Source organism: Oncorhynchus tshawytscha, linkage group LG03 (assembly GCF_018296145.1).
Source record: "Oncorhynchus tshawytscha isolate Ot180627B linkage group LG03, Otsh_v2.0, whole genome shotgun sequence".
In the NCBI taxonomy this organism is placed as follows: Eukaryota; Metazoa; Chordata; class Actinopteri; order Salmoniformes; family Salmonidae; genus Oncorhynchus; species Oncorhynchus tshawytscha.
This window is the reverse complement of record NC_056431.1, coordinates 32346844-32897769: the sequence shown is the minus strand read 5'-3', so window position 1 is coordinate 32897769 and position 550926 is coordinate 32346844. Positions and strand designations below refer to the sequence as shown.

Here is a 550926-nt window from a genome sequence, read left to right as displayed (position 1 = left end):
GCTCATTGAGTGCGGTCTTAGTGCCAGCATCGGTTTGTGGCGGTAAATAGACAGCTATGAAAAATATAGATGAAATCTCTCTTGGTAAATATTGTGGTCTACAGCTTTTCATGAGATACTCTACCTCAGGAGAGCAAAACCTCAAATCAAATCAAATGTATTTATATAGCCCTTCGTACATCAGCTGATATCTCAAAGTGCTGTACAGAAACCCAGCCTAAAACCCCAAACAGCAAGCAATGCAGGTGTAGAAGCACGGTGGCTAGGAAAACTCCCTAGAAAGGCCAAAACCTAGGATGAAACCTAGAGAGGAACCAGGCTATGTGGGGTGGCCAGTCCTCTTCTGGCTGTGCCGGGTGGAGATTATAACAGAACATGGCCAAGATGTTCAAATGTTCATAAATGACCAGCATGGTCCAATAATAATAAGGCAGAACAGTTGAAACTGGAGCAGCAGTACGGCCAGGTGGACTGGGGACAGCAAGGAGTCATCATGTGAGGTTGTCCTGAGGCATGGTCCTAGGGCTCAGGTCCTCCGAGAGAAAGAAAGAAAGAGAGAAAGGGAGAATTAGAGAGAGCACACTTAAATTCACACAGGACACCGAATAGGACAGGAGAAGTACTCCAGATATAACAAACTGACCTTAGCCCCCCGACACAAACTACTGCAGCATAAATACTGGAGGCTGAGAAAGGAGGGGTCAGGAGACACTGTGGCCCCATCCGAGGACACCCCCGGACAGGGCCAATCAGGAAGGATATAACCCCACCCACTTTGCCAAAGCACAGCCCCCACACCACTAGAGGGATATCTTCAACTACCAATTTACCATCCTGAGACAAGGCTGAGTATAGCCCACAAAGATCTCCGCCATGGCACAACCCAAGGGGGGGCGCCAACCCAGACAGGATGACCACAAAATCAAATGTTATTTGTCACATGCGCCGAATTCAAAAGGTGCAGACATTACAGTGGAATGCTTACTTATAAGCCCTTAACCAACAATGCAGTTTTAAGAAAAATAAGTGTTAGGTAAAAAATAGATAAGTAAAAAAAATATAAAAAATAAAAAATAAAAAAGAGATAATAAATAGATTCAGTTACCACACACTTGACTTGTGGCAGTTGAGTAGCAGTTGAGTAATTAGTAAGCATTAGTGTAACCTGTTGAAACAGGAAACACAGGTATGACCATGTGATGGCACAACATACCAAACTTGAGGTTGAGGGTACAGTTAATTGCCCAAAACACCCAAACACACACACAGAGACAAAAACGTGCATGCATTCACACACACGCACGCACGAGCAAACACCCCCCCCACACAAACACATTTTCACTTATTTTATTTATTTTTATTTCACCTTTATTTAACCAGGTAGGCTAGTTGAGAACAAGTTCTCATTTGCAACTGCGACCTGGCCAAGATAAAGGGTAGCAATTCGACACATACAACAACACAGAGTTACACATGGAATAAACAAAACATACAGTCAAAAATACAGTAGAACAAATGAAAACAAAAAGTCTATATACAGTGAGTGCAAATGAGGTAAGTTAAGGAAATAAATAGGCCATGGTGGCGAAGTAATTACAATATAGCAAGTAAATACTGGAATGGTAGATTGGCAGAAGATGAATGTGCAGGTAGAGATACTGGGGTACAAAGGAGCAAAATAAATAAATACCAGTATGGGGATGAGGTAGGTAGATAGATGTGCTGTTTACAGATGGGCTTATGTACAGGTGCAGTGATCTGTAAGCTCCTCTGACAGCTGGTGCTTAAAGATAGTGAGGGAGATGTGAGTCTCTAGCTTCAGAGATTTTTGAAATTCGTTCCAGTCTTGGGCAGCAGAGAACTGGAAGGAAAGACAACCAAAGGATGAATTGGCTTTGGGGGTGACCAGTGAGATATATCTGCTGGAGCGCGTGCTACGAGTGGGTGCTGCTATGGTGATCAGTGAGCTGAGGTAAGGCGAGGCTTTACCTAGCAGAGACTTGTAGATAACCTGTAGCCAGTGGATTTGGCGACGAGTATGAAGCGAGGGCCAACCAACAAGAGCGTACAGGTCGCAATGGTGGGTAGTGTATGGGGCTTTGGTGACAAAACGGATGGCACTGTGATAGACTGCATCCAATTTGTTGAGTAGAGTGTTGGAGGCTATTTTATAGATGACATCACCAAAGTCGAGGATCGGTAGGATGGTCAGTTTTACGAGGGGATGTTTGGCAGCATGAGTGAAGGATGGTTTGTTGCGATATAGGAAGCAGATTCTAGATTTAATTTTGTATTGGAGATGCTTAATGTGAGTCTGGAAGGAGAGTTTACAGTCTAACCAGACACCCAGGTATTTGTAGTTGTCTACGTATTCTAAGTCAGAGCCGTCCAGAGTAGTGATGCTGGACGGGCGGGCGGCCAGGTGCGGGCAGTGATCGATTGAATAGCATGCATTTAGTTTTACTTGCATTTAAGAGCAGTTGGAGGCCACGGAAGGAGAGTTGTATGGCATTGAAGCTCGCCTGGAGGTTAGTTAACACAGTGTCCAAGGAGGGGCCAGAAGTATACAGAATGGTGTTGTCTGCGTAGAGATGGATTAAAGAATCACCAGCAGCAAGAGCAACATTATTGATGTATACAGAAAAGAGAGTCGGCCCGAGAATTGAACCCTGTGGTACACCCATAGAGACTGTCACAGGACCGGACAACAGTCCCTCCGATTTGACACACTGAACTCTATCAGAGAAGTAGTTGGTATACCAGGTGAGGCAATCAATTGAGAAACCAAGGCTGTCGAGTCTGCCATTAAGAATGTTATGATATACAGAGTCGAAAGCCTTGGCCAGGTTGATGAATACGGCTGCACAGTAATGTCTTTTATCGATGGCGGTTATGAACCTTGAGCGTGGCTGAGGTGCACCCATGACCAGCTCTGAAACTAGATTGCATAGCGGAGAAGGTATGGTGGGATTCGAAATGGTGAGTAATCTGTTTGTTAACTTGGCAATCGAAGACCTTAGAAAGACAGGGTAGGATAGATATCAAATCAAATCAAATTTTATTTGTCACATACACATGGTTAGCAGATGTTAATGCGAGTGTAGCGAAATGCTTGTGCTTCTAGTTCCGACAATGCAGTAATAACCAACAAGTAATCTAACTAACAATTCCAAAACTACTGACTTATACACACAAGTGTAGGGGGATAAAGTATATGTACATAAAGATATATGAATGAGTGATGGTACAGAGCGGCATAGGCAAGATACAGTAGATGGTATCGAGTACAGTATATACATATGAAATGAGTATGTAAACAAAGTGGCATAGTTAAAGTGGCTAATGATACGTGTATTACATAAAGATGCAGTAGATGATATAGAGTACAGTATATACGTATACATATGAGATGAATAATGTAGGGTACGTAAACATTATATTAGGTAGCATTGTTTAAAGTGGCTAGTGATATATTTTAAATCATTTCCTATCAATTCCCATTATTAAAGTGGCTGGAGTTGAGTCAGTGTGTTGGCAGCAGCCACTCAATGTTAGTGGTGGCTGTTTAACAGTCTGATGGCCTTTAGATAGAAGCTGTTTTTCAGTCCCAGCTTTGATGCACCTGTACTGACCTCGCCTTCTGGATGATAGCGGGGTGAATAGGCAGTGGCTCGGGTGGTTGTTGTCCTTGATGATCTTTATGGCCTTCCTGTAACATCGGGTGGTGTAGGTGTCCTGGAGAGCAGGTAGTTTACCCCCGGTAATGCGTTGTGCAGACCTCACTACCCTCTGGAGAGCCTTACGGTTGTGGGCGGAGCAGTTGCCGTACCAGGCGGTGATACAGCCCGCCAGGATGCTCTCGATTGTGCATCTGTAGAAGTTTGTGAGTGCTTTTGGTGACAAGCCTGAGTTTGAAGAGGCGCTGCTGCGCCTTCTTCACGATGCTGTCTGTGTGGGTGAACCAATTCAGTTTGTCTGTGATGTGTATGCCGAGGAACTTAAAACTTGCTACCCTCTCCACTACTGTTCCATCGATGTGGATAGGGGGGTGTTCCCTCTGCTGTTTCCTGAAGTCCACAATCATCTCCTTAGTTTTGTTGACGTTGAGTGTGAGGTTATTTTCCTGACACCACACTCCGAGGGTCCTCACCTCCTCCCTGTAGGCCGTCTCGTCGTTGTTGGTAATCAAGCCTACCACTGTTGTGTCGTACGCAAACTTGATGATTGAGTTGGAGGCGTGCGTGGCCACGCAGTCGTGGGTGAACAGGGAGTACAGGAGAGGGCTCAGAACGCACCCTTGTGGGGCCCCAGTGTTGAGGATCAGCGGGGTGGAGATGTTGTTGCCTACCCTCACCACCTGGGGGCGGCCCGTCAGGAAGTCCAGTACCCAGTTGCACAGGGCAGGGTCGAGACCCAGGGTCTCGAGCTTGATGACGAGCTTGGAGGGTACTATGGTTTTAAATGCCGAGCTGTAGTCGATGAACAGCATTCTCACATAGGTATTCCTCTTGTCCAGATGGGTTAGGGCAGTGTGCAGTGTGGTTGAGATTGCATCATCTGTGGACCTATTTGGGCAGTAAGCAAATTGGAGTGGGTCTAGGGTGTGAGGTAGGGTGGAGGTGATATGGTCCTTGACTAGTCTCTCAAAGCACTTCATGATGACGGAAGTGAGTGCTACGGGGCGGTAGTCGTTTAGCTCAGTTACCTTAGCTTTCTTGGGAACAGGAACAATGGTGGCCCTCTTGAAGCATGTGGGAACAGCAGACTGGGATAGGGATTGATTGAATATGTCCGTAAACACACCAGCCAGCTGGTCTGCGCATGCTCTGAGGGCACGGCTGGGGATGCCGTCTGGGACTGTTTTACTCACCTCGGCTACAGTGAAGGAGAGGCCGCATGTTTTGGTTGCAGGCCGTGTCAGTGGCATTGTATTGTCCTCAAAGCGGGCAAAAAAGTCATTTAGTCTGCCTGGGAGCAAGACATCCTTGTCCGTGATGGGGCTGGTTTTCTTTTTGTAATCCGTGATTGACTGTAGACCCTGCCACATACCTCTTCTGTCTGAGCCGTTGAATTGAGATTCTACTTTGTCTCTATACTGACGCTTAGCTTGTTTGATTGCCTTGCGGAGGGAATAGCTACACTGTTTGTATTCGGTCATGTTTCCGGTCACCTTGCCCTGATTAAAAGCAGTGGTTCGCGCTTTCAGTTTCACGCGAATGCTGCCATCAATCCACGGTTTCTGGTTTGAGAATGTTTTAATCGTTGCTATGGGAACGACATCTTCAACGCACGTTCTAATGAACTCGCACACCGAATCAGCGTCGTCAATGTTGTTGTCTGACGCAATACGAAACATATCCCAGTCCACGTGATGGAAGCAGTCTTGGAGTGTGGAATCAGATTGGTCGGACCAGCGTTGGACAGACCTCAGCGTGGGAGCTTCTTGTTTTAGTTTCTGTCTGTAGGCAGGGATCAACAAAATGGAGTCGTGGTCAGCTTTTCCGAAAGGAGGGCGGGGCAGGGCCTTATATGCGTCGCGGAAGTTAGAGTAGCAATGAACCAAGGTTTTGCCAGCCCTGGTTGCGCAATCGATATGCTGATACAATTTAGGGAGTCTTGTTTTCAGATTAGCCTTGTTAAAATCCCCAGCTACAATGAATGCAGCCTCAGGATGTGTGGATTCCAGTTTGCAAAGAGTCAAATAAAGTTTGTTCAGGGCCATCGATGTGTCTGCTTGGGGGGGAATATATACGGCTGTCATTATAATCAAAGAGAATTCCCTTGGTAGATAATGCGGTCGACATTTGATTGTGAGGAATTCTAAATCAGGTGAACAGAAGGAATTGAGTTCCTGTATATTGTTGTGGCCACACCACGTCTCGTTAGCCATAAGCCATACTGAACAGGCACTTAACCCACTGTTCCTAGGACGTCATTGAAAATAAGAATTTGTTCTTAACTGTCTTGCCTAGTTAAATAAAGGTTAAAAAAAATATAAAAATATATATATATGTAGGTCTGTAGCAGTTTGGGTCTAGAGTGTCACGGCAGCTTTCCAATCTTTGGGAATCTCAGACGATACGAAAGAGAGGTTGAACAGGCTAGTAATAGGGGTTGCAACAATTTCGCTAGATATTTTTAGAAAGAGAGGGTCCAGATTGTCTAGCCCGGCTGATTTGTAGGGGTCCAAATTTTGCAGCTCTTTTAAAATATCAGCTATCTGGATTTGGGTAAGGAGAAATGGTGGGGGCTTTGGCGGGTTGCTGTGGAGGGTGCCGGGCAGTTGACCGGGGTAGGGGTAGCCAAGTGGAAAGCATGGCCAGCCGTAGAGAAATGCTTCTTGAAATTCTCAATTATAGTGGATTTATCTGTGGTGACAGTGTTTCCTAGCCTCAGAACAGTGGGCAGTTGGGATGAGGTGTTCTTATTCTCCATGGACTTTACAGTGTCCTATAACTTTTTTGAGTTAGTACTACAGGATGCAAATTTCTGTTTGAAAATTCTTGCCTTAGCTTTTAAAGCTGCCTGTGTATATTTGTTCCTAACTTCCCTGAAAAGTTGCATATCACGGGGGCTATTCGATGCTAATACAGATGGCCTCAGGATGTTTTTGTGCTGGTCAAGGGCAGACAGGTCTGGAGTGAATCAAGGACTATATCTATTCCTAGTTCAACATTTTTTGAGAGGGGCATGCTTATTGAAGATGGTGAGGAAGGAACTTTTAAAGAATAGCCAGGCATCATCTACTGACGGGATGAGGTCAATGTCATTCCAGGATACCCCGGGCAGGTCGATTAGAAAGGCTTGGGAATTGGGTACAGACTTAGATTAGAGTTCTGTATTACTATCTCTGCAGTAGATTGCAACACCGCCCCCTTTGGCAGCTCTATCTTGGCGGAAACGTGATATTTAGGAATGGAAATTTCAAGGTTTTTGGTGGTTTTCCTAAGTCAAGATTCAGACACGGCTAAGACATCTGGGTTGGCAGAGTGTGCTAAAGCAGTGAGTGAAACAAACTTAGGGCTTCTATTGTTAACATGCATGAAACCAAGGCTTTTACGTTTACAGAAGTCAACAAATGAGAGCACCTGTGGGGTGGGAGTGGAGCTAGGCACTGCAGGACCTGGATTAACCTCCACATCACCAGAGGAACAGAGGAGAAGTAGGATAAGGGTACGGCTAAAGACTATACCAACTGGCCGACTAGCACGTTCAGAACCGAGATTAAAAGAAGCAGGTTTCTGGGCATGATAGCATAGATTCAAGGCATAGTGTACAGACAAAGGTAAGGTAGGATGTCAGTACATTGGCGGTAAACCTAGGCATTGAGTAATGAAGAGAGAGATATCGTCTCTAGAGATGTTTAAACCAGGTGATGTCATCGCATATGTAGGAGGTGGAACAACATGGTTGGTTAAGGCATATTGAGCAGGGCTAGAGGCTCTACAGTGAAATAAGACTGTAATCACTAACCAGGACATTAATGGACAAGGCATATTGATATTAGAGAGAGGCATGCGTAGCCAAGTGAACATATGGGTCCAGTGAGTGGTTGGGCTGGCTGGGGACACAGCGATTCAGACAGTTAGCAGGCCGGGGCTAAACAAGCTAGTAGCTAGTAGACCGGGGCAAGATAGCAGTTAGCAGGCCGGGTTAGCAAGCAAGCAGTTAGCATGGGATGGCAGTTACAGACCGGGCAGGTAAGCTAGCAGTTAGCAGGCCAGGGCCGGAAACTAGCAGTTAGTAGACCGGGGTAAGCTAGCAGAGTTAGCAGGGCGGGTTATCAAGCAGTTAGCAGGGGCTAGCAGTTAGCAGACCGGGTTAGCAAGCAAGCAGTTAGCAAGGGCTAGCAGTTAGCCGACCGGGTTAGCAAGCAAGCAGATAGCATGAGCTAGAAAGTTAGCCTTTGGGGGACGTCGCGATGGGGCTAAGTCTGTTTTTGCCTCTTCGTGTGGTGACGTCGATAGACCAGTCATGGAATTAGTAGGGTTCCAAGAAGCTCTAGGTAGCTAGCAGGTCTAGCTGGTGAGCATAATGGGCCTTCAGCGAGCATCATACCTGAGGGGCCTATTGGGAGTCCTCGGGCAGATTATGTCGGTATTCCAGTCGTAGGGGATCTGCAGGGTTCCATGCTCCGTACCGGCTGTAGAAGGGGTCCGGATATTGTAGCCCAGGAGAATGCTTCGGTGGTAGCCCAGGAGTATACTTCGGTGGTAGTACAGGAGCCCTGGCCGGGCTAGCTTCAAGCTAATTTGTGCTTGCTCTGGGATGGAAATGCTAACCAGGAGTAGTCATCCGGGATTGCGGTTAGCTAGTTGTGAAGATCCAGATGAAAATGTTCAGTTTGCGGTAGTAATCCGGGGATAAAAATAACAGGTCCGTTATGCTCTGGTTAGAGTCACGTTGTTCAAACTGACGAGAGCTTTCCGAGCTGAAGGTTAGCTGATGACCACTGGCAATGGTTTGCTGACTGATAGCTGGTAGTTAGCTGGCTAGCTTCAGTTGAGGGATTCCAGATCCGAAGTAAATATAAATACTTTAGGGAAAAAAAGACAAATCAATGCCACATTGGGTGAGGCAGGTTGCACTCTCTCCTGTTAAAATAATGCTGTACATTACTGTAATTACAAGCCAATTTAAAAATGTCTACAGTGTACTGTATGTCATAAAGCAACTTTGTAAAGGTATCATGTCCTGCATGTCCCTGAATTAACAGTATGTAACTACAGTTGCTTGTGAAAGTATTCACCCTCTTGGCATTGTTCCTATTTTGTTGCCTTACAACCTGGAATTAAAATTGATTTCTGGGGGGGGTTGTATCATTTGATTTACACAACATGCCTACCACCTTGTGGCCTACCAATATGTTTTATTGTGAAACAAACAAGAAATAAGACAAAAAGACAGAAAACTTGAGCGTGCAAACTATTCACCCCCCCAAAGTAAATACTTTGTAGAGACACCTTTTGCAGCAATAACAGCTGCAAGTCTCTTGGGGTATGTCTCCATAAGCTTGGCACATCCAGCCACTGGGATATTTGCCCATTCTTCAAGGAAAAATGGCTCCAGCTCCTTCAAGTTGGATGGGTTCCGCCATTTAAATGTTTCCCCTTAAACCTTTACTGCTTTAGCAGTATGCTTAGTGTTATTGTCCTGCTGGAAGATGAACCTCCATCCTAGACTCAAATCTCTGGAAGAATGAAACAGGTTTCCCACAAGAATTTCCCTGTATTTAGCGACATCTATCATTCCTTCTATTCTGACCAGTTTCCCAGTCCCTGCCGATGAAAAACATCCCCACAGCATGATGCTGCCACCACCATGATGGTGTTCTCGAGGTGATGAGAGGTGTTGGGTTTGCGCCAGACATAGCGTTTTCCTTGATGGCCAAAAAGTACATTTTAGTTTCATCTGACCAGGGTACCTTCTTCCATATGTTTGGGGAGTCTCCCACATGCCTTTGGCGAACATCAAACGTGTTTGATAATTTTTTTCTTTAAGCAATGTCTTTTTTTCTGGTCACTCTTCTGTAAAGCACAGCTCTGTGCGGCTTCAAATGGTCCTATGGACAGATATGCCAATCTCCACTGTGGAGCTTTGCAACTCCTTCAGTGTTATCTTTGGTCTCTTTGTTGCCTCTCTGATTATTGCCCTCCTTGCCTGGTCCATGAGTTTTGGTCCTCTCTTGGCAGGTTTGTTGTGGTGCCATATTCTTTCCATTTTTTAATAATGGATTTAATGGTGCTCCGTGGGATGTTCAAAGTTTCAGATTTTTTTTTATAACCCAACCCTGATCTGTACTTCTCCACAACTTTGTCCCTGACCTGTTTGGAGAACTCCTTGGTCTTCACAATGCCGCTTGCTTGGTAGTGTCCCTTGCTTAGTGTTGTTGCAGACTCTGCCTTTAAGAACAGGTGTATATATACCGAGATCATGTGACAGATCATGTGACACTTAGATTGCACACAGGTTGACTTTGTTTAACTAATTATGTGACTTCTGAAGGTAATTGTATGCACCAGATCTTATTTAGGGACTTCATAGCAAAGGGGGTGAATACCTATGCACCCACCACTTTTCAGTTTAATTTTAAAAAATTGTTGAGACAAGTTATTTTTCAATTTCATTTCACCAATTTGGACTATTTTTTGTATGTCCATTACATGAAATACAAATACAAAATCATGACAGGTTGTAATGCAGCAAAATAGGAAAAACGCCAAGGTGGGTGAATATTATATTTAGTATTTAGTGAATATTTCACTAAAGGTGGTACAGGTATGTGATGACATTGTGGGGGTGGGCCACCTATTTTATTTTATTTTGTTCCTCAATCAAATGGGGGACGTCGATGACATCACAAATTCCCATCAGAACAACTACTTGAATATCCTATTCCTTGAATTTTCCTTGAAAACATGACTTTGTTAAACAATTATTTGACCCGTTATTGTATGTACGTTAATGTATTTATACTTGGGATATCACTTTTCAATAGAAAAGTTTAAAAAATCAATGGAGTATATATTTAAATAGTAGATTTTTGATCACAGATTAAGCATAAGTGGAGTTATGCCCATTGAAACAACTATTATGCTGAAAATATGGAAGATATTGTTTCATTTATACGGAAATACTTCAAAGATAAATAATGTTTTGCCATAAGTGCCCCCTCAAAAAAGTAAATGCATTATGTCTCTGAATAGGATTTCAAGTTGGTTATTGTCATACAGTACAGTATATACATAATGAAATAGTAATGTATGTACCGTATATATACACTAAATGGTACATTCACAACAAACCTTTTATATTTGCCAATAAAAAAACAACTCTTAACAGACATCATGCCATTTCAAAGACATACTGTATCATCTTGACATATCATATAGCACTGTCTCCAGTATCCCATTTAAATATGCATGTGCTGTCCACGCTTGTGGTTGGTCATATTAGTCCATGACCACAAGAGAGAGATTGCATTTTGGATGGTTGTGATGTGGTGAACACATGCTGGCATTCTGGCATTTCCTCTGAGCTATGGTCCAGTTGTTAGGCATATTCTAAAGTTGTAATATTGGGGATCTGTGGGAGGACTCAGCTGACATTCACCATAGAGGAAGACCCAGGACCAAGTATGCCAGTTGGGTCGCTTGGATGCTCAGATGCTCCAGGATATAAATGGCACTGGGTAAAAGGTAACCCTCCGTGACAGTCAAGCAGTCAGTCCTTAATGAGGGGATCACCATTTATATACATTTGAGATGTCGGTAGCACTTTATAAAAATCATTTTCACGATTAAGTCAGTTCTATAAATGCTTAGACATGCTTATAAGTGCTTTATAAATTAATATAAATACAATATATGCCCATGAGTTGTAATGACTATAAATGTTTACAAATAAATGAACTATTTGTTGATTGTATGTAGACTATTTAGAAATAGTTAGGATAAAGTGTTACTGTGATTTTGAACTTAACCATGTTTTTGACCAGTAAAGAAATGTATGGAAATTCATAAATCATGAAGCGTAGATCAATATAAGTCGATATTAGACATCAATGTGGCAGGTGCATAGCATACCCACCAGATGGCAATGGTAAACTGTAGAGTAGAGGCATCTGTGCATTTTGTACGTTTGGATTAGAGGACGACAATGTTGTAAATCGTCAGTAATAAAAGTATGGACACAGATCTGCTCTTATATATAATACCACAATTGGAATTACCTACCAGAATAACTACCAGTGGAATTACCTATGGAGTATTATTGTAAGACTAATAATGATGTACAGTGAGTTGTATAATGTGGTAGTGGTTGTCCTAGCGGTTAAGAGCGTTGGACCAGGTTCAAATCCTCAAGCACACTAAGTGAAAAATCTGTTGATGTGCCCTTGAGCAGGGCACTTAATATAAACCAAATTAATACAAGCTTCTGCTAAATGACTCAAACGTAATAATACATTTTTTTTATACATATTTTTTTATATTCTATTATTGAATTTTGTTGGGAAAGAAATTGTATTGCTCTATTAATATCAGTATTTACATAGCTGGAACCCAATCATACATAATGTTTTCCCCGTTTGTTACTCCTACATTGGGAAAGGAATAGGCCTGTAAGTAAATCAAATATTGTTAGATAAAATATGACTTTTGATTGAGTCTGTTATTTTATATTGTATACAAATGCATACTAAACAGTGAATATAATATTTTATAAACTGTGCTGCCAGTTCCTAAAGCCCTTTTTGTACCTTGCTCTAACATGTGTGCTATGCAGATCACACACACACACATCAAGTGCTCTGTGGGAAATCACCTATCTGCAATAGATTGATCAGCCTTTAGTCTATTCTATTCTTCTTATTTTCACTGAGAATTGGCTGAGAAGTGTTTTAGTATGTATGTAGTCTAACACCATTTCATTTGACTTTAGTAATTACTTCCACACCACTAACACACAGCTTTACTCTAGCTAATGTTTGTAAAACAGCAGATGAGTATAATGCTGTTCTCCAGAGAGAAGTAAAAAAAAAAAGTTATTTAAATGTAATTATTTAATTACAATAACTCCAAAAGCATTCATCAATATACATGTTTCTGGAGACAACCGATCTAATTGAAAATAACTCTGTTTCTAATGTTGCTAATGTGCCGACTGACACAGTCTTCTTGCCCTATATTCATTCCTCGCTCTGATCATTTTAGCATACCTTTCTCTCTATGGTGCATTATGTTTGATATCCAGCCATACAATTCTTAAATGTCAATCTGGTATGTTCTTGCATAAAGATACACATCAAGGAACATGACACTTCTGTCATGAGATTAGCCTCACACAATTGATGCCTAGAGATAGGCATCACGGACATGAGACTAAGTAAATACATTGCATTCAATGGGGGAAAGATTAGAGCCACAATAATGATGCAGAGATAGGTATCACAGACATGATGTCAAAGTGAATACATTGCTTGCAATGAGGTTGACTTATCGATATGCGTCAAGTACTTGACACATAAGTCAATTGCATTCATGTCTGTCTGTTTTCACTTTCTTGCTCTCTATTCCCTTTATCCCCCTCCTCTCTTCTGTCTCCCTCACCTTTCTTTCACCTGCTCCACCCTCTCCCCCTCCATTGCTCTCCTCTCTCTCTCCCCCTCTATCTCTCTCTCTCCCCATCCATCTCTCTCTCTCTCTCTCTCTCTCTCTCTCTCTCTCTCTCTCTCTCTCTCTCTCTATATATATATATATATATATATATATATATATATCTCCATCTCTCTCTCTCCATCTCTCTCCTCTCTATCTCTCTCCCCCTTAAACTCTCTCCCCTCCATCTCTCTCCCCCTCCATCTCTCTCCCCTCCATCTCTCTCCCCCTCCATCTCTCTCCCTCCCTCCTCTCTCCCACTCATCTCTCTCTCTCTTTGCCTCCTTCTGTCTCTTTCAATTCAAGGGGCTTTATTGCCATGAGAAACATGTGTTAACATTGCCAAAGCAAGTTAAGTAGATAATATTCAAAAGTTAAATAAACAACAAAATGAACAGTAAGTACTACACTCGCAGAAGTTCCAAAAGAATAAAGACATTAAAAATGTCATTATGTATATATACAGTGTTGTAACGATGTGCAAAACAGGGAAAATAAATAAACATAACGATGGGTTGTATTTACAATGGTGATTGTTCTTCACTTGTTGCCCTTTTCTTGTGGCAACAGGTCACAAATCTTGCTGCTGTGATGGCACACTGTGGTATTTCACCCAGTAGATATGGGTGTTTATCACAATTGGGTTTGTTTTCGAATTCTTTGTGGATCTGTGTAATCCGAGGGAAATATGTGTCTAAAATATGGTCATACATTGGGTAGGAGGTTAGGAAGTGCAGCTCAGTTTCCACCTCATTTTATGGGCATTGTGCACATAGCCTGTCTTTTCTTGAGAGCTAGGTCTGCCTACGGCGGCCTTTCTCAATAGCAAGGCTATGCTCACTGAGTCTGTACACAGTCAAAGCTTTCCTTATGTTTGGATCAGTCACAGTGTTCAGGTATTCTGCCACTGTGAACTTCTGTTTAGGGCCAAATAGCATTATAGTTTGCTCAGTTTTATTGTTCATTCTTTCCAATGTGTTATGTAATTATCTTTTTGTTTTCTTATGATTTGGTTGGGTCTAATTTTGTTGCTGCCCTGAGGCTCTGTGGGGTGTGTTTGTGTTTGTGAACAGAGCCCCAGGACCAGCTTGCTTAGGGGACTCTTCTCCAGGTTCATGTCTCTGTAGGTGATGGCTTTGTTATGGAAGGTTTGGGAATCGCTTCCTTTTAGGTGGTGGTAGAATTGAACGTCTCTTTTCTGGATTTTGATCATTAGCTTGTATCGACCTAATTCTGCTCTGCATGCATTATTTAGTGTTTTACGTTGTACACAGAGGATATTTTTGCAGAATTCTGCATGCAGAGTCTCAATTTGGTGTTTGTCCCATTTTGTGAATTCTTGATTGGTGAGCGGACCCCAGACTTCACAACCATGAAGGGCAATGGTTCTATAACTGATTCAAGTATTTGTAGCCAGATCGTAATTGGTATGTCTAATTTTATGTTCCTTTTGATGCCATATAAGGCCCTTCTTGACTTGTCTCTCAGCTCATTCACAGCTTTGTGGAAGTCACCTGTGGCGCTGATGTTTAGGCTGAGGTATGTATACATTTTTCTGTGCTCTAGGGAAACGGTGTCTAGATGGATTTTGTATTTGTGGTCCTGGCGACTGGACCATTTTTGGAACACCATTATTTTGTCTTACTGAGATTTACTGTCAGGGCCCAAATCTGGCTGAATCTGTGCAGGAGATCTAGGTGCTGCTGTAGGCCCTCCTTGGTTGGGGACAGAAGCACCAGATCAACAGCAAACAGTAGACATTTGACTTCAGATTCTGGTAGGGTGACGCTGGGTGCTGCAGACTGTTCTAATGCCCTTGCCAATTTGTTGATATAAATATTTTATTTATGTCACGACTTCCACCGAAGTTGGCTCCCCTGCCTGTTCGGGCGGTGCTCGGCGGTCGTCATCACCGGCCTACTAGCCGCCACCGATCCCTTTTTTGTTGTCTGTTTGTTTTGTCTTATTAGTTGCACCTGTCTATTTGTGTGCTTGATTGGCTTCCATATTTATAGTACATTTACCCGCCCTTGTTTCATGCGGGATTACTCATATGTTACGTGTGTATGTTTTTTTGGTGTTCATGCTCTGGACCTGGTACCCTGTTGTGTTGGCTTGGTCCACATTTTCCGCTCCCTGTTTTGTTGGGCAATATTTTCTGTGCGATATTAAAAGTGCACGTCTTCCTGTGGAACTATATGCTCTCTGCGCCTGATTCTTCCCTCACGCACCAAGTTACCCGTTACCGAATCCCGCTTCCTTGGATGGAATCAGCAGGAGCAGCCGCACCTCCTCTCCCGTCGATGGAGGAGAGGGTCCTCCACCACACCAGCATTCTCCACCGTATCGGATCGGCCATGGATCTGATGATGGAGAGGATGGACCGATGGGAGAGGAGTGGCCTTCCCACCTCATTTCCAGCACCCCCTCCACCAGCACCTCCTACCCCTGCTACAGCATCCGGCTCCGGGGCTCTGCGTCTGGCGCTCCCTAGGGAGTATGATGGGACGGCGGCTGGGTGTCAGGGGTTCCTCCTCCAACTAGAACTGTGCCTGGCGACCGTCCGTCCTACTCCCTCCGGGGAGGAGAGCGTGAGCGTTCTCGTCTCCTGTCTGACGGGACAAGCCCTGGAGTGGGCGAACGCAGTGTGGAATGGCCCAGACTCGGTGAGGGATCATTACCCTGAGTTCACCCGCCGATTCCGAGCACTGTTCGATCACCCACCAGAGGGTCGTGCGGCGGGTGAACGGCTGTTCCACCTGCGACAGGAGACGAGGAGCGCGCAGGACTTTGCCCTGGAGTTCAGGACCTTGGCCGCAGGAGTGGGGAGGAACGACAGGGCGTTGATAGACCACTACCGCTGTAGCCTCAGGGAGGACGTCCGCAGGGAGCTAGCGTGTCGGGACACCACCCTCAGTTTGGATGAACTTATAGACATGTCCATTCGTCTTGACAACCTGCTGGCTGCCCGCGGGCGTCCGGAACAGGCCCTGTAGTTTCCACCCCCCAGCCCCCCAGCTCCTATCCCCATGGAGTTAGGGGAGGCTGCGTCAAGGGGAACCGGAGGAGGAGTCTCATCCTGCACCAGTTGTGGTCGGCGAGGACACACGGCCGACCGGTGCTGGACGGAGCTCATCTGGGAGTCGGGAAGGCAGGCGGATCACTACTTGGTCACCCCAGGTGAGTCAGCACCAGACTCACCCAGAGCTTCCTGGTGGTCATATGTTTGTGTTAACCTCTTTTCCAGGGTTTTCTTGCTCTCTACAGCATAAGGCGCTAGTTGATTCAGGCGCAGCTGGGAACTTCATGGATCGTGGGCTCGCGTTAAGGATTCCCCTGGTGTCGTTAGACCTATCTTTCCCCGTGCACTCCTTAGATAGCCGACCATTAGGGTCAGGAGTGTGTCCGTGCATTGATTATCGAGGTCTAAATTCTATCACAGTGGGGTTTAGTAACCACTACCTCTCATCGCTACGGCGGTGGAATCATTTCACGGGGCGCGCTTCTTCACAAAACTGGACCTGAGGAGTGCGTATAATCTGGTGTGTATCCGGGAAGGAGTTGAGTGAAAAACGCATTTAGTACTACATCTGGCCATTATGAGTACTGCGTCATGCCATATGGGTTGAAGAATGCTCCAGCCATCTTCCAATCCTTCGTAGATGAGATTCTCCGAGACCTGCTCGTGCAGAGAGTGGTAGTGTACATCGATGACATCTTGATCTATTCTGCCACACGCGCGGCGCACGTGTCTCTGGTGAGTAAGGTACTGGGGCGACTGCTGGAGCATGACCTGTATTGCAAGGCTGAGAAATGTGTGTTCTTCAAACAGGCTGTTTCCTTCCTTGGTTATAGTATTTCCACCTCCGGGGTGGTGATGGAGTGTGACTGCGCTACAGCCGTGCGTAATTGGCCGACTCCGACCACGGTGAAAGAGGTGCTGCGGTTTTAGGGTATGCCAATTACTACCGGAGGTTTATCCGGAGTTTTGGTCAGGTGGCTGCTCCCATTACCTCACTGCTGAAGGGAGGACCGGTGCGCTTGCGTTGGTCAGCAGAGGCGGACAGAGCTTTCAGTCGTCTAAAGGAGCTGTTCACCAATGTGCCCGTGTTGGCGCATCCGGACCCCTCTTTAGCATTCATAGTGGAGGTGGAAGCGTCCGGGGTCGGGGCCGTGTTGTCCCAGCGCTCGGGTGTGCCTCCAAAGCTTCGACCTTGTGCCTTCTTTTCGAGGAAGCTCGGTCCGGCGGAGCGAAACTATGACGGGGGGGACCGGGAGTTGTTGGCTGTAGTCAAGGCTCTGAAGGTATGGAGACATTGGCTTGAGGGGGCTAAACACCCTTTTCTCATCTGGACTGACCATCGTAATCTCGAGTATATCCGGGCAGCGAGGAGGCTAGATGGGCCATGTTTTTTACCCAGTTTTGTTTCACCATCTCATACCGGCCAGGCTCCCAAAACACCTAAGCCGACGCGCTGTCCCGCCTCTATGATACCGAGGAGCGGTCCGTTGAGCCGACCCCCATCATTCCACCTTCGTGTCTCGTGGCACCGGTAGTATGGGAGGTGGACGCGGAGATAGAGAGGGCATCACGGTTAGAACCGGCCCCCCCTCAGTGTCCAGCAGCGGCTCAGTACGTGCCGAGGGGGGTCCGTGATAAACGAATCTGTTGGGCTCATACTCTACCCTCCTCGGGTCATCCTGGCATCGAGAGGACAGTGCGGAGTCTTAGGGGGATACGGACATGAGATTTTATGTCTACTCCTGCTCAGTGTGCGCTCAGAGCAAGGCTCCTCGACACTTGCCTAGAGGGAAGTTACAGCCCCTCCCCGTTGCACAACGGCCGTGGACACACTTATCTGTGGACTTTCTTACCGACCTTCCCCTGTCCCAGGGAAGTACTACGATCCTGGTCATTGTGGATCGGCTCATCCCGTTTCCCGGTCTCCCTACGGCCCTGCAGACTGCGGAGGCCCTGTTTACCCATGTCTTCCGGCACTATGGGGTGCCTAAGGACATCGTTTCTGATCGGGGCCCCCAATTCACGTCCAGAGTTTGGAGGGCGTTTATGGACAGACTGGGGGTCTCAGTCAGCTTGACCCCGGGTTTTCACCCCGAGAGTAATGGGCAGGTGGAGCACGTAAACCAGGATGTGGGCAGGTTTCTGCGGTCATATTGCCGGGACTGGCCAGGTGAGTGGGCGAGGTATGTTCCTTGGGCTGAGCTCGCTCAGAACTCCCTCCACCACTCCTTAACGAACATGTCCCCGTCTCAGTGTGTGTTGGGTTACCAGCCAGTCCTGGCCCCATGGCACCAGATCCAGACCGAGGCTCCTGCGGTGAGGAATGGGTACAGCGCTCAAAGGACACCTGGAAAGCCATCCAGGAGTCACTGAGACTGGCGGGGGGATGGCAGAAGGGGAGAGCTGACCAGCACCGCAGTGAGGCCTATGACTCCTATGTTTTTCCCTCAACACCACTTTCCAGCAATTTGTATAGCAGAACCTCATGCCAAATTGAGTCAAAGGCTTTTTTGAAATCAACAAAGAATGAGAAGACTTTGTCTTTGTTTTGATTTGTTTGTCAATTAGGGTGTGCGGGGCGAATACGTGGTCTGTCGTATGGTAATTTGGTAAAAAGACAATTTGACGTTTTTTCAATACATTGTCTGCTGTTAATGGCAATGCAGAGGATTTTCCAAAGGTTGCTGTTGACGCATATCCCTCTGTAGTTATTGGGGTCAAATTTGTTCTACTTCTGTGTTTTGTGGAAGATGTCAGAGCTCAGGATGATGTTAACCATTTGCGACGAGCAAACCCGTATCCGGGAGCGTAATCATAGCCTCAAATGCATTAGCATAATGCAACGGACATAAATACCCCTATAAACTTTTCCTATTCATGAAAATCGCTAATGAAATGAAATATATTCAAACACAAGCTTAGCCTTTTGTTAAAACACTGTCATCTCAGATTTTCAAAATATGCGTTACAGCCAACGCTAGACAAGCATTTGCGTAAGTTTATCATGGCATAATGCTATGCTAGGCTCTGCTGGCAGCTGGCAACATTTTCATGAAAATAAGAAAAGCAACCAAATTAAATAATTTACCTTTGAAGAACTTCAGATGCTTTCACTCAGGAGACTCCCAGTTAGATAGCAAATGTTCCTTTTTTCCAAAAAGATTATTTTTGTAGGCGAAATAGCTCCCGTTTCTTCATCATGCTTGGCTGAGAAATCGACCCTAAAATGCTACAACTATAACGCCAAACTTTTTTCAAAATTTGCTCCATAATATCGACAGAAACACGGCAAACGTTGTTTAGGATCCATCCTCAAGGTGTTTTTAACAAATATATTCGATAATATATCCGTCGAGGCAGTTGGTTTCTCATAAGAAGAGATTGGAAAAATGGCTATCTCAGTATTTTACGCAAGGTTTTCTGCGGGAGACACCATGTCACCACATGCCATATATGGTCCCTTACAGCCATTCTTCAAGGGAAATGCCTAAAAAGACGTCACAATGCTGTAGACACCTTGGGGAAAACGTGGAAAACGTAAGCTCATTCGTAGCTCATTCACAGCCATATAAGGAGTCATTGACATGAGGCGGTTTCAAAAAATGCGGCACTTCCTGGTTGGATTTTTATCTGGGTTTCGCCTGTAACATCAGTTCTGTGGCACTCACAGACAATATCTTTGCCGTTTTGGAAACGTCAGAGTGTCTTCTTTCCAAAGTTGTCAATTATATGCATAGTCAAGCATCTTTTCCTGACAAAATATCTTGTTTAAAACGGGAACGTTTTTCATCCAAAATTTAAAATAGCGCCCCCTAAATCCAATTGGTTAAAGAGTTTAACTTCTTGGATATAGGGGGCGCTCTTTTAATTTATGGATAATATCGCATGAACGATATATCATCGAAGAGATATGTGAAAAACACCTTGAGGATTGATTCTAAACAACGTTTGCCATGATTCAAATCAAATCAAATTTTATTTCTCACATACACATGGTTAGCAGATGTTAATGCGAGTGTAGCGAAATGTTTGTGCTTCTAGTTCCGACAATGCAGTAATAACCAACAAGTAATCTAACTAACAATTCCAAAACTACTGTCTTGTACACAGTGTAAGGGGATAAAGAATATGTACATAAGGATATATGAATGAGTGATGGTACAGAGCAGCATAGGCAAGATACAGTAGATGGTATCGAGTACAGTATATACATATGAGATGAGTATGTAAACAAAGTGGCATAGTTAAAGTGGCTAGTGATACATGTATTACATAAGGATGCAGTCGATGATATAGAGTACAGTATATACGTATGCATATGAGATGAATAATGTAGGGTAAGTAACATTATATAAGGTAGCATTGTTTAAAGTGGCTAGTGATATATTTACATCATTTCCCATCAATTCCCATTATTAAAGTGGCTGGAGTTGAGTCAGTGTCAGTGTCAGTGTGTTGACAGCAGCCACTCAATGTTAGTGGTGGCTGTTTAACAGTCTGATGGCCTTGAGATAGACGCTGTTTTTCAGTCTCTCGGTCCCAGCTTTGATGCACCTGTACTGACCTCGCCTTCTGGATGATAGCGGGGTGAACAGGCAGTGGCTCGGGTGGTTGATGTCCTTGATGATCTTTATGGCCTTCCTGTAACATCGGGTGGTGTAGGTGTCCTGGAGGGCAGGTAGTTTGCCCCCGGTGATGCGTTGTGCAGACCTCACTACCCTCTGGAGAGCCTTACGGTTGAGGGCGGAGCAGTTGCCGTACCAGGCGGTGATACAGCCCGCCAGGATGCTCTCGATTGTGCATCTGTAGAAGTTTGTGAGTGCTTTTGGTGACAAGCCGAATTTCTTCAGCCTCCTGAGGTTGAAGAAGCGCTGCTGTGCCTTCTTCACGATGCTGTCTGTGTGAGTGGACCAATTCAGTTTGTCTGTGATGTGTATGCCGAGGAACTTAAAACTTGCTACCCTCTCCACTTCTGTTCCATCGATGTGGATAGGGGGGTGTTCCCTCTGCTGTTTCCTGAAGTCCACAATCATCTCCTTAGTTTTGTTGACGTTGAGTGTGAGGTTATTTTCCTGACACCACACTCCGAGGGCCCTCATCTCCTCCCTGTAGGCCGTTTCAGTCGATATTATGGAGTTAATTTGGAAAAAAGTTTGGCGTTGAATGAACTACAGGAATCCAGTGGGTTCTGGTTGTCTTTAATAGTTGATTCTAAGATTTGTATTTGATCATGTATATGTTTTTGCTGTTTGTTCTTTGTTATAGGGCCAAAAAGATTGGAGAAGTGGTTTACCCATACATCTCCATTTTGGATAGATAACTCTTCGTGTTTTTGGTTGTTTAGTGTTTTCCAATTTTCCAAGAAGCGGCTAGTCTACGGATTCTTCAATTATATTGAGCTGATTTCTGACGTGATGTTCCTTCTTTTTCCGTAATATTTCTGTATTGTTTTAATGATTCCCCATAGTGAAGGTGTAAACTCAGGATTTCTGGTCTCTATGTTTTTGGTTGGAAAGGTTTCACAATTTCTTTCTTACGTTTTTGCATTCTTCATCAAACTATTTGTGATTATTGTTTTCTGTTTGACATTTTTTGATTTGATAAGGAAGCTGAGAGGTCAAGTAAACTGTTTAGATTTTATACTGCCAAGTTTACACCTTCACTACCACAGTGGAACATTTTTGTCACATGTGCTCCCTCTCTGCCCTCTAGGTCACCAGGCTGCTCGTTTATGGCGCACATCTGTCACCAGCGTTATGTGCATTTGCGCATAATGATACTCACCTGGACTCCTTCATCTCCTTGATTACCTGCCCTTTATATGTCACTCCTTTGGGTTCTACCCCAGTTGTCATTGTTTCTGTTTCTTGTCGGTGCCCTGTTAGTGTTTGTTGTTTTGTTCGTTTATTTATTAGATGTATTCACTCCATGAACTTCCATCCTGACTCTCAGGTTACATCGTTACAGTTTTGTCCAGGAAGTTGTCTAAAAGGGATTGAATTTGATGTTGCCTAATAAAAATGTTTTTGTCTTCCACACTACATTCCTTCCATCTATAGCATGTATTAATATTATTCAGTTCCTTTGGCTTTGATGCCTCATGATTGAGTATTGCTCTGTTCAAGTAGACTGTAATTTTGTTGTCATCTGATAGGGGTGTCAGTGAGCTGACTTTGAACGCTCTGAGAGACTCTGGGTTGAGGTCAGTGATAAAGTAGTCTACAGTACAACTGCCAAGAGATGAGCTATAGGTGTACCTACCATAGGAGTCCTCTCGAAGCTTACCACTGACTGTGTACATACCCAGCATGCAACAGAGTTGTGACCCATTTTTGTTGGTTATGTTTGAGCCGTTGTGCCTAGGGGGGCATATGGGAGAGGGAATGCTGTCACCTCCAGGAAGGTGTTTGTCCCATTGTGTGCTGAGGCTGTCAGGTTCTTGTCCGGTTCTGGCATTTAGGTCGCCACAGACCGGGCCTGGAAATAATTGATTTCGCCTCCAGGATTGAGAAGAGATCTTCATTAAAGTATGGGGATTCTGGTGGGGGGGTATAGGTAGCACACAGGAGGACATCTCTAAAAGCCTTAATGTTCATCAGTCCACGCTAATAAAAATTGTCTAGAAATGGAGAAAGTTCAGCACTGTTGCTACTCTCCCTAGGAGTGGCTGTCCTGCATAGATGACTGCAAGAGCACAGCACACAATGCTCAATGTGTCACACCCTGATCTGTTTCACCTGTCCTTGTGCTTGTCTCCACCCCCTGCCAGGTGTACCCCATCTTCCCCATGATCCCCTGTTGTCTGTTGCCTGTTCATCTTGTTTGTTCAAGGCAAACAGCATTTAGTCTCTACTCCTGCTTTTTCCCAGTCTCTCTTTTTCTTGCGCTCCTGATTTTGAACCTTGCTTATCCTGACCCTGAGCCCACCGGCCTGACCACTCTGCCTGCCCCTTACCTTGAGTCTGCCTGCCATCCTGTACCTTTGCCTCTACTCTGGATTATAAACCCCTGCCTTCCTTGACCTGTTGTTTGCCTGCCCCTGTTGCTGTAATAAACATTGTTACTTCAACACAGTCTGCATTTGGGTCTTACCTGAAACGTGATACAATGAGGTTAATTAAGAAGAATCCTAGAGTGTCAGGTAAAGGCTGACAAAAAATCTCTGGATCATGCTAACATCTCTGTTGACGAGTCTACGATACGTAAAACACTAAACAAGAATGGTGTTCATGAGAGGGCACCATGGAAGAAGCCACTGCTGTCCCAAAAAAGCATTGCTGCACCTCTGAAGTTTGCAAAAGTGCACCTGGATGTTCCACAGCACTACTAGCAAAATATTTTGTGGACAGATGAAACTACAGTTGAGTTGTTTGGAAGGAACACACAAAACTATGTGTGGAGAAAAAAAGTCACAGCATACCAACATAAAAACCTCATCCCAACTGTAAAGTATGGTGGAGGGATCATCATGGTTTGGGGCTACTTTGCTGCCTCAGGGCCTGGACAGCTTGCTATCAGCAACGGAAAAATGAATTTCCAAGTTTATCAAGACATTTTGAAGGAGAATGTTAGGCTATCTGTCCGCCAATTGAAGCTCAATAGAAGTCAGGTGATGCAACAAGACAACGACCCAAAACACCAAAGTAAATCAACAGAATGGCTTCAACAGAAGAAAATATGCCTTCTGGAGTGGCCCCGTCAGAGTCCTGACCCTCAAACCAATTGAGATTCTGTGGCATGACCTCAAGAGAGAAGTTCACTCTTGTCACACCAGACATCCACATCAGACATCCCAAGAATAGTGCTGAACTGAAACAGTTTTGTGAAGAGGAATGGTACATAATTCCTCCTGACTGTTGTGCAGATCTGATCTGCAAATACAGAAAATATTTGGTTGAGGTTATTGCTGCCAAAGGAGGGTCAACCAGTTGGGGGATGGGGTCCCGCAGGTCTGGGAGAGTGTCTTGCTGGTCCGGGTGAAGGTGAGCACTGCTGCCTTGTATAGGTGGACCTGATCGTAAAGGCTGTTCAAGTCCAGGGTGGAGTGGTGGTCAGGGTAAACATTTGGTTTTGGAGCACAGGGCGCCCTGGGTGTTTGGACACCAGAGTTTAGACACTATGTGTTTGTGAAAAAGTGTATTTTCTTGTATATATATTTCCTGTTTGAGTCCCTAAGGAGTACAATCTGTGGCTTGTGTATGTCCTCAGTGAGTGTGTTGTCAGGAGGGCTATCAGGGTGGCTGACAGGGGGGTGCTCAGACAGGGTGGGATCCCCTGGGCTCAGGGTTCTTCATTTGTCTGTCATGCTGTGATGTTGACGCTATGGTCAGGGTCTGGGGAGGACTGTACTGCTATAGTGTCAAGACTTTTTTGGGGAGCTGAGGTGTGCTGTTCTGCTGGCTTCTCTGCGGGGGTGGTCAACTCTGTAAAGTCACGATGGGTTTTGTGCAAGGGCTGTTAGCTAGCTCAATCGCAGTCCATGGGAACTTCACGGTTATGTAAGGGCTATAGGTAATGCTTTTTCAATGGAAGAAAGTCCTTGTTCTGTGTGGGATCATGTTTTCACTGTGAAAAGTTAATTTCACATGGTCAGATGTAGGCTTGCGTTCATCGGGAGCGTCGGCTGAACAATCCCATACGTGAATTGTGTTTTTAGCCTTAACCGTTCTACCAATGTCACTCAAAAGCACCTTCACTCTAGGTCAGGCTTAAAGTGAGGCCTACCTTTTTGCCATGTAGTGGGGGAAGGGACACATTGTTACATAACACTTTAATTGATACCTAGCGTCATAACACGTTATGACACAGTCACAACCATGTCATAATATGTCATAACAGCTGACATAACTTGTCATATAACCTGTCATAATATTGTCATAAAACTGTCATGACACATATTTAGACCTGTTGTGACATATATTGCTTTATTTTATGGCTGGTTATGACACCTACATAAGTGTCAAAACCAACAAAACCTACTACACAAGGCAAAGCATTCCATTACACTATAGCCTACTTGTCAGCAGTATGTTTATGTTAAATAACATTTCTGAAATTGACTATATTCAATTATCATTGTAATTATGCACACATTGATGCAACAGACATGCAACAGTATATTTATATTAAATAACATTTCTGAAATTGACTATATTCAATTATCATTGTAATTATGCACACATTGACGTCAGACATGCACCTAACCCAATGCTCTTTTGCTGATAAATGCAGGAGCAGATTTCAGGAGCAGGACAAGACCCCATATTTTTGACTGATGACTGACATAAGGGCATGTACATGATATGCCTATCTGGCTTATATGATTATAATAGTCATAATGCCTGTTGACAGTGTCATAAAGTATATCTTCTTAGAGTGCGTTTGTGAATACACTCTGGCTATCTACTCAAAGCACTCTTGTCTGAGTGTGCAAGAGCGCAGAATAACTACTGTTGAATATGACCAGTGTCAGTAAAGATTGGCTAAAAAACGTTATTGAATTTTTGCCAGCAGCACAGTTACAGTCACCAACACTCTGGATAACAAAAGCCTAACAACAGCCTAACCAGCTCTGCTAGGGCGATTAAAATAGTCAGAGTGGGCTGTTCTCTCATTGTCTGGAAGTAGCTAGCAAGCTAGCCAACTTGAGCCAGTTAGCGTGGGTGCTTGATTGCTGTTGTGAGGTCAGGCCAGAGCGTCCAGTGCGCGCTTTGAATGTTCTAAGTGCGAAACGCCCTGAATTTATGAACAGACAATCTGAAAACGCTCTGTAGTTACAAACGACCAGAGTGCACTCTGAGCGCACTCTGGCACTCCAGAGTGAATTCACGAACACACCCTTAGTCCAAGTAAAGTGACACAGCATGGTCATAATGCTTCATGACAGTGTCATAAAATTTTATTTTCTTTACATAACTGTAAAGATTTCATTACAACAACGGCAAAGGACTTAACTTTTAAACGAAAGGAAACATCTTTGCAGAAAAAAAACATGGGTTTTGACAATATTATGTAGATGTTGTAACCATAAATATAGCAATATATGTCACAACGGTTGTATATATGGGACATGACCGTGTTATGAGGTTATGACAAGTTATGCCAGCTGTTATGACATGGTTAGGACAGTGTCATAATGTGTAATGACACTGGGTGTCAAGTAAAGTCTTTCCAATTGGGTATAGCTAATTGGATTAGCATTAGGGTTATGTCTAGGGTTGAGGCCCTAACCATAACCCTAGCTTCATGTCCACGCCCAGCTCAACCCTAACTCTAGCTTCATGTCCACATCCTGGCTCAAACAATATTCTAACTAACCTCAACCCTAAACTTCACCCTAACTTTAGCTTCATGTCCACATCCCGGACTTGAAGCTAGGACTAAAAAAGTTTAATTGTCCCAAATTTGACATGTTTGGGACCGGTGGACCATCATGAAATTTGAAATCAACCGGCCCAAAATGATTTTTGACCTGCATTGGACACAATGGTCTTGCAGTACTAGAGGGGCTCTGTCTGTCTGTCTGTCACAAATTTACCCATTGCAGCTTTTCACTAACTTTTTTGCCTTGAATGCCAATTTACCCATTGCAGCTTTTGACACATCTTTTCTCATTGAATGCAATGTATTGACTTCTATGTGTCAACATCCAGTCTGTGGAGGTGGGAGAAAGGAGGAGTTGGGGGAGAGGAGGAGAGAGAGCAGAGGGAGAGAGAGACATATGAGAGGTGGGAATGGAGTGAGAGAGAGAGGGAAAGGAGTGAGAGAGAGAGAGGGAAAAAAGGAGTGAGAGAGAATGGAGGGGGAGAGAGGATGAGGGTGAAGTAGGAAGGGGAAAGAGAGAGGCGGGAGAAAGGAGGGAGAGTGGGAGGGAGAGAGGAGAGAGGAGGAGGGAGAAACAGAGATATATTTTCATTTATTTTTTACCTTTATTTTACTAGGCAAGTCAGTTAAGAACAAATTCTTATTTTCAATGACGGCCTAGGAACAGTGGGTTAACTGCCTGTTCAGAGAGAGAGAGAGAACAAGAGAGAGGAGGGAGAGCGAGGGGAGAGGGTGGAGGCGTCAAATAAAGGAGGAAGGAGAGAGAAGAGGAGGTGGGGATAAAGTGGAGGAAGAGAAAGACAGAGAGAAAGGTAAGCAAAGGAAAGGGGATACCTAGTCAGTTGCACAAATGAATGCATTAAACCGAAATGTGTCTTTCATACGTAACCCAATCTTTCTGAATCAGAGATGTGCAGGGGGCTGCCTTAATCGACACCTACGCCATTGGCGCCTGGGGAGCAGTTGTTGTCGGAGGTTAAATGACTTTCTCAAGGGCAGAACAGCAGATTTTTCCACCTTGTCTGCTTTGGGATTCGAACCAGCAACATTTCAGTTACTGGCCCAATGCTCTTAAATGCTAGGCTACCTGGCACATGAGAGGCAGGGAGAGAGACAGAGAGAGAGAGAGAGAGAGAGAGAGAGAAAGAGAGACAGACAGACAGAGGGAGGCAAAGAGAAAGAGGGAGTGAGAGAGAGAGAAGAGGGAGGGAGAGGGGGATTAGAGAATAGAGAGAGAGAACTGACAGACATTTTTTTTAAACTTTTTTTTTTACCAGGAAGGCCAGTTGAGAAAAAGTTCTCATTTACAACAGCAACCTGGCCAAGATAAAGCATAGCAGTGTGACAAAAACAACCATAAAGAGTTAGAAATAAACAAACATACAGCCAATAACACAAAAGAAAAGGAAAATAGAAAGATCTACAGTTGAAGTCTGAAGTTTACATACACCTTAGCAAAATACATTTAAACTCAGTTTTTCACAATTCCTGACATTTAATCCTAGTAAAATGTTTCTGTTTTAGGTCAGTTAGCATCACCACTTTATTTTAAGAATGTGAAATGTCAGAATAATAGTAGAGAGAGTGATTCATTTAAACATTGCCTTAAATTGTTTAACTTGGGTCCAACGTTTCGAGTAGCCTTCCACAAGATTCCCACAATAAGTTGGGTGAATTTTGGCCCATCCTCCTGACAGAGCTGGTGTAACTGAGTCAGGTTTGTAGGCCACCTTGCTCACACACGCTTTTTCAGTTCTGCCCACCAATGTTCTATGGGATTGAGGTCAGAGCTTTATGACGGCCACTCCAATACTTTGACTTTGTTGTCCTTAAGCCATTTTGCCACAAATTTGGAAGTATACAATGGGTCATTGTTCATTTGGAAGACCTATTTGCGACCGAGCTTTAATTTTAACTGATGTCTTGAGATGTTGCTTCAATATTTCCACTTAATTTTCCTCCTCATGATGCCATTGATTTTGTGAAGTGCACCAGTCCCTCCTGCAGCAAAGCACCCCCACATCATGATAATGCCACTCCCGTGCTTCACGGTTGGGATGGCATTCTTCGGCTTGCAAGCCTCCCCTTTTTCCTCCAAATTGTCATTATGGCTAAACAGTTCTATTTTTGTTTCATCAGACCAGAGGACATTTCTCCAAAATCTTTGTCCCCATGTGCAGTGGCTTCTTCCTTTCTGAGCGGCCTTTCAGGTTGTCGATTTAGGACTATTTTTTACTGTGGATGTAGATCCTTTTGTACCTGCTTCCTCCAGCATCTCCACATGGTCCTGTGCTGTTGTTCTTGGATTGATTTGCACTTTTCTCACCAATGAACATTCATCTCTATGAGACAGAACATGTCTCCTTCCTGAGCGGTATGACGGCTGCATGGTCCCATGGTGTTTATACTTGCATACTATTGTTTGTACAGATGAACGGGATACCTTCAGGCATTTGGAAATTGCTCCCAAGGATGAACCAGACTTGTGGAGGTCTGCAATGTTTTTTCTGAGGTCTTGGCTGATTTTGTTAGATTTTCCCATGATGTCAAGCAAAGAGGCACTGAGTTTGAAGGTAGGCCTTGAAATACATCCACAGGTAGACTTCCAATTGACTCAAATTATGTCAATTAACCTATCGGAAGCTTCTAAAGCCATGACATTTTCTGGATTTTTCCAACCTGTTTAAAGGCACAGTCAAATTAGTTTTACTTCTGACTCACTGGATTTGTGACACAGTGAATTATAAGTGAAATAATCATCCTTTAAATGACTTGTGTCATGCACAAAGTAAATGTCCTTACTGACTTGCCAAATGTAAGGGATTTCTTCTTCCGAAGAGGAGAGATGAAAAGGATCAGAGGACCAATATGCGGCGTGGTAAGAGTCCATGGTTCTTTTAATATGTAAATGTACACATGAACAACTGAATACAAAAACAAGAACCGTGAAAACCCAAAACAGTCCTATCTGGTGCAAACACAGAGACAGGAACAATCACCCACCAAAACACAGTGAAACCCAGGCTACCTAAGTATGATTCTCAATCAGAGACAACTAATGACACCTGCCTCTGATTGAGAACCATACTAGGCCGAAACATAGAAACACCCCAACTCACACCCTGACCATACTAAATAATGACAAAACAAAGAAATAAAGGTCAGAACGTGACACCAAATCTATAGTTTGTTAATAATACATTTGTGGAGTGGTTGAAAAACAAGTTTTAATGATTCCAACAGTATGTACAGTGTGTTCAAATGTAGAAGATTTGGGAGTTAGGCAATAAATAGGCCATAGAGGCGAAAATAATTACAAATTAGCATTAATACTGGATTGATATATGGTGGGGAGAACAAGTATTTGATACACTGCCAATTTTGTAGGTTTTCCTACTTACAAAGCATGTAGAGGTCTGTAATTTTTATCATAGGTACACTTCAACTGTGAGAGATGGAATCTAAAACAAAAACCCAGAAAATCACATTGTATGATTTCTAAGTAATCAATTTGCATTTTATTAGAGGGTGCAGGCAGCAATCGGTTGAAGAGCATGCACTTAGTTTTACTTGCATTTAAAAGCAGTTGGATGCCACGGAAGGAGTGTTGTATGGCGTTGAAGCTTGTTTGGAGGTTTGTTAGCACAGTGTCCAAAGAAGGGCCAGATGTGTGCAGAATGGTGTGGTCTGCGTAGGGGTGGATCAGAGAATCACCAGCATCGAGAACGACATCATTGATGTATACAGGGAAAAGAGTCGGCCCGAGAATTGAGCCCTTTGGCACCCCCATAGAGATTGCCAGAGGTCCGGACATCAGGGCCTGCGATTTGACACACTGAACTCTCTGAGAAGTAGTTGGTGAACCAGGTCAGGCAGTCATTGGAGAAGCTAAGCCTATTGAGTCTGATTAAAATGGAATGCAATGTATTCACTTATAAGTTATATCTCTAATGCCTATCTCTAGGCATCAATATTGTGATACTAATCTTTCCCTATTGAATGCAATATATTCCCTTTGACATCATGTTTGTTGATGCCTAACACCCCCCCCACCCCCACCCCACCCCAATGAATGCACCCTATCAAATTCCCATAAACTTCATGTCCCTTGAATCACAACTTTTTGCAAAATCGTACCAGATTGAAGCTTATCTGCTGATACCAGTCTCAGACATAGCATTTCATTTAACCTCTACAGGTGGAGACATAGGGGACAGACTTTTTGAGCCAAGAAGTTTTACGGGTTAGGGTTTGGCCGGGGTAGGCGGTCATTGTAAATATGAATTTGTTCTTAACTAACTTTAAAAAATCCATGCAGTAAGGTGTCATTGGGGACAGGCCCAATAGCACTTGTCCTAAAAGGCCCTTGCTGTTCACCTTCTAATCTGATCTTCTCTTTTGGCCTTTCATAAAGAGTGGCCCAGATACCCCTATATCCTGAACTCCAAAAATACCTCCACAGCCATTTAAACTGTCTTGGATTTCACCAGAAAGATGAGTCCAATTCATCCTCCGGGGGCCAAAATAATAAAATATACTTTTGACTCTGCCTACTCTTTTTAATCTGCCTGAAGAATGTGTGCTGTTTGAAGTTGACAGTGCTTTCTGGGAGGGAATAATTGCCTATTGACTGAAACAGGAGGGCCCACTGAGGTAAATGTCTCTGGGGTCTGCACCTTGCGGGTGTGCCCTTGGACACACAGATGGCTCCTTGTGCGAGAAAGGGAGAAATGAAGAAAAAAGCCTTAACTGAAAGATTACATCTGACAGTTGAGACTTTGTTAGGCAATGGAATGAACAACAAAAGACAACATTCGAGGCATGATCTAAGCAAAATTGAGCCAAACAAAGAGATGTTCGTTCTCCGTAATTCTTGCTGTCTAATTCAGCTGCAAAAGTCTTGTTAATAAAGTTTTATCAGTTTGCTTATGAAGGTCTTCAAATTGTTCTGTGTGTAATCTGTTTGATTTGAGCAAATTTACATTTTCCTCCCACAAAACACTGGATAAGAAACAATGGTTTCCGCTAACTACTTAGAAATGATTTAAAATTAACAGTGGCTAATGACATAATATTTGCATAGTAAGTAAAAGCAAGGATAAATTGTTGCCACATAGTTTCGCACTTAATAGTGTATTAACACCAGGTAAGTATTAGATAATACAGTAAAAAGTGTTATCAAAATTATATGTTCTATTGAAATTATAGTCTTCAAACTCACCTAGTATGCTTACTCTAATTCTGAAATTGCACATATTAATATCCATCACTACAAACATTACCAATTGCTTATATCTTAATTGTTTCAACATTGCAAGAACAGTGACATTTTCCACCACCATGTTTAAGACAAGCTTCGCGAGTACTGTATCTGTACAATTCGCCAACCACCCCTGACTATCATGGGGCCTATTAATTGAGATCAGAAATCTGTTCCTCTTGCTGAAAGCTGGAGAACAGCTGTCTCAGCCCCGGAGAGTCATATGGAATCATATTATATTATTGGCCTTGGATGAATATTCCCTCCGATTTGAAATAATCAGGCAGCTATTCAGGCAGCGATGGCCAAACACAGACGCCAAAGCACAGCTGCGGGGAATAACTAACGCAGGTGTGCTCTATCAAAACAGTGTTGACTTATCAGTAAGATGATAGACTCCTTGCATCCTACTCGCCTATATGATGGTACCTAGAACCATAAAAGGTTCTTCGGCTATCCCTATAGAAAAAATATTTTTGGTTCCGGGTAGAACCGCAGCCCTTTCCTGCAGTCAAATGACCTAGTGGCCTCATGGGTGGAATTTCACTATTAATAAACATTATTTAAAAACGCTGAAAATCCAGTGTTTCTATTTTAAACGGTTTTGTTATATTTCAGTCTTCCTTGATGTATAGTACCAGTCAAAAGTTTGGACACACCTACTCATTCAAGGGTTTTTCTTTATTTTAATAATTTTCTACATTGTAGAATAATAGTGAAGACATCAAAACTATGAAATGACATATATGGAATCAGGTAGTAACCAAAAAAGTGTTAAACAAATCTAAATATATTTTAGATTTTAGATTCTTCAAAGTAGCCACCCTTTGCCTTGACAGCTTTGCATTCTCTCAACCAGCTTAAATTGGAATGCTTTTCCAACAGTCTTGAAAGAGCAATTGTTGGCTGCTTTTCCTTCACTCTGTGGTCCAAGTCATCCCAAACCATCTCAACTGGGTTGAGGTCGGGTAATTGTGGAGGCCAGGTCATCTGATGCAGCACTCCATCACTCTCCTTCTTGGTCAAATAGCCCTTACACAGCCTGGAGGTGTGTTGGGTCATTGTCCTGTTGAAAAATAAATGATAGTCCCACTAAGCACAAACCAGATGGAATGGTGTATCGCTGCAGAATGCTGTTGTGGCCATGCTAGTTAAGTGTGCCTTGAATTTTAAATAAATCACAGGCAGTGTCACCAGCAAAGCTCCCCCACACCATCATCCATTCACCTACTCTCCGTCTCACAAAGACACAGCGGTTGGAACCAAAAATCTCCAACTTGGACTCATCAGACAAATCTCCACCGGTTTAATGTCCATTGCTCATGTTTCTTGGCCCAAGCAAGTATCTTCTTATTATTGGTGTCCTTTAGTAGTGGTTTCTTTGCAGCAATTCGACCACGAAGGCCTGATTCACGCAGTCATCTTTGAACAGTTGATGTTGAGATGTGTCTGTTCCTTCAACTCTATGTAGCATTTATTTGGGCTGAAATTTCTGAGGCTGGTAACTCTAATGATCTTACCCTATGCAGCAGACGTAACTCTGGGTCTTCCTTTATTGTGCCAGTACTCATGAGAGCCAGTTTCACCATATCGCTTCATGGTCTTTGCAACTGCACTTGAAGAAACTTTCAAAGTTCTTTACATTTACTGGATTGACTGACCTTCATGTCTTAAAGTAACGATGGACTGTTGTTTCTCTTTGCTTATGTTTAAAAATATATATATATATTTCCCCTTTATTTAACCAGGTAGGCTATTTGAAAACAAGTTCTCATTTGCAACTGCAATCTGGCCAAGATAAAGCATAGCAGTTCGACACATAGAACAACACAGTTACACATGGAATAAGCAAACATACAATCAATAGAAAAGTCTATATACAGCATGTGCAAATGAGGTAGTAGGCCATGCGTAGGCCATGGTGGCGAAGTAATTACAGTATAGCAATTAAACACTGGAATGGTAGAATGTGCAGAAGATGAATGTGCAAGTAGAGATACTGGGGTGCAAAGGAGCAAGATAAATAAATACAGTATGGGGATGAGGTAGATTGGATGGGCTATTTAGAGATGGGTTATGAACAGGTGCAGTGATCTGTGAGCTGCTCTGACAGCTGGTGCTTAAAGCTGGTGTGAGGGAGGTAAGAGTCTCCAGCTTTAGTGATTTTTGCAGTTCGTTCCAGTCATTAGAAGCAGAGAACTGGAAGGAGAGGTGGCCAAAGGAAGAATTGGCTTTGGGGGTGACCAGTGAGATATACCTGCTGGAGCGCGTGCTATGGGTGGGTGCTGCTATGGTGACCAGTGAGCTGAGATAAGGTGGGACAAGGCACGCCTGTTAATTGAAATGCATTCCAAGCGACTACCTCATGAAGCTGGTTGAGAGAATGCCAAGAGTGTGAACTTTCATCAAGGCAAAGGGTGGCTACTTTGAAGAATCTATTTGGATTTATTTAACACTTTTTTTGGTTACTACATGATTCTACAATGTAGAAAATAGTAAAAATAAAGAAAAACCCTTGAATCAAATCAAATCAAATGTATTTATATAGCCCTTCGTACATCAGCTGATATCTCAAAGTGCTGTACAGAAAACCAGCCTAAAACCCCAAACAGCAAGCAATGCAGGTGTAGAAGCACGGTGGCTAGGAAAAACTCCATAGAAAGGCCAAAACCTAGGAAGAAACCTAGAGAGGAACCAGGCTATGTGGGGTTGCCAGTCCTCTTCTGGCTGTGCCGGGTGGAGATTATAACAGAACATGGCCAAGATGTTCAAATGTTCATAAATGACCAGCATTGTCGAATAATAATAAGGCAGAACAGTTGAAACTGGAGCAGCAGCACGGTCAGGTGGACTGGGGACAGCAAGGAGTCACCATGTCAGGTAGTCCTGGGGCATGGTCCTAGGGCTCAGGTCCTCCGAGAGAGAGAAAGAAAGAGAGAATTAGAGAGAGCATATGTGGGGTGGCCAGTCCTCTTCTGGCTGTGCCGGGTGGAGATTATAACAGAACATGGCCAAGATGTTCAAATGTTCATAAATGACCAGTATGGTCGAATAATAATAAGGCAGAACAGTTGAATGAGTAGGTGTGTCCAAACTTTTGACTGGTACTGTATGTAAAGTGTAATATTGTTATGCAAACTCAAATCTAATTACATTTCAACTCTATATCTGACATTGTGCAGATGCATTGATTTTTTTAAAGCCCATAACCATGTGTTTGAGGTGTATACGGTTTCAAAGTATATATGTTTAAAACTACCAAGAAATACTTTTTGTGACTCTGATTTAGCCCACTTCAGTAAACCGTTAACACCAGAGGGTTATTTGAGGATTCTCCGTTGGGTGAAACGGTTCTACCTGTAACCAAAAAAAAAGGGTTATACTTCAGGGAGAGCCAAAGAATACTTTGAGTTTGCTTTCCTATTTGCTTCCGTACTTACTTGCTGACTACTCTCTTAATTTTTACTGTATTTCCTTCATGCCTTCCTAACTTAAGTGATTTGTAGCCTGTATACTTTTGATTTCTTATATGGCACATAACACTGATCACACCAAATGATTAGATATGTATCCGTCAGAAAGTTCACAGGAGTGGCTGTTTTTAATTGGATTATATGCCATTTTTGCAAATGGATGCATACTTGTATGCGGAGCATGCTATCAGAGCTTTAATGCGGACTGATGTAATTTATTATGGTATGGCAGGCAGGGTGGACTGAAGGCATTCCTGCTAATGTCATTATCCTAAACGTTGAATACAAAACAAATCATATCCGCTGACCACCTCAACCCGTGTCTAACGATTGATTGACAATGAAAATGAAGTGTATTCCTAACGTACTGGGTTGCAATAACAGGTAACACTTTATCTTACATTTCCCTGTTATTATGTTAATATAATGTTATTGCTACAGTTATTACTGTGTAGTTAAATAGGTATAAGGTAAAAGTCTTACCCAATAATGACCAGTGCTGGTGCCGCTTTACATGAACTACACAGATACATTTTTATAATGCAAATGTTGTGCCACATTAACTACAGTAATAACGTATTTAAAATAAAGTGACAAAACAAAGCGAACTCTGCCATGTAATGTGCCACAGTTCCCCAAGAGAACCAGTGGTGGGATTGGGCCAGTCCTTCTTCGATCCCAAATTAACTATAGTGATAACTTATTTGGAATAAAGTGACAAAACAAAGTGAATGCTGCCATCTAATGTGCCATAGTCCCCCAAGAGAACCAGTGTTTAGGTAAAGAATCATACAACAGTTTGGGAACCACTGATTTGATATAAATACAGAATTTCCAGTCAAACATCTTACCACCAGTGTATTTTTCACGCCTGCTCCTACTCTCCCTCTCTGGTGCTCGAGGGCGCCAGGCTGCCCTTCATTACACACAACTGTCACCATCATTACGCACAGCTGAGTAATATTGGACTCACCTGGACTCCATAAATTTGTTGATTATCCACTCTATATCTGTCTGCTCCTCAGTCTGTTCCCTGTGTTATTTTTCCCTGTCCAGACGCTGTTCCTGTTCTGTTTTGTGTCCGTGTTTCAATAACTTCTTATGGCTGGGGGCAGTATTGAGTAGCTTGGATGAATAAGGTGCCCAGAGTAAACTGCCTTCTACTCAGTTCCAGTTGCTAATATATGCATATTATTAGTATATTTGGATGGAAAACACTCTGAAGTCTCTACAACTGTTTGAATGATGTCTGTGAGTATAACAGAACTCATATGGCAGGCAAAAACCTGAGACAAAATCCAAACAGGAAGTGGGAAATCTGAGGTTTGTAGTTTTTCAACTCATTCCCTATTGAAGATACAGTGGGATATTGGTCATGTTGCACTTCCCAAGGCTTCCACTAGATGTCAACAGTCTTTAGAACCTTGTTTGATGCTTCTACTGTGAAGTGGGGGCGAATGAGAGGGGAATGAGTCAGAGGTCTGCCAGAATGCCTTGAGCTCGTGACGCTCGTTCAAATGAGAGCGGGCCCTGTTCCATTGCTTTTCTACAGATAAAGTAATTCTACGGTTGGAACATTATTGAAGATTTATGTTAAAAACATCCTAAAGATTGATTCTATACATGGTTTGACATGTTGCTACGGACTGTAACGGAACTTTTTGACATTTCATCTGCTCCTAGTGAACGCGCTTCGTGAGTTTGGAATTGTTTAACAAACTCACTAACAAAAGGAGCTATTTGGACATACATGATGGACTTATCGAACAAAACAAACATTTATCGTGGAACTGGGATTCCTGGGGGTGCATTCTGATGAAGATCAAAGGTAAATGAATATTTATAATATTATTTCTGACTTCTGTTGACTGCACAATATGGTGGATATCTTTTTGGCTTGTTTGGGCTTTGAGCGCCGTACTCAGATTATTGCATGGTTTGCTTTTTCCGTAAAGCTTTTTTGAAATCTGAAACAGCGGTTGCATTAAGGAGAAGTGTATCTAAATTCCCATGTATAACACTTGTATTTTCATCAACATTTATGAGTATTTCTGTAAATTGATGTGGCTCTCTGCAAAATCACTGGATGTTTTTGGAACTACTGAACATAACGCACCAACATATACTGAGATGTTTTTATATAAATATGAAGTTTATCGAACAAAACATATATGTTATGTGTAACATGAAGTCCTATGAGTGTCATCTGATGAAGATCAAAGGTTAGTGATTCATTCTCTCTCTATGGCTGTTTTTTTCTGTGACTTGGCTCTGACCTAACTTAATTGTTTGTGGAGCTTTCACCATAAAGCCTATTTGAAATCGGACACTGTGGTGGGATTAACAAGAAGTGTATCTTTAAAATGGTGTGAAATTCTTGTATGTCTGAGGAATTTGTTTTGAATTTGGCACCCTGCACTTTCACTGGCTGGTGTCATATCGATCCCATTAGCGGGATCTCAGCCCTAATAATTGTACCTGCTTCTCGCCTACAGTGTCATTCCTTACAGTATCGGTAACACCTTGGTTTGACATCTAAGCAACTCTCTATTTCATGTAATTTCTCTGCAGATTCAAATTTATCTTCAAAGGAAAAAACTATTTGTTTCACTAGTCCATTGTGGACATAGTGCCAAAATGTTTTGCTTGTCAGCCATCAAGTTGTCAAGATATATCACTTTCAAAATACAGAAATCAGCCCTGGTGCCTCTCCTTGTTCGGGCGGCGTTCGGCGGTCGACGTCACCAGCTTTCTAGCCTCCACCGATCTACATTTGTTTCCATTTGTTTTGTCTGTATTGTACACACCTGGTTCCCATTACGTTTTAATTATTTCCCTATTTAACCCTCTGGTGCCATCATGGTTTTGTGTGTGTTTATTGTTGTCAGTTGTCTCGTTTATGTGATTCTGCATTTTCGTTCTCCTTGTTGGAAGATAATTTTTGAGTAAAGTTACTATTATTACTTATCTCTGTGTCCTGCGCCTGACACCCCTTACCCACATCACCTAGACTCTGACACCTGTACTGTAACGGTTTCTTCCGCTGAAGAAGAGGAGGACCAAAGCGCAGCATGGTTAGTGTTAATAAGCGGGCATTGTGTCAATAAGCAGTGCGGCTTGGTTGGGTTGTGTTTCGGGAGGACGCATGGCTCTCGACCTCCGCCTCTCCCGAGTCAGTACAGGAGTTTCAGCGATGAGACAAGACTGTAACTACCAATTGGATACCACGAAATTGAGAATGTAAAAGTAAAAAAAAAATGTGCGGTTACTTTACACTACATAGTAAGTGTTTGATTTTGGTTTGCAACATTCTTCACTCTGTTTGGGATTTTTACACTTTTAATTTATTCATAGCAGCACAACTAGGGTTGTTTTTAAATCACTGCATTATCTTTGGCATTCCAATGTATTTTCTCAGGAACTGTATTTGATATTACCACGACATCATTAATTGTCTCCAACATCCAACACACTAGTTAGCTGTGGCAATCACCCCACCCCCCCATCCCCTCATGCAATCACACACGGTCCTAAGAAAACAACAAGACCCCCTCCTCACACCATCAAGTATTTTCAACTTTTTTCCCTCATTTGCTCATTTTAGTTGTCTGACTATAGCCTATCTTCGATATCTCTTGCTAGCTTTTGTTATCTATAGTATGACCTTCAGCTTGTTGATTTGTCACTGCGCCCTTCACAGGGGTGCCATTAGTCCCTGCCACCATTTGACGATCCCCTCATGTGGAATGTGCATATGCCCGAATCACAGTGAAGGAGTATCGAGATCAAAGAAACTAAAAGCAGATTTACCTAACTCGGTAGAGATTGAAGGTATCTGGTAATTTATACGTCTGAAGGTTAACAATGAGTTAAGGTATGGCAGAAGTGTGTGCAAGAGGGCTGTATAGACAAAACAGTGCAATGCATCAATCTACAGGACTTCAAAATGGGCCAGCCTAATTTATGATACTATATTTTATTTATTTAACTAGGCGAGTCAGTTAAGAACAAATTCTTAATTACAATGACGGCCTACCAAAAAGCAAAAGGCCTCCTGTGGGGATGGGGGACTGGGATTAAAAATAAAAAATAAATACAATATAGGAAAAATCAAACATCACAACAAGAGAAACAACACAACACTACATGAAGAGAGACCTAAGACAACAACATAGCAAGGCAGCAATACATGAAAACACAGCATGGTAGCAACACAACATAACAGCATGTTAGAAACACAACATGGTAGCATCACAAAACATGGTACAAACATTATTGGGCAGGAAGGTAGAGACAACAATACATTACACAAAACAGCCACAACTGTCACTAAGAGTGTCCATGATTGAGACTTTGAATGAAGAGATTGAGATAAAACTGTCCAGTTTGAGTGTTTGTTGCAGCTCGTTCCTGTCACGTCTAATCAAGGTGGGTGGAATCAGGCGCAGAGAGCAGATAGCGATATAAAGTTATTCTCCGGTGAACAAAACAAACACGGTCAACCCAAACACACACAGGGTGAAATTATCCAAACACAGGATAACAGACTAACCGGAGAATAAGAAACACAATAACACCGACAGACGAAAATGAATGACAAAATAAACAGATACACGAAAAGGGATCGGTAGTGGCTAGTGGGACGGTGACGACGACCGCCGAGCACCGCCTGAACGGTCAGGAGAGCCAACCTCGGCGGAAGTCGTGACAGTTCCAGACGCTAGCTGCAGCGAACTGAAAAGAGGAGTGACTCAGGGATGTGTGTGCTATGGGGACCTTTAACAGAATGTGACTGGCAGAACGGGTGTTGTATGCGGAGGATGAGGTCTGCAGTAGATAGGTGGGAGTGAGGAAACAGTCCTTTAGAAACATGTCAAACGATGTATGGAATCAATCGTTAGGATGTTTTTAACATAAAACATCATAAAGTTCCAACCGAAGAATTCCTTTGTCTTCAGTAAAAGCACTGGAACGCGAAGTTACTCTGTCGGTAGCGCGTCATGAGACCAAGGTACTATGCCAGACCACTGTCTCAAACCGGTCTCATGAGCCCCTCCTTTATAGTAGAATCCTCATTCAAGTTTCAGAAGACAGTTGACATCTAGTGGAAGCCCTAGGAAGTGCAACGTCATCCATATCTTAATGTGCACTCGGTAGGCAAAGCTTTGAAAAACTACAAACCTCAGATGTCCAACTTCCTGGTTGAATTTTCTCAAGATTTCGCCTGCCATATGTCCTGTTATACTCACAGACATCATTCAAACAGTTTTAGAAACTTCAGAGTGTTTTCTATCCAATACTAATAATAATATTCATATATTAGCATCTGGGACAGAGTAGGAGGCAGTTCACTCTGGGCACGCTATTTATCCAAAAGTGAAAATGCTGCCCCCTCACCCAAAAGGTTAACCAGGAAGCCAGCCATACCAATGTGTTGGAGGAAACACCGTACAATTGGCGACCGTGTCAGCGTGCTTGCGCCCGGCCCGCCACAGGAGTCGTTAGAGCGAGATGGGACAAGGACATCCCTGCTGGCCAAAACCTCCCCTAATCCGGGCGACGATGGGTCAATTGTGCACCTGCTGCGACAGAGCCTGGACTGGAACCAGGATATCTAGTGGCACAGCTAGCAACTGCAATGCAGTGCCTTAGACCTCTGTGCCACTCGGGAGGTCCAAACATTTTTTTAATGGGGCCATCTGGGATTGGTACTTATATTGAAACTGTAGTGAACATCGCTATATGAGCCACGCTACAATTCCCACCAAATGGGTTAACCCTACTGCTGCGATGCATCCCTGCGCCGCAGTTAGCTACAACACACCCATTTATTCTTAAAGAATATAACTTAAAAATACCAGTCGTACCCGATCAGAACCCAACATATTATATTTTCTAAGCCCTTAAATCACAATAGATACTAAGCTAAAATATGGAATTGTTTTAAGATGGTCATAAAATGTAGAATTTAGCCATTTGATTTGGAATTTTAGGACCCCGGTATGTATAAAACCTAAAAAAATATATACTGAACAAAAAATATAAACGCAACATGCAACAACATGCAACAAGACTTTTACAGTTATTATAATGAATTTAGTCAATTTAAAAACATTCTTTAGGCCCTATTCTATTGATATCACATAACTGGGCAGGGCCACCCAATGTGAAGCCAGGCCCAGTCAATCAGAATGAGTTTTTCCCCACAAAAAGGGCTTTATTACAGACAGAAATACTCCTCAGCACCCGACTCCCCCTCCCCTCAGACGATCCCGCAGGTGTAGAAGCTGTATGTGGAGGTCCTGGGGTGTTGTGGTTAGAAGTGGTCTGCTGTTGTGAGGACAGTTGGACATACTACCAAATAATCTAAAACAACATTGGAGGTGGCTTATGGTAGAGAAATTAACAATAAATTATCTGGCAACAGCTCTGGTGGACACTGCTGCAGTTATCATGACAATTGCACGCTCCCCTAACTTGAGACATCTGTGGCATTGTGTTGTATGACAAAACTGCACATTTTAGTTTAGGTTTTTAATATACCCAGCACAAGGTGCACCTGTGTAATGATCATGCTGTTTAATCAGCTTCTTGATATGCCACACCTGTCAAGTGGATGGATTGCGTGGTTTTCGGGTCTGTGGGACCCATTTTCAATGGTCACTAAAAAATCAAATTTCAACCTGAGACTCATTGGCCCTGGCTCATTTTCATGTAAAATGACACACTTTCATTGAATGCACAACTGTGCACCCAAAGTATGTGTGTAGGTGAAAATGACAAAAAATGTTTCCAGCTTCTTCAGCCATTGCGAGGAGGATTCCGGAGGAGGATGCTGGTACCCCGTCCGCCCAACCCACAGAACCAACTCCAATACTGGATGTAAGTGTGAGTGATGTTGTCGCATGTGTATGTGTTTGACTCTCCTACCTTGGCCTGCTGTAACTATCTATATATAGTTACATTTGAGTGAGTGAGTGAGTGAGTGAGTGAGTGAGTGAGTGAGTGAGTGAGTGAGTGAGAAAGATGTTAGTAAAATTCCTGAACTAAGTGTTTTCATTATTCTAGATTGCAGCTGGTAACAACAAGAAGAAGCACTGCAATGTGTGTTGACCCACGAAGGACAGGAAGACACAGTACACATGCATGAAGTGCAAGAAATTCATTTGCAACACACACACAGTAAAACTCTGTCCCCCATGTGGTGTGTTGACTGGAATTATTGTGTGTTCAATGGGGCTCATTTATCATTTCCATAAAATACTGTATGTAAAATTCGTCCTTCCAATTTGTTCAGTTCGAAGCAAGAAACATCAATAGTGATGAAAACCTTGTTTCATTTATAATTGTTTAGATAAACATGATTTATCTTGATTATAATAGATTTTTGATCAAGCAGAGGTAAAATGGCAAATATTAACCATGTATGCTGCCTATGTTGCTTGTAATTGATATAAGTATTTTTATGTAAATTGTTACGGCTGTATTGTTTTAAAGAAACAATAATGTTGTGGGTCCATCAGACCCGTGAATAACAAAACATGAACCCCACACAAGGGTTAAGACAAGAAGGTCAGCTATTCCGCAACATGTTAAGAACTTTGAAAGTTTCTTCAAGTGCAGTTGCAAAACCATCAACCGCTATGATGAGACTGGCTCTCATGAGGACCGCCACAGGAAAGGAAGACCCAGAGTTACCTCTGCTGCAGGGGATAAATTCATTAGAGTTACCAGCCTCAGATTTTAGCCCAAATAAATCCTTAATAACAGACACATCTCAATATCAACTGTTTTCTGTTTTCTGTGAAATCTCTCTTTCTCCTGCGAGTGACAGGGATGAGGGCCTGTTCGGGAGAGATTTGAAAATATCTGAAGAGTCGATTTGGGAAATAGAGACTCTATAAACATTTCCCGTGGTGCCCCAACTTCCTAGTTAATTAAAGCTTACATGATTAGTTTAATCACATAATAATTAGACATAGAGAATTGATTTGCTAAAATAACAGTCTTCACATTTAATGATAGTCACAGACATGACAACAGTATTGATTATGTAATTTAATTGTGAACATGTGTGTCTCTTTTACTTTCATAAAAATGAAGATGGAAGTCAGGAAGGTAATTTACCACACAAGAATACAATAGCAGGAGTGCTTTAGGTCTGTAATCTCAAGCCCAATGTAGAATGCACTCTCCACCACTACCTGACCTCCTTGTAGCCCTTCCTCCTTGTTCATAGCTCAGATTCTTCCAGATAGAGTAGCAATCATCTAACAATGCTTTGAATAGCTCCTCGTGTGTTTATGCTAGAGACGTACTGTGTCTTGTAATGGCTGCAGCTCAGTCCCCTCTTTCCACCGATATAAAGTTTGCTGCTATTCCATACCATGGGATTTGTGGAAGCTGTCTTTTTCTGCACATGAGAGGAATCGGACAAGAACATCATCATAAAATTGTCTGTTAACCATTTCAACATGTAGCGTTAGCTCCATGCTTTCTAGTCTAATGGTCTGTAGAATTGTAGCCATTCCAACGTGGGGACTCCGTCCTGGCGTTCTCTGACTTAATGTAAGTTTTGTAGGAAGTGGGTTTTATACTCTGTGGAAGAATGGGCGGTTCTATAATGCCTAATGTGATGTCTGGGCTCACGGGGGTGTGGCCACTGACTAGTTAAACTTTGTATTAAAATCCATACTCTCATGAGGTCACCAAATGAAACAACTTTGACATGATTGTTCTAAATACCCACGGACCATTCCCACATTCTCAAAAATAGAAATATTGTTTAAAACCTCTTGATGCTACCCATCCCGGATCCGGGATCGTGACTACGGCTCAAGCTCATTAGCATAACGCAAAATGCGAAAAAATATTCTTAGAAATATTTAACCTCCACACCTACACAAGTCCAATAGCTCAAATGAAAGATAAACACCTTGTTCATCTACCCAGCAAGTCAGATTTCTAAAATGTTTTACGGCGAAAACATAGCACACATTTATATTAGACCACCACCGAAACAAAAGGCAAGCGGCGGCCATTTTGTCCCAGAAAATATAAAATTTAAAAGTAGGATTAAAAAATAAATAATTCATCAGATGACAGTAATATTACATGTTACACAGTACATTTTTTTTTTCAATAATATGCCATTAATATCCATAAATCTCTGTTTACAATGACGACATTTCAAAAAATGCTACTCAAAATGTCCGGAGAAATTATGATAGCTCCGACAGATAACGTCAGATAACAAGCAATAAACATGACTAAATATACATGTTCTACATATAGTTACAAAGATACACTTCTTCTTAATACAACCGCTGTGTTACATTTATTTTTAACGTTACAGAATTCGTTCACTAGTCTATGCTATGAGTCGGCGCTCAGATATTAGCAGTGTCTCCTCTATGTTTGGAGTCCACAGAAACCCAAAATAACCACATAAATATTCCCTTACCTTTGATGTTCTTCGATCAGAAGACGTAGAAGGAGTCATACTTACCCAATACATCGTTTGGTTTCAAGTTGTGCGTCTTTGTATTAGCATATGCTAACAGCTTCAGCTGAAATGCACCCAAAATAACTTCTGCTCCTTCTGGTCCCGCACTCTTGCGCATCAAAACTTCAAAATTACATATTATATGTCGACTAAACTGGTCAAACTAAGTGCAGAATCGAGCAAAATGATGTTTTTATCATGTAAAACAATGATAATCGCGAACAAACGAACCGGCTTCAACTGGTGTCTATTGGAAAAGAACGTTCCCCAAATCGGCCGCGCGCAATAGAGTGCATGTATAGAGTGACCCGGGCATTTTCGCCCGCCAAAGGATGAGGGAGCGCGAAATTCAAACAATGAACGTGCCAATTGAAAGCAGACATCGCGCTGAACAAATACATACTGTTCCCAGATCGGTAGCTGCCTGGGAAGGGTGGGGGCGATGACGTCAAAGTTGACCCAACTTTTCTCTTGACAAGAGAGAGTTTGGGAGAAAGGCTGCCCTGAGAGTTCTGCTTTACATACAGACATAATTTAAACGGTTTTAGAAACTTTAGAGTGTTTTCTATTCAATAATTATTATTATATGCATATATTTGCAATTTTGGAAAAAAATACTTTCAGTTTACTATGGGCACGCACTTCCTCCAAAGGGGGCAGTATTCAGCCATAAGCTCAAGAGGTTAACCTCTCTGGGATATGTGGGACGGTAGCGTCCCACTTTGCCAAAAGCCAGAGAAAATGCAGAGCGCCAAATTCAAATAAATTCCTATAAATAACAAACTTTCATGAAATCACACATGTAAGATACCAAATTAAAGCTACACATGTTGTGAATCCAGCCAACATGTCAGATTTCAAAAAGGCTTTTCGGCGAAAGCAAACAAATCTATTATCTGAGGATAGCAGCCTCCGTAAACAGAAGAGAGAAACATATTTCAACCCTGCAGGTGTGACACAAAACGCAGAAATAAAAATATCATTCATGCCTTACCTTTGACGAGCTTCTTCTGTTGGCACCCCAATATGTCCCTTAAACATCACAAATGGTCCTTTTGTTCGATTAATTCCGTCCATATATATCCAAAATGTCAATTTATTTGGCGCGTTTGATCCAGAAAAACACTGGTTCTAAATTGTGCAACATGACTACAAAATATCTCAAGAGTTACCTTTAAACTTTGCCAAAACATTTCAAACTACTTTTAAAATACAACTTTAGGTATTTTTTAACGTAAATAATCGATACAATTGAAGACGAGAAGATCTGTGTTCAATACAGGAAGAAAACAAACTGACGCTAGCTTTCTGGTCATGAGCCTCTATCAAACAGTACACATGAAGTGACCCACGTTTTGAACAGGGCTACTTCTTCATTACACAAAGGAAAAACCTCAACCAATTTCTAAAGACTGGTGACATCCAGTGGAAGCGGTAGGAACTGCAAGCACATCCTTTAGAAATCTGGATTCCCAATGAAAATTTAATTGAAAAGAGAGTGACCTCAAAAAAAATTATCTGAATGGTTTGTCCTCTGGGTTTCGCCTGCTAAATAAGTTCCGTTATACTCACAGACATGGTTCAAACAGTTTTAGAGACTTCAGAGTGTTTTCTATCAAACTCCACTAATACTATGCATATCCTATCTCCTGGGGATGAGTAGCAGGCAGTTGAATTTGGGCATGAATTTCATCCGGACATGAAAATACTGCCCCCTGTCACCAAGAAGTTGATGCCCAGACCTCATTCCAATTGAGAATCTGTGGTATGATTTAAAGATTGCTGTACACCAGCAGAACCCATCCAACTTGTAGGAGCTGGAGCTGTTTTGCCTTGAAGATTGGGCAAAAATCCCAGTGGCTAGATGTGCAATGCTTATAGAAACATACCCCCAAGAGACTTGCAGCTGTAATTCCTGCAAAAGGTGGCTCTACAAAGTATTGACTTTGGGATGGGTGAATAGTTATACACGCCTTTTTTGTCTTACTTCTTGTTTGTTTGCCAATAACAAATATTTGTGAAACAAACAAGAAGACAAAAAAAAAGCGTGTATTACTACCCCCCCAAAGTCAAAGTGGTAGGCATGTTGTGTAAATCAAATTATACAAACCCCCAAAAAAACTATATTAATTCCAGGTTGTAAGGCAACAAAATTGGAAAAATGCCAAGGGGGGTGATTAATTTTGCAAGCCACTGTATGGATACATTTCACGCAGTTATGGATGGATTTTTCCCCAGACAAAAGCTTAAAGATAGCAGCTCAAATAGATGGGCAAGGGAAATGGATTTCAGTGCCTTCACAGGGACAGATAAATTATTTTTAATAAGAATGACATTTCACCCTTTCTATCCGATCTGTCAGCGCTGAACACATGATAATCCAAAATCTGCTGCTCACCGATACAACGCACTTACACCTTCAGACACCACCAAAAACATCAGTTGTGCTGGTGTCAGCTATCACCGGTTAATGCTTGATCTTATTGAATCTAGGCCTACATTTCCTGCAAAACTGCTAATCAGCTACAGAGTCACTTTTTTATTGCCTTGGCCAAGGCCTGACTTCTCATCATAACAATATCTGAAAGTTCTATAGAGAACCAAGTATTTGTTCTATGTTTTACTCTAAGGTGTTTAAAGGGAGCGTGTTTATCTCCCTGGCAGACAAATATAGATGAGAACAACTCTAGAACTTATTCAGGGTCAAGTATGCATAATGTGTAATGTTTCTCTTCATAATTATACATAATCATCTGTTTTGTATCTCTAATGCATTCAATAGGACAGGGATCACTGAGATCATTAGCAAAGACACCACTGGACAAGTAATTGTGGGGCTATTTCTCAGAATTAGGTCTGTCAGTGAGGAATTTGCTTGACTATTTTATATTAATCCATGCGGGTTTTGCAATCAGTTGAGTCAGGTTATAGTCAAGACAAATATATACATATATCTTTTTTGTATTTTTACCCCCCTTTTTCTCCAAATGTTTTTGTGATCCAATTACGATCTTGTCTTATCACTGCAACTCCCCAATGGGCTCGAGAGAGGCAAAGGTCAAGTCATGCGTCCTTCGAAACATGACCTGTCAAACCGCGCTTCTTAACACCCGCCCCCACTTAACCTGGAAGCCAGCTGCAACAATTGTGCATTCAATTGACGATTGAGGTCAGCCTGCAGGTGTCAGGCCCACCACAAGATGTCGCTAGACCCACCACAAGATGTCGCTAGAGCACAATGAGCCAAACCCTCCCCTAACCTGGGCGATGCTGGGCCAATTGTGCACTGCCCTATTGGGCTTCCGGTCACGGGCTTTTATGACACAGCCCAGGATCGAACCCGGGTCTGTAGTGATGCCTCAAGCACTGGAATGCAGTGCCTTAGACCGCTGCGCCACTCGGGAGACCCCAAGACAATTATTCTTTAAAAACCCTGCAACAGATAAATGTGTATTTTGGCTCATCACCAAAAGCTAACTTTTTGGGTGTATTTTTACTGATAATACCCCTGAGAATATGGTTATCTGTAGCAGTACTACGAGAATGCTGGAATGGGAATGGGAAGAATTACCTGTCAGGAGTTGGGCTGTGCTTGTGTCTTTTTTAAATAAAAGCCTCTTCGATGTTGGCGAATATAACTTTTGCCCCTTTCCTATTTGGATGCAAGCCATCCCTCTTCTTGAACTGGGGCCTCTCCCAAAAGCAGTGAAAATGTTCAATCTACTCCAAATCCATCAGGAATAGGTTGATGCCCATAAATGTGAACCTGTTTGTCTGTTTCCTTTAATTTATCTATGAGCACTCTGAAATTAGCTTTTAATTGCTCCAATTTATGAAGATGTAAGTTGTTTGTAAAAACATTCGGGTGCTTCTCCATCACAGCAGACCTGGTGAGCTACGTCCCAAACAAGGGCAATGGGGAAGTAATAGGTCCTTATTTCTGCAACCACCACATGCCTAACTATGGAACTCCATAACAACCACAAGTGACCCATGGCGAGAGAGTTGCTGAGAGCCTGTGTGATGTGCTATTGTGGTTGATCCAGGGGATGGCTGGCTCAGAAATCCAGGACCAGATCCAGAGGAGCTTGAGCTGGGTGCACAGCTGGAGTGGGAAGGATGGGGGCAGCGTTGAAGCGCCTTGTCGGAGGGCCACAGTGAAGTCAGGGGGGGGCTCAAAGCTGTAAAACATTTAAAGAGCCACAGGTCTGGACGAGAGAGAGGAATGTTCTTCCTCTCCTACCTCTATTTCAGTAATACATTTACTCCAATGTAGAACAAGATGCAGTAGTCCTCCGGTTATTGTCGGTGGGATGTGTTAATACAGGAAAGTGGTCCAATGCAGTATCCTCAGTGGCTACTGCAGAGGAGCCCAATCTCATAGAGCACCTTGGATTATCCCCTTAGTCATTTAGAATTGTCACGTCAAAACAGCATGCAATCCTGAAGTCTCCATGGCCAGAGCACGACATTCTTTTAGGACCCGGTTCTCCTTTAATAGTTCAATAATCTGGTATTTTCAAGCAACAAGTTGTCTACACTTTTCACAAGTGTATGTCAGTAAATTGTTCCTCTTACACTATGGTGAACATATTATAGGTCTCACATTTCATAGCTGTTAACGTCCATCTCTGGATCGACTCCAAATCAGAGGAATCCGATATGCTTATACTTGGGTCAGAAACAGCGGCTACAAGAGCCAACCATGACTTGAGATCAGGTTTGTCAGTGACAGCCAGGTAAACTAACAAGTCGGAGCTAGCCGGGGCTAGCCTGCTAAAGCTTGCTCCAGGAGACGTCAAAATCCAGCCAATATGGTTTGTTAAGAACAGCAGTAACCCTATTGTCCTAAACTAAAACACTTAAAACAAATGTTTTAAAGGTATAAAATGTGTGTGTCTTAAAATGATAAAATATATGTATTTTAAAAAGTATAAAAAACAGAAGCACTATATCGCCACTTACATTTTCTGCGTCCTACTTCCTGGATTGAATTTGGTCATTGGGTGAGGTGAAGTACTTACAGAAATATGACTCGACACACGTTACCAACTGTGGGAAGATGAAACATCTGTCGGTGCTGTCGTAAGCAATCTGGCCGTGAATGAACAAAAGTGTCAGGAAAAGGGCCGCTTGATAGTCTTTCGTTCGCCCCCATTCAGCTTGATGTTAGTCTGAGTCGTCAGAGGGATACACAGCTGGGTGATTTATCAATATTTGGAGTGACCTTGCAGCAACGCTGCACTGGCGTGTGTGTGTGTACTGTATGTGTGTGTGTGCACATGCAGGCAGCCACAGAGTGCCCCCGGATTAATACAATCTAAAAGGGTGCATACGTTTGATTGTTTGTTTCCCTATCCTTGTTTCCCTAACCCCACCCCCCACCCCACACACACACACACAGAAAAGACACAGACACGCCATTGGGTTGACAAGGTCAATTTTCTTCTAAGATAAAATAAGTGGATAATTCTGACAACACAATAACAGAAAAACAACACAGCAAGACCAAATGTTAACTTTGACAAAAGTATCTATTGAAACAACCTTTCCACCTCTGCAGAATCTTCCAGGAGCAGTAGACATAGGACATGTACTTTCTTTGAGATGGCATGTCAACCTGTTTCTGCTGCGGCTAGTGAAGACGAGCTCTGTTGTGATTAGGCAGATGTTATATAGCAGTCTGGCACGGTTGTTACTCCCGTAAACCCATCTGTGGAATTACTTTTATGCAAATGTACAAGGAATCTGCATAAATAAAGTTATAATTAATACCTTTCCACAAACCTCCAGTCTCTTTAATTCTAAAGAGTTTGTAATTGTTTGCATGCAGGTAAAAAAGTACAATTCTGAACATGAGGTTGTTATGTTTACGAGCGATAGTGATTATGGAGAAGAAGTATGTTCATGTTTGTTCAGAAAATGCCTTCTTAGTTATAATTCTTCAGAGCATAATGTAAAAGGCTTTATGCAAAGACAACATTTTCATATATTATGTGCATATGCTAAATCAACTATGTTCGCATCAAGTTAAATGATGATAAATTATGATTTATTTTATTTAATTTCAAAACTATTTACATACACTGCATTATTAGCATTTATTAAACGAAAAAAAATCTTTATATCAAGCTAAACATGTATACTTGAAGTGAATTTGATTTTACAACCCATTGTTGGTTGGGTTACAAGGGGAATGAAATAAAAGAAAAAAACCTCTTTATCATGGTAACATTTATACAATATAAACTTGAAGTGAGTGTAATTTTACAACCCATTGTTGGTTGGGTTACAAGGGAAATGAAATAAAAGCTGCTGTTATCTGCTGGTTGATTATGAACTAGTGAAGAGTAAAGTTTCTTTGAGAACATTATGCAACTTTATAGATCCCTTTGTTGTGTGGGTGCCAATGGAGGCTCGTTAATTTCCCCAGGTTACTTTATGAGGAGTGTAGAACATGTGGCCACAGATGCCTTTGGAGGACTCCGGTGATTGGCAGGCTCTGCTTTTCAAAGGGATGCTGAGCTCTTTAATCGTGAAGGTGCCCCCTTTGTTTAGCCTGATTCCACTTCACAGCCTCAGACAAGATTGTAGTGTGTTGTATTAGCTAATATTATCTGGAAATCTGAAGCATATCTTTGTTTGTTTACAAATTGTGACCGTCCTCATAAAACCACCAACTGTTTATTTTCTGGGAACTAGCCCCATATTTTTTTTTTACAAAATAATTTGATAACAGAGATTAACACAGACACAGGGACACAGACACATCCTAAAATGCAATTTTATTTGGTATTACTTTCTTTCCGGGTAAATTCAGCATGACAGTCAATTTTAAGAAATGGAACCAGATTAGTTGAAAAACATGGTATTACCTAAGAAACTCTATTTAATTAACAATGGATACATTATGGTACTTACCTGAAATTATTCAACACAATTGGTAACTACTGGGTACTAAATGTTACAGCGATGCTTGTGTCAATGGATTTTCAAGAAATTGAAGTGCAATTGCTAGGCAATTATGTAATTACTCATTTTACTACTTGGTAAGTAGCAGGCTGTACATAAAGTGTTACCAACTCATCATTTGGAAAAGAGACTTAAGACTCTATGTCTTCCCTGTCAAAATAAAGGTTCAATAAAATAATACTGTCATTAACGGGGATCTTCAATAATTATGCATATTAATTAGATGTCTAGCTATTTAGTTACGTGGGGAAATGATGACGCAACATCAGCTGATTCAGGAAAATATTTTCTGAATGACAGTCAAGTGATAAAAGAGCTGGTGTGATGATGCATGAGATTGAACAGCCAAAGTGCAGAAATTAATGTTGATCTGGAGAATTTACAGAAATGTCTTTGTCTATGTTGTTACGGTGGTCAAGATAATTAGCCTATGTTGTGGACAACATTATTACAAGACTCCTTAGGTAAGATTTTGGTCCATATACGCTTTGATCGTTTGTTTTCCGAGTTAAAATGAAGCCATCGGAATAGTGAAAACGACTTGTTTATTTGTTTTTCTGACTCCATTCTATAAATCTATGAATATATTATCTATTAATGAATCAATAAACAGCTGCCCATACTGTGCCACAGAGCAAAGATAAGGTAAGATTTCAACATTTCTGCATCATTTAGTGTGTATTGATTTATTGATGAACTGATGTTACTGTAAATTGTTAGCTGCCTGATACAGTATTTCCTAGCTACCTAACTAACAATTGGTAATCTTATTCAATGATGCTATACACCTGAAACAATAGTATTTATTGCTAGACTAGAGATATGCCTCTAGCAATAGTTAGTAGGTGGTTGCACATCAAACTAGCTGGAATGAAGCAAGGTTGTGAATAGTAGACATGTAAATATATCCTTTCACGGTTTACAGCAGGTCTTCAGCTACCCAGAACTGTTTTATCAGCCTGAAAGAGTGCCAAGGGTGTGTCCAGTGTACTCCTTTGCAAAACCATGTGTGTATAGCAATGGAATAAAACATCCAACCAATACCTCAAGTCGTGCTGTAGGTCCACCACACACCCTGAGGGTTGTAGAGTCCTGTCCAGATGCAACCCCTAGCGCCTACCTCTAGACACTTGTGGAGAGCTGAGAGAATTGGACAGGTGTAAGCAATACCACCAAAATACCACCAAGCCTTTCAGAGGGTAAGGTGGAGCTCTCACTATGTCACCACTCATCAATCCCTATCAGATTTCCACAAGTGCCTAGACTCTTAGCCATATGTGCAAGGGGTTGCTTCTTGTCAGGCCATGAGGATTATGGTAGTGCAGTCAGTCAGGAACTTTTGGCCCACATCATGATGTCACAATGTGATCTGATTATAATAGACCAATAACTGTTCATCTGGGTAAGGGGTGTGCTATAGACCATCCTATCAGCCAATAAGGGCTGTGTATGTAAATATCTTCATATTTGTTTCCTAACAATCACACGGTCAGACTGAGCATTTCAAGGGCCAAAGAAGGCTCGGGGAAATAAATTATCAAAAATATATTTTGTAGTTATTTTCATTAAATAAACACACACAGCAATATATTAGACATACAGTGATGACTTTAAAATACAATGACAAAGAGTGCATGAAGGCTTTCATAGCTGTCAAATTCCTCTGCAATTCCTCTGCATTTCCTTGACTCATCGCATCCTCTTTTCTCGTCTCCTTCTCAAAACCCATTGAATGAGAAGGTCTGCCACGACGTCGGCTCCTCTCCTTGCTCGGGCGGCGTTCAGCGATCGACGTCACCGGCGTTCTAGCCATCGCCGCTCCATTTTTCATATATCCATTTGTCTTGTCTTGTTCCATTCACACCTGGTTTCATTTCCCCAATCAATCTACTTTTATTTAACCCTCTGTTTCCCATCATGTTTTGTGTGTAATTGTTTCATGTTATTCTGGTGTTATATTACGCGCTTTACTTTTGTTATTTTCCGTGTTGTGAGCGTGTTTGATTTATGTAGTGCTCTCGTTTTTGGAACTAAAATAAAAGTGAGCCTGTTTACATCACTCTACTCTCCTGCACCTGACTTCGCCTCTAATACACCCATTGACAAGATCAGAGGTTCAATTCCATTATTGGTTATCATTATTTTTGTGAACGATTTTGTTTGACTGAAACCATTGTATTCTATGAACTATTAAAACCTATAGAAATGCTATTGTTTATCTTTTTCATTCTTCATGAATGTTAAGGATTGCAATAAATGATATAGAAGTTTACTAAAGCACATAGAATAGAGAATAGAATAGAATAGCTAATAGAACCATGCAGAGGAAGGGGCAGCCATTATTAAACATAGGCTAACAGTGAGTCACATTGGCTATGTATCAAACATCATTGGATCATATTTCCCATCATAGTTCTCTAATTGGTTGTTACGAGATTGTAGTTGTTTGAAATAGGCTGTATCTCATTTACAGTAATATGGTAATTCTTTTAGCTTTAATGAAAGTGACAGCACTGTCAACATTGACAGTGATATATTCAGTATTTTCCCTTGCGAGAATTAAACCCACAACCCTGGTATTTGCTCAAATAAAATAAAATAAAATTGTATTTGTCACATGCGCCGAATACAACACGTGTAGACCTTACAGTGAAATGCTTACTTACAAGCCCAACAATGCAGTTTTAGGCTATGCATAGATAACAGAGAATAGTAGGAGCAGCGTAATGGTGTGTGGGGGGGGGGGGCAATGCAAATGTTCTGGTAGCCATTTGATTAGCTGTTCAGGAGTCTTATTTCTTGGGGGTAGAAGCTGTTTAGCCTCTTGGACCTGGACTTGGCGCTCCGGTACCGCTTGCCGTGCGGTAGCAGAGAGAACAGACTATGACTAGGGTGGCAGGAGGATGGCAGGAAGCTTTGCCCTGGTGATGTACTGGGCCATACGCACTACCCTCTGTAGTGCTTTGACGTCGGATGCCAAGCAGTTACAATCATGTAGTGATGCAACCCATCAGGATGCTCTCTATGGTGCAACTGTAAAACCTTTTAAAGATCTGAGGACCCATACCAAATATGTTTTGTTTGCTGAGGGGGAATAGGTTTCGTCGAGCCCTCTTGACGACTGTCTTGATGTACTTGAACCATGTTAGTTTGTTGGTGATGTGGAAGCCAAGGAACTTGAAGCTCTCAACCTGCTCCACTACAGCCCCGCTGATGAGAAAGGGGGCGTGCTCTGTCCTCCTTTTCCTATAGTCCACAATAATCTCCTTTGTCTTGATCACGTTGAGGGAGAGGTAGTGGTCCTTGCACCACATGGTCAGGTCTCTGACCTCCTCCCTATAGGCTGTCTCATCGTTGTCGGTGATCAGGCCTACCAATGTTTTGTCATCAGCAAACGTAATGATGGTGTTGGAGTCATGCCTGGCCGTGCATTCATGAGTGAACAAGGAGTACAGGTGGGGACTGAGCATGCACCCGAGGGGCCCCTGTGTTGAGGATCAGCATGGCGGATGTGTTGTTACCTACCCTATCCACCTGGGGGCGGCTCGTCAGGAAGTCCAGGATCCAGTTGCAGTGGGAGGTGTTTAGTCCCAGGGTCCTTAGACTTAGTGATGAGCTTTGAGGGCACTCATATGTTGAACGCTGAGCTGTAGTCAATAAATAGCATTCTCACATAGGTGTTCCTTTTGTCCAGGTGGGAAAGGGCAGTGTGGAGTGCAATAGAGATTGCATCATCTGTGGATCTGTTGGTGCGGTATGCAAAATTGAATGTGTCTAGGCTTTCTGGGATAACGATGTTGATGTGAGCCATGACCAGCCTTTCAAAGCATTTCATGGCTACAGACGTGAGTGCTACGGGTCGGTAGTCATTTAGGCAGGTTGCCTTTGTTTTCTTGGGCACAGGGACTATGGGCGTCTGTCTGTTTGAAACATGTTGGTATTACAGACTCAGACAGGGAGAGGTTGAACATGTCAGTGAAGACACTTGCCAGTTGGTCAGCTCATGCTCAGAGTACACGTCCCAGTAATCCGTTTGGCCCAGCGGCCTTGTGAATGTTGACCTGTTTAAAGGTCTTACTCACATCAGCTGCAGAGAGCGTGATCACACAGTCATCCGGAACAGCTGATGCTCTCATGCATGTTTCAGTGTTACTTGCCTTGAAGCGAGAATAGAAGTTATTTAGCTCGTCTTGTAGGCTCATGTCACTGAGCAGCTCTCGGCTGTGCTTCCCTTTGTAGTCTTTGATAGTTTGCAAGCCCTGCCACATCCAACCAGTGTCGGAGCCGGTGTAGGACAATTTGATCTTAGTCCTGTATTGATGCTTTGCCTGTTTGATGGTTCGTCGAAGGGCATAGTGGGATTTCTTATAAGCTTCCGGGTTAGTGTCCCGCTCCTTGAAAGCAGCAGCTCTACCCTTTAGCTCAGTGCGAATGTTGCCTGTAATCCATGGCTTCTTGTTGGGGTATGTACGTACAGTGGCTTCCGAAAGTATTCACACCCCTTGGCATTTTTCCAATTTTGTTGCCTTACAACCTGGAATTAAACAATATTTTTGGGGGGTTTGTATCATTTGATTTACACAACATGCCTACCACTTTGAAGATGCTAAAAACATTTTTTATTGTGAAACAAACAAGAAATAATACTTGGGCATGCATAACTATTCACCCCCCATTCTTCAAGACAAAACTGCTCCAGCTCCTTCAAGTTGGATGGGTTCCGCTGGTTTAAATCATACAACAGATTCTCAATTGGATTGAGGTCTGGGCTTTGACTAGGTTATTTCAAGACATTTAAATGTTTCCCCTTAAACTGCTCGAGTGTTGCTTTAGCAGTATGCTTAGGGTCATTGTCCTGCTGGATCTTGTTGAACCTCCGTCCCAGTTTCAAATCTCTGGAAGACAAACAAGTTTCCCTCAAGAATTTCCCTGTATTTAGCACCATCCATCATTCCTTCAATTCTGACCAGTTTCCCAGTCCCTGCCAAAGAAAAACATCCCCACAGCATGATGCTGCTACCACCATGCTTCACTGTTTTCTTTGATGGCCAAAAATCTAAATTTTAGTCTCGTCTGACCAGAGTACCTTCTTCCATATGTTTGAGGAGGATTCCACGTGCCTTTTGGTGAACACCAACATGGCTGGCGAACACCAAACATGTTTGCTTATTTTTCTTCTTCTGGCCACTCTTCTGTAAAGCCCAGCTCTGTGGAGTGTACGGCTTAAAGTTGTCTTATAGACAGATACTCCAATCTCCTCTGTGGGGCTTTGCAGCTTCTTCAGGGTTATCTTTGGTCTCTTTGTTGCCAATTTGATTAACTTCTCCACAACTTTGTCCCTGACCTGTTTGGAGAGCTCCTTGGTCTTCATAGTGCCGCTTGCTTGGTGGTGCCCCTTGCTTGTGGTGTTGCAGACTCTGAGGCCTTTCAGAAAATCTGTGTATATACTGAGATCATGTGACACTTAGATTGCACACAGGTGGACTTTATTTAACTATTTATGTGACTTCTGAAGGTAATTGGTTGCACCAGATCTTATGTAGGGGCTTCATAACAAAGGTGGTGAATACATATGCATGCACCACTTTTCCATTTTCAATTTTTGTACATTATTTTAAACAAGTCATTTTTAAAATTTCGCTTCACCAATTTGGACTATTTTGTGTATATCTATTACATTAAATCCAAATTAAAATCCATTTAAATTACAGGTTGTAATGCAACAAAATACGAAAAATGCCAAGGGTGAATACTTTTACAAGGCACTGTGGGGACTATGTCCTCGATGCACTTATTGGTAAAGAAAGTAACTGATGTGTTGTGCTCCTCAATGCCATCGGTCGAATCCCGGAACATATTCCAGTCTCTGCTAGCAAAACAGTGCTGCAGTTTAGCATCTGCTTCATCTCACCACTTTTTTATAGACCGGGTCACTGGTGCTTCCTGCTTTAATTTTTGTTTTTAAGCAGGAATCATGAGGATAGAGTTATGGCCAGATTTGCCAAATGGAGGGCGAAGGAGAGCTTTGTACACGCGTCATTGTGTGTGGAATGAAGGTGGTCAAAAAAATGTTCCCTTCTGGTTTCACATTTAACATGCTGATAGAAATTAGGTGAAACTGATTTAAGTTTCCCTGCATTAACGTCTAGCGACGAGCAATCCCGTATCCGGGAGCGTAATCATAGCCTCAAGCGCATTACCATAACGCAACGTTTCCTATTCATGAAAATCGCAAATGAAATGAAATAAATATATTCAAACACAATCTTAGCCTTTTGTTAACAACACTGTCATCTCAGATTTTCAAAATATGCGTTACAGCCAACGCTAGACAAGTATTTGTGTAAGTTTAGCATGGTATAATGCTATGCTAGGCTGTGCTGGCAGCAGTCAACATTTTCACAAAAATAAGAAAAGCAACCAAATTAAATCATTTACCTTTGAAGAATTTCAGATGCTTTCACTCAGGAGACTCCCAGTTAGATAGCAAATGTTCCTTTTTTCCAAAAATAATATTTTTGTAGGCGAAAAACGTCACGTTTCATCATCCTACTTGGCTGAGAAATCAACAGAAAAATACTTCAACTATAATGCATTAGCATAACGCAACTTTTTCTATTCATGAAAATCGGAAATGGAATGAAATAAATATATTGAAACACAAGCTTAGCCTTTTGTTAACAACACTGTCATCTCAGATTTTCAAAATATGCTTTTCAACCAAAGCTACACAAGCATTTGTGTAAGAGTATTGATAGCCTAGCATAGCATTAAACCTAGCATTCAGCAGGCAACATTTTCACAAAAACAAGAAAAGCATTCAAATAAAATAATTTACCTTTGAAGAACTTCGGATGATTTCAATGACGAGACTCTCAGTTAGATAGCAAATGTTCAATTTTTCCAAAAAGATGATTTGTGTTGGCGAAATAGCTCCGTTTTGTTCATCACGTTTGGCTAAGAAAAAGACTGGAAAATGCAGTCACTACAACGCCAAACTTTTTTCCAAATTAGCTCCATAATATCGACAGAAACATGGCAAACGTTGTTTAGAATCAATCCTCAAGGTGTTTTTCACATATCTATTCGATAATATATCAGTCGTGACAGTTGGTTTCTCATCAGAAGCAAACGAAAAAATACTGCAGCTGGAGATTACGCAATAATTGCAACGGAGGACACCAAGCGACCACCTGGTAGATGTAGTCTCTTATGGTCAATCTTCCAATGATATGCCTACAAATTACGTCACAATGCTGTCGACACCCTGGGGAAGCGACAGAAAGCATAAGCTCATTCGTGGCCCTTTCACAGCCATATAAGGAGTCATTGGCATGAGGCGGTTTCAAAAAATGCGTCACTTCCTGATTGGATTTTTATCTGGGTTTCGCCTGTAACATCAGTTCTGTTGCACTCACAAACAATATCTTTGCAGTTTTGGAAACGCAAGAATGTTTGTTTTATCTTGTTCATTTTAAAGATGATGATACAAAAATAAAAATAAAAAACATATGGTTTTTTCATTGTTTTATCTAAACCAGATCTATTGTGTGTTATTCTCCTACATTCAATTCACATTTACACAAACTTCAGATTGTTTTCTTTCAAATGGTACCAAGAATATGCATATCCTTGGTTCTGTGCCTGAGCTACAGGCTGTTAGATTTGGGTATGTCTTCAAGCGGAAATTGCACAAAGTAGGGGGGGGCTGCAAGGGCTAATGTCATCGTTCAGCCACGACTCGGTGAAACATAAGATATTACAGTTTTTAATGTCCCGTTGGTAGGATATACGTGCTTCCTTATATTTTCCAGCGATTGAACGTTAGCTAGCAGAACAGAAGGCAAGGGCAGATTAGCCAGTAGACGCCTGAACCTCACAAGGCATCCTGATCTCTTTCCGTAAACCTTTGTTTCCTTTTCCAGTCACCGGGATCTGGGCCTGGTCGGATGTCTGTAGTATATCCCTTGCGTCCTATTCATTGAAGAATAACTCCTCGTCCAATTTGAGGTGAGTAATCCCAGTTTTGATGTCCAGAAGCTCTTTTGCGTCATAAGAGACGGTAGCGTCAACATTATGTAAAAAACAAGTTACAAACACTACGAAAAAACAAACAAAATACCATGGTTAGTTAAGAGCTGATAAGACGGCAGCCCTCCCCTCCTGCGCCATCTTGACATTACCCTGTTCTATGCTTGCCCATAGGGGTAACATATCGATTTGTTGTAAGTATGTAATATTTATGAAACCCACTTGGATTTGATATCATGCTGCATTGTACAAACACTGACCCAAGAACATAGGTTGTGCCCTAATGACCGCCACAAGTGAAGCCTAAGTTTGGTTTAATGTGGCTAGTTAAACAAGGTACTATCTTCCCTTTAGCATCACACATGATCATACAAAGCCCCCCCGACCTGCCTTCGGCAAATCTGACCATTACCCCAATTTGTTGCTTCCAGCCTATAGACAGAAACTTAAACAGGAAATGCCCGTGCTCTGGTCTGTCCAATGCTGGTCTGTCCAATTGGATTCCACGCTTCAGTTTTGCTTCGATCTCGTAGTCTGGGATATGTTCCCGACAGCCTCAGACAACAACATTGATGTATACGCTGATTCGGTGAGCGAGTTTATTACAAGTGCATTGGAGATATCGTACCTACTGTGACTAATAAAACATTTCCTATCCAGAAACCGTGGATTGATGGCAGCATTCGCACAAAACTGAAAGCACGAACCAATGCTTTTAATCATGGCAAGGTGCCTGGAAACATTACCGAATACAAACAGTGCAGCTTTTCCCTCCTCAAGGCAATCAAACAAGCAAAGCGTCTGTATAGAGACAAAGTAGAGTCGCAATTCAACGGCTCCAACACGAGACATATGTGGCAGGGTCTACAGTTAATCACGGATTACAAAAAGAATACCAGCCATGTCGTGGACATTGAAGTCTTGCTCCCAGACAAATTAACAACCTCTTTCCTCGCTTTGAGGACAATACAGTGCCACTGACACAGCCCGCTACCAAAGCCTGTGGGCTCTCCTTCACTGCAGCCAACGTGTGTAAAATATTTCAACGTGTTTATCTTCGCAAGGCTGCCGGCCCAGACCGCATCCCAAGCTGCATCCTCAGAGCATGCGCAGACCAGCTGGCTGGTGTGTTTACAGACATATTCAATCAATCCCTATCCCAGTTTGCTGTCCCCACATGCTTCAAGATGTTCCCAAGAAAGCTACGGTAACTGAACTAAATGACAATCGCCAGTTGCACTTATTTCTGTCATCATGAAGTGCTTAGAGAGACTAGTCAAGGAGCATATCGCCTCCACCCTACCTGATACCCTAAACCCACTCCAATTTGCTTACCGCCCCACTAAGTCCACGGACGATGCAATCGCCATCACACTGCACACTGCCCTATCCCATCTGGACAAGTGAAATACCTATGTCAGAACGCTGTTCACGGATTACAGCTCGGCATTTAATACCATAGTACCTTCCAAACGCATCATTAAGCTCGAGATCCTGGGTGTCAACAACACCCTGTGCAACTGGGTCCTGGACTTTCTGACTGGCCGCCCCCAGGTGGTGAAGGTTGGAAACAACATCTCCATCCCGCTGATCCTCAACAATGGGGCCCCACAAGGGTGCGTTCTCAGCCCTCTTCTGTACTCCCTGTTCAGCCATGACTGCGTGGCCATGCACACTTCCAACTCAATCATCAAGTTTGCAGACGACACTACAGTGGTAGGCTTGATTACCAACAACAACGAGACAGCCTACAGGGAGGAAGAGAGGGCCCTCGGATTGTGGTGTCAGGAAAAAGACCTCTCACTCAACATCAACAAAACAAAGGAGATGGTCATGGAGGGAGGGAGCATCCCCCCATCCACATCGACAGGACTGTAGCTGAGAAGGTGGAAAGGTTTAAGTTCTTCTGCGTACACATCACGGACAGACTGTAATGGTCCACCCACACAGACAGCGTGATGAAAAAGGCTCAACAGCCCCTCTTCAACCTCAGGAAACTGAAGAAATTTGGCTTGTCACCTAAAACAATCAACATTTTACATATGCACAATCAAGAGCATCCTGTTGGGCTGTATCACCGCCTGGTACGGCAACTGCTGTGCCCACAACTGCAAGGCTCTCCAGAGGGTAGTGTAGTATGCATAACGCATCACTGGGGGCAAACTACCTGCTCTCCAGGACACTTACAGCACCCGATGTCACAGGAAGGCCAAAAAGATCATCAAGGACAACAACCACTGAAGCCACTGCCTGTTCACCCCACTGTCACACAGAAGGCGAGGTCAGTACAGGTGCATCAATGCTGGGACCGAGAGACTGAAAAACAGCTATCTCAAGGCCATCAGACTGATAATCAGCCATCACTAACATAGAGTGGCTCTTGCCAACATACAGATTCAAATCTCTGGCCACTTTAATGTAACATGTAACATGTAACATCTCTGGCCACTTTACATGTAAAAAATTGATTTAATTAAAGGTATCACTAGTGACTTTATATAACACCACTTTAATACTGTCTACATATCCTACATTACTCATCTAATATTTATATACTATATTCTATTCCATCTACTGCATCTTGCCTATGCCACACGGCCATCGCTTATCGATTTATTTATATGTACATTTTATATTTGTGTGTTTAAGGTAGTCGTTGTGAATTTGTTAGATTTCATGTTAATATTACTGCATTGTCGGAACTAGAAGAACAAGCATTTCACTACACTTGCATTAACATCTGCTAACCATGTGTATGTGACCAATAAAATTTGATTTGATATTCGCACCTCAAGGCAGTACAAACCTACCGAATTGTGTGAGACGAAGACCAGTAAATCTGCTGAATAATGGAAGATGCTTACAGTACATCAAGACCAGGACAGCTCACTCCAACTCGGTGTTGGCCGAGCTCCCAGGAATGCAGTTAGCAAGCACACAATCACTGCCTAGTCACAGGGCCACAGCTGTTGTGGGCATATGCTCTCCACCAAAGGAGGAGGACTTCAGTGGGCCTACCTTGCACAGGTTAACAGAGGAATGGCATCTGCTCCTTTGACAGTCCGTCCGTCTCTCTCTCGTGTTCTCTCTCACTATCTATCTCTCTTTGTCCCTGTCTCCTTTTATGCTTGCTCGACAATTAAGTTTTCCTCAAAATGAGGTGCAAATACTAAACTTGTTCACGAGTCCATAGCAGATTGAAGAAAGATGAGAGGTTATTTTTGTGATTTCACATAAATGGAAGTAGGTATTATTTGGATATTAAAATGTATAATATACTGAAGCATTGCATCTCTTCTTTCAAATGTGCTAATAGATGTAAAAGTATGCTTTCTAAAATAAAATGAATGTAAATTCTTTCCCATTAGATGAGATGTATGAGTTGTCATGGTGTCTCAGTAGGTTTTACGTGCTTGTTGTTTAAACATTTAATGTTCTTTGTTATATTATCGACAAAAGCTGAGCACATACACAACATTTGTATTACAGCAAGAGCATAATGTGTTCCTAATTATTCACATCATACTATCATAATGTAAAACTGCAGAAAGTGAATGCCCATGTTAGAGTTCTCCAGCTAGGCCATATGACTTGGTTGTCATTTGATACATTGTAGATTTTTCACGGTCCATTACTGACTAACTAACTTGATCATCCTTGGACTGAAAGACATTTTTAAAAAGTGCTGAAATCATCTAAACGATGAGCCCAATGATCTGTGTGGGTTCGTTTCTGCCTATCTCACGTCTTCTCAAGGCTTTTTGAAAGGAGGTGAGTGGGGTTACCTCTATATGCATATCATTTGGGGTTACAGACAGTTAAAGTTTGGGTTTTAGGCTCCTTGATAAAAGACGGTTGTGATTAAACATAATCTCTCTCATTTCTGGTCATTTGGAGCCCCAGGCTAGGAAAATACTATTTGTTGGCTCTGTTAAACGCTTCCTAAAATATGATGATTGCTATACTTCTGAGAAAATTGGAATATGATATGACAGATAGGACTTGCATTGATATTATGCATATAATTTTGCAGTTATGCATATTATATGCAGTTATGCATATTATTTGAGATTAATCAATTGCAATTTTAAACATAAACAAAATATATCGTCACAATGCAATAAAGTCCCTTCGACCTTGACTGAGTTAGGAAAGTCTGCTTTTAGTTATTTTGCACCATACTTATGGAATGATCTCCACAAAATGCTGATATTGGATGAGTTGGTGCCTCTGAGGCAATTCAGAAGGCTGTGTGAGGACCTTTTTAAGGAAGAATGTGTTTTTATGATTCACAATTTATTATTGTGTTTGTGTTTTGCTTGTATATTGTGTATGTATTTTAAGTATGTATTTTAGCTATGCATACAATTGTGTCAATTACAAGGCTCATTTAAAAAAGAGACCTTGGTCTCAGCACAACTCCATTAAAATAAAAGTTAAATTAATAAAATAAAATAAAATACAAAGTATACATAGTTTGCATTTGACTTGTAACATCTCCACGCACAACTGGACCAGTTAAGCAATCCGTATGGAAACTTTCCCCCTTTTAACCCTTCACACTCCATCCTGTATACAGGTTCAACATGGTGTATTGGGAACAACAGTAATTGTGTGATGGTGGGGATGTTCCATAAAAGTGAGCCATAAAAGTACATTGGAATTACTTACAGGAAATGTGCAAACTTTGGAGAGGTGTGTGGCAATTTGGAGACAGTTAGACCTCTCAATCAAATCCTTTTATGTTGTATGTTTTTGTCTTATTGTGACGACTTCTACCGAAGTCGTTGCCTCTCCTTGTTCGGGCGGTGCTCGGCGTTCGACGTCACCGGTCTTCTAGCCATCATCGATCCATTTTTCATTTTCCATTGGTTTTGTCTTGTCTTCCCACACACCTGTTTTCAATCCCATTCATTACCTGTTGTGTATTTAACCCTCTGTTTCCCCTCATGTCTTTGTCAGAGATTGTTTTATTGTCAGTGTTGTTTATTTGTTGTGTTGGTGCGTGACGGGTCCTCGTACCCATGTTTTTTCATGTCTGTACTTTTTAGTGTTATGGAGCATGTTCTGTGGACATTCATTAAAAGACTCCATTACACTCCATTTTGACTCTCCTGCGCCTGACTTCCCTGCCACCTATACACACGGCGCTGACACTTATGTTGCACTTACCCCAAATTTACCAGAATTATTATTGCTATGTTGCTGAATGGATCCAGAGTATTAGCAGATTTTGTTATGGACAAATGCTGTGAGAAGTACAGTTCATGTAAAATGCACATGACATTGAACAGTGTAATGTTTGGATTTCAGTCTTCTGCCATGTGAAATGTGTCCTCACCTTTGATCTGATCTTTTCCCCATTATCTCCAAATGCTACAATGTTTATGCATGTGCATCTTTTATTATTTCCAACTTTATCTGTGAAACCCCAAACATGTAACAGTGATAGGAGATTATCTCTCTCTCTCTCTCTCTCTCTCTCTCTCTCTCTCTCTCTCATATTCAATTCAAGGGCTTTATTGGCATGGGAAACATGTGTTAACATTGCCAAAGCAAGTGAGGTAGATAATATATAAAGTGAAATAAACAATAGAAATTAACAGTAAACATTACACATATAGAAGTTTCAAAACAATAAAGACATTACAAATGTCATATTATATATATATATATATATACAGTGTTTTAACAATGTACAAATGGTAAAGGACACAAGATAAAATAAATAAGCATAAATATGGGTTGTATTTACAATGGTGTGTGTTCTTCACTGGTTGCCCTTTTCTCGTGGCAACAGGTCACAAATCTTGCTGCTGTGATGGCTCACTGTGGAATTCTAAATTGGATTTGTTTTCGAATTCTTTGTGGATCTGTGTAATCTGAGGGAAATATGTCTCTCTAATATGGTCATACATTGGGCAGGAGGTTAGGAAGTGCAGCTCAGTTTCCACCTCATTTTGTGGGCAGTGTGCACATAGCCTGTCTTCACTTGAGAGCCATGTCTGCCTACGGCGGCCTTTCTCAATAGCAAAGCTATGCTCACTGAGTCTGTACATAGTCAAAGCTTTCCTTAATTTTGGGTCAGTCACAGTGGTCAGGTATTCTGCCGCTGTGTACTCTCTGTGTAGGGCCAAATGTACATATTGCCAAAGCTTATTTTGGATATTTACAATATAAAAATGAGAATCAAAATTGTCAACAAGACAACAGTAACAACAATAACCAAGTGTCAAAATAACCATACATTCAACAATAAGCATGCAGTAGAGTACATGTGCAGGTTGATTGGTCTGTCAGACACTGTCCTTCAACTTATGGCAGACAGCAATGTTGTGCGCTGCCAACAGACAGCTCTCTGCGTCCTCCCCCAACAGGACGGGTAGCCTACTCTCATCAGAGAGGTCTTTGAAACCTTGAATAAGGGTTTCAAATTTGGGGAAATGACACTCGAATGGTTTTATATTATTGACATTTTGTCAGGAAATGCAGCTCTGTCTCAGGTTCTGCTGTTGTGCAGTGGTTGCACAGCCTTTCCTCTACAGGGAGCCAGGTTTTCCTGTGTCTACCCTTCTCAATGGCAAGGCTGTGCTCACTGAGCCTGTACTTTGTCAAGGTTTTTCTAAGGTTTTGATCAGTAACCATGGTTAAATATTTAGCCACAATGTACTGTCCATTTAGGGCCAGATAGCACTGCATTTTGCTTTGTGTTTGTGCTTGTGCTTCCCAATAAGCAATATAGTTTTGTTGTAATTTCGTTCATCCTGATTGAATGGATGTTCTGGTCCTGATGCTTCAGTGTGTTAGTTGAACAGGTTTGTGAACTCAGCCCCAGGACCAGCTGGATGAGGGGACTCTTTTCTTTGCTCAGCTCTTGGCATTGCAGGGCTTGTTAGTGATATGAGAGGGGGTCATTGTATTTTAGATGTTTCCAAATCTTAATTGCTCTTTTTTTAAAGTTGTTATTATTAGTGGATATTGGCCTAATTCTGCTCTGATGCATTGTTTGTAGTTTTCCTCTGGTCATGAAGGATCATCTTACAGAACTCTGCATGCAGGGTTTCAATGGGGTGTTTGTCCCATTTGATGAAATCTTGTTTTGCAAGTGGACCCCACACCTCCCTGCCATAAAGTGCAATTGGTTCAATGACATATTCAATTAGTTTTAGCCAAATTTTTATATTTCAATTTGAATTAGCTTTTTAATGGCGTAGAATGCCCTGCGTGCTTTCTCTTGCAGTTCATTCATTGCCTCATTAAGGTGTCCAGTTGAGCTTATTTTTAAACCTAAGTAATTGTAGTGTGTGCAGTACTCTATATATTTTGTACCAATTGAGAACTTTGGTCTAATTCCCTGAGATCTGGATCTTCTCTGGAAAATAATTATTTTAGTCTTTTTGGGGTTTTACTGCCAGGTCCAGGCTCTGCTGTAGTCCATGTGCTGTGGGTGACAGCAGGCATAGGTCATCTGTGAAGAGTAGGGATTTAACTTCTGAATTGTGGAGACTAACACCAGGGGATGAGGATTTTTCTAGAATAGTGGCCAATTCGTTGATGTAAATATTGAAGAGTGCAGGGCTCAGATTGCAAACCCGACAAAGGCCCCGCCTCTGGTTAAAGAATTCTGTTATTTTCTTGCCAATTTTAATGCTGCACGTATTGCCAGTATACATTGATTTAATTATGTCATATGTTTTGCCCCCTACACCACTTTCAATAACTTTGTAGAACAGTCCTGTATGCCAAATAGAATCAAATGCTTTTTGGAAGTCGATAAAGCAAGCGTATATTTTGGAATTATTTTGGTGGACATGTTTATCTATCAGGGTGTGTAGGGTGTAAATATGATCAGTTGTGCAATGTTTTGGTATAATTCCAATTTGGCTTTTACTCAAGACATTGTGCTTATTAAGGAAGTTTAGAACTCTTACATTTATAATACTACAGAAAACCTTCCCCAGGTTACTGTTCACACAAATGCCTCTGTAATTGTTAGGGTCAAATTTGTGTCCGTTTTTAAAAATTGGGGTTTTGAGTCCTTGATTCCAGATGTCAGGGAAATAACCTACATTCAGGATAGTATGAGCATCTCATTTAGGATGCCATCAGGTCCGCATGCTTTTTTAAATTTCAGAGCCTGAAATTTCTTATAGAGCTCCTGGTCAGTAATTGGGGGGTCCAATGGGTTTTGATTGTCCTTTATAGCGTTTTCTAATCCATTCAACTTCTCATGAATTTGACGTTGTTCTGCGTTTGTGTCAATTTGAACGGTGTTGTAGTGTTTTAAAATAGGTTGTCGTTATGTTACCTATTTGTATTGCTAATTCCTCTTGTTTAGATTTGCTTTAGTTTTTTCCAATTTTGCCAGAAGGTGCTTGTGTTTTTGGACTCCTCAATTAGTGTCAGCTGCTTGCTGTTGTACTGTGCTTTTTTGGTTCTGAGTGGAAAGTTTTAAACTCTCACAGTAACAAAGGCGCAATTCACCATTATTTGGGTCTCCTTGCTTTTGGTTGGATAGTGTTCTAAGTTTTTTCCTTATAATTTTACAATTTGCATCAAACCAGTTGTCATCTGTGATATTTTTTGTTTTTTATCAATTTCAATTGTGCTTCTCTCTCTCTCTCTCTCTCTCTCTCTCTCTCTCTCTCTCTCTCTCTCTCTCCTCCCTCTCTCTCTCTCCATCCATCCATGATACTCCAATTAGTGTCAGAATTATTTATGGCTAATTCATCTCTTCAATGTGCAGAACATATCAAATGTGATAGGGGGAAAAATCTGCCCAATATAATTATAGATCTATAATATTATACCACAACAAAGACAAGCTGAGCTATTCACTTCATTTTCTACTGTCAATGACAATACTGGAGGATTGTCAATGTGTTCCATTGATCATCTTTGAGATGATTCTACAACTTATTTGGAGTCCAATTTATAGGACAAATTCAATTTATAGGACATGGTTTGGAAAGGCACAAACCTGTCTCTATAAGATCCCACAGTTGACAATGCATGTCACAGCAAAAACCAAGCCATGAGGTCAAAGGAATTGCCCGTAGAGCTCCGAGACAGGATTGTGTCGAGTCACAGATCTGGGGATGGGTACCAAAAAATGTCTGCAGCATTGAAGGTCCCCAAGAACACAGTGGCCTCCATCATTCTTAAATGGAAGAATGGAAGAAGTTTGGAACCACCAAGACTCTTCCTAGAGCTGGCCGCCCGTCCAACTGAACAATCGGAAGAGAAGGGCCTTGGTCATGGAGGTGACCAAGAACCCGATGGTCACTCTGGCAGACCTCTGGAGTTCTGCTGTGGAGAATGCCTTCTGGAACATGTGATCTTTCATGTGCCTCAATAACAAATGTGTATGCATTTGTAAATACGAATAAAATTGTTAAATTACAAGCTTTGTTGGTTAAGCCACAGAAAATGTCGGCAACCTTCCCATTAGCCATGATTGGCTGAGATAATGAGTGGGCTGGACATGCCGAGAGAGGAGAGAGGATTGGTCTGCCATATAGAGCGCTTCTGTCTATTTGAGCTGGTCAGTCTGTGTTGGTAATGCTGTCGAATGCAGCTTTAAAAAAATGTATCATGTTGTGGAGCTGCATAAGTGATGCTCCTCACTTTCTGGAGGATCGAGTTTTGAAATCAGTGGAATTCGAGAATGATAGCTTAAGAGATGGAGAAAACACCTGTCTCCAGATTACATCTTCAAACTAAGGGCAACTGTGGTATGGCATCCGTGACAGGGAGACGTGTCCATCATGCATGATGATGTATACAGAAGGGTAAGATAGTCTATTGTTAGCTAGCTACAGATATGACGTGTTTCTAATTTTGACAGAAAGTGGTATAATTTCAAGCTAAAGTGTACTGTTAGCTAGCTAGCTAACGTCAGCTGGCTGGCTCCGTAGCTAACATTACGTGTATGATGTTATTACTCATATGCCATAACCGGTTGCTTTGCTCGTTAGAGCCTAATGTTAGCTAGCTAACACTGAACCTGGTTGGTTAGTTCCCAGCAAATTCATGCAGGGTAGTAAGGACGTGATTCGGCACTATGGTAATTGTTGTTTAACTAGCTAATGTTAGCTGGCTGGCTTATTAGCTAACGTTACGTGACGTGTGTGATCTTGCACGTTGTTTACCTAGCTAGGTTCATCGTTTACCTAGCTAACTAGCTACATGCCTTAAACTAAAGTGTACTGTTAGCTAGCTAATGTTAGCTGGCTGGCTCCCTAACTGACGTTATTATTTGTAACCCAGAGCCGTTTGCTTTGCTAGTTAGAGCCTAATGTTAGCTAGCTAACTTGGAACCTGGTTGGTTATCTCCCAGCAGATTTATGCAGGGTAGTAACAACATGATTTGGCACTATGTTCATTGTTGTTTAACTAGCTAACGTTAGCTGGCTGGCTTGTTAGCTAACGTTCCGTGATGTGTGTGATCTTACACATTGTTTACCTAGCTAAGTTCATTGTTTACCTAGCTACACGTGTTAAGCTAAAGTGTACAACACTGATAGAATATGGCCGATGTCAGTAAACTTTGGCAAAAAAGGGTAATGAAATTATTGCCAGCGGAGCTGGTTAGGCTGTTTTGATGTTAACCAAAGGTAAACTGAATGCTCCGAGAGTGAAACGGGATGGATCGGGCTAAAGCTTAAGAGGGTGTAAACTATGCTGAATGGGTTTAGACGAGGAAGATATCTTTCACTAGATACCAAAACATTCAAAGGCCATTTTCTCAAAAGTGAGTTTACAAATTTATCAACTTTCAAAGCAGAATTACTTTCCCATTGTTCCTCAAAAATACAGTGTATGATATACCATTTTTATCTCTGAGTCTCTACTTTTATACATTGTAAAAAACAATTTCAAATTTTGCTACATAAGACCGAATGCAGGTGGTGCATTACAAATGTGATATCATTTTTATCTTTTTTTCTAAAAACCTGTTTTGGATTTGTCATTATGGGGTATTTTGTGTAGATTGATGAGGAACAAAATCTAATTTAATCCATTTTAGAATAAAGCTGTAACGTAACAAAATGTGGAAAAAGTCAAAGGGTCTGAATTCTTTCCAAATGCAATGTAAATATCTAATTTACTTAAGTATTCATAACCCTGAGTCAATACCATGTAGAAGCATCTTTGGCAGTGATTACAACGTTCTGGGTCTTTCTGGGTAAGTCTCTAAGAGCTTTCCACAACTGGATTGCGTAACATTTGCCTATTATTCTTTTATTTTCTTCAAGCTCTGTCAAATTGGTTGTTGATCATTGTTAGACAACTATTGTCAGGTCTTGCCACAGATCTTCAAATAAATTTAAGTCAAAACTGTAACTCGGCCACTCAGGAACATTCACTATCTTTTTGGTTAGCAACTCCAGTGTGATTTGGCTGAACCATGTTTTCATTTGCCTGTCCTTAGCTCCATTCCATAATTTTCTCCCTTGAAAAACTCCCCAGTCCTTACAAGCATACATTTATTACAATGTTGTTAATCCATCCTCAGTTTTCTCCTGTCACAGCCATTAATAAAAACTATTTAACTGTTTTAAAATCACCATTGGCCTCATGGTGAAATCAATGAATGGTTTCCTTCCTCTCTGGAAAAAGAGTTAGGGAAGGACACGTGTGTCTTTGTAGTGACTGGATGTATTGATACACCATCCAAAGTGTAATTAATAACTTCACCATGCTCAAAGTCGGCTTTTTTAACCCATCTCCCAATGGGTGACCTTCTTTGCAAGACATTGGAAAACCTCCCTAATCTTTGTAGTTTAATTAATCAATGTTTGAAATTCACTTTATTTGTCACATACACATGGTTAGCAGATGTTAATGCGAGTGTAGCAAAATGCTTGTTACAAAAAATATCTCAATTTAATCCATTTCAGCCTGTAACAGAACAGAATCTGGAAAAAATAAATGGGTGTAAATACTTTCTAAAAGCACTTTGAAAGTGAGTATGAGTGATGATGATGACATGATGGAGATTTAAAGAGCAATTTACAGTTGCTACATACATTTTTGGACTTATCAATGGCTACATATAATGAATTTATATTAGAAGAAAATAACTTCATGCCTCATGAGCTTAGTTCAACTGTCGTACCCCATCAGAACCCAAAATATAAACTTGTTTTATTCCAATGTTTGTAAATAAAGTCAATGTATACAAATTATATAGCTTCAAAACACAGTTAAAACTATAATTTTGATATCATGGATGGTCAGTCCTTGCATGGACTGAGTTGTTAGATTTCTCAGCTTTTTACCGAAACATGGGCGGGGAAATGCTTTGTTATTGTTTCAACTGCAGATTGCTGCTTTAAGGGTAAAATAACAATATTTTGGCAATCATTTTCCATCGATAAAGTTGCCCTCTTGGCAAATCTCAAAAAGCCAACCATACCAACCAGCCAACCATCTTCCCAATTAAGGAACCGGCAAACCTACTGATAAAGAGAAACCCTGTGCTCTCATCGACTCCTCCGTCCTCTCCTTAGCCTCTGACGAGTCCCCAACAACCAGCAGTAAAGGTTTTCAAGGGAAATGTTACACGACACCCGCTTCTGGACATTAACCAGGCGACCCACTTCATTTAGTATAACAGGCTTTTAAAATGCAATATCGGCGCACAATTTCTACTGAAAATATCAAAGGGACGTGTGATGGACTAGCTGTTTCCTGTCCAGCCAGACCAGAGCTCTCCATTGGACAAATGAATATCTCCAGCAATGACTTAAATCAACTTTTAAAAACAACACCAAAGAAGAAAAACCCATAAAATGATTACGGAACAGCAGACTGGAATATAAAGATTATCAACAAAAATTAATCAGGTGCATCCTTTCATGAACTCAATTAATAACGTGCAACAAAAGGGCTCTTTTACATTTTTTTGTAGAGGGAAGGTCAGCCATAAAATGCTGACATCACTCATCAGACCGCTGTGGCAGTTTAATTATTTTTCTTCCAGGCCTGACTGATCAGAAATTAATGCCTTACCTGAGCAACATTTAGAAGGGGGAAAACACTATTTTGTTCAAAGTGCTTTTAATTATACCTGCTATTTGATTAATGCGTTGTAAGCCATTGAGATTGGCCTCCTTATAAGATTATTTTGACAAGTTTGCAGGGTATTGTTGTGTGAAAGATGCTTCTTTGTCTCCAGCCAACTGTTTAGTATCCAATTTGTGCACTTTGCTCGCAATCAAAAAGCTATTTACTGACAAGTGTACTTGTTGATATTAATAAAGATGTTGTGAACTTTGTCAGAGCAACCTGTATCAGTACTTTTTGAGCGAGCTGCCAGTAGGCTAAAGAAGGGTGGTAATGGTAATAAACACGAAGGGAGACAGACAGCTGGTTTCAAGCGCAGGGCGCAACAGTTGTAGGACCACAGAAGGACCACAGGAGGAGGCATGTAGCTGCGTCCAGGGGCAGACAGAAGGTCATACACAGGGGATCAAAAAAGTCAACAGTACAGGCAGGGAAAGGCTAGCAACATCATCCGGGAGATCAGGCAATAGGTTGATAACAGGAAACCCAGAGCTTTGAATAGAAGTGTGTCACAAAACAAACAATACCTCACAATGATGGGGTGCAAAGAACTGAACTAAATAGTGTGTGATAATGACATACAGGTGTGTAAACGGGAGATCAGAATTCAGTTGATTGGGATCTGGAAAGTGAGCAGCGTTCAGGGGATCTGTGTTTGAGTGTGTGAGCTGGAAAGTGGGCTGGAGAGTGAGCTGCGTTCAGGGAATCTATGTGTTTGAGAGTGTGAGCTGGAAGCAGACGTTACAGGTAATGAGACCAAAATAAGCCCCTGCAGTGTATTACTATTTTTTTATGTGATATTGTTGTATATATGTGACTTGTTCCTTTAATAGAATAAAAACGGAGCCATGACATGTTACACCACCCACACTTGAAAACCACAACCCACTGACATTCAATGACAGAAAACCACTTGTGGATACTATAATTCACAAAATAACATTCCACATAACTTTCAAAAGATTGATTTGAAACCTAAACTAGGCTAATTCACATACTTTAGCCTCACACATTGGTTGCTTATACACGGAGTGAGCGAGTGTTGCTTTGAGTTCGTCTGGCCCTCTGCAGTTTGTTGCCTTATCGCAAGCCATAATTAACACCATTGAACAGAGTTCACTTTAATCCAACACAATTACCTATCCTCTGTTTGGAATATCACAGAAAGGCCACCATAAAGTAACTATTATGGCTCTTTGTAACATGAAAGCTATGATAAAATCCATATGATGTATGAAGTGTGTTGGCCCATAGCTTATGCATACAGGTCTGTAATACCCTGGGTTAAAATAGTATTTGTTTTCTTTCAAAATATGTTGAGTGTTTCATTGAGCCTGCCTGGAGTGCCAGATTGCACTTTTTGTTCTATTGCATTTTTTCTACGACACAACCTCAATCATGTTCAGCTAAAGCATTTGAAAGTACTAACATACTACTTGAGCCCAGGTCTGTAATGTAAGCCTTCAGTCATACATACACTGTCTCCACATACTTCTCTCTGCACTGATATGGGTGCAGTGTCACCTGAAGTGTCTCCAACAACCCTAACTTCATCAATTCCCATTACCTGCAAATTAGAGAAGTTCTACTTCTCCAGCATCCGCAGTCAGTTTGATCCAAATAGACTCTAAATGCCATTTCTGTTCCTATTAACCTGCGTATCGGTGTGGCACATATTTCCCGCAAGGTGGCCCGGGGAGAAAACACAAGGCTAATGGCTTGCTTGTGACTGGGCTGATCATGATGATTTATGATTCTGTGTTTAAGTTGATTACTCCACTGCTGACTCTGAATACTATTTCAATTAGAGCGCTGAAGGTCACTCGGTGAAATCCCTCCATAATCTATTCCTATTAACATTAATGCGCCGAGTATCCATATCTGTTCACCCTTGTTGATTCGAATCATTCCTAGTCCTAACGGCCGGCTTGTTACCTAGTTTACTGGTTTAGACGTATCCTGGGCTAAGATGGTAATTTTCTCTAAATCCTTACTGGATCATTAATGTGTGCAGTTTTGAAACATTGCTAGGAGGGACATCTCAATATGGTGTGTGTGTGTGTGTGTGTGTGTGTGTGTGTGTGTGTGTGTGTGTGTGTGTGTGTGTGTGTGTGTGTGTGTGTGTGTGTGTGTGTGTGTGTGTGTGTGTGTGTGTGTGTGTGTGCGTGCGTGCGTGCGTGCGTGCACATGTGTTTTTAAATGGTTTCTATTATTTCTAATTTGTTTTACAGGTCAAGGTATATTTATGCTGAATTAAATTGATCCTGAAACCCATAGGCGAGAGTGGTAATGGGTCAAGGTATACAAACAACCTTGTCATCGTGTGAACCAAAATAGCCTTGGCGTTATCACATGGTCTAAATAAATGTGCCCTCAGTCGTATTCCTATTTATAGCCACTCATGCAGAAAAGGAAATATGGTGCTTCAATTTAGCTACTGTAACAAGTTCTTCCTGTAGGTAGGCTATCAGTGAATGAGATATGTACTTTGACAAGGTGCATGTTGGATTCATTTGGGATACAATCTGTAATTTGGCTTTTGATCAGATAAGATCTTCTCTTGTAAAGAAAGAGTTGACACAATATTGACATACACATTTTTTTTTACCTGCATAGGAGGGTGCTTGATAAGTATTCAAAAGCCATGACAAAACAAAAATCTGCCATTTTAATCTTATAGGGCCTGAAGAGGAGAAATAGCCTTTTTGAAGAGAATGATAAAAGTGCTGACATTGTCACAGGTTGATGTGACTCCAAGCGATAGGTGAAAATACTTTGGCATGGCGACATACATTTTCAACATGATTTAAACCCATGCTCGCACATTAAGAGAGAAAAACTCAAGACTCCTGATTTACCTCCCATGACCGCCCACATAGCCCAATCTAAACAATGTTTCCAAGGCTACTAGCGAATGACGAGTGGTCACGTCTATATAGTCTTCCCCATTTGGATGGATGGATGGCCCAGCGATCCAATAAAAATTGCAATCAAATCAACCCAGCCACTTTATAGGTAGAGGTGCTGCCTGATTGAGTTGTTGAAGGCATGGCTGAGGTTCAGAATGATTATGCTGTGGGGAAACTGAGAGGGGTCCATCTTTCCCACGAACCAACAAGGACACCATACATCTGTCCCTCTGGCTCTATGCTGCTTCTCACATTCTCCACTGTGAAATGTATCCAAAATAACTGCTTACCTGCCCCTGAACTGCCAGCCTCCCATATACTGAAGTTTATTTATCATGTGAAGGACTCCACCTGTCAGTGCACAATGAATACCGTGTACACAGACAAGGGGGAGCATCCCATAGGGCTAGAGCAGGATTAGCCCGGGAAATCAACTGATCTGCGAATATCTTAAAAAAGAGAAGCACCAAACTATTAGTGCTGGCGCTTTGAGGATTGATTAATCAAACTGAACTACCTAGTCACTCAACATAATCATCTCACTTGATTTGTTCACCTAGGCAGGAAGTGGCAAGTCACACGCTCATTCCGGGAGATATAATTATTAGGCATAGTTATTAAATCAGAGCTATCAATCTTTTGTCTGTCCTTGAGTGAATGAATGAGACACACCAATGATGTTAAAGGTTAAAATATAAACCTTACGGGTTTGACCAGGTGAATCCAGGTTAAAGCTATGATCACTTGTTAAATCCACTTATATCAATGTTGGTGTACAGCGGACTAGCCACGAGGGGGAGACCGGTCGAGGCCTGGTGACAGACGGAGTCTACATCACATGCCGATGGCTCTCTCTGCTGGACGTGCTAGGTGTCGACGGGCCCTCTGGCCAGAACTAATTTGGGCTGATTGAGGCTGGTGAGTAATCAAGGGGCTGATTGAGGCTGGTGAGTAATCAAGGGGCTGATTGTTCACCAACCGTACGAGTCCCATAAAGCTGCCAGAAAGGCCGCACACGGGGGTTCTTTGGGGAAAGAGGTTGCTCCCGTAGAGTCATCCTCATGGTCTGCTAGAACCAAGGAGGCTCTGGTTTTTCCCCAAAGGAGACAGCAATACCCCAGAGCCAAGAAGACGGTAACCTGGAGGAGGTCTCCTGGATTAGACCTATTCTTTTCTTTTTCTTTATTGTTTTAATAAACACCCTTTAATAAACACCCAAGAGTTATCACACTTGAGTCTGTGTCTGATCAGTGTAAATGTTTTGATGAAATGCCCTAGTCTGCCACAAGTGGTAGAGAACGCGAGCATTTGACAACGTGGTCAGATGAGGGTTAACGTTTACACAGCATCGGCATGGACGAGTGTATAGCTCAGTTCATCCGGGCCCAACAAGAGCAACAGGCAGTTCAGGAACGAACACTGGAGGAACAGTGCCTACAACATTTCCGGGCTGGTTGAGGAAATCAGGATTCTACGAGGAGGAGCGCCTACCGAATCGCATCCAAACCAGTTTTTAATAAAGCTAACGGAGGACGACGACATCAAAACCTACCTCTACACTTTTGAATGGACAATGTTCTGGTAAGGGTGACCAAAGGCGAATTGGGCGAGTCTGCTGGCCCCATTCCTCTCCAGAAATGCCCAAAATGCATATTATGACCTCAATGCTGAACAGACGGATAACTACAAAGGTCTCAAAACTGGAGATACTCAGCCGCTACGGGTAAAGTTTGGCCTGTTGGGCCCAACTGGTCCACGACTGGATGTTCGTGGCCGACTCCTCCCCCCGAGCCCAGATGAGCGACCTACTGCGCAGCGCCAGGGCATAGCTCCTAACCAACGTATCCACCCTCTCCAGCATAGACAAAGTGGTCATGGATTGCTTCTTACGGGTGCATACCCCATGACATGAAGATGGCGGTGAGTCTATGTGCGCCCCAGTTCACAGCGAAACTAAGCAGTATCTGACAGTGAAGTCCAACATCGTGACACCACAAGGGAGCTACTGGGAAATGGTGGGTGCCATACCCAAGTTTCCGGTACCCCTCCTCGTTAGGCGAGATTGTCTGCTGTTTGAGGCATTATGGAGGCACGAGCTGGGCAGAAGGTTATGAGCCGGCGGGAGACGAGAACGAGGATGGCCCATCGCCTGCACAGCCTGGAAGCAAGCGGTTGCGCAGGAACCAACCTCCCCTTGTGAACAACCGGAGGAGGAGCTCATTCTCTCCCTCATCGATTTCGAGGGACCAGCCGAGACACCTGCCATGGGCCAACTGAGGGGACAGTTCGGAACCGCCAAGTGGAGGATCCAAACTTGAAAGCCGCCGCGGCCCAAGTGATAGCGCTGGATGGTCAGCTGCTGGCGATACCCCCATTTCCAGATCAAGAATAACCTTTTGTATAAGGTGTCACACCAACAGGGGGAACTTCGAAAGGTGCCGTTGCTGCCCTGATGATACGTGGGAACCGTTCTCCAGCTGGCCCACACCCATCTGTTGGGGGCACACCTGGGAATGGAGAAGACCCGAGAATGCAAGACTATTGCCGCAGCTGCCTGGAGTGTCATCTCACTGCCTCAAAAGTACACTTCCGAAACCCGCTCATCCCCCTACCGATCATTGGGGAGCTATTTGAACGCATTGCCATGGACATAGTGGGGCCCCTGTTAAAAAATGGCACGAGGACACCGGTACAACCTGGTAATAGTTGATTATGCCACCCGAAATCCCGAGGCCATGAAGCAGGAGGTGGAGGCTATACTAAGGATGGGGAGTCCCACAGCGCATGGTGCAACCCCATCATGTTGGTGCCCAACCCGGACGGTAGCCTGCGCTTCTGTAATGACTTTCGGGCAGTGAATGCCATCAGCTTGTTCAAGGCCAACCCCATGCCGAGGGTGGACGATCTCATCGATCGTTTGGGAAAGACCCGGTACATAAGTACCCTCGCCCTGACCAAGGGATATTGGCAGGTACCATTGGCACCCTCCTCCTGGGAGAAGATGGCGTTTTTGACATCGGATGGCTTGTATCAGTACTGGGTCCTCCCATTCGTACTCCACGGATCCCCGCACACGTTCCAGCGCCTGATGGACCGAGTCCTCCGACCCCACCAACAGTACGAAGCGGCCTATTAGGATGATATCATCATCCATAGCCAAGGTTGGGAAGGCAGTGCTGGGCATGCTCAGGCAAACCCCAAGAAATGCAAGCTGGGGTTCGAGGAGGTGGAGTACCTGGGGTATATGAACATCAAGCCCCAGGAGAGGAAGATCTATGTGGTACGTGACTGGCTGGTTCCACTCAACAAGACTATGGTCAAGTCCTTCCTGTGGCTGGCGGGATATTATTCCCAATTTAGAAGCTATAACCTATAATAATCCAATTCTCGTAACGCCCGAATTCCAGATAACGCTGTTGGTGGAGACAGACACACTCTTAATTAAATATTATCTGTTGAGCACCCACTTCACCCTGGTCACAGACCATGCTCCCACTGGTCTGGATGGCCATGGGAAGGGACACAAACGATCGGGTCACTAGGTGGTTCTTGTCAATTCAACGCTTCTCATTTTCTATTGTGCACAGGTCAGAGGCGAAGCATGTGAGTGCAGCTGCCCTATCGAGAAGGGAGACATACATCACACTGATGACAGCCCCCTCCCCAACAGGGCTAAGGGGGGGAACGTGTGGCGAACCGCGGACTAGCCACCAGGGGGATACTTGTCGAGGCCTGGTGACAGACGGAGTCTACATCACGCGGCAATGGCTCCCTCTGCTGGATGTGCCAGGTCTTGAAGGGCCTTCCGACCAGGACCCTGATCACTGTAAACATTTTGATCAAACCCCCTGGTCTGCCACACACAGGACAGGAAACAAGTTAAATAATGATTTTTAAGCCTTGAGACAATGGAAACATGGATTGTGTATATATTCCATTCTTAGGGTGAATGGACAAGACAAATTATTTAAGTGCACTTCTTATGGCTGGGGGGCGGCATTGAGTAGCTTGGGTGAATAAGGTGCCCAGAGTAAACTGCCTGCTACACAGGCCCAGAAGCTAAGATATGCATATTATTAGTATATTTGGATAGAAAACACTCTGAAGTTTCCACAACCGTTTGAATGATGTCTGTGAATATAACAGAACTCATATGGCAGGCAAAAACCTGAGAAGAAATCCAACCAGGAAGTAGGAAATCTGAGGATTGTAGTTTTTCAACTCTTTGCCTATCCAAGATACAGTGTAAATCTGGTCTGATTGCACTTCCTAAGGCTTCCACTAGATGTCAACAGTCTTTAGAACCTTGTTTGATGTTTCTACTGTGAAGGGGGAGAGAATAAGAGCTGTTTGACTAAGAGGTCTGGCAGAAGGCCATGAGCACAGTCTCGCGGGCGCCCGTGAGAGCAACCTGCGTTCCATTGCATTTCTAAAGACAAAGGAATTGTCCGGTTTGAACATTATTGAATATTTATGTTAAATACATCCTAAAGATTGATTATATTCATCGTTTGACATGTTTCTATGAACTGTAATGGAACTTTTTGACTTTTCATCTGGACCTAGTCCTTGCATCTCATTAACTTGGATTTGTTAGCTAAACGCGCAAACAAAAAGGAGGTATTTGAACATAAATTATGGACTTTATCGAACAAAACAAACATTTATTGTGGAGATGGGATTCCTGGGAGTGCAATCTGATGAAGATCATCAAAGGTAAGTGAATATTTATAATGCTATTTCTGACTTCTATTGACTCCACAACATGGCGCGTTTGTTTTTGTGTCTGAGCACTGTACTCAGATTATTGCATGGTGTGCTTTTTCCGTAAAGCTTTTTTTAAATCTGACACAGCGGTTGCATTAAGCAGAAGTATATCTATAATTCCATGCATAACACTTGTATCTTTTATCATTCTTTATTATGATTATTTCTGTAAATTGATGTGGCTCTCTGCAAAATCACCAGATGTTTTGGAAGCAAATTATTACTGAAGCGCGCCAATGTAAACAGAGATTTTTGAATATAAATATGAGCTTTATCGAACAAAACATACATGTATTGTGTAACATGTGTGTAACATGATTGTCATCTGATTAAGATCATCAAAGGTTAGTGATTAATTTTAATTTTCTCTCTATTTCTGCTTTTTGTGACTCCTCTCTTTGGCTGGAAAAATGGCTGTGTTTTTCTTTGACTAGGTGCTGACCTAACATAATCACATGGTATGCTTTCATTCTAAAGTATTTTTGAAATCAGACACTGTGGTGGGATTAACAACAAGTTTATCTTTAAAATGGTGTGTATACTTGTATGTTTGAGGAATTTTAATTATGAGATTTCTGTTGTTTGAATTTGGCGCCCTGCACTTTCACTGGCTGTTGTCATATCGATCCCATTAACGGGATTTTAGCTGTAAGAAGTTTTAACCTCTCTGAGGACAGAACCCGGTAGCGGGCTGAAATTCCACAACATACGGTGATCGCTACATAAATAGTCATATTAAACATTCATGAAAATACAAGTGTCTCACATATATCGAAAGCCTAGAATCTTGCTAATCCAACTGCATTGTCAGATTTAAAAAAGGATTTACTGCGAAAGATTACGATGCGATTATCTGAGGATAGAGCCCCATAAAAAAACAATTTCAAACAGCACAGGCGTAACAAAATCGCATACTGCATTAAAATAAATTGTTTACCTTTGACGATCTTTGACTGTTTGCAGTCCCAATGCTCATTGTTACACAATGAATGATCGTTTGTTTGATAAAATCAGTTTTTATAGCCTAACACGAAACATTTTGTGAACCGCTTGTGTCTTGAATTCCATCTCATTCCATTTTCGACGACACATTCCAGGTAAATAACCCACACAGAACGTGACTTTTCCAGTCATGTTTGGTTTCATTGCAATCAACTGGTTTGTTTGAAACACAAAAAAACCTGATGGGCCATTTTGCGGGACGTATTGACTGAAAGAAACAGATTTGAAGACAACAAGTATAGACATCACTGTGCACCAATGATATGACCACTGTTTCGTTGATTGACTGTATTTTAACCCAATGACCACTGATCGTCTTGAAATCTAGCTGGGTAGATAGCCAATGAGCTGAGGTAAGTGGCAATATGCAATGGTTGTGTGTTGGAAGACCAACACATGTCGTAAACTCCAGCGTAAAGAGAGTCATTTGCTATTGAAGCTTTATTCCGGAAGGAGCTACGCATTTTACGCATAGTGTTGTTTTGGTAAATGCGCAGATTCAACTGTTTATATATCAATCAGTATGGCGACAAAGTCAGGGAAAGCTAAATCTAAGTCTAGATATACAGATGTATACTCAATTTTAGAAGAAATTGTTCGGAAAAGTGAGACAGATTGTTGAAGGATGATTAATTTAGCGATTCCCAAGTGGAGGAATATTTTTTGAACGGAGAGGACACCGTTGTAGCCACTGTATATAATCTGTAATGTGCCTGCAGAAGAGGAACAATGTCACCGTTTTGGACTGGTAAGTTCTTCTCATGCTAATGCCGTTGTTTGAAATTAATAATATAAAATATTATGTGTGAAATTAAATAGCCTATTTGAGGCTGTTGAGGGGACGGCAGGCCCACAACAATGGCCAAAGTGAAACGGAGACAGTAGATACAGCTGGTCTGTTGTAATATAATAAAGACAGTAGATCTAGCTGGTCTGTCATAATATAAAAGAGATAGTAGATGTAGAAGGTCTATAATAATATATTCAACCTCATGTTCCCTGTATTCTCTATATATATCTCTTTATTATACCTCAGCAGCACAATATTGTGTAGAGCTTTGGCAAGGTGGGTGATGTTATATCCTTCCTGTTTGGCCCTGTCCGGGGGTGTCATCTGATGGGGCCACAGTGTCTCCTGACCCCTCCTGTCTCAGCCTCCAGTATTTATGCTGCAGTAGTTTATGTGTCGGGGGGCTAGGGTCAGTTTGTTATATCTGGAGTACTTCTTCTGTCTTATCCGGTGTCCTGTGTGAATTTAAGTATGCTCTCTCTAATTCTCTCTTTCTCTCTCTCGGAGGACCTGAGCCCTAGGACAATGCTTCAGGACTACCTGGCATGATGACTCCTTGCTGTCGCCAGTCCACCTGGCCTTGCTGCTGTTCCAGTTTCAACTGTTCTGCCTGCGGCTATGGAACCCTAAACTGTTCATATTTACTCTTGAGGTGCTGTCCTATTGCATCCTCTACAACTACTGTGATTATATTTATTTGACCCTGCTGGTCATCTATGAACGTTTGAAAATCTCGGCCTTGTTCTGTTATAATCTCCACCCGGCACAGTCAGAAGAGGACTGGCCACCCCTCATAGCCTGGTTCCTCTCTAGGTTTCTTCCTAGGTTTTGACCTTTCTAGGGAATTTTTCCTAGCCACCGTGCATCTACACCTGCATTGCTTGCTGTTTGGGGTTTTAGGCTGGGTTTCTGTACAGCACTTTGAGATATTAGCTGATGTTACGAAGGGCTATATAAATTGATTTGATTTGATAGAGGAAATATGAGGGTCTTCCAAATATTGAAAGTGTGTAAATAGTTACCCATGTTATTTTGTAAATGTATTTTTTTTTTCCATTTTTTTTTTCTCCATTTTTTTTTTTGGGGGGGGGGTTGTGTTACAATACTATTTTGGCATTTTTTATATAGTTATTTGTTTCGAAATATATACCTTCACCAATTTGGCCACTTGGGTACATTTGGGCTACTTGTGTGGGACACCTGGGTGACTTCATGATAAATGTCATGTAGCACACTCATTTTGGAAGTTATCATTCTGAAACTTTGCACAAGTACTGTTGCCCTCTTATATTTTTCACTGAAATTGTCCCCATCATCCTATCTGAATGTTTGTTTTATCTTGTTCATTTTAAAGATGATGATACAAAAATAAAAAATAAAAAACGTATGTTTTTTTTCAGTGTATTATCTAAACCAGATCTATTGTGTTATATTCTCCTACATTCAATTCACATTTACACAAAGTTCAGAATATTTTCTTCCAAATGGTACCAAGAATATGCATATCCTTGCTTCTGGGCCAGAGCTACAGGTAGTTAGATTTGGGTATGTCTGAAACTGAAAAAAAGTAGGGGGGTAGCTCTGAGAGGTTTAAGTGCCTTTGAACAGGGTATGGTGGTATTTGTATTGTTGTATTTATTAAGGACCCCCATTAGCTGCTGGGCTCCAGCAACATTAAGGCAGTTATATACGGTTACAAATATTACATGACATTACATAGAATAGCAGGGGCGCAACTTTGGTTTTAGAAGTGATGGGACAGAATATATACAGTACCAGTCAAAAGTTTGGACACTCCTACTCATTCAAGGTGTTTCTTTATTTTTACTATGTTCGACATTGTAGATTGATAGTGAAGACATCAAAACACATATGGAATCATGTAGTAACCAAAAACGTTTTCTTCAAAGTTTTTATTTAATTTTTTATATAAACCACTTAACCAGGTAGGCCAGTTGAGAACAAGTCCTCATTTATAACTGCAACCTGGCCAAGATAAAGCAAAGCAGTGCGACAAACACAACACAGAGTTACACATGGGATAAAAAAACGTACAGTCAATAACACAATTTAACAAATCTGTATACAATGTGTGCAAATGAAGTAAGGAGGTAAGGCAATAAATAGGCCAATAGTGGCAAAGTAATACAAATTTAGCAATTTACACTGGAGTGATATATGTGCAGATGAGCATGTGCAAGTAGAAATACTGGTGTGCAAAAGAGCAGAAAAACAAAAACAAATATGGGGATGAGGTAGGTAGTTGGATGGGCTATTTACAGATGGGCTGTGTACAGCTGCAGCGATCTGTGAGTTGCTCAGACAGCTGATGCTTAAAGTTAGTGATGGAGACATAAGGTGTTTGCTTTGGGGGTGACCAGTGAAATATACTTAGTGGAGCGCGTGCTACGGGTGGGTGTTGCTATGGTGATCAGTGAGCTAACGTGGAGCTTTACCTAGCAAAGACTTGTAGATGGTCTGGAGCCAGTGGGTTTGGTGACGAATATGTAGCGAGGACCAGCCAACGAGAGCATACAGGTCGCAGTGGTGGGTAGTATATGGGGCTTTGGTGACAAAATGGATGGCACTGTGATAGACTTTTGTGGTATGTTCTTTGGTGGTTGTTACAGATGTTGTGCACAACATTTTAGTAAACATTGGACTATTGCAGGTATATTTCATTTAAAAAATTGTTTTAAATAAAAATATTTTGTTGTGAAAAACTTTTAATTAATATTTTTGGTATGTTATCATCCTAATTTTAGATTCAACCCTAACTAGACCTTAATGGGAAATGTAGCTAATGTTCTGTGAATGTTCCCAGTTTTATGAGAGGACATACTTTGAAATTATTTCCATAAATGCATATGCAGGCCTAAGTGTGTGCAACAGCATGTAGCCAACATTCTTTTGTTTAATTGTCACTCCCTGGTGACTTGTTAAATCACACACCCATAAAATTGAGCTAAACTTAAGACTTGAGACTGGGGAGTAAACTGGATTACTCTACATAAACTACTGTAATACACAATAGTTAAACTAGGTAGGACAAATTATTTTGCATGTGACCTAATTTCTTAACACTAACTGTTATTTAATAACATTGTTCATGTACTGCTTACAAAGATGACATAAATGTATTATCCATGGCATAGAAAGTCACATTTCTTCTCAGCCCTAGACTATGGTGACAAGAAAAGCATAACGACGAGTTAGTTAAGAAAGTGAGAATAAAATGATATCTTCTATAGAAATAGGTCATGCATCTCACTTCATAGTAGAAGCAGGTAATTCAGTTAACGTTCCTATCGATTGTAGACAAAGGCGACATCATCTATTTGAATGCAGCTGCCACTTCACTAAAGCCATTAGATACAGTTATCATACTGCTCTGTTTTATTACGGCTGACAGGTTTAGTACACACCACTTCATTCTCTACTAGAAAGTAGGCTGGTCCTCTTTGATGTCACGTATTGTAGGTCCATACATTGCTCTCTTTCCATTTATAAAGCTCTTTTACCCCTAGTGTACCTAACATCATTGTTAACCTTTAGACATACTGTACGAAATACCATACCCAGTGTCAGGGATGGCTAACTATGGAAATTCCTTTGGACTCTAGTTAGGTCAATCAGCTTGTAGTTTTCTTGCACCTTACTTGTGGAATAATCTCCCAAACTCTCTAAAATGTGATGATTTGGTGCCTCTAGGGCAATACAGACGTCTGATTGACTGAAGCTGGAGGCCCTGGTTCTCAACCCCGCCCTGTGCAATTAGGTCCTGGACTTTCTGATGGGCAGCCCCCAGGTGGTAAGGGTAGGTAACAACACATCCCCTCTCGCTGATACTCAACATGGGGGCCCCTCAGTGGTGCATGCTCAGTCCCCTCCTGTACTCCCTGTTTACTCATGACTGCACGTCCAGGCACGATTCCAAAACCATCATTAAATTTGCCGATGAAACAACAGCCTGATCACCGACAACAATGAGACAGCCTATAGGGAGGAGGTCAGAGACCTGGCTGTGTGGTGCCAGGACAACAATCTCTCCCTCAACTAGATCAAGACAAAGGAGATGATTGTGGATTACAGGAAAAAGAGGACCGAGCACGCCCCCATTCTCATCTACGGTGCTGCAGTGGAGCAGGTTGAGAGCTTCAAGTTCCTTGCTATCCACATCACCAACAAACTAACATGGCCCAAGCTAGAGGTCGACCGATTAATCGGAATGGCCGATTAATTAGGGCCGATTTCAAGTTTTCATAACAATCGGAAATCTGTATTTTTGGACGCTGATTATTATTATTTATTTTATGCTTTATTTAACTAAGCAAGTCAGTTAAGAACACAATCTTATTTTCAATGACGGCCTAGGAAAGGTGGGTTAACTGCCTTGTTCAGGGGCAGAACGACAGATTTTCACCTTGTCAGCTCGGGGGACCCAACCTTGCAACCTTACAGTTAACTAGTCCACAAGGAGACTGCCTGTTACGCGAATGAAGTAGAAGCCAAGGTAAGTTGCTAGCTAGCATTAAACTTATCTTATAACTACACATGGTTGATGATATTACTAGTTTATCTAGCGTGTCTTGCGTTGCATATAATCGATGCAATGCTGGGGGATGATTTAACATTGATTTAATGCCGGGGGATGATTTAATTAACGATGATTTGCGAAAAAAGCATAATAGTTGGACGACTGTACCTAACCATGAACACCAATGCCTTTCTTAAAATCAATACACAGAAGTATATATTTTGAAACCTGCATATTTAGCTAAAAGAAATCCAGGTTAGCAGGCAATATTAACCAGGTGAAATTGTGTCACTTCTCTTGCGTTCATTGCACGCAGAGTCATGGTATATGCAACAGTTTGGGCAGCCTGGCTCATTGTGAACTAATTTGAACTAATTTGCCAGAAATGTACGTAATTATGACATAACATTGAAGGTTGTGCAATGTAACAAGAATATTCTGACTTAGGGATGCCACCCGTTAGATAAAATACCGAACGGTTCCGTATTTCACTGAAATAATAAACTTTTTGTTTTCAAAATTATAGTTTCCGGATTCGACCATATTAATGACCAAAGGCTCGTATTTCTGTGTGTTATGTTATAATTAAGTCTATGATTTGATAGAGCAGTCTGGCTGAGCGATGGTAGGCAGCAGCAGGCTCGTAAGCATTAATTCAAACAGCACTTTCGTGAGTTTTGCCAGTAGCTCTTCGCAAGCACAGCGCTGTTTATGACTTCAAGCCTATCAGCCTAATGGCTGGTGTAACCGAGGTGAAATGGCTAGCTAGTTAGAGGGGTGCACGCTAATAGCGTTTCAAACGTCACTCGCTCTGAGACTTGGAGGGGTTATTCCCCTTGCTCTGCAAGGGCCGCAGCTTTTGTGGAGCGATGGGTAACGCTGCTTCGAGTGTGGCTGTTGTTGATGTGTTCCTGGTTCGAGCCCAGGTAGGGGCGAGGAGAGGGACGGAAGCTATACTGTTACACTGGCAATACCATAGTGCCTATAAGAACATCCAATAGTCAAAGGTATATGAAATACAAATGGTATAGAGAGAAATAGTCCTATAAATACTATATTAACTACAACCCAAAACCTCTTACCTTGGAATATTGAAGTCTCATGTTAAAAGGAACCACCAACTTTCATATGTTCTCATGTTCTGTGCAAGGAACTCAAACATTAGCTTTATTACATGGCACATATTGCACCTTTACTTCTCCAACACTTTGTTTTTGCATTATTTAAACCAAATTGAACATGTTTCATTATTTTTTTGAGGCTAAATGAATTTTTATTGATGTATTATATTAAGTAAAAATAAGTGTTCATTCAGTGTTGTTGTAATTGTCATTATTACAAATTAATAAATTAAAATTGTCCGATTAATCGGTATCGGCCTTTTTTGGTCCTCCAATAATCGGTATTGAAAAATCATAATCAGTCGACCTCTAGTCCAAGCACACCATGACAGTCGTGAAGCGAGACTGAAAAGATTTGGTATGGGTCCTCAGCTCCTCTAAAGGTTCTACAGCTGCACCGTCGAGAGCATGGTTGCCTCCCTGACTGGTATGGCATTGATCGGCCTCCAACCGCAAGGTACTACAGAGGGTAGTGCGAATGGCCCAGTACATGACTGGGGCCAAGCTTCCTGCCATCCAGGACCTCTATACCAGGCGGCGTCAGAGTCAGGCCTTAAAAATTGTCAAAGACTCCAGCCACTACCCCCAAGCCATAAGACTCCTGAACATCTAGTCAAATGGCTACTCATACTATTTACATTGCCACCCCCCTCCCCTCTCCACACTACTGCCACTCTCTGTTGTCATCTATGCATAGTCACTTTAATTAACTCTACCTACATGTACATACTACTTCAACTAACCGGTGCCCCCGCACATTGACTCTGGACCTGCACCCTCCTGTTGATATTGTAATTTTTTTACTGCTGCTCTTAAATTACTTGATACTTTTATCTCTTATTCTTATCCATATTTTTTTAAACTGCACTCTTGGTTAGGGGATCGCAAGTAAGCATTTCACTGTAAGGCCTGTAAACCTGTTGTATTTGGCGCATGTGACAAATAAAATTTGATTTGATTTGAAACCGAAAGGGGCACTAATTGTAGAGCTGGACGATATGGACAAAAATCCATATAGTGATAAATTGATACGATAACTATAAATAAAACGATACATTTATAACATTAATGTACAACACAGTTTTGCTAAATTACCCTTTGAACTACTACTACTAGTTTGATTGTCCTATTAACAAACACTCATATTAGTAAACATATTACATTTCTATAGTATATATGGATATACGCTACTATTATCGTAATAAACGATATCAGCAAAGTGGTCGGTATGGTCAGTGTCGATAATTTTCGGTTTATAGTCCCAGCTCTACGTAATTGTATAAATGGTTTGTATGAGCAATATTTTTCATCAACATTTTGGCAATTAACAAAGGTAAACGAATCCCAATATTCTAGAGTGGCATTCATTCTCATGTTGTGCAGGAAGATATAGATTGAGATAGAGGGGTGGACACATAATAGCCAAATGGTGATCGTCAGCTTATTTCAACCCCTCTCAGATCAGGTGTGTAGAAGAAACAACCACACACTGTTTGCTTCAACATTACACTCTTGTCATTGTGTATATGGAAGTGTTTGTAGCTTTATTTGCAGAGCATTTTATTATGCTGTTGGTATCAGACACTAATATCACAGTGTCATTATGCAGAGCAATACAACATAAATGTTTGTGTCTCTTTTGAGGACTGACACATTCTGCGATTGGTACATCAATTTGTACATCAATTTGACTTTCAAATTAACGATACCGTAGCTCTGTTTATGAATTTGAGTTGTTACGTTTTTCCAACCCCATACCTCAGCTGTTTACTGTTTAGAAAACAGTGGCGAGCTGCCACGTTTTTTTTTAACTGTATAATGCCCCTTTAATTGTGTTACACTGGTGGTATCTGGTCCTGGAGTTTCAGGTCTGGTCCCTACTCATACAAGTGAAGTCTTAAAGCAGATTCTCAACACTCTACCTGTTTAATATTCAAAGGGAAAGAGCATCCACCCAAATCAATATCTACTTGAGATTTAAGTTGCATTTATGCGTCCCCTTCACAGGCATGATTTAAAACATCAGCACCAAGTATTCTTAATTTTATTGCCTGCCGTAAATTAAAATTAATGATGCTGACATCCACAATTAACAATGAAAAATGCAGATTCCTATAATTACTTTAGTAGTAATATTGTTTTCATCCCAGGCTCAAGGTGCGCCGCTTAGGCTCTTCAACATCCAGTAAAACACAAAAAGACAGCTTCATTACATTATATTTGCTATAGGAAACAAAGAAAAGTGACTAACAAAAATATGCAGCTCATTTGGGAATTTCTAGCCATGCATAATTAAGCAAATGTGATTGGAATTAAGCATGACTTCTTTTGGTTGGGTTTTAATGAATGCAAATCAGGCATCTACATCCCTAAGATTAATTTCAGCCAATTAAAAAACAAAGCTTGTTGTAAAGTGTTCAAAGCACGGGTAGCAGTCCTCTCTCTCTCTCTCTCTCTCTCTCATTAGCATGAAGTTACAGGCAAGCACTATGAATTACAATGTACTAGAAAAGCACAGCCTCTCTTTTGCTGCTCCTCTCTCTTGATCTCAAAGTTGCCCCCGTCACACACAGACATAAATTAATACAGTTGTAATGTATTACATAGTAATATACTCCAGTGATGCATAAACAGTGATGGCTGAAGACACAGGTGAGTGCTAAATATATTGCCAAATAAATTAATGATACCTTCTTGGAATGTCACCTTTTGAGCAAGGTAATAATTTCAGCATAACTTGATATTAAAGGGAAAATCTGCAGTTGCTACATCCATTTTTGGAATTGTGAATGAATTATATGTACCCATTGAAAATACATGTAACTGATGAATGCCTCATGAGCTTGTGATACCCCATCAGAACACAAAATATAAGCCTGATTTACTCCAATGTTTGTAAACAGAGTAAATGTAATTAGCAATGATTAATTTTGTTACCATGGATGGTCAGTCTTTGCATCTATAGCGCTCTGTCGATGAATTTGAGAGTGGTTATATTTCTTCAGCCCCATCACTCAGATTTTTACAGAAACGGGCTGGGAGAGCACGTTGGTATTGTTTCAACTGCTGATTGCCCCTTTAAGGCATTAGGTCACATGCAAAATAATTTGTCCTACCTAGTTTAACCGCATTCACTGTAAACGCGATATATTGGCCCTATGACAACGTCATAGCACCATAAGACACAAGGCCACACGCAAGAGATTAACAGCTCATGAACAATAAATGTAAACTTAATGTGTCTTTGTCAGGCTTACTGTATCATTACATACCATTAAGACAACCTTATCCATTCCCTTTCACTTAAAACATAAAAGTGTTAGCAAAGCATTTCCATCTACTCCTCAGTCAACACTCTCTAGTAATGACTAAATCTGGATGATTTTAAGATAGTCAGATATAGAGGCTAATTATTGGTGGGGTGATGCAGCAAGGCCCCTTTAGGTTAATGCTAAACGTCCTGTGGATCTCTCTCAGAGAGTCGTGTACATCGATTTAATCTTGTACATCAAAAGACTAACAACCATGCTAGTCAGCACTTCCTCTGTCAATGTCACTCCTTGAAGTGATTCCTACCTATCTTTGTGGAGGAACCCCGGAGCAGGGACAAAAGGAGAGAGGGAAGCATGGGTGGATTGGCCACCTGGATATTCTGGCAAATGCCAGATGGGCTGGAAACATGTTTTGTTAGTTAGGCTGGTCAAAATAGACACACTGATATTTTTTATATATGTATTGGCCTGTTAAGATTTTTTTTTTGCACAATTTCTCTGTTAAACTAATCTATAATGAGGTTTCCTGATAGGCTGAGCTGAGGTCACATAAACTCACATTCACAGTCAAATGCTACATTAGCAAAGAGACCTGCTCCGACTCTGTGCTCTGCAAATCTCTGTAATTTATATTTTCTGACAATTTTCACTTTTGAAATTATTTGTCTCTTCTTTTCTGGTCTTGAGATATTTGCTTTTGATGTCTGCAATGAGTGCTTCATGGTACAACAAGGTTTTCCTGATTCTGGAGTTTACAGGGCATTTCGCTGTCAGCTCATTCACTTTCGACCAGGGAGTATTTCTTTAATCATTGGAGTCTCTTTTTTGTATTTGTCTTTTAGCCTCATTTGCTTGTTCAAGGATTTCTGTAGCTGTTTAATTTCATTATGAAGCCTGTCTCTTTGTTTACAGGATTGTCTTTTCCATTCCTCACGCTGCCTACAATCAATCAACAAATTAGTGATTTAGTAAAGCAATCACACAACCTTTGACTAAAACTCTGTTGGATCTTCATCCATTTTGACGTATAAAATATCACGTTTCAGGAGATGACCCAGATGCAGACAGTGTTGAAGTAACAAAAGTGTATTACTAGAACACAGGGCAGGCAAAACAACAGGTCAAGGGCAGGCAGAGGTCAGTAATCCAGATCAGAGTCCATTAGGTACAGAACGGCAGGCAGTCTAGGGGCAGTCTCGGGGCAGGCAGAGGTCAATAATCCAGGGTGGTGTGACAAGGTACAGAATGGCAGGCAGGCTCAGGGCAGGCAGAATGGTCAAAACCGGGATAACTAGAAAACATGAACTAGAAAAAGACAGGCGCAAGGGGAAAAACACAGGTCAGGCTTGACGAACAAAACGAACTGGCAACAGACAAACAGAGAACACAGGTAGAAATACACTGGTGGGTGGAGACAAGAACAAAGACAGGTGAAACATTAACGTGAACCAAGCTCATTGTGCATTATTAAAATATAGTCTATAAGATTTGATGGGAAAATATCATTATAAGTCCAAAAATTAATACAAATATTGTGTAGTATCACTTTTGAAAAACCATTGCACTTGAACTGTAAAATACACGTTTTCTACACTCAACCTATCAATTTTGTAAACCTTAAATGCACATTTTCCTGACCTTGAAGATCCGGTCTGTGGGGACTGCTCTGGAACATGATCTGAACTCTGGAGGGGTGGTCATGTTCCTCAGTGCTCCTTTCCTCTACTTGCTTCTTTGTATGCTGTTCTCCACTGTTTACTCTTCTGACACTGGTCTCTCTCACTTAAATCACTGATGTTTCCTTTTTCCTGCCTCAACATTTCTTTTCCATCTATTACGCTCTCTCTCAAGGTATTGTTCCCTTTTTTCTGGGTCAGCATTTTGATGTGCTCAACACTGCCTTTGTCTTTCTGCTGCTAATGTGGGATCATCATTCCCTAGATGTTTCAATGGATAACGTTAAATCAAAGATTCCTAGAATATATACATGTATACACTATAATCCTTGAGTAATTTAGGATCTAGACTGACTAAAAAGGAACAACTGAAGTTAAGAGCCTTGCCGAACTCTCCTACCACTAGGCTACCTACAAGGGCACAAGGCGAAACCCAGATGCAGACACAGGAAGCAGATGGTTTGAGTCTTTGATATTTATTGTAATCCAAAAGGGTATGCATGTCACACCCTAACCTTAGTATTCTTTGTTTTCCTTGTTATTTTGGTTAGGTCAGGGTGTGACATGGGTGATGTATGTGTTTTTGGCCTGTCTAGGGGTTTTGTATGTTTATGGGGCTGTCTCCTTTCTAGGTATTTTGTATGTCTATGGTTGCCTAGATTGGTTCTCAATTAGAGGCAGCTGTCTATTGTTGTCTCTGATTGGGAACCATATTTAGGCAGCCATATTCTGTGGGTACTTTGTGGGTGATTGTTTCCTGTCTTTGTGTTCTCTGCACCAGATAGGTCTGTTTTGGGTTTTGCCACGTTTTTTTTGGTAATTGCGTTCATGTTGGGTTTCTCATATTAAAAACCATGAACTCTAACGACGCTGCATTTTGGTCCTCCTCTCCTTCGATGGAAGAAATCTGTGACAATGCAAAAGAATGGTTGTGGACAGGCAAAAGGTCAAAACCAGTTCAGGGTCCAGGTGGTACAGAGTGGCAGGCAGGCTCGAGGTCAAGCCAGGCAGAATGGTCAAGCAGGTGGGTACAGAGTCCAGAAACATGCAAGGGTCAAAACCGGGAGGACTAGCAAAAAGATAATTTAAAAAGCAGGAGCACAGGAAAAACATGCTGGTTGACTTGAACATACAAGTGCTAGTTTTCCATCTATATTTCATGTAACAAGGTTGAGTTGGTCAGCTCGACAATCCCCACCTGTCTTTAAAAAATAACAAAAATACAGATATAAAAGAATGTGATTTCTTGCCTGTTTCTGTACCATGCAGTTGAAAATTGTTGAATTGTGTCACTTCCTGTTACTAACCATTTTTATTGGTGGAGTTTAATCATGCATTTATTTGATTAAAAACACGTTCTGGCAAAAGTTATTAATTATGTGCACATTTTAATATTAATTTCCCAAGTAAAACTTAAGTGACACGCTTGGGGGACATGACACAATTCTTAGTGTCAGTTAAAAAATAAAATGTTTTAATACTAAAGTTTAAATTAATGCTATATTGATTTCAATTCATTATACTGGACATTTCAATTTATATACAAAATCTTTTAACATTTAATTTTGTTGACCCAAAAATAAAATTAAAAAGTCAGAGGTATTGAAATATTTCCCGAGCCCAAGAATAACCTATATATATAAAATACATGTAATAAATTAATATTCAGCTCAATAGCAACTATTTTACAACAAAGATATTTGATATGGCTTTGAGATATGAATTGGCGCACGTGCGGAAGGCGCACCGGCCATAGTGAGGGATTAGGCCTATTAGCTCTTATTGGGAGTAGCCTGTAACATTAAATGTACTGTTGGATGAATACATGGCTACTAGCAGTGGGTACTATATCTAGTTCATGTGTTTTGAATTTCCACTTCCTCAGGTGTTGAACCACAAATTAAGTAGCGTATGATAAGTTAGTGTACATAAAGATGTGTCATTCATCACTATTGAAAAGAAAGATATAGCATTTCTGGAGTCCTATTGTAACAGTAAAATATAGCAACTGTAGTCTATTTGTCAAGCAAAAATTCATGACAATGACTGGATTCGGTTGCACAACAAAATATATTGTATCATGCATTCCTGCTTGGACATGTTAGACAACTTATTTACTCAATAGTAGTATTCAATAAACAGACAAGTAGAAGTACAGAGTGACAACAGAGAAGATGCAGAGACAGACACAGAAGGGAGGCAAACAAAGAGGTTAGAGTGGTGTAATGTACTTAAGAAATGAAGCTAAATAGCTAGCCAGGTAAACAATGAATCTCAACGCATGATGTAGCGTTAGTTAGCGAGCCAGCCAGCAAACATTAGCTAGCTAACTAACAGTACACATTAACTTGAAATGAAAATACTAGGTCAAAATTAGTTAATGCGTAATATCTGAATATGTAGCTAGCTAGACTATCTTACCCGTGGTCTAAAATCGGAGTAGATAGCCAGAGCAAATTTACCAGCTCATACGTCTCCTGTCTGATGCCATATGCATGATTGCCCTTAGTTTGAAGATGTAATCCAGACTGGTGTTTTCTCCATCTCATTAGCTATCATACTCAAATTCCACTGATTTCAAAACTCGGTCCTCCAGAAAGTGGATAGCATACACATAACGTTAACCTTTCTAGCGCTAGCGGAACCCGCTGAAAAGGCGGCGCGCAAAATTTTAAATGTTTTTGAGAAATATGTAACTTTCACACAAGTCCAATAGAGCAAATGAAAGATAAACATCTTGTTAATCTACCCATCATGTCCGATTTCAAAAATGCTTTACAGCAAAAGCAAAACATGTTAGGTCATAGCCAAGTCAAAAAAACACACAGCCATTTTTCCAGCCAAAGATAGGAGTCACAAAAAGCAGAAATATAGAAAACACTAACCTTGGATGATCTTCATCAGATGACACTCATAGGACATCATGTTACACAATACATGTATGTTTGGTTCGATAATGTGCATATTTATGTCCAAAAATCTCAGTTTACATTGGCGCGTTACGTGCAGTAATGTTTTGATTCCAAAACATCCAGTGATTTTACAGAAATACTCATAATAAACATTGATAAAAGATACAACTGTTATTCACAGAATTAAAGATAGACTTCTCCTTAAAACCGCTATGTCAGATTTTTTTATTTATTACGGAAAAAGCATAATCTGAGAACGGCGCTCAGAGCCCAATCCAGACAGAGAAATATCCCCCATTTTGGAGGCAACAGAAGTTAGAAATGACACCATAAATATTCACTTACCTTTGATGATCTTCATCAGAAGGCACTCCCAGGAATCCCAGTTCGACAATAAGTGACTGATTTGTCCCATAAAGGTCCACAAAGTCCATAATTTCTGTCCAAATAGCCACTTGTTGTTAGCTTGTGAATCCAAGATGGCGTAGCAGTCAGACGTCTTGTCGTGTCCCTTGTATATATCGTTTTATTACGTATTTTTCTTCGCATATCTTTTAAAACATTTTGCTAAACCTCAACTTCTAAATACTCTCCTGCAACCCGCCTCACCCAATGTAGCGCGGATATGCTTTTTTTTCTAAAGTATTTATATTTACTTCGGATCCGGAACCCCTCAACTGAAGCTAGCCAGCTAACTACCAGCTATCAGTCAGCAAACCATTGCTAGCGGTCTTCAGCTAACCGGTCATCAGCTAACCTTTAGCTCGGAAAGCTCTCGCCAGTTCGAACAACGCGACTCTAACCAGAGCATAACGGACCTATTATTTTTTTATCCCCGGATTCCCACCACAAATGGAACATTTTCAGCTGGATCTTCACAACTAGCTAACTAGCTAACCGCAACCCCGGATGATTACTCCTGGCTAGCGTTTCCACCCACTTAGCTTGAAGCTAGCCCGGCCAGAGCTCCTGTGCTACCACTGAAGCATAATCCTGGGCTACAATATCCGGACCCACGACCGGTCTATCGATGTCACCGCATGAAGAGGCATAAACAGACTCAACCCATCGCGACGTCCCCCAAAGGCTAACTTTCTAGCCCTTGCTATCTCCTTGCTTGCTAATTTAGCCTGCTAACTGCTAGCTTGTTTAGCCCCGGTCCGCTAACTGCTACCTTGTTTAGCCCCGGCCTACTAACTGTTAGCTTGTTAGCACAGGCCTGCTAACCGTCTGAATCGCCGCGTCCCAACCGCTCACTGGACCCATATTTACTTTCAATCTCTTTTTGATTTTTAATTTGTTTATACCTTCCGGTAACCTGCCTCACCCAATGTGATACGGAATCGCTATTATTTTAAATTTTTAGAACACACTCAAGAACCTCCAGAAGCTAACCAGCTAACTAGCTACAAGCTATTTAGTCATTGTTATCCACTGCTAGCGGCTTTTACCTTTTACCTTCTGCACAGCCAGCCAGTTTTTTTAAACCTGGATAATACTTGCCAGTCTAGCTTCCCTGCCCCATCCACCGCTGCCCCCTGGACACTGATCACTTGGCTACATAGCTGATGCATGCTGGACTGTCCATTAATCACGGTACTCCATTCTGCTTGTTTATGTTTTATCTGTCGGCCCCAGCCGCACTCAGGCTCTGTGTATAGTTAATCCGACCCTCCCTGCCTAGTCAACGCCATTTTACCTGCTGTTGTTGTGCTTGCTGATTAGCTGTTGTTGACTCACCTACTGTTTTAGCTACAGTTTTAGCTAGCTCTCCCAATTCAACACCTGTGATTACTGTATGCCTCGCCGTATGTCTCTCTCAAATGTCAATATACCTTGTATACTGTTGTTCAGGTTAGTTATCATTGTTTTAGTTTACAATGGAGCCCCTAGTTCCACCCTTCATACCCCTGATACCTCCTTTGTCCCACCTCCCACACATGCGGTGACCTCACCCATTACAACCAGCATGTCCAGTGATACAACCTCTCTCATCATCACCCAGTGCCTAGGCTTACCTCCGCTGTACCCGCACCCCACCATACCCCTGTCTGCGCATTATGCCCTGAATATATTCTACCATGCCCAGAAATCTGCTCCTTTTATTCTCTGTCCCCAACGCTCTAGGCGACCAGTTTTGATAGCCTTTAGCCTCATTCTACTCCTCCTCTGTTCCGCGGGTGATGTGGAGGTAAACCCAGGCCCTGCGTGACCCCAGGCACCCTCATTTGTTGACTTCTGTGATCGAAAAAGCCTTGGTTTCATGCATGTCAACATCAGAAGCCTCCTCCCTAAGTTTGTTTTACTCACGGCTTTGGCACACTCTGCTAACCCTGATGTCCTTGCCGTGTCTGAATCCTGGCTCAGGAAGGCCACCAAAAATTCTGAGATTTCCATACCCAACCATAACATTTTCCGTCAAGATAGAACTGCCAAAGGGGGAGGAGTTGCAGTCTACTGCAGAGATAGCCTGCAAAGTAATGTCATACTTTCCAAGTCCATACCCAAACAGTTCGTACTACTAATTTTGAAAATTACTCTCTCCAGAAATAAGTCTCTCACTGTTGCCGCCTGCTACCGACCCCCCTCAGCTCCCAGCTAGGCCCTGGACACCATTTGTGAATTAATCGCCCCCCATCTAGCTTCAGAGTTTGTTCTGTTAGGTGACCTAAACTGGGATATGCTTAACACCCCGGCAGTCCTACAATCTAAGCTAGATGCCCTCAATCTCACACAAATCATCAAGGAACCCACCAGGTACAACCCTAAATCTGTAAACAAGGGCACCCTCATAGACGTCATCCTGACCAACTGGCCCTCCAAATACACCTCCGCTGTCTTCAACCAGGATCTCAGTGATCACTGCCTCATTGCCTGTATCCACTATGGAGCCGCAGTCAAACGACCACCCCTCATCACTGTCAAACGCTCCCTAAAACACTTCTGTGAGCAGGCCTTTCTAATCGACCTGGCCCGGGTATCCTGGAAGGACATTGACCTCATCCCATCAGTTGGCCAGCTTCTTCGGGCAGAAATTTGCATCCTGTAGCTCCAACTCCAAAAAGTTCTGGGACACTGTGAAGTCCATGGAGAACAAGAGCACCTCCTCCCAGCTGAGGCTAGGTAACACGGTCACCACCGATAAATCCATGATTATCGAAAACTTCAACAAGCATTTCTCAACGGCTGGCCATGCCTTCCGCCTGGTTACTCCAACCCCGGCCAACAGCTCCGCCCCCCGCAGCTACTCGCCCATGCCTCTCCAGGTTCTCCTTTGCCCAAATCCAGATAGCAGATGTTCTGAAAGAGCTGCAAAACCTGGACCCGTACAAATCAGCTGGGCTTGACAATCTGGACCCTCTATTTCTGAAACTATCCACCGCCATTGTCGCAACCCCTATTACCAGCCTGTTCAACCTCTCTTTCATATCGTCTGAGATCCCCAAGGATTGGAAAGGGGGAGACACCCTGGACCCAAACTGTTACAGACCTATATCCATCCTGCCCTGCCTATCTAAGGTCTTCGAAAGCCAAGTCAACAAACAGGTCACTGACCATCTCGAATCCCACCGTACCTTCTCCGCTGTGCAATCTGGTTTCCGAGCCGGTCACGGGTGCACCACAGCCACGCTCAAGGTACTAAACGATATCATAACCGGCATTGATAAAAGACAGTACTGTGCAGCCATCTTCATCAACCTTGCCAAGGCTTTCGACTCTGTCAATCACCATATTCTTATCGGCAGACTCAGTAGCCTCGGTTTTTCTGATGACTGCCTTGCCTGGTTCACCAACTACTTTGCAGACAGAGTTCAGTGTGTCAAATCGGAGGGCATGCTGTCCGGTCCTCTGGCAGTCTCTATGGGGGTGCCACAGGGTTCAATTCTTGGGCCGACTCTTTTCTCTGTGTATATCAATGATGTTGCTCTTGCTGCGGGCGATTCCCTGATCCACCTCTACGCAGACGACACCATTCTATATACTTCCGGCCCGTCCTTGGACACTGCTATCTCCTTCCGTGGCCTCCAACTGCTCTTAAACGCTAGTAAAACCAAATGCATGCTTTTCAACCGTTCGCTGCCGGCACCTGCACGCCTGACCAGCATCACCACCCTGGATGGTTCCGACCTTGAATATGTGGACATCTATAAGTACCTAGGTGTCTGGCTAGACTGTAAACTCTCCTTCCAGACTCATATCAAACATCTCCAATCGAAAATCAAATCAAGAGTCGGCTTCCAACACTCTACTCAGCAAACTGGATGCAGTTTATCACAGTGCCATCCGTTTTGTCACTAAAGCACCTTATACCACCCACCACTGCGACTTGTATGCTCTAGTCGGCTGGCCCTCGCTACATATTCGTCGCCAGACCCACTGGCTCCAGGTCATCTACAAGTCCATGCTGTGTAAGCTCCGCCTTATCTCAGTTCAATGGTCACGATGGCAACACCCATCCGTAACACGCGCTCCAGCAGGTGTATCTCACTGATCATCCCTAAAGCCAACACCTCATTTGGCCGCCTTTCGTTCCAGTTCTCTGCTGCCTGTGACTGGAACGAATTGCAAAAATCGCTTAAGTTGGAGACTTTTATCTCCCTCACCAACTTCAAACATCTGCTGTCTGAGCAGTTAACCGATCGCTGCAGCTGTATATAGTCTATCGGTAAATAGCCCACCCATTTTTACCTACCTCATCCCCATACTGTTTTTATTTGTTTACTTTACTGCTCTTTTGCACACCAATATCTCTACCTGTACATGACCATCTGATCATTTATCACTCCAGTGTTAATCTGCAAAATAGTAATTATTTGCCTACCTCCTCATGCCTTTTGCACACAATGTATATAGACTCCCCTTGTTTTTCTTTTTTTTTCTACTGTGTTATTGACTTGTTAATTGTTTACTCCATGTGTAACTCTGTGTTGTCTGTTCACACTGCTATGCTTTATCTTGGCCAGGTCACAGTTGCAAATGAGAACTTGTTCTCAACTAGCCTACCTGGTTAAATAAAGGTGAAATAAAAATAAAAAAATTGTTCAGCCCAGTAATCCATCTTCATGAGGCGCAGGCACTTTGTCCAGACAAAAACTTGAAAAGTTCTGTTACAGTACTTTAGAAACATGTAATGTCAAACATCTTTAGGATGTTTTTAACATAAAACATCAATGATGTTCCAACCGGAGAATTCCTATGTCTGGAACGAGAGGTAACTGTCGGGAGCGAGCGTCACGAGCCTGAGACACTGCCAGACCACGGACTCAGGGGTCTCATGAGCCCCTCCTTTATAGTAGAATCCTCAAAACAGTTTCTAAAGACGGTTGAAGTAGGAAGTGCAACGTTATCCATATCCCACTGTGTATTTGGTAGGCCAAGCTTTGAAAAACTACAACCCTCAGATTTCCCACTTCCTGGTTGGATTTGTCTCAGGTTTTTGCCTGCCATATGAGTTCTGTTATACTCACAGACATCATTCAAAGAGTTTTAGAAACTTCAGAGTGTTTTATATCCAATAATACTAATGATATGCATATATTAGCATCTGGGACAGAGTAGCAGGCAGTTTACTCTGGGCACCTTATTCATCCTAGCTACTCAATACTGCCCTCCTGTCACCAAGAAGTTAAACCAAGTCAAAATAAGTTTCTTTTTTAAGTTTCTTTTTTAATCCTCAGGTACCCTAAAATGTAATTCAACTGTAACATTTCCTACGGAAAGAAGTATGTTCAATTGGAAAACGATATTAGCAGGTGTGCGTCCTCTTCGTCGCTTGTGCACAGGCTGATTTCCAAGTCTATCTCAGTACCAATGCTTACAATTCGTCCTTGTTTGGAAGAAGCAAGCCTGACCCCTTGAACAAAGACTACTGACATCCAGTGGAAGCCATAGGGATTGCATAATGGGAGCTGGATTTAATTATTTCCCTTTACGTTCTAATAGAAGAGCATGGGCTCTCCAAAAAAAAATTCTGGTTGGTTTTTCTTTGGATATTCTCCTACCATATATGTTGTCTTATAGTCTCATACATTATTTTAACTTTTCTGCAAACTTCAGAGTGTTTCCTTTCCAATGGTACCAATTATATGCATATCTTGGCTTCAGGACCTGAGCAACAGGCAGTTTACTTTGGGCACATCAGTCAGACATTAAGTGGAGAAAATAGGGGCCTAGCCTTATGAAGCACTTTAACTTCTTGCGACTAGGTGGTGCTATTAAACATTTTGGATGAAAAACGTTCCCGTTTTAAACAAGATATTTTGTCACGAAAAGATGCTGACTATGCATATAATTGACAGCTTTGGAAAGAAAACACTCTGACGTTTCCAAAACTGCAAAGATATTGTCTGTGAGTGCCACAGAACGGATGTTACAGGCGAAACCCAGATAAAAATCCAACCAGGAAGTGCTGCATTTTTGAAACCACCTCGTGCCAATGACTTCTTATATGGCTGTGAATGAGCTACGAATGAGCTTACGTTTTCCACGTATTCCCCAAGGTGTTTACAGCATTGTGACGTCTTTTTAGGCATTTCCATTGAAGAATGGCTGTAAGGTACCATATATAGTGTGGTTACATGGTGTCTCCCGCAGAAAATCTTGTGTAAAATACTGAGGTAGCCTTTTTTCCAATCGCTTCTTATGAGAAACCAATTGCCTCGACGGATATATTATCGAATATATATGTTAAAAACACCTTGAGGATGGATCCTAAACAACGTTTGCCGTGTTTCTGTCGATATTATAGAGCAAATTTTGAAAAAAGTTTGGCGTTATAGTTGTAGCATTTTCCGGTCGATTTCTCAGCCATGCACGATGAAGAAACGGGAGCTATTTCGCCTACAAAAATAATATTTTTGGAAAAAAGGAACATTTGCTCTCTAACTGGGAGTCTCCTGAGTGAAAGCATCTGAAGTTTTTCAAAGGTAAATGATTTAATTTGGTTGCTTTTCTTATTTTCGTGAAAATGTTGCCTGCTGCCAGCAGAGCCTAGCATAGCATTATGCCATGATAAACTAACACAAGTGCTTGTCTAGCGTTGGCTGGAACGCATATTTTGAAAATCTGAGATGACAGTGTTGTAAAAAAAATGCTAAGCTTGTGTTTGAATATATTTATTTCATTTGCGATTTTCATAAATAGGAAAAGTTTCTAGGGGTATTTATGTCCGCTGCGTTATGCTAATGCGTTTGAGGCTATGATTATGCTCCCGGATACGGGATTGCTCGTCGCAAGAGGTTAACTTGACATTAGGTTTATGCAGTTTAACTACGCAATACTTTTTTTAAAGCCGCGTTCAACACGATTACCTAGACATACTGTCCAGCAGACCAATCCAAACTCATCTCTCGACATGTCCAGCTCACTCATTATCTCAGCCAATCATGGCTAGCGGGAAGGTTGCTCACTTTTTCTGTGGCTAAACCAAATATCTTGTAATTTAACCTGTTGCGACGAGCAATCCCGTATCCGGGAGCGTAATTATAGCCTCAGGCTCATTAGCATAACGCAACGTTAACTATTCATGAAAATCGCAAATGAAATGAAATAAATATATTGGCTCACAAGCTTAGCCTTTTGTTAACAACACTGTCATCTCAGATTTTCAAAAAATGCTTTTCAACCATAGCTACACAAGCATTTGTGTAAGAGTATTGATAGCTAGCATAGCATTAAGCCTAGCATTCAGCAGGCAACATTTTCACAAAAACAAGAAAAGCATTCAAATAAAATAATTTACCTTTGAAGAACTTCGGATGTTTTCAAAGAGGAGACTCTCAGGTAGATAGCAAATGTTCAGTTTTTCCAAAAAGATTACTTGTGTAGGAGAAATCACTCCGTTTTGTTCATCACGTTTGGCTGAGAAAAAATAAATAAAATTCAGTCATTACAACGCAAACTTTTTTCCAAATTAACTCCATAATATCGACAGAAACATGGCAAACGTTGTTTAGAATCAATCCTCAAGGTGTTTTTCACATATCTATTCGATGATAAGTCACTCGTGGCAGTTTGGTTTCTCCTCTGTTCAAAATGGAAAAATGAACGCACTTGGAGATTATGCAATAGTTTCGACGGAGGACACCGAGCGGACACCTGGTAAATGTAGTCTCTTATGGTCAATTTTCCAATGATATGCCTACAAATACGTCACAATGCTGCAAACACCTTGGGGAAACGACAGAAAGTGTAGGCTCTCTCCTTGCGCATTCACAGCCATATAAGGAGACATTGGAACACAGCGCCTCAAAAATCTGGCTCACTTCCTGTATGGAATTTGGTTTCGCCTGTAGCATTAGTTCTGTGGCACTCACAGACAATATCTTTGCAGTTTTGGAAACGTCAGAGTGTTTTCTTTCCAAAGCTGTCAATTATATGCATAGTCGAGCATCTTTTCGTGACAAAATATCTTGTTTAAGATGGGAACGTTTTCCATCCAAAAATGAAATACTGCCCCCAGAGGTTCAAGAGGTTAACAATTTTATAGCTTGATATTAAGGCACATGAAAGTTACTTGTTCGAGAAGGCATTTCTGCCCAAAAATCTATTTTGATAAAAACATATTTTTTATGTTCAAACGGCTCTCCTGTGAAGTCGTGACTTGCGACCTACGCCTAGTTTTCTGAATCGGGTCACATTTTAACAATTACATGTACTTTTTATACTTAAGTATATTTAAAATCCAATACTTTTAAACTTTTACTCACAGAATATTTTTCTAAGTGCCTATTACTTTTACTTGAGACCTTTTCTGTTAAGGTATCTTTACTTTTACTCAAGTATGACAACTGGGTACGTTTTCATCTGCTGATGAGTTGTATCTCCAGTGGTGTTTTTACATATTGTATTTATTTTGAACATGAGCTAGTTAAAAAAAAAGCAGGATCATGTCTCGCCATTTACTGGTACAGGAATGGTTGAGAAATGCTGTACTGTATTGCCAATGTTGTGTCAGCACTACTGCCTGTGTTAAAGTAGGGTGTGTAGGGTCAGGTAATATGTGTGGTGATGGAGTGTGTGTGTATGGCTGGTGTCCTGTCGGGGGGTGGGGTGTGGGGGTGAGTTGGCAGCAAACACAGTGATGTTGGCTGGTGTGGATAAAATGCCAAGGCCGAATTCTTGTTCCTGTCCGCCACTGGAGGGAGGGATGGAGGGAGGGGATTGGAGAATTAGGAAATCAGATCTATTGGCATTTCTTTATTAATTTTTAAAGGAAATTCATGGTGGGAGGAGAGTGTAAGTGATGAAAAGCGTTTATCCTCTGTTCGTGCACCTGACCAAGCTGCTGGAAAGCATCAAAACCCTTGCTGTGTTTGAAGATATAATCCCACTCTCTTTACCTGTTATGGGCCTTTCATTACTTTTGACTTTTCAAATCAAGTCTTCTGCAGAGCGAGGGAATAAGTTGAGTGTGATCAGAACTCCGCATGAAAGTTCAAACGCCACGAGAAACCCTTTGTGTTCCTTCCCTTAATCATTCAAAAGCACATCATGCTAGTATGCCACTTGCGTGAATCTTCCGCCCGCCGTACCACGGCAAGAATTAATATTTGGCCTCTGATGCATTCTTTTTGAAAGAATAAAGGAAAGTGAAGGAAAAGCACTATCTATTCAAGGAGCATGGGAACACTTCTCTTCTTTTCTCTCTCGGTGCCCGCCTCACATTTTTGTTGTAGCTGCTGTGTCTCATTTTGTCTAGTGAAGATCACATGGCTGCAGAGTCGTGTGATTCAGAAGGGAGAGAGAGGAGAGTGGGAAATTGTTCTCTTTTATTAGAACCCAGTGGGAGACTGTAGCCGCAAGCATGCTATTGAGCCTATTTGCATCATGGAGTGGTGAATAGATATTATTACTATTATATTATGATACTATTGAATTAGCTACTGTACTGTAGTTACTTGCACTACTAGGCCTAGTTTGTGTAATATTTTTGTAAATCTATCAGAACAGTTTAAGTAGGGCAGTATGTACAGTCATAATGTGACAGTCCACATTTAACTTTTTTAATAATAACACTTCATGGTACATTTGGCATCAGAGATACGCTTTTATTTGTGTGTTTTGTGAAAACTCTAATGTAAATGCCTAAACTGTAGCCTTGCTGATTTAATTCTCCCATATGTCACATTCTATAAGCATTTTAAATCAGGTTTAATGTATGACCCAGATGCACAGTGTCGAAGTACAGGGGCATGCAAACGACAGGTCAAAGGCAGGCAGAGGTCAGTAATCCAGAGAGGGTGAAAAAGATCCAGAACGGCAGGCAGGCTCAGGGTCAGGGCAGGCAGAACGGTCAAAACCAGGAACGACTAGAAAACAGGAGACAAAGGGCTGTGAGACATGGGTGTAAATCTGGACACATGGGAGGTGGGATGTATACAGAAGGTACGGGGCAAAAGAAGACAAACAGCAGCTTCCCGGTATTGTCTCAGGCAGAAGGTATGGCTGTCCACCTGGGACCTGCCCCTCCAGGTGGAATCCTGCAAACTCTCCTCCCGGTTTATCGTCCCTTTTTCCCATCTCTAAGGTCATTGGATATAGGATGGGGCCAATCCACTGCTCTCACCTTCCTGGGATCCATCTGTACACTCCCTGCAGAGGTGATGTAACCCAGAAAGGGGATGGATGGTGGAGCAATGGAATTCACACTTCTCTGTTTTTACAAAAAGCTGGTTCTCCAGGAGGTGTTGGAGAACCTGTCGGACGTGGAGCACATGTTCTTGGGAGCAGGAGAGGATGAGGATGTCATCGAGGTAGACAAAGATGAACCGGTTCAACATGTTGCGGAGAACATCATTAACAAGAGCCTGGAAGACCAAATGGCATGACCAGATACTGCGGCAGTCTTCCAGTCCCCTTCCCGTATCTGCACCAGATGGTAGGCATTCAATAGGTCCAGATTGGAGAACACGGTGGCCCCCTGGAGCGGCTCAAAGGCTGAGTAGATGAGAGGTAGCGGGTAGCGGTTCTTCACCGTGATGTCATTGAGACCCCGGTAGTTGATGCACAGGCTTTTGTCCTTCTCCACAAAGAAGAACCCTGGGCCGGCAGGGGATGCAGAAGGAAGGATTAACCCAGCAGTTAGGGAGTCCTCAATGTAGGTCTCCATAGCCTTTGTCTCTGGACCTGACAGAGTACAGTCATCCAAGGGGCAGAGTGGTGCCTGGGAGAAGGTCAATCCAGCAGTCATATGGTTGGTGCGGTGGCAGTGAAGTGGTCCGGGCCTTACTGAACACCTCCCGGAGAACCTGGTACCCCACCGGAATTGCGGAGAGGTCCGGGGCAACTTCTGAGCCCCCAAGGAAGACGTGCCGGGGGAAGCTGTGCTGACCTCAGGCATTTGGCGTTACATAACGGGCTCCAGCCCATGATGGCACCGGCAGACCAGTCAATGAGGGTATTGTGTCTCTGGAGTCAGGAGAATCCCAATGCCACGGGAACCTGAGGAGACTTAATGATCAGGAACTGGATCATCTCGCTGTGGTTCCCTGACACCCGTAGGTTGATCGGGGTGGTATTGAGGGTGACCCGGCCTGTAGAGCGCCCGTCCAGTGCTCTAACATCCATTGGAATGGATAGGGGCTGATTGGGGATATCCAGCTCGGAAGCGTCCTTAAAGCTCTCATCGGCCCCAGAGCTGATGAGTACCCAAAGATTTTGACTGGTTCTCCCAAAGCAACATGGCATGAAAAGGGATGCGAGTAAGGGGAGCGGAAATGTATTCCGTATGGCCCACCAGAGTACTCGCTCCTACAGGTGAGCCTGGTCTTTTAGTGAACAGGTGGAGACAAAATGACCAGTAGTCCCACAATTCAAGCAGCTCTTAGTGTTGAAGTCTGTATAGTCGTCCAGCTGGAGACAGTCTAGCTCTGACTAGTTGCATGGGCTCGGGAAGAGGTGAATCGTCAGTCTTCAGAGGCTCTCAGGGAAACTTGTGTAGCTTCGGGTTCTCTCGGCAACGGAGCCGTCGGGGGCTCCAGGATACCTCGGAGGCGAGGTGGAATCCTTGGACGGGTGAGTGAAATCGAATCTCCTCTCCTTCCTTTGTTCCCGTAGTCACCCATCGATCAGAATGGTCCAGGCAATGAGCGAGTCGAGATCCGTCGGTAGTTCCCAGGCTGCAAGCTCGTCCTTTACTTCCTCTGATACTCTGTGTAGGAACGTGTCAAACAGTGCTTCCGGGTTCCAAGCTCTCTCATGCGGAAATCCACTGCGTAGTCTGCCACACTACGAGAGTCTTGACGTAGCTGGAGCAGCTTGCGTGCAGCCTCTCTCCCGGACAACTGAGAATCAAACCCCTTCCGAAATTCTTCTTCCACGAACTCCTCCACACTGAGGCAGATTGCATATTGTTGCTCCCACACCGCCGTGGCCCAGGTGAGTGCCCTCCCGAACATCAGCATTATGATGTACGCTATCATCGAGCGGTCCAAGGAGAACGAAGAAGGCTGCAGCTCGAAAATGAGGGAGCACTGGGAGAGAAAAGCCCAGCAGGTTCCAGAATCTACAGCATAGCGCTCCGGAGGAGGTAAGCAGGGTTCTCAAGACACTGGGGAGGCTGGGAGATCACCATTGTGGTAGGCTGCCTAACAGACAACCCCCGAATTGCTCCAGCAATGTGTTGAACCCTCGGTCAAGGCGTTCGGCCAAGGTCTGGAACCCTTCCATGAGACTACAAAGCAACTCCTCGTGCCTTCCAATGGTGGCTCCTTGGGAGGAGATGGCATTGCTGAGCTGGTCCGAGTCCGCTTGGTCAGTCAGGGCCAGTTCATACTATCAGGTTTCAGGTATGGCCCAGATGCAGACAGTATCAAAGAAACCAAAGTTTATTTATAGTACAGGGTCAGCGCAGGCAGGGGTCAATAATCCAGTGAGGTTGGGCAAGGTATAGAACAGCAGGCAGGCTTAGGGTTTGGGCAGGCAGAACGGTCAAAACCGGGAAGGAATAGAAAACCGGACCAAGAACAGACAGGAGCAGGGGAACAAACGTTGGTAGGTTTCACAAAACAAAACAAACTGCCAACAGGCAAACAGAGAACACTGGTATAAATACACAGGGGATAATGGGGAAGATGGGCGGCACCTGGAGGGGGTGGAGACAAACACAAAGACAGGTGAAACAGATCAGGGTGTGACATTTTAGTCATTCACTCTGATAATGTATTAGCTTTGATGCCCTACACTCTTAGCAAAAAATTGTGCTATCTAGAACCTAAAAGGGTTCTTCAGCAGTCCATATAGGAGAACCCTTTGAAGAAACCTTTATGGTTCCAGGTAGAACCTTTTTGAGTTTCATGTAGAACCTTTTCCTCTGAGGGTTCTACAATGGAATCAAAAAGGGTTATCCTATGGGGATAGCCGAAGAACCCTATTGGAAACCTTTTCTTCTAAGAGTGTAGGTTCTCTCCATTTTGTTCAGGAAAAGCTCATTGCTAGACAGTAGGCCTTATGCTTACATTATGCACCACACATTTAAGTTCACCTTAGCAGACCAATGCAGCCTTTTGAAGTATTTCGACCAACTCATTATTAAATTAACCTTATGAAATGAACATACTCATACATTTGTAACACCGCAAATGCAAACCAACCATCAGTGCAAAATGCGCCTTTCCGAGTTCCCTGAATACAACGACACAGAGTGCCGATCAAACACATGGATCCTTTACTTTCTACACGTAATGATACAACAGATGTTTATTATTCCGAGGGTGAAGTCAGTGAAAGGCTATTCAGGCTGTTTGTTTCAGGCCCACGCTCGGTTTAATGACATGAGAAGTGAAATAATTTGGTCAGTCTTTGAGAATCCTCATAATCAGCAGCATTGGCTTTAAAATCATTTGAATTATTCTTCAAATTGCATTTGATTATTTAAAAATGGGTGTGAGCTGAGGGAGAGAGAAAGAGAGAGAGAGACAGAGAGAGACAGAGATGTGTTGAGTGTGCCAAGAGTGTGCAAAGCGGTCATCATGGTAAATGTTGGCTACTTTGAAGAATCTCAAATACAAAATATATTTTGATTTGTTTAACACTTTTTGGGCTACTACATGATTCCATATGCGTTATTTCATAGTTTTGATGTCTTCACATTTATTCTACAATATAGAAAATAGTAGCAATTCAGACCCTTGAATGAGTGTCCAAACTTTTAACTGGTACTGTACATGCCTGGATTTGTATTCAATGGGTAAAACTAATGCATAGCAACCCAAGGTGTAAAATAGTAAATAGCGGCTTTTCATAGAGTTTTGAACTCTCAAGAGGAGCTAAACATGGGTGTCCGCTGTCACCATATCTATTCGTTATGGCCATTGAAATGCTAGCTATTAAAATCAGATCAAATAACAACATTAGAGGATTAGAAATCCAAGGCTTAAAAACAACTGTGCCCATATATGCCGATGACTCAAGTTTTATATTAAGTATGCAAGCTAGATCCCTGCAATGTCCTAGTGGTAAGAGCATTGGACAGGTAACCAAAAGGTTGTAAGATCGAATCCCCGAGCTCACAAGGTATAATTCTGTCATTCTGCCCCTGAACAAGGCAGTTACCCCACTGTTCCTAGGCTGTCATTGAAAATAAGAATTAGTTCTTAACTGACTTGCCTAGTTAAATAAAGAAAAAATAAAACAACATACTTGGTATTAATCACAAAATATATAAATAAGCTCTCCACAATGAATTTCAATAGAAAACTAGTAAAAATAGACAGGAATATCCTGCAACTGTCTATTTATGAAAAATTACACTGCTTAACTCCTTAGTCATATTTCAGTTTATTCACTTCCTTATGGCACTGCCTACTCCTGATGATTCATTTTTCAAATCATATGAGCAAAAAATACTTCACTTTATCCGGGATGCTTAACCAGACAAGATAAAGTGTACCTATCTATGTAATGAATATGAACTGTGTGGGTAGAGATGATTAAATATAAAAGCATAAAACCTCTCTTTAAAAGCTTCACCTATACAAAGGTTTTACTTAAACCCAAAATGGTTGTCAAGTAGGGGGTTGTGGGTGGAGGTCTCAGATGGATGAGGGGCAACTCTTGGGGTACTGTGGGGGGATCTTGGATGGTTGAGGGTCTGGCGGTTGGGAGCTTGGGAGCTTGGGAGCTTGGGCCGGTGGCCGATAGGTCGCTGGTTCAGTTCCCCGTTTTGACTGTCGACGTGTCCTTGGGCTGGGCGCTTGACCCAAGTTACTCTTGTGGGTCGCTCTGGATGAGAGTCTGTTAGATGACTGAATGTAGTGTATTTGTTGAGCGGCTTCACAGCAGGTAGATTGCATGTTTTAATATATTTTTTTGTTATATAATAATAATAATACAAAACATTCCCATCAAAAACCGTCAGTTTAAGTAATCCACTGCATCCGTCTATGTTGGCCTTCCTCATCTGTGGTGGAAGGTGGCCGAGCAACTGCGGTGTTAGTCATGCCGAGTTCAAAACACCTGGGAACATGAGGTCAAATTAATACAAGGTCAAACAATGACATCAGTGATCTTCAGGTCAGAAAGTCAGAGTTCTAGAAAGAGGCCCGAATTCCCGAGTTAGAATTCCGAATAGGATTTCCTTTCAAATAGTTTTTTTTTCGAGCAATTTTTTTCAGAATTCCCAGTTGTTTTGAATGCGGCATCTGACCTGAAAATCGGTCCGTTTTGCTCTAGGATCTTCACAAGTGTCACAAGACTAGTCTGAAGTCAGTAATGCTGATGTGCCAACTTCTGTCTGAACGATTAAGGCTAGAAACTGATCCCACTGTGGAAAGAGGAGACTTCCATGAACACTATGGTGTTCTCCATTTTCCTCTACAAGCCCCACAAGGGTGAAGGGACTCGTCTGAAGGTAACCCATACAAACAAATGGAAGTATGGAGTCAGTTTTGTACCAACAAAAATAAGGGTTTAATAATTTATCAAGGGTTTCCTACGTATAGGAAATACTTATTCCTTATGATTTATTTTTTGACTGTCTTTTTGGAATTTATGAATGTGTTATTCAATGACCTTCTATGGGATATTGTACTAAAGACCAAATAAAACATATATTTTTTAATACCTAAAGGGGTCCTAAAATTCAAAATCAAATAGTTTAGACTTTTAGAGGTAACTAACCACACAGAACAATTACATAACCAGTATTCAAACGTACGATAAACCACACCACAACACACCATACCAGAGCACAAAACCATGTCTCTCCAAAACACAACAAAAAACAACCCAATAGGACACAACCACAGGCATATCTACCACGGTCTCAGGGTTTGGGACAGCGACGCCCAACATTTGCTTTCTCCTTAGTCTTCCTGTTTGGTCTGCCCACTTTAGTTAAGCCCTTATCGCTCACTCCATCTTTTCATTCCTCTTCCATGATCCTGCATTTGGCTGTGACCTCTGTGGCTTGGCAACCTCCCATGTTCCTAATTTCCACTCCATGAAATACACTTTGTATTTCTACTACCAACTGAGTGGAAAGAGAGAGGGGAAGAGAGAGAGAGAGAAGAACTGGCATTGTAGTGCTGATATGTTGCCACCTCACCTGTTTCAAATCAAATCAAATGTTATTTGTCACATGTTTAGCAAATGTTATTGAGGGTATAGCGAAATGCTTGTGTTTCTTGCTCCAACAGTGCAGTAATATCTAACAAGTAATATCTAACATAGACACACAAAGTAAAGGAATGGAATTAAGAATACATAAATATTTGGACGAGCAGTATCAGAGTGGCATAGACTAAGATGCAGTAGAATAGGAAAAAATACAGTACAAAAGTTTGGCGTCACTTAGAAATGAAAAAAAAGCAAGTTGTTTGTCCAATAAAATAACATTAAATTGATCAGAAATACAGTGTAGACATTGTTAATGTTGTAAATTACTATTGTAGCTGGAAACGGCTGATTTTCTACATGGGCGTAAAGAGGCCCATTATCAGCAACCATCACCCCTGTGTTGCAATGGCACATTGTGTTAGCTAATCCAAATGTATCATTTTAAAAGGCAAATGGATCATCATAAAACCATTTTGGAATTATGTTAGCACAGCTGAAAACTGTTGTCAGAATTAAAGAAGCAATTAAACTGGCCTTCTTTAGACTAGTTGAGTATCTGGAGCGTCAGCATTTGTGGGTTCGATTACAGGCTCAAAATGACTAGAAACAAATAACTTTCTTCTGAAACTCGTCAGTCTATTCTTGTTCTGAGAAATGAAGGCTATTCCATGCGAGAAATTGCCAAGAAACTGAAGATCTCGTACAACGCTGTGTACTACTCCCTTCACAGAACAATGCAAACTGGCCCTAACCAGAATAGAAAGAGGAGTGGGAGGCACCGGTGCATAACTGAGCAAGAGGACAAGTACATTACAGTGTCTAGTTTGAGAAACAGACGCCTCACAAGTCCTCAACTGGCAGTTTCATTAAATAGTACCCACAAAACACCCTTCTCAAAGTCAACAGGGAAGAGGTGAATCCGGGATGTTGGCCTTCTAGGCAGAATTCCTCTGTCCAGTGTCTGTGTTCTTTGGCCCATCTTAATCTTTTATTTTTTTTGGCCAGTCTGAGATATGACTTTTTCTTGGCAACTCTGCCTGGAAGGCCAGCATCCCGGAGTCGCCTCTTCACTGTTGACGTTGAGACGGGTGTTTTGCGGGTACTATTTAATTAAGCTGCCAGTTGAGTACTTGGAACACAGGAGTGATTGTTGCTGATAATGGGCCTCTGTACGCCTGTATAGATATTCCATTAAAAATCTGCCGTAGTGAAGAAATATGTAAACATTATTATTAACACCCCAGCCATCCTACAATCTAAGTTTGATGCCCTCAATCTCACACAAATTATCAATGAACCTACCAAGTATAACCCCGAATCCGTAAACACGGGCACCCTCATAGATATCATCCTAACCAACTTGTCCTCCAAATACAACTCTTGGAGCCATTTTCTCATTGTGCTTTTTGGGATCTTGTCTACAGATAGTTGCCTGTATGCACACCAGTAGCTTCACGTTTCGTTTGTGCTTGTTTGGTGAGTTTCTATTAATAAAGAAAATGTGGAACTCTACGCACGCAGCGCCTTGGTCCAATCATTTCGACGAATGTGACACTCTCATAGATATCGTAACAAAAGTTACAATATTATTCTTGCTACAATATTGTGAGCTTTATAGGTGTTTGGTATGTCTTGAGTGGTGCAGTTAGGCATATACTGTACATTGTTTTACATGATAACTCAATGTTAATCTCCAATCTTTGTAGAGGTCAGTGTGTTTTGATGCTACTGTGAGTCGTGCTACAGTAGGCCTTCTTATACACTCAGTGGCTAGTTTATTAGGTAACGCATCTAGTACCGGGTCGGACCCCCCTTTGCCTCCATAGGACCTGAATTTTTCGGGGCATGAAAACAATGCTCAATTGGTATCAAGGGACCTAATGTTTGCCAGGAAAACATTCCCCACACCAACACACTACTGCCACCACCCAGTACCGTTGTCAACAGGAAACTCATGCTGCCTACGCCAGAACCTGACATTGCCATCAGCATGATGCAACAGGAAACGTGATTCATCGGACCAGGCAAAGTTTTTCCACTCCTCAAATGTCCAGTGTTGGTGATTGCGTGCCCACTGGAGCCACTTCTTCTTGCTTTTGGCTGATAGTAGTGGAGCACGGTGTGGTCGTCTGCTGCAGTAGTCCATCCGTAACAAGGACTGAGGAGTTGTGCGTTCCAAGATGCCCATCTACACCACTATTGTGCTGCGCTATTATTTGCCTGTTTGTGGCCCGTCTGTTAGTTGCCCGATTCTTGCATTTCTCCTTCGACTTCTCATCAAATGAGCTGTTTTTGCCCACAGGACTGTAAGGACTGGATGTTTTTTGTTTGTCGCACCATTCTCGGAAAACACTAGACACTGTCGTGCGTGAAAAGCCCAGGAGGCTGGCCATTTCTGAGATACTGGAACCGGCGCACCTGGCAGCGATGATCATACCATGCTCAAAGTTGCTTATGTCACTCGTTTTGGCCATTCTAACGTTCAATCGAACAGTGATCGAATGCTTCGAAGCCTGTCTGCCTGCTTTATTTGGCAAGCCACGGCCACGTGACTCACTGTCTATAGGAGCGAACCATTTTTGTCAACAGGTTGGTGTACTCTTGAGTGTAGATACAGTAGATATGATGACCACCTTCAACCTGACAGAATGTGGAGTACAACAAACAATGCAGAGAGGGGGGTGAGAGCATAGAAATACAATTTAAGATAAACACGTTCAATTGAAAGTTTAGTATCAAGGGCATAGCAGTACAATTAATATTCAATAGAACATTTTTCAAGGGAGGACAATTCCTTTGTTTCTTAATCTGTACAGGCGAAATTGTTTGTTTTTCTCATTTGGAGATGCAAAACTTGTTCTACCAATAGTAAGTATAAACTCACACCAAATAAATCATCTTATTAACATATGTCTGGAAACATCTTACAGTTGTAAGATTTGTTTCTCTTCGCCACATTACGTTAATCATAAAATCCCCATATTTGTGTATGTGCCTGATGATTACAATAAGCAATTACGACTGGGCTTTATTACCAAATACACAAATGAGATCTCCTAAATTAGTTAATCTCTAGTATTTGTATTTGCCATTTTACTCAGAAAATCCTTGTTTATTGAACTTCAAACAACACACATGATTCAACTCTGCATCACATTAATCGTGGAGTACAAGGGCCCAGATGGCACAATCTTAACCAAGCTTGAATTAATTCTGCTGTGTGAGTAACTGGTGCATCAAAATCCCTCTCAAGGACCTTTGAAGAATGACATGAATAATCGCTCGTTGGATGTGCTGTTGAGTGTGTGTTTGTGGGCTGAGAACACACAGACCTACTGTAAATGATGGCCTGACTTCAAGAAAATAACTGCTGCTTGTCTTTAGAGTAAGTCAGAGTCATTTACAGTGTGTACTTTGTATGTCACAAAACAAGTTATAATATCCCACGGCAAACACAACCACAGAGGCAGGTGAAAGTACAATCAAAGGTTATTTATTATAAATTCAGCTATTTTGACAATGACAATACACAGTGTCATTACAACCCGATTAGAAAGTAATGCAGCAGTTGATTCACTCATGGAGCGGTGGCCAATATTTGTTTGTAGAAGCAGCTCCTCCTAGGCATAAATCAATCCTCCTCCTCAAACCTCTCTCACTCTCGTCAAATCAAGGGTTGGAACTGGTTCAGGGAATAGAACCGAAAACCGTAAAATAACATTTTTTAAGGAACAGAAATGGAACCTGGAATGAAAGTGATCCATACTGTTGTGGAACAGAACCGTTATTCTACAAGCATGGGAACTGATTAATAAAGTTATTTACTTTCTAGGCATTTTGTCCTAGTCCCACAACAAAACACAACAAGTGCCTATGCAAAGCCCTTACTCTGTCACTCAGAAGCTGAAAATCTTTGCCTGTGTGTGTGTGTGTGTTTAGGCCACCTGCCCCTCCCCCTCCAAAGCATAGGTGACTTTACTGGCATTACAAGCTTGATTCAGAAGATAGGAGAGAGATTTTTTATTAGCTAGAGAAGAATGGATAAACTTTTTCAATGCTAGTTAAGGATACTATAGGCATCATGTTTCATGTTATATTTAACTACAAAATGGTAAGCCGGGATTTTATTTCTGGTTCCGCTCTGTACAAGCTTGTTTTTGTAGTTAATATTCTGGCCTGTTCTATCCTCACTGATTAGTGACGTAATTTATTGAGCTAAATGTAAAACATTTAATAAAAGTGCTTTTACAGGTTAAAAAAGCAACAGAAAGAAACGATATAAACCAGTATTTTTGGGAGGATCGAACCGGTTCAGAACATTGTCTAGTGATGAGCAAAACCGCAAATTGCTTTTCTGTGATGTTTACAAGTAGGATCCCTGAGATGACTAATACAATATATTATGTACATTTTCAGCTATCTATATAACCCATCTGTAGTTTTCTGATCATATTGGAATTCTCTGCAATATTTCTCTGGTTGTCTTTGTCTAATACCATCTGTAAATATTTTAAATAGACTCTCAAAAACCTATAGAATGATATTGATAGTCAGCTTACTCCAACTTTTTTTCTGTTGTTTAAGGCTCAAACTCCCATGATTCCATTTGCCAAAACCACTCCCTCCATCACCAACCAAAGTTACTGCTCCGGCGGCCATTGTGCCCTTTCCAAATAGCCTATACTTCCGTATTTAATTACTTGTAAATGTCAGTTCCAATAGGCCTCCAGTGTTGTTGGGTGGTTGATTTGGTTGCTAGCTTGGACAGTTGCTAAGTCTGTACTTCTCTGTTAACGTTGAAAATACTTTATTTCAGATGCAGCAGGTTTAGCTACTTAGCTAGCTAACAATGCTAACGTTAGCACCAAAGATACAGGCTGAGACAAATAAATGTTGTGGTCTTTTAACAGGCCTACATGTTGTTTGGACTAGTATTTAAGACAGTCGCTAAGTTTAAACTTGGCTGCTATTTTTGCAAACATGATTACTTTCGAAGTAGCAGTCAGGTTAGCTAGCATACAAACTAAACTGAACAAAAATATAAATGCAACATGTGAAGTGTTGGTCCATGAGCTGAAATAAAAGATCCCCAAAATATTCCATACGCACAAAAAGCTTATTTCTCTCAAATGTTGTGCACAAATTTGTTTACATCGGTGCTAGTGAGCATTTCTCCTCTGCCAAGATAATCCATGCACCTGACAGGTGTAGCATATCAAGAAACGTATTAAACAGCATGATCATTACACAGCACCTTGTGCTGGGGACAATAAAAGGCCACTCTAAAATGTTCCGTTTGTTACACAACACAATGCCACAGATGTCTCAAGTTTTCAGGGAGCATTCAATTGGCATACTGACAACAGGAATGTCCACCAGAGCTGTTGCAAGATAATTGAATGTTCATTTCTCTACCAATGTTGATTTTTGAGAATTTGGTAATATGTTCAAATGACTTCACAGCTGCAGACCACATGTATGGCGTTGTGTGGGCAAGTGGTTTGTTGATGTCAACATTGTGAACAGAGTGCCCCATGGTGGTGGTGGGATTATGGTGTGGGCAGGCATACGCTATGGACAATGAACACAATTGCAATTTGAAAGCACAGAGATACCGTGACGAGATCCTGAGGCCCATTGTCTTACAGCCAGCAGCACACCACCCTGTATCCCACAGCTGCCTTGCCTCTGAAGCTAAGCAGCATTGTCCCCGGATGAGAGACCAGATGCTGCTGGAAGTGATGTTGAAAGTGATGTTGGAGGGCCAGTAGGAGACACATAAAATATCACAATGCCCCATGGCAGTGATTGGGGACATTGCCCTGTGTAGGGTGTTAAACAGGTGTCCACTAAAAGGGATGCTAACCCTGGTGTCCTGGCTAAATTATCCATCTGTCCCTCATACCATCATGGCCACCTAATCACCACCAGCTTCCAATTGGCTCATTCATAACTCCATGGTATATGGTCAAGACAGAGCATATCCTATTTAATAAATATTTATGAGGACAAATGCTGGGACATGAGAAACAAGTACAGGGAGTGAACATTTAATAAAACAACCAACAAGAAACAAACAGGGACAGCGTCTGGACAGGGAAAACATAACAACAATATTGCTGACATGGGGAACAAACTGAGGAACAGACAGAAATAGACGGGGCAATCAACAAAGTTAAGGAGTCCAGGTGAATCCAATGAAGCACTGATGCGCGTAATGATGGTAACAGGTGTGTGTAATGATGGACATTCTGACGCTAGAGAGGGGGAGCGGGAGCAGGCTTGACAATATTAACAGAAAAACATAATTGTAAAAATGAATGGTAAGATAATGAATGGTAAGCCAAGGCTAAAGCTACTCAGTTGATTAGCTATAACTAGCTACGTTAGCTAGCTAACATTAGCTTCAAGGTAGCGACTAGCGAACCTAGAAGACTGTTTTGCGTTTTGAATTCATACATTTTATTCCTGAAAGATATGGTAGCTCTTACCCACTCATCATGAATGTTTTAACTTCTTGGATATAGGGGGAGCTATTTTAATTTTTGGATGAAAAATGTTCCCGTTTTAAACAAGATATTTTGTCACGAAAAGATGCTCGACTATGCATATAATTGACAGCTTTTGAAAGAAAACACTCTGACGTTTCCAAAACTGCAAAGATATTGTCTGTGAGTGCCACAGAACTGATGTTACAGGCGAAACCCAGATAGTGCCGCATTTTTTAAAACCGCCTCATGCCAATGACTCCTTATATGGCTGTGAAGGAGTTAGGAGTCAGCTTACGTTTTCCACGTTTTCCCCAAGGTGTCTGCAGCATTGTGACGTATTTGTAGGCAAATCGTTGAAAGATTGACCATAAGAGACTACATCTACCAGGTGGTCGCTTGGTGTCCTCCGTCGCAATTATTGCGTAATCTCCAGCTGCAGTATTTTTCCGTTTGCTTCTGATGAGAAGCCAACTGCCACCACTGATAGATTATCGAATAGATATGTGAAAAACACCTTGAGGATTGATTCTAAACAACGTTTGCCATGTTTCTGTCGATATTATGGAGCTAATTTGGAAAAAAGTTTGGCGTTGTAAGTGACTGCATTTTCCGGTCTTTTTCTTAGTCAAACGTGATGAACAAAACGGAGCTATTTTGTCTACACAAATAATCTTTTTGGAAAAAATGAACATTTGCTATCTAACTAAGAGTCTCGTCATTGAAAACATCCGAAGTTCTTCAAAGGTAAATGATTTTATTTGAATGCTTTTCTTGTTTTTGTGAAAATGTTGCCTGCTGAATGGTAGGCTTAATGCTATGCTAGGCTATCAATACTCTTACACAAATGCTTGTGTAGCTTTGGTTGAAAAGCATATTTCGAAAATCTGAGATGACAGTATTGTTAACAAAATGCTAAGCTTGTGTTTGAATATATTTATTTCATTTCATTTGCGATTTTCAAGAATAGGAAATGTTGCGTTATGGTAATGAGCTTGAGGCTATGATTACGCTCCCGGATACGGGATTGCTCGACGCTAGAGGTTAATTATATACAGTGTGTGTAGATATAGTTAGATAGATATACGGTTGAAGTCAGAAGTTTACATACACTTAGGTTGGAGTCATTAAAACTCATTTTTCAACCACTCCAAAAATGTCTTGTTAACAAACTATAGTTTTGGCAAGTCGATTAGGACATCTATTTCGTGCATGACACAAGTAATTTTTCCAACAATTGTTTACAGACAGATTATATCACTTATAATTCACTGTATCACAATTCCAGTGGGTCAGAAGTTTACATACAGGTATACTAAGTTGACTGCGCCTTTAAACAGCTTGGAAAATTCCAGAAATTATGTCATGGCTTTAGAAGCTTCTGATAGACAAATTGGCATCATTTGAGTCAGTTGGAGGTGTACCTGTGGATGTATTTCAAGGCCTACCTTCAAACTCAGTGCCTCTTTGCTTGACATCATGGGAAAATCTAAATAAATCAGCCAAGACCTCAGAAAAAATATTGTAGACCTCCACAAGTCTGGTTCATCCTTGGGAGCAATTTCCAAATGCCTGAAGGTACCACGTTCATCTGTACAGACAATAGTACGCAAGTATAAACGTCTTGGGATTGCGCAGCCGTCATAACTATCAGGAAGGAGACATGTTCTGTCTCCTAGAGATGAACGTACTTTGCTGCAAAAAGTGCAAATCAATCCCAGAATAATGGACCTTGTGACCTTGTGAAAATGCTGGTGAAACAGGTACAAAAGTATCTATATCCACAGGAAAGAGAGTCCTATATCGGCATAACCTGAAAGGCTGATCAGCAAGGAAGAAGCCACTGCTCCAAAACCACCATCAAAAAGCCAGACTACGGTTTGCTACTGCACATGGGGACAAAGATCATACTTTTTGTATAAATGTCGTCTGGTCTGATGAAACAAAAATAGATCTGTTTGGCCATAATGACCATCGATATGTTTGGAGGAAAAAGGAGGAGGATTGCAAGCTGAAGGACACCATCCCAACCGTGAATCACGGGGGTGGCAGCATCATGTTGTGGGTGTGTTTTGCTGCAAGAGGGGCTAGTGCATTTCACAAAAAAGATGGCATCATGATGGAGGAAAAGACATCAGTCAGTAAGTTAAAGCTTGGTCACAAATGGGCCTTCCAAATGGACAATGACCCCAAGCATACTTCCAAAGTTGTGGCAAAATGGCTTAAGGACAACAAAGTCAAGGTATTGGAGTGGCCATCACAAAGCCCTGACCTCAATCCTATAGAAAATGTGTGGGCAGAACTGAAAAAGCGTGTGCGAGCAAGGAGGCCTACAAATCTGACTAAGTTGCACCAGCTCTGTCTGGAGGAATGGACCAAAATTCACACAACTTATTGTGGGAAGCTTGTGGAAGGCTACCCAAAATGTTTGACTCAAGTTAAGCAATTTAAAGGCAATGCTACCAAATACTAATTGAGTGTATGTAAACTTCTGACCCACTGGGAATGTGATGAAAGAAATAAAAGCTGAAATAAATAATTCTCTCTGCTATTATTCTGACATTTCACATTCTTAAAATAAAGTGGTGATCTAACTGGCCTAAGACAGGGAATGTTTACTAGGATTAAATGTCAGGAATTGTGAAAAACTGAGTTTAAGGTGTATGTAAATTTCCAACTTCAACTGTTTACATACATCTTAGCCAAATACATTTAGTAGATGTCCAAAATGCACAAAGTAGATGTCCTAGCCGACTTGCCAAAACTATAGATTTTTAACAAGAAATTTGTGGAGTGGTTGAAAAACGAGTTTTAATGACTCCAACCTAAGTGTATCTAAACTTCCAACTTCAACTGTATATATAATTATATTTACACATGCCAGGACTGTCACTGTCACTGAGAGTGGTACGGGGGAGTGTTGGAGACTGAGTTCGTAAGGTGTGTGTGTGTGCATTTTAATTATTTCTAATCACTGCCACTAACATGCCTGACAAGCATAGCATCAACCTATTATCAAGCCCTTGATTTCAATGTGTTACTGCTGGTCTGGAACAACGTGTTCAAACATCAACAAGACCAGGAATAATAAGAAACCAAGATTTGTTGGTGTTTAATTGCAGAGAACATAAGCCCTGAGGAGCAGGAGATGATTCAGCTGGCAGAGGATGCACAGGAGTGCAGCTATGTAGATGGCCCTACCCAATAAATGATTGAGATAAAAAGGCAGCCTCATCACTTGTTTCTGTAACGTGAGGCAGCTTGATGTTCAAGTACAGCCCCTGGGCAGGATGTTAGCCTGTTGCAGGGCCTTGAATACCTCAAACGTATGTTTTCCATTATTTCCAGATAATGTTGATGGTCTGTGTTAATCCCTTACAAATAGTAAACATCAATACTGTAGGCTACATGTTGTCAGAAAAGCAGCCCAGTTTGCGTGGATTTTGAAGGCATTCAAGGTATAGGGGTCCTGGGGATTACGGGTAAAAAAGTACATACAGCATCAGTTCTGAAGAGATTAAGAGGTGTGCTGTTGGGCCAGAGAAGATGTCAGCCACAGCCCTCTGCAACTACCTGAGGGTATGGGTTATTAGTAGTGGGTTATTATGGGTTATTAGTAGGGGTATGGGTTATTAGTAGTACTTTTGTCACCACATGGTGCGCTCATATCAACAGACATTTTCACTGACAGTTTTGCCTATTTTTTTATTGATATTATTATAATAGTTTTGTATTATTTCACCTTTTTTATCAACTGGTGTTTCAAATTATCTTTGTTATAGAAAAATGTTGAGGGGCAGGACAGGAGAAAGAGGCGAAGGGAAAGTCTGCATCAGTAGACGCAGTAATTGATGACATCGCCCCAGAGAAGAAAGTGGCAATCAAGTATATTTGTATACAGTATTTCAGAAGTTTAAAAAAGTGTTTGTCTCTCTGTGTGTATAGCATATCAGCTGCATCAGAGTTCTTATGAATGTAACATGATTCTTGGTCTGTTCTGCCTTTCTGCCATAGTTTTTTCTCAGTTTTATCTCGCTGCCTACCCACTGGGCACAGATGTCAATTCAACGTGTAGTTTTGATTTACATTTGGTTGAGTTGTCAATGTGAATTCAACGTGAAGCCAACAATACATTTCACAATGGCATTGGATTTAGGTTAAAAGTTGGGTGAAAAAAATACTATTTTCCGACGATCCATCAAACAAATTTGGTATGTCATCATAGTGGTCTCTGACTTATGGTCAGACTCTTGGGCCTTGTTTTCAGTGGTGATTTGAATGTCATCGAGAAAACAGAGTGTCACATTTTTTTTCCGCAAAGACCCTTTCTGAATTTAAAAGTAATCCGCGAAGTAATCATCTAGTTTTCAAAAGTATCTGTAATCTGATTAAAATATTTTTTGCTGGTAATGTAACGGATTACAGTTACCTTTTTTTTGCAATCCATTACTCCCCAACCCTGATCCTATTTGCAACAAGGCACTGAAGTAATACTGATCAAAATGTGGCAAAGCAATTCACTTTTTGTCCTGAATAAAAAGTGTTATGTTTGGGGCATATCCAATACAACACATTACTGAGTACCACTCTCCATATTTCAAGCATAGTAGTGGCTGCATCCTGTTATGGGTGTGCTTGTAATCATTAAAGTTTTTCAGGTTAAAAAATAAATGGAATGAGCTTAGCACAGGCAAAATCCTAGAGGAAAACCTGATTTAGTCTGCTTTCACCAGACACTGGGAGATGAATAGCTGTTTCAGCAGGACAATAACATAAAACACAAGGCCAAATCCACACTGGAGTTGCTTACCAAGAAGTCGGTGAATGTTCCTGAGTGGCCAAGTTACAGTTTTGACTAAATCCGCTTGAAAATTCTATTGCAAGACTTGAACATGATTTTCTAGCAATGATCAATTGGGCAGAGTTTAAAGAATTTGAAGATTTTTAAGCAATTTGGGCAAATATTTTATACTCTAGGTGTGAAAAGGGGTTTAACTAGGGGTTTGTGTAAATGAGATATTTCTGTATTTTATTTTCAACTAATTGGCCACTCAAGGACATTCAGAGACTTACATTCTGATAGATTGTGTTTTTTAATGTAAAGATATGATTTAATCGTATTATTATATGTAGTAGAAAGCGATGGGTTAGAAGAAGCTTACTTAACTAACCCATAAAGTAATTTTTAACATCTATATATGGCCAGCTATGTAAACTTTAACATTGATTTATCCTGCAATAGATGTCGTTCAATTGGTAACATACATTTTTGTCTTCTAATTCCTCTTAAGGGGAAAGTAATCTAAAAGTAACTGAATGTAATCAGATTACATTACTGAGTTTGGGTTAACCAAAAGTTCCGTTACTGATTGCAATTTTGTACAGGTAACTAGTAACTGTAACAGATTAAATTTAGAAAATAACCTTACCAACCCTGAACAGGACGCATGTAAAATAAAAAATGTACTCTGTCAATTGGGATAGTATTATGGAGTAACTACAATGTTGTTGATCTATCCTCAGTTTTCTATCACAGGCATTAAACTTTGTAACTGATTTAAAGTCACCATTGGCCTCATGGTGAAATTCCTGAGTGGTTTCCTTCCTCCCCAGCAACCGAGTTAGGAAGGATGCCTGTATCTTTGTAGTGACTGGGTGTATTGATACACCATCCAATGTGTAATGTATAACTTCACCATGCTGAAAGGGATATTAAATGTCTGTTTGTTTTTTATTGATTTATTATCTACCAATAGGTGCTCTTTTTTGGGAGGCATTGGAAAACCTCCCTGGTCTGTATGGTTGAATCTGTGGTTGAAATTAACAGCTCGACTGAGAGACCTTACAAAGAATTGTATGTTTGGGGTACAGAGATGAGGTAGTCATTCAAAATCAGGTTAAACACTATTATTGCGCACAGAGGTAGTCCATGCAATGTATTATGTGACTTGTTAAGCACATGTTTACATTCAGCATGACATTCATTCAAGAGTTATAATATATTTACAACCCAAAAGTAATGTGAAATGCCGGTGGAAGCAGAGAGATGATTGCCAAATGCGGTGAGAGTCCATAAAGAGAACATGGAAAGGAGGCTCTTGTATAAAACATCCTTCTCCGGATTAAATCTTCAAACTAAGGGAAACCATGGCATCCATGAAAGAGAGAGAAGCATTCATCCATGTATACAGGTAAGAGTCTAGCTACATTTTCAGATATTATACGTTTCTAATTTTATCAAAAATGCATTTTCATTGCAAGATAAAGCTGTAATAATGCTCTTACTACTAGCTAGCTGGCTTGGTAGCTAATGTTACGTTTATGATCTGTGATCTGTTAGGATCTGCGCTCGAGAAAAAGGCCCGGGTTCGAAAAATTCCGAGTTGGATGACCGTTCAAATATTATTTTTTTCTTTGAGTTTACAGTTGTTTTGAATGCGGCATTAGAGTTGGGATTATGGTTAATTGTTTCGCTAGCTAGCAAGCAAGCTATATGACTAAACAAAAGATTAAACAATTTCACTGTACCATTTACACCTTCTGTATCCTCTGCATGTGACAAATAAACATTTATTTTAATTAATATATTGTGTGTTTACCAGAGACGGTAATGTGAAGAACAACATGGCCTGCACCAAAGTCAGATTAGGATATAGGCCAAGGACTAAATCAAATTTTATTTTACTACTACTTTTTGTTAATACTTTCACCACTTTTAGTTTTGCAATCTTTGGTGGTTTACTACACTGTGAATCCTTAAAGAGATGGGTGGGGCTAAGGCTTAAGAGGCTGTGAATGATGCTGAATGGGTGTAGACAAAGAAGAGCTCTCCAGTAGGTGTACCAAAAAAATGTAAGTGTAGGGCTCAAAAATTCAAGGCCGTTGGGTGCTGCCATAGAGTTACATTAGAAGTGCCCATCCAAGAAGGCGTAAGGTCATTGGCCACAGATAAAATGACGTCAAATCACGTTACAGTGCCTTATGAAAGTATTCACCCCCCTTGGCATTTTTCCTATGGTTCATTGAATCAGTCTAAAACGTTGCACATCCACTGCTGCCATCTAGAGGCCAAAATATTGCACATGGGCTGAAATAATACATTATGGCCTTTCTCTTGCATTTTGTCCCACTCCTCCATACAGACCTTCTCCAGATCCTTCAGGTTTCGGGGCTGTCGCTGGGCAATACAGACTTTCAGCTCCTTCCAAAGATGTTCTATTGGGTTCAGGTCTGGAGACTGGCTAGGCCACTCCAGGACATTGAGATGCTTCTTACGGAGTCACTCCTTAGTTGCCCTGGCTGTGTGTTTTGGGCCATTGTCATGCTGGAAGATCCAGCCACAACCCTTCTTCAATGCTCTTACTGAGGGAAGGAGGTTGTTGGCCAAGATCTAGCGATACATGGCCCCATCCATCCTCCCCTCAATACGGTGCAGTCATCCTGTCACCTTTGCAGAAAAGCATCCCCAAAGAATTATGTTTCCACCTCCATGCTTCATGGTTGGGATGGTGTTCTTGGGGTTGTACTCATCCTTCTTCTTCCTCCAAACACGGCGAGTGGAGTTTAGACCAAAAAGCTCTATTTCTGTCGCATCAGACCACATGACCTTCTCCCAATCCTCCTCTGGATCATCCAGATGGTCATTGGCAAACTTCAGACGGGCCTGGACATGCACTGGCTTGAGCAGGGGGACCTTGCGTGCGCTGCAGGATTTTAATCCATGACGGCGTAGTGTGTTACTAATGGTTTTCTTTCAGACTGTGGTCCCAGCTCTCTTCAGGTCATTGACCAGGTCCTGCCATGTAGTTCTGGGCTGATCCCTCACCTTCTTCATGATCATTGATGCCCCACGAGGTGAGATCTTGCATATGGAGCCCCAGACCGAGGGTGATTGACCGTCATCTTGAACTTCTTCCATTTTCTAATAACTGCACCAACAGTTGTTGCCTTCTCACCAAGCTGCTTGCCTTTTGTCCTGTAGCCCATCCCAGCCTTGTGCAGGTCTACAATTTTATTCCTGATGTCCTTACACAGCTCTCTGGTCTTGGCCATTGTGGAGAGGTTGGAGTCTGTTTGATTGAGTGTGTGTGGACAGGTGTCTTTTATAACGAGTTCAAATACGTGCAGTTAATACAGGTAATGAGTGGAGAACAGGAGGGCTTCTTAAAGAAAAACGAACAGGTCTGTGAGAGCCGGGAATTCTTACTGGTTGGTAGGTGATCAAATACTTATGTCATGCAATAAAATGCTAATTAATTACTTAAAAAATCATATAATGTGATTTTCTGGATTTTTGTTTTAGATTCCATCACACAGTGGAAGTGTACCTATGTTAAAAATTACAGACCTCTACAAGCTTAGTTAGTAGGAAAACCTGCAAAATCGGCAGTGTATCAAATACATTTTCTCCCCACTGTAGATTTGGGTATGTCATTTTCAAAATTGAAAAAAAGGGGTGCATCCTTTTTCGGGTTTTATCAGTCATGGACAGACACTTCTGAGACACAGTATTAATGATGAGCACCCAGAGGTTCACTGGTAAGCCACATTTGCCTCGGGATCCATCCCAGTTGGTATTCTGTGTCCACTCGGGGTCTCTCTCTTCGGTTACACATCCTTGGAATAGCAGAACGGCATAACGGTCTGGACGGCCCGTGCTGAGCAGTTGGTCAAGTTCTGTTTTCAGAAGAGGAATGGAACTGTCAGGGTGAACCGAAAACCTGACGAACCTCCCAGGTACTGTATGTTGACTCTGCCTGTCGGCGGTAGAGTTCCAGAGCTCACAGGTGTGCCTGGCATGGATTGCGACTCCATCTCATTCCTCGCCCTCTCCAATGCGTCATTCTCTGCCTGACTCTCCGCCAATGCCGCCTGACTCTCTGCAAATGACGAGTGACTCTCCGCCAGTACCGCCTGGCTCTGGATCAATGCATTTGCTGTCGCCCGTATCTCTGCCCTCAGATAATGTTTCTCTTTCTGCTGGTCTGCCTTCAATAACTCAATCTCGGTTTGAAGTTTGAATCTCATCCATGAGCACCTTCATCAGATGAGCAGAATGGTACCGCCCTGAGCCCCCATTGATTACAGTGGCCTATAATAGTAGATCAATTAATAATTAAAAGTGACTCCAATACACAAATGCTGCAGACACATTAAAAATAAAGAAGACTTACACCACTTTTAACAGTACATTACTCAACACTAGTGAGACTCATGTCACCTACGGTAGGCCTACAGTATATCTAAAAATATTTTTTTCAATGACATGCCTCTCCGCCAGTAATTACATTTAGCGGATTGGAGGATTCTACATTAATATGTAAGGGGAATTTTATCAATTAGTACATGAGTTTAACCACAATATTTGTTGTATTATTTGTTCTGTCTTTTCTGGTGGATTTAACTGAAATTGCAACCAATTTTCTATGGCTTGTTTAAATAATAACAATATTTTGGAGATTATTTCGTGTTCAAATAACCTAAAGTGAGCGGGAAAAAGGCCATTCTTGAACATGGGGTGAGGCATTGTTACTAATTAGTAAATAAAACCAGTTTATTATTTAGAATGATTTATTTTGTTTTTAGAGGGAGAGAAACCAAAAGCATACCGTTGCCTCATGGGTCTCCCAGTCACGGCTGGCACAGATATTGAACCAGCATCTGTGGCAACGCAGTTTGCACAGTGCACAGCTTAGACTGCTGCGCCACTCGGGTGCGGTACAACATGACAGGTCGGGAGTAGCCTACATTACCACAGTACGAGCAAAATAATCCTAACATTTCCACACTCTAATTGTAGTCTAAGTTTCTCTTCGAATGCACATGATACATAAGGTGTAAACGGTTCAGTAAAATGGTTACTTGCAAAGTGGAGTCTTTCGTTTTGACATGTAATGTTAATAACCTCTTTGGGATAGGGGGCAGCATTTTCACTTTTGGATAAATAGCGTGCCCAATTTCAACTTCCTGCCACTCATGCCAAGAATATAAGATATGCATATTATTAGACAACACTCTGAAGTTTCTAAAACTGTTTGAATCATGTCTGTGAGTATAACAGAACTTATGTATTAGGCAAAACCCGAGGACTAACCATTCAGATTTGTTTTTTTAGGTCACTGTCAATTTAATGATATTTCAGTGGGGAACTAGATTTCTAAGGCACTTGTTTGCAGTTCCTACTGCTTCCACTGGATGTCACCAGTCTTTGGAAATAGTTTGAGGTTATTCCTTTGTGAAATGAAGAAGTATGGCCATCTTGGATCAGGGTAACGTTATGTGTACTGTTTGAGAGTTGCGCAAGACTAAAAAAGTAGCGTTAGTTTCCTCTTGTCCTCTATTGAAAACAGATAGACCCGTCTTCAATTTGATCGATTATTAACGTTTAAAAATACCTACAGTTGTATTACAAAAGTAGTTTGAAATGTTTTGGCAAAGTTTACAGGTAACTTTTGAGATATTTTGTAGTGACTTTGTGCAAATTGGAAGCTGTTTTTTTCTGGATCAAATGCGCCAAATGAATGGATATTTTGGATATATATTGACGGAATGAATCGAACAAAAGGACCATTTGTGATGTTTATGGGACATATTGGAGTGCCAAAAAAAGAAGCTCGTCAAAGGTAAGGCATGATTTATATTTTATTTCTGCGTTTTGTGTGGTGCCTGCAGGGTTGAAATATGCTATTCTTTCTTTGTTTACTGTTGTGCTATCATCAGATAATAGCTTCTTATGCTTTCGCCGAAAAGCCTTTTTGAAATCTGACATGTTAGCTGGATTCACAACGAGTGTAGCTTTAATTTGGTATCTTACATGTGTGATTTAATGAGAGTTTGAATTTTATAGAATTTTATTTGAATTTGGCGCTCTGCATTTTCCCTGGCAATTGGCCAGGTGGGACATTTGCGTCCCGCCTATCACAGAGAGGTTTTAACTAACGCACTTTTGTACTTTGTGCTGGTCCATACAATTGACCTTATTGTAGCACCCGAAAAATGCATTACTTCCAGATCAACTGTAATATCAATACCATTTTAAATCACAATTTCTCCCCTTTCCAGCAAAATCAACAACAAGACCTTCATGATACCCTTCTCTGCATGATTGAAGAAGAAAAGGAGCTCTGTCTGTTCTTTTTAAAAATGTTGTGTGGGGAAACTGCTTTTTTCACCCGATCTGTCCAACTTATCACCTCTAAAATCTAAATAAAACACTATAACGAGTTTGTATAATGTGTCATTCAATACCTATTTGAAGGTTTGTGTCGAATATGAATCAGGTTTTTAGGGCAGCGCTAAAGTTATCTTCAGAAGTAAACATGAGAGTCATGATGGCTTGCAGTGAAGACACAAAAAATGAATGCATTCAGTTGTACAATTGAATAGGTATCCCCTTACCCTTTATCCTGTCCCTTTCTTGTTTTTAATATGCGAGAGAAGCGCTACCCCTGGTGGAAAGAGGCTGTACGGCATAAATTTAGTTGCAAATATGTGCCTTACATTACGTAGTGACAGGTCATGATGTAACGTACCACATCGGAGGGGTCAGTTTTTTCATATTTTCTCAAATACTTTTAGTCCATTACCATGTTAATCAACACTGAATCAAAACTTAGTTCACACCCTGAATGTTGATGCAACACAGTCGCTACAGTCCCATTAGTTATCATTGCAGCCTTATTTGAATGCTGCAGTTGTGCAAATTTGTACGGAATGGGGTTAGTCACCATTAGCTAGCTAGCTAAACAATGAACCAGTCCCAACTCATAATGTTACTAACCTTTATGAATCTACAGGTAGATAAAGCTAACCAACTAATAGGTTCAATCTTAGCTAGCTAGCTAACATTAGGCTATAACAAGCAATGCATATGGCTCTGAAATATTAATAATTTTACTACACAGATCATACATGTACCGTTAGCTAGCGAGCAAGCCAGCCAGCCAGCCAGCTAACGTTAGCTAGCTAGCTAACAGTACGCTTTAACTTGCAATGAAAACTACTTTATGACTAAATTAGAAATGTAAAATATCAGAAAATGTAGCTAGCTAGACTCTATTAACCTTATACATGGATGAACGATTCTCCCTCTCTGTCACGGATGCCATGGTTGCCCTTAGTTTGAAGATGTAATCCGGAGACAGGTGTATTATACAACACACCAATTTTCTGTGTCGTCTTTTCGACTCCCTACGCATTTGCAATCGAATGGCTGAATTTTCTCCATCTCCTTAGATATCATACACTGCTTCCACCGGGCATACCACGGATTTCAAAACTCAGTCCCCCAGAAAGTGCAGAGCCTTAGCAACAAGTTTGAAGTACTTAGTGATACATTTTTCTAAACTGATCCAATCAGTTAGATTTATTGCACCAATTACTGAAATGGTTGTTCCAGTTTAAATGGCTCAGATAGTTTTCTTATCAATTTTCCTCTACCTGACAGTAATTCTGAATCCCCCGTAATGATAAAATGCATATTTCTACTGTCCTATCTGTTAATGATGCTGTTTGTGTTAGAAAAAGAAGAGATACACACATCTAGCTGATTAGAGCAAGTGAAAGGCTACGCAATAGCTTGGTTGTTTTCCTTGGTTGTTTCCTCTTAATAAAAGTAAATGCTGTAGGCCTAGCTTTACATTGTTCCCTGGAACTCCCAGTCACAAAACAAGTTGTGACTGGGAGCTCCACTATGCTTCGTGGGATAGGCCTGTATCTCAATTGCGGATCGGTTTACCAAATGTGGTTCAATTTCCTCATCAAGGAGTTTTCTGTTAAACCGCTGACAACAACGTCAAAGCTGGGGATGATTAAAGCAATTAACATTTCCTTTTGTTTTTCCAGCACAGTGAGATAGCGGGCTACCATGTTTGTACAGGATGTATTCAACATTAACTGAATGGAATTGAATCTGTCATCTGCAAAGTTTTCCCGAGACAATTACCTTTTAGCTTGGCCTACGCTGGTTTCACTCACCCTGACGTCTCTCACAGCTTATGGCTGGTTCTGATGTTATCAAACTGAAATCTAAAATCCTCCAGCAAAGACAGAGAGAAGGAGAGAAAGAAAGGAGAGAGAGAGAGAGAAGGGGGAAAGAGAGAGAGTGGAAGTAGCCTAGTTTAAGCATCCATCAGAATTTCTCAATTAGCATAGCACATTTTCCCCATTAGATAAACTGCCTTCAGAGAGCTGACTGGTCTAATCGTTTTAATATCCGTGTAAACTATAATCTCCCGATTCTAAAAATAAATCCCTTAAGGACATCGTTCGCATACACACTTTATCATAAAAAAAGTTTTTGAAAGACATGATCAAGAGAAGCTTTTAAAGAGGGAATGAGATGTTATGTATGTGTGGTATATTACAGTTTTATGGCTTTAGTCATGCATTACTTGGAGTATGCAGTGCAAGTGGTGGTTTTCACTCAGGAAAGTTTGGTCTATCAGATATACAGAGTGCCATCAGAAAGTATGTTACAAAGTGGAATTCAATTTGATTTATTTGTAATTTTCTCTCAACAATCTACACTAAATACTCTGTAGTGTCAAAATGGAAGAAAAATTCAAACATTTGTAAAAAATAAATACAAATATTATTAATATATCTTGATTTGATAAGAACTTAACCCCCTAAGTCAATACATGTTAGAATCACCTTTGGCACCGATTACAGCTGTCTTTCTGGATAAAAGCTTTGCACAGCAGGATTGTACAACAATCTTCGTAATACTTCTGACTATTAATAATGGTTCTAGCAAAGCAAACGTCCCATTTTAAATTTCCGTCATACTTCTTCTTGTTATTATTTGGAATGTTATTCCTCCTACCACATCATTCATACTTTCAAATGTACAGATTGCTCTGGAATATTGTGTTTGTACACAACTTTTGATATATTTTATGCTTTTTAAACTACTAAACCTTTTGTATTTTTTGTTTATCTTCATTCACTTTCATGGCATTTCCTAAAGATTCTAAAAGGCCCCATTGTGACATCATAATTTCCAACATTCCATTCACTGTAAATGCAACAATGCAACTTAGCTACTTTGAGACAAATGAGCTACTTTGACCCCTTTGCTACAGCTGTTTTAGTAACCGCATCAACAACAATTTCTGTAACTTTTTATAAACAACTGAAATGTAAATTAATAACTTCAGCTAACAGCTCTCCGTCTCATCACTGAACCGCCCAAATGGAGCTATTGATTGCTATTGCTATTGATACTCACAGACACAGAGGACATGAGGCAGGGCACATGTGACAGCACACATGTGGCAGCGTAGGCAAAAAATTATGACAAGTGACCACATTTACTGACCACAACCACACAACTACTGTCCACAACCACACCATACGTTCACCAGATCTAATGTATTACATTCTCCAACATTAATTTCACATTTCCACAAACTTCAAAGTGTTTCCTTTCAAATGGTATCAAGAATATTCATACCCTTGCTTCAAGTCCTGAGCAACAGGCAGTTAGATTTGGGTATTTTAGGCAAAAATTTATTTTTATTTTTTTTTTAATTAAAAGGGGCCCGATGCTTAAGAGGTTTTAAAACCTCTCTGGGATAGGCGGGACGCAAATGTCCCACCTGGCCAATTGCCAGGGAAAAGGCAGGGCGCCAAATTCAAATAAAATACTCTAAAATTCAAACTGTCATTAAATCACACATGTAAGATACCGAATTAAAGCTACACTCGTTTGAAATCTGACAGGCTGGATTCACAAAAGGCTTTTCGGCGAAAGCATAAGAAGCTATTATCTGATGATAGCACAACAGTAAACAAAGACAGAGTAGCATATTTCAACCCTGGTCTAAGGCACTGCATCGCGGTTGCTAGCTGTACCACTAGAGATCCTGGTTCGAGTCCAGGCTCTGTCATAGCCGGCCGTGACCGGGAGACCTATGGGGCGGCGTACAATTGGCCCAGTGTCGTCCAGTTTAGGGGAGGGTTTGGCCGGCAGGGATGTCCTTGTCCCATTGCGCTCTAGCAACTCCTGTGGTGGGCTGGATGCATGCACGATGGACATGGTTGCCAGGTGTACAGTGTTTTCTCCAACACATTTGTGTGGCTGACTTCCGGGTTAAGCGGGCATTGTGTTAAGAAGCAGTGCGGCTTGGTTGGGTTGTGTTTTGCAGGAAGCATAATTCTCAACCTTTGCCTCTCCCGAGTCCGTATGGGAGTTGTAGCGTTGAGACAAGACTGTAAATACCAATTGGATACCACGAAATTGGGGAGAAAAAGGGGTAAAAGTAAATAGTCCAGGTAGCCATTTAATTAGCTGTTCAGCAGTCTTTTGACTTGAGATTAGAAGCCTTTTGGACCTAGACATGGCACTACGGTATTTGTATGCTTATTTCCCCTCACTGGATCTAAGGGGCCTAGCCCGAACCATGAAAAACAGCCCAAGACCGTTATTCCTCCTTCACAAAACTTTACAGTTTGCACTGTGCATTGGGGCAGGTAGTGTTCTCCTGGCATCCGCCGAATCCAGATTCATCCATCGGACTGCCAGATGGTGAAGCGTGATTCATCACTCCCGAGAACTTGTTTCCACTGATCCAGAGTTCAATGTCGGTGAGATTTACACCATTCCAGCCCACGCTTGGTATTGCACATGGTGATCTTAGGGTTGTGTGGAACTGTTCTGCCATGGTCACCCATTTCATGAAGCTCCCGACAAACAGTTATTGTGGTGACGTTACTTCCAGAAGCAGTTTGGAACTTGGTAGTGAATCTTGCAACCGGGGGACAGACTAATTTTAATTGATTTAGAATTTTTCAGCACTCGGCGGTCCCGTTCTGTGAGCTTGTGTGGCCTACCACTTTGCAGCTGAGCCGTTGTGGCTCCTTGATGTTTCCACTTCAAGAAAACAGCACTTACAGTTGTCCAGGGAAGCTCTAGCAGGGCAGAAATTTGATTAATTGACTTGTTGGAAAGGTGGCATCCTATGACGGTGCCACGTTGAAAGTCACTGAGCTTTTCAGTAAGGCCATTCTACTGCCAATGTTTGTGAATGGAGATTGCATGGCAGTGTGCTCAATTTTATACACCTGTCAGAAACGGGTGTGGCTGAAATAGCTGAATCCACTCATTTGAAGGGGTGCCCACATACTTTTGTATATACGTATAGTGTATTACTCAAATGTAAACTTGTGTACCTGCTACGTCTCCACCACTACTTCTGGAGGTAGTGCATGACACCCACCAGACAGTTTCCTCCCTTGAAGCAGGGAAGTGTAAACATAATTCTCTAGTTGAGCCAACACTCGTAAAGTATAAATAATAATAGCTGAAATGTATAGACATTTTCCTAATATTCTAGACTTGTTTATAGATGTTTTTCTTGAAATTGCAGTAACAGCCTGTTACATTCTTAATTTGTTACAGCAACTAATGCCTGCACTGAGCCACATACAACTATGGAAGCCTATCCCAACCACCAGAAACATGTCAAATGTAGATTATACAAATAGGATATGTTTATTTCATTTGTAATATTGTGTGGTGATTTCAGAGGTGGCACCACAATTCCCATCGTGGTGGGGGTACAGGATAACCTAACCAGGCCCTAGTTTTAGCGTATGACAGTAATAAATCAGCTGTAAAAAAAAAACTATTATGTATATTACCTATGATGGGACCAGATTATTTTTCTAATCAGGTAATAGGGAGGATGAAAACATTAAAACCCTTTACACAGATAACGAGACAACAACTGCGATTGGACAATAAAACTATCAGGGCATCGTGTAGGCCTTTGCGTCTGTAATTAAAAAGACACTATATGTTATCACTATTGTGTTGATTGATTAATTCCAGTCAATAATTCTGGATTAAAATGGCAGAGGAAGCCTTGCCACCTGAAGTTTTAATATATACAGAATTTGATCATATTTTCTCAGAAAACAAATAAATTTGCCTATTTTAGGTGATAAACACATAGCTTAGTCTACAAAACATGACGTTTTGTTTCCCCTGGCCAGGCCCAGATGGGATCAGAGTGCATAGACTACAGTTGATCAGACTGAAGCACAGACAAATTGTGCACGTTGACAAATGAGGCATTTCATTTTTGGGGTGGCGGGTATGAGCTTCCATATAAAACATCTTGTCACACTTATACCCACATTTTCAGATGCAATTTGCTTTTACCTCATTACATGATTTTGATCAAAATGAAGTCAGGTTTGTTGTAATGTTGTAAGGTATGCCTACTGTACTTTTATATTCGTATGAGAGGGTTAATCCTACATTTTTCTTAGGCTAAAGATACTTGAAAAGTACATGCTGTGTTAGCAAGTCTGTGCTTTTGTCTTGAAGCTAAAATATGTAGCCTATATACGAGAAAATAAACCCTATAATTTTTGCACATGCCTTTTAATTTAAGTGTAATATGTTTTAGAAGAAAAGTTTCTGTCATTGTTGAATAGTTGTGCTTACTGGCTAGTAGTGGCTACTGTGATATATACACGGTCATTTTGAGCTGCGGACCAAGAACGTCACGTTGCCAGCCACAACGAAAGGTAAGGCAAGGATGCAATGTGAAATGAAAAGTAGAAATCTCTTTCGCCATTCCGCTCCTCAGACTCTCCTTGCTATATCGTAGTGGGAATACTCCAAAGAGTCACTCCATTGATTACCCTTCACAAGGCCCGGGAAATGGATCATGCATTCTAACAAATGTTCTCTTTGCATTACAATTGAATTGTGATTGTTATGTTCAATCAATGGAGAAAGGTCACGGGATCACTCCTGCCAGTGCAGTCATGGAGAAATCGATGGGGATTCATTTTAATCACTGCGGCTGTGGCAGAATGAGCACAACACCGCGAGACTGACAATGGCCGGTAATTACTGCTGTTTAAACAGATTTCCCTTCTCGCCACTACAATTTAAATATCCACAAATGACTGTCTCTACTTGAGCCTAGCTATATTTAAGGTGCATGACATCCAATGAAGAAGTTAGAGGTGGGTTATGGAGATATTATTAATGTTCTGATTCTTGGTTTTACCTCCTTGCCCACTACAATATAGATATCCACAAACCTCTCTCTCTTTGTAAGCCTGGCTACATTAAACCTGGGTTCAAATACTATTTTAAGTATTTCAAATACTCTTTAGCGTTTGCTATAGCCTGCCCCCTGGAGTGCAAGACGGGTGGGGTTTGCAGTTTTGCTACTATTATTTTGGTTCCATTGCGTAAGGCAAGCTCAATAAATGATTGGTATTTTAAATGATTTCAAGTAGTATTTGAACCCAGGTCTGAGATATGTTACCGTTTTTGTCAATCGCTGTGGCACATTTTCACAACACTTAGTACTAAACTCAAAACGGATCATAAAAAAGGCAGTGTTTCAAAACTCTAAGCACATTTTCACTTGACTAAGTACAACACACAGTTTTTTTGTCACCAAACAGTATTTAATCTAGAAATACATGTTCATCTGACGTATTTGCTTTTCACAATGCAAAGCTAACATCACTTTTGATATGACTGATTTCTAATTTGTTAAAATATATTTAACTTTTACGACTGTTCTCTACTTGATAATTACTTATGCGTTTGGTAAACTTATAGATTTTAAACTGGTTTGCCTGCAATAGATTTTGAGAACTTACGAAATAAAAAAAACAGCATTTGAACACAATGTCACAATGTCACAACCCAAAAAGGTGTATTACTGCCACCAACTGGATGGGATTGAAAAAACCAAGAGAGAAATAAAACCCATACATGATAGGGAAAACACACTTAATCCTCCCAAAATAGAACAATAAAAAAACACATTGATAAACCAAAACTCTCAAACCTCCACTTCTTCCTTCGGTCAAATCTCCCTTCTCAGGCTCTATGACCTGAGAGGGTGATACGGCTTGTGACAATACTCCATGCAACTCCTCCGCTGAGAAGTCTTCCAGTCCCAGGAACCATTCCGACGCATGCACAATGATATTTATTTTCCTGGACTTCCTCTCCACATTGGCAGCACCATTAATCACCATAGCTATAAAGGCCACAAATTCCACCTTCAAGATATCTGGGTCCTGCTGTTGAATGGCAACACCTGCAGCCATCAGTGAAGGCCTATCCACCACCATGCACTCTTCAAGCACCATTCCAAACCTCAAACAGCCACTGCATATGAAATGCTCTGGAAAGCCCTGACTTTGGCCACCTCATTCTCTTTCACCCTTGTTTGGCATTCCTAAGATGTGGCTTCATGGTTCCCAACACAATTGCAACATGTCACATTTTCATCACGTGATAGGATCTTTTCCACAACTTGAACATCTCAGCTACTCCCTTCTGCAAACACTTGAAACATGTCTAAAAGCTTTACAGTGATCACACTGCATTGGTCTTGGAATAAAAGCTCTGACTCTGTAGTTTATATATATATATTTATATATACTGCACTTGAGTAGGGAGAGACTCCATTTCAAAAAACAAAAGAGCAGATAGACTCTTCACTTTTTCTTAAGTCCCCACAATTTATCTGTCAAGAATCAATCACTCCAGGAATATTTTTCCTCTCTGCAACATCGACAACAAATATTGTTGGGTGCCCTGTTCCGAGAGAGACACACAGGACAAATCAAACTTCTCAAATCGGGTGGGACACAACACAAAAAAAATCAAAACAAGCCCGCCTCTTGTGATCCTCACAGCCTTCCAATCAGCTGCTCCTCATTAACAAAATGTACTCTACAAAATAAGAAGGGACATTCTCATCACCGTATGCTACTTTGCTCTGTTTTCTTTTCTTTTCTATTGGACAATATTACAATTCTACTTGATTCCCCCGCCATTATATTCACATCAGCGTCCGCTTCCGCCATCTTTCAACGCTCCTTCCTCTCAAACAAGAAAATGACAGTGTTTAAATAACACTACCCATAATGCATCAGCCAATAGAAGGAAGACGTGATACAATGATCAATTATCATTTCACAGACATTAATTATAATCTAAACATCTTCAGATTATAAATATACATGTATTTATCTAGCTCAGATTTCAATAAATGTACTTACCATGCTTAAAGCTGCAATATGTAACTTATTTGGCTACCTGACCAAATTCACATAGAAATGAGAGTCATAGATCTGTCATTCCAATCAAAATCAGATCATATTTTATTTGTCATATAGACGTGTTTAGCAGATTAGCGGTTATTGCAGGTGTAGCGAAATGCTTGTTTCTAACTCTAACAGTGCATTATATCAAACAGTAATATAGACTAAGATACAGTTGAATAGGATAGAATACAGTACATACATATGAGATGAGTAATGCAAAATATGTAAACATTATTAAAGTGACTAATGTTACATTATTAAAGTGGCCAGTGATTCCAAGTCATATATATATATATATATATATATATATATATATATATATATATATATATATATATATATATATATATATATAGGGCAGCTGCCTCTGTGCTAGTGATGGCTACTTAACAGAATTTAACAGTCTGATGGCCTTGAGATAGAAGCTGTTTTTCAGTCTCTCGGTCCCAGCTTTGATGCACCTGTACTGACCGAACAGGTGGTGGCTCGGGTAGTTGTTGTCCTTGATTATCTTTTTGGCCTTCTGGTGACATCGGATGCTGCAGTGTCCTGGAGGGCAGGTAGTTTTCCCCCAGTGATACATTGGGCAGACCGCACCACCCTCTGGAAAGCCCTGCGGTTGCGGCATTGCAGTTGCCGTACCAGGCAGTGATATACAGTGGGGCAAAAAAGTATTTAGTCAGCCACCAATTGTGCAAGTTCTCCCACTCAAAAAGATGAGAGAGGCCTGTAATTGTCATCATTAGGTACACTTCAACTATGACAGACAAAATGAGAAAAAATTTATTTGCAAATTATGGTGGAAAATAAGTATTTAGTCAATAACAAAAGTTTATCTCAATACTTTGTTATATACCCTTTGTTGGCAATGACAGAGGTCAAACGTTTTCTGTAAGTCTTCACAAGGTTTTCACACACTGTTGCTGATATTTTGGCCCATTCCTCCATGCAGATCTCCTCCTCCATGCAGATCAGTGATGTTTTGGGGCTGTTGCTGGGCAACACAGACTTTCAACTCCCTCCAAAGATTTTCTATGGGGTTGAGATCTGGAGACTGGCTAGGCCACTCCAGGACCTTGAAATGCTTCTTACGAAGCCACTCCTTCGTTGCCGGGGGATGTGTTTGGGATCATTCTCATGCTGAAAGACCCAGCCACGTTTCATCTTCAAAGCCCTTGCTGATGGAAGGAGGTTTTCACTCAAAATCTTATGATACATGGCCCCATTCATTCTTTCCTTTATACGGATCAGTCGTCCTGGTCCCTTTGCAGAAAAACAGCCCCAAAGCATGATGTTTCCACCCCCACGCTTCACAGTAGGTATGGTGTTCTTGGATGCAACTCAGCATTCTTTGTCCTCCAAACACAACGAGTTGAGTTTTTACCAAAAAGTTATATTTTGGTTTCATCTGACCATATGACATTCTCCCAGTCTTCTTCTGGATCATCCAAATGCTCTCTAGCAAACTTCAGACGGGCCTGGACATGTACTGGCTTAAGCAGGGGGACATGTCTGGCACTGCAGGATTTGAGTCACTGGCGGCGTAGTGTGTTACTGATGGTAGGCTTTGTTACTTTTTTCCCAGCTCTCTGCAGGTCATTCACTAGGTCCCCCCATGTGGTTCTGGGATTTTTGCTCACCGTTCTTGTGATCATTTTGACCCCACAGGGTGAGATCTTGCGTGGAGCCCCAGATCGAGGGAGATTATCAGTGGTCTTGTATGTCTTCCATTTCCTAATAATTGCTCCCACAGTTGATTTCTTCAAACCAAGCTGCTTACCTATTGCAGATTTAGTCTTCCCAACCTGGGGCAGGTCTAAAATTTTGTTTCTGGTGTCCTTTGACAGCTCTTTGGTCTTGGCCATAGTGGAGTTTGGAGTGTGACTGTTTGAGGTTGTGGACAGGTGTCTTTTATACTGATAACAAGTTCAAACAGATGCCATTTATACAGGTAACGAGTGGAGGACAGAGGAGCCTCTTAAAGAAGATGTTACAGGTCTATGAGAGCCAGAAATCTTGCTTGTTTGTAGGTGACCAAATACTTATTTTCCACCATAATTTGCAAATAAATTCATTAAAAATCCTACAATGTGATTTTCTGGGGAAAAAAAACAAATTTTCTCCGTCATAGTTGAAGTGTACCTATGATGAAAATTACAGGCCTCTCTCATCTTTTTAAGCGGGAGAATTTGCACATTTGGTGGCTGACTAAATACTTTTTTGCCCCACTGTAGCCCGACAGGATGCTCTCAGTTGTGCACCTGTAAAAGTTTGTGTTTTAGGTGCCAAGTCAAATTTCTTCAGCCTCCTGAGGTTGAAGAGGTGCTGTTGTGCCTTCTTCACCACACTGTCTGTGTGGGTGGACCATTTCAGTTTGTTAGTGATATGTACGCAGAGGAACTTGAAGCTTTCCACCTTCTCCACCGCAGTCCCGTCGATGTGGATAGGGGGTGCTCCCTCTGCTGTTTCCTGAAGTCTACGATCAGCTCCTTTGTTTTGCTGATGTTGGGTGAGAGATTTCTTGGCACCACACTCTCAGGGCCCTCACCTGCTCCCTGTAGGCTGTCTCGTCATTGTTGGTATTCAGGCTACTACTACTGTTGTGCTGTCTGCAAACTTGATGATTGAGCTGGAGGTGTGCGGGGCCACGCAGTCATTTGTGAACAGGGAGTACAGGATGGAGTAGAGCACGTATCCTTGTTGGGCCCATTGCTGCGTATCAGCAAAGTGAAGGTGTTTTTTCCTACCATCACTACCTGGGGGCGGCCCGTCAGAAAGTCCAGGACCCAGTTGCACAGGGCAGGGTTGAGACCCAAGGCCTCCAGCTTGATGATGAGCTTGGAGGGTACTATGGTGTTGAATGCTGAGCAATAGTCAATGAACAGCATTCTTGCATAGGTATAGGTCTTCTTGTCCAGATGGAATAGGGCAGTGTGCAGTGCGATGGTGATTGCATCATCTGTGGATCTAATGGGGCGGTAAGCAAATTGAAGTGAGTCTCGGGTGTCAGGTAAATTAGAGGTGATATGATCCGTGACTAGTCTCTCAAAGTACTTCATGATGACAGAAGTGAGTGCTACGGGGCGATAGTAATTTAATTCAGTTGGGTACAGGAACAATGGTGGACATCTTGAAGCATGTGGAGACAGTAAACTGGGATAGGGAGCAATTGAATATGTCCGTAAACACTCCTGCCATATTCCCAGTCACCTTGCCATGGTTAAATGTGATGGTTCGCACTTTCAGTTTTGTGCGAATGCTGGCACCCACGGTTTCTGGTTAGGGTTGGACTTAATAGTCACAGTGGGTACAACATCTCCTATACACTTCTTGATAAACTCAGTTACCGTATCAGCGTATACGGTATTATTCTCAGAGGCTACCCGGAACATATCCCAGCAGTCTGCGTGATCAAAACAGTCTTGCAGCGTTGATTCCGATTGGTCAGACCAGCGTTGAATAGTCCTTAGCATGGGTACTTCCTGTTTGAGTTTCTGCTCAAACAGGAAGTAGAAGAGCAAAATGGAGTTGAGATCAGATTTGCCGAAAGGAGGGTGGGGGAAGGCCTTGTATGCATCCCGGAAGTTGGAGTAGCGGTGGTCGAATGTTTTAGCAGCGCAAGTACTACAGTCAATGTGTTGATTGAACTTCTCAGCCTTTTCCTCAAATTTGCTTTGTTAGAATCCCCAGATACAATAAATGTTGCCTCAGGATATGTGGTTTCCACATGAAGTTCTCTCCAGTGAAGTTCTTTAAGGGCTGTCGTGGTATCGGCTTGAGAGGGGATATACACAGCTGTGACTATAACCGAACAGAATTCTCTTGGGAGATAATACAGTCGGCATTTGATTGTGAGGAATTCAAGTTTGGGTGAACAAAAGGACTTGAGTTCCTGTATTTTATCACTATTACACCATGAGTCGTTAATCATGAAACATACACCCCCGTCCTTCTTCTTCATTGAAATGAAGAGAAAGAAGAGGTAGATCTGTTCTATGTGTGGTATTTCTATGCTTCCCATTCTTAAGTTTTGTTTTAGCATCTCTTACTTTCGGTGTTGTACACCATCTTCAATAATACAATATTTTTGGTTATGGAAAAGATGGTACAATGATTCTCTACACAATGACTGCTTGTTTTGTTTCATAAACTGAAATTAGGTGAACTATTCGAATTTTATCAACCAGGAAATGGTGGAGAATTTCTGCATATTGCAACCTATAATGCATAAACAGAACATTGGAGTATAATCATATACATCCCCAGGGATAAGCTTTACCAGTACCATTCATTAAGTTCTTATGGCTGCAATCCCGTTAACGGGAGTGATTTGACAACAGCCAGTCAAATTGTAGGGCGCCATTTTCAAAACATCAAAAATCTCATAATTAACATTCCCCAAACATACATGTGTCTCATACCATTTTAAAGCTATTCTCGTTGTTAATTCAAACAAAGTGTCTGATTTCAAATATGCTTTTCAGCAAAAGCACTACAAACGATTATGTTAGGTCTCCACCAAACCACAATAAGCACAGCCATTTTCCAGTGAAATATAGCATTCACAGAAAGCAGAAATAGAGATAAAATGAATCACTAACCTTGAATTATCTTCATCGGATGACACTCATAGGACTTTATGTTTACACAATACATGCATGTTTTGTTTGATAAAGTTAATATTTATATTTAAAAAAATCTGAGTTAACATTGGCTTATTAAATTCACTAGTTCCAAAAACATCAAGTGATTTTGCATAGCCACATCGTTTCAAGAGAAATACCCATCATAAATGTAGATGATAATACAAGTTCAACACATGGAATTATAGATATACCTCTCCTTAATGAAAAAGTTTACGGAAAAAGTAACCCATGCAATTATTTGAGACGGCGCTCAGAACAGAAGCCAAATTAGTCGCCTTGTTGGAGTCAAAATACATGATAAATATTTCCTTACCTTTGATGACCTTCATCAGAATGCAGTCCTAGGAATCCCAGGTCCACAATAAATGCTTGATTTGTTCGAAAATGTCCGTTATTTATGTCCAATTAGCTACTTTGGTTAGCGCGTTTGGTAAACAATTCCAAAGTCACAAAGCGCGTGTACTATAACGTGACGAAATGTCCAAAAGTTCTGTAACAGTCAGTAGAAACATGTCAAACGATGTACTGAATCAATCTTTAGAATGTTGTTTGCACACAGTGGGGAGAACAAGTATTTTATACACTACCGATTTTGCAGGTTTTCCTACTTACAAAGCATGTAGAGGTCTGTAATAGTTATCATAGGTACACTTCAACTGTGAGAGACGGAATCTAAAACAAAAATGCAGAAAATCACATTGTATGATTTTTTAAGTAATTAATTAGCATTTTATTGCATGACATAAGTATTTGATCACCTACCAACCAGTAAGAATTTCGGCTCTCACAGACCTGTTAGTTTTTCTTTAAGAAGCCCTCCTGTTCTCCACTCATTACCTGTATTAACTGCACCTGTTTTAACTCGTTACCTGTACAAAAGACACCTGTCCACACACTCAATCAAACAGACTCCAACCTTTCCACAATGGCCAAGACCAGGGAGCTGTGTAAGCACATCAGGGATAAAATTGTAGACCTGCACAAGGCTGGGATGGGCTACAGGATAATAGGCAAGCAGCTTTGTGAGAAGGCAACAACTGTTGGCACAATTATTAGAAAATGGATGAAGTTCAAGATGATGGTCAATTACCCTCAGTCTGGGGCTCCATGGAAGATCTCACCTCGTGGGGCATCAATGATCATGAGGAAGGGGAGGGATCAGTCCAGAACTACACGGCAGGACCTGGTCAATGACCTGAAGAGAGCTGGGACCACAGTCTCAAAGAAAACCATTAGTAACACACTACGCCGTCATGGATTAAAATCCTGCAGCGCACGCAAGGTCCCCCTGCTCAAGCCAGCGCATGTCCAGGCCCGTCTGAAGTTTGCCAATGACCAACTGGATGATCCAGAGGAGGAATGGTCATGTGGTCTGATGAGACAAAAATAGAGCCTTTTGGTGTAAACTCCACTTGCCGTGTTTGGAGGAAGAAGAAGGATGAGTACAACCCCAAGAACACCATCCCAACCGTGAAACATGGAGGTGGAAACATCATTCTTTGGGGATGCTTTTCTGCAAAGGGGACAGGACGACTGCACCGTATTGAGGAGAGGATGGATGAGGCCATGTATCGCGAGATCTTGGCCAACAACCTCCTTTCCTCAGTAAGAGCAATGAAGATGAGTCGTGGCTGGGTCTTTCAGCATGACAACGACCCGAAACACACAGCCAGGGCAACTAAGGAGTGGATCCCCAAGAAGCATCTCAAGGTCCTGGAGTGGCCTAGCCAGTCTCCAGACTTGACCCCAATAGAAAATCTTTGGAGTGAGCTGAAAGTCTGTATTGCTCAGCGACAGCCCCGAAACCTGAAGGATCTGGAGAAGGTCTGTATGGAGGAGTGGGCCAAAATCCCTGCTGCAGTGTGTGTAAACCTGGTCAAGAACTATAGGAAACGTATGATCTCTGTAATTGCAAACAAAGGTTTCTGTACCAAATATTAAGTTCTGCTTTTCTGATGTATCAAATACTTATGTCATGCAATAAAATGCAAATTAATTACTTTAAAAAATCATACAATGTGATTTTCTGGATTTTTGTTTTAGATTCCGTCTCTCACAGTTGAAGTGTACCTATGATAAAAATTGACAGACCTCTACATGCTTTGTAAGTAGGAAAACCTGCAAAATCGGCAGTGTATCAAATACTTGTGCTCCCCACTGTATATCTTGAATAACGTTCCAACCGGAGAATTAGAATGACTTCAGATGACCGGTGGAACGCAGGTCCTTCTCCTGTGAAAGCACATAGTGAAAGCACGGTCAACTCGTGGCAGTGTAGACTATTTCCTGTCTCATTCCACCCCCCTTCACATTAGAGTCATCAGACAAAGTTCTATTGACTGTTGCCATCTAGTGGAAGGCGTAGGAATTGAAAACCCATCCATATCTCGCTGTAATTTCAATGAGAGCTTGGTTGAAAATCTGCCACCCCCAGAAAAAATACAAACAGGAAGTGGAATTTCTCAGGTTTTTGCCTGCAATATGAGTTATGTTATACTCACAGACATAATTCAAACAGTTTTTAGAAACTTCAGAGTGTTTTCTATCCATTATACTAATAATAATAAGCATATATTAGCAACTGAGACTGAGGAGCTGGCCGTTTACAATGGGCACCTTTTCATCCAAGCTACTCAATACTGCCCCTGCAGCCATAAAAAGTTAAACACACAAAGATACACTTCTCCTTAATGCAACCGCTGTGTCAGATTTCAAAAAGGCTTTACTGCGAAAGCACACCTTGCGATTATGTTTGGTCATCGCCAAGTCACAGAAAACATACAGCCATTTTCCAACCGAGGAGAGGTGTCACAAAACTAATAGCGTTATAAATATTCACTTACCTTCGATGATCTTCATCGGAATGCACTCCCAGGAATCCCAGTTCCACAAAAAAATGTTTGTTTTGTTCGATAAAGTCCATAATTTATGTCCAAATACCTCCTTTTTGTTTGCGCGTTTAGCCCAGTAATCCAAATGCTTAATGCGCGATCACTTAGTTCAGACGGAAAGTCAAAAAAGTTATATTACAGTTTGTAGAAACATGTCAAACGATGTATAGAATCAATCTTTAGGATATTTTATCATAAATCTTCAATAATGTTTCAACTGGACAATTCCTTTGTCTTTAGAAATGAAAAGGAACCTAGCTAACGCTCACGCCCGCTCGCCTGACTTAGCTCATGGCATTCTCCCAGACCCCTGACTCAAACAGCTATTAACCTCTTTGGGAACGGCACTATTGAGTAGCTTGGATGAATAAGGTGCCCAGAGTAAACTGCCTGCTACTCAGGCCCAAAAGCTAGAATATGCATATTATTATTATGCATATTATTGGATAGAAAACACTCTGAAGTTTCTAAAAAACTGTTTGAATGATGTCTGTGAGTATAACAGAACTCATATGGCAGGCAAAAACCTGAGAAAAAAAAATCCAACCAGGAATTGGGAAATCTGAGGTTTGTAGTTTTTCAAGTCATTGCCTATCCAATATACAGTGTCTATGGGGTCATATTGCACTTCCTAAGGCTTCCACTAGATGTCAACAGTCTTTAGAACCTTGTTTCAGGCTTCTACTGTGAAGGGAGAGCTATTAACTGTGCTCTTGACCTCACCCACTGTTTGCCAACTAGGAAATGGCCAGATTACCCTTTTCATCAATGAGGAATAAAATATAATAATTGACATTTATTTTGATCTACTTTAGCGTTCTACTTGTTTAACTTGATCACATTGTAGTTGTATTTCCTGATAGTTATATACAAGAACATAAAGAGTTATATAGGCTACTGGACAGTGCACAACAACAGGTTTTGTGCACACATACCAAACACGTGTAACCACAACTCTAATAGGCTGCATGTTTCTCTTTCCAGGTGATCAACGTGGATTTGAATAAAGTCATCAACATGAGAGAATTTTGTATTTCTTCATCCAACTAAATCCAATGACATGGTGAAATGTTTTGTTTTTTTCACATTAAATTCATGTTAGTTTAAATACAATTTTAATCACAACTAGACAAACTGTGCCCAAATGCTCAAGACGTTTGATGCAAACTAGTACCTGTTAAACGCTGGTTATTTCATTCATTTAATTTATTTTATATGATTACAGTACACCTACGGTATGTTGTGATTATGTCTGAACAATCCTGTAACAGCTGTTTGAAGAAGTGGACCAAAGCACTGCGTGGTAAGGGTTCATGATTTAATAATAGAACTAAACAACAAAGAGAACAAACAAAAACCAAAACAGTTCTGTCTGGTGCAGACACAAAAACAGAAAACAACTACCCACACCACACAGGTGGGAAAAGGCTACCTAAGTATGGTTTTCAATCAGAGACAACAATAGACAGCTGCCTCTGATTGAGAACCACACCCGGCCAAACACACAGAAATAGAAAACATAGAACCCACAACATAGAATGCCCACCCCAACTCACATCCTGACCAAACCAAAATAGAGACATAAAAGAATCTCTAAGGTCAGGGCGTGACAAATACATTTAGTGTTTTCATCAATGATTGCAAAATATGTCTTCAATGATCATATAATACCTTTGATCCCACTTGAGATAGATATGATGGAAATTCAATGTTCAGGAATTTTTTTATGAATACTGCAAGTGTATTGCCTAATGTGAAAAAAGTGTATTGTACTGTAATTTTCAGTGCCGTATCATATTTCATTCAAAGGGCAATTTTGAAACATTTATCTTCAATGTTTTGCTATTGTATTAACTGGTTGTTAAAACAACTAAATTAAGAAGAAATATTATGTGTTTTGGTGATTTCATTAATGTTCTCATAGTATTTCACATGAATAACCTTTTACTGCAGTGGGCTAAATCATGGTCACACAGAGTATTTATTATTATTTATCTACTTTATCTACTTTGAGAAAAAAGTATGCACCTCACACATGGTTATGGGCTTAAAAAAAAGAAGACACATGTACCATGTCAGATATAGAGTTGAAATGTTTTGCATTTTGTGTTTGCATCCCAATAGTACACTTTATATGTGTCACACCCTGACCATAGTTTGCTTTGTATGTTCTATGTTTTGTTTGGTCAGGGTGTGATCTGAGTGGGCATTCTATGTTGGATGTCTTGTTTGTCTGTTTCTGTGTTTGGGCCTGATATGGTTCTCAATCAGAGGCAGGTGTTAGTCATTGTCTCTGATTGGAAGCCATATTTAGGTAGCCTGTTTTGTGTTGGGTTTTGTGGGTGATTGTTCCTGTCTTTGTGTTTGTTGCACCTGATAGGGCTGTTTTTGGTTTTTCACATTTCTTGTTTTGTATATTGTTCATTTATCATCTTCATTAAAGATGTATCACAATAACCATGCTGCGTTTTGGTCCGCCTCTCCTTCAACAGAAGAATCCCGTGACAATATACATTACAGAAGACTGAAATATAACAAAACAGTAAGACATTGAAACAGAGGCTTGAGCTATTATGACTCGTCTAATTGTAGGTCTTTTCTTAATCTGTGGGGTCGACTTCTCTGAAAAGTAAACTAGTTCTCTCTTGGCTTGTTCTATTCTCTTTTGAGGAGTGATCTGACCAGAGGGGTGGTGTGTGTGTGTGTGTAAGCATTTGCATGTGTGTGTAGGAGCATTCTGCTGGCTAAACTCAAAAGGCTGTATGGATGTAGATTTGTAGTTGTGTTTAAGAGATCTGTTTACAATCTTTCACAAACTCTCTGTTTTTCATTATGCACAACCACCACCTCTCCTGTAATTTTATATTTTGAATGCAATTGATTGTATGGTGTCATGGATGATGAGGGATCGGCATTAACACTCCTCTTACTGCAGGTGAGCAATGACACCACAGGAGCAGATGGACTTCAATTCCCACAATTCTGTATTAGAGGCATCCGCTTCCCTGAAGGCCCCCAGGTTCTTTACCTATTATTTTCAATGGTCTCACTTATCTCCTTTCCTTTTGCACTGCTCATCAGTGTGGACTATATGAAGAAGGTATTGCAAAAACTGTCACTTGAACTGAGATACAGTGAAGCCAAAGATATTGCAGAGAAATTTTGAAACGATGCTGAACTCGTTAGCATACTAATAAGCACCTGTGCATGTACATAGGACTTCCCTCCCCTTCATACAACGTGATAGCTGTGTGACAAATGCTGGCGAGATCAGCCTCGTGCTTCATACTCTCTTTGTTTGTGTCAGAAGTTGCACCGCTTCGTGTGGTAATGCCGTATCATTGAATCTACCTTTATCTTCAAGTGCTATCTGCTGGAAATCTATCATAAAACTTTATCGTAGCAAATCTGTTGAGTTTGAAGAAGAAAAAGTAAGGGAAAAAAGCCACTGAAACCCAACCCCAGCCATTGGCAAGTTCCTCTTTTCACTCTGACATCTTTCTTTCGGCTCAACTGGAATGATTGCATTGGATGGTGGTGGTGGCATAGCAGGAAAGATAGGGTCAAGCCAGCATAACCTTGGAGAAACAAATAATAAAGATCCTTCTTCCTCATTAGCCTTGTGTAGAAGAGTGGTTGGGTGATTAATGAATGCTGGGTGAAGGGACATTTTAAAAGACTTACACAATATCACAGTGTCTGTCTCAAATGGCACCCTATTCTCTATATAGTGCACTAGTTTTGACCAGGGTCTATAGGGCTCTGGTGAAAAGTAGTGCACTATATATGGAATAGGGTGCCATTTGGGATGTATGTAGCCCATCACTGCTGCTTTCAAGTGTCATGTCATCATAGGGGAAAGTGGTTGACCACCAAGTGCTAAGTGATGATGCGGATAATAAATTGCGGCTGAAATGTAATATATGGTGGGCATGATTCTTTGTTCGGCGCAGCGTACACCAACTCGGCACAATTAAACTTATTCATCTCCCTGGTGTTTTTAGTTCATCAATTATATTGTGATACACTTAATGTCCATAAGGGGATGATATATGATTGGTCTAATTATTTCTTATTCACCATGCTTTCTAAAGCATATCAATTTTGTTAATACAATGTAATTAAAACACGTCAGAGCACTACAAGTTGCTGGCTATATTAATGACTATGAAAATTATTTTAATTAAATAGCCAATTATAGAAAAATCCTAACCATGAGAATTGACATTTAAATTAATTTATTTGAAATTGCTTTTCAACATTGTTTTATCAAAGCTTTATGGGGTGAATACATTACTACATCAAACATTATATGGTGTCATTGATCATGCAGAAGTCTTTTGAGGTGATTACAGTTGGACAGTACTCATTTGTTTGCAACACTAATTTTCTTGGCAAGACTGGCAACCAAGTACATGCCATGACGGTTGTCAGGGTTGATCATTGCAACACTTCTACCTGCTAGTTGTAGTAGGGAGAAATGACAACATTAACACATGTTTTCCACAGTCAGTTCCTGTAATTCTACTTTAATTCCAACAAAAAAACATATCAATCTTCATTGGTTGACTTGACAAGACGAAATAGCAACAGACAAACAGGGAACATCAGAGTAAATACCAGGGACTAATGGGGAAAACAGGTGACACCTGGAGGTGGGTGGAGACAATCACAAAGACAGGTGAAACAGATCGTGGCGTGACACGTGCACTGATACATTTCAAGCTCTTGTACTACTTTTCAAGGCTTGACATAAAGGAAATATACAGAGAAACCATGTTGTCTACAATTGGTAAAATCTCATGTGAAGGCTTATGAGGTATGATAGAGCTACAGGCACTAACACCACAGTACATACTGGACAGCTGCATTGGATTGAGAATAACAGTGGGTATCACACAAAACATGGTGTTTTTCTTCTTCTTCTAAGGGCACTGTGTTTTGATAAAGGGTCTGATTTATAAGGAAATGCCCATACAGCTTGCCAAGGCGGTTACATAATTTCTTCATCTCTATTTTATTCTCCTCTTCAAGAAAGCTAATTAGAGTGATTTTTTAAAAAGATATTACAAACGCAATGATTTGCAGTTAACCCATGCACAAAAATGTAATAGTGGGCATACGCCCGAGTGGTGCAGCGGTCGAAGGCACTGCATCTCAGTGCTAGAGGCGCCACTACAGACACTCTGGTTTGAATCCAGGCTGTTTCACAACCGGCTGTGATTGGGAGTCCCATAGGGCGGTACACAATTGGCCCAGCATTGTCCGGGTTTGGCCGGTGTAGGCCATCATTGTAAATAAGAATTTGTTCTTAACTGACTTGCCTAGTTACAATAGATTCAATTTAACATCAACAAAAGCAACAAAAAACAGTATTGTGACATTTATTGTATATACTGAAATCTTAATATGGTGCATATTTAAGCAAAAGGTTAGCGACATAAAGGGCAAATAGGTTGCCTGGCTATGAATTTTAAGCAGCTATTGATTTTACACTACAAGCCCCCTCTTTCCCTAAATTATAATTTTTAAAAGGCACACTGCTTATCTTAAAGCTGATCTGACACACAACTAGAATGCATTTGGTGTTAACTCAGAGTATGTGCTGCCCCTTCCTAGGCCATCATTGTAAATAAGAATTTGTTCTTAACTGACTTGCCTAGTTAAATAAAGGTTAAATAAATAAAACATTTAATAAACCATTTACACATGCACAATACATTTTAACGGTCTACTAATGGGTTATAAATTAAAGTTATTAAATTTTACCGTAGTGTGTTACTTATTGATGATTGTGCATTGCATGTATAGATGACAATCAATGCAGTTTGCTTATGAACTTATTTTATTGTTACAAAATGTAATTACATCAAAACAAATACAAATACAGTACAAGAATGGTTTTTGGTTTCCTGTTGGTGGGATACATTCATTAGACAATATGTTGCTTGGCTATTTTGTAAAGTAATGGAAAGAAAGCTTGGAAATCAAGTTGGCTGTACATTAATACCAACATACTTCTGATGATTAAATTATAAATACATACAGTGTGTGTAAATAATTAACACTAGAGATGTGTTATTATATATTGTCTAACTTTTAAAGATACAGCTCTGCATCTCCATCCTACAGTTAAGTGTGTCACACAACTTTTATCTTAGTCTTATCCCATTCGTAACAATAGACTTATGTTGACATATGTGACACCTGATTCCCATCATGCATTACTAACTTCCAAAAGCTCCTCTTTAAGAGGTGTTAAGTTTAGGGAAGTGAATGTATGGGAAGCAATCAGTTTTATCAGTCAATTTCACACTTCACCTGTCACAGAGTACTCATTTATGACAACCGTCTTCAGATCCAATAAGTACCTACCCAGTACACAAACAATGTCCTCCTGCTTGCTATTTTCCACTTTCCCTACACCCAAAGCTATAAATTCCTACCACCAGCAGGTGAAAAGACTTTGCCATTCAAGACATGATCTCTGCCGAGTAGCCCCCACTCATAGGACCGCTATACGCCCTTGTCAGGCTGCTTTTGCATCTCTGGCATTTAGCCTCCAATCAGAAAACACCTACAAGCCCAAGGAAGGCCATCTAGCCATGAGTTAATATTAATTATACGGCGGGTGGGTCTAATCCTGAATGCTGATTGGTTAAAACCACATTCCAGCCGGTGTCTATTCTACAAGTTACCACCAGCTAAATCTATGACGTTAAAATGCCTATTTACTCACTTCCATCTGACTCACTTCCATCTGACTCTAATCAACATAGCCCGGCACTTTATATACTTGATCTCCACTATAAAAAGCATCTAGACATTATCCCACATTTCTTTTAGACTAACATTTAGCTGAGATTTGTATAAACCTTGCTGCCTGTCTCTCCGACATTTGCAACATTGTTTCAATATTCAAATTCGTTCTCCTGCCGTCCCATAGTAATGAACGTGTCGGGAGTCTGACAGACAGGCAGGGAGCGTTTCTCAGGCAGTCTAAATCATGAATCAGCTGGCATCATTTTTATGTATATATACAAAGAAATGTCAATTGAAAAAAGGTCAAACAAAACTAAGTCTTTCCAGCTTCCGTTTGAAAAGATTGTGTTAGATGTGTGGTTGGCTAGCTCCTCTGAACAACTGCCTTGACGAGAGAGCACATGTTCTATACCAGGCGAAAGCTCGCCTCATTAGCTCATTGTTATGGATGCATCCAACTAAATGTCACTAGAAAACAGCTTAAACAAATGCAAATGCTGCTATTGCTGTTATTCTGGCTGCTCTGTTTGACGTGACTGTAAGTTAGCCGTAGTTGGCTAGCTACCAAGCAAGGGTAGCCAGTATGGCAATGGAACATTTAGAATGAACGACTGGGTCGCTCGCGTCCATGGATACAGAACAATAAGACTGAATGACTGGGTCGCGTCCATGGATACAGAACAATAAGACTGAATGACTGGGTCGCGTCCATGGATACAGAACAATAAGACTGAATGACTGGGTCACATCTCTGGCAACCAAACCGATAAAATGAAGGGCTTGGGTAGCAACCCTAGATTTGTGTCGGGACTATATCTTGTGGAAGGATGAAATAGTATGAATAAATTCAACAAAATAACATTTTTAATGGAAATATGTCAATCATTATTTTAATATGTTGGTAACCCACTATATAAAAGTGATAATACCAGAGAAGCCGGTGTTTGGAGGACATATTGGCACGGTTTGCCAACACCCGTGCCAATATATCCTCCAAACACCAGCTTCTCTGGCATTATCACTTAAAGACAACAGCAAGGAATTTGTCTAATTTTACAAGCTTTTTTTTGTTGTTTCTATAAATACCTTACATTTGTTGTGGTTTTGTCATGTGTAAATGTGGGCTATTCTTTTGGTGCTGAAATCCGCCCACACTAGTCGCCTCTCAACTCATGGAGGTATGTAACGTCACATTCACTTAGACCAGAGGGGACTTTGCCTATCTGTTCTTTCTTGCACAGTATTTACTTCATTTCAATGTAACATTATTGTTTCAAACAGGGCCAGAAGTGAGACACTACAACGGTGCCAAGTTTGGGCCACATTCAATGACAGAACACTGTATATAAAATAATGGGTGCCAAGACCTGAGTTCGACAGTGGGGCGATTGCTACCTTCCATTCTGTCGAGACGTTTTTACATCGCCACAACCTGCACTGGGGCAGGGAATAAGGGCTGTTTCAGGGACTTATTTCTGAACACCATTCGTCACAGTAAGTTTTGATATTATTAAATGAGTTACACTTGTTTTCTCTACTTTTGAGTAGATTCAAATGTAACTCAATGTTCTTTATTTGTGTATAGTAGCCATTCAGAAGAACCCTGCAACCTGGGATGCCACAGATGAGGGGGTCCAGATTCATGTCACCCGTTACCCGAAAGGGACCTCCGATTGCGAAGGCGGGAGGCGACGGCGCACAAGGAAGAGGGATCCGATGCAGTGTGGGTCAACTTCAAGTCTCAGACAGCCTGTCTCAAAGCCACCACCTTCTTATGTCACCTCACTGCACTACTAATGTATATACTTTCATATAACTATGCTGTATGGTGTGTACCTTATTCCACTCACAATGTACATGGGCAAACAATGTCCATACTATTATCCCAAAAGTTTTTATTTGTATTTTTTATCTGCATGCCTCATACTTGATTTAGTCGTTTTCTTAGTGTTATGTAAATGCAATGTCAGTTATTTGACTGCTTTTCTATGTTACTTATTTGATATACTATGTCACTTTTGTCACCATTGCACTGTGTGAGAAGCTTGCAAATACATGACAATAAAATTCGATTTGACTGGATTTGGATTGGTCATCACCAGTGGATCCAGGTGACCAGGACTGGCCCTCGTTATCTGATATATACCACACACACATAATCATTTACAGTACTTTTCCATAAACCTTTTTCAAATGGCATCCAATGTATCTTAAATAATACAAATCTATAAATAAATAAAAAATACGTGGTGACAGGGAGTAGCATTGCCCTGGCTTGATAGTGAAAAAAATCGTATTTCTTCTGACTGGCAGCTGTAGTGTCACTGGTCGGGAGAGGGCGGGTGGGCTTTGTTAGGAAATCCACACGTGAACCGTAAAGCACGGCTGATGCTTGACAAAGCCGCCTATCGCGGGCGCCGGGTGAATGAGGACGATGGGCAAAAAAGCTGTTGCATGGTGTTTGACCATTCTGGAGAGATGCCGGTCTCCCAGATGCTCATAGCTGATGCAGAATTTAATTGACATAATTGCACTGAACTGTGATTTGTAAATATAAACCAATCTAAAGAGGTATAATATGTTTGATTGATTTCAGTTTTCAAAAGTGCATTTAAAGAAGACAAGCGATAATTGCGTGAAAGTAGGGCTACTTTTATCAGTTAATATGTTTACTTAACAGTCACTTAAAAAGTGTTACAATCCTTCCCGGTCTCCCTTCCTTCACTGTATTTGCACTCAATGTCCCTTGACGCATGCGATTACGTATGAGATGCAACATCTCAAAAACATGTTTTAGATTAAAGAAAGCCATATAAAATAATGACGTGTTATATAATATGATACAATGACTTGTAATAATTTCCTAACTAAATAAAGGTTCAATAAAATGATAATTCAATTTAAATTCTGTCTGTCTTTTCTTCAAGGGTTTACACTGTCCCCTAGCTCCTCCCTCTCTGTACCTTGTGACAACCACAACTCATCAACAGAGCATATGCGGAGCCGCACTTATCTGCTCATTCTCCTCCTGTCATTCCGCCTTCTATCTTTGATCATTGTCCCACCGCGCTCAGCCCAAACCCTCACTCACCACCTATTTTCAGCATCTCTTCTACTCCCCAACTCATCAGAGGAGCTAAACTCCCGTGGAATCTTTCATTTGGAGTTCCTCGACTGCCGCACTTTTTTTCCGCAGGAGTGGTTTTTATACTTTGAACTTACTCTTCTTCCCCTAGGTGACCATGGCCGTACCGGCTGCTTTGATCCAGCCAATCCCTCTGGTCCAGACGCCTTCGATCTCCACTCCTTCCGCGACCACGTCCCCGCCGTCAACAACTTCTTCCCCGTCTCCCTCCGTGGGCCCATCCGGCCAGAACCTGTTCCGCTCGGAGCTCCTCGCCAACAGTAGCCCCGGCATCTCGACCCCGACCGGGACTCTGCCCAGCAAGCCAGTCTACTCGACCCCGTCGCCTGTTGAAAACACCCCGCAGAACAACGAGTGTAAAATGGTAGAACTGCGGGGGGCGAAGGTGGCGTCTTTCACCGTGGACGGCTGCGAACTCATCTGCCTTCCCCAGGCGTTCGATCTGTTTCTGAAGCACCTGGTCGGAGGACTGCACACCGTGTACACCAAGCTGAAGAGACTGGAGATCACACCGGTGGTGTGCAATGTGGAGCAGGTCCGCATCCTGCGAGGTCTAGGGGCCATCCAGCCAGGAGTCAATCGCTGCAAACTCATCTCCAGAAAAGACTTCGAGACTTTGTACAATGACTGCACCAATGCCAGGTGAGTGGAGACATGAGAGATGCTAATTTGATGTATAGGTTTTACGCAAGCAGAAGCTTAGGCGTCAAGGTAGAAAAGCTGTAACACAGGAAGGGGGAGACATTTTCCATTTTGTGGAAGTCATATGTTTCAGATGTCATTTAGCTGTAATGACTGAACTTTAGGTCATTTTTGTAATGCTCTATTGTGCCAAATCTGACTATAGGCATATGCTGTTATGGAGTTTTTAGTAGGCTAAACAGGGAAACACAGATGGACATGGCGAGGGCGCACCGCTTGAAAAAGTTGTGGCAGGTTGATGGCAATTGAATTTATTCTTATTGCAAAGAGTTGTGTCAGTGACTTGCTCAACCCAAACGAATGTTAAAACGGAACAGTCACATTTTAGTCATTTGAAAGTGTTACTAAATTAGGCTACTTGGAGGACGTTTTTATGGCCTGAAATTAAAGTGTCCAAAACCCACAACAAGTTGAAAACCATTGCCTGGATGGAAAGCTCACACATGAAAATATATGAGTTTACTATAGAATACTACATTATAAACTGGGTGGTTCGAGCCCTGAATGCTGATTGGCTGACATACGTCATGGTATATCAGACCGTATACCACGGGTGTGACAAATGTATTTTTACTGCTCTAATTACATTGGTAACCAGTTTCTAATAGCAATAAGGCACCTCTGGTTTGTGGTATATTGCCAATATACCAGGGCTAAGGGCTGTGTCAAGGCACTTCCCGTTGCCTCGTGCTAATGAACAGTCCTAAGCCATTGTATATTTGCCATATACCACACCCACTCGGGCCTTATTGCTCAAGTATACAACAGACTGCAAAAACTCTACAGTCAATACTACAGTAATATCTTCAAAAACACTACAGTCAATACTACAGTAATGTCTTCAAAAACACTACAGTAATTACATAGTATACTACAATATTTTAATTTGCATAGACCCTGCCCATTACCCTCCCCATATCCAAATTTGTGCCACCCATAACTGAGACACCTACATGCCAAGTATAGACTATATTATGTTCCCTACAGGTTATAGAAAAGAGCAGGTGGTCTGAAGTATGTGTTAAGACCTCAACCCTACTTATCTACATGACCTACAGGTTATGGAAAATTTTCTCTTTGAGTACTTTGTCCAGTAGTTTTCTTTTTAAGGACAAAGCCCCCACTGTTTTGTAAAATATAACATATCCAAAACACTACATTATTACAGTAATGTCTTCAAAAACAGTATATTAAATACTACAGTAAATACTACAGTATACTACATTCCACAAAAACAGTAATTACTATAGTATATAGTCAAGTATACTACAGTCAGGTCCGCAACTCTGTGTGTGAGCATTACCACATTTCCACTCTAAATTAAGCTCACCATTAACCCTACTTTATTTTTAAATGACATTGAAATAAAAGTAGGTTATCCTATATCAGCTGTCCTAGCCATAGGGGCAATCATTTAAAATTCTTTGAACTTTAAATTAAGTAAACAACATTTTAAAACATTAGACCATAGAGAATTAAAATAATTGGATTTAAATTGATTAATATACTGTTCATCTTCAGATTAATAAATACTTTTCATAGGATCATTACAAAATACACTTTCTTTTGCCAGCCATGCCAATGTGTAGGAGGATTTTATGGGTGACAGATTTAGGTAGAGATCCATTTTTGATTTAAAGCCATTTTTAGTGTGCTGTTGCTCATATGCTGTGATGTATTGCTCAATCTGATAGGATGGGTTTTATCAGGCCAAATATGCCATCTAATCTGTTGATTGATTTAATATTGATCTGCCATTGCAAAATGAGCTGGAAATGCAAATATGATGGAAAGTCTAACATGAGCAGAGATACATATTTTATGGCGGTTATGAGAGAGTCCTTGAGGCCTTAACATGAATGCGCTAAGCTGTAGTTCACTCTGGATAAGAGCATCTGCTAGATGACTAAAATGTAAAATATAAATGTAAAATGTAAAAACAACACTATCTGGGCGCAATGTTATGTAGGCGCCATTGTTAGGCTCAATGTTACTGGTGTATTTGAGGATGATGTTGAGTGTGTAAGATAATTATTTTATTACACTTTGCTGTAAGACACACTTGCTTGCATAAACACAAATATGCGAATGGACTCACACATTTTATTGTCACAGACAAATAGGAATTTATGGGTGGGTTCACATAAGGTTACATTTCTGAATTTAAATATTCAGTAATTTGCAGTATAATCAAGAAAAAGTATTTTTTTGTTTGCTGCTACTGAATCAATATTCTGAAAATAATGCACTGAAGGGTTATTTACTTTTTGAAAGTACATATGAATTTGCTCACAATGAATTCTGAGGAAGACACATCAATGTTTGCAATGTATATAGCAGAATATGCAAACATAGCATTTTGACATTTGACCATGTGTATGGGCCCTGTATACTGAAGATCGTTAGGTATTTATTAGGATTGAAAATGCATTGCTTTTATCAAATGATGTTATCAGCTTTCATCAGTGTTTTGAACTTCTTTTCAATGCTCTTCGGATATGCTGTGTCTACATGTTGATACCAATGGATTCATAAACTACTGTATTTCCACATTTTATCTCTACATCTGGCCTTAACACTAGTTTTATTCTACACCCTATTCACATTCACACACAATCAATTAACCTTACCCTTTCTTATCATGCAGCATTTACACAAACCTAACAGAAACTGTGACCTCCCCTTCAGATAGAGTTCTGGAACAGTTCTAGACCACTCTGTTTCCTATCCCCAATGAGAGTTTCACCTCTCCGCCCTTTATTCTCTGAGTGTGTGGTTGAACTCATTGGGTTGTGAATGGGGAGGTGGGGAACGGCCGGCCGGCCAGACACACACACACACACACTCACACACACACACACACACACACACACACACACACACTGTCCCATTTCGGGAATTACATCATAGGTTTGAAACAGAGGCATCTGTCCACTGGATATAGGCATAGTCAGGTGCTAACTTCTAAAGAAGAAGAGTAACTTGTATTAACATAACTTGGTTGACCTATTTCTGTTGTTTGGAGCTCAGTCAGGTTTGTAATTTAGAGCAATGTAGTCCATTGTAGCTTTTTAGTCCACCAAAAAGGTAGGCCCATGTAGGACAATGATACAGTTTATTCAACATTAGTGCAGTGGCCTGACGTAGTTTTGTTTTTTATCCAAAGTCCTTTTCACAATGACGTTATACTCTTTCATACAGTGGTGATTTTCGGTGACAATGGTGTTCAAAATAGTCCTTTACCAGTGGTGGTCCGTGACGTTTAAGATGAGGGAGGATGATTCTTTTTTTATGAGCATGGCCTTATTTTTATTACAGCATATTGGATGACTGTCATTCATATTCCATTTATCCAGCTCAATGTAACATCAATAGGTTTAGGCTACTACATGATACTGTAATTTTCCCTGTACCGATCATGAAGTTAATACAACCTAGCCTATGAATGAAAGTTTACAATGTAGGTGCACAGGTCGAGAGAATTTTGAGTAATCACGGTGACAGACATTGACACATTTAATATCTCCTTCACACTCTTGCCTGCATTTAGCTGGTCTAGGGTGTAATCATTAGTCCAACAGTTGCAAATGTTTATCCCTGTTCCGTTCCGTTTGCTTCTGTTTAAGAAACGTTTTTCAACAGAATCAGCAGAAGGAATACACACCCGATCACAAGCAAACACAGTTCACTCTCATACCAGATACATGTAAACAGCTTGTTGTATTTATAATTCCTTCTCGCAACTATCTACGTGCTCTCCTCCTATCACCTTATCCCTTTGCTTGTGGACTTCAGTGCACAACACATCAGCTGTCAGTTACCAGGTGAAAAAACCTTTCCAAACCAAACCTTCATATCATGACTGCTAACCTCTACACACATTCTATAACGTTGTCACGTCATAGTCAGCTACTAGAACTAACGCATTAGTAAACCCGCTACAATCATGCAGTACAGTGTAGTCAGTAGCAATCAGTTTAGTAGTTACACTGGCAGGCCCCGGTGGCAATAAAATAACAAAACCAAAAGATTACCTTGACTTGGAAGAGTTCAAGTGTTGGATAGCCATAGCCAGCTAGCTAATATAGCATCTCTCTATGTTTGAGCTGGGTGTTTGAGTAGGCTAGACAAGCTATTTGCATTTGACACTAGCTAAGTAAGTGAAAGTGAAAAAATATATACTGCAAAATATATTGTAGCTACCTCTCTCTCTCTCTCTCTTTTGCCTCTCCTTATTTTGGAAGAGATTAATTTGTTCAGAATTGTTCAACTATTGTCTTTTTTTCTCTGAGTCAAGTACTCACCACATTTAATGCAGTGCTAGCTAGCTATAGCTTATAGGTGTGGCAGGTAGCCTAGTGGTTAGAGTGTTGGGACAGTAACCAAAAGGTTGCCAGATCGAATCCCCGAGCTGACAAGGTAAAAATCTGTTGTTCAAGGGCAGAACAAGGCAATTAACCCACTGTTCCTAAGCCATCGTTGTAAATAAGAATTTGTTCTTAACTGATTTGCCTAGTTAAATAAATGTAGAATAAAAAAGTATGCTTTCAGTACTAGATTCATTCTCTGATCCTTTGATTGGGTTCACAACATGTCAGACTGCTGCTGAGGCTACTGTAGACCTTCATTGTAATGGTTGTAAATACCGCAAACCACACATGTCCAAATGTGCACTTCACATTACCATATATTAAAACTTATGCCATTAACGGTATCAACATTTCTGTTCGATGCACAGTTACAAGGATGCGTTATACCCTGGGTTGTCCTGAACAGAATGAGGCTATGTTTGTAATATTATGAAGAAAATTAACTGCGGAACATGCATTTGAATTCACTCATGACTACATTCTATGCGTCCCAAAATGACAATCTGTTTGTCTGAAGTGCCTTTTGAAAGCCAAACACTGTAAAATCATATTTTATGACTTAGCTAGTCATGTTGGCAATAGAGTACATTTTCAAATGATGCCCACCTGACCCAGATTGTGATTTATAATGGAACGTTTTTGGATTGCGTAAACAACAACTGTAATTATGTGGGCACGCAGGGCTGTGTTCAAAACAAAAAAACTGCAAGTGTGCTTGCCTCAGTTCCTTAATGGCAAAGCTAGGAGAGCAAATTACTTAGGAACTGTGCGCAGTTTGGAGAGGTGTGTGGCCACTCGGCGACACAAGTTCGATCTCTCACTCACTGTAAACATTGTTTTTTCTTATCTTGCACCTACACCTATTTATTATGTTACTGAATGTATCTAGAATATTTTCAGATGTAGTTATTGACAAATGCTGTGAAAAGTGCAGCAAATGTAAAATGCACATAATCAACAGCGTAATGTTTGGATTCATTCGCGTTAGGTGAACTGTTGTGTCCTCATTTTTAGTCTGATAATTTCCCCATAATCTACAGTGTTCTCTTTCAGTTACAACCATTGTCATGCATATGCTTTTTATAGTTCTTCCGTTAGAATAATTTACATTTGTCCCTATCCCATATAATCCAATTTCCACAAGTGTTAAGGGGTTAAAACAATAGACTCAATTCAGCCACTGTGTAAATAACGACAGGTCATCCCTTCTGGGCCCATGCAATGTTACGTCTGATGTCTGACCAAGATGTGGCCTTGGGTGTAACCTTGCCACTATATGTATTATGCTCACTTTAGTTTACAACTTTTTTTGAGTACGTTAGAATATGTTTTGGGTATGTAACTTTGTGTGTTGTTGGTGGCACTTTATTTGACAGTTCACTTTTTCTATGTTTACTAAAGTAATATGGTCATGTTGATACATTATTGGTGTGCTTGCTTTCATTGCTGTGTGATATCCTATAGGTCGGATGCCTTCCGTCCCCAATGCCAACGTCTCGACGAGCTGCATATAGGCTACTGTATCTATTTCTGTGCAGAGTGCAATGATTTATTTGCCTTTCCTTCATGTACTTTCAAGGGACTCTTGCCAGATTCAAATCCTGAGTCAGTTCTATCCCTACTCTCACTCCAGATTACCATTGCCCCTTCTCTTTCACAGATCCTGGATCAGTAATGATACGTTCCTACTGTCACCACTGTTCCTTCACACATAAACAAATCCTAGGTCAGTTATACTCCTACTGTCATCCCAGATTACCACTGCTCCTCATTCCCCTTCACACAGACACAGATCCTAGGTCAGTAGTAATATCCCTTCTCTCACCCCTGTCCAGCACTACCACTCCTGATCACAAACACAGATTCAGTTGTAATATCCCCACCATCACCCCAGATTACCACGGCACCTTTTTATCCTTCACACAGACACAGATCATAGGTCAGTTATAATATTCTCACTCAGTGTTTTCCATAAGCGCCAGCCATCGGCTAAATAGCCGATAACAGACTCATTTTCACACTTCATTAATTAACTAAGCTAATTTTAATCTGTTGTCTGTCCCGCCTCTCGGTACCGGTGTTATTTTTGTGCGCTCCGGTTGGCAACAGTCAAAATAAATCCCGGTGGAGGGAGAAAATATGTGCATCCTTAAATCCATTTTCCATTCAATTCTGTATTGTTTCTAAACACTTGATAGAACACAAACTTATTTTCTTAGGTTTTTGCCACAATAATCTAAATTGAAAGACTAGATTTTGTTTTTGCCACAATAAATTATATAGACTAGTTTTTCAACTAGATTAGTAATCTAACGCCTTCCCTCAAAGTCCCACCCACAGTGATTGATTGACAGGTCTGAAACCCTACCAGCTCTGTGACAACAATCCCACTCAGAGGCCAAACTGTTAAAGGGTAGTTCACCCAAATTACAAAATGACACATTATTTTCCTTTAAGTGTCCACAGCAGCAGAGCCAATAAAATACATTATTTGAAGAACAAAATCATTGTGGCAATTCATATATTGCAGTAAAACTGTAAATATGACTTTAATCTCAAGAGAAGACCGGTTTAATGTTAAAAAAGGTCATCTTACTTAGAAAAAAGTCCTGATAATATAGGCCTAGGCCTAGACAATATCCAAAACGACTAACAACGTACTGAATTCATACATTTCATACATTCATACAAATTACGTTCAGCAATTTTTATTGTAATGTCTTTCTACTCGATACCACTACTAATTGTATCTGAGGCCTCTAAAATAGAGCTGATTTTTTTTCAGGTGACCAGCCCAGAACTGGCTACTTTTACTATTTAGCTGGCTACTCCATATTTTTAAGTAAACCACTGCCCACTGTGACCCCAGATTACCACTGACCCTTCCGCTCATTCACACAGACACACGTCCTAGGTCAGTAGTAATATGCCTTCTATCACCCCCGTCTAACACTACCACTCCGATCCTTCACACAGACACAGATCCTAGATCAGTTATAATATCCCCACCGTGACCCCAGATTGATTACCACTGCCCCTTTTGCTCCTCCTTCACACAGACACAGATCCTAGGTCAGCTAATATTCCAGATCTTCCCTTACTGTACAGTATTAAGACACCAGGCCCACGAGAAAAGGCTTTTTTTTAGAGTCAAATGTTTCCTGTTCTGTTATGTCTGTGATGTTAGATGAATGGTGGTGAGGTTAAGGTTCAATGAAATGGTAGCGTGGTATTGACAGGATAGTGTATTTTATTTTCTCCACAGATGTCACCTCTCTCTCTATTTTTTGCTATTCCTCGCACCCTCTTATTTTGGCATGTTTACACCTAAACAAACATATTTGCAAATGAATGTAATTGTTTTGTTTAGTACTCAGTATGAGCTTGGCACTAAGGGTGCCAGCTTGTCTAATGCCTCTAACCTCTTCCGTCGCTCGCTCGCTCTCTCTCGCTCTCTCTCGCTCTCTCTCTCACTCACACATTCTACTTTCTCCCTCTCTTGGCTGAGCTCTCTCTTATAATATATTTGTTTTCGACGAGGCACAGTTGTGTTTACAGGTACTCAGTGGAGATTTCTGGATCCGATTAAAATCACTCCCCAGTCTGAGTGGGTGCTAAGAAACCCGTCACCCCGGCAACCACATCCACGAGGGAGTCGAGGCGATAATAACTTTCAAAACAGCAGAGTGACAGATGCCTGACTAGAGAAAGAGGAAGAGAGAGATAGAGAGTGAAAGATGTTAAAAGGTTTGTTAAAAACACAAATTCACTCAAGCACTTTCTTGAAAGTGAAAGTCCCATTGAAATCCCACTCTCGCATCGTGTTGTTGTAAGGATAGAAAATAAATAGTTATAATTTCCTTTTCTATGTATTGTCAGCACTGTTGTATTTAATTAGCTGCATGCTCAAATCAACGGCTCATCTGGCAGATGGCGGCTTGGTGTTTTTTTATGCAAACAAATTGGAGTCTGCTTGAAAACCAGTTTTATGAACTTGTCTTTCACAAGTGTAGATATCTAGCACTGATATTTATATCCTTAGTGATATTTAAATAATTATCCTGATCAATTGTTCACAAATACAGAAAAGTTATATCCGTTTGCTCTTCATCTCTTAAAAAATACAAATTCATATGTGAACATTTGGAATGCTTATTCATACAAATTTGACATTCTATCTTTTTAAAGGGAAGGTTTTGTTTGTTTGATATTTGGCTAATATCATTGCTGGATTTAGGCTTATTTTCATGGCAAAGAGGCTTGCATTGTTCATTTTCCTGTTGGATGAAGAAGCTGTCCAGACTCAGCCTATTTGCATGCTTTCACTGGATAGTAGCACAAGTACCGTTGTGTCCAGGATGCCAGATCCTTTTAACAAATTATTAAGTACTACAAAAACATTATACAACATACTGCAACATACCTGTTTTAATATAAGGATTTTCCATTGTGAATTTTCCTTAAATACATTGAAGTAATTTAAGTTTTTCTATTTTAAGTTGAAATCACTTGAAAGATCTTTTTATTATTCCATCCATCAAATATAATTATCAAACTGGATTCAACTAGTTTCATCAACAGTGATATTGCCCTGTCTGATCCATACCTGTCCGACACATTTTGGCTCGATTCTTTTTTTCCCGAGCTCTGCCCCAAGCTCAGTTATCTCTGGCTTGTCTTTAGTCACCAGTATCCATCACATTACTGGTACATTTAGGGAACCATGGCAGAAGTCACTGGCGATTGTTCCAGATGCTAAACGCTAGTGACAGAAGTTAGAGGAGAGCAGATGAGATTTCCTGATTGGAGAACGAATGCCGGGGCCCTAACCGGTGCTCCGTCTAATATGGTCATGTAGAGGAATTGATATTCCTGCTAAATTAATTAATTTTTCATATAGCCCAAAGCTGGGGAGTTTAAAAAGAGTGCACACTTGCTGGTTTTCCCCTATTTCCTCCCTCTTAAAAAAAATGTATTGCCTAATCATATTAATACTTTTGCCCCAAGGATGAAAAGATAATTTTACAAATGCATTTGGAACTATGTATCACTGAGTATTTATGATTAAATTATGCAAATAAGTCCAGATTGTCTAATTAGGATTGATTTGAGCAATAGATGTAGTGGAATCTGAATACAAGCATGTCCAAAGAGCAGAACATGGAAAATGACAAGGCTGGAATCCTTAAAAAGTGTGTATCGTTGGTTGTCTTTCTTTTTTTTCTTCCCCTCCTTCCAACTCTCTCTCTCTCTCCAATTCAATTCACCCTCTCGCGCTGTCTAATTCGCCATGGCCGTATCAGGAGTTAATTTTCTCTGGCTTAATTTCTCGTCTGACTTGACAGGAAGAGGAAGCCATCAGGGATGGAATCTCAGATGGGATTCCTGCAAATTTCCTCTTGTTTTTTATTTATCTTCCCCTCTCTCTCTTCTCCTCCCACTCTTCTTTTCATTTTCGAGGAGGGGCTATCAGGGATGAATCTTCTTCTGAATAAACACTCCAATGTTATTCCTGCAGTATCGATGTTTCTCTTTTAGCCCAGCGCTGGATAGTAAGGATGCATCCCAAAGGGCACCCTATTCCCTATACTCTGTACTACTTTTGACTAGAGCCCTTTGGGACTCACATGGCTCCCTGTATAGACTAGTGCACAACTTTTGACTAAAGTAGTTCACTATAAAGGGATTGGGTGCCATTTGGGATGCATCCTAAGGGTCTCCTCCTCCTTATTAATGGGGAATGTAATAAGGCAAGAGAATATCATCGGATGAAAATACCTTTTGCACTGGTTGGAATTCTGTGAAGTAATGACATTTTATAGTAACCTCAGCTTGTGCATGTTGGGAAGGTGGTATTTTCATTGTGTGCAAGTTAAATGTGAAATATTGTCATGTATTATAGATCTGTATCTTACTGGACACTGATTGTCAGCAATATAATTATTATAATGAATTATAGTTAGTCATTTACAGCATTTACAGGTTTGGGTACCCGTCGCAAGACCCACTGGTTGATGCTTATTTATAAAACCCTCTTAGGCCTCACTACCCCATATCTGATATATCTACTGCAGCCATCACTCTTCACATACAACACCCGTTCTGCCAGTCACATTCTGTTAAAGGTCCCCAAAGCACACACATCCCTGGGTCGCTCGTCTTTTTAAGTTTGCTGCAGCTAGCGACTGGAACGAGCTGCAACAAACACTCAAACTGGACAGTTTTATCTCAATCTCTTCATTCAAAGACTCAATCATGGACACTCTTACTGACAGTTGTGGCTGTTTTGCGTGATGTATTGTTGTCTCTATCTTCTTGCCCTTTGTGCTGTTGTCTGTGCCCACTAATGTTTAGTGTTGCTACCATAATGTTGTCCTGTTGTGTCATGCTGCCATACTGTGTTGTCATGTGTTGCTGCCATGTTATGTTGTTGTCTTAGGTCTCTCTTTATATAGTATTTTATTTATTATTATTTAATATCAATGACGGTCTTTTGGTATGCCGTCATTGTAAATAAGAATTTGTTCGTAACTGACTTGCATAGTTAAATAAGGGGGAAAATATAAATAAATATTTGTGAAATGTGCTCATTGCACATTTTTTTTAATGAGCATGGCCTCATATCTATTAGAGTATATTGAATGACTGTCATTCATATTCCATTCACCCAACTCAATGTAACATTGATAGGTTTAGGCTACCTCATGATACTCAAATATTCCCTGTACCCATTATGAGGTTGCTACAACCTAGCTTACGAATGTAAGTGTATAACTTACGTGCATATGTCGAGACACAAATTGGAGTAATCAAGGTGAAAGACAGTGACAGATTCAATACCATCTTGCGCACTCTTGCCTGCATCTAGCTGACCTGGGGTATAATCATTAGATAAAACAGTTTCGTTCCATTTTGCAACCAAAACTAGAGTTTCGATTGGACAAATTCAGGTAGGTCTATTCCCTTTCACTCCATTTGTTTCCGTTTAAGAAACATTTTTCAACAGAATCGTCAGAATGAATACCCCTGATCACCCGCAGTAACCGCTAACCGCTACACACAGCCTACATCGTTGTCACCATATTAGCTGACGTCATAGTCAACATAGCTTACTATAACTAATGCTTAGTAAACCCACTACAATCACACAGTACAGTGTACAGCAAGCAGTATATCAGTTGCACTGGTGGGCCCCGAAGTCAATAAATGAATAAAACCAAAAGCTTGCCTTGACTTGGAAGAGTTCCAGTGTTGGATAGCCTTAGCCAGCTAGCTAACATAGATAGCATTCCTCTCTATTTGAGCTGGGTGTTTGAGTAAGCTAAATTAGCTAGCTGCATTAGCTAGCTAAGTAAGTGAACAAAATTAAATTAAAGAAATTGATTTCTTCAAAACTGTTCAATTATTGTCTTTCTCTCGCTTTGAGTCAACTACTCACCACATTTTATGCACTGCAGCGTTAGCTAGCTCTAGCTTATGTTTTCAGTATTAGATTCATTTTATGATCCTTTGATTGGGTGGACAACATGTCAGTTCATGCTGCATGAGCTCTGATAGGTTAGAAGACGTCCTCCGCAAGTCATCATAATTACTGTGTAACTCTATGGAAAGGGGTGAGGACCATGAACCTCTTAGGATGGAAAATAGCTGTCCTCCTGCTAAACCATGGTGCTACCCCAGAGAATGCTGTTGAGGCTATTGTAGACATTCATTGCAAAACAGTGTGTTTTAATCAGTTATTTGGTGATGTAAATATATTTAGTATAGTCTTATCTAAAAACCTTTTTAAATATATTTCACTATTTTTATTTTTATGAAATTCACTGAGTAGGATGGTCCTCCCCTTCCTCCTCTGAGGAGCCTCCACTGAGTTTCACTCACCACAGGGTTCAATGTCTACCATTCATCTAATTTCCAATCTGTATTTAGCATCTCTGATCTAATTGATGTGTATCTCTACGGAACCTTGGTGAGTCTTTCTACCAAATACTACAGCTGAGTGTCCCGCCAGCTGCTTCCATAGAGAATCATCATCTCCACAAACCAAAACAATATTTATGCACGTCATTAGTTATAATTCAATACACACAAATTGACTTGAAAAAAAAACTGTCTTAAATCTGCTGTCTGGGCGGATTTGAGTCTTTGCTTTAAATAGCTTTAGAGGCTCTTTTCTTGTTTTCGTCAGGAGGTATTGAGTGAGCAGATGCTTTGAAAAACCATAGAAAGTGGTGCTGGTCTCAAGTGTCATTAGCTTCAGGCCTTTTCCAAGTGAGCGCCAGGTAAAGATTAGATAACAATCAGGGGCTTTAATAGATACTGTTGGAGGCATTGGAGCCTGTCTGAAGCTAACAACAGAAGAAGAGGAGAGGAGAGGGGGTAAACAATGTAATTTCCTATCTAGTTTCTCCCTCGCAATGGTGTTATCACTAAGCCTTAAAAATGTGTTTGTTCACAGTCGTGGAATAGAAAATGTAGGGCAATATTTTGCTCATACATCAATTTCAAATTAATTTGGATGAAAGGTGTAATTTTTAAAAATTAAAGTTGAATACACACATGTCCAGTAATTCACACATAAACACAGCACTTGATTGCAACATAGAGGAACAAGTAAAACTCGTCCAATGGGTTACAATGCTCCAAATTCACAGTATGCATCAATCGATGTGTTTTAATATCTGCAGGGTTATGCCTCGATCACATCAACAGCGTTATTGCGATTTGGTACACTAGTAGTACGTTCATTTCCAATGGAACGCTGCATTTGCCTTGCAGCATTGCTTTGCAGAGGCAGTTGCAGTGCGTTTTTTTTGTGGTGCATATGTGGGATTTATGAAATTGTGTGCTTAGACAGCTTGACAGAATTGGAAGCAGAAGGGGAATGTTTAACTTTTGTTGCACACATATGTGATCGAGGCGTTTAACGTCTGCAGCCAATCAGTGATGTTTTCCAGACAGCTAGCTACCACCCAAAGCCTCCTCCCGACCCCACAAGAGACACGTGTAGCTGTAATGAACATGGTCAGAACCCAAATATAAGCTTTATAGAATTGTAAACAAACACTGTATCGCCTCAATACACGGTTAAAACCATCATTTTCAGCTCATGGATCAGACCTTGCATCTATAGCTACGTCTATGAAGTTTGAGTTTATATTTCTCCAGCCCCATCTCTCAACTTTTTATTAAAAAAATGATAGGGTGACCTTTGCTGTTGTTTTAACTGCAGAATGCTCTTTTAAAAACTCCTGTGCTGCCACTACAGTACAGTAACCATGGCGCCCTAGCTATTGTTACCCTCCTCCTAAAAAGTGACAGTCAGGTCCTTGGAGAGGTGACACTCAACTCTGCCGTGGGAAATCTATAGCACTGCATCAACCAACCATACACTTACTTGGCCAATCAGAAAGAAGGATTCTTGCTACTGTACACCTGGTTGAATAGAAGCTAGAAGCTAGAAGGTAAATGGTGCACAGAACAGACAATGGGCTTTAAAGACAATGTAGTCTCAATCTCAATGGATACGATTGTGTTTTTGATTTTACTGCCAGTTGGTTATTGCAAAATATAAAATGTGTTCTTTAATTTAAATTGGTCAAATGACTATACATTTAATTTGACATACTGGTATTAGTAGAGGAAAAAGGGGATGGTGAGTGTGTGTGTGTGACTGTATGTACTGTACTGAGTGTTGTATTTACACGCAGACTTTTTCCTGCTGACCTCTTGCCAGGTCCCCCTCCAAAAGAGGTTTCTAACCTCAAGGGTCTTTTCCTGGTTAAATACAGGTTAAATTAAAAAAAAAAAATAGGCTGTTGAAGTTGGTACATACCTGTGCCTTCTGTGTGTTTTCAACAAAAACGGTCAGTAGCTCCTTTTCTGGTAATTCCACAGTAGAGCAGAAAACACACAGCGAGGCATGTTGCCTCTGGAAATGAACTGGGTTATGATAATACACCACCTCTTGGCTGAAATGGTCTGTCCACATACATTAACCCTAGTTAGCCATTTCTCAAGCGCTCACTTCAACAATCACCAAATTATCAACCACCAATGCACTACCGTCATATTGTACATGTCAGTTATTTAAGCCAAATCACCTATACACTCCATTTTCTATCGTTGTGATAGTTGTTGTCTGTATGTTGCCTATGTGATCTGCAACCCATGTGTAGCTTGTCTCTCTTTCACCCTCTCCATCTCTCTCCCTCATTCTTCTCCCTCTCTCTTCCCCACCACCCTCCATCTCTCTCTCAATTCAATTCAAAGGGCTTTATTGGCATGGGAAACATATGTTTACATTGCCAAAGCAAGTGCAATGGATAATAAACAATATAAAATGAACAGTAAACATTATACTCACAAAAGTTCCAAAGCAATAGAGACATTTCAAATGTCATATTATGGCTATATACAGTGTTGTAACGATGTGCAAATATTTAAAGTACAAAAGAGAAAATAAATAAGCATAAATATGGGTTGTTTTTAAAATGGTGTTTGTTCTTCACTGGTTGCCCTTTTCTTGTGGCAACAGGTCACAAATCTTGATCTTGCTGCTGTGATGGCACACTGTGGTATTTCACCCAACAGATATGGGAGTTTATCAAAATTGGATTTGTTTTCAAATTATTTGGGGGTCTGTGTAATCTGTGGGAAATATATGTCTCTAATATGGTCATACATTTGGCAGGAGATTAGGAAGTGCATCTCAGTTTCTAACTCATTGTGTTGGCAGTGTGCATATACCCTGTCTTCTCTTGAGAGCCATGTCTGCCGATGACAGCCTCTCTCAATAGCAAGGCTATGCTCACTGAGTCTGTACATAGTCAAAGCTTTTCTTAAACTTGGGTCAGTCACGGTGGTCAGGTATTCTGCCACTGTGTATTCTCTGTTTAAGGCCAAATAGCTTTCTATACTGAACAAAAATATAAACGCAACATGTAAAGTGTTGGTCCCATGTTTGAAAAGTGTTGGTCCCATGCTGAAATAAAAGATCCCAGAAATGTTCCATATGCCCAAAAAGCTTATTTCTCTCAAATGTTGTGTACAAATTTGTTTACACCCCTGTAAGTGAGCATTTCTCCTTTGCCATGATACTCCATCCATGTAGCATATCAAGAAGCTTATTAAACAGCATGCTCATTATACAGGTGCACCTTGTGCTGGGGACAATAAAAGGGCACTCTAAAATTGGCACTTTTTTTCACACAACACAATGCCACAGATGTCTCAAATTGAGGGAGCGTACAATTGGCATGCTGACTGCAGGAATGTCCACCAGAGCTGTTGCCAGATAATTTTATGTTAATTTCTCTACCATAAGCCACCTCCAATAACATTTTAGAGACGACGTGTAACCATGCTGCGCCCCTGCCCAGTCATGTTAAATCCATAGGGCCTAATTTATTTATTTTAGTTGACTGATTTCCTTATATGAACTGTAACTCAGTAAAATCATTGAAATGGTTGCATGTTGCATTCATATTTTTGTTAAGTATAGTTTGCTCTGTTTTTTGTTAATTCTTTCCAATGGGTCAAGTAATTATCTTTTTGTTTTCTCATGATTCGGTCGGGTCAAATTGTGTTGCTGTCCTGGGGCGCTCTCTCTCTCTCTATCTCCCCCTCACTCCCCCCTTCTCTCTTTCTCTCACTCGACCCATTGAAGCCTGTATTACTACTACTGTGAGTGGGAACAATCCCTTCAAGGCTCTCCTGCGACTCCTGCTTGACTGGCCTCACAAATTATACAAGCCAGAGTTTTAGTTGGAAGTTAATATCCTGCAAAATTGTCCTGCGCTGGCCCCGGTAGAATGGGGATAATTAAATGACACAAGCATATCAAAAACATTTTTCTCAGACTAGTGGGTGTTAAGTGTCGCGCCGGTGCAGTCCTCTCCCAAGTTTGCTATTAAACAGCAAAAAGGGATTGATAAGATGGGGGGGAGTGGGTGTCATTGAGCTACAGTGTTATGTGTTTGTGTGTGTTCACTGCTGTGTTCAGTGATCTGTTTCATAGGTTTTCTTTTAAAGGATAAAAATCATGTTTCTCCATATCCTGGACAGGAGATGGAAAGTTCTGCAATAAAGCCAAAATTGCTTTTTGTGTCTATCGATGACCTCTCACGCTTGACCTTTGAAATGTCACAGTAGGGCTGTGAGATGATCCCAGACACACTGATCTGATTACTAGGATCAGACATCCATTGTTACTGTCTGTTCCAGAGGGACTGTTTTGTTTAAATCTGGTAATGTACAAAATCCAAATGGTCATACTCATAAACAGGTTGGTAATTGAAATGTAAATATTGTTAAATAAAAGTAGCATTGGAACAATGTACTTTAGTTGAAGAGATTTCTGTCTGTTTTTCTAGTGTTTGTGTTTGTGTGTGTGTGCGCGCGTGCGCTATTCTCGCTGTTACATGCCAGAAAGGCTAATATTGTTACAATTGACGCTTTGCTCTAGAGGGGCTCTGAAAACGCATTACTATACAAACCACACCAAACCAAGCTACACGCAGAAGAAAAAAATTGTCCCTCAGATACAGTAATTCTCCTTTGGCCTTTTATTTCTTTAATTAATGTTGACAATTAAATGTTTGGCTTTGTAGTTTCAGAGCCAATTCACTTTCCAGTTATGGTTACATTCCAGGTATTCTAATTTTCAGTCACACTGCACAGATGATCCGATCTCACGATGCCAGGATAGGTGTTTCATGTTTTAGGAACCACATTCATTTGATACAGTAATCTTCAGAGATGCCTAAGGCATCTGTGATAAGACGACCTGGAACGCCACCAATAAGAAGATAAGACAAAGATCTTCAGGAAATAAAAGACCGTCTACAGTACCCAGAAACCGTCTTTTCTCCATCAGACTGAGGAGAAGGTCAGGCAGGGAGAACACATAGCAGAGCATAGATAATCTGTCTGGAAAGTGTTTGGCAAACTTTGAGATTTTTTTTTTTAACATCAATGGCTGACATTGACACCAAGCATGGCACCTCTTTACCCCTTGACACTGTTATCTCAGCAGGACACACACACACACACACACACACACACCCACACAACCCCTCAGTATTGCTAGAAGGAAAGGTCAGGGTCAAACACAATGACTAAACCATGGTGTAGACTTCTTCCTGGAAATATCCTAACTATGGAGTACCAGACCTGGGTTCAAATACTTTTTGACATAATATAAAATACTTTAGCAGGGTGGGATTTAACTTGGCACTCAAGGATAGCTAAGGTGAATGCTAATATTATTTCCAAGATTTCAGATAGTATTTGAACCCAGGTCTGCTGAGGAGGGGAGCAAAATAATCCATATTGGACAGCTACAGTGGTACTTCGTTGTGTGGTGCCGCAGAATTTTATGGCATGTCGGAGTTGCCACAATGACGCAATTTACCACAATCTGCCACCATCTACCACAAATGGTTGCGGCATAAACTCAACATTTTTAATGGAAGAACCACTGTAGGATGGACCATGTCTTGTCGCTGCAATATGAACCCTGCTGTTCGGACAGTAAAAAAATAATAAAAGAAAAGCTTCCTCTCAGAGAAGAGCTCTATATTGTTAAACAATGGTCAGAATTACATACTACATATACCTTTTAACGGTAACACTTTACAATAAGGAAAGGGTTTATAAAGGTGTTATGTTATTAACGATTATTTTATCATTTTTAAATGCATTATAAACAGTTATATCATATTGTTCAAAATAGTGCAACAACTGGTAGTGTTTGCTAAATAGTGAGCAAATATTTATATTTACCTTACCACTTCTCTGTGATAGTCCAAGTATGGTGAACGCTCTGGTGTGAAATGGTAACCGTAATACCTTCGGTTGGTGAAACAATAGAGGCATCCTCTCACAGCATTGAATGTTTTGGTCTTCATACCCACCATTCATTGACTGAACATGTTTAACAGTGTTGAATCTTCTCTTATGTATGTAGTGATGAGTACCCAATACTGTCTAAGTATCTCTAAGGTTTAAGTGAACTCTCAAATGATCTAAAAATGATTTACCTACATGTATAACTGCTAAAAGCATACCGCATTTAAAGTGACAGAACTATGAAAATGTATAACTAATTTATCAAAAATGAAATCTTATTATAAAGTGGCAATCCACGGACCATTTTTAACAAATGAGTTACCAACATGAATAACTGCTGAAATGATCATTTTTAAGAAAGTGGAAACCTACTAACCATTTATTAATTAGTTAGGCTTACCAATATGTATAACTAAAATATATACCTTATAAGAAAGTGGAAAACTTCTGGCCATTTATTAATGAGATGAAGACATTTATAATAGCATATAATCTCCTCAAACGTAGTAAAAACATGTAATTTAATACAAGGATACATTGGGAAAACAATTTGAATTACAGTTACTCAAATCTGTAGCACTCATTCAGTGAGTAGCCAGATAAACAGGGGTTGTCTTTTTCTCCCCTTTTTTAACATTACAAGTCAGAATAGAAATTGACAACAGATTAACTATTTAAAATACAACAGCGTCTCATGGCCCCCTTCTGTGTCTTCATCTGTTTCTTTCTTGTTAATCATTTCCCATCCTGGAGTCTGAGACCTTACGGGAATCTGTGGGAGAGAAGAGGAATTTATGACAATTTATACAACGGGTGGCTCTAATCCTCAATGCTGAATGGTTAAAACCACATTTTAGCCGGTGATACCACCTGTTAAATTGACTATTTATTCTCTTCCATCTGACTGCGCAATCCACTGTCTCATCAGCCCAGCCAGGCAACTTATAAACTTGATCTCCACTAGAAAAAGCATCTAAACATTATCTCATATTTCTTTTCTTTTCATTTAGTTGTCAACAGCAGAGATTTGTATTAAAATTTGTCAACAGAGACTTGTCTGTCTCTCCGACATTTCCAACATTGTTTCAATATTCAAATTCAATCTCCTGCTGTCCCATTAATGAATGTGTTGAGAGTCTGGACAAGACAGACAGGCAGGGAGCGTTTCTCAGCCAGTCTAAATCATGAATCAGCTGGCATCATTTTTATGCATATATGCATTTTTTTATTAAAATAAGGTTAAACGAAACAAAGTGCAGCTAATTTGCAGTCTTTCCAGCTTCAGTTTGAAGTGATTGTGTTACTGTAGCTGTGTTGTTGGCTAGCTCATCTGAACAACATTGTCCTGATGAGTGAGCACATGTTCTAGGCCAGGTGAAATCGCACCTAATTAGCTCATTGTTATGGATGCATCCAAATAAATGTCACTAGAAAACAGCTTATGCAAATGCAGCTACTTTGCTGTTATTCTGGCCGCACTTTAAAAACTTTACCCCCTTTTCTTCCCCAATTTCGTGGTATCCAATTGTTAGTAGCTAATATCTTGTCTCATAGCTACAACTCCCGTACGGGCTCGGGAGAGACGAAGGTCGAAAGTCATGCGTCCTACGATACACCACCCAACCAAGCCGCTCTGCTTCTTAACACAGCGCGCATCCAACCCGGAAGCCAGCCACACCAATGTTTTGGAGGAAACACCGTGCACCTTGCAACCTTGGTTAGCATGCACTGCACCCGGCCCGCCACAGGAGTCGCTGGTGCGCGATGAGACAAGGATATCCCTGCCGGCCAAACCCTCTCTAACCCGGACGACGCTAGGCCAATTGTGCGTCGCCCCACGGACCTCCCGGTCGCGGTGGCCGCACTTTTTGACGTGACTGTAAGTTAGCCGTAGTTGGCTAGCTACCAAGCAAGGGATAAGAACGTTGCCAGCCAGTATGGCAATGGAACATTTAGAATGAACGACTGGGTCGCGTCCACAAATACAGAACAAAAAGACTGAACGACTGGGTTGAATCTCTGGCAACCGAACCGATAGAATGAACGACGGCTTGGGTAGCTACCCTAGATTTGTGTCGGGACTATATCTTGTGGACGGATGAAATAGCTAGTTACCGAGCTAGTAAGTTCATCTTAAAATTGAAACCACTAGTGTGCTGACAAAGGATGCAAGCCAGCTAATTTACCAGCCACCTAGCTAGAGACAGTAACTTTACCTGAGTTCAAAGGTTAAATGACTAATTATCTAGCGTGCTTATCCAAAAAAGCTAGCTAAAAAATTACATGGAAATTATGTCATGTTGATGTTAGCTAGCTAACGTTGCGACGCTAACTAGCCAGTAAACATGATCTACTTAGCAAGCTAACTATATCATATCAATGATTATATTGTGCTAAATCATCTAGCAGAATTTCTATATTCAAAAATATGTTTTAGGTTTTACCTTAATGTTAGATAGCTAATGTTTCCTAGCTAGCTAAGTAGGACATCGAAGGTGCTAGCAAATGTTAGCAAATGTTAGCTAGCTAGCTACTTAGCTAACGTTAGCTGAGCAGTGTGCTAAATCATTCCGCAGAATTTCTGTATCCAAAAAGTGAAACAAATTGCATAGAGAACTTACCTGCTCTCCTTTATCTTGTGATCAACATTTCTGTTGTGAAGTCTCTTCTTGTCTTCTTCTTCAATGAGGTTTAATAGCGGTTGGCATCCAATAAATGTTGTGTTACCACCACCATCACCTACTAGACTGGATTGTAACTCCCTTATATGTTGCTTCCAAAAAAACACAAAAAAAACAAATACCCTGCCATCTAACAGTACACTCACAAAAAAATACTCCACTATTTAAATATATTTAGTACTACTTCAGGCCAACAGCCTCAAAGGATGGGACACCACCACTTAACACAACCTGTAACTCTTCTGACGTCAAGTCTCGCACACCCAAATACCTCTCTGCAGCTGACACCACAACCTCTATTTTCTGCGATTTACCCTGCAGTACAGTTGATAACAATTGCTTGACCCATCTTCACCTTCTTTCTTCACTGCCTCAGCATATGACAACTACTCTAAACCTGGAAACCTCAACATGCCTCTCTCGCACAGGACATTTCTGATCCCCAGCCCCATGGGCACCCCTACAATTAAAACATCCCACAACTTTTCCCCAATGCTACACATTCCTTTGTCTCATGCCCTTCTCACACCTAGGAACCTCCCTCCTTGTAACGGTTGTCGTATGAAGAAGATGTGGACCAAAGCGCAGCGTGGTACGTGTTCATGATGTTTTATTCACTGAACACTGAAATACAAAATAACAACGTGACTAAACAAAAAAAAAACAGTCCTGTAAGGTGCAGAAAACACTAAACAGAAAATAATCACCCACAACTAAAATGAGGAAAACAGGCTACCTAAGTATGATTCTCAATCAGAGACAACGATTGACAGCTGCCTCTGATTGAGAACCATACCAGGCCAAACACAGAAATACAACATAGAAAAAAGAACAGACTACCTACCCACCCCAACTCATGCCCTGACCAAACTAACACAAATGTCAGAACGTGACACTCCTACACACTGTTGCCACATGCCCATAGTATTCTCTCTGGTAAGCAATCTGGTTTCCACTCTGGTTATGAATGTGTCACTGCAACCTTAAAGGTCCTCAATGATGTCACCATTTCCCTTGATTCTAAACAATGTTGTGCTGCTATTTTATTGACTTGGCCAAAGCTTTTGATACGGTAGACCATTACATTACTGTGGGCAGGAGTATTGGTGTCTCTGAGGGGTCTTTGGCCTGGTTTTCTAACTACCTCTCTCAAAGAGTGCAGTGTATAAAGTGAGAACATTTGCTCTCTCAGCCACTGCCTGTCACCAAGGGCATGCCCAAAGGCTCGATCCTAGTACCCACTCACTCTTCTCAATTTCCATCAACAACATAGTTCAGGCAGTAGGAAGCTCTCTCATCCATGTATATGCAGATGATACAGTCTTATACTCAGCTGGCCCCTCCCTGGATTTTGTGTTAAATGCTTTACAGCAAAGCTTTCTTAGTCTCCAGCAGGCTTTCTCTACACTTAACTTTGTTCTGAACATCTCCAAAAACAAAGGTCATGTGGTTTGGTAAGAAGAATGCCCCTCTCCCCGCAGGTTTGATTACTACCTCTAAGGGTTTAGAGCTTGAGGTAGTCACCTCACACAAGTAGTTGGGAGTATGACTAGACAGTACACTGTCCTTCTCAGCACATATCAAAGCAGCAGGCTAAAGTTACATATAGACTTGGTTTCCTCTATTGTAATCACTCCTCTTTCACCCCAGCTGCCAAACTAACCTTGATTCAGATGACCATCCTACCCATGCTAGATTACGGAGACATATTTTATAGATCGGCAGGTAAGGGTGCTCTCAAAAGGCTAGATGTTCTTTACCATTTGGCCATCATATTTGCCACCAATGCTCCTTACAGGACACATCACTGCACTCTACTCTCCTCTGTAAACTGGTAATCTCTGTATGCCCGTTGCAAGACCCACTTGTTGATGCCTGTTTATAAAACCCTCTTAGGCCTCACTACCCCATATCTGAGATATCTACTGCAGACCTCATCCTCCACATACAACACACGTTCTGCCACTCACATTCTGTTAAAGGTCCCGAAAGCACACACATCCCTGGGTCACTCGTCTTTTCAGTTTGCTGCAGCTAAGGACTGGAAACAACTATATTAATTTGGGGACAGGTCGAAAAGCATTAAACATTTAGCTAGCTAGCTTGCACATGCTAGCTAATCTGTCCTTTTTAGCTAGCTTGCTGTTGCTAGCTAATTTGTCCTGGGATATAAACATTGAGTTGTTATTTTACCTGAAATGCACAAGGTCCTCTACTCCGACAATTAATCCACACATAAAACGGTCAACTGAATCGTTTCCAGTCATCTCTCCTCCTTCCAGGATTTTTCATCTTTGAACTTGTATGGTGATTGGCATCTAAACTTTCATAGTATTACCACGACGACCGGCAAAACAGTTCATCTTTCAATCACCCATGTGGGTATAACCAATGAGGAGATGGCACGTGGGTACCTGCTTCTATAAACCAATGAGGAGATGGGAGAGGCAGGACTTGCAGCACGATCTGCGTCAGATATAGAAAGGAGTTATATTTTAACCCTTGGCAACGCAGACGCTCGTTGGTGCGCTCGAGCAGTGTGGGTGCAATAATTGAATAACATGGATTTCTACATTTATTTTGCAACGCTCGCACACGTGACGAGTCCGGTCTGTTCAGCATGTTACTGACAGTTGTGGCTGCTTTGCGTGATGTATTGTTGTCTCTTCTTGCCTTTTGTTCTGTTGTCTGTGCCCAATAATGTTTGTACCACGTTTTGTGCTGCTTCCATGCTGTGTTGTCATGTGTTGCTGCCTTGCTAAGTTGTTTTCTTAGGTCTCTCTTTATGTAGTGTTGTCTCTTCGTAATGTGTGTTTTGTCCTATATTTACTATATATTCTTTTCTTTTTAATCCCATCCCCCGCCTTTTGCCTTTTGTAGGCCGTCATTGTAAATAAGAATTTGTTCTTAACTGACTTGCCTAGTTAAATAAAGATTAAATAAAAAATAAAACCCTCTTCCTCCTTCTCTCTCTTAGACCTCCTCAGCCTCTCTTTTTTCCTCCTCCTTATTCCAAATATAAGTCTCCTTATGATAATACTACACTTCTCCTGACATACATCTTGTTCTTGCTTTGTCAAGGGACGGCATTTAACCAGCTATCACAATCTCCGTACAATCAGCACAAACCCCTTGGGATGTAGTGCTCAATAGTGCATCCCACTTGTAAAGCAGCTGCTTCATCTTGATGTTCTTCTTTATCAATAGCTACCACAACACTTTTCCATTTCAAACAAGCACTCTTTCTCCCAGATTCCACAAGGCCTGTCTCCTCTGTCTGGCCTTTGCACACTTCTCATAGCTAAGTCCATCCTGATTCTTCACGTTGCACTGTCACATGATGTCAGTGTCAACACAAAATTCTGGGCACGTTTCAGGTCGTCACTATTTCAATCGTGTTTCACAGATGGGAAGATCTCACGAAGTCGGGGGAATTTCTCCCAAACCAGCGAACCACCCGAATAATATGGCTTGAGATCTTCAAATGAGGCCTTCATTCCTGGAATAAATAAGTGTACCAATTCATTATCAAGTTTTCAAAAATGGGGCAAGACACATCAGGGGAGTTGACCATTGGTCATAAAACCCTACCATTTACTGTTCCTGGGACAGAGCAGCAGTGCATAACACCCAAAATTGAGAACATAACTATTGTATAACTGTGCAACCATTGATAATAAGGTTGCATGATACATAAGGGTTCAATGTTATACGCATTTGTAAGTGCATTTATAAATGGTGGAAAAAGTACCCAATGGTTATACTTGAGTAAAAGTAAAGTAACCTTAAAAGAAAATGAAAAAGTAAAAGTGAAAGTCACCAGTAAAATACTACTTGAGTAAAAGTCAAAGTATTTAAAAAATATATACTAATATATCAAAAGTAAATGTAATCACTAAAATATCATTAAGTATGAAAAGTTAAAGTATAAATTATTTAAAATTCCTTATATTAAGCAACCCAGATAGCACAATTTTTTTGTTTATGAAATGTACGGATAGCCAGGGGCACACTCCAACGGTCAGACATAATTTACAAAGCATTTGTGTTTAGTGAGTACGCCAGATCAGAGGCAATAAGGATGACCAGGGTTGTTCTATTGATAAATGTGTGAATTAGACAATTTTCCGGTCCTGTTAAGCATCCAAAATGTAACGAGTACTTTTGGGTGTCAGGGAAAATGTAAGAAGTAAAATGTACATAATTTATTGTAGTAGAGTAAAAGTTGTCAAAAATATAAATAGTGAAGTACAGATACCCCCAAAACCTACTTAAGTAGCACTTTTAAAGTATTTTTACTGAAGTACTTTACACCACTGATTTTGACCAGTTTGTCAAAATGCATTTACAAATGAATGCATTTACAAATGAATAAATAACTGTTAGTAATGTAATTACAAACCCTTTATAAACCCTTTACAAATGGAACCTTATTGTAAAGGTTTACCCATTTAACTATCAAGCAAATATGTTATTGGACTTGAGAGTCCTACTAATGGAATTAAATAGAACACTTTAATGTCCTACTGTACTTTGACACTATTTAACGAAGGTTCTGATAATCCCATCATGATATTTCAAAGCGCTCAGTTTGGTGTCTAGTTCAATCTTTGTATTTGTGCTAGGATACTTCTGCCTTGCACTGATAGTCACTGCCAGTCATATGGGTCTATGGATGTCAAATTAATCCTCGCAAGCATATCAACTCACTGCATAATGCTTATGTACCTTATTCATAAGGTCAACTGATTCCCGAGTCCCAATACACTGGCAACCATAAGTCTCACTCACCTCAAGTGATGACTGGTGTGAGATGTGTGTTTGTAAAGGAAACGCACGCGGAAGATACAGATAGCGTTTGATCTGTGACAGAGATGATGAGTCTACACAGGACCAGCATCTATCTATCGCTAGCTAGTGATTAATAATAGTGCAGTCTGGGTAAGAAGGGATGTCATGTCAACCCCTTGTTGTCTAATGAAAGCTCTTGAATGTTTCTGTAATGAAAGGCGATTTTTGCGTCCCAAATGGCACCCTATTCCCTTTATAGTGCACTACCTTTGACCAGGACCCAAAAGGTGTGTGTGTGTGTGTGTGTGCGTGTGTGTGCGCGTGTGCCTGTGTGTGCCTCCATCTAAACCTGTATGTGTGTGTGAATGTGTCTAAACCTACATACGTACTTGTGTGTATGTCTAAACCTGTGTTTGTGTGTGGGTGTTTCTGTGTGTGCCTGTTAACTGTTACCATGGTCAGCCAGTCACGTTTACAGCCCGTACCAAGCTGCAGTGTGACACTCCATTCCTTTTGTCTCAAAGTGCTAACTGTATGTAATTTCACATCTTATCGGGACCAGGCTTTGTCTGTCTGTGAGTCTGCCGCGCTGCGGGATGGTTGCGACCCCAGGCGATAAACTCTGTCAGGCTTCAGGGGTGATTTATTCAATTCCGATTTCTGTGAAAGACTTTAATGTCGAGGGGTGATTATGTATGTATGTATGTGTGTGTAGGGGGAGGTGTGGGGGGGATATGAGTGTGTGTGTGTGGGGGGGGTAGAGCTGGGGGCAGTACGGGAAAAAATCTATATTGTAAAAAAAATGCTATAAAAACACATCAACAAAAAATGTGGATAAATATAATTTGGGGGAGGTGCTAGAGATGGGTGATAGACAAAAAGTCACATCACGATAAATGTAAGTATTTTGCTAGATAACAGCAAATACATTGATTAAAAAAAAGTTTAATGGACAGTTACTTTGCGTTAGCGGATGGCTCTAGACTTGTTTTCCCCAATGCCAAGTAAGACAATTGAGAAGGTAGCCTATGATTCAGAAAGTAAGCTATTTCATCAAACATATCCAGGAAATGCATGATTGATATTTTTGATGTGCAACCTGTCACAATACGATCCAGAATGATCAGATTTATTTTTGGTTCTTCAGAGGATTTGCCGACATCTTTGTGCATATATCCTATAGGCCAATAGGAAGAGGGAACTCAAAACCCTTGTCCTATCTAGATTGCTAACTCTAAATATGATATTGTTGCTAGATAGCTTTGTAGGGTAATTTATTAATCAGTCATTTTATTTTATTTTAACTTTGTTTGATACAAGGATTCATCATTGAGACCAGGGTCTCTTTCACAAGGGAGTCCTGCACACACAATTCATAGACAAATCAAACTAAAATACAGCACAACAAACAATAAAAAAAAAACAGCCACATTCCTGAGAAAACAGCAGCATCAGAGCGTCCAATTGCAGTGTATTTTGTATTTGGTTCCATCAATGAGGTGCATTAAAACTAAAAGCACATTTACCTAATTCGGTGGAGACCCAAGGAAGCTCAAGTTACCAAACCCGCTCACAGGGTTGGTTATCTCGTGTTTTTTTAATATACTTTAACAACAGAGTTAGTTAAGTTGTATGTGTGTGTGGTAGGGATTTTAAACAAAAAGGGAGTAATGAATTGATCTTCAGGAATTTAATGAGGACAAGCCAACCTTTTGATACAGAATGTGGTGGTGAGTATTAAATCTGTCACCGGTGATAAAACAAATGCTGCTATAGTAGATGACATCCAAAGGTTTAAGAGTAGTGGCTGCTGCAATCTGGTAAATGGTGTCACCATAATCAAGAACTGCCAGGAAAGGTAACTGTACAATCTGCTTCATGCTATTTAGGGAGAGACAAGATCTATTTCTAATTTAAATCTTAGCTTTTTAACAAGCTCATTTGTATGTTTTTAAAAATGAAATCTTTGTCAATCCAAGTGCCCAGATATTTGTAGGCGGGAACCCTATCAATGGGAGAACCATCCAATGAATAAATATGTAATCCATCTGAAACATTCTTGCGAGAACAAGAGAACAGCATGTATTTAGTCGTGCCAACATTGATTTAAACCAAACCAAACAGGGCTTTCTGTAAGGTAACAAGGTCAAATTGCTGCTCTATCATAGCCCGGTCAACAGTTGGGGCAATGACATACATAACAGTGTTGTCTGCATACAGATTAATATTACAAGTTAACAGATACACCACTATTATTTGTATAAATAGTAAAGAGAACCGGTCCCAGTACAGACCCCTGCGGTACACCTTTTGTAATATCCAGGAAACTAAACTTAACACCATCAGAAATCTCACATTGACTCCTGTCTGACATATATTTTTAAAAACACTTGCAAGAAGCCTGATCCATTCCTAGCTTGGTCAGCCTTTGAGTAAAAATGTGATGGTCAACAGTATTGAAGGCCTTGGAAATTAGGCTATAAATGAGGCAGCTCAAAGATTTTTCATTTTCCAAGTAATTTCCCATCTAAAATAAGCGTAGCAGCTGAAACTGTGCTAATGTAGGCTAATGTCCTATAAAAACGCGCTAGACCTAGGCTACTTGATGCGGGCCTATTCACTGCAAATGGCCCGCTCTGCTTCGCTCCACATCATGGGCACATCAAAACCATGTTACACAGCCTACTCCGGTAGTAATGTGGTGCCATGAACTCGATATTAAGAGGTGAGAAATACATTATATTCCCACAGAAAGCTTTTACTCACCTTTCTTGAACTACAACAACAGTAGTTACTTTTAAAACTGTATTTTTCCTGCAATAGGATTTTGAGCAACGGGTAGATACTTTCATAGCAGGAATAAACATAATGCATAGGCTATTATGTTGGCGAAATTACAATATACAGGAAGCAAAATCACTGAAAATGATCAACGTAAGCAAAATGCTTTGGTAAGAGGAAGGCAATGTCGGTGTTTGTACTTTTTGGTTCATCATCCCAGCTCTGTTTTCTCTACATAATCAGTGAGCTATGCGAAGTAGAGAGAGAGCAAGGCAGAAAAGAAAAGAAAGAAGTAGGAATCTATCCTGGCTTTCCTGTCTTTGTTGCAGCAGAGAGCTTGTTTTTTCCTGCCTATTCTAAGGACAGAAGAGCGGTATCAAATCTCTCTCCCTTGTTTAGATTAGAGTTATTCAGGGGAAGGTTGGCCTTTTTTAAAGACACACCAAGCCGGCTGATTCTGAACAGTTGTATTTTTATGCAAATGTTTTTCTGGAGACCTGAACGGTGCTCTGACCCTATATCCAAATATATTAGGATAATACAACGACCTTATCACACAAATTATCCTCACACCATTTGAATAAACTGATGCCCAGACTTGTGTATAATGTTTACCAACTGGGAAGTTAATCACTTTAGCCGAGAAGATTTACATTTTCAAACTATACAGCAAGTAGGTTTGCAGTAGGCCTACACCCATACATGTGCACTAATATGCACAAAGGTAGGCATTCCGCACTCATCCACACCGACGTCTAGAATCTAGAATATGCATATTAGGATTAGGATAGAAAACACAAGTGCAGTCGCAAAAAACACCAAGAGCTTTGGTGACAGCCACAGAAAAGGAAGACCCGGAGTTACCTCCTCTGCAGAGGATAAGTTCATTTGAGTTACCAGCCTCAGAAATTGCGGCCCAAACAATGCTTCACAGAGGTCAAGTAACAGACAAATCTCAACATCAACTGGCCTTCATGGTCGAATTGCTGCAAAGAAACCACTATTAAAGGACACCAATAATAAGAAGAGACTTGCTTTGGTCAAGAAACACGAGCAATGGACATCAGACCAGTGGAAATCTGTCGTTAGGTCTGATGATTACAAATTTGAGATTTTTGGTTCCAACCGCCATGTCCTTGTGAGCCGCAGAGTAGGTGAATGGATGATCTCCACATGTGTGGAACCCACCGTTAACTTAACCTCTTGAAGCTAGGGGGCACGATTTTTATGTTTGGAAAAATAACGTTCCCAAAGTAAACAGCCTATTTCTCAGGACCAGATGCTAGAATATGCATATAATTGACTAGATTAGGATAGGAAACACTCTAAAGTTTCCAAAACTGTCCAAATATTGTCTGTGAGTATAACAGAACTGATATTGCAGGCGAAACCCTGAGAAAAATCAAACCAGGAAGTGCTCCATTTAAAGGGATATCAACCAGATTCCTTTTCCTATCGCTTCCTCAAGGTGCCAACAGTCTTCTGACATAGTTTCAGGCTTTTATTTTGAAAAATGAGCCAGAACGATAACATCGCGTCAAGTGGTCACATGAGTTTTGCTCGCGCAACAGAATTTGGACAGCTATTGTTTTTCCCTCTCCTACTCTGAAAGACATTTGCGGTTGATATATTATCGATTATATATTTTAAAAACGACCTGAGGATTGATTATAAAAAACGTTTGACATGTTTATATGGATATTATTTGGAATTTTCGTCTGCGTTGTCGTGACCTCTCTTTCCTGTGGATTTCTGAACATAGCGCGACAAACAAACGGAGGTATTTGGATATAAAAATCATCTTTATGGAACAAAGGGAACATTTGTTGTGTAACTGGGAGTCTCGTGAGTGAAACATCCGAAGATCATCAAAGGTAAACAATTAATTTGATTGATTTTCTGATTTTCGTGACCTAGCTACTTAATGCTTAGTGTACATAATGTTTTGTTATGCTATCGATAAACTTACATAAACGCTTGGATTGCTTTCGCTGTAAAGCATCATTTCAAAATTTGAGACGACAGGTGGATTTAACAAAAGGCTAAGCTGTGTTTTGCAATATTGCACTTGTGATTTCATGAATATTAATATTATTTGACTGTGGCGCTATGCTATTCAGCGGTTGTTGATGACAATTATCTCGCTTAAGGGATGGGTAGCGTTAAGACGTTAAGCATGGAGGAGGAGGTTTGGGGGTGCTTTGCTGACACTGTCGATGATTAATTTAGAGTTCAAGGCACACTTAACCAGCATGGCTACCACAGAATTTTGTAGCGATACGCCATCCCATCTGGTTTGCGCTTAGTGGTACTATCATTTGTTTTTCAACAGGACAATGACCCAATGCACTTCCAGGTTATGTAATCGCTAGTTGACCAAGAAGGAGAGTGATGGAGTGCTGCATCAGATGACCTGGCCTCCACAATCACCCGACCTTAACCCAATTGAGATGGTTTGGGATAAATTGGACAGCAGAGTGAAGGAAAAGCAGCCAACAATTGATCAGCATATGTGGGAACTCCTTCAAGACTGTTGGAAAATCATTCCAGGGGAAGCTGGTTTACAGAAATCCAAGAGTGTGCAAAAATGTCAAGGCAAAGGGTATATATTTGAAGAATCTCAAATATAAAATATAGTTTGTTTTGTTTAACACATGTTTGGTTACTACATGATTCCATATGTGTTATTTCATAGTTTTGATGTCTTCACTGTTATTCTACAATGTAGAAAATAGTCCAAATAAAGAAAAACCCTTGAATGAGTAGTTGAGTGTCCAAACTTATATTACCGTAAATTAGCTGTCTCAGACCTTTGCTATGAGACTCGAAATTGTGCTCTGGTGCATCCTGTTTCCATTGATTATCCTTGAGATATTTTCGCAACGTGATTGGAGTCCACCTGTGGTAAATTCAATTGATTTGACATGATTTGGAAAGGCATACACCTGTCTTTATAAGGTCCCACAGTTGACAGTGCATGTCAGGGCAAAAACCAAACCATGAGGTCAAAGGAGTTATCCGTAGAGCGTCGAGACAGGATTGTGTTGAGGCACAGATCTGGGGGAGACCACAAAATCTCTGCAGCATTGAAGGTCCCCAAGAACACAGTGCCCTCCATCATTCTTAAATGGAAGACGTTTTGAACAACAAAGACTCTACCTAGAGCTTGCTGCTCCGCCAAACTGAGCAATCAGGGGAGAAGGGCCTTGGTCAGGGAGGTGACCGACAACCCGATGTTAACTCTGACAGAGCTCTAGAGTACCTCTGTGGAGATGGGAGAAACTTCCAGGAGGACAACCATCTATGCAGCACCAATCAGCTTTGGGCTTTTCCTGGTTTAATAAAGGTTAAATAAAATAAAACAAGTAAAAGGCACATGACAACCTGCTTGAAGTTTGCCAAAAGGCATCTAAATACACTCAGACCATGAGAAACAAGATTATCTGGTCTGATGAAACCAAGATTGAACTTTTTGACCTGAATGCCAAGTGTCACGTCTTGAAGAAACCTGGCACCACCCCTACAGTGAATCATTGTGGTGGCAGCATCATGCTGTGTGGATGATTGTCAGCAGCAGGGACTGCGAGACTAGTCAGGATCAAGGAAAAGATGAACAGAGCAAAGTACAGTGAGATCCTTAATGAAAACTTCTTCCAGAGCGCTCAGGACCTCAGGACTGGGGTTCGGTTTCACCTTCCAACAGGATAACAACCCTAAACACAGCCAAGGCAACTCAGGAGTGGCTTTGGAAAAAGTCTCTGAATGTCCTTGAGTGGCCCAGCTGTAGCCCGATCGAAAATCTCTGGAGAGACCTGAAAATAGCTTGCAGCAACGCTCCCCATCCAACCTGCAGTGCTTGAGAGGATCTGCAGAGAAGAATGGGAGAAACTCTCCAAATACAGGTGTGCCAAGCTTGTAGCGTCACACCCAAGAAGACGCAAGGCTGTATTCGCTGCCAAAAGGGGTTTCAACAAAGTACTGAGTAAAGTGTCTAAATACTTATGTAATTGTGATATTTCAGTTTTTTGTTTTTAATAAATGAGTTAACATGTCTAAAAACCTGTTTTTGCTTTGTCATTGTGGGGTATTGTGTGTAGATAGATGAGGGAAAAACGATTTAATCAATTTTAGAATAAGGCTGTAAACTAACAAAAGGTAGAGAACATCAAGGGGTCTGAACTCTTTCCGAAGGTATGGTATGCTGCTTTGCTGGAGTGGTCCTTAAGTTGCCTCTCCTCCCACCGTCACGTTTCCGTAAAATCGTTGCTTCACTCCTCCCGTAATGCCGATATGCTGTAGTCTAACTTGCCCACTGTAACCTACTGTTAGCCTACAGCTTATGGGTACTCAATCTAGTGGGTCACTGTAGGTTTAGTCTGGGTTTATAATGAGCTGCAATATAGCCGTGTTTTAGTGAATTTGGAGGGCAGCTCGTAGCCTAGTGGTTAGAGCTTTGTACTAGTAACCGAAAGATTGCAAAATCAAATCCCTGAGCTGACAAGGTAAACATCTGTCGTTCTGCCCCCGAACAAGGCAGTTAACCCACTGTTCCTAGGCCGTCATTGAAAATACGAATTTGTTCTTAACTGACTTGTCTAGTTAAATAAAGGTAAAATAAAAAAACGGGACACACCCATAGCTCCAGGTCTCCAGGATCCCAAGACAATTTGCCTACAGTCATTAGAAGGATAGTTACCATTAGGTGCAAGTACTGTTAGTAAAGCAGTATGGATAAGGTCATTGCCATTACACACAGACACCCCCCACCCCTATTCTGAAAGTCCCTTTTGCCATATAGTCCACTTGAACCACAGATTTAGAAATCACCCAGCTTTTCTAACTGCACCATTTTTTCAAACGCCACAATGTAAATTATAAAATTAGAACAAACAAACATCAAAATCTACATTTTTCAGGGTAGAAGGATTTGACTTTGTTTCAGGTTTTTTCTTTTAGGAGTGGATCAAAAAAATTCACAATGAAACATTGGAACTAATATTGTTTTTCAGCTTGAAGAATAGTATTAGATCATTGGTTTGATAAGCGTTACACTCACCATTCAGAAGCCTAATCTAAATTGATCTGTTATCTGGATTTGATCTTTGAGAAAAAATGATCAAATATTACAGTTCAGCAGTGCAATGTTAAACTTCATTAAATTGTATTTTGAACATAATTCAACTCTCAATACATAATGGAAATGTGCTAGAAAGTTAAGTCACAAGGTGCTGTTCCTTTTAGCCCAATTATTTTGTCGGGAATTCATTCTTAAGTGAAGAAAATTGCCCATAAAAATGATATGATACTTGCTCTGCTGTCATCTATGACACACTTTGATGCTAATCTGCTAAACTACTAAGCTAATGTTCAGAATTGGCACTGCTGCTAGCTCTTACACACACAATCCCAAAGCACTCCTTCTCTCCTCTATGTCTCAATTCTCTGAAGTCGTGAGGAGATGATAAAGAGTTGTGGAACCCAATATTTATTTATTGTCTGTATTGAAGCACTTAATAGAAGTCTGGGGCTCTGATGCGTGAAGAGCTGCATGGGGGAGCTGTATGGGAGAGGAGACTACAGAGGGGATGTAGAAAGAAAGAAACACATGCACACGCACACACACACACACACAGAGGCACACACACACACACACACGCACACACACACACACAGAGACACACACACACACACACACACACAGAGATGCACACAGACACAAACGCGCATGCAAGGGCACACACATGCACACATATACACACATGCACAGATGGTGAGCACATACACACCAGTCTCCCAGTTTGCAGACTGGCTCCCCCCAACCATACAGGTTTCAGGTCGAACCACTCCAACAGTCACAAAATGAACACTATCAGAACTCTCCCATTCCATACTTCACCAAAATGATCAATGCACACACCTTATAGCCCGGGACCGAAGAAATCAAAATCCATATCTAACACTCATTAGAGCCAATGTCTGTTTGAAATCTGCTACCCCAAATACTGTTTATTGTAGTATTATTGTTTTTTGAAGAGGCATACATATCATACCCCCCCAAACAATGCTAACCTCCCCTATTATTGTAATGCTGAGAGGTTAGTATGTCTTGGGGTATGATATTTGTGCATCTTTAACTTTCTCACTCATTATTATTCATGATTCATTCAGGACTATCCATAATCATGGTAGCATCCACATTAATGTAGAAGTGTTTAGAAACATATTCTTATTTTTTTTTACCCAATTTTTCTCCCCAATTTCGATCTAGTCTCATCGCTGCAACTCCCCATTGGGCTCAGGAGGTGAAAGTCGAGTCATGGGTCCTCCAAAACATGACCCACTAAACCGCGCTACTTAACACCCGCCCGCTTAGCCCGGAAGCCAGCAGCACCAATGTGTCGGTGGAAACACCATTCAACTGATGATCGAAGTCAGCCTGCAGACGCCCCGCCCGCCACACGGAGTTGCTAGAGCACGATGAGCCAAGTAAAGCACCCCCGGCCAAACCCTCCCCTAACCCGGACGACTCTGGGCTAATTGTGTGCCCCCCTATGGGACTCCCGATCACGTCCGGTTTTGATACAGTCCGTATCGAACCTGGGTCTGTAGTGACACCTCTGGATTTAGACCGCTGCACCACTCGTGAGGCCAGAAACGTATTCTATTCTTATTTACAATATAAGTGGCTTCGAAATGACACAATACATTATTTACCATACATTTCTATTGGGCACAAAATAATCTGAAGCGCAACCAAAACAAACAGCAAATGCATAAAACAAGTTAGTACAGTCACAAGCTTGATTGTAATTATTGCTTGCTAGGAATATGGGCCGAAATAATAAACGTTTGACTACTTTAATGCACATATATGTGAAATACTTTTTGACCCTAAAAATGGGGAGACTATGTGAGACTATGTACAAAAAGTACTATAATTTCTAAATGGTTAACTCGATTTAGATGAATATACCCCCAAATGAAAGGTGACAGTCTTAGTAATTGTATCGTTGTAAATCCAAAGTGCAGGAGTACAGAGCCAAAACAACATGTCACACTCCACTACATCACATGTACCTATGTAGTTGTGGCATTCAGATTACACAATGTTTTTTATGTAGCCTACAAAGTATTTAAGTATGTAATATTGAGTTGCACTCCCTTTTGCACTTAGAACAGCCTCAATTAGTTGGGCATGGACTCTACAAGGTGTCTAAAACGCTCCACAGGGATGCTGGCCCATGTTGACTCCAATGCTTCCCACAGTTGTTAAGTTGGCTGGATATCCTTTGGATGGTGGATCATTCTTGATATATACATGAATAAGGAATCAATAAGGGATCAATAAGAGATCAATAAGGGATGATAGCTTTCACATGGATTTACCTGGTTAGTCCATGCCATGGAAAGAGCAGGTGTTCCTAATGTTTTGTGCACTCCGTGTAGATGCAGTATATGTATTCTGTATAACAACCAGACCTGGACAGAACATAGTTGTATTTCGTTTTATTTTTTTTTATTCCAACTTTTCAAATACTCAAGGTAGTCAAATATTCAGTACCAGGCAAATGTTTGGACACACCTATTCATTCAAAGGTTTTTCTTTATTTTTACTATCTTCTATTGTAGAATAATAGTGAAGACATCAAAACTATGAAATAACAGATATGAAATCATGTAGTGTGAATCAATTCCAAATATATTTTCTACTTTAGATTCTTCAAAGTTGCCACCCTTTGCCTTGATGACCGATTTGCACACTCTTGGCATTCTCTCAACTGCTTCACCTGGAATGCTTTTCCAAGAGTCTTGAAGGAGTTCCCACATATTCTGAGCTCTTGTTGGCTACTTTTGCTTCCCTCTGCGATTCAATTCATTCCAAACCATCTCATTTGGGTTGAGGTTGGGTGATTGTGGAGGCCAGGTCATCTGTTGCAGCACTCCATCACTCTCCTTCTTGGTCAAATAGCCCTTACACTGTCTGGAGGTGTGTTGGGTCATTGTCCAGTTGAAAAACAAATGATAGTCTCACTAAGCACAAACCAGATGGGATGGTGTATCGCCGCAGAATGCTGTGGTAGCCATGCTTGTTAAGTGTGCATTGAATTCTAAATAAATCACGAACAGTGTCAGCAGCAAAGCACCCCCACACCATCACAACTCCTCCTCCATGCTTCACGGTGGGAACCACACATGCGGAGATCAACCGTTCACCTACTGTGCGTCTCACAAAGACACGTCGGTTGAAACCAAAATCTCAAATTTGGAGTCAACAGACCAAAGGACAGATTTCCACCGGTCTAATATCCATTGCTCGTGTTTCTTGGCCCAAGCAAGTTTCTTCTTATTATTGGTGTCCTTTAATAGTGGTTTCTTTGCAGCAATTCAACCTTATTCACGCAGTCTCCTCTGAACAGTTTAATGTTGAGATGCGTCTGTTACTTCAACTCTGTGAAGGATTTATTTTGGCTGCAATTTCTGAGGCTGGTAACTCAATTGAACTTATCCTCTGCAGCAGAGGTAACTCTGGGTCTTCCTTTCCTTTCCTGAGAGGCAGTTTCATCATAGCGCTTGATGGTTTTTGCGACTGATATTTTTACGACTGAATTTTTTCAGTAATGATTGACTGTCCTTTCTCTTTGCTCATTTGAGCTGTTCTTGCTATAAAATGGACTTTGTCTTTTACCAAATAGGGCTATCTTCACCACCCCTACCTTGTCACAACACAACTGATTGGCTCAAACACATTAAGAAGGAAAGAAATTCCACAAATTAACAAGGCACATCTGTTAATTGAAATGTATTCCAGGTGACTACCTCATGAAGCTGGTTGAGAGAATGCCAAGAGTGTGAAAAGTTGTCATCAAGGCAAAGGGTGGCTATTTGAAGAATCTCAAATATAAAATATATTTTGATTTGTTTAACACTTTTTTTGGTTAATAAATGATTCCATAGGTGTTATTTCATCATTTTGATGTCTTTCTACAATGTAGAAAATAGTAAAAAATAAAGAAACTCTTGAATGAGTAGGTGTGTCCAAACTTTTGACTATTACTGTAGTTTATATAGAGGTTGTGCAAACCCACAGTTTCATCATCTGTCAGGGTGGCTGGTCCCAGACGATCCCGCAGGTGAAGATGCCAGATGTGGAGGTCCTGTGCTGGCGTGGTTACACATGGGCTGCGGTTGTGAGGCCGGTTGGACTTACTGCCAAATTCTCTAAAACTACGTTGGAGGCAGTTTATGGTAGAGGAATGAGCATTCAATTCTCCAGCAATAGTTCTAGTGGACATTCCTGCTGATTGCACACTCCCTCAAAACTTGAGACATCTGTGACATTGTGTTGTGTGACAAAAGCGCACATTTTACAGTGTTTATTGTCCCCAGCACAATGTGCAACTGTGAAATGATCATGCTGTTTAATCAGCTTCTTGATATGCCACACCTGTCAGATGGATGGATTAACTTGGCAAAGGAGACATGCTCACTAACAGGGATTTAAACACATTTTTGAGAAATACATTTTTTGTGCGTATGAAACATTTCCAGTATATTTTATTACAGCTCATGAAACATGGGACAAAACTTTACATGTTGCGTTTATATTTCTGTCCAGTATATTTTCTTTGAAATTCAAATACAGGTTTCAGAAAACAAAATCATGTTTGAAGTTATTTGAAAACAACATATATATTTGATGGCTGCTGAATATTTGTTGTAGAACCAAAAACTACTACAGTTGAATTAGTCTAAATATATTATTATTAGCACATGGTTTGGAGGGCTCTCAGATATGGATCTTCAAGGTTCAATGCAGTCATTTTTATTTCAATATCAAATAATTTTTAGGTAACAGTTAAGTACCTTACTGGGATTATTTTCAATTAAAATGGTAAAAAGTTTAGAAAAAGTTTCTTAGCAAAGAGCAATTTCTCAAGCAAGAATTTTGCTAGGATTGTCTGGGAATGGTCTGAGTGGGGAGGAGAACTAGCTGTTCCCTTTGTCGGTCACTTGGTATAACATACTAAAGGAAGTCAACGACCAATCCTATTCACCTGAAGCAAACTGAAATCAGCCAGTAGATGCCAAGCCAACCCTCGGAAGCCCCGCCTTCCTGGCTATAATAGCGGGCTCACATACATTTCCTAAATTCTTCGCTCTTTAGCTCGCCTGAAGGAAGAACGTGTCAACGCAATTTACAACCTTTTCAAGCACACGAAGGCTACGAGATTCGGCCCCGACTGAGGTGTTTGTTAGTCGGGAGAGAGTACTCATTTTGGGGCTTGGTATCGGTTTTTGTGTTTGCTAAAAGCAAACTTCTTTCTTCTCTGCTTGTGTAGTTCATTCTTCCTTGCTTGAGTAGGATTTGTGTTGGCTAAAAGCCCACTACTTTCTGCTCTGCTTGTGTAGCCAGTGCTTCCTTGCTTGAGTAAGATGGTCAGTGGTAAGAGTAAGTTCAAAAAGGCTAACCAGCCAACTTTGAACCTCTGACCGTGCCCTATGGCATGTGGTTTTACAATTAAAATGAAAGACACTCACCAGTGCTGTCCTTTTGCCTGGGGTGGAAACACGCTCAGGAAGCCCTGGCTCGGACCAGTTCGTGTGACCATTGTCTCCAGCTGGGTTCAACTTCCATTGGGAGTCGGTCTGACTTTGTGAGGAAAATTGGTTGCCGGAGTTGATAGATGTGTCACCCCAACCGAGTGAGGCTCATTCCGGTTTCTCTGGCAGTGTTCAGAGTCCGGATTCCGGGGACAATATATCGCATACTGGATCTGGAGGGTTTTCAGAGTGTGAATCAGCAGGGGAGAGTGATCCATTAATGGTGAATGCACCTTTGATGGCATTTTCTCCCCCATAGTGGAGGTCCTCCAGGTTTGGAGGAAGGTATTCACCTTCTGTCCCTGCAGCGATGAAGCAATTGCTTACCCCTGTTTAAAGATTTCAACTATGAGTGGCGAGTTACTTGGCTGCAGACGCTAACAAGGGGTCTAATCCTAGCACAGTGGTTCCGAATAAACAGAGCCAGTTCTCTTGATTCCTGAGAGTGACAGGCGGATGTATTAGGATGATCCAGTTTCACCAACAAGGTTGTTTGGCTCGGGGTCCTGCTTCCCAAGCATTTACTGTGGCAACAGTGCTCCCAAGCGTCTTGGTCAATGGGGGCAAGTTACTGGTTGCTGAGGATTTTCTGCCTCCCTGTCTGTCTCGTCCCTACTCCCGACATGTTCATTACTATGGACTGCTGGAGATCGAATTTCAATATTGAAACAATGCTTTATACAAATCTCCGCTGTTAAAAATTAAATGCTAGTCTAAAAGAAATGGGAGATAATGTCTAGACGCTTTTTATATTGGAGATCAAGTTTATAAATTGCCTGATTGTGCAGTGAGATGGAACGGAGTAAATAGGTATTTGAACATCATAGCTTTAGCCGGTGGTAATTTATACAGAATATACGCCGGCTGGAATGCGGTTTTAACCAGTCAGCATCCAGGATTAGACCCACCCCATTGTAAAACACACGATAATGCCCGGGTTTGAGGGCCTTATTGCTTTTATGAAACGGTTGTGAAATATTATAAAATAATTAGCGACATGTTTTCATTAAAAACTTTATTTATCTTCTTGGATATAGGGGGCGCTATTTTAATTTTTGGATGAAAAACGTTCCCGTATTAAACAAGATATTTTGTCACGAAAAGATGCTCGACTATGCATATAATTGACAGCTTTGGAAAGAAAACACTCTGACGTTTCCAAAACTGCAAAGATATTGTCTGTGAGTGCAACAGAACTGATGTTACAGGCGAAACCCGAATAAAAATCCAATCAGGAAGTGCCGCATTTTTTGAAACCGCCTCATGCCAATGACTCCTTATATGGCTGTGAATGGGCCACAAATGAGCTTAGGCTTTCTGTCACTTCCCCAAGGTGTCGACAGCATTGTGACGTATTTGTAGGCATATCATTGGAAGATTGACCATAAGAGACTACATCTACCAGGTGGTCGCTTGGTGTCCTCCGTTGCAATTATTGCGTAATCTCCAACTGCAGTATATTACCGTTTGCTTCTGATGAGAAACCAACTGTCACGACTGATATATTATCGAATAGATATGTGAAAAACACCTTGAGGATTGATTCTAAACAACGATTGCCATGTTTCTGTCGATATTATGGAGCTAATTTGTAAAAAAGTTTGCCGTTGTAGTGACTGCATTTTTCGGTCTTTTTCTTAGCCAAATGTGATGAACAAAACGGAGCTATTTTGCCAACACAAATAATATTTTTGGAAAAAATGAACATTTGCTATCTAACTGAGAGTCTCGTCATTGAAATCATCCGAAGTTCTTCAAAGGTAAATTATTTTTATTTGAATGCTTTTCTTGTTTTTGTGAAAATGTTGCCTGCTGAATGCTAGGCTTAATGCTATGCTAGGCTATCAATACTCTTACACAAATGCTTGTGTAGCTTTGGTTGAAAAGCATATTTTGAAAATCTGAGATGACAGTGTTGTTAACAAAAGGCTAATCTTGTGTTTCAATATATTTATTTCATTTCATTTGCGATTTTCATTAATAGGAAACATTGCGTTATGGTAATGCACTTGAGGCTATGATTACGCTCCCGGATACGGGATTGCTCGTCGCTAGATGTTAACTGACTTGCCTAGTTAAATAAGGTTAAATAAATAAAATAGAATTCAGCACGCTTATAGGGAAGGGCACCAAAAATGTGTGCCACTTACACAAATGACTGATGGTCGGCTGAAATAAATTGATAATAAGAAGATTGTGGGAGCTGTTTTAGACTTCAGTGCGGCTTTTCACATTATCGATCATAATCTGCTACTGGAAAAATGTGTGTTATGGCTTTACATCCCCTGCTATATCATGGATCGAGAGTTACTTGTCTAACTTAACACAGAGGGTGTTTTTTAATGGAAGCTTCTGCAACATGATCCAGGTAAAGTTAGGTATTCCCCAGGGCAGCTGTCTAGGCCCCTTACTTTTTTTTCAGTCTTTACTAATGACCTGCCAATGGCACTGAGTAAAGCCTGTGTGTTTATGTATACTGATGACTACATATTGATGTATTATAGATTTTTCATTGTAGATATATTGTGGTAGAGTAGTACGTATTAACTTCTTATGGCTGCAGGGGCAGTATTGAGTAGCTTGGATGAAAAGGTGCCCAGAGTAAACGGCCAGCTCCTCAGTCTCAGTTGCTAATATATGCATAGTATTATTAGGATTGGATACTGTCAAAATATTGTCTGTGAGTACAACAAAACTAATATTGCAGGCGAGGAAAATCAAACCAGGACGTCGCTTCTATTTTGAAAACTCCATGTTCCATAGCCTCCCATTGCTCCATTTAAAGGGATATCTTTTCCTATCGCTTCCTCAATGTGTCAACAGTCTTCAGACATAGTTTCAGGCTTTTATTTTGAAAAATGAGCCAGAAAGATAACATCGCGTCAGGCATGAGTTTGGCTCGCGCAACAGAGTTTCCCTCTCCTACTGAAAAATACAGTTGCTGTTGATATATTATCGATTATATATTTTAAAAACAACCTGAGGATTGATTATAAAAAACGTTTGACATGTTTCTGTGGACATTACGGAAACTATTTGGAATTTGTCTACGTTGTCATGACTGCTCTTTCCTGTGGATTCCAGAACATAACGCGCCAAACAAACGGAGGTATTTTGGATATAAAAATAATCTTTATGGAACAAGAGGAACATTTGTTGTGTAACTGGAGTCTCGTGAGTGAAAACATCCGAAGATCATCCAAGGTTGCTTTTCTGATTTTCGTGACCAAGCTACCTGATGCTTAACCTCTCTGTGATATGTGGGACGCCTGGCCAAAAGCCAGGGAAAATGCAGAGCGCCAAATTCAAATAAATTACTATAAAAATCTAACTTTTATTAAATCACACATGCAAGATAACAAATTAAAGCTACAATTGTTGTGAATCCAGCCAACATGTCCGATTTCAAAAATAATAGATAAAATTGAAGACGGGATTATCTGTGTTCAATACAGAAGGAAAACAAACTGTAGCATGCTTTTTGGTCACGAGCCTCTATCTAACAGTACACTTCAAGTGACCCTCGTTCAAGATGGCCGTACTTCTTCATTACACAAAGGAAAAACCTCAACCAATTTCTAAAGATTGGTGACATCCAGTGGAAGCGGTAAGAACTGCAAGAAGGTCCCTTAGAAATCTGGATTCCCAATGAAATCCCATTGAAAAGAGAGTGACCTCAAAAAAAAGATCTGAATGGTTTGTCCTCTGGGTTTCGCCTGCTAAATAAGTTCTGTTATACTCACAGACATGAGTCAAACAGTTTTAGAAAGTTCAGAGTGATTTCCATCCAAATCTATCCCAAAAATATGCCCTTCTTAATGTCTGGGGATGAGTAGCAGGCAGTTGAATTTGGGCATGCATTTCATCTGGATGTGAAAATACTGCCAAGAAGTTATTGGGGGTGGGGTGGGGTGGGGGGGCTGTAATAAATACAAATACAAAACCATTGTTGACCAACTCCATGACTAAGATGGCTGGCCTTTATTCCATCATAAGAAGGTTCATGTCAATTATAGTATTCTAATTCCTAATTCTATTTTGGAACTCTCTTATTAGTCTATTAACTAATTTACCCCCTGGTGATGTCACCATATACATATACACTGAGAGTACAAATCATTAGGAACACCTGCTCTTTCAATGAGTTTGACTGATCAGGTGAATCCAGGTGAAAGCTATGATTCCTTATTGATGTCACCTGTTAAATCTGCTTCAATCAGCGTAGATGTACGGGAGGATACAGGTCAAAGAGGATTTTTAAGCCTTGAGACAATTGAGACATGGATTATGTAAGTGTGCCATTCAGAGGGTGAACGGGCAAGACAAAAGATTGAGGTATGGTAGTAGGTTCCAGGCGCAAGGTGCACCGGTTTGAGTGTGTTAAGAACTGCAATGCTGCTGGGGTTTTCATGCTCAACAGTTTCCCGTGTGTATCAAGAATGGTCCACCAGCGAAAAGACATCCAGCCAACTTGACACAATTGTGGAAAGCATTGAAGTCAACATGGGCCAGCATGCCTGTGAAACGCTTTTCCTTCCACAGGGATCCACAACACATATTACACAGACAAACATAATTATACACAAACCACAGTCAACTAAAAACCAAATTCTTCATTGTAAAAATCCTCTTTCCGCTGCCTGAACTGCCCTAGGGACACTAACACATCTATTCGAAAAGTATTTTTGACATCATTCAAACATGTGGAGTGAGAACTAACGGCTGACTTACCTAACTCTGTAAACACTAAAGGAGTCTCCAGAGTTAACCAACCCTGTGAACGGGTTTGATAACTTGTAATTTTTAATCTTAACAGTGAAGTTAGGTAAGTCGGAAGCTTGTGGTACAGGGCTTTGTAAACAAAACGAACGTAATGATGTGACTTCAATGAGATCCAGCCAACCTTTTGGTAAAGACTGCAGTGATGAGTAATACAACTGTCTACTGTGACAAAAGGGCTCTGTAAAAATGGCATTCAAGGGTTTAATAGTAGAGGCAGCTGCACTTTGATAAATATTATCACCATAAAACACAGAACACAGGAAAATCCCATTTTGGAACTTTAATTTGGCCTATAACCTAGAATTAAGTACACAAGGGACATGGAATCACCTCAACATTAGAGTAGACCACTTTTGCAGCTTCAAAATGACTTACGAATATATGCTCATGAGTGAGACATAAGGTAAGTAACACTTGACATCTAGTTCTTATACATGTGCAGTAACTTTGATTACTGCAATAGCAGTATTGTTATGATTAAAGTCACTATTCCTCTTGTGTACTGTACTTACAAAAACTCTCAGCTCATTGCTATGCAAGTAAAATGCAATTACCAAAGTATTAAAATGTAGTAATAAAATGTTGCTCCAAAAGTAATTAAATTTTTATTACACGGGCATAATAACAGTTTAATGTTAAGTGTAACTGAACATACTAACAGTAACAAAACATGGCTATAAGTGTTGAAAGGAAAAAAACTGCCTTCTTGAAACAGCTATAGCCAAGGTAGGTGCAAAGTTATGTTAGTTTGTATTCTGAATAAACTATCCCTTTAACAATGGTTTAATGTGTGTTTAAAACCAGAACAATTGCCTAGGATGCTCAAAGTGGTTAAAAGCTGCTTTTGCTAAGCATCCAACTTGCTGTTTCCAATGTTTGCAAATGGCTTTGAATTTCCAAATGTTTTTTTTCACCTTTATTTAACCAGGTAAGCTAGTTGAGAACAAGTTCTCATTTGCAACTGCGACCTGGCCAAGATAAAGCATAGCAGTTCGACACATACAAAAACACAGAGTTACACATGGAATGAACAAAACATACAGTCGATAATACAGTAGAAAAAAAAGAAAACAAGTATATATAGGCAATAAATAGGCCATGGTGGCGAAGTAATTACAATATGGCAATTAAACACTGGAATGGTAGATGTGCAAAATATGGATGTGCAAGTAGAGATACTGTGGGGCAAAAGGAGCAAAATAAATAAATACAGTATGGGAATGAGGTAGATAGATGGGCTGTATACAGATGGGCTATGAACAGGTGCAGTGATCTGTGAGATGCTCTGAGAGCTGGTTCTTAATTACTATATAGTGTTGCATTTCTAACTCAAAATAGCAGTACAGTATTTCTTCATCAACATTTTTATGCTTTCGTTAATAATATAAAATAACGAGAAAAAAGACGTTCAAATGCAGGTGTTTATATGAACTACATTTTAGTCGCACTTCCATCCAGCTCCACGACCACAGGTAAAACCTTGCTGAGATGATCAATGTATTTGTTGCATTGTTGAATTGTCCATTTCTCTAGCCAAAACAGCTTGATGGCCTTGACCAGTTCATCTTTGCTTGTCGGCTTCTCAGAGTTATGGATGAATGTTTTCAGTTGATGCCAAACAAGTTTGAATGGGTTTAAATCAGGAGACCTACGTGTAGAGATGATTTTTTTTTTTTTAGATATACTGTAGGCCTATCGAAGGTGTTGTAAGTCTTTTATTTATTTAACCTTTATTTTACTACATACAGTGCCTTGCGAAAGTATTCGGCCCCCTTGAACTTTGCGACCTTTTGCCACATTTCAGGCTTCAAACATAAAGATATAAAACTGTATTTTTTTGTGAAGAATCAACAACAAGTGGGACACAATCATGAAGTGGAACGACATTTATTGGATATTTCAAACTTTTTTAACAAATCAAAAACTGAAAAATTGGGCGTTCAAACAATTAGTGTTTTTTTTGGGGGGGGTCTGTATAGTTGTAGTCAACTCCACAGTAACTATCTGTTCCCCCTCAAAAATGTTTACTTTCCAGCATAGTTAGCATAGTTACCCCAAGGTCTCATAACAGCACCCAAAATCTAATAAGAATTCAAATCAAACACAACCTTCTTTATACTTAATTACTTTGTACTTTGTACTTAACTTCTTGACGCTACCCATCCCTGTCGCTGAATAGCATAACAGTCAAATAATATTACTAAAAAATATTCATATTCATGAAATCACAAGTGCAATATTGCAAAACACAGTTTAGCCTTATGTTAATCCACCTGTCCTCTCAGATTTTGTAATTATGCTTTACAGCGAAAGCAATCCAAGCGTTTATGTAAGTTTATCGATAGCCTAGCATAGCATTATGTACACGTAGCATCAGGAAGCTTGGTCACGAAAATCAATCAAATGAACCGTTTACCTTTGATGATCGGATGTTTTCAGTCACGAGACTCCCAGTTACACAACAAATGTTCCTTTTCTTCCATAAAGATTATTTTTATACCCAAAATACCAACGTTTGTTTGTCGCGTTATGTTCAGAAATCCACAGGAATAGTCTTCATAATGTCCACTGAAACATGTCCAAAAAAAATTATAATCATTCCTCAGGTAGTTTTTAAAATATATATTCGATAATATATCAACCGAGTGTGTAGGTTTTTCAATAACAGCGGGAGGAACAATGGCGGCTTTACTCTGTAGCGCAAAATCTCACTCTGAGAGCCCCCACCTACCCACTTACACAATGTGATCTTTCACGCTCATTTTTCAAAATAAAAGCCTGAAACTATGTCTAAAGACTGACACCTTAGGGAAGCCAGAGAAAAAGGAATCTGGTTGATATCCCTTTAAATGGAGGATAGGCATGCAAAGGAACAGAAGGGTTTCAAAATAAGATGCACTTCCTGATTGGATTTTCCTCAGGGTTCCGCCTGCAAAATCACTTCTGTTATACTCACAGACACTATTTTGACAGTTTTGGAAACTTTAGAGTGTTTTCTATCCTAGGCTGTCAATTATATGCATATTCTAGCATCTGGCCCTGAGAAATAGGCCGAATACTTTGGCAACGTTATTTTTCCAAACATAAAAATAGTGCCCTCTAGCTTCAAGAGGTTAAAAACAATTATCTACCGTGTTAAACAATAATAATCTCAGCTGCATATTAATTAAAACAATACCTGCTTTCTCTCTACATGGAAAAAGCATGTGTTGTTTTTGACTAATTCCACCAACCGTGGCAACCCTTGTTTGATTGAGAGGGATCTTTCTTTCTTTGGATCTTTCGTCTCTGCTCTTGTGATACCCACACATATCCCCTACTGTCACCATTGTTTTCCATTAGTCAGCATCTTTTGTTTTCCTCCTGATTTGTCTTTTGGTCTTTGAGGCTTATGGATCTGCATGGACTAGTTTTTCTCCTCCATTCCCCCCTCGGGACATTTGGAATGAGCCGTGCTTAACCTTGCCAGGACCAAACAAAAGCCTGCGAGCTGATGTTTTTTGATGCAATTTTCCTGATGACACACATAGTGAAAACGAGGGGGAAAGTGGTGTTGTCCATAAAATATATCTTAACACAATTTCCATTATGAAAACATCCTTCTCCTCGAACTACATTAATGATGGTTAGAGCCAGAAAAAATACCAGAAAAAAAATCCCGTCTCTAATGATGGTACTGTATTATTTTTCCTTTTGCCTGCCTAATATATTTGTTTCTATTGCTGACAAAATGAATTTGGAACGGACAGAAAACCTCTCATCATATTATCATATACATATATATCCTGTCTAGTAAAGACACCGTATTAGTGGCCCTTATTCACATGCAGAAGACTGGTGTTGTGCTTGGCCAAGGACTTTAATATATTTGGATTGCAACAGTTTTCCCTCTGTTTGCCTGTTTTAAAATGGGGGGGTTGAGGTTGACAACCCTAAGGGGCTAGGGGAGCGGAAGAGAGGAAGAAAACACAGGCACTCAGCACCTGCTATCCAGTGGGAAGAAAAGGTGCACAGGAGGAAAAGAGGGGAAGAAATGGAGAGAGGGAAATGAGAGGGGTATGTAGGTAGACTCAATGCTGCACATTGGTCTGAGAGGGAGAAAGAAAGATAGAAAAAAGGTAGGTTGGATATAGGTCGGTACAGTCACATCCAGAATAATTACAAAAAAGACCGTATAAAATAAGTAATACAATAATGAGCTGTAGTGTATGCTCAGTAAATTATGATTTTCTACTCCTACAATTGCTCAGTGAAAAACATTTTGTTTAACAAGTAATACAAAATAAATACAATCTCAAAAAGATAGGTGTAAAAATTATTTCAGTACATTATGCACCCTCCCCTTGAGAGGATAATGGCACTTAGCCTTTTTCTAAAATGTTTTATGAGATTGGAGAACACATTGGGAGGGATCTTAGACCATTCCTCCATACAGAATATTTTTCCTCAGTCTGCGCCTATAGACTGCCCTCTTCAGTTCAAATCACAGGTTTTAAATGAGGTTTAAGTCCAGAGACTGATTTAAAGATTAAAAAATGTTGATTTTGTGGTCAATGAACCATTTCTTTGTGGATTTTGGAAGATCCACATGCGGCCAAGTTTCAGCCTCCAGGGGCAACCAGGTTTGGGCTTAAATGTTCTGGTACTTGGTAGAGATCATGATGCTGTTGACCTTAACAAGGGCCTCGAGCAGTGGAAGCAAAACAGACCCATAATATCAAAGATGACTGGCGTAGGTCAGTTTCTCCAAACCCCCCTTCAAAGTCGGAGTTTGGGCCCTCTCCCCTCCCTGAAAAAAATAATAGAATACATCAGCCACTCATCAAGTGTAGACTACCGATTGTTGTCCACGGTTTTGAAATTGCGACATCTATGCCACTGCCTATCGATAGGCTATCAGATTATGTGGAGCTAGTGCTTGCGGTAGCCTATAGCATTGCTATAATGGGTAAATGTTTATTTTTATTTGGTTGTCATTTTCTCATGTTAAGCCTAACGTTTATGTTAGACAAAGCTATAGGCCTACGGTGTCGCAATGCTGCGATTTAGAATACTGTCTTACGGCAATAATGTATTTACTTGTTCAGTAATTATATTGGGAAATTCAAACATTTGCAGATTGTAAATTAATTTTACAATGTAACAGCATACTGGGGCGGCAGGTAGCCTAGTGGTTAGAGTGTTGGGACAGTAACCTAAAGGTTGCTATATTGAATCCCCGAGCTGACAAGGTAAAAATCTGTTGTTCTGCCCCTGAACAAGGCAGTTAACCCACTGTTCCTGAGCCGTCATTGTAAATAACATTTTGTTCTTAACTGACTTGACCTAGTTAAATAAATGTTAAATAAAAAATACTAATCAGTAACCAATATATTTTTGAGGGGGATATACAACTGTCCTGTAGGCCTATAGTCTATCTTAGCTGTCCTCGACCTCTCTTGCAGCTTGGATAGAAAGTTTGTGCTGCATAAAACCAGTCTATTAATGCCAAATAATGCAATCATCATGCAGACAATGAAGTCTAGCCTACTAGCCTATCTATAGCTATATACAGTATTTAGCTGGTAGCCTATTCATATTACACATTGGAACTCGGACCACGCTGTCGGGGCTATCCAGCTCATCACTCGTAGGATTACCAGTGTTCACAGAAGTGGAGTCGCTCTCACGAGCGCTGCTGGGTCTTTGGCAGTCATCAGCTTGGTTTTCTGGGAGAGGAAGAGGAGGGCCTTCACACTCACTAGAAGAACTGTCACTGTTCTCGATTGGAGGAAGAAGAGGAGGAGCAAGGCCACTGTCATTGCCGGGCCCGGGCAGTGAGGTCTCTGTCGGGACATGAAGGCTGCAGGTGCCAGCTGCTACATAAGTAGTCTTACTAGCTTCCACCTGCGATGGTGATTCGTCAGTCCAGGACGAGGTGGTAGCTTAGCTGATGTGGTTATCTTCGAAAATTTGGCACGAGCTTGATCAGATAAAGCTTCTCCATCTGAGTTCGACCTGATTCACCTCACTTTTTTAACTTGATAGCTAATTAGGTGAGGAGGCCGAGGTGGGCTGCCACAGGCACCGCTGAGAAATAGGCTAATTATATGCATGACAACTATATTATCTGTCTAACTCACCTGCTACCCATGTAAATTGTGTTATTCAAACACTTCACTTGCTACATGTGGAAATGAAAATTGGAGGGTTACTGTAAAAAATTGTGTATCGTTTTCTGGGGGGATATACAGTGCCTTCAGAAAGTGTTCACACCCATTTACAGTGGGGCAAAAAAGTATTTAGTCAGCCACCAACTGTGCAAGTTCTCCCCCTTACAAATATGAGAGAGGCCTGTAATTTTCATCATATGTACACTTCAACTATGACAGACAAAATGAGAAAAAATCCAGAAAATCACATTGTAGGATTTTTAATGAATTTATTTGCAAATTATGGTGGAAAATAAGTATTTGGTCAATAACAAAAGTTTATCTCAATACTTTGTTATATACCCTTTGTTGGCAATGACAGAGGTCAAACGTTTTCTGTTAGTCTTCACACACTGTTGCTGGTATTTTGTCCCATTCCTCCATGCAGATCTCCTCTAGAGCAGTCATGTTTTGGGGCTGTTGCTGGGCAACACGGACTTTCAACTCCCTCCAAAGATTTTCTATGGGGTTGAGATCTGGAGACTGGCTAGGCCACTCCAGGACCTTGAAATGCTTCTTACGAAGCCACTCCTTCGTTGCCCAGGTGGTATGTTTGGGATCATTGTCATGCTGAAAGACCCAGCCACGTTTCATCTTCAATGCCCTTGCTGATGGAAGGAGGTTTTCACTCAAAATCTCACGATACATTGCCCCATTCATTCTTTCCTTTACACTGATCAGTCGTCCTGGTCCCTTTGCAGAAAAACAGCCCCAAAGCATGATGTTTCCACCCCCATGCTTCACAGTAGGTATCGTGTTCTTTGGATGCAACTCAGCATTCTTTGTCCTCCAAACACGACGAGTTGAGTTTTTACCAAAAGTTATATTTTGGTTTCATCTGACCATATGACATTCTCCCAATCTTCTTCTGGATCATCCAAATGCTCTCTAGCAAACTTCAGACGGGCCTGGACATGTACTGGCTTAAGCAGGGGGACACGTCTGGCACTGCAGGATTTGAGTCCCTGGCGGCATAGTGTGTTACTGATGCTAGGCTTTGTTACTTTGGTCCCAGCTCTGCAGGTCACTCACTAGGTCCCCCCGTGTGGTTCTGGGATTTTTGCTCACCGTTCTTGTGATCATTTTGACCCCACGGGGTGAGATCTTGCTTGGAGCCCCAGATCGAGGGAGATTATCAGTGGTCTTGAATGTCTTCCATTTCCTAATAATTGCTCCCACAAGTTGATTTGTTCAAACCAAGCTGCTTACCCATTGCAAATGCAGTCTTCCCAGCCTATTGCAGGTCTACAATTTTGTTTCTGGTGTCCTTTGACAGCTCTTTGGTCTTGGCCATAGTGGAGTTTAGAGTGTGACTGTTTGAGGTTGTGGACAGGTGTCTTTTATACTGATAACAAGTTCAAACAGGTGCCATTAATACAGGTAACGAGTGGAGGACAGAGGAGCCTCTTAAAGAAGTTGTTACAGGTCTGTGAGAGCCAGAAATCTTGCTTGTTTGTAGTTGACCAATACTTATTTTCCACCATAATTTGCAAATAAATTCATTACAAATCCTACAATGTGATTTTCTGGATTTATTTTCTCATTTTGTCTGTCATAGTTGAAGTGTACATATGATGAAAATTACAGGCCTCTCTGATCTTTTTAAGTGAGAGAACTTGCACAATTGGTTGCTGACTAAATACTTTTTTGCCCCACTGTACATGTTCCACATTTTGTTGTGTTACAAAGTGGGATTGAAATGAATGTAATTCAAAAACAATTGTCAATGAGCTACACAAAATACTCTGTCAAATTGGATGAAGAATTACAACACTCGTACAAAATAAATGTCAAATAAAACACTAATATACACTACATGGCCAAAAGTATGTGGACACCCCTTCAGATTAGTGGATTAGGCTATTTAATCGACACCCGTTGCTGACAGGTGTATGAAATCGAGCATACAGACATGCAATCTCTAAAGACAAACATTGGCAGTAGAATGGCCCATACTGAAGAGCATGGTGACTTTCAACATCATAGGATGCCACCTTTCCAACAAGTCAGTTCATCAGATTTCTGCCCTGCTAGAGCTGCCCCAGTCAACTGTACGTGCTATTATTGTGAAGTGGAAATGTCTATGAACAACAACGGCTCAGCCGTGAAGTGGTAGGCCACACATTGCTCACAGAACGAGACCGCCGAGTGCTGAAGCGCTTAAAAATCGTCTGTCCTCGGTTGCAACACTCACTACTGAGTTCCAAACTGCCTCTGGTAGCAACATCAGCACAATAACTGTTAGTCGGGAGCTTCAGGAAATGGGTTTCCATGGCCGAACAGCCTCACACAAGCCTAAGATTACCATGCGCAAGGCCAAGCGTCAACTGGAGTTGTGTAAAGTTCACCTTCATTGTACTCTGGAGCAGTGGAAACATGTTCTCTGGAGTGATGAATCACGCTTCACCATCTGGTAGTTTGACAGATTAATCGGGGTTTGGCGGATGCCAAGAGAATGCTGACAATGCCCCGTGCACAAAGCGAGGTCCATACATAAATGTTTTGTTGAGTTCAGTGTGGAAGAACTTGGCTTGCACAGAGCCCTGACCTCAACCCCATCAAACACCTTTGGGATGAAAATGAACAGTGACTGTTTGCAAACCAGGCTTAATCGCCCAACTTCAGTGCCCGACCTCACTAATGCTTGTAGCAAGTCCCCGCAGCAATATTTCAACATCCAGTGAAAGCCTTTCCATATTAATGACCGTGATATTGGAATGAGATGTTCCACACACTTTTGGTCATGTGGTGTATCTTGATTAGATAAGTATTCAACCCTTTGAGTCAATACACCTTTGGCAGCGATTACAAATGTGAGTCTTTCTCTAACAGCTTTGCACACCTGGATTGTACAATATCTGCCAATTATTATTTAAAAAATTCTTCAAGCTCTGTCAAGTTGGTTGTTGGTCATTGATACACAGCTATTTTCAAGTCTTGCCATAACTTTTCAAGCCAATTTTAAGTCAAATCTCTAAATAGGCCACTCATGAACATTCAATGTCGTCTTGGTAAGCAACTCCAGTTCGTGTTTTTAGGTTAATGTCCTTCTGAAAGGTGAATTTGTCTCCCAGTGTATGTTGGAAAGCAGACTGAACCAGGTTTTCCTCTAGGATTTTGCCTGTGCTTAGCTCTATTCCGTTTATTTTTATAATTGAAAAAGCTCTCTAGTCCTTGCCAATGACAAGCATACCCATAACATGATGTAGCCACCACCATGCTTGACAATATCAAGAGTGGCATTCACTGATATGTTTGGGGTAAATCTAACACAACACAACTCTTTGTATTCAGGACATAAAGTTAATTTCTTTTAAATTTTCTTTGCAGTTTTACTTTTGAGCCTAATTGCAAATATTTTTATTCTGTGCAGGCTTCTTTCTTTTCACTCTGTCGATTAGATTAGTATTGTGGAGGAGCTACAATGTTTTTCCATCCTTAGTTTTCACCTATCACAGCCATTAATACACTCTGTAACTGTTTTAAAGTCACCATTGGCCTAATGGTGAAATCCCTGAGCAGTTTCCTTCCAGTCCGGCAACTGACACCAGTATCTCTGTAGTGACTAGGTGTATTGATACACCATCCAAAGTGTAATGAATAACTTCAACATGCTCAAAGGGATATTCAATGTCAGTTTCTTTTACCAATTGGTGCCTTTCTTTGTGAGGCATCGGAAAACCTCCCTGGTCTTTGTGGTTAAATCTGTGTTTGAAATTCATTGCTCGACTGAGGGACTTACAGATAATTGTATGTTTGGGGCACATATATTAGTTAGTTCTTCAATAATCATGTTAAACACTAATATTAGACATGACATGTTAAGCACGTTTTTACTCCGGAACTTATTTAGGCTTGCCACAACAAAGGGGTTGAGTACTTATTTACTCAAGACATTTAAGCTTTTCATTTTGAATTCATTTGGGGGGGAAAATAAATAAATAATCCACTTTGACATTATGTGATCTTGTTTGTAGGCCAGTGACAAAAAATCTCAATTTTTAATTCAGGGTGTAACACAACTAAGTGTGTAAAAAGTCAAGGGGTGTGAATACTTTCTGAAGGCACTGTAGGTGTGAGATGACAGTTGCATGGGCGCCCAGAGCTCATGGGCTCCCCTCTAGCGAGGGCTGCCGGGTCAAAGATCCGCCACCATATTTTATATTTGGAATTAGGTCATTATTTTCACCTGCATCCTTCTTTTGTGACCAAATACCCCACTGGTGTTCGTGGCCAAAAAACTCTATTTTCATTTCATCTTGACCATAGCACCCAGTTCCAATCCATTGTAGATATGGAGACCCCAAGATGTGACCAAGTTCTGTACAGTAAGTCTCCAACTGTGGCCATTGGATTTTTTCTTTGCTTCCCTAACCATCTTTCTCACTGTGTGTGGGGATAAGATACACTTGGGTTCTCTGCCATGCAAGTTTCCTTTACTTAAAACTTCTTAATTGTTGCCCTAATAGTGGTAAGTGGTACAGTATATTTGTTTTTTCTGTTGTTTTTTTGTATCCATTGGCTAATTTATGAAAGTCAACCATTTGTGATTTCTTTGCCTTTCACCATGTAAATAGATTTTACATGCGTGACACCAAATGTTTATACCCCACTGAAACAGGAAGCCATGAAAAGCTACAATACAGTTCCTTAAGATTATCTTAAAAAGTTTAATGTTAATGTAGATTACATTTTGTTTGCTTTTATTTATAGGAATCATTAGGGGTTGCAATAATTTTTACATTTTTCTTTTTTTTCTTTTTACTAAACAAAATCTATTTCCCTGAGCAATTGTATTTGTATAAAATATTAATGTTTTATTTTTTTTAGCATACAATATAGCTGGACTATACTTTACTTTAATTGTTCCTTCTTGTTAGCCGTATGGTTTATTTTACTGTAATATCAGATGCAATTTCCTTTCTCAAAAGATAAATAGTTTTGTACAGAAGTTCTAGGGATTCAATTAATATTACTTTGCTTTTCATCAAAATGGTTCAATGAAATTCATTAGGCCTAAATTTAACCTGAATAAATAATTTTATTTAATAGCTAAGTATTTTTAAAACTCTTTATACAGTTGAAGTCGGAAGTTTACATACACTTAGGTTTTTCAACCACTCCATACATTTCTTGTTAACAAACTATAGTTTTGGGAAGTCGGTTAGGACATCTACTTTGTGCATGACAATTAATTTTTCCAACAATTGTTTACAGACCGATCATTTCACTTATAATTCACTGTATCACAATTCCAGTGGGTCGGAAGTTTACATACACTAAGTTGACTGTGCCTTTAAACACCTTGGAAAATTCCAGAAAATGATGTCATGGGTTTAATCAAATGAAATCAAAGTTTATTTGATTTGATTTGATTAAAGCCATGACATCATTTTCTGGAATTTTCCAAGGAGCTTCTGATAGGCTAATTGACATCATTTGAGTCAATTGGAGGTGTACCTGTGGATGCATTTCAAGGCCTACCTTCAAACTCTGTGCCTCTTTGCTTGACATCATGGGAAAAATCTAAAGAAATCAGCCAAGACATCAGAAAAACATTGGAGACCTCCACAAGTCTGGTTCATCCTTGGGAGCAATTTCCAAACACCTGATGGTATCACGTTCATCTGTACAAAAAATAGTACGCAAGTATATACACCATGGGACCACGCAGCTGTCATACCGCTCTGGAAGGAGATGCGTTCTGTCTCCTAGAGATTAATGTACTTTGGTGCAAATCAATCCCAGAACAACAGCACAGGACCTTGTGAAGATGCTGGAAGAAACAGGTACAAAAGTATCAATATCCACAGTAAAACGAGTCCTATATCGACATAGCAAGGAAGAAGCCACTGCTCCAAAACTGCCATTAAAAAGCCAGACTACGGTTTGCAACTGCACATGGGGACAAAGATTGTACTTTTTGGAGAAATGTCCTCTGGTCTGATGAAACAAAAATGTAACTGTTTGGCCATAATGACCATCGTTATGTTTGGAGGAAAAAGAGGGATGCTTGCAAGCTGAAGAACACCATCCCAACCGTGAAAAACGGGGGTTGCAGCATCATGTTGTGGGGGTGCTTTGCTGCAGGAGGGACTGGTGCACTCATGAGGTAGGCAACATCTCAAGACATCGGTCAGGAAGTTAAAGCTTGGTCGCAAATGGGTCTTCCAAATGGACAATGACCTCAAGCATACTTCCAAAGTTGTGGCAAAATTACTTAAGTACAACAAAGTCAAGGTATTGGAGTGGCCATCACAAAGCCCTGACCTCAATCCCATAGAAAATGTGTGGGCAGAACTGAAAAAGCGTGTACGAGCAAGGAAGTCTACAAACCTGACTTGGTTACACCAGCTCAGTCAGGAGGAATGGACCAAATTTCACCCAAGTTATTGTGGGAAGCTTGTGGGAGGCTACACAAAACGTTTCACCCAAGTTAAACAATTTAAAGGCAATGCTACCAAATACTAATTGAGTGTATGTAAACTTCTGACTCACTGGGAATGTGATGAAAGAATAAAAAGCTGAAATTAAATCACTCTCCACTATTATTATGACATTTCACATTCTTAAGTTTCGTTTTGGGACTAAATTGCCAATTTGCTAAAGAACAAATATTCCCAATAATTAAAGAAATGTCCCTGTATGATCTTGATAACACAAAGTTTTTTTTTCTCCTCCAGATTGCTCGACTGTTCTCTACTCTGTATCTGTCCCAAATGGCACCCTATGTACGTAGCGCACCACTTTCTCCCAGAGCCCTATGGGCCTTGGTCAAAAGTAGTGCACTGTAAAGGGAATAGGGAGCAATTTGGGAGTCAGATGGTCTCTTAGGAGTGCTTGTCACAGGCTCGGTTCGACAGAGAAAGTTTGGAGACTATTACATGCGTATAATTTACACCAGGAAGCTTCAGTCTGTTCTTTTGGCTCTGTTGACCCAGGTCCTATAAAATTGTGTTATTAAAATGACACTGTTTGACTCGGTATCTGCTCTGCTGCTGCTCCTTTTAATGTAGATTAAAGAAGGTCACATGGCCCATCAAGCACTGGTCAAATGTAGTGCACTGTATAGGGAACAGGATGCCATATGGGACGAAGCCAGTGATAGCGTATGGCAGATAATAGCTAGTCAGGTTAAGTGTTTAAACCCTAAATATATTGTATAAATGAGGTCTATATTTCTATACACATCTCTAGATCCTCTGTGTGAGTCCAGATGGTAATGTATTGTTGTGTTCAGTAATGTGGGGTTCTAGCTCTGTGGAGTATTGAATGCTCTTGCTTTAAGAATGTATCAAACACGTGTGCATGCACAGATGTGTGTGTGTGTCACACGACTTTGTACGAGTTTAACATGTTGATCTGAAGTAAAGACGTTCAGTAGAATTGCACGACAAGCCTCTGTGTATTTGTAACATTTATAACGTTATTTACATGTCTAACTAGGCCAAACAGTTGCACCAAACACCATTGAACAGCCTGTGCTGTACTTCATACTGTACATGTAAGCCACAAATGGACACACACACACACACACACACACACACACACACACACACACACACACACACACACACACCAGAGGTCAACCCAAAGCTGAGGCATTTGCTCTTTGAAATTCATGCAAGTGTTTCTGTTCGTTGCTCAAGTAGTGCTCAATCTTACAGGCCACAGAGTGACACAATGGTCTACAATAGGTTTCCCAACAGAGCTTGAGCACAGCTTAGCTTAAGCACAGATAGCAGTCCTGAAATCACATTGAACTTACCACCAAGTGGACAGTATGTGTGTGTGAGTGAGTGTGCATGCGTTTGCAACACAACAAAAAGGTGTTATTTCTCCATCCCTCCAGTCAGAACCACATTTGCCTCCTCTTCTCTTGTTGTTTAGCAAATAGTCCTCCCTAACCCCCAGGCAACGTAAGGCAGCAAGGACACCTGGGTGCGACTTTATTAAAATCTGAAATGAGAGGTCAGACACACGGTCGTTCCCCACACATGGCAAAAGGCTGCTGGAGTCTCCCCTCCCCCTTCTCGACTCTGATGACTTTCTCCATGAAAGTGTGTTTTCATTAAACCCCTAGAGGGGGACAACTGAGAAACCCCCTCAACTGGTCCTTTCGGCATCTGATGGAAATGTAATTCCTGATAGGTTCCTTTCTAGATGGAAGTCGCCGTGCTGCCATCGCATCTATCAAGGCTTTTAATTCATGTGGTTGCCATGGCACTGTATTTTCAGTATATGGCTCCGTGTTTATTAGAAAATATTTAATGATGGATGAGAGTTGAGTGGGGTTGTGGATTTGTTCAAAGATGACTTGTTTAGTTTATTTTATATTTTGAGATGTGATTTTATTGTGTGTATTTCTGTTCAAATACAACTCTTTACTTTAGTTTTAAGGCAAATAATCTTGTGAAAAGGTACATGAAAGTGCTGTTATCAATGACATCTTTGAATTCTGGACTCTAAAAATAGGCCTGCCCAGTCTGCTGTTTGCATTGGCAGGCTATTTCCAGTCTTATAACTGTACAATGTCATTTTCAGCCTCTTATGGCGGGCACAGCCTTTTCTGACATACTTGCACCTTACTGTGTGTGCGCGTATACCCATGTGTGACCCCCACCCCCGCTTTTAGAACTAAATTTATCAGAGAGAGAAATAGAAGATGATAAAAGCTCAATCTACTGATTGTCTCGTACCTAGAGTCTCCAAGACGAATCTGACCGAACATTACAATTTATGTCGAGGCACACTTTTAGCTCCACCCCTCTCTCTCTCCATCTGCACTCGCACCAGTGTTGAGACTAATTTGTATGCCGTCCTCAACAGTGGTGTTTGGGCTAGGCTAGCTCAGAGCCCTCACAAAGCCTTTAATTGTGAGCTTTAACACTTTGCAATTAAAATCTCCCCTCGTCGCTCTAAGGACTGAATGAGCCCGGCTTTGATGTGCTTTAATCAGCCCGAGATGTATTGTATTTTAAGGAGCATAAAGATGCCAGATACATTTTGGATTTTAAATTGACACACTCTCTCCACCTTTGAAGATGATAGCGTTTCTGAAGTTTAAAGCTAGTTGAGTGCTCACTCAGTCCCTTGAAACCTTTCTTCTCCTCTTTTCTCTTCTCCTCTCATACATCCTCAAATCTTTATCTATCACTATCTATCTCCCATTCTAAAGTGGACAAATAGGATTATAAAAGAAAGGATAACTTTTTTTTTTTTTTAGTAGAACCAAGAACGATGCAGATTCGGCAGAGATTGACTAAATATCTTAGAGAAAGACCGTGACTGCATCAGATCAAATCAAGTTATTGGTCACATACACGTGTTTAGCAGATGTTATTGCGGGTGTAGCGAAATGCTTGTGTTTCTAGCTCCAACAGTGCAGTAATATCTAACAAGTAATATCTAACAATTTCACAACAATACACACAAATCTAAGTAAAGGAATTTATAAATTAAGAATTAAGAATTTAGAAATATATTGACAAGCAATATCAGCGCGGCATAGACTAAGATACAGTAGAATATAATAGAATACAGTATGTACAAATGAGATGAGTAATGCAAAATATGTAAACATTATTAAAGAGACTAGTGTTCCATTTATTAAAGTGGCCAGTGATTTCAAGTCTATGTATATAGGCAGCAGTCTCTAATGTGCTAGTGATGGCTATTTAACAGTCTGATGGCCTTGAGATATAAGCTGTTTTTCAATCTCTCGGTCCCAGCTTTGATGCACCTGTACTGACCTCGCCTTCTGGATGATAGCGGGGTGAACAGGCAGTGGCTTGGGTGGTTGTTATCCTTGATGATCTTTTTGGCCTTCCTGTGACATCGGGTGCTGTAGGTGTCCTGGAGGGCAGGTAGTTTGCCTCTGGTGATGTGTTGGGCAGACACACCACCCTCTGGAGAGCCCTGTGGTTGAGGGCGGTCCAGTTGCCATACTAGGCAGTGATACAGCCCGACGGGATGCTCTCAATTGTGCCTCAGTAAAAGTTTGTGAGGGCTTTAGGTGCGCCTTCACCACACTGTCTGTGTGGGTGGACCATTTCATTTTGTCAGTGATGTGTACACCGAGGAACTTGAAGCTTTCCCCCTTCTTCACTGTGGTCCTGTCGATGTGGATAGGGATAGGCTGCTCCTTCTGCTGTTTCCTGAAGTCCACTTCATGATGAGAGAAGTGAGTGCTACGGGGCGATAGTAATTTAGTTCAGTTACCTTTGCTTTCATAGGTAAGGGAACAATGGTGGCCATCTTGAAGCATGTGGAGACAGCACACCGGGATAGGAAGAGAATGAATATGTCCGTAAACCCAACAGCCAGCTGGTCTGCACATGCTCCAGCTGGTGTGGCTTAGTAAAATGGCACCTAAAGGGAGGGCATCCGTGCTTCTAGACCTATCTGCCCTATCCCAAAATGTACAACATAATGATGTGGTGCCTTTTCAAAATGTCTTCCAATTTAGATACTGGTTGACATAGTTGATGTTATCAATAGTGCTTTTCAAGTAAACTTACACATATGCTGGCTGCCATGTTTCTTCTGCACATATAGAACATAATTTTGTAGTACGAATTGGTACTATTTTTTCCTATTATTAGTATGTTGACTGTTTTCAATGATGATCATATTGACAATTTCTCCTCTTTCTAACCTCTCTCCACTTATCTCATCTTCACTTTCTTTTCCTTCATTCTCCTGTGAGATATTTTATTTTTGATATGCATAAAACCTTTAGTCATTGGGGGGAAACAAATACTTCATTGTCTTATTGGAGAAGTGAATGCATTTGTCTGTTTTGATTAGAGCTGATTTTCTCCACCTGGAGCCAGTTTCTAGAGGACTTAACCCTGACTTCACAGCCAAGCAGCAATTAACCGTGTGTGTGTGTGCGTCTTTGTGTGCATCTGTGTATGTGCTTGCGTGTGTGTGTGTGTGTGTGCAGTTCCTGGAAACTGAACATTTCCGAGCAAGAACATTTGTGGGAGTAAGGATTTTTGTAATAATGGAGCATCTCGGCTTTTGTTTTGTCCGTGTCAGATGGACAGTGTTTGCTCAAATAGAATTTGCCTTTAATGGAGAAGGTGCATTAAGATGGAAGAATTCAGATATGACGTCATTAGTTTTAGCACTACCCACAAAGTTCTTAACATGTGATGAGTACAGTACCAGTCAAAAGTTTGGACACACCTACTCATTCAAGGGTTTTTCTTAAGTTTTTTACTATTTTCTACATTGTAGAATAATAGTGAAGATATCAAAACTATGAAATAACACATATGGAATCATGTAGTAATCCCTCTGTAGTCCAACTCATCACAAATCTTCTCAATTGGGTTGAGGTTGGGTGATTGTGGAGGCCAGGTCATCTGACGCAGCACTCCATCACTCTCTTTCTTAGTCAAATAGCCCTTACACAGCCTGGAAGTGTGTTGGGTCATTGCCCTGTTGAAAAACGAATGATAGTCCCACTAAGTGCAAACCAGATGGGATGTCGTATCACTGCAGAATGCTGTGGTAGCCATGCTGGTTAAGTGTGCCTTGAATTCTAAATAAATCACAGACAGTGTCACCAGCAAAGCACCATCACACCTCCATGCTTCACAGTGGGAACCACACATGCTGAGATCATCCATTCACCTAGTCTGTGTCTCAGAAAGACATGGCGGTTGCAACCAAATCCTCAAATTTGGACCCCAAGCAAGTCTCTTCTTCTTATTGGTGTCCTTTAGTAGTGGTTTCTTTGCAGCAATTTGAACATAAAGGCCTGATTCATACACTCTCCTCTGAACAATTGATATTGAGATGTGTCTGTTACTTGAACTCTGTGAAGCATTTATTTGGGCTGCAATCTGAGGTGCAGTTAACTCTAATGAACTTAACCTATACAGTAGAGGTAACTCTGGGTCTTCCTTTCCTGTGGCGGTCCTCATGAAAGATAGTTTCATCATAGTGCTTGATGGTTTTTGCAAATACACTTGAAGAAACCTTCAAAGTTTTTGAAATTTTCTGGATTGACTGACTTCATGTGTTAATGTAATGCTGAACTGTTGCTGATTTTAGCTGTTCTTGCCCTGGTCTTTTACCAAATAGGGATATCTTCTGTATACCACCCCTACCTTGTCACAACACAACATAACTGATTGTGAGCATGCCAAGAGTGCCATGTGTGTGTGTTTATGCATACCTACAAACTTGTGACTTTGTGTGTGTGTTTGTGAAGCAGGTCCAAACACACCAAGACAGTTGTGAAGAGGGCATTACAACACCTTTTCCCCCTTAGGAGACTGAAAAGATTTGGCATAGGCCCCCAGATCATCAAAAAGTCCTAGAGCTGCACCACCGTGAGCATCCTGACCGGTTGCATCACTGCCTAGTATGGCAACTGCTCGTCCTCTGACCGTAAGGAGTTATAGAGGATAGCGTTGACGGCCCAGTACATAACTGGGGCTACGCTTCCTGACATCCAAGACCTATATACTAGGCAGTGTTAAGGACCAAAAAAATAATCAAAGACTCCAGTCACCCAAGTCATAGACTGTTCTCTCTGCTACCACATGGCCAGCGGTACCGGAACGCCAAGTCTAGGTCCAAAAGGCTCCTCAACAGCTTGTACCCGCAAGCAATATGACTGCTGAACAATTAATCAAATGCCCACCTGGACAATTTACATTAACCCTCCCCCCACTTTGTTTTTACACTGCTGCTACATACTGTTTATTACCTATGCAGTGTCACTTTACAAATTCTCTCGACTAACCTGTAACCCCGCACATTGACTCGGTACCGGTACCCCCTCTATATAGCCTCATTATTGTTATGTAATTTTCTTGTGTTATTTATTTTTTTAGTAAATATTTTCTTAACTCTATTTCTTGAACTGCATTGTTTGTTTAGGGCTTGTAAGTAAGCATTTCAAGGTAAGGCTTACCTGTTGTATTTGGCGCATGTGACAAATAACATTTTATATTATTTTTCATCCACCTATACAGCATGATAAAGGACACTGTATTTCTGTTCATTACCGTAGGAGTTTGGCCTCAAGGGTGAATGTGTTCAATAGGCCACATTGTCCTTTATCCAATATACACTTAAACTGCATAAGATTGCAAATGTAAGCTCCGGAGAGCCGGTCTGCTCCAGTGCTCAATGTTTAAATCATTTGGATCACTTGGATAGGTGAACACAATGTAATCAAATATCTCTCCTTTTGAATAACTCCCTCCCACGCACACACATGGATGAAGCACATGCTCGCATACCACACACGTGCACTTGAAAACAAAAAGTCCTTGAGAATATATTAATTTCATTTTGCAGATAAGATTGTGGGTTCTATCACTTTAATTGTTTACATCATTTATAATCCCCTTATTTTATTTATTTGTACTTCTACTTTTGCTCACATTTATGGTACATGTCGTTAATACATACATTATTAATTTCCTCTTTCTGCAAGTGCTGGATTTTTCACACACAGCGGCCAATCCGCCATTCATTGTGATCATAACTCCAACCCTCCGATGTCCACAGATTAACCCATATTTCCCAGTATAATGCCATTTTGTAATTTCCTTTTGCAATACATCCCTCCATTTTATTATGATGTCTTACGAGGGTCCTGAATCTTCTTATTTGTAAAGTTTAAACCAATATTGCCCTAAAAGTAAACACTTTACCCAAGAGTATAATGCTATTTCCCATTGACTGATCATGGTTTTTCCAGATATCCTAACAATACAGTTTGCAGATCCATCTGAACCCTGATATTATGACTATTCCTGGACCGGACTTCAAAAGCGAGCCACCGATGGACAGTAGCAGAAAATATGCTCTTTTGATTCTGTTTCCTCGTGGCAGAGTCTGCACAAGGTTGACTGTTCATTCCTCCATATATTGGGCATTATTTTTGTAGCAAGTATTTTATATAATAGCTTAAATTGAAATGAACGGATTGATGTGTCCATTGTTGTTATTTATTTTATATATATATATATATATATAGACCCGGTGCCAAGGTGTTGGGACATCAAATACCTGCTTCCAACTATCTTGAATTTTATGTGGCATTGCTGTCACCCCTTTTGAATTTAAGTGAAACTGATACATTTTTCAATTTATGCTAATCACTTTAAGCCATTTATCTTTTTTTATTGGTGCCAGGCATACTATTTCTTTCATTTCTTCTTTAAGTAATTGTCGCTTCTAATTTTGTGGCATGAATTTTAAGGCAGTATGAGTTGGTTCTAATTTTGTATTGAGCATACACCTCCAGACACTATTGTTAGTTGCTTGTGACAATTTTACCATCCCTGTTTACAATGTCCTTCATAAATATTATACCTTTTCAAATATTTTGGTTCTCTCCATCAGTACTTTGGAGTCGAGCCATATTATTTGCTGTAATATTAGATATGCCTTTTCTTGAGGATGAACTTGGCCAACTCTGTATGACTTAATTTAAAAAGGAGGATACGTTAAACAGAGATATATTGTCAATCTACCGAAAATGTACGATTTTAATCTACAAAAGGCATAGAGTAGTTTACTAGATTAGAATTTTGGACAATGGAAACTAAGAGAGTTTAATACATGTTTAATACATTAATAGTTTTAACCCTCAAGTCCTTTGCATTATATAAATGTGGTCGTTTAACTTCTGGTTTGCCATTCCAAGTTAAATATTTTTCACGCATAATTTGAAATAGGTTTCTTCTGGAGTTGGTAGAGCCATTAATACAGTGCCTTGCGAAAGTATTCGGCCCCTTGAACTTTGCGACCTTTTGCCACATTTCAGGCTTCAAACATAAAGATATAAAACTGTATTTTTTTGTGAAGAATCAACAAGTGGGACACAATCATGAAGTGGAACGACATTTATTGGATATTTCAAACTTTTTTAACAAATCAAAAACTGAAAAATTGGCCGTGCAAAATTATTCAGCCCCCTTAAGTTAATACTTTGTAGCGCCACCTTTTGCTGCGATTACAGCTGTAAGTCGCTTGGGCTATGTCTCTATCAGTTTTGCACATAGAGAGACTGAAAGTTTTTCCCATTCCTCCTTGCAAAACAGCTCGAGCTCAGTGAGGTTGGATGGAGAGCATTTGTGAACAGCAGTTTTCAGTTCTTTCCACAGATTCTCGATTGGATTCAGGTCTGGACTTTGACTTGGCCATTCTAACACCTGGATATGTTTATTTTTTAACCATTCCATTGTAGATTTTGCTTTATGTTTTGGATCATTGTCTTGTTGGAAGACAAATCTCCGTCCCAGTCTCAGGTCTTTTGCAGACTCCATCAGGTTTTCTTCCAGAATGGTCCTGTATTTGGCTCCATCCATCTTCCCATCAATTTTAACCATCTTCCCTGTCCCTGCTGAAGAAAAGCAGGCCCAAACCATGATGCTGCCACCACCATGTTTGACAGTGGGGATGGTGTGTTCAGGTGATGAGCTGTGTTGCTTTTACACCAAACATAACGTTTTGCATTGTTGCCAAAAAGTTCAATTTTGGTTTCATCTGACCAGAGCACGTTCTTCCACATGTTTGGTGTGTCTCCCAGGTGGCTTGTGGCAAACTTTAAACAACACTTTTTATGGATATCTTTAAGAAATGGCTTTCTTCTTGCCACTCTTCCATAAAGGCTAGATTTGTGCAATATACGACTGATTGTTGTCCTATGGACAGAGTCTCCCACCTCAGCTGTAGATCTCTGCAGTTCATCCAGAGTGATCATGGGCCTCTTGGCTGCATCTCTGATCAGTCTTCTCCTTGTATGAGCTGAAAGTTTAGAGGTACGGCCAGGTCTTGGACGATTTGCAGTGGTCTGATACTCCTTCCATTTCAATATTATCGCTTGCACAGTGCTCCTTGGGATGTTTAAAGCTTGGGAAATCTTTTTGTATCCAAATCCGGCTTTAAACTTCTTCACAACAGTATCTCGGACCTGCCTGGTGTGTTCCTTGTTCTTCATGATGCTCTCTGCGCTTTTAACAGACCTCTGAGACTATCACAGTTCAGGTGCATTTATACGGAGACTTGATTACACACAGGTGGATTGTATTTATCATCATTAGTCATTTAGGTCAACATTGGATCATTCAGAGATCCTCACTGAACTTCTGGAGAGAGTTTGCTGCACTGAAAGTAAAGGGGCTGAATAATTTTGCACGCCCAATTTTTCAGTTTTTGATTTGTTAAAAAAGTTTGAAATATCCAATAAATGTCGTTCCACTTCATGATTGTGTCCCACTTGTTGTTGATTCTTCACAAGAAAATACAGTTTTATATCTTTATGTTTGAAGCCTGAAATGTGGCAAAAGGTCGCAAAGTTCAAGGGGGCCGAATACTTTCGCAAGGCACTGTATATATGTAAACTGCGATATCACTAGAGAATTAATCAGGGTAATCTTCCCATCAATAGATAAGTGTTTCTCTCTCATTGGTTTAAATATTATATCTACACTGAACAAAAATATGAATGCAATGTGTTGGTCCCATCTTTAATGAGCTGAATTAAAAGATTCCAGAAATGTTTCATTCTCACATAAAGCTTATTTTTATCAAATTGTGAGCACACATTTTGTGAGCATTATTCATTTGCCAAGATAATCCATCCACCTGAGAGGTGTGGCATGTCAAGAAGCTAATTTAACAGCATTACACAGGTGCACCTTGTCCTGGGGACAATATAAGGCCACTAAATTGTGCAGTTTTGTCACACAACACAATCCCACAGTCTCAAGTTGAGGGAGTGTGCAAATGGCATGCTCACGGCAGGAATGTCAACCAGACCCGTTGACGGATAATTTAATGTTCATTTCTCTACCATAATCCGCCTCCAATGTCATTTTAGAGAATTTGTCAGTATGTCCAACCGGCCTCACGATTGAAGATCATGTGTAACCATGCCAGCCCAGGACCTCCACATCCGGCTTCTTCACCTGCGGGATTGTCTGAGACCAGCTACCCAGACAGCAGATGAAACTGACTTTGCACAAGCAAAATAATTTCTGCACAAACTGTCAGAAAATGTCTCAGGGATACTCATCTGTGTGCTCATTGTCCTCACCAGGGTCTTGACCTGAGGTTCACCATCGTAAACCGACTTCAGTGGGCAAATGTTCACCTTCGATGGCAACTGGAGAAGTGTGCCCTTTACGGATGAATCCCAGTTTCAACTGTACCGGGCAGATGGCAGACGGCGTGTATGACTGATGAGCAGTTTGCTGATGTGTCCCCCATGGTGGCAGTGGGGTTATGGTATGGGCAGGCATAAGCTATGGACAACAATTGCATTTATTGATGGCAATTTGAATGCACAGAAATACCGTGACGAGATCCTGAGGCCATTCATCCGCCGCCATCACCTCATGTTTCAGCATGATAATGCACGGCCTCATGTCGCAAGGATCTGTACACAATTCCAGGAAGCTGAAAATATCCCAGTTCTTCCATGGCCTGCATACTCACCATACCCATTGAGCATGTTTGGGATGCTCTGAATCGACATATGCGACAATGTGTTCCAAATACCACCAATATCCAGCAACTCCGCACATCTATTGAAGAGGAGAGGAACAACATTCCACAGCCCACAATCAACTAAGTGAAGATGTGTCATTGTGCAAAATAATGATCATACCAGATACTGACTGGTTCTGATCCACAGCCCTCTTTCTTTTTTTTAAAGGTATTTATTTCAATTGACTGATTTCCTTATATGAACTGTTACTCAGTAAAATCTTTCAAATTGTGGCATGTTGTTTATATTTCTGTCCAGTGCATTTAAGTAACACCCTCACAAACACCTCTATTCTTCGGGGCATGGACTACCAGGTATCGAAAGCATTCCACAGGGATGCTGACCCATGTTGACTAATGCTTCCCACAGTTGTGTCTAGTTAGATGGATATCCTTTCGGTGGTCGACCATTATTGATACAAACGGGAAACTTCAGCGTGAAAAACACAGCAGCCTTGCAGTTCTTGACACTCAAAACCAGTGCACCTGGCACCTACCACCATACCCCGTTCAAATGCATTTCAATATTTTGTCTTGCCCATTCACACTGAATGGCACATATACAAAATCCATTTCTCAAAAAAGTGTCAATGCAGGTTGTTTGGGTAGCCATTTGATTAGCTATTTAGCAGTTGTGTTTAGTAGTCTTATGTCTTCATGGGTAGAAGCTGTTCAGGGTCCTGGTGGTTCCAAACGTGGTGCACTGGTACAGCTAGCTGTGCAGCAGCAGAGAAAACAGTCTATGGCTTGGGTATCTGAAGTTGGACCATTTCTGGGGCCTTCCTCTGACACCGCCTGGTATAGAGGTCCTGGATGGCAGGGAGCTCAGCCCCAGTGATGTACTGTGCCATCCTCTGCCAGGTTGGGGAGGTTATTAAAAATGCATCGGGGTCTTCTTGGTCTGTCTCCACATCAGACATCATGTCTTCAGTTGGCCCTGCAAACCTCTGCTTGTCTTCAGCAGAGTTCTTTTGACTGACGGGCAAAAGCCTGTGAAATTACAGGAGACAGTAAGCTCTTCTGCTCAATAAACAAACGATATTGAACACTGGAACCTCAAACAAAAAAAGCTAAAGAATCACACACATTAATTAGATGCCTTGGAACAAATCTCAACTTTTTTTAAAGTGCAGCATTTAAAATTATGTTACAGGCAGTCCATAGCGGTGTTCGAATACTAATTTGTGATGTAAATTGAGTATGAAGTATGCTTATTGGTCATAGTTAGTATGCCAAGTTCCCAGATATCGTACTAAATTCGCCAAAATACAAAGTTTACAAGCAGTGGACACTATTTCTGTGCTTTTAGGGCCCATAATGCAATTCTTCAGGAAAGGGGCGTGGCTTTACACAAAAAGGGCATGGCTTCACATATTTTAGAGAGCATCCTGACGGGTTGCATCACATGGCAACTGCTCAGCCTCCAACCGCAAGGCACTACAGAGCGTAGTGTGTACGGCCCAGTGCATTCCTGGGGGAAAGCTTCCTGCCATCCAGGACCTCTATACTAGGCGGAGTCAGAGGAAGGCCCTAAAAATTGTCAAAGACTTCAATCACCCTAGTCATAGACTGTGCTCTATGCTACCGCACGGCAAGTGGTACCAGAGCGCCAACTCTAGGTTCTAAACAGCTTCTACCCTCAAGCCATAAGACTCCTGAAAATCTAATCGAATGGCTACCCAGACTCTTTGCATTTGCGACCCCCCTCCCATTTTACACTGCTACTGCTCTGTTATTATCTATGCATAGTCACTTTAATAACTCTACCTACATGTACAAATTACCTCAACTATCCGGTGTCCCCACACATTGACTCTGCACTGGTACCCCCTTTATATAGCCTCGCTATTGTTATTTTACTGCTGCTCTTTAATTATTTGTTACTTTTATTTCTAATTGTTTTTGTATTTTTCTTAAAACTGCATTGTTGGAACCACTTGGGGCTAGGGGGCAGAATTTTCACTTTCGGATAAATAGCGTGCCCAATTTCAACTTCCTGCTACTCATGCCAAGAATTTAAGATATGCATATCATTCATAGATTTGGATAGAAAACACTCTGTAGTTTCTAAAACTGTTTGAATCATGTCTGTGATTATAACAGAACTTATGTAGCAGGCAAAACCCAGAGGACTAACCATTCAGAATTTTTTAAATTTTAGGTCTCTGTCTGTTCAGTGAGTTCTCGTTGGAAAACTATATTTCTGAGGAACTGGTTTTCAGTTCCTACCGCTTCCACTGGATGTCACCAGTCTTTTGAATTTGATTGAGATTATTCCTTTGTGCAAGGAAGAAGTAGGCCAACTAGGAACTGGGTACACTGTTGAGAGTTGCGCAAGATGTGAAAAGTATCGCTGGTTTGTTTTCATTCCTGTATTGAACACAGAAAGACCCGTCTACAATTTGATCGATTGTTAACGTTTAAAAGTACCTAAAGTTGTATTACAAAAGTAGTTTGAAATATTTTGGCAAAGTTCATAGGCAACTTTTGAAATATTTTGTAGTGATGTTTTTTTGCAAGCTGTTTTTTTCTGGATCAAACGCGTCAAATAAATGGACATTTGGATATATATGGATGGAATTAATCGAACGGAAAGGACCAATTGTCATGTTTATGGGACATATTGGAGTGCCATCAAAATAAGCTCGTCAAGGTAATGCATGTTTTATTTTATTTCTGCGTTTGTGTAGCGCCTGCAGGGTTGTAGCTTTAATTGAGTATCTTACATGTGTGATTTAATGAACGTTTGATTTTATATCTTTTTTTTTACATTTGCCGCGCTGCATTTTCCCTGTTTTTTGCCCAAGTGAGACGCAACTGTCCCGCCTATCCGTAAGAAGTTTAATTAATCCAGCCACTGTGTCAGATTTCAAAAAGGCTTTACGGCGTAAGCGAACCATGCTATTATCTGAGGCCAGCACCCCATCAAACAAACACCGACAATCATATTTCAACTCGCCAGACGCGACACAAAACTCAGAAATAACGATATAATTCATGCCTTACCTTTGAAGTTCTTCTTCTGTTGGCACTCCAATATGTCCCATAAACATCACACATGGTGATGTCGTTATATCCCCAAAATGTCCATTTATTTGGCGCATTTGATTCAGAAAATCACCGGTTACAACTCGCCCAACATGACTACCATTTATCTAATAAATTACCTGTAATCTTGGTCCAAACATTCCAAACAACTTTCCTAATCCAAATTTAGGTATTTTAAAACGTAAATAATCAATCAGATTTAAGATGGGATAAACTGTGTTCAATACTGGATAAATTGAAAGTGGAGCGAGCGCTAGGTCGTGCTCCCCAAACACAACAGTACACTAGACTCGACACTCAGTCTGAACAGCCATACTTCTTCATTACTCAAAAGAAAAACATCAACCAATTTCTAAAGACTGTTGACATCTAGTGGTAGCCCTAGGAACTGCAACCAGATGCCTCAGAAATCTAGATTCCCATAGAAAGCTAATTGAAAACACAGTCAATTCAAGAAAATAAATTCCTGGTTGGTTTGTCCTCGGGGTTTCACCTGCTAAATAAGTTCTGTTATAGTCACAGACATAATTTTAACAGTTTTAGAAACGTTAGAGTGTTTTCTATCCAAATCTACTAAGAATATTATATATTATATATTATATATATATATATATATATATTATATATATAATATTCTTAGTAGATATTCTTAGTAGATATATATATATATATATATATATATATATATATATATTATTTATATATATATATATATATAAATAATATATATATATATATATATATATTATTTATATATATATATATATATATATATATATATATATATATATATATATATATATATATATATATATATCTACTAAGAATATCTACTAATATCTACTAAGAATATATATATATATTATATATATATATTATATGCATATCCTAGCTTCTGGGCCTGAGTAGCAGGCAGTTTACTTTGGGCACGCTTTTCATCCGGACGTGAAAATACCGCCCCCTATCCCATACAGGTTTTAAGTACAGTAGACCAGAACTGTGACCATTTTTTCAATGGTAAAAGGCCTCAGTAAGACATCTTCATTTATCCACCATCTTTATCAACTAGCCTTTTTAGCTTGGCCTTTAATCAATGAGGCTTTTGTTTTATGTTCTTTGATAACATTTGATCTCTTTTATTGCCATGCTTGTTTTTTCATTTTATTGTTTTAAGTGTGTTTCTATTTTAAATGTGCTTCAAATAAAGTTTGAATTGAAGTTTGATTTGATATTGTATCTTTAATTGATAATTGCATGAATATAGACTCCATTAACTTCATAGTTTATCATTCTCATTAAGATGTTTTAAAAATGTATGAACTAGGTCATAAGCCTACTGAATAAATGTTTTAGGGATGGGCATTTGACCTTTTTTCACTGTTCGAGTACAAGCATGATTTCTTTTGAGTACGTGAATGGAAGAAAACATTTTTTTTTTAGAACAATGTCTGCACTGGAAAAATTACATGTGGGCATTTATCAATATGTCAGCAATGCCTACTTTATCATAACCATAACAGAAAACAAATCCTAATTGCTAAATTGCTTCAAACATATTCAGTCAATAAAAAACAAGTGCCATTTAAGATGAATTTATTGAAACTGTAATATCAACTGGTTATACTGCAGTGCATTTGGAAAGTATTCAGACCCATTGATTTTTTCACATTTTGTTACATTACAGCCTTATTCTAAAATTGTTCCTCGTCAATCTACACACAATACCCCATAATGAGAAAGCAAAAACAGTTTTTTAGAATTTTTAGCTAAATAACTTATTCACATAAGTATTCAGACCTTTTGTTATGAGACTTGAAATTGAGCTCACGTGCATCCTGTTTCCATTGATCATCCATGAGATGTTTCTGCAACTTGATTGGATTCCACCTGTGGTAAATTCCATTGATTGGACATGATTTGGAAAGGCACACACATGTCTATATGTGACCCGATTCAGGAATCTAGGCATATGTCGCAAGTCACGGCTTCACAGGTGAGCCGTTTGAACACATATATATATATATATATTTTTTTAACCCAAATGCATTTGTTGGGGTAGAAATGCCTTCTCGGACATATGAGCTTTCATGTGCCTTAATAACACATGTTTATGCCATCTGTAAATACGAATAAAGTCGTTAAATTAAGAGCCTAGTTGGTTTAGCCAAAGAAAAAGTCAGGAACATTCCCGCTAGAGATGATTGTCTGCGATAATGACTGGGCTGGACATACCAAGAGATGAGTTTCAGATTGGTTCTGCGGTGTAGCATCTTGTGTTTATAAAATGAGATGCTCGTTATGCGTAGATAATCCTTTCTACTGCAGTTTTTTCTAAAAATATGTTAGCCATGGAGCAAATATGTTGCTACTGCTCTCAATAACGATGCTGCCCTGAATTTATCAGGCGCTATCGACAAAGGTCAGTGGGAAAAAGTCGTGATGGACGATCGTGCCATGCTGACTCTGAAAAATGAATCAGACGATGAGGAAATCCCTGATTTAGGTAAAAACATTTTCATTGAAGAAGACATTCTGGAGTCTTCTGACGCAGTAATGGGGAAGAAACGACGATCAACAGTGTTGTTGTCATGGAAGAAGTTGACAGAGTTTTGAAATCAGTGGAACACAACGGGCCAAACAAGCTGTGCAAACTAAATGGAAATGACACAGGACGTCTTATTTAATGAAAGGGGTTGCAGTCTACCGTGAAGCTTTCATCCACGTATATGGGTAAGAGTCTAGCTACAGTTTCAGATATTATACGATTCTAATTTTGTCAGAAAGCTGTTTTCATTGCAAGTTAAGGCTTGCTGTTTTGCTAGCCATCTGGAGTTCAATGGCTGGGCTGCTAGCTAACGTTAACATTGAACCTAACTTATTTGGTTAACTTTAGCTATGACAATTGGTTTGTATTACTAGTAATGTTACACAATGGATTGGGATTATAGTAAATGTTTTAGCTAGCTAACGTTAACGTGACATGTCTAACAAAAAAAGACCCCCAAGTTAAAGCTTGCTGTTAGCTAGCTAATGTTAGATGGCTGGCTTGCTAGCTAACATTAATTTACATGTATGAATTTTGAGTAACGTTAGTGATGTTTTCTCAGAATGCCATTTCGCATTGCTAGTTAACATTGAACCTATTTTGTTAACTTTAGCTAGCTATGATGATCCATTTGTATTGCTAGTTAAAGTTTGCTGTTAGCTAGCCAGCTGATGTTAGATAGCTGGCTAGCTAGCTAACATTACGTGTATGTAGTGATATGTCAGAATGCCATTTTGCATCTATTGTATAATAATGCTAACATATTTGTATCTGGAATTTGTCTTTAAGAATCAGTAAAACACGCCTGACTCTCCTCCACCAGTCATACAAGGAGAATGGCCTAATGCTCCCATCAAAAATAGAGCTGGCCCAAGCAAGCAAAGGCAGTAGCGCAGTCACCAACTACATGCACCATTTTTTTCTTTGACTACGGAGTTGGGGAAACACGTGTGGATCTGAATTGTGATAACTGCAGTGTCCAGAACAAGTTTATGCTCTAGTATTGTGCCTGGCTGACCATGCACAAGCTCCACCACAGTCCTGACAGTTTGCCTCTTACTGATGCTTCGGCCTCATCAAGCAGTGCTTCTGAAAGACCATAGTGAACGCTTTGTCTGAGATTGCTGGTGTTGTGAAGTACAGCACTGTGACCGGGGTCAACATCCCACAGCTGGTTGGACTGGAGGATGGTACGGTGCTGGTGGAAAGCTATGGCTGGCTACAACACCTGACTCAGTACTTCAGGCCGCTGCCACAGATCAAGCAGTACCAGCACTTCCGGTGAAAATAATTTTCATTTCATTGCATGAGGTTATTCTTCTTATCTAAACTTGGGAGGTGAATTGATGTTGTGCAGGGTTGTAAATGTATTCTGATTTTTTGTTGTTATTCCCTGTTTTACAGCTTTGATGCTCTGGAGCCTGGTGTTGTCACCAATGAGCGTTCGGACTGTCGGGACCAGGCTTCAGCTGCTGCTCAATGCTGACATCCTTCCTTCCATAGATGGTCTGCCTGTACAAGCACCGCCTGGACTGGACACAGCTAGACAAAATTATCTTTTTGGGAAGATCAGGGAGTTTTTGAGACGAAGAGGCTATGGCTGTCACATGCCATGCACCAAAGTCAAGAGCAGGACAGAAACGGGCTCTCCGAATATAGATTCCCTTGTTCATGTGTGGTTCAGACGGACTAGTCATCAGCACTATCTGCAGTGCTTCTATTCAAATGACACTCTCCTAACACACATTGTTGCTACAATTTTTTTTTTTTTGTCCTGCTGCTCTGCCACTTTACCCCTGATTGTATGCATATAACTACCTTGTCTATCACTGATATTGTTCTTGTACATACTGTATATTATTTTATTTGGACACTATCTATTTCTGATATTGCTATTATGCAAGTAATCATTTGGATGTACTGTTTACACCTTCTGTAGACACCCATCTACTTAGCAAGACTTAGCAAAACATTGATATATCAAATTAATATTGATATGTGTGGTTGTAACAGGATTTTGTGACATACTACAACAATATCATGTGACCGTATCAAGTGTCCACCACATAAAGATATGGCACATCCACATTAATATATGGCACATGCATCTGTTTATGTACTGTACATGTGCATCTCACTCAGGTTTCAACTCAGGTTGCATGGCCTTAATTTATGTATGGAATACTGTGATAAGTGCATGTGTAACAGTATATAAAGTATGCTCATGTACTGATGTGAAGGCATTTGGGCAGTGATCAAAGTATTTAAGTAAAAATACTTTAAAGTACCTCTTAAGTATTTTTTGGGGGGGTACATTACTTTACTATTTTACTTTACTATTTATATTTTTGGCTACTTTTACTTCACATTCCGAAATAAAATAATGTACTTTTTACTCTACATTTTCCCTGACACCCAAAAGTACTCGTTATATTTTTTACAGGAAAATTGTCTAATTCATACACACATACCTACTTCATCTGATCTGGCAGACTCACTAAACACAAATGCTTCGTTTGTAAATTATGTCTGAGTGTTGGAGTGTGCCCACCACTTTTAGTCTTAATCTTTTCTACACTACTTACCATTTAGCACATGACCTCAAATGTGAATCCTTAATGAGATGGGTGGGGCAAGCTTAAAAGGATGTGAACAATGCTGAATTGGTGTAGACAAAGGAAAGCTCTCCAGTAGGTACCAAAACATTCAAAGGCTCTTTTCTCAAAAGTGAGTTTACAAGTTTCAACTTTAAAAGCAGAATTACTTTCCTATTGTTCCTCAAAATGCTGTGTATGTTATACCATGTTGTAGCTCTGATTCTCTACTTTTAAATGTTGCAACATAAGACCAAATTCAGGTGGTGAGTCACATATAAGGTCCCACGGTTGACAGTGCATGTCAGAACAGAAAACCAAGCCATGAGGTCAAAGGAATTGTCCGTACAGTTCTGAGACAGGATTGTGTTGAGGCACAGATGTGGGGTAGGGTACCAAAAATAATTCTGATGATTGAAGGTTCCCAAGAACACAGTGGCCTCCATTTTTCTTAAATGGAATAAGTTTTGGAACCACCAAGATTTTTCCTAGAGCTGGCCACCCGGCCAAACTGAGCAATCGGGGGATAAGGGCCTTAGTCAGGGAGGTAACAAAGAACCCGATGGTCACTCTGACAGAACTCCAAAGTTCCTCTGTGGAGATGGGAGAACCTTCCAGAAGTACAATCATCTCTGCAGCACTCCACCAAGCAGGCCTTTATGGTAGGGGGTCCAGACAGAAGCCATTCCTCAGTAAAAGGCACATGAATGCATGCTTGGAGTTTGTCAAAAGACACCTAAAGACCTCAGACCATGAGAAACCAGATTTTCTGGTCTGATGAAACCAAGATTGAACTCTTTGGCCTGAATGCCAAGCGTCACGTCTGGAGGAAACCTGGCACCATCCCTACGGTGAAGTGTAGTAGTGGCAGCATCATGCTGTGGAGATGTTTTTCAATGTCAGGGACTGGGAGACTCAATTTGGTAATTTCTTTAGGGTTCAAACCAAAAATGTTCTTGATATACAGACGTTCGGTTTAGTTTATTATGCGTGTTCCTTGGAATAGTCTAACTGGATTAAGGGATAGTTGGAAATTGTTGGTCAATTTTCTACTTACCCAGAGTCAGATGAACCCATGAATACCATTTCTATTTCTCAGTCAGCAGTTTGGAGATTATTGAAGTATCCTGTCATTAGTCATATTATTTTTTAAATATCTTGACAATACTGTCAAATGCTCATTTGCAATCGATGAACATAAACCTACTCACCAGTTATCGTGGCCACTTTTTCAGGATCCAGTCCATATTTTTCCACCTTTGCCACCTAGAATTGTTCAAATGAATTAAGTTCAATGTGTCATAAATGATCTCCAATGTCATAATGACAGACATATATCAAAATTTGAGTTACGTCTGAAGATAACAATACTGGCTTACCACATTAATGTTACAAATAACACATACTGTACCACAGCCATTGTTGCTTAGAATTAGAATGTGTAGAATGGAATTCTCATCTGAAACAGTGTTGGTTTGGGTGAACAGCAAGTAGCCTCTTTTCACAGGCGATGTATCTCCGACACAAGGCCTGTTATCCTTATATGTTCATTCTGAGATGGAGACCCCCCCAAAAAAAATGTCCAATGGGATTGGATCTTATTTGAACTATTGAGCCTGAAAAAGTTCCCCCTCACCCCCAAGGTAGAGCCACTCCTAGCCATGATCTAAGGGCCTATTCCCCTTCTAGTAATTCTAGTTCTTTGATCTATACACTCTCTGTACGTAACGCTCAGGTTTCCCAATCTTGGTCCTGGGGCCCCCCTCGGTACACATTTTGGTTTTTGCCCTAGCACTTCACAGCAAAACACCAGTCTCAACTTTAACCGTGAAGAGGCGACTCCGGGATGCTGGCCTTCTAGGCAGAGAAGGCAGAGCCTTCTAGGCAGATACTGTCCAGTATCTGTGTTATTTTACCCATGTTAATCTTTTATTTTTATTGGCCAGCCTGAGATATGGCTTTTTCTTTGCAACTCTGCCTAGAAGGCCAGCATCCCGGAGTTGCCTCTTCACTGTTGACGTTGAGGCTGGTGTTTTGCGGGTACTATTTAACGAAGCTGCCAGTTGAGGACTTGTTAGGCGTCTGTTTCTCAAACTAGACACTCTAATGTACTTGTCGTCTCACTCAGTTGTGCACCGGGGCCTCCCACTCCTCTTTCTATTCTGGTTAGAGACAGTTTGCATTGTTCTGTGAAGGGAGTAGTACACAGCGTTGTATGAGATCTTCCATTTCTTGGCAATTTCTTGCATGGAATAGCCCTCATTTCTCAGAACAAGAATAGACTGACGAGTTGCAGAAGAAAGTTATTTGTTTCTGGCCATTTTGAGCCTGTAAACAAACCCACAAATGCTAATGCTCCAGATACTCAAAAGTCTAAAGAAGGCCTGTTTTATTGACCTTTAATCATAACAACCGTTTCCAGCTGTGCTAACAATTGCAAAAGGGTTTTCTAATGATCAATTAGCCTTTAAAATGATAAACTTGGATTAGCTAACACAATGTGCAATTGGAACACAGGAGTGATGGTTGCTGATAATGGGACTCTGTACACCTATGTAGATATTCCATTAAAAATGAGCCGTTTCCAGCTACAATAGTCATTTACAACATTAACAATGTCAATGCTGTATTTTTGATCAATTTTATGTTATTTTAACGGACATAAAAATGTGCTTTCTTTAAAAAACAAGGACATTTCTAAGTGACGCCAAACTTTTGAACGGAGATGTACCTGTTGAACAGAACAAAGGAAAAGAGAGTAGGAGAAACGGTAGAGTTGTCATAGGTGTGGATACGCATACCGCTGTGGTCCCTCATCCCCTGCTGGTGGCAACAGGCATAAACAATTCCCAATGGAAATCCTTGGAGGACTCAGCCCAAAATAAATAGTGGATTACAACAATATACAGTTGTTGATTACTACAATATCTAAACCATGTTTTATTATTACAGTGTAATTCCATAACCTTATGGGCAGCCACCGCTATACTGTATCAAAATAAACATTCATACTTAGATAAGTCTCTGTGTGTTTTCAAAACATGTACATCAAAATGATGAACCTACAACAGTCTACACCATCTCAATCTAATCTCAAAATGAGATGGCAACATCTAAGGTAGATACAAAGATATGACAAAGTAGTCATAAGGTTGCCTAACACTAAATGCAGCTAGAAAATAATTGACCCCTACATCTTAGATGTATTTATTGTTTTTCAATATATGCCATGTAAAAAAAAAAAACTTTTCTGGAACACATTTCAAAGCAATAAACGCATTGAACAAAAGAAAAACAAATGTTCTGAGTACATTTTTCATTATGAAAATACATATCCATATTATTATATTTGTATTGGGGTGTGGGATTTATATATGTTATATTATATATGATCATGGCCTCCCGAGTGGCACAGCGGTCATAGGCACTGAATCACAGTGCTAGAGGCGTCACTACAGACCCAGGTTCGATCCCGGGCTGTATCACAACTGGCCATGACCGGGAGTCCCATAGGGCGGTTCACAATTGGCCCAGCGTCGTCCGGGTTAGAGGAGGGTTTGGCCAGGGGGCTTTACTTGGCTCATCGCACTCTAGTGACTCCTTGTGGCGGGATGGGCACCTGCAGGCTGACATCGGCCGTCAGGTGGACGGTGTTTCCTCCGACACATTGGTGCGGCTGGAGTCTGCATTAAGCAGGCGGGTTTTAAGAAGCGTGGTTTGGTAGGTCATGTTTCGAATGGCGCAAAACTCGAACTTCACCTCAAGCCCGTTGAGGGGTTGCAGCGATGAGACAAGATCGAAAAAGGGAGTAAAACACAAAAAAATACAAATAATGAATAAATACAAATGCAAATAAATATATGATCATATATTTTATAATAAATGTTCTTTGATATATAAGGCTATATATTACTTACGTATGGGCTGGATGTTAATCTTGACACTCAAACCTGTATTTAATGTCAGTGTTTTGTATTGTTAGCATTTGTCATGACCTCATGATTCTGATGATTACATTAGATTACACTATTCTCCTCTTTATTTCCCTCCTCTAATTCTCTCTTCCTGCCCTGCCTCCTCTACACTGTAATGAAAAACTGTAATTTATACGGTAATTTTAGGCATTATAAACAGTAAAAATACTCAGAAACATTTTAATGCAGCGTACTGTAAATGTTGGTGCATTGTATGAAAATGTTGTGGGTGGGGGAAATATCTGTGAATTTTTAAAACATTTTTATTTTACCTTTATTTAACTAGGCAAGTCAGTTAAGAACAAATTCTTATTTTCAATGACAGCCTAGGAACAGTGGGTTAACTGCCTGTTCAGGGGCAGAATGACAGATTTGTACCTTGTCAGCACGGGGGTTTGAACTTGCAACCTTCCGATTACTAGTCCAACGCTAGTCCAACGCTCTAACCACTAGGCTACCCTGCCGCCCCAATGGTACTGTAATTCCACCCCACAGAATACAGTATCATACAGTATCATACCGTATCTTTGGACTGCCAAAAACGTTTTGACCACTAGTGGGTAATTGGTATTGTTGTTTCTGACTCATTAACATATTTTGAAGCATATCTTGTAAGAGGCTATTGTTGTACCGTGAGTGAGAATGCTGTACCAATTTAACTCCTATGTGGTTATAGTGCCCCCTCAATTTAACATGTATAGGGGACAAATTGGAGTGGCAGCAAGTCTTAAATGGTTGAGCATTTTGCCATGTCCTTTTGGTCAGTTTTGCCCTGTAGTTGCTGCCAGTTAAGCTTCTAGAAGTGCAAGTGATATAAATCACCAAACACCTGCTTGCATCAATCCCTTCTAGTTACAGTAAAATAATGTGAAATATAAACCCCTACCCTCAATGAATTTTATTAATTCATTCTGAAGAATTTTTCAGTATAATACAGTACATTTCACGGTATTGTACTGTGTTTCACTCTCACCTAACCCATCTCCTCTCTCTCCATCCACCGACTGCTCTGCTCTCCAATCCTCTCATCTCCCCTCCTCTCATGTCCTCTCCTTTCCACCTCTTCTCTCTGCACCTCCTCTCTCTCTCTCCCTCCATCCACTCATGCTCTTCATCCACCTGGTCTTATCCTACCCTCTGCCACTGTCTAATTGATGCATCCCTGCCAATTGACAGGCCAGCCCAGCCTGCCTCTGATCCCTGACCCCTATTAACTACCTGCCCCTGCTCTCTCAGGGAGAGCATTACACTGCAGCATGGAAAGAATCCTCAGGCCCCAATCAAATCCTCTCAAGGCTAATGTTTTACAGTTGTATATCATATCCAGCCAGAGAGATTACTATACTTTAACTTTACTCTCTCTCCCTTAATGCTGTATCAAACTTCTTTGTTTACTGGGTGGTTGTAAGAAGTATTGGTTGTGAGATGGAAAGATACTGTGTGCCAGCAGCTTTGAAGTGTGTGTGTGTGTGTGTGTGTGTGTGTGTGTGTGTGTGTGTGTGTGTGTGTGTGTGTGTGTGTGTGTGTGTGTGTGTGTGTGTGTGGCTCAGCTCGCTGTTATTTGTGGTTGGCATAGCCAGGCATTCCTACTAACTCTGGCTTTCACTTGAAACTGGCTTGTATCTAAAATGACACCCTATTCCCTATATAGTACACTTAATAGAGAATAGGGTACCATTTGGGACACAGGCCCCCAATGTTATGTCATCCTGCAAAATCCCAGGGGTTCAGACACTGAGATGATTAAAGGACAGCAATGTGTGTGTGAGTGTGTGTGGATGGACATGGGATAGTTCCAACCTCCCTGTTTATACTTTGGAATACCTGGGTTTACAAAGGAACACAGCAGAATAATACGTGACGTAGTTTCATAGTTGTGGCAGAGATGGTATCATCACTACAGAGTAATGAAGTAATAGCAATCACACTGTGCTCTTGATTAACAGCCATCTAAAACTAACTCAAGCTTGAACAATGATTGTGTTGCTGATATTGTTCCTGGTGAACTCCGAGCAGGCTTGTAGTGTTTTAATCCATTTTATTTTTTATCTGCTAACTATATAATTCATTTTAAGATGTATTATGTTAACATGTGTATTGTTTGCACACACGCACACACACACACATACAAACTCCCAGACATCACAGAAATCAGGAATCTCTTTCAGTATCATCATGCACACAGCACTCTAACTTCCCTTTCAAATCTCTCTTTCCCTTCTCTAACACTCTCAAAGATGATCTCCAGAATATCTCCAAAGCAGTAATAGTCCATAATACTCCATAACACTCCTCACTCTGTTCAATGTGGATAAGGAGCATTACATTAAAAAGATGACATCCATTACAGTAACATGGATATTATTCAGGTATGTGTCCCAGTAAACTGACTGAATGGATCAGGCAGAGTAAAAAACTACTGAATGGATCAGGCAGAGTACAAAACTACTGAATGGATCAGGCAGAGTAAAAAACTGCTGAATGGATCAGGCAGAGTAAAAAACTACTGAATGGGTCAGGCAGAGTACAAAGGGATAAAAAAAACTCCTTGGCTCAATTAACAGGCTAGGCTAGCTAGCTGGTTAATAAGTCTAAAAACGAGTTTGTTGGTTACCTAGGAAGCTAAACAGCTAGTTAACTAGCTTGTAGGGTATCCACCTGCTCTGTCCAGAGTGGGTGAAAATGCACATTGGTTGTGAAATTTCACTTATGTTATAAAATACATTTTACAAAGACCAATATGATTAGTCATGTTCTGAATCATTCAGTGGATGTTTTCTCTAACATTTCTCCATCATCAACATTATATCCAAAACCTAATACATAAAATAAGGTTTTGGAGGTTTCTCATAACAACTTTGGAGGATTTTACATTTTGCTGTTGTTGTCTTGAAGGTGGGTTCTGTGGGTCGCATATGCTGAATTAAATGTAAAAGGCTATGAAAATAAACAAGTTTGGTATATGCTCAGTGCTCCATTGACATTTCACAGAGATAATGTACCACTGGAGGCTGCTGAGGGGAGAATGTGTCATAATAATAGCCGGAACGGCGGAAATGGAATTGATTCAAACACCTGGAAACAATGTGTTATATTTTATATATTTGATGCCATCCCATTAATTCCTATCCAGGATTACCACAATCCCATCATCCCCAATTAAGGTGTCACCAACCTATTGTGTACTGTACACTTGTTTTTATGAGAAAAATAACAGGTATTTCTTATGTACCCTAATTCTGGCCATCCTACAATAACTTTTGAATGGATTATAAAAGAGACATGAGGTTTGGACTATTGGTTGTTTTAGAGAATTATCTACACAATTAACATATTGTACTTTACCCATTAGTCGAAAGATGTGCTCTTGATTGGACACCCAATAGATTGTCAGTTGACTGTTAGCTAGCCAAGGACACATTTTATCGCTTACACTTTGATTTCGACATTCAAAAAAATCAGGTTGGTTAGAAAATATGCTGTTCTAGTGCAGTGGTCACCAATCAATCTACAAGGCATTCTTAGTTGATTCTTTAGAAAAGCCCATTTTTTTATTGTCTTCCACTGTTAGCGGTAGGTGACTCAGAAACTCTGCGTCCCGGATAGGCAAAGTGTTCCCATTTTGAACCATTTAATTTGTCTGAAGGGACAAACTCCTCCTACCCGGCAGACCAGGAGATCTGTGGATAAATTAAGAGTGCCTACTGCGCTGGTTCATCATATAGCGCAAATCAATGTGCCTACAGCTTCCACAAAATCATAGTAAAGTTTGATACTAGCCTATGTGAGATTTCACCACTGACCAGAGAGAGACTGTCAAATAATACAGAAAAGAGCTGCTGTACAACACTGTAAACACTGTTTATATGTTACTTTTTTATGCTAATTAGCTAGCACAACCTACTCATTTTGATAGAGCACATCACATATACTCTTCAAACACGTAAAATTTCCAGAGTGGGCTCTCTTTTACTTTTGGAGATATCACCCAGTTTATAAATAGAATGGTGCTAACAAATCACAGCCCACCTTTAGGATTGTTTATTCAGCAAATTACCAGCAGAGGGAATTCCATTTGAATAGGGCTGTGGCGGTCATAACATTTTGTCTGCCGGTTATTGTCATACAAATGACTGCCGGTCTCACGGTAATTGACTGGTAATTAAACATAAACATGTTTATCATCTCCAGGCCTCCACACATACAAGCAGCTGTTGCGTACCTTTGGAACATCTACATTTTAAAAAGTCTAAGAAATCCATTTAATATACGCCAACACAATAAATACATTTTTTATTTTAGGTAGGTCTACAGAAAATGTAATTCAGTTGAACAGAATATGAGTTGGCCTACGTATGTTATGCCATAGGCTGTAGGCTAGTTCATTTAGCAGACAAGATATGCTTATAAGTCCCGTGCCATTAATTTATATAATATGATTTTATAGTGAGAGGAATATAATTGAACTTTAATAAAATAGAAAGGATATTTGTCAAAAAACAGAGAGGATACATTTCCCGTTCCAGAGCGAGTGCTCTTATGAAGTGGCTATGTTGAGCATGAATGTGATCATATACACTAGTATTAGAGTTATTTGACAACTATAGTTGTGAATGAATCAAACGTTAGAATGTCTTAGTAATCAGAACATATATGGGCTGCATGATGCGACTATGCTATGATCAGGCTATGCTATCATGATTTGAAGAAGTCACCAAGAAATATTGTGCTTTGTTCCTTGCCTAAGGCTACACACGCTGTTCTCTCATCAAGTTGTCATATTTTCACCCATCAGACTATTTTCAATTTAATCTTGTCTTTACTAATATGTAAAATGAGTTTAGATTTAGAATGGCCAATTATCAAATGGCAGGAACAGGGGCAGGGGGATAAAGACATCATCCTGTAGGCACTCGAAAAACGAGTGGAGGCCACTTTCCTGCCGTTCGTTTTTCAATCATGAAAAACAACTGGTTTTGTAGTGCAGCTGAGAAATAAATACAATAGCAGCTGACATCCTCCTCTTTTAGTGGTAACCATCAAAACTATCCTTTTACATAGGATTACATATCTGGGTTTATAAGAATAGTTATTTATATGTATTCCTTCATTAAATTTTTTTTCAGGACTATGTGTGTATTTTTTGTATTTTTTATTACTGGTATGTATTACTGCACTGTTTGGTCTAGAAACACAAGTATTTCACTGCACCTGCAAATCTGTGTACACGACCAATAAACTTTGATTTAATTTGATAATATCACTCCACGCATCAACCATTGTTTGAGGAGCATGCAGCCTCTCTCTGTGCGACAGGTGATATTCCGCCCAAACTCTGTATGCCATGGGCTCGCCAACCCTGTTCCTGCAGCTACCCAGTGCTTTGTTTGGGAAACCAAGTGAAATCTGTTCTTTAAACATCGATAGTAACATGTTGTCACAATGAAACATATTTCATTAAACTGTTAATAGCCCCTCTGTCAGCCTATTAATTCTAAAGATTTTAAAATTGCCATATTACTAGACTATTCAAAATAAAATACAAATTCACTTTAATTGTAGGCTAACACTAACTCGCCCTGTACAATTAATGAACCAACAGCATCGCTTAAGGCTATACGTGCCCTCCCAGACTCATGGATAAAACGTTTGTAGTGTAGCATGAGGTAACCAGTCCACCAGTATGCATAATAATGCAATTCACACTCAAAGGTGATTACTAGAATGTGTTTAATTTTGGAGTGTAGGCTAGAGCAATTATGTACCAAAGACATCTTAAACCTACATTTTTGAAAATGTTTTTCTGACGAATGTTATGCGGTAGGCTTTAAGGCTATGTATTGTATAACGGCACAATCGTTATTTTAATTCAGTTTATTTTTTGTTCTTGGTCTCATATAAAGTATAGGTCTATGCGTATGGGTGTTTCGAATGAATCATCACCTTAGAAAGCACTGTCCATTTTGTTGTGTCCAGCTTTGAAACAACATCCACAACGACCATGTTTTCCACTCAGTTTCAACCGGTTGTTGAACGTCTTTCTTCAAGTTGATCGATCACAGTGACGTGAGTTTTAAAAGCATAATACTTTTTTGATGATAAGTGTTTAATGTGATTTTCGATTGCATTTGCATTGTCAGAGTGGTTAGAGGGACAATAGAGCACTGAGTACCAGACCATTAGCTACCTGACGGTCATTAGCGAGTTGTGTACTAACAACGCATGTCCAGAGTGCATAGAAGGAGATTACTGTGACATGTGGAATTTGAATGTGATAATGACTCGTCACTGCTGGTGTGACGATCACCGCAACAGTCCGGTCACCGCAACAGCCGTACGCTTGAATCCATTTTCCCATTCACTGTGTTGGTGGTGCTCATAAAATGTGTCATTACTTAAAAAGTTGTTGAGAGCCCACAATGGAAATGTGATGTACCTGTAGAGTATATTGTTCCAAACAAAATATATGTATAAAAATTTAAAAGGGTCATTTTGAGATATTAATAAATATATTTTTATCTTGAATAAATGAATAGAAAAAAATGTATTTCAGAATCTTGACATTCTCCATATTTTAGAGCACACTATAAGGATAATTTTATTTAACCTTTATTTAACCAGGGAGGATAGCTGAGATATTCTGAGACCACGCCCTGGCTCTTAGCTTACATTATGGTAATGATGATATGACCCAAAAAAGCACATAGGGGTCAGATAAAAAAAGTGCATGAGTGGGTTTTAATGCCAGGACTTGGCTGAATATGCAAAGAGCAGGGTCTTAGCTGGTCCAATTCAAATTAGGGGTGGATTTGCTTAACTAGCTCATATAGATGTACATTAATGTAGATTCATTTTACAAAAGGGAGGGATTTTTTTTCTCATCTTTGGCCGTGATGGTGGTGATTTTTTTCATCCGCCCTGTAAAAAATTATGATGAGGGTCAATTTAGTAATTTTTTGGTCTCAGCAGCGGGGAGGTTTTGCATATTGACTTTTGCACATTTCGAGTGATTATTGTCACGCCCTGACCTTAGACAGCCTTTTTATTTCTCTATTTGGTTTGGTCAGGGTGTGATTTGGGTGGGCATTCTATGTTCTGTTTTCTATGTTTTTTGTTTCTATGTTTTGGCAGGGTATGGTTCTCAATCAGGGACAGCTGTCTATCGTTGTCTCTGATTGGGAATCATACTTAGGCAGCCTTTTCCACTTTTGTCATTGTGGGAAGTTGTCTTTGTTAGGGGTACTAAAGCCCTTGTAAGCTTCACGGTCATTTTTGTTATTTCTTGTTTTGTTGGCGACATTTTAACAAAAAGAAGGAAAATGTACACTCACCACGCTGCACCTTGGTCTCATTCTGACGACGGCCGTGACAATTATGCTAGCCAAGCAATCAATGGGTTATAGTTGTACAGAACAGTCATTCTAATGGCATGAGGATTGTTTTGTGGTTATGGTGCAGTTTTTTCACTGACTAAGTCATTGGGAATTGTATTTATTAGTTTGATTGATATACTGTAGTTATCGTACCTATGCCTTTGTTCAGCCCCATTGCTTTACTGTACATTGTGACTCTAATACTCTTTTTAACACTACTGAGCTGAGCCAAGACAAACTGTGCTAGCCAGGTTACGCATTCACAATAGTTCCTAGAACCGTGCTGGAAAGGAAAATGTAATAGTAAAATATTAGAGCCAGTACAGTACAGTTCAGGTCAGCAGGATAGTATGAAAAGGGTAAGTCGCTTGAAATATGACCCTTCATTCACTACTGTAGGATTAGATGGTTCCTTGAAGCACAGGTATGAGACCAGCTTACTTCAACCCTAATTCTAACCACCTACTCAAGAATACACATCCAACTGACGTTAGGTCAGGGCTTAGGGGCTCACCTCATAGTGTGGCTATGCGACAGTAGGTACCTATTTCCCGTAGTTTTGTCTGAAATTATTGGATGGGTGTAAGTAAGGGTATGAGAGGAGATGAGAAGAGAAGAGCGGAGTGGAAAGGAAAGGAAAGGAAAGGAGATGGAGGAAGAATAGATAGAGGAGAGACCGCACGTCAATGAGTGTGTCCGATGTCACAGCAGTGAAAACAGCCTGGAAAATCAGACTTCTACCATCTGGCTGGCTCAGCCACTCAGCACCCTTACAGAATAAGAATGCACTACATAATGATATTTTAACTTTTAATAAAGGTGGTTGGAAACACTCTGAATATTACGTTTCTGAGAATAGCGGTAACACCTGGCAGGTAGCCTAGTGGTTAGAGCGTTGGGCCAGTAACCGAAAGGTTGCTGGATTGAATCTCCGACCTGACGAGGTAAAAATCTGTCATTCTACCTCTGAGCAAGGCAGTTAACCCACTGTTCCCTGGGCGCTGAAGACGTGGATGTTGATTGTGGCAGCCCCCTCCCCTCTCTGATCCAGAGGGGCTGAGTTAAATGCGGAAGACACATTTCAGTTGAAAGCATTCAGTTGTACAACTGACTAGGTATCCCCCTTTCCCTTAATATGAAGTATTGACTGCTAATTCAATTGTACAGTAATAACTTGTGAAATACTGGTTTGTCTCTATGGGATTGAAACAAGAACCACACGACACAATTTGGTAGCAGATAGTTAGCAATTGTATTGAATTCTTTGAAGTACGTGCCAGAAGGCACCCATTGCCTCCACACAAGTTCCTTTCGAATACCAGGTAAATACCAGTGGAAACAGTACTGTTATCAAATAAACTAGAATGGTCTTCAATATCAATTCTCAGCAAAGAATATGATGGACCAATATGCAGTTAGGTCTAAAATAATTATGTCAAAAGAAATAGATTAAGAATAAAGGTTATTGGGACATTTGTGAGAAGCACAATCATTTGATCATTTTGGTTTCCAAGTGACCTTTATTTAACGGGTGGGGATGTTTGTTTGAGAAGCTCAAACTGGGCTTTGTGTGAATGAGTAGTCAAGATTTGTTACATATCAAAATTACTGTGACCATCTTCAAGCTAAAGAGTTCTTTGATGTAAGACTGCCTTAACTGAGAGAGCTGATGTTGGCTCTGCTTGAATTATGTATGTAATGTAAGTACATTTTTGGCAGGGGGGAGAGAGTGAAGGAAGGATGAACAGTAAAAACTATTCAGCCATATTCAAAGATGCCATTTCTATTGGTTACACAAATGAAAAGGTGTCCTGATCATGGTAGCTCGCTCTCTCTCTTTCACTTTCTTTCTATTACTTTGTCTCTCTCTCACTCTATCATTCTATCCCCCCCCCCTCTCTCTCTCTCTCTCTCTCTCTCTCTCTCTCTCTCTCTCTCTCTCTCTCTCTTTCACTTTCTCTCTATTTCTTTGTCTCCCTCTCACTCTATCATTCTATCCTCCCTCTCTCTCTCACTTTCTCTATTACTTTCTGTCTCTCTCTTTCACTTTCTCTCTATTACTTTGTCTCTCTCTGTTTATCCTCCTCTCTCTCTCTCTCTCTTTCACTTTCTCTCTCTCTCTCTCTTTCACTTTCTCTCTTACTTTGTCTCCCTCTCACTCTATCATTCTATCCTCCCTCTCTCTCTCTCTCTCTCTCTCACTTTCTCTATATTACTTTCTCTTTCTCTCTCTCTCTCTTCACTTTGTCTCTATTACTTTGTCTCTCTCTCACTCTATCATTCTATCCTCCCTCTCTCTCTCACTTTCTCTATTACTTTCTCTCTCTCTCTTTCACTTTCTCTCTATTACTTTGTCTCTCTCTGTTTATCCTCCTCTCTCTCTCTCTCTCTCTCTTTCACTTTCTCTCTCTCTCTCTTTCACTTTCTCTCTATTACTTTGTCTCCCTCTCACTCTATCATTCTATCCTCCCTCTCTCTCTCCTCTCTCTCACTTTCTCTATATTACTTTCTCTTTCTCTCTCTCTCTCTTCACTTTGTCTCTATTACTTTGTCTCTCTCTCTCTCTTTCACTTTGTCTCTATTACTCTGTCTCTCTGATAGATCATTCCATCCTCCCCCACTCTATCATTCTATCCTCTCTCTCTCTCTCTCTCTCTCTCTCTCTCTCTTTCACTTTTTCTCTCTCTCTCTCACTTTCTCTCTTACTTTCTCTCTCTCTCTTTCACTTTGTCTCTATTACTTTGTCTCTCTATCATTCCATCCTCCCCCACTCTATCATTCTATCCTCCTCCTCTCTCTCTCTCTCTCTTTCACTTCTTATCTCTCTCTCACACTTTCTCTCTATTACTTTGTCTCTCTCACTCTATCATTCTATCCTCCCCCCTCTCTCTCTCTCTCTTTCACTTTCTCTCTCTCTCTCTTTCACTTTCTATCTATTACTTTGTCTCTCTCTCACTCTATCATTCTATCCTCCCCTCTATCTCTCTATCTCTCTCTCTCTCTCTCTCTCTCTCTCTCAATCACTATCTCTCTCTCTCTTTCAATCACTATTTCTCTCTTTCTCTCTCTCTCTGTCACTCTCTCTCTCTTGGTGTGTCTCTTACACCCTCAGTCTATTTCTATCTTGTCTTTCCCTTCTTAGTTGGAGCGAAATCTCCTGACAGTGTAAAATGGCCCATGATGACATATGTGGACGCAGACCTGTTCATATTGTTGTGTGGGCCTTTAGGGAAATAAATATCTGAGAACATTCAGTGAAATGAAGCTCACTCAATAAATCACTGTGAACCAATAAACGCTTCTGGCACATGAGCACTCCTATCACACACACACACACACACACACACACCCAGACGCTACCACCACCTACCTCTTGCTGACTCTTGTGCTAACAAATGGTGCCTCCCCACAGGCTTTTAAATGAAATCACAACACAAATACAGTGGGAATTTATTTGGAATTGACTTTTGTTGTCCTTAACATCTGGAGTGGCTGTGTTGGGCGGTAGTTCAACGCTCTACGCTGTTGTTGTCTGCATCTGAAGATAAATCATACTGTAAACTAGCTAGCTACACGTGATCCCGCCAACGACTCTGGATAGCCACTGCTACTACACTGACAGGAGAGTGAAAGAGAGGGAATGAAGAGGATATACAATGAATGTACAATTGAGTTGCACCCCCTTTTGCCCTCAGAACATCCTTAATACATTGTGCATGGACTCTACAAGATGTTGAAAGTGTTCTACAGGGATGCTGGCACATGTTGACTCCAATAATTCCCATCCAACTTGACAGTTGTGTCAAGTTGGATGGATGTCCTTTGGGTGGTGGAACATTCTTAATACACACGGGAAACTGTTGAGCATGAAAAACCCAGCAGTCTGGTCAGTATATGGAAAGAGTGTTTTGTACACAGTGTATGACCTTGTCTTTGTCTTAGAATACCTCCATCCCTCTCTCCATCTCAATCCTTCCAGCCATCTCTCCAACTTCTTATACCTCCATAATTCTCCCCAAATGTGACTCGTTTCAGGAAACTAGGTGTATGTCGCGCGTCACTAGGAGCGCCATTTGAAAGTAAACTTTTTTTAAAATCAAAATGTGTTTTTTTTTGGCAGAAATGTCTTCTGGAACATGTGAACTATCATGTTCCTTAATGAATAACTTGTATGCCATCTGTACATACAAATAAAATAGTTAAATTAGGAGCCTAGTTGATTTAGCCACGGAGAAAGGCAGCAACCTTCCCGCTAGCCATGATTGAGATAATGGATGGGCTGGACATGCTGAGAGATGAGTTCAGATTGATCTGCCATGTAGCACACTTCTGTCTGTAACATTTGCTGGTCTGTATGTGTAGGCAATTTTTTCTAACACAGCTTTTTCAAAAGATAACACGTAGTGTAACTTCATAAGTGTTGCTCTCCACTTTCTGGATGACCGAGTATTGAAATCAGTGGAATTAGAGTATGATAGTTTAGGAGATTAAGAAAATGCTGGCGTTTTATTGCAAATATGCAGACAGAGTTGAAAAGAGAACAAACAGAAGGCTGTTGTATAAAACACCTGTCTCCAGATTACATCTTCAAACTAAGGACAACCATGGCAGCGTCCATCCATGTATATGGGTCAAATAGTTTAGCTAGCTACATTTCAGATATTACACATTTCTAATTTTGTCAGAAAGTTGTTTTCATTACAAGTTAAAGTGTACTGTTAGCTAGCTAGCTAACGTTAGCTGTCTGGCTCCCTAGCTAATGTTACGTGTATGATCTGTGTAGTAATATTATTCATATCTCAGAGCCATTTGCATTGCTATTTATAGCCTAGCTAGCTAACATTGAACCTGGTTGGTTAGCTAGCTGCAGATTCAAGCAGGGTAGTAATGTTATGAGCTGGGAATAAGGCTCATTAACTAGCCAGCTACACGTCTAAACAAAAGACTCCACTATGCAACTAACCATTTCAATAGAATGTTCATGATGTCACTGCAACAACTGTCGATAGACATAGCTGGTAAATTTGCTCTGGCTTTACTCCAATTTCAGAGCACTCACGTCTGAGTGTGCCATAGCATAGAATAACTGTTGAACGTGGCTGGTGTCAATAAACATTTGCAAAAAAGCGTAATTCAATTGTTGCCAGCAGCACAGTTGCAGTCACCAATGCTCTGGATAACATGAAAACAGTCTAACCAGCTCTGCTAGGGCGAGTAAAATGGTCAGAGTGAGCTGTTCACTCATTTGTATCTGGAAGTAGCTGGCCCGACGTTAGCCAGTTAGCTAGCATGCTTGACTGCTTTTGTTGGGGTGCGTTTGTAAATTCACTCTGGCCATCTACTCCGATTTCAGAACACTCTCGCCTGTCTGCAATAGTACAGAATAACTGTCAAATATAGCCAGTGCCAGTAAACGTTGGCAAAAAAAATCTTAATTCAATTGTTGCCAGCATCACAGTTACAGTCACCAAGACTTTGGATGAAATGAAAACAGCCTGATCAACTATGCAAGGGTGAGTAAAATGATCAGAGTGAGGTGTTCTCTCATTTTTGTCTGGAAGTAGCTAGCAAGCTAGCCAACCTTAGCCTGTTAGGTTGGGTGCTTAACTGCCGCTGTGAGGTCAGAGCGCTCGGATCATCCCTACCTCTCCGCCAGAGTGTCCAGTGTGCGCTCCGAGAGCGAAACGCTCTGAATTTACAAACAGACAATCTGACAACGCTCTATTAACGAACGCCCAGAGCACACTCTGGCACTCCAGATTAAATTTATGAACACACCCATAGTATAAACCAGCCTTTCGTCTTGAAATCTTTGCTTGTTTAGTATATGGGCTCACATGTGAATCTTTAAAGAGATGGGTAGGGATAAAGCTTAAGAGGGTGTGAACGATGCTGAATGGGTGTTAACAAAGAAGAGCTATCCAGTAGGTGTACCAACATTTTCAAGAGCCATTTTCTCAAAAGTGAGTTTACAATTTTATAAACTTTCAAAGCAATGTACTTACCCATTGTTCCTCAACGGTAGTGTATGATATAGCATTTTCTAGTTCTGAGTATCTCCTCTTATCCAAAGTAAAATCACTATTTCAATTTTTGCTACATAAGACCGAATCAAGCCTTTCGGTCACATATCTCAATTATTACATCCATCTCTCCATTTCTTCTCTCCATCTCTCCATTTCTTCTCTCCATCTCTCAATTTCTTCTCTCCATCTCTCAATCTTTCAATCAATTTCTCCATCTCTAGACCAAGACAGGGACAGGGAAATATGATTGGATTAGTTTAACAAACAATTACAGAAAATCTATTGAAGCTTTTAAATATACAACTAATGACATTTAGCACTTCGACACTCCTATTTCTACAAGTTACGTATCCACGTCAATGAGAGTATTGTTTTTATTGGCTTCGGTCATGACCCTTTCCCCTTATACCTCTCCAATTACTTTGAGATAAAAAAATCAAATGTCCCCTTTACTCATGGAAACACACACGCACACACAGACACATGCACACACACTGCCTGATCCACAGCCCACCGCTATTTATGTAGCAGTAATATATGCGGTAATATAACATAATCTAATTACTTTATCTATGTTTGCAATGGTAAACTCCTGACAAGCATATATTTTCCTTTATCTAAGGCTGCGGTGGATATGATCGCTCACTGTTATAAATGGAACATAGTTTGTACTGCTGAGAGAAAGGCATTGTTTACTCTGGGCCCCACGTGGTGAATCTGTCCAGTGTAAGGTAATCTTCAGTAATAAGCTCCATTCGTTTTGTTGAGCTTTTAAGCTGAGGGTAGAGAGGAAGGGAGAGGAGAGGGAGAGAGAGTGAGGAGAAATCTAATTTCAAATCCTACTAACCTTCTTATCTCTATTTGTTCAGTTGTTTTTAATGCCACATACTGAAATCATTTCAATGGCTGTTTTGTCATGAAGTCATTTGTTATCCTTCAGCAGGCTTTCGTCTCCCTGTTGTGTGACTAGCCTCCAAGTGCTGCAGTCACCCAGATGGAGCAGGGACACACACAGGCACATTTGTTTTATTGTCCATGTGGTGGCCAAACGATTGATTCCCATTCAAATTCAGATTTTCCCTAACCCTAACCGTAACCCCTAAACTAACCCCTAACCCTTATTCTAACACTAACCGTAATTGTAACCCTAACCCTAAGCCTAACATTAAAAATGTCCTTGTGGGGACCCCACAATTTTCCTTGTTTTACTATCCTTGTGAGGACTTCTGGTCCCCACAAGGATAGTAAAATCAAAAACACACTCACTGACAGTTTGACACGCACACAATAACACAACAACACACATGTATACACACACTCACACAGACAGACAGGTTTACACGCACACCCTCAACAGCTTTTAGCATTTGTCATCATATACCCTTGGCTTTTGGCAGAAAGGGGAAATTATATTATTATATTACATCTTTATTCCCAAATTTGTACTGTTTGCTGCAGATTCGTAATCTAAGAACCACTGTTCATCAAGGTTGCACAATGACACTGGTGTTTAAAAAAAGTGAGAATGAAAGTGTTTTACAACTTTATTATTTTATTTCAGAGTACATGTAATTCACTTATTCTGTTACCCAAGCGATTTGCGCAAGCCCAATGAAACAGACACACCGTATTCCGTAACACCACTCATCTGAGAAGTAATGCATGGTGTAATGCAATCTGAAATACTTACTGTAGAAGGGCACAATTATTACCTGTGTGCCTGCAGCTGAGATGATTTATTGTGCTTCACTTCTTAGTTGCATAGAAAATATGGCTGTGACTTGTAGACTCTGTGACTCATGTATACTGGTAGACTTAAAGTATAAATAGCATGTAATTAAAGCTTTTGCAGCTAAAGCTAATGATATCCTGTTTTTTTTCTTATCTTTCACATGTGGGTTCTTCTGTGGATGCCCTGAAATACAGGTTAGTACTCTTTACTTCTCAGAATCTAACATCCCCAAAACCATCCACAAGGATCAAGGTTATCCATGGGTCATGTAGTGGGATTATATTTCATATGTTTTCCCTCATAAAATGTCAGCCTCAATCACTATTGTCTTATTACCCTGTTTGGTGAGATTTTGGTCACTTATCTCCTACTCTCCCTACACACACCAACACTGAAGTTTATCAGAAACCTATTGCCATGGTCTAGCTTGCGTGGTTTCTGTCTGCAATTCAGGGAATCAGCCACGCAATGCAAGCTCTGAGCACTTGTTTGTACGATCAAACAAAATATCTTAAAAAGTAAATTTTACAGAATTCTCAGAATGGAATTAAACCTAAACTAATGGATGCCGTTCAGTTCACATCCCCATTCCTATTCCCTTAACTTCACTTATGTCAAGGTAATAATAATATAAAAGGTAAGAGCAGGTTCCATAACATGCGGGACATAATAACTGTAACTGTCTTTAAATGATTTGATTGACTCGTGCTAGACCTCGCCGCTCCATTCTAAACTCTAATGGAGTCTGGCTATAATTTGACCACACTTTGATTGACACCCCCTTTCTCTATCTCAACTGTGACCCTTAACAATGTACATTAGAGTCGGATTAAAGGCAAGGTGCTAACGCGTATTAGAAAAAATTAAGTCAAGTCAGTGGACTGGCAAAGCTCTCTTCTTCTTTCTTTTCTCTCCCTTTGCAAATCCCCTCCTCCCTTTCCCACAACCCCCACCCCACCAGCCTCGCAGCATTAAAATTCCAATGCAATTCAAGTAGCGATAGCCGACTTATTAATACAGCCGCAACTTTGCCCTTGTGTAGGAAATCTAATGACAGAGCGCAGCGGGCCACATAAGAAAGAGTGATAATGCATTATACGGCCGTTTACGGTGGAGATACAGACCCTTGCGAGAGGGAAAAAGCAAGGGTACAAACATCAACTATAGCAATGTAGCCTTCATAACTAGGTGCTTCATTTATCAAAAATGCTTCAATTTGGACTCGGGACATACTTTACTTTGCCTCGAGCCATTGGCATATTTAAGAGGGAGCTCGTTTTTCCTGCAGCAGGATACAGGCTTATTGTACTCTGCTTCTCCAGGGTGTAAATAGTTGTAAATCTTCGGCAGAGCATTTCTTTCAGCGAGACACTGAAGCATCCTACTCAGAATGATTGAATGCTACTTATTTGATTCTGTTTCCCCTTTAATTTTGGGGGATTTTGTACAGAATCTGGTTTGAAGACAATTAACTGACAAAATATTGTTTTAACAGCTGCGTGTCTTTGATTGGGCTCCGTCTTTGAAGTATCACTTTAAGCTAGCCTTTGAACATGAAATGAATTGGGGCTTCTTTTTGATGTAAGGACGGGATTTTTATTGTTGAAACGTTCATAAACGGCTTCCAACCGGTTGGAGGACAAGATTGGAAGTAGGATAATGAGGGGTGGAAGAAAGAGAGGGAGAAAGAAAGAAAGAGTCGGTTTTAAGTTCTCATACACCTTCTAACCCACAAGTAAAAACAACAGTTGTTATCTCTTAAAGAGAGGAGCCATTTTCTTGGAGATACAGTCAGTCACACTGTTTACCTTCTTTAACAGGACTCAGACCCTACACTTCCTTATGTGGCTTACTAATGCATTATGCTATCCATATGTTTCATTAAATGAACATACCATCAGAACCACAATACCACCCCCCATTCAAACCTATTAAATGGTTACAGCCCCGAAGGCCCTCCGAAGAGTTAAAACAGCCTGTAATATTTATACTTAGTGTGGCTTGTTGCTTTTGACAGAGGAAATAAATGTGCGTTTGAGGTACTTGTTGTTTTGGCAAAAACTCAAATTCTATTATAGGATTAAGTAATTGAACACTAATCTAAAGGACTCGAGGTTTCCACTTCTTTGATAATGCCTTTAATCTTGGAGCAGTTTGAGAGAGGCAGCAAAGTACAGAGTCACTGAAGGGAAAGCAGATTAGTTCAATTTCATGTTTTTAAGGAAGAGATACACTAGCTTTTGTGGGATTACTATATAATTGGTGAATTGAAATGTACTTCATGACACATGGATTCATTATGCCTCTTTATAAGCACGTGGCTTCATGTAAGGAGATACAGTGATTGTTGGTTCTTACAGTTGTTCCTCTGAAAATATAATCCAATAGTACAACATATGAATCTGTCTGGTTTTCTTTTTCCTCATATGAACAATGTTATACACTACAGGATCAATGCCTGAACAAATTAGCCATAATTATGTCTACTTAGTTCTAACATGAAAAACACAACACATGGATTTGGAATGTAAAAATCCACAAATACAGTACATACTTACTGTACATGTTTAAAGTAAATTGTGAATATATTATATGCACTTTTATGGGCTTGTGGATTTTTATGTGCAAATTGTTGTGACCCTTGATGTTGTAAACAACCTGGTTTATGAGGTCGAACAGGGTTTATAAGGACGTCAAAGTCCTGTAAGTATTAAAGTATACTGATATATATATATATACACTGAGTATACCAAACATTAGGAGCACCTTCCTAATATTGAGTTGCATCCCCCCCTTTTGCCCTCAGAACAGCCTCAATTCATCAGGCATGGACTCTACAAGGTGTCGAAAGCATTCCATGTTGACTCCAGTGCTTCCCACAGTTGTGTCAAATTGGGTTGATGTCCTTTTGGTGGTGGCCCATTCTTGATACACAAGGGAAACTGTTGAGTGTGAAAACCCAGCAGTGTTACACTTGACGCAAACCGGTGCACCTGCCACCTACTATCATACCCTGTTCAAAGGCAATTAAATATTTTGACCATATTATGTTTCAAGACTCAAGCGTTGATAATAAAATAAATACGTTCAGGGCCTGAAACTAACTTTTTGGTCCACCAGCCACTGTGGCAGCCACTCAAATATTTTTTCCAGACAAAATATATTTTGTTGTTTCCATAATTGAAACAAAAAACAGAAACGGACGAGCATGCTTTGCAATGTTTCTAAAACAATACATGTATTACTAGTAAGAATGGATGTGAAATATTGCAAATATAATATCATAGATGAAGACAAATGTTCAGCTGCCCCTTCAAGGGCAGGAGGTTACTGTGGCAATGAGGGTGCTCGTGCCGAAGGTGTCATCAGTTACAATGTGCCTGCCTGTGATATAGGAGAATCTGACTAGCAGGCGATGTGTCTTTACTGAAGCATACGCTCAAACGTTGAAAAACAACCTAGCTTGGAAATAGCCAAGAAACACAAGGACAAAGGCTCACTTTAGTGAAACTTTTATGCCTGTGTGCAGTGCTTCTAAAAATGTATCTTCACTTCAATCATAGCTATCAGCTATGAAACAAAAATACACAAACACTGCATAATTTATTTTGCAATAAATGTGTACATACTTGACTTCTATCTCCTGACCAACCGACAATGTGTCTGGTGAAAAAATATATTTTACCACATTTGGGGGGTGGCGGGTGATAATTTTAGGCCCCAAATCAGTGGTGTAGCACTTGCGAGGCACAGCTGTGTATACATTGAAATAATTAGCAAATCATTTGCTTTTTATTTTACTGGACTGATGGTACCTGCATCTGGTGGTCATTTCAAGACAACTGAGAACTCGGGGACAAAAACTAGGTCAAATCATGACTTCAGTAATGTTCAGGTTGGAAAGTCAGGGCTCTAGAAAGATGCCAGAATTTCCAACTTGGAATTCCAAGTTGGATGACAGTTCAAAAATATTTTTCCCAGTCTGATTTTTTTTCCCAGAAACCATTTGTGTTGAACACACTGAAGTTGGAAGCATTAGTCTCAGCAGAGGGAGGAAAATAGCTGTAGTGGGTCTGCCTCTTGCGGTCCCTGCTCTCTCCTTCCCTTCCTCCGGTGAGACTGACCAGAGAAAGGGCGTACCGTCAATCACCTGATGGCGAAGCTCTAGTCGCACCGCATCCACATCTGCCTCAAGCACAGATTCATGTTGTACCTATGACCAAGGTGAAATGTTAAAATAGTTAATAATAATAAAAATGCAGGCCTATCGATAGATTTGGCTACTCATTAATTTCAGCGTGAGTGGAAGTAGAGACAAATGTATATAATGTATTATTAATAGTGTTGAATAAAAACATTGACAGTGCTAAATGAAAAATGTCACATGAACTCACTTGTAAAAACAGCAGCTCTGTGTGAAATCTCACATAGGCTAGTATCAAACTTTGCTGTGGCCGGGGTCGTGGAATCTGTAGGCACGGTGATTTGAGCTATCCGATTGGCCAGCACAGTAGGCATACTCGATATAGCCACAGGCCTTCCGGACCTCCGATAGGTGGAGTTTGATTTTTCAGACAAACTAAATGGTTTAACATTTGAACACTGCGCAGGACTTCCGGATCAAGTGCACCTACCGCCAACAGCGCAAAAAGAATAATAGAAAACATAAGCACAAGCCTTTATTCTTGGCTATATTGCAGAAATGATTGGTGATTGACTAAGGAATGCCTTAAAGATCAACCGGTTGGTGACTACTGAATCCCATTATCTACTTCCCCAGAGTCAGATGAATCATGGATAAAAAATGTATTTCTCCGCATCCAGTTTGAAGGAAGTTAGAGGTAGTTTCATGAGCCAATGCTAACTAGCATTAAAACAATGTCTGGACGACTATGGTATCTACTAGCATGCTAGCAGTTACCACAGACTTCCAGTCATTGCGCTGATGCTAGTTTGCAATTGTGATAACGCCAGTTAGCAACTTCCTTCAAACTACACTACATAAAAATGGTATCCACGAATTCATCTGACTCTGGGGAATTAGATAAAAGGGCTTCATTGCCAAAATCCTGAAGTATCCCTCCCTTTAAGTCTACTTATACATAGGTGATATAAAAAGTCTGCTGAGAATTCATCATAATGGCAACTCTTATACTGTATGTACTGTATATATTCTTTATGGATTATGTTTGAATTAGTCATGCTCCAGATTCACTACTATTGTTACTGCTCCCTCAACACAAGTACAACAACACAGAAACAAAAAGTTACAGAACGTGCCCTATATCTGTCAAAGTCATTGGGAGACTGGGCATAATAGTTGATTTTTTTATTCTGCTTTGGAGATATGCAATTTCTGTGGTAAATTCTCATTGAATCAAGGATAAAAGAAATGGATGCCCTCAGCACACAAGACATGGAATTCGTGATCCACTTGGACAACATAGATGCAAATATTCCAGATATCTCCTGAAACATAGGTAATATGTCAGCATAGGCAACATATAACTACAATGTTTAAATGCCACTATTTTGACATTATTCTAATGAGACCATGTTGAATCATTATTCTAATGAGACCAGGTCTTTATTTTTCCCTTTACTATCCTTATGGACAAATCTCACATTTTAGCGTTCTCCCTCTCTCTCTCTCTTTCTCTTCTCCCTCTATCCTGTGATGTCTTTGATATTAATAGCCGGACATTTAGGGGGCAAGCAGAAGTGATGGAAGTTAAAAGAATATGATGAAAAAAAGAAAGAATGGAAAATGTAGATAGATGTCCTACATTTTGTCAGCTAAAATCGGGATATTGCCTGAGCGAGGCTGTGCCGTGTTCTCCGGTTGTCAAAAGACAGTAAGTAATTATTAAAATAGCAGTTTGAAACACGGGGAGATTAAAGTGATGCTAATGATAAGTGAGAGAAGAAAAGGCCAAGCTATATTTTAATACCTCTGAGAATGGTTAATGACTTCTATTGCCTGAGATTAAACTAAACCTGTCTCATCAGCTTTTTCTAGCTCGTTGAGAGAGAGAGTAGAGGGAGAGAGAGAGAAAGAGAGAGAGAGAGAGAGAGAGGCCTATTGCACATTAATTTATTAAACTCTTTTAAGGAAGTACATTGATTTGCATAGGTTACACTTTTGGAACATTTTGGGTTAAAAGCCGCCCGACACACCGTAAAGCTGTCACGTAGAGCCAGGGCTGTTGAGTTGCTCAAGGCACACTATAAAGAATTAATTATATGCGAACTGCCAAGTTTAATCAGAAAATATCAATTATTTAAACGGAAAGGTTTGCTCCTGTTTAGAGCACAGGGTTTTTACAGACAGGCTGGATTACATTGACAAGCTCCTCACTCTCTGTTTTTTATCATCAGAGCTCAATGTTGTTTGCATCCCATTTCTCAATACTCTCCTCCACATCTTTAGTTGTATATAGCCTAACTAATATTATTTTGCTAGCGTGTGTCCCATCTCCCCAACTCCCCATAATCACATCAAGAGTACAAAAACAAAACAATAAAAATATGAATCTTCTATTTCCAGGCCTCGCTCGGGTGAGTTATGCTCTGAAATTTTAAGCATGACATTAACACAGGAGCCCCATGTGACCCAGGAAATTAAATGTATGGCTCTTGTTGACATGGCATTACCACAATTCAACACCGTTCATTAATCTTTGTTTTCCCGGAACCCTTCTGGCATGTCCTTCACCAAGTTACCGGAGAAATGCCAGAAATTGTAAGGCTCAACACACATATTTCCTGGTGGCAATTAACATGCATTCCTATGCACTGAGCCCCTCTCATAGCAGCCGCAACACTCTTTATCAGCACCAGGGTGATAGAAGTCACTGAACATTCTGCTGACAGCAGATTCTTTTTGTTTTGATACAGATGTCAGGCTTGAGTTGGTTGTGCTTTCCACTTTTACAGCTACGAGCCCTGGTAGCCTTATTCAGTAACAGAGAGAGAAGAGAGGCTTTTAATGTTTTTCTTTCTCTCGTTTTCTCTCTCCCTCTTTCTCTCTCCATCTATCTATTTCCTTTTCTTTCTGTTATTTACTCCTCTCTTCTCTCTATGTCCCTAACGCTCAATTTCTGTCTCTCCCTCGCTCCATCTCTCTATCCCTTTCTCTCTCTGTCGCTAACACTCCATCTATCTCTCTGTCTCTCCCTCCCTCCATATCTCCCTGCCTCATCTCTCTCACTCTCACACACACAATAAATAGGTTTGACATTTAAAGCGCTGGTAGGAGTGACTGTCATCATCCCAGAGAGGACAAATCACGGGACTTATCCAAGACTAAAATCTGTAGTGTGTTCTAAACAGAGCACGTTTCTCTCTACTAGGCCACATCCCTGCATTGAGCACTACTATTGCAAAATCTTACTGGGATGTTCTAGATCCTATGACAAAATACTCACTCAGCCTCCAATTAAATATGGATCTATAAGCAAAGGGCTGGAATCTTGAAAGATTCAGGACAGCAACTTAATTTATTTAAAAAATATCTAAGGGCCTTTATCATTTTAAAAATGTTTTATTGTGAAGCAAGAATAAACATGCATACAATTTCAATTGGATATTGTGCTTGTTTAACACAAAAGAGAAACAGTAAAACAGATTTGAACAAGACACAAAACAGCGTAGATGTAATTGTTTTTCTATGACCCCATTTAAGGGCCTTTATAACGTGACATCACAAACTCTCATGTAAGTGAAACATTGGTAGTAATTTTGTATTAAGAGAGGAAGTTATACCAAGTGCAGCGTTTTCTTCTCAGTGAGCTGTCTAGTAGTATTTGCCATGGTTGTGATCGATATCAATGGCTATCGCTGCTGGCGTGCAGAATTTGATGGGGGGGTTCATGCTATCGTTCACACCTGTGTCAGAGACAATGTAATCGCCTCAATGATACCTTTTACAGTCTCAACACTTCCGTTATTTGAAGGTAGCTTAACCCTATGCTTTTGAACCCATCAATATGAACCCATCAGCCTGTAGAGGCTGCTTAAGTGATATCATAACTGATGACAATATACAGTTGAAGTTGGAAGATTACATACACTTAGGTTAGAGTCATTAAAACTCATTTTTCGACCACTCCACAAATTTCTTGTTAACCAACTATAATTTTAGCAAGTCGGTTAGGACATCTACTTTGTGCATGACACAAGTAATTTTTCTAACAATTGTTTACAGACAGATTATTTCACTTATAATTCACTGTATCACAATTCCAGTGGGTCAGAAGTTTACATACACTAAGTTGACTGTGCCTTTAAACAGTTTAGAAAAAATCCAGAAAATTATGTCATGGCTTTAGAAGTTTGAAGGCTAATTGACATAATTTTAGGTGATCAAGGAGGTGATCAAAATAATCCGAAAAAATATTGTAGACCTCCACAAGTCTGATTCATCCTTGGGAGTAATTTCCAAATGCCTCTGAAGGTACCACATTCATCTGTACAAACAATAGTATGCAAGTATAAACACCATGGGACCACACAGCCGTCATACCGCTCAGGAAGGAGAAGCGTTCTGTCTCCTAGAGATGATTTATTTTGGTGCAAAAAGTGCAAAATAATCTGAGAACAACAGCAAAGGACCTTGTGAAGATGCTGGAGGAAACAGGTACAAAATGTTCTATATACACAGTAAAACTAGTCCTATATCGACATAACCTGAAAGGCCACTCAGCAAGGAAGAAGCCACTGCTCCAAAACCGCCATTAACTTGTTATGGCTGCAATCCCGCTAACGGGATCGATATGACAACTACCAGTGAAAATAGAGGGCGCCAAATTCAAACCACAGAAATCTCATAATTACAATTCCTAAAACATACATGTGTTTTATATAATTTTAAAGTTAATCTTGTTGTTAATCCCACCAAAGTGTCAGATTTCAAATATGCTTTTCAGCAAAAGCACTACAAACGATTATGTTAGGTCTCCACCAAACCACAATAAGCACAGCCATTTTCCAGCGAAATATAGCATTCACAAAAAGCAGAAATAGAGATAAAATGAATCACTAACCTTGAATTATCTTCATCAGATGACACTCATAGGACTTCATGTCTTCAATTGTTTGATAAAGTTCATATTTATATCAAAAAAATCTAAGTTTACATTGGCGTATTAGATTCACTAGTTCCAAAAACATCAAGTGATTTTGCATAGCCACATCGTTTCAACAGAAATACTCATCATAAATGTAGATGATAATACAAGTTCTACACATGGAATTATAGATATACCTCTCCTTAATGAAACCGCTGTGTCAGATTTCAAAAAAAGTTTACGGAAAAAGCAATCCATTGCAATAATCTGAGACGGAGCTCAGAACAGTAGCCAAATTAGCCTCCATGTTGGAGTCAACAGAAACCAGATAATACATGATAATGTTTCCTTACCTTTGATGAACTTCATCAGAATGCAATCCTAGGGATCCCAGGTCCACAATAAATGCTTGATTTGTTCGAAAATTTCCGTTATTTATGTCCAATTAGCTTCTTTGGTTAGCGCGTTTGGTAAACAATTCCAAAGTCACAACGCGCTATAATGTGACGAAATGTCCAAAAGTTCCGTAACAGTCAGTAGAAGCATGTCGAACAATGTACTGAATCAATCTTTAGAATGTTGTTTACATATATCTTAAATAACATTCCAACCGGAGAATTAGAATGACTTCAGATGGCCGGTGGAACGCAGGTCCTTCCCCTGTGAACGCGCATGGTGAAAGCATGGACAACTCGTGGCAGTGGGGACTATTTCCTGTCTCATTCGACCCCCCTTCACATTAGAGTCATCAGACAAAGTTCTATTGACTGTTGACATCTAGTGGAAGAAGTAGGAAGTGAAAACTCATCCATATCTCGCTGTAATTTCAATGAGAGCTTGGTTGAAAATCTGCCACCCCCAGAAAAAATACAAACATGAAGTGGAATTTCTCAGATTTTTGCCTGCAATATGAGTTCTGTTATACTCACAGACATAATTCAAACAGTTTTAGAAACTTCAGAGTGTCTTCTATCCAATACTGATAATAATATGCATATATTAGCAACTGAGACCGAGGAGCTGGCAGTTTACAATGGGCACCTTTTCATCCAAGCTACTCAATACTTCCCCTGCAGCCATAACACGTTTTTAAAATGCCAGTCTACGGTTAGCTACATCACATGGGGGACGAAGATCATACTTTTTGGAGAAATGTCCTCTGGTCTGATGAAACAAAAATATAACTGTTTGGCCATAATTGCCATTGTTATGTTTGGAGGAAAAAGGGGGAGGCCTGCAAGCCGAAGAACACCATCCCAACCATGAAGCATGGGGGTGGCAGCATCATGTTGTGGGGGTGCTTTGCTGCAGGAGGGACTGGTACACTTCACAAAATAGATGGCATCGTGAGGTATGACAATTGTGGATATATTGAAGAAACATCAAGACATCAGTCAGGAAGTTAAAGCTTGGTCGCAAATGGGTCTTCCAAATGGACAATGACCCCCAGCATACTTCCAAAGTTGTGGCAAAATGGCTTAAGGACATCAAAGTCCTGACCTCAAACCAATAGAACATTTGTGGGCAGAACTGAGAAAGCGTGTGCGAGCAAGGAGGCCTACAAACCTGACTCAGTTACACTAGCTCTGTCAGGAGGAATGAGCCAATATTCACCCAACTTATTGTGGGAAGCTTGTGGAAGGCTACCCAAAACATTTGACCCAAGTTAAACAATTTAAAGACAATGGTACCAAATACTAATTGAGTGTATGTAAACTTCTGACCCACTGGGAATGTGGTGAAAGAAATTAAAGCTGAAATAAATCTCAACTATTATTCTGACATTTCACATTCTTAAAATAAAGTGGTGATCCTAACTGACCGAAGACACAGATTTTTTACTCTGATTAAACGTCAGGAATTGTGAAAAATTGACTTTAAATGTATTTGGCTGTAGGTGTATGTAATCTTCCGACTTCAACTGTACATATGTTGGAAAGCGTTAAAGAAATGGATGTTATAACAGCTGATGTAGCTAACACGTTTTTGATCCATGCAATAACGGTCAAGCATCGGTAACCATAGTTAGTAGCTAACAACTATTAGTCAGGCTAATAAAGTTAACCCTTATAGTGATGATGATGATGATGGAATGCTGTAATGATAGGGCGGTGAGTTGGAAGGAGGTGCAATGTTCTAATTAAATAAACCAAGAACACAACACTAACATAAGGCAGAACGCCAATACACAAGAACAATTCCTGCTGGTGATTGAACATGGGAGAGTGACATATAAAGGGGAGGAGATGATGAGTCCAGGTATGAATCATAATGATTAACATGTGTGCGTAATGAGGGGAGGGGAGGGGAGGAGCAGGCGTGATATTAACCCCCCCCGCGCCCTACATGCGGCCCCTGCCGCAGGACGACGCCGACCAGAATGTCCCCCACCGGAACCCAACACTGCTCCTCTGGGCCATACCCCTCCCAGTCCACCAGATACGGGAGCTGACCCCCATGATGTCGGGAGTCCTGTAGGGATCTGACAGCATACGCTGGGCCCCCTCGATGTCTGGGGGTGGAGGTGTGTCGTGGGGAACAGCATCAGCTAGGGGACCAGGATCCACCGGCCAAAGAAAGGAGACATGAAGAGGGTGAGATACAGGATACAATAACCCAGTCACTAACGTATGTCACCTCATTGATCATCCGGAGAACCTTGAACAGCCCCACAAACCAGGGGCTCAGTTTCTTGCAGGGCAGGCAGAGTGGGAGGTTCGTGGTAGAAAGCCAGATGCGATCCTGCAGGGGTCTCAGTGCGGTGACAGTCTGCCTGTTCCTTCTGACGATGGCTGGTGCGCTGGAGTCTCACGTGTGCATTGTTCCACACCCCCTCCGGTACCACTCATCTACCGCAGGAGCCACGGTCTGGCCCGGGGTCCACAGGGCCACGGCCGGCTGGAAACCCAAAACACACTGGAAGGGGGTCAACCCAGTGGAGTAGTGATTTGGAGAGCTCTGGGTGTATTCTGCCCAAGGAAGGAAACGTTCCCACTCAACCTGCCGGTCCTGACAGCGACTCCTCAGGAACCTCCCTAGCTCCTGATTCATCCTCTCCACCTGCCCATTAGACTGAGGCCGATAACCTGATGTGAGGCTAACGGTGACCCGAGCTTTCTCCAAGAAGGCCCTCCATACTCGTGATGTGAATTGGGGGCCATGGTCGAAGACTGTGTCCTCCGGAAGGCCATCATGCCGGAAGAGTGCCTCAGCGACCTAGAGAGCAGGGGGAAGAATCGACATGACTTGAAAAATCTATCCACTACCACCAGAATGGCGTGTGCCCAGGTTAGCAGCCGATCCCGTATCCCTCTGGGAACGTAGATGCGCGAGGGAGGACAATTCCGGGGTGCGGGTTCCCTCTCTAGAGCCTGGTGAATGTCCACATCTATATACCAAACACTGAACCCACGTCTCGGGAGGATGGGATTATGGGTGCCGTCTGGACAGGACCCTCTCCCAAATCGTAGATACAGGACAGGACATCAGCCTTGATGTTCTTAGAACCTGGTAAAGAAAGCGCCCACCTGTCTTGGTACGGTTCAGTCTCCTCGCTGTCCATATGTAATCTAGGTTCCGATGGTCGGTGAGGATGACGACTGGTTCCTTGGCCCCCTCCAGCCAGTGTTTCCACTCCTCCAACTTCACTGCCAATAGCTCCCGATCGTCGACGTCGGAATTCAGCGGGGAACAATTTCTTGGAGAAGAAAGCACAAGGATTAAATTCATGGGTCCCCCTGTTTTTGGTGACAAAACTGCCCCCACACCCACCTCCGATGCATCTACCTCAATCACAGGTAGTGTGAGATCTGGGTGTTTTAGCAAGGGGGCGGAGGTGAAGTGCCCCTCGAGACGAAAGGCCTCGTCGGCTGCTGGAGACGAAACAACCTACGAGGCCCATCCTTGAGGGAGGTGAGAGGGGCGGCGGCAGCACTGAAGGTCCTGATGAAGCGCCGGTAAAAGTTGGCAAACCCCAAACACCATTGTAACCCCTTGATGGTGGTTGGGACTGGCCATGACCTTACCACATCTACCTTCTTGTCCTCCATCCTCACTCCCTGCGGGCTGATTTGGTAGCCCAAGAAGGAGACAGACCCCGGTGGAATTGGCACTTCTCCGCATTGATGAACAGGTGGTTAGCCAAGAGGCATTCCAGGACTGTTCGAACGTGAGTGGTATGATCCTCCAGGTGGTCGAGAAGATCATGATGTCAGATGTACACAATCCCCTGACGTCCAAGCATGTCCCTGAACACCACGTTGACGAATGCCTGGAACACTGACGGAGCATTGACTAAGCCAAAGGGCATAACCAAGTACTCGTAGTGACCAGACATCGTGCTGAATGCCATCTTCGACTCATCCCCCTCCTTGGATAAAAATGAGATTGTAGGCACTCCGCAGGTCCAGTTTGGTGAAGAACCGGACCCCGCGGAGCCGCTCGATAGCTGATGGCACCGGCGGGAGAGGGTACGATACTTAGTGGCGATGTCATCGAGTCCACGGTAATCGATACAAGGGCCTAACCCTCCCTCCTTCTTGGCCACAAAGTAGAAACCAGCCGACGCAGGGAACGTGGACCTGCGGATGAAACCCTGTTGGAGGGCCACTTGAATGTAGTCATCCATGGTCTGGCCACCGACAGAGGGTAGATGCATCTGCGGGGAGTCGTAGCACTGGGAAACAGGTCAATGGCACAGTCCCAGGGGTGATGAGGAGGGAGACAGGTAGCGCGGGTCTTGGTGAATACCTCCTTTAGATCTTGATATTCCTCTGGGATGTTGGGCTGGAGGGCAACCACAGGACTCTCAACCGATGTGGAACCACATGGGACAGGGAAGCACGTCTGCCGGCATTCATGTGACCAGTCGGTGATTCTCATCCTCGACCATGAGATGGTAGGGTTATGGCGCTGAAGCCAAGGTTGGCCGAGGATGATCTTGTGAACTGGTGCAATGGTGATGAAGGGGATGTTTTTCTGGTGATTGGGCTCCACGGTCAGGGTGAGTGGTTGGGTGATGTGTGTGATGGCTCCGGAACCTAGAGGCCGACAGTCGAGACCTTGAACCGAAAAAGGAGAGGAGAGAGGGTAGGTAGTAATATGGAGAGGAGGCAAGGGTCTGATCCATAAAGTTCCCTGGTGCCAAAATCCACTAAAGCTGTAGACAGGGCATGAGTGGCCAGAGTGATGGGTACTACAGAGAGTCTAACAGGAAGAGATGGAAATCTCACTCCTGGTCCTGGTCATTGTCACATTCATTATAACGAGGAGACCAAGGTGCAGCGTGATAGGCGTACATTCTATTTATTAAACGAATGTAACACTGAACAAAACTATACAAAATAACAAACGAACCGTGAAACAATATGACTAGTGCAAACAGGCAACTAAACATAGAATAATAACCCATAAAACCAAAATGGAAAATGTCAACCTAAATAGGATCCCCAATCAGAGACAACGATAAAAAGCTGCCTCTGATTGGGAACCAGTTTAGGCCACCATAGACCTACATATACCTAGACATACTAACCCCATAGAATTACAAAAAAACCTAGACAGGACTAAAACACCTAGACAGGACTAAAACACCTAGACAATACAAAAACTAAACCAACAACCCTTGTCACACCCTGACCTTACCAAAATAATAAAGAAAACAAAGATAACTAAGGTCAGGGCATGACAGTCATGTTTTATATCTAAATAATTGCTCAAAGTCCGAGATGTCTTGTCTCTTTATGCCAGAGGAAACATCTTGTCTCTGTCTCATTTCCTTGATGTATTTAAGACTAAATCCTAATTTGTTGTATATCTTTTTCTCTCGGTTTGCAATTGAAGGAATATCTCTTGATCAGGGAAGATATTCAGTGGTGTAAAGTACTTATGTAAAAATACTGTGAAGTTCTATTTAAGTAGTTTTCTGGGGTATCTGAAATGTACTTTGCCTTTTATATTTTTGGAAACTTTTACTTTTTCCGCACTCCATTCCTAAAGAAAATAATGTTATGTTTTTACTCCATACATTTTCCCTGACACCCAAAAGTCTTGTTCCATTTTGAATGCTTAGCAGAACAGGAAAATGGTTCAATTCACACACTTATGAAGAGAACATCCTTGGTCAACCTATCTGCCTCTGATCTGGCGGACTCACTAAACATAAATGTTTCGTTTGCAAATGATGTCTGAGTGTTTGAGTGTGCCCAGGGCTATCCATAAATAAATAAAAAACAAGAAAATCACACCGTCTGGTTTGCTTAATGCAATGGATTTTAAATGATTTATACTTTTACTTTTGATACTAAAGTATATTTAAAACCAAATACCTTTAGATTACTCAAGTAGTAATTTATTGAGTGACTTGTACTTTTACTCACTCATTTTCTATTTCTATACTTTTACTCAAGTATGACAAATGGGTACTTTTTCCAACACTGGTGATTTTACAGTAATAATTAAGAAATCACATTAATAATGCACACATTTTTGTCACGTATTTATAGCTATTCCCCAGACATCAACAGACGTCAACATGTCACAGTTGTTGTTAGATCCCCATTGGTTTCAATTAAAATCTTGCTGAGACAATAGAATAGATAGATAGATAATTAAGTTGGAGCAGGATCTTCCAGAGGTAGAAATGGACTGATTAGATTAACTTTTAGAGTTGAAAATTAGAGTTGAAAATAACTTAAATGTACAGTCCCAGTCAAAAATGAACACATCTACTTATTCAAGGGTTTTTTCTTCATTTTTACTATGTTCTATATTGTAGAATAATAGTGAAGACATCAAAACTATGAAAGAACACATGGAATCATGTAGTTACCAAAAAAGTGTTAAAGAAATCAAAATATATATTTATATTTGAGATGCTTCAAAGTAGCCACCCTTTGCTTTGATGACAGCATTGCACACTCTTGACATTCTCTCAACCAGCTTCATGAGGTAGACTCCTGGAATGCATTTCAATTAACAGGTGTGCCTTTTTAAAAGATAATTTGTGGAATTTCTTTCCTTTTTAATGCATTTTAGCCAATCAGTTGTGTCGCAACAAGGTACAGGTGGTATACATGAAGATAGCCCTATTTGGTAAAAGACCAGATCCATATTATGGCAAGAACAGCTCAAAAAATCAAAGAGAAACGACAGTCCATCATTACATGAAGGTCAATCAATCTGGAAAATGTCAAGAACTTTTAAAGTTTCTTCAAGTGCAGTCGCAAAACCATCAAGTGCTATGATGAAACTGGCTCTCATGAGGACCGCCACAGAAAAGGAACATCCAGAGTTTCCTCTGCTGCAGAATAGATGTTTATTAGAGTTACCAGCCTCAGAAATTGCACCCCAAATAAATGCTTCACAGAGTTCAAATAACAGACACATCTCAACATCAACTTTTCAGAAGAGACGGCGCGAATCACGACTTCATGGTTGAATTGCTGCAAAGAATCCACTACTAAAGGACACCAATAAGAAGAAGTGACTTTCTTGGGCCAAAAAGCATCAGCAATGGACATTAGATTGGTGGAAATCTATCCTTTGATCTGATGAGTCCATATGTGAGATTTTTGGTTCCAACCTCTGTGTCTTTGTGAGATGCAGAGTAGGTGAACGGATGATCTCCACAAGTGTGGTTCCCACCGTGAAGCATGGAGAAGGAGGTGTGATTGTGCGGGGGTGCATTGCTGGTGACACTGTCTGTGATTTATTTTGAAATCAAGGCACAAAATACCAGCATGGCTACCACAGCATTCTGCAGCGATACACCATCCCATCTGGTTTGTGCTTAGTGGGACTATCATTTGTTTTTCAACAGGACAAAGACCCAACACACCTTCAGGCTGTGTAAGGGCTATTTCACCAAGAAGGAGAGTGATGGAGTGCTGCAACAGATGACCTGGCAGCCAACACGTGCTCAGCATATGTGTTGGAAAAGCATTCCAGGTGAAGCTGGTTGAGAGAATGCCAAAACTGTGCAATGCTGTCATCAATGCAAAGGGTGGCTACTTTGAAGAATGAAAAATATAAAATATATTTTAATTTGTTTAATGCTTTTGAGTTCCATATGTGTTATTTCATTATTCTGCTGTCTTCACTATTATTCTACAATGTAGAAAATAGTCAAAATAAAGAAAAACACTTGAATGAGTAGGTGTGTCCAAACTTTTGACTGGTACTGTATGTTTCAATCTACACACTGTATTTGACAGTAAACTATCCTAAAAGTTCAACTCGATTTTTCTATTATTTTCACACCCAGAAACCATTATTTCCACAGTAGAGAGTTCATTTGTAATGTGTTCTCTTAAAATAACTCAATTTCTCTTTTAGGCATCTTATTGTTTTGCACTCTCAGGGATTAACTCAGTCTCTCAAGCAAATCAGTATTAGATACAATACAAATGTTTTTCAACTGAAATGTTTTAATAAACGTAAAGAGATTGAAAGAGAATGTAAATAAATTCCCTTTTACTAGGATAAAGCACAACAACCAGTTTCTCCTACAGTATGGTCGTCTCTAACTCTCCTTATCGTCTCTAACTGCTCAACACAAACCTCCACACACACAGCTGAACTGTACATTACTACTTTTACAGCTGTATATCTCTCTCACACTCCCCATGTAATGGCTTTAGCTTGTCAAGCTTTTTCTCACTGCCGTTGCTGCCTCTACAGCGCTCTGCACAGCTCGACTCCTTCTCCATCCGGTAACGCCGAGCCAAGCATCCCAAAGCTAAAAATACTGCCTGACGCTCATGTCGCAGCCTACTGCCATTTCCAGCACCCAGTTCCCAAACCCCTTCACAGCCCTCGTTACGTGTGAAGGGGAGGGGATGGAGCATGGGAGCCGAGAGCATGAGCCAACATCTTTGTAATTCTTTTAATAACATGTGTAAATGGTCACCGGGCCTATCAGTCTCTATCAAGGCCCGGCAAGCAGAGCACAGAGCAGCTGATACCACCTAGGGGCTGGGGAAGGGGAAGGGGGGAGGGATACGGAACGCCTGATTTATCCAACAAGCCGTGAAGCTGATTAATTTCACTCTTCATTAAGAATGGGTTGCGGCATCTTTTTCTCTTGGACTCGAGCATATCTATTCACACGTCATCCGTTTGTCTTTATTTTTTTATTTTTTATTCCTGAGTGGCCGCGGTAAACAGTGGCGGCCACCCTCCTCCTTCTTCTCTCTCCTTTTCTCTCCCTCCTCCTCCTCGTGTTGCGCCCTTGGCAAATGAAAGGTCAAAGACGCTGCAGTGATTAATGAGCAGCTAGACTCTGGGATCTCTCTGTCACAATCCTCCTCTTCCCCCCTCCTTATCTCTCCATCCCCCACTGTCAACCTCCCACCCTCCTCCCCACCACTCTCTTATTATTTAATCTGCTAATTTCTACTCCCAAGACTGCTTAGTTAGTCTGTTTGTTTGGCTAGGATGAGAAATTATTGTCTGTCTGTCAAGGAAAGTGATTGTCTCTTTTGTAGTGAGTGGACAGGGAGGGTAGAGGTGGTGTTCTGTTTTGGGTAGGAAGTTGGTAGAGAGTTAATGGAGAATGTTGAGGTGTGTTTGTGTGTGTGTGTTGTGTTCCCATCAGTGAGAAGGACGTATAAACTGTGGGCTGCCTTTCTGCTCTTCTTCTAAAGAGTTTGTTGCTAAAGTCTAATGACTTTAGCCGCTGTCAGCACAAAAACTAGACTTTAGCGCCCCAGCCCTTTTATGGTGGAAATGAGCTCAGGTCCTCAGCACTCTATTCACGGGGTGGATGACACTCCATGGCCCCTTTTCACTCTTTATATTGAAACAAATGATTTAAATATTTACTCTCAAATGCGCTGTGGATTAACAGTGGTAATTAACTGAGACAGAGTGAGTTGTGTGTGTCTGTGTGAGTGAGTGAGTGAGTGAGTTTATGTCTGTGTCAGTGTGTGAGTGTTTGTGTTCCCTGTGTGTGTGTGTGTTTTCAAGAGGGCCCCTCTTGTTTGAATGCATATCCTTGGGGCACAATAGCCCTGTTAGTTTCTGCCTGTCACTTTCACTCCACAAGTTGCTTTTTCTTTCAGCAGATAAGTGGGCCCTAATTCTGAACAAATAGAGGAAATCAGAAGCCACTGAGAATCATTCGCCTCTCCTTTTCCCATGGCACCCAAATAGACACCCAGTCTCATAGATATAGAGAGAGAGAAAGAGCGAAGGAGTGAGAGGAAAAGAGTGGGAGTGAAATAAAGAGGAAGAGGGGGGAAAAAAACTCTACAACCAGCAAAACAATTTTGTCACCACAAGCAGATCAAATTGAAAAATCTCCTGGAAGGAAGAGGAGCCAGAGTGGAGAGGAGTTGTCAGATCGGGTGGAAAGCAATGAATAGAGCCAAGCGGGCTAAATTGGCATCAGGTGTGGGCTCTTCTGGCTGCTGATAGGCTCACAAATTGTGCTGGTGAGACAGTCGGCCATTTCCAACTATACAATAGGAGAAATTAATGCAAATGAGTAGTAGTGGACTGGCATGTATATAAATGCTGATTGAATGGGGTGATTTGTTATTTATTTTATTTAACCTTTATTTAACTAGGTTTCTAAGAGGTTGCATTAGAGAAGGGATACATTGTGTTTGCTCATCCCCTCTCCACCCCCCATAGCTTTTGCTCCCATCCCCACAGCACACCACCAGTCCCTTTTTTCCTCTACACCTTTTTTCCTCTACACTCTGTCTCTGTCTCTGTCTCTCTCTCTCTGTCTCTCTCTCTCTCTCTGTCTCTCTCTCTCTCTCTCTCTCTCTCTGTCTCTCTCTCTCTCACAAGGGTTCATTGTTCAGAGATTAAACTGGCTCTCTAAACTGTTTACATTGCTCATTTATTTGAAAATCAGATGATTCTGGTTTGTGTCTATCTCCCACACACACTCTCACACACATCAATACGTATGCACGCACGCACACACTGCTTGCCGCCTTTGGCCGTCCACGCAAAATGTTAATTGCAAAAGGACAGGGAGCCAAGGCAAAAGAGAGAGTAACAAAGAAAGAGAGAGATAAAAACTGAGACAAGAGACGAGTGGGTTCAATCAGTAATGATAATGTTCCTGTTGTGTCCATAGCCTCATTAGAAACAACAGAGAGAGAAGGCAGTAGAGGCATTATGCTGCTGCTGTAGTCTGCCTGGGCAGCTCCTAGCCCCGTAGCTATCCGTCTTCTCACACGTCTCCTTCCTATATTTAAAGAGCTCTCATTACAAGCCCTTTAGCAGCCCTGTGAGTGCTGACTGTTGTTGTATTCATTCAATTTCATGAGAACTTAAATGTGCAATGAATTGTATTTTCTGGTGTTACACCTACAGACAAATTATTTTGCAGAAAATTGTAGTTTTTGTCTGAAAAGAGGAATATTAGGATATAATGCAAGTAAAAAGAGTAAGCAATTCCATACCAGTGTTCACTGAAAAGAAGAAAAGGTAAAGATGACGTTGAATGTCAAATGTGCAGAAATATTTGTGCAACCTGCAGCCTGATGCAGTTTTTATAAAAAATTATTATTAAATGAATGAATAAATTCCACTCTGTGACCTGCTCAACCTGGAGAAGACTGAGGATGGCTTTGCCACCTCAGAAAGCACTTTCTATTTTTTTCTATGCATTCAAATATAATTTGCATGAAATTCATTGTGATTAATTAGACCTACTGACTCCTGCCTATCCTGTGCCGTAATTGTCTTGCATTTTAATGTCAGCCAGCTCATGTTCACATTGATTATATTATTTGATTACATAACATACCACTTCCTTGTTGTGTTTTTTTTAAAGATAATTAGGACAGTAAGATGTTATTTTAAACAACCCTATTGGCTTTACTGGCTAGACATTTATGCATTTCTAAACACTGCTAGAATGACTCCAAAGCAGTTTATGCATACATACAGGAGCTTTACAGACGTGTCAGTGGCTATCACCCATGACAGTTATTTTCAAGCGACCAAATTAGTATCAAGGGCAGTTTGGGGGCAGATAATGGCAGCTGCAGAGATGTGTCTCTTGTCCAGAGGTTTCTGTTGCGTGGTGCTACAGTGCAGGCTGTGATTAATAGCTAGGTAATGTAGTGTTGAAATGAGTAAACACTCCCTTTGCTCGCTGGCTTTATGCTTCAGCGGCTTGATGACAAGGGCAGAGCAAGGTGAGAATTAAACAGGCACTGGCTGCAGAACAAGAGAGAAAGACAGAGAAAAGAAAGAAAGGGGAGTGAGGGAGGAGGAGGAGTGAATCATGACAGACCTGGGCAGTGTGTGTGGAGGAGTAAACGAAGAGAAGGAGAAGGAGAGGATAAGGGAAGGACCATCAGCACTCTTCAGAGATAAATGAAGTAAAGCGTCTGACAAAAGTGGAAGTGGAAGATGGAAGCTCTTCCTCTTCTTCTTTTTCCAAATGTTATTTAACCTTTATTTAAGCAGAAAGGTGAATAAAGAATAATTAAAAGCGTTCAAATGAGGGCATATTTAATTTCACATGTAAGGGGCTAAAGATTTCATTTTACGGCATGGCGAGCAGGAGAGGAGGTTAATAAGAAGAACAAAGCGATGGAACACGAGATGAACATGCGGTGGCGAAGATGCTCATTGGACTTTCACCTGACACGTTTTTAATTATCCTTCCCAACTCCTGGTATTTTGAAGAGAGAGGGGGTGAAAAAGACAAGATTATCTGATTAACAGTCATGGTTACCACTGATTACTTGCTCATGGGGAAAGAGATGTGGCTAGTTTAGCAGCTAACTGTACAGTAACGTAGCTCCTTGAGCTCTTAAACACCACACACTTAGAAAAAGATGTTCATGAATGGTTCTTTGGTTGTCTCATAGGATAATCCTTTTTTTTGTTTTGGATAGAACCCTTTCATCCAACAAATAACTCTCAAATAACCTTTGAGGAAAAGGTTCTACCTGGAAGTCAAAGGGTGCTCCCACACCCGAAGAACCCTCTATGGTTCTAGGTAGCCGTTTTTTGTAAGAGTGTAGTTCTTCAAAGAGTACTGTACAGGCGTTTGCGCCGGAGCTAAAAGCTATAAAAGCTAACAGCACACTTCTAACTGGCAGTATCAGTAAACAAATGTCCATTGGGAATACAGTGCCTTTAGACTTCTCTTAAAAATCTCATACAGTCCATCTCTCCATTAGTTGTTTCTGAAGTTGATGTATCCAAATGGTTATTAGTATTATTTTACTAGCAGCTTGTTCTCATATGCATACTGTAGCATTATCCTCTATTTTATTGTTACACTATGATCAAAAGGAGTTTGAGAAGCCTGCTCAGAGTCCCAATGCTGGGCTCGGTTGTCCAGTGATGTGAACCAAAGTATAAACATTTATTTTATTTGGCCCATTCTGGTATTGATAGTGAACAATAGAGGTAGGCCAGACTGTCCTAACAATGGCTGTTAGCTTGTCTGACATATTCCCCTCTTTACTCTGTTAAAGAGAAGAATACACTTCAATGTTTGCCGAGCTTATCCCCCTAACAGACACTCAAATACGTGCCCACCCTTTCAATTTTTTTCTCTCTTTTTCTGTCCTACTTGGTTTCTATTGTTTTGGATCTTTCTCTGTCCCTGTACAGTATCTTTCTCAGTTTATTTTGTGTTTTCTTTCTCTATCTACCTTTTCTGTCCTTCTCTGTCTTTACCATCTCTCTCTCTCTCTCTCTCTCTCTCTCTCTCTCTCTCTGAAATAATAAATTCTGTCAGTCTGGAGCATGGGAATGAATTCGGTCCTGCAATCCCTAAATTATCTTCGCCTCCCTCCCTCCCTCTCTCCCTCCCTCCCGCCGCCATGTCACTCCACTCGCACGGCATTTGACACTTAAATATTATATGTTTATCAGTCTATAATGAAATACTGACAAGTCTCCCGCACAAGGGATACTGTGTTTCATTAATAGCATTTAACGAACCTCTGGGCTCTCACAAAGGGCCGTCCCTATTGCGGCTGTCAGCAGAGAAGAACAGAGGGGCCCCGGGTCCCCGACCCCCTGGAGAGGGAGGATATTAGGGCGTTATAGGAACGTCTGTGGTCGTTATTTCCTGTTCTCTTTTTCATTTTTCACTCTCTCTATGTGTCTCCCGCCTCTCTCCCTCTTTCTCAGCCCCTGTCTGTGTCTGTCTGTCTGTCTGTGTCTTTCAATTCAATTCAATTGACTTTATTGACATGGTAAGTTCATTATTACTTACATTGTCAAAGTATACATATATAAAAAAATATATATATATTTATATATGTATAAAATATATACTGTATGTATATTTATATATAAATAAATGGTGGGACCAACAGCAATAATAATAGTAGTAGTGGACATGGGATTGCCATGAAATCAAATAAAATCAAATCAAATTGTATTTGTCACATACACATGGTTAGCAAATGTTAATGCGAGTGTAGCGAAATGCTTGTGCTTCTAGTTCCGACAATGCAGTAATAACCAACATGTAATCTAGCTAACAATTCCAAAACTACTACCTTATAGACACAAGTGTAAGGGGATAAAGAATATGTACATAAAGATATATGAGTGAGTGATGGTACAGAGCGTCATAGGCAAGATTCAGTAGATGTTATTGAGTGCAGTATATACATATGAGATGAGTATGTAAACAAAGTGGCATAGTTAAAGTGGCTAGTGATACATGTATTACATAAAGATGCAGTAGATGATATAGAGTACAGTATATACGTATACATATGAGATTAATAATGTAGGGTATGTAAACATTATATTAGGTAGCATTGTTTAAAGTGGCTAGTGATATATTTTACACCATTTCCCATCAATTCCCATTACTAAAGTGGCTGGAGTTTAGTCAGTGTGTTGGCAGCAGTCACTCAATGTTAGTGGTGGCTGTTTAACAGTCTGATGGCCTTGAGATAGAAGCTGTTTTTCAGTCTCTCGGTCCCAGCTTTGATGCACCTGTACTGACCTCGCCTTCTGGATGATAGCGGGGTGAACAGGCAGTGGCTCGGGTGGTTGTTGTCCTTGATGATCTTTATGGCCTTCCTGTGACATCGGGTGGTGTAGGTGTCCTGGAGGGCAGGTAGTTTGCCCCCGGTGATGCGTTGTGCAGACCTCACTACCCTCTGGAGAGCCTTACGGTTGTGGGCAGAGCAGTTGTCGTACCAGGCGGTGATACAGCCCGACAGGATGCTCTCGATTGTGCATCTGTAGAAGTTTGTGAGTGCTTTTGGTGACAAGCCGAATCTCTTCAGCCTCCTGAGGTTGTGTGGATGGACCAATTCAGTTTGTCTGTGATGTGTACGCCGAGGAACTTAAAACTTACTACCCTCTCCACTACTGTTCCATCAATGTGGATAGGGGGTGTTCCCTCTGCTGTTTCCTGAAGTCCACAATCATCTCCTTAGTTTTGTTGACGTTGAGTGTGAGGTTATTTTCCTGACACCACACTCCGAGGGCCCTCACCTCCTCCCTGTAGGCCGTCTCGTCGTTGTTGGTAATCAAGCCTACCACTGTTGTGTCGTCCGCAAACTTGATGATTGAGTTGGAGGCGTGCGTGGCCACGCAGTCGTGGGTGAACAGGGAGTACAGGAGAGGGCTCAGAACGTACCCTTGTGGTGCCCCAGTGTTGAGGATCAGCGGGGTGGAAATGTTTTTGCCTACCCTCACCACCTGGGGGCGGCCCGTCAGGAAGTCCAGTACCCAGTTGCACAGGGCGGGGTCGAGACCCAGGGTCTCGAGCTTGATGACGAGCTTGGAGGGCACTATGGTGTTAAATGCCGAACTGTAGTCGATGAACAGCATTCTCACATAGGTATTCCTCTTGTCCAGATGGGTTAGGGCAGTGTGCAGTGTGGTTGAGATTGCATCGTCTGTGGACCTATTTGGGCGGTAAGCAAATTGGAGTGGGTCTAGGGTGTCAGGTAGGGTGGAGGTGATATGGTCCTTGACTAGTCTCTCTAAGCACTTCATGATGACGGAAGTGAGTGCTACGGGGCGGTAGTCGTTTAGCTCAGTTACCTTAGCTTTCTTGGGAACAGGAACAATGGTGGCCCTCTTGAAGCATGTGGGAACAACAGACTGGGATAGGGATTGATTGAATATGTCCGTAAACACACCAGCCAGCTGGTCTGCGCATGCTCTGAGGGCGCGGCTGGGGATGCCGTCTGGGCCTGCAGCCTTGCGAGGGTTGACACGTTTAAATGTTTTCCTCACGTCGGCTGCAGTGAAGGAGAGTCCGCATGTTTTAGTTGCGGGCCGTGTCAGTGACACTGTATTGTCCTCAAAGCAGGCAAAAAAGTTATTTAGTCTGCCTGGGAGCAAGACATCCTGGTCTGTGACTGGGCTGGTTTTCTTTTTGTAATCCGTGATTGACTGTAGACCCTGCCACATACCTCTTGTGTCTGAGCCGTTGAATTGAGATTCTACTTTGTCTCTATACTGACGCTTAGCTTGTTTGATTGCCTGGCGGAGGGAATAGTTACACTGTTTGTATTCGGTCATGTTTCCGGTCACCTTGCCCTGATTAAAAGCAGTGGTTCGGGCTTTCAGTTTCACGCGAATGCTGCCATCAATCCACGGTTTCTGATTTGGGAATGTTTTAATCGTTGCTAAGGGAACGATATCTTCAACGCACGTTCTTATGAACTCGCTCACCGAATCAGCGTATTCGTCAATGTTGTTGTCTGACGGAATACGAAACATATCCCAGTCCACGTGATGGAAGCAGTCTTGGAGTGTGGAATCAGATTGGTCGGACCAGCGTTGAACAGACCTCAGCGCGGGAGCTTCTTGTTTTAGTTTCTGTCTGTAGGCAGGGATCAACAAAATGGAGTCGTGGTCAGCTTTTCCGAAAGGAGGGCGGGGCAGGACCTTATATGCGTCGCGGAAGTTAGAATAGCAGTGATCCAAGGTTTTTCCAGCCCTAGTTGCGCAATCGATATGCTGATAAAATTTAGGGATTCTTGTTTTCAGATTAGCCTTGTTAAAATCCCCAGCTACAATGAATGCAGCCTCCGGATAAATGGATTCCAGTTTGCAAAGAGTCAAATAAAGTTCGTTCAGAGCCATCGATGTGTCTGCTTGGGGGGGAATATATACGGCTGTGATTATAATCGAAGAGAATTCCCTTGGTAGATAATGTGGTCGACATTTGATTGTGAGGAATTCTAAATCAGGTGAACAGAAGGACTTGAGTACCTGTATGTTGTTATGATCACACCACGTCACGTTAACCATGAAGTATACGCCCCCGCCCCTCTTCTTACCAGAAAGATGTTTGTTTCTGTCTGCGCGATGCGTGGAGAAACCAGTTGGCTGCACCGACTCCGATAGCGTCTCTCCAGTGAGCCATGTTTCCGTGAAGCAAAGAACGTTACAGTCTCTGATGTCCCTCTGGAATGCTACCCTTGCTCGGATTTCATCAACCTTGTTGTCAAGAGACTGGACATTGGCGAGAATGTATTAATATTAATGAGAATAACAATACATTAAAGCAGTGGTAGTAGACCAGTGTCAACATGACTGAGAAGACACTATGAAAGACAAAACAAAACAAATGGGAAATAATATTGACATTACATTGCACTTTTCTTTCTTTCTCTTTGCATTTCTGTCTCTCTCTCTGTTTTTTCTGGCCAGTCTCAGACGTGTGTGTTTTGTACATTAACTGAGGAGTCCCATGCAACTTTAAATGTTACTGGCATTTTATTTCCAAATGTAATGCCAGCACATGTTTTCAGATGTATTGAGGCCTCAACAAGTGTTTGAACTGTATCTGAATCGCAACATCAGATACACATCCTAACTAAAGTGTGATAAAGACACTTCTGGTCCTCACCATTCCTCGCTGTTCATCGCTGTGTCGAACAAGTCATTTCGGCGGCGTTTGGCGGAGTCACGTGCTACGCTAATTCCAAACAGTACAGAGAACCATGCTATGATTGGTCTCCATGCAGTTTGTGAGTGAAGCATGGCCGTACGAGACTCCTCCGACTCCGCAGAATGAAATATAGCCCTGGTTCACTGGGAGTGCAGCGCTGAGAGAAAGGTATCCCGTCTGTAATACACTGTGTAGACTAATATCATCCTCCTATTCTCTGATGTTACGGGTGAGATATCCGTCGGAGAAAAAGGTACTCCGTCTGTAATACACTGTGTAGACTAACATCATCCTCCTATTCTCTGATGTTACGGGCGAGATATCCATCGGAGAGAAAGGTACCCCGTCTGTAATATACCGTGTAGACTAACATCATCCTCCTATTCTCTGATGTTATGGGTGAGATATCCATTGAAGAGAAAGGTACCCCGTCTGTAATACACCGTGTAGACCAATATCATCCTCCTATTCTCTGATTTTACGGGCGAGATATCCATCGGAGAGAAAGGTACCCCATTCGTAATACACCATGTAGACCAATATCATCCTCCTATTCTCTGATGTTACGGGCGAGATATCCATCAGAGAGAAAGGTACCTCATCTGTAATACACTGTGTAGACCAATATCATCCTCCTATTCTCTGATGTTACGGGCAAGATATCCATCGGAGAGAAAGGTACCCCATCTGTAATACACCGTGTAGACCAATATCATTTTCCTATTCTCTGATGTTACGGGCGAGATATCCATCGGAGAAAAATGGTCCCAGATTGGAGCTATCTGTTGTGAGATTCATCATGCTGTCACCTCTCTTCCCAGCAACTAGGCCTTATTACAAACCCAACTTTGAAGAGGTTGAAGGCTTTTAGTGGTGGAGATGTAGCAAACAATTCATCTTAGAGGGAGAGTGGGAGGGAGAAGCAGGGGAGAGAGAGAGAGGCAGAGATAGACAGAGAGAGGGAAGGAAGGGAGAGAGAACTAGAAAAAATATCTGGCGATGCCTTCAAAATGTATGTCTTGCCAGGTTATACATTAAGAATTACATTATCGAGAGAGAGAGAGAGACAGAGACAGAGAGAGAGAGAGAGAGAGATAATAATCGAAGACACCAATAGTTTTTCTCTCCTCCTTTCTGCTGAGTAGACCTATTTACTCTCCTGACAGAATTAAATGTACTTTTTCTTTTCATCTCTCTTTTGAAGCGTTTTAAGTGGGAAGTATTTTTATTTATTAAGGATCCCTGTTAGCTTCCGCCAGGGCAGCAGCTACTCTTCCTGGCATTCATCAACATTTAGGTAGTTATATATTTGCTGACTTTTCCTAGAGTGACCCCAACATTAGAAAAAGTGAAACATTGCCTTTGTTCATATTTCCATGAAAGCTGGACACCACCAGGGTACAAAGATTGTCTTCGGGTCATTTTTGACCCGGCAGTAATAAAATAATTTACACACATACGCAATGAGAAATTGAGATTGTGTTTGCTACTGATTGAACTCAGCCAGCAGCTCCTGAAGAGGAAAATCACCATGGTTGGCACAGTTAGAAAGAACAAGCCTGAGCTCCCCCCTGCACTCCTCACAACAAGGGGGAGAGAGGCCTTCTCATCAAAGTTTGCCTTCACCCCCACCACCACTCTAGTTTCTTACCTCCCAAAGTGGATCAAAAATGTGGTCCTCCTGAGCATAATGGACTTGGCAAATACATTTGCCAAGTCCATGCACACACACTTGAATACTGTCCTACATGTGCTAATTAGAGTTGATTGATTCATGTTCTTCACGTTTTTGTTTTGTATCTATTATCTTATTTTATTATTATTTATTGTTGTTGATTATACACCTTGTGGGTGGGGGCAATGGTTAATAAAAGACAAGACTTGTATGTTCTAAACTCAGCAAAAAAAGAAATGTCCCATTTTCAGGACCCTGTCTTCCAAAGATAATTCGTAAAATTCCAAATAACTTCACAGATCTTCATTGTAAAGGGTTTAAACACTGTTTCCCATGCTTGTTCAATGAACCATAAACAATTAATGAACATGCACCTGTGGAACGGTCGTTAAGACACTAACAGCTTACGGACGGTAGGCAATTAAGGTCACAGTTATGAAAACTTAGACACTAGAGAGGCCTTTCTACTGACTCTGAAAAACACCAAAAAAGATGTCCAGGGCCCCTGCTCATCTACGTGAATGTGCCTTAGGCATGCTGCAAGGAGCCATGAGGACTGCAGATGTGGCCAGGGCAATAAATTGCAATGTCCGTACTGTGAGACGCCTAAGACAGCGCTACAGGGAGACAGGACAGACAGCTGATCGTCCTCACAGTGGCAGACCATGTGTAACAACACCTGCGCAGGATCGGTACATCTGAACATCACACCTGCGGGACAGGTACAGGCTCATCCTGACATGACCTTCCAGCATGAGAATGCCACCAGCCATACTGCTCGTTCTGTGCATGATTTCCTGCAAGACAGGAATGTCAGTGTTCGGCCATTGCCAGCGAAGAGCCTGGATATCAATCCCATTAAGCACATCTGGGACCTGTTGGATCTGAGGGTGAGGTCTAGGGCCATCCCCCCCAGAAATGTCCTGGAACTTGCAGGTGCCTTGGTGGAAGAGTGGGGTAACATCTGACAGCAAGGACAGGAAAATCTGGTGCAGTCCATGAAGAGGAGATGCACTGCAGTACTTAATGCATCTGGTGGCCACACCAGATACTGACTGTTACTTTTGATTTTGACCCCCCCCCCCCTTTGTTCAGGGACACATTATTCAATTTCTGTTAGTCACATGTCTGTGGAACTTGTTCAGTTTATGTCTCAGTTGTTGAATCTTGTTATGTTCATACAAATATTTACACATGTTAAGTTTGCTGAAAATAAACGCAGTTGACAGTGAGAGGACGTTTCTTTTTTTGCTGAGTTTAGTTGAATTCCTCGTTGTACAGTATATAACAGAATATATCACCATGTTGCCAAAAAGTTCAAGACTGTTATTGTTTCCCTTCAATAAAATGCATTCAAAACTACTTTCTGAACATTTCTGCTTCTTTCTTTGGCTATACAAGTGCTATCTCTTGCAAAATAAATTATGTTTACACTTATGCAGTACCTTTAGCAATAATAATAATAATAATAATAACAATAAACCTCTACTTTAGTAAAGAAAACAATTATGACAGGTGTGTTGTAATAAAAATGAGTGGTGTCCACAGATTGAATGCTGTCTTTCTGCATTGTGAAGAGGGAAAACACAGATATTCTCAAAGTTTATGATGAATGACAGGTTGTTTCTTCATACAAAATCGATTTGGGGTTTAAAATTCAATTAAGCTGCTTCATTTTAGAGGTTTAGTGAAGGCAGGTAATTTTTTACCCATAGGACAACGGGAGTATACAAAATGTTAAGACTACACAAGGGTTAAAGACAATGGCATGTCATTAGTAAATATTTTGTTTAAATAAGGGGCCGAGACAGCTACCCTGGGGAATTTCTGGTTCTGCCTGGATTATGTTGGAGAGGCTTCCATTAAAGAACACCCTCTGTCTACTGTTAGACAGGTAATTCTTTGTCCACAATATAGCAGGAAGTGTAAAGCCATATCACATTTTTCCATCAGCAGACTATGATCGATAATGTCAACAGCCACACTGAAGTCTAACAGAACAGCTCCCACTATCTTTTTATCATCAATTTATTTCAGCCAATCATCAGTCATTTGTGTAAGTGCCGCATTTGTGGAATGTCCTGAATGTGGTTGCTGGCATGTCATGCCTAAGTTAGCTAATTTTGAAAAAATCATTAAAGTAATTGGCAATATAAGAGGGTTTTGTGATGAATGAGCCATCTGATTCAATGAATGAATGAAGGAGTTTAGTTTGCCATTTTGCCTAAAATGTCATTTACATTTTGCTCCAAAATCTTTTTACTATCATTCTCTAGGTAATTTATCTTTGTTTGATAATATAGTTTCATATGTTATTCAGTTTATTCACATGATTTTTCAATTTGCAGTGTGTTTGCCAATCGATTGTACAACCAGACTTATTTACCATTTATTTTGCCTCATCCGTGTCAACCATAAAATGTTTAAATTCCTCATCAATCCACAGGGATTTAACCATTTTTACAGACATTTTCTTAATGGGGGCATGCTTATAAGTAACTGGAATAAGCAATTTCATAAATGTGTCAAGTGCAGCGTCTGGTTGCTCCTCATTAAACACCACAGACCAACAAATATTATTTGCATCAACAACATAGGAATCACTACAAAACGTATTGTATGACCTCTTTTGCACTATATTATGCCCAGCTATGGCTACTATATTGTGATCACTACATCCTATACACATGATGATTTCATTCTTGTGCTGTTTGTAACTACGTGTACCTTGGTAGGTTGACAACCTGAACCAGGTTGCAGGCACTAGTTACAGTTTTAAGCTTTTTCTTGACATCAAATACGTTATCAAGCATTGCACACATATTATCCAGATACTGACTGTTAGCACTTCGTGGTCTATAGCAGCTTCCCACCAGAATGGTTGAGGCAGGTGAACCTGTAACCATATAACTTCAACAATATTTAACATGAGATCCTCTCTAAGCTTTACAGGAATGTGCTTCTGAATATACAGTAAATGGCAACACTCCACCTTTGACATTTTATGTAGATGTTATAACCATGTATTGCAACCACCCTCGCATTGCACTATTGGTTAGAGCCTGTAAGTAAGCATTTCACTGTAAGGTGTAGACAGTGCACATGACACCTAACCTTTGATTTGATTTGATTTGAGGGTATTATCTAAGTGAGTTACAGAGATTGTCAGAATATGAATGTCATCTCTTTATAGCAAATTATTGATATCAAGAACCTTGTTAAGCTACAAATGTTAACGTGGGCTATTTTTAGCACTTTTCTTGGATGCTTGATTGTTTACATTGCTTTACTGGGAAGCTTATCAGAAGTAGACTTGCTCATGTTATTTATATTGGAGCTGATAGCACAGGGTGAGCTGCACACAGTGGACTTCCTACTAGGGCACACTGCCTCAGTGTTAACAGTATAACTCTGGTTCATAGGCACATGGTTACTGGATACAATAGCAGTAGAATCAGCAGAGAGACATACATTAGGTTATGTACATTGTCTTCCAACGCCCCTGGGATAATGTACATTTGCTGAAGCATTCTGACAACTCAAGTGACACAATGGTAGAGATTAACTGAGCTGGGCTTGGGTCATTGATAAGTATCTGTCTCAATGCAACCATATAATGCTGTGAAAGGATCCAGGAACCCAGATTATTTGGGTGGATCCCATCCTCTTTACAAAACAAATGTTGTTGCCAGAAGGTATCAAAATCGTCAATATGTTTTAAACTCACATAGCTGCAATAGTCTCATAGCCAGTTATGGAGGGATAAAAGTCTGCTGAAATGTTCAATGCCATGATTTAGGTAGGGTAGAGGGCCAGATAATATGGGGCATTTGTTGGTGTCAAGCAGAGAGCCAATCAGTTCTTTACCTTCAGCTGTTCTGAGCTGCCCTTCATAATGTCATTGAATCCCACATTAACTAATATAGACTCAATTTCGTGATGCAGGTTTATAATGTTAGGGAGCAGATTATTAATGTCCTGATGCTTATTTATAATGTTTGGGAGCAGCTTATTGATGTCCTGATGCAGGTTTATAATGTTTGGGAGCAGTTTTTGATGTCCTGATGCAGGTTTATAATGTTTGGGAGCAGCTTATTGATGTCCTGATGCAGGTTTATAATGTTTGGGAGCAGGTTTTTGATGTCCTGATGCAGGTTTATAATGTCTGGGAGCAGGTTATTGATGTCCTGATGCAGGTTTATAATGTTTTGGAACAGATTATTGATGTCCTGATGCAGGTTTATAATGTTTGGGAGCAGCTTATTGATGTCCTGATGCAGGTTTATAATGTTTGGGAGCAGCTTATTGATGTCCTGATGCAGGTTTATAATGTTTGGGAGCAGCTTATTGATGTCCTGATGCAGGTTTATAATGTCTGGGAGCAGGTTATTGATGTCCTGATGCAGGTTTATAATGTTTTGGAACAGATTATTGATGTCCTGATGCAGGTTTATAATGTTTGGGAGTAGCTTATTGATGTCCTGATGCAGGTTTATAATGTTTGGGAGCAGCTTATTGATGTCCTGATGCTGGTTTATAATGTTTGGGAGCAGCTTATTGATGTCCTGATGCAGGTTTATAATGTTTGGGAGCAGCTTATTGATGTCCTGATGCTGGTTTATAATGTTTGGGAGCAGCTTATTGATGTCCTGATGCTGGTTTATAATGTTTGGGAGCAGCTTATTGATGTCCTGATGCAGGTTTATAATGTTTGGGAGTAGCTTATTGATGTCCTGATGCAGGTTTATAATGTTTGGGAGCAGCTTATTGATGTCATGTACTCGGGCTCCTGGATAGCACAATGTTTTTGCTACAGAGACTGAGACATTTCTCACTATTGAAGTACAGCTTCTCAATAAATAAAGCAGGAGATTGTCCCCTCAGTTAGATAGAAGACCTGATAAAACGTGTCTAAGATAATTGTCATTTGGGAAATGTCTTAAACTTTACATGTTACCGGTATCTTTAGCCAGCCGTACTCTGTGTTCTTCAGTCTGATGTCAATCAGTCATTGTGGAGTGAGTTAACTGGTGCAGTGTTTGTGTCACATTCAATTTGGCCCCTGTCAGGGTGGGAATCCGCCTTTTTCAGTTCCTGTTGTTTTCTTTATTCGCCCTAGCTGGTATTTCCCTGTGAGCTCAGTCAGCCTGAGAATGTTACGGAATGATCACAGAGATGTACGCACAGACTGAATGTGATGCTTCCGAGTCGTGCAGAGTAGCAAGGAGCTTTGATTCCTAACAGGAGTACAAATGTTTGTCTGGGAATGCTGTGCTGGCTGGGTGTTCCTTCTGAACCTCTCTATCTGCCTCTCCCTGGGAAGTAGTGTGTGGGTGTGGGTGTGTGTGTGTGGGTGTGGGTGTGGGTGTGTGTGCTCGTGCACGTGTGCATATCTGTGTGTGTTTGTGTTTACTTTCATGTGTGTGTGTGTATGTGTGCGTATGTGCCTGCTTTCCTGCTTTGTTAGCTGGGATGTTATTGTTGTGAGCAGCATATAAAGCAAAGCTGGCCAACTTGATAAGGGCCCTGCATCGGAGTGAACTTGAGCGGTGCGAGCGTGGGGCATTATGGTTTAATGGCGGGAACCCAGGATATAGAGATCTGCACAAATTTCCCGACGAAACCCATTCCCTTTTCCTGGGATAAATAATTGCGAGAAACTGGTAAACTATAATATATTATTTCTATGAACAATGTGATGTAAAATGGAACTGTTGAATGATATGCAATGTCTAAATCTGTCTTCATATGGCCTTCTTTGCTCTGCTATCTGCATGATAAATAATCAACACTCAGGGGGTGTGTGTGTGTGTGTGTGTGTGTGTGTGTGTGTGTGTGTGTGTGTGTGTGTGTGTGTGTGTATTATTGTAGCCTACCACGTTTACTTAACCTACACAAAGTCACCATGAATTCAATGCTTACGCATTGTTTATGCTGAAATGGTACAACCGACTTTGAAATGCAGTTTACAAGGCAACAACATTGTTTCCAACGTTTAACCAACCGGTAGGCTTACCTGCTTTTATTCATTCAAAAGATGTTGTTTGTGTGGCAAATCTTTACTAAAATGAATGCCGACGAGGCCGAATGCAAAACCGACCTGCTGGGAATCCTGTCTAGGGAATTCAGCCTGTTTGAAGCAACAAGCAACAGGTCAAAATACCCCAGCACCTGTTTGAGGCGCTCGCCACGATCAAGGCCACATGTTGTTTGCTTAGCTAGCTAGCTAGCTACATGCCAAATGGATAGGCTACCCTCAAATATCTGAAAATACAGGATCAGTTGATGTTTACTGATCATGAAAAGCATGCAGTTACCTGCTGTATAACTCTGATGATAGAGATACATGTGAAGTATGTTTAATTCTGATTATTCTCTTCAAGTGGTGATGATATTAAAAGCAAATAGTTAAAATATGTATTTAACATTTAGGTTTTAGCGGATTTGCCACAGGGTAGTAGGCATAGCAGGTTATTTTAAGTAAACTATACCCTAAGTTTGTGAGTAGAATGTTATTCTACATTTGTTTGGCTAGGTCTTTAGAATCCGTCAGCTACAATTACAGTTAGGCCTACCTACAATTATAGTTACTCTCTTTCTGTCTTGAAAAAAGAGAGAGAGAGAGACAGTGAGAGAACAAAACCCTCTGTGTTCTCAGATTATGTAAACATTTCTCTTCTTCTCCTCCTGCAATTTTTGGATTCCTTTATGCATTTCATTAATTATTAACAGGAAAAAATCTTTAAAAAATGAACAATAAACCAAACATTTGGTTGAATGTTTCACACAGGATTGCTATCTGAAGTGCAATTAATGTTAATCATTACAGCCTTCCTGTTTAGCTTCCACATGGAGTGTGTTTGTCTCAGAGTGGTCTCTTCCTCTCTCTCTTTCTCCCTCCCTCTCCCTCACTCTTCCCTGTATCTCTCCTTTCCTCTCTCTCTTGCTCTCTCTCTCCCCCCTCTCACTCAGTCCCCTGTCTCTCACTCTCCTTTCCTCGCTCTCTCTCAATTCAATTCATTTCAATTTGCTTTATTGGCATGACGTAACAATGTACATATTGCCAAAGCTTATTTTGGATATTTACAATATAAAAATGAGAATCAAATTGTCAACGGGACAACAGTAACAACAATAACCAAGTGTCAAAATAACCATACATTCAACAATAACAATAAGTATACAGTAGAGGACATGTGCAGGTTGATTGGTCTGTCAGACACTGTCCCTCATCTTATGGCAGGCAGCAATGTAGTGCGCTGCCAACCCACAGCTCTCTGCGTCCTCCCCTAACAGGACGGGTAGCCTATCCTCATCAGAGAGGTATTTGAAACCTTGAATAAGTGTTTCAAATTTGGGAAAATGACACTCTAATTGTTTTATATTTTTTACATTTTGTCAGGAAATGCAGCTCTGTCTCAGGTTCTGCTGTTGTACAGTGGTTGCACAGCCTTTCCTCTACAGGGAGCCAGGTTTTCCCGTGTCTACCCTTCTCAATGACAAGGCTGTGCTCACTGAGCCTGTACTTTGTCAAGGTTTTTCTAAGGTTTTGATCAGTAACCATGGTCAAATATTTAGCCACGGTGTACTGTCGATTTAGGGCCAGATAGCACTGCATTTTGCTTTGTGCTTGTGTTTGTGTTTCCCAATAAGCAATATAGTTTTGTTTTGACTGTGTTGTAATTTGGTTTATCATGATTGATTGGATGTTCTGGTCCTGAGGCTTCAGTGTGTTAGTATTACAGGTTTGTGGACTCAGCCCCAGAACCAGCTGGATGAGGGGACTCTTTTCTTTGCTCAGCTCTCGGCATTGCAGGGCTTGGTAATAATATGAGAGGGGGTCACTGTATTTTAGATGTTTCCAAAACTTAATTGATCTTTTTTGAGTTTTTATTATTAGTGGATATTGGCCTAATTCTGCCCTGCATGCATTGTTTGTAGTTTTCCTCTGGACATGTCGGAGAATCTTACAGAACTCTGCATGCAGGGTTTCAATTGGGTGTTTGTCCCATTTGATGAAATCTTGTTTTGCAAGTGGACTCCACACCTCGCTGCCATAAAGTGCAATTGGTTACATGACATATTTAATTAGTTTTAGGCAAATTTTAATTTTAATTTGGTATTTCAATTTGAATTAGCTTTTTAATGGTGTAGAATGCCCTGCGTGCTTTCTCTCTCAGCTCATTCACTGCCTCATTAAGGTGTCCAGTTAAGCTTATTTTTAAACCTAAGTAATTGTAGTGTGTGCAGTACTCTATATATTTTGTACCAATTGAGAACTTTGGTCTAATTCCCTGAAATCTGGATCTTCGCTGGAAAATCATTATTTTAGTATTTTGGGGGTTTACTGCCAGGGCCCAGGTCTGGCAGTACTGCTCTAGCAGGTCCAGGCTCTGCTGTAGGCCATGTATTGTGGGTGACAGCAGGCATAGGTCATCTGCGAAGAGTAGGCATTTAACTTCTGAATTGTGGAGACTAACACCAGGGGCTGAGGATTTTTTTAGAATAGTGGCCAATTCGTTAATGTAAATATTGAAGAGTGCAGGGCTCAGATTGCAACCATGGCGAAGGCCCCGCCCCTGGTTAAAGAATTCTGTTCTTTTCTTACCAATTTTAATGCTGCACGTATTGCCAGTATACATTGATTTAATTATGTCATGTTTTTTACCCCCTACACCACTTTCAATAACTTTGTATGCCAAATAGAATCAAATGCTTTTTGGAAGTCGATAAAGCAAGCGTATATGTTGGTATTATTTTGGTGGACATGTTTATCTATCAGGGTGTAAATATGATCAGTTGTGCAATGTTTTGGTATAAATCCAATTTGGCTTTTACTCAAGACATTGTGCTTATTAAGGAAGTTTAGAACTCTGACATTTATAATACTACAGAAAACCTTCCCCAGGTTACTGTTCACACAAATGCCTCTGTAATTCAAATTTGTCTCCATTCTTAAAGATTGGGGTTATGTGTCCTTGATTCCAGATGTCAGGGAAATAACCTAAACTCTCTCTCTCTCTTCCTCTATCTCTCTCACTCTTTCTCCCCCCTCTCTCTCTCTCCTTCTCTCTCTGCTGTTAGTTATTCTCCTGCCTGCCCATGTTATGGTTACATCATCCTCTCTCTGTGTTGTGTCCATTTATACCTGAAATGAATCACATCCGACAATCTGGTTGTACAATTACCAAGTTCAAACGATCGTGTGTGCGTGCATGCGTGTGTGTGTGTGTGATAGAGAGAAAAACAGAAAGAGAGTGTGTGCGTGTGTTTGAGAGGGAGAGATTAACTAATTATTTAGTTACTGTCTGTGTGTTGTTATACAGTAAGTGTGTTAGATGGAATTATCATTTCTGATGTTGAGTAATTGCTTATCAGCTATTGATTTTGAAGTAATTTCTCATCCCATTCGTACGCTTTAATCTCACACAGCTACATTGTTCTAATAAAACGGGTTTCATAATTGTAACCATGCTGGTCTATTTAAAATCTAATTAAAACGCCTTAGCTATTGACTCGATCTGAAGTCAACGCTCAAGGACAATGATATTCTGAAAACAATGATGTTTAGGATTAATCTGAACTTCTGAATGTGGCTTGATTTTGGTATAAATCAAGCTGCTTTTTTATTTTTCTACAGGGAACCAATTAGCTACCCTTCAGGATGACTTTCACTCCTTAATGTCATTCTGTTCCGCTGCCAGAAACCCAGATTAATTCTCAAGGAATCCTTATACACAGATCAACTCTTTCTTTGTCTGCTAGGGAAAGACATGCACACACAAAACTGAGGTTACCCCTAGCATGTTTAGGTGAAAAGGGAAGAGCGAGAGGGAGAAAGGGAACAGGAAGTACACCCCTCTTGAAGATTGATATGCACCTTAAGGCCAAATCTCCTCAAGCTGAAAATAAGGGGCCATTAAAGCGAAATGGTTGACAATGATTTTTGTTTTAGGATTTGGACACTGCTTTATTAGCTGTCCATATTAATGAGTCAATTAATTCCCATTCGTCTTCCTCGCCGACTGGTCCTCTGTTTGTTTTTGCCTGACCTTTTCATCTTAGACGCATTTCACGCTCTGCTCGCTTTAAGCACTTACTCCATACTGCGTTTCCCATAGCTGCCTCGTCCAAAAAAGGGAGTTTTTTTAATGTGTTTAGCGGTAAGCCTCTCTTCCCTCTTTTTTTCTCCCTCCCTCTTTCCTGTCTCTCTCCCCCTCTTTATTTTACTGTCTCCTTCCATCTCTTTCGATCTCCCTCCCACTGTCTTCTCTCTCCGCTCTCTCTCTTTTACTCTCTCCCTCCTCTATTCAGCTCTTTTTCTCTATCCCTCCCTCTGTCTCTCCCTCCCTCCTTCGCCCACCTCTCTCTCTCTCTCTCTCTCTCTCTTCACCCTCTGTCAGCATGCCTGGTGGATGTATCCTATTCCAGATATGACAGAAAATATGCTATTACAGCATGCTGAGCATTTGCCTGACAGCGTTCACAATAAAACAGCTACATTTCCCTTCCATTAGGTTATCTGTAAAAACCCTTCTCTCTAATGTATGAACATCCCATGTTATATACTTAAAGACTTTGACTTAAGTAGCCCCCCAGAACCACGTAACATTTTAGCCTCGGCCTGCATTTCATTCAGTTAGTTATGAGGACAGGATAAATAATTGAAAAGTGCAGCTGGACTGTGCACAATTTTATAAGGGATGCCTCCGAAATGAGATTAATCAGTGCGGCAGGCATTGTGGGGAAAGTTTGTGCTGAATGCCTGACAGTCCTGCTCTTTCTCTCATTTCAAATGTTGGCAGGCTAGCAGGAATCTCCAAGGGAAATGCGATCCTTTCATACTTGAGTAATTGATGAATTGTATGCAATATGCAAACGAGATTCCATAAATCTTATGAATGACAGCTTAATTTATATGAGCAGTAATGAATGCAGGATTATATTTTAATTAAATATCCTCAAAGGCACCCTGACTGGGTAAGTTTTTTAAAGCCTTGTTTTGAAGACTTGTTTCATATGTATCGCAGTTCATGAAAAAGAGAGATCAGTCAGTGCGTGGTTGGATTACATTTCCTCACAGTTTGAAGATAAGACTTGCTCTGTTTTGTCGAACCAAAGGGATTTGCAATTAATAAATATTGGGTAGGAGTAAAAAATATATATATATATCATGTCTCGCAATCTCATTTAGGCTTTCCTGAAACTGTTGACTCTCGTACATTTGATTAACAGCATTTTACTTTTAGCCCTATCTGATTTATAACATTTGGTACAGTATCTTTTTAATTAAGGGAATCATCCATTAGGCATGGAAAAGTCAACCAATTATGAGTTAGCTCATCAATTCCCAGGATGTAGGAAGTAGTCTGCTTACTCATTATCACAGACCGTAGAACTCATGTTTAACAATCGAAACTTTACAATTATCATTTTTTTCCTTCTCCATATTATTTGACCTTTATTTAAGCAGGGAGTCAAAATTGAGACCAGGGTCTCTTTCACAAGCAATTTCAGAAGACAGCATCAAAATCAAACACAATAAAAACAAGTCAAATACAGCACATTCCACAATAAGAAGTTCCCCAATCAATAAGTGTTTCAAACAAGTGTGATGGAGTTTAAACAGATTTTAAGTTCTTAAGGAAGTTGGCAGTAGCTAGCAATCTAGACATGTCATATGTAATATGTCATCTTTGGTGACATATACAATAGATGACATATAACAACACTAATTGGAATGAGACCATGTTGAGCATACAGCACCGTGCCAGCATGGGTCTGGTTCATTTCATGACAGAGTACAGTATAGGTAACTACAGGCAAAGGAAGGAACCACATTACCTGGGCTTTCCTCTATGCCACTGTGCTATCTGATAGCCCTACCCACTGTGTTGCTAATCAGTCGGTTACCACAGATAAAGGGAAGTAGGAAGGAAGAACACTCTCAGAACCCCCCATTTTTCTAATCTGAACACCATGGATCCATCCCAAATAGCACTCTATTCCCAATATAGTGCACTACTTTTCACCAGGGCCTAAAAGGGTTATTTTGTTGTCCCCATAGGAGAAACATTTGTAGAACCCTTTCCACAGAGGGTTCTACATGGAAACCAAAAGGGTTCTGCCTCCTATGGGGACAGCTGAGGAACCCTTTACGAACCCTTTTTTTCTAAGAGTGTAGGGTAGAGCTGGGCACTAAAGCAGGATCTAAAGACAGGCAGTAGCCTTGGGATTGATGCTGCTAACTCTATACCCTTATTTGATTCCAATTAATTTGATCTGTGATATATTATTCCAAGACAAAAGTCTCACCGTTTACCAACAGATGCAGCTGTTCCGACTGCTAATTGGAAAGAATGGGGTTTTGATACACACAGATGCACAGACAGACCGACAGACCGACAGACCGACAGACAGACAGACCGACAGACCGACAGACAGACAGACAGACAGACAGACAGACAGACAGACAGACAGACAGACAGACAGACAGACAGACAGACAGACAGACAGACAGACAGACAGACAGACAGACAGACAGACAGACAGACAGACAGACAGACAGACAGACAGACGCACGCACGCACACACACACACACAGAGACTGACACAGACACACACACACAGAGAGAGAGAGAGACAGACACACACACATACACACACACACACACACACACACACACACACAAACACACACACACAGGGACACAATAATAATGCAGCTACTGTATCTGAATCTGATAAGGGAAATGTGGCTACCTGTGCGAGGGACTATTTGACAGGTGTGAGGAAAAGCTGATGGAGATAAAGCAACAGAGGCTAAATGCAAATAAATGATACGGATAAGAGATGAGGGAAAGGATGGATGGATGAGAAAAAAAGATGGATAAATATAAATAAATACATATGTTCTCATGTATCACTATGTTACCCTTTGTGAGATTTCTTCAGCGTACCTATTTGTAGGCCTGAGGTGTGTGAAAAGTAAATGTCCTTTTTAGGAACATATGGGAGAGTGGGGTAAGCTGAGTCAATGGGGTAAGTTGAGCCTCCATTGTTTCTTTGAAACCATACACAAAATGTATAATTTCACAAAATATTCAGGAAGAGGTCATCATTTCATGGATGGAAGAAACCACATGGAAAAAGTGGTAAGCAAGTTAGTTCATTCTTATGGGCAGGTGGGACAGTAGCGTCTCACCTGGCCAACATCCGGTGCAATTGCAGAGCGCGAAATTCAAACTACATAATTATCAATATTTAACTTTCATAAAATCACAAGTGTAATACATCAAAATAAAGCTTAACTTCTTGTTAATCCAGCCGCTGTGTCAGATTTCAAAAAGGCTTTACGGCGAAAGCACACCATGCGATTATCTGAGGACAGCGCCCCGCCTAGCAACACATGTAAAATATATTTCAACCAGGCAGGTGCGACACGAAAGTCAGAAATAGCAATATAAAAAATGCCTTACCTTTGATGATCTTCTTCTGTTGGCATTCCAAAAGGTCCCAGTTACATCACAAATGGTCATTTTGTTCGATAATGTCCTTCTTTATATCCATAAAAACTCAGTTTAGCTGGCGCGCTTCACTCAATAATCCACCCAGTTTCCCTCCATCAAAATGCATACACAATGAATCCCAAATGTTACTAATAAACTTTTCCAAACAAGTCAAACAATGTTTCTAATTCAACCTTAGGTACCCTAATACGTAAATAAACAATACAATTTAAGACGGAGAATCATTATTGTCTTTACCGGAAAAAAAATACCAAAGAACGCGCTCTCATCCACGCGCTTGGAAACACTACAGCCAAAATGGGAGCCACCTCGGAAAACGACCATTTCTGGCTTATTTTTCCAAATACCAGCCTAAAATTCTTTCTAAAGACTGTTGTCATCTAGTGGAAGCTCTAGGAACTGCAATCTGGGAGGACTTGGCCCTATAATGAAAGTGATAGACATTGAAAAAAATGATTTTTTGGGGGGGGGGGTTTGTCCTCGGGGTTTCGCCTGCCATATCAGTTCTGTTATACTCACAGACATACTTTAGAGTGTTTTCTATCCAAATCTACCAATTATATGCATATCTTAGCTTCTGGGCCTGAGTAAGAGGCAGTTTACTTTGGGCACGCTTTTCATCCGAACGTCAAAATACTTCCCTACCCAAGAGAGGTAAAAAAATAAAATAAAAACATTTTCACCAAGTCAAATTAAGTTATATTATTAGAGGTTTCATGATGCTTGTATCGAAACCAAAGTAGATCATTTTAAGATTGTTCTATACATCAGTTGGGGTCTCTAAGCTTCAATATGAAATCCTAAACCTAGCATGTAAGTGATGTGGGCTAATATAGTCCAAAGTAAATAAAGAAATAACAAATTAAGAAATATCATAATAAGCAATGTCAGAGTCTGGAATAAAAGTTTGGACACTTCTACTCATTCAAGGGTTTTTCTTTTTTTTTTTAAACTATTTTCTACATTGTAGAACAATAGTAAATACATCAAAACTCATATGGAATCATATAGAAACCAAAAAGTGTTAAACAAATCAAGATATATTTTATATTTGAGGTTCTTCAAAGTAGCCACCCTTTGACTTGATGACAGCTTTGCACACTGTTGGCATTCTCTCAACCGGCTTCATGAGGTAGTCAGTCACCTGTCATGCATTTCAATTAACAGGTGTGCCTTGTTAAAAGTGAATTTGTGAAATGTATTTCCTTCTTAATACGTTTGAGCTAATTAGTTGTGTTGTGACAAGGTAGGTAGTGGTATACCAAAGATAGCCCTATTTGGTAAAAGACCAAGTCCATATTATGGCAAGAACAGCTCAAATAAGCAAAGAGAAATGACAGTCCATCATTACTTTTAGACATGAAGGTCAGTCCATCACGAAAATTTCAAGACCTTTGAAAGTTTCTTCAAGTGCAGTCGCAAAAACCATCAAGCGCTATGATGAAACTGGCTCTCATGTGGACCGCCACAGTAAAGGAAGACCCAGAGTTACCTCTGCTGCAGAGGAGGAGTTCATTACAATTAACTGCACCTCAGATTGCAGCCCAAATAAATGCTTCACAGAGTTCAAGTACAGATACTTCTCAACATCAACTGTTCAGATGAGACTGTGTGAATCAGGCCTTCATGGTCGAATTGCTGCAAAGAAATCCCTACTAAAAGGACACCAAAAAGATGAAGAGGCTTGTTTGGACCAAGAAACACCAGAAATTTACATTAGACCGGTGGAAATCTGTCCTTGGGTCTGATGAGTCCAAATTTTAGATTTTTGGTTCCCTCCTCCGTGTTTTTGTGAGACGCAGAATAGGTGAACAGATGATCTCCGCATGTGTGGATCCCACCGTGAATCATGGAGTAGGAGGTGTGAAGGTGTGGGGGTGCTTTGCTGGTGACACTGTCTGTGATTTATTTAGAATTCCAGGCACACTTAACCAGCATGGCTACCACAGCATTCTGCAGCAACATGCCATCCCAACTGGTTTGCGCTTAATGGGACTATCATTTGTTTTTCAACAGGACAATGATCAAACAGACCTCCGGGCTATGTAAGGGCTATTTGACCAGGAATGAGAGTGCGGGTGTGCTGCATCAGATGACCTGGACTCCACAATCACCCAACCCCAACCCAATTGAGAACCCAATTGAGAAGATTTGAGATGAGTTGGACCAAAAAGCAGCCAACAAGTGCTCAACATATGTGGGAACTCCTTCAAGGCTGTAGGAAAAGCATAACAGGTGAAGCTGGTTGAGAGAATGCCAAGAGTGTGCATAGCTGTCATCAAGGGAAAGGGTGGCTACTTTGAAGAATATAAAATGTGCTTAACATTTTTTGGTGACTACGTGATTCCATATGTGTTATTTCATGGTTTTGATGTCTTCACTATTATTCTACAATGTAGAAAATAGTAAAAATAAATAAATACCCTTGAATTAATAGGTTTGTCCAAACTTTTGACAAGTACTGTATATATATATATATATATATATATATATATATATGTAAGTTGAGCCAATGGCCATGGGGTTTGTTGAGCCAATGGCAAATTGGACTGTTTTCTTCCCAGGTGTAATGCAAGGCATCATTGCTGGGACCAACAAGGGCTGACCTATGTTAAAAGTTTTTAAAAAATGAAAAAGTACAAAGCGTTTGTTAGGTGTTAAGACTGTAATGGCAGATGCTTAAGGTGCTTAAAAGACAACAATTTGTGATTGTGTTGAATTGTGTTTGGGAAATAAATATAGACATTGTTTTAAAAAAGTAGTGGTAATAACACACCCTGTTCCACTTTGTTTTCAAAACTGTAATTGTATTAAATTGAACCTTTATTTAACTAGGCAAGTCAGTTAAAAACAAGTTCTTATTTACAATGACTGCCTACTTGGAAACAGTGGGTTAACTGCCTTGTTCAGGGGCAGAATGACAGATATTTACCTTGTCAGCTCAGGGATTTGATCCAGCAACCTTTCAGTTACTGGCCCAACGCTCTAACCACTAGGCTACTTGCCACCTCATAATGTTTACATGAATCCTGATCATTTCCAGGGATACACAACATCCTGAACTATATGTAAATATTTTGTTAGAAAGAATACTTTGTAACAAAATATGACGATGTGATTCTTACACGTCCATGCCCCCGCGTAAATCTAATGAGCATAATAAAAAAAATCCCCATAAAAATCTGTCAGTTTACGCTAGAGCTATCAGCCGATCTGCGAACTTCTGTCTGTAGTAGCCAAACAGTTTTGGGCTACACACTATGACCCTGCTGCGAAAAGTACAGGAAAATACATGTTTCCTGGTCTTTAGTACATCTCTCAGAACAAACTTACTTCAGATCGTTTTGAGGGGACTATCTGTTGTTCCGTGTAGTGAATCTGTTATTCAATGCGTTTGTATGGGCGGCAAGGTAGCCTAGCAGTTAAGAGTGTTGGGCCAGTAACTGAAAGGTGGCTGGATCAAAGCCCCGAGCCAACTACAATAAGTGAAACATCTCTTGATGTGTCTTTGAACAAGGCACTTAACCCTAATTGCTCCTGTAAGTCTGGATAAGGGCATCTGGTAAAGGCTAAAAGCAGTAAGACCAAATAAAATGTTTCATCAAATAATTGTTTTATATAAAATTTCTTTCACTCTCCCTACATTTTCTAATAAAATGTTATATTATACTCTCCAAAAAACAACAGAAAAATACCAGACAGTATAGCTAATTGTCAATTCCTTCCCATTACTAAAGTTAAACAGTTAATTTGAGTTGTTTCCCCTCTACCAACAATCCTATCTTATCTGCAGGGATGGTAAATTGCGCGTTGTTTACAACCCAGCCTTGTTATCCCTGTCCTTCAAACAAACACAAAGATAACCTCTTCAGGGAATTGCGTATTAGACCAACTCGATTGAACCAAATAGAAAATATAAATTCAGCACATTCAGCCTTGGTGTTTCTAAATGGCTTCCCAACATTTTTTCCCCCTGACTGTTTGTCTTTGACTGTCGAGAAGGTAAGGAGCTGTGCTTTTGTTCTATCAAAAAGACCTTGTTCCATTGCTGGTAGTGGTCACCACCTCAGCAAACCAATTAATGGGCCTCACTTGGCTATCTCCAAAAGAAATGAAAAATAAACTCTAGATAATCCCTCAGTTAAAAGGTTATGCGGGGGCGATAAAAGCTATTTTGTTAATTTATTTACTCGCTGCTCTCTCGAGATAAAGAAAAGGAACAATTAGGGAATTCTAGGTGAGAGATTTTGAAAAGGGCAATGACATTGGGTTAATATTTTATAAGGCTTGATTGGCAGAGGCCTGGAGAGGGAAAGCTTTGTTTACACACAGAATGATTCCGTTACTCCTTACCTTTCAGAGATGTCAAACAGAAGACAGAGATAAAAAGGTCAATGGCTCAACTTGAGGCAACACAAAATAATACTTGGGTAAACCTGACTTGAGTAAATCTGCCATAATGCATACACATTGACCCAGACTAGGCCTACATTAATAACTTCACCTGAAGATGTCCCTTTTAGAGGATTTTTAAGGAAAAGCTTGCTTACTTGGAAATAAGAAATCAGAATTCTGAAGTTTGAATAGATTTCTTATAGATCATAATCACTACATTTACCGTCAATCTGCGTAACAATCATAATCACGGTATTCGCCGAAACAAGATCCCTTTCATTCATATTTGTTGTCGACTGGAAAGTCTGATAGGGTGGAGGTGCACTGTTGCGCCATGCGATCTAAAAGACTGATGTGATATCTGATGTATTGGTATTATACAGTATCACCTCATGTCTGCTTCCTGTAAAAGGGGGTGAGAACATGAATTTGATTATTGGGCTTTTATTGCGTTGTTGCATTGAAATTGGACCCGTACGGTTGAGTGTATTGTTGGGCCTTGTGTAATCTGATTGCCTGGGCAGCATAGTGTTTTAGATAGTATCAGGGTCCCCGACATTTACTGTTCAGTCAACACAGACCCAGTCCATTAAAGGAAGTGTGATGGCTCAGGGAAAGTTCAGCCACTATTTTGTTTTCACCATGGTAGCAAAACAGCTAAAGGAGAGCAAGGAAGAATTCCTCAATTCGTAACATATTTTGCTGGCCCACGCCCCCTGGAGTCCTATTTGGTTTCCAGAGTTATGAAACCCCACGGATTATCCTGTGGTGGAAACACAAAAGGAGGAGTGGATAGTCTGTGGGCTGGTTCACCCAAATTAAAAGGACACTTCACCCACATTACCAAATGACTTAAACAATGAAAGTGGTACAAATCCACACTTTGGTTTTGCTTACCTAGCCATTAACCGCTAATAGTAGCACTTTCAAACCCCCAAAACCCAAATAAAATTCAATGTACCCTAATATACATAACATTAATTCATATCTCAAAGTCTCTAAAAAGGATTGTGCAGTACAATATCTTGGTTTGGTAAGTTATACCGCACTTTCTCGATCAACCAAATACGCTATCCCAATCACATTGAGTTTTAAATTTAAACCATCTCTCTCTGCAATAATGCCCTACTTCTGAGGAGTTTATGTGCCAAGCTATTTAGGGAGTCAGCATCTGCAGTTTGACAAATAGCCTGGCTCTTTTGTTCTGGGCCAGTTTGAGTTCCATTGTCAATCCACTGTACAGCATGGTCCTGCATGGGCCCAGTAGATATATGAAAAGTATGGACATTCAGTAGTCAGGTGCTGCATAGAGAAAAAGAAATATAGGACAAAAGTGAAGTCCGCAACTCTAATACTTCCCAGTGAATTATAGTGACACACACATAAGACGGTTTGGCCCACTGGGATCTTTGTCAGGCTCAACCATATGGGAAGGACTATATAAAATGCTAGAGAGTTCATAATGGTTCGTAATGATCCCTGATGAGTGTTAATAAGTTAAAATGCCCTCAGTGTCTCCCTAATGCAATTCTCTCAGGACCTGTATGATATGATGAAAAGTATGGCTCATGCACCCAATGGCTAACATAATTTAACATTAAACTGAAATGAATTGAATATATCAAATATATTCAACCATACATTGCTTCTGGTATATACACTGAGTATACCAAACATTGTATGTCCTTTTGGTGGTAGACCATTCTTGATACACACAGGAAACTGTTGAGTGTGAAAAACCCAGCAGCGTTGACACAAACCGGTGTGCCTGGCACCTGCTACCATACCCTGTTCAAAGGCACTTAAATATTTGTTCTTGCCCATTCACCCATTAAATCCATGTCTCAATTGTCACAAGGCTTAACAATCCTTCTTTAACCTGTCTCCTCCCCTTCATCTACACTGATTGAAGTGGATTTAACAAGTGATATCAATAAGGGATCAGAGCTGTCACTTAGATTCACCTGGTCAGTCTACTGTATGTCATGGAAAGAGCAGGTGTTTTGTATAGTCTGTGTATACAGTGAGCACCATAATTCATTGGACAGTGACAATTTTTGTGACAAGTTACAAGTTATTTTGGTTCTGTGCTCTAGCAAGGTAAATATGCACTTTGAGTTTGAAAGGATACAATGACAATGAGGGTGAAGTGCAGACTGTCAGATTTGAGGGTATTTTCATACATATCGGATGAAGCGTTTAGAAATTATAGAAACTTTTGTACATGGACCCCCCCATTTTCAGGCATCAAAAATCATTGGACAGTTTAACATAATGTAGAATAAAGTAATTATTGTTAATATTTGGTCGCATATCCTTTGCATGCAATGACTGCTTGAAGTCTGCGATGCATCGACATCACCAGATGCTGGGTATCTTCCCTGGTGATGCTCTGCCAGGCCTGTACTGCAGCCATCTTCAGTTCCTGCTTCTACTTCCTCCTTCTACTTCTGTCTGCAGTCAGATAATCGATGCAGACAAGTGAGCCTGTTCCACTGGCAGCAACAGGCCCAAGCCATAACACCCCCTCCACCATGTTTCACGGATGAGGTGGTATGCTTTGGATCATGGGCATGTCTTTTTTTCTCTTCACACTTTCCTCTTTCCATCACTCTGGTACATGTTAATCTTTGTCTCATCTGTCCACAATACTTTTTTTTCCAGAACTCTTGGGGCTCTTTTAGGTGCTTTTTAGCAAACTGTAATCTGGCCTTTCTGTTCTTCAGGCGTATCAGTGGTTTGCATCTTGAAGTGTATCCTCTGTAGTCCTGCTGGTGTAGTCTTCTACGTATGGTAGACTTTGACACATCTACACCTGCATCCAGGAGAGTGTTTTTGATCTGTTGGGCTGTTGTCAGGGGGGTTTCACCATAGAGAGTATTCTCCTCAGTCTACCTGGTCTTCCTCAGTCTACCTGGTCTTTTGACATCATTGAGTTCACCAGGTTTTTTTTCTCGTTAATGATGAACCGAACTGTTAACTTGGGCATGCCCAGGGTTTTTGCAATGTTCCTGATTGATTTTTATTTCTGAGCTTTATGACGGCCAGCTTCATTTGCATCGACACGGCTGTCTTCATGTTGTCACACCCCAACAACAACCTACAAAGGCAATAGCAAAGTCTAGAATCAATAATATTCATCAACAGCTCTCCTGCATTCACTAACTACACAAATGAATACACCTGCCTAACGACACACATCTGTGAAGCCAATTCAACAAATACTTAGTACCTTAAAATGGGGGGACCATGTACAAAAGGTGCTGTCATTTCTAAACGGTTCATCCGAAATGTATGAAAATACCCTCAAATTAAAGCTGACAGTCTGCACTTCACCCTCAATGTCATTGTATCCTTTCAAACCCAAAGTGCTAGAGTACAGAACCAAAATAACAACAAAAATGCATTATGGGGCACACTGTATGTATATGTTGCATATTCCAAATTCTATACGGACAATTGATCATGCTAAATCTAGCCCATGCTAATATACATTATTGGGGTGCATGGTTATTACAATGCATGGTTATTAATTATGTCCCAGACATACTGTACTTCATGACCACAACATGCAGTGGCCCAATGACATCTGTTTCAGATGACACCCCCTATTCTGTTATGGTACAGCTTTCACCACCAGTGCTTTGTAGTCCACTGCATACAAAGTTGAAATGCTACCCCTCTAAATACACAGACATATCTTCTTCTAGCCTATCTAAACATGACTTCTACTAAACTGTTCCTTTCTACCGGGTACACACATCGTCTGGTCCCCTCTGGCCATCAGCTCCAAGTCGATGTGACATGTTTTGTCCACTGGAGTTTTTCTGCTTTTAGTTTTGTTTGAAAAAAGCCATTCACCCATCACATATGCCCTCTATTGAGGTCTTTCGTAAATAATTCAGACGGAGAATAAGTGAAAGTGATGACAGTAAAACTGTCTGAGATCTCTCTCTCATAACATCAAAGAGGTGGTGGCTCTGTAGAAATGGGAATTACATTTCCAGATGTCCCCAGGTTGAACGGACACTTATTTGTTCTCTCTCTCTTTTTCTTTCTTCTTTCTATCTCTCTATCTTGCTATCTTTTTACCTCCCTTTTGTTCACCATTTCTTCGCTCTTCTTTCTCTCTCGCTATCTTTTATCTCTCTCTCTCTCATTTGTGTGTGAGTCAGATAATGTGTGAGGGAGAGAGTACTTAGGCGGCATATAGGTAAATACACATCACAAAGAAAAAGGACTGAATAGATTAAACTTCTGAGACTGGCTGAACTGACACACCACTGTGTTGAACCGTTTATCATTGTGGGAAATGTCAATTGAGTTCAACTTCTACTCCTGTTGTTTGAGCATGAAACCTCTTTTCTTAAATTTCAATAATGTAAGGTGTGCGTTGCTGGTGGCAGGGAAGTCAGGCGCAGGAGAGCAGAACTGGGTAATAACCGGAGCAGTTTTATTAGCAAAACAAACAGCATCCAGAACAAAATGTGGGTACAAAATAACCCGTTAACGCGCACCAGTCATAGTACACAAGCACTTACAAATGTCATTTTGGTTTGGTCAGGGCATGAGTTGGGGTGGGCATTCTATGTTGTAGGTTCTATATTTTCTATTTCTGTGTGTTTGGCCGGGTGTGGTTCTCAATCAGAGGCAAGCTCTCTATCGTTGTCTCTGATTGAGAATCATACTTAGGTAGCCTTTTCCCACCTGTGTTGTGTGGGTAGTTGTTTTATGTTTTGTGTCTTTCTGCACCAGACAGAACTGTTTCGGTTTTGTTCGTTCTCTTCGTTGTTGTTTTGTTAATCAGTGTTCAGTTCAAATAATAAAGATGAACACGTACCACGCTGCACCTTGGTCCTCCACTCCTTCCAACAGCCGTTACAGAACTACCCCTCACCAAAGGATCAAGCAGCATGGTGAAAGGGACTCCTGGACAGGTGAGCAGCGCTATTTGGACAATGAGACAACCTGGGAGGAGGTAGAAAGGTGGTCGGTCGACCCAGGGAGAGTGCCGGAGCCCGCCTGGGATTCTCTGGAACAGTGCGAGGAGGGATACCGGAGAATGGAGTTGGCAACACGAACACGGCTGGCAAGGAAGCCCGAGAGGCAGCCCCCCCCAAAAAAAAAATGTTGGGGGCACACGGGAGTGTGGCAGAGTCAGGTTGGAGACCTGAGCCCAGTCCCCGTGCTTACCGTGGCGAGCATGGGATTGGTCAGGCTATGGGGTGATGCGCACTGTGTCTCGGCCGAGTATTCACAGGCCGGAATGCTCGGTGCCAGCTGGCATTCAGCCAGAACGGGTGGGGCCAGCTCTGTGCTCGAGACCGCCAGTGCACCTCCGCGGCCAGTGTGACCGGTGCCTCGGCCATGGAGGAGGCCGCCTGTATGTCTCCCCAGCCTGCTGCCAGAGTCTCCCTCCTGTCCGGGGCTGCCGGAGTATCCCTCCTGTCCGGAGCTGCCGGAGTATCCCTCCTGTCCGGAGCTGCCGGAGTCTCCCGCCTGTCCGGAGCTGCCAGAGTCTCTCGTCTGTCCGGAGCTGCCGGAGTCTCCCGCCAGTCCGGAGCTGCCGGAGTCTCCCGTCTGTCCGGAGCTGCCGGAGTCTCCCGCCTGTCCGGAGCTGCCAGAGTCTCCCGTCTGTCCGTAGCTGCCGGAGTCTCCCGCCAGTCCGGAGCTGCCGGAGTCTCCCGTCTGTCCGGAGCTGCCGGAGTCTCCCGTCTGTCCGTAGCTGCCGGAGTCTCCCGCCAGTCCGGAGCTGCCGGAGTCTCCCGCCTGTCCGTAGCTGCCGGAGTCTCCCGCCTGTCCGTAGCTGCCGGAGTCTCCCGTCTGTCCAGAGCTGCCGGAGTCTCCCGCCAGTCCGGAGCTGCCAGAGTCGCCCGCCAGTCCGGAGCTGCCAGAGTCGCCCGCCTTTCCGGGGCCCGCTTCGAGGGTCCCTGCTCCAGAGGCGCCACCTAAGTGGGCCAAGCCTAAGGTGGAGCGGGGTCCACGTCGCGCACCAGAGCCACCACCGCGGATAGATGCCCACCCAGACCATCCTCCGACAATTAATGAGGGAATGTAAACCAGGTGTGTGGGAAAACAAGACAAAACAAATGAAAATGAAAGGTGGATTGGCGATGGCTAGAAGACCGTCTACATCGACCGCCGAACACCGCCCGAACAAGGAGAGGAACAGACTTCGGCGGAAGTCGTGACAAATAAACTATTTTATATTTCAATAAGGCTGTTGATAATTTAGAAGATTCACTTTTGGAAGATCTGAGATGACTCCATGCAAAATATTGAGGATGATGTGATAAAGAACTATAGTATAACTGTGACTGTGGTCTTCTATAGAAGTGAAATATATATTTTTTCTCTGGCATGGGGAAGGGAAATGTAGTGTTGCTTAAAATGGACTATTATCACTGATAATGCATGCAACCAGTATCATGACTTGGCTATTCATTTTCTCCACCAAAGATACCTCTTCAGTCTATGTCCCATAATGGAATGTGCCTAATAAAATCCCTGCGTCTTGAATATGTGATCATATTGACAATAACTCCCATAGGCTTTTTCAAACTATAACTACGCCAACTAAAGTTTATATCGATTGCGATACAAAGCTTATTAATAAGTAACTGATTAAGATATGGGGGAATACATACACAGGGTACATCAGCTCAGCTCTGAAAGTAAGCCAGAGGAGTCATTTATCAAGTCCAAATCTGGGCTCCTTCTCATTTGCAGTAATAAACGGGGGCCCATCAAAAAGATCCAACAAGTCTGAATCACCGAATCACGTCGTCTCTCCTCCACCTCCCAGCTACGGCGTCACATTAAATCAAACAAGCGGAACATTTCCTAAGGCACCCAGTGGTTTTTAATTTCCTGAAGAACCTTAACATATCATTCATTACCAGAACTACACATATTTGGGTTTTTTCAAAGTCCTATAAATCAATAGTGGGGCCTGACTGCAATAATTATAGCAAGTTAACATGTAATTTCCAGGCCGAGAGGGCTGCTAGAGCGCTGCCGGCCTCAGCTAGGTTTTATCATATGCAAGTGAGGCAATTCAAATAGTGTGCTGGGATATTAATACGCGGGAGCAGGTAACGAGGTACGGCCGATGAATTATGCATCAAAAAGTGGTTGATCTTCAATAAAGGAAATAAATTCAGCGTGTAATCTAATTAGTTACGGGAAGTCTATTATGTTGGAGCGGCGGAAAGCAACTGTCCTTGAAAAGGGAATTTATTTACAGTACCGTGTTTTGTTGGCTCTCTGGAATGGAATTGCATTCTGCAGTGGTCCAAAATGTTAACACCTTCCTCTCCCCCATCTCTTTTTTCCCCTCTCACTCTCTCCTCCCTCTCTTTGTCTGTCTTTATTTCAACATGTATTTCAACATTTCTATCCTTCTACCTCTTCCTCATATGTGTCTTACTCTTTAACATATCTCTTTCTCTCCCTCTTTTCCCCTTCCCCCTCCCCTCTCTCCTTCACTCATCCCCCCCTTCTCTCGCTCTGCTCCCTGGCCGACATCTGCTTACCTTACCCTATTACATTTTTCCCTCCATTCTGTTTGACTTATTACGGTGATGTGTGTGTGGGGGGGGAGGGGTATTGAGGATTGTTTTTAGGTAAGGGAAGATGTCTCTATAGAGAGAGCATCAAAAGTTCAAGTCCTCTTTCTTCTGTCTCTCCCAGCTCCAGACCAGGCAGACCTCCCAAGAGGACCCAGAGTGTGACATCATCAGAGAACCCACACATCATGCCTCACTCTGTCCCTGGCCTCATGTCCCCTGGAACCTTCCCATCCTCAGGTATGTATTGTAGTTACACACAAACAAAGACGCATGCATACACGCAAGTGCACACTAACATACACACACACGAGGCACACACAAACACGAACACACACATGCACGCACGCAAAAACACACACATACAGTATTTGCACATAGTCAATGTATACATACACACACACATATTTGTGCACCTACATACACACACATGCACGGACACACACACACACACACACACACTGAAACAATCCTCCATACCCTCAGCACCCCCAAAGCACGCCATGCTTCCCTCTCCTTGTCCTCTAAACTGCAAGCAGAGCGAAGTGACGCATGCACACACAACCACCAGACAACCATCAGACAACCAGCAGCTCGTTTGAACTAGTTCACAAATTGTTTGTTTTTTTAACTCATCCCCCGGAAACGGAGAGAGAGAGAAAAGGAAGGAAAGAGACAGAAAGGGAGAATAAATTGGAGTGAAGTCCTATTCTCTCAGATTATTTTAGTAGATGCTGCGTTTCGCCTTGAGAGCATTCTAATTAGTGCGATTAAATCCACTCCACTGGTGTATGTACATAGGCATGGTTGATGCTAAAGCAAGCTTTATTGCCACAAGAATCAACAACAACCGTTTGTGACCTAACGTGCCCCCGGGCGAGTCTTAATGCAGCTAATGCTTTTGTTCTATTTGTGGCTGGTTGCATTGTGACGTCTTTGATGTCGCTGGGTGTAAATGCTCTGATTTGCATATTTAGTTTTTCCCCCTCATTTATTTAGATTTTTCCATATTTAATAATATTTTACTGTCTTTAAGTTTCTCTTAACTCTTAGTTTTGCTGTATTTAGCCATCTTGCAAGAAACAACTAAACTGCATAGAATTTGTTTTGTTTTCTTTGTAATCTTACAAGTTTGCCTCCAAGATTTTGCTATGCTTGAGTATTTCTGAAAATCTTCCTACCTTACACTCACATTTTCTCATCGAGAAAAAACAGCGTGGGAGTGAGTTATTTTCTTTCCAAGGCAAAAAATAATAATATTCACCTGAGAAATGTTTTAAATTCAATAGCAGACACAGATTGGCCACATTCTTAACAATGGAGGCTCACAGATCAATGCCCAGCTTTGAACTCTGGGAGTGTGGTGAGGTCACATACTATCTGTGTCTTGTTTGGAATGACTCAAAAGGCCATTCGGTACAGCAAAGCAGGACAAAGATGAGAAAGCCATGGTTTTATTTAGTGGAACATAAAGCAACAGAAAAGCCTTTTGATATCCCTCCCCTTTAAGCCCCGATGGAGTCTATGACCTTGACATTTAGTCAGGTTATTCAGGAAAGCAAGATAAAGTAATTTAGTTTTTTTGGTCCCCTCGTAACTTCCTTTCTATGTGTGGCCGCAAAAGCCAAGGTGGCTGAACTTTCTCCCTAACTGGCTTCTGTGGTTTGATTATGGTACAAAGTTAGTAACAAGTTATGACAAATGATTCTTCAAAATGATGCAAAGTGACCATACATAGTAGTTTGCTTACTAGCAATGGAATACTACTCAGTCCTGTACCCTGTCTCTGCAGAGCAGGTGACTCCATTTAACAAAAATCTGTCCCCCATGATGCATTGCATCAAATCCGGCAAATCACCCAATAACCCAATCTTCTCCGATGGCCACCTGCATGGAAACTTCACTGACAGAGAGTCACAGATATTGTTCAACCAATGAAGGTTCTTTGAAAATGTGGACTTTTTTAAAAGTTTTGTAGTGCCAAAGTTGAGATACAGTGCATTATGAAAGTGTGCTTTGCACACAATGACTCAATGACTTATATTTTGAGAAAGCCTATTTATGTGAGAGACATTGTTGACATGTGTATGTTTTGCCCTTGACACCAGTTCAATTCAGGGAAGGGTGTCTTAATTTGCCTTGGTTTCAATTTAAGGAAACCTCCTTTGCTCGTGTGTGTGCACGTGTGTGTATGTATGCATTTGTGTGCTTTTGTGCAAGTTTATGTGTGTGCTTGGATGTGCTTGTGTGTGTGTGTGTGTGTGTGTGTGTGTGTGTGTGTGCATGCATCTATGTGTGTGCATGTGTGCTTGTGTGTGTGTGTGTGAGTGCATGAATCTGCGTGTGAGTGCATGAATCTGCGTGTTTGCATGTGTGCGTGTGTGTGTTCTTGTGTGTTTGTGTGTATTTTTGTGTGTGTGTGTATGCATGAATCTGCGTGTGTGCATGTGTGTGCGTGTGTAATGTGTGTGTGTGTGTGTGTGTGTGCATGAATCTGTGTGTGTGTGTGTGCATGAATCTGCATGTGTGTGTGTGTGTGTGTGTGTGTGTGTGTGTGTGTGTGTGTGTGTGCATGTGGGTGCGCCCCAGGGATTGGGGTTGCTCTGGAGTCTTTCCAGTTGCTGATGCATTACAGGCAGATTGGCCCACTAAATGGGATGCCGTGGACTGACAGCACACATAGATGACATCTCCTTTACTGTAGAGAGGCTTTCTGAACAGCCTGCATTCAGAGACTCACACTCTGGCCACTACCTAGGCACCCATCTTCACGACTATATCCTAGCTCTGCACACACACACAACTTCCCATTACAGCTTCCAGTTCGCCGCTGGTCACAAGGTTTGTGCGTATCTGTAATTGATACACAATTTTTCATGTGAATAGCGCTGAGTTCAAGTGCCGCGGGTGCGGTGTACCCGAGGACTCGCAGAACTCCAAAACCCCAGTTTGTCACTGCCACTACCGTCGTCACAGCCAGCCCATGCATAAAAGGAAGCTTCCCCAAATCCATGCTCATTGACATGGACTGTCTCTCCTTTCTGCTACTTAGCTTAACCTCTGCATCTCAGAAACAGTTTTAGTTACTGTTTCAGCGCTGCACGTAAGAGTAGAGAGCGAGAGACAGGGGGGACCATACAGTAGCATTACAGAGAGAGAGATAGAGAGGAGGCGCAAGCAAAGAGAGAGAGGGAGGCATAGATCATAAAGAGAGAGAGAGATATAAAGAGAAAGCAACACAACAGATAAAACACAGGTCATTCTTTATCACTGCCTGAAGGGAAAAAGAGACGTAAAAGTCGGTCTTTCTTTTGTGTACCGATGTGGAGTTAATCTAATTTTAATTGAATTACTCCCATCGGTTGGTGTTGAGAAGGGCTGTGGCATCAGGGTGGGTGTTTGTCGTAAGAGAGAAATGTTCTGACATTGGTCGCAGGTATGGGGTAGCTTTGCGTGTTAATTAATGATGAAGATCCTGACAATATGCAGAGGCATGACAGCGTTAAGCCAGTCGAGGCTGCCACTTCCTTTGCATATTAATAGATGCTTCATTTTTATTTAATATGACAGCTGCTCCGAGGGCAACCATCAGACCTCGTCTCTATTATTTGCTGTTTTCTGACTCTGACTCTCCTCCTCTGCCATGCTGTTTTCCATTTGTCGAAATTGGGGCGTTGGGAAGGGTGTTTGCTTTCCAACTTGTGTGGTGTGTCCATACCATGCAACACTGGGTTATGTCCATTAGGCACCAAATGAAAGAAAATGGACTGCTTGGACTTTTCCAATGAGAAACACTCATTTTTGTTTCCCGTTGCAAAATGTTTTCTGTTGCGTGCGCTAATGAACATGACCCTGTTGTGTTGGTGTTTGTTTGTGGCCAAGGAGGATTCTGTGTGTGTGTATATGAGATGACCAGACGAAAAAACCTGTCTGTGAATCTTTTAGGGTGAATTTGAAAGAATCCATGATGTCTGTATTTTGTTTGCATAGTACTGAATGCAGATTAGGAGGAGGGTGTGGGATGGGCCTTTTGACATTTACACGTCTAGTCGTTTTAATAGACTTGTTGCACTGTTCGGAGATCTTGATGCCTCCTTGTTAGATTGAGTGTAAGGTGGGTGCGTGTTATGAGCTATTGACAATAGATTGGCTGAAATGAAATAATTATATGAACAAAGGTTTCAATTTACACTTATATTATGTAAAGATGGGGTTCGGAAGGTGGGGGTCAGTCTCACCGAGTCCCTTTATCATAGATAAGTAGATCTGGATGAATCTGTTAGTTTTTTATTGGGTGTTTTTTTTTTTTTCTGCTAAACGTCCTTTCTTGGAAGAGATACCTTTCAATAATTTCTCTGAACATCACAATGGCTTCTAGATTAGATCAATGTCTCTGATGATTTGAGCACATTTGGTCAATAATTTGTAATCACAATATGCACTAAGTGTACAAAACATTAGGAACACCTTCCCAATATTGAGTTGCACCCCCTTTTGCCCTCAGAACAGACTCAATTTATCGGGTCATGGACTCTACAAGGTGTCGAAAGCGTTCCACAGGGATGCCGGCCCATGTTGACGCCAATGCTTCCCACAGTTATGTCAAGTTTGCTGGATGTCCTTTAAGTGGTGTACCATTCATGATGCACATGGAAATCTGTTGAGTGTGAAAAACCCAGCAGCGTTGCACTTCTTGACCCTCTCAAACCAGTGCACCTGGCACCTACTACCATACCCCATTCAAAGACACTTAAATATTTTGTCTTACCCATTCATTCTCTGAATGGCACACATACACAATCAATGTCTCAATTGTATCAAGGCTTAAAAATCCTTCTTTAACCTGTCTCCTCCCCTTCAACTACACTGACATCAATATGAGATCATAGCTTTCACCTGGTCAGTATATGTCATGTAAAAAGCAGGTGTTCCTAATGTTTTGTAAACTCAGTGTACATCAAACCTACACAGTAGGTGAAGTAAAAATTGCACATGCATACATCACAATGCATCAGTGAATGCCATCTTCTGTACTATAAAAGTCCTTTATGCCGCACCTGATTTGTGGCGGAATTAATCTTAGTAACAACCCCGGAGGTGATTTCAATATTTACTCTGCAGTCTACTCTGCATACATCTCATTTGGAAAACAGTTGACTCTTGGCCATTAGACAGAAATGAAAGCTGACCTTCAGGCTGGGCAGAGGCCACATTCATTACCAAGCCTCATGTGTGCGTGTGTGTGTGTGTGTATGTGCATTTGTGTATGTGTCGTTCTCATGCATATGGAACAGCAGAGAGGTGCCATTGCAAACGAGCGGGCCTTGGTGACATGATGTATACTGTTCGTCAATATGGTCCCAATGTATTTTAAGATGCAAACGAGGCTTTAAATGATATGCACCTCCCTGTCAGTGGCTCAGTTGGTCTCACCATCTGCATATCAGCTGCTGGAGAGAGGAGTGTGTGCTTGTGTGTGTGCATTGGGGATTAGATTAGAGTTTATTAGTCACATGCACAGGGCACAGTGAAATTCTTAAGCTCCAACAGTGCCGATCAAAAAGGGCAGGAAAAAACAATAATAATAATAATAATAAACATATTGACAACTGTAACTATGAGGGATGCACCGATACTAAATTTTTGCCCGATACCAATATCCGATATTTTCCTTGCCAAAAAAAACCTGATGCCGACACCCGATATTTCAAATTTTAGCAGCCTTTTAAGCATTCTAGTACAGTTAAATAGTTTAAACACACACACACAAACACACACACACCAAAAAGTTACTTTGTTGGCATTTACATATGTCCCCATTACCAATAAAACATGATCATAACCTATTAAATTCACTTACTTGCTGTGCTGTTTCGTTGTTCATTTGTTCAGTCTCAACCAGGATTGCATCATACAGGTCAAGCACTGAAGTTTCAGCTCTGTCTGTCCGTGGCCTCTCTTCTTTGGTGCGCACTGTCACTGTGTCCGTTTCTATCTTGTCCAGCTGTGTCCAACATTTCACAAAAACCCTATTTCTTGTCTGCATCAAAGTAGGGGTTCTTGTACGTAGCATCGAGCATGGTGGCGACACAGTAAAAGAGAGAATGCCACCGGATCACTTGTTCACAGCCTCTTGTAGAGTACTTTTGCAAGTTTTAACCCCACGGTCTTTGTCTTCAGTTTTGTTTCAGCAGGAGTTTCAATGTCATGACAGAGGGTATCACTTCTGCTGCAGACACAGTTGATGAGCTTATTTCTCCAGTCAGTTGTTCGAATGGAGCTAGGAGTGTGTTCATGTTTCTAAGTTTCAAACATGTTCTCAAATGCCATGAAATGGCAGCAGCGGTATGAGAACGAGCACATTCTTGAGCATGCAATACGGCTTTCCTCAGTACGAAATCCTCGTAGACCCACTGTGCTGTCAGACTCAGCATGCTCATGGGGCTGACATTGCTGGTCCAAATGTCAGTCATGAAGCTAATAGTAGTGACGCCCATAGCAAGTGGCTTGGTGTTAAGCAAGTAGCTTGGCTTGGATTTTCCCTTTGAGTTGTCTCGATAAAATGTTCTTACTCTTTCAAAGGACTGCTGGACTCGAACTTGTTTAGTTGTTGGAAGTGTACACTTAGTATTTTTCTGCTTTTGTTCTGTGTAGCACTGTATTTTTCGTGGCGTTATTATGTCGTCTACCTACAGTATGTTATATAGGTATGCACAGCAGCTTTGACATCGGTTTTGCATATCGGAGTTAAACTAGACAATTAGGCATTTTTAGCTAATATCAGCCGATTCCTAAATGCTTACCGATATCTTGTGCTCCCTAGGGGGGTTGAAGCGATTGGCCAGTCATACAGTTTTTGCCATGACGCTCCTATACTCGTCTGAGTGATGACACACACACACACACACTTGCACAAACATACATCCCACCATGCATACACATACCATTAATTACAAACAGAAATAATGGCATCATGTCATTACATATGTGTTATCCTGGCTCCATGTGTTCAATACAGTGTTTGCGGGGGTGGCGACACACCCACTCCGATTCGCATACCGTCCAAACAGATCTGCAGATGATGCAATCTCGATTGCACTCTACACTGCCCTCACCCACCTGGACAAAAGGAAGACCTATGTAAGAATGCTGCTATTTGACTACAGCTCAGCATTCAACACTATAATCCTCTCCAAACTCATCACCAAGCTCAGGACCCTGGGACTGAACATCTCCCTCTGCAACTGGATACTGGACTTCCTGACGGGCTGCCCCCCAGGCGGTGAGGGTAGGCAACTTCACCTCCGTCACACTGACAATCAACATGGGGGCCCCTCAGGGGTGTGTGCTTAGTCCCTTTCTATACTCCCTGTTCACCCACGACTGCATGGCCACACATGACTCCAAAACCATCAAGTTTGCTGACGACACAGTGGTGGTAGACCTGATCACCGACGATGAGACAGAGATAGGGAGGTCAGAGAGCTGGCAGCGTGGTGCCAGGACAACAACCTGTCCCTCGGTGTCAGCAAGACAAAGGAGCTGATAGTGGACTACAGGAAACGGAAGGGTGAGCATGCACCCATACACATCAATGGGGCTGTAGTGGAGCAAGTCGAGAGATTCAAGTTCCTCGGTGTCCCCATCACTAAGGAATTAACATGGTCCACACACACTGTTGTGAAGTGGGCATGAGACGGCGGCGAGTACGGCCCAATACATCACTGGAGCCGAGCTCCCTGCCATCCAGGACCTCCATATCAGACGGTGTCAGAGGAAGGTCCCAAAAAATTATCAAAGACTTCAGCCACAAAAGCCATAGACTTCTCTCTGCTGCTCCACAGCAAGCGGTACCAGTGCACCAAGTCTGGAACCAACAGGAACAGCTTCGACCCCTGCTCTGCTGCTCCACAGCAAACCCCCAAGCCATAAGATTGCTAATCAAATGGCTACCCGGACTACCTGCGTTGACCCTTTTCATAACTAAGTCTTACATTACTTGTTAGATACTACTGCAATGTTGGAGCTAGAAACACAAGCATTTCACTACACCAACTTTAACATCTGCAAATATGTGTGTGTGACCAACACATAAAATCAAATATGATTTGTGTGCACATACTGGACTCTACCCACACCCCAACACACACACGCATAACATGTGCACATGCATACTGATGCCACACACACACACACTGCTGCTACAAATCAGTCTATTATCTATCCTGTTGCCTAGTCATTTTACCCCTATCTATATGTACATAGCTACCTCAAACCCCTGCACATCAACTCAGTACTGGTACTTCCTGTATATGGCCATGTCATTTACTGTGTATTTATTCCTAGTCACTATTTCTATATAAACACCTGTATCTGTATTGTTGGAAAAGGACCCATAAGTAGGCATTTCACTCATTTCACTCACCAAAACTGACAACAAGCTCAAGTTTTTATAGTGCAAAATTAAGGAGTTTGACACCAGGATCAAGAAATTGCTGGTGACAACATTAATACAGTGCCACTTTGATTACGCCTCTTCATGAAGAAAATGGAGCAGGTGGTACAGAACAACATACTCAGATACAGTGCCTTCAGAAACTATTCACACCCCTTGACTTTCTCCACATTTTGCGTGTTACATTTTTTTGTCAACGATCTACAAAATAATCTGTCAAAGTGGAAAAAAAAATAAAACACTAATATTTTGATTAGATAAGTATTCAACCCCCTGAGACAATACATGTTAAAATCACCTTTGGCAGCAATTCCAGCTGTGAGTCTTTTTGGGTGAGTCTAAGTGTGTTTCAGGTTATTGTCCTGATGAAAGTTGAATTCATCTCCCAGTGTCTGGTGGAAAGCAGACTGAACCAGGTGTCCTCTACGATTTTGCCTGTTCTTAGCTCCATTCTATTTATTTTTTATTCTGAAAACTCCCCAGTCCTTAACAATTAGAAGCATACCCCTAACATGATGCAGCTGTGACGTGGTGAGGTTGGACCCAGGTGCAGAGAACAGACCAGACGAGGAAACAGTGGTTAAGGATAAACGTAATACTTTACTAAGAAACGGTAGCCACAGGATCACAGTACACTTGAAAAAACAACACACACTAAGACTCACTCACTCACTCACTCAGTAACCAATTCAAGCTTCTGCTAAGATAAACAGAAAACACAACTATTTTAAAGGGGAACTCATTATGAGTAATAGCACACCTGAGTGTCATCATTGTCTCTAGGATGGTCTCTGCTGCCCTCTGGTGACAGGTGGAACCATGACAGTAGCAACCACTATGCTTGGAATAGAGAGTGGTATTCCGTATTGTGTTGCATTGATTTGTCCCCCCCCGGGCAGAACATTGTGTATTCAGGACAAAAAGTTAATTGCTTTGCCACATTCTTTGCAGTATTACTTTAGTGCCGTTTTGCAAACAGGATGCATGTTTTGGAATATTTTTATTCTGTACAGGCTTCCTTCTCTTCACTCTGTCAATTAAGTTAGTATTCTGGAGTAACTACAATGTTGTTGATCCTGTAGTTTGGTGGAAATTATACAACCATTATGTAGAAATGATGTTAAATATAATAATAAGCTACATTTATTCATCTGACACCATTATCATGTGAATGCCATAGCCCCATAATCGTATCCAGTGGCTATAGCCAAAGTAGGGAGCCTTGCGAAACCACTCGGAATTCTATAAATTGCACGTGTCTAGGTTTACCGTTATGCAATTAATAAGAGGCTAAGGGACAAGGAGCTAATATCTTTGTCCTAGCATTAAATGATTGAGTTCACCTTAGCTCAGAGTTGCACAGTTAGAAGCTAAACACATGCTATGTGTATAGTGTTCAAATAGCCCTACTAAATTATAAACGTATAGTCAATCAAATAATTACTCTGTCAAACAAGGAATACATACTCAATTCAACGAATCAAGGAAGAGTTAACACTCAAACTATTAAAGTGTACATGAAACACATGACACATTACAGACTACTCAGAGTAAATGACTAAATGATTGACTGGTAAATGATCACCAATAGGCTGAGACTTAATATGGATACACATGTTTTCAGGTCAGAATATTCGCAAAGAGAAAAAATTAAGAGAAGCGCTTAATAACAACTTATCTAAATATGAACAAATTCACTGTCCTTTTAACTAAATTCAATCAGAAACTCACGCCCAACCTGAATTAGCATTTACAGTATTTGCACTTTGCTAGTAAAAACAATAGACAGGGAAACACACCCAGATTGTAATCTAATCAACTCAATTTAAATGATTCACCCCTGTGTCACTCCTCTTTGATCTATCCACCATCCAACAAACAAAATAACAGAGTTTCCCTGTAACAATAAATCCATAGCACTTACAGTACAATAAAACATACTAACATTCATAGCTTATTATGAATTCTAAAACATGAAAAAGTTTAATCTGTCTTCACATGAAGTTGAACATGAAGTTGTCCATGGCGGCAGGTAGCCTAGTGGTTAGAGTGTTGGGCCAGTAACCGAAAGGTTGCTGTATTGAATCCCTGAGCTGACAAGGTAAAAATCTGTTGTTCTGCCTCTGAGCCAGGTAGATAACCCACTGTTCCCCGGGCGCCGAAGTCATGAAGATGTTGGTTAAAGGCAGCCTCCTGCACCTCTCTGATTCAAAGGGGTTGGGTTAAATGTGGGAACATACCTCCTTGTAGAAAACCACAGATAAAGGTGTGTTTAATCCTACCCAAACAATGTCATAAATCATGATTGAGTCATCACGCTGGGCCTCAGTGACCTCATTGACTACCAGTTGCGAGTATCACCTTCTCTCATTTTTCCACTACAATCCATCCTCCGTTTTGTCCTATTACAGCCATTCGACTTTAACTGTTTTAAAGTCACTATTGACCTCATGGTGAAATCTCTGAGCAGTCTACTTCCTCTCCGGCAACTGAGTTAGGAAGGACGCCTGTATCTTTGTAGTGACTGGGTGAATTGATACACCATCCAAAGTGTGATTAATAACTTCACCATGGTCAAAGGGATATTTAGTGTCTGCCTTTTTTTTTTACCCATCTATCAATAGGTGCCCTTCTTTGTGAGGCATTGGAAAACCTCCCTGGTCTTTGTGGTTGAATCTGTGTTTGAAATTCATAGCTTGACTGAGGGACCTTATAGATAATTGTATGTGTGGGGTACAGAGATGAGGTCGTCATTCAAAATCATGTTTAACACTGTTATTGCAAACAAAGTCCACACAACTTACTATGCGACTTGTGACACAAATTTCTACTCCTGAACTTGTTTAGGCTAAATATTTATTAGGGGTTAAATATTTATTGACTCAAGACATTTCAGCTTTTCATTTTAAATTAATTTGTAAAAATGTCAGAAAAACATAATTCCACTTTGACGTTATGGGGTGTTATTTGTGACATATGATGACATAAAATGACTTAAAATCGCAATTGAATACATTTTAGCTAGTGAGTTCAGGGCAGCTGAATTGTGCGCAGCAGAGGGTGGCGTACAATTGGCACACAATTGGCCCAGCATCGTCCGGGTTTGGCATTGTAAATAAGAATTTGTTCTTAACTGACTTGTCTAGTTAAATAAAGGTTAAAAAACCTGGAATGTTTCCAGTAGAACAAGTAGCACAGCTGAAACTTAACAGTTGCACAACATCATACAACGTACTGTCCCTGGGTACTTGAACACAAATCTTTACAGGTTGAGAGCTTCAAGTTACTTGGTGTTCACAAAAACCAACAAACGAACATGGTCCAAGCACACCAAGACAGTCGTGAAGAGGGCATGACAAAACCTAGTCCCCCTCAGGAGACTGAAAAGATTTGGCATGGGTCCTCAGATCGTCAAAAGTTTCTACAGCTGCACCATCAAGAGCATCCTGGTTGCATCACTGCCTCGTATGGCAACTGCTCAGCATCTGACCGTAAGGCGCTACAGAGGGTAGTGCGTACGGCCCAGCACATCACTGGGGCCAAGCTTTCTGCCATCCAGGACCTCTATACCAGGCGGTGTCAGAGGAAGGCCCCTAAAAATTGTCAAAGACTCCAGCCACCCTAGTCATAGACTGTTCTCTCTGCTACCACATGGCAAGTGGTACCGGAGCGCCAAGTCTAGATCCAAGAGGCTTCTAAACAGCTTCTACCCCCAAGCCATAAGACTCCTGAACATCTAATCAAATGGCTACCCAGACTATTTGCATTGTCTCCCCCCTTTTACACCGCTGCTACTCTCTGTTGTTATCGTCTATGCAAATTCACTTTAATAACTCTACCTACATGTACATACTACGTCAACTACCTCGACTAACCGGTGCCCCCGCACATTGACTCTGTACCGGTACCCCCCTGTATATAGTCTCGCTATTGTTATTTTACTGCTGCTCTTTAATTACTTGTTACTTTTTATTTCTTATTCTTATTAGTATTTTTTTTAACTGCATTGTTGGTTAGGGGCTCATAAGTAAGCATTTCACTGTATAGTCTACACCTGTTGTATTCAGCATTTCACTGTATGGTCTACACCTGTTGTATTCAGCATTTCACTGTATGGCCTACACCTGTTGTATTCAGCATTTCACTGTATGGTCTACACCTGTTGTATTCGGCGCATTTGACTACTACAATTTGATTTGATTTGATACATGGTCCAGCATAGCCACAATACAAGAGCCAGTCAACAATTGCAAGGTGTTTAGAGGACCACATTGGAAATGAGTGTTTTAACCCTTTTTATATGTCATCCTCTGGGTTTCTTGTCCTCTTAAATACTGTTTTTAACTGTACAACTTGTGTAGAAAACCCTTACAGTGCTCTTGGACATTTTCTCTCAGCCCTTTCTAACTCACAAACTCTGGGAAACCTCACTCTGCAGAGAGCGGAGATACTGGGGAATGGGTTTTCCTAACTGTGTTACTGTGTCACTATGGACTCATAACAGGTTAGGGTTCAGTTTGTATATATGAATTGTTCCGTATGTTTTAAGCCCTTACAACTATGTAACTGTATGCTTATACATGCCTTATCCAGTCTTTATATGCAAGTAATTCATACATGGGTACTAGCCAAACTGAATATCCTGTTTATTTAGCCTCTTGGCATAGTTTTGGGCACAGTACATTTTCTAGGCCATGAAGAGTAGTCCTTCCATTGTTTGAAAGTGTAACCCAAGATGGCTACCGGGTGGTCACTGTTACGCATCCAGTATGGCCGATCGGTGATGTCATCTCACCCGGTCACTTCCTCATACAGTCCTAGCCTCTACCAAGATAGCTGTCTGTTTACTTATTAGCATTGTTAGCCCATAGCATGCTACCTCAAGCCGCTAACTTCTGATACCCTGTATAGTTTGTTATAACGGCCTATAGCCTGAGGCATACTAGCCTGTATCCTAGCCTAGTGTGCTAGCCTACAGTCATTGCCTATGCTTACTATTTTATGCTATTTCCTGCTTTGGCCTTTTAGCACAAACTGTTCTTACTGTATAGCTTACTGTGTTAAGCTACTACAAGGTACTGCTAATGTGTATATTGTATAATATTCTAGCTCACTGCTAATGTACACAGTGTGTTTATGTATATATTGTGTCCTATGTCATGCTCACTTGTCCAGTGCTATTAGCCGCTACATGCTAATCCCTAGTCATTACATTGTGTACATTACAGCTATTATTCTTACATAGCAGTGCTAGTACTCATAGCATATGTTACATGCTACATTGTTATTAGCCTGCCACCAAAACCGATGCCACGACGGACATCCCTTCACACTACCAGGTCAGTGCTGGAACTAATCCTGCCTCCACGTTTCCTGCCGTCAGTCCTTCCAACGAGCCGCACCCAGTTCCGTCTAATGTGCTTTAGTCAGCCAACCCAATGACATAAGTGCAGCCAGACCAGCAAGTGCCCGAGCCTGCTCCACAATGGCTGCCCAGGCCCAAGTCGTCCCAACAGCCAGCCAAGCACCATCCTGCACTCCAGCCGGTGCCACTACAAGCATCACCTGAACCAGACAAGCCTTTGCCAGTATTGCATTCTGCCCTGTGACCAACAGAGCTCCAGCGAGCCGAGATGTCACCAGACACTGGGCGAAAAGGGTCAACATCAGGGGATATCTTTATTTATATACAGTACCTGTCAAAAAGGTGGACACACCTACTCATTCCAGGGTTCTTCTTTAGTTTTACTATTTTCTACGTTGTAGTGGTCCTGATGTGCACTGCCGTCCTGGAGGACCAGTCCGGCACTATTCTGGACCCACTAGCCAACTCAGCTCCAGTCCTGGGTCCAATACAGGCCCAACACCATCGGCTGAATAGCTGGGTCCAGAGCTGGGTCCACGGCCCTCATCAGCCCATAAGGACAGACTGATGCCGTCGCCCAACCTAGCTCCAGCCACGGGTCCGGTGCCTGTCCCTATCCTCGGCTCATCAGCTGACCATATCTGGGTCTGCCTCTGCCTCCAGACCTCTATGCCTATCCAGCCACTGTAGGAGAGCCTCCATCTGAGAAGTACTCTCTCCCCTTTCCAACCATGGATGCCTGGCAAAATTCCGTGTGACGGCCTCCTCCAACAACCTGGACACCTACAGCGGCACAGACCGCTCTGACTCCTGCTGCACAGACTTAAATCAAAGACACTATGGACAGACTTAAATCAAAGGCACCTCTTCCCCCACTGCCCACTCCACACATGCCATTGAAGGTGTGGTGACATAATGAGACAGGATTTCCACAGTCTTGGTGCCTTACAAATGCCATTGGACTTCACGGGGCAACTACTGTTAAGGTTTTCTTCCGTCGAAGGAGAGGAGGACCAAAATGCAGCGTGGTTAATTCGATACATCTTTAATGAAGATGATACAAGAACAATACAAACAATAAACGTGAAAACCTAAACAGCCGTATCTGGCGCAAACAAACACTGAGACAGGAACAATCACCCACAAAACACTCAAAGAATATGGCTGCCTAAATATGGTTCCCAATCAAAGACAACGATAAACACCTGCCTCTGATTGAGAACCACTTCAGGTAACCATAGACTTTTCTAGACAACCCCACTATACCACAATCCCAATACCTACAAAACCCCAAGACAAAACACACCACATAATTAACCCATGTCACACCCTGGCCTGACCAAAATAATAAAGAAAACACAAAATACTAAGATCAGGGCGTGTCAACTACAGAGGACACACATCCACGAGTGTGAGAATTTGAGGTGAAAATATACCTTATACATTTTGTGGCAGCTGTATAAAATCCTGTCTAAATCCCTCTCTCTGGCCCTGGTACGAGACAAGCTTTTACGACTCTCCAGCCCCAGCAGAGGCTACCATCCACTGGTCATTCACACTTCTGGCCCTGGTCACTATTGCTAGGAGTTGTTGCCAGGGGTCTTTCCGGAACACTCCCAGTGACCTTTGATTGGGACACTTGACCGCCCATCACCACCTTTGGCCCTGCCCATCTGCATCTCCTCAGGGCATCTGTCCAGTAGACATGTGGATAAGATCTTGCTCAGTATCCAGCAAGCAGTGGTAAAGTGAGGAGATCTCTCATAAACCTCTGCCCTGCACTTCACACAGCTGGACCACTCACCAATGGACCCTTCTCTCCTCCAGTAAATAGAATTTCTTGGTCAAGGTGTACTGTCTGATATGCTGTTATGTGTACTTTTAAAGATGCAGTCTGGGATCTTAAGCACAACAAATTCAAAACATGCTGTACGAATTGGATTCGTAGCATTTCATATAAATTGCAAATTATATACAGTTGAAGTCATAAGTTTACATACACCTTAGCCAAATACATTTAAACTCAGTTATTCGCAATTCCTGACATTTAATCCTTGTAAAAATTCCATGTTTTAAGTCAGTTAGGATCACCACTTTATTTTAAGAATGTGAAATGTAAGAATAATAGTAAGAGAGAAGGATTTATTTAAGCTTTTATTTCTTTCATCACATTCCCAGTGGATCAGAAGTTTACATACACTCAATTAGTATTTGGTAGCATTGCCTTTAAATTGTTTAACTTGGGTCAAACGTTTCACGTAGCCTTCCACAAGCTTCCCACAATACGTTGGGTGAATTTTTGCCCATTCGTCCTGACAGAGCTGCTGTAACTGAGTCAGGTCTGTAGACCTCCTTGCTCGCACATGCTTTTTTAGTTCTGCCCACACGTTATCTTTGGGATTGAGGTCAGGGCTTTGTGATGGCTGATCCAATACCTTGACTTTGTTGTCCTTAAGCCATTTTGCCACAACTTTGGAAGTATGCTTGGGGTCATTGTCCATTTGGAAGACCCATTTGAGACCAAGCTTTAACTTCCTGACTGATGTCTTGGGATGTTGCTTCAATATATACAGTGGGGCAAAAAAAGTATTTAGTCAGCCACCAATTGTGCAAGTTCTCCCACTTAAAAAGATGAGAGAGGCCTGTAATTTTCATCATAGGTACACTTCAACTATGACAGACAAAATGAGAAAAAAAATCCAGAAAATCACATTGTAGGATTTTTAATGCAACTTTGGATGCAACTCAGCATTCTTTATCCTCCAAACACGACGAGTTGAGTTTTTACCAAAAAGTTATATTTTGGTTTCATCTGACCATATGACATTCTCCCAATCTTCTTCTGGATCATCCAAATGCTCTCTAGCAAACTTCCGATGGGCCTGGACATGTACTGGCTTAAGCAGTGGGACACGTGTGTGTTACTGATGGTAGGCTTTGTTACTTTGGTCCCAGATCTCTGCAGGTCATTCACTAGGTCCCCCCGTGTGGTTCTGGGATTTTTGCTCACCGTTCTTGTGATAATTTTGACCCCACTGGGTGACATCTTGCGTGGAGCCCCAGATCGAGGGAGATTATCAGTGGTCTTGTATGTCTTCCATTTCCTAATAATTGCTCCCACAGTTGATTTCTTCAAACCAAGCTGCTTACCTATTGCAGATTCAGTCTTCCCAGCAAATCTTGCTTGTTTGTAGGTGACCAAATCCTTATTTTCCACCATCATTTGCAAATAAATTCATAAAAAATCCTACAGTGTGATTTTCTGTACCTATGATGAAAATTACAGGCCTTTCTCATCTTTTTAAGTGGGCTGACTAAATACTTTTTTGCCCCACTGTACACATAATTTCCCACCTCATGATGCTATCTATTTTGTGAAGTGCACCAGTCTTTCCGGCAGCAATGCACCCCCATGTTACGGTTTTCTACCGTTGAAGGAGAGTCGGACCAAAATGCAGCGTGGTTAATACGATACATCTTTAATGAAGATGACACACGAAAATACAAAACAACAAACGGAACGTGAAAACCTATACAGCCTATCTGGTGAAATACAAAACACTGAGACAGGAACAATCACCCACGAAACACTCAAAGAATATGGCTGCCTAAATATGGTTCCCAATCAGAGACAACGAGAATCACCTGCCTCTGATTGAGAACCGCCTCAGGCAACCATAGACTTTGCTAGAACACCCCACTAAGCCACAATCCCAAAACCTACGAAAAACCCCAATACACAAACACACCACAAAATAAACCCATGTCACACCCTGGCCTGACCAAATAAATAAAGAAAACACAAAAATACTAAGACCAGGGCGTGACACCCCACATGATGTTGCCACCCCCATGCTTCACGGTTGGGATGGTGTTCTTCCGCTTGCAAGCATCACCCTTTTTCGTCCTAACATAACGATGGTCATTAAGACCAAACAGTTCTGTTTTTGTTTCATTAGACCAGAGGACATTTCTCCAAAAAGTATGATCTTTGTCCCCATGTGCAGTTGCAAACCATAGTTTGGCTTTTTTATGGCAGTTTTGGAGCAGTGACGTCTTCCTTGCTGAGTGGCCTTTCAGGTTATGTCAATATAGGACTCATTTTACTGTGGATGTAGACACTTTTGTACCTGTTTTTTCCAGCATCTTCACAAGGTCCTTTGCTGTTGCTCTGGGATTGATTTGCATTTTTCGCACCAAAGTACATTCATCTCCAGGAGACAGAACACGTCTCCTTCCTGAGCGGTATGACAGTTGCGTGATCCCATGGTGTTTATACTTTCGTACTATTGTTTGTACAGATTAATGTGGTACCTTAAGGCATTTGGAAATTGCTCCCGAGAATGAACCAGACTTGATTTTCCCAAGAAGTTACTCAGAGGCACTGAGTTTAAAGGTAGGCCTTGAAATACATCCACAGGTACACCGCCAATTGACTCAAATGATGTCAATTAGCCTATCAGAAGCTTCTAAAGTCATGACATCATTTTCTGGACTTTTCCAAGCTGTTTAAAAGGCACAGTCAACTTAGTGTATGTAAACTTCTGATCCACTCGAATTGTGATACAGTGAATTATAAGTGAAATAATCTGTCTGTAAACAATTGTTGGAAAAAGTACTTGTGTCATGCACAAAGTAGATGTCCTAACCGACTTGCCAAAACTATAGTTTGTTAACAAGAAATTTGAGGAGTGGTTGAAAAACGAGTTTTTATGACTCCAACCTAAGTGTATGTAAACTTCCGACTTCAACTGTTTTTACATAATACACAAAAAATAAGGACCTGTTTTGACTTGTGAGCGCCACTTTCAAAACTACTGGCTGAAATTATACAAAAGAGTGTGAGCATCACTTTAAGTGTTCAGGCCAGCAATAGAGACTTTCCCTATTAGTCACTATAGGCCTTAAGATGGCTGTCATTTTGTTGATGCACAACCCAAGATGGCTGCCCCCATGGTCATATTGTAGAGCAGGGGTCTTCAACCTTTTCTTGCCCTTGGACCTCTGGCCAGGCAATCCGGCGACTGAAGGACCCCCATCATATGTTTGCAAGACATGTTTTGGATCTGGTGAATGCAACACACTATTACAGCTTATTGTGAAATAGACACACATTAGGCACACAGGCACACAAAAAGTCCACTTTTTTGTGTGTATTACACCATTTTCAACCCCAAGGCATTTTGTGTGTATTACACAAATTTCTTTCTTCATAACGCATAGGCTAGCTTGGTGGCTAACATTAAGCTAGGCTAAGGGTTAAGGTTAGTGGTTAGGTTTAGGGGTTAAGGTTAGGGTTAGTTAACATGCTAGCTAAGTAGATAAAGGGTTAGGTTTAGGAGTTAGGTTAAAGGGTTAGGGTCAGGGAAAGGGTTAGCTGACATGTTAAGTAGTTGCAAAGTAGCTCAAAAGTAGTAAAGAGTTGCAAGGCAGCTAATTAGTGAAACAGTTATCCATAATGAGATTCACACAACCTTTGGGTTGCTAGACGTTCACATCCACCCACCCATCCTCCCTGACCAACCTCCCACGTATTGTTTATGTATTAAGTAACATACTGTCTTTATCTGTGATTGAAATGCACTGTATACAAAATTGTGTACTGCACAAGAAAACATTTACTATTTCGTGTGCATGTCACAAATTTCCAATAAGCAATTTGTGTCTATTCCACAATAATCTGTGATACTGATTTGGTGAATGATAATGGCAATGACAAATAATCAACATTATAAAATGAATAGATTTGGTAGATAGATGTTCATTCTAATGACCTCCCACAATATACACTGAACAAAAATATAAACACAACATGTAAAGTGTTGGTCCCATGTTTCATGAACAGAAATTAAACATCCCTGATTTTTTTTTGTTGAAACTCACAAAATTATTATTTCTGTTATTTCTGGACTAATTTGTTTACCTCTCTGTTAGTGAGAATTTCTCATTTTCCAAGATAATCCATCCACTTGACAGGTGTGGCAGGTGCACCTTGTGCTGGGTCAGTAAAAAGGCCACTCTAAAATGTGCAGGTTTGTCTCACAACACAATACCATAGATGTCTGAAGTTTCAGGGAGTGTGCAATTGGTATGCTGACTGCTGTAATGTCCAACTGAGCTGTAGCCAGAGAATTGAATGTTTGTTTCTCTACCATAAGCTGCCTCCAACGTCGTTTTAGAGAATTTGGCAGTACGTCCAACTTCTTCACCGGTGGGTTGTACATACCCACAGCTGTTGACACTGTGGGTTTGTACAACAGAAGAATTTCTGCACAAACTGTCAGAAACCGTCTCAGGTAGAATGCAGTTCGGTGTCGTAATGGCTTCAGTGGGTAAATGCTCACTTTCGATAGCCACCCGCCACGCTGGAGAAGTGTGCTCTTCACATATGAATCCCGGTTTCAACTGTACCGGGCAGATGGCAGACAGCGTGTATGGCATTGTGTGGGCGAGCGGTTTGCTGATGTCAACATTGTGAACATGGTGCTGGTGGGGTTATGATATGGGCAGGCATAATTTACAGACAGCGAACAAAATTACATTTATCTATGGTTGAATGCACAGAGATACCGTGACGAGATCCTGAGGCCCACTGTCGTGCCATTCATCCGCTGGCCATGTTTCAGCATGATAATGCATGGCCTGATGTCACAAGGACCTGTACACAATTCCTGGAAGCTGAGAAAAATGCAGATCCTCGTTTGAATACCCCTATTCGAGAGGCCTACTGTTCACACATGAACGTAGTCACCTAGCATGCTAAAGCTATGCCCAGCCGCTAATTGTATACTGCATATATAACTGTGCTCTGTAGCCTAGTGTGCCAGCTGCTGTTGTACATATTACTGTGTGCTATGTTAGCAATATTTGCCATATTTGCTAATGTTAGAATGTCAGTTGTGCTCCTACATGCTGTGCAGTGTATTACACCCGCCAGCCCATGGACTAGCTAGCATGCTAGCTCATTGCTTTGTATATATTGTTCCCTTTGGGTGCTATGCTCGTTTATTAGTCTATGATACAAGATGCTGTATGATGCCTTGATGTAACATTGCCTATTGCCATAGCACATTGTGACTGCATAGTTATCTGGTATGCTATTGCTATCATGTACATTCTCTATTGTCATTATACAGTCACTAGCCTGTTATTACCACAATGTAAAAACATTCTCTGTATTTCTCTCTCTTGTAGAAACCACGACCACTAATTCCCTCCTCTGTAAAGTTGTGCATGTGTGCCTTCCTTGGGTTTGGAGTAAAGTGTGAATTGTATCCTTGTCTCCTGCTAGTCATTATCAGTCATTTTATCGGGACTCTGGGACAGTTGTACCTATACTAACCTATTTCGGAGCCCACCAACCAACAGGTGGCTCCCTTCTTTTTTTGGCCTTCAGAAAAGCCATATACACTGATAGTACAAAACATTAGCAACACCTTCCTAATATTGAGTTGCACCCCCTTTTGCCCTCAGAACAGCGCATGTGCACGTGAATTTGTATACAGGTCCTCACTCACACAAAGACATGCATGCAGATACCAATGCAGGTAGCAATACATATGCAGATGCACACCAGCACAGACACACACACACACACACACACACACACACACACACACACACACACACACACACATACTTAAGCAAGGTGAGTATCAGAGTTAGAAGATCTCATCTACATTGAACCAAAGCTGTACATTTGTATAGCTGAATGACACTTTTTCCATTTATTTTACCCTAAATAAAATGTATCAATCAATCAATGTTTTATTCAATGTTCTTGATGTATACACTGTACATATTCAGTATGTGATACACTGTATGTATTCATGAATTGATCTCTTCTTTTTTTGGCCCTCAGACACGCTAGCTTGTCCACTGAGTGTACAAAATATTAGGAATAACTTCCTAATATTGGGTTGCACCCCCTTTTGCTCTCAGAACAGCCTCAATTTGCCAGGGTATGGACTCTACAAGGTGTCGAAGTCGTTCCACAGTGATGCTTGCCCATGTTGACTCCAATGCTTCCTACAGTTGTGTCAAGTTGCCTGGATGGCCTTTGAGTGGTGTACCATTCACTATACACATTTTAGTTATTCATTATGTATTAATGATTCATAAAATCATTCATAAGATATTTAATATAAACATTTAAATAAATCCTTCAAAAAAGCATCCAACCACTGCTCTAGACCAACTAAGTGTTGCATTCTAAGTGTGTATCTAACCGTCCTCTCCGGTGTGGTGTGTTAAGGGCTGACAGCGGCAGCGGCGGCAGCTGCCAACGCGGCCATTGCCGAAGCCATGAAGGTGAAGAAGATCAAGCTGGAGGTGATGAGCGGCTACCACGGCAATACCAACCAGCATGGGGCAGACGGTGAGAATGGAGACGTCAGCTCCAGTGTGGGTGAGTCAGTCATTGTGCCCTTCGCACACACACACACACACACACACACACACACGCAAGCGTACAGGTGCATACAGGTCTTCACACTCACACGAAGACATGCATGCAGATAGCAATGCAGGTATGAATACATATGCAGACGCACACAACGGTACAGACACATAAATAAGCAAGGCGAGTATCAGAGTTTGCAGATCTCATCTACATACAGCTTGTGTTGAACCAAAGCTGTACATTTGTATAGCTGAATTCCACTACAAGCCACTACAAGCTTGTATCCAGGATGTATCACAACCGGCCGTGATTGGGAGTCCCATAGGGCGGCGCACAATTGGTCCAGCATCGTCCAGTTTTTGCCGGTGTAGGCCATCATTGTAAATAAGAATTTGCTCTTAACTGACTTGCCTAGTTAAAGGTTAAATAAAAAATAAAACAAATAATTAAAAACAGCTCAAAGATACTCTCAAGCTAAGGTACTGGATTCCAAACATACCTATTCTCGCCAGTGTGGAGCAGAGTGTAGACAGTTCAGAGAATACAGGTTCAGTTGAAACATCTACAAAATATCCTTATATGTTCACTGCAGTTCTAACTTGGCTAGTATATTAAGTTGGATGTCTATAAAACAATTGTATCATTATTTGCATTTGTCCACGTCTCTGTAATGCAATGGTACATTCTATCTGTAAAGTATTTTTCTCTACTGCGCTGTAAAATCCCCCGCCTTCGTATCCAATCTAAAAACAACACAGACATTGTTAATACAAAGTTTAATCCATGAACACTGTATCCCAAAGCTATTAGCCATAAACTCAGTCTCTAATTTATTTTATTTAATCACAGCAAGAGCATTGCTTTTTCAATATGTGCCATTTCAATTAATTATTAGCCCACAAATGCAGACGGATTTTGCTCATATCGCCACCGAGCCACTTAGCGTATTGTGGAAAATTATAATATAGTGTTGAATTATTATGAGCCCATTACAAATTATAGGCTCCATGTAATCCCTAAAGCTTTGATACACTAAATAGTGTTTTCGATTCACTTACTCTTACTAAGTGTCTCGACAGAAGTACTTGACGCTGTATATTTGGGTAAAAACAGGATGCTGTCACTAAGCAGATTGAACAAAGCACAATTCATGAGCTCTGAGGTCATCAATCCCCAAAAAATGAAAACGGGTCTACGACCAATGAGAAAACGAGGCTACGAGGTCACCGAAATCAAGATAAATGGGAATAAGAACAGCAAGGCTACGGCAATGGAGCTAATAAGAAACTGTTTTATCTTTTTACAATTTAAATTGTAACCTTGAGCACACGGCCAGCCAGCCAGCAACACATAAGAAAGCACTCCCTGAAGAATCATAATTCTGTTGAAGAGAGCAGCGGTGTGTGTGTGCGCGCGTGCGTCTGTATGCATATCTGTGTTTATTTCTCTTGATATGCGTGTGTGTGTGTGTGCGCGTGCATGTGTGTGGATGGGTGTGTGTTTGTGTGCGCGGGTGCGTCGGTCACGACATTAGCTCCCTGAATGAAATATATGGCGGGGACGCCTCTCAGCCCCATCCACAATCAATTGGATTATTTTCCTTTAATATTTACTTCCAGCGATGAGTTGCTCGTGTGCATGGTGATGAACAGTCTGCCACTGGTGTTTGAAGGTGACCTGTCACTGCGTATGGACAAATCTCTCTCGCAGAAATGTAGAAAATAAATCATTAGGGGCTAGGCAGGCAGACAGAGGCCCCATCTCTCTTTCTCTCTCCCCCCTTCTCTCTTTCTATCTCGCCTGTCTCAAATTCTCTCTCCTTCTCTCCCCTCTCACTCACTCTCCCTGGATTTAAATTGGCCTCATATTTATGATTTGAATGAATGCTTCGTTTGGTCAAAGGAATGGCTTTGAGACAAATTATGTTTGGTACTGAAGCCATCCTTATATTACTGGGTGTCGCAGCAATCTCTTGTTTATATCAGCCACTCTCATGTGACAGGGGTGGCCAGCAGAAGTCATCTAGATAATCCACAGGAGATACAGTATAGTCTCTTCAGATGGAAGAAAGGAACAGAGATAGAAAGGAACATTTACTGGGTAAAGTATGTGTCATTATTTAGTTTTAGCGAATCACACAACTGCGAGGAGTGGCTCCTTAAAAAGAGGTGCACAAGACATGTAAGGCACACGCACGGGGGAGGGTTATAGGGAAGATGTGGGAGATGATTGGTTGGTGCCAATGCCTATGCGCCGGGAGTTTCTCCCTGTCTTTCTGTATTGGCTAAAGAAGGCCACACCAGACTCTTTCTCTTTTGGGCAGAAGTGTCTGGGAACAAAATTAGTATAGTATAGTCTTATCAGATGGACAATGTAAAGAGAGCAACATTTAAGCAATGTTTAAAAAGGGAAAGCCAACACTTCTTCCACATTTAAAATAGAAAAAGCAACGTTCTGTCAATGTTTCAATTGCTAGTTGCACCTAAAGGTTCGTTAAAATAGACCAGGGAGGGTCAGCTATTCTAAAGTTTAATTTCTTCTCAATTACTTATCTGGTTAAATGAAATGGCCATATTTGCAAAGGGATCTCTTTCATTGCTAGGGAACATTTATTGCGTTAAAACAAAAACAAAAACAGATCCTTTGACACATACCATGAAGATCATAAATGTTTTGCTCATGTTTGCAATATAATCTGCTTCACTCTCAGCACTCAGGGCCTTGCTTAGGATATTGCTTAGGCCTATACTTCCCTGCAGTACTTAGTCCCATGTCTAGCTTGGATTCCTGCATGCCTAATATGTCCTGGTCTATATTCCATTATGCCTGTGGAATCCAGGCCTCTAAATCACTTGACAGATATAGCTGTATGACTGTGCAAGAGGGGAACTTGATTTGGCCACTGCCTTGTTGGGCTCTGTTGGTCTGGACTCAATGCAGGGCAGTTCTGATGAGGAAGTGAATAAATGCTCTGTTTTAAAGAGAAAGAGAGAGAGAGAGTGGGAATACAAAATAAAATAGTAATTCAGAAGGGTTGAAGGTGAGGATGATAGTGTAAGAATTGTATAATATTACTACTACTTATTCTAGATAAAGGAAGAGACAGGCAGAGGGGTAAATGTAGGCATAGACAGAGGTATAGAAACAAGGCAGACACAAAAGCAGAGACAGAGAAATGAAAGACAAATACAGAGGTAATGTTAGAGGCAGGGACAGAAATAAAGGCAGGGACAAAGGCAGAGACAGATGCAGAAACAGAGAAAGGGACAGAGGCAGAGGCAGAGAAAGACAGAGGTAGAGACTGTGAAGGACACCCTATTCTGTTGGTGGAGTTGGATTGCTGTGTGCCTGCCGCCATTGTGTTGGTGTCAATGGAACACGCTAATGTTTCTCTCCCACATATGAAATATTAATCACATTGTTTCCCTATATTGATGTTCGTTGTCGCCACTAATTTTCAGGGTTGTTAAAATATTTTCAGTGTACACTTAAATGACTAAAGCCAGATATAAAGTATGTACTGGAGCTATTGGAGCTATGTATTGTTTAATAAGATCATCTTTGAACACTAACAATCACCAAACTAAAAACTAGATTTTCAGGGAGAATCTAAAATTCATAAAAATGTCATGGCATGGGGCCCCGACTGATTTTGCTATGTTTAAGTCACTTAAATAGCATAATAACATGGCATGAGCCATGGCAAAATGTGTAGAATTGCAGGAAACTAGCTTTAAAACTGTAAAATGTTCTCTCCACCCAATGTCGAAATGTGTAGAATTGGAGGAAATTATATTGCAACATTTTGTCTCTGTGGCTAAGAGAAGGGCCGTTAAAATGTTGGGTTGGAGACGGCACCATTGGCCTTGTCCACTCTGACACCCCGTCTCCAACCCACAATAACCTTGCCAACGCTGTTGAAAAAAAAGCCTAGGGGAAACACTGAATCACAAATAGACCTTCCTGTTTGCATCAGCGTTATTATTTATCAGGAAAAACATGCAGCTAGCTCAACTCAACCCAGCCAAGTGACCACACATCCTGTCAAAGGGGAAGAAGGGAGGTAGGAGAGTGTGTGTGTGTGTGAGAGAGAGCTTGTTCTCTGATTAGACAAAACGTTTGTCTCTCACTCTCTTTGATTCTTCCTGACAGTCTTGTGAATGAGGTGGTGTGTGTGTGTGTGTGTGTGTGTGTGTGTGTGTGTGTGTGTGTGTGTGTGTGTGTGTGAGCATCCATGTTGCTTTCAAAGGGGGCTCAGAGGCCCTCACAATGTGTACAATGTGGATTGTTCCTGTGGCTGTCAGGAAATGCCACAATTACAGATCACAAAACCAGGTTAGAGCGCATGTGGCACTAGGCCTTTCAGTGTGATAAACAGCCAGCCAGCCATTCAATCCCAACGCCCTGACCCCAACCACAACCTTCATTACCGGGACAGAAAACATTGTCAGCTGCTGCCCACTAACAAAAACCTGCCATTTTTTTTTCAGGAGTGAGAAAAGAAAATAAGTGTTTAAGACCATGAGCCAGTAGAACAGAGAAGAGAAGAAAACACCCCTCTCTTTACTGTTTTCTCTTTTCAAGCCCCCCCCCTCTCTCTCTCTCTCTAAAATAGACATGACTGGTTCAGTGGCAGATTCTCTGGGAACCGTAATTAGTAAGATCGTATCATGTATCGCTGTTTATGCTCTCTATGTTGTAGAGCTCCATCTCTTTCTCTTCATCTCTAACCCCCATTCTCTGGCCATGCACCTGACTCCACCTCACCGCGGTGACAGTAATGGACCTTACATTTGGTCTGTAATTAGGTGTGGGAATTCCATCCGTCATCAACCAGACAATGCTGTCATGTACATCTTAAAGGGATACCGCGAGATTTCAAAATGAGGTTGTTTATCTACTTAGTCAGACAAACTCATGGAAAACATTTGTATGTCTCTGCGTGCAGTTTGGAGATGATTGAAGTTAGCATATTTTAGCTTAGCCCAATTGCTGGAAGTCTCCCGGTACAGTAGCCAGCTCCTCACATAAGCAGGACAATAGACCTTCTAAATACTCCAAAACTAGGCGGTTGGTCATTTATAGTATTACAAAGCTATACATAGTAATCTATATTTTGTGAATGTATCTAATAATAATAAGAAACTATCCACTTCTTCATTCTTATATATATATATATGTGTGTGTGTGTGTGTGTGTGTGTGTGTGTGTGTGTTGCCGAGCTGGCTGGGGCCCCTGAGAGGGCTCCGTGAGGAGAAGACCACAGCTGTACACAGCGAGCAACTAATTGGCCCTTATCTGGCTGTCCCATTCATCTTCATTTTTTACCAATTACTGAGCATTATCTGTGTTCTCAGTTGGCTATGGGACTTAATCCTTTTTGGTTAAGCTGCTTGTGGCAGCTTGCAAAATTTAAAATGGGGAAGGAGAGCGGGAGGAGGGAGAAGGGAGAAGGGGAGCAGAAGTCACAGCGATAAACAAACTCGGGAAACTTCCCATCACCCCCCTCTCGGAGGAAGGAATCAATAAACAATGACATCACGTGAAGGGGAGAACAAAGAGAGGGATAAAAGAGAGAGAAAGACACAGATAAAGAGAGAGAGATGGAGGAAAGGACAGGGGGAGAGAATCAATTATCGGCATTATAACTCAGGTCCTTGTTTGCAAACGCAGCGGCCTCATTGATTAAGCTTGCTCCGGTTGCTCTTGCCATTATTGACTTGTTAAAACCATATTTTCTCCTCATCAGTGGGTTTCATGTTTGCGGTCGTCAGCAGACAGATAACAATTATTTTAAAAGGTCTTCATCAATTATTCAGGGTGTCTTCATTTTGGCAAGCTCCAAATGCCCCATGTTAAGTTTTGGTGTGTGTGTGTGTTTTTCCCCCCATAGCAGCAGAGAACTGAACCAGGACACATTGTTCCTCCAGACGGTACATCAACACAGTTAGCTCTTATTATCTGAGATCAATGTTTAAACTAGGTTTCTCTATATATGGGGTAAACACTAAGATAGGCCATATGGCATTGATTGTATTGCAAACTGGGTTAGAATATATGTTAATTGTTGTATTCTGTAGAATGTCTTTCTTTTTATGTCTGTGACTGTGTCTATGTTATGGTTTAGTACAGGAACAACAATTAAACCATTGTTATTACAATAAATACATTACAGGATATAGAAAATTGTGCATTAAATCACACGTAATAATCCTGGAAAATAATCCTAGATATGATATCAAAAGCAAACCTGGATAAATAAATGTAGACTAATAAATACTGTAAATAAAATAAGTCCATCTTCATGCAGTGTGCAGTGCCTCCTACTCTTTGAAAGGGATATTTTTTGGTCACAAGCTCTGCACCAGCTGTCAACCAAGCTTCACTGCTGCAATTTAATTAGTCAGTTGATGTCCTTTCTAATAATAAAGCTCTCAGGGTGGAAGGACACATCTAGCCACTAGCTAGTGCCTGGCTTTGTTAGCCATGTTAGCCTCCTTAGCACTGGTGGCCTAGGATGTTAGCTTGGTTAATACTTGTAAAATGACTTTCTTAATTGTGCCTGAGGAGATAAATACAGTTTTATCAAACTGAATTTAATTAGCACTGGTGGTCTAGGATGTTAGCCTGATTAGCACTGGTGGTCTAGGATGTTAGCCTGATTAGCATTGGGTAGCCTAGGACTCTAGCTTGGTTAGTGCTGGTGGCCTAGGTCTAGGACATTAACTTAGCACTGAACTGGTGGCCTAGGGCATTGACTGTCTGACTGCCTGCCCTCCTTCAGACAGACAGACAGACAGACAGACAGACAGACAGACAGACAGACAGACAGACAGACAGACAGACAGACAGACAGACAGACAGACAGACAGACAGACAGACAGACAGACAGACAGACAGACAGACAGACAGACAGACAGACAGACTACATAGACTGAACACAACTGTACAGAGGATTTGTCTCTCTCTCTCTCTCTCTCTCTCTCTCTCTCTCTCCCTTTCTTCTCTCTCCCTCTCTTCCTCCTGTACTTTGGTCCTCCCAACCTCTCTACTAGTGGCTCAGGCCCAGGGGAGTCAGGTGACAGATAAAGCAGAGAGCATCACACACATTTTTATTTCAAAAGATAAACTCGATAATCTTAAATGTATGTTAATGAAGTCAAATGTCCTTGTTCTAATTTCGCTTGCATTCGGCTGTTAAGCATCCGCTTTAAAATGTGAATATGCATTATGGGGGAATTGTGTGGAGGCACACAAATGCAGATATAGATTAGAATATCAAGGAGAATTGATTAAACATTATTCCTGTAATGATCCATATCAATTTCTATCATCTTTGAGTGGCAGTGGTGGTGTGGCAGTCTTATTAGCGCTGTGAGAGAGAGATCAAGAGGGAGAGAGAGAGAGAGAGACAAAAGAATAGAGAAAGGGAGAGGTAGAGAGGATCATCACAGAAATAGAGGGAGAGAGGAAGACAGAGTAAAAAAGTGTGGCACGCTACACAAACCACATGTCATGCAAATATTTGTACAACTGTCTCTTGCGGTTACCTCACTACGACAGGGGCACGGTTAAATAAAAACAACTGACCAGTCGACTTGTCAGCCCTCATCAACAGTAGGGCTTCCTTCTTCATTAATTGAAGTGATTAATATGAAGGGCTTTGATGCAGCGGGTGATGCATGCGTTGGGGCTGTCCCCTTTGTAGCATCCACTGTCAGGTTGCATTTAGCAGGGATAGGGGCTGACCTTTGGGGAGTGAAGAGATCAAGGCAATTTGAAAAGACAGTGTCACTTGGGTTCAATGTGATACTGTGTAATAGATGACATTCCAACCTTTCACTGATGACGGGCTTTCGCAGGTTTTTTGAGTGATGTGAAATAAAGTGGTTATAAGGGCACACGGCGAGACCCAGATACAGACACAGGAGGCAGATGGTTAGAGTCCAAGATGTTTATTAACAATCCAAAAGGGGTATGCAAGAGAATGGTCATGGACAGGCAAAAGGTCAAAACCAGTTCAGTTCCAGAGGTACAGAATAGCAGGCAGGCTCGAGGTCAGGGCAGGCAGAATGGTCAGGCAGGTGGGAATGGAGTCCAGAAAAACAGGCAAAGGTCAAAATGGGAGGACTAGTAAAACAGAATAGAAAAGCAGGAGCACAGGGAAAACACGCTGGTTGACTTGAACATACAAGCCGAACTGTCACAGAGACACAAGAAACACAGGGATAAATACACCAGGGAAAATAAGCGACACCTGGAAGGGGTGGAGACAATCACAAGGACAGGTGAAACAGTTCAGGGCGTGAAAGTGGTATTGAAATATGCATGCATTTGGCTGTGAATGCGTTTGAATGTTAATGATGTTGATAGAGTCATTTCACAACAAACACAAACAAAGATGGAGGAGACTAAGTAAGTACTTGTGTCGTGTAAAAATATTATATACAGTACCAGTCAAAAGTTTGGACACACCTACTCATTCCAGGGTTGTTCTATATTTTGTCATGACTTTCCCTCCTGGGTGAGGATCAAAGAGAGCCACTCCCCTCCTCTCTCCCACCAGAGAGGAAAGTGGGAATTTGCGGCCGATTCTATGACTTTAACGACCAGTCGTAAACTTTCTCTCTCTGGATCTGCAGTATGGAGAAGTCAAAAATAATTTGTGTAGAGAGAGAATCTGACACCAAAACTCCAACATCCAAAAGTGGATAATGAAACAATATTTCCAACATAAAGAATGTGGGAAATGTGTTACGATAAATGAGTGAGGAGGTGTGGAGTCAGGCGCAGAGAGCAAAAGATGTGGGGAAAAACACGCTTTAATGTCCCGGAAACATAACATGAACCAAAAGTAGAAAAACAAATGATCAGAAATATAAACGGACAGCGTGAAACCCAAATACAAACAAAATACACTCAAACAACAAAACAGACTAACAAGCCCGCACGAAACAGAAGCGGGCTGAACAAACTATATATAACCCTACCCTAACAACCAAACAAGAAACAGGTGATACCAATCAGACAAAACCAAAGGAACACAGAACAACGGATCGGCGATAGCTAGTAGACCGGTGACGACGACCGCCGAGCGCCACCCGAACAAGAAGGGGAGTCACCTTCGGTAATATTCGTGACAGTACCCCCCCCCTGACGCGCAGCTCCCGCAGCGCGCCGACGCCGGCCTCGGGGACGACCCGGGGGCCGAGGCGCTGGGCGATCCGGACGGAGGCGATGGAACTCACTCAACATAGATGGATCTAGCATATCCCTCACCGGAACCCAGCACCTCTCCTCCGGACCGTACCCCTCCCAGTCAACGAGGTACTGCAAGCCCCTCACCCGGCGTCTCGAGTCTAGAATAGCTTGTATCTTGTACGCCGGGGACCCCTCGATGTCCAGAGGGGGCGGAGGAACCTCCGGAACCTCACCTTCCTGCATGGGACCAGCTACCACCGGCCTGAGAAGAGACACATGAAACGAGGTGTTAATACGATAATATGAAGGAAGTAATAATCGATAACAAACCTCGTTTATTCTCCTCAGGACTTTAAATGGCCCTATACACTGCGGACCCAGCTTCCGGCAGGGCAAGCGGAGGGGCAGGTTTCGGGTCGAGAGCCAGACCCTGTCCCCAGGTGCAAACACGGGGGCCTCACTGCGGTGACGGTCAGCGCTCTTCTTCTGCCTTATACTCGCTTGGCGTAATGACTCTTGGACAGCCAAGCTGCGGTGGAGGAGTGGGTGCAGCGCTCTAAGGAGACCTGGAGAGGTCTCCTTAGAGCGCTGCACCCACTCCTCCACCGCAGGAGCCTCAGTCTGGCTCTGATGCCACGGTGCCAGGACTGGCTGGTACCCCAACACGCACTCAAATGGTGACATGTTGGTAGAGGAGTGGCTTAGTGAGTTCTGGGCTATTTCTGCCCAGGGAATATATCTCGCCCACTCCCCTGGCCGGTCCTGGCAATACGACCGCAGAAACCTACCCACCTCCTGGTTCACTCTCTCCACCTGCCCATTACTCTCCGGGTGATACCCTGAGGTCAGGCTGACCGAGAACCCCAGACGTTCCATAAATGCCCTCCAAACACGGGAGATAAACTGGGGGCCCCGATCAGAAACTATATCCTCGGGCACCCTGTAGTGCCGGAAGACATGGGTGAAAAGAGCTTCCGCAGTCTGTAGGGCCGTAGGGAGACCGGGCAATGGGATAAGACGGCAGGACTTAGAGAACCGATCCACAACGACCAGGATCATTGTGTTACCCTGAGAGGGGGGAAGGTCAGTAAGAAAATCCACCGATAGATGGGTCCACGGCCGTTGTGGAACGGGAAGAGGTTGTAATTTACCTCTTGGCAGGTGTCTAGGAGCCTTACTCTGGGCGCACACCGAACAGGAGGAAACATAGAATCGCACATCCCTCCTCAAAGTGGGCCACCAGTACTTCCTCTCAAGACCTCGCACTGTCCTAAAAATACCTGGGTGACCCGACGAGGGCAGACAATGAGCCCATCGAATCAATTGATCACGAACAGCCAGCGGCACGTACCTACGACCCTCCGGACACTGTGGAGGCGCAGGTTCCTCCCTTAGCGCCCGCTCGATGTCCGCGTCCACATCCCATACTACTGGTGCCACCAGCTTAGCTGCCGGAATGATGGGAGTAGGATCGATGGACCTGTCCTCAGTGTCATAGAGTCTTGACAGCGCGTCGGCCTTAGTGTTGAGGGAACCTGGTCTATATGAGATAGTGAAACGAAATCTGGTGAAAAACATGGCCCACCTTGCCTGACGAGGATTCAGTCTCCTAGCTGATCGGATATACTCCAGGTTACGGTGGTCAGTCCAGATAAGGAAAGGGTGCTTAGCCCCCTCAAGCCAGTGTCTCCACACCTTCAGGGCCTTAACCATAACCAACAACTCCCTATCCCCCACATCATAATTCCGCTCCGCTGGCCCGAGTTTCTTCGAGGCACAGGGGCGGAGCTTCGGTGGCGCACCCGAACGCTGTGAGAGCACCGCTCCAACCCCAGCCTCGGATGCGTCCACCTCTACTATAAACGCCAAGGAAGGGTCCGGATGCGCCAACACCGGCGCCTCAGTAAACATCGCCTTCAACTTATGAAAAGCTCCGTTCGCCTCTGCTGACCACTGTAAACGCACCGGCCCCCCCTTCAGCAGTGAGGTAATAGGGGCAGCTACCTGACCAAAATCCCGGATAAACCTCCGGTAGTAATTGGCAAACCCCAAGAACCGCTGTACCTCCTTTACCGTGGTTGGAGTCGGCCAATTAAGCACGGCCTTTACGCGGTCACCCTCCATTACCAACCCAGAGCTGGAAATGCGATAACCCAGGAAGGAAACTGATTGTTTGGAAAACTCACATTTCTCCGCCTTCACATACAGGTCATGCTCCAGCAGTCGTCTAAGAACCTTGCGCACCAGAGATACATGCGCAGTGCGTGTAGCGGAGTAGATCAAAATATTGTCAATATACACCACTACACCCTGTCCGTGCAGGTCTCTGAGAATCTCATCCACGAAGGATTGAAATATAGCTGGAGCATTCTTTAAACTGTATGGCATGACGAGGTACTGATAATGGCCAGAAGTAGTGCTAAATGCAGTTTTCCACTCATCTCCATCCCGAATACGCACCAGATTATAAGCACTCCTGAGATCCAGTTTAGTGAAGAACTGCGCTCCGTGAAATGATTCCACTGCCGTAGCAATGAGAGGTAGTGGGTAATGGAATTTAGACCTCTATAATCAATACACGGACGTAAACCACCATCTTTTTTCTTCACAAAAAAAAAACTCGAAGAGACAGGTGACATGGAGGGCCGAATGTACCCCTGTCCCAGAGCCTCTGTGATATAAGTTTCCATAGCCACCGTCTCCTCCTGGGACAAAGGATACACATGACTCCTGGGGAGTGCAGCGTTACCCTGGAGGTTTATCATGCAATCCCCCTGCCTATGGGGTGGTAATTGGGTCGCCTTCTTTTTACTGAAAACGATAGCCAAATCGTTATACTCAGCTGGAATGCGCACGGTGGAAACCTGATCTGGACTCTCCACCGTTGTCGCACCGATGGAAACCCCTACACACCTGCCTGAACACTCATCAGACCACCCCTGTAGAGTTCCCTGTTTCCACGAAATCGTAGGATTATGAATATCTAGCCAGGGAATCCCCAGTACCACTGGAAACGCAGGTGAATCGATAAGGAACAAACTAATTTGCTCCTTGTGATTCCCCTGCGTAATCATCTCCAATGAAATTGTGGCTTTCCTCACCAGCCCTGACCCTAATGGTCGACTATCTAAAGAGTGCACGGCAAAAGGGGGGTCTACTTTTACTAACGGAATCCTCAACCTCTGAGCGAGTCCGCGATCTATAAAGTTTCCAGCTGCGCCTGAATCTACCAGTGCCTTATGCTGGAGAGAAGGAGAATAATTAAGGAAACAAATTAATAGGAACATGTGACCAACAGGAAACTCTGGGAGAGTGTGGTGCTTACTCACTTGGGGTGACCGAGGTGTGTTCTGCCTGCCCTCTCTATTCCCAGATGAATTCCTCCAGCACCGACCAGATGTGTGCCCTCTCTGGCCACAACTGGTACAGGAGGAGCTTCCTCCTCCGATCTCCCTAGACGCGGTCCCTCCTAGCTCCATCGGGATAGGAGCAGGAGGGTCAGGAGGTAGAACTGACAGGACCCTTTCAGAACATCCGCGAGCAGCTAGCAGATGGTCCAACCGGATCGACAGGTCTATCAGTCCATCCAGGCTAAGTGTAGTATCCCGACAGGCCAGCTCCCTACGGACGTCCTCTCTCAGGCTACATCTGTAATGGTCTATCAGGGCCCTGTCGTTCCACCCTGCTCCAGCGGCCAAGGTCCGGAACTCCAGCGCGAAGTCCTGCGTGCTCCTCGTCCCCTGTCTGAGATGGAACAATCTCTCACCCGCCGCTCAACCTTCTGGAGGGTGATCGAACACGGCCCTGAAACGGCGGGTGAACGGCGGGTAATTGTCCTTCGCTGAGTCGGGCCCATTCCAGACCGCATTAGCCCACTCCAGGGCTCTACCGGTAAGGCATGTGATGAGAACCCACGCTCTCTCCTCCTCCGAGGGAGCCGGCCGAACAGTGGCCAGGTAGAGGTCTAGTTGAAGCAGGAATCCCTGGCACCCCGTCGCTGCTCCATCGTACTCCCTCGGAGGCGTAATGCGCAGAGCGCTGGAACCGGATCCAGATGGGGGAGATGGTAGAGTTGCTGGTGGGAGGGTCGGTGGGGTAGTAGGGAAACCATTCATCTCCCAACGATCCATCCTTTCCATCATCTGATCCATCGCTGATCCTAGGCGATGGAGGATAGACGTGTGATGAAGGACTCTCTCCTCCATAGTAGGAAGAGGAGTGGTCGCTGCTCCTGCTGACTCCATATCGTGGTGCGGGCTTCTGTTACGATAAATGAGTGAGGAGGTGTGGAGTCAGGCGCAGAGAGCAAAAGATGTGGGAAAAAACACGCTTTAAAGTCCCGGAAACATAACATGAACCAAAAGTAGAAAAACAAATGATCAGAAATATAAACGGACAGCGTGAAACCCAAATACAAACAAAATACACTCAAACAACAAAACAGACTAACAAGCCCGCACGAAACAGAAGCGGGCTGAACAAACTATATATAACCCTACCCTAACAACCAAACAAGAAACAGGTGATACCAATCAGACAAAACCAAAGGAACACAGAACAACGGATCGGCGATAGCTAGTAGACCGGTGACGACGACCGCCGAGCGCCACCCGAACAAGAAGGGGAGTCACCTTCGGTAATATTCGTGACAAAATGGTTGGTGGGGATCAAAATAATAAATCCTTGTTGTTGTTTTGTGATATCATTAAGGACGGTATAACTAAATAACTGTAACTCTGAGAATGTATATGTCCCAGTTATCAGATTTACATCTAAATGTTGTAAAACGTTTATGGTTAAATATGAAACTATTTGTGAGAAGATTAAATGTGATTTCAGCCTTCTAAATGAGATAACTGTTTTAACCACGCCCACGTGAGCTAAGACATTGTAGCAATGTCATGGATCCGCCCTCCAAGGCGAGTGGATAAAAGGACTGCTAACAAAATTTACATTAGACCAAGCAGGTGGATGGCGTTGAGCTGGACGTCACGAGTGGTTAGACTCTACGAGACCAGGAAGCTTGGAGAGGTGGCTACACGTTGAAATGGTTTAAAACTACAAGACCAGAACATGGTTACAAACTTTGAAACTTTAAACAAAGAAGAAGACTAGACTAAGACATACACCATCTGCAGGTCTGCATGTAAAGTTGTCTAGAACTTTGACCAAAGGCACTTTTTATTTTATTTTATTTTATTTCACCTTTATTTAACCAGGTAGGCTAGTTGAGAACAAGTTCTCATTTGCAACTGCGACCTGGCCAAGATAAAGCATAGCAGTGTGAACAGACAACACAGAGTTACACATGGAGTAAACAATTAACAAGTCAATAACACAGTAGAAAAAAAAGAGAGTCTATATACATTGTGTGCAAAAGGCATGAGGAGGTAGGCAAATAATTACAATTTTGCAGATAGATTAACACTGGAGTGATAAATGATCAGATGGTCATGTACAGGTAGAGATATTGGTGTGCAAAAGAGCAGAAAAGTAAATAAATAAAAGCAGTATGGGGATGAGGTAGGTAAAAATGGGTGGGCTATATACCGATAGACTATGTACAGCTGCAGCGATCGGTTAGCTGCTCAGATAGCAGATGTTTGAAGTTGGTGAGGGAGATAAAAGACTCCTACTTCAGCGATTTTTGCAATTCGTTCCAGTCACAGGCAGCAGAGAACTGGAACGAAAGGCGGCCAAACGAGGTGTTGGCTTTAGGGATGATCAGTGAGATACACCTGCTGGAGCGCGTGCTACGGGTGGGTATTGCCATCGTGACCAGTGAACTGAGATAAGGCGGAGCTTTACCTAGCATGGACTTGTAGATGACCTGGAGTCTGGCGACGAATATGTAGCGAGGGCCAGCCGACTAGAGCATACAGGTCGCAGTGGTGGGTGGTATAAGGTGCTTTAGTGACAAAACGGATGGCACTGTGATAAACTGCATCCAGTTTGCTGAGTAGAGTATTGGAAGCTATTTTGTCGATGACATCGCCTAAGTATCGGATCGGTAGGATAGTCAGTTTTACTAGGGTAAGTTTGGCGGCGTGAGTGAAGGAGGCTTTGTTGCGGAATAGAAAGCCGACTCTAGATTTGATTTTTTCTGATTGGAGATGTTTGATATGAGTCTGGAAGGAGAGTTTACAGTCTAGCCAGACACCTTGGTACTTATAGATGTCCACATATTCAAGGTCGGAACCATCCAGGGTGGTGATGCTAGTCAGGCGTGCGGGTGCAGGCAGCGAACGGTTGAAAAGCATTCATTTGGTTTTACTAGCGTTTAAGAGCAGTTGGAGGCCACGGAAGGAGTGTTGTATGGCATTGAAGCTCGTTTGGAGTTTAGACAGCACAGTGTCCAAGGACGGGCCGGAAGTATATAGAATGGTGTCGTCTGCGTAGAGGTGGATCAGGGAATCGCCCGCAGCAAAAGCAGCATCATTGACATATACAGAGAAAAGAGTCGGCCCGAGAATTGAACCCTGTGGCACCCCCATAGAGACTGCCAGAGGACCGGACAGCATGCCCTCCGATTTGACACACTGAACTCTGTCTGCAAAGTAGTTGGTGAACCAGGCAAGGCAGTCATCAGAAAAACCGAGGCTACTGAATCTGCCGATAAGAATATGGTGATTGACAGAGTCGAAAGCCTTGGCAAGGTCGATGAAGACGGCTGCACAGTACTGTCTTTTATCGATGGCGGTTATGATATTGTTTAGTACCTTCAGCGTGGCTGAGGTGCACCCGTAACCGGCTCGGAAACCAGATTGCACAGCGGAGAAGGTACGGTGGGATTCGAGATGGTCAGTGACCTGTTTGTTGACTTGGCTTTCGAAGACCTTAGATAGGCAGGGCAGGATGGATATAGGTCTGTAACAGTTTGGGTCCAGGGTGTCTCCCCCTTTGAAGAGGATGACTGCGGCAGCTTTCCAATCCTTGGGGATCTCAGACGATATGAAAGAGAGGTTGAACAGGCTGGTAATAGGGGTTGCGATAATGGCGGCGGATAGTTGCAGAAATAGAGGGTCCAGATTGTCAAGCCCAGCTGATTTGTACGGGTCCAGGTTTTGCAGCTCTTTCAGAACATCTGCTATCTGGATTTGGGTAAAGGAGAACCTGGCTTGGGCGAGTAGCTGCGGGGGGGGCGGAGCTGTTGGCCGAGGTTGGAGTAGCCAGGCGGAAGGCATGGCCAGCCGTTGAGAAATGCTTGTTGAAGTTTTCGATAATCATGGATTTATCGGTGGTGACCGTGTTACCTAGCCTCAGTGCAGTGGGCAGCTGGGAGGAGGTGCTCTTGTTCTCCATGGACTTCACAGTGTCCCAGAACTTTTTGGAGTTGGAGCTACAGGATGCAAATTTCTGCCTGAAGAAGCTGGCCTTAGCTTTCCTTAGCTTTGTATTGGTTCCTGACTTCCCTGAACAGTTGCATATCGCGGGGACTATTCGATGCTATTGCAGTCCGCCACAGGATGTTTTTGTGCTGGTCGAGGGCAGTCAGGTCTGGAGTGAACCAAGGGCTATATCTGTTCTTAGTTCTGCATTTTTTGAACGGAGCATGCTTATCTAAAATGGTGAGGAAGTTACTTTTAAAGAATGACCAGGCATCCTCAACTGACGGGATGAGGTCAATGTCCTTCCAGGATACCCGGGCCAGGTCGATTAGAAAGGCCTGCTCACAGAAGTGTTTTAAGGAGCGTTTGACAGTGATGAGGGATGGTCGTTTGACTGCGGCTCCGTAGCGGATACAGGCAATGAGGCAGTGATCGCTGAGATCCTGGTTGAAGACAATGGAGGTGTATTTGGAGGGCCAGTTGGTCAGGATGACGTCTATGAGGGTGCCCTTGTTTACAGATTTAGGGTTGTACCTGGTGGGTTCCTTGATGATTTGTGTGAGATTGAGGGCATCTAGCTTAGATTGTAGGACTGCCGGGGTGTTAAGCATATCCCAGTTTAGGTCACCTAACAGAACAAACTCTGAAGCTAGATGGGGGGCGATCAATTCACAAATGGTGTCCAGGGCACAGCACAAGGAAGATCTTTTCAAACAACCATTGGAACGTCTAATCTATTCAGTCTAACGAACACTCAGAGACAAAGAAGCCTACAACTGAGGACATTGTGACCTCTGCTGGACAACCAGAGACTTACATAACCAGAGAATTGAGTGAATACAACAGAGAAATGACAGACAAAGAATTCTATGTGTAAATATATGTTGCATTTCTAAATCCGAATGAGCGGTTGTTAAGGTGTTAAATATCCATATTTACGGTGAGCATATTATTCAACTGTATGTACGATAGTTGAATTCCTTTGTCGCTCTTTCTTTCCCCACCCCTTTGATTGTGTAACAAGCCGTCATATCCGGTTAGTCCACTAGGGACTTTTCATTGTATTATGTTAGTAATCAATTAAATATATACCATGTGTGCGTGTTTATGTATTTCTGTGTGATTATTTAGTTAGTTAAATAAATTAAATAATAGTAAAATAATTAAATCAATTAAATAATTAGGCCAATTTGTGTATCACTGAATTATCATTTAGACTAGGGTTCATGCAGAGTTGAAGTCAACGACATTCAGAATGAGACTGATATGAGGTTAAAAAAAGATTAATGGATGACTGGTATGATAATGATATGTGGATGTGTTATTGAGTTAATTTGGGTAACGGTAACTCATTAAACAAACTTTGTCCATGGTGCCCCGATATTGCTAATGAGTTAATGATTAATTTAATCACGTAATAATTAAACATACTTACATTGACTTGCAAAAGTTTTCACCCCCTTGGCATTTTTCCTATTTTGTTGCATTTACAACCAGTAATTTAAATAGATTTTTATTTGGATTTCATGTAATGGACATACACAAAATAGTCCAAATTGGTGAAGTGATTTTTTTTTTAAATTACTTGTTTATAAAAATTTTAAGATCTGGTGCAACCAATTACCTTCAGAAGTCACATAATTAGTTAAATAAAGTCCACCTATGTGCAATCTAAGTGTCACATGATCTGTCACATGGGGCCCCAGTGTTGAGGATCAGCGGGATGTTGTTTCCTACCCTCACCACCTGGGGGCGGCCCTTCAGGAAGTCCAGGACCCAGTTGCACAGGGCGGGGTCGAGACCCAGGGTCTCTGGCTTAATGACGAGTTTGGAGGGCACTATGATGTTAAATGATGAGCTGTAGTCGATTAACAGCATTCTTACATAGGTATTCCTCTTGTCCAGATGAGTTAGGGCAGTGTGCAGTGTGATTGCGATTGCGTTGTCTGTGGACCTATTGGGGCGGTAAGCACATTGGAGTGGGTCTAGGGTGTCAGGTAGGCTGGAGGTGATATGTTCCTTGACTAGTCTCTCAAAGCACTTCATGATGACGGAGGTGAGTGCTACAGGGCGATAGTCATTTAGCTCAGTTACATTTAGCTTTCTTGGGAACTGGAACAATGGTGAGCCTCTTGAAGCATATGGGAACAGCAACCTGGGATAAGGATTGATTGAATATGTCCGTAATCACCAGCCAGCTGGTCTGTGCATGCTCTTTGGATGCGGCTAGGGATGCCGTCTGGGCCGGTAGCCCTGAGAGGGTTAACACGTTTAAATGCTTTACTCACGTAGGCTGCGGTGAAGGTGAGCCTGCAGGTTTAGGTAGCGGGCCGTGTCTTTGGCACTGTAGTGTCCTCAAAGCGAGCAATGAAGTTGTTTAGTTTCTCTGGGAGCAGGACATTGTGGTCCACGACTGGGCTGGTTTTCTTTTTGTAGTCCGTGATTGACTGTAGACCCTGCCGCATACCTCTCGTGTCTGAGCCATTGAATTGCGACTCTACTTTGTCTCTATACTGATGCTTAGCTTGTTTGATTGCCTTGTGGCGGGAATAGCTACACTGTTTGTATTCGGTCATGTTTCCGGTCACCTTGCCATGATTAAAAGCCGTGGTTCTCGCTTTCAGTTTGGCACGAATGCTGCCATCAATCCACGGTTCCTGGTTGGGGAAGGTTTTAATAGTTGCTGTGGGTACAACATCACTGATGCACTTGCTAATAAACTCGCTCACGGAATCAGCGTATTTATCAATGTTATTATCCAAAGCTATGCGGAACATATCCCAGTCCACGTGATTGAAGCAATCTTGAAGCATGGAATCAGATTGGTCGGACCAGCGTTGAACAGACCTGAGCACGAGCGTTTCCTGTTTTAGTTTCTGTCTATAGACTGGGAGCAACAAAATGGAGTCGTGGTCAGATTTTCCGAAAGGATGGCGGGGCAGGGCTTTGTATGCTTCGCGGAAGTTAGAGTAACAATGGTCCAGGATTTTTTCCGTCCGGGTAGCGCATTCGGTATGCTGATAAAATTTAGGGAATCTTGTTTTCAGATTAGCCTTGTTAAAATCCCCAGCTACAATGAATAAAGCCTCAGGATATGTGGTTTCTAGTTTACATAGAGTCCAATGAAGTTCATTCAGGGCCATCGATGTGTCTGCTTGGGGGGGATATATACTGCTGTGATTATAATCGAAGAGAATTCTCTTGGTAGATAATGCGGTTGACATTTGATTGTAAGGAATTCTAGGTCAGGTGTGCAAAAGGACTTGAGTTCCTGAATGTTGTTATGATCACACCACTTCTCGTTAATCACAAGGCATACCCCCCTGTCCTTCTTCTTACCAGAGAGATGTTTGTTTTCATTCAGCGCGATGCGTGAAGAAACCAGGTGGCTGTACCGACTCCGAAGGTGTGTCTCGAGTGAGCCACGTTTCCGTGAAACAAAGAACGTTACAATCTCTGATGTCTTCTCTGGAAGGCAACCCTTGCTCGGATTTCGTCTACCTTGTTGTCAAGAGACTGGACGTTGGCGAGTAGTAAACTCGGTAGCGGTGCGCGATGTGCCCGTCTACGGAGCCTTTCCTGCGGCACTGTTGTTTTGGGTCGCCGGATGGGATCCGATCCATTGTCCTGGGTGGTGGACCAAACAGACCAAACAGAGGATCCGCTTCGGGAAAGTCGTATTCCTGGTCGTAATGTTGGTAAGTTGACGTTGCTCTTATATCTAATAGTTCCTCCCGGCTGTATGTAATTAAAATTAAGATTTCCTGGGGTAACAGTGTTCCTGATAACGCAAAGCGAGGCGGCCATCTCTGTCGGCACCGGATCAAAAAAAAAAGAAGAAGGTTGGTAATTATAAAGAACTGCAGCATAGGTAACTCTGGGTCTTCCTTCCCTGTTTCACCTATTTGCGTTTGCGATAATCACATAATTTGGCTTCCGAGTGGCGCAGCGGTCTAAGGCACCGCATCTCAGTGCTGGGGGTGTCAGTACAGACCCTGGTTCAATTCCAGGCTGTATCACAACCGGCTGGGATTGGGAGTCCCATAGGGCGGCGCACAATTGGCCCTAAGTCGCCCAGGTTAGGGTTTGGCCGGGGTAGACCGTCATTGCAAATGAGAGTTTGTTTTTAACTGACTATGCTTTTCATTTACATTTTTTGAATTTCTCTCAAGGACCAATGGTTATATATGAAGAGAACAGGCCAGAGCGAGTAATGCTAATTTTGTAATTAAAACAGATGGTCTGATGACCAGCACATGTAAACCAATCCCCAAACGGCACCCATATGACGGCGGAGAGCGGCGTGAATCAAATGACAACGACTCGCCCGTTGACTGAAAGCAATCTTTTTAAGAGGGGGGAGGCCTTTTACTACGTATCACATGGAAATAATTCCTCTATCTGCTTGGCGTGTCACTGACACAAGAACTCTATTGATTGGCAGGGGATATATTACACCGTCAGTAGTAATAGCTGCTAGTAATGGGTTCTCTCTCTCCCTCTGTGTGTGTGTGTGTGTGTGTGTGTGTGTGTGTATGTGTGTGTGTGTGTGTGTGTGTGTGTGTGTGTGTGTGTGTGTGTGTGTGTGTGTGTGTGTGTGTGTGTGTGTGATTGTGTGATTGTGTGTGTGATTGTGCGTGTGATTGTGCGTGTGTTTGTGTGTGTGTTTATCAGTTTATTGTGAGTGACCTGTGACAAATGTCAAGTTAGATGGGCCCAGACCCACACTAGACATGTGGACCATATGGTCATGGCTTAATATCAATGTCTCCTAGAGGCTTGGACGTCCTGGGCATCCCTAGCCATGTGGATTATTAGGTTAATCTCGGTTGTATATTTTGGGTCACACCGTAGCAACCTTTTTTCAACAGAAAATATAAATAAATGTTTCTTAGTGGACAAGTTCAGGTTGTCCCTCCCGGTATCCGTCTGTTTTCTATAATTTGGTGCCAAATGAAAACGACCCTGGTCTGTAACATCTCTGTCCCCCCCACAAGTTGTTTAGCGCATTACATAAATGCGGTAATTGGTTCGTTTCGGGTCAACATTTAGTGTGGATTGTTATTTTCAAGCACATTGTTCATTTGGAAAATGTGGAATTTTGGAATTATTTTGTGGGAAGGTTGAGACATTATGAAAGACATATCATCATGTTTTTATTTATGACATATGTAATGATCATCAGATCACAGATACGTAGATACTACGTTGTGACTCCATGGCAGAATTATCTAAACAAAATGATCTCTTCAACCTCTTGTAACCATTCATTCTATTTTCTTAGACAGCCTGTAAGTAGTGATGTGAATTGATTCAGAAGATCCTGGTTGAAGGATATCCCAGATGGAAGGAGTTGACACTTTATTTAAAACACACTTCTGAAAGCGATATCCCCGGAAAACCGCTCTTGTCACGACTTCCGCCGAAGTCGGTCCCTCTCCTTGTTCGGGCGGTGTTCGGCGGTCGACGTCACCGGCCTTCTAGCCATCGCCGATCCACTTCTCATTTTCCATTTGTTTTGTCTTTGTCTTACACACCTGGTTTCAATTCCCCAATTACCTGTTTATTATTTAACCCTCTGTTTCCCCATGTTTGGTTGTGAGTGATTGTTTGTTGTATTGTGGTCTGTATTGTGGGCTTGGTAATTCTCTTGTATTTTGATGACTTTGAGTAAAGTTACTTTTATTTACTCATCTCTGCTGTCCTGCGCCTGACTCCTCTGCACCATCTACACATAGACCCTTACAGCTATCTGCAATTGATTGCATCACAGCCTCAGTCATCTGAAGTAGGCGGCTAGTGGCAGAATTTTGTATATACTTACAGGACAAATAACACTGTCTGTCTCTAGGGTATTTCCTAACACATGATATACTGTGTGTGTGTGTGAGTGTGTGTGTGAGTACATTAGTGTTGTCACGATACCAACACCAGGCTTAGTATCACAATACTCGATACCATCATGATACTCAATACCAAAACCATACCAAAATGATACCATGGCAAAAGAAGAAGGCATATTAGCCAAAGTCACAGAATGGCACTTGATCCAGACAGATAAATTCAACTTCTGCTCTGTTCAATATTTGGGCATCTTTTGAGTTCATTATCATTCATGTCAACAATTTTCAGACAGCCATGTATGCATTAATTAATCAATAATACAATCATACAATACATTTTACTTTTTTAAAAATCTATATTGATAAACTGGGTAAATCAAAGATATGTTGCCTAGGCCTATCCACAATGCAGGTGAATGCATTTTCAGTAGGAGTGTGTGCATGCATTGAGCTATTGAGCTTGGAATGATTTAATTGTACTGATCAACAACATGTGCATAGAAGTTGCTTCTTTTATAAAAATGTGCGCTGTCTTTAACCAGTAATGACATCATGCACAAGGCAAGAGGGGGGCGGCCTGTCAGAGTACAGTCAGTTCGCTGAGGAAGTGGATCATCTTTGGGAGAGATGTGAAGAGGCCAAATAAGTGAATTAATATTTTTTTGGTGGCAATCAGCTTTGAAATCAGCATATTTTCCATTATGGTATTACAAACAAAGTACTAGGGTAGTGAATTTATGTTAGCTTTAGGAAAGCTAGCAAGGAAAGTTTGCCTACAAAGCTGGAAGGTACCAGTATCTTCTTGCATTGTAAAGTGTTCTAGCCTGTTTGGACATTCTTTTGCGAACAGTAATGAACAGTTTCAACATTTCTTCATGATGTGCCGCATTATTCAAGTATGTTACCTTCTGTGCAGCATGAGTGGGGAGCGAACATAATGCGGCCCAGACTCTCAGTGCAGACTAGCAATGAGAAAGTGGAGCAGGCACGCTGCGCGCTATAATAAGGGGTCGGCTGCGCTGATATACAGGCTTGATCCGTGAGACACATTTGACAGATGTACCGAATGTAACAACAATTCTAGCACCTAATAGTTTTTAATGTTCTAGTATTGAAAAAATACCAAAGTTTAAGTATACCGTGCAACACTAGAGTAAATGTGCGCATAGCGGTTCAGGGGGAGGCAAGTCATTATGCTACCTCATCAAACAAAAGATGTTTTGTTATCATTACTTTCTCTAACATTCATTTACAGTACATTACATGACATAAGTTTGCAAGTGTTCCTTCCCACCTGAATCATTGGAAAGTATGTGTATCTCTTTCATGCTGCTGCTATAGGAATGTCGTCCATATTGTGGTCATGTGTGTTGTGTGTAGTCTCTGTGTGGATGGGTGTGTGTGATTGTGTGTGCGTGCAGGGGAAGTGTGTGCGTGTCTGTCACAGGAGGCTGCTGAAGGTTCATTATAATGGCCGGAAGGGCTAGCTCATGGAATGGCATCAAACACCTGGAAACACTGTGTTTGGTGTATTTGATACTATTCCAGTTACTCCTCTCCAGTCATTACCATGAGCCTGTTCTCCCCAATTAAGGTGCCACCAACCCCCTGTGGTGTCTGTGTATATGTGTCTTTATGTCTGTGTTTGTGTGTGTGTGAATGCGTGTGCTCATATGTGTGTGTGTGTAGGGGATGTGTGTGCGTTTCTGGGTATGTGTTTGTATGTCTGTGTTTGTGTGCCTGTACATGTGTAGACGAAAACAGCCCATGAACTGCCACAATACGACTTTAAGTTTCTGGGTTTGTTGTTGTATATTTCCTGTAGCTTGCGCTTCTATCTGATGGAGTTTAACTTCTTGCGTCGAGCAATCCCGTATCCGGGAGCGTAATCATAGCCTCAAGCTCATTACCATAACGCAATGTTAACTATTCATGAAAATCGCAAATGAAATGAAATAAATATATTAGCTCACAAGCTTAGCCTTTTGTTAACAACACTCTCATCTCAGATTTTCAAAATATGCTTTTCAACCATAGCTACACAAGCATTTGTGTAAGAGTATTGATAGCTAGCATAGCATTAAGCCTAGCATTCAGCAGGCAACATTTTCACAAAAACAAGAAAAGCATTCAAATAAAATCATTTACCTTTGAAGAACTTCGGATGTTTTCAATGAGAAGACTCTCAGTTAGATAGCAAATGTTCAGTTTTTCCAAAAAGATTATTTGTGTAGGAGAAATCGCTCCGTTTTGTTCATCACGTTTGGCTAAGAAAAAAAAACGAAAATTCAGTCATTACAACGCCAAACTTTTTTCCAAATTAACTCCATAATATCGACAGAAACATGGCAAACGTTGTTTAGAATCAATCCTCAAGGTGTTTTTCACATATCTATTCGATGATAAATCATTCGTGGCAGTTGGGTTTCTCCTCTGAAGCAAATGGAAAAATGCATGCAGCTGGAGATTACGCAATAATTTCGACAGACACCAAGCGGGCACCTGGTAAATGTAGTCTCTTATGGTCAATCTTCCAATGATATGCCTACAAATACGTCACAATGCTGCAGACACCTTGGGGAAACGACAGAAAGTGTAGGCTCATTCCTGGCGCATTCACAGCCATATAAGGAGACATTGGAACAAAACGCCTTCAAAATCTGGGCCATTTCATGTTTGAAATTTCATCTTGGTTTCGCCTGTAGCATCAGTTCTTTGGCACTCACAGATAATATATTTGCCGTTTTGGAAACGTCAGAGTGTTTTCTTTCCAAAGCTGTCAATTATATGCATAGTCGAGCATCTTTTCGTGACAAAATATCTTGTTTAAAATTGTAGGAAAAGGTGGGTAGAATAGCTGTCTCCATCAGGGGTACACACAGGCACGCTCGCACACACACTAGAGGTTGACCGATTACTCGGAATGGCCGATTAATTAGGGCCGATTTCAAGTTTTCATAACAATCGGAAATCGGTATTTTTGGGCGCCAATTTGCCAAATCTTTTTACATTTTTTTATTTATTTTATTTATTTATTTTAATCTTTATTTAACTAGGCAAGTCCTTTAAGAACACATTCTTATTTTCAATGGCGTTCTTGTCAGCTCGGGGGATCCAATCTTGCAACCTTGCAGTTAACTAGTCCAACGCAATAACGACCCGCCTCTCTCTCGTTGCACTCCACAAGGAGACTGCCTGTTACGTGAATGTAGTAAGCCAAGGTAAGTTGCTAGCTAGCATTAAACTTAAGTTATAAAAAACAATCAATCATAATCACTAGTTAACTACACATGGTTGATGATATTACTAGATATTATCTAGCGTGTCCTGCGTTGCATATAATCTGACTGAGCATACGAGCATACAAGTATCTAAGTATCTGACTGAGCAGTGGTAGGCAGAAGCAGGCGCGTAAACATTCATTCAAACAGCACTTTCGGGCGTTTTTCCAGCAGCTCTTCGCTGTGCGTCAAGCATTGCGCTGTTTATGACTTCAAGCATATCAACTCCCGAGATGAGGCTGTTGTAAGCGAAGTGAAATGGCTAGCTAGTTAGCGCGCTAATAGCGTTTCAAACGTCACTCGCTCTGAGCCTTCTAGTAGTTGTTCCCCTTGCTCTGCATGGGTAACGCTGCTTCGATGGTGGCTGTTGTCGTTGTGTTGCTGGTTCGAGCCCAGGGAGGAGTGAGGAGAGGGACGGAAGCAATACTGTTACACTGGCAATACTAAAGTGCCTATAAGAACATCCAATAGTCAAAGGTTAATGAAATACAAATGGTATAGAGGGAAATAGTCCTATAATTCCTATAATAACTACAACCTAAAACTTCTTACCTGGGAATATTGAAGACTCATGTTAAAAGGAACCACCAGCTTTCATATGTCATGTTCTGAGCAAGGAACTGAAACGTTAGCTTTCTTACATTGCACATATTGCACTTTTACTTTCTTCTCCAACACTTTGTTTTTGCATTTTTAAACCAAATTTAACATGTTTCATTATTTACTTGAGGCTAAATTGATTTTATTGATGTATTATATTAAGTTAAAGTAAGTGTTCATTCAGTATTGTTGTAATTGTCATTATTATAAATAAATTGCCCGATTAATCGGCATCGTCTTTTTTGGTCCTCCAATAATCGGTATCGGTATCGGGGTTGAAAAATCATAATCGGTCAACCTCTAACACACACGCGCACACACACACACACACACACACACACACACACACACACACACACACACACCGCTAGAACACCAGAAGGATTAACAATAGAGGATATTGTACCACTTTAAGTTAATGACTCAGTCATTTTAGTCCATGAAAGAGGTAGCAATTATTGCCCTCTTTTTAATCATGTTAAACCCTTCATCAACTGATTTTGTATTAATACTTGAACCTGCTTGTCGTTTTCCAGACCTACTCCATATGTTTCTGTCTGACAACACCTTTTTAATCATGTGATCTTTCCGAAGGGTGTTTGAATTCATTCCATTTATCCTCCATGATTTGGATTGTTGCTTATTCATGCGTGCACTTCCAAAGTACTGTATTACCCATAGCTTGAGCTGTTTGCCTGCATATTAATTCATTTTGTTTTAATGATGGTAGCTAAGTAGGAGTTTACCTTTAGAAGTCCCTAGGGCTTACTCCAGGTAAATTACTCAAAATGCTGTTGTTTATGCCTTTCACTAGGAAAGCAACACATGGGAATTAAACTCGCTGAAGTTGAACCACTGTATAGGCGAATAACAGTAACTGACAAACGAATGCATCTAGCGATGTGGTTAAATTAAAACCTCACTTACTGTAATGTTGATCAAGTTAGGTCCTTTTCAGATTGTTCACATTTTTTTTTGAAAGGGGTCAAAACAAACAATGCAGTCACACATGCACACATACCAATGTCCATATAATTTAAAATGACAATAGTTGGCCAATCTAATTCTAACCCATTCAGTATAAATTCATCATGTACTGTAAGTACCTGGGAAAAGTAATTGAATCCCTTCCAAAACAAAGCCAGCAACAATATGTCTGAAAAAAAAACACCCACTCAAATAAACAAATAAAACACTCAGCTATGTTCCAACAACACCTAATCTTTTACATTGAATCCAACCAATCCAAACCAATCTCTGTGTGCCCAGTGCCTTTTAAACCCCCATAAAAGGACTGTATGAACTCATCTTGGCCTACAGCAGGTTCCCCTACAGTCAACTGAATGGTCCTTTATGGAGGAAACATAATTTGAAAATGGTTGAGAGAGATCACGTGTGTGTGTGTGTGTGTGTGTGTGTGTGTGTGTGTGTGTGTGTGTGTGTGTGTGTGTGTGTGTGTGTGTGTGTGTGTGTGTGTGTGTGTGTGTGTGTGTGTGTGCGTGCGTGCGTGCCTTTCAGACTGAGACATACCACTAAAACAGTATTTGAATGACAAAAGCAAAGTCTTATCAGTCTCAGGCAAATCTCTCTCCTCTTATTTGTATGTTGATTTCCTGAAGGTGTAAGTCAGATGCAGTGTGTGTATGTGTGTGTGTTTCGGTCTGTGTTCTTGCACATGCCTGCGCTGCATGTGTGCTTGTGCACTTCTCCGTGTGTATCCCTCAAAGGCAGAATAGCGCTCCCCCTTGGCCCTTGAGTGCATTGGAAATGTAGATACACACATACATACAGTGGGCCTCTCCATGATGTCTCACTGTAAGTGCCCCTGAAATCAGGCCCTCTGTGGCACTGTTTTAATTGAGCCCAGGATGCTGAGAGAAACGAAGATCCAACGGCAAAGTTGGTGGGACCGAAGGTGCACGCCTTGCCTTTTTTCTCCCTCGCCTTCTTCATGTTTGGGAATGCTTGCCACTTGGATTCTGCATGCCGTCTTTCTTATGTAAATCAACATGATTCGGGAGGAATGGGAGGGAACAACGGAGAGAAGGACTACCTCTGTGTCTTTCATTCCACAGCCCTTGTCTTTTGAGGTTTTCTTTGCGGTGTAGATCGCCTTACCCCTTGTTGGCAACTGATGTTTTCTCGCAAAAGGAGTTGTTTTGTGGATTAGCTTTGTGTGGTGGGTCTAGCTGTGTTTTTTCTCTTCTTTTCTATAGAGCCAAACTGGTTTTTAGATTTTGGCTTTAAACTACTTCAGGGGGAAGCATCTGAGTGGCAAAAGAACAAGACCAAAATGTTCCCAGTCACTTTTCATCCCGCCAAGTTCAATGTCCCCAAAAGAAGTGGTGGAAGGGTCTTCAGAGATAGATGGAGGGGTTGAGGGTAAGCTGAATCATGGGACTAAAAACAAATAAAAGATAACTAATGTCAAATATACTGTGTTCGTAAAATGTATATAGTATGTATAAGCTGGAAGTAGAAGCATAATTATTGTGGTCCATTATTTTACTCCAATTAGGGAGGGGTGGTAGGGTTAGGGGAAAATAGTAAAGGAAAATATATACAAATATATAAGCAGTACCAGTCAAAGGTTTGGACACACCTACTCATTCAAAGGTTTTTCTTTATTTGTACTATTTTCTACATTGCAGAATAATAGCGAAGACATCAAAACTATGCCAAGGGGGTGATTACTTTCGCAAGCCACTGTAATTGATTTGATAAAATAACCGTCATCACATTAATGATAGTCACGTCACAACAATTTTTACTATATTCTATTTTGTGCAAAGCTGATGTTAGGGTTCGTTCCTTTCGTCCTTGTCAATCATTGGCTCATTGGTGAAATCAGCATTATAACAATTTCTTTAATTAAATCATTCAAAAACCTGTATTAATGCAATTGCAGTCAGAAGTTCACAACAGGAACATAAATGCATGTTTCTGAGTAAGTTCTGCATCAAACAAAGGGTCTCAAGTTGTTTTGTTAAACCCGAAGTCTAGCCCTGGTGATGTCACTTCCTACGTCATTACCTTTTTACCGTGCCTACAAAGCTTTATAAACAATGGCTTTTAGTGTAATCTAAAAATGTAGCAGTAAATGTCCACTCCCCAAAGTTGATTTATTGTGGAATGTTTGACAAATCTTATGTCCTACACACCCCTGCAGAGTTCTGTCTCAGTCACACATTTCTGAGAGGGGTCTCTTTATAAGAGAGAGAGAGAGAAAACTAGAAAACAACTGTGGAACAATACTAAACCTCTATAATGAATATATACTGTATATTCTTAATCTGTAGTCTAGGACCCTATAAATGTAAGGAGGGAGGGGTCTTATAACCCCTCCCCTTCTATTAATACAACATAAGCCTAATCAATTATTCTAATACATCAAACATTTTGGTACAGCCCTTATCATGACCCCTAGCTGAACCCGACACAGTCATCAAGGCAAAGGGTGGCTACTTTGAAGAATCTCAAATATAATACACTGCTCAAAAAAATAAAGGGAACACTAAAATAACACATCCTAGATCTGAATGAATGAAATATTCTTATTAAATACTTTTTTCTTTACATAGTTGAATGTGCTGACAACAAAATCACACAAAAATTATCAATGGAAATCAAATTTATCAACCCATGGAGGTCTGGATTTGGAGTCACACTCAAAATCAAAGTGGAAAACCACACTACAGGCTGATCCAACTTTGATGTAATGTCCTTAAAACAAGTCCAAATGAGGCTCAGTAGTGTGTGTGGCCTCCACGTGCCTGTATGACCTCCCTACAACGCCTGGGCATGCTCCTGATGAGGTGGCGGATGGTCTCCTGAGGGATCTCCTCCCAGATCTGGACTAAAGCATGCGCCAACTCCTGGACAGTCTGTGGTGCAACGTGGCGTTGGTGGATGGAGCGAGACATGATGTCCCAGATGTGCTCAATTGGATTCAGGTCTGGGGAACGGGCGGGCCAGTCCATAGCATCAATGCCTTCCTCTTGCAGGAACTGCTGACACACTCCAGCCACATGAGGTCTAGCATTGTCTTGCATTAGGAGGAACCCAGGGCCAACCGCACCAGCATATGGTCTCACAAGGGGTCTGAGGATCTCATCTCAGTGCCTAATGGCAGTCAGGCTACCTCTGGCGAGCACATGGAGGGCTGTGCGGCCCCCCAAAGAAATGCCACCCCACACCATGACTGACCCACCGCCAAACCGGTCATGCTGGAGGATGTTGCAGGCATCAGAACATTCCCCACGGCGTCTCCAGACTCTGTCACGTCTGTCACATGTGCTCAGTGTGAACCTGCTTTCATCTGTGAAGAGCACAGGGCGCCAGTGGCGAATTTTCCAATCTTGGTGTTCTCTGGCAAATGCCAAACGTCCTGCACGGTGTTGGGCTGTAAGCCCAACCCCCACCTGTGGACGTCGGGCCCTCATACCACCCTCATGGAGTCTGTTTCTGACTGTTTGGGCAGACACATGCACATTTGTGGCCTGCTGGAGGTCATTTTGCAGGGCTCTGGCAGTGCTCCTCCTACTCCTCCTTGCACAAAGGCGGAGGTAGCGGTCCTGCTGCTGGGTTGTTTCCCTCCTACGGCCTCCTCTACGTCTCCTGATGTACTGGCCTATCTCCTGGTAGCGCCTCCATGCTCTGGACACTACGCTGACAGACACAGCAAACCTTCTTGCCACAGCTCGCATTGAGCTACACTACCTGAGCCACTTGTGTGGGTTGTAGACTCCGTCTCATGCTACCACTAGAGTGAAAGCACCGCCAGCATTCAAAAGTGACCAAAACATCAACCAGGAAGCATAGGAACTGAGAAGTGGTCTGTGGTCACCACCTGCAGAACCACTCCTTTAATGGGGCTGTCTTGCTAATTGCCTATAATTTCCACCTGTTGTCTATTCCATTTGCACAACAGCATGTGAAATGTATTGTCAATCAGTATTGCTTCCTAAGTGGACAGTTTGATTTCACAGAAGTGTGATTGACTTGGAGTTACATTGTGTTGTTTAAGTATTCCCTTTATTTTTTTGAGCAGTGTATATATTTAGATTTGTTTAAAACATGTTTGGATACTACATGATTACATGTGTGTTATTTCATAGTTTTGATGTCTTCACTATTATTCTACAATGTAGAAAGTAGTAAAACCAAAGAAAAACCCTGGAATGAGTTGGTGTGTCCAAACTTTTGACTGGTACTGTATATATATATATATATATATTTTTTTTTTAATATATATTTTTTATATATATATATATATATATTTTATAATATATTTCTAAAAACAGATATGGGGGATTGGAAATGATGCAGACAAATGGGTGCGTGTGGTTTCCGGAACACACACCTAGCTGTGTTCATGTTCTTTGAAAGTTAGACCGTTTTCATTATACTGTACCACCTAAAGGCACAGCAGAGCACTCCTTACATTTCTGGCCAAGTAATCTCTCCACTTTGACCAATTAGATCACTAATTGCAGAGCCAAAATGTAGTAATTTGAAACATTTGTTAGATATCTGATCTTGTAATGGGGTACGGTGGCCAATGCAGATCACAGAACAGAGACGAAATGAATTGAAAGTTCCCTGTTGTTGTAAGAGTATCCTAGTATCCTAAGTCCACACTATCCTAGGCCCTATACAGTATACAGTAGCCTGTAGACATTTGTCACACTGTAGTTCTGAAGATACTTGTTTTGCTATTAGCGTGTTTTAACAAGTCATTTGGGTAATGGCTTCCAATGATTGCCTTATTTTTTTTGTCCCAAATGGCACCCTATTTGTATAAAGAAAAGGGTACCATTTGGGATGCAGACTGAGATTATGCCTTATGTGTAAGTAGTGAGCCCTATTTCCATAACGTGGACCTTTTTTTCAGCCACAGAATAATTGATGTGCCTTTTATGGCTGTGTAAACGTTTGGCTTTCAACTACTGTTATCGTCATTACCATTTTCATTACAATTATGGTATCTATTATTAACATCTGTTGTTAAACATTTACATCTCAAAATATACTGTAGCGAAGGACCGGGTTTAACTCATCCCGCTAAATTTATTAGAGTAAAGTAGTGTAGTGTTGTTTGATAATAATAATTTTATGCTGTTATTTTGTCATTGCATGGCATGTCAGTATCAGTGATCTGTAGGTTATACCAGCATGGCCATCCACCTCGGTATGAGAGAAAGAATATTTCAGTAAATCTTAATTCAATCAAATCTACAATGCGCTATTTGCAGTTTTAAACCCTATTCGAACAGGATTAGTCTTACTGGGGGAGGTCGGGTAATGTAATTATGTGCACGAGCACAAAACACCACATCTTTCATTTTAGCCTGTCCGAATCTGCCATGTCAGTTATTTTTACATGGCAGGAGAGTAACAATTCCAGACAGAATAAGCTACTGCTGATAAATACTAGTCCTGTGCTAATTGACATCCCTGTGTTTTGAGAGAAATGTCTGAGTTTGACAGGTGTTGCTCACGTTTTGAGCAAGAAAACAATAACTGATTCGATAAATAGTTGTTCATAGCCTATATATGAAGGGCCTACATGTGTCAACTTTCACAGTAAATGCTTTTGTTTATAAGTTTTGTGTGAATTAATTGAACATCGCCAACATGCATCAGTAAAAAATATTGCTCCTATTTAATGCAACCCTTGCTGTTAATAGATTGCAAAGCAGCAGCATACAACTGAGCTAAACATTAGGAAAGTATCAATTCACTTTGTCATCCATAGCCTAAAAACACATCTCAAGTGCAAGTGCACCGTTTAGCTCACATCTGAAGGCTAGGGTGCATTTACTGTAGGATGTCTTCTAATAAAATATCCCAACATAAAATAATGATTATGACAACGCTTCCTAAATTCAAATGGTATGGCGACAATATACCAAAGATGGTTTGGTATGGTTTCTAAACTTGGGAACCAAGCTGGAGTTATCAGTGTTGCCCCGTTATCACCGGGACTTGTTGAAATTTCTTCACACCTAGAAAAAAACCTCCAGGCTTCCGTCATAACTGTCCATTTATTGAAAAAAATACGATTTACAGGGATCAGCTTTGAAGAAAAACAACAACTCTGGAATAAGGGACATTCTGGGCTAATAATTGCATAACATTATCTAGTAATACTAGTCACATGTGAATAGGGTTTTACAGTTACATTTAGATAAAGTTTTTCTTATGGTCTAACAAAAAATCTTAACATTGTAGAAGGTTCTGACTGAAACCAGCCCTTAATGGTTACCTTTAAATCAAATTAACCAATTAACCTATCAATTTCCTCCAATCCAGATGAACCAATCAACCATGGTTTCCGTTAACCAATCACCTTTCTCACCTGTTGTAGGTTTGGAACTGCCCTTCATGATGATGCCCCACCCCCTGATCCCGTGCAGCTTGCCCCCTGCTTCTGTCACCATGGCAATGAGCCAGATGAACCACCTCAGCACCATCGCCAACATGGCCGCCGTCGCACAGCAACAGAGCCTGCCCTGCAGAATGGTCACCTCAGTTATCAAGGTAAGCTGTGTATAATAAACATAATACTAAACTAGAAAGTATTATATTATATGACAGTGTTTCCCAATCCTTATCGTTAGGACCCATAACTTTGTTACTGTTAGGGCAAAAATAAAATATGCACCCATTTTGGTCCCCAGGACCAGGATTGGGAAACACTGTTATATTCCAACATGGCCGATGTGGCACAACAGCAGAGCCTGCCCTGCAGAATGGTCACCTCAGTAATCAAGGTAAACCGCTAGAATGGACTTAATTTACTAAACTGTATAGTAAACACATTACAACATGGCTGCCATGATACAGCAACAAACAGAGCATGCCCTGAAGAATAGTCACCACAGTCATTGAGATAAACTGGCAGAATGGACACACACGGTGTATAACTAACATACAGCTCTGGACATTTAAAGTTACTTATCCTGAACTTTTGACTGCGATGACAGAGTGGAAAGCACTATGGAAATGTACATTGATTACATAGCATCTACTTTCATGGACCTTAGTTGTCACTGATGACCTTGTCACTGATGTCCCTCTGTCATTGACAGGAGCGTGTCCCAGACAGTCCCTCCCCCACCCCTTCCTTAGAGGATGGCAGGAGGCCCGGCAGCCACCCGTCGTCCCACCGCAGCAGCAGTGTCTCCAGCTCACCGGCCCACACAGAGAGCTCCTCAGACAGGATACGTACGTCCCCCTATTCCCTCCCCATGCAACGAGTCAGACTGGCTAACTGCGTGTTCAGTTCCGCAAGTAAACAAACAAACCCACCCCGCTAACCCACAAACCCAATTTTGATATTGTTGTTTTTGTTGTACTGAACCGATAAATTGATTGATTTGGGATTTGTAGTGCTCTTCAATCCTAGTCCTAGTTACTCACTGGGTGTGTAGGTTTTTGTTTCAGCCCAACAGCAGTAACACACCTGATTCAACAAATCAAGTGCTAGATGATTAGTACACTTGATCAGTTTAATCAGGTATATTAGTGCTGGGATGGAACAAATCCTTGTACATTAGGGGTTCCTTAGTACCAGAATTGAAAAACATGTATTCTGAATCATCCACGTGTTCAAAATTTGATAGTTAGAAGTTCATTTCCAAAAACAGGGCATATACAGGTCAATTTGAACAGACAAAGTCATCTTCTAGCTCACCTGTACTACTCTCTCTCTCCTCTCCAGCCATACATCAGAATGGTCTTTCTATGAACCAAATGAACCAAGCTCTGCTGGGCCTCTCCCCTAGCATTCTACCTGGGCCTAAAGAAGGAGACCTGGCCCACGACATGAGTCACGAAGCAAAGAGGATGCACATTCACAAAGGTAAGATGTGTCCTATTGAAAAACCTATTTTCACGTTGACAAAGGTAAGATATGTGTCCTATTTTCATACATATACAGTGCATTCAGAAAGTATTCATACCCCTTGACTTATTCCACATTTTGTTGTGTTACAGCCTGAATTCAAAATGGATTAAATATATATCACCTGTCTACATGCAATACCCCATAATGACAAATTAAAAACATGTTTTTAGACATTTTAGCAAATGTACTGTATTTAAAAGGAAATACAGAAATATCTCATTTACATAAGTATTCACACCCATGCGTTAATAAGTGTTAGAATCACCTTTGGCAGCGATTTCAGCTGTGAGTATTTCTGGGTAAGTCTGTAAGAGCTTTGCACACCTGGACTGTACAATATTTTCCCATTACTCTTTTCAAAATTCTTCAAGCTTTGTCAAATTAGTTGTTGATCATTGCTAGACAAAAAAAAAAAAAAAACTTTTTTTTTCACTGTCTTCTTGGTAAGCAACTCCAGTATAGATTTGGCCTTGTGTTTCAGGTTATTGTCCTGTTGAAAGGTGAATTCATCTCCAAGTGTCTGGGGGAAAGGAGTTTGAGCCAGGTTGTCCTCTCAGATGTTTCCTGTGCTAAGCTCCATTCTGATTTTTTAAAAAATCCTAATTAACGCTCCAGTCCTTAATTATTACAAGCATACCCATAACATGATACAGCCACCACTATAAATATGGAGAATGGTACTCAGTAATGTGTTGTATTGTATTTGCCCCAAACATAACACTTTGTATTCAGGACAAAAAGTTAATAGCTTGGCCACATTCTTTGCAAGTATTACCTCTGTCAATTAGGTTAGTATTGTGGAGTAACTACAATGTTGTTGATGCATCTTCGGTTTTCCCCTATCACAGCCATTAAACGCTGTAACTGTTTTAAAGTCTCCATTGGCCTCATTGTGAAATCCCTGAGCTGTTTCCTTCCTCTCGGGCAAAAACATTTCAGCTTTTCATTTTTAATAATTTGTTGAAAAACATAATTCCACTTTGACATTATGTGATATTGTCTGTAGGCCAGTGACAAACAAAATCTGAATTGAATCATATTTTTTAATTCAGGGTGTAACACAACAATATGTGGAAAAAGTCAAGGGGTGTGAATACTTTCTAAAGGCACTATACCTTGCAATGTATCGTATTTATATTCCATACGTGTATGTATGTTCCATACGTCGTTTAGTTTGGTTATGACAACCTCAATGCAACCATGTATTGAATATTGAAAAACGTTTATGTTTAGATATGTCAATAAAATTGTAAATTATTTTAACTGATTTAAAAAGATGATTACTACTTGTTCACTTATGGTTTACTTGTAACAAATACCAGACAGGTAAGTAATCTTAGTAAATACTAGGTGAAAATGTACCTTTATTTATGATAAGTAGTCTACTAAATGCTTAGATATACTGTACTGTACTGTAGATTAATTCCACTACCATTCCCCTCTATTGAGCAAGATTTAGAAACATTTATAAAACAATTTTACTCAAACAAGGAGCAGATACAAATGTATAATGCTGTGAGTTAAACATAAAATGATGCAAATAATATATTTTAGTATTCTATGATGGTTTAGAGTTGTGCTGGGGTTGGGTTTGTGTGGTGTTGGGTGGGGTGGGGTGGGGTGGAGGTGGATAATGATAACAAAACCACAGTGGAAATCATTGGGCTGTGTGTTCCCTTTTGGTTAGCGGCTAACAATTAGCCCAAAGTGGAGATCAGCTCTCATCCTTCCACTCACAATATGAAGTAGTAAATAGTAATAATTAGTGTGATCATGCTCTGAATTCATAGGTCAAACTCCACAACTGTGTGTGTGTGTGTGTGTGTGTGTGTGTGTGTGTGTGTGCGCGTGCGTGCGTGCGTGATTGAGTGCATGTGTGTGTCTACATGTGTGTGTTACAGTGTGCAGAGCTGCAACCATCGGGGGACATAGTGTAATAACCATTGAATATAAACAAGCATGATCTTCTTCTACCCCCATCTGCATTCTCTGTACTACTCTGCTCAGTGCTCACCTCAACCAGTCTTTGCATAAACAGAGACATAACACCTAAACCTCAGCCTATTAACACCATGCTATTCTGCCATACACACATTACAGTTTGTTGACAATTCAGACCTGTGATGTCTTATGATATGTGATAGAGAGAGAGAGAGAGAGAGAAGGGGGGGGTGAAAACCAGACAATCCATTTATGTAACACACACACACAAACAAACACAACCACATTATTATTGAGATTGTAAATTCCTAATATGTCACCAGTGTTGATTAGGATTCCGGGCTCTCCAGCGCGGTTGTACCAGAGGTCTCGGTTCTGCAGAAAAACATTTTTATAAAATAACCCATTAATGCAGAGGAGTGCAACTAAATTAGTTACCAATTTGCTGAGCATGAATTAATGAAGAGAGCTTCTCGCGGCTCCCACAGTTGTAATTTTCATAATAACCCCGGACCTTTATTTGGCAGGTTGTTTAGTTTTTTCGTTTGAAGGTTTTCATTAGTCTAATGAGGAGTGTGCAAGGGCGAGCAGTCAGCACAATTTACATGAGGAAGCTATCATAATAAATGAGGCAATTTGAATAACACACACAGCTTTATGCGGTGAGATAAGAGAGATTGTAGTCGGTCGGCAGACCCAGCGCTGGTAACCAATACATTAGAACCCAACTAATAACCGAAGTAATCCCAATAAAAGCTTTAAGTGAAGGAAATAAAATGAATGATAGATATATTGAACTGTAATGATATGATACATGATGCATTAGATGAGTAATATAAATGTGTTCCATTGTTAAAGAGCGAGGGAATTGGAGGGAGGGAGGAAGGGATGGAGAGGAGGGGGTCTGCGATTTGCTACTTTGTTTATGGCAAGCTTTTTAATTAGGATTGTTCATCGGATCAGTTTGTTTAGACAAATTAGATAACATTCCAATGGTTTAACGATATTTCTCCACTTGTTTGATCTTTATGGTCTTGGTCGAGAATTGAATTAATCTCGTGCATTATACTCACACAGAGAGAACAGAGGAGGGAACTGTAGGATGCCGTGTCCTGCCTCTGCCTCCATATATGAGGGTTAATAATATCTGCTCGTATCGGCTATCGAAGACAAAGTACACCGTTACTGACGCGGTAATGCAACCGATCATTTGTCGCCGTGAAGATCTCTCATCAGTAAGTGTCTGCTATCGAAGACAGTCAAACTACACAGATACTGCACTGACAGAAATCTCTCCACTCTTTTCCACATCCTCTTTGATGACAAAGGACAAAGACCATTTGTTGTAGTTGAAATCTCTTTATTACTTCAAGTCCAGTCCATCCTCATTCTAGCTCACAACCAGATGGTATAGCTTTCGGGTGTCTTTTCAACTTTTTTAACACAATTATTGTTGGCAAGTAACGATCGGTTGCAAATAGGACTTGATGATATGATGATGTTCCATAATAAAATTGAAACGGCAAAAGTACAAAGGCCAGCTATGTATCTCACATCAAGCTAATTGAATCGCTTCACAAAGGGAAGTCTGTGGTGATCACTTTCGACAAGCCCGCGTCTCGTGAAACAGCAGGTAGTTGACAAACAAGGCAGAATAAAAGACACGGAAGCCTTTGGTTGTAAACTCATTTTAGATATCAAACATTGAACATGATTTGATTTACTGGGGGAGAAGCCTTTTTAAACACAAGCAATATGCGCAACACTCCGGTGTTGCTGTAGAAACCATATGGGAGATGAAAAGCACAAACAGATATATTGATTAGCCAAACATAGAACAACGAAATCTAGGGCACCAGACGTTTAATTTCACCAGTAAAAATGTTGTGTGAAAATGCATTAGATGTTTCTATTCACTTACAGTGGTTATGTTTTGTTGCATCTGGAAATGTGGTGCAATGGAACCAATGGAATACTCTCAAAAGTAGTAAACCTGCCCATCTGTCACGCCAAACACCAATCTAACCCTTGACGCATCTGAAAGAGAACAAATACTATTTCCACCCGGGTCTGGAACTATAGTCTTGTCATGACGTCACACAACTCTAGCGGCTAGAATGATTGACAGGTCTCGTATGACACAAGGAGACTTGGAAAGCAACCAATCTGTAAAATGATTCTGTTAACCATGTTCTAAAAAGGGAAAGGTTTGACTGTAATGGGATATATTCTCACTTCCTGTGTAAATGTTATGTATCCTTGTTGACACACTTTGAGATGGACTGATAATGTCCCACCTTGGATAAATGGATCATCCTGGTGTATCTGATCACACAGAGACATGTAAAGTGCAACCTGATTTCATTTGATAAAATGGGGGAATAAGTATAATTTTGTAGAAACAATCATATTTTCCACACATTTTCTATATGGTACTAAAAAGTAATAAAAGAAACTGTAGCCTACTTGTCACTGAAATTGACTAATGTGTGCTGATAGTTTTAATGCAGCATTATATCGCGCCTCTCATTACCCATTTAACCCTAATTTACTGTAACACAACTTTGTTGAATCTTCATTCAGATCCAGGCAGAGAAGATCATAAAACTAAAACACAAACAGGAATACATGCATGCCATTCACACTCACATACGCACATACACACACATACACACACAAACACACACACACCAATTACTGTAATTTAACATTTAAACATAACCTAAATCACACATAATTGGCATCTTTGAAACAAGCATTAGCCAAGTAGTTTGCTGTGCTAAATCAGAGCTACAGTATGGTGTTTGTGTCCAGTAAGACAGTCGGGCAGACATATTGGTGTCATTGCATGGCATTGCAATCCTCCAGGGAGTATCCAATGCTGTTCTCTTCTGTGTTGTGTTCTGCCGACTAACGACATTAGCTGGCGCTAATCCAGACTGAATATACTGAGTCGATCTCAAAGGAAGACAAAAGAACTAAGCGGAAATAGGGAAGCCAAATGTTTAGTAAACTCTTAAAAGGCCCAGCTTAGAGAGTTAGAGGGTTAGAGAGAGAAGAGCTCCGACTCTCTCTGCAATTGCTACAAGCCTAAAAGGGGGCTCGGAAAATGAATACAAATCCATTAGCGGGTCCTGGTTTCACAGTTATAAAAGGACTTAACGGCGGGACGTGTTAAACGTGTGGAAATCTGTTTTGATAACATATTGGGCTTATTGGGCTTTGCTGCCGCCGCTGCTCGAATTAATAACACTTAATTTGCAGACGGAAGAAAGCCGTGGCGTGGTATTTCCCGTTAAAGAGATTAATTTTTAAACATCTAATTGACAGGCCAGGGTCAGGCGGGATAAGCAACAGACTCTGTAAGAGACGGCCGCACGGCAAAGTCAAGGTGACTGGAATACGCCTTTCAAAAACACCCGTAGAAAAGAGAGGGAGAAGAAAGAGAGAGAATTAGTCGTCAAGAAGTGTCCCTCCACCCCCTATTCTCTCTGTCTCTCTCTTTATTATGAATGATTTAGTTTCCCAGTGAAAGGTTATAAAAGCCATGTATAACAGTGTAATATCCGTAGAGTGAAAATGTGAAAGTTTGACTCGCAATGTCCTCAAGTCAGCTAGCTACCAGACTGCAGTGTGATAAGAGGCACTGTTCTGAATAACTCCTGCCTCCAAGAGGCTGTTTCCATGTTTTATAGGCTTTACCAAGGAAAAGCACACAAATAGCATTTGTTTCGTGGCTAGTCTGTAAACATGATGAACTGTTAGTGAAGTCGCTAACAACTAAGGCTGCTGAAAGCTAGAATGTATTCCAAATGGCACCCTTTTCTCTATAGTGCACTACTTTAGAGAATAGTCCTATGGGTCCTGATCAAAAGTAGTGTACTATATTGGGATTATGGTGCCATTTGGGACACAAATGCTGGTGTTTACCTTGGCTGAATATGTGGTGCTTGGCATGTTGGTAATGTAGCATCGCCTAATTACTATTTACATGTAAACATGAAATGAGACAAACAACCTCACAGAATGGCTATTTAGAAAAGGTGAGGAAAAATACAGTAATTTATATTCAGGGTCAACCTTATCTGACTGTAACAGCTGTAGAAGCGGTATGTGTTGTTATTTTGAATCGCAAATTTCCAGAATTGGACATAATCCTACTAATTGTTTTCTGCTTCTGTCCAAGGGCACGCAGGTACAATATGGGCTGGCTATATTGTAATATGCATAATAGCAGATGCTCTGATATGGAAAGTGTGAGGGGGACCAAGTGCCTGGTTATACTTTTTTCATCATTCTGAAAATAACTCTAACCACTGTATGGCTAATGTGCTTCAGCCTAATCCAATACGATGAGTACTTTGATATTCAATTACTCATATTCAATCCAATGTATATATGAAGCCATTTTTTACATCGGCAGTTGTCTCAAAGTGCTTTTTTCTCTATATTTTCTGACAGTCTGGAGTAGAATAGCAAGCATATCAAAGCAACAATGCCTTACTCCTCGTGCCTTACAGTGCATCCCTCTCACACCTCACTAAGGCACTTGTTCATTCCCCCAGCAAAAGGTAACATGAAACAGAGGCCTGCTGCTGTGTGTTCCTGATGGACAGGCAGATTTCACCTTGGCCAGTGAATGATAATGCATTATTAAATTTGCCTCCGCCGCTCTCCTAGATACACTAGGAGCTGACCACAGCATATTTATCTCCCCATCTGAGCCTCACGTTGGTGCGCATCTTGGCAGCCAGAGCGTATTCTGTCACTTTTGAGGCATTTTAAAGATTAAAAAGAAACTCTCTGCCTCTTTTTTTTAACGTTCCTTAAAAGCATGACCCTGCTCTTCTTTTTCTTCTATGAAATGCGATTAGCGGATGGAAGAGGGTGTCACGTAATGGAACATTCATGAGAAAGGTAGGGGGGTGGAACAAATATCCAAATGAACTGCCCTCCCCACTCCCATCTACCCCACACCCCCTGACCTGAAGCGATAGTCCCCTCTCTGCACAATCAGCACTCCCTGTCTTTCTTCCCTCACACAGGGGGCGGGGGGAAATTTGATTGATCCTCTACCAAATAATGATTTTGCTTGGGCATATGCACTGACAAGTTATTTGATCACAAAGCATTATTGTCTGCCATGTCACATTCCGGGGCTTGTGATGGCTAATGATAGGTAGATAGGTAGTGAGCATCTTTGAAGCCCCCCCCCCGCACAACACCAAGGACACTAGGTTATAAAAAGAAGACTGATGCAGAGCAACTCAGTGGATTGGGCTAAAGTAAGGAAAATAGGGAGATGAAGAGAAGTCACTTACAGGGGAGATAGCTGAGTTGTAATGATACTCTATGTTAATTGAAAACCCATCCATGTCTGAAAAGTGTTTAGGTCGAAATTGTCGAGGTTGTGTAACGGATGTGAAATGGCTAGCTAGTTAGCAGTGGTGCGCTCTAATAGCATTTCAATCGGTGACATCACACGCTTTGAGACCTTGAAGTAGTGGTTCCCCTTGCTCTGCAAGGGCCGCAGCTTTTGTGGAGCGATGGGTAATGATGCTTTGAGGGTGACTGTTGATGTGTGCAGAGGGTCCCTGGTTTGAGCCCAATTTGGGGCGAGGAGAGGGACGGACGAAAGTTATACTGTTACAGTTGCATTTCTGTACCAACCTCAAGAAACAAAGAAAAGTAGTATGAGGCATATAAAAACAACCGTACCTTTTATCAAACACTAGTTAGAGCATTTGAGTCCTATTGAAACAACCTTACTTCATACCATTTGGTATAAGGCAAACATACCACTGCACTACTACTCATAACCAAATACACTTAGGAAAAAAACTATAACTTTTGTTTCGTTCCTCTTTGATGTTCTTCAGGATTTGGTGTTCTCTACTGTATTTCAGCTTCCCCTGACATCATCTCATGTTTGATCAGCTGTTGAATTATCTAAGTGATAGTGCCTATGCTGCATTCCATCAGTCATACTGTAGGTAAAGTACGACTGCCGCCAGAACAGGTCTGCGAACAGGATATATCAGGACATTTAGGGCAAGGCGCTGACTTTAGTAGGTAGTGTCTTACATAGCTCAAACTGTCATCTAAATTTATTGGAGGCAAATGTTTGAATACTAGTGTTTTAATACTAATCTTGGTTTCATCAGACCAGAGAATCTTGTTTCTCATGGTCTGAGTCTTTAGATGTCTTTTGGCAAACTCCAAGCGGGCTTTCATGTGCCTTTTTCTGTGGAGTGACTTTCGTCTGGCCACTCTACCATGATGGCCTGATTAGTGGAGTGCTGTAGAGATGGTTGTTCCTTCTGGAAGGTTCACCCACCACCACAAAGGAGCTCTGGAGCTCTGACAGAATGTCGGGTTCTTGGTCACCTCCCTGACCAAGGCCCCTATCCCCCGATTGCTCAGTTTGGCCTGGCATCATTCCATTTATGATGGAGGCCACTGTGTTCTTGGGGACCTTACACAGCCTGGAGGTGTGCTGGGTCATTGTCCTGTTGGTAAACAAATGATAGTCCCCCTAAGCGCAAACCAGATGGAATGGCGTATCGCTGCAGAATGCTGTGGTAGCCATGCTGGTTAAGTGTGCCTTCAATTCTAAATAAATCACATACAGTGTCACCAGCAAAGCACCATCACACCTCCTCCTCCATGCTTCACGGTGGGAACCACACATGCGGAGATCATCCTTTCACCTACTCTGCGTCACACAAAGACACGGCAGTTGGAACCAAAAATCTACAATTTGGACTCATCAGACCAAAGGACATTGCTCGTGTTTCTTGGCCCAAGCAAGTCTATTCTTTTTGGTGTCCTTTACTAGTGATTTCTTTGCAGCAATTCGACCATGAAGACCTGATTCATGCAGTCTCCTCTGAACAGCTGATGTTGAGATGTGTCTGTTACTTATTTGGGCTGCAATCTGAGGCTGCTAACTCTAATGAACTTGTCATCTGCAGCAGAGGTAACTCTTCCTTTTCTGTGGTCGTCCTCATGAGAGCCAGTTTCATCATAGCGCTTGACGGTTTGCGACTGCACTTGAAGAAACGTTCAAAGTTCTGGAAATGTTCCACATTGACTGACCTTCGTTTCTTATAGTAATGATGGACTGTCATTTCTCTTTGCTTACTTGAGCTGTTCTTGCCATAATATGGACTTGGTCTTTTACCAAATAGGGCTGTCTTCTGTATAACACCCCTGCCTTATCACAACACAACTGATCGGCTCAAACACATTAAGAAGGAAAGACATTCCACAACTGAACTTTTAACAAGGCGCACCTGTTAATTTTAACATGGCGCACCTCATGAAGCTGGTTGTGCCAAGAGTGTGCAAATATTTCATCAAGGCAAAGGGTGGCTACTTTGAAGAATTTCAAATGTAAAATATATTTTGGTTTGTTTAACACTTACTTGGTTACTACATGATTCCATATGTGTTATTTCATAGTTTTGATGTCTTCACTATTATTCTACAATTTAAAAAATAGTGGAAATAAAGGAAAAACCCTTGAATGGGTAGGTGTGTCCAAACTTTTGACTGGTACTGTATGTCATTATATTAACATGCATATAGACAATATCATATAGGTCATTATTAATTCCCGTTAGGCGGTGGATGTGTGTGTTTCTGAAGAGAGATCTCAGGATCAGTGTATCATATCTGTTCTGAGCAGAATGAATGCTGCTCCCTTGTCTCCCCTGACAGCCCCTCAGACGCTTAAGGATTTTATTTCCTCCATGCAGACTTTCCATCTGTGTGACTCTACCCGTGGCCTTGAGAATACGTTTCAATCTATTAAGTCAAATCAAAAGAGTCATTACTTCAAATTGGTGGGGGGAGAGGGAGAAGGGGATAAAGATAGGTAAAGCAATATAGAGAGAGAGCGAATGGGGATTTTTTAATTTGTTTTATTTATTTAACCTTTATTTAACTAGTCAAGTCAGTTAAGAACAAATTCTTATTTACAATGACGGCCTACCCCAACCTGGACGATGCTGGGCCAATTGTGCGCCGCCCTATTGGACTCCTGATCATGGAAATGGGGGGAGAGAGAGAGGGAGAGAGAGAGAGAAATAGGGAGAGATAGAGTGACACACTGCATTGGTTAATACTGGAAATGTGCAGCCCATAGGGCAGTTGAAATGTAATGATATCTCATGAGAAAAAATTAGGATGTAACTTTCCCAAAAGTCATGGTAATTATCAGTGTTTTGAGGTCCCAAATTCTAATTAAATGCCTGTGGAGAGTAATGTTTGGAGGAGAGCGTTTAGGAAACAAGGCCCACTGGCCACACAGATTATCTCTCTCTCGTGCTCTTTCTATCTCTCTCGCTCTCTCCACATACATGGGTTTGTGCAGCAAGCGATTTCATCTCTAAGTTAAAGGAACATTAGGGATAGAGGTAGAAAGGAGGGGGAGAAGGAGAGAGAAAGAAGGGAGAACACAGGGCTTGATTTTCCTGCTGTGATAAGAGGGTGGTAGCCAAATGTTACCTGTGTAACCTGTGCCAAAGCATCTGGGGCTCTTGACTTTGTCCCCAGCAGGGATGGAGCACTTTCCTCCTCCTCTGCCTCCTCCTACTCATCTTCTCTGTCTTGAAAAGGAAATTAGTTAAAAGGTCCAATGCAGCCGTTTGTATTCTAATATCAAATCATTTCTGGGTAACAATTATGTACCTTACTGTGATTGTTTTTAATTGAAATTGTCAAAAGTAATCCAAAATAGTTTCTTAGCAAAGAGCAATTTCTCTCTGGAAGTGTTCTGAGTAGGGAGGGGAAAATTAAAAACTAGCAATTTGGAACTCTCTTTCTTATCGGTCTATTAACTGTCACCAGGCAGGCCAAAACTCCATCCCACCACAACAGACAGACATTTAAAAACGGATTTCCAAACAGCTCTTAGACTAAGAGGTCATTATCATAATTTTCACAATTTGACAGTATTATTCCAACCTCATAGCGTGGAAATATATATAAAACACAGGGAAATCACATTATTGACTGCTCTGGGCCTCTGTGTGTGTACGTTTGACTGCATATCTGCATGTGTGCATGCTTGGTCCTGCATGGCTTCATTTGTGTTTGTGTGCACATGTGTTTGGAGTGGTGAAAGACTACATAGGGAAAGACTATGTTTGTGCATATTCTAATGAATCTATGTTGCTTATTTCACGTGCGTCTTTATTTCCTTCAATATTCCACAAAAGCATAACATATCTAAAGATGAAATCCACTTTATCGATTGAAGCAAGGTTCATGTACATTTGTTTCGGGGCTAGGTTTTCTTTGACAAGGTGAAGGAAAAAAACAATCTAATCACTACCGCTACAGTCTGCAGTAGCGTCGTCTTCTATTAGCGGGCAAAGAGGTCACAGCCACTCCATTTGAAGGAGGACAACTTCCTCCCTCCTCAGCCACTGCTGGCAGGTCAAATAAAATCTAATTGTGCCTGGCTGAAAGCACACCGCCCTGCTTTGTGTATGTGCCGCTGACAACCTCCAGGTTTTAGCGCTCCATTATCCTGCTGGGAGGAACACACCGTTTGCAAGGACACAGGCTTAACCTGTCAATATATCACACTGACTGCTCTGGCCCCAGCCAAATGCACAGGCTGCAGAGAGAGACTGTTTCTCTCTCCCTTGATTTGCTCTCTCTCTCTTTCGCTCAGTGTCTCTTTCTCTATATTTTATCTCTCTTTCTCTCGCCCTCTCTCCTCTTTCATACTCGTATCTGTCTACCTTCCCCAAATCTATAATTTTATCTACTCAAACACAGGAACCAGAAAGCATATGGATTCAAACACAGGAACCAGGAAGCATATGGCACATTTTCAAACTCCCAAGGTCAATTATAGCTATTATTTATCCAAAGATTGTGACTACATTTCCCAAAGTTTCCTCTAGATTTACCACAGATTGCCAACGCATGTCTGTTGCACCCCCCTCTAACTTTCCCTTCCCTGCGACCATCAAACATTTCAAAGGTTTTCAAGTGGATTTTTTAAAATCTCTGGTTAACATACGGCATATCTTTTTCTCCCTCCTTGACATCGCTTGGTCAGAGTGCCACTCCTCGCACAACACAAATCTAATAACATGTAAATTGGAGATAAGCCCAGATTCCTCAAAGTTATATATATTTTTTGCATCTGTAGTTTGCCAAGTCAATTCCTTGGCCCCCTGTTTTAGAGGCACCACAGCACATGGAGGAGTAAGAAAATAAACTGGATAGGTGATTCATCATTGCTATCCCACTGTCAAGGACTCCCACTGCTACTATTGAGGGCTGGATGCAAGGAGAAGAGGGAGGGGGGGTATTTTTAAATGATGGCATTTCATTCAGAATGCATTGTATTTACTTTGTCCCAAAATGTTATTATCCAGCTGAAACAATGTTATTTGTGACATGGTTGACCTGAGAGAGGGGGGTTTGTTCCATAAGTATTTCACAGCGGAGGCCCTATGTAGAGTAGCCTACATACAGCACAAGAGACTGTCACAGCTGCTGCTGGCAGCGCTCACTAGCGGAGAAGTATCACCTGGAAATTCGGCACTCCATTCCAATCGGCTCCATCACTCCAGCGTCTCTCGCCGTAATTGAGTTGAAGTCAATGATGCCGGAGTGATGGTGAGGAATAAACATGCAAACACAGCAGGCTAGGAGAGCCAGAGTAGAGGAGAGAAGGGGAGAGGTATGGGGATGGGGATGGGAGAAAATGAGGAGAAGGGAGGAAAAGGTCTGGTGAAAGCACCTGACTAAGAAAAAAACATCAGGAGTTCTGATAAATATAGTGAACAAATAGTGATTACTTTATATTGATTGAATTATCAGTGTATTTGCTACCAGTAAAAAGACAGCTCAAGCAAAACAAGAAAAAGATTACTGAATCAGCCGTTTATTTGCTTCCACCTTCCACCTTCCACCTATCTTGGTGAAAATGAAATTTACTCTGACAAGCGTCGCTGTTCAGCTCTGTAGTTGTGAGTCTATATCGAACAAAACACAAAGCTGTTAGCTTTTCCCTTGCTGTGTGACAGGTTGTTTCCTCTGCAACAAAGCGATCAAATATTCTCTGTGATCTGCCTTCGTATTGCAGGAGGGTAGGCCTGCTGAGTGCAAAGCCGGAGTTTGTTAAAGCAATGATTTATGATGAATGCCAACACTAAATAAGGGACAAAGTGCCCACAGTACAAATCAATTACAAAGCTACAACAACAGGCCTTCTCTCCCTGAGGTCTACTAGCTTCGGCTGCAGTTATGCTGATTTTATTGGACGGAATATTTGCAGCGTTTGGCAGAGGGGGAGGCTATGTTTAACGTGTAATGTAATAAATGCAAATGGTAGATGTTGTACATGTATATGAACAACATCACAGGTCATTGGAGTTCGGTGGTTATGTTATTGTTGGTGCCGCTTTAAGGCATTGGTTGCCATTCCAATGATGTGCTCTGCCAAGTATTTTAAATGATATTATAGTTTTTTGTAACATTTCAGTATAACGGTTCAGTAAAGAAGAAGTAAAAAGAAGAAAAAAAACATTTAGTGTAGCTCTTGTTATATAGGATATCATTTTTTCATATGCTCACTTATTCCACAGTAAACCAGTAAAAACACAAACAACAACAAATTACCACAGAAGTGACTTCTTAAAAGTAGGCGATTCATAATTGTTTTATGAAGTTAATTTACAAAACAAATTTCAATTCATCCATCCATTATTTTTTTTAATCAATATTTTATTGAAGAAATTATATACAACACTTTCAGAACATTCCCTATTGATCCCCAAACCTCCCTGCCCCCCCCCCCTTCTCAATGCCTCCAACTCACTCTCACCCTTAAAATGACAGAGTAACAGATAATATAAATCAAATAGTAAAATAAAATATTTATAATAACAATAATAATAAAATAATAATATAAATAGTAATACAATGTTCCTATATTGTGCATGACTTTTAGAAACACCTTATTACAAATATTTTACAGTTTGCAGACACCATATTACACGTACTTAGCAGTTGAAATACAATACCAATAGGACACGTGCATATGTGGAATAAAAATTTAAAGGATTCCATAATAGGAGAGGAAGGAGAACAGAAGATCAATGATATCCTGGTTGCAAATGTGTAAAAACATTCTCTACAGACACCCCTAATAAAAAATAAAAAATTCTAAGCATAACATCCCGTATCCAAGACATGGCTGATGGGAGTGAGTGGGCTTTCCAAAGCAGGAGTATTTTACTACGAGCAATCAAGGAGCCAAAGGAGATGACACCAGTCTGTTTATATGTGAGATTCACAACTTCCTCAGCAATCCCAAGTATAGCGATCTGAGGAGATGGAACTATAGTCATCTCCAATACCTCAGAGATTGTACCAAAGAACAATTTCCAGGATTCCGCCAACATGGGTCATGACCCTAACATATGGATCAAGTTAGCTGATGATTGCGAGCATCTGTCGCAAGAGTCTACCACTTCTGGGATAATCTTGGCTAGTTTGGTCTTGGTAAAATGTATCCTGTGGTGGACATTACATTAAATCAGGCCTTGCACAGGAGGTGAAAGAATTTACTTTCTCCAGTGCTTTTGTCCACCGCTGATTAGAAAATGAAACCCCGAGTTCTGCTTCCCAAACAGTCTTAATTTTGAGCAAAGCTGGACTATTTCCTGGCAATAACAAATCATAAAGAAATTATATGTGTCCCTTTGGCCACATCAGGCAAAACAGTCAATGCCATAAGCCAGCAGAAGTCTTGGTAATGTAGAAGAGTGGGATTGAACAAAGTGACTTAAAAATGTCTAAATAAATACAATTGCTGCAGATTGAAAGTGGTATTATAGCTCATTAAAACTGGCAAAGTTACCATTAACGTTCAAATCTTTCAAAAATGTCAGACCTTTCCTATTCCAGGATATTAACCCTGAGTCAAGTTTGGCAGGTGTGGGCCTCCCATGTGGCACAACGGTCTAAGGCACTGATCAGTGCTAGAGGCGGCACTACAGATCCGGGTTCGATACCGGGCTGTGTTGCAGCCGGCCGTGACCGGGATCCCCATGAGGTGGTGCACAATTGACCCAGTGTTGTCCGAGTTAGGGTAGGGGTTGGCCGGCTGGGATGTCCTTGTCCCAATGCGCTCTCTAGTGACTACTTGTGGCTGCCGGGTGCATGCCCACTGGCTTCGGTCATCAGCTGTATGGTGTTTCGACACATTGGTGAGGATGGCTTCCGGGTTAAGCGAGCAGTGTGTCAAGAAGGAGTGCGGCTTGGCTGAGTCGTGATTTGGAGGATTTGGCTCTCGACCTTTCCCAAGTCCGCATGGGATTTGCATCGATGTGACAAGACCTGTAACTACCAATTAGGGAGAAAAAGGGGTAAAAAGTACACAAAAAAACAACAACAAAATAAAAACCAGCTTTGCTGTAAAGGTAGAGAAGTCCTGTTCTAACAGTGAATGAAGAGATCAGGTGATATTATATTCCCTGGCACCTAAACCCTGCTTTAGATAAGTCGAAGGGCAGCAGAGATTGTGTTATACCCATAGCCAATTGATTAATAGTTAAGCATTAACTTTTCCCTAAATTCAGTTTGTACCCTGATAAAGTTCCAAAATCTTTTAAAATAGATAAGATACAAAGTATAGGGTCCGAAACAAAGAGGAGGAAATCATCGGCGTAAAGTGACACTCTGTGGTCCTAATCCCCTCTCCTAATACCTGAAAATAGCAGACTGTTCTTTAATGCAAAGGTGACAAAGGTTCAATAGCAAGAGCAAAGAGGAGGGGCGAAATGGAGCATCCCTGATGTGTGCCATGGGTTAAGGGGGAAATTTGGAATGAAAAGAGTTAGTGCATACACGTGCCTGGGGAGAGGTGTGGAGTAGCCATAACCAGGATGTAAATGTATCCCCAAAGCCATTTTAATTGTAAAGAACAGAAATTACCATTCTACTCTATCAAAGGCATTCTCGCATCAAGAGAATCTACCACTTCAGATTTGTTTGGAGAAGCTGGAGAGTGAATGACACTAAGAAGTCTTTCAGAAGGAATAACGGTCCTTATAAACCCAGTTTGGTCCTCTGATATCACAGTTTGTAGGACCATCTCTAATCTACAAACAAGCATCTTTGCCAGACTTTTTACATCCATGTTAAGGAGAGAGATCAGTTGAAATGAAAAGCAGTTGGTTGGATCTTTGTTTTTCTTCAATGTTGAAGAGATGGAAGCCTGAGTAAGAGTATGAGGTAGTGTACCCTGCTGGAGTGAGTTTTCAAAAATATCTAATAGCAGAGGGGTTAGTTGTTCAGAAAAATTATTAAAAAATTATTCGGGTAGCCATCTGACCCTGGGGACACAGTTTATGTCACCCCCAAATATAAAATACTGTGTGTTTAGATTGGAGAGTGAGGAGAAGAGTTTCTTCATGACTTTGATTTAATCCCATTTTGGGGAGTACACACTTACAAGAAGAACTGGGATTCGCCAAACTGTGCCAGTCACTATTACGTAGCAGCCATTGGTATAATAGGGGACCTATGTTGATGTGAACTGTATCTTTTTCCTTATGAGTATCACTGCACCTCTCATTCTAATTGTCACGTTCTGGCCTTAGTTTTTTTGTTATGTCTTTGTTTTAGGTTGGTCAGGGCGTGAGTTGGGGTGGGTTGTCTATGTTCAATTTTCTATGTTGTGTTTTGTGTTTGGCCTGGTATGGTTCTCAATCAGAGGCAGGTGTCGTTAGTTGTCTCTGATTGAGAATCATACTTAGGTAGCCTTTTCCCATCTGTGTGGTGTGGGTGATTGTTTCCTGTTTTGTTGTTTGTGTCACCATTCAGGACTGTTTCGGTTTTCATTTCCATTCACTTTGTTATTTTTGTATTGAGTCGTGTTCAGATATTATTAAAGTTTCATGGACACTTACCACGCTGATTATTGGTCCAATCCTTGCTACTCCTCCTTAGAAGAGGAAGAGGATAGCCGTTACACTAATGTTACATTTAGATTTTAAAAAATGTGCACAAGCCATGGCCTAGAAATCTATGCTGGTAAGTATTATGTACATGTGTTGAAAAAATATAATATCTGCTTTCAGACTCTTCAACGAAGAAGAGGCGGGGATAGGTTCCTGGGCATTGGCCTGCCAGTGGCTGTGAATGAAAATCAAATCAGAACACCATGCGGGAAAGCGACCTGCTTATGTTTGTGTTTGGGCCATACTATTTAGCTCACGTGTCAGTGCAGAGAATAGAGACACAGGTTACTTACACTTCCCCCAAAAGAAACAACTGAAGACGCAGTAGAACTCAAAGGTTAATGGTTAAACGGTTAGGATAGTTACATACATTAGCCAACCAAGCGACACCAAAACAGGTAAAGGAAAATGTTCCCATAGTATAAGTAAACATATTAATGGTTGTAACATGAATGTTGGCTACACTTAACTTTAGCTGTGAATTCACGCAAGCGATCCTTTCTTGAGTGAGTGGAATGATCAGACAGAAATGATGAGAAAAGAGATTACATCTTTTCTCAGTCCTAGGCAATCCATCAAGTTTGTGCCAAATGAAACAGGAATGAAAAGTTATGTACATTGCCAATATGGTCTTTAATGTAGTCAATATGATCCCACTGTAAGGCTCACGTGACGTTAAAATTCCAACTTCATATGCGTGAGGAACACAGTTATACTACCGTAGAAAATAAGTAAACAAGTGTGACCTGTTTAACCACAACACAACCAGAGTTTCATGTGTCCAGCCAGTTGGCTATTTAAAAAGTCAGTAGGAAGGCATCACGAGTGGCACAGCGGTCTAAGGCACTGCATCGCAGTGCTTGAGACGTCACTACAGACCCGGGTTCGATCCGGCCGTGACCAGGGGTCCCATAGAGCGGTGCACAACCAGCATCACCTGGGTTAGGGGGGGGGGTTTGGCAAGTGGGGCTTTATTTGGCTCATCGCGACCTTAGCGACTCCTTGAGGCGGGCCGGGTACCTGCGAGCTAACCCCGGTCGCCAGTTGAACTGTGTGTCCTCCGACACATTGGTGCAGCTTCCAGGTCAAGCGGGCGGGTGTTAAGGAGCATGGTTAGGCGGGTCATGTTTCGGAGGACGCATGACTCCACCTTCTCCTCTCCCGAGCCTGTTGCGGAGTTGCCGAGATGAGACAAGATTGCAATTGGATATCATGATATTGGGGAGAAAAAGGGGGTAAAAAAAAAAGTAAATAGGGTTTGTACAAAATAATCCAGTGTACTGCACATATTGTCTGATATTCCACTTCGGGGTGCGCATAGTGGGATAGTTCACATATAACTCAGCTGAACCGATGCTGGTTGTAAAAGGACTCAGCCTCTGCTGCTGTGTTGAACTTGCGCTCCATGTCCTGGTAGTAAAAATGCAGCTCTGCCAGATGGCGGAGTGTAGAAAGGCGGAGTGTAAACTTGATGCCCCCCTGTTACAACTTTCATTTAATTGAATTCTTGGTGAGTTGAGTGTAGGAACATTTTATTCCCCTGATAGAAAAGTTTCTTGCTAACTCCAGCACCTGTTCCTTCTCCTGGTAGTGGAGGAATATCATTAGCATTGGATGTGGTCACTCACCCTTCGCCAGCCTATCTCTCAATGAGTGGTGCACTCTGACCAGCTCTGGCAGAGTTACGAACGTATCATCGCCCAATATTTCCAAAATCAACTTTGACATGAAATCTCTTGCAAGCGTTCCCTCACAGCCCTCAGCTCCCTCACAGCCCTCAGAGTCCTACCACTCACAAGTTATTGAGAGCGATTTTCGAGGTCGTCCATTTAGTCTTTTATGATGGCGCACAACCACCGTGGCTTCGAGGGTGTCAGCCTGTCACTGTGGTCAGAAAGAGCCTTCTTTATGTCAGTCAGACGAAGGCCATATGATTCCACTGTCAGACGAATCACGTCCAGCGATGATTGTATGGGCGAGAGGGACATTGTTAGCGAGGTTTCCATCTCAGCTAAGAGGGCAGCACGGTTCTTCTCCAATTCGGCCACCAGGGAGGAGATGGTCAAGTTGTCTTCGCTGGTGGTAGTCGTTTCCGCCATCATTGGCTGATTTTGCAGTGAGTTGTTTGCTAAAGTTCCTGGTTCCCCCTTCACTTTATTTTTCACAGACATCATCTACCATTTTAACTTAGTAAATCTGCAATATGCAGTAAAATGGTTATTTAATGGCGTATTTAGTCATAAAAACAATTTTAAACTCGGGAGCTCTCTCAAGTCTGCTTCAGTCAGTCGCCATCCCAAAGTCTACATCCATCCATTCAAATGAATCAACAGGAATGAAAAGATACAAAAAGAGAGGAGTAAAAAAAAGAAGAGAAATGTTGTTGACATCCCCCACGGACCAACATTGCATACTTCACTTTTTCCGTCTCCAAAAAAAAACAAAAAACTGTGGATCCACTGCCTGCCAGTGAGTCCATGTTTCCAGGGCATTTGCAGATGTTCAAAATAATCTCCAATGTTTTGGCTCTATCTGCTCTGAGGATGGGTGAAATAAATACTTTAAACTAATTAATGGCCGACCAGCTGTTCCTACCACTTGGCTGAATATTGTTAGGAGGAGAGAGAGAAAGAGAAAGAGATAGAGACTATGTGGAGGGAGAGAGGGAGGAGGGAGAGAGAGAGAGAGAGAGAGAGAGAGAGGAGAGCGACTGTGAGGAGGGAGAGGGAGTGTGGAGGGAGAGAGACTGAGGATGGAGAGAGAGAAAGAGAAAGAGATGGAGAGAGACTGAGGAGGGAGAGTGGAGGGTGGAGGGAGACAGACTGTGAGGATGGAGAGAGAGAAAGCGCGAGAGAGATAGGAGAGACTGTGTGGAGGGAAAGAGAGAGGAGGAGGAGGAGAGAGAGAGACTGTGAGGAGGGAGAGAGAAAGGGGCGAGAGAGATAGGAGAGACTGTGAGGAGGAGGAGAGAGAGAGAGCTTGCCTGTGTTTGTGCAGGATCACTCTCACACATAAACATGTATGAATAGTGGATGAGAGGGAAGAGAGAGAACCTGCACAGAACACAGAGAACCTGCACAGAGTGCAGTGTTAAAAGAATCAAAGTGGATTTGATAAAAATTGAGTTAACAAGGAATTGATGGCACATAATATATAATTTTGAGGTGTGTGTGTGCATGTACGCATGTGTGTTTTTTGTGTGGTGTGTTTGTATTGTTAGTGGTTGACTAAAGGCTTTCCAGACATAAACATAATGTGGCTGGTCTCTCTCTCTCTCTCGCTCTATTGATATATATATTACTTTCTCTCTCAATAATGTGTACATGATGCCATCCTATAGGTTTGACAGGCACCCGTGCGTGCGTACACAAAGGAACCTGAACCACCTGAGGTAATTGAGCTCTGTAGCCCTGCTTCCCTCTTATTTGGGAATGCACATTATTACATCCATCACGGGGAAAAGCTGAATTTATTTCCTGGATGGATGTTGGCTTAGAGCCTGAGAGAGACAGTGTAGGGTAGTCAACCTTGGATCTTCTCCTGTGATTTAAGAAGGAGGCGCATATTTAAAGAAATACTTTTGAGATTCACCCCTGGACTGGATTGTCTATCAGAGTGGACCTGAGAGCTCTGATTGCCTGAATCTTAGAGTTTACTACCTATATAAACACTGTTGTGAACGAATAAGAGTCAATCTTCTGTTTAAATACACAGCAGGCTACTTGTCCTGACTTGTTCTGTATTCTTGTTTTGGGTCTAATTCTAGACGACAATCCAATGTGCACCCCGACTGCGAGAGACAGCTACGAGAGGCTGTCATTGACTGGACAGGGTCTACCACCTGGCTTCCCTTCGCCATTCCTGTTCCCAGACGGCCTGTCATCAATAGAGACTCTTCTCACTAACATACAGGTACAGTGGGCCTGACCAATGGAGGTGCTCCTCACTAACATACACTTAGGTCTGACCATTAGAGACTCTCACTAACATACAGGTACAGTTGGTCTGACTAAGAGAGACTCTTCTCACTAACATACAGGTATGCTATAGGCCTTATTCATTGACAGGGTATATACAGTGCATGTAGGTCAGACCAATATAGACTGTTCTCACTAACAACACACAGGTACAGTGGCCTCACATTCACCTTAGTAATATACTCCTCACAATACAATTATGTCTTACAAATGCTCAATACAGGTAGGCCTTAGCAATACTATGCAGGTTCAACTTACCAATACTCTACAGGCAGGTCTTAGCTATACTCTACAGGTAAGCATTAGCAATACTCTACTAGTAGGCCTTAGCAATACTCTACAGGTTTGCCTTAGCAATACTATATACAGGTAAACCTTAACGAATACTCTATACAGGTAGACATTAGCAATACTATATATGTAAGCCTAACTAATACTCTATACAGGTAGACCTTAACAATACTATACATGTAAACCTTAGCAATACTATATACAGGTAAGCCTAGCTAATACTCTATACAGGTAGACCTTAGCAATACTATACATGTAAACCTTAGCAATACTATACAGGTAGGCCTCAGCAATAGTCTACAGAGAATCAATAGAAAATATCCTAGCTAATACGCAATAGAGTAAAGAAAACATCAGTTAGTATAGCCATTTGTCTGAGTGCCATTTAGCCTGCAACTGTAAAGACTAGGGCCAGAATTCACAAATCATCTCAGGATGGAAGTTCTGATCTAGAATCCATTCCATAATAATCTTATTCATTGTGATCTGAATGGTAAAACTGATCACAGGTCAGAGCTCATGCTCTGAGACACTTTATGAATAGGGACCCTGAAGTCAGTAGTGGTGAGCCAATAGTGCTTTTTGAGGTCGGTTCTGTTTCAGTTAAATTATTTTTTTTCTATTTCGGATTCCATTCTTATATTTATTATGATGACTTCATTATTTCATTCCAAGTCATCATCTCATCTCTATAGAGCTGCTGCTATCTGACAAAATGCCTATTTAAGTAGTTCAAAAATAAATAAGGCATATTTTTATGACTGCTGACTACAAACTATCAATCACTTAGATCATGTATTTTAAGCTACTTCGCGAAGCATCTCCTTTCTATCCCTCTCGATCGCGTGTTCTTTACTCTCTGTGTCCGTGGCTATTCCACACAGACCGGACAAGTAGGCTGGCGTGTTATGGATTATGGTCATTGTAGTTCATTATCAGGTTTTCTGCACTAAACTACAGTACCAGTCAAAAGGCTGGACAAACCTACTCATTCAAGTGTTTTCTTTATTTCATACTATTTTCTACATTGTAGAAAAATAGTGAAGATATCAAAACTATAAAATAAAACATATGGAATCACAAGGGCACAACCAGCTTCACGAGGTAGTCAACTGGAATGCATTTGAATTAGCAGGTGTGCCTTGTTAAAAGTTCATTTGTGGAATTTCTTTCCTTCTTAATGCGTTTGAGCCAATCAGTTGTGTTGTGACAAGGCAGGGGTGTTATACAGAAGATAGCCCTATTTGGTAAAAGATCAAGTCCATATTATGGCAAGAACAGCTCAAATAAGCAAAGAGAAAAGACAGTCCATCATTTCTTTAAGAAATGACGGTCAGTCAATGTGGAAAATGTCCAGAACTTTGAACGTTTCTTCAAGTGCAGTCTCAAAAACCATCAAGCGCTATGATGAAACTCGCTCTCATGAGAACTGCCACAGGAAAGGAAGACCCAGAGTTACCTCTGCTGCAGAGGGTAAGTTCATTAGAGTTACCAGCCTCAGAAATTGCAGCCAAATAAATGCTTCACGTAAGTTCAAGTAACAGACACACCTCAACATCAACTGTTCAGAAGAGACTGCGTGAATCACGCCTTCATGGTCGAATTTCTGCTAAGAAACCACTACTAAAGGACACCAATAAGAAGAATGGACTTGCTTGGGCCAATAAACACGAGTAATGGACATTAGACCGGTGGATATCTGTCCTTTGGTCTGATGAGGTCAAATGTGCGATTTTTGGTTTGTGAGACTCAGAGTAGGTGAACGGATGATGTGTGGTTCCCACCGTGAAGCATGGAGGAGGAGATGTGATGGTGTGGGGGTGCTTTGCTGGTGACGCTGTCTGTGATTTTTTTCAAGGCACACTTAAGCAGCATGGCTACCGCAGCATTCTGCAGCGATACGTCATCACATTTGGTTTGCGCTTAGTGGGACTATAATTTGTTTTTCAACAGGACAATGACCCAACACACTTCCAGGATGTGAAAGGGCTATTTGACCAATAAGAAGAGTGATGGAGTGCTGCATAAGATGACCTGGCCTCCACAATCACCCGACCTCAACCCAATTGATATGGTTTGGGATGAGTTGGACCGCAGAGTGAAAGAAGAGCAGCCAACAAGTGCCCAGCATATGTGGGAACCCCTTCAAAACTGTTTGAAAAGCATTCCAGGTAAAGATGTTCGAGAGAATGCCAAGAGTGTGCAAAGCTGTCATCAAGGCAACGGGTGGCTACTTTAAAATATATTTTGATTTGTTTAACATTTTCTTTGGTTACTACATGATTCCATATGTGTTTTTTCATAGTTGTCATGTCTTCGCTATTATTCTGCTACGTAGAAAATAGTAAAAATAAAGAAAAACCCTTGAATGAGTTGGTGTGTACAAACTTTTGACTGGTACTTTATGTAGAATATTGGCTTTTTGGAAACTAAAACTTTCTACTATGTCGCACAGATCTGATCTCTAGAGAAACTGCGCATCAAGCTCACGGAAAAAAACAACGTCGCTCAATTAGTTGTTTAAAAACCGACATTTCGTTCAATCGCTCAGCACTAGCAGTCAGAGAGATAAATGCCTTGGCGTTCTATATCAAAGTGTAATGATGTGGATACAGCACTGCCCTGCTCACTGCTCCAATACTCCAATACGTGGACATCAGAGCACAGTGTCCTCCAAGGTTATCCCTTTGATCTACGCGTTAATTAGAAAACCACACGCACAGACACACACAGCTCCAATACTTGAGTAAGTCATCTCTGATAACGATCTTGGTGTTTAATAGTAATATACAAATCAACAAAATGAAACTGAGCAGAAAATTGAGATAAAGCAACTTAGTCTAAATTGGGGTCACGGGAACCAACAATTAGTAAGCTATAGCCCACTGCATTTGGAGAGTAATTGTTGTAAAAACGTACGCTGCACAGAATGGAGACTATAATAATGAGTTGTCCTTGTACAGTAGGAGTAAAGATGCTTGTATATCAGTGGTGATCATTCAGAGATAATTAGTCTCGGAAAACCCAGACCTAGAGCAACAGCAATAGGTCTGAGAAAGATGGGGAGTTTTCTCTTCATCTCTCCCAACAAATCACGAGTTTGAGTAGGTGGGGCTTAAAATGTGGACAGGAATAGTGCTCTTAAAAAGAATCACCTCGGAAACATGTCAGAGGCGCTGACATGCAGACGCAGATAGCTAGACTAATTATAGCCACAGTCGGTCAGTGGTGGAATGCTAACTTTAGCAATCATGGTGCATGCAAACTGCTCACGTGCAAAATACACTCATTGAAAATATCCTCAGAGCTCTCTATCTAGCTAGCTACCAATTTTGTATCCGGTGGGAACGTTAAACCAGGGCACAAAAGGATAAGGCTCTGGGCGGATTTCCTGTGAGTCCATTTCCAACTACCAACTGGACATTAGACATGTATGCTGGAACATTGTTCATGTGTGAGGCAACCTGTCTGTCTTGGGAGACTAGCTGTATTGATATTTTACTGTGTATCTTTCCTATCATAATCTTCTTCAGTTTAGTGTCAGAGGTTGGATAAATCCTTATAGGAGGGCCAAAGAGGCAAAAGGAGTATAGATTGGAAGATGATAGAAAAGGCCTCAACATGATCCTCCCCCATTCTCCCCTGTACACCTGTATTTCACCACTATGATCAAGAGGTGTCAGATAAATCTGTCACTCCTTCAAATCAAATTGTATTGGTCACATACATATATTTAGCAGATGTTATTGCAGGTGTAGCAAAATGCTTGTGTTTTTAGCTCCAACAGTGCAGTAGTATCTAACACACTTTAGAAGAAAACTATACACTGAGTGTAAAAAACTACGAATACATTCCTAATATTGAGTGCTTTCCTAATATACATTCTTAATATTGCCCCCTTTTGCCCTCAGAACAGCCTTAATTATTTGAGGCATGGACTACAAGGTGTCAAAAGCACAGGGATGCTGGCCCATGTTGACTTCAATGCTTCCCACGGTATTCCAATGCTTCTGAGTTGGATGAAAAAAATAAACATAAGAATCCCAGTCAGAGCTCCTTTTTTTCATAGTTCGCAGTTGTCTTGAAAGCACTGAAGTCTGAGATTTCCGTGTTCCCAGTTCTGAGTTCCCAATTGTTTTGAACGCGGCATTTATGCTCAGAGGGAGATGGCAATGTATTCCCTTTGAGTCAGGAACCAAAACCAGTGAAGATATTGTCTGCATCATTCAGTCACATGATAGCTCGATCGGCTGTTCGATTTCACTGACCGGCTTGTCAACTGAACCAGGATCAAGGTCATACGGATTGGGAAGTAGGTTCCAAAGTGCTCTTCCAAGCGTTGGAGGTGAGCAATCGTCACTCGTGACACTTATGGTTTGCTTTTGAAAGACTCTCTCCAATAAGAATTATTTCCTCTGAATTCACTGCTTTGGTCACTCATCTATAGTATGTTTTTGTATTTCTCCTGCATGCTTGCGTTCAGTTCATTCAGTTTCCCAAATATGTCTGTTACATAGGCAAGGAGACACATTTCCTTTTCATTACACAGAAAATAAACTAGGTATTTTTTTACTTCCATTGTGAATGACAGCAGTTACTCTCTCAATGCGAAGAAATCTTTCCAACACTCCCTCTAGATAACCACCAAGCCTCAGTGTGAGAGAACATTGTCCTCCTCTGATTCCATATCTCCACACATTTGCAAACAGGAGTGTGCGCAGTGGATGTGGTATGATGTAGTTTATAATCAAAGTTACCTGCTGCAGTATATCTCAGCTCTTTTGCCACCAGTTGCTCTCGGTGTATCATACAATGTGTCCATATGGCAGAGGGAAACGTTATTTTTTCATAACTAGAGTGCAGAAGCCTGCCCGCCATTCCGCCATAGATGGAGCAAAAGCCCACCATTCAATCTCATGGAATCTGTTTTTTGTCAATAAAGCCACGCAGCACACTGTGTCATTTCATGCTCAGTAATTGTGAGACAGAACAATATGTCTTTGTGAATAGCATCCCCTGACTTGTATAGCGAACAAAAGTCAATGCAAGGGTATCTCGGCCCTCACAGCTAACGTCCATTTGGAGAGCATAAGATAGGGAGTTTTTGAGTTGTTCAGTCAGAGTTTCATCTTTATTGCTAGCAATAGCATACATTCTTTGTTTATCTGACAAAGGTATTGATGTGAGTTTTTGTGCCTCTGCCTCCCCACACATTGTTTTCACCATATCAATTGTGGTCAGTAATATCAAAGTCTCTCAATAGTGCGTGGTTTCCTAGTGTAGCAGGCCTAGGTATTCACCATGGGAATGATTTGAAATCTTATCAGAAACATGTTGGGTCATTTTCAAAGCTTTCTATTTCCTTTCAACTGGTCAAGCTGATGTCATTTTGAAATTTTGCACGGAAAATATTTCCTGTTTTTTTAGAGTAATTGCATTTTCTCCCTGGTCCCTAAAAGCCTTTGCTCCACAAAACAAGTGGAGATCACAGAGAACTTTACAGATTTCAACTAAAATGAAGCATTCATTCCATCGATTTAATATATTATTCTGGTGAGCAAGGTTTTATTTAGTTTTCGACAGCAATATATAATGACAGAAGAGAAGCTGCATGTATCTAATTGTAAAGAATTTGACCAAAGAATTGCCTACCAAAATGTTGGAAATTATATGCAGAAATGTATCTAAATATATCAGGCAAAACAAATCCTGCATCCTCTGTCAAAAAATCGTTCCACTGTCTCAGACTGTAGCCTAAAGCGCATTTTCTATTTTAGGGGGTTAAGGTCGGCTGTGTGCCTCAGATTTTCACTTCATCATACATAGGCGGTTGCGGATGGGTTATTAGTAATTGTGAACAAACAGCTATCCTGTTTACTACTTCGCCTTATGGTCCGGTCCAACCACACTTGCCGCACATCCTCAAATTGATGTCACGGCCAGTTGGTGTGTTGCCGGTGTTTTTGATTTGTTTGGCTTGTGAATTCTTAGCTTGTTTTAGTCTGTTTTTAGCCTAGTCTATGGTCATTTTATTTCTTTGTATCGTTTGGGTCAACATTTGGATTGCCGTTTTTTTATCCATACTGTCTTACAAGCTCGTGCCACGATTAGCCCCTGTGGCTGGGACCGCTCCAACCTGACCCGAGCTTGGATCCTACTTGGCTACTAGCTAGCAGGCTATCAGTGCTAGCGTACCTGTGTTTTTACACATGGCTGGGCCAAAATGCGATAAGTGCGAGATGATTTCCACTCAAGAGAAGAGAGAAAGGGTGAAACTGATGCGACGGGGGTTCATCTGCCCTAAATGTATCACCATCAAGCGAGGTTGTCCTGTTGTGTAGCTCAGCTGCGGCAGAAGCAAGAGAAACCAGCCTCCCCAGGCATAGGAGGAAGGGAGGCTGTCTGGCCGTCCTTTATCTATCCTGGAATATCCGATCCAGCTATCAAACAGTTTTGCCCCGATGGAGGCATACCCGGGAGTCAGCTCTGATCCTGGGAATTTTCAGCCGGCAGCCGGCCAGTGGCAACAACCGCTGTCCATACCACCGGCCTACAGTGCCTCCCAATGCCATCCACTGCTCCCACCATCCCTGCCCGAGGCAGTCCCATCCCCCCCGCTTCCTTCTCCATTGAATTCCATCACAACCACCATCATTGTGGGCAGCACGATGGTGAGAGATTTGTGTCTGTCTACAGTCTGCGGACCGGCTAAGGACCACTGTCACCCATGCACAGGTGTCCGAGACATCAACTCCCTCCTGCCCACAGTTTTGGTCAGTTGAAATCACATAGAGGACTTGGGCTGTTGCACGTAAACATGCAAAGTTTGATTTCAAAGTTGCACCTGCTTGATGTCTGGGTGCATTATACGAGCCCTGATATTCTGGTTCTCACGGAGACCTGTCTCAAGGTTTTGATTATGTATAAGGACATTGAAATTGCTGATTACAACATATTCAGATGTGATAGACTGAAAAAGGGTTGATGGGTGACGCTATACAGTATGTGAAATCGACTCTTGTGGCATCATCGACTCTAAGTGTCACTATCGCCAAAACGTATGAGTGTTTGGTTATAGATGAGACCTTAGGCCAAAACATGTACACTATAGAGTGCATTTGGAAAGTATTCAGAATCCTTCACTTTTTACACATTTTGTTAAGTTACAGCATTATTCAAAAATGAATTAAATATGTTTTCCCCTCTTCAATCTACACACAATACCACATAATGACAAAGCAAGAAGATTTTTTGAATTTGTAGTAAATTCAAAAAATGAAATAGCACATTTATATCACATTTACAAATGTATCTTTACTCAGTACTTTGTTGAAGCGCCTTTGGCAGCGATTACAGCCTTAAGTCTTCTTGGGTATGATGCTACAAGCTTGGCACACCTGTATTTGGGGAGCTTCTTCCATTCTTCTCTGCAAACTCTGTCAGTTTTCAGATCTCTCCAGAGATGTTCAATCAGGTTCAAGTCCGGGCTCTGGCTGGGCCTCTCAAGGACATTCAGAGACTTGTCCCAAAGCCACTCCTGTGTTGTCTTGACTGTGTGTGCTTAGGGTCATTGTCATGTTGGAAAGTGAACCTCCGCCCCAGTCTGAGGTCCTGAGCGCTCTGGAGCAGGTTTTCGTCAAGGATCTCTGGATCTCTGTTAATCTTTCCCTCAATCCTAACTAATCTCCCAGTTCCTGCCTCTGAAAAACGTCCCCACAGCATGATGTTGCCACCACAATGCTTCACCATAGGGAGGGTGCCATTTTTCCTCCAGATGTGACAATTGGCATTCAGGCCAAAGAGTTCAATCTTGGTTTCATCAGAGTAGAGAACCTTGTTTCTCATGGTCTGAGAGTCCTTTAGATTCCTTTAGGCAAACTCCAAGAGGGCTGTCATGTGCATTTTACTGAGGAGTGGCTTCCGTCTGGCCACTCTACCATAAAGGTCTCATTGGTGGAGTTGCCAAGATGTTTGTCCTTCTTGAAGGTTCTCCCATCTCCACAGAGGAACTCTGGAGCTCTGTCAGAGTGACCATCGGGTTCTTGGTCACCTCCCTGACCAAAGACCTTCTCCCCCGATTGCTCAGTTTGGCCGGGTGGCCAGCTTTAGGAAGAGTCTTATGTTCTTAGGGACCTTCAATGCTGCAGAATTTTTTTGGTACCCTTCCCCAGATCTGTGCCTTGACACAATCCTGTCTCGGAGCTCTACGGACAATTCTTCGACCTCATGGTTTTTGATCTGCCATGCACTGTCAACTGTGGGACCTTATATAGACAGGTGCGTGCCTTTCCAACTCATGTCCAATCAATTGAATTTACCACAGGTGGACGACAATCAATTTGTAGAAACCTCTCAAGGATGATCAATTTGCACCTGAGCTCAATTTCGATCTCAATTTAAAAAATGTTTTTATTTTTTTATGATTAATGCATTTGCAAAAATGTCTAAAAATCAGTATTCACTTTGTCATTCTGGGGTATTGTGTGTAGACTGATGAGATAATTCTAAAATAAATACATTTTCGAGTGAGGCTGTAGCGTAGTAAAATGTGGAAAATGGGAAGGGTCTGAATACTTTCCCAATTGCACTGTATGTGGACACCCTTTCAGCCACACCCGTTGCTGACAGGTGTATAAAATCAAGCACAAATCCACGCAATCTCCATAGACAAACATTGGCAGTAGAATGGCCTCACTGAAGAGCTCAAGTGACTTTCAACGTGGCATGGTCATAGGATGCATCCTTTCCAGCAAGACAGTTCGTCAAATGTCTGTCATGCTAGCGTTTCCCCGGGCAACTGTAAGTGCTGTTATTATGAAGTGGAAACGTCTAGGAGCAACAACGGCTCAGCCGCGAAGTGGTAGACCACACAAGCTCACAGAACGGGACCAAGTGCTGACGCACGTAGTGCATAAAACTTGTCTGTCCTCGGCTGCAACACTCACTTCTGAATTCCAAACTGCCTCTGGAAGCAACATCATCATCACAATAACTGTTCATCGGGAGCTTGTTGAAATGGGCTTCCATGGCTGAGCAGCCGCACACAGCCGTTACAGCATGACAAATCCCCCAGGCACAACGTGAGGTCCATACAGAAATGGTTTGTCGAGATCAGTGTGGAAGAACTTGACTGGCTTGCACAGAGCCCTGACCTCAACCCCATCGAACACCTTTGGGATGAATTGCCATGCCGACTGCGAGCCAGGCTTAATCGCCCAACATCAGTACCTGACCTCACTAATGCTCTTGTGGCCTATTGGAAGCAAGTCCCCGCAGCAATGTTCCAACATCTAGTTTAAAGCCTTCCAAGAAGAGTGGAGGCTGTTAAAAATCAAATCAAATCAAATTTTATTTGTCACATACACATGGTTAGCAGATGTTAATGCGAGTGTAAGCGAAATGCTTGTGCTTCTAGTTCCGACAATGCAGTAATAATCCGACAAGTAATCTAACTAACAATTCCAAAAAAAAAACTACTGTCTTATTCACAGTGTAAGGGGATAAAGAATATGTACATAAAGATATATGAATGAGTGATGGTACAGAGCAGCTTAGGCAAGATACAGTAGATGGTTTCGAGTACAGTATATACATATGAGATGAGTATGTAAACAAAGTAGCATAGTTAAAGTGGCTAGTGATACATGTATTACATAAGGATGCAGTAGATGATATAGAGTACAGTATATACGTATACATTTGAGATGAATAATGTAGGGTATGTAAACATTATATTAGGTAGCATTGTTTAAAGTGGCTAGTGATATATTTTACATCATTTCCCATCAATTCCCATTATTGAAGTGGCTGGAGTTGAGTCAGTGTGTTGGCAGCAGCCACTCAATGTCAGTGGTGGCTGTTTAACAGTCTGATGGCCTTGAGATAGAAGCTGTTTTTCAGTCTCTCGGTCCCAGCTTTGATGCACCTGTACTGACCTCGCCTTCTGGATGATAGCGGGGTGAACAGGCAGTGGCTCGGGTGGTTGATGTCCTTGATGATCTTTATGGCCTTCCTGTAACATCGGGTGGTGTAGGTGTCCTGGAGGGCAGGTAGTTTGCCCCCGGTGATGCGTTGTGCAGACCTCACTACCCTCTGGAGAGCCTTACGGTTGTGGGCGGAGCAGTTGCCGTACCAGGCGGTGATACAGCCCGCCAGGATGCCCTCGATTGTGCATCTGTAGAAGTTTGTGAGTGCTTTTGGTGACAAGCCGAATTTCTTCAGCCTCCAGAGGTTGAAGAGGCACTGCTGCGCCTTCTTCACGATGCTGTCTGTGTGAGTGGACCAATTCAGTTTGTCTGTGATGTGTATGCCGGGGAACTTAAAACTTACTACCCTCTCCACTACTGTTCCATCGATGTGGATAGGGGGGTGTTCCCTCTGCTGTTTCCTGAAGTCCACAATCATCTCCTTAGTTTTGTTGACGTTGAGTGTGAGGTTATTTTCCTGACACCACACTCCGAGGGCCCTCACCTCCTCCCTATAGGCCGTCTCGTCGTTGTTGGTAATCAAGCCTACCACTGTTGTGTCGTCCGCAAACTTGATGATTGAGTTGGAGGCGTGCGTGGCCACGCAGTCGTGGGTGAACAGGGAGTACAGGAGAGGGCTCAGAACGCACCCTTGTGGGGCCCCAGTGTTGAGGATCAGCGGGGTGGAGATGTTGTTGCCTACCCTCACCACCTGGGGGCGGCCCGTCAGGAAATCCAGTACCCAGTTGCACAGGGCGGGGTCGAGACCCAGGGTCTCGAGCTTGATGACGAGCTTGGAGGGTACTATGGTCTTGTTATAGCAGCAAAGGGGGGGAACCAACTCCATATTATTGCCCATGATTTTGGTATGAGATGTTCAACATTTGGTCATGTAGTGTATTTGTTTGTAGCAGGGATTTACCCTCCCCCATCTGAATTAGTGATTTTAATAGATTTGAACCTGGATTGGCTTACTTTGGCCTCTAATCTTTTGAATAGTATTTCTCTTGACATTCACCTGACTCAACTCATCTCCAAACCTACACAGGTGAATGTAAGAAACTCCTTGCTAAGAAAGTCCTTGCTGATTGACCTTATTTTTTACAAATAGCCCCTACAAGTAATTATTAAGTGTAGTCTTTGCTAATGACGTCAGTGATCACTGTTGTATAGGCAGGTTGGCTGACAACAAAAATGATGTGGGCGCATCGATGTTGCCGGAAGGCATGCATTATTATGATTCTGAACAGTCAGCTAGCTAGACAAGAAGCTGCCATGTGGGGAATCGTAGGTTGCTCATTTCAGTATGTTGTTATTGATACCATGTCTTGTTTTCAGGTGTTTTGACTGATGACATGTCTGTGCTAATATGGCTAAAATTCACTAGCTAGCTAACCAACAACTCTAAAGACGTATTATAGAAACAACAAATGCTATTGTGAAAATGTTATTATGTTTTCAATTAACATTTGGAGACAAAATATAGTTTACATGCTGTTTACAAGTCGAACAGTCTATTTTGCTCCATAGTTGCGCACAGGTCAGTTTTGTTGCTAAACAACAAACCCGGTCTATTGCATGTATTAGAGATACAAAACAGAAACAAAATTGATCCTCGTATAATTATGAAGATACATTTTCAAATTTTCCCCAGCCATTTTTCATGATATTGTTCTCATCTTTCCTCTATAAGCTGCATGCCTGACCCTGAATTATCTCTAGAACTTTTCTAATCTATTTTTATATCTCTGGCAGCCAAACACGAGCCCTTTAAATGCCTTAGAGGTAAAATAGAACAAATCCATGGTTCTCTATAGAACTTTCAGATCTCATTATGATTAGAAATCAGGCCTGGACCAAAGTTAGAAAAACTGCCTTGATAGCTGATTGGCAGCATTTCAAGCAATTGAAAAATACAGTAGATATTCCTCAATTAAGAAAGCTAACTCAATCTACATTCTACGTTTTATCACAGATCCGTCAACATTTTGTAAAACAGTTAATGCACGGAAGTATGGAAATTCCTCTCATGACCTGCCTAAGCAAGTCAGACTCTGGCATCATTACTGAGAAGAATGAGATAAGTGATGGTTTTAATCAGTATTGGCAGGCTTTTTATTTGAAAGCAATGGTGGTTTAATTGACTCTGGGAGAGGGAAGAGCAGTCGACTGATGACTGCTCTTCCCTCTCCCAGCCTCCTATTTCGGGTGTTATCCCCAGGGATTAGAAGTCAGCCCACATGCTCCCTCTCCAGAAAGGTGGTGACCCCTCCGACCAAAATAATGATCCCCTATATCAAAATTGTATTGCCTAGCAAAAATTGTAGAATCATTAATCAACAGTCAATTTAGATCTTTCCTAGCTATGAAATGTATTCTAAATGTTCACCTGTCTGGTTTCAGGCCGAGTCATAGCAGCATCTCTGCTACAACTTTGGTGTTAAATGATGTCGTAAGGGGTATGGATAGGATGAACTACTGTGCTGCTGCTATTGACTTATCGAAGGCTTTCGTTACTGTTGACCACTCATTATTGATTCCTGATTCTGCAATCAGCATCAGGTGTAATTGATTTGTAAATTACTTGACAGACAGGACACAATGTGTTTTTTCTGATGGTGTTGATTCAGATTTCCTTGATACTACGAATGGTGTTCCACAGGGATCAAGTTTAGGTCCTGTACGTTTTACTGTCTAACAATGTTGGTCTATCTGCAAAACATTGAAAATGGTGCCGATAGGCAGGGCAGCCGTGCTTCTAGCCCCTAGGCAATAATTTGGTTTACAAGCATTTCGCTACACCCATAATAACATCTGCTAAATATGTGTATTTGACCAATAAAATTGGATTTGATTTGAAATGAGAACATATATCTTTATGCTTTTGCCCCCACGGTTGACCAGGCTCTTTCGAAGTTTCAATCTGCCTTCATTGCTTTGCAGAAAGCCTTTGTTGAACTGTTATGGGAACTTAACGCAGGTAAAAGCAGGTACAGTATATGTTACTCTCCAAAATCACATAAAAATGGAACTAATGATTTATGCATATGTGCATTGGATGGTGTCCTCATTGACCGTGTCCCTGCTTATAAATATCTGTGTATCTGAATTGACAAAAAGTAATTTTTCAAAAAGCATGTTGATGAGTTTAAGAAATTAAGAATTCAAATGGGCTTATTTTATAAGATTAGGTCATGCCTTTCATTAAATAGCAGAAGACAAATCATTGAGTCGACATTCATACCGGTCATACCGGTTATAGACTATGGCTTTATTGTATATATCTCTCAAACTCAACTCTGGACCTCGAAGCCTGTTCCACTGCATTTTTTCATTGTTCCCCTCTAATAAGGACTGATTTATACCTGGGACACCAGGTGTGTGGAGTTAATTATCAGGTAGAACAGAAAACCAGCAGAGTAAGAGAGTAAGAGTTGAATACCCCTGGTATATACAGTAAGAATGGTGATGCCTATATATTGAAGCCATTGGATGCAATTTATCATAGTTTTTCATGACTTCACACACAACAATGAACTGAGCCACTTAAAGAAATTCTCTCATGACTCTGCTATAGAGGGCTTACAGTTGACGTACGACACCTTGACGTACAACACCTTCTTAGCATAGACAATGCAATTGTTGTGGTAGTCTTAGGCAAGCCATCTTCATTATCACAGTGTCACCTCCAAGTGCCACTCAGACCTTATGGGAGAAAAGTATCTGGCATTTAACTTGGTAGTAGTAGTAATAGTTTTGTGTATGTTTTAAACTAAGCATCCCATCATCTCCTGCTTCCAGACATTTCACCGCCTAGATTACAAGGGTTGGATTTTCTCCAAACAGTTTAATGTCAGCACACGGCATGTGCAACATTGAGTAAATTATTAGCCTCATATACATTGACTACTGGTATCGTTTTTAAATTGAAAACATAAAGGCGACAATATGTAAACAATGTTTGAGTTAAGCTATTTTATCCTTCTGATGCACAATGTCAAGGGGTGCATTGCAAATGCCCATCGTACTGTAGTAGGTCTATGGCTGCATTGGCTTTGCATACCATTATCATTTGTAAAATGGGTTCACATGGCTGATATCCTGAAAAAAAGTGACAATCAAATAGAGCTTAAACTTATCCAGAATCTTAAATCTCAGTGGAAAAATAAATGATAAATGGTAAATAAATATGTGATTCTCCTATTATTTTGTGTGCTTTGTGTGTCTGTAGATGTATCGTTTTCTTGGGCCTAAAAGCATATTCATGTTTAAAGTACTATCCGCTGCAAAATTAAGATGGTACAATTGAGCACATAAAAGTCCATTATAAAACTGAACAAACAGGTCAGTAATGTTAATTTGAGAATACAACACAGACAAATTCGAAAGATTCCCTTCCCCTCATTATTGCAGGATTGTGAGCTGTGATTAATCAACATTGACACTAGTCAATCCTGAATAGTAGTTTTAAGTGAACAATTAAAACAAGTTTAAACACTTCACTTCAAAGAATCAAGTGTACACATAAGCTAACTCACATGTAAAGGTTAGACATCTTAGTAACAAGTAGTCTATTATTAGTAAAGCATAATCTCAGGTTAACAAAAACAAGTAAATGCCATTGTCCAACCTCGCTGCACTGATCCCTGATCTACTGGGTGAGCAGACTTCTGTTCCAGCCCAGCAATAGCACACTTGATTATCAACCAATTATGCGTAATAATTTGAATCAGGTGTGTTAGTGCTGGGCTTGAACAGAAGCCTGCACACCCATCAGGGTTGGCCTGCTCCAGTTGTAATAGGTTTATACATTGTGACTTTTTTTTGCTAATTTGCTATATGTACACATATAATGCATGGATTTACAAGGATTTACCCTTATTCTCGAGACATTCATTGGGAGCTTTTCATCTGCAGACAGGGTTTCACAGCTCTCTGTATCTGAGGACAGAACATCACAAAGAAACAGGCTACCTTATACTCAAATTAGACAGCACTGATTATTTTGTTGCTATATCTCTCTGTCCTCAGTTTTTCTCGCTAGGAACTGGAGTATCTTTTCATAATGTCCTCCACAAAGGTACCTGCCCTATCCAGAGTAGCCTACTCTCCATTCTCTGACAGCTGGAACTACTAGCTAATCCTTTCACCCTCTTCCATGGCTGTTAGCTAGCTAGCTACCTGGCTGCAAAATGTATTTCAAGTTTGTGTTTTTAATTTACAATGATAAATACATCAGGATAGCTAACTAGCTAATGTGAAGTTGGCTAGCTGGGGAAATTGAATTCACATGGATAGCTATAGGTATGTAAAGTTACATTATGTTAGCCGCTCATTTGAGTTATCCTGCACATAAAGTTCCTGTAGCTATCATTTTCAAAATATATTTACTTACTTGAATAGGTTCTCCCACTGCCTCCGTTTTCTGGGTCCTTAGAGAAACAAAATAATTGTCAATCTTCCAGAAGTTTCCAGTGATAGCAAAACGCAGCCAGCCATGTGGGCGATTGGATGACTTCCACCAGACTGATTGGTAATCCAACATGGCACCAGGTAGGTATGGTTGCTAGGTGGTTTGTGATGCAACTGCAAGCCCTATATAGTAAGCTGTGTTATGAAAGGAGACGATGCTTATCACAGGGATACAACTGAGTCCTTTGTGAAATGGTGTGAGGCCAATTACTTGGACCTGAATGTACTGAAGACTAAGGAGCTAGTGGTAGGTTTAAGAAAAAATAAAGACGTTTTTAATCACATTTCTATTAATGGTGATGAGAATGGAACTGTTGACTCTTGTGTGTAATAGTAGACAACAAACTTAACTGGAAGAAGAACTCTCACAGTGTTTACAAAAAATAATAATCCAGACTACTTTTAAAGGAAGCTTAGATATTTTTATGTATGTTACAAAGGCTTTGCATGTTCTATAGCAGTGTCCTGGTGAGTGTAGTGACCTATGCTATTGTGTGCTGGAAAGGGAATTCAACTAAGGAGGACTTAAACAAGCTTGACTAAATAATCAAGAAAGCCAGTGCTACAATTGGCTGCAGCCTGGAATCAATGCAGGACTTGCTCATAAAAGTTTGCAAGGGAAAAACACACATGGACAATGACACCCACCCACTCCACAGCACTCTAATGCAACACAGGAGCAGCTTCAGTAGCAGGTTCATACTGCCCAGAAGTTCCACAGAGAGGTTTAGACCGTCATTTTTACCCACAGCCATGAGGCTTTTTAACGAGTGTAATTGATCAACGTTTTTTATGAGGTCTTCCTATTTAACAATGTATAACAATGTATTTGTTATTGCTTATCATGTTGGTCATTGTTGCGTGTCCTGTTCCTGTAAGTCATTGATGATGTATGCTGTGATAAAACAATTTCTCAAATTGGGATTAATAAAGTAATACTCTACTCTCTACTCTAATCAAAACACACTATGCTTTATTACGGGGGGTAGGTATGGGCAATCACTGCATTCTCTATCCGAAAGTAGGCTGGCCCTCTCTGAAGTCTCGTAGATTTAGGTTTACATTTGGAATTTTAGTCATTTAGAGGACGCTCTTATCTGGAGTGACTTACAGTTAGTGGATTCATCTTACGATAGCTCGGTGGCAAAACCACATATCACAGTGGTAAGTACATTTTTCCTCAGTAAAGTAGCTTTCAGCAAAGTCAGATTGATGCATTGCACTCTTTTTGTTTATCAAGCACTCCTGCATAAACTGCTACCTTACCATACTTCATTGTTAACTTATAGACGTTTGAAATACCACACATGGTCTTAGGGGTGGCTAACTCTGGAGATCCCTGGTTTTCTTTTTTTTGCACCTTGCTTGTGGAATGGTCTCCAAGGCTCTCTAAAGTTGGATGAATTGGTGCCTTTAGGGCAATTCAAAAGGCTGATTGAGGACCTTTTTACTGAAAAACGTGATTGTTTTCTATGATTGTGTATTGATGTGGATATTGATGTGTATAGTAAGGTGTGTAGTGTATATTAATCAGTGGCAGTCGGTGCTGTTTAAGATTAGGGAGAACAATTGTTTTTTTATGAGCATGGCCTTATTTCTATTACAGCATATTGTATGACTGTCATTCATATCCCATTCACACAGCTCAATGTAACATCGATAGGTTTAGGCTACTAGATGATACTCACATTTTCCCTATACCCATCATGAGGTTGCTACAACCTAGCCTACAAGTTAAAGTTTATAACGTAGGTGTACAGGTTGAGAGACACATAGGAGTAATCAAGCTGACACATTCAATAATGTAATCATTAGTCTAAACAGATCCGTTTTGCAACAAAAATGAGAGTTTCTATTTGACAAATTCAGGCAGGTCCTTCCCCGTTACGTTTGCTTCTGTTTAAGAAACGTTTTGCAATAGAATCGGCAGAATGAATACACCCCTGGTTAGCCCCACACACAGTTCACTTTCATAGCAGCCACATTCAGCATCATCTCTGGACTCATTATATAATTTATTATCGCATCTACGCGCTTTCCTGCTCTCACTTTTTTTCCTTCGCTTGAGGACTTTAGTGCACAACACAATAGCTGTCTGTGACCAGGGACAAAAACCTCTCCTAGCCAAACCTTAATACCATAACCGCTAACAGCCTACATCGTTGTCACCATATTAACGTTATAGTCAACAACTAGAACTAATGCGTTCGTAAACCCACAATCCATGTGTACAATTACGCAGTACAGTGTACAACAAGCTGTTTAACAGTTACACTGGCAGGCTTGTCTTGACTTGGCAGAGTTGGATAGCCTTAGCCAGCTAGCTAACATGAATAGCATTCTTCTCTGTTTTGAGTCAGGTTGTTGAGTAACGTTAGGCTAAATTTGCTGCATTAGCTAAGTAAGTGAAAGTTAAACTAAGAAGAAGCAAAAAAATAAACAAAGATTAAACTAGCTCTCTCTCTCTCTCTCTCTCGCTTCTCCTTAATTTTTTAAGATATGTATTTGTTCAAAACTGTTTAACCTATTGCCTTTCTCATTGAGTCAACTACTCACAACACCCGATACACTGCAGTGCTAGCTAGCTGTACCTTATGCTTTTAGTAATAGATTAATTATCTGATCCTTTGATTGGGTGGACAACATGTTAGTTCATACAGCAAGAGCTCTGATAGATTGGAAAAAGTCATCCAGAAGTCATCATAATTACTGTGTAAGTTTATTGAGGGGGTGAGAACCATGTACCTCCTAGGTTTTGAATTGTCAATGTACCCAGAGGAGGACAGAAAATAGCTTTGCTACCTTTAGAGGGTGTTGTTGAGGCTAATGTATACCATTGCTAAACAGTGTGTTTTAATCCGTTTTTTGGTGACGTGAATATATTTAGTATAGTTTTATTTTAAAAGGATAACTTTTTTTAGGGTTTCACTATTTAAAATTGTGCATGTGTGTGTGTCCATGTTTGCATGTGTGTATTTGTACTCATACATGTCTTTGTGTGTGTATGTGTGTGTTTGTGTGTGTGTGTTTGTACTAACTGGTGTGTGTGTGTGTATGTGTGCAGGGCCTGCTGAAGGTTGCGATTGACAACGCACGGGCCCAAGAGAAGCAGGTGCAGCTGGAGAAGACGGAGCTAAAGATGGAGCTGTTCAGGGAAAGAGAGCTCCGGGAGACCCTGGAGAAACAGCTCGCTATCGAACAGAAGAACAGAGGTACGGACTGAGAGAGGGTGCGTGTGTGTCTGTGTGTGTGTCTGGTTTGACAGAGGTATGCATGCTTCAAAGCTCATTAAAACACTTTAACACACACATCTAAATAATGAAAACGGTCAAACATACATAAGAAAACTGCCGTGTGTTTCTGTGCAACCGCTTCCAATGAACCACTTAGTATTGTACCCCACCACCGCGAGAGATCAGCTAATTATGGATACATATTGAATTATCAAAATGAATGATTCATCATCATTCTAAACAAAAGTGACACAAATAACACTTAAGTTAACACACTTGTGTTATTTAAAGCGCTGCACAAGTTTAATAAAATACTCTATTATTTAATGAGCCAATTACATAAAACTATTTTCTAAGTCCCTCTAGCAGTTTGCTGCTTTGAATTCAATATAGTTTGCTAAGAATTCAGGCAAGTCTAATTTCCAGCACGAGCCAGCCTAAGTGTCCTCAATCTCCCTTTGACATCAATTAATGATTTTGAGTGAACGTCCCATGTTAAAATTTTGGCTTGAATGTTACCTCAAACTCAGTTTCAACTCTGTTGTTTGCCACATGTTTCTGCCCTGTAGTTTGGTCAAGTTTAGCTTGTCTTTTACCACAATGGCCACTTGCCAAGTCTTTGTAAATATCAATTTATTCCTAATTGACTTGCTTGGATTGAAAAGGTTTAAATAAAAGTAAGTTGATACAGTTGTCCTTTTCTTTCTTTTCCCCGCAGCAATAATCCAGAAGCGCTTGAAGAAGGAGAAGAAGGCAAAGAGGAAACTTCAGGAGGCTCTGGAGTATGAGTCCAAGAGGAGGGAGCAGGCTGAGCAGTTCCTCAAACAGCCCTCACCCTCAGAAGGCCTGCGCTCACTCAATGGTTAGTTGTGTTTTTAATTAAATGTTTATGTTACACTCTACTTAAAAATGTATCAATCTTTATTTAAAGTGCATTTAAAATCACAACACACTTTACAGTGAAACAAAAAAGTATGGAGGAGATAAAATAAACGGACAGCAGCAATAAAGTAAAAATAGTGTCTAGAATAAAACAAACAAAAAAAGTTAATGTATCCATATGCTTTTTGTATGTATTTCACTGTTTGCAGCAAATACATTTGCTACTTGGGGATCAGCCTTAGCTAAAAACAAAATAGATTGCAGTTACATGTTGTGGTAACAACTCACATAGTGTTACTGAGTCATAGTGTTACTGTTACTGTTACTCACATAGTGTTACTGTGGAATCATCTAACGTCTTACTGTATCAGTTGTTTTTCACTTATAGCCAATTGAGTTTTTCAATGAAAACTTTTAGTGTGGCTGCTCCATTTGAAGGATGTTTAACAGCAGTGCTGTTCTATCTCTCTGCTCTCCAAGACTCACTGACCCCAGAGACGGAGAGTGACCGCAGTGCTGGAAGAACAGATGCTGAGAGGACAATACAAGGTACATGAACCTGAGGAGAAGATAAATCTCTCTCTTGCTCACTCTCTCTCCTTGTTTCTTTCACTCTCTCTCTCACTTTCACCCTCTCTCGCCATTATCTCACTTCATCTCTCTATTTAACATTCTTCTTCTTTCTGTCCATCTGTTAGTCTGTCTGTACACCCCCCCTCACACCTTCTCTATTTGACCATTAGTGTGATGATAAACTCTGTCCAATGCCTTCAATACAGTGGCAGCTGCATTCATATATACAGTGGTTCCCAAACGTTTTATAGTCCCGTACCCCTTCAAACATTCAACTTCCAGCTGCATACCCCCTCTAGCACCAGGGTCAGCGCACTCTCAATTATTGTTTTTTGCCTTCATTGTAAGCCTGCCACACACACACACTATACGATACATCTTAAACATAAGAATTAGTGTGAGTTTCTGTCACAACCCGGCTCGTGGGACGTGACAAAGAGCTCCTATAGCTCCAGGGCACAAATAATAATATAATAATAATCAATAATTTTGCTCTTAATTTAGCCATCTTACATATAAAACCTTATTTGTTATTGTGGATAACTCACCACAGGTTAATGAGAAGGGTGTGCTTGAAATGATGCACATAACTCTGCAATGTTGGGTTGTATTGGAGAAAGTCTCAGTCTTAAATCATTTTCCACACACAGTCTCTGCCTGTATTTAGTTTTCATGGTAGTGAGGGCCAAGAATCCACTCTCACATAGGTACAGTGGGGCAAAAAAGTATTTAGTCAGTCACCAATTGTGCAAGTTCTCCCACTTAAAAAGATGAGAGAGGCCTGTAAGTTTCGTCATAGGTACACTTCAACTATGACAGACAACATGAGAGAAAAAAAATCCAGAAAATCACATTGTAGGATTTTTTATTAATTTATTTGCAAATTATGGTGGAAAATAAGTTTGTCAATAACAAAAGTTTATCTCAATACTTTGTTATATACCCTTTGTTGGCAATGACAGAGGTCAAATGTTTTCTGTAAGTCTTCACAAGGTTTTCACATACTGTTGCTGGTATTTTGGCCCATTCCTCCATGCAGATCTCCTCTAGAGCAGTGATGTTTTGGAGCTGTTGCTGGGCAACACAGACTTTCAACTCCCACCAAAGATTTTCTATGGGGTTGAGATCTGGAGACTGGCTAGGCCACTCCAGGACCTTGAAATGCTTCTTACGAAGCCACTCCTTCGTTGCCCGAGCGGTGTGTTTGGGATCATTGTCATGCTGAAAGACCCAGCCACGTTTCATCTTCAATGCCCTTGCTGATGGAAGGAGGTTTTCACTCAAAATCTCATAGTACATGGCCCCATTCATTCTTTCCTTTACACGGATCAGTCGTCCTGGTCCCTTTGCAGAAAAACAGCCCGAAAGCATGATGTTTCCACCCCCATGCTTCACAGTAGGTATGGTGTTCTTTGGATGCAACTCAGCATTCTTTGTCCTCCAAACACGACGAGGTGAGTTTTTACCAAAAAGTTATATTTTGGTTTCATCTGACCATATGACATTCTCCCAATCTTCTTCTGGATCATCCAAACGCTCTCTAGCAAACTTCAGACTGGCCTGGACATGTACTGGCTTAAACAGGGGGACACGTCTGGCACTGCAGGATTTGAGTCCCTGGCGGCGTAGTGTGTTACAGATGGTAGGCTTTGTTACTTTGGTCCCAGCTCCCTGCAGGTCATTCACTCGGTGCCCCCGTGTGGTTCTGGGATTTTTGCTCACCGTTCTTGTGATCATTTTGACTCCACGGGGTGAGATCTTGCGTGGAGCCCCAGATCGAGGGAGATTATCAGTGGTCTTGTATGTCTTCCATTTCCTAATAATTGCTCCCACAGTTGATTTCTTCAAACCAAGCTGCTTACCTATTGCAGATTCAGTCTTCCCAGCCTGGTGCAGGTCTACAATTTTGTTTCTGGTGTCCTTTGACAGCTCTTTGGTCTTGGCCATAGTGGAGTTTGGAGTGTGACTGTTTGAGGTTGTGGACAGGTGTCTTTTATACTGATAACAAGTTCAAACAGGTGCCATTAATATAGGTAACGGGTGGAGGATAGAGGAGCCTCTTAAAGAAGAAGTTACAGGTCTGTGAGAGCCAGAAATCTTGCTTGTTTGTTGGTGACCAAATACTTATTTTCCACTATAATTTGCAAATAAATTCATTAAAAATCCTACAATGTGATTTTCTGGATTTTTTTTCTCATTTTGTCTGTCATAGTTGAAGTGTACCTATGAAATTACAGGCCTCTCTCATCTTTTTGAGTGGGAGAACTTGCACAATTGGTGGCTGACTAAATACTTTTTTGCCCCACTGTACGTGGTTGCAAAGGGCATCAGTGTCTTAACAGCGTGATTTGCCAAGGCAAGAAACTCAGAGCGCAGCCTTATCCAGAAATCGGGCAGTGGCTTCTGATTAAATTACATTTTCACAGAACTGCTTGTTGCAATTTCGATTACGCTCTCTTGTTCAGATATCGGTAAGTAGACTGGAGGCAGGGCATTAAAGGGATAACAAATCCAGTTGTTTGTGTCGTCTGTTTTGGGAAAGTACCTGCGTATTTGCGCACCCAGCTCACTCAGGTGCTTCGCTATATCACATTTGACATTGTCCGTAAGCTTGAGTTCATTTGCACACAAAAAATCATGCAAGGATGGAAAGACCTGTGTGTTGTCCTTGTTAATGCAGACAGATAATAGCTCCAGCTTCTTAATCATAGCCTCAATGTTGTCCCGCACATTGTATATAGTTGCGGAGAGTCCCTGTAATCCTAGTTTCAGATCATTCAGGCGAGAAAAAACATCACCCAGATAGACCAGTCATGTGAGAAACTCATCATCATGCAAGCTGTCAGACAAGTACAAATTATGGCAAGTAGAGTAAAGAAAAATTGAAGCTTGTCTCTCAATTTTAAAAAACGGGTCAATACTTTCCCATTGATAACCAGCATGTATGTTGGTATGTTGTAAAACCGTTACATGGTCACTGCCCATATCAATGCATAATGCAGAAAATACACAAGAGTTCAGGGGCCTTGCTTTAACAAAGTTAACCATTTTTACTGTCGTGTTCAAAATGTCTTTCAATCTGTCAGGCATTCCCTTGGCAGCAAGAGCCTCTCGGTGGATGCTGCAGTGTACCCAAGTGGCTTCGGGAGCAACTGCTTGCACGCTCATTACCACTCCCCTATGTCTCCCTGTCATGGCTTTTGTGCCATCAGTACAGATACCAACACATCTTGACCACCAAAGTCCATTTGATGTCACAAAGCTGTCCAGTGCTTTATCAATATCTTCTCATGTTGTCCTGGTTTCCAGTGGTTTGCAGAAGAGGATGTCTTCCTTAATTGACCCCCATAAACGTAATGGACATATACCAGGAGCTGTGCCAGGCCCACCTGTCTGTTGACTCATCCAGCTGTAACGCATATAATTCACCGGCTTGTATGCGAAGCAGTAATTGTTTTAAAACTTCTTCTGACATGTCACTGATGCATCGTGAAGGCATTGCGAAGGTATTGTCCTTAAAGTTTTTGGGCCTTTTCTCCCAGCATTGTCCCAGCCATATCTGCGGCATCAGGAAGAATTAAGTCCTCCACAATAGTATGGGGCTTGCCTGTCCTGGCCACTTGGTAGCTCACCATATAAGATGCTTCTAGCCACTTCTTATTAATGGAACCTTTTGCTTTTATTCACGTCTTACTACTCAAAAGTCGTCTTTATTCTCGCTCTAAAAACCCCTGTGGCTTATTTTTCAAATTGTCATGTTTCATTTCTAAATGTCCACGCAAGAGTAAAGGTTTACCGTGAGAGAGTAACGGTTAATGTGATTGGATGTTAATTATTTGACTCGGCTACCTGTATTTGACATTGTGTTGTTATTTCGCTGAACACTAGATGGTTGAAATTTTTTTTTAGGCAGTGAAACGAAGCTACTCACCCAAATGTATTGCCCCGTTGGAAAATATAAATGTACTGTTTGAAAATGTGAAGAATTTTTTAACAAAAAAATCTATAAACACTACCATTCAAAAAATCAGCACAACAGTTTTCAGCTGTGCTAACATAATTTGCAAAGGGTTTTCTGATGATCAATTAGCCTTTTAAACTTGGATTAGCTAACACAACGTGCCATTGAAACACCGGAGTGATGGTTGCTGATAATGGGCCTCTGTACGACTATGTAGATATTTAATAAAAAATCTGTTGTTTCCAGCTACAATAGTCATTTACAACATTAACAATGTCTACACTGTATTTCTGATCAATTGTATGTTATTTTAATGGACAAAACAATGTTTATCTTTTAAAAACAAGGACATTTTTAAGTGACCCCAAACCTTTGAATGGTAGTGTGTGTATATATGTATGTATATATATATATCTTTGTTTTTTTTTAAATGTGTATCACATTTTTATATGACGTACCCCTGACGAAACTGCACTTACCACTGGGGGTACCCGTACCCCAGTTTGGGACTACCTGATATAGACATAGTAGATATAGATATCGCCATAGATATAGATATCGCCATAGTCAATTAGCGGAATGACTATTGAAAGAATTTTTATTTTTACTAATTGACGAAATACAGGACCTGTTCCTATAGAAGAAGCATATTTTAATTCTTAATTCTTAATTTTCTTAATTTCAGTATTAATTTTATGAACAGGCTTCTCTGCCTGGATCTGAATGAATGTTACAGTAAACTAGGTTTAAAGTGCAATCAGAGGATATATAATACTACATTGAAACTATCAGCACGCATAAGTTAATTTCAGTGACAGGTAGGTATGCGTGTCTGTGTACATGCACCCATGTGGGTACTGTACGTGCATAGTGTATTTGACTTGTTTGTTTACCTCTTAAGATCTGCTTTATTTTATGTATAAGTCCTGAAACAATATGTGCATTTGAATGGCTTGTTTGTTTGCCTTGTGGGGTTTCATGGAGGAAGGAGGGGGTGGTGATAACTTCTGAAGACTATCCAACGTCTGGGGCTGCATCCCAAATGGCACTGTATTCCCTATGTAGTGCACTACTTTTGACCATGGCGCGTAGGGCCCTCGTCAAAAGTAGTGCACTACGTAGGGAATTGGGTACCATATGAGATGCAGCCCCAGACGGTAGTGAGTCTTCAGAAATGATCACCACCCCCTCCTTCCTCCACGTGAGGAAGTCTGTTCACCCAAGAACACGACACCTCTCTCTTCTTCATTAGTGTCATAATGTCTTCCTCTAATAATCCCCAACAGCATCTCCCCCTCCCTTCCTTTCCAAATCCTCCCTATCATCACCGCTTTATCTCTGAGAGAAGTCTCAATTTCCCCTGGAAAATACAAAGATTACACAGTAAAACGCTGTGAAATTTGAAAGATATTCATCATAGTTTTGTACCATAAGGAGGGTGTATTCTTTCATAATTAAATGTCATTCAGTCAGTGGAGAGATGTGAAAAGGGTTGCTGTCCAATAAAGGTAAACCATATGTCAACATTTCACAATTTTTTTAAACTTCTGGATAGAGAACAGTTATAGTCCCCCATTTCATACTAAATTAGTATATCAAGTATCCTTAATTTGAAATTGGATTTTTTTTATTTACATTAAACAGCACTTTATAATTTAATTGTTATACTGTATTAACTGGAGGCTTAACCTTTCTCACTTCCTTTTTATATTGCATTACCATTTTATTTGTATGTGATCAGAAACATAGCTTATTCATTGCAACGTAGCAACCATTACCATGGTACATTGTCATAGACACTAAAGATACATATTTTCTCTTCTGTTCAGACACAATTTGGACATATAGCAGATGCCTTTCTCACAGTTGAATAATCTATATTTATATGATAACGATAATATAATTAAATATCATATGCTATGGTGTAGCTATGAAGTGTGTCATTTCTAGGGCTCATAATGTCAGTGATAATGGCCTTGAAGAATAGAATCAAGAGGAGGTTGAGTTAACACGGAACAATGTGTGCTTTTGTGAAGTTGGATCGCCATTTGTCTGCCACCCATGTCTCCTCTGTTCTCCTCTGCTCCTAGCCTAGTATACAGTAATTACTCTCAAAGGCAAAACAATTATGTTGATAAATTACACAAGCAAAGAAGACGTGGATAAAACCCCCAACCCTATCACACGGGATAAAAGCCAAGAGAAATGTATGTTGTGTTTTCATCTCACAACTCAGGCTAGGGTGAGAAAGAGAGCCCAAAAATTACAAGAGCATCATTTTAGAGAACTAATTATTTATATTTGTCTTTTGTCACACTTCTCTAATTCTGAGATATTAACACAATCTGTGTTCATTAATTGCTTTTGCAGTGTTTTTTAATCGGTTCCAAGAGGGAGCTCTGGCTTTTGTAGCAGCTAGCAGGCAACCATGCTACTGGGACTGAAGCTCTCTCCTGGCTCTAACGCCATGGTGACAGAGTGCACGTAAATATCTTCCCCAGTATCTCCTCTCTGGTTCCCGCCTGCTTGCCCTTCGATGTGTTCGGCAAGTTTACATGACCCGAGACATAAAGTTATTTGTTGCGAGATTAAACATCCAAACAGTTAAAGTAAAATTCAAATTAAATGAATGAATGTCAGTGAAGCAAAAAATACCGTAATTAATGGATCCCTTAATTGTCTTTATAAAATATTTGCATGGGCATATTTTGCATAATTTACATGTATTCATTAATTTTTCAAAGGAATTTTATGCTGAGAGAAGCAAAAAAAATATCTGTTTTATTTGGCATCTAATAAAATATTTATCCTCTTTTAATGAACTTTTCATCTTGATTTGAATACAAAAATTGATAAAGTGAAAAATAAATATGAGGCTTTCTTTCATAAAACAATGTGTCAAGATGTCACAAATTTTTCTCACTCAAAAATGTAAATCAGTATGTTTCAATATTTGAAGTAATATTGCAAACTGGAGGCAGTGGAAGTTAATTAAAACAGAACGAACATAGAAGAAGTTCCACCAATTTATTTGCCCAAATTAAAAATGGTGTCTCAACAATTTCAGAGAGAACCTTGTGTCAAAAATGTATTTCTTAATCCTTTCCTGAACATTCAAATGTTGAGCATTGTGATGGTTTGAACACTACAATACCTGACATGTTACTTCACAACTTATCAAAGGTGATCAATCAGCCACACTTTCGCCTCCCCTTACTATATTGACTATCGTCCCTATGAACAGCCGTGAAGGTACAGCCGATCAGACAGACAGGCAGGCAGACATACAGACAGGCAGAGAGAGACTGACAGAGAAAGGTGATATACATGGCATCTCATGGAGGTGAATGATTTCATCCCCATTCACCCCTTCCAACCACCACCACCTTCCTCTATCCCTTTTATTTTTAGCCCTTTGCATTCACACTGTAGTTACTTTTACACATAACTCTGCAATAATGCTTGAATAGAGGCAGCCAGAGTGCAATGCCTCAGAGACCCACGGCAGTGCCGGATAATTAGCCCATGTGTTTGTCTCCCCCTCCCACATTCCCACAACAAGCCTTTGCTATTTTTCCATCCAGCTTTTTATAAACATACAGCACACTGATGCATTGACGACAGAAGCCTGGGTGGTTAGGTACATGGTGCAGTGATGGTTGCTGTCCTACCATAGGCGAGAATGTGTACTAATCAAAAATGCTAATGGAGGAAGGTTTTCATTGTATTGTATTGTATTTTTTGGATAGAAACAGAGGCTTTTCTGATTCATATATGGCTTAAAATATTGCCAGTGGGCCACGGGCCTTAACTTAAGAGGCCAAATGTTAAATGGTTTAATAGTGAGATTACAGAATATCAATAAATGTGAATGAAGTGTTTGTGATAGTAACCAGCTATGGGCACAGTATGTCACGAGAACTCTGTAAATCTCTTGAAAGCCGCTAACAAACGTACCGTTTCTACCCCGATGTCTCTCGGTCTCGGGTCTGACATTGTGTCAAGCAGCAACACATCACTCTCCTCAAGCTGTCGCCGCTTAGTCTTTTGGTGTGCTTTTCCCTATTAAATTGAATTATTTAGGTCCACTGCAAGAAAGAGGAAAGGGCTGCTTAAAGCACAGTAATACCGGGATAATAAAACGCCATGCTCCTGAGCTGCGCTTAACAAATGCTTTTACCAGCCCTGCATCGGAGGCAGCGCTGCTCGTTTGGGCATACCACTAAGATATGAGTGTTCCTTGAAAATGGACAAAGCTCGTTAGGTTGCAGGTGTCTGGAGATAGCATTGGAGAAGAATGACTCTGCCTTTTTCAATTAACACTCCTTCTGTACAGGAAGTGTCATTCGTAAAGCGCTTTACATCATAAGTGCAATATTATGTTCAAACAAGCATGTCAGTTGAGATGTCTTAAACACATGTGACGTGCAATCGTGCAGGCAGGCAGTGTTGAATATCGCGGTTCCTCATACAATTTGCCTTTGTCAATGATTAAATATGTAGATGGTTGTATTGGCCTGGTTTTACTTCCCTATTTTAATTCATGAGACAGAGAAACACTGGCATAAGGAGTCTCTTCAACTGTTACTGCTCGATTCTGCAGCTTGTTCCAACAGATCATGCAAATCATTTAAGCAACAATTATAGACTTGACGTTGTAGGACAAACAATATTCATGTCTGTTGTTAAATCTACAATTGTGAGTGGTGATATGCTCGAGTAACTTAAATTGTCCAGAAAATAGGGACATTGGAAGAGTATTAGATAAGAGTATGTTAGCAGTTGATGTTATTCCTCAATAACACAGACCCCAAAGCAAATCAGAGGGAGAAAAATAGGTTTATTCAAAAATAATAAATAATAGTTGTTATGCTGGGAAGTAGATGGTCGATGTTCATTCTTCCCTGTCCTCAATGATTCTCCACAGAACAAAGCGAAAGGATGTAATTTTATAACCAACAACCCTAGCCTGTGGTTGACCAATTAGAGTTTCTTGCAGTAAAATTGTGCCAATGGCCAAATGACAAGTATCCTGTTTCAGGCTCAATGTATAAACAATTCAGACCAATGAGATCTTGCCACATGTAGCTATGAGTCCAGGACTGAAATCCCTACACAGATTCTAACCAGATGTTGAACTGATAAACTATTTCAATTGATTGTTAATTCTCTATTGACCTCTAGTCCTCTGCGTTGTGTATTATCTTAAAATATTCTTACAAGTAGTCCCATGTGTGTTGGAAGATTTCAGATCGTATTTTCTGATGTTTTTCCAGATTTTGTCAAACAATTAATGTATCATTATTATTAAGTTAGTAGTCTCTTTAGACAGACAGGTTGCCTCACATAATGTACCAATGCTCCAGCTTAAATGTCTGTAGAAGTTCCCAGCATCAGCTGGGACAGATTCGAAAATGGGATGTGGTGACATCACCTCCGTATCCACAAAACATTTTTTGGTTACGCTTTCGAAATGTCCAAGAGAATCTGACATCCTTCCCAGGCCTAGTACTCTTGCTCCTAGGTCTTTGGTTTCAGAAACTATGGAGTTAGCTTATTGTGGGGAAACCTCACACAAGCTAGCAACCAGTGTGTGTTTTTGTGGACTATAAGGATAGAGCTAAACACCATATTTCCAAGTTGAGTCAGCATGGCCAGTACGCTATTGTTAATCCTTGTCTCCTTTGTATTTTTTTTCAGATGGAAGACTGTTCTTGAAAACCACAGTGATGTACTGATAAGAAGATGATGAGGAGAGCTGAAGGGGAAAACAATCCCATGAAGATACTCAAGAGCCCTTATCCAGGCAGATTTAGTAGCAGAAACAAGTCTCGCTGCGTTTACTGTAGCAGTTCAATGGAAGTGGGTTTGGCCAAACGCCGAAGAAGGGTTGTGTCTGAATGTAGAATTAGAACACTTTTTCTTACAGATATCAACATAATATAGTAGCTAAAGCAGGTTTTGATGCATTGAGGTGGGTTGTTTTCTAAGTATAAACACATTTTTAGCACAGTAAATAATTACCAAGGGGTACACTGTTGGTAATATCTCAGATAAATTCTCAGCACTGAAGATTTTTTATACTGTATTTCAACCAGCGAGAAAGCTTTGAACATGGTCAGACTCAGAGGTTTTGTTTTGTATTTCAAGTTTAATTCCAAAATATAAAGCTTGGAAAGAACCTGTGAAAAAAATGTATAATTTATCCGTATGTTGATCAAAGGGGGCGACTGAGATTTGATTTGAATGTTTTCTAAATAGAAGAAAATACAATCAAGTTTCCTTTTTACTATTGTTGTATATACCAGAACTGATGATAATGATAGGATAACTCACTCTATCAATATGGTATATGTATAAAGTTAAGAGGTGGTATTGGGTATGCAGTAGATCTATTAGGAAGACAATACTGACATTTATATGAATTTATAGTTTGTTTTTGTTTCATTTCTGAGCCATCATTCTTTAAAATACCTGCCATTTTGGTGAGAAAGCATGCAGGCATGTAAATGTTTGTCCTGGAATTATGATATTTAAATCCTATATTGTGCTGAACAAATACGTAGGGTTGATTCACTTTAGCCCAACTGATTTCGAAAATGTACACCTCAAACATTTTGCTTTCCAATAACAACTTTTGCTGTCAATAGTAACCCTTTGGAACAGGTAATACTGTTTTTTATTTGAACACTTTTTTAAAGATAGTTTCCCAGACACCTTTGTTCCTAATGCGTGGCTATTAACATGTTACATGGACTGTTGGTAATCACATATTATCACTTGGTAACGAATCTCCTCTTTCAAGACAATTTATTCAGAAGTCACATACAGATAGATATATGATCTTAATTTGACCAGTTTCCCACAGCAGGACAATAATCCTGCAGATAAAGGAAATGTGAATTATTATGTGGATTATAATGAATTTACATTTTTGTATGGGGTTGATCCATTTTTTGTTTGTGCAAATCAAGTCCAACATTTTAAAGTTTTAAACTATTTCATGCTGTGCAGGACATTTCCTGCAACAACAGGGTGATCAAATTAAGATCCTACATGTGTACAGACAATGGACCAGCTAGAATGACTATCGGAAACAATTAACCGCCCTCTCCGTTGTAGAATATTGGTATGAAAACTCAAGCAAAGTTCCCTCACAAAATCAGTGATGTACAGTATTTTAATGCAATCATGATGCAGCAAAAAGAAGACATTTTACTTTATGGAGAGATGTGCTTCATTTGTATTCAAGCTGAAGGTTGAATAGTTTTGCACATCAGGTGAGTCAACTCTTATGCAGTATGTAAAAGTTAATTCCAGAGACAGGAGCTGATTTCTGTCATGTACTGTAACAGGAACAGGCTATGTGTTTGAAAAAATATTGGGAAAAGAGTGTCTGTCCCATGTTCACACTTTATTTTACTTTGAAAGTTTGTTGCAATGTTTATTGTTGACCTGTCGCTAATAACTTACATATAGCTACGCATTAGCACACTTCATTGTACTTCAACTTTAAATAAACTTCAAATGTTGATGATAACCAATGTGAGTTAATTTAATTAATTTTGTTGCCCAAAGACTGGGCCTGATTCAATTTAACCTGCACAGTAGATACCACACCATTTTACTTTTCATTTGTACGAAACCAAAATACAGGCAGAACCTGCACCAAGGCAGAAGAAGTAGATTTGTTGATAGCGTCACAATATTTCTCTGCATGGACTATTAATATTGTAGTGACTTTAACCCAACACCTAGCGGACCTCTTGGCATAATGGTTAAGGTGTTGTATTGGCAGTCGCTGAACCTGGGTTTAAGATCCAGTTGGGGCTACCGTCCACCTAAATTTTCTACATTGGTGTCACAAGTGAAATGGCGCCCGTGAGGCCATTGGAGAGGTGTGTACCCATGAGGGACATGGAATAGAGAAGTTTGGGGACACTCTCTCCCAAAGGAAGGTTGTAATGTAGCAACCTTAACCCAACATCTAGCAACTTCACACAGGTCTGGAACTCTCGGCGCAACGGTTAAGGTGTCAGCTTGAGAATCACTGGACCCGGGTTCGACTAGCTACAAAATTATGTACCTTTCAAAAGGTGCAGAATTATGGGAAATTTCTCTACTTTTAAGCATATTTCACCAAACAATTTAATATACAACAAATCAAATAGAATCCCTAATCAAAACCAAAATAGAAAATAAGCAAAGTGTGCCAGATTCTTTAATCAGTATCATCACAATCCAATTCCATGTATTCAATTAAAAGACTAGTCTGCTCATAGGTTTGTATAGCCTTTTCATCGGCAAGCAGTAACATAATTCCCAATAGAAATAAGGAAAGGTAAATACAGTGGAGGAACGCAAATGATATGAGCACATAGGCCAAAACCCACACCAAAGCAGAGCTCTGCAATGGAAGGTTACAATGTTGGAGATGATGACTTAGGAGTAACCCAAATTTCGTTAGAAGTAGAAGTAACCCAATTCTATTCTCTGCATCTCTGCATGTCCACAATGTTGGAAAAAAATAATTTAAATGTGCCTGTCCCGGATGCGGATTGAATAGAGCCCTAGAACGTTCCCTATATTTTACATGATTGACTACTGATAATCCATTTACAATTTTGTGCAATAGTATTCACTGATTGCCAGAAACATTTGCAACTTGTCTTCTGATGAAAACAACGTGTTGATGTTCTGTGAACAAAACACTTTCCAGTAAATTTGTATTCATTGATGACCATTATATTTAAAGTTTTGTAAAAGTGGGTCTAAGATATACACTCCAGGTACAAAGACAAGAAACTGTCAAGGAAAGAGACTTCAACTATAAGGCGCTTGCTTTTTTGAGCTCATCTAGCTTTTCCATTGAGCAACTAAAGCAAGCACAGATTTTTGTTGGAACACAGCCTGCGTCCCCATCATCACACAATTACTGGTTTTGTTTACGCAATCCAAAAATGTTCCATTATTAATCGCCATCTGGGTCAGGTGGGCATCATTTGAAAGCTTATTTTATTGCCAACATGGCTAGCTAAGTTGTAAAATAAGATACTACAGTGTTAGGCTTTCAAAAGGCACTTCAGACAAACAGATTGTTATTTTGGTCCGCATAGAATGGAGTCATTCAGTGCATTCAAGTGTGTGTGGAGCAGCATATTTTCTTCACAATATGAGAAACGAAGGATCATTCTCTTCAGGACAATTCAGGGTACAACGCATGTCATCCTTGTAACTGTGGATCGAACACAGCGATAAACGTTGATATTGTAAATAACATGAGATTTCAAATATGGAAATATGAAATGCAAATTTGGACACAGATGTGTGGTTTGCTTGTTTCAAATCACATGTATTTATATAGCCCTTCTTACATCAGCTGATATATCAAAGTGCTGTACAAACACCCAGCCTAAAACCCCAAACAGCAAGCAATGCAGGTGTAGAAGCACAGTGGCTAGGAAAAACTCCCTAGAAAGGCCAAAACCTAGGAAGAAACCTAGAGAGGAACCAGGCTATGAGGGGTGGCCAGTCTTCTTCTGGCTGTGCCGGGTGGAGATTATAACAGAACATGGCCAAGATGTTCAAATGTTCATAAATGACCAGCATGGTCAAATAATAATAATCACAGTAGTTGTCGAGGGTGCAACAAGTCAGCACCTCAGGAGTAAATGTCAGTTGGCTTTTCATAGCCGATCATTGAGAGTATCTCTCTATAGAGTTGAAAACAGCAGGTCTGGGACAGGTAGCACGTCCGGTGAACAGGTCAGGGTTTCATAGCCGGAGGCAGAACAGTTGAAACTGGAGCAGCAGCAAGGCCAGGTGGACTGGGGACAGCAAGGAGCCATCATGCCAGGTAGTCATGGTCCTAAGGCTCTGGTCCTCCGAGAGAGAGAAAGAAAGAGAGAATTAGAGAGGGCATACTTAAATTCACACAGGACACCGGATAAGACAGGAGAAGTACTCCAGATATAACAGACTGACCCTAGCCCCCTGACACATAAACTACTGCAGCATAAATACTGGAGGCTGAGACAGGAGGGGTCAGGAGACACTGTGGCCCCGTCCCAAATCGGTATTTATTATAATCCTCAGCGTCTCATCTTTCAGAACACATTGACTTCTCTCCATTTTACAGCCTTTTCCTCACTCAGACAACATCAAAAGTGCAAAAGTGGAAAAGTAGCCCAATTAGAGGGAAGGATGGGGGCTTCTTGACGCACTGTGCTGAAGTTTATAATGGCTGTCAGTCAAAACCCATACAGCACTGTGAAGCGGAAAACCGGAGCTCTGATGTCATGTATAGCATGTTACTGTACATCCACTGAGTTCCAATTTAGGCACTTGTGTGTTTTATAATCATAGTGTTACCCTATAATAGAATAGAATATAATAGAATATGTGTAAATGAGGATCAGACCAGCCTCCTTTAAAATGTAAATCAATTATTTAATGTGTTAAAGTGCATTACACTAATTCAAAATTTCAGCCGTAAAATGAACAACTGCCTTTGTACTTCCCTTTCAGCAAATTATACATGGAATCATGAAGCTGAACATAATACCCACCATATTCCTTACAACTGGGATGCATACAGCTTAATGTTACAGTTGGGGTTGTAAAATGTGTTACTCTTTATTATATAACTAAGTTAGACGTTTTAAGATGATATGATGGTTCTCAAGTTAATTTTGTTCAGTCACATTTACATTATAACCTGCCATCATTGCAGTTTCTTCCTAAAAGCCACCAACCAGCCCTTAGAGTAAGTCTTTACAAAAATAGAAAGAAACAATATTAACTTTAACTGTGTAGTTCCACTGGCAGAACGATATGATTCTACATTGATATACCTGTATAATCAATCCTCTTCAATGGTATATCAGTAGGTTTCATCATCTCGTTCTTCAGGGAATCTATTATACTCAGCTTCATGATCGAATATTGAACAGTCACTGTCGCTGTCTCTAATATTCCTCATTGTCTTCAGAATCATATTCATTAATTTTGACATAATCTTCTTTGTCTACAGAGGTCTTCACTGGTAAGATCCTCAGTGGGTGGAGTTTACACCCATTAAGAAAAAAGGAAAGACTCTCTCAGTGGACTTGTGTATGAACGTGTGTCGATGTATATCATAATCAGCGTCATACAATGACAGCATACTTCTGTCCCAGTGTAGCTGATTAAACTCCAAGATTTACGTTGAGATCCGACGACATTTTATAAACAACTACCGCAATTGTAATTTGCTGCTATTCTCTGGGTATGCCCATAATTGTAATTGCAGGCTATTCTTTGGGTGCTGAAATCAGTCGTTTTTGATTTAAAAAAATACATTTTATGTGACGTCTGCACTCAAGTCCGCCCACACCAGACGCCGCTCAACTCCATCGCAAATTGTGGAATTGAGTTTAGTTGGCTAGTCCCAGCCCAGCTGCGCTCTGATCCTTTGGGGTTTCTGTCACACTGTAAGCTGAGTGGCTGACTCTACTGTGGAATGTGTATCGTATTCACCAATGAATCGTAATTGCCAGTACCCACTCTCTACTTCTCCCGTCCTCTGGACAGACTCTGTCATCACACCCAATGACCATTGAGTATTGTCCCCAACCTCAATGTCCCGGCTGTGTGTTCCGGTCAAAGCCCTCAGAGCCCAGGACCATTTTAAAGGTATCAAACTCAATCTGTCTTCGTCACTGTCTCACACTGGTCAGATCCTCAGACAGGATGAGATGGTGTTGGGAAGTGTCAACTGCAGGTTGACCATGTGTTTGGCCACACACTGGGCGAAAGGGTCCATATCACGGGATATCTTTATGTGGCACGTTTTTGATCATCTAGAGAATGCAGACCATTTCCAAAAACATATTTGGAGTTTTGTGAATACGCAACACAGATGTGTTTTTTAGACATGATATGGGATTACTCCGAATATCACACATGGACATTTCCTATGGCTGGACATGGACTCATTTGATATATTGAGATATGACATACTATTTTTTGACAAATAATGACTGCATACGTAGCATATCTGTGTTTTCTCAGTACATTCAAGATTGAGTCCAGATATGCATCTCTTGGCTGAGGTCCATATACGGATCCTGACAAGTATGATGACTGAGTTTTCAGCATGTGCTTAAGAATTTGACAAATATTTCATGCACACATCATTTTTGAATTCCCTCGGGATATCAGACATGGTATGGCCAGATATGGGCTCATTAAATATTCTGAGATTGGCCTATGTGGACATTTTATTTTCTGTATATGTTGACACATGCTGACAGTAGGCCTATATCAAATCCAAATCTTATTTAATTTGTCACATATACATGGTTAGCAGATGTTAATGCGAGAGTAGCGAAATGCTTGTGCTAGTTCCAACCATGCAGTAATATCTAACAAGTAATCTAACAATGTCATAACAACTACCTTATACACACAAGTATATACCCCCTGTTTTGTATATACAAATCTGTGATTTGAACTGTCTGCCTCTGGGCTTTATTCTGAGTCCTGATAGTATGAACTGTCCATGACTGACCCAGCAGACTCGGACCAGCTCCTCAACGCCATCTCCTCCCAAGGAGCCACCATTGGCAGACACGAGGAGTTACTTCGAGGTCTTATGGAAGCATTCCAGACCTTGGCGGAGCGCCATGACCATGCCTTGAATACATTTCTGGAGCAATTCCGCTGATTGTCTGTGAGGCAGCCAGCCACGACAGTAACCTCCCAGCCACTTAGTAACCCTGCTGTCAACAGCGCATCTCTCAAGGCCACCCCGGCTGGAACCCAAAATCCCTGTTCGACACGTTCCTTCACGGATTATTGGAAGTCCCCGGCATCAACGTTCCCGAGAGAATCTGAGGTTACCCGAGTTCCCCCTAGAGTCTCCGAGGTCTGCCGACTCGCCTCTTCCGGAGCCGATGCAACTCGGCAGAGCTAGGTTGTCTCCAGCCGAAAGTTTACGCAGACTTAACACCAAGAGTTGCCTGTGTTGAGGACTACCGGTCGTTACGTGTTTACCTGTCCAGTAAAAGACCAGGCTCATCAGTAGGTACGAGTACTCTGGTGGGCAATACAGAGAATTTTCCTTTTCCCCTTACTCACACCCCTCTCCATGCCATCCTGCTGTGGGACGACCAGTCAATATCTCTCTAAGTACTCATTGACTCTGGGGTTGATGAGAGTTTTATGGACACTACCCTGGTGTCAGAGCTGGGCAACCCCACTCAGCTCCTCTACATTCCCATCGACGTCAGAGCACTGGATGGGTGCACTATAGGCAGAGTCACCCACAATACTAGTCCTATCAGCCTGCGTGTCAGGGAACCACAGTGAGTCTATGCAGTTCATGCTCATCAAGTCTCCTCAGGTACCCATGGTATTGGGGTTTCCATGGCCCCAGGTCTCCACGTCCGACAAGTCCTCCAGTGTCTCCTGGAGAATCTGCTATTTGTTAAAGCAGAAAATTGTGAATTCCATCTCTCCACCATCTCCTTCTTATGATACATCACTGCTGCTGGTAATAATGAATAATTTCTGCCCTCCGATTTCATTTCATATTCATTATATAAACAGGCCGGCCCAGTGCAACAGGAGAGTGCATTCGGAAAGTATTCAGACCCCTTTCATTTTTTTTATCGTTACAGCCTTATTCTAAAATATATTTTTTTTATGTCATCATCAGACACACAATAACTCATAATTACAAAGCGAAAACAGGTTTTTAGAAATGATTGCACATAATGTTTGAATATGATTTATATAGGTATTCAAACACTTTGCTATGAGACCCGAAATTGAGCGCAGGTGCATCCAGTTTCCATTGATAATCCTTGAGATGTTTTACAAATTGATTGGAGTCCACCTGTGGTAAATTCAATTGATTGGACATGATTTGGAAAGGCACACACCTGTCTATATAAGGTCCCACAGTTGACAGTGCACATCAAAAAACCAAGCCATGAGGTTGAAGGAATTTGTCCGTAGAGCCCTAAAACAGGATTGTGTCAAGGTACAGATCTGGGGAAGGGTACCAAAACATTGCTGCAGTATTGAAGGTCACCAAGAACACAGTGGCTTACATCATTCTTAAATGGAATAAGTTTGCAACCACCAAGACTCTTCCTAGAGCTGACCGCCCGGCCAAACTGAGCAATCGGGGGAGAAGGGCCTTAGTCAGGGAGGTGACCAAGAACCCGATGGTCACTCTAACAGAGCTCAAGAGTTTCTCTGTTGAGATGGGAGAACCTTCCAGAAGGACAACCATCTCTGCAGCACTCCACCAATCAGGCATTTATGGTATATTGACCAGACGGAAGCCACTCCTCAGTAAAAAGGCACATGAAGGCCTGCTTGGAGTTTGCCAAAAGGCACCTAAAGACTCTCAGACCATGAGAAACGAGATTCTCTGGTCTGATGAAACCAAGATTGTCCTCTTTGGCCTGAATGCCAAGTGTCACGTCTGGAGGAAACCTGGCACCATCCCTACAGTAAAGGATGGTGGTGGTAGATGTTTTTTATCGGCAAGGACTGGGAGACTAGTCTGGATCGAGGCAAAGATGAATGGAGCAAAGTACAGAGAGATCCTTGATGAAAACCTGCTCCAGAGCGCTCAGGACCTCAGACTGGGGCAAAGGTTCACCTTCCAACAGGACAACGACCCTAAGCACACAGCCAAAACAACGCTGGAGTGGCTTCGGGACAACTCTCTGAATGTCCTTGAGTGGCCCAGCCAGAGCCCGGACTTGAACCCGATCGAACATCTCTGGAGAGGCCCAAAAATAGCTGTGCAGCGATGCTCCCCATCCAACCTGACAGAGCTTGAGAGGATCTGCAAGGAAGAATGAGAGAAAGTCCCCAAATACAGGTGTGCCAAGCTTGTAGCGTCATACCTAAGAAGACTCGAGGCTGTAGTTACTGCCAAAGTTGCCTCTAAGTAAAAGGTCTGAATACTTCTGTAACTGTTATTTTTCAGTTTTTGCAACAATTTCTAAAAAAACACTTTTTTGGTTACTACAGGATTTCATATGTGTTATTTCATAGTTGTGATGTCTTCACTATTATTCTACAATGTAGAAAATAGTAACAAATTAAGAAAAACCCTTGAATTACCTACCTTTGACCGGTAGTGTAAATAGGTGAGGCTGTAACACGTAACAATTTGGAATAAGTTAAGCGGTATGAATACTTTCTGAAGGCACTGTAAGAAATAACACACACAAAACAATACTGCAAAGTTGACTAAGAGCTTGAAACAGGGTGTCCGTGTCTGTCGGCGCCATCTACACATCAACAAATTCAGTAATCAACAAATGCCTCTTTGGTTTGAAAATAATAAATAAACATAGGGGTGCCCAGCTTGCTTATTTTATTTAAATGAGTTACTCATTTTATTTAATTGACAACACTTGCTTCTTTGCTTTATTAAATAAATGATGGATTGAAATTGTGCAGGGATTTTCATTTTCATTCAAACTCATGATCTCGATTTTTTGAACGGTCTGTCTACCAAAAACTATGCTTAGATATTTGTTTCATTAGTCAATTGTTTATATAATCCCAAAATCTGGAGTTTTCCTTTCAGATTGATATGCAGTTGTGCTTTTAGGATCTTCTTGTAGGTTGTATTGGGTTGTCTGATCTTTGAACGTCTATTTGTCTGACGGGTTTTGATATCCGTTCATCATGATCCATTACACCTCATAGTATAACAAGATGCTTAATACTAATATAGAAATATGCTTTTCTTTCTTCAAACTTGCATATAACATTGTGTAAAACTATCATACATTCTAAACATTTTGAATTACCCACAATCCTCAAAAAAAAAGGGGAGGGTTTGGCCGGCCGGGATGTCCTTGTCCCATCGTGCTCTAGCGACTCTTTGTGGCGGGCCGGATGCATGCACGCTGACTACGGTCGCCAGCTGTACAGTGTTTCCTCTGACACATTGGTGTGGCTGGCTTCTGGGTTAAGCGAGCAGTGTGTCAAGAAGCAGTGTGGCTTGGTGGGGTCATATTTCGGAGGATGCATGGCTCTCGACCTTTGCCTCTCTCTCGAGTCTGTACGGGAGTTGCAGTGATGGGACAAGACAAAATAAGGGTAAAAAGTACAAAACAATCTAAAATCTAACAAAATATCAAGTAAGGTATTCAAATCTTGAAGTAAATCCAGAAACCTGCATTTTAGTGGGTAATATTTACTAAGCCCCTGAATATATATATATTTTACTGTGTACTACATTACTGATGGGAGCTTGGATAAAGGCATGGGGGAGCACTGGAGATCTGGTGCATACCACTCGCACCTCTCCCTTAGACTCAATACCCACATTCGCCCGGCACGGGCGGAGTGCAGGCATAGGGCGCACTGCACCCTCCCAGCACCCCGGAGTCACAGCACGCAGCGCCGGCGCAGGATACACTGGGCCGAAACGGCGTACCTGAGACCAAACACGCTGAGCTGGCTCAACACACCCTGGCTGGATGCTCACTCTCACATGGCACTTGCGGGGGGCACGGGGAGTTGGCTCAGGTCTATCGCCTGACTTCGCCAATCTCCCCGTGTGCCTCCCTCAAAAAATTGGGGGGCTGCCTCTCGTGCCTGTTGCGCTGCCTTACCTCATATCGCCGCCACTCAGCTTTCGCTGCCTCTAGTTCTTCTTTGGGGCGGCGATATTCCCCAGCCTGTTACCAGGGTCCCTTGCCGTCCAATATCTCCTCCCATTTCTCCAGATATCGCTGCCTCTCGTTACCATGCTGCTTGGTCCTTTCTTGGTGGATAGTTCTGTAACGAACTTCTTCTTCGTCTGATGAGGAGTAGGATAGATCGGACCAAAATGCAGGGTGGTACGTGTCCATGTAAAATTTATTACAACTGAACACAAACTAACAAACGTGAAACAACGAAAATTGAAACAGTTCTGTATGGTGAAAACACAGACGCAGTAAACAACTACCCACAAACCATAGTGGGAAAACAGGCTGCCTAAGTATGGTTCTCAATCAGAGACAACGATTGACAGCTGCCCTGATTGGTAACCATACCAGGCCAAACACATAGATCTATAACGCATAGAACAAAAACATAGAATGCCCACCCTAACTCACGCCCTGACCAAACTAAAATAGAGACATAAAAAGGAACTAAGGTCAGGATGTGACAGCAGCCCACACTCCGGCTCTTTATACAGTACCTGATAGGTACACATTGCCACACTCTGATTGGGGGTTGCACACAACCCCACCAGATGTGTATCTACACTGAGTAGGCCCACAGCTCATGCTGTTTCCTTTGAGTAATGTTAGGTACCTCCAAGCAGAAGAACAGAACTCCAAAAACATCCAGGGATACATGACAACATAACATGGACCAATCATTGTCAGGTAGCAAATTATATTATAGTGTGACTGGGGTGTACTAGGAACTAAATGGAAGCAAACAGAAATGGAGAGGGATTGTACATAAAAAACTCTTGTTTTTGTTGCAAAACTTTTGCTACGGTGGCCACTAATGAGTACATACCCCTGGTAGTATCATGCTAAGTTGCCTTTGTTAATTACTGTAACCATTTTTTATTTGATTAGAATCATTAACTGTGACCGTTGATCTGTAACAGGTACACCACTCTAAACTTGAAAGGAGAAAAATTGAATCGACATTGAGAGACACATTTCTCTTGTAAGCAATTCTTAGAGGAATGTGTTGACACAGCATTGCTTGGCCTGGTCCCATTTTTTTTAAAGCATGGCTGTAACACAGCCACAGAGATTAATAGTTGACTGATCGCTGCATAATTCAACACAGTATTGTAAAAAATTCAAGGTCTGAAACATTTCAAGCTTTTCTCTTCTTTTTAAAAAAAGTTTAAGTTTCAGAGGGAGCAATGCGACACACAAAGAGTCAAGCAATCCTGTCGCCGAAAAGTCTTATTGTCGAGTTCAGCCTTTTAGTCAACATTAAGGTGTCTGCTGTCACTTGAGAACTTCAATCGAAGTTTTAACAAGTTATGCAATGAGATTACATGCACTGTGTCCATCCAATGATCCCATTCATTCTTTCCCTTACCAACACTTGTCATATATATCCAGCCTTTGAAATGCCTACAGTAAAGGAATGAGTGTGTCTCAAATTGCAGTTTATTCCGTATATAGGGCACTAAGTAGTGCACCTTATGGTAAATAGTGTGTCATTTAAGACGTAGCCATACACCCCACTCATTTTCGCTGACTTAGTGAGATTGTTCTCATCTATTAGTCAGAAATGCTGTTTATTTCTCGATTTGACGCCTTGTTCTGCACTGGCAACTGAGCAAAGTGCCCCCGAAGCTAGATGTTTCATATCAGTGCACATTTTGTAATGAATTCAATTCCGTACAAATATGACCATAAGGCACAAAGACTTTAAATATCAAACGTGTATTTGTTCTGTTGTACTGTCCTGCTGTAGTTGCATCAAGTAGGTTCATTATGCACCCTGGCTGCATATTCAAAGCAGCGGCTGTGTTACAATACGAGCTGTGTGGTGTATTTGTTTGGCTTGCCATAGAGACATGTCTATACAGACATCGTCCAGAGACAATTATTCTGCATGACCCTGTCACTGTCTGTCTGTTCTTTTGCCTAAGTTAACATTGTTCAATTTGATATTGTTTTGCGCTTGCCTGCAGGGCTAAATAAAGATGAGGGTAAGTGTTCAGTAAGACTCCAAGCCAGTGATTCTCCTTTACCCCTGAGAAATTGAAAACTCACAGGGTTTGAGGATGAATATTTAGTGGAACTAGTTCAAAGCCCATGTTAATGTATGGCAGCTGAGCATTAGTTGTCGTATAATGGTTTTAACTAAAGGTTGGTTTACAGTACTTGTCTGTAGACACTCATCTCAGCCACATCATAAACTGTCTGTTGTCGTCGGACATCAAACTTGGTCATTATTAGCAAAAGTATGAACACAATGTGACAGTATGGCATCAGCAGCATGACGGTTCAAATAGAATGCCTGTCAACACCGATAAACCAATCACTGTAAAACATATTTAGGCTCTGTAATTAAAATAATGAGCCACAGGTAACTCAAAGCTACTCTGTATTTTATATTAACGTTTTGACTTGTATTAATTATTACAGGGAAATAAACTCATTACAAGATAGGTAAAGGTAATTGCAATCGATTTACAGAACATAGCTTACAGTTGTGTGTGATGAAATAAAGCCTAGCATTCTAACAGATATTATATATTATTTTTACTTCTGCACTGTCTTGTTGCTATCACGGTCAGGTAACCATGACAATGGACACAGCGACAGGGTCAAAAATTGTATGTCTCTGCGACAAGGAAAACGATAGATATAAATTAAATGTGGTTTTTGCCAACGACACCTGACGTATTCTAATGGTCTATGTACCTGTCATTAGACAAACCAGCTCTAGGAGTTGTTGAGAACAGATGATAGTAGTGTCTTACTTGTTTTCCAATGCTTCTATATTTTGGTGACCCCGAGACAGTGCCTACGATTTGGCAGGTTAAAGTGCCGTTCTGGCACATGCTTGTTTGAACCCACCTCAAACAGAATTCAACCAATATCCTAAATATAATCAGAACCTTGTGGGAAAGATTGATGGCAATGATGTCAGACAGATGTATTGTGTGAGGTCATGGTCAATATGTGTACTGATTGTAGTAAAAGGACGTTTTGTACGATGTAATTTTAACAACCAGAATTTTTAAATTGTTTGTCTGGTTGTAATCTGTTTATTTGTTGTAGCTTCAGATAGGTACCAACCAAAATAATAATTTCAGATGTGTTGATGTCATCCTGAAAAAGTGGTCTTCAACTAGGCCAGGATTTCTTTTGATCACGGATTTGAACAATTCTCCATTTTAAGGCAATTTCCGAATGAGCCGACCTATGTAGCCCTTACCGTGAATGTGGTCTCCTCGAATCCAGAAACATTGTATTTAAAACATGCATTGCCGACAAAGCGTGATCGAATTGAATCTGGGCCTAGTTCTAATAAATCATTGAGAAGTCTTTGAAAAGTGAAAGACTAAAGTTACATACATGGGACGCTTTAGTGAATTTCCGAATGAGCCGACCTATGTAGCCCTTACCGTGAATGTGGTCTCCTCGAATCCAGAAACATTGTATTTAAAACATGCATTGCCGACAAAGCGTGATCGAATTGAATCTGGGCCTAGTTCTAATGTGGTTATCTTACGTCACTTGAACCAGGACAACAGATACTGTATGTCATCCCATGTGAAATTTTGCCTGCTGTGGATCATCATACCAGAGAGTAACTCAATGTTTGTGTTGACTTGTGTAAGTCTCCAAAGAAGAATGAAGGTGGTACAGCTTGATCGGACCAGAAAACACTCCCTAATGTCATCTAATCAAATAGACCATTATGGACTAGGGAAACTACAAAAGAGAATGATCTGACAAAGGCCAGGCCACATTACCTAAATTAACATTTTGCAAGCATGAACATGAAGGGCCATGGAGACGAAGACTACGGGGCGACGGTCTGCGCTTAGACATTCAACAGTAATTATTAATTTATGATTGTATCTGGTCTTAATGAAAATGAAGGCCAGGAAAGAGAACAGGGAGGGATAATGTGGCGTGAAATTGAGTTTCATTGCACTGGGGCCACCTTTTAACTCGCCGCTTCACCAGCGGAAATGGAGCCATGTGCTGGGTTCTTTCTCCGGAGAAATGCATTTTAGGGGTTTATCATTCTCTCTCGTTCTATTTCTTTGCCTCTCACTTTCTCTCTTTCTATCCATATCAACCATGACCATTGATTTGACCTATGACCACTAAAATGCAGATACTGCACTCTGCGTTTGTATGACTGTAGACAACCACTGTATATGGGTAATGCAAAGGCAAAGTGCAGTATTTACAATTTAAATGTGTTTATCCAACATTCTTGTTGTTTTTCTATTTGATAGAAACATTACAACTGTATTTAATGGTTTTATTTAGTTATGTTTTCATGTTTTGAATGTTGTATTGTAGTAACCCTCAAGCATTTTTTTCACCATAAGGTAAGGACAAAGGTTTTCATTGCATAGAATGTTTACACTTAAAATGTGCAGTATCTAAAATCTGAATGTGTTTATCCAAATTTCTTGTGTTTTTTTGTTTGACTTTGTATGGTCATTTATTTGACTTAGGGGTCAAATTAGTGGTCATGGTTGATATGCAAAAAAAACATACTTCATAATAAGATAATACATCAGTGCATTATTACTTATCCACCTACAACATATTTGGCTGGACAGCAAACCCCCTTTAAAGCCATTTTTCTCAGTTTCAATGTTTGGGTAGTTAATACTCTTTGCCTTTGTATGGCAGAGCAGTTAACTGCAGTCAGAACACGGTAGAACAAGGCTAAAGTGCATTAACTTCAATTACTGCTATATGCCTTGGTTTTACTTGGATTTTATAGTTACTGCAAATTTCAGCCGGAACATAATTAAACCAGGACACTTTGTCACAAGATAAAAACAGATACTACACTGTAGTTACTGTGTTTTGCCTGATGAGAACATGGAGAATAAGGCTGTAACGTAACAAAATGTGGAAAAAGTCAAGAGGTCTGAATACTTTCCAAAGGCACTGTACACTGAGTGTACAAACGATTAGAAACACCTTCTCTTTCAATGACATGGACTGACCAGGTGAATCCAGATGAAAGCTATGATCACTTATGGATGTCACTTGTTAATAAATTAACCCTTGAGACAATTGAGAGATGAGACATATTGAGACCTTCAAGTGATTATAATCATTTTCCAGGCCCCCAACTACCCGCTTTGACAAAAATGGCTCATACGGGCCATGGCTAGTTGCCTACCCCTGAGCAACTTCCTTCAGCATATACTGTACACTAAATGGACAACCCTTCAAATTAGTGTATTAGGCTATTTCAGCCACATCTGTTGCTGATAGGTGTATAAAATCGAGCACACAGCCTTGCAATCTCTATAGACAAACATTAGCAGTAGAATAGCCTTACTGAAGAGCTCAGTGACTTTCAACGTGGCACCATCATAGGATGCCACCTTTCAAACAAGTCAGATCATCAAATTTCTGACCTGCTAGAGCTGCCCGGTCAACTGTAAGTGCTGTTATTGTGGTAAGTGGTAAGCCACACAAGCTCACAGAACAGGACCGCCGAGGGCTGAAAAAAACAAATTCTGTCCTCGGTTGCACCACTCACTACAGAGTTCCAAACTGCCTCTGGAAGCAACGTCAGCACAATAACTGTTTGTCGGGAGTGTCATGAAATGTGTTTCTATGGCCGAGCAGCCACACACAAGCCTAAGATCACCATGTGCAATGCCAAGCATTGGCTGGAGTGGTGTAAAGTTTGCCGCCATGGGACTCTGGAGCAGTGGAAATGAGTTCTCTGGAGTGATGAATCATGCTTCACCATCTGGCAGTACAACAGACGAATTGGAACGCTGACTGCGAGTCAGACCTAATAGCCCAACATCAGTGCCCGACCTCACTAATGCTCTTGTGGCTGAATGGAAGAAAGTCCCCGCAGCAATGTTCCAACATGAAGTGGAAAGCCTTCCCTGAAGAGTGAAGGTTGTTATAGCATCAAAGGGGGGACCGACTCCATATTAATGCCCATGATTCTGGAATGAGATGTTCGACGAGCAGGTGTCCACATACTTTTGGTGATGTAGTGTATGCACCTGTGTACCCCCAGTCCCACTGCCATTCTGTCACACTCTCGATACTCTTCTGTCTGTATCATACAGTATTACAATATATGTGTGCATCAAAAGAAAGTGCATCATACAAAACACATTGAATATATCCTGAAGACTTTCTACACTGAGTGTACAAAACATTAGGAACACCTGCTCTTTTCATGACATAGACTGACCAGGTGAATCTAGGTGAAAGCTATGATCCCTTATTGATGTCACCTGTTGAATCCACTTCAATGTGCGATAGAGCCCCAGAGTGGAGGTGTCATAATACCCATAAAACCTAGCTGTCAAACAGAGAAATGGTTCCAATAGATTTTCCACTATGAATTTTTCTGATGGAGAATTTTAGAAACATTTAAAATAATGGCTTTGTTTTGTGTAGGCCTACATTGGCGTGATGTTTTGATAACCATGTAAATCTCTCTCGGACTAAGTGACTTTTATCAATATATTCGGCTCTATTTACTCTCAGATCCGAAAACTCGAATTAGCATCAACGTAGACATCATGCAAGACTACAAATTCCTCCATGCTCCTGCACGTCATCTCCAGCTGACACATTTGCAAACAGGCATTGTGTCAATTGAAAACTCGCAAAAGACAGATCACAGAATTGTCAAGTTAAAGAAATGTTGCCAATTTTTTACAGGTGAATATATTGATAAAAGTAAACTTGTCCTAGGGAGATTTACACGGTTATCAAAATGTCATGCCAGAATAAGCCTTCACGAAACACAGCCCTTATTAAGTGTTTCTAAAATCCCATATGGGAAAAATGAATGGTGGAAAAATGATTGGAACCATTGCCTTGTTTGGCCTCTAGGTTTCATTGGTATTATGTCTCATACTGTGGTAGTCTATTCAGAGGGTGAATGGGCAAGACAAAAGATTGAGGTGCCTTTAAACGGGGTATGGTAGCAGGTGCCAGGCACAGCAGTTTGGAGTGTGTCAAGAACAGCAAAGCTGCTTGTTTTTTAATGCTAAACAATTTCCTGTCGCTATCAAAAACACTCCACCACCCAAAGGACATCCAGCCAACTTGACATGACTGTGGGAAGCACTGGAGCCAACATGAGCCAGCATCCCTGTGGAACGCTAACAACATCTTATAGAGTCCATGCCCTTACAAATTGAGGCTCTTTTGAGGGCAAAAGGGGGTGCAACTCAATATTAGGAAGGTGTTCCTAATGTTTTGTACACTCAGTGTATGGATGATGGAGATGATCTGATTCTTTTAAAATTCCTGTAATCCCATGACATTGACGTGTTTGAGACAGGCATACTGTACTGTATATATTGAGGTGGACTTTCCTCAGGATCACATCTGAACCCTCACAAAAATGTATTTGTTGCTGTGAACTTCCCGCAGGTTTGTGGCAAATTTGATACAACTAAAATAGTGTGCCAGAAAAGTTTGCCACGAGTGATGAATTTACAGCAAACCTTTGACAACTTCCTAATATATTATAAATTGTGTTAGCTAATTGATGCCTGGTTAGCAATGTCAAGCTTTATGGGATAGAGTGAAATACATTTTGTTGCGTTATTAGTTTCAACCTGTCAGTGACACTGACTGGCTAGCTAGTGGCTAGCGCTTAGCTAGCTAGCTAACGTTAGGAATCATATTTTTTGCACAATTAAGGTAATAGCTAGCTGGCCAACTAATGATTTTAAACACATTTTTTGGAGATCACATTGCTGTCTCCAATATCCATAGTGTCACCGTTCAATAGCATGTTATTAAGCACAACAGCTAAGGTAGCAACAGTACAATCACTTTTTGCAGATGGATATGCTTTTTCCCTACCCGTGGTGTTGGAAGAGGCTGCATTGAGAACAGGATGTGTCAACAGCCTGGAAAGATGTTTGTGCTGCATTCACTCATAACACTTTTTTGTTAGATAAATTAGTGTATCATCTTCAAGCTTGATAAGCGAATGCTGGTATTCTCTTAAATATAGCCAATATATTAACTATTTGTAACAATTATGTCTTTCATTGCTTTAAATTAGTAGCTAGCTCATCTTGATCACGTGTTGTTTCTTCTCTCTTTCTTTCTAGATGCAATCAGTTACCAGGCAAAAAGACAGACTGATCCCTTCAATCAAACTGAGGACAGAGAAATATGCATGGACAGGTCAAGACTTGATATGTACAGTGCCTTCATCCCACATTTTTCTGTGTTGCATCCTGAATTCAAAATGTATTAAATAAATAAAAAATCTCACCCGTCTACACACACACAATACCCCATAATGACAGTGAAAATGTGTTTAGAAATTTTAGCAAATTTATTGAAAAATAAATACAGAAATATCGAATTTACATAAATAAGTATTCACACCCCTGAGTCAATACTTTGTAGAAGCACCTTTGGCAGCGATTACAGCTGTGTGGCTTTAAGAGCTTTCCACACCTGGATTGTACAACATTTGCCAATTTTTCTTTTCAAAATGTCTTCAAGCTCTGTCCAATTGTTTGTTGATGAATGCTAGACAACCATTTCAAGTCTTGCTATAGATTTTCGAGTAGATTTAATTCAAACCTGTAACTCAGGAACATTCACTGTCTTCTTGGTAAGCAACTCCAGTGTAGATTTGGCCTTGTGTGAAATGTCTCTCATCTCCCAGTGTCTGGTGGAAAGCAGACTGAACCAGGTTTTCCTCTAGAATTTTGCCTGTTCTTAGCGCCATTCCATTTATTTTTTATCCTGAAAAATCCCCGGTCCTTAACAATTACAAGCATACCCGTAACAAGATGCAGCCACCATTATGCTTGAAAATACGGATTGGATTTGCCCTAAACATACAGTAAAACATTGTATTCAGGACAAAAAGTATATTTATTTGCCCCATTTTTTGCCGTATTACTTTAGTGCCTTGTTGCAAAGAGGATGCATGTTTTGGAATATTCGTATTCTGTACAGTCTTCCTACTTTTAGTATTGTGGAGTAATTACAATGTTGTTGATCCAGCCTCAGTTTTCTCCTGTCACAGTCATTTAACTCTGGAACTGTTTTAAAGTAAACTTTTTCCTCATGGTGAAATCCCTGAGCTGTTTCCTTCCTCTCCAGCAACTGAGTTAGGCAGGATGCCTGTATCTTTGTAGTGACATGGTGTATTGATACAGCATCCAAAGAGTAATTAACAACATCACCATGCTCAAAGGGATATTCAATGTCTACTTTTGTATTTCAATCTACCAATCTACCAATATGTGCCCTTCTTTGCGAGGCATTGGAAAACCTCCCTGGTCTTTGTGGTTGAATATGGGTTTGAAATTCACTGCTCGACTGAGGGACATTTTTATTCACTTGTAAATATTTCTAAAAACATAATTCGACTTTGACATAATGTGGTATGGTGTGCTGGCCAATGACAGAAAAATCTAAATTTAATCCATATTAAATTCAGGCCGTAACACAACAACATGGGGAAAAAATTGAAGGGGTGGGAATCATTTCTGAAGTATTAAGTTAACAATAATTCATTTTGGATATATTATATGAATTGCCATATTAGGAATTACAAAAATGTTATGTTAGTTTTCTCCCACCCAAGCCATATACGCCTGAGTCAGAAGTGGCAACTAGCAGACAACTGGCTCTTGATGATGACATCCCCAGTCTAGATTGAATATCATAATTACAGTAGTTGATGTGATTGAACCAATTGGTTTGAGGCTTGGCTGGAGCAAAACCTTGTATCGTGTAGCTCTGGGAACAGTTGGCCACACATTTAAAGGTAGGTTTAGTAGGCCTAAGTTTATCCTAGCTACATCGTTTGTTTATATAGCATTTATATAAGGCAGAGTGTTTCCTTTCTGAAAAAATATATACAATGCCAGTGTCAGTGAGAAGCATAGCAACGAATCTGTAACAGATCACCCCGATTTTCTAAAGCCAAACCCGCCCATTAGCTGCTGTCTAATTTTGAAGATGCCAAAATAGAAAATGCATTCAACAAGCTTTGAATAATCTCCAAAGTTCCCTCAAAAAGGCAATAGTTCTGAATTGGGTTTGTTTTTGTTGTTTTAAATATTTCATTTTCTTCATTATTTTTTAAACTTCCAATGGTTGAAAGCTCATTTTCCAGTTTTAAATTGGCTCATGTAAATTCTGGAGTTAACATCACCATAGTGTTCAAATCTTTCTCATGTAGATTTTGTAGCTACATAAAAACAATACATAATTTGGGAAATATTTCTTCATTAGCATGCTGATGATTTAAGGTAATATTGTAGCACTCTGCATCAGGGTTGGGGTCAATTCCACAAATTCATTTCTAATTAAATTCTCTCTCCCTGTAAATTCCATTTAATTGAATAAAATGTTCAGGTCAGTCTTTTAAATTAAATTGCTAGGAATTCCAATGTTTGCTGGTGCCATGTACTCCGGCCCAATGAGACTAAGCCGGCTTCATGGCACCTGGCTCGATGCCGACTCTAGCCCGGCCGATACGAGGCGCTGCAATGTACCGCACCGGGCTGTGCACGCGCACCGGGGACACCGTGCACCGGGGACACCTTGCGCCTCACGACTTAACACGGTGCCTGCCTGGTCCCTCTCTCTCCACGGTAAGCACGGGGAGTTGGCGCAGGTCTCCTACCTGACTTCGCCACACTCCGCATGTGCCACCACCAAGACATTTTTGGGGCTGCCTCTCGGGCTTCCAGCCGCGCTGCCGTGCTGCCTCCTCATACCACCACCTCTCCGCTTTCACTGCCTCCAGCTCTGCCTTGAGGCGGCGATATTCTCCAGCCTGTGCCCAGGGTCCCTTGCCGTCCAGAATCTTCTCCCATGTCCAGGAGTCCTGGTCCTTTGGTGTTGGGTGTTTCTGTAATGCTCGTCCTCTTCTTCTGACGATGAGTCGCAAGGATCAGACCAAAGCGCAGCGTGGTGCGTGGTCATGACAATATTTATTCAACTCAGAACACTAAAACAAAAATAACAACGAGAATGATATGAAAGAAACAGTCCTGTCTAGTGACATACACAAAGACAGAAAATAAACAGCCACGAAACACAAGTGGGAAAAGGCTACCTAAGTATGATTCTCAATCAGAGACAACTAACGACACCTGCCTCTGATTGAGAACCATACCAGGCCAAACACAAAAACACAACATAGTAAACGGAACATAGACAACCCACCCAACTCACGCCCTGACCATACTAAAACAAAGACATAACAAAGAAACTAAGGTCAGAACGTGACAGCATTTGTATCTGCTAAGGCACTGAATGTGGTTTAGTATATTTAGTACATTTAGTATATTTAGTTTAGTTTTTCCTGTGAGAAGCAAATTAATTTAAAGTTATATGTGCTTTGGTTCTTGTAGATAAGACATTCCATTCCAAAAACCTTATCTAATTAGCATTTCCTAATGATTGTGCAGCATATTTGAATTATTTGCCAAAATTTCACAAGTCGCCACAAATTTGCTCCAAAAGTTTACCACAAAACTAATTTGCATGTGAAAATATCAGCTTACTGCAAATGTACAAATGTTTGCCTGTTTTCTTTCAGTAAGGGAAAAAAACTTGTAATGTAGTAATTGGCCCTACTTACATGTGGGTAATGCGTTACAAAGTAACCCGTCAAAGTACTCAAATGACTTTTTTGTGGTACTGAGTAACTTAACGTGTTAGCTTTTCAATTTAAGTAATCAGTTACTTAGTTACCTTTACAAATAAGCAAATCATTACATTAAAATATAATAAAAAATTTTGGGGTGGACAATAATTATTTTTTAAAACTCTTCCCCTAAATTCACGCTATTCCTATTTCTTCAAGAACGTTGTGGCAGGAAGCTAGCTAGCTAGCAAGATGGCAGAGACAACAGCCTTTACACCATGGAAGTATTCACATCATTTTGAATTAATAGAAGAAAAGGAGATAAACATAATAATAAAATGTAAACTTTCCTCGGGGATAAGCGCCTGTCAACTGAGAAGAACTCAACTTTAAATATAAAAAACACCTTCAGGCCATGCGCAGCTCCACAAGACTGGTGGAGGAAGACCCACGCCAGCCGATTGCCGTTGATGTTGAGGATGATGGTGCTTCTGCTCCAAAACTTGTCGTGACTTAATAGCCTGTATTTAGCCTGTATTTAGTGCCTTTAATATGTGTACTTCGTTTTTTATTTATGGACAATGTTCTTTTGATTCATTGGGTTCATTGGCAGGTAGCCTAGTGGTTAGAGCGTAGGACTAGTACCCGAAAAGTTGCAAGATCGAATCCCTGAGCTGACAAGGTACAAATCTGTCATTCTGCCCCTGAACAAGGCAGTACCTAGGCCGTCATTGAAAATAAGAATTTGTTCTTAACTGTTAAATAAAGGTAAAATAAAAAATGAATAAAAAGTAAATTATCAAGATAGAATTTCATTTTGATAGTTTAATAAGGAATTTCGTTAGAATACTTGGACATAAACTAATTAATTAATTATTATCATAATGTGTATACACTTCTCCTTCTTCACACATTTTTTGTGGGGCAGTTACATTTCAATATAGGCTGCTGAACTACAAAGGCCAATTAATGTGATAAAAAACAAGATATTGTTGATTGCAAAATACACAGTTCAATTTACTAAAACAACTGAAACAACTATTAGGAAATCTGACAGAGATCTCGGTGTTGAGCTATCCCATGATGTCCGATGACATCAGTGCTGCTGACAGTGTGGTGCATTGACGTCTCTTTAGGTGCTTAGAGGAATGCTCCACTTTGAAAATCCAGCGAGTACTAAGTAGACAAGCAATTCTAAGGTAGTCTACTGGGCATAACAATGACCAACATGTGCATGGCATTTTCAGAGTAACACAAAAGTAATGTAACGACTACAGTAAGTACTTTCCACAGTAAGTAACGGTGTAATGTAACAAGTTACTTTTAATGGCAGTAACGTTGTAACCCAACGAGTTACTTTAAAAAGTTAACGATCCCTAACACTGCTCACTATATAAAATTGAACGGAGTATAATGTAGCTTTATCTACAACATTGGTGTCATAGATTAAAGGTGGAATATAGTGGTAGAGTTGTTGATTTGTTCCCAAACTGTATAGAACAAGGAGCCCCCGCCTCTTTTCCAGGGGGACAGATTGGTTAGTCCGGTGTCCACAGGACTGAGTGGGTCGGTGAACCCAGAAGATTAACATGTAACCTTTATTATAACAGGGAAGACAAACAAATAGAATTCTTCCTTTGTCATAAGGATTCTTCATTCTTCTGTCAAAAGGACGATTACATTGTAGAAAACACACACACACACACACACACACACAGGCTATTAACCTTCCCCAGCTCATCAACTTTATTTTGCAATCTTCCCTCAGAACCATTATAATACCCTAAAGAAATAGCTTTCCAATTAAAGCAGATCTAGGAGTAGAAAGCTTTTTTATCTGTGGCTCCTGGAGTCCTTTATTCCAATCATTTAAATTGGAATAGATTTTTCAATTAAGCCATTGACTGCTACAGACACACAGCAGAGGGACAAATAGAGTTGCGATCCTGAAATATTTGTCATGGCAAGCGAGCCATTTTGTAAATTCACACACAGAAATGTGTTTCTTCCTCTGACAAGGACGTCTGTGACAACTGATTTTGAGCCTTGTGTGGTGATAGGGTTGCAGCAGCCCAAGGTGCAATGTAGCTTTGGCCATCGTAGTCTGACCACTCCATGTGGGTCTAATCTAATGTTATTGTGTTGTGACTTTCTCTGTGAAAATGATTGTTCTTTTTCACTCCTATTATCTTTGACAGCTTTATGTCCAAAGCTTTCTTTAGCCAAGAAGGTATTACATAAGCTGCATTTCTAAACATTTAATTTGTAACTGAAAAGGACAGAAGGACACAGAAGTCACCTTCACAATCTGGGAATCAAAATCAGATATGTGACTTTTCTCAAGAAATTGGATATTCCACCAGCAGATTTATGAGTGTGTTAGGATAAGGGTTATGGTTAGGGTTCTGTCAGTTAAAAATCCACTACTTTGTCTATGGCTATGAAGCCTTCAACATGGATCTTGTTCTGGAGGCAGCTCTGCAGAGTGGTCACTAGCTGGCACAGCTACATTTTTAACCCTAACCTAACCTTAACCACACTTCTAACCCCAATGCCTGTCCGTCACTTTAAATTAAGACCATTTTTGTTTTCATACAATGTAGCCAATTTTGACTTTGCAAGTGGCCTTATTGCTCAGTTCTGCCTCAAGGACAAGACTCATCCCAATAAACATCAACCTGCACTTATTGTGTCCCTATGACAGATACCCCTTTCATATGGCTGGATTCAAATAAAAAATGATCTCTATTGTTCTACAGATACGTTGTGAAAACAGGAGTCTAGTCTATCATGGACGGATGGCTCTGTCTTTAACTTCTGACAGTTGCATTGGGATGCTTGTTGTTCGCTCTCTCCTGAATTGGTTTAATAAAGTTGTGCTGCTGCAGAAGAAGTGCGGAGAAGATTAATGGACGCAGAGGAAGTGTGGCAGTTGTGAGAGGATGCAGGACAGAGCGCGCCAGCCGCCATCTGTTCCGTTTGCCTTTACAGCTCTCTCAACGAAGAAACAAACCCTGAGCAGCATAGATCTTTCAGCCCCGCATACAAATACACAGACACATCTCTCTATTTAGTCTATTACATGCTGCTAAACCCTTAAACCCCATTATAAGACTTTTCCGTATTTCAACAGTAAAACGTATCGTAAAATACCACAAATCTGTTTGACAGATTTAAACTGATACCGGGCTGCCTTTCGACGAGTCTTGTGAGGCTTGTGGGCATCCTAGAGTAAAACAACCAACATTTATGTGTTTGTGAGTCTCGTCTTTAGTGGGGTAATATTCGTTTTGTAGGCTGAACCGTTTCGGACACTACAAACAGAAGTTGGCAGATCAACGGTGCTGACTTCAGATGAATCCTGTGACACCTCTGAGGGGTAAAACCATTTGGACGCTGTAGATGTTTTTGTGAGAAGAACGATGCGGTAGATTGAGACAGAGCCCATGCAAAAATATCTCTAGTTTAAACAGACAGATTTTGATGGGGGTTTTTTGTACGCTAATTAGATTTCCACTGGGCCGCGGGAATTGACTCAAGAGGGTTTAAAACTGTAATTTTGCTTTTCAACAGAGCTGCTGTAATATATTTTACAGTACTATTTTCTTTACTGTAAAGCATGCAGCATCCCTGGCTCGCAGCGTGGTTTATATGTGAAATGCGCACCGACAATCCGCAAAAACAGAATTGCGCTGGTAACATGGGTCAAATCTTTTGAACTGCTAGAAACAAGCTCTTTTCGCTGTAGTAATGGTGAAAAAATAACAGTCACTAATCTGTGCTCAGTTTATTCCCTATGGCACTCATAAAAGTACTATTTATATTCCTTAAACAAACATTGAGAATGATACTGCTTCTTGCTTTTTGATTTATGGCCCGAGCGTCAAGACTCCAGTTTTAGATGTCCAAATTCACAATCAATATGCTGAAATAAGTTGTGATATTTTGAAGACTATTCTGTTCAGCTTACTTCTAATTTTGCTTAAATTAGTACCTTGTAAACTGCACAAGCACAAGCATTTACGAAGTGGTCACTCAAGACTGGAATTCATTAGCTTGTTCTACTGTAATCAGTAGACGTAGTTTATGGATCGGCAGGTAACGGTGCTCTTGAGTGGCTAGATGTTCTTTACCATTCGTCCATCAGATTTTCCACCAATGCTCCTTATAGGACAACATCACTGCAGTCTATACTACTCTGTAAACTGGTCATCTCTGTATACCCGTCACAAGACCCACTGGTTGATACTTATTTATAAAACCCTCTTAGGCCTCACTCCCCCCTATCTAAGATATCTACTGCAGCCCTCATCATCCACATACAACACCCGTTCTGCTAATCACATTCTGTTCAAGGTCCCCAAAGCACACACATCCCTGGGTCGCTCCTCTTTTCAGTTCACTGCAGCTAGCGACTAGAACGAGCTCCAACAAACACTCAAACTGGACAGTTTTATCTCAATCTTCATTCAAAGACTCAATCATGGACACTTACAGTTGTGGCTGCTTTGTGTGATACATTGTTGTCTCTACATTCTTGCCCTTTGTCTCTACCTTCTTGCCCTTGCTATTGTTGTTGTCTTAGGTCTCTCGTTATGTTGTGTTGTTTCTCTTGTCGTGATGTGTGTTGTGTCCTATATTTATATTTGATTTATTTTTAATCTCAGCCCCCGTCCCCACAATAAGAAAGAGTTGTTGACTGACTTGCCTAGTTAAATAAAGGTTAAATATTTTTTTTTTTTAAAGAATCAATAGTGAGCGCAAATTAATCACTCACATCAATATTGTATGGAAATCAATGGAACTGGGACAGTAACCATGGAGTAATGTACTATTTGCGCTCTTCTAACAGACAAACCTCAATGAACTTGGGCGTACTACCTGTATCTGTTGATAGACAATAACCTCGTAGCCTTGTAGCCATTTTATTGTAGCCTCGTAGCCAATAACCTCATAGCCATTTATCAATTTATATCTCTGTGAGAAAATGTTTTCGGTCGATGGCCAACACGGAAAAGGAAACACTTTTTTTGACTGGATAATTTCAATGAATCCCCACCTCACGTGGCTTTTATTTGAATGATATCTTAACCATCAAATCATGTAAGGCCAGAGACTTTTATGGGAGGAGCACCCAATTTTTTTCGAGCCAATGTAATCTGAAAATAACAGCCACCTTCGAAGTCTCACTACGGACGGTCAAATATGGCAAAAACACCTGTACAAATCAACTTTAATAGCAACATCACCAATCTGAGGTATCAAAAAAATTGTATTTCCTGTAATTCATTTGTGGTGAAAACTTTAGTCTGTGATGTGTTCTGCCTACCATAGGGAAATTAGTGTAATCTAACATAATAATATATGTCAAAGTAATTCTATATATTTTTTTATATATGATGATAGTATATGATAATTACAACAATGACATCTATTTCTTCCTACTTTAACCATGGAGAGAGTAAAAAAAATACTCCCAAACACAATTTAAGATGACAATTCTGGTCCTAGTATAATGCTGTAAATTTACAGGGAAAAGTTTTACGTTGTAGGCTCATTGTCGCTTTGTTTATTTTTTTTTACCTTTCAGAGAAATAAAGCTGGGCTTCGAGCCACGGCAGTAAGACATAGATGAAAGACACAGTCTGAACTGAACGTGATTAAGAGGTACAATGGGGCAAAACAGTATTTAGTCAGCCACCAATTGTGCAAGTTCTCCCACTTAAAAAGATGAGAGAGGCCTGTAATTTTCATCATAGGTACACTTCAACTATGACAGACAAAATGAGAAAAAAAATCCAGAAAATCACATTGTAGGATTTGTAATGAATTTATTTGCAAATTATGGTGGAAAATAAGTATTTGGTCACCTACAAACAAGCAAGATTTCTGGCTCTCACAGACCTGTACCTTCTTCTTTAAGAGGCTCCTCTGTCCTCCACTCATTACCTGTATTAATGGCACCTGTTTGAACTTGTTATCAGTATAAAAGACACCTGTCCACAACCTCAAACAGTCACACTCCAAACTCCACTATGGCCAAGACCAAAGAGCTGTCAAAGGACACCAGAAACAAAATTGTAGACCTGCACCAGGCTGGGAAGACTGAATCTGCAATAGGTAAGCAGCTTGGTTTGAAGAAATCAACTGTGGGAGCAATTATTAGGAAATTGAAGACATACAAGACCACTGATAATCTCCCTCGATCTGGGGCTCCACGCAAGATCTCACCCCGTGGGGTCAAAATGATCACAAGAACGGTGAGCAAAAATCCCAGAACCACACGGGGGGACCTAGTGAATGACCTGCAGAGAGCTGGGACCAAAGTAACAAAGCCTACCATCAGTAACACACTACGCCGCCAGGGACTCAAATCCTGCAGTGCCAGACGTGTCCCCCTGCTTAAGCCAGTACATGTCCAGGCCCGTCTGAAGTTTGCTGGAGAGCATTTCGATGATCCAGAAGAAGATTGGGAGAATGTCATATGGTCAGATGAAACCAAAATATAACTTTTTGGTAAAAAAACTCAACTCGTCGTGTTTGGAGGACAAAGAATGCTGAGTTGCATCCAAAGAACACCATAGCTACTGTGAAGCATGGGGGTGGAAACATCATGCTTTGGGGCTGTTTTTCTGCAAAGGGACCAGGACGACGGATCCGTGTAAAGGAAAGAATGAATGTATCGTGAGATTTTGAGTGAAAACCTCCTTCCATCAGCAAGGGCATTGAAGATGAAACGTGGCTGGGTCTTTCAACATGACAATGATCCCAAACACACCCGCCCGGGCAACGAAGGAGTGGCTTCGTAAGAAGCATTTCAAGATCCTGGAGTGGCCTAGCCAGTCTCCAGATCTCAACCCCATAGAAATTCTTTGGAGGGAGTTGAAAGTCCGTGTTGCCCAGCAACAGCCCCAAAACAGCACTGCTCTAGAGGAGATCTGCATGGAGGAATGGGCCAAAATACCAGCAACAGTGTGTGAAAACCTTGTGAAAACTTACAGAAAACGTTTGACCACAAAGGGTATATAACAAAGTATTGAGATAAACTTTTGTTATTGACCAAATACTTATTTTCCATCATTATTTGCAAATAAATTCATAAAAAAACCTACAATGTGATTTTCTGGATTTTTTTCTTCTAATTTTGTCTGTCATAGTTGAAGTGTACCTATGATGAAAATGACAGGCCTCTCATCTTTTTAAGTGGGAGAACATGCACAATTGGTGGCTGACTAAATACTTTTTTGCCCCACTATATGTTATTGTGGCGAAGTGTTGGCATTTGGTGAGAGGAAATCGTAACAAAATGAAAATGAGACTTGGTTATTGTTGTTGTGGAGTGTGATCTCTGCTTGTGTTACAGTTGCAATGAAGCAAAATAAAAACACAGCTACACAGACCTGTGTTCACAGACTGTGATCAGTTTGATTGAGTTCCATTTTCACATTTTTTGTTTTGCACTATTGATTTGTTTCATGAACAGACAAGATAGTTAATTTCAAGACATTTCATGGTATTTCTATGACAAGGTGTGCGTGTCATTTTCCTGATCACACAATCTTTATAAAATGTACATGCATCCTCTTTGTTCTTGTTAACAACCCTGTGTGGTGTCTCTCTCTCTCTCTCTCTCTCTCTCTCTCTCTCTCTCTCTCTCTCAGTGAAGATATCTGTGCGACATGATAAAGTTTCCTTTATCATGGAGGGAGGGATGACTTGACGTGCACACAGAGGGACGGTTCAGACCGGCATACACCCCCCCACACACATATATACACACACATGTTCATATAGGTGTAAAATCATGCATCAATGCATAGATTTGCACAAACGTGCAATCCTGCATGCAACCATCACCTTGTGCTGTTGTACTGAAAGGCATGCTGCTAACACGCCGGGCCCCAAACCCAGAGTGCAAATGTGTTCAATTGAAAGTGTTAATGGTAAGAGATTTCATCGCTAACAAACTCTGACACAAACATGGAGATGAATATCAAATTGGATTTAATTGGTATACCATTGCCTCAGCAGGGTAACAGGCAGAGTGTTGTGTCACAGTCGTTCTCTGCACTCAGCTCTCTCTGCCCAGTCATTTGTACAATGCTGTTTTACAACATTCCTACTCATGTCTTCCTCTCTCAGAACAACATCCCGGTCGAGGCCGTGTTTAGGAATTACAACATCTCTACCCATGTCTCTTTAGCCATCTTGTAATGTAGCCCTCTCATTTCGCCGGCGCAATACCACAGATCATGAGAAAAGAGAAGTGAGACGCGATTTAATATTAACACAACCTGACAAAGTCCCGTTGTAACCCCCCATCACCAACCCCCATCCCCTCTATCCCACTTCACATGATACAATTAAAAACACTCCCATATGCACCAGAACACCCAATCCCCTCTGAACACTGTCAGGAACATTCCGCTTTATAGGGACTTAAAATAAATCTTGTTCTAATCTATAGAGGGCCTGACAAGAGCGAAGCTCCAAGGTTTCCAGGCACTTAGCTGAGTAGAGACGGAAAAAAGAAGACCCCTTACATTATTTATATGCACTAATGGTGCCGCGATTCACTGTGTATGTGTGTGTGTGTGAATCAGCTTTCTTCACCACACTCTGCTAAAATAGACACACAGCTGTAATCAAAGCCATACATTTCCTCTCTCTCCATATTTCTCTCTGTCTCCGATTGCTAACGGCTAGGTCAATTGGAGTCAGTTTTCTAGCGCGGAGAATTCCTTACGACAGATGATCCTTTTTTAATGGAAATGAAAGACAATGAGTGTTTTGGTTTAATTTACCAAAGGAACAGATAAGATCTTGGTGTGTAAGTGACTGAAGGTAAATGCCATTGTACTGTAACTTACATCAAATAGTTTGTAGAGTGGGTCATTACTGAGTGAGCTTTGACAGGCTGAATGAACAGAAATCACAAATGAAAACTATACCATCTGTATAAGTGTTAAGCCTCTATCTCATTTTAGCTATTTTTCCCATATGGTGTAAAAACCTACTGCTACCAACATGTAGATTCTCTTTACAGGTAGATATTTACCGTTTTCAGGACAGTAATCAGAATGTGTGTATACGTGCGTATGGGTGCGTGCACATGTGTGCGTATTTCTGTTTACGTGTATGTGTGCATGCATGCACATACAGACAGCAGTTTGTGAGTAAAGACACGGCCTTAACATGGCTATTGAATTACAGATTTACTTTTACATTTTAGTGATTTAGCAGACTCTCTTAATCAGAGCAAATTACAGTTAGTGCATTTATCTGAAGATATCTAGGAGGGACAACCACATATCACATAGAAAGTGTCCAGGTGAGGAGGAGGGTTATTGAAGATACTGTTTGAAGGAAGATGGGCAGGGAGATGTTTTGGGAAGATGGGCAGGGACTGCTGTCCTAGTTTCTGGGGGAAGGTGGTTCCACCATTGGGGTGCCAGGACAGAGAAGAGCTTGGACTTGGGTTGAGCGGGAGCTGCCCTCCTGTAGGGGTGGGAGGGCCTAGAGACTTGAGGTGGCAGAACGGAGTGCTTGGCTTGGGGTGTAAGGTTTTAGCATAGCCTCTGTGACACAGAGAATAGCAGAAGATCATTCTGAGAGAGAAAACAAAAAAGTTGATCAGAGACAGCATGCTCAAGTGTTTTGGGAATAAAAGATAGAAGAGATACAGGTCTATAGTTTTTGACATCAGATGAGCCGAATGTTGGTTTCCTGAGGAAAGGATGCAGCCAGTGGTCAGGGATGAGTTGATGAGGGAAGGAAGGAATTGGAGAAGGTCTCAAGAGATGGTCTGGAGAAGAGAGGAGGGGAAGGGGTCTAGCTGGCAGGTTATCGGGTGGCCAGAGAAGGGAAAAAGAGATCAAGGCGTAGAGTTGTTCTGTGTGAGTGAGACCAGTGCTCAATAGGCTGAGTGAATGAGTAGCGGATGTCATCAACCTTTTCATCAAAGTGGTTGACAAAGTTGTCCTCAGAGAGGGAGGAGGAAGAGGGATGGGGTGGAGGATTAAATCAAATCAAACTGTATTTATTTGCCACATGTGCCAAATACAACAAGTATAGACCTTACATAAAATCCATTAACAACAGTGCAGTTCAAGAAGAGTTAAGAAAACCTCTCTGGGATATGTGGGACGGTAGCCTCCCACCTCGCCAACAGCCAGTGAAAGTGCAGGGCACCAAATTCAAAACAACAGAAATCCCATAATTAAAATTCCACAAACATACAAGTATTTCACACCATTTTAAAGATAAAATTGTTGTAAATCCAGCCACAGTGTCCGATTTCAAAAAGGCTTTACGGTGAAAGCACACCAAACGATTATGTTAGGTGTCAGAAAAACACAGCCATTTTTCCAGCCAAAGAGAGGAGTCACAAAAAGCAGAAATAGAGATAAATGAATCACTAACCTTTAATGATCTTCATCAGATGACACTCATAGGACTTAATGTTACACAATACATGTATGTTTTGTTCGATAAAGTTCATATTTATATTAAAAAATCTCAGTATACATTGGCGAGTTACGTTCAGTAGTTCCAAAACATCCGGGTGATTTTGCAGAGAGCCACATCAATTTACAGAAATACTCATAATAAACATTGATAAAAGATACATCTATTATGCAAGGAATTATAGATACACTTTTCCTTAATGCAACCGCTGTGTCAGATTTCAAAAAAGCTTTACCGAAAAAGGACACCATGCTATAATCTGAGTACAGCGCTCCGAGACCAAAACAACCCAAACAGATATCCGCCATGTTGTGTAGTCAACAGAAGTCAGAAATAGCATTATAAATATTCACTTACCTTTGATTATCTTCATCAGAATGCACACCCAGGAATCCCATTCCACAATAAATGTTTGATTTGTTTGATAATGTCCATCATTTATGTCCAAATACCTCCTTTTTCCCCCGCGAAATTAGCCCAGTAATCCAAATTAGGTGAAAGCAGGTGAAAACCTGAGGAAAATTTATCCAGAAATGTTTTGGGGGAGCTCTGAATGACTTCCAATGCAATGCTATTGAAAGATCGAATTTCTGCCTCCCAGATTGCAGTTCCTATGGCTTCCAGTAGATGTCAACTGTCTTTATACAAGGTTTTAGGTATGGATTTTTAAAATTATGAAGTATTTGTAGTCTTTCCAAGTTGAGCACCAGGGCAATAGTAGTCTTTTTGCACGTGTGAATGTGGGTGCGCTCTTCGTTCTTTTCCTTTGCTATTGAACATAGTCATCTCCATCTGAAATATTATCGTTTATTTAGATATTAGACAACCTGAGGATTAATAAAAAACATTGTTTGACTCGTTTGGACGAATTTTGCTGGTAACTTTTTGGAATCCTTTGTATGCATGTTGAAGGACTGTATTATTGAATTCAATGGTGCCAACTAAACAGCGTTCTTGGGATAAAAAGAAGGACCTTATCGAAACAAAATGACCATTCATTGTGTAGCTTGGACCCTTGGGATTGCAAACAGAGGAATATCTTCAAAAGTAAGTGATTTATTTTATCGTTATTTCTTATTTCGTGACGCCTGTGCTGGTTTGGAAAATATGCTAATTGTGAATCACTGTCCTCAGACAATCAAATGCTATGCTTTTGCCGTACAGCCTTTTTGAAATATGACAACGCAGTTCGATTACCAAGATTCTAAGCTGAAGAATCATGTATGAAACTTGTATTTTCATGAATGTATAATATTACGATTTTGTATTTTGAATTTCACCTGATGTTGTCGAATTTGATCCCGCTAGCGGGATCTCCGGGTTAAAGGAAAAAGCTTCTTCCAGATCGTGGTGAGTAATCCCAGTTCTGATATCCAGAAGTTATTTTCAGTCATAAGAGACGGTAGCAGCAACATTATGTACAAAATCATTTCAAAAAAATAAGTTAGAAACAACGCTAAAAAACCGAACAAAATAGCACAATTGGTTACGGGCAATGTAAAACGTTAGCCATCCTCTTCTTCACCATCATATACAGTGGGGCAAAAAAGTATTTAGTCAGCCACAAATTGTGCAAGTTCTCCCACTTAAAAAGATGAGAGAGGCCTGTAATTTTCATCATAGGTACACTTCAACTATGACAGACAAAATGAGAAAAAAAATCCAGAAAATCACATTGTAGTATTTTTTATGAATTTCTTTGCAAATTATGGTGGAAAATAAGTATTTGGTCAATACTTTGTTATATACCCTTTGTTGGCAATGACAGAGGTCAAACGTTTTCTGTAAGTCTTCACAAGGTTTTCACACACTGTTGCTGGTATTTTGGCCCATTCCTCCATGCAGATCTCCTCTAAAGCAGTGATGTTTTGGGGCTGGTGCTGGGCAACACGGACTTTCAACTCCCTCCAAAGATTTTCTATGGGGTTGAGATCTGGAGACTGGCTAGGCCACTCCAGGACCTTGAAATGCTTCATACGAAGCCACTCCTTTGTTGCCCGGGCGGTGTGTTTGGGATCATTGTCATGCTGAAAGACCCAGCCACGTTTCATCTTCTATGCCCTTGCTGATGGTAGGCTTTGTTACTTTGGTCCCAGCTCTCAGCAGGTCATTCACTAGGTCCCCCCGTGTGGTTCTGGGATTTTTGCTCACTGTTCTTGTGATCATTTTGACCCCACGGGGTGAGATCTTGCCTGGGGAGTCCCAGATCGAGGGAGATTATCAGTGGTCTTGTATGTCTTCCATTTCCTTATAATTGCTCCCACAGTTGATTTCTTCAAACCAAGCTGCTTACCTATTGCAGATTCAGTCTTCCCAGCCTGGCTGTTTGAGGTTGTGGACAGGTGTCTTTTATACTGATAACAAGTTCAAACAGGTGTCATTAATACAGGAAACGAGTGGAGGACAGAGAAGCCTCTTAACTTCTTCGATATAGGGGGCGTTCTTTTAATTTTTGGATAAAAAAACGTTCCCGTTTTAAACAAGATATTTTGTCACGAAAAGATGCTCGACTATGCATATAATTGACAGCTCTGGAAAGAAAACACTCTGACGTTTCCAAAACTGCAAAGATATTATCTGTGAGTGCCACAGAACTGATATGCTACAGGCGAAACCAAGATGAAATTTCAAACAGGAATTGCCCCAGATTTTGAAGGCGCTGTGATCCAATGTCTCCTTATATGGCTGTGAATGCGCCAGGAATGAGCATACACTTTCTGTCGTTTCCCCAAGGTGTCTGCAGCATTGTGACGTATTTGTAGGCATATCATTGGAAGATTGACCGTAAGAGACTACATTTACCAGGTGCTCGCTTGGTGTCCTCCGTCGAAATTATTGCGTTATCTCCAGCTGCGTGTATTTTTCCATTTGCGTCCGAGGAGAAACCAAACTGCCACGAATGATTTATCATCGAATAGATATGTGAAAAACACCTTGAGGATTGATTCTAAACAACGTTTGCCATTTTTCTGTCGATATTATAGAGTTAATTTGGAAAAAAGTTTGGCGTTGTAATGACTGAATTTTCGTTTTTTTTTCTTAGCCAAACGTGATGAACAAAACGGAACGATTTCTCCTACACAAATAATATTTTGGAAAAACTGAACATTTGCTATCTAACTGAGAGTCTCCTCATTGAAAACATACGAAGTTCTTCAAAGGTAAATGATTTTTATTTGAATGCTTTTCTTGTTTTTGTGAAAATGTTGCCTGCTGAATGCTAGGCTTAATGCTATGCTAGCTATCAATACACAAATGCTTGTGTAGCTATGGTTGAAAAGCATATTTTGAACATCTGAGATGACAGTGTTGTTAACAAAAGGCTAAGCTTGTGAGTGAATATATTTCTTTCATTTCATGTGCGATTTTCATGAATAGTTAAGGGATGTTCAGCTATAGTAACAACTTAGAAAAACAAACGGACACTAATGTAACATTAACAGTATTTTTATGTTTTGTCAACAATGATTCCATTCATCCTCTAAAACTAGAATCTAGAAACAAAGACATTATGGTAATGAGCTTGAGGCTATGATTACGCTCCCGGATACGGGATTGCTCGACGCAAGAAGTTAAAGAAGTTACCGGTCTGTGAGAGCCAGACATCTTGCTTGTTTGTAGGTAACCAAATACTTATTTTCCACCATAATTTGCAAATAAATTCATTAAAATTCATCTTGTCTGTCATAGTTGAAGTGTACCTATGATGAAAATTTACAGGCCTCTCTCTTTTTAAGCTGGAGAACTTGCACAATTGGTGGCTGACTAAATACTTTTTTGCCCCACTGTATACCCTAACCAGGAGGGAGGAGAAGGTGGAAAATTGTTTCCTAGGGTTAGAAGCAGAAGCTTGACATTTAGAGTGGTAGAAAGCGGCTTTAGCAGCGGATACAGAGTAATGGAAGTTAGAGAGGAGGGAGTGAAAAGAGGATAGGATCTCCAGTAGTTTAGTTTTCCTCTATTTTTGCTCAGCTGTTAATGAAGGTTAATGAGTAGACCTGTGCCACCATCGAGACAACCAAATGCTCTCGGACTATGAGAGAAAACATAGATGAAGAATGAGAATCTGGAGTATCAGTGTTCTCTGGGGTTATCAATGTCTCCACCAGGGCCAAAATTGACCGCAGATCGTTGGTTCCAAACGCTGCCAGAGACCAGGAATTACATGGGTTGTGCGTGCAGCATACACTAAATTAGAAGGGATGTGCCAAGGGATGTTGAGCATCTGTAAAACCTACAGGGAGAGGTGTGAATATGTATAAAAAAACACACACAATTGACAAAGCTACAAAAGAGCAAAATGAGATGATCTGTAAATAACTAGGTAAGATACTCAAGTGAGAGAGTGTTGTGGAGCCTGACACTGACACAGCTGCCGCTGAGAAACCAGGGGAAACTGAAGAACTAACACTAATTTCTAATTGCCTAGCAGAGGTGGAGAGCACACCTCTGTACTAATTGCTGATTGCCTAGAAGAGGTGAAACCACTCCCCCTCCAATACAGCCACTGATTACCAAAACAAGTCACAAATTGCCCTTCCCCTTGATCCTGGTTGATGTGTCAACAACTATATGCAACAACAAAAGATAAAGAAAAATACCTTATGTACTATACAGCCATGGTGTAGTCTGAGACAAAAGGACCCTATTACCATTCTTATTGCCAAGCTCCTTAACATCTACTCAGTTTGGGGCACAGCTTTATGTGTGTACAGTACACCACTATATCCACACTTGTGTCTCTCATTTCCTATGGTAGCCCAAAAGTATCCTTCAACATGCTATTGTAAACTGAACCAGCAGAGAGGCTCTGTGCATTAAACTGCCCTGAAAGAAAACGCTAACCGATGTACAGTAAATGCAGGCAGCTTCTTGATGCTAATGCCACTGATACAGTCCCAGCCGAGATTGAGGCTGGTACTGTAGGAGTAGAGAAGTGGGTTATTACTGTAGTCTCTCTTTTATCTTTTTGACTGTACGGTAAAAATGTGTGGAACGGTGCTAGGAGCATGTATTCAAACATTGTTGAGAAAATTGCATTATTTTGGGTAACCACAAAGTGTACTTTAACTAAATGCATGTGTTTACTGTACACAATTTTAGCTCCTAATTGACGTTTGTGTAATGATTAATACAAATTTACTTGATATCTATGAGCTTATCCAGATGGGCACAACGCTTTGTAAGGGAGAACCTCCCTATCCAACACAAATGTAGAGTGTACTTTCTAAATGTTTATGTAACTTGGTGTCTCCAACGATGGCCATCACACTACTGACCTATTATTTAAGATAATCTTCTTGTTAGTCAATCCCACATACAGTATGTTGAAGACTAACTGATTCGGAGTAGCATTTAACTATATGACTAATTAATGGAAAGAAAGCTACAGCTCTCAGTAGAAAAGTCAAATTCTACATAAATGTCACAATCGTCGTAGTGAGGAGACCAAAGCGCAGCGTGATGTGAATACATCTTTTTAATGAATGACGAAAAAACACGAAGTACACTAAACAAACAAACTAACAAACTAACAAACAAACTAACAAACAAACTAACAAACTAACAAACAAACTAACAAACAAAATAACAAACAAAATAACAAACAAAATAACAAACAAAATAACAAACAAAATAACAAACAAAATAACAAACCGAACATGACCGCTATATCAAAACTGAATCCAAACATACAACATCACATAGACAATAACCCACGAACCACAATACAAAAACAGGCTACCTAAATATGGTTCCCAATCAGAGACAACGACAAACACCTGCCACTGATTGAGAACCATATCAGGCCAAAACACATAGAAATAGACAAACTAGACATACAACATAGAATGCCCAGTCATATCACACCCTGACCAAACAAAACATAGAAGCAAACAGCGCAAATAATGGTCAGAGTGTGACAATAAATGAGTAATGAATTAAAATCTTGAGGCAAACACTGAATCTGCCCTAATTGGATAGTCCAACAAAGAAATATTTGGAAAACACATACTGCGACGGCGCCTCTGATCATCACTGAATAGTGAGCAAACTCTATTAAGCTGTTTTCAAATGTGCAGAATGATATTATTTTACAATGGTTACATATTCACTTCCCCAGCTGGCTGGCTCAGCGCGTCTCCATTTGTCATCGACAATTGTGTCCAATTATATGATTAGCTTTGAACACTCCAGCACTTCGAGTGCTCTTGTGTGTTCCGCCGCACTGCGCGATTCCCAAACAAAGTCATTACAACATGTATTCACACATATCAAATAAGAAAACAGATGGCCATTGCGCTCGGCGCCTGATTTGTTTTCCACACGAGCAACGGGGAAAAAATGGTCTTTTCACTGAGCTTATTTTAATGCACTGTTTTTCTACTCCCTGAGCTGAGCAGCTGGCTGTCGTGCTGTTAGATCAGCTCGAAATGAAAGACAAAACAAAAGCACTTGTTGTCAAGATTCAAAGTTACAGAGAGATAAGCTTCTGCATAATTCATCACATGAAACTCGAAAAGGAAGTGTAATTGTTTTAAATCTCTTTTGGCAGTTTGGAGTGGAGAGGCAGTGGGAAGTTTATCTTTGATGTGGAACAGGTGGGATATATTGAAGACCCTCTGGTACTTCATCTGACCTTATATGTCTTTATGTCTTATAGTAAATCTTTAGCACCTTTAGTCTTGGATTTCAAAACGAAATCATCTATTCAGTACTTCTGCCATATCTGATCTCAAATAAGATACTGATCTCAACCTAGATTCAAATACTATTTAGTCAAATAGTAAGTGTTAGACAGACGGGGGAGATTGGCGGAGGGTGAGTGGAAGGGCAGTGGGCTGGATTTGAACCCATGCCGACTCTGGCATACATGTGCTGTGGTCAGCGGCTGTAACTGCTGGATGACACAGGCCACATTCAACCAGCTTTTTCTCACTGTGACTCCATTGGTTCCATTGCGCCGGGCAAGTTCAATCAAGCAAAGATAAAGGCCTCAATTTTACACGTGCAGCACAACCTGGGCCCTACTCTAAAAACCTGTTACATTACATGTCACTTAATTAAAGTGTTATAAAACTACTATTTAAAACCAAGTCTGTCAGTCCGACAGTTTGATGGTGAAAAGTGAATCTATTATGACAGAGACAGATTGAATGCAGCTATTTTCTTACTTTATCAATCTCACAATGGCACAGTTGATGATATGGCACACAGCCATTGGTGGATGGAATGCAACATCTGCAATGTAATCAGCCTAGAATACCACCAAAGGCTGTGTCAGTCTGGCCTATAAACCTATCCTAGTGTCTATACACCTAACAGTAACAGTAATTATTTGTGTAATATACAGATGTAGGATCATAATTTGAGCCAGTTTGCTACAGCAGGAAAAGACTCCTGCAGCAACAGGAAATGTGAATGACTATGTGGATTATAATTAATGGACATTTGTTTGTAGTGGTTGATACATTTTTAATTAGGGCAAATCAAGTCTGACATTTTAAAGTGGAACTTACAAACTTTAGAAGCCTTTTTAACCCTTGAATACACTACAATTTAGCATTTGTTGTGGTGCAGGAAAATTCTCAGCAACAAAAGAGTGATCAAATTAAAATCCTACATCCTTATTTGGTTTAAATGTTGATTCAGCAGTCATAATATTGACTCATAAAGTCAACCAGCTATGGCTAACATTAGATTCTTGACATGAGCTGTTAACCCTAATGTCGACTAAGGTCGTTTCAACCATTGATTTGATCACAACAATGTTAATACTACTTGTAAGCCATTGGCCACTGACTCTCAGTGTCAGTAGATGACTTGCTTATTATCACAAAAAAAATGTGGTCCTAAACTCAGCAAAAAAAGAAATGTCCTCTCACTGTTAACTGCGTTTATTTTATTTGTGTAAATATTTGTATGAACATAACAAGATTCAACAACTGAGACATAAACTGAACAAGTTCCACATACATACTGCACCAGATTTGGCAGTTCTTGCTGTGAGATGTTACCCCACTCTTCCACCAAAGCACCTGCAAGTTTCCCTTGGTTTAAATATTGTGCATCTTAATGTTTTTCCTCATAATTCTGGACTATAGGACCACCATTTTATAACATTTGCATTCGCAAAAAATAATCTGCCCAGACCTAAACCAAATATCATAAAATTCTCGGACAACCTAAAGATTCCTAGATGCCCTTCCAGACTCCCTCCACCTACCCAAGGACGTCAGAGTACAAAAGTCAGTTAACCACCTAACTGAGGAACTACATCTAACATTGCGTAATACCCTAGATGCAGTCACACTCCTAAAAACAAAAACATTTGTCAGAAGATTTGAACATTTGTCCCTGGTATACAAAAAATAACCGAGCCCTGAAGCAAGCTTCCAGAAAATTGGAACGGAAATAGCGCTACACCAAACTGGAAGTATTCCGACTAGCTTGGAAAGACAGTACCGTGCAGTATCGATGAGCCCTCACTGCTGCGATCATCATATTTTTCCAACTTAATTGAGGAGAATGTCACGTCTTGGTCTTAGTATTTTGTGTTTTCTTTATTTATTTGGTCAGGCCAGGGTGTGACATGGGTTTATTTTGTGGTGTGTTTTTGTATTGGGGTTTTAGTAGGTATTTGGATTGTGGCTGAGTAGGGTTGTCTAGGAGAGTCTATGGCTGCCTGAGGCGGTTCTCAATCAGAGTCAGGTGATTCTCGTTGTCTCTGATTGGGAACCATATTTAGGTAGCCCGGGTTTCACTGAGTGTTTCGTGGGTGATTGTTCCTGTCTCTGTGTTTGTTGTCACAAGATAGGCTGTATAGGTTTTCACGTTCCGTTTCTTGTTTTTGTCGTGTTTATTCTTTTATTAAACATGTATCGAACTAACCACGCTGCATTTTGGTCCGACTCTCCTTCGAAGAAAGCCGTAACAGAGAATAAGAATAATCCCTTTTTTATATATTGTCGCAAAGCTAACTAAAAAGTAACATTCCCCAAGAGAGGACGGCTTTCACTTCAGCAGTAATAAATTCATTAATTTCTTTGATGAAAAGATCATGATCATTAGAAAGCAAATTACGGATTTCTCTTTAAATCTGCCTATTTCTCCAAAGCTCAGTTGTCCTGAGTCTGCACAACACTGCCTGGATCAAGGGAGACACTCAAGTTGTTTAATACTATAGCTCTTGACACATTGATAAAAATAGTCTTGGCCTCTAAACCTTCAGGCTGCATACTGGACCCTACTCCAACTAAAGTACTGAAAGGGCTGCTTCCTGTGCTTGGCCCTCCTATGTTGAATATAATATCCGGCTCCTCATCCACCGGATGTGTTCCAAACTCACCAAAAGTGGCAGTAATAAAGCCTCTCTTGAAAAAGCCAAACGTTGAACCAGAAAATATTAAAAACTCGGACAAAAGAGAGATGCTAGTTCTAGGTCCCAAGAAACAAAGAGATCTTCTGTTGGATCTCATAATTAATCTTGATGGTTGTACAGTCATCACAAATAAATCTGTGAAGGACGTCGGCATTACTCTGGACCCTGATCTCTCTTTTGACGAACATATTGTTATGGTTTTCTTCCGTCGAAAGAGAGTCGGACCAAAATGCAGCGTGGTTAATTCGATACATCTTTAATAATGATGAAACGAACAATACAAAAACAATAAACGTAATGTGAAAACCGAAACAGCCTACACTGGTGCAAACTAACACAGAGACAGGAACAATCACCCACGAAACACTCAAAGAATATGGCTGCCTAAATATGGTTCCCAATCAGAGACAACGAGAATCACCTGCCTCTGATTGAGAACCGCCTCAGGCAACCATAGACTATGCTAGAAAACCCCACTAAGCCACAATCCCAAAATTTACGAAAAAAACCCATACATAAACACAACACAAAATAAACCCATGTCACACCCTGGCCTGACCAAATAAATAAAGAAAACACAAAATACTAAGACCAGGGTGTGACACATATCAAGAACATTTCAAGGACAGCTTTTTTTCATCTTCGTAACATTGCAAAAACCAGAAGCTTTCTGTCCAAAAAATTATGCAGAAAAATTAATCCATGCTTTTAATCACTTCTAGATTAGATTACTGCAATGCTCTTCTCCGGCTACCGGATAAAGCACTAAATAAACTTCAGTTAACCTTTTTGGGATAGGCGCAGCATTTTCACTTTTGGATAAATAGCGTGTCCAGAGTGAGCCTCCTACTCTGTCCCAGATGCTAATATATGCATATTATTATTAGTATTGGATAGAAAACAATCTGAAGTTTCTAAAACTGTTTGAATGATGTCTATGAGTATAACAGAACTCATATAGCAGGCAAAAACCTGAGAAAAATCCAACCAGGAAGTGGGACATCTGAGGTTTGTAGGTTTTCAAGTCTTTGCCAATCCAATATAGTGTCTATGGGGTCATATTGCACTTCCTACGGCTTAGATGTCAACAGTCTTTAGAACCTTGTTTCCGGCTACTACTGTGAAGGCGGAGCGAATGAGAGCTGTTTGAGTCAGGTGTCTGGCAGAATGCCATGAGTTAAATCATGCGCACGGCCGTGAGAGGTAGCTGTGTTCCTTTTCATTTCTGAAGACAAAGGAATTTTCCGGTTGAAACATTATTGAAGATTTATGATAAAACATCCTAAAGATTGATTCTATACATCGTTTGACATGTTTCTACGAACTGTAATATAACCTTTTTAAATTTTAGTCGGAACTAAGCGATCGCGCATTGAGCATTTGGATTACTGGGCTAAACGCACGAACAAAAAGGAGGTATTTGGATATAAATTATGGACTTTATCGAACAAAACAATCATTTATTGTGGAACTGGGATTCCTGGGAGTGAATTCCGATCAAGATCATCAAAGATAAGTGAATAACGCTATTTCTGACTTCTCTGACACCTCTCCTTCTTTGGAAAATGGCTGTATGTTTTTCTGTGGCTAGGTGCTAAAGCCGTAAAGCCTTTTTGAAATCTGACACAGAGGTTGTATTAAGGAGAAGTTTATCTATAATTCCATGCATAACACTTGTATCTTTTATCAATGTTTATTATGAGTATTTCTGTAATTTGATGTGGCTCTCTGCACATTCACCGGATGTTTGTTTGAGAGAATGCATTTCTGAACATAACACTGAACATAACACACCAATTTGAAATGAGGTTTTTGGACGAAAATATTAACTTCAAACATAACACACATTTATTGTGTAACATGAAGTCCTGTGAGTGCCATCTGATGAAGATCATCAAAGGTTAGTAAATATTTTAATCGCTATTTCTGACTTTTGTGAACCCTCTCCTTGGCTGGAAAATGGCTGTATGGTGTTCTGTGACTAGGTGCTGACCTAACATAACCGTTTGATGTGCTTTCGCCGTAAAGCCTATTTGAATTTAATTCAGACACAGTGGCTGAATTTACAATAAGTTTATATTTAAAATGGTGTGTAATACTTGTATGTTTGAGGAATTTTAATTATGAGATTTCTGTTGTTTTGAATTTGGCGCCCTGCAATTTCATTGGCTGTTGGCGAGGTGGGACGCTACCATCCCACATATCCCAGAGAAGTTAACATAGATTCTGTAGTGGACTTCCATCAGCCCTCAAAGAAAGAATCCTACTTAATTAAGACACATCAGATATTACAGTGTTCGATTAAGTGGAATAGACACCTTCTAAAGTAAACAATCCCAGATCCCCTTTCCGGTAGTCTTATCATTTTAACCTGTTGCAATAATTTAGTCAAAATATAAAACCTGTTTTATAGGACCTTCAAAAAGTTGCCGCTGTCAGCTCAATATTCATTAGCTCAAAATTCAATACTAAAACATTAACTTTAGATATTTGCCACTGTTCCACATAATGGAAACAGAGGATCGTTTTAAAGGACATTCCCTTCCTGCTCACATTCACTGGTGTTACCTAAACTACAAAACCAAGCAACAATAATCAGAAACCGTCAAAGAACGTAACTATTCATAATTCTGCTTCAATTGTCCCACTCCGCCTATTACAGCCTGATATAGCCCAAAACCACAAATAACATATTTCCATTCACATTATTAGAAGGCATTGTTTTCATTTCAGTCTACCCAAACAATATTACTCTATATTTTTAATACCAACTTCTACAGGATATTCCCTTTCTGATTCACACTTATTAACTTTGGGATAGGGGGCAGCATTTTCACTTTTGGATAAATAGTGCGCCCAATTTCAACTTCCTGCTACTCGTGCCAAGAATATAAGATATGCATATTATTAGTAGATTTGGATAGAAAACAATCTGACGTTTCTAAAACTGTTTGAATCATGTCTGTGAGTATAACAGAAGGCAGAAGACAGCAGGCAAACTCCAAGGACTAACCATTCAGATATTATTATTTTTGAGGTCACTGTCTATTCAATTCATTCTCATTGGGAAACGAGATTTCTAAAGCACTTGTTTGCAGTTCCTACCGCTTCCACTGGATGTCACCAGTCTTTGGAATTTGGTTAGGGTTATTCCTTTGTGCAATGAAGAAGTACATCCATCTTGGAACAGGGTAACGTTATGTGTACTGTTTGAGAGTTGCGCAAGACTTGAAAAGTAGCGTTAGTTTGTGATCCTCCTGTATTGAAAACAGATAGACCCGTCTTCAATTTGATTGATTATTAACGTTTAAAAATACCTAAAGTTGTATTACAAAAGTAGTTTGAAATGTTTTGCCAAAGTTTACAGGTAACTTTTGAGATATTTTGTAGTGACGTTGTGCAAATTGGAAGCTGTTTTTTTCTGGATCAAACGCGCCAAATAAATGGATATTTTGGATATATCGACGGAATGAATCGAACAAAAGGACCATTTGTGATGTTTATGGGACATATTGGAGTGCCAACAAAAGAAGCTTGTCAAAGGTAAGACATGATTTATAGTTTATTTCTGCGTCTTGTGTGGTGCCTGCAGGGTTGAAATATGCTATTCTCTCTTTGTTTACTGTTGTGCTATCATCAGATAAATAGCTTCTTATGCTTACATCTTACATGTGTGATTTAATGAAAGTTTGAATTTTATAGTATTTGATTTGAATCTGGCGCTCTGCATTTTCCCTGGCAATTGGCCAAGTGAGACATTTGCGTCCCCCCTATCCCAGAGAGGTTTTAACTTCTTATGGGCAGGTTGGCCTACCTGTCCAACATCCGGTGAAATTGTGCAAAATTCAAACTACAGTATTATCAATATTTAACTTTCATAAAATCACAAGTTTAATACATCAAAATAAAGCTTAACTTCTTGTTAATCCAGCTGCTGTGTCAGATTTCAAAAAGGCTTTACGGCAAAAGCAAACCATGTGATTATCTGAGGACAGCATACAAACACATGAAAAATATATTTCAACCAGGAAGGTGTAACACAAAAGTCAGAAATAGCGATATAAAAAATGCCTTACCTTTGATGATCTTCTTCTGTTGGCACTCCAAAAGGTCCCAGTTACATCACAAATGGTCCTTTTGTTCGATAATGTCATTCTTTATATCCATAAAAACTCAGTTTAGCTTGTGCGCTTCAGTCAATAATCCACCCAGTTTCCCTCCATCAAAATGCATACAAAATGAATCCCAAACGTTACTAATAAACTTTTCCAAACAAGTTAAACAACGTTTATAATCAAACCTTAGGTATCCTAATACGTAAATATACAATACAATTTAAGACGGAGAATTGTCTTTCCCGGAGAAAAATACCAAAGAACGCGCTCTCATTCACACGCTTGGAAACACTACAGCCAAAATGGGAGCCACCTAGAAAAACTACAATTTCTGGCTCATTTTTCCAAAAACCAGCCTGAAACTCTTTCTAAAGACTGTTGACATCTATTGGACGCCCTAGGAACTGCAATCTGGGAGGACTTGGCCTTATAATAAATTGTTGTTTGGGGGGAGGGTTTGTCCTCGGGGTTTCGCCTGCCATATCAGTTCTGTCATACTCACAGACATAATTTTAACAGTATTCTAAAATGCAAATAAACTATAATATTCCATACAGAAAGAAGTATGTTGAATAGAAAAGGAAAATTACATTAATCGATTTGGAACCAGATCTGGCAAGGTCAATAAAAGCAGATAATATTTTCCCTTGTGACCGAATGAAATTCCTTAATTTCATCACATTTAGTCTGATTTTTAAGTTGATGGAAACCCTAATTTGGTTTCTTACATCGTTACAAGTTATGTCTACATTCCATGTTAATTCTCCCTAACTCTTACTGTGAAAAAAAATAATGTTCAAGCCGTATGGGTTATTTTATTTAAATGTATTAACCAGATGGAGAAAATGCCATAAACATTTATAGTTTAATTGGTTAGGGTAAGTGAATCCCCCATACTTTTCTGTCATAAATGTATATTTATAATGCCCATATACTCACTTTTCGAATGACCAACGGCCCAACACACTATGCTTCGGTATTTTTCCATTTCCATGTTTCCATGTTGATAACAGTTTTCAAACATGCCATCAAAACATACGTACACATTTTGTCGATATACTCACATACCCAAGTTGTGTTCAAATAGCCATACTACACTGGTTCGTCCTTTAAAAGTTGCGAGCTTACACCGGGGGACTTAGAGGTACATAGCGTCACGGCGCCATTGCTCCAGACCACCGAAAAGGGGGAGTTAGAGCACTCATTATGCATTTGGATCCTAAGGTTTTTATATGACCAATCATATTGGGTGGTTCCAGTGACAAATGTGATGCGAGCCACCTTGTCACCTTGTGACGTTCTTCAGCAAAGATGGCTGACAAAACATTATGGTGGAAGCAAATGTAAGTAATTATAACGTCAAACGAGTCAAACAAAAAATATACAATTGAGAAGAATATGTTAGTTCATGTAGAGACAAACGATTGTGCATATTTTTTTGTCATTAAGTTAATTTACAAAAATCTCTATTTAGCAAGTTTTTTTTCAGTCATATCCAATACCAGGTGTATCAAACTCCATTCTATGAATGATGCCGTGTCTGCATGTATGTATTACAATTATACACTTCAACAGTGTTTACCACTCCTTCTTCTGGGACGACAATGATTACACATTGTAACTGTGCAATAGACTAGAAAAATGATTTTAAGTAAAGGCTGATTTGTAATTCATATATACAGCATAAAAACTGTACACTACACTTCCTATACATATCTAACTCCCTTCATCTGCACTAATCTAAAGAGGTTCTCCCAGCCATGTGGACAATTGAAAACGGGGCAGCAAAGTTTGTTTGTCACCAGGTTTAGAGCATATTACTATTTGCCTGTGAATAACCAGACCTTCATACAAACTTGCTATGCTGAATTCTTGACGCACAACCGAAGATTCTGCCATATCCTGCTAGCACACCCACAAGCGAGCCACTCAGGCGAAGAATGACATGTGGAAGAGGGAGAGGAAAGAGATGGGAGTAACAATCCAGGATTTGCTCTGAGATCGGCATAATAATGTAATGAAACAAGCAGGGAGAAGGTTTCAAACCCTCAACGTTCTGGCCCGAAGTCCAGCATTCTATCGATTGTGCCCAAATACGTTAATTGGGGTTGGGGCTGATTGTGGCTAAAAACACTTTATCAATTCTAATCTTTAACATGGAAAGGCAAAAAAGTATTATTATTAGTTTTTCACAAGCATAGGAGGACGGGCCATTAGCTGAACAATATACTATTCAACATTTACTAAAGAATTGTCTAATAATCAAGCAAGGTGTGAAAAAACCCCATCCCCAACTTGAGCTAGGTGTGAAGAGGCTTTACTACAGAATAAAGTCTGTATCACATCTGACCATGATTGGGAGTGCCATAGGGCGGCACATATTTGGCCCAGCGCCATCCGGGTTTTGCTGGGGTAGGCAGTCATTGTAAATAATAATTTGTTCTTACCTGACTTGCCTAGTTAAATAAAGGTTACATTTAAAAAACAACTGGCTGCAACCGCAGCGCAACAATAGGAGTTGAACAGCGGCTGGTGCTGAAAATATAGCTAACTTGTTATGCAAGTGTTGCACACCAACAGATGGAGAGAACATACACCAGTCGAGCATTTCATTTCAACAATAATCTTCATTTTAATTGGACTTTAAAACAACAAGAGGGCTTAATTGGAGTCTATTTCTTCAGAGCCTAGACCTATATTAAATAACTTAACTGGCTGAGGTAGACTATGAGGCTTAACAGCCTGGTCAAAAATGTAGCATCCTGCATAAAACAATCATTCATAGAAAAATGCATGTTCAAACTAAAACAATGTAACTAATAATGAAAAGCGCACATTTGTAAATCCCGAACTCGAATAGTAATTGGAAAGGTAGATACAAATTATTTGCGACATTGTGGTTACAACAAATAATGTAAACAAGATGTAAACAAGATGCTGTGTTTTTATTTACAGTTGTGATGGGCAACTGGAGGCATTTTGAAAACAGGTTTACTGTAGTACTGTAGCAGGTGTTGCCCATCATGCAAATGTTTCCTATTAGCAGGACAATAGGCTTTTTATAGCCCGGCTACTGTTGTGAAAATCCCTCAACTTATGTATTCAATGCTTAAGTACTCTAAAGTGTTACATTTCTAACACAAAACAGTAGTACAGTATTTCCTCATCAACATCTTTATGCTTTTGTTAATAAAATAATGAGAAAAAAGACATTCAAATGCGGATGTTTATTTAAACTACATTTTAGTCACACTTCCACCCAGCTCCACGACCATAGGAAAAACCTTGCTGAGATGATCAATGTATTTGATGCATTGTTGTATCGTCAATTTCTCTCACAAAAACATCTTGATGGCCTCGTCCAGGTCATCTTTGCTTGTCAACTTGGGAGAGTTACGGATTAATGTTTTCTGTTGATGCCAAACAAGTTAGATCGTGTTTAAATTAGGAGACCTACATGTAGAGATGAAAACAAGTTTTTAGATATACTGTAGGCCTACCGAAGGTGTTGTAGGTCATTTGTTTTTTACTTAATTTTTATTTAACCTTTATTGTACTACATAAAGGTCTATTTACTCTGCTGGCGTCTTCACCCAGTTTATGCCCTCATTTGCAATGCAAACCTGGGCGGGAGTGTGTTTTGGGTCATTGTCTGCATTTGGAGAAGGAAAAAAATACATTTATTCTAACAGCCAACATCAGGTACAATTGTCACGTTCTGACCTTAGTTCTGTTATTATATCTTTGTTTTAGTATGGTCAGGGTGTGAGTTGGGTGGGTTGTCTATGTTCGTTTTTCTATAATTTGGGATTTCTGTGTTCGGCCTAGTATGGTTCTCAATCAGAGGCAGCTGTCAATCGTTGTCCCTGATTGAGAATCATACTTAGGTAGCCTGGTTTTACTTTTGAGTTGTGGGTGTTTATTTTCCATGTCAGTGTTTGTGCCACACGGACTGTTTCGTTTGTGTCGTTTATTCACGTTTGTTGTTTTGTATTTCAGTGTTAATTTTGATTAAACATTATGGACACTTACCACGCTGCTCATTGGTCCTCCGATCCTTCTCACTACTCCTCCTCAGAAGAGGAGGACAAAAACCATTATTACAATAATATAAATATTAATGTAAATAGGCCTAAACTTATCAAAATATTGCTATAATCCTACGTTGAAAGAAACAATGTGGTCCCAGAAACACCTCTCTGACATACGGTCCAGCATATCAAAGAAATCTCGAGCCATGATACCTGAAAAGGAGGCAAGAGTGAATTATTGTTGCACACATAACAGTCTTTGAGGTGTAGGCTACAATATTTTATGTTCTTTTAGCTTTGTAAAATAGCCATACGGACCATGAAAAATCAAATATGGGCCTGGTCCCTGGCGAGAATTTTCCCCCCATACATCCACACATGTAGTTTGAGCGAATGCTTGGGACTCGGCTTGCTTGATTTTGAGCAAATTGAACAAGGGCCATGGTTGATTCGTCAGTGAAGACGACATCATCGAATGTCTCGCCAGCTTTGATCCATGCCTGGGCCTGCAGGACACACAGTTCTTTGTTTGCCAGACAAATCGTTGGGTCGACACTATAGAACAGTAAAAAATAAGCGAACGCACATGGTTAATGTCCTGAGAATTAAAATATATATATATATACATACAGTTGAAGTCGGAAGTTTACGTACACCTTAGCCATGTACATTTAAACTCAGTTTTTCACAATTCCTGACATTTAATCAGAGTAAAAAATCCCTGTCTTTGGTCAGTTAGGATCAACACTTTATTTTAAGAATGTGAAATGTCAGAATAATAGTAAAGATAATGATTTATTTAATCTTTTGTTTCTTTCATCACATTCCCAGTCGGTCAGAAATTTAAATACACTCCATTAGTATTTGGTAGCATTGCCTTTAAATTGTTTTATTTAGGTCAAACGTTTCAGGTAGCCTTCAACAAGCTTCCCACAATAAGTTGGGTGAATTTTGGCCCATTCCTCCTGGCAGAGTTGGTGAAACTGAGTCAGGTTAGTAGACTTCCTTGCTCGCACATGCTTTTTCTGTTCTGCCCACACATTTTCTATAGGATTGGGCTTTGTGATTGTCACTCCAATACCTTGACTTTGTTGTCCTTAAGCCATTTTGCCACAACTTTGTAAGTAAGCTTGGCGTCATTGTCCAGTTGGAAGACCCATTTGTGACCAAGCTTTAACTTCCTGGCTGGTGTCATGAGATGTTGCTTAAATATATCTACATAATTTTCCTTCTCATGATGCCATCTATTTTGTGAAGTGCACCAGTCCCTCCTGCAGCAAAGCACCCCCACAACATGATGCTGCCACCCCCGTGCTTCACGGTTGGGATGGTGTTCTTTGGCTTGCAAGCCTCCCCTTTTTCCTCCAAAACATAACGATGGTCATTATGGCCTAACAGGTCTATTCTTGTTTCATCAGACCAGAGGACATTTCTCCAAAAAGTATGATCTTTGTCCCCATGTGCAGTTGCAGCATCTTCACAAGGTCCTTTGCTCTTGTTCTGGGATTGATTTGCACTTTTCACACCAAAATATGTTCATCTCTAGGAAACAGAATGCGTCTCCTTCCTGAGTGATAATGATGGCTGTGTGGTCCCATGGTGTTTATACTTGCGTGCTATTGTTTGTACAGATGAATGTGGTACCTTCAGGCATTTGGAAATTGCTCCCGAGGTTGAACCAGACTTGTGGAGGTCTACAATTTGTTTTCTGAGGTCTTGGCTGATTTCTTTACATTTTCCAATGATGTCAAGCAAAGAGGCACTGAGTTTGAAGGTAGGTCTTGAAATACATCCACAGCTAAACCTCCAATTGACTCAAATGATGTCAGTTAGCCTATCAGAATCTTCTAAAGCCATGACATAATTTTCTGGAATTTTCCAAGCTATTTGAAGGCACAGTCAACTTATGTACACTTCTGACCCACTGGAATTGTGATACAGTGAATTAGAAGTGAAATAATCTGTCTGTAAACAATTGTTGGAAACATTACTTGTGTCATGCACAAAGTAGATGTCCTAACTGACTTGCCACAACTATAGTTTGTTAACAAGAAATTTGTGGAGTGGTTGAAAAACAAGTTTTAATGACTCCAACCTAAGTGTATGTAAACTTCCGACTTCAACTGTATATATATATATATATATATATATATATATATATATATATATATATATATATATATATATATATATATACTCACTGAAGATGATGAGCGATCAGCAAAGGCAATCTGTAATCTGCTGGCATCACGGCACAGCATCGCTCTGATCACAGTCAGAAGACAGTTTAAGAAACGTGCATGGACTTATGGAAAGGCTTGGTGGAAACGTTTCTTCAACTGTTGCGACCAAAGAGAACAGAAGAAATGGACACTGTTTTCATCAAGCCAGATTCTTTCTATGGTGCTGATCGTTCCAGGGTTAGGACTGTGACCACTAGATGACTTGAAAATGAGTCGAAGCTGAGAGGATCAACAAAACTAAAGGTATTTAGGTGTCAGTGCATTTTATTTAAAAAATTGGTATATACCTATCAGCATACTGTTTAATAAAAACGATAATTGTGTACTAAAAATGTGAAAGTGTTTTTGCAGAGCTTACAACCATGCCAACAACCATCCGTGGATATCAGTGGACAAAGGGCTGGACAATGGGCCGGACCGAAAAAATGCATGGTTGCCAAGAAAGCGGTTAGTTATGCTAGATTCTTAAAATGTGTAGGCAGCATTTGTGTGTTGGAGTCACTTTTAATTCTTAATTGATCTACCTTTTCTATCATAGTTCACTGTAATCGATGGCGGCTCAGGGCGGTACCATTCTGCTCATCTGATGAAGGTGCTCATGGATGAGATTCAAACTTTGAAGACCGAGATCGAGTCATTGAAGGCAGACCAGCAGAAGATAAACATTATTTGAGGGCAGAGATACAGGTGACAGCAAATGCATTGATCCAGGGAGTCACTCCTTATTAGCGGATTGTTAGGCGGCATTTGTGGAGAGTCAGGTGGAGAATGACTCATTGAAAAGGGCAAGGAATGAGATCGAGTCACAATCCATGCCAGGCACACCTTTGAGCTCTGGAACTCCATCTCCTACAGGCAGAGTCAACATATGTGGCGGGTTCGTCAGGTCGTCGTTTCACTCTGAGATTTCCATTCCTCTTCTGACAACAGAACTTGACCAACTGCTCACCAGGCACAGCAAGGGCTGCCCGGACCGTTACTTGTCAGACTGCACAGTAGCCTAATAAAGAAATGCAGGTGGCTTATATCTTCAAAATGCTTTAACTTTTTTAGGATGGGGGCAGCATTCGGAAGTTTGGATGAAAAGCCTGCCCAAAGTAAACTACCTGTTACTCAGGCACAGAAGCTAGGGTATCCATATAATTGGTAGATCTGGATAGAAAACACTCTAAAGTTTCCAAAACTGTTAAAGTAATGTCTGTGAGTATAACAGAACTGATATTGCAGGCGAAAACCAAGGAAAATCCATCCAGGAAGTGAAAATTTGGATATAAAGAGGGACAAAACAAACATTTATTGTGTAACTGGGAGTCTTGTGAGTGCAACCATACGAAGATCATCAAAGGTAAGTGATTAATTTTATTGCTATTTCTGACTTTCGTGACTTATCTACTTGGCTGCTAACTGTTTGTAATGTTGTGTGTGCTGAGTGCTGTCCTCAGATAATCGCCATAAAGCCTTTTTGAAATCTGACACGGCGGCTGAATTAACAACAAGTTAAGCTTTATTTTGATGTATTGCTAGAGTGAAGAGGACTCTTTGTTAGAGGCGTGTGACCAGAAAGCTAGCTACAGTTTGTTTTCCTCCTGTATTGAACACAGATCATCCCGTCTTCAATGTTCGATTATTTATGTTAAGAAATACCTAAAGTTGTATTACAAAAGTAGTTTGAAATGTTTTGGCAAAGTTTACAGGTAACTTTTGAAATATTTCGTAGTCACGTTCGTTGGTCAAGTTGTAACCAGTGTTTTTCTGGATCAAACGCGCCAAATAAATTGACATTTTGGATATATATCGACAGAATTAATCGAACAAAAGGACCATTTGTGATGTTTATAGGACATATTGGAGTGTCAACAAAAGAAGCTCGTCAAAGGTAAGGCATGAATTATATTTTTATTGCGTTTATGCGTTTTGTGTTGCGCCTGCAGGGTTGAAATATGCTTTCTCTCTTTTGTTTACGGAGGTGCTATCCTCAGATAGTAGAATCGTTTGCTTTCGCCGAAAAGCCTTTTTGAAATCTGACATGTTGGCTGGATTCACAAGTGTAGGTTTAATTTGCTAGAGCTTCAGTCTTCACTCTTCTGAACAGTTTTTCTTCTTCATTACACAAAGGAAAAACCTCAACCAATTTCTAAAGACTGTTGACATACAGTGGAAGCGGTAGGAACTGCAAGAAGGTCCCTTAGAAATCTGGATTACCAATGATAATTCATTGAAAAGAGAGTGACCTCAAAAAAAATATCTGAATGGTTTGTCCTCTGGGTTTCGCCTGCTAAATAAGTTCTGTTATACTCACAGACATGATTCAAACAGTTTTAACTTCAGAGTGTTTTCTATCCAAATCTACTAATACTATGCATATCTTATCTTCTGGGGTTGAGTAGCAGGCAGTTGAATTTGGGCATGCATTTCATCCAGACGTGAAAATACTGTCCCCTGTCACCAAGAAGTTAACTAGGCATGTCAGTTAAGAACAAATTCTTATTTACAAGGACAGCCTACGCCTTCCTCCCTGTCTCCCGCTTGTGCTGCCCGCATGACACAGGAATTGTTTTGCTAAATAGTCCAGTACTGTACTACCGACCGTCACATTGTACAGCGCACGCGGGAGACAGGGATATTTTCCATTGTATCCTAACGAAAAATCCTGAGGATTTCGTTTTTCGTTTTCCTCGGAATAGAAACACCATAATATTAATCCGGTTAATTAAGCCACATTTCTTAAAATCAATCTCATATACTATGTTATTACAAAAAGGTTTTAAATTCTCTGGTCAATATTGAAGACTATCAAATGCTTCTCAAAGATGCCCTTTGGTGTTCAAACTAGCACAAACTTGCATTATCAGAAAAAATGGCTGACGATTAGACGTGCCACAGGATGCTACAGCAGCCCACAAGGTGTGCTGCAGTATGACACAACTTTTAAAGGAGGAACCAATGTAATATACTACATGCTTGAGCATATACTTCATACTATATACTATTAGTTAATTTTAGTATACTGTAAACAATGGTAACCTTTCAGTTGAGCTTCACATGTCTACCGGCAGTTGTTGCTGTTGCTATGCAGCCTCTTGCTAGCTTGTTAGCATAACAAATGACTAGTTAGACATTTTACAAATTCGAGTGTTTTGGAAAGTCAGACTGTTCAGAATGCACACTGCCTGCTCTGGCCAAGGAGCAGGATTGATCCAAGCTCTCTGATCTCACCAAGGCTAGCTTGCTTGCTACTTCCAGACACAAATAAGGGAACACATCCTCACTTTGACCATTCACTCACCCTAGTAGAGCTGGTTAGTCTTTTTTCATGTTATCCAACATTTTAATTACGTTATTTCCCTGATGTTAACTGACACCGGACATATTCAACGGGTATTGACCATTCGTAAATGTATCAGTTAATCTGCACTCTGGTACATTCAGGCGAGAGTGCTCTGTAATCTGAACAAATAGCCAGAGCGAATTTACAAATCACCCCATTTAACAATGTCCTTTGAGAACGCACAACGACTATACCATTTAGCTAAGCTAAGAATGACGTGAATAATAAAGTCAGTAAACGTTGGACAGCATAGTTAATATACTGACAAGTTTGACATATTAGTAGCCAACTAACGTTAGGTAGCTAGCTAACATAGTCACTCCACATTGCTGACATTGCTGATTAATTTGACATGGGAGGTTTGGACATGGATGTGAATTTATGACAGATATATCACCACCAGTATCTACCAGAAAAGCTATTGACTCACCATTGACAAAGAGACAAACCATCGGCTCCTCACGGGGGTTTAAAAAAAATCTTTAAATGCTGTCCAAGGGCGTCAACTGTCTCTGCCTCGCATCAGTCCATATGTGGGTTGTAAAGGTTTTTTTTTCCGGTGGAGGTACCGGTTTACTTGGGTTTGGACAATTTCTAGCAAAATGTCCCTATTTTCCACAGTTGTAACAATCAAAGTTAGACAGTCATTATCATCATCATCCCTGTTTTCCTTCTTTTCTTATCATTCTCCGTATATACACGCACACACTCAGACACAAACATACAAACAACAGTATTTGGTTAGGAACGTCTTCCTTTCTTATCATGTTAAAGAGTAATTTCGTCTCCATCAAAATATGTTTTACTCTATGTAATTTTAAATGTCTTACCCACATGCTAGTTACTCCTATGCACATATCTATGTAGGGGATACATTTATAGCTGGTTTCCCTATCATAGTACACTGATTAATACATTTTATTTTACAATGTAATTTTTTTAATGATTTTTTTTACAGTTGTATTAATATTTTTTTACCTGAAGGAATATACATTTTTTTCCATCTCAGGATTGTGCCCTGGAATCACATAACTCGTAACTGTGTCATATCATACCATGGCTGCTTCTCTGCTTCAATTAGAGAAACACAACCTCTGTCTCTAACCAGGATACTTCTGCTTCAAGAAAAAGATCCCAATCGGAGATGTCCCCTACTCCTACAGGGTCACCCTGCTTCATCAGGATGGTTGCCCTATAATTTCTCCTAGAACTTCTATTCAGAAATAGCTACAACAAAGTTTCTAACTAGGGGTGTCTTTGCTACAACAAAGACATAATGTGCTCAAACTGTTCTTAGAACAGGATTTTCTCTTTTGTCAACCTGAATTCATCTTATCTGTCCGGAAAAGAAGTATCCACTCACTGACACTCCCGGCAGGTCAGTGGCGGGTTCCTCTCTGCTCCATTTTAGTGTGTGCTACCCTGAGCCACATCTAACGAAGCCCCTGCGTGCAGTTTAACCTCGGTCTCCCGGGAGCAATCAGCAAGCAGAGTTTGCATCCCACCTCTGTCACCAATTTGTCGTGGAATATCTACTCAAAGGGAAGAGTGACTGCAGATTCTTTCAAACAACACTTTATTATAAGATTAGCAAAAATTGAGAATCAACTATCCACTCAACAGTGTATAGTTGAAAAGCTCACATCCTTTTTGTATACATGGCAGTCAGCAGTTAGTGTGTAAAAGGTCATTAGTTGTCTGTGCAGATTTAAGATAGCACAAGGTTGACTGCATTCACAACAGCAAAACAATATAATGCGTTACTGCAAGTTTCCATACGTGACTTTCTGTAGATGGTAAACCCACGGGATGTCACATGCTGCGGTCGCACCCAAGAGGACCTTAGCTATAATCCCAGTCTTTTGACCATGTCCCGCAAAGACAAGTTTGTATCAGGTTGAAAAAAACATTTAACAAGAGACAAATCTTTAAACAGTAAAAGACGAGATAGCATAACTAATCAATGTAATTTTCCACAATAGATGTCATAATGATGTAATTTCTGATTTAATGCTGGTTTTCTATTTGAAGTTCCATCAGAAAACCAAATTACTGTACAACCAAATGTATTTTCATTGACTACATCAAGATGCCTGAAAAATATGTATTATCTTGGTTACCTTCAACTATATTGCATCTAAAAATTAATTTAAAAAATTTGTCTGGTCATTGAAAGATGTGTGGAAAAACATTATTTTGAAATCCGTTTATAACCTGACCATGACATCACAAACAGACATACAGTATGTTCAACTAATTGTGCCTACTTCGTGCTCAAAGCTTCTTGAATTCCGTGCTCTCACTACTCCTCACACAAATTGAGCATGTATCGGTGTGTTGAAATAAAAACATTTTTTTATTGAAGTATAATGTACAGTAGATTATTTTGACTTTAAAAAGAGTCATCAATTCTCATCCAAACAAACCACTTCTATTGAAAGTCCTTAAATGTTCCTTCTGCTGGACAGGTGGCTCTAGCGTAGTTTTATGTGGTACACTTACACTGCCACTATCTGGCCATGCTATGAAACAGCAGCTCGGAGGAAGAGAACACTTGTATTTCCTGTATGACAGCGACTCTCCTTGATAGGTGCCTTGATATCCCTTCTGTAATGATAAATCACCAATTGCATCCATACAATAATAAAATAAACAACTGTGGGTAAAGCATAGGTATTTATAGACTAGGAAATAAACAACATTCATGGTTATTATCACATGACATGGATCACGTCGATATGCATTTGTAAATAGTTACTTTGAGGACATGAAAATAACTTTTCGTGGTAAAAAAATATGCTTTAAACCATGTACTGTAGCCATGATACAAAACCACAACCGAAAACCTTTTACTGACTTCCACCACTGTTTCCTTTTTGAGATACACCGTTCAGAGATGACAGGCAATTCATGATGACTTTCCTGTCAAGTCCAAAGAAGCAATAATACACACATACTTTTACTGTACTTTTATAGTGATCAAATACAGTAGTTCTGCAAATGTTAGATCTAAAATGGAGATTGTTAGGAGAACCAGATTGACAGCATCATCTCCCTGTCTCATATGATGTGTGCATTTGTTGTATAGTAGTCTCAGGGGTAATTCAAATAGTACTGACTATGGCCAGATGTTTATGGTAAAACAGTGCCCCTGTACAGTGAGAGTGTGAATTAGAATCAGTTTAACTTTAACATTAAAGCATGAAGCCAAAAGTGAGCACACACACACATGGAAATTACTTAACCTCTCTGGGATATTCGGGATGGTAGCCAGTGAAAGTGCAGGGCGCCAAATTCAAAACAACAAAAATCTCATAATTAAAATTCCTCAAGCATACAAGTATTTTACACCATTTTAAAGATACAATTCTCGTTAATCCAGCCACCATGTCTGATTTCAAAAAGGCTTTACAGCGAAAGCACCACAAACGATTATGTTAGGTCACCACCAAGTCACAGACATTTCTACAGCCAAAGAGAGGAGTCAGAAAAAGCAGAAATATAGATAAAATTAATCACTAACCTTTGATGATCTTCATCAGATGACACTCATAGGACTTCATGTTACACAATACATGTATGTTTTGTTCGATAAAGTGCATATTTATATCCAAAAATCTAATTTTACATTGGCGTGTTATGTTCAGTAGTTCCAAAACATGTGATTTTGCAGAGAACCACATCAATTTACAGAAATACTCATAAAAATTGATAAAAGATACAACTATTACATATGGAACTTTAGACAAACTTCTCCTTAACGCCAACCGCTGTGTCAGATTTCAAAAACACTTTACGGAAAAAGCACACCATGCAATAATCTGAGTACGGCGCTCAGAGACCAAAACAGCCAAAGAGATATCCGCTATGTTGTGGAGTCAACATTAGTCAGAAATAGCATTATAAATATTCACTTACCTTTGATGATCTTCATCAGAATGCACTCCCAGGAATCCCAGGAGCAGACAGTTTACTCTGGGCACCTTATTCATTCAAGCTACTCAATACTGCCCCCCAGTCACCAAGAAGTTAAACAAATGTTATGTTAATCTTATATGATTATGGCCTACTTCTTAAAATAAAAAATATACAAAACAATCTTGATTCTTATGCAATTCCTGTGTTTCTCACATTTACAGTACCAGGCAAAAGTTTGGACACACCTACTCAAGGGTTTTTCTTTATTTTTTACTATTTTATACATTGTAGAAAAAAACTATGAAATAACACATATGGAATCAGTTAGTAATCAAAAAATTGTTAAACAAATGAAAATATATTTTATATTTGAGATTCTTCAAAGAAGCCACCCTTTCCCTTGATGACAGCTTTTCACATTCTTGGCATTCTCTAAACCAGTTTCACCTGGAATGCTTTTCCAACATTCTTGAAGGAGTTCCCACATATGCTGAGTGCTTGTTGGCTGCTTTTCCTTCACTCTGCGGTCCAACTCATCCAAAACCATCTCAATTGGGTTGAGGTCGGGTGATTGAAGATGCCAGGTCATCTGGTGCAGCACTCCATCACTCTCCTTCTTGGTCAAATAGCCCTTCACAGCCTGGAGGTGTGCTGGGTCATTGTCCTGCTGAAAAACAAATGATCGTCCAAATAGACGCAAACCAGATGGGATGGTGTAGTGCTGCAGAATGCTGTTGTAGCCATGCTGGCTAAGTGTGCCATGAATTCTAAATAAATCACTGACAGTGTCACCAGCAAAGCACCCCTTTATACCATTACACCTCCTCCTCCATGCTTCACTGTGGGAACAACACATGAGGAGATCATCCGTTCATCTACTCTGCGTCTCACAAAAACACGTCAGTTGGAACCAAAAATCTATAATTTGGACTCATCAGACCAAAGGAAAGATTTCCACCGGTGTAATGTCCATTTCTGGTGTTACTTGGCCCAAGCAAGTCTCTTATTCTTATTGGTGTCCTTTTGTAGTGGTTTCTTTGCAGCAATTCGACCATGAAGGCCTGATTCAATCAGTCTCCTCTGAACAGTTGATGCTGACATGTGTCTGTTACTTGAACTCTGTGAAGCATTTATTTCAGCTGCAATTTCTGAGGCTGGTATCTGTAATGAACCTATTCTCTGCACCAGAGGTAACTCTGGGTCTTCCTTTCCTGTGGCGGTCCTCATGAGAGCCAGTTTCCTCATAGTGCTTGATGGTTTTTGCAACTGCACTTGAAGAAATTTCCACATTTATTGAAATGTTTCCGTATTGACTGACCTTCATGTCTTAAAGTAATGATAGACTGTCATTTCTCTTTGCTTATTTGAGCTGTTCTTGCCATAATATGGACTTGGTCTTTTACCAAATAGGGCTATCTTCTGTATACCACCCCTACCTTGTCACAACATAACTGACTGGCTTAAAAGCGTTAAGAAGGAAATAAGTTCCACAAATGAACTTTTATCAAGGCACACCTGTTAATTGAAATGCATTCCAGGTGACTACCTCATGAAGCTGGTTGAGAGAATTACCAGGAATATGCAAAGTTGTCATCATGGAAAAGGGTGGCTACTTTGAAGAATCTGAAATATAAAAAATATTTTGATTTATTTAACACTTTTTTGGTTACTACATGAGTCTATATGTGTTATTTAATAGTTTGGATGTCTTCACTATTATTCTACAATGTAGAAAATAGTATAAATAAAGATAAACCCTTGAATGAATAGATGCGTCCAAACTTTTGACTGGTACTGTATATGTGACTCACCACCTGGATTCGGTCTTATGTAGCAAAATGTGAAATGTGTTTTTCTCATTGGATAAAAGTGGAAACTCAGAGCTACAAAATTGTATATCATACACTGCATTTGAGGAAAAATGGGAAAGTAATTCCACTTTGAAAATTGATCAACTTGTAAACTCAATTTTGAGAAAAATTGCCTCTGAATGTTTTGGTATCTAGTGAAGAGCTCTTCTTTGTCTACACCCATTCAGCATCGTTCACACTCTCTTAAGCTTAAGCCCCACCCATCTCGTGCACACTTGGCGCTCTGGCCGATGATTTGTTTACCTCTGAATAACATGAAAACAGCCTAACCAGCTCTTCTGGCAACAATTTCATTCCGCTTTTTTGCAGACTCTTTGCTGACACCGGCCATATTCAATGGGTGTTGTACACACGTCACGTAATGTTAGCTAGTTATACAACAATGAACAAAGTGTCATCAAAAAACAAAGTGCCAACAATGAACAAAGTGCCATCAATGCTTAACATTAGGTTCTAACTAGAAAAGCAAACAGCTCTGGGAAACTAATAATAACGTTCGCTAGGGAGCAAGCAAGCTAACGTTTGTTAGCTAGTTAACAGTACACTTTAGCTCAAGACATATAGCTAGCTAGCTAGGTAAACAATGAACCTAGCAAGGTAAACAGCATTTAAGATCACACACGTAATGTAACGTTAGCTAACGAGCCAGACAGCTAAAGTTAGCTAGTTAAACAACAATGAACATAGTGCCAAATCATGTCGTTACTACACTGCATGAATATGCTGGGAGCTAACCAACCAGGTTCAATGTTAGCTATCATTAGGCACTAACTAGAAAAGCAAACAGCTCTGGGAAACAAATAATAACATCAGTTAGGGAGCCAGCCAGCTAACATTAGCTAGCTAGCTAACAGTACATTTTAGCTTGAAATGAATCCACTTTCTGTCAAAATTAGAAACGTGTTATCTGAAAATGTAGCTAGCTAACGCTAGACCATCTTACTTGTATACATAATCATGCATGATGGATGCGTCTCCCTGTCAGGAATGCCATGCCATGGTTGCCCTTAGTTTGAAGATTACCCACACAGAGTGATGAGCTCAAATAGACAGAAGCTTTCAATATGGCAGACCAATCCGAACTCCTCTCTCGGCATGTCCAGCACACTCATTATCTCAGCCAATCATGGCTAGTGAGAAGCTTACAAGAGAAACAGAATCAGGGTTTTAAATCAGAGCAGAAAAGAAGAAGAGGGTACAAGAGATAACAAAAGTGAAAGTAAGCATTTGATGGGAGTCTTTTGAGTATCTTGACTGGAAAACCTTTGGTGACTATTCACTGTAAACTTGTTGGATAGATCTGTAAATTGAGGTCGTGTGGAGTGTGAAAAGATTAGTATAACTGTTATACAGGTCCAAAAGTCTGATTATTATGACTATAATTATAACAGATTCAGACCCCTTCACTTTTTCCACATTTTGTTACGTTACAGCCTTATTCGAAAACTGATCAAATATGTTTTCCCCCCTCATCAATCTACACACAATACCCCATAATGACATAGCAAAAACAGGTTATTTTGTTTAGCAAATGTATTAAAAACACAAAACTGAAATATCACAGTTTCATAAGTATTCAGACCCTTTACTTTGTTGAAGCACCTTTGGCAGTCATTACAGCCTCGAGTCTTCTTGGGTATGATACTACAAGCTTGGCACACCTGTATTTGTGGAGTTTCTCCCATTCTTCTCTGCAGATCCTTTCAAGCTCTGTCAGGTTGGATGGGGAGCATACTTTTACAGCTATTTTCAGGTCTACCCAGAGATGTTTGATTGGGTTAAAGTCTGGGCTCTGGCTGGGCCACTCAAGGACATTCAGAGACTTTTCCCGAAGCCACTCATGTCTTGGCTGTATTCTTAGGTCATTGTCCTGTTAGAAGGTGAACCTTAGCCCCAGTCTGAGGTCCTGAGCGCTCTTGAGCAGGTTTTCATCAAGGATTTCTCTGTACTCCGTTCATATTTCTCAAATGTCTAGTCCCCCCCAGTCCCTGCCGCTGAAAAACACTCCCACAGTTTTGGTAAACTCCAAGTTGGCTGTCATGTGCCTTTTATTGAGGAGAGCTTCCGTCTGGCCAATCTACCAGAAAGGCCTGATTGGTGGACTGCTGCAGAGATGGTTTCCCTTCTGGAAGTTTCTCCCATCTCCACAGAGGAACTCTGTCAGAGTGACCATTGGGTTCTTGGTCACCTCCCTGGCCAAGGCCCTTCTCCCCTGATTGCTCAGTTTACCGGGCGGCCAGCTATAGGAAGAGTCTTGGTGATTACAAAGTTCTGCCATTTAAGAATGAAGGAGGCTACTCTGTTCATGGGGAACTTCAATGCTGCAGACATTTTTTGGTACCCTTCCCTAGATCTGTGCCTCATCACAATCTTGTCTCGGAGCACTACGGACAATTCCTTCGACCTCATGGCTTGGTTTTTGCTATGACATGCACTGTGAACTGTGGGACCTTAAATAGACAGGTGTGTGCCTTTGCAAATGACGTCCAATCAATTGAATTTCTCACAGGTGGATTCCAATCAAGTTGTCGAATCATCTCAAGGATGATCAATGGAAACAGAATGCACCTGAACTCAATTTTGAGTCTCATAGTAAAGGGTCTGAATTATTTTGTCATTATGGGGTATTATGTGTAGATTGTTAAGTGAAAATATTAATTTAATAAACTTCAGAATAAGGCATTTACATAACAAAATGTGGAAAAAGTGAAGGGCTCTGAATACTTTCCGAATGCACTGTATGTATCAAGATCAAGCTCAGTGTGTTCTAACCTGAGACAACTCAGACAAAATAGATGCTTCTTCAAATAAGATTTGTTTGATCAACCAATAAATTCAGCAAAAAAAGAAATGTCCACTCACTGTCAACTGCGTATATTTTCAGCAAACTTAACATGTGTAAATATTTGTATGAACATAACAAGATTCAACAACTGAGACATAATTGAACAAGTTCCACAGACATGTGACTAACAGAAATTGAATAATGTGTCCCTGAACAAAGGGAGGGTCAAAATCAAAAGTAACAATCAGTATTTGGTGTGGCCACCAGATGCATTAAGTATTGCAGTGCATTTCCTCCTCATGGACTGCACCAGATTTGCCAGTTCTTGCTGTGAGATGTTACCCCACACTTCCACCAAGGGACCTGCAAGTTCTCTGACATTTCTGGGGGGAATGGTCCTGGTCCTAGCCCTCACCCTCCGATTCAACAGGTTCCAGACGTGCTCAATGGTATTGAGATCCGGGCTCTTCGCTGGCCATGGCAGAACACTGACATTTCTGTCTTGCAGGAAATCATGCACAGAACAAGCAGTATGGCTGGTGGCATTGTCATGCTGGAGGGTCATGTCAGGATGAGCCTGCAGGAAGGGTACCACATGAGGGAGGAGGTTGTATTCCCTGTAACGCACAGCGTTGAGATTTCCTGCAATGACAACAACCTCAGTCCGATGATGCTGTGACACACCGCCCCAGACCATGACGGACCCTCCACCTCCAAATCGATACCGCTCCAGAGTACAGGCCTCAGTGTAACGTTCATTCCTTTGATGATAAACGCGAATCCAACCATCACCCCTCGTGAGACAAAACCACAAATCGTCAGTGAAGAGCACTTTTTGCCCATTCTGTCTGGTCCAGTGACGGTGGGTTTGTGCCCAATTGTGACATTGTTGCCTGGTGATGTCTGGTGAGGACCTGCCTTACAACAAGCCTACAAGCCCTCAGTCCAGCCTCTCTCAGTCTAATCCGGACAGTCTGAGCACTGATGGAAGGATTGTGCGTTCCTGGTGTAACTCGGCAGTTGTTGTTGCCATCCTGTACCTGTCCCGCAGGTGTGATGTTCGGATGTACCGATCCTGTGCAGGTGTTGTTACACATGGTCTGCCACTGCGAGGACAATCAGCAGTCCATCCTGTCTCCCTGTAGTTCTGTGTTAGGCGTCTCACAGTACGGACATTGCAATGTATTGCCCTGGCCACATCTGCAGTCCTCATGCCCCCTTGCAGCATGCCTAAGGCAAGTTCACGCAGATGAGCAGGGACCTTGGGCATCTTTTTTTTGTGTTTTTCAGAGTCAGTAGAAAGGCCTCTTTAGTGTCCTAAGTTTTCATAACTGTGACTTTAATTGCCTACCATCTGTAAACTGTTAGTGTCTTAATGACCGTTCCACAGGTGCATGTTCATGAATTGTTTATGGTTCATTGAACAAGTATTTAAACCCTTTATAATGAAGATCTGTGAAGTTATTTGGATTTTTGCAAATTATCTTTGACAGGCAGGGTCCTGAAAAAGGGACGTTTCTGTTTTTGCTGAGTTTGTTCTCTTTATCTATTTAAAACACACCCCCAAAAAAAAAATAATAATCTATGGTATCATTTCTTCAGAAGAGATTATCTAGATCTACTTAGCACTGGCAGCTCAGTAAAAGGGCACCTACTTGTCTCATTTATTTGTATCATGTCCTTGCTCTCAATCTCAGCATTCTACCAGAGACCTCACAAACAGTTCAAGGGACTTGCGATGCAATGTGACTTGTAGCCATGTTACTCTTTCATTCTCTCTCTCTCTGAGTGTCGAGCTCAATACACATAAGACAAAGTGAATACACAGTGTTATTTCAGAAGGACCGTTTTCTTGGTTGACCACAGTGACATAGTGTAAAGTGGCCCTCACTTCCTGTGTTGTATCATTTTCATTGTTGATACAGTAGTTAACTATGGAAGAAACACAAGAAAGCGATACGCACCACCCAAACTTTAAATAACAAAAAGTTTAAAGAGATGATATACCCGCATATTATTGCTACGTGTGCAGGTCTCTTATTTCTTTATTAGAGAACACCAGAAAGGTCTACAGCTACAATCTGCAATTAAACTCCCTTAAAGAAAAAGATGTGTGATTAGAATTGGGTATTGTATTTGGCAGTGAAGATGGCAGTTTTAGGGCAAGTTATTGATTGGAAAAGTGGGGTCCGTCATAGCGCATTAGCTCTCGCAGGAGTAATCCACAGCAGGTTGCTGCCAGAAACATCTGCTGCCGGAGAGAAGTAATTAAAAACAGTATGTTGAGGTAGTCGCCATATAAACAGGAAATAAGATCGGGTGGTAATAGACATTTCACACTGACGGTGGGAGATGATTTTTACACAGCCACAGCTTTTTAATGGATGCAAACTGTGAGTGAGATGCCTCAAGGTCAATGATGGACTGGGGCATGAATGCATAGCATGGAATTGTGTGTGCGTGTGTGTGTGTGAAAAGAAGGCACATTTCATATTTTTCAGATCAAGCTTACGCGGATTACAAAGTGGACACTGTAAATCAGAACCCTTGAGGGTCATGAAAGCTAACTTTTTTTTATGTAAACAGAAAATCATTCTTCTCTCCATGCGGACTTTTCTTTTCCATTATCATCACAGATCACCACATTCATCACTGAGGATTTGAGACACAATGGGGATAAACATCTATAAGAATTTCCCACACGATCTGATATTTCCTCTACTCAATAGAAGACTACAATGCACCATGTGGCTGCTGCCTTTAAAGGTTACATTTGTTGCCTATTTTGTTATGATGAGTCGGTTAGCTTGTAATCTGGTTAGAGTGAGGTACTGATATTGATCATGTCAAGGGTGTCGTCTCAATCCAGAGTAGGGCCAATATGATACCCCTTATGCATTGAGTGTGGATTAGAATTCCTAGAAATAGTGAATACAGTCATATAAACTATATAAATTAGTCAGTTAAATAGTATTAATTAATTTGTTAGAGATGCTTTCCTTTGAGGTAAATCTTCAGAAATAAAGTTGCAAATCACTCTTTTCTTCAGTCTGTCTATACCAGATGGTGTGTTGTGTTCTTACCAATATGTTGTTGACAACAGTCTGTGTCTCTTCCTGTGACAGCCATCATGTGGTTGGCATCATGTCTGTTTTTCCGTCACTGCTTCTTTAGCTTGGAGTCAGGCTGTTAAATGTTCACCAGAAATTGTTCTGGTCTATAATATAATACATAATATATACCTGCTATAAGCATACTCCTATGGAGTCCAGCGCTATGTGTATTAGAGAATTCAATTCAGTCATACAAATTCAAAATGATTAAATCCAGATTCAATTTGTGGTGGCACTAACATCATTCCATACAGCACCCTGAGAAAACAACAATATAGGCTAATTTACCTAGTGTAAATGTATTGGTGGACAGGCATATGTAGGCCTATGTGGGCTGGGTTAGGTTTGGTTGTCCCAAACTAATAAAACATACCCTCAACTTTCTTAGGCATGTGCCCCTGCTATTTTACAAACTACTTTACAAACAAGCATCCAGTGAATAAAGGACACATTCGTGTTATAAAGCAACCAATCTATTTCACAAGTATAATTGAAGTCGGAAGTTTACATACACTTAGGGTGGAGTCATTAAAACTATTTTTCAATCACTTCACAAATTTCTTGTTAACAAACTACAGTTTTGGAAAGTCGGTTAGGACATCTACTTTGTGCATGACACAAGAAATGTTTCCAACAGTTGTTGACAGACAGATTATTTCACTTAGAATTCACTGTATCACAATTCCACTGGGTCAGAAGTTTATACACTAAGTTGACTGTGCCTTTAAATAGCTTGGAAAATTCCAGAAAATGATGTCATGGCTTTAGAACCTTCTGATAGGCTAATTGACATAATTTGAGTCAATTGGAGGTGTACCTGTGGATGTATTTCAAGGCCTACCTTCAAACCCAGTGCCTCTTTGTTTGACATCATGGGAAAATCAAAAGAAACCAGCCAAGACCTCAGAAAACAAATTGTAGACCTCCAATAGTCTGGTTCATCTTTGGGAGCAATTTCCAAATGCCTGAAGGTACCACGTTCATCTGTACAAACAATAGTGCTCAAGTATAAACACCATGGGACCACACAGCCAACATACCGCTCAGGAAGGAGACGCGTTCTGTCTCCTAGAGATTAACATACTTTGGTGCGAAAAGTGCAAATCAATCCCACAACAACAGCAAAGGACCTTTTGAAGATGCTGGAGGAAACAGGTACAAAAGTATCTATATCCACAGTAAAACGAGTCCTATATCGACATAACATGAAATACCGCTCAGCAAGGAAGAAGCCACTGCTCCAAACCATCCATAAAAAAGACAGACTAAGGTTTGCAACTGTGAAGCACAGGGGTGGTAGCATCATTTTGTGTCATTGCTTTGCTGCAGGAGGGACTGGTGCACTTCACAAAATAGAGAAGGAAAATTGTGCAGATGTATTGAAGCAACATCTTCGTCGCAGCTTCGTCGCAAATGGGTCTTCCAAAAAGACAATGACCCCAAGCATACTTCCAAAGTTGTGGCAAAATGGCTTAAGGACAACAAAGTCAAGGTATTGGAGTGGCAATCATAAAGCCCTTACCTCAATCCTATAGAAAATGTGTGGGCAGAACTGAAGAAGCAAGGAGGCCTACAAACCTGACTCAGTTACACCAGCTCTGTCAGGAGGAATGGGCCAAAATTCACCCAACTTATTGTGGGAAGCTTGTGGAAGGCTACCCAAAACGTTTGACCCAAGTTAAAGAATTTAAAGGCAATGCTACCAAATACTAATTGAGTGTATGTAAACTTCAGACCCACTGGGAATGTGATGAAAGAAATAAAAGCTGAAATAAATCATTCTCTCTACTATTATTCTGACGTTTCACATTTTTAAAATAAAGTGGTGATCCTAACTAACCTAAGACAGGGAATTTTTTCATTGATTAAATGTCAGGAATTGTGAAACACTGAGTCTAAGGTGTATGTAAACTTCCGACTTCAACTGTAAATGTTCTACTGTATTATCTTTCTCTTTCTATATAACACTGCCCTCTTGAGGCTCAGATAAGTTACTGCGGTTGTGTCTGGCAAGCAGTGTGGGCCTACAGTGGAGTGTGATCAACATTACTGATATGGATGGACATTCATTGTATCTTTCTGAGGAATACCGCATGATCTTGAACACCTCAAAAGCAGACAAGATATTATTTATTTCCATTTCATTTTTATTCTAAATTAAATGGTTTGATATCAACACACAGTCATCACATTAATCAAAAACAGAGGGGAACCCTTATTGTGAACAAAGGAATAAAAAAATGTGATCCACTTGGTAAAAAAAATATGGATGTCATTGACTCTGATAAAATGAATTGAGGGACATAGTTACATTTAGTACATGGTATTGACATATTTTACATTTATCAATAATCAAAAGGTAAATTGAAGAATAATGCAGAAAGTGTATACACAAAAAGTATAATCAACATTGTCTTATTTTTCATTCCTCAGCATTGTGATGTTCCAAAGCTTTCTATTCTATAGTCAGAGTCTCTGAAACTATGAAGTAATATTCGGCTGTCCATTTTGGGACATATTTCCATGCCTGTATCCATGCTGTCTAATTTTGTCCTTATATGCTCATGTGTTTCTGCTTTTGATCAAGTTGTCACTGTATTTGCAAGAGGCAAATAACGTGTTACTGTATTGTAGTGCAGAGCGATAAGTGTTATTTGAGATAATTGTTTTAACCAATCACTTTTTTAAACATTAAATGCATTTATAAATAATGACATTAAAATATTTTTGATGCCATCGCCTGCCTTTTTTTCCTGACACTGACAGTGGGTTGAATGCTGTAACAACACAGAAAAAAATTGTTAATAATATAGTTAACTACCATGATGGTAATTTGGTAGCCCATTACCGCCATCATTATTAACCATAACTTTACTTTAATAAAATATTTCAGTTGTGTATATTACTTCGTTTTTATTTGATGACTTTATTATTTTTCATTCCTTAAAGTCATCATCTCATCTCTGCTCAGGCAGTAGCAGCCAGCCAGCCTGTCAGCCAGACACCCATCTAAAGTTATCTCTGTGCATCCCATTGAACAAGTCCTCCTTTTTAGCTAGGTGAGTGACTAGCTGGCTGACAAAATAATTGTATTAGTTGTTGAAAGTAGATAAGGCATACTTTCAAGACTGCTTATTGCCAACTACTACAACTATCAATTGGGTAGAGCTACCTCACGAACTGACTATATCCTTCTGGTCTATGTGTATCCGCCTCTGTCCGGGACTGGGAAGAACATGCGCAATGGGTTATGGTAATTGTAGTTAATTACCACAATTCTGTGCTGAACTAGGTTGAATATTTGCCTGGCGTCCCACATAGTTATTAGGTGTGTTTAAGGGGTAAAGCGAAAGCAACCGACTGTTGACGAAATTTGAGGAGTGGTCGGCGGAGGTGCATCTGTGACAACCAAAGTCAGACACTAATGTGGTTTTCCAACAGCAAGGCTCAGATCAACATGGCAGTGCTGCCATTGTTAATAAAAGTTTTTCTTTGTGAGTGTCTGTTCTGGGGATTGGAGCCATGTTTATTTCAACAATTATAAACTGCAATCAGTGAGAAACAGCCTCAAATATCAAATTCATTTGAATTACTCAACTGTATACATGAATCGTATCAAAATGTGTTGCTATTTCAATCATGTCTTTGGTCACGTTTGTGTGAGTCAATGACAATAGATCCTCCCACAATGCAGGTGATGGCTGCAGACTGAAGTCATGGTAGTTTGTAAAGTATATGCAGTCGACACGTAGGCGCAACGATGGTCATCGACTTGACAAAAGTGATCCGCTCAAATGCGCCCATTGACTACGTTTCTCTCATTAAATGATTTAATTTCTCTCTAGAGAAACAGCATGTTGAGCTCACAAAAAAAGCAGAACTATATGGAATTCAAATAATTGAAAGGATGTCGGTAAATTAGTTGTTTAATAACAAGGGATTTTTTTTAACGGTGAATCGCTCAGCACTACTGTATTGGCAAGAGGCAGAAACAGTTTGTTACCTTGGCTGTCCTAAGTGGCTCTATTTCCAGAGGGTATGAGATACCTCTTTAAACTGTTAATCAGTTATACTGTTATAGTTCAGTCTATCTCCTCGGACATCCTCTTGCAATTTACTGACTTAAATGTCTAACAATCAAAAGGTTGCGAGTTCAAATCTCATCATGGACAACGGATAAGCATTTTAGCTAATTAGCAACTTTAAACTACTTACTACTTTTTAGCTACTTTGCAACTACTTAGCATGGTAGCTAACCCTTCCCCTAACCTGAACCCTTTAACCTAACTCCTAAACGTAACCCTAATCTTAACCCTTAACCTTAACCCTTAGCCTACAGTAGCTAACATTAGCCACCTCCCTAACATTAGACACCTAGCTAGAAATCATAACATATCATGTGTTTTTCAAAATCATAACATATAGTATGTTATTCAAATAGTTTGCTGGTTGTTTGCATACCAGTCTGTTTCCTGGTCATTGACTAACCAGTCTGTCAGCTGGTCGTTGGCTCAAAGGTTTGTTGGCTGGTCGTGGGCTCACCGGTCTGTTGGCTGGTCTGTTTTCTGGTTGATGGCCCTCCGATCTGTTGATGGTCTTTGACTCACCGGTCTGTTGGTTGGTTGTCACTCACCTTTGGCCATTCTGTTGGACACACTGTTCGTATCTAGTGCTGTTGAGGTGGATCTTCTTACCATCTACGACATCTCTGGATGAACCCTCGGGCGATGTCCGTACTGCGCTGGAGAAGGACACGCTCACCTGCCTCTTCAGGATCTTCAGCACCTTCCTCTTGTAACCCTTACAGGCAAAGAAGTAGATAAATGGATCCAGGCAGGAGTTAAGGTTCATCAGACAAACAGTGAAGTGTAAGGAGATCTGGAAGGCAGTGAGTTCAGCACAGTCCGTTTCATAGATCAGCTTTCGGATCATGTATTGGAGGAGGTTGATGTGGTAGGGGCTGAAACACACCACGAACACCAGGGAGACGCAGCATATCACCCCAACGGCTTTGCGGCTGCGCCCCGACTTGTCCGTTAAGTGATTGGTCTTTGCCGAGAGGCGGAGTTTACAGCACAGTATGGAGTAGCACAATAAGATAGTCACCACGGGGACTCCATAGCCTAGGAACACGGCGCCAATCAGCATGTAGGCGATGTTGGGCACATGTTCAAAGTTAGGATACTCCATACAAGTGATGAAGCCACCAGACTCCACATTAGTCATGGGCATGGAGAGGAGGGGCAAAGTTTGCATTAAGACCAGCAACCACACCCCAACGCAGATGAACCGGACATTGGAGACCTTCCGGAAGCGTGCGAACCGGAGCGGCAAGACCACAGCAATGAATCGGTCCACACTGAGGCAGGTCATAAAGTTGACCCCGGCATACGTGTTGATGTAGAAGATCAGCCCTGTGATCTTACACAGGGACTCCCCCAGGGGCCAGTGGAAGCCCAGGGCGTAGTAGATTATCCGTAACGGTAGTGACAGTGTGAACAGGATGTCAGAGATGACCAGGTTGGCGGAGTAGAGCGTGGTGGAGTTCAACTTCTTTAGGTTGGGCCGGATGACATGCAGCGCCAGGGCGTTGCCCAGCAACCCCACAGAGAAGACGATGCTGTAGAAGAGGGGCATGAGGACTCGGGCGTACTCCAGGTGGTCATACAGTGTCGTGCAGGTGTTTGAGTCATTGAGGGTGGGGGTAGGGGTTGGGTTTGCATGGCTGGAGGTCCTCATCACCTCCATCATTGGGATAGTGGCTATTGTGAAGCTAGCTATAGCCGTAAAAAGAAGAAACATTGTTTTTGCATTTAGATTTACTATTGACTGAATGAATATCAGAGGAGGCTTGTGGGAGGAGCTATAGAAGGACAGGCTCATTGTAATGGCTGGAACGAAATGAATGGAACATAGAACATATGATTTCCATATGATTGATTTGGTTGATACCGTTCAATTTATTTAATTCCAGCCATTACAATGAGCCTGTCTTCCTATAGCTTCTCCCACCATCCTCCTCTGATGGATATAGATGTATAGGTACACATAATTATATCCTGTATAAATTAATGTCTATAATAAGCATGTTTCCATCCACAGTTTTTATTTGAGTAAAAATTACAAAAGCTGGGATGAAAACAGGAAGTTTGTTTCGGTACAATTATATAAATGCAGACAGATAATTTGTTTGTTTGACATGGTGGGATCTTTTTGTGTCAGTAAAATTAATTATGCCAGAAAGAATGCAATTATTGATATAATAACCATAATTTCGAAGTTAACTTGGAGTCACACGATGATACGGAGGAACACACAGTTAATTAGGCTACAGATGAAATAAGTTATGATGATCTTCACAGGGTGGTGAAAGTGCATAGCACAGGACTTTAGTGGCACCTTAATTGGGGAGGACAGGCAAATGGTAATGGCTGGAGGGGAATTGGTGGAAAGGTATCAACAACATCAAACACATGGCTTCCATGTGTTTGATGATATTCGTGCTGTTCCAGGCATTATTATGAGCCGTCCCCTCAGCAGCCTCCATTGGTGCACAGTGATCTTGACGCTCCTTAAATATATATCCAATAAATAGAGGGTCTTATTCTGATGAAATGATGATCGATGCTTGACTGCCGTTTGACAAATACATTTATTCTGGCTCTTATCCATAATCATGTAGACTAGCCTAACCACACAGTTTACCCACACTGTATCTTCAAGCTGTTGTCTAGAGCGCACATGCCAAGATCAGATTAGGCACATTTGCTTTTTTATAACAGTTTTTGTGACAAAACTGTTTGTTTTTTATTCGGTACATGAAAACATACATTTTGTGTGCACTATGTCAAGTCTGTCTGGTGGAAACACCACTGGTGGGAACATTTGCATATTTTCTTAATACAGATTTTTGAATATTTGCATAAAAATGTGTCGCCAATTGGTTGGAAACTTAGCTCGTGAGAAGGATTTGGCTTGTAGTAATGTGAAAATGGCATCCTACTGCTTGGCACTTATTGTGTCCTGTCCCCTATTTAGAGCGTGATTTGAAGTCACAGCTATGGAACTTGTTACTCTAAGTATGATTTTGCATGAACGGATCAGATGGGTATCTATAATGGGAAATTCTGCTTTCAGTATAAGGAAGTAAAACTATTATTTCTCAATGTGTTTGGATACTCACCTCAAAGGTCTGAAGGAGATAGCTGCTTTCTACATAAGTCATATCGGTAACACTTGATAGTAACTTTATTGAATAAGCTTTAAAAACCACAAATGTAACTAAATGTAATCAGAAATGTAATCTACGTAATCCCCAAAAGTAATTATTTATCATGAGAGGGCCATAAACAATAACTAGTAATCCTGCATACTCAGAGAAAGGTTTAAATCTCACCTTTCTGGTAATTTTTTAAATAAATTGCTGAGGTATAGTCACTGTTGAGGACACAAACTCAAATAAACAGTACAAATATAATGAAAATATGAAGTATTTTAAATGATGTATGAATAAGGCTTGAAATGACTTCTATTTTTTCTAAATATGGAATAATACATTTATAAAACGACTAACTATAATATTTCACTTTCCTTATAAATGTAAAATACATATTTTTATACTTAGTGTTAAAGAAAATGTGCATATTTTCTAAAGGTCTCTCTTAATTAAAACGTCTGCCCCCATCGCTGTGGACGTCTCACAGAGCTCCAACTTGGCTTCTTGAACTCGTTAGGAACTCATCTTTCATCTCATATTAATGTTGTCCGTCTATGACAAACAGAAAGTGATTTTTGTTTAAAATCGATGAATGATTTTAAATTACTGCCTATAAATCGAGCTCTGAATATGCTACAGCAACTCTCCTACGGCTGTGACGTAGGGTTCAGCTAGGAAATGATGGATAGCCGGAAGAGAGAATGAAATGGTAGGAAGGACATGCCAGCTTCAAGTGGTGTCAGATTTCACATCCTGCTTCACACAGGCAAACGAGACATACTCCTATGTTCGTGAGAATCAAGGCTACCGCTCGATGCAAGCCATTTTGATCTACATGTCCACAGATCGATTTATAAGAGATTTATATTCATGTCGGTCGGAACCGGTACTGTGGACTTTACATCAAAGTGACTTTAATACATTTTTATGTAATGCTTTATACATTATTGTAAATGTTGCTCATAGAATGGAAGGATTGTATATACATATTTATAAATGTTTACAAATATATTTGTTGTATTAATGCATATTTCTGATAGTTTTTAAGAAGTGTTACTATAATTTGGATTAAAATGGTATTTTGATATTCTGCTTAACACTTAAAACCAATTGACCTATTCTTATTTCCCAAAATATATCAGGTCATTGCGTCTGCTCATAAGGCATAGGAATCAGTATTGTCACATGTGAAATATAGTATAGTAATCACATGAAAATATCAACTCTATTGCCACCTAGCGGTAACATATGTACAGTGGGAAGACTCCAGTGTAGAGGCACATTTGGACCAGTTTCACTAAATGCATTCATCCATTTTCATGTGTTCAATATTTTTAACATGCTAAATGACCCATTTCAATGATTGTTTTGTAACACCTTACTTTGAAGAAATTTGACACATGCATTCACTCCCATTGCAGGCTAGCATATTTATTTCACCCATCTACCATTAATATCTATACAAAGCACATGCAGTTGACTTGGGTACAGCCAGAGTCAACATGATGGAAGTCTACAAACAATATAAGGGGTTTTCACAGCACACAGCTGCGGTGGTCACGTCACAGAAAAATATTGGTGTTGAAAGACACTTGCACACTAGGAAGTCTACATCCCTATAGGTCAGTCATACACTAGGAAGTCTACATCCCTAGGCACCCAGCCAGACCATATCCTTTTTTAGGAAAGTCAAAATGCGTGACCCTGGTCACAGCCCAGACATGAGACTGCTATCTGACAGAGCAGACTCAGGCTGGAAAATAAATATGTTTCCTGACCCAGTAACACAAAGCCAAGCCCAAGGGCTCTGGGTATTTCTTTGTGAACTGCAGTTACAACTTTCACACAAGGTCAAAAGTCTTTTGTCTTTTTTTAAATAGACTTTTTCCTTTTTTTCCTTTGTACAAATGCTACAGCTTTTTGTCTAGAGTAAAAACATGTTAAAAACAGTGTGGCCCCTGTAGAGGTCCTATAATTTGTTGTTCTATATATAATTGTGCGGTGGCCAAAGCATTAGAGTCAGGCGTTAGAATGAGTAATTTAAGCATCTTAACCTCTAGATATTTGAGCTATATTGTGAATCATGTCGTCATACAGCTTCATAATAAGTTAGCCACCTGCTGATTGGCTGTTGTTGACTTTGGAATAGTTTTGTACATTTCTAAGTCTATATTATTAAGTTATAAATTGCCCTGGTTTAACAGACAGGTCTCAGTCATTCAACAGCGTTATTTTGGTATGATAATAAGTTGTTTGATAATGTGAACCTAATGATTCATTGATTGTACATTGAACATGAGAAGAACATATTGTCCGCCATAGTTTACAGTTCTCAACACTGCAACTTTTGTTTTGCAGAAATTGTTTGATTTTGAATTTCGCTTCCCAATACTTTCCCACTTCTAGCTGTCAAGTTGAAGTCAATATCAAGTTGAATAAATGAGAATGCATACAAAATCAACAATTGATTAAACCAAACCACAAACGTGGACTTACCAAAATCAACTGTATTTCTGTATTCTTCCAAAGTATGAGAGTTAAACAGGATAGTTCCTCCTTGGCATGAGATTATAATTGTTCTCTCAGAGTTCAGCAAAGACCACGTTGCCCCAGGCTTTTAGAGGAGAGTGACACATAGTGACAAATAGAGAACTAAGATTGAGTGGCGGGCTGGCTTTCGTAACCATAGTGACATCAAAATATCCTGTGTTACTGTTTATGCTCTTGAGTTTGTGGATCTCTCTGCTCTTTCTTTATCCCTCTCTCTGTGTCTCTCTCTCACTCGCTCACGCTCTCTCTCCCCTACTGTCTCTGTTTTTTGGTTAGGTGAAACTGGCACCTGCTGATGCCCACAAAAACCAAGCTGTCACATATATCTACACTTTTAATGTTTTTATTTTGAATTACTGTAAAGAATATAAACATGGAACTAAATCTCAGATGTAGTTTTGTAACTTACTACTTATAAACATATTGCTCATTTGTTGATAATAATTTTTATAAATAATGAATGTCAACTTAGGTACAACTGATAGATAACCAAACAATAATTGATACATTTTGCTATCAGCTCCACCTCCCTAACATCATTAGGTGTTTATTTTGTTCATAGTAAAGTAAAAGTAAAAGTAAAAGTCTCTGTTAGGAAAAAGTTATCTGGGCAACGTGCTGTGCCATGTGTACAGTATGTGTACCCATGAGAGGATGTGGTTTCAAACTCATGGCCTTATATCTTGACATTAATCATTGACATTTTCATATGTTCCTACTTTTTTCTTTCAAAGTAAAGTTTTGTGGTCTGGTATGAGTTCTCTTTCACGAACATCTACCTACACACATAGAAACATTTGTGTAAGCCCGCACGCACATTCACGCACACACATGGGGCATTTGCGGCCATGCAACCATGCACATTTAGTTTTTTGCCCTAACATGACACAGCTGAGCTTGATGCTTAGTTGATCATTTGAATCAGCTGAGTCGTGCTTGGGCAAAAACCTTAATTTGCAACCCTTGGGGTCTCGAAGAACGAGTTTGGGAAACCCAGTGATGAGTAGAGTTGTAATGACATGGTTTGGGATTTAAAACTAGAAGCCTTAATTGAAATAATAGTGTTTTAGCTAAAAAGCTAATGGTTGAGGGTGGAGAAATGTAACCACTCATTCATTAGCTTTTGAGCCAGCAATGCATGTTAAGTGAAATTTTCCCATATTAATTTCTCTTTCAATACTCCATAATACAGATAGAAACCATTTGAGAACTTCATTCCCTACAATTTAATGGACAGCAGATGGCACCGCGATCCGCTAACTAGTTTTCTTTCTTGAAGGATGTATAGAAATGTAGCATTCTCCCATAGGTATTCTCTAAGAAGACATTTAAGAAAATCTACTAAATTGTCAACAGTGGAACTAGAATTTGTCACGTTCTGACCTTTATTTCCTTTGTTTTTGTCATTATTTAGTATGGTCAGGGCGTGAGTTGGGGTGGGCAGTCTATGTTTGTTTTTCTATGATTTGGGGATTTCTATGTTTCGGCCTAGTATGTTTCTCAATCAGAGGCAGGTGTCATTAGTTGTCTCTGATTGAGAATCATACTTAGGTAGTCTGGGTTTCACTGTTTGTTTGTGGGTGTTTGTTTCCGTGTCTGTGTTTTTCACCACACGGTACTGTTTTGGGTTTCGTTCGTTCCACATTTATTGTTTTTGTATTTCAGTCGTGTTCATGTGTAGTATTTCTTATTAAAAGAACCATGGACACTTACCACGCCGCATATTGGTGCTCCGATCCTTCTCGCCTCTCCTCTTCGGAAGAAGAGGAGGAAACCCCTTACAGAATTACCAAGAAAGGAAGAAAGGAAGCACTGCTCTCGGATCAGCGTTGTCCCTCTTACCTTAGTATCAATCAGCAGTTGCTACCTTAATTTTTGGACGTATAAATCAATGATACAAGTGGTTCTTCGTTTGCGGGGTGCCACAGAATGCAGAATTGCCAGAATGATGCAATTTACCAGAATCTGTCACCATCTACTACAAACGGTCGAGGCATAAGCTCAAAACTTTTAAACGAAGAACCACTGTATGTTGATTTTTGAAGAATTTGACTTATAAATGCCTTATGAACTTAGTTCAACTGTCGTACCCCATCAGAAGCCAAAATATAAGCTTGTTTACTACAATATTTGTAAACCAAAAAAAATGTAAAAAAATTAAAAACACTATATAGCCTCAAAACATGGTTGAAACTATAATTTTGATACAATGGATGATCAGTCCTTGCAATCATAGTGAGGTTACATTTCCCCAGCCCCATTACCCCAGCTTTTTGAAGAGTCAGCGGTGGGGCGACCGCTTTGTTGTTTCTACTTCTGATTGCCGCTTTAACATTATAATTATTCCACAATACTGACAACGGATCAGCTCCTAGAGAGATATTATCACCTATGACTACAAATATTGGGGCGGCCTATTCAAATGCTTACCCTATAATAATGCACTAAATCAAGATTTGGTACCTCATTACGCATGTTACACTTAATGAAGTGCCTGTATATTGCATTAAAAAATCACAGACAGTAGTGTACAAATAGCTAAATAAAACGCTTATTTCAATATCATTCAAATATATAGGCCTACGCAGCCTATACCGTATTTATATGGTTACTACAGTCATCTCTGTGTTATTTAAATTGTCTTTATATCCTTGCAAAACAATGGGCAGCTTTGTATTTGTCGTCTGTAGGCAGGTTTCCATTAACCCAGGTTAATATGACAAACACAATGTCAAAAAAATAATACAGTGCCTTACGAAAGTATTCGGCCCCCTTGAACTTTGCGACCTTTTGCCACATTTCAGGCTTCAAACATAAAAATATAAAACTGTATTTTTTTGTGAAGAATCAACAACAAGTGGGACACAATCATGAAGTGGAACGACATTTATTGGATATTTCAAACTTTTTTAACAAATCAAAAACTCAAAAATTGGGCGTGCAAAATTATTCAGCCTCTTTACTTTCAGTGCAGCAAACTCTCTCCAGAAGTTCAGTGAGGATCTCTGAATGATCCAATGTTGACCTAAATGACTAATGATGATAAATACAATCCACCTGTGTGTAATCAAGTCTCCGTATAAATGCACCTGCACTGTGATAGTCTCAGAGGTCCGTTAAAAGCGCAGAGAGCATCATGAAGAACAAGGAGCACACCAGGCAGGTCCGAGATACTGTTGTGAAGAAGTTTAAAGCCGGATTTGGATACAAAAAGATTTCCCAAGCTTTAAACATCCCAAGGAGCACTGTGCAAGCGATAATATTGAAATGGAAGGAGTATCAGACCACTGCAAATCTACCAAGACCTGGCCGTCCCTCTAAACTTTCAGCTCATACAAGGAGAAGACTGATCAGAGATGCAGCCAAGAGGCCCATGATCACTCTGGATGAACTGCAGAGATCTACAGCTGAGGTGGGAGACTCTGTCCATAGGACAACAATCAGTCGTATATTGCACAAATCTGGCCTTTATGGAAGAGTGGCAAGAAGAAAGCCATTTCTTAAAGATATCCATAAAAAGTGTCGTTTAAAGTTTGCCACAAGCCACCTGGGAGACACACCAAACATGTGGAAGAAGGTGCTCTGGTCAGATGAAACCAAAATTGAACTTTTTGGCAACAATGCAAAACGTTATGTTTGGCGTAAAAGCAACACAGCTCATCACCCTGAACACACCATTCCCACTGTCAAACATGGTGGTGGCAGCATCATGGTTTGGGCCTGCTTTTCTTCAGCAGGGACAGGGAAGATGGTTAAAATTGATGGGAAGATGGATGGAGCCAAATACAGGACCATTCTGGAAGAAAACCTGATGGAGTCTGCAAAAGACCTGAGACTGGGACGGAGATTTGTCTTCCAACAAGACAATGATCCAAAACATAAAGCAAAATCTACAATGGAATGGTTCAAAAATAAACATATCCAGGTGTTAGAATGGCCAAGTCAAAGTCCAGACCTGAATCCAATCGAGAATCTGTGGAAAGAACTGAAAACTGCTGTTCACAAATGCTCTCCATCCAACCTCACTGAGCTCGAGCTGTTTTGCAAGGAAGAATGGGAAAATGTTCAGTCTCTCGATGTGCAAAACTGATAGAGTCATACCCCAAGCGACTTACAGCTGTAATCGCAGCAAAAGGTGGCGCTACAAAGTATTAACTTCAGGGGGCTGAATAATTTTGCACGCCCAATTTTTCAGTTTTTGATTTGTTAAAAAAGTTTGAAATATCCAATAAATGTCGTTCCACTTCATGATTGTGTCCCACTTGTTGTTCTTCACAAAAAAATACAGTTTTATATTTTTATGTTTGAAGCCTGAAATGTGGCAAAAGGACGCAAAGTTCAAGGGGGCTGAATACTTTCGCAAGGCACTGTATGTGACGTGTTAAGCAAACAGCAAATATAGGACTTTTTTTTTAAATCTACATTTTTACCTGTTCGACAGGGGTGGAAAGTACCACCAGCCACCACTGGTGGATTTTTCTTTTGACTAAATGTCTTTATTGTGACAAATGAGAATTAAAGTATTTTTAAATACATTATGATTGCAGAATACTTTTGAAGGTATGAGGGGGAACATTAAAGGTCCCCGAAGCGCACACATCCCTGGGTCGCTCCTGTTTTTAGTTCGCTGCAGCTAGCAACTGCAAAAAACACACTCAAACTGGACAGTTTTATCTCCATCTCTTCATTCAAAGACTCAATTATGGACACTCTTACTGACAGTTGGGTTGCTTCGCGTGATGTATTGTTGTCTCTACCTTTTTGCCCCATTATTGTCTGTGTCCAATTTTGTCCAAGTTTTGTGCTGCTACCATGTTGTGCTGCTGCATGTTGTGTTGCTACCATGCTGTGTTGTCATGTGTTGCTGCCATACTATATTGTTGTCTTAGGTCTCTCTTTATGCAGTGTTGTGGTGTCTCTCTTGTCGTGATGTGTGTTTTGTCCTATATTTTTATTTTTAATCACAGCCCCCGTCCCCTCATGAGGACTGTAGGTCATCATTTTAAATAAGAATTTGTTCCTAACTGACTTACCTAGTTAAATAAAGGTTAAATAAATTTAAAATGAATAAAAAATGATGTAACTATAAGCTCTATATTTAATTCTAAATGCTTACTGCTTGCAAAATCTAATTTGTTCAACTATAAAAATGTCTTATTGCAGGACAAGGATTGTCTTGACTTTCAAGAATTCCTGAATTGCTTCACCTTGCTTGTTGGCTGGCATATTTCACCATCCAATTATTTCTGATCTACAAGGGTGCACGTTTCACCATGGCACGGACTAGCCTAAGCAGCCGGTAGTGTATGCACATTTGTGCTAGATCCATGGCGATACGTTGGCACATGAGAATTATTAGAATAAGGCAAATTACTAGTAAATTATTGCATTCTATCCGTGCTGGCTTTCGCTGGCTACTTGAGACATTAAACAGATACGTGGGAGGGCATACAGGATGTCGACATTTTATTAAAGCGGAATTTGTCTAAACGGGTAATGGAAACACTTCAACCACAACATTTTAATTCGACACTGTAGGCTTTTGCGCAATTTTTTATTTTTTTAGGTGTGACGTTACAATGTCCAGCTGTTTTAATCGACACAAGATAGTTAAATGGCAACGCATGCATGCTAGCAGGCAAATATCACATCTGTTTTCAATACCAAATTCTAAATGCAGACCAAAAAAAATCACAGGACAAGTTAATAGAAACATATCTACTGTCACATTCGTTCTGAAGTTATCATCAGTCACAGAAAGACAGAAAACATCTTGATTTTGTGTTTAGCGTGGAAGGGCAAAAAAGCATCTAAAAACATACTAAGCTGGCTTCACAATGATTTTTAGTTTAAAAATATATATATATATATATATATATATATTCGTTTGTCTAGTGCAATGTATCACTTAACAAAGTCTACCTTCTTCACTGTTAGTATGTTAAAATCCCTCTAATGAACGACATCCACTGCAGGCTGTGGTGCATTTCCACTTGCTCCTTCCACTATTTGCATTGCCTCCACATAGGAGACCTGTTGGAAAGCCCAGATCCTAGCTACTGCAACCTCTTTTATCCTAACAGGACACTCCTGGAACTCGGAAGCATGACTCCCATTACAATTACAGCACCGTGCTTCCTCAGACTTTTCAACATCAAAATATTTGTTTCTTCTGCAGACACTTACCACATGTCCAAACATTTTACAACTATGACACTGAAATGACTTTTGTTCATACGGTCTCACCGCATATCTCACATACCCAAATTTTGAATGAGTCGGTAGAAAAACTTAATCAAACAAAAGCTAAACCAATAGTCTTTCCTCCTTCAATCATTCATGTTAAACAACGTGTGTCAACCACTCCAAGCATAAATGTTACTTCTTCTTCTTCTCTGGTATAATGGAGTTCACACACATCTAATGTCCCTTCCACCACCTACTGTAGGGTAGTAAAACAGTATTAAAAATAAATGTCCATTGCAGAATGATGGCAGCTTTGCTATTCCTTCACTCTGCGGTCCAACTCATCCCAAACCATCTCAAATTGGGTTGAGGTCGGGTGATTGTGGAGGCCAGGTCATCTGATGCAATACTACAACACTCTCCTTCTTGGTCAAATAGCCCTTACACAGCCTGGAGGTGTGTTGGGTCATTGTCCTGTTGAAAAACAAATTATATTCTCAGTAAGAGCAAACAAGAAGGGATGTTGTATCGCTGCATAATGCTGTGGTAGCCATGCTGGTTTAGTGTGCCTTGAATTTAAAAAAAAAACATCACAGACAGTGTCACCAGCAAAGCACCATAACACCTCCTCCTCCATGCTTCACGGTGGGAACCACACATGAAGAGATCATCTGTTCCCCTACTCACAAAGACATGGCGGTTGGAACCAAAAATCTCAAATTTGGACTCATCAGACCAAAGGACACATTTCCATCAGTCTGATGTCCATTGCTCATGTTTCTTGGCCCAAGCAAGTCTCTTCTTATTATTGGCTTCTTTTAGTAGTGGTTTATTTGCAGCAACTTGACCATGAAGGCCTTATTCGCGCAGGCTCCTCTGAACAGTTGATGTTGAGATGTGTCTTTAGTTGAACTCTGTGAAGCATTTATTTGGGCTGCAAATTCTGAGGCTGCTAACTCCAATGAACTTATCCTCTTCAGCAGAGGTAACTCTGGGTCTTCCTTTCCTGCCTCATGAGAGCCAGTTTCATCATACTGCTTGATGGTTTTTGCAACTGCAATTGAAGAAGTTCTTGAAAGTAACAAAGGACTATTGTTTCTCTTTGCTTATTTGCTGTTCTTACCATAATATGGACTTGGTCTTTTACCAAATAGGGCTATCTTCTGTATACCACCCCTAACTTGTCACAACACAACTGATTGGCTCAAACACATTAACTTCTTGGATATAGGGGGCGCTCTTTTAATTTATGGATAAAAAAACGTGCCCGTTTAAGCGCAATATTTTGTCACGAAAAGATGCTCGACTGCATATAATTGACAGCTTTGGAAAGAAAACACTCTGACGTTTCCAAAACTGCAAAGATATTATCTGTGAGTGCCACAGAACTCATGCTACAGGCGAAACCAAGATGAAACTTCAAACAGGAAATGAGCAGAGTTTTTGAGGCTCTGTTTTCCATTGTCTCCTTATATGGCTGTGAATGCGCCAGGAATGAGCCTGCCCTTTCTGTCGTTTCTCCAAGGTGTCTGCAGCATTGTGACGTATTTGTAGTCATATCATTGGAAGATTGGCCATAAGAGACTACATTTACCAGGGGTCCGCCCGGTGTCCTTTGTCTAAATTGGTGCGTAATCTACAAGCTGCACGCAGTCATCCAGTGATTGAGAGGAGAGAGGAGGCTTCCACGAACGATATATCATGAAGAGATATGTGAAAAACACCTTGAGGATTGATTCTAAACAACGTTTACCATGTTTCAGTCGATATTATGGAGTTAATTTGGAAAAAGTTCGGCGTTTTGATGACTGAATTTTCATTTTTTTTTGGTAGCCAAACGTGACGCACCAAACGGAGCGATTTCTCCTAAACAAATAATCTTTCAGGAAAAACTGAGAATTTGCTATCTAACTGAGAGTCTCCTCATTGAAAACATCCAAAGTTCTTCAAAGGTAAATGATTTATTTGAATGCTTTTCTGGTTTTTGTGAAAATGTTGCCTGCTGATGCTAATGCTAAATGCTACGCTAGCTACGCTAGCTGTTACCCAAATGCTTGTTTTGCTATGGTTGAGAAGCATATTTTGAAAATCTGCTGAGATGACAGTGTTGTTAACAAAAGGCTAAGCTTGAGAGCTAGCATATTAATTTCATTTCATTTGCGATTTTCATGAATAGTTAACGTTGTGTTATGCTAATGAGCTGCGGGGATAATTACACTCCTGGATACAGGTTTTTTTCGTAGCTAAACGTGATGAACAAAACAGAGCGATTTGTCCTAAACAAATAATCTTTTTGGAAAAACTGAACATTTGCTATCTAACTGAGAGTCTCCTCATTGAAAACATCCGAAGTTCTTCAAAGGTAAATGATTTATTTGAATGCTTTTCTGGTTTTTGTGAAAATGTTGCCTGCTGATGCTAACGCTAAATGCTACGCTAGCTACGCTAGCTGTTACACAAATGCTTGTTTTGCTATGGTTGAGAAGCATATTTTGAAAATCTGAGATGACAGTGTTGTTAACAAAAGGCTAAGCTTGAGAGCTAGCATATTAATTTCATTTCATTTACGATTTTCATGAATAGTTAACGTTGCGTTATGGTAATGAGCTTGAGGCTGTATTCACAATCCCGGATCCGGGATGGCTAGAATCAAGAGGTTATTAAGAAGGAAAGAAATTCCACAAATGTATTTTGGACACCTGTTAATTGAAATGCATTCCAGTTGACTATCTCATGAAGCTGGTTGAAAGAATGCCAAGAGTGTGCAAAGCTGTCATCAAGGTAAAGGGTGGCTAATTTGAAGAATCTCAAACATAAAATATATTTGGATATACGTGTTTAACACGTTTTTGGTTACTACATGATTCCTGTGGCATTCTGCATTAGCATCAAATAGCCCCAGCGATATGCAACTTTTCAGGGAAGTCAGGAACCAATATACTCAGTCAGTTAGGAAAGCTAAGGCTAGCTTTTTCAAACAGAAATGTGCTTCCTGTAGCACTAATTCCTACCAGCTGCCCATTGTACTGAGGATAGGAAACACGGTCACCACCAATAAATCTACAATAATCGATCATTTCAATAAGTATTTTTCTACGGCTGGCCATGCTTTCCACCTGTCTACCCCTCCCCCAGCTTCTCCTTCACCCAAATCCAGACAGCTGATGTTCTGAAAGAGCTGCAAAATCTGGATCCCTACAAATTAGCTAGGCTAGACAATCTGGACCATCTCTTTCTAAAAATTGTCCACCGAAATTGTTGCAACTCCTATTGCTAGCCTATTCAACCTCTCTTTCGTTTCGTCTGAAATCCCCAAAGATTGGAAAACTGCCGCGGTCATCGCCCTCTTCAAAGGGGGAGACACTCTAGACCCAAACTGTTATAAACCTATATCAATCCTGCCCTGCCTTTCTAAAATCTTCGAAAGCCAAGTTAACAAACTGACCATTTTGAATCCCACCGTACCTTCTCCACTATGCAATCTGGTTTCCGAGCTGGTCATTGGTGCACCTCAGCCATGCTCAAGGTCCTAAACGATATCATAACTGCCATCGATAAAAGACAGTACTGTGCAGCTGTCTTCATTGACCTGGCCAAGACTTTCGACTCTGTCAATCACCACATTCTTATCGGCAGACTCAACAGCCTTGGCTTCTCTAATGACTGACTTGCCTGGTTCACTATCTACTTCTCAGATAGAGTTCAGTGTGTCAAATCGGAGGGTCTGTTGTCTGGACCTCTGGCAGTCTCTATGAGGGTGACACAGGGTTCAATTCTCGGGCGACTCTTTTCTCTGTATATATCAATGATGTCGCTCTTGGTGTTGGTGATTCTCAGATCCACCTCTACGCAGATGACACCATTCTGTATACATCTGGCCCTTCTTTGGACACTGTGCTAACAAACCTCCAAACAAGCTTCAACGCCATACAACACTCCTTCCGTGGCCTCCAACTGCTTTTAAATGCTAGTAAAACTATGTGCATGCTCTTCAACTGATTGCTGCACACACCCTCCTGCCTGACTAACATCACTACTCTGGACGGTTCTGACCTAGAATATGTGGACAACTACAAATACCTAGGTGCCAAACATACCCTCACAAAACTGACTATCCTACCATTCTTGACTTTGGCAATGTCATTTACAAAATAGCCCCAACACTCTACTCAGCAAACTGGATGTAGTCACTCACAGTGCCATTCATTTTGTCACCAAAGCCCCATATACTACCCACCACTGTGACCTGTATGCTCTCGTTGGCTGGCCATCACTACATATCCGTCGCCAAACCCACTGGCTCCAGGTCATCTATAAGTCTTTGCTAGGTAAAGCTCACTGGTCACCATAGCAACAACCACCCGTAGCACGCGATCCAGCAGGTATATTGCACTGGTCATCCCCCAACACTTCCTTTGGCCGCCTTTCCTTCCAGTTCGCTGCTGCCAAATGACTGGAACGAATTGCAAAAATCACTGAAGCTTGAGTCGTATAGCTTCCTCGCTAACGTTAAGCATCAGCTGTCAGAGCAGCTTACAGATCACTGTACCTATACACAGCCAATCTGTAAATAGCACACCCAACTACCTCATCCCCATGTTATTGCTTACCCTCTTGCTCTTTATCTGTGCAAGTATCTCTACTTGCACATCCTCATCTGCACATCTATCACTCCTGTATTAATGCTAAACTTTAATTATTTCGCCTCTGGCTTATATATTGCCGACCTCCCTACTCTTGTACATTTGCACACACTGTGCATAGATTTTTCTATTGTGTTATTGACTGTACGTTTGTTTATGTGTAACTCTGTGTTGTTGTTTTTGTCGCACTGCTTTGCTTTATCTTGGCCAGGTCACCGTTGTCAATGAGAACTTGTTCTCAACTGGCCTACCTGGTTAAATAAAGGTGAAATAAAAATGTAAATAAATAAATATGCGTAATTCCATAGTTTTGATGTCTTCACTATTATTCTACAATGTTGAAAATGGCAAATATATTGAAAAGCCCTTGAATGAGTAGGTGTGCCCAAACTTTTGACTGTTACTGTACATCACAGAATACTGAAATATAACAAAACTGATTTACTTAGAAACACCAGACTTTTCTCAGTTTAAGAAAAATTATCTTTATTAATAATGAAATTATGAAAAATATTAATATCATTCCAACCCATGAGGCCAAAGAGGGTCATTGACTGCAGGAAAAGGCTAATTCCTGCAGACCCAAAAACTTTTCAGCCGCACCTACAACTCTGTCCAATTTCTTAGACTTTTTGTTTATTTGGTTAGGACAATTAATCACCTGCGCAATAAACTCCACAAAATCCACTTTTGTTTCAATCAATGTAACAGTATCCCTGAACTATTGACTGCTTTTCTGAACCTGTTGAGGGTCATCCACTGTTTTGCTTCCTCAGCTCCACATCACGGATCCTTGCAACTTCAAGCTCCTTTACTCTAGCAGGGCACTCCAGGAATTCGGCAAAGGGATTTCCACCACAATTTCTACGCCATACAGTACGTCACCAGATTCTTCAACTACATGTTGATTCCGTTGAGACACTTGAGACATGGCCATACTTTTTGGCACTTTAACATGACAATTTCGGCACTTTCACGTGATAATGCAAGAGAAGCCAGTGTTTGGAGGATATATTGGCATGGTTTGCCGGCCCTTGACTTTGTCTCAGGGCTAACAATACCCGTGGAAATATATCCTCCAAACACTGGCTTCTCTTGCATTATCGCTTAAAGAACACATATTCCCTTGGTGATTATTCCTTACAGATTCCATTGCATGAACCACATCAGTTAGCATCATTTGAATGAACATTCCACATTACCTAGGCAATCCAGCATCAGTTTATAGAACATTCCAAAACACCATGGAAATGATTGCATCAAAATACCAGGCAGCCATTGGGAGTGTACCTATGACTCATGAGTTGGCCAGTTAATTGCCATGGTTAGAGCTTCCAAGCGTGTTCTATTCATTCTTATTTCTATGGCAAAACCACTTCTGGTCTTCTTCTTCTATGGTATTATGGCAGCAACAAACAGACAGGTGACTGCTGCCACCTACTCTACTGGAGTGTGGTAGTCAATCAGAGTTTCCATACTAAATGGATAAAGAAACAAACATTAAGAACCACTAAACCGTCCTTTCTAATCGTGTACTACTAAGACAATTAAAAAAGAACCCTACTAACTTCTAACAAACCAACCAACAATCCAACCCCCGTCCATATTCCATAAAACTACACATCAATCGTTCTCTGTCTTCCACATACTGCTACTTACAACAATACATCAACACATGCTTCACTGTTTCATCAATAATGCACTCCGTACACAAACCATTCACATGCTTGCCAACCAGATGTAATGATTAGTTCAATGTACAATGTCACCACCTCTTCCCTCCTAATCCAACTTTTGAATCTTGGTCCACCAACCTATCTTTGGAGGGCATATAAATGCCGGCCCTTACATACTGACCAGATGTTTGCATGCGCCATCCCTCGCATGTAGATTTTATCCAACCACACCAGACGTGATAAGGACACGCAGGCTCAAATATCAAAACATACTCTGAACCAACTATATTAAGGGACAGGTCGAAAAGCATTAAACATGTATAATTTGTCCTGGGATATAAACATTGGGTTGTTGTTTTAACTGAAATGCACAAGGTCCTCTTCTCCGACAACTAATCCACAGATAAAAGGGTAAACTATTTCTAGTAAATCGTTTCTAGTAATCTTTCCTCCTTCAGGCTTCTTCTTCTTTGGACTTTTATATGGTGGTTGGCAACCAACGTTAAGGTGCATTACCGCTACCAACTGGACTGGAGTGTGGACCTCAGTTCATCTTTCAATCACCAACATGGGTATATGCTCCTAAAAACCAATGAGGAGATGGCACGTGGGTGTATGGTCCTAAAAAACCAAGGAGATGGGAGAGGCGGCACTTGCAGAGCATCAAGTGTCACGAATAGAATCAAGTTCTATTTTAGCACCTGGCCACGCAGACGCTTGTTGATGTCGGAAGCACTGTGGGTGCAATGATTGAATAACATGGATGTGTAAATGTAGTTTGCAATGCGAGCGGTGTGGTCAGCATGTTAGGCTCGCTATCCTACCTCTTCTGCCACATAATGGCTTGAATTTTACATTTAGCCTCACCTACCTCTCCCGGTCATACTGTCTGAACTAACTTGACAGTGTATCAGTGTTCCCCAACTGGCAGCTTGCGGCTGGTGTATTTTTGTTGTTGTTGTATTCATTGTATTTGGTTGCATTTTAAATTTGTGTGACTGTCTAAGTCTATCAGTGTATCAGTGTTTTCTTACTTGTCATGTTTTGTGTTTTTTTGTGGACCTTGGGAAGAGTAGCTGCTGCTTCTGCAAAAGCTAATGGGGATCCAAATAAACAAATAAACAGATAAAAGGCTGTGTATGGCCCGACGCAATATTCAGAACATCTGTAAGACTTTTTTACAGTTGGTGTCTATAGCAGTAGCTTAAACTGTTAAAGAGCTGTACCATTTTGAAAACCAACCACTTTAGGCTGCCATTGACAGCCATGTTGTTTTATGCAATTTCAAATAGTTGTAATGCATAGTAATAATGTTTGGTGGTAGGACTTGTGCATCAATCTACACAAAAGTACCCCATGAAAGTTTTGCAAACGTATTAAAAATAAAAACAGAGATAAATTATTTACTTAAGTATTCAGACCTTTCACTATGAGACCCAAAATTGAGCTCAGGTGCATCCTGTTTCCATTGCTCATCATTGAGATGTTTGTACAATTTTATTGGAGTCCACCTGTGGTAAAATAAATTGATTGGACATGATTTGGAAAGGAACACACCTGTGTATATATAAGGTTCCACAGTTGAAAGTGCATGTCAGAGCAAAAACCAAGCCATGAGGTCGAAGGAACTGTCCATAGAGCTCAGAGACAGGATTATGTCAAGGCACAGATCTGAGGAGGGGTACCAAAACATTTCTGCAGCATTGAAGGTCCCCAAGAACACAGTGGCCTCCATCATTCTTTAATGGAAGACATTGGGAACAACCAAGACTTTTCCTATAGCTGGCCGCCCGGCCAACTGAGCAATCGGGGGAGATTGGCCTTGGTCAGAGAGGTGACCAAGAACCCGGTGGTCACTCTGACAGAGCTCCAGAGTTATTCTGTGGAGATGGGAGAACCTTTCAGAAGGACAAGCACCTCTGCAGTACTCCACCAATCAGGCCTTAATGATAGAGTGGCCATAAGAAAGCCTCTCCTCAGTAAAAGGCACACGACAACCTGCTTGGAGATTGCCAAAAAGCACCTAAAGGACTCTCAGACCATGAGAAACAAGATTCTCTGATCTGATGAAACAAGAATGAACTCCTTTGCCTGAATGCCAAGCCTCACTTCTGGAGGAAACCTGGCACCATCCCTATGGTGAAGCATGGTGGTGGCAGCATCATGCTGTGGGGATGTTTTTCAGCAGCAGGGACTGGGAGACTGGTCAGGATCGGGGGAAAGATGAATGGAGCAAAGTACAGAGAGATCTTTAATGAAAACCTTCTCCAGAGCGCTCAGGACCTCAGACTGGGGTGATGGTTCACTTTCTAATAGGACAACAACCCTAAGGGCACAGCCAAGACTACGCAGGAATGTCCTTGAGTGGCCCAGCCAGAGATCGAACATTTCTGGAAAGACCTGAAAACAACTGTGAAGTGACTCTCCCTATCCAACCTGACCGAGATTGAAAGGATTTGCAGAGAAGAATGGGAGAAACTCACCACATACAGGTGTGCCAAGCTTGTAGTGTCAAACCCAAGAAGACTTCAGGCGGTAATCGCTGCCAAAGGAGATTCAACAAAGTACTGAGTAAATAGTCTGAAAAGTTTTAGCTGTTTTTAATAAATATGCAAACATCTCTTTTTCTTTGTCATTATGGGGTATTGTGTGTAGATTGCTGAGGGGGAAAAAATAATTTATTTCAAATTTAGAATAATGCTGTAACGTAACAAAATGTGGAAAAAGTCAAGCGGTGTGAATACTTTCCGAAAGCTCTATATACACTGTACATTTCAATGAAACATGGTGAAGCCCCAAAATTGCCCTCGCTAGAAGCATGTGTGTCAGACATAAGGAAGTGGATGGCTGCAAACTTTCTACTTTTAATCTCTGACAAAACAGAGATGCTTGTTCTAGGTCCTAAGAAACAAAGAGATCTTCTGTTGAATCTGACAATCAATCTTAATGGTTGTACAGTAGTCTCAAATGAAACTGTGAATGACCTCGGCGTTACTCTGGACCCTGATCTCTCTTTTGAAGAACATATCAAGACTGTTTCAAGGACAGCTTTTTTCTATCTACGTAACATTGCAAAAATCAGAAACTTTCTGTCCAAAAATGATGCATAAAAATTAATCCATGCTTTTGTCACTTCTAGGTTAGACTACTGCAATGCTCTACTTTCCGGCTACCCGGATAAAGCACTAAATAAACTTCAGTTAGTGCTAAATACAGCTGCTAGAATCCTGACTAGAACCCAAAAAATTGATCATATTACTCCAGTGCTAGCCTTCCTACACTGGCTTCCTGTCAAGGCAAGGGCTGATTTCAAGGTTTTACTGCTAACCTACAAAGCATTACATGGGCTTGCTCCTACCTATCTCTCTGATTTGGTCCTGCCGTACATACCTACATACCTACACGCTACGGTCACAAGACACAGGCCTCCTAATTATCCCTAGAATTTCTAAGCAAACAGCTGGAGGCAGGGCTTTCTCCTATCGGGCTCCATTTTTATGGAATGGTCTGCCTACCCATGTGAGAGATGCAAACTCGGTCTCAACCTTTAAGTCTTTACTGAAGACTCATCTCTTCAGAGGGTCATATGATTGAGTGTAGTCTGGCCCAGGAGTGGGAAGGTGAACGGAAAGGCTCTGGAGCAACGAACCGCCCTTGCTGTCTCTGCCTGTCCGGTTCCCCTCTTTCAACTGGAAAGAGGGGAATGGTCTGCCTCTAACCCTATTACAGGGGCTGAGTCACTGGCTTACTAGGGCTCTTTCATACCGTCCCTAGGAGGGGTGCGTCACTTGAGTGGGTTGAGTCACTGATGTGATCTTCCTGTCTGGGTTGGCGCCCCCCCTTGTGTTGTGCCGTGGCGGAGATCTTTGTGGGCTATACTCGGCCTTGTCTCAGGATGGTAAGTTGGTGGTTGAAGATATCCCTCTAGTGGTGTGGGGGCTGTGCTTTGGCAAAGTGGGTGGGGTTATATCCTTCCTGTTTGGCCCTGTCCGGGGGTGTCATCGGATGGGGCCACAGTGTCTCCTGACCCCTCCTGTCTCAGCCTCCAGTATTTATGCTGCAGTAGTTTATGTGTCGGGGGGCTAGGGTCAGTTTTTTATATCTGGAGTACTTCTCCTGTCCTATCCGGTGTCCTGTATGAATTTAAGTATGCTCTCTCTAATTCTCTCTTTCTCTCTTTCTTTCTCTCTCTCGGAGGACCTGAGCGCTAGGACCATGCCTCAGGACTACCTGACATGATGACACTTTGCTGTCCCCAGTCCACCTGGCAATGCTGCTGCTCCAGTTTCAACTATTCTGCCTATGATTATTATTATTTGACCATGCTGGTCATTTATGAACATTTGAACATCTTGGCCATGTTCTGTTATAATCTCCACCCGGCACAGCCATAAGAGGACTGGCCACCCCACATAGCCTGGTTCCTCTCTAGGTTTTTCCTAGGTTTTGGCCTTTTGAGGGAGTTTTTCCTAGCCACCGTGCTTCTACACCTGCATTGCTTGCTGTTTGGGGTTTTAGGCTGGGTTTCTGTACAGCACTTTGAGATATCAGCTGATGTACGAAGGGCTATATAAATACATTTGACGTGATTAAATGCTTGTTCTTCTGTAGACAATAATGCCATTTGAAACAAATACTGTTTAGCCTCTGAATGTGGACAACATTGTCATTTTTTTCCGTAGCTCTGTCATTGAGTTTGAGAGGGGTACACTATTATTATTATTAAAATGTAACAAAATATGGAAAAGGGGAAGGGAGCTGAATACTTTCCAAATGCACTTTATATCAAAAAATTCTTTCCTGAAATGTTTTATTTGGCCTTACTGCTAAAAATGCAGTTGAAATCGAAAGTTTACATACACTTAGGTTGGAGTCATTAAAACTCGTTTTTCAATCACTTCACAAATTACTATACTACAAACTATAGTTTTGGCAAGTCGGTTAGGACATCTACTTTGTGTATGACACAAGTATTTTTTTCCAACAACTGTTTACAATTGTTTACTTCTAATTCACTGTATCACAATTCCACTGGGTCAGAAGTTGACATACACTAAGTTGACTGTGCCTTTAAAGCTTGGAAAATTCCATAAAATTATGTCATGGCTTTAGAAGCTTCTGATAGGCTAATTGACATAATTTGAGTCAATTGGAGGTGTAACTGTGGATGTATTTCAAGGCCTACCTTCAAACTCAGTGCCTCTTTGCTTGACAACATGGGAATATCAAAAGAATCAGCCAAGACCTCAGGAAAAAATTCCAGACCTCCACAAGGTTTGTTCATCCTTGGGAGCAATTTCCAAATGCCTGAAGGTACTACGTTCACGTACTTTGTTGTGAAAAGTGCAACTCATTCCCAGAAAAACAGCAAAGGACCTTGTGAAGATGCTGGAGGAAACAGGTACAAAAGTATCTATATCCACAGTAAAGCGAGTCCTATATTGACGTAACCTGAAAGGCCGCTCAGCAAGGAAGAAGCCACTGCTCCAAAACCGCCATCAAAAAGCCAGACTACGGTTTGCAACTGCACATGGGGACGAAGATCGTACTTTTTGGAGAAATGTCCTCTGGTCTGATGAAACAAAAATAGACCTGTTTGGCTATAATGACCATCGTTATGTTTGGAGGAAAAAGGGGTAGGCTTGCAAGCCGAAGAACACCATCCCAACCGTGAAGCACGGGTGTGGCAGTATCATGTTGTGGGGGTGCTTTGCTGCAGGAGGGACTGGTGCACTTCACAAAATAGATAGCATCACGAGGAGGAAAATTCTGTGGATATATTGAAGCAACATCTCAAGACATCAGTTAAAGCTTGGTCGCAGATGGGTCTTCCAAGTGAACAATGACCCCAAGAGTACTTCCAAAGTTGTGGCAAAATGGCTTAAGGACATCAAAGTCAAGGTATTGGAGTTGCCATCACAAAGCCCTGACCTCAATCCTATAGAAAATGTGTGGGCAAAACAGAAAAAGCGTGTGCTAGCAAGGAGGCCTACAAACCTGACTCAGTTACACCTCTGTCAGGAGGAACGGGCCAAAATTCATCCAACGTATTGTGGGAAGCTTGAGGAAGGCCACCCGAAATGTTTGACCCAGGTTAAACAATTTAAAGGCAATGCTACCATATACTAATTGAGTGTATGTAAACTGCTGACCCACTGGGAATGTGATAAAAGAAAAAAAAGCTGAAATAAATCCTTCTCTCTACTATTATTCTGACATTTCACATTCTTAAAATAAAGTGGTGATCCTAACTGGCCTGAGACAGGGAATTTTTATAAGGATTAAATGTCAGGATTTGTGAAAAACTTTGTTTAAATATATTTGGCTAAGGTGTTTGTGAATTTCCGACTTCAACTGTATATGGAATTGTTTTAAGAAGGTGATATCAAGGATCATTTTGCTGTTTGACCCCTTGAGATCAGGAAACATTTGAATTTTTTACATCAACACATATTTTTTCAGTACTAAACAGTCTCCATATTTACTTCCATTTACTTCCATCCATACATTTTTTCAACTGGTACTGAGGGACCTTCAGATAAGTCTTGTGAGGTCTAGAGCAAAATCAACACTTGTGAGTCTCACCTTTCCACAGAGGGGTAATTTTGTAATTTTGTAATTTTTATTAGGATCCACAGTAGCTAATGCCATAACGCTAGCTATTCTTCCTGCGGTCCAACACCAATTAACAAGACATTACAAACAACCATGATCAAGACTTCACAAACATTCAACAAGTAGACAATACAGATAATTAAAATACCTGACAGGAAACACATTTAACATTCAGTTGCTACTTTCTATTTGGTGTCCAGTCATATGTTCTATCACATTAGATGTTCTTTTATTTTTTACTTGAACGTGGATTTACTTTTTCCCTGAGAAATATGGATTGGTAAAAAGTTCCATTCAACTATAGCTCTATATAAAACTGTAGATGTAAAATGATTTGTCCTTGTCTTGAGTTGTTTTAGCTGCCCCGAATTTGCCTGTCTGATTTGGTGGTTATGCGTGTTGCAAGAATGTACTAATTGGACTGAAAAATAATGTTTGTTTTTTGAAAAATATAACATTCCTAAAGAAAATCAGAAGACTAGATAGTAATTTGTTTTTAATGTGAAGCCATGAGAGATTCTGATACATTTTAATAATATTCATTTGGTGAGAGCAATGAAGAGATAATCTGGCAGCCCTGTTTTGAGCTTTTTTCTATCTTTCTTTGCTGCCGATGACCATATAACCAGGCAGTACTCTAAGTGTGATAGGACCAGGGATTGAACCACCTATTTCAGAGTGCTAGATGTTACATTCTCTGAACATTTTCTTGTAACAGCAATTCCCTTACCCATCTTAATAACAATATTATCTATGTGTTCTGACCATGATAAAGCTGCGTCCAACATGAGTTTTTTTTTTCACATGCTCTTCATGTATTCTGTTCATCGACATATTCAATTGGGGATCATCAGCATGCATATATCTTGAACCAAATACAATACATTTAGTTTTAGAAATGTTCAACACCAATTTGTTCATGTCAACCCACTCAGACACCATTCTTAGTTCACTACTCAGTACATCTGTTAGCTCATTACATTTTGATGCTGCACTATACATTGTAGAGTCATCAGTGAACACTTTGCCTGTAAAATATTAATTAACTTCTTATTGCTGCAGGGGCAGTATTGAGTAGCTTGGATGAAAGGTGCCCAGAGGTGCCCAGAGTCAACGGCCTGCTCCTCAGTCCCAGCTGCTAATATATGCATATTACTATTAGTATAGGATAGAAAACACTCTGAAGTTTCTAAAACTGTTTGAATGATGTCTGTGAGTATAACAGAACTCATATGGCAGGCAAAAACCTGAGAAGAAATCCAAACAGGAAGTGAGAAATCTGAGGTTGGTCGGTTTTCAACCCAGGCCCTATTGAATTCACAGTGGGATATGGATGACGTTGCACTTCCTAGGGCTTCCACTAGATGTCAACCATTTTTAGAAACTTGAATGAGGCTTCTACCATGTTGTGGGGCTGAATAAGAACTGAATGAGTCAGGTTACTGGCAGAGAGCCATTTCCTGGTCACGCGCTGGTCACATGATATCGACCTGCGTTCCATGGCATTTCTAGACACAAAGGAATTCTCCGGTTGGAATGTTATTGAAGATTTGTGATAAAAACATGTGAAAGATTGATTCTATACTTTGTTTGAAATGTTTCTTTGACCTGTAATATAACTTTTTGAAGTTTTTGTCCGAAGTTATGCTGGACCTGCACAAGAGTTTGGATATTTGTACCTAAAGCCCTAACAAAAGTAGCTACTTGGACATAAATAATGGACATTATCGAAACAAATCAAGCATTTATTGTGGAACTAGGATTTCTGGGAGTGCATTCTGATGAAGATCATCAAAGGTGAGGGAATATTTATAATGTGATTTCTGGTTTCTGTTGACTCCAACATGGTGGATAATTGTATTTATTTTCTGAGCGCCGTCTCAGATTTTTGCATGGTTTGCTTTTTCCGTAAAGTTTTTTTAAAATCTGACACAGCGGTTGAAGAGGTATATCTATAATTCCATATGTATAACTTGTATTATCATCTACATTTATGATTAGTATTTCTGTTGAATCGATGTGGCTATGCAAAATCACCAGATGTTTTTGGAACTAGTGAACGTAATGCGCCGATGTAAACTCTGATTTTTTAATATAAATATTAACTTTATCAAACAAAACATACGTGTATTGTGTAACATGAAGTCCTATGAGTGTCATCTGATGAAGATCATCAAAGGTTAGTGATTAATTTTATCTCTATTTGTGCTTTTTGTGACTCCTCTCTTTGGCTGGAAAAATGGCTGTGTTTTTCTGTGGCTTGGTGGTGACCTAGTGCTTGGCGACAGGGTAGCTTAGTGGTTAGACCTTTGGACTAGCAACCGGAAGGTTGCAAGTTCAAACCCCAGAGCTGACAAGGTACAAATCTGTCATTCTGCCCCGGAACAGGCAGTTAACCCACTGTTCCTAGGCCATCATTGAAAATAAGAATTTGTTCTTAACTGATTTGCCTAGATAAATAAAGGTAAATAAAACCTAACATAATTGTTTGTGGTGCTTTTACTGTAAAGCCTATTTGAAATCGGACACTGTGATGGGATTAACCTTTACAACGGTATAAGATACATGTATGTTTGAGGAATTTTAATTATGAGATTTCTGTTGTTTTGAATTTGGAAGCCCTGCGCTTTCACTGGCTGTTGTCATATCAATCCCATTAACGGGATTGCAGCCATAAGAAGCTTTAAAGTAGTTTGCGATGTCATGTGGTTTTGTAATAAATATACCCTCTGATTCTACAAAAGAGGGGGGCATGTTTGAATTCCTACCCATAACAATGTTCAACGTTCTCCACAGCTTTTCCCATCATCAACGTTGTGCTGACAGAATCCCTCCTACTTTCCTTTGTTTAGCTTGGTCACAAGATTTCTTAATTTACAATAACTTTGCTTATCAAACAAAGTACCAGATTTATCTGCTACTTTTTTGGCATCAAAACGTTGAATCATTAAATGTCTTAGCTCATCATCAATCCACAGGGCACCATTTGACCTCACGGTGCATTTTCTTGAAGGGGCATGCTTATCAGCTATACTCAAAAATAATTTCATAAACAAACTTAGTGACATTTCAGGATCATCCTTACTACACACTTCTAACCATTGCACATGCTTAATCTCATCCACAAATGAATCCTGATTGAACCCTTTGTAGGACCTGCGGTAGATTATTTTATGGCCAGCCTTTGGTATTTTAGTTTTCCTAGTGAGTGCAACCAAGGTATTTTCACTGTAACCTAATTCCACCGATACAGCTTTAGAACAATGTTCAGCCATGTTAGTAAAAATGGGATCAATACAAGTTGATGATGTAATACCAGACCTATTAGTGAACATTCTGGTAAGTAATGTCATAACTTGGGTTAGGTTACATACATTGGCAACAGAAATAACTTTCTTTCGATTTTGACAGTTCGTACTCAAAAAAATCTATATTCATATCTCTCAAAAATTATATTTCCCTATTTTCATCTGATACCTTATCCAACATTTTGCAAATTACATCAAGATATTTCACATCAGCACTAGGTGGCCTATATCAGCAAACAACTAGTATAGGTTTCAAATGTGGTCAATGCACCTGTACCCACAGCGCCTCTAATCCATTCAACATTAATTAAGTCCTGACGTTGTTTTGCTGGAATATGATTCTGGATGTAAACTGCAACTCCACCCTCAATTCTATTTCTGTCCCTCCTGAACAAATTATATCCATGTATAGAGATCTCAGCATCCTCAAAAAAGAGTCCAAGTGAGTCTCTGATATTGCCAATACATGAATATTGTTTGACTGCACTAGACAGCATATTTCATGAATTTTATTCCTTAAACTGCATATTTTCAAGTGAGCAATTAACAGTCATGGTATTAGTAGTAAATTGTTTGGATGCTACAGACAGAAGTTGGCTGATCGGCTGTACCGAATTCAGACGAGTCCCAAGACACTTGTGGGGGTCGTAGACCAAAACAGAGAACACCATCGTGTTTGTGAGTCTCATCTTATCGTTCAGATGGTACAGGCGATTTTGTGAGAAGGCTGATTTTCAGTCTAACAAACTCAAGGTCAAACAAACACCACTCTAGCTGTCACCTTTCTAATGCAGTACAATTAATTTGACACTTTTTGTCAAATAGACCTAATATCTGATATCTTCAGAACATTCTGCATTCGTGGATACCATCTGGCCTCACCAAAGATTCTAGAGCTGACACGGTTCCACTTTGCCCTATTTCAGTTTTTCTCCACCACCTGAAGTTTTGATCTGTGAGTGACGACCAGAGAAGAAGCCACTTGTAAAGGCTTCATTCACACTTCAAATATCGACGTTTCTTTTGAAGGGAAAAATGGTAAGATTGTTTTGCTCTTCAAATTTCGCTGAAGTCATCTGTGGCTTTCAAGGGGATGCCCATTCTCGGTACTTTCCACTATATGGCCACTGAATTACACCGTGCTTATATCATTCATGTCTTCAAGTCAAATACACAGCTCATCAGGTCAATTTTCACCAAGTCGAGTAGCTTAATGCTATAGAATAGCAAGACAATGTGGCCTGGGTGGTCTAATGTAAATGCTAATGCAGCGTCCGTGTAGAGTTGTGCCCACCCATGGCCTGTTTGACACACTCTCCTCCTGTCTTTCTTGTCCTCTGTCCTATCAATAAAAGCATATAAAATACAAAAGGAAAATATCAAGTCCAAATATACCAACTCTTTAAGACCAACGACAAAGCGATATCTACAGTATGCGATCTATTGTGATCATTCAATTCTAAAAGTTTATCAACATAAAAGTGTGACTGGTGTTTTCCATTACCAGGATCTCGTCGGAACTAGAAGCACAAGCATTTCGCTACACTCGCATTAACATCTGCTAACCATGTGTATGTGACAAATAAAATTTGATTTGATTTGATTTCAAAGGTTTTCGCACCTTTGAATGACTCATATTGATTTCACACCATTAAACAACTTGTGAACATTGTCTTCAACATACAAAAAAATACTTAAGATCAGTGTTTTCATTTCCACCATCATTATCTATAACATTTACAACCACTAATGCTCTGGCACATGGTCCTGTGTGGATCACTAAGCGATAACAATTTGTTGTGCGAAACACCTACCGACATATTTCCTGTTACATCATCAGTCATCATCATGCAACAATGAATGTAGTGTCATCACTGTTATCGGAAAACAATGTAAACATCAGACTTGGGTTCAAACAGTATTTGTTTTCTTTTCAAATACTAATATCTGTATTTGATTTTTCTTTCAAATACTTCATATACTTTTTTATACTCTTTCAAATACTTAAAACACTTTCATAGACACTTGCTAAAAACTTAAATGAGCAAATGTTCCTTCATGACCTGGCCTCTGTAAATTGGGATAAAATCAGCTTGACGACCACTGTTGAAAACGCTTGGACCTTCTTTTTTGAAATTTTCAGTGGAATTGTTAACCAACACGCCCCCATTAAGAAAATGAGAATTCAAAACAGGTTCAGCGCCTGGTTCGACCATGATCTTGCAGAGTTACTCCACCTCAAGAAGTGCATTTGGCGAAAGGCTCGGCACATGCATACTCGGGCTGACTGGCTCTCTTTCAGGTAAATGAGAAATAAGTGCACTCAGGCTATCCGAAAGGCAAAAGTAAATTACTTTAAGGAGCAGTTCTCTCTCTGTGGGTCTAACCCCAAGAAGTTCTGGAAAATGGTTAAAGACCTGGAGAATAAACCCTCCTCCTCACAGCTGCCCCTGTCCCCTGATGTTGATGATGTGGTTGTTACTGACAAGAAGCACATGGCTGAGCTCTTTAATCACCACTTCATGAAGTCAGGATTCCTATATGACTCAGCAATGCCTCCTTGCCCGTCCAACATTTACTCATCTCCCACCCCTTCTAATGTGACTAGCCCCGGTGCTCCTCCCTCTTTTCCCCCTGCCCTGCAACAAAGTTTCTCCCTTCAGGCGGTCACTGAGTCTGAGGTGCTAAAGGAGCTCCTTAAACTTGACCTCCAAAAAACATCTGGGTCAGATGGTTTAGACTCTTCCTTCTTTAAGGTTGCTGCCCCTATCTAGCCTTTTAACCTGTCTCTCCTCTCTGGGGAGGTTCCCATTGCTTGGAAGGCTGCCACGGTGCGTAATTTATTTATAGGGGGAGATCAAGCTGATCCTAATGGTTATAGGGCTATTTCTATTTTGCGCTGTTTATCAAAAAACTTCATAATAAAAACCCAATAATCAACTGGCTGGCTTTCTTGATGTCTATAGTATTCTCTCTGGTATGCAATCTAGTTTCCCCTCAGGTTATGAATGTGTCACTGCAACCTTAAACGTCCTCAATGATGTCACCATTGCCCTTGTTCTAAGCAATGTTGTGCTGCTATTTTTATTGACTTGGCCAAAGCTTTTGATACGATTGACCATTCCAGTCTTGTGGGCTGGCTAAGGAGTATTGGTGTCTGAGGGATCTTTGGCCTGGTTTGCTAACTACCTCTCTCAAAGAGTGCAGTGTACAAAGTCAGAACATCTGCTGTCTCAGCCACTGCCTGTAACCAAGGGTGTACCCCAAGGCTCGACCCTAGGCCCCAAGCTCTTATCAATTTCAATCAACAACATAGCTCAGGCAGTAGGAAGCTCTCTCACCCATTTATCTGCAGATGATAGTCTTATACTCAGCTGGCCCATTCCTGGATTTTGTGTTAAACGCTCTACAACAAAGCTTTCTTAGTGTCCAACACACTTTCTCTGCCCTTACACTTGTTCTGAACACCTCCAAAACAAAGGTCACGTGGTTTGGTAAGAAGAGTGCCCCTCTTCCCACAGCTGTGATTTCTACCTCTGAGGGTTTAGAGCTTGAGATGGTCACCTCATACAAGTACTTGGGAGCATGGCTAGATTATACACTGTCCTTCTCTCAGCACATATCAAAGCTGCAGGCTAAAGTTAAATCTAGACTTGGTTTCCTCTATTGTAATCACTCCTCTTTCACCCCAGCTGCCAAACTAACCCTGATGCAGATGACCATCCTACCCATGCTAGATTACGGAGTCGTAATTTATAGATCGGCAGGTAACGGTGCTCTCGAGTGGCTAGATGTTCTTTATCATTCGGCCATCAGATTTTCCACCAATACTCCTTATAGGACACATCACTACATTCTATACTACTCTGTAAACTGGTAATCTCTGTATAACGGTCGCAAGACCCACTGGTTGCTGCTTATTTATAAAACATTCTTAGGCCTCACTCCCCCCTATCTGAGAATACCCGTTCTGACAATCACATTCTTTCAAATGTCCCCAAACCACACACATCCCTGGTTTACTCGTCTTTTCAGTTCGCTACAGCTAGTGACTGGAACGATCTGCAACAAACACTCAAACTGGACAGTTTTATCTCAATCTCTTCATTCAAAGACTCAATCATGGACACTCTTACTGACAGTTGTGGCTGCTTTGTGTGAAGTATTGTTGTTTCTACTTTCTTGCCCTTTTTTTGCTGTGCCCAATAATGTTTGTACCATGTTTTGTGCTGCTACCATGTTGTGTTGCCACCATGTTGTTGTCATGTTCTGTTGCTAACATGCTGTGTTATGTGTTGCTGCCATGTTGTATTGTTGTCTTAGGTCTCTCTTTATATAGTGTTTTGTTGTCTCTCTTGTTGTGATGTGCGTTTTGTCCTATATTATTGCTATTATTTTTTATCCAGTCCCAGTAGGAGGCCTTTTGCCTTTCGGTACGCCGTCATTGTAAAAAATAATTTGTTCTTAATTGACTTGCCTAGTTAAATAAAGGTCAATAAAATAAATACAAAACATGCACTCTGCACCTCAGGCAGGTTCAGTTAAACGCTCAAGGTATTTGGAAGAAAACAAATACTTTTAGAAACCAGGTCTGGACATTCTCAACGTGCATGCCAATAGCAAAGACTGTTGCATATATTATTTGGCAGAAAGGTCAGGTGTGGTCAAATCCAATAGGATCATCCCTGACCCTAAATCTTAAACACTGTTCATTCATTTGTTTATTTGTTCATTCAGTTAAACATATAAAGAAATGTGTATGAGAGTGGAGCTTACAGTATGAAAGAACAATAATCTCACAATTACAAAACCAAATGTTCTCAATACTATTTTCTCTTTTTGTCAATTTCTCCTTTTCACACACAGGCATACCAACTTTAATTGACCTTGGGAATAGTGGGGGGCAGTGTCTTTGTTGCAGGGGAAGTGGGTAACTTCCTCTTGCCCTGGCCTTGAGTGTCTGACTCACTGGTGCTAAGACGCACAGGTCACTCCCCGCGCTGACAGACACCCAGCAATCACACCCAAGCACTCACACACACACACACACACACACACACACACACACACACACACACACACACACACACACACACACACACCCCAGGCAAGAGACAAATGGCTATTCATACACATTGGCTGAGTCTGAAGGAAGGCTCAGTTAGAAAATATCAATTACAAGACATTTGTAGGGCTTTTAATAAGGAGTTGGTCAAACTGATGTGAACCTTAGTTGATCAAAATGTATCTATTTTCATATTTGGTGGCCTTAGCAATCTCTTCTAGGCCTGACAGGAAGAGAACTGAATGCTGCTCAGTCACGGCTGATCACCTCGACCTTTAGCGATAAGTAAGTGATCAGTGATCTGCAGAACCTGTGGATAGGAAGTTATGAAGGACTGTGTTCATGGAGGATATCCTCTTGTGCAGTATCTGTTGAAATCTGTTGCAGCTGCTTGTACGTATTAAAAAAACTGTTTGCAGGTGAACCACTGTGAAAAACAAGTAAGTCAAGTGTGTGATTGTAATTTGTAGACCAGAATTGAATTGAGATGACTGCTCATATAAAACCAACACCTCCTGCAAGCAGTTCCTGTCACACACATTGGATATTGATGAGAAACCACACCTGTCCTTAAAATACCTTGCAAACACTATGAGTTAGCCTGTAGTGTGGTTGTTTTATCAGTGTTGACTGAGTTAGAGCCTAACATATCATTCTGGCAAGAATGCATTCCTTTTCTGAATTGGCAACAGTACGTTGAGTACAGTAAACAAATGTTGTATCCCATTATTTTAATGCCTTTAACCAGTAAGCACCTTATTATAAACTTTAAAACTACCCACAGTAAAACAAATAATTGATTTTCTGCATTTATCATCTATTGGAATGAAAGTAGGCAACTCGGTATGTAGTATGAATTTGGCATGTCTTCATATTTATGTTTTTGGCCTCCGTGCTGCAGGCATGACAACAGTTTTGACAGAGTTTGGTGAAGGCACAGGCGGCAAAGATAAGGTTGCAACACTTGCACAGGAAACGTCTCTTTTGTGGTTGTTCTTGCTGACTTCTTCAAAGTCAACACCGTTAAGTAACATATTACGACGTCAAACTGTCAAACACATGTTGCATTTTCCTTTTTCTATTAACCAGTCAAATATGCACCATTTTATGTATTACAGTTTTTTACAATCACTTTGGCACTAATTTCAGAACCTGGGTGTCATTTTTCAAAACTCTAGACACAAAACTCACAACCAATGATCAAAATGCAAATTTTTCAAAACTCTTGGATTACAATACACATAAAACTAAGATCATTTGTTCATTGAACTAAAATCACCTGTTTAAAATGACAACTTTAACATCAAAGTATTACCATTTCAAAATGCAATTCACACATTACATCTGAGATGACTGTCTATTCATTTCATTACAATGATCTAACTATCAATTGATACAACTGCTCAAAGTGATAAGTAACTGTTGCATTACTCTTAATGCATAGTTTTATGGAAACTGACAAACAACATTCCATGTTTCGATCATGAAAGTTTCAGGAAAATGAGATCCATTGACACCAATTACCGTGGAACCAACTAATTGGACTACATTATCTATGGATGTAATATTTCATCATCATTCTTTATCAGATACTGTTTCTATGGTCCCATGTACCACTTTTCCAGACCATGTTTTCAGATTTGACAGTACTGTACACTCACTGGCCACTTTATTAGGTACACCTATCTGGTACTGGGTAGGACCCCCTTTTGCCTCCACAACAGCCTGAATTATTCACAGTGATGTACGTTAAGAGATGCCCTTCTGCACACCACTGTTTAAAACAGCTGTTGTTTGAGCATGTGTGGGCTTTCCGTTAGCTTGAATGAGTCTGGACATTGTCCTCTGACCTCTCTCATTAACAAGGTGTTTTTGCCCACAGAACTGCCGCTCACTGAATGTGTTTTGTTTATCGCACCGTTCTCTGTAAACTCTAGAGACTGTAGTGCGTAAAAATCACAGGAAGGCAGCTGTTTCTGAGATGCTGGAATCACCATGTGTGGCATCAACAATCATACCACAGTCAAAGTATCTTAGATTATGCATCTTGCCCGTTCTAATGTTTGGTCGAACAACAACTAAAGCTCTCTACTCTATACACTCTATATTGAGTTGCAGGCATCAACCTTCTTTAATGGGCTAAATAAGGTATGTAGAGCTGATGGCATGACCTATGTCAATGTGTGGGATAATGTCAGGTTCCACCATGCTCCAATGGTGCAAAGCATGGTTTCAGGCCCATCCACAATTTACCACCCTGTACTTACCACCATACTCTCCTTTCCTAAAACCCGATTGAGGGATTTTTCTCCACATGGAGGTGGAAGGTATATTGTAGGCGCTCTCACGAACAAGCCACCCTTCTCCAGGCCATGGAGGACGCATGCAATGACATTGCGGCAGACTAGTGTCAGGCCTGGATTCGCCATGCCCGAAGATTCTTCCCAAGATGTTTGGCTAATGAAAACATCCTTTGTGATGTGGATGAGAACCTTTGGCCAAATCCACAAGACAATGTTGATGGAAATATAGAAGTACAGTAATCAATCCTTTGTTTTGCTTTTTACAGTAAGCCAGGTGAAGAACTGTAGCTAATTATTTTTTGCTTTGATTCAAAGAAACCTTTGAATCAGTGATTTCATTGTATTTCATCAATAAATTTCACATTTTGTTCAATGATTCCACTGTGTCTGTAGTATTCTCTTTACTGGTCCTTTTACAGTGATGTATTTACGTGTAGTACCATAATGAAACATGAAACATGTTTTGAACATTGGACAGCCTGTGTTACAAGTGATGACCGTTTTGAGTTTTGTGTCTAGAGTTTTGAACAATGACCACAAGGTTCTGAAATTAGTGCCAAAGGGATTGTAAAAAACTTTAACAGAAAGGAAGAGGTGAAACAAGTGTTTTCTCTGCCAAAAATTTGTCCACAAAAATAGACCACAAAGTGAGTAATTTGAGAGTGTCGAATTTGGTCATAAAAAAATGGTATTGCTAATTTCCTATGTACGGCTTATTTGATGGAACATAAGTTTTGTAATGGTTAGGTTGTTACAAATGTACTGATATAAGTGGAGAATTTCTTTGAACTTTATGCCTGTTATTCACACGCGTATCTGGTCACTCTATCATCTTGTCAATATAATAGATGATCTTAGGTATAACTGGTGATTGCATTAAATAATTTAATAAATAAAGTTATACCTAGATAATCTTAGGTATAACTGGTGATTGACTTTAAAACCTATTTTATGGGGAAGCCATGCTTAAATGACATGTCTAAACCAAATATTCATTATAATGGTTCTCATCAACAAACCCTTGGTCAGCCATGATGACAACGTGATAAAATAATGTCACATATTCCCTCAGGACCACATTTGGGATTCCAATATAGACTGTGTACATCTTAATCTGTTCAGTCAATGCCTCCCTCTGCTGGTAGACAGTAGTACTACAACATAACCATATAATACAGTATACCCCTTGAAAGCTACTGTGTTGTTCAAGGTACATGTAACCAGGTCAAAAATTACAACTTACGGGTTGCAATGCTCCCATTTACAGAAATAGATCCTGCGAGAAGAGCCCTGTGGCTTCAAGCTTTTTGGCAAGGGAGAGTGGGAAATTATGGGGACCTGGTTTCCAAGTAAGCGACATATACAGTGCCTTCAGGAAGTATTCACACCCCTTTACTTTTTCCACATTTTGTTGTGTGACAGCCTGAATTTAAAATGGATTAAAAATAAATGTTTTGGTCACTGGCCTAGACACAATACCCCCTAAAGTCAAAATGGAATTATGTTTTTCCCCATTATTTAAAACAAATTAATTACATTTGAAAAGCAAAAATGTCTGGGGAAGGCCCTTTCCTGTTTCAGCATGACAATGCCCCAGTACACAAAACGAGGACCATACAGAAGTATTTTGTTGAGAAGGTGTGGAAGAACTTGACTGGCCTGCACAGAGCCCTGACCTCAACTCCATCCAACACCTTTGGGATGAATTGGAAGTCCAACTGCGAGCCAGGCCTAATTGCCCAACATCAGTGCCTTACCCCACTACTGCTCTTGTGGCTGAATAGAAGCAAGTCCCCGCAGCAATGTTCCAACATCTAGTGGAAAGCCTTCCCAGAAGAGTAGGGGCTGTTAGAGCAGCAAAAGGGGGACCAACTCCATATTAATGCCCATGATTTTGGAATGAGACGTTCGACGAGCAGGTGTCCACATACTTTTGGTCATGTAGTGTATCTAACAATACACAACAATATACACTAACATAAAAGTAAAATAATTTTAAAAAGTCTAATAAATTCATATAATATAGCCTACACCTTCACAATAAATCCATTATATATTTTAGACAGGTCAAAAGAAACTTGATATGAAGAAAATGTAGTCTGTTTCAGAAGAACAGAATAGCACACTCTGACACCGGACATATTCAATGGGTGTTGAGTGTTCAAAAATTCATCAGTTATTCTGCGCTCTGGCACACTAAGATGAGAGTCTTTTGTTAAGAAATGTAGCTAGATAGCTAGCTAGGTAAACAATGAATCCCAACGCATGACTTAACTTGAGTTAGCGAGACAGCCAGCTAACGTTAGCTAGATAACAGTACACTTTAACTTGAAATGAAAATACTGTGTCAAAATTAGAGTGGAGTCTTCTGTTAAGACATGTAGCTAGCTAAACAATGGACCAAAATCACAACTCATGACCAGGTTCTATGGCTATAACTAGTCAGGCAAATGTGTCTGAGATATGAAGAATAAGATCATACACATAATCTTAACTAGCGATGTTAGCTAGCACATAATCACAGCCAGCTAACGTTAGCTAGCTAACAATTACACTTGACATGAAACCACTTTCTGTGAAAATTAGAAACGTGTAATGTTTTGCACAGGCTGTACACACTTCACCATTCTCTCATTCACAATTTGACAAGCACTTGATAATGCCTCAAATTCCAGGTTTCATCCCCTTTGTGTGACCGTAATACCCCCTAAACAATCCATGCCTGTTGTGGCCAGTGGCCATTGTGCCCTTGGGCTGAATACAATAATTAGAATTCCCTTCTCCCTGCATGCTGTGTGCTCCGAAGCACCTCTCACACACATGGTTCTCCGTCATGTGATCAGGTCATTCTCACAGGCTACAAGTGAAGACAGACATATGTGACTCCACCTGGATTCGGTCTCATGTAGCAACATTTTAATGTATGTTTTTTTTACATTGGATAAAAGTAGAGACTCAGAGCTACAAAATGGTATATCATAGATGGAATTTGAGGAAACAATGGGAAAGTAATTCTGCTTTGAAAGTTGATCAACTTGTAAACTCACTTTTGAGAAAACCGTCTTTCAATGTTTTGGTACTACTATTGAATAGGCCTTCTTTGTCAACACCCATTCACCCATTGTTCACATCCTCTTAAGCCTTATCCCCACCCATCTCTTTAAGGGGTTATCCAACCGTTCTGTTCTAACTTGCCAGCTACTTCCAGACATCTAAGAGAGAGAGAACAGCTCACTGAACATTACTCATCCTAGTCAGATTGTCCGGTAGTAAAGTCAGAGCGCATACTGGACGCTCTGGCCAATAAATAAGGTTGTTTCGAAAGCTCTGACGTCACAACTACAGTTAAGCACCCAAGATAACTGGCTAACATTGGCAAGCTACTTCCAGACACAAATGAGAAAACAGTTCACTCTGACCATTTTACTTGCCCTAGCAGAGCTGGTTAGGCTTTTTTCATGTTATCCAGAGCGTTGGTGACTGTAACTGTGATGCCGGCAACAATTGAATTACACTTTGTTTCCGATGTTTACTGACACCAGACATATTCAATGGGTGTTGAGCATTCAAAACTTCATGAGTTATTCTGCGCTCTGGCACACTAAGAGGAGAGTCTTTTGATAACTTCTTGATGCACACATCCCGTTAGTGGGATCATTTTTGTCAACATCCGCTGAATTGCAGAGCGCCAAATTCATATTAAATTGCAAAAAATATTACATTTTCAGGAAATCACAAGTGCAATATAGCAAAACACAGTTTACCTTGTTGTTAATCCACCTGGCGTGTCAGATTTCAAAAAAGCTTTTTGGCGAAAGCATACCAAGCGTTTATGTAAAGACATCTCTCTCAGCAGACAAAACATTACAAACAGCTAGCAGCCAAGTATATTGGTCACGAAAGTCAGAAAAGCAATCAAATGAATCTCTTATCTTTGATCTTTGGATGTTTGCACTCACGAGACTCCCAGTTACACAATAAATGTTCCTTTTGTTCCATAAAGATTATTTTTATATCCAAAATACCTCCATTAGAGTGGAGTACTCTGTTAAGACATGTAGCTAGCTAAGCTAAACAATGGACCATAATCACAACTCATGACGTTACTACCCTGCATTAATCTGCAGGTAGCTAACCAACCAGGTTCTATGGCTATAACTAGTCAAGCAAATGTGTCTGAGATATGAAGAATAAGATCATACACATAACGTTAGCTAGCAACCCAGCCAACTAACTAGCTAGCTAACATTACACTTGAAATTAAACCACTTTCTGTGAAAATTAGAAACGTGTAATATCTGAAAATCTTACCAGTATACATCATGGTTGGACATCTCCTGTCTGATGCCATGCATGCCTGCCCTTAGTATAACGATGAAATCCAGACTAGTGTTTCCTCAATTTCCTTAGCTGTCATACTCGAATTCCACTGATTGCAAAACTCGGTGCTCCAGAATGTGGAAAGCATACACATAACGTTAGCTAGCGAGCCAGCCAGCCAGCTAACATTAGCTAGCTAACAGTACACTTTAACTTGACATTAGGTTTATGCAGTTTTACTACGCAATACTTTTTTTTTAAAGCCGCATTCGACATGATTATCTGTACATACTGACCAGCTCCAATAGACAGACGCACGCTATATGGTAGACCAATCCAAACTCATCTCTCGGGCATTTCCAGCCCACTCATTATCTCAGCGCATCCAACCCGGAAGCCAGCCGCACCAATGTGTCAGAGGAAACACTGTACGCCTAGCAACCTGGTCATTGCGCACTGCACCCGGCCCGCCACAGGAGTTGCGCGATGAGACAAGGATATCCCTGCTGGCCAAACCCTCCCTAACCCGGACGACACTGGGCCAATTATGCGCCACCCCATGGGCCTCCCGGGTGCGACAGAGCCTGGGCTCGAACCCAGAGTCTCTGGTGGCACAGCTAGCACTGCGATGCAGTGCCTTATGGTGGCGCAGAAAAATGTTTTTCGTTCAAACAGCTGTCCTGTGAAGTCATGACATGCGACATACGCCAAGTTTCCTGAATCGGGTCACATATCAGGGACGCAATCCAATTCCGAGGTGCATATTGAAGATATTGGAAGAACTGTCCACATTTACTTTCTGTCAGCCAACAAGATGAATAGGCCTAACAAACAGCAAAACCACTAGCCTAAGTCAATCTATCATCCCCCATAGTATAAAAATGGACCTATTCTGTGTAATAAATAATTAGGTTGGGATAGTTGTGGGGTGCGATAGATGCCAAATGAATAGGGATAGGGTCTATTTTTCTCCATCTCTGCCTGAGTGACGTTCCCAAAGTAAATTGCCTGTTACTTAGGCCCAGAAGCCAGGATATGCAAATAATTGGTAATATTCGATAGAAAACATTTTGAAGTTTGTAGAAATGTAAAAATAATCTATGAGACTATAACACAATAAATATGGCAGGCTCTCCCAGGCTCTTATAATGGAAACCTATGGGTTCTATGTAATTCCAGCTACCAGATTGCAATTCCTATGCCTTCCACTAGATGTCAACAGTCTTTGTTCATTGTTTCAGGCTTGTTTCTTCAAAAACGCAAGAATTTTGAGTTTTTGTACAAAGAGTCCCGTTACAATATCAGTCTGTTGGCACGCGAGGAAGAGGACCCGCGCTTACTAATTTTACTTTACTATTCAAATCAAATCAAATTTATTTATATAGCCCTTCGTACATCAGCTGATATCTCAAAGTGCTGTACAGAAACCCAGCCTAAAACCCCAAACAGCAAGCAATGCAGGTGTAGAAGCACGGTGGCTAGGAAAAACTCCCTAGAAAGGCCAAAACCTAGGAAGAAACCTAGAGAGGAACCAGGCTATGTTGGGTGGCCAGTCCTCTTCTGGCTGTGCCGGGTGGAGATTATAACAGAACATGAGATTATATTGAACATACTTTTTCAGTATTAAATATTATAGTTTATTTACATTTTAGAATACCTCAGGATTAAATAGAAACATAGTTTGACTTGTTTGAACAAAGTTTTGGCGGTAGCTTTTTGGACTTCTTTGTCTGCATGTTGAACGGGTGGATTACTGAAATCGATGTCGCCAACTAACATAGACATACAGTATATGATATATTTGCATAAAGGTTAAATTATTGTTTATATAACTACTCTGTCCAATTTACAGTAGCTATTACTGTGAAATAATACCATGCTATTGTTTGAGGAGAGTGCACAGTTATGTACTTGAAACTGTATCAATAATGTACTTGAAACTGTATCAATAAACCAATTAGGGACATTTGGGCAGACTTGATACAACATTTTGAACAGTAATGCAATGGTTCATTGGATCAGTCAAACACTGTGCACATACACTGCATACACTAACATACACTAAATTGCGCCTAAACTGCAATACTACATTGTGGCCCTTCTGGTGCATTTCAAAGAATGATGAAAAAAAAAAATGAAAAAAAAAACATGTTTTTTTTCTTTGTATTATCTTTTACCAGATCTAATGTGTTATATTCTCCAACATTAATTTCACATTTCCACAAACTTCAAAGTGTTTCCTTTCAAGTGGTATCAAGAATATGCATATCCTTTCTTCAGGTCCTGAGCTACAGGCAGTTAGATTTGGGTATGTTATTTTAGGCGAAAATTGAAAAAAAAAGGTCTGATCCTATTAAGAAGTTATTGGGCTACTTTAAGTTGTGATACAAACCTTTTCAAAACATATAGGCCTATGGGCTAGTCTACACCAGGTGTGGGACTATGATTTGAAAAATTTGAAAAAAAAGGAATGCATTTTATTGCCTTATAGTGGGCATTCACAAGTGATAATACAATACCATTGAAACATTTGGGGTCACTTGTCTTTAATTTTTACAGAAAAGCACATTTTTTGTCTTCCAGCTACAAAAGTAATTTACAATATTAACAATGTCTACTCCATATTTCTGTTCAATTTTATCTTATTTTAATGGACAAAAAAATATGTGCTTTTCTTTCAAAAACAAGAGCATTTCTAATTGACCCCAAACTTTTGAATGGTAGTGTATATAATTCACAAGTGATAGGCTAATACTGTCACCCATCAGACTATTGATTTAATCTTGTCTTTAAATACAGTGCATTCGGAAAGAATTCAGACCCCTTGACTTTTTCCACATTTTGTTATTTTTCCCTCATCCATCTACACACAGTACCCCATAACGATAAAGCAAAAACAGGTTGTTAGAAAAACAACTGAAATATCCCATTTACATAAGCATTCAGACCCTTTACGCTGTACTTTGTTGAAGCACCTTTGGCAGCGATTACAGCCTCAAGTCTTCTTGGGTATGACACTTCAAGCTTGGCACACCTGTATTTGGGGACTTTCTCCCATTCTTCTCTGCAGATCCTCTCAAGCTAGGTCAGGTTGGATGGGGAGCGTCACTGCACAGCTATTGTCAGGTCTCTCCAGAAATGTTTGATTGGGTTCAATTCAAGGCTCTTGCTGGGCCTCTCAAGGACATTGAGACTTGTCCCGAAGCCACTCCTGTGTTGTCTTGGCCGTGTGCTTAGGGTCATTGTCCTATTGGAAGGTGAACCTTCACCCCAGTCTGAGGTCCTGAGCAGTTTTCATCTTTCCCTTGATCCTCACCAGTCTCCCAGACCCTGTCGCTGAAGAACACCCCCACAGCATGATGCTGCCACCACCATGCTTCACCGTAGGAATTGTGTGAGGTTTCGTCTAGACGTGAGGCTTGGCATTCAGGCCAAATTGTTCAATCTTGGTTTCATCAGACCAGAGAATCTTGTTTCTCATGGTCTGAGAGTCCTGTATGTGCCTTTTACTGAGGAGTGGCTTCCATCTGGCCACTCTACCATAAAGGCCCGATTAGTGCTGCAGAGATGGTTGTCCTTCTGGAAGGTTCTCCCATCTCCACAGAGGAACTCTGGGGACCCCTGATTGCTCAGTTTGGCTGGGTGGCCAGCTCTAGGAAGAGTCTTGGTGGTTCCAAACTTCTCTCATTTAAGAATGATGGAGGCCACTGAGGTCTATGGGGACCTTCAATGCTGTAGACATTTTTTGATACACTTCCCCATATCTGTGCCTGGAAACAATCCTGTCTTGGAGCTTTACAGACAATTCCTTCAACCTCATGGCTTGGTTTTTGTTCTGGCATGCACTTTCAACTGTGGGACCTTATATAGACAGGTGTGTGCCTTTCCAAATCATGTCCAATCAATTGAATTTACCACAGGTGGACACCAATGAAGTTGTAGAAACATATCAAGAATGATCAATGGAAACGGGATTTACCTGAGCTAAATTTCGAGTGTTATACTAAAGGTTCTGAATAGTTGTGTAAATAAGTTATTTCTCTTTTTATATTTGTTACATTTGGATATATTTCTAAACATCTGTTATCGCTTTGTCATTATGGGTTATTGTGTGTAGATTGATGAAGGCTGTAACATAACAAAATGTGGAAAAAGGGTAGGGGTCTGAATACTTTCCAAATACACTTCTACCCTCCTGACTGACTCTCCATCTGAAGATGGTCAGCTAATTCAGCTCTATAAGTAGGCTAAAGCCTTTGCTAACTTTGCATTTAGCCAAGCTGACAGCAGCTAGCTAGCATAGCTTGGTGATAGCTTCAGCTGGCTATCCTATCTAGCTGTGGGAATGTATGTTTTTGGTTTGCCATTGGTTCCGGGAACGAAGCCCTCAGGTTCCTGACAGGTAAAACTGAATGTTTGTTTTCTGGGAAAGGAAGTGAATATGTTGCCTGTTCTGGGAACATACATTTTAGGTGGTTTTCTTGGGAGGTATAATTAATGTTCTCAGGACAGAAGGTATAGGTTATTTGAAGGTAATTAAATAACGTTCTGGGAATGTGTTTCAATAAGACTTTTCTTAGGAAATTATGCTGTATTTTTTTTATGTATTATTCCTTACATTGTTACTCCAGGAAATCTTAAGTCTTATTACATACAGCAGGGAAGAACTATTGGATATAAGAGCAACTTCAACTTACTAACATTACGACTAGGAATATGACTTTTCCAAAGCGGATCCTCGGTTCGAAGTCGACCCAAAACTGCAGCGCTGCAGAAGGGGCAGACGAAGTGGCCACCTGGTCAGGCTCTGTAGACATGCACATCGCCCACTGCTCCTGAGTATACAACTAGCCTTCCAGAGAGACATCAGAGATTGTAACATTCTCTGTTTCATGGAAACATGGCTCTCTCGGGATATGCTGTCGGAATCGGTTCAGCCACCGGGCTTCTCCATTTATTGCGCCAACAGAGATAAACACCTCTCTGGGAATAGGAAGGGCGTGGGTGTATGCTTCATGATTAATGACTCATGGTGTAATCATAACAACATACAGGAACTCAAGTCCTTCTGCTCACCCGACCTAGAATTCCTTACAATCAAATGAGAGCCATTTTACCTACCAAGAGAATTCTCGTCAGTTATAGTCACAGCTGTGTACATTCCCTCTCAAGCAGACACCAAGATGGCCATCAAGGAACTGCACTGGACTATATGCAAACTGGAAACCACATATCCTGAGGCTGCATTTATTGGAGCTGTGGATTTTAACAAAGCAAATTTGAGAACAAGGCCACCTAAATTCTACTAGCATATTGATTGCGCTATGTGCATGGGCATTACCCTCGAACACTGCTACTCTAACTTCCACGATGCACACAAAGCCCTCCCCCGACCTCCCTTTTGCAAATAGGACCACGACGCCATCTTGCTCCTACCATCTTATAGGCAAAAAGTACCAGTGACAAGAACCATTCAATGCTGGTCCGACAAATCAGAAGCCACGCTTCAAGATTGTTTTGATCACGCGGACTGGAATATGTTCCGGTCAGCCTCAGAGAACAACGTCGACCTATATGCTGACTCTGTGCGTGCGTTTATAAAGAAATGCATTGTAGATGCTGTGCCCACTGTGACTATTGACCAGATACCGTGGATGGATGGCGGCATTCGCGCAAAACTGAATGCGCGATCCACCGCATTTAACCATGGAAAGAGGTCTGGAAATATGGCTGCATATACACAGTGCAGTTATTCCCTCTGCAAGGCAATCAAACAAGTGAGATCCCAGTACAGGGACAAGGGGGAGTTGCAATTCAACGGCTCAGACACGAGACGTATGTGGCAGGGTCTACAGGACATCACGGACTACAAAAAGAAAACCAGCCACGTCACGGATACCAACGTCACACTTCCAGACAAGCTAAACACCTACTTTGCCCGCTTTGAGGATAATACAGTGCCACCGTCGCGGCCCGCTAACAAGGACTGCGCCTTCTCTGTCTCCGTGGCAGACGTGAGTAAAGCATTTAAACGTGTCAACCCTCGCAAGGCTGCTGGCCCAGACGGCATCCCAAGCCACGTGCTCAGAGCATGTGCAGACCTGCTGGCTGGTTTGTTTACGGAAATATTAAATTGATCCCTCTCCCAGTCATGCTTCAGTCATGCTTCAAGATGGCTACCATTGTTCCTGTACCCAAAAAGGAAAATATAACTGAACTAAATGACTACCGCCCCATAGCACTCACTTCTGGTCACCATGGACTGCTTTGAGAGACTAATCAAGGATCATATCACCTCCGCCTTACCGGCCACCCAAAACGCACTTAATTTTGCATACTGGCCCAACAAGTCCGCAGACGACGCAATCACCATCACACTGCACACTGCCTTATCCCATCTGGACAAAAGGAATACAGCAGGGAAGAACTATTGGATATAAGAGCAACGTCAACTTATTAACATTACGACTAGGAATACGACTTTTCCGAAGCGGAGCCTCCGTTCAAACCACCACCCAGGACAATGGATCTAATTCCAGTAGTCGACCCAAAACTGCGGAATGCTGTTCATTGACTACAGCTCAGCATTCAACACCATAGTACCCTCCAAACTCATCATCAAGTTGGAGACCCTGGGTCTCAACCCCGCCCTGTGCAATTGGGTCCTGGACTTTCTGACAGGCCGTGCCCAAGTGGTGAAAGTAGGAAACAACATTTCCACTTCGCTGATCCTCAAGACTTGGGCCCCACAATGGTACATAATCAGCCTCCTCCTATATTCCCTGTTCACCCACGACTGCATGGCCATGCACGCCTCCAACTCAATCATCAAGTTTGCAGATGACACAACAGTAGTGAGCTTGATTACCAACAATGACAAGACAGCCTAAAGGGAAGAGGTGAAGGCACTCGGAGCGTGGTGTCTGGAAAACAACCTCTCACTCAACGTAAAAAAAACTAAGGAGATGATCGTGGACTTCAGGAAACAGCAGAGGGAGGACCCCCCTATCCACATCGAAGGGACAGCAGTGGAGAAGGTGAAAAGTTTTAAGTTCCTTGGTGTACACGTCACAGACAAACAGACAGTCTCTCAAAAGGTATATACCGTATTTTATACCATCTATTGCACCTTGCCTATGCCGTTCGGCCTTCATTCGTTCATATACAATACTTAATTGTACATATTCTCATTCACCCCTTTAGATTTGTGGGTTATAGGTAGTTGTTGGATTACTTGTTAGATATTACTGCACTGTCGAAACTAGAAGCACAAGCATTTCGCTACACTCACTTTAACATCTGCTAACTATGTGTATGTGACAAATACAATTTCATTTGATGAAGACTGTTATTCTAAATTTGGATTGGACAATTTATAAAAGGTTTTAATTATGATTTGGACACAGTGAGAGGGAGCTACTCTCAAACTGTGAGGGGTGCGGGCATTGCTAGAATTGATTGGATCTCGGGAGGGTTTTTCTCTCCAGAAGCCTTATCTTTAAGTGTCCTCCGAGAGGGAGGTTATTAGAGAACACTAGATGATAGCTTGAGTCAACCATGAAGGGGTTTTTGTTTTACCATGTCGTCAGAATTGCAATGTTAAATCGCATCAATACATTTGGATTGCTGGATGATACGGTAAAATTCATTATCTACAAGGCTAATAGTCTGTGTCTTGCATTAATACCCATGGATAAAAATGAAGGAGACAGGCATGGAGACTAGCATCACATGGGCATAGAACGGAACGAATGGACGGTTATTTCACCCAGTCTTAGTCGCATCAAGGGTGGTGTGAAATTATTAATCATGCACTTTCTCGCTTCCCTGTTCAAGTCAATATGTTTTTAGGTGTCGTGGAACATAAGAGTGATCGTTGTTCCAGAGGAGAGATTGGTGTATATTGACTAATTGATATGAGAATGTTTTAGTATGGTTATAACTATAGTGGTGACAATTGTGTTATGCGTTAGATGGAATGACATACACTAACATTCAAAAGTTTGGGGTCACTTAGAAATGTCCTTGTTTATGAAAGAAAAGCTCATTTTTCCCCCATTAAAATAACATCAAATTCATCAGAAATACATTGTAGACATGGTTAATGTTGCAAATGACTATTGTAGCTGGAAACTGCAAATTTTTTATGGAATATCTACATAGGCGTACAGAGGCCCGTTATAAGCAACCATCACTTCTGTCTTCCAATGGCACATTGTGTTAGCTAATCCAAGTTTATCATTTGAAAAGGCTAATTGATCATTAGAAACCCCTTTTGCAATTACGTTAGCATAGCTGAAAACTGTTGTCCTAATTAAAGAAACAATAAAACTGGCCTTCTTTGGACTAGTTGAGTATCTGGAGCATCAACATTTGTGGGTTCGATTACAGGCTAAAAATGGTATTTTATTACATTTTTATTTCAGCTTTATTTAACCAGGTAGGCCGGTTGAGAACAAGTTCTCATTTACAACGCGATTTGGCCAAGATAAAGATAAAGCAACAGTGGGAATGTAAGTAATCCAAACCCAACCCTCCAGTAAGTCGTGATTCTGCCAAAATTCTCCTATTTACACTTTGTAGTCAATTTTGACATTTGTATTCATGTTCCTGACTCATATCAAAGTTACATAGGCCATTTAAAACCAGAGAAGTTTGTTCTAAGGGGCAGTTGACCTTTAAACACAGTACAGCCACACATGTGGATGCAGTACAATGCCATTAAAACTATAGAGGATGACAGAAAAAAGTTTATATGAAAACAAAATATACACAAGATTATAACATAAAAAGAAAATACATCTCAGATACATCATCAATAGGGAGGAAACCTTAAAAGGAATTAAATATATTACTAAGTAGCATTCATTGAAACAATTATACTTTCTTTAAGCCTGTGCAGTTTTAAAGCATTTTGCCCATAAATTATTTCTTAAGGTTTATGGATTATATATGGTTTGTACACCATTTCATTCCTCTGCAGCAATGTTATGTATGAGAAACTCTCCAAACAATTGTGAAAGCAATTTTCACATGTTCCATCACAAAACGGTCACAAGTATCAGACACTGCATGCTCCCAGCTAATACCTCATCAACGCAACATTGACATTATCCCACTCCTGGTTAGCCACTATTGGCTTGTCAAACCTAACACAATTTATGCCGATTAATTTCCAGCAATGTTGCCCATGTCTATCACACTGTGCGTAGCCAGGTGATGTGATAACCGTCTTATGGGTTGACAGAAATACTTTCCCCAAACCCTTCTCAATTAAATGTTAACTGCAAAGTAGGCTTAGCTGGCAGAAGTATATCATGAGTAAGTATATCATTTGTATCTATTATTTGTTATTTGCAAACTTTGCCATGAAATTAGCAGCAGCAGTGCTGAATCATAGCTCGACCGCACATTAGATGGTGCATTCTTCACTCGCTAGATGCACAATTAAATGGCCAGATGCGCAAATAAAGGGAAATTGCACCAACAAATCTACATTGCTTAATTTTCTTCCAGTGGAGAAAATGGTATTCGGATGTGATTCAGAACTCAGAACATCCAAATTAGTTGTTTCGATATGAATAATTGTAATTTTAAGAGTGAAAAACTAGAACATATCCAAAACTAGGAAAAATGTAACTGAGAAAACATACTTTGGAGAAATATAAAACATAATTTGTGTGGGGGGGACAGATTTATTAACCATTAATTGACCAGGTACAGTATATTGTCAGGAAAGAGTTGTGGGAAAGAGTTGCATGGAAGAGGTTGAAGAGAAGAGAAGAGCTCACAACATGTTTCATTTTTTAAAAGTTGCTCTCATACTAGAAAATGTTGGAGACCCCTACTCTAATGAAGTGAAAATAACCAGACAGGTAACTGGGGACAAAGTAATGTATAACTTTAAAAACCATCAACAGTTTGATCTGTACCACCTGGAGATCAACTGAAAGCCAGTTCATTTCCCTGAAATTATTACGACCAATGTGCGTCTTTGGATTGAGCTTGATTATAGTTATAATTAGTTTGTTTTGGGCCGTTTGAAGTTTGTCCTTCAGATTTGTTGCTATACTACTGAACTGTAGTCATAGTGACACTATCAGAGATGTTGAGAGGGTCCTCATAGTCTCTGTATCCAGAAACTTGGCTACCCTTGCCATGAACTTTGTCCTGGCGTGAAGCTTCCCAGTTACCTTCAGAGCCATGAGTTTACCTGTCATGGGTTGGTCCAGTTCACATCCCAAGTACTGGAAATAACAGAGCATTGTTCCTTCACCATTACATGATTAAACTAGACTGAGAAGTTGGAAGTTTCTCACATTGTGTTTGGAACCAAACAGGCAGGTAGCCTAGTGATTAAGAGCAATGGACTAGTAACCGATAGGTTGCTGGTTAAAATCTCAGAGCTTATTAGGTGAAATATCTGTCAATGTGCCCTTGAGCAAGGCACTTAACCTTAAATGCTCTGGATTAGAGCACCTGCTTAATGACAAAAGTGTCAATGTCAATTGGATGCAGTCTGTCTTGCCTAAATGCAAAGACAGTTTGTTGTTGGATAACTACTTACTGACTTTAGTCAGTTTGCTGCTTAGGGTATTTTCAATGGACTCCTTCTTATTCTGTGAAACCAAGTGGGCAAACTCAGCCACATACAGGAACAGAGGGAATGAACAGGCAGTCCATGTCATTTACTTAGAGCAAAAAAGTAAAGGCCCCAAAATGCTCCCTTGGGGGACACCACAGTATATCTCCTTAGCATCAGACAGTGTCGTGCCCACATCCACCTTTGGACCCTATTATTTAGGTATGACCAATTATTTTCAGTTTGTAGATCAAAATATAATGGATCACAGCATCAAATGCTTTTTCTAGATCAAGCATGACCATTCCACAGGAGTTGCCCTTGTCAATTTGTTTCTTGATAAAATCTGTCAAGAACAGTAAACAACTGTCAGTAGAGTGGGATTATCTCAAACCAGAATCAAGGTCATATAAAATGTTATGGTCATGCATATACTTCAGGATCTGTGCATGGAGTGCTCTTTCTGAAACCTTTGACAACAAACTTAAGATTGACACTGGTCTGTAGTTCGAGCGCAAAACCTGAACCTATAGGGGAGGGTCTGGGTGGATGTCTGTCCGCCGTGGCGGCTCTGGCGCGGGACGTGGACCCCACTCCACCATAGTCCTTGTCCGCCTCTTAGCCCGCCTCCGTGGCCTCTTTAGAGTGACGACCCTCGCCGCTGACCTCGGACTGGGGACCCTAGCCACGGGTTCCAAAAGGACGGGAGATTCCGGCAGCACTGGACGAATGGGAGATTCCGGCAGCTCCGGAGTGAAGGGCGATTCTGACAGCTCCTGGCTGACTGACGGCTCTGGCAGCTCCACGCTGACTGGCGGCTCTTGCAGCTCTTGGCTGACTGGCGGCTCTGGCAGATCCTGGCTGACTGATGGCTCTGGCAGCTCCTGGCAGACTGACGGCTCTGGCAGCTCAGGACAGACTGGCGGCTCTGACAGCTCAGGACAGACGGGAGAATCTGGCAGCTCAGGACAGACGGGAGACTCTGGCAGCTCAGGACAAACTGGAGACTCTGGCAGCTCAGGACAGACGGGAGACTCTGGCAGCTCAGGACAGACGGGAGGCTGGACAGGCAGGAGCACCTGTAGGAAGGAGACAGAGAGACAGCATGCCACCGGAGGGCTGGTGCGTGGATGTGGCACCGGATAGACCAGACCGTGAAGGCGCACAGGAGGTCTTGAGCACCGAGCCTGTCCAACCCTACCTGGCTGAATGCTCCCCGTAGCCAGGCCAGTGCGGCGAGGTGGAATAGCCCGCAGTGGGCTGTGCTGGTGAATCGGGGACACCATGCGTAGGGCTGGTGCCATGTACACCGACCCGAGGAGACGCACTGGAGACCAGATGCGCTGAGCCGACTTCATGGCACCTGGCTCGATGCCCACTCTAGCCCGGCCGATACGAGGCGCTGCAATGTACCGCACCGGAATATGCACATGCACGGGGGACACCGTGCGCCTCACGGCATAACACGGTGCCTGCCCGGTCCCTCTCTCTCCACGGTAAGCACGGGGAGTTGGCGCAGGTCTCCTACCTGACTTCGCCACACTCCCCGTGTGGCCCCCCCAATCATTTTTGGGGGCTGCCTCTCATACCGCCGCCTCTCCGCTTTCGCTGCCTCAAGCTCAGCCTTGGGGCAGCGATATTCTCCAGCCTGTGCCCAGGGTCCCTTGCAGTCCAGAATCTCCTCCCAAGTCCAGTTCTCCAAGGATCGCTGTCTCTCGTCACCACGCTGCTTGGTCCTTGGTGGGTGTTTTTGTAACAGTCGTCGTATGAAGGAGAGGACCAAAGCGCAGAGTGGTAAGTGTTTATCTTGATTTTTAATAAGAAACGTGAACACTGAAACAAAAACAATAAACGACAACGTGAAATAACTAAACCGAAACAGTACCGTGTAGACCAAACACTAACACGTAAAACAAACACCAACAACTCAAAAGTGAAACCAGGCTACCTAAGTATGATTCTCAGCTGCCTCCGATTGAGAACCAAGCCAGGCCGAACACAGCAATCCCAAATCATAGAAAAACGAACATAGACAACACACTCAACTCACGCCCTGACCATCCTAAAACAAAGACATAACAAAAGAACTAAGGTCAGAACGTGACAGCTAGCCTAGCAGTTAAGTGCATTGGGCAAGTAACCGAAAGGTCGCTGGGTCATACACCTGAGCTGACTAGGTGAAAAGCACCTAGCCTTAATTGCTCCTGTAAAATACTCTGTATCTGCTAGATGACTGAAATGTAATGATGTGTGTTACATAAGATCATCAGCAGCATCCCTCAGGAGTCTAGCTGCGATGTTATCCATTCATGTGGCTTTCTATTTGTCAAGATCCTAAAGCAACTCTGTAACATCTGAAGTTGAAACCTGGGAAAATGTATACTTTCCTTTGGAAAATCCCTTGGCAGAATAAAACACTGAACAAAAAGAATTTGAAAGATTTTACAGAGCTACAGTTCATAAAAGGAAATCAGTCAATCAAAATAAATAAATTAGGCCCTAACCTATGGATTTCACAGGACTGGGAATACATATATGCATATTTTGATCACAGTTACCTTATTAAAATAAAAAGTAGGGGCGTGGATCAGAAAACCAACATATCTCCTTCACATAGAGTTGAGCAGGCTGTTGATTATGGCCAGTGGAATGTTGTCCCACAAGACTGTGCGAAGTTGCTGGATATTTGCGGGAACCGGAACACACTGTTGTACACATTGATCCACAGCATCCCAAACATGCTCAATGGTTGACATGTCTGGTGAGTATGCAGGCCATGGAAGAACTGGGACATTTTCAGCTTCCAGGAATTGTGTACAGCCAGTCAATATTTAGGTCCCCCAGAAAATATACCTCTCTGTTGATCACATACTGTACATTATCAAGCATTTCACACACATTATCCAGACACTGACTTTTAGCACTTGGTGGTCTATAGCAGCTACCCACAATAATGGGCTTTAGGTGAGGTAGGTAAACCTGTATCCATATTACTTCAACAGTATTTAACATGAGATCCTCTCTAAGCTTTACATGAATGTGCCTCTGAATATAGACCGCAACTCCACCTCCATTGGCATTTCTGTCTTTTCTGTAGATTTATAACCATGCATAGCTACCACTGTATCATCAAATGTATTATTTAAGTATTGTATTATTTATTGCTTTTACTGGGAACCTTTTCAGAAGTAGACATGACAATGTTACTTATGTTTGAGCTGATAGCGCAGGGTGAGCTGCACACAGTGGACTTCCTACTAGGGCACACTGCCTCATGCTAACAGTATAACTCTGGTTCATAGGCACATGATTATTGTATACAATAGCTTTTGTATTGACAGCTTGTTGCGAGTAGATACGTTCTAGAGAGTATTCCAGAGCTCTCTGGGGTCATTTTTATTGTGCTGGATCTTGCTCTTATAGAGGACTCTTTCTCTTTGTCAATCATCCTTTGAACTGTATTTTTTAGGTGTTTGTATTGAGTGAAGGAATCTGGCAATGTTGACCTCTTAAAGTATTTTAAGATAGAGCTTACGTGACAGTACCCCCTCCCTGGCACGCGGCTCCAGCCGCAGGATGCCAACCACACGGACGATCCCGGGGATCAGGAACGGGCCGGTCGCCTCCGCTGAGGCACAGAAACCTGACGAACCGGCTAAGGCATGAGAGCCTAACAACCCGGCTGAGACCTCCCCGGTTGCCTCGGCCGAGGCACGGGAACCTGTTCACCCAGTTGAGGCATGGGAGCCTATCGAGCCCGCTGAGGCATGGGAGCCTATCGATCCATCTCCCCACACAGTAACAACCTTAATAATGAATATATCCTAAATTGCAAACTATTCCCTAAAAGTGTCATGCTTTTGCCTATAGCTTTTGTCCATAGCCCCCTGGTCAAAAGCAAAAGTAGTACACAGTATGGAGAAATGGGTGCCATTTGGAACGTAACCAATGTCTTCCACAATAACCACACAGTGCCTTTATGGCACAGTTTGCATTGCGGGTTAGCGTTTTTCATCATGAATCTTGTTCTGGAGGCTCTCATGACCTGGTGCAGTCACAAAGTCATAAAATCTGTTAAGCCTAACCCTGACCTTATCCCCAACTTTAAACACACTGCTATCCATAATGCTTAACCCTAACTGTAAATTAATACATAAAAGCACATTTTTGTTTTCATTCGTTTTTACAATATAGGCAATTTTGACTTTGCAGCTGTCCCATCTAGCAGAAATCGCTCAGTGCTGCCTCCAGGGCACAACAATAAATATCAGCCTGCATTTGCAGTACTGCTGCCTGTGTGCCTTACCCTGATTTTCTCTGAAAAGTAATGGAACACTGTTTCTGCACACTCTGGCAATGTTCTACATCTAAATATAGAGATGGAGCTATAAGATAGTTACAGTGCACTATAAACAGACCACTTCCTGGAGATAGAGAAATGTAACACCACCTCAAGGTAAGCAGGAATGTGTCTGTGTGAGGGGAAGTATGGCAGGTGGGTGAGGATGTAGAGCAAGATATGTGTATCTGCATACCCCCACATACACACGCTCTGTGTGTGTGTGTGTGTGTGTGTGTGTGTGTGTGTGTGTGTGTGTGTGTGTGTGTGTGTGTGTGTGTGTGTGTGTGTGTGTGTGTGCGCACTGTATGTGGATGTTTTTAACTATTCTTGTGAGGACCAGAAGTCTCCACAAGAAGAGTAAACAAACAAAGAGTTGACCAACTGTGGACATTTTGTTAGTCCCCATGAGGTCAAATGCTGTTTCTCGGGGGTTTAGGGTTATGGTTAGAATTAGTTTTGGAATTACATTAAGGGTTAGGATTAGAAGCTAGGGTTAGTTTAGGTTTAGGAGCTTGGGTTATGTTTAGGGTTAGGTTCTTGGGTTAGGATTTTGAATGGGACTGAATTGTGTGTCCTGACAAGGTTAGCTGTACAAGACTGTGTTTGTGTGTGTGTGTGGGTGTGTGCGTGCCAGATGAGGCTGGTGAGAGAAGCTATAGGAGGACAGGCTCAATATAATGCCTGCAATGGAGTGAATGGAACGGTATCAAACAGAGTATGTAAACCACATGTTTGACTCCATTCCAAATATTCCATTCCAGCCATTACAATGAGCCCATCCTCCTATAGCTCCCACTCCTCTTTCTATTCTGGTTAGAGCCAGTTTGCGCTGTTCTGTGAAGGGAGTAGCACACAGCGTTTGTAACAGAACTTCAGTTTCTTGGCAATTTCTCATATGGAATAGCCTTCTCAGGACAAGAATGGACCGACAAGTTTCAGAAGAAAGTTTTTGTTTCTGGCCATTTTGAGCCTGTAATCGAACCCACAAATGCTGATGCTCCAGATACTCAACTAGTCTAAAGGATGCCAGTTGTATTGTTTCTTTAATCAGCACAACAGTTTTCAGCTGTGCTAACATAATTACAAAAGGGGTTTCCAATGATCATTTAGCCTTTTAAAATGATAAACTTGGATTAGCTAACACAACGTGCCATCGGTACACAGGAGTGATGGTTGCTGATAATGGGCCTCTCTACGCCTATGTAGATATTCCATTTAAAAAATTTGCAGTTTCCAGCAACAATAGTCATTTACAACATTAACAATGTCTACAATGTATTTCAGATCAATTTGATGATAGACAAAACATTTGCTTTTCTTTCATTAACAAGGACATTTCTAAGTGACCCCAAACTTTTGAATGGTAGTGTATATAGTATATATATATATATATACACTGTATATTTTTTCACTGCAAATATTTTTAAACATTTTCGGTTGACCAATCAAATGTTTCTTTATTTATTTTTATCACAAGTGGGACGGTGTCCCTAACGCCCCAATGGGTGGGCTGCCGCTGGTGCATACGTGTGTGCATGTTGTTGGTGTATATGTGCGGTGAGGGAGAAAAGGAGATGCATTTCATTCAGTATCATATTTATATCTCCTTTTCATGTCTTTGTGTGTTTACAGGTTGCCTGCATATAAATGTGTTTAGCAGTATGTTAAGCATTTCTTTGGAAAGTATGACCTTCTAAGAAAAACTCTGATTAAGATCAGTATTATCAAAGGGTTTCAATGTGTATATCTTATACGATTCACTCTGTTCTTTGTTACATACTTTTGAGTTATGAAAAAACTGAAGTGTTGCAGGAAATTGATTCGTTAGCGCTTAACATTCTGAAATGCTCACTGAACATAATGATGCCATATGCAGTGGTGTAAAATACTTGAAAGTACTTCTTACCGTAAGTCGTTTTTTAGTGTGTCTTTACTTTCCTATCTACGTTTTTGATTACTTTAACTTTTACTTCACTACATTCCTAAAGAAAATTGTTTACTTTTTACTCCATACATTTTCTCTTACACCCAAAAGTACTTGTTATGAATGCTAAGCAGAACAGGAAAATTGCCTAATTCACACACTAATAAAGAGAACATCCTTGGTCATCCCTACTGCCCCTGATCTGGCAGACTCACTAAACACATGCTTCATTTGTAAATTATGTCTGAGTGTTGGAGTATGGCACTGACTATCCGTAAATTTAAAAAACAAGAAAATTATGCCGTCTGGTTGCTAAATATAAGTACTTTGAGATGATTTATACTATTACTTTTGATATTTTTGATACTCCTCGACGTCGCCGCACTAGGAGGCAAAAGCAGACTTTCCCCCAAAGCGACATCCCTCTAAGGCCCTTATGCTAGCTTGCTAGCCTCGGCCTGCTAACTGCTAGCTTGCTATCCCCGGACTGCTAACTGTCTGAATCGCCATGTCCCCAGCCAGCCCAACCACTCACTGGACCCATACGATCACTTGGCTATGCATGCCTCTCCCTAATATCAATATGCCTTGTCCATTACTGTTCTGGTTAGTGATTACTGTCTTATTTCACTGTAGAGCCTCTAGCCCTGCTCAATATGCCTTAACCAACCATGTTGTTCCACCTCCCACATATGCGATGACATCACCTGGTTTAAACATCTTTAGAGACTATATCTCTCTCATCATTACTCAATGCCTAGGTTTACCTCCAATGTACTCTTCCTACCATACCTTTGTCCGTACATTAGGCCTTGAATCTATGCTATCATGCCCAGAAACCTGCTCCTTTTACTCTCTGTTCTGAACGTGCTAGACGGCCAGTTCTTATAGCATTTAGACATACCCTTATCCTACTTCTCCTTTGTTTATCCGGTGATGTAGAGGTTAATCCAGGACCTGCAGTGCCTAGATCCACTCCTACTCCTCAGGTGCTCTCATTTGTTGACTTCTGTAACCGTAAAAGCCTTGGTTTCATGCATGTTAACATTAGAAGCCTACTCCATAAGTTTGCTTTATTCATTGCTTTAGCACATTCTGCCAACCCGGATGTCTTTGCCGTGTCTGAATCCTGGCTTAGGAAAACCACCAAAAACCCTGAAATTTCCATCCCTCAACATTTTCCGCCAAGAACTGCCAAAGGGGGCGGTGTTGCAATCTACTGTAGAGAGAGCCTGCAGAGTTCTGTCTTACTATCCAGGTCTGTACCAAAACAATTCCAGCTTCTACTTCTAAAAATGAACCTTTCCAGAAAAAAGACTCTCACCGTAGACCACCTTCTGCCCCCAGCTGTGCCCTGGACACCATATGTGAATTGATTGCCCCCCCATCTATCTTCTGAGCTCGTGCTGCTAGGTGACCTAAACTGGGACATGCTCAACACCCCGGCCATCCTACAATCTAAACTTGATGCCCTCAATCTCACACAAATTATCACTGAACCTACCCCAAATCCGTAAACACGGGCACCCTCCTAGATATCATCCTAACTAACTCACCCTCCAAATACACCTCTGCTGTTTTCAACCAAGATCTCAGTGATCACTGCCTCATTGCCTGCGTCCGTAATGGGTCTGCGGTCAAATGACCACCCCTTACCACTGTCAAACGCTCCCTAAAACACTTCTGCGAACAGGCCTTTCTAATTGACCTGGCCAGGGTATCCTGGAATGACATTGACCTCATCCCGTCAGTAGAGGATGCCTGGCTATTCTTTAAAGTGCCTTCCTCACCATCTTAAATAAGGATGCTCCATTCAAAGAAATGTAGAACTAGAAGTAGATATAGCCCTTGGTTCATTCCAGACCTGTCTGCCCTTGACCAACACAAAAACATCATGAGGAATTCTGCATTAGAATCGAATAACCCCCGTGGTATGCAACTTCTCAGGGAAGTTAGGAACCAATATACACAGGCAGTTAGGAAAGCTAAGGCTAGCTTTTTCAAACAAAAATTTGCATCTTGTAGTACAAACTCAAAAAAGTTCTGGGACACTGTAAAGTCCATGGAGAATAAGAGCACCTCCTACCAGCTGCTCACTGCACTGAGGCTAGGAAACACTGTCATTACCAATAAATCCACAATAATTGAGCATTTCAATAAGCATTTTTCTACAGCTGGCCATGCTCTCCACCTGGCTACCCCTACCCCGGGCAACTGCCCTGCGCTCCCCACAGTAACTCGCCCAAACCTCCCCCACTTCTCCTTCACCCAAATCTAGACAATCTGGACCCTCTGTTTCTAAAATTATCTGCCGAAATTATTGCAACCTCCATTACTAGCCTGTTCAACCTCTCTTTCGTATCGTCTGAGATTCCCATAGATTAGAAAGCTGTCGCGGTCATCCCCCTCTTCAAAGGGGGAGACACTCTAGACCCAAACTGCTACAGACCTATATCTATTCTACCCTGCCTTTCTAAGGTCTTTGAAAGCCAAGTTAACAAACAGATTACCGACCATTTCGAATCTCACCGTACCTTCTTCGCTATGTAATCTGGTTTCAGAGCTGGTCATGGGTGCACCTCAGCCACACTCAAGGTCCTAAATGATATCATAACCGCCATCGATAAGAGACATTACTGTGTAGCCGTATTCATCGATCTCACTAAGGCTTTCGACTTGGTTTCTCAAATGATTGCCTCTCTTGGTTCACCAACTACTTCTCCGATATAGTTCAGTATGTCAAATCTGAGGGCCTGTTGTCCGGACCTCTGGCAGTCTCTATGGGGGTGCCACAGGGTTCAATTCTCTTCTCTGTATACATCAATGATGTCGCTCTCGCTGCTGGTGATTCTTTGATCCACCTCTAAGCAGACGACACCATTCTCTATACCTCTGGCCCTTCGTTGGACACGGCGTTAACTAACCTCCAGACAAGCTTCAATGCTATACAACACTCCTTCCGTGGCCTCCAACTGCTCTTACATGCAAGTAAAACTAAATGCTCTTCAAGTAAAACTAAATGCTCTTCAACCGATCGCTGCCCGCACCTGCATGCCCGTCCAGCATCACTACTCTGGACCGTTCTGATTTAGAATATGTGGACAACTATAAAATACCTAGGTGCCTGGTTGGACTGTAAACTCTCCTTCCAGATTCACTTTAAACATCTCCAATCCAAAATTAAATCTAGAATCAGCTTCCTATTTCGCAAAATAGCATCCTTCACTCATGCTGCCAAACACACCCTTGTAAAACTGACCATCCTACCGATCTTTGACTTCGGCGATGTCATTTACAAAATAGCCTCCAACACTGTACTCAACAAATTGGATAAAGTCTATCACAGTGCTATCCGTTCATACTCGTTGCCAAACCCACTGGCTCCAGGTCATCTACAAGTCTCTGCTAGGTAAAGCCCCGCCTAATCTCAGCTCACTGGTCACCATAGCAGCACCCACCCGAAGTAAGCGCTCCAGCAGGTGTATCTCACTGGTCACCCCCATAGCCAATTCTTCCTTTGCCTGCCTATCCTTCCAGTTCTCTGCTGCCAATTACTGGAACGAACTGCAAAAATCTCTGAAGCTGGAGACTCTAACCTCCCTCACTAGCTTTAAGCACCAGCTGTCAGAGCAGCTCACAGATCACTGCACCTGTACATAGCTCATCTGTAAATAGCCCATCCAATCTACATTATCCCCATACTGTATTTATTTATTTATGTATCTTGCTCCTTTCCACCCCAGTATCTCAACTTGCACATTGATTTTCTGCGCATCCTACCATTCCCGTGTTTAATTGTTATATTGTAATTAACTTGCTACCATAGCCTATTTATTGCCTTACCTCTCTTATCCTACCTCATTTGCACATGCTGTATATAGATTTTTCTACTGTATTATTGATTGTATGTATGTTTATTCCATGTGTAACTCTGTGTTGTTGTATGTGTCGAACTGCTTTGCTTTATCTTGGCCAGGTTGCAGTTGCAACCTACCTGGTTAAATAAAGGTTAAATAAATAAATAAAAAATATTTGAGTAATTACATTATCAAAATACTTTTAGACTTTTACTCAAGTAGTATTTTGCTGGGTGACATTTACCTTTACTTGAGTAATTCTCTGTTAAGGTGTATTTACTTTTACATCTCAAATCTGTTTATTTTGAAAACATTATGTTTGACTTTTATGCTCTGGTGTTTTTCCCGTGATCTGGCTGTGTCGTGTAACTAAATATGGAATGGAAATATACCGAGTGTCCAAATACAATCGGATGAAATTCAATTATACGCTTTGATACATTCAGATTGTTTCTACATGGCTAGGTCCACATATTTATTTTTTCTCCACACAATGAAAATGAACCCATTCATTATCGTACCTTCTGTCTGTTTAATGGCCACCCGCAACAAATGTTATACATCAGAGAGATGACTAATATGTTTATTCAGCTGCAGATTATATTATTCAGTACAGTAAAATGATACAGAAAATGTCCCCAACTCCAGCCTATATCTCTAGCCAGACATTTACAGATTTACAAATATACACGTTGTAAATCAAGAACTTGTCACCTTACGTCATTTGCATTAAATATTTACTCATTCAGTTTTCAACAAAATATTGTAACTTTTCTTTGTACAAAAATAACTGCATTATATATACACATTTGAGTCATATTAAACCACTTAACGAGGGAATCTAATTAGCATAAATACAAACTCCCCATAAAATTCTGTCAGTTTAAGCTAGAGATCTGTTTTTGCTTTAGATGCGTCTCAATCCACCGCATCCGCCTATGTTACACTTCCGCATCTGCAGTGAAAGGTGACAGAGCTAGAGCGGTGTTTGTCAGACCATGACACATCTCACAAAATTGTCTGTAGCGTCCGAATGGTTTGGGCTACAAACTATAATCGTTCCCTCTATGGAAAGATGGGTCTCTCATGAACACTATGGTGTTCTCTGTTTTGCTCTACAACCCCCACAAGCATCAGAAGTTGATACAGCCAATCTGCCAACCTCCGTCTGTAGCTTTCGAACAGTTTTCACCATCTGTGTAAAGGTGAGACTCTCATGAACACATACATATGGGTTGTTTTTGTAGGATTTCCACAGGCCTCACAAGGCTTGTCTGAATGTCCCCCGGTACCAGTCGAAAACATGTATGGAAGTTTGTTCTTAAGTGTCTGTCCTATACCTTTAACATATAAGGATGGAGTATGTTTAGTGCCAAAAATATAGGGTTAAATACATGTAAAAATGTTTCCAGATTGTTCTTATATGTTAAAGGTATAGGACAGACACTTAAGAACAAACTTCCTTTTTATTTCTTTGGTGGGGGACTATCTGTTGTTCCATGTAGTGAATCAATGTGTTTGTATGGGCTAATAGCAGTAAGGCCAATGCTTTCTTCTTCATCAAATCATTTTTATATAAAAAAATCTAATTCGAAATCAAGTAACAAAATGTTCCATGGTATGACCTGCTTAAAGTAATTCCATATTGCTTAGTAAGTAGCCCCCCTCCCAGCTTAGACAGGGCATAGCAATATAAAACACATAATGGGATATGTACAGTGTAAACCATTTACACCAACTGTATAGGCATTACGTAAATAAAGAAACACATATGGAGTGATTTGAAGTTAATTAATTGGTAAATTTGATATGGACCCCATGTCAATATGCTCCCCTGCCTTAAATATAAGCGATAAGTGACCTTTGCCTTTAGGCTGAGTTTGCAGTTTTGATAGTTCAAGCTGAGCTCAAAATCAGGCTGCTCCATATTAATTGCATCTTATTAAGCCTTGTTCACACTGGTTTGAAGTGACAAAAAAAATGCATATCTGATTTTAATATATTCTTTTTTCTGCAGTCTGAACAGACAAAAAGCACATCAAATTGGATATTTCAAGACCCAATTTGGACCATATTTGTAAATGATGTGACTTGTGTCTGAACAGTCAACTCTGATTTATTTGCCTTCTAGTATTTTTTACTGTTATTTGGCGTATCGTGTAGTTTGCAGGCTTCTCGGTTGACAGTTTGACAACAACATGTGGTAGCTATCTAGCTTGTTAATTGTTTACAAACACATTAGTGATTTGTGCTAGCAAGCTAAACAGCTACCTAGCAAGCTTGTTGACTGCTTTGGCTAGCCAAAAATGACTAGTTCTGAAAGTTGGATCACCTTATCCTTTGAGGCTTTAAAAGTGTTCTTACGCTATGATTTTAGACATTCAAAGCAACTGGGAGACTTCCATGGCAGGCATTGTTGTCAGTCACCTTAACTTAATACCAGTACACAACAACTGGACACACACCCGCAATTACAATGACAACTTGAGTAACAATGTAAGCAATTGACTACAGTCTGAACACACACAAATCCGATTTGGTCACTTGTAACTTGCTGTTTGTACAGTCAGTATTCCAAAATGGATTTGAAAAACTAAATGGATTTGAGTATTAAGGCCTGCAGTGTGAACAAAGCTTTAGATGGTCTAGCACCCAAGCAATGGTTACAGCCTGATAATTCTTTGCTCACTATCGCAAAACAAAATTCTCAGTTTCTTACACAAATGTAACACCTCAAATCAAACCCTAGATGCATAAATCAACTAGGTGCAATCACCTTCAATAGCTTCCTCAACTTCTTTCTGGTTTAATAAAGAACTACCACAATCTCTTCCTACTGGTGTTGATGTTTAGGTGTTGCTGCTGCTGTTGTCGGTGGCGGTTTTGGAGAAAGGAGCAGGGGTAGAAAGGTAGCCCTTGAACAGACTCATCACCCTCTGCTTGTACGTCTTAATGGCAAAGAAGTAGATGACAGGGTCCAGACAACAGTTAAGGTTCATCATGGAGACAGTCACCTGCAGGGACACAATGCCTTTTTAATAAAAAAATGTTGTTGAGGATTTCAATGTATCACAAAGAAAAGAAAACTCACAGTTCCCTAAACAGTCAGATATACTGACTGACAGCCAGACAGACACACAAACAACTGACATACAGACATTCACTTTAGCAGGTCCTACCTGTAGGGAAGCCTTGAATTCCCGCATCTCGTCACACTTGGGCTGGCCCAGCATCTTCCTCAGCATGAACTGCATGATGTTGAGGTGGTAGGGGCTGAAGCACAGGACGAAGGTGAGGAGGATGAGGAGGATGATATTGTTGGCTCTTCGGCTACGACCCAAGCGGCCCGTCAGTGGGTTCTGTTTGGCCGTGCGACTCAGTTTGAGATTGATCCGGGTGTAACACACAATGATGACCAGTAGGGGGAGACAGAAGGAAACCGTACAGGCCAGGAATAGAAGATAAGGGGTGGAGCGAGTACCCTCAAAGGTGAAGTACTCCATGCAGGTTTGTCGGCCTCTGTGGTCATGGAGCATGGTACGGAAGAGCAGGGGGGCGGTTTCCAGACACACCAGTAGCCAGACGAGGCAGCAGACCGCTCGCACCACTTTGACACTCCGCAGGTACTGTAGCCGGTGGGGGTGGACCATGGCCAGGTACCGGTCTAGACTGATACATGTCATGAAGGCAATTCCTGGTGGAAGAGAGGGAGACGGGATATTGAATGGGTGGATGAATAAACAGAAGACACTAACCAGCATACAGGCAAGCAGACAGAGAAAAAAATTGACAGACTGACACATACACACACATGCAAAAACTAGGGCATAAATGTAAATGTTTTATATAAACCTGTGAGAGAAAAAAAAATTGGACTATAACAACAACCCACTGCGGAATGCTGCAGCTCTTACACAGTTTTCCCCATACAATACACACACACACCTTACCTGAGTATGTGTTTGAAAAGAACAACATAGTAGCCAGCCTGCAGAGCAAATCCCCAAAGGGCCAGTCAAACTGTCTGATGT

General features: G+C 41.0%; 3 protein-coding genes and 1 long non-coding RNA gene across 7 annotated transcripts in view; 2 read left to right on the top strand and 2 right to left on the bottom strand.

Moving 5' to 3' along the window:
• The first annotated feature begins 151224 nt into the window (after positions 1-151224).
• Positions 151225-155429, top strand: LOC112245381. The gene is made up of 3 exons (XR_002952722.2): positions 151225-151366; positions 154523-154735; positions 154827-155429. It is a non-coding gene; the product is annotated as an uncharacterized LOC112245381 (long non-coding RNA).
• Positions 155430-156195: 766 nt separating this feature from the next.
• LOC112234558 (dachshund homolog 1) lies at positions 156196-416272 on the top strand. Of its 4 annotated transcripts, none has more exons than XM_024402737.2 (12): positions 156196-157028; positions 306181-306296; positions 328131-328283; positions 361900-362072; positions 362213-362305; positions 362624-362825; positions 363256-363396; positions 384145-384290; positions 403148-403295; positions 404035-404178; positions 404679-404747; positions 414433-416272. In XM_024402737.2, the coding sequence occupies exons 1-12, from the start codon at positions 156484-156486 to the stop codon at positions 414468-414470; spliced, it is 1968 nt and encodes a 655-aa protein (XP_024258505.1). In that variant the 5' UTR covers positions 156196-156483; the 3' UTR covers positions 414471-416272. The 4 variants fall into 4 exon arrangements, with proteins under 4 accessions (XP_024258505.1, XP_024258514.1, XP_024258528.1 ...); XM_024402746.2 differs by having other exon boundaries at positions 156197-157028; positions 362624-362759; XM_024402760.2 differs by lacking the exon at positions 362213-362305 and having other exon boundaries at positions 156197-157028; positions 362624-362759.
• A 68454-nt stretch (positions 416273-484726) lies between these two features.
• Positions 484727-492270, bottom strand: LOC112234552 (G-protein coupled receptor 183). The gene is made up of 2 exons (XM_024402724.2): positions 492021-492270; positions 484727-488085 (listed from the first exon to the last, which is right to left on the bottom strand). The coding sequence occupies exon 2, from the start codon at positions 488057-488059 to the stop codon at positions 486938-486940; it is 1122 nt and encodes a 373-aa protein (XP_024258492.1). The 5' UTR covers positions 488060-488085; positions 492021-492270; the 3' UTR covers positions 484727-486937.
• Positions 492271-547958: 55688 nt separating this feature from the next.
• Positions 547959-550926, bottom strand: part of si:ch211-184m13.4 (uncharacterized protein LOC798560 homolog) — a 3313-nt gene continuing 345 nt past the window's right edge. Inside the window, exons 1-3 of the mRNA XM_024413426.2 lie at positions 550846-550926; positions 550075-550589; positions 547959-549909 (exon numbers count right to left, since the gene is read on the bottom strand). The exon at positions 550846-550926 is cut by the window's right edge and continues 345 nt beyond it. Coding sequence (XP_024269194.1) covers positions 549745-549909; positions 550075-550589; positions 550846-550926 — 761 coding nt within the window. The 3' untranslated portion in view covers positions 547959-549744. The remainder of the gene's footprint in view (positions 549910-550074; positions 550590-550845) is intronic.

Excerpts from the sequence above, each read along its gene's own strand:
- LOC112234552 (XM_024402724.2), bottom strand. The coding sequence starts at position 488,059 with ATGATGGAGGTGATGAGGACCTCCAGCCATGCAAACCCAACCCCTACC.
- LOC112234558 (XM_024402737.2), top strand. The coding sequence starts at position 156,484 with ATGGCCGTACCGGCTGCTTTGATCCAGCCAATCCCTCTGGTCCAGACG. Across the intron at positions 157,029-306,180 it reads AATGACTGCACCAATGCCAG|CTCCAGACCAGGCAGACCTC; the intron begins GTGAGTGGAGAC and ends TGTCTCTCCCAG. Across the intron at positions 384,291-403,147 it reads CTCTTCTCACTAACATACAG|GGCCTGCTGAAGGTTGCGAT; the intron begins GTACAGTGGGCC and ends GTATGTGTGCAG.